The 559,293-nt window shown below is 39.4% G+C and overlaps 2 long non-coding RNA genes and 1 pseudogene across 2 annotated transcripts in view; all 3 read right to left on the bottom strand.

Annotated features, from left to right (window-relative positions):
- The window catches only part of LOC107528691 (uncharacterized), a 31,153-nt gene extending 30,252 nt beyond the window's left edge, over positions 1 to 901 (bottom strand). The window contains exon 1 of the long non-coding RNA XR_015715523.1: positions 697 to 901. This is a non-coding gene — a long non-coding RNA (uncharacterized LOC107528691). The remainder of the gene's footprint in view (positions 1 to 696) is intronic.
- Positions 902 to 75,181: 74,280 nt separating this feature from the next.
- On the bottom strand, positions 75,182 to 467,653 carry LOC107528692 (uncharacterized). The gene is made up of 5 exons (XR_015715553.1): positions 467,548 to 467,653; positions 262,533 to 262,594; positions 109,280 to 109,455; positions 84,447 to 84,547; positions 75,182 to 75,272 (listed from the first exon to the last, which is right to left on the bottom strand). It is a non-coding gene; the product is annotated as an uncharacterized LOC107528692 (long non-coding RNA).
- LOC148091639 (U2 spliceosomal RNA) lies at positions 337,320 to 337,439 on the bottom strand (annotated as a pseudogene).
- Positions 467,654 to 559,293: the final 91,640 nt, after the last annotated feature.

The following is a 559,293-nucleotide window of genomic DNA, read 5'->3' as shown; positions in this document are numbered from 1 at the left end:
GCCTTGCAGTCTAGGAGATTGGCTACATTTAAAAGTAATTTTCAGAAATCTACACAGATTTTCAATTTGGTAATGAAAGCCATAAGAGAATGCAGGCGGCATTTTGTCGAATATTGTTACTGATCCAGCGCTCACATTCGTTAGAAATTAAACTGCCCCGTAACTGTCGCACTGATGGCAGCCTGCCACTGCGGCGGCTGCCTTCTAATCTCCGTTTGTTAATGAGTAGCATGTGCTAATTGTTGTCACCCTTCCTGCGGAGCAGGCCTTCCCCAACAAACAGATTTTACCTGCTCAGAGGTGGAACTTTTCACTTTGTCAACGAACGAGTTGGAACAGAGTTGCTGTTGCCTTGTGAAGAGACACAGCGGAGCATCATTAGCAAAAGCGAGAGGGAATCAAATCAGAAACGGGGCACTTTTATTTTATTTGGACCCGTCTGTCTTTTAGCCCAGCCTAAGTTTTCGGAAGTCCTCCCGTGGGCAAAATGTTAATCCTTCCCTGTGACTCCCTAAAATGGTCTGAACAAGCTCACAGACTGTGGACAACTATGGTAAAATCAATGGTAGTAGACAAAGGGGCTTCATATGTGTAAAAAGCATCTTCCCTGCTATCCAAAGGTTGGGAGAGGGGAGGGCACACCTAAAACCTGAAAGGGAGGTGAGGATGCCACTGGCTTTCAAAGGCAAGTCTGACCTTTAGCTCCATTCCCAGGTTCTTCAGCCTGGGAGGCGAAGGCTGTGTCGGTCCAAAGCGGATGGTTCTATGGGAAGATTCACGTGGACCCGCAATCCTGCGGCTCCTGGGGAGGAAAAGCACCGGAGAGACGGGGACGATAAATGCAGCATCTGGAGGTGTGACACGGGCAGACCTCTGAATACAGCACAGCATACAAAATAATTACGAAGGAAAACATCATGAGACGGGAAAAAAATACAGACACATGCATTCTCAGACAGTATGTTTGCCTCTGAGTTTCCTTTTAATGTATATACGAACCGGGGACAGTCGCTTTTCCGAGATTCTAGAAACAAAAAATGTCAGATTATGTTTCCCTTTTAGAAATGCATTCAGTAAATTTTCTTTACTCAGCGATTCTCTTTACCTGGCACCTTTAGGGCAAAGCGCTTCTCTGCACTAAAATGTGCCGGACAACAAGAGCTGCGCTCCGCTTCCTCTCTGACTGGATATAAATTCTTCCTGCTGATAGAGTCCCCATTTAAAATTACAATTCTCCCTGGCGGAGCACCGGTAGCCACAGAGCATACATGCCAAAGATGTGTTTCTTTTCAGGGGGCCGAAGCAGGCATGTTGTGGTTCTGTGTTAAGCGTGTCTTAGCTCCTCCTAGCATATCAGATTTTTTTCTTTCTTTCTTTCTTTTTTTTTTTTTTTTGAGCACCTAGCTGTGCTCCTTTAGTTTCCACAAAGTATAATTTTAATTGGTTGGCATGTCTATGATTTTAAGGGAATGACACAGGGGCACCTAATAAGCTGCCACTGCTAACGTGAATTAGTTTTTGAAAACTCAGGACAATTCCTTGTCTCCTTGGCCTCAGGAGACCAATGGGAAATAGATACAAACAACTTAGTAAGCAGTTTTGCATCTCTTCCACCTGTAGTTGCCATTCTAATTGCAGGAAGCATTCATGTAATATGTTAGGGCTTTAAACGCCCAAAGTGACACCGTAAGAAATTTTGCTGAATCCTCCTGAACTCGGAAGTCTGAGACTTCTTTTATTTCACCTGTCGTCAGTTGTTCTAATATTCCTCTGAGAGCTTCCAGGTAAATTTTGACAACTGTATACTGTAGGGTTTCTTTTAACATTATTTTGGCCTATGCTAAATTGTGGGCAGGGTGATGGCACATTACTGATTCTGACTCTCCAGCATTAAAACATAACAGATATTAATATCCCTCTAATTACTGGAGTGAGGAAAAAGCTGCACTTTAGGTCATAGAAGTTAATAGAATTAGTCTTCAGAAAATCAAGTTAAGTTTTACTAGTTATAATAAAATGTAATTATTTATTTGCTTTGTTCCAGAAACATAATTCTTTGGAAACAAGCATTGTCCTTGCTTTGTCACTTTGACTTTATTAGTTCTGTTGGAAAACACACATACACAATATCCATGCATATATATTAGGTGGAGGATCTTATTTAAAAATAAAATGAAATATAAAACATTTATGGCCTTTTAAAGGGACATAATAAATTTTTTCAATAAATATTTTTATTGTATTATGGATTTGTTTTTTGCCCTATCTCTTCATTGGAAATTGAAGATATGGCATTTTAAATTTTCTATTATAATTATTTATTTAATTTTATCAAGTTTATTGGGGTGACATTGATTAATAAAATTATATAGGTTTCAGGTATATAAGTCTACAATACATCATCTGTAATATTGTATTCTGTGTTTATCACTCCAAGTCAAGTCTCCTTCTATCACCATTTGTCCCCCCTTTACCTTCTTCTACCTCCCCCCACCCCCCTTTCCTCTGGCAATCACCATACTGCTATCTCTGTCCATGAGTTTTTCTTTCTTTTTTTTCTTTGTTTAATCCTTTCACCCTTCTCACCCAGCCCCCAACACTCTCACCTCTGACAGCTGTCAATCTGTTCCCTGTATCCATAAATCTGTCCCCATTTTGTTTGTTATTTTATTTTGTTCATTAGATACCACATATGGGTGAAATCATATGGTACTTGTCTTTCTCTGACTGGCGTATTTCACTTAGCATAATACTCTCCAGGTCCACCTATGCTGTTGCAAAAGGTAAGCTTTCCTTCTTTTTTATGGCTGAGTAGTATTCCATTGTGTAAATGTACCACAGCTTTTAGGAAACCATCAACAAAATGAAAAGACAACCCACTGAATAGAAGAACATAGCTGCCTATACATCTAATAAGGGCTTAATATCCAAAATTCATAAGGAATTTATAAAATTCAACACACAAAAAGCAAACAATCCAATTAAGAAATAGGCAAAAGACCTGAATAGACACTTCTACAAAGAGGACATACAGATGGCCAACAGACATATAAAAAGATGCTCAATGTCACTAATCATCAGAGAAATGCAAATGAAAACCACAGTGAGATATCACCTCACTTATCAGAATAGCTACCATCAAGAAATCAACCAAAAAGTGTTGGTGAGGATGTGGAGGAGAGGGAACCCCTGTGCACTGTTGGTGGGAATGCAGATTGGCGCAGCCACTGTGGAAAGCAGTATGGAGTTACCTCAAAATATTAAAAATAGAACTGCCTTATGACCTAGCAATTCCACTTCTGGGAATATATCCAAAGAAACCCAAACCATTAATTCGAAAGAATGTAGTACGCACCCCCCATGTTCATTGCAGCATTATTTACAACAGCCAAAATTTGGAAGCAGCCAAGTGTCCATCAATAGATGAGTGGATAAAAAAAGCTGTAGTACATTTACAATTAGTTTTTTAAACTAAACGTAAAGACAGAATGTGGGGGGCGAGGGAATGTTGTGGTTATTTGAAAGCATGCATCTACTAAAATTCATACTTCTCTTAAAATTCCATTCTTAATAAAGAGCTCTATGTTAAAACTCAAGGTCTATATAAAATAGAGCTTTTTAAAAAAGTTTTAGGTTATCATAGATACTGTTTTGATCAAGTAAAGTTTTTTATTTTGTTTATAGTATATAGAATATGCTACATGTCTGTTAGACCTAACAACTGGCTTGAAACGCAACATTCTAGTGCATACATATACTTTTGTGTTTACTTAAATGCACCTTATAGTGTCAGTCCCCAAGTGACAAATGTGTTTAATTCCAAAAGGTAATTGGTAAATTGCATTAAAGTTTGTAATTATTTTTTTCATAAAAATAATACTTAAAGAACAGTTTGGTTCCAAGCCCAGCACATAAAACACAAACTAGTTATCATGTAGCTGAACTAAAATTCCCATTGCCTTGGCCCATCCTTTGGTCCCAGAGAACAGAAAAGCATGAAAACATGAGATGAGTTTATAAGGGACCAGTAGAAGGAGATGTGGAAGGAGCGTGGTTTCCTTTTTTCCTGTTCAGAGTGAATTCTTTCACTTCCACAAGCAAAGGATCCCGGACCAGGCCTAGACTCCAGTATCTGCGACCCTCCCGCTGCCCCAAACTCTCTGCAGTTCCTGAACCAAGGCTGGACAAGCCCACAAGGTTTTTGTAACTCCCAAACCAACTACCTCCCTTCATCGTCCCAGCCCTCTAGTCGCTTTCTAAATGCTTTTAACTAGATGTTGGGAGGAATGAGGGGTAAAGACCAGTAACAGGCACTGAAGAACTCACACTTCCACGGGGGCACTTCTGCTTTGGCTTTGCGTAGGGAAGCTCAGTACTTGAGTGTCTATGCAACATGCACACTTAACCCGTGCACAGCGCCAGTTACTGGCCGCAGTATCAGGCACTCCACCCCCCCCCCCCCCCCCCACATAACCCTGCAACAGGAGCCGACGTGGCAAGGAACAGCAAAAGGACAGTTTACGGAGGGAGCTGTGACAGGCGGCAGGGTGTGTTGGTGCCCGGGAGCTAGGACCACGGGTGACCCTGCTCAGCGTTTCTGCTATGCCTGCCCTGCCCGAGGCCCTCAGGATGTGCATTCTGTAAATGCAGCATGGACTTCAGCCTTCAGCAAGTAAAGGCACTTGAGGAGTGCCGCTCTGTGCTTCCAGCTTATTAGCCAGGACAAAAGGTCCTAGAGAGAGCGTTTAAATAAAATAGAACCCAACAAGAAAGAGAGGAGCAAAAATATTTCTGAGGAGCCAGAGAAAACTTGAATCTGGTGTCAAAAGGGGAATGTTACACTGGCCAGGTTACGCATACGGAGCTGTATATGGAGCCACTGCATTGGGTGATGAGTGTGGGTTCCCATGAGGGAAATCCCACTCCACAAAGAGTAGGGGGAGTTCTCAGGAGGGTCATACTGGAAAAGTTCTGTCAGCTTCTCCAAGAGGCAGAGGTGGCGGGAGTGGTTGGCTCTCTACCCAGGAGCTCATGGGTTCACATTTAGACTTTATGTGACTAAAAGGGGTGAACTATTTTCCTGGGATGTAAATGTAAAATGTGTGGAAAGATCCCATTATCCTCTATGATTATATGTGATAATCGATGCTGCTTCTAGGAGATATGGTCACTGCTCACGTATGGCCCTGAAGACATAAGCACGAAGCTGAAGGGCATGGACATATAGGTGGCATTAGAGAACTCATGGGGTTTTTGGGCAATAACTAGGTGGTACAAAAGAGAACTGTTTTCTTAGAGTTCCTGATGGTAGAACAGTGTCCAAGGTCTTCTGCACAAGGAGAAGTGGTCCTTTGAAAATTGGAGTGACGCATATGGACAAAAATGCCACAGCCAAACAAAGTGCTTAAACTTGAATCCAAAAGGGCAAAAGCTAAACAAAGCTTCAAAACTGGGCTGGATCAAGAGACGAGATTTAGCGAGTATGAAATTGTAAATGTGTTAGCTGGGATTTTTCAGAAGAAAACAACAGCAAAGTGGGCAGAAGCCATATACTTGTCCTCTATGTTCATATATAACATTTCATAGACTGAAAACAATATGTTGAATGTGAAACTTTAATATGAAAAGCTAAATATGATCTAGACCTCTATCAAGACTTTGTGAGATGTGGGGCCCTTGCCAAGTAGGGCTCCCCAAATCATCTGTGGTCCTTCACCAGCTTTTTTCTTTCTAATCTGTTCTAAACCAATAGTTTTTTTTCAATGCAATAAAAATAAATAGAAAAAGAATTTTTTTTAAAGGCATATGAAATTCAAGCCTTGATTTTTTATTATTAGATTCAACATACATAAAATTATTTTTGTCAAACTGCTTTAAAAGTCTTGATATGCTTACTTTCCATTTCTGTACTTACCCTTTTACAAGCCAATAATAAACAGCTCACAGACTGGCACTGCTCTGAGCCACATTTTGAATGGGTATAATTGGCCCAAAAAGAGTTTGTACTATGGATGTGGTTTTAGTACTTTATATCAAGAAAACAGGGACATGAATGGCCCCGATGAGGACCTATGATAGAATACATTCTGGTGAGGTTAAAAGGAGAGGGAACTCTAAGTGGCATCATTTCAGAAGAGGAATGACTACCTGTCCATGCTTTCCTAACGCAGATCCCAAAAGTAACTCAGAGTGATGGGGAAATTTTCTCCCAAATAGTTGCCAGAAGACTCTTTGAAAGGACGGTTTTCTGGTAAGTTCCTGGCTTGCCTTCTGCTATTTACATCCTTGAGAAGAATGAGAGATCAATTTGGAGAATTCTTATTTTGAATTTATTTTCACCAAGGAGGAAGATTTGGTTGGCGAGCTTAAAGTGATGAGAAAATTGGAAGAAAGTAACCTGTCATCTTAGAGTCTGTTATATCCACACACAAAAATAATTCTGGACAGAGGCATTCATCCTAGAATTTAGAAAAGCAGGCATCAAAATAGAGAAACTGTAGATATGATCTGATGGCTAAACAATTAACGGCAAAATAAGCCTATTCTGACAAAATAATCACAGATTACTCCAAAGGTGTTTAAAAATTCATATATTGTAAAAGAAACATTCTTTTCCCCTTTTTAAAACTATTGAAAGCAGAATATAAAGAGACACGTACCCCAAACGGAAGGCTAAACAGAAGATGAGGAGCCAGGGTTAAAAAGTGCTATAAGAATATTGTCAGGACAGCTAACACTTGGCTATAGATTGAAAAACTGCCAAGGACAACAGAAAGCTTTTTTAAGCTCTGTTTGTAAAGAAGAACAAAGGGATAGGTACATTGATTGGGGCACGCAGCAAAATGTTAACAGATGTCACAGGGAAAACAGAACTATCCAACTCCTGTTTTGATTCCGTAGCCTCTACCACGAAGAATGATCTTCAAGCTGGAGAGGGCAGAGCAAGCGAGTGAAGTGTGAGCTGGGCCTAAGGTAAGTCAAGAGAGACTGAAATAAAGCTTAGTGGCTTCAAGTGAGTTCAAGGCTCCAGACCAGACAAACGGTCTCTCGGGTTCCTGAAAGAATCTAAAAATAAGGGTCCAGATGTGATTCTGGAAGTTCAACCAATGATTATTTAGAATCATGGTCTAATCATGGATGACCAGGGATTAGTATCGTCTACATAAAGAAAAACTTAATTTATAAAAACAGAGATATCTAGAAAATACCTCTAGCAAAATTCTAGAGCTGATTATCACATGCATGTGTTGTTTGTGCTTAAAGAGAGAAGCAGTGATGACCTTCAACTAGCAGAGTTCACTCCAGGTCACACTGCGTCCCTCCCTCCCTCCCTCCCTCCCTGCCTCCCTCCTGTCCTCCCTGCCCTACCAACCTCACCCCTTTTCTTCTGTTCCCTAATTTCTTCTTCCCACTCCCAGCCCTGTTTTATAGAATGATTAGCCAAACAGTTCAGGGAAATGGCTCTCAGTACCAAGACATTTAACACATTACTGCATAACATAATAATAGACCAAAAAAAAAAAAAAAAAAAACAGAAAGAAAAAGAAGAAAAAAGCCAGTGTAATTAGGGTGACTCAAAACTGGTTGAACAAATGTTCTCAAAAAAATGCTTGCTGATTAATTGGGGGCAACCTGGGGAGTTCTCCAGTGACATGTGCCTTTTGGACTTCATTTTAGCCCTTGCTCTTTCCTTCTGGTGCATAGCTTTACTCTACGGCTTGTCATATTCCATGAAAATATATGCTCCTGTGTTTGTCTCAATTCGATTCTACAAATACGTATGCACTTGGCGCCCACTCTGTATGAATCAGACCGGCTCTGGCAGTCTGAGCTGGGTGAGGTCCAACGCGTTCCTTTAAGTAGCTCGTAGTTTAATGGGAAACAGGAGGAAGTCAGCAGTTACAGCGCAGCGCACAGAAAGGATGTGACTCTGTTGTGTCCGAAGTGTCTTCTAGGCACAATGCTAAGGGTTTTACATATTCCATCAAATCCCCTCAGAAACCATATGAGGTAGCTTTGATGAAGACAAAACCCAGAGAGATCGGTTCACATCCCCCAGAACAAACCGCAAGTCAGAAATGGAGCCAGAATCCAAAGGCAGGGACACTGGGTTCCTAAGCATATACTCGGCTTTTCCCCACAGCGAAAGCATCCGAGTCGGAAGGTGTCGGCCAGTGTCCAGCCCAGGGCAGCTCCCCTGAGCGCCCTGGCGACGGAGTGCCACCCAGGAGCACGCCCCAGAACAGGGAAGCTTAGCCTGAGGTAGATTCAGGTGTGAGCTACAGTGGTTGGCTGAGTGTTGAGGAAGAAATTTTAGGTGGAGGGAATGAAATGCGCAAGTTCAGTGAGGTTCGAAAAGACGAGAGTGCCCAGGGCTGCATTTTAGGTGCATGCGCCAATGTCTGAAGGACTGGGGAGGAGTCAGGTCACCGCCAAATGGAAAGACAAATAGAGAAGTGATAGCAGGCTCACATCCTCTCTCTTTCTCTCTCTGTCTCTCACACACATACACACACACAGAATAAAAATTTTTGGAACGTGTTAATTACAAAAATGTGAATTTTCATTGCATCACGTCCCCTTGCTACTTTATTTTTCACGTGCTCTTACTCCTCTCTCTGTTCTCTTTCTTTCTACTTCCATTTTCCTCTATATATTCAACAGCTGTACTTCAATTTATGCATGAAATGAGTTCATACAAAGTTATGTGGGTTTTTTTTTCAGCAAATGAAATATTACATTAAAGATACGAGGGAAGTTCCCTTCTAAAGGAACCTTCTGCCAAATGGCTTTGTAAAGCAAATAATGACCCTATAACCAATCTTTCTCTAAATCTCGAGTTCCGTATATCAGCTTTGACTAAGAAAAGATACATCTATACTTTATTTTTACATCTCTCTGCGAACAGTTCTGCAACATAATGGTACACCAATTTGAAATACCATAATTTTTATACTTTTTCAGTTCTCACAATGCAATCTTAGAAAATGTATTATTTTCTATATCATATTCATGCACGCTTTCTTTTCCTTAGGAGGACTTTAGAGCTTCCTTCCCCCTGAGGTTGGGCAGGTTGGCAGTAAGTGGCAAAGTTAGATAATCATCCTGTATAAGGCCGATAGAATGTGCGGTGTCCAGTGCAAAGTACTGTGTATGCATTTTTACAACAGACTTCTGTGGTATGAACAATTTCTTTGACCACTTTACAAGTCAACTGAGACTCAAGGAAGTTGAGGAGCTTTTACAGGTGTCCCAGCTGTGCTCTGATCCCAGTCAGCCTGACCTTAGAGCCCCAGAATAACCACTAGGGTATGTATCTTTTTCTTATTGGAATAATGGATGTTAAGAAAACTTTTGCTCTTATAGGAGGTGACAAAGCCTTTGCTGGATGTTGGCAGTGAAAAGAGCATTTTTATGAGAGTTAAAATAGATTCCAGTAATTTATCTGCTGTCAGTTGTCTGGACAGGACATTTACTTGCTTAGGCCTCAGTTTTTCCATCTGCAAAATGGAATACCTAAGGTCTTCTCTGCCAGCCACATTAGAGTTCTACTGTCCTGCTACAGTGAGACACTGTACATACTGGATGCACCCCCCCTTTTTTTCCATTTCTTTTACTAGACAGTGATTTTAGATCAACATCTGTATCACAAGGAAACCCTTTCACTGGCTCACTAAAAATTCAAGAATGTTAGAGAAGAAAATGGGAAGAAAAATTATTTCTGCCTTTTGGGCTGCTATGGGTCAGGATGCTATCCCCAGACAGCATTGTTCGTAAGCCAAAGATCTTTTACCGGTGGGAAAAAAAAACCCACCAACACAACAACAAAAAACAGAGTATACAGCTATAATCTCAGATCTAAGAGGAAAGATTCAGATCTTTTCTGATTCAGCCAGACCTGGTTTTAAAAAAGCGTGAAGAGTTTCAGAGATGAAAGTCTTGAACTCACGCCTGGCTGTTAACCAAGTGAGTGCCAGGGAGCTCCCTTCCCCAGATGCATGCATTCTGCCCCCAGTACCTCAGAGCACAGGCCTCCCGACTCTACTATTCACCAAGAGAAAAAATGAGCTTCTCGTTACCTCTCTTTTGCTTCTTTTCTTTTATGATCAAGGTGAGTTATAAACAGCTGCAATAAAAATGATTATTTTTTTCATAAGTGTCTTCTCAATAATGTCTCCGAGAAAGCAGAGGGGCTGAAAGATACGTGACATTCACCGATTTTGCCCCTAAAGCCACAAAATCCACACGAGCAATTTCTTCATTTGACCAAAATGAATGGTCATCGCAAAAACAAATGTAACTTTGGTAGCCCTGATTTGGCTGAGACAGCTCCAGGGCTCAAACTTAATAGACTTCTTCTGGCCGATTAGGATCTCAGTGCTGGCTGCGTCACCCTGTCAGCGCCGATAGCCGAGTCCAAACCACAGGCACGGAGCTGCCCTTGATCCATGACCTTAGCATACAAAATAGCAGGCCAGAGGATGGTGCAGGGCTCCCAAGGAAGGAGCTTGGAAGACAGTATTCATTTTGCTTTGTGGTCTTTTACAAAAGACAATTAGCATTAAGAATAGATTGATGCTTAAATAAAACGCCTCATAGTAAAAGCACATTTTTATATTCCAAAGGCCCAAGAAAAGCTGTGCCTAAGAAGGGATTAGCTGCTATCAGATGATATTACCACTGGATTAATGATGTTTCACATTCACTATATTTATAAAAAAGAGGGAGGAAAAGAATAGGAATCTTTTAAGGAGCAGATAAGTGATTCTGTAAACCTTAGAAGCTAAAAGAAAACATTTTAAAAGGACAGTAGTTAAAATAGTATATTTATTGATAAATCCTCAATTAGAAATTTGTCTTTAAAAAACAGCCCCAAAATTCAGGCAAATTATTGTTAGCATAGTCTGTGAACTGTGAAAAATGTGTGTGTGTGTGTGTGTGTGTGTAAGAGAGAGAGAGGAAGAGAGGGAGAGAGATAGGAACACTCCTGCATAAATGCTTTATATTCCACCAGGTATTTTAAACCATTCTTATTTTAGGCAATTGTTTTTGTAATAGATACACTAAAGGTGATCATTTTGTTTTATTGCTAGTCATTGCTGACTGAAATATTTTGCCAGATGAAAGTAATTACTATGACTATATTACTTTTCTAACCTGTTCTCGTGTATTGGATCCCAGGCACTCATAGCCTGAAATTCTGTTACCTTGTTTTACAAAAAATAGTCATATGATGATGTGGTCTGACCTTACTTATATAAAGACATACAACTGTTAGTCTGCTTTTTTATTTTATTTTACTGTCTGTATCTTTACATCTCCAGAGGTTGCAGGAAAACCTTAACCTTGTGTAGAAATATAAAGATAAGAAGAATTGAACAATGAAATAGCTAATGTCACTATTATAGGCAAGAAAATACAACAAATCATTTAGGTCAATGATAATAAATAAAATCAATCCAATATCATATCGAGACAGAAAGGAAAGACAGAAGGAAGGAAGAAATGGAGGGAGGTGAGAGAAACTGAGGGAGGAATCCACAGGGCAGAGCAGATATCCACAAATTCAGTCCCACCAATAACTTGTCGGCAGCATTACGTGTGGCTGATATTTCCATGTTGGTGTCACGTGCTCGCCTGTCCCTTGGACTCTAAAACTCAGTCCTGCAGACAGAGCTGCACTGCATTCAAGAACTTTTATTTGGAAACGCGGTCAAACGAAAACACTCCTGAAAAAAAATAATGTCTGTTAGCTTCCTGCTCTGAGCCACTGGTTAATCATCAGGCAGATTTCAATGGAAGCTCCCCAGCCTCACGCTGCAGCCGACAGAGGGCAGCACTGGGCCCCGCAGCCCCGACGACAGCAGCGGGCATGTGCAGTGGTCATAGCTGAGTTCCAAAACTGAGAAGAAAAGAGAGATCTCCTTGCTCCTTTGATTTTCCTTCAAAAACTACAATTCTCTCGTCCTCTCCCCGCACCTGCCACCCCATGATCCTAGCCTGAGTCCATGAGTTTTCCTCCAGCGCCATTCAGCTCTCCGTAGGGATTTGGTATCGATCCCAGAAGAAGGTGGGAGTCAACTCATTTCGGCCTCCAAGTTCAGGGAAAAGCCATGCTTTCGATGACACGTGTTAGACATCTGTGGTTGGGACCTGAACGTTTTTTCAGTGATGAGAGACAGCCCTAGACAAGGTTCTCGTCTCTCAGGAGGCAGATGGAACCTTGCCACAAAGAATTGAGAGTGTGATCCCACCTGAGAGTCACAATATGTTGTGATTCTTTTTTCTTCATTATTTTAAAACTTTTTAGTTTCTTTTTCATTGGAAGCATAGACCATGTTGGCTCAGGTCAAAGTCCTCAAAGGAGGCTGGCTCACTGGAGTCTCGCCAATGTTACTGCCAAGAGTTCTAAGAGCTATATTTGCTGCCAGAAAAAAGGAAAAATCTTCATCCACAAAACGACTAATAGACATGTCAGCTCAGTCATTCTAGAAGTCCTCAGCATTCTCAGGGTATCCCCTGCTGTGCCATACCCCCAATTCCCAAAACCATGCTGGCAAGTGGTGGATGAGATTGGAAGACTCTTTCTGAACCTCCACTGTTATGAAAAACAATGTTTAGTAGGTGATTCTATCACAAAGCTCCAACCAAGTCTGCTTGGTTCTACAGCGAAATCACATAAAAGGAACAACTTCACAACTGCTTCAATCTGCAGGAATAAACACCCTAATTCAACTAAAATAAAGCTTCCTCAAACCTGGTCACTCTGACGGCGACAGTAGCCCCTGCTCGTTGCAGAGCTCTGCACAGCTGCAGCCAGAGATGTGTTTGTTTATGATCTTATGAGGGATTGGAGTTGGGGGTCTGAAAGGGAGACCTGGGCAGAGTACGCAGCAGCAAGGCTGACGGTGAAGCTGCGGGGATGGGCAGGGTCTGATGGGAGGAGTGTGAAGAGGGCTCCGACTGAGCTCGTGGAGCATCCTCCCCAGGCCAGAAGGGGAAAGGAAGCAGGAGTGGGTGGCTCTAAGGCCACGTGTGGCACACAGGTCAGAGGCATGGTTTGGAGAAGTGATCACTGGCCACTGGAGACTAACGCAAGGCAGGTTCAGCGGCATGGCAGGCACAGGGCACAGATACAAGGAGGCGAACGGTAACGTGGATGTGGAGGCCCAGGAGCGGCCCCGCGCCGCCCGAGATGCTGGGGAGCGAGAGAAGTGTGTGAGTTACCGGGAGAGGCAGCAGGGCCAAGCGAGGGCAGTCATTGAAAGTGCAAATTATTCGCATAGGAAAATATTACAAATATATTTTTAGCCCGCACAGGCTTAATTTAAAGTGAAAAGTAGTTGCATAACTAAACATTAAATATTTTAAATACTTATACATGAAAAAATGCCATGATATGAATATGAAGGGGAAATTTGGTAAAACAAAGAATTATAATAAATAACATTTTTAGCAGGTGCTTCTGAGTTTACATAGTTCTTTCATAGATCCTTTAAAAGTTCTACAAGATAGATCTTTTTGTTATTCCTGGTTTACAGAGTAAACAACCTGCGCCGGGGTACAATTAGCGATGGAGAGAAACTTACCTGGTGTGTATCCTCCTCGGCCCCCTTTTTAAACTTCCATACCAAATTAACTCTGCAACAGAAGAGAAATGACTTAAATTTACTTTTTACAAGACTTTTCACAAAAACAGACATTTTCTTTGCTATAAACAGATTTTCCTACAGCTATAGCCCACAACCATTCACCTTAACTTTATCTCAAGAGTGTGCGGCTACCAGCAGCTAGCTTAGAATTACCCTTCTCTCCTCTAACAATTCCGACTGCAAACGCTGTGCCATTCCCTTTGCTATCCCTCGCAAATGATAGCAGGAACGAAAGGGTTGCTAATACATAAATACCTAGTGCCTGCTCAGATTTGCTCTTCTAGGTGACATACGTAAAGGCAATTAATTTTCAAAGATATTAGTCTTCCCAATGTATCTACACATCAGGACTGACATACACGTTGCTGGGCTGCTAGAATAATCGTATCAACCTTTTTTTAATTCCAAAAAAAAAATCGAAAGTAAGGTTTTTATAAAGGATAATTAAGCAAGCTAATATACTAATAAGTGGAACACACAATAAGAATATGTACTAAAATATCTGCTTTGTGCCACGCAGAACTGGTGTTTTAGGAGATTAACAATTATGATCGCCAGTCCTCTTCTGATTCTATAATACCTCACACAATCTTTTTTAAATTACTTTATTAACCTTTCCTCCGAGCACAGAAGTGCCCGATTATAGATAATATTTCAAAATCATCTGAGGTGTAAGTGTGTTTGATTTGCTCGGTAATTATTTGTCTACTTTATTACACTGGCCGAGCAAACAAGCTCCTTGACCAGCTTTATTTCAAGTCCAGTTAAGAAGAGGGTCACATCATTTTGCGGATCACTCCCTTTGGGCCCCGACGTACATGGAATTTTCATATCGGAGATGGGGATGGTGCACGGAAACGGTACATTTTAAACATGGAGAAATCATTCCCTCCCGTGTCATTAGAGGTTTCAGGCCCTGGGCTTAATGGAAAGAACGCTGTTCATCAGTGAAAGGAAGGTGTTTATTCCCTGCACGGCAACGACGCGGGGCTCTGAAGCCTAAGCATGCAAATATCTGGTGATGAAGCCTAAAAGCATCCCACTCGCGTCCCTCAGGTGGCCTTTCCCAGGGTCTTTATAATCTGTCCCTCGTCATTCATACCACCCAGGACATCACTCCTATTTTGATGTGGATCATGCATGCATTTCGGGCAGAAAGGAAGGCGGAGGGCCAGCCGCGAGGGGAGAGCAGAGGCCTTGCTCTGTTCACCGGGAGCCCGGAGGAAGCAGCACCCTCTGCAACGCACACTGGGTTCTGCGGAGGGCAAGCTGGCCTGTTCCAACTTTACAACTCGGGGACAGATGAAATGGCACTTAGGTGTTCTTAAAGATGAGAAGGCACCGAGATGAGAGGCCGCCGCCAGGATGAAAGCACAAAGCCGGAGGCCACTGTTTATCGTCCACAATCAACAAATTCTGAAATTTCCATATGTAGCAGGATTCGGGGCTCTGTTAGTAATACCGGGATATGGCTGGTCAGCTCAGTCACCCATGGAATTACACTGTAGGGCATGGATGCCAGTATTTTAGACCCAAACCGAGCATAAAAAACACAAAGTAAAATTCGGTGTCAGCACAAAGTTGACAGCGAATGATTATAACTGCTTCGAAGCTTGAAAAAGAGTGTAAATAACTAGGATCCCCTGCGGGCTCACTCAGCCTGCATACATAACAACCGTGATGGACAGCCTCTGTGGTAACGTCGGGGAAAAGAGGCACCGGGAAGATGCAAAAATTCCGCCAGCAAAGAGCCTTAACTGTCACCTTTCTGACTAAATCAGCTACTTTCATATAGAGAGAGAAACAGAGCAGTAGGCTACGCCTTTGGAAGACCAATTGCCCCCTCTCCTAGGAAGCAGGCATGTTAATTATCGGCTTTTCTGGTGTTATCAAGGCGCTGCAACCCCACCAGCTTTTGCACTTCAGGGACACTCTTCTCCCTGATCTTTAATCTGTGGCGCTTTTAGTCCACACAAAAAACTGTTATTCACAATAACTAAGCTTATTTATAGAATGCAAAAATAAAGGCAAAAGAGAACTGCCGGCCATCCCCAACTGAACTGTTAACTTATCAAACAGCTTTGACTCAAAATTTAATTGTCTTTGCTTTCTTCTGCATGTTTATGCGCACCAAGGTGCACACAAGCAAACCTCGCACCCAACAATGAATGGTTTTCAAGTACCGAAAAATGAGAAGGGCGTCCTGGCGGGCGGCCTCCAGCCTGGTGGAACAGACTCCAGCCTTGGGAGTACAGGACCTCACCTCACTTGTACTTCAAAACTCGAAAGGAAAAAGCAAGCGGGAGGCCTTCTGCACACACCTAGCTGGCACGCCACAGGTCTGTAATTCATTTACAAGATAATTAATCAATTAGCAAATGATCCCTTTCCCCTTTGTTATTTATGCTGCACAGGAATTGCATCTCCAAATGAAATGGCAGGCCACTTGTACTGAAACTTTGCCCTTCAAACACATTGGTCTTATTTATCTGAATTGAACAGATGCTTTGCAACGCCAGCCCATTGTAACCGGACTGTTTGCTATTAGAACCTGAGTAAGATTTAAGCTAAACAGAAGAGCATAAATATGACATCCTATAGACATTCATGATGATCAACTGTGCTGTATCATCGCCAGCCATTGCTACTTATTCACACAGGAAAAGAGGGAGGAAACACACTTGACATTGCTAAAAGGGGAACGACAGTCACCGGAAGGGGAGGCGAAGATGGAACTTACGCAGTTATTGGCTCTAGAGTACAACTCTGGGGGCTTAAAATACAATTAAATTGTTACAATGTATACATTATGTTTACAGGCCCGATAATCCCCGTTTCGTTCATGGCTCCATATTAAGCTGGCACACCTTTGGAGAGCAAAGACAGCAGGCAGCATGCGCTCGGCGCCCAGGGTGTTTTTCGAGCGTCCTGGATGACCACCCCTAGGGAGAAGGTCTGAGCAACAGTGGAAATGCCATCAGACCCCACCTGGATCTGAGACTGGTCCAGAGAAGTTACGGTTGTGAAATCCCGTTACCTTTCAGGGCCTCGGATGCCTCCACTCTAAAATACACGCGTTGAATTATATGATTTATTTTTGGTTCCCTGCACAGCTATTGTATTATGAATCTCTGCATCCTTTCGTATTAACACTGCTGCCAGGTGGGATAATAGAAAACATCTTCCCCTCGAGCCAGGGCACGGGCCTAACAATATTTTTAAAGCAAGGAGGAAGATCCCCGGATCCATACAAACATTTTAGCAGCTAAATGAGCAGAAAGTCTGTTTCTGTCACTGTGTTTTAAAATCAACAATTATGTATTAAATCACTCCTGTGCACACGAACAACAAAGGCATTTTGGGTCCATTTGTACAGGGGAGAAAACGGGTCAGCTATGTAACACTGAACCCCAGGTGTGCACATCGCAGAAAAATCCTGTCATCTCCTGCTTCCAGGGAGGACTTCTGGGACAGGGGCAGAGCCCCACGTAGTCACTTGTTAAAGCTTTAATAATAAAACAGCTCCGAGGAAAACTTCCCTAACCCTTTGCTCTGTTGAGAAAGGACTTAAGAATAAAAAGCATTTGAATGTTTAAAAAGGAACTGTGCAACACAGTAAATGAGAAAATTAGAGAAAGGTCATTATAATATAAATGAGTACCCTTAAAAACAAACAAACTTGCCCCAGACCTTACTGTTCTTTTTATCTTTTTTCAAAAAAAGAAAAAAAAAAAAAAGCATGGTCAAATGTTCAAATGTGTACAGAAGCAAACTCTCTACTTAACCATGCTGAGCAAAGCTGGATTTTTCTCTCTCGCAGGAATGAAAAGCACAACAGTGAATCTTGGAGGCATTATTTCTTAGCAGAATTAGCATAACCCGGCACATCAGAGTATTAAAATTTAAAAAGGATTTCAAACTGTCCTCATATCATCAGCAGAGTCATGTCACAGATTTTTTTTTTATTGGTTCGGCAGGCTAGGTGTAATTGTATCAATATTTTAATGCTTGATGCATATTGCCTGTGATACATTGCTTGCATAAATAAAAAGCACCAATATTCAATTGCCAATGAAATAATCACACACTCTAGATCTTTATTATATCATGCATTATTTAATTACAATAATCAGAGTCCTTTTGAAGGTAAAACAAGATTAAAAAGGTTTTGTTTTATTGGATCTATATATTTGATTTAAACTTTACATGTTAGCTTTACATTAAGAATTTATAAGGCATCAGTTCAAATGGTGCTATTATAAGAGTTTATTTCTTTTATAATTAGTACAGTACTCTTAAAGTACTTTGACTACAAAAGATAATATTTCAGTATTTTAATGAGCTTTTTAAGTGTAATTGATGTAACAATCATTGAATTACACATTTCTACCTGAAGAATAATGAAGGAAACATTTTAATGAGAAATTTAATCATTATTAGCGAATGATCTACTAAACTGCCATTTGCTGACATTTAAACGCTTAATAGCAGAAACCTGTATTTTCCCACATCTGCATCAACATCGATGGCGATTACTTTTCTGTTACTCTGATTTCCCAGGTTAACTTTCTACCGTCACTAATTTATTTATAAATTTGAGAAAACTTTCTCTAACCCAAAGTTGTCAGACCCTTCCAGAAAGTGTGGGGCTTGACACTTAGAGGGATAATTTAAATAAATTAGCCCCTTTTCCAGCCTTCAGCAGTTTTCAGCATAAAAGGGCTCTTTCTTGTGAGTACTCATGCTTGCATCAGCTTGATTTTGATGAATGCCCTGCGAATTCCCTGATAGTACCTCAGACAGAGAGATCTTAGACTGATGTCAACAAGGGTTTTTAAAGCTTCCTCATTTCGAGAACACATCAGCATTCAGAGGAGAAAAGACGTGAGTAAGAGGAGCCTGCCATGCAGCTTTGCCAACTTCTGGGGTTGGGTTTCACACCTGGGTCTAGAGAAATGGCCACGCCATAGGTGAGAGGTTAGAATGGAGACATCTAGTGAAATCCATAACAGTGTGTTTGGGGGCCATAAAAAGAATCACAAGATGATACGAGGTGGGCAGAATTTATGTAACCCTTTGAAGGTCAGGAGGGTCAGAAGAAAAGCTCGGCCTTCTAACTCAAGGATCAGAGTGCTAAGCTGGAGTCGGCGTGCAGGTTGGCCCAGGCATGGCACCTGGGCAAAGACTAACACATAGGACTTTGGCTGCATTTCCCATGACCTTCAGATCTTTACCAGGTATCCAGGTGCCTTGCTAGTTCCATAAAGGGCAGTCATTTCCAGAACTCCTGCATGCAGTGCTGCTTGTCTCACTGTGTGATGTGTACGATGTGAAAAGTCAATCTAGAAGACAGAAGGGGGTTTCGATGGAAACACACTATTATGTATCCAATGCATGCTGAGACCATGTATTTATTTATTTTTTAAGTGTGAGCTCTGATTTAGAGCCCTAGCAGTGAGTGGACAGAGGGGGGAAAGAGAAAATGCTGCCATTTGACGCACACCAGTTTCCTGATGGTCACTAAGGTCCCTTTCAGTGCAGACATACTATGTTTATCCCAGCTGCCAACATTTTCTATCTCAGAATTCTCACAGCTCTTTTTTCCCTCTGTCTCTTTAAGACTTGCCTTTTTTCACTTTTCAGGCTGTTATGGACTAAATATTGATGCTCCCTACTCTTCAAATTCATATGTTGAAATCCTACCTCCCAACGTGATGATATCAGGAGATGGGGTTTTTGGGAGGTGATTAGGCCATAGGGTAGAGCCCTCATGAATGGGATTAGTGCCCTTATATAAAAGACCCCAGAGAGCATCTTCCCCTCTTTCTTCCTCCGTGAGAATACCATAAAAAGACAGAAGCTTGCAACCCTGAAGAGGATTCTCACCAGAACTCAATCGTGCTGGAATCCTCATCTAGGATTCTAGCCTCTAGCCTGTGACAAATAAATTTCTGTTGTTTATTAGTCACCTAATCGGTATGTGCCCTCAAAAAGATCTTTACAATTTAAAAAGAGTCATTTTTATTTTCCTCATAACTAAGGGAGCCAGCTTCTATACCTGACCCTCAACAGCATGTTTTCAGTAGCTTGGTGAAAGCTCTAGTCCTGACAGGTTGTGCCAGGCACCACACCTGGGTGTCCAATGCCAGGTCTTCCTACTGCTTGCGAATGAGCAATGTTAATGGTTAGTAAATGACCTACAGGGGATTAAAGCACTCAAGGAACTACCAATAGAACATATCTCCAGTAAAGGGCAGAGCTGAGAAGCAATACTTCAGCTTCTTTTTTGGTTTGGGTAGTCACGATGTGGCAAGTGATTATTGATATTATTTGTGAAGAAAGATGTTATAAAACTCTAAAAAACAAGGCTGACATGCTGTGTTGGACTATATTTTAAAGGTTATTTGCAAATCAATTCAGTCCAGCTGCCAACGTTTTCCATCTCAAAATTAATGCAATGGGTAATAATAAAGTAGACCTCTTTGACTAATTATAGTATGATAGTTGCCTATAAAGGCGGCCCATGTGTCACATCTAGAAAGGATAAAAGATGACATTGACATTTATTTATTTTATAAAATTTTTTGACATTTATTTTTTAAGATTTGGATATCATTTGTTCATAATTATAATATGTGTTTATAGAGATACAGGATATTTTTGGACACTTTCAAATTATAATTTAGACTTAAATAAGCATAATTTATCCAGATCCCCTATATCAGAGGGAAATAAAGATGCAACATCAAGGGAAATATCAGTGAATATCTGGCTGGAAACATGAGGGGTATTTTCAGAGAAACTGGGTCAGGATTGGTTATTAGAAATTTTTACCAAAATATTATTAGGATGGTGTTACTCGGTTGTTGCAACGCCATGCACGGAGGTACCATAAAGCATTCCCATGTGAGCCACTAAATTTCTGTCAGTATACAATTTTTTGGTTACAATTGAATTATAATAATATCTGTCCAATAGGGTAATTTCACTAAGCTGCTCTCAGGATAAGAGAGAAGTACAACTTGCTCCAAGGTAGGAAGAAGGGAGGAAGGGAAAGAGGGAGGGAAGGAAGGAAGAGCAAGAGACAAAAACAAGACATAGTGTGCAGCCCTAAGCCAATGCAAGAGAAAAAGGGAGCATTTTCTGGAATGTGGAAGAACTGTGCCCCCTTAGAGCATAAAGGGCAAGAAAACCCAGATCAAGAAGTGCCTGTACTCAAATAGCAGCCCAGTGATAGAGGGCAACCACACGAACCATATCACAGTTGTGGATGCAATTTAATCCCTTTGAGAGTGCCACCGAATAGTCTAGTATTCAAAGGTGTGCCATTAATGCAAAAGGGCAGATAGACGGAAATAGCAGAAAACTAGACCAAGAATTAATTCAAATGAAAAGTGCTATTTAAACCAAAGCATCGGCATTCCTGTACATATTTACTGATTCTCTTTTCCCTAATCACTTCGGCTTTATCCATTGCATTGGAATCCCAAAGACTCTAACTCTTCCAGTTAGCAAACGAGATATAAACAGATGCTACTTTGAAAAATGCATTTCTAAAAGGATACATCTAAAGTTTGGGGAGCATGAGATGAAAACCACAGAGAAGGTTAACAATGCCCACTCGGGGCAGCGTCCTGTTGCTGCCAACAAAGGTGGTCAGTGGCAAGTTCGCCCCACAGCTGCTAGGGACTGATCCCAATTCAGGAGATCCTACCAATGACACAAAAGCTTATAAAGAAGATCAGAAAGCAGGTTCAATGAGGTGAGCCTCCCCCTTCTTTTGGTATCATTCAAGGAAAATTTTTTCACAAAAAAACTATGAAAGCCCTCTATGCATGTAATCCAGGTAAATATGAGTCCAATCTGGGCTTCAGATCTACTTCCAAGTGCATCACCCTCAGTTTTGATAAAATATTTGAAACCTGTACATATGCACCTATGCTTCGCACACACATCCTAATACATGTGAATTTGCTTGTGATAGACATAACCAATTCTTTCTGGGGGTAAACTCCTACCCATTTACAAGTAAAAGAATCATGATTTGGACTTTTCTCACTCTTCAGCTTACATTTTCTTGTTTTTCTTATCTAAATTATCATCTCCTCCCCATTCTGTACTTCTCTCCTTGTGTCCCATTTTTTTCCCTTCAAGGCAAGCACAAATCCTACCTTCTCAGTGAAATATTTTGGTTACCTACAACTGGAAAAGAACTTCCCTTCTTTGGAATTACCATAGTACGTGCGGTCTGTACAATTTATGCATATTGCCTGCAACACACTTGTGCCAGTCATTATTTTTTAAATATACTTTTTGTACAACTAGGTTTTAAGATCCTAGGAAGGAGAGCCATGCTACACAGGCATACCTCAGAAATATTGCAGGTTCGGTTCCAGACCTCCGCAATAAAGTGAGTTCACAATAAAGCAAGTCAAAATATCTTTGCTGGTGGAGGGTCTTGCTTCCAACTTATAAAAAATGCAACATCTGCAAAGTGCAATAAAATGAGGTAGGTATGCCTGGATATTGCAGCTTTAAAAGGAAGGAATGCGGTGACTCCACTACTGTGTGTCCTGAGTAAATGCCCCCACCTCAGTAGAGAATGTGCCTCATCAAGTTGGTCTGAGAATTAAACCAGAAAATGCAGTGGCATAGTGCCTTGTCCATAGAAAGGGTTCAATATAAGCTAGCTATCGTCATCATCGCTGTTAGTTGCTCTATATTCGTTCCTCAGGGCCAGGTTCTGTTCCTTGCCCACCCCACGTGTCAGTGGTGATGTTTCTGATTGCCTGGTGAGGAGATATCTAGGGCTTTGGCCAGGCAGGATCTATTTCTCATTCTGTTAACAGCTCCTTCATCTCTCTTTTGGGAAACTTGCCATTCTTCACTCATTAGCTCTTCTCACGCAGACTTCATGTGGCCTGGTGTAAGCCCCTCATTCCACTGGCCAGAGGAAGGTATCAGGACCCATGCGATGCTAAGGGATTACCTAATAACCAACCTACCTTTCAATTTTATTCTTATCTAAGAGTCTTTCTAAGAAACCATGTGAGCATGTACAACAATCACAATCCTTTCCCACATTTGCAAACCCCAAGGTACTGAGGGAACGCTGCAATGCTACCCCAGCCCTCAGCTCCAGAAAGCAGACAGCTCTGAGCACTTGTCTAGCTGACCCCCTCACTTGGAGGCTGGCTGTACCATTTCACTGTCACTGGAAATTCATCATTAATAATTTCCAAGAGGATGCCTAGGAAATATATTTGAAGAGTAGTAGGAGTTCCATTTGAACCAAAAGTGTGTTAATTTGAGAATCCGGGCACATTTAGGTATGTTTAAGTTCTGGTGGTACACATTTCTTTCCAGTATATTTACCTAAAGAATCAGGTCCTCCTGGGAAGGCAGAGATGTTTGTGCTGGAGCAGTGAACTATATCAAAAGAGGGGCTCTGCTGCCAAGGAGAACAGCTGGATCCCAATACTCAGTGGCTACTTTCTCCCACATGGGCTCCTGTCACAAGGCCTTTGTTTTTTTTGCAGTTCTGCAAATAAATCTTGCATTCCCCTATTTGTCTTCCATGTATCAGCTCAAATGTTACTTCTTTTGAATCCTGGGGTGGAATGACTACAACAGGATGGTAAACAAAAACAAAGAATGGCTTCATAAAATCTCCCTGAGTGAGCCAGGGTTCAAGAAGTCAACAGCAGTGGTAACAATAGTCCATAACTTGTATAGCATTCCCTTTCACAAAGGGCATGGGGAATCTTACCACAGGTATTATTTGGCATCAGCTGTCATGGGGGAGGGTGCCTTTAAGAGGTGAGGCCATCAGTATTGGTGCTCCTGGTGTACACAGGGGTAACGTGAACATCAGACATGGGGAGGGCAGAACCCTTCACCCATGGGCGTGAGAACGGTCATCTTTACAGGCACAGGTGAAGAGCCACCTTTTAGCAATGGCAGGAGACATAACCACAGAAAAAGAAGTGGAAGAAAAGGACATCTTATGCTAAGAGGACTAGCTGGGGAAGCATAAACTGGGGTACGCCCTGGAAATCCCTAGCACCAGGCATGTGAAGAAGCCTGAAATGATCACAAAGCACAGAGGGAAGGGATTGGGAAAACAGTCTTTGGTGATGGTTACTATGGTTCTGATCTTCCTTCGGACAGTCAAGGCTTGCAAGCCGTGAGTTCTGCACACAGAGAAAGCAGCACGTTTGAAAATGTGTGGAGACAAGGCTCTGCCGGCCCTGAAGTGAACACATTAATTTTGAGCTAAAAAAAAGGTGCTTTTTTTCCTTTTTCAAATTCGACATCCATTGCAATGTTAACAGCCTAAAGCCTTTCAAAACATGGTGTGAGAACTTAATGCTGTCTTTTGTAATTGCTGAAACTTTTATTGAAAATGTTTGGTCCTAGGATCTGCAGATCAGTCATACAAAAGTGAGCAACACATTTAAAAGGCAAATGATCCTGTGAAGTGTCAGGCCCTGAGACAATTTTGGAGCTGCAGTTGGCAAAAACTGACAAAAATAGGTACTGAATGTAAGCAGTAAAACTTCTCACAAAGTCCTCAAAACTTTGTACATGATTTTTGGAGCCTCAGATTTACAAGTTTATCTTTCAAACCAAACCCATGGGTCTGTTAAGAAAAACCTATACCTATTTTTATGGCATGATGTTTTATTATAGGAGCATAGTATACAGGTGGTCTCTATACAGCTTTAGCCCTAAGTGCTACAAATTGTAGCTGAGATTGCTGGGGAGGGGGGAAAAGGAGGAGGGGTAAGTGGTTAGTATTATTAGGACAGACTCTCTAGAAGCTTTTCTTGCACACCTGTTTCTGCCAGGGGCCACCAACTGCTTATTCCCAGTAAACACATATAGGTCACTGAGGTGGAGAAAGCTTATGGCCCATCAGTATTCATAGTTCAAAACAGCAGGAAAATTCAGACGTTAGGTCCTGGATCCTTTTTCCCATCAAGAAGCCCTTAAGTGAGCAATAAGAATGTTAACCTGTCATTGCTTCTATCCAAGATGGAGCACAAGTGACCATATTTAACCTCTGCCTGAAAAAACTAAAAACACCAAACAATAATAATGGTTTTCAAAACACTAGATATCAGGCAATGAACAGTGATCCCCAAGCAGTGAGAACAAATGAGATGAGGCCTATGATTTTCATTAAGGTAGACTTTGAGAGAGTTTCCAGGCTGTGGTAGAGGGAGGGAGACCCAGGCAAAGCCCAGCTGACTCCTCAGTTAAAGAGACAGAGATAAATACGAGGTCGATATAAGCAGGTAGAGATCACAGGCTAGAGTACCAGAGAAGAGAGTTCTGCACAGAGAAAGAACCTTGGGGATCTGCAGAGGGGTCCCTTGGGTATATAACAGAGCACTTATCAGCACAAGCCTGTGATGAAACTACCTGAGGCTGGAAAAAGAAGCAACCAAAAGGATTAGGGAAAACACTGCCTGTTGCCCACACAGGGCTGGGAGAGTATTTGTTCCCACCAGCAAGACAGAAAACCTCATCATTCACAGAGCATTGTGAAGAGTGCACGGACGTTTCCTGCCTCACTGGTGAGAAATAACTAACCCTAATTTAAACACAGCTGTGGAATCACTTAACAAATTTTAAAAGTAAAACTTCCAAAATTCAACTTTCAACTTCACTTAGTTGTGTCTGAGAATAAAAGAAATAGATATTTATGGAAATACAACATAACTAGCACTTAATGAGGTTAAAGATTACCAAATATGCAAAGAATCAGCAAAATACAACCTTAATGAGCAGTGAAATCAATAAATTAAAACTAACACAAAATAGACACATATGTTAGTCTTAGAAGGCAAGAACATTAAAACAGTTATTATAACTTTATTATATGGAGGCTAAAACAAAACAACTCCTAGAGATGAAAACTAACCCAGATGGATTAACCACATATTAGTCATTGTAGAAGAAAAGATTAATGAATTTGAAGACATGGCAATAGAAGCATATAAAATAAAACAACAAAAATGTACCGTACCAGTAAGTTGAAGGACAACTTTAACATGCCATTTATACATGTAATTGAAATCTTATAAAGAGAGAAGGGGTGTGGGGCAAAAAATTGAAGAAATAATAGCTGAAAGTTTCCCACATTTAATGAAAACTATAAAAAACAAGTCCAAGGATCTCAATGAACCCCAGTACAAGAACATGAAGAAAAGCTACTCCAAAGTACATTATAACAAAATTGTTGAGAACCAATGATAAAAAGACAATATTAAAAGTATCCAGAAACTAAGTCACATTCTATACAGAGGAACAAATATGAGAATTATAGGAGATTCTTCTTCAGAAACAATGTAAAGGAGAAGTCAGTGGAGCAATATCTTGAAGTATTGAAAGAAAAAAACAAATAAACATGTAAACCTAGAACTCTATACCCAGGAAAAATACTTTTCATATATGAAGGAGAAATAATTTTTTTTTTCAGATGTAAAATGGCTGAAAATTAAAAGAAGCAGTTGTACATTACAATAAATATTTTAAAAAGTCTTTTGAGAGAAAGAAAAGTGATATCAGATAAAAATATGATCACCTACAAAACAATGAAGAACACTGAAAACAGTAACAAATGAGTAAATAATTAAGAGGTTTTTCTTATTATTTAAATCTCTTTAAAAGATACCCATTTCAATAAAAAATAACAACAATGTGGTGTGGGTTTTATAACATATGTATAAGAAATACATATGACAACAATAGCATGAAGATTGAGGAGGTGGACAGTGGATGTATATTAATTTAAGGTCCTTATACAGTGCAGGGTATGATATAGTAACACTTTTATGTAAAATATAAGTTAAAAATGTATACTATAAAACCTAAAGCATGCACTAAAGAAAGAAAGAGTTATAGCTATTAAGCCAGCAAGAGAAATAGAAAATAGAATCATAAATAACAATTAACCTAGAAGAATGAAAAAAGAGAAAAAATTGAACAAAGAACAATTGGGGCAAATAGCAAATAAATAGAAAGATGACAGACTTCACCCTAACCATGTCAACAATCACATTAAATGAAAATGGTTTAAACATTCCAATTAAAAGACAGATTGTCAAATTTATTTTTTAAAAAAAGTATGGCCTTTATGCCCACTTATCAGAAACACAATTTACATGTAAAGAAACAAATAGTTTAGGAGCAAAAGGATGAAAAAAGATATCCCACTCTAATGCTAATTTAAAGAAAGCTGGAGTGACTATATTAATACCTGGCAAAGCATATAGACTATTGGCAAGAGTAAAGAATGTCATATCATAATGATATGAGTCAGTTCATGAAGAGGACATAAAATTCTTAACTGTTTATGCTCCTAATAACAAAACTTCAAAATATAGGAAGTAAAAACAGAGCATTCCTTGGAGAAACAGACAAATATATATGTATAATCTAAGATTTCAATATCCCCTTCTCAATATTTGATAGAACAAGTAGACAGAAAATCAGTAAGGACATAGAAACTTACAATAGGATCAACCAATTGACCTAATTTACATAGGTATAAAATACTCCACCCTATAAACATTAGAATACAAATTCTTCAAATGCACATTAAGTAATTATCAAGATAAACCATATTCCGGGCCATAAAACATGTCTCAATAAATGTAAAATATTTCAAGTTTTGTGAAATATGTTTTCTAATCACACAAAAATTAAATATGGAATAAAAACAAAAATACTTCTGAAAAGTTCCCAAATATTTGGTAATTTTAAAACATTTCCTAATAAAGCATCGGCCATAGAAGAAATCAAAAGAGAAAATGGAAAGTAACCAGAATAAAAATAAAAACACAAGGTATAAAAAATTGTAGATTCCAGTAAAGCAATACTGGCAGCAGGAGAAAGATATTTATAACACAAAGTGTCTGCATTAGAAAAAAGGAAAGGTCTTAAATCAGATAAGCTCAGCTCTACCACAAGAAACAAAAACACCCATCCCACATACAAAATAGAGTAAATTAAGCAAAGTAAGTAAAAGTAAGGAAAAAATAAATATCAGAGCAAAAATCAATAAAATGGAAAATAGAAAAACGAGAGAAAATTAGTGAAACCAAAGGCAGATTCTTTGAAGAATAAAAATCAATAAAATTGGTAAACTTCCAGCCAGACTAATTAGTACAAAAAGAGAGAAAGAAGATAACGATAATCAATTTCAAGAAAGGGAGAAGTGACCTCACTAAGATTTTCAGGTTTCCAAAAAGATATGGGAATATTATGTCAACTTTTTGTCAACATATTAAGCAATTTAGACAAAATGGAAAAATTTCCTGAAGAAACTCCCAGAACTTACTCATGATGAAAAAACAATCTGCATAACCCTATTATTCCAAATATATTTCATATATTTTGAAATTTATCCCATAAAGAAAATTTCAAGACAAGATGGTTTTACTGTGAAATTCTTCCAAGCATGTGAAAAAAAAACACAAAAAACCAATTTCATACAAATCCTTGTATAAAATTGAAGAGGAGGAAACACTTTTGATCTCATTTTATGAAGCCAGCCTTGTCCCAAAAGAAAAACCAACAGACGTCACAAGAAAAGTATAGATCAATATTCTTCATAAACATGATGCAAATTTTTTAAATTAGCAAATGGAATTTGCTGGAAAGGCTTTGCTTGATGAACTAAATACATCAAAGCTAATAAAACTATAAAAAAAGTAGGTCTAGCCCTGGGCCATGTGACTTAGTTGTTTGGGCACTGTCCCATGCACCAAGAGGCTGCTGGTTCCATTCCTGGTCAGGGCACATGCCCTGGTTGTGGGCTCCATCTCCAGTAGGGGGCATGCAGGAGGCACCTGATCAATGTTGCACTCTCACATAGATGTTTCTCTCTTTTCCCTTCCTCTCTCTAAAAATCAATAAACTATTTTTTTTTTTAAACAAAAGTAAGGTCTATGATCGTACCATGTTGTCAACTACTCCAGTAAAATACCATTTTATGTAACTACATTTCTCGTTTCCACAAAGTCAAATACTAAGTGGCCATGGTTTGGGTATAGAGGAGGTATAAAATAGTATTTAGGGCACAGATTCTGGAATCAGACTGCCTGAGATTGAATTTAACTTCCACCTCTTACTACCTTTATAACTTAGAAACATTAATGTCCCTACGCATCAGTTTCATCTGCCATAAAATGGAGATGATTTTATCGCTTTCTCAAAGGGACTTTGTGAGGAATAATGAGTGAAGTCTTGGAAAATGTATAGAACGGTGGAGTGCTGTAGAGAACTTAGTAAATGCTCACCAGCCCTAGCAAGAAGCAGTGGCAGGAATCGAAGCGACTGCATCACGTGAGTAGTGGTGAAAGACGTATGTGGCACTGAAGCATTTCATACTTGGCGGATACATCAGGAAGAAAGCGAGGGACGAGTGTACCACTTCAAGTCATCAGTATAAACAAGCACTTAGCAGGCACCAAGCTTACTGGTATTTTCTAAAAACAGTGATTAAGAGAATGTGTTGAGTGTAGAATTTATTTTTGTGGAATGGGGGGGGAAGGGAGGGGTAAAATAGGAGTAAAAGCTAGAAATTGAGACCAGATGATAAAGGGACTTGTGTGCCATGAGAAAGCAGGACAATTTGATCCTGGCCAAGATAGAAAACCACTGAAGAATTTAACACAAAGGAGTGTCATACCCGGATATTTATTTTTAAAGATGATTTGGGGAACTGTATGGAAAATAGATCCAAGAAAAGGAAGCTGAAATCATGAAAATAAGCTAAGCTGAATTAGTTTTCTATTGCTTTCATAACAAATTACCAGAAACTTAGTGTCCTAAGACAACATAAATTTATTATCTTTTAGTTCTAGGGTTGGAAGTCTGGGACAGGACTTACTGGGCTGAAATCAAGGCATTGGCAGGATTGCTTCCTTTTGGGAGCTCCAGGGTGAATCCACTTCCTTGTCTTTTCCAGCTTCTAGAGGTCACCTGCTTCCCTTGGCTTGTGGCCCCTTCTTCTGTCCTCAGAGCCAGCAATGGTAGGTGAGTCCTCACATCAAATCACTCTGGCCTCTTTTCGTGCCTCTCTCTTCCACATTTTAAAAACCCCTGTGGTTAAACTGGTTTCACCCTCATTATCCAGGACAATCTCCCCATTTTAAGGTTAGTGGGTCAGCAACCTTAATTCTACCCGCAGCCTTAATTCCCCTTTGCCATGTAATGTAGTATAATCACAGGGTCTGGGGACTAGGGCCTGGGGCCTCTGCAGGAAAGGGGGAATTATTCTTCCTACTGCACAAATTATTACAAAATCTCAGGTAAGACTTGATAAGAGCCTGAACAAAGGTGGTGTTAGCAGAAATAGGAGGGAAGATATTAAGGAGTGCTTTTGGATGCACAGTTGAAAGAATACATAGATTCATTTGGGTGGGTTTGGAGGGTGCAGAGGACATGAAGGACAGTGGAAAATTAAGGACGTCTTCTACTTGATTCAATTTTTAAAAGCTGGTCAAAGATAATTCCATTAATTACTATGCATTCAGTTTCCAATAGCAAATATAAAGTTCTCAGAGAATATGAAGGTTGAGATGTCCAAACAGTTGTTAGATATTGGGCCTGAGGTTGAGGAAAACAGGAGTGCTGATGACCAAGGTCTGGGCATTGTCATGTAATATGTGAAGTCTCAGCGTAGCTTGATGGAAGGTACCGAGCACACTAATGACGTTCACACATACTGATACTCAATAGTCAGCAGCTTTCATGGGAATTAGCGGGTATTTCACATGAGAAAAGATGTATTTTAAAAATAAAATGTAAATGATTTACTGTATCTGCAACTGAATCTTGGCACGTAGCTCATAAGAGGAGCAAAGACTTACCAAGCTAAGGGTGAACACCTACGGAGGTGGCATTTCCAGGCCCAAAGAATGTGGAGATGGTGGTGAGGATTTGTTCTATCCTAAGAAGCACAGAACTGTGACCCTGGAGGCAACCGTGACTTTCCAGCTCTGGGTCTCATTTTGTCTTTCACAGGAACACCTATTAGAACATATATTTATCCCACTGGAAACCAGGTTTCTATTTAAGATTTGGGGCATCTCCCCATTTTGTGAGAGGCTTCAACTATATATATCTCTTTCAAAGGCACTGTTGTATATGGGAAATCTATGCACCTTCCCTTCAATTTTACTGTGAACCTAAACTGCTCTAAAAAAAAAAACAAAGCCTTAAAAAAAAAAAAGTTAATATTGGAAGCATGATAACATCCTGCTTCAGGATATTGCTCCCAAAGCCCAATGATTTTAAACATAAACAATTCATATTATTAATTAAGAAAATATAGGTGGTATGCTAATGTTAATATACTGACAAATAAGGCTGATTTTTAAACTCTCTTAAAGACCTGGGGTATTATACAAGTCTTTTAATTCACAGCAATGCACGTGGTGCACCGTAAAAACCATGAGTAATAAAACACCCTGTAACAAAAACTTAGAATCCCATATAAATGGCTGGGGGGCGGTGGGAAGGCAGGATGGAAATGTCCATTTAAATATAGAACCCTGATTAATTTTCTTCTATAGTGGAACCATAATAACCAAAAATAAGCTCACTGATGTAGCTGTGGTGACATATGAGTTGGAACGCATGGCATGTACAAAGGTGAGTAATAAAAGTGAAGCAAACGAGCAAAAATATATCAAAAGTGACTAAAATTATGTGTTTTCATTGTTAGGAGATGTAGTGAAATCCTCATCTGGTGAATTCCAATCCAGCATTTCCTTGATATATCTTTTATAATTTTCACTCTAATTATAATGAAAATCATTTTTCAATGTAATTTTGCAATAAAAATGTGTGGTTTTTTTGTTTCTCATTACATAAGAACATGATCTTCTACAGTTACTGTGCTGGCTTACAATTTGCACACTGTATCTTTCCTTTCTTACCATTTAATCTCTTCATAGTCTACAGATGTCAAGAGGTTCAGATTAAGCTTGTTAAAGATCTGCTTCACTCGAACTCGCTGATGATTATTTATTTAGCAGTTTTATGTAACCCTGTCATTGATAAGCACTCTATTAATTTGCCGAGGGACAAATCAACACTAGTTATTTTTCTACCGGCTATTAGACTCGGTACTGCTGTTTGTTACAAACCACTTGCCAGTTAATTATAAATTATGGGTCCTCTTTGCCTATATTAATTGATATCTCCTCTGCCTTTGTAATACTAGACAAATAAATTGAAGGCAAGATTTATTAAGCAGTGTATGTCTTGTGTCTCTTGATTAGTATTCTTTACTTTTTAAACATTTATACATGTTTATACAGATTTGACAGACCAATGCATTAGAGAAATAATCTTTGGGGTGTAATGTAGTAAAGAAAGAAAAAGATTTAATAGGCTTCCTACAAATTTATTCCAAATGACCCACAATTCATTGTAAGCAATTCCTAAAATGCCTTCTGACTTTGTGCTGTACACTGGTGATGGCAGCTTCCCAATTATGCAAGAGCTAATATTCAAGTGGTTTTAAAGTATATGCGTGCAGTTGCTGTAAGATAAACAAATATGATGTGTATAAACTTAAACTCACACCCCTTTACATGTGCACTCCCCAATGTCTGCTTCCTTCACCTATTGCATATGTGCATTCTATTATACATCCCTTTGCATAATACAGAACCTTTTTTTCTTTATTTTTGTCATTTAAACAATCTGTAGGGGTAATACACAGTGAGAAAACAATAAGCTATAGCCATTTTTAATTTTTAGAAGCATGAATTATAGATGGCACTTGCCACAGGACATGCACCTTTCCACCTGCAGCCCACAGAGGAGCTGGAGTCAGAATTTAGGCCAGGTAGGAAGAAAAACAACTTTACAAAAGAAAGTCTTAATTTGTTTGCTCCCTGGACAGCATCGAACATTGAAGAATTGCAAATTTAATGGGAAGAATTACCCCAGAGGGTTATTAGATTATATTCTGATTTCAAAGTGCTTCAGAGCCTAGCTATCTGCCAAAAGATCCGGGTCTCTGAAATCCTAATTCTGTATATAATTTCTCCATTTAATTGACAGTTTGGAACCAAGTTGTGTTTGCAGTAACTTGGATTCCTAATCATTCCCCATCTGACATAAATCCAGCAAATGGACAATTAGCTCATCGGGGTGGGTGGATTGTTTTTCCATTAGTTCTCACGGGAAAGGAGATATATATTGGTCAAGCAGATCTATTTCTATTTTCAACGCGCACATAATTGAATCCCTTCTCCAGCATATTCATGTTTGACGATTTAAAGACTCCCCAATTAGAATTTAGAGGAAGCCTTTAGAGTAAAATTAGCTAGCTCATTCAGAAAACATGCACTCTGCTAATGTGATGTGAAACTGACCTTGAGCCACTTTTTAATAATGAGATTTCAAGAATCATCGTCTCCTATATACCAGGCTACCTTTTGTTAGCTGTTTCTGGGCACACCTCCCAATGGATGTCATGAGTGATAGAATTTCCTGATAGCCTTGATTCATTGGATTATGCAGAAAATATGCTATTAATCATTCCTCACCAATTTATTATTTTGTCTGTATATCCTACATGTTACCCTTCCTACCATTTACTATCTCTCTGCTCAAAAATCTCTGTCCCCTGTGGTCACACAAGATCTGAGAGAAGTAAGATTTAACTTATTAGTTACAACGTAAAATTACTTTGATTAGCAGTAGATTGGAGTTGACACTAACCTCTCAAATAAATCATCTCTGATTATTCTCATTTCACATATTCACATTACTTTTGAACCCAATTACATGGTTAATCCATTGTTTCCTGAACTGCCGTGTACATTTTTAATACTATTTTACCTAACCCCATTGCTCTCAACTGGGGGCAATTGCACTCCCCAGGGAACATTTGGCAATACCTCGAGACACAAATGATTGTCACAAGTGGGGGAAGGGAAGGGACTGCTACTGGTATCCAATGCGTGGAGGACAGAGATAATATTGAACATCTTACAATGCACAGGACAGTTCCCACTACAAAGAATTTACTGGTCCCAAATGTCAATAGTTAGAAGGGTAAGAAATCCTACTATAACTCCTCGAAATAAACACTTTCTGTATCAAAGGGGCATTAATAAATAGAACAGTTTGGGGGGGAAGGTTATAAACCTAATTATGACTACATTTATCTCATTTCGGGGAGCCCACAGAGGTTGCCTCGTGTGCTCACTGATATGGCTGGCAGTGGGCTTGAGGTGCTCAGACAACACTGGGCTTGCAATGTGCACACTTGGGAACTGACGTGACTCTTCTGTGAAGCTTCCTGCGTATTACCTCATGAAAACGTGATCCGAAATATATTCAAGGCAAATATTAAATGCATTCCTATTCAACCCAGCTAGTTGGATGAGGAGCTCTGAGCTGGTCAGTGGGGGTAGGGCGAGAAGCTGAGTTAAGACCATTGAAGAATCTGGTCATGGAGGCAACATGCACAAGAGTAAGCCCAGGTGGACAAAGGACAAGAAGTGGGTCTTAGCGCACCTGGGAAAACACAGAGACTTACTAACCTAAGACGCACATCTTCTCATTCAACAATTGTTTACTGACATCCAGTGGGTATAAAGTACCATTTCCTAAAACAGTTGTCTTCAAACCTTTATCTCTTCACTCCAAAAGAATTAGTATATAACAATGTATAATGACACATATGTAGAAATCCACATATTCATTATTAGCAAAACAATGTCTCCTTAAAAATATAAATAGATGTCCCATATTGTCTAATAGCATCTAATGTCCTAATATTATTGACTATGATCTTTCCACACCTTCAGTACACACATCTCATTTTGGAGATGCTGCGCTGGGAGATACAAAATTTAATTCTCTGCAGGAACCCCACTACATGACAGCCTTCTTGAGGTTGGCGATTATGTCCTTTTTCGTTTTCTTTGTGTTACTAGTACACACAACAAAACAGGGATTCAGTGTCTGTTTGATCTAATGAATAAATGGCCTTGGCCTATGAGGAGCTGCTCTGGTAGGCTGGAATGTGATAGGTACACACATAGCTACACTGCAAGGCAGAATTACAACGCAGTAGCCACTAAGAAAAGCAGATTTGCTTCTGTCACAGATTTTTCCAAGATCTACTCTGAAACTTGGCCAAGGAGCCCATAAAATTTTCTTTTATAAATAGTTCTCATTCTTACGGGGTCCTTAGGTTATGACTACATTTCCTCTTGTATAAAAGTGCTCAATTAAGCTTTAAAAGGTCCAAATAAGCTGATTTCATACTACTTATAAATCTAATGTTGAACCCCACTGGATTTCTAGATTTCTCCAAGATCAGAAGAAAACCATCCAATTAGGAATCACATAAACCCTTCTCCCTCCCAAATGAGTTTAATTCATTATTTAAAACAGGCAGGATTCTTTGTCTCCTTTCTTCTTAAACTAATAACTTTTCCAGTCAATCTGTAGCCATGGTTGACATATCTCAGGACACATTTATCCTGCCAACATTTTGGCCACCATCTTAGTATTTTGATTTTAAGTTCTTTGGGGAAAAATTGTGTGTGTCCTTTGGTACTGTTTTGCCTGTTGGAGTTTATAAACAAGTGGACTAGCCTGGAAGGGGGATATGATCTCACTTTGGATGAGCAGGAAGTTTTCTGTACAGTGATAAAATAGTCACCACCACCTTACTTCTGCAACAAAATAATTTTGCTGACTTAGTCATTGGTTTAACCCTCAAGTATTTTTGTAATACGGAAACTCTATATTTAATATTAACACTTAAGGGTGCCTAAGTAACTCTTGGATAGTTAGTCCTCTATTAGCTGAAAATAAGTTGAAGGAATAACATTTTACTAATAAATCACTTAGCTTTATCCCTTACCTTCCAGAGCCAAGCCCATTATATGCCACATTTCCTCTTTCCCTTATTTTCTTTACGCTTGTATGATATTCATTGAGCACCTACTATGTTCAAGTCGAGATTCCATACTTCTGCCATTCATGGGAAATTGCATCTTAAAGGTGTCTGAACCCACAGGTATTGTCCAGCCAAAAAACCTTCAGATAAAGTCTCTCCCTTTGTATGGTTTGCTGAATATGACTACTGATGACAGAATTATAAAATTGTATCACCAAAATTTAGCTGAACAAGATCTGTTTATTTACTTAACAAATGTCAATATAAATTAAAAGCCTAGCACATAGTATGCTCTATATAATAACTCTCCAAGGGACGATACTGTTGTTATCTCCAGCTTAAAGGTTAGGAAACTGAGAAGAAATTAAATATCTTGCTGTAGTAGGTCACAAGGTATATGAAGGAACAGGTAAACTAAGGAGCAGAATCAGCTCTTATTTCGAAGTCGGCATAATACCAAATTCATTATTACATGAAAAACTGGTCCACTTTAAAAACCAATGTATATCTGATGGTGCATTTTAGAGTTTGCAGAATTCTCTGAAAGGGCGTTGTTTGGTATGTAATTAAAATGATAAAGGAAGGAAAGACACAAGTTTAGCAAAAAGCTCACTTTGAGTGGATAAATTTCTCTCTTTTTTTTTTTAAGTGAGAAAGGCCGGATGAAAGGCACATAAAATAACTGCTGACTGAGTGGAGCTCTTGAGCTATGGACTTGTGCTGTGAAAATTCTACTTTGTCTAGCAAACACTATCAAAAAGGAACCTTGAAAGAAGAACATTTAGTTTTCTCATTTTCTAAAAACAATAATAACAACAACAAAAAAACCCAGCTCTGATCCCATGATTTCCCTGACAATAATGAGAGTCACATATGGTCTGGAAAGGAGAGAATCAGAGCTTCCACTCTATGAATGGGCCTCTCATTCCCAGGCTCTGCATGTCAATCAATTCTAAACTCCTCCCACAGTGAAGGCAAGAATTTCATGTCAAAGCCTCTTGACACAAAGCCAAATAGAACACATGACTATAAACTCATTCAATTACTTTTCAATCACAGTTACATTCAAGAAAAAATCCAACTATGAGTCATATTAATATGACTTGGAAGAGATTGTAGTTGCTTCTAAGGGGCTATAGTTCAGTGATAGAGACCATGGGCTCTGGAGTAGAACTGATCCTTTTTACTGGCTGTGTAATATTGGGTAATTTTATGTCTCTGAGCAACTGCTCTTTCTCTTGTAAAGTAAACATATTCTTATACCATGGGATTTGAGAGAATTAAATTAGAACACAAGGTAGCACATTCTTGGCATACAGTAAATGATGAAAAAAAACCCGTGAATTTTATTATTGCATTGGTCCAGATCCTCCAAGAAACAGATGCCAAGATGGGATTCAATGTGCAAGAAATTTATTAGAGGAAACACTTGTGAAATAAAATGGGAGAGGGAGGCAGGAGAGGTTGGGAGAGCCTTCAGGATCTGAGTGGTGAGAGGGAAGGAAGGAGGATTGCGTAGAAAAATCTTAAATGCCATGCCTTTATTCCCAAGGAAAGCTTGGCAATGCCATCACGCAGTCCCTCAGCTAAGCTGGCCCATCAGAGAATCCTGACTCTCCTCAAGAGGAGCTTGCGCCTGTAATGAGGCCGGGCTCCCTTACAGGCTGGAAGCAGCACATGGGAAGCACAGACTCCCCCCGTGAGGGATCTCCAATCTAACAGCTGAGGCCTTGAGTCAGTGAGGCTCCTTGCAGTCAGAAAAGCCTGTTCTCATGGTGAACACAAGTATCAGTCAATGCAAATCCTTGCACACCATGTACTGTTTCAGAAAAGGCAAAAGGGGACCAAAAACTAGAATAACAGTACACATAGAATAGTAATACAAAGTCAGGACATCTTTTAGGTTATAGATTTTTTAAAAATATGGAAATGAGGTCACAGGAATGCAAAGGAAGCCCATTTCAAATTCTAAGATGATTCTTTTTAATTTTTATTTTAAATATGTCTTTATTGATTTCAGAGAGAGGAAGGGAGAGGGAGAGAGAGAGACAGAAACCTCAACAATGAGAGAGCCATTGATTGGCTGCCTCCTGCAGGTCCCTACTGGGAGTCAAGCCCACAACCCGGACATGTGCCCTGATGGGGAATCAAACTGTGATCTCCTGGATCCTAGGTCAATGCTCAACCACTGAGCCACACTGGCTGGGCTCTAAGATGATTCTTGCTCTGATTAAAAGCAAGTTATGGTAGCAAACAACTTTAAAAATTGCTTTTAATCAATCCTTTCCTACTTAGACATGACTTTCATGAACTAGATCTTAGGTTCCCTTACATTTATTATCTCTCATTCTTTCTTTTTTCCTCTGATTATATGGTTAAGTGGCTCTTTTTTAGCTTCCTTCTATTTTTGTACCTCTCTGAGGATATGAGAAAAGCCAGTGGTCTTCTCCAGCACCTCCAAAATGCACATACATCCATGCAAAATAAGGGGCACAATTTCAGAGGGTGTGTGGACCTTCTACTATCAGTCTATGCAAGGCTTAGCATCACTTAGAGTGCTTAAATTTATAAAGCTGTTACATGAGTTTAAGCTAGCTTACAGTTCTGAGACTACATTCTTAGGTAGATTAAGACAACCAACCACGATGATGTCTTGCTTTTTGAGTTCAATATCTTAGTATACCCCAAGGCACCATTCAACCAAGCTAAATTGAATGGAGACATCCTATGTGAATATACATTTAAATACATAAACAAAGTGCTTCTTTGGATGAGAAGTTCTTTCTTATTCCTTTGTTTCCCTAAGCGAGCAAGATGTCCAGTTTGGGATGAGGGCGGGGCACATGCTTATTTGAATTCAATTATATTTTAAAGTCCTTCATTTTAATATATTTTAGTTTAATATTACTCCACAACTCTAGGTCTAGCACTATAAATGTCCGTTACCTCGCATTTGGCTCTCTTTTCCTTAGTTAAATGTTTATGTTTCAGACCACTCATCTCCTCTTGGTAGATGAACATGTTTCCTCTTGCTTTCCTGTGTCTCATCAATACATCAACCTTTCCAGAAGAAATTATAAATTAAATGGACAAAATTGGGGGGGGGAAAGGGCAGACACTAATGAAAATCCAGCCACCACTCTGAGTTCACTTGAGCCTAGATTCTCAGGCAGACGCTGTGTGCAATTCGACATCCATCACACGCCCGGTGTGGGACCCACACAGTACCTGTGCACAAGGGGGTGACTTAATTATTTCGTGGGGAGCCAACTATTTCTCTAGCACTGATGCCTCCGGTGGCTCAGTCTCCGAGGCGCCCCCCGCCCTGCGGCCCTGACTCTTCATTTGCCTTCTGTCGGGGCTCAGAGCCAACGCTGCAGCCTGGCGGTGTTCAGGAAGAACACGGTAAACGACAGGGGTCTGGAGGAATGTATCTCCCCCAAAGCCGGTGGCCAGTTAGCGGCTTGCCACTGCCTGTCCTTCCCCGGCCCCGAACGCCGTGTTCCTGCAGCTTGGTGACAGCACCCTGCGCATTTTCCACTTTCCAGCCCAGCCCGATTATCCGCGTCCCTCTAGCTGCCTCTAAGGCTGCTGTCCCGGGTGGCCTGTGGCGGGCCGAGCTAAAGGCCTGCGTGAGTGGCCAAATGGCACCCCGAGCAGACTTAGGGAGTTATTTCACTCCCTCGCCTTGTATCCGGATGCTTCTGAAGGAGGTCGTGGGAAACACCGAGGCCGTGAGGCCAAGGCTCCCAGGCACGAGCGGCCTGGCCGAGGCCTGCGACGGTTATTAAGCTGTTGACAGCAGAGCAGCCCCACGCTCGCCACCCGCTCAGTCATTGTCTTTCATCGAGGAGCGACTTCCCCTCTCCCCCCACCCAACTTTTATGATTCATCATATTTATTTTTTGTTTCCTCAAGCAACGTCTTTTATTAGTTGCACGCCCACCGCAGAAATTTAATTTCTGCAGGAGAACAACAAAGCAGTTGGTTATTATTATTGAGACTCTGGTACAACATCGAGTGAAATAAAATCTATAAGGCATTAAAATGACAGATTAGGCAAGAGCCGTATTCATTTACAAGTGTTAGAGCATCATGCTAATGCCTCGCAAGCACAACATAAAATGAGAATCAACGCGTTCACGCTGCTTTACGGACGAGCCAGCGCTGCGAGGCCCCCAGGAGCGGGAGCCCGAGTCTGCTGGGGAGGCGCCTCCTTTCCAGCTGCTCACAGGCTCGTCCCGGGCAGGAGGCAAGGACGGGGCCTCCCCTGCTCACCAGAAGCTCCCCACGCCCGACCTCCGGCCCCCAGTCTAAACCCGGCCAACCCCGTGGGATCTGGAGCTTTCCTGCGGCCTCACTGCTTCTTAATGGGCAGGAGCACTTCATTACTAGGCCACCGCCACTTCTCCTGTCCCACCTGGAAACCAGAGGGAAAGCAAGGAGAAAGGGCCCCTGGAACCAGCAATTCAGGGTTGTTATCTCACACAATAAAGCCCCGATAATTTACGTGTACTTTAATCACTCAGGGCCTATAAACTCTTAGTTTAGACGTGATATTTATGCTTTTCTATCATTTGTTGCACTCCAAGGCAGATAAGAAGGAGAAGCTTCAAGAATGCCAGAGAATATCAAGGTGAAACTTCTAAAACATAGAGTTGTTATCCTGATAAGAGACGCGAACACGTAATAAAGTGTCTCAAATAATCTCCAAGGCCACCCCACCTGAGGGCATCTTTGTAAGAGAACAGAACAAATAAGCTCTGTTGATAATATTGACACAAGCATCCAAAAAGGATTAAATGAGCTTCATCTTTCTCTTCCTGAAAGGGAAATATATAACACACTCTATAGAAAATTCTATCAAAACAGTTAAAATGTTAAAAAAGTAAGCTTTTAGATAAGGCAGTTAAAATTTCACATATGTAGAAGAATTTATTTTTTGAAGATACTGAATTTCAAAATGTGTTGCTCATATATTTTATACATATGAATTGTATATTTGAGAAAATAAATATAAAATGTATTTATAAAAATATAGACATACAATGTGGTTTACTGTGTAATAATCCCTATGCCAGATAAACGAATAATTTTTACTAGTGAACGTTAGGATTTCAGATTGATTTAGTATTTAATTCTCAGGAGGAAACATCAGAAGTTAGAGCTTTCTTTCCTTGAACCAGAGATGGAGAATATTAAAAAGTTGGACTTCTCGGTTTCTCTAATGGGTGGCATTTAAATAATGAGACTCATTAAAGGTGCCCCATTGCAATAGCTCCTCTCAGTACAGCAGCAAACAGTGGCTACGATCTCGGGCACCATTTGTGTGCTACACTGTAAGACACTCTAAGACCTGTGTGCCACACACAATACCTAGTACATACGTAACATTTCAATCCTCTCTCCTCTGTTCAAAAAAGCATTGGGATATAAGTGAATGAGAATGGAAAGTCGACTTGCTATAATGTATAAAAATCTACAAAGATAAGTCATCGGCAGATTTTGTTATTTTTGTTATTAAAAACAAATTCCTCATGACACCTTGGTTATAGAGTTGGGGAATAAATGACAGGGAGGAAGGAGAATGTGGTCATGGCAGGAGACATGTCTCCCAGTCCTAGTAGTGTGGTCTTGGGCAACCCAGGTTCACCTGTAAGGATGGGACTATGATCGATTTCCAGCGTTAGACACCCTCACAAGGTGTTACGAGAGCTAATTAAGTACTTAAGGTGTCCGGAAGGCACCATATAATAAAAGTAAGGCGGTATTCATGTCAAATAACTGGCCATGATTTTCCACAGTCCTCACATCAAGTATCTTCTCTTATGGCCTGTGACTTCTAGAACTCCAACAAACCACCCTCGCTTTGAAGAAAAGAATGAAATCGGCAATGCCTTGCACCTGTACGTAAATGTCCTTGGAGCTAATGGTGCAAATATATCCTACATGATGGGGCAAAGAATGAACTGGCCAACAAGTCACGGATTTTAGAATGCCAACCTGACAAACACAGGCTAAGTTAAATGGCTGAAAACGTGAAAGGACATCAAATGGGAGGCACATACAGATTTCAGGCATTTGGTTGCACCTAAAGATTTAATAAAGAATCAGCCACCCCCTGAGGGGTAGAGAAGACAAACATAAAAATAAAAGACAAAGCAAAAACACACATAAATTTGAGCTCTGGCCTTCTCCCCACTGACTGGCTGCTAATTTCTTGAACTTCACCCAGGCTGTGTATCCAACAGACCACATGGTGATTGCTAAATTGCTCAATGACCACAAGCTACAACCATGAGGAAAATATTCATGAAAATTAACATCCCATTTAATACTTACCATGTTTCCAGCCAACGCTTTGTGTACCAGAAAGTCCTCGAACTGGCTCCAAAACTTTTCAATTCCTGACAAATGCGCTGGCCCCTCTCCAAGGAGCTGGGCAGCAATCTGTGCTTTATGCTGGTGCGTGGCAGAGGCAGTGTTGCTGGTGGGACAGCCAGGGGGTGGAGGGGTTCTTATCAAGGGAAGAGAAATCTGAAGGCCAGCAGTCTCAGGGACTCACCAAGGCACCAAGAGCTCTTTCCCTCAGGCGGCAGGGGGCAAGGTCTTAGCTACTTCCAATTTTTTCAAAATGAATGGCATATAATAAAAGCTGGGACTTTGAAATAGTAACAAAGCCCTAATTAATTTTGCTTTCATTCGATGAGAAAATCCATGTTTGTTTATAGAGTATAAGGGCATCCTTGGGAGTGAGATTTCTAAAATAGGACCTTTCAGGACTTTCTTAAAAGCAAAAATGAGCACATTTAGAAAAGTAAGCACAATAAAAATTCCTTGTATGAGATTATTCATATCCTTTTGCTTGTCTTTCCCACATTCCTCATAGCACATATTCTTCAATCATAACCCTGCCAATAGCTTCAGAAAACTGTCCTTATGCCATTGAAGTTACATTGGTGTGACTCATACTTACAGGTGTAGCCACTACAAGCCCACCTCCCCCTCCTATTCACACATGCTTACTTCCCTTAGAGATGCTAAGGAAACAAAGTTATTTGCATTTCTCAAATACTTTCAAAATTTCATTACACACATGTTCTCGTGAAAAAGTTGCTTTGTAGAAGGCTGAATGTATTCAAGACCTATTTAATTCAAGGCGTGATTTTCTTCGGGCTGCATTATGTTCTCTGAACTACTAGGTTTGCATAAGTGATGATTTTCAATGGCACCAACACCAAGTGTAGTGTGGGCTGGTGTCGGAAACCTCTCCACATCCTCTCTTGAGCCCTAGTCAGGGGTTCTGCACACATAGTGTATTCGCCCCACATTTTTGATGATGGTGATAATAATGGAACAACCTGTGCTGTAAGTCCTACCTATGTAGTCTAATAATGTCTATATTTGAAACAGCAAAGTCTAAGCAGTATTAAAGGTGGAATATTTTAGCCACCCACCTCCCTTTCCCCTCAGAAGAGAATATCCAGCATGACATAACTATAAGAAGACTCAACCAGAAGCAGAACTATGTTTCATTACTGTCCCTGGAATTAGCAATGTGGCTTAAATCAGCCAAGTCACACCCTCATGGGCACTCACCCAATAGACTAGGTAATTTCCAAAGTCGCTTTCATCACCAAAGTCCACGTTTAAGATAATTTTTTCATCATCTAAAGGAAAAAAATATCAGTAATGTCTAGGTCATTCCACGCCATTTGGGACACTGGTCAAAAAATAATAAGGCTTTGTTAATGTGACACCAACACTGAAAACGTTTCCTGGTGGCAAATGTACTCCTTTGCTGAGCAATATGGATCCACCTATTGAGCCATGTGAGGAGCTGAGTGAGGGAGTGGAGAGAGTATGGGCTTTTAGAAATAGAGACCTGGATTTGAAGCCTGGCTCTGTCACTTGCTGGCTGTGTCAACTTGGACACACAGTGAACCCTCTGCACCTCAGTTTGCCTGTATGTAAAGTGGGAAGAATATTCTCCATAATGCAGCAATGCAGAGCCTAGTGAGGCCTGGCACAAAGCTGTGTGCTTAATGCATGGTAGCTGAGGTAATTTATTCACAAATGCCATGCTAGCCTGCCCAGTGCACAGAGCCTCGTACTCATTGTTGTAGATGGTCCAAATAAGACATATGCCCTTGGCCTTCAGTCTGCTCCAGTGAGCTAGCAATCCAAACCCATCCACCAATCACAGGGTCTTAAAGGGACAGAAATTCACCCTGTTCCCCCACACAGCAGCTTCTCTGTGCTTTCCTTTGCTTTATAATTTCAGCAAAAGCTACCAAACAGCATTGTTTGCTATATAATTTTTTAAATATACAAAAATATTTATCATATAAAAGAGCTATGAACTTTAAACTGGAAAAAAATATGCTAAACTGAAAAAAAAATAAGCTTAAGTGCAAAGAAAAAAAATCAGTTAAGGGCACACAGCATTTAAAATAAAACTTAAATGGCAGCGTAGGAGGGCTTTTTTAAAACGTCATTTTATTTAGTAATTCCTTGAGAAAATTAATGATCCGAACTAGTAGAAATGTTAGCACTTTTTTTGACACTTCCCCATACATGCTAAGGGAATGTGCGCTGTCAAAGCTGGATGTTACGAGAACCTGCTATGAAACATAATGCACTGAATGTGTCTGCTGGAGGAAAGATGTCCCCTCCATGTCCCAGACTTGGCAGTCATGTGATGGCCTCCCTGTGGACACAGATCAGGGGCTCCAAGACGGTCTTTGAGCAGGGTGAGGGCCAGCGGGGGAAAGGGGCGCACCGGCCACCTGCAATACAATTACAGACTGCGGCCCTCCTCCCTCGGGTGAGGGGGAGATGGACAAATTGCCTGGTCTCATTTACTGGCACCCAAATCACTCTTCCCAGCCTGTGGCAGTGACTAGCTGGAATCAAGGTGGAGGGCTAAGGGTTTTGAGGAAAAAGAGTCACCGTGCCACAGTGAGAATCCTGTGGCTCTGGGCCCAGCCTGGGCCACAGAGGAGCCTGGCAAATGCTGGATCTCCAGGGCCCTGAGGATATGCTGAGACCTTGAGTACAGAAGTAAGGCCTGGAACCGCCCTGTAAACTGCAGAGTAACTCATGTGCAAAGGGACGGGAGTTTCAGTAATCATCGGGGCAATTATTATATTCTGTCTGACTAATGGTGCCCGATTTTTGTCTGATGATTTTTGGAGAATTTTTATGCTAAAATATAATAAGCTCAAGCGAGAGCCTTTTACACTGTAACGTGACTCAGAGGATGCTGTCAAACGCCATCACCGCACCGATGCGCTCATTATCTCCACATGGCATGCGGTGTAGCAGGCTGGACCATATGAAATTGCCATTTCCGCAGCTCTCATATGGTCAGGCTTCATCTGGCTCATTTACTATTGGTTGTTCTGCTAATGTCTATCGCCCATTCTGCAACACACATTTTGTGAGAGCAGCAACTTTGCTGTTTGCTGCTGTGACCCCGGAGCTTAGAGCAGCGCTCACACATAGTAGGCATTCAGAATATTTATTGAATGAATAAGTAAGTGAATTCCACTGATAATTAATGAAAATCTATTATGTGCCTGGCACTGTGCTAAGAATGAGAGATGTCATATGAAAAAGACTGTCTTAAAGAGCTTGAGTTCTCTCAGGAGAAAGAATTAAATCAGCATTTACAAACCAGCAGGTAATGGGTGCCAAGGGGGAACACAGGATGCAAGCAGAGCAAGTAGGTGGGTGGCCAGTCTGAATTTGGTTGGTAGTAGAGGAGGCAAAGAAGGGCTGAGGTGTGGTTTCCCAGCCAAAAATAAGACCTATATTGACATCTCAAGAGTAATGAGAATTAGGCGGGTGAAAAGAGAAGCAGTAATAGTTGTAAAAACATAACCAGATTTCTGATGTCAGACTTGTTCACACACGGCTTCATCAGTCACAGAAAACCAGGCATTGGCCCTCAACGCATGAAGGTCACGGAGTGAGCCAAAGCGAGCCTTTTAGCTGTTGCTATCTGGGGGGATAATCTGGACCTTCAATCTCTGCAAAACCAGAATAAGCCAAAGGCATGGGAAACAGGCAAGACGAACTGGGCAAAGAGGCAAAGAAGCGTAAAGAAGGCCAGCAGGCCTGGAGTGCCAGCCGGGAGAAAGAGCGCCTTCCTTTGGCTCCTTGCTCACCTCGCATCCGACAGGAGCCAGTGTTTGTCCTGTTGCGTGGGGTCTGCTGTCGTTACACGCAAGACTCCTCCCCACCTATTTCTGGGCGCAAGGGGGAAGTCATGATGACTACTGCCCAAGCTTGTTCATCAAATGCACTCAGGGGCAGAGTCTCGTCTCCGGATGGGGCAGTTTACAGCCGCCGTGGGTCACACAGCTGGCACTGCCGAGAGCATAAGACAGGATTGCAGACTCCCCCAACGCAAAGGGAGCACAACCTTGCAGATCTTGAGGCTACACAAAGAGCACCCTCCGGGATGTGAAACAAAGGAGAAAGTCAGGGAAGAAGGAAATGCTCTGCCATGTGCCCCCCAAGTGAAGACTGTTTCTCCCCAGACTTCAATGTCTGCCCTTCCCCGCATCCCTCCCCTCTCCGGGCAGTCAGGGGGAAAGGCCATGATCTTTGGTTTCAGATCCCCAAACTAGGCCCTCATCGTGCTCTGCCAGCCCGGCAAGGACAGGAGCTGCTGCCCCCCAGCCTCACCCCGTTTCCTCGCCCGTCCCTCCAGGAATGGCATCCAGCCGCATGAAAAGGCGGCTTCCTCACACACAGCCTCGGCCCCGACCGAGCCTCTGGGGCTGGAACGCCCCGAATCGGGGGCTTCTATTGTATGAGCGATTCAATGGGCACTTCATTTCCAGTCAAAATCCAAACTGGCTGAAGTCAGCCTGTGCGAGCTGCCTTGCTGGGAAACGGCAGCCTGCATTAAAATTACAATTACATTGTTTTGCCACGTCAGAAGCAAAGGTTAAAATCATATCTTGGCTGGACATTGTTTCTGTGATATTGGCCCTCTGCAGAGCTGTCGTGGGGATGAGCCCAGAAACGACGTGAAATATTTCTAATACAAATTTTATTTTTATGTGAAACTATTCAAATGCTGCTGTACAACATGAACTACCTGAACCAAATCAAATCCTCAGGTCAATTCCTTCTTCCGAGTGCTCCTTAGATAACAAAGTCTTGTTCTGCGAATCTGTTCAATATATTAAAGTTGATTCACTCGGACAGTGTGTAAGATATAATACATTAATCTGGGCCATTTCAATTTCTGAGGCTGGGACTATAAAACTGGTGCGCTGCATATCTAATTTTTTTTTGAATACCTGATTTATGCGTTCCTCTGATGCCGAGTGCCGATGGTAGGGTGGACGCGGCTGCCACATTAACGACGGGCTGCATCAGCACTCAAATCTTATCTTGTTAAATCAGACAAATGTAGCTCAATGAAAAGGAAGGAATAAATGTCTGGGGTGGTTGAAAGGAGTGAATTTTAATCCTGTTTGTTAGGGGAATTTCACGGTTTGCACTAGATGACTAAGGTTGGGGGAGCGCCCCCTGAGACTTTGGGTACCATGATTTATATTTATATGCAATACATATAACGTACATGGAGCACACATGTGAAAATATACACCTTGTACAAATTGACACACAGCCTTACAGCAGACACAGTTCTGCCTGATGCAGTGTCTATATTTTACAGATGCTGTAAAATCTCTATTAGATAGACAATTTATAAAAATGGGTCCCTTTTTAATATTTCCATTACAAGTATAAAAACGGCTCCTTTGTGCATAATTCTCTATATTTTTTCATCAAAAAGAAGTTACCATGAAGGCTAAATACCAGGAGGATGGAATAGCTTATCACAATCATTATAAATATAATATTTTCAGGAACTTTTGTGCCACACTAAATAATGCTACCATTCTATACACAGACAATATTAATTCTCACTGAAGGGAGATGCCCCTGTGTTTGTACAATCAACAACACCTTTAGAAATGTTCTTGGTGCCATGCAAGAAAAAAGTTTCGTCCACACATTTAGCACAAATGGCCAAGGCAATTATAATAAATGAAATATACTTTAGAAATAAATTCTTAGGAAGGACTCTGTATTCCTAAACTCCAATTTAAATCTCCTTACGTTAAAATATCCATGTATTTCAGCTTTAGAAAACAGAAAACAATTGAAATCCAAAGCAAGAAAATAAGGGAGCACTTCAGTACAGTTGCAAAAGCACACTGCCCATTAAAATGCAAGCATCACAAAATAGAACAATTACAGAAGAGGCTAAGTTGGAGCTGGAATTATTTAATTGGCTCAAAAATGAACTTGCCTGCTTAGTGACACTTTGAAGACATATTATTTGAACATAAATCACCTGTGCTTGCATTGGCTTCTCCCCTTTCTTGGTGTTTAATTATAGAAGGTATATGCATGGAAGGTGGGAGGGAAGGAAATCTTGTAAACAATAGATATTCTCACACCCCTCTCTTCCTCATGTGTGTAAGAATTCTAAAGTCTCTGTTCCCTATATCTATAACATTACCCTCAGTTACAATGATCAGAGCTATGATGTGCAACGCTAAGGAATGCAGCTTATTAGAACATATAACCAAATGGACTGGGTAAAACTTTCACATAAGTTTTAGAAACATAGGCCGTTATTGCTAGGAAGGACCTTCTAGCCAAAACTGGTCATTTTGTAGATGATGACATCTAGCCCAAGAATGGACAAAGCCTTGGCCATGCTCAAAGCCAGGACTAGACCCAAGTCATCTGAAATGCAGTCCATTGCTTCTTGATTGTACCATTCAGCCAAAGCTTCCCACGCCTCACCCAATCCCACCTCCCCAATAGTAACCTCAAGCCAGGGCCCCTCCTCTTAGACAAATCTACATTCCCCAGACTTCTCATTAGTACTAAAATTTGGATGAGATGTTTCTGAAAATGTCATGAAATCTCAGCTCACATGAGTCTTATCTTAATAATCATATATTGTGAGTCATGTTTGGGCAAGATTCAGAGAATACAAATCTGAAATTATTTAGCTTTTCATAGGATGAAATATTTTCATTATCCTCATTAGGGACTCATACCTTGGCTTTAATTTGATAAGATGTAAACAATTTCTTTAAAATAATCAATAGAAAAGTGGGTAGCAGGTAATGTCAGCAGAATGGGATCCAGGAGCATGGGTGATGGTGACACCTGGATCAGAGAGAGCACAGCGGGAGTGACTGAAACCACAGGGTGGAGCTGACATATGCTCCGGCTCTGTGCTGAGCGCCAGACGACCTCTCCTGTGCAGTGAACAGGTGACCGAGTGTGTAGAACAAATGGGAAAGCGGCTTTCAGGCTGGAAAACAGAACAGCCTGCAAGCTAGTCATGAAGTTGTTTGACTGAAGGGCTCCACCCAGACCCCTGTATTGCTGGCAACGGGAAGAGTACACCAGCTTTGCAGCTCTGCAGACTGGCAGGTCACCCCTCAAGAAGAACCTTGGACCCTGCAAAAGCTGCCTTCAGGGGACAGTTGGTGGCACAGTGGGTGGTGGTACTCCAGCTGTTTCTTTCTGAGGGGGCCCTGGAAGCCGACGACAGTTGAGGACAATGTAGACCGGCTAAGGCAGAGGAGACACCTCCACTGAGCCATTTCAGTTACAGAAGGAAGGAGAGGTCTGTAGCCTGAATTAAGGCTTCATTAGTACGTGTGGGGTGCTGCAGATGTATGAAGAGCAAATAATATGAGATCTAGGCCTCCCTGGTTGCTTGAATTTATGTCAAAGTGGCTCCATTACATGTGTGTCCCCCAGGGTCAGACTGCATTAGCTGGTTTCCTCATGACGAACTAAAGAGTCAATGGCGTGTACTTCAAAAATGTCTCCATAAAACATGGTTTTAGTGTCCGGAGAACCTGGGTTTGATTTGAGGGCGTATGCATGTGTGCACACCGCACTCGTGTGTGTGCATGTGTGTGACGAAGAGGGGGGAATGAAACATGAAATGTCTCTGAGGTCACAGAACGGTGACCTCATTGGCAGGGCTAATTTGATTGTGCAGGAACAATAGCCCTGCACTCGTCTGCCAGCCAAGTGCATGCTAATTATGCGATTTGCCCTTGATAAGACCTTGGTGGGTCATTCAGCAGTTGTGATCTGTCACTGACTTCTAATCATGTATTATCGTCTGGGTGAGTCAGAATGGGACCCTAAGCTTTCTGTCTTTACAGCAATGTGGCACTCTAATTACCTTATGCCAAGTGGATATGCAGCGACTGAATTAAGTGATCAGTGCGATTGCCTTCAAAATCTTCCCTTTCTCCTTTGTGTTGCTCCACGGCAATTTACATTTTAAGATGCCTCGAAGCTTTTGGTGTGACTGAAAATGCCACTCTAAGAAATAATTATTTTATTTTTAATTTAAGGAGGATGATATTAAATTCCAGCCATACCAGCATCGTACCTTCCTTCTGCGGCATCAAAACCAGACGCCACAATACGAGTCCCGAGAGCAAACTTGTTGGAAGGCATCATATGGGGAGCCTGGCTTTTGCTTTCGAAAAATAAACAGAATAAAGCAGGATCGGAGTGGCTTGGAGTGTGGAAGGACCCTGGAGAGAGAGAGGACTTCCTGAGACCCTTAAGTTTTTACTGTATTAATAATTTGCACTTAATAAGCAGGCCTGAACTTAAACAATATTTTCTGCTTTTAAACAGTGCTTGGGGTCCACCGGAGGGATATATAGATACTACAGAAAGCAAAAAATTAAAAGCTAGGGAATAAAATCTCACCACAAAATATTCATTAACTAGGGTAAAGATAAACTGAGCTGATCAGTATTTTAAGGTCAGTAACAAACACCTGATATATTGATTGACTTGTTCCAGGAGAGTGTGAGGGGTCAGTGTGACCCTAAGTTTAATGACACAGCTTGCATTATTTTTTGATTCTCTTAACATTTTGCTAGAGCTACGGTATAATTCTCCATTGTTGCATAGCAACTCTCAAAAACTACAAAGCAATCTGTTATGCTAAACCAGTTTTACCAACATCTGTATTTGCCTAGACAACGATCCAATGCCTTTTGCAAAGAAAATGCACTGCGACGTTTATAAAATTTGATAAGATACACTGATGTGGATGATCCTTGAAAATATGAACTCTGAAGTGCTCTTTGAAAGTTGTCATAAAACAGACCATGGGGGGGGAGGAAAAAAGCCCAAGCCCAGCCATCACCACAACAACATCACAGAGCAAAAGTTCCTGCGCTGCGAACGGGAAATAGAAAGGGATTCTCAAAGCGTTTCTGCCTTGTGTGTCAACATTGCCGCAGAATTCCTTTTTAGCAACTGAAAAATCAAAACCAAAGAGGACAATTGAGAGAAAAATTGCAAGCCTTATTTTCCCTGAATCACATGATGTGCAAGGAACATTATTTGTTGAATCCTTGGTTTGTTTGGGTGGGAGAGGGGAGAGGAAAGGGGGGTTGAGACAGTGAAAGGAATGGGGTGGAGGGAGAAGGGGGGGGAGAGAGCCCAGAGAGAAAGGAGGGAGGGAGGGAGGGAGGGAGGAAAGGAGGGAGGGAGGAAAGAGAAGAAGAGGCGAGGGAAAGAGAAACCTGGACTCAGAATATTCTTCATTCCCTGGGTGGCAAAACAAAAGAGCCCAAGAAGGGGGGGAGGAGAAAAAAAAACCTGTGGAAAGTTGACACAGTGAAGAATATGGCTAAATCTATCAAGTTTGATCAGGTCTACTATAATGAAGTGAGGCTTCATATTCCAAGCAGGGACAATGAAGACAGGAGTCAGGCTCTAGAAACGCGATGCTCACTTTGTGCCTGGAATATGCAGCAGCCAGCAGGGAGCCACCAGATAATTACACAGTATTTGTGCGGTTCCAGGAAGCTTCCTGTGCAGGTTGAATGCCCGTGCTATATTAAAAGGCAGCACAGTGAAATGTTTTTAATGAATATTTTTGTCAGAGAAAGAAAAGGCATTTGAATGATTGTGCGTGTGTGTGTGTGTGTGTGTGTGTGTGAGAGGGAGAGGGTGTGTGTTTACGCTTGCGCATGGGAAAACCAGAGGTGGGATATCACTGTCAAAATACAGGTACCTTCATTTATTTTTATTCCTTTATTTACCGTTTCAAGAGCCTGACGTTCTTTCAATAATACGGATCACAACATTCGGTTGCTGTTATTTAGGGCTAATTGTACATACAATCCCTTAACTAATATCTGCTAATGATATCTTTCGGTGAAAAAGGACATCAGACAGAGGCTTGAAACAACTTTTAAAAAAATTCCAGTGGTAAATGAAATGTTTAGACACACTGAATCAGGAAATCTAAAGAAGTAACACAGATGTTGGTTCTTGCTAGTCAGTAGCCTTTGGCAGTGGTAGCTCTAACACATAAGAATACATTATTTCAGAGCACTCTCTAATTCTCACCTAACAGATGTGAATGATCCCCTGAATTTTAAACCCCTACATTCCATTCACAATGCCCCTTTAAGTTCATTTTTCAGAGCAAGGCAAGCCACATACATGAAGAGAATTCACTGTAAGAGGTTGTGATTTTGTAAAATCCAGTCCCACTAATTCCATGCCACACATATTTCAGATGTTTTAAAATTTATTTTACGAGGAAATGTATAATTGCCTTAAATACATTTTCTAGCGTTGGTTCTACGTATGTCTAAGGGCGGCTTTTTAAAGGCTAAATGACACTCAACAGTTTGCAATACAGCTCACACAATAACTTCCTTTCCCAAATTAAATAAATTCTGCATTTCTAACTCTTTGGATCACCAAAGCATCTCACAGATATTTTCCCCTTGCATCAAACAATTTTCAATTACTCATGCACCAAGGTATTAATTTAGGCCCCAAACCTCCAGATCTTTAAAAGAGGGTATTGTGTTTCACATGGCTAAGGACCGATCGTAAACCGTTATCACTTTTAACAAGCACATTCTGATGAGGTAGCGTGGATCTTTATCTGAAGGGAGAGTTCCTGCCACACTGCCTGCCACAGAGGGTAGGGGTCAACAATTAAGAACAGTGAGAATCACAGGATTTGTTGGTTGAAAGATGGCTTTGATGAGGCAATTTTCTACCTTTTTTTTTCTCCCAAAGAGTAATTTCAAGAAGATTTCTCAGCCAAGAGGCCTGCCACTCCCTCTAGCTACTGCCTAAAATTTAAGAGCTCTGACCCTCAAAAAAAAAAAAAAAATCACTGAATTCAACAAAAGTAGAGCCTGGCCCCAGACTATTGTAAGAGAAAGCAATATCCATTCCAAATTCTCAAGGATTCATTTCAAGGTTCCTGTCATTGAAATGTTTCCTTTTGTAAACTGCATTATTAGTAATTGCAAATTTCTAAATGGAATCTGGTTTCTTTTTTCACAATGGGGGGAAAACTAAGCCACTTAATAAATATATTCAAAATGAGTATACATAAAATGCTGAAAAGGAAATTTCAGTAGGCATAGATGGCCATGCATCTTTAAGGGGAAAGAGAGGCGATTACCTTGGCACATTTAAGTCTGATTATCAATCTGTCCTAGAAGGCATTTCAATACTAAAACATAAGCAATGCTCAGGTAAGTTTCCTTCAATTGAATGATAGCTGCTTACACATAACACTCTATTGTCATGCTATAGATTAAAAACATAAATAATACACGGTGCTTTTAAATCATCTTTTCTCCTTTTAACTTTTAATAAAGATACTCGACTACTATATTAAGCAGTTTATACTCATCATAAAATGCATAAAGCCTATAGGTCAATATGATCTGGCTATCTTTTTAAAAGTTTCTATACATAAAAACTTCATTTCAATATCATCTGGCCAGAGAGATGGAAAGTGTGGGAGAGAGCACAACAGGTTTATCTCCTTGTGTTGGAGTTGCTGCAAACATACATATTTTCAATAACAGGCAGAAACAAGGGACTCAAGAGAGGCCCTCCTTCCATTTTTGTCCTATCATAATTAGTAAGTATTCTCAAATCTTGGGCCAAAATAGAGAATAATGGTATTTAAGTTTTGTTCTACACTTTCCTCGCCTCTAGTTACAATGAAAATGTAAATTTACATATGATAGAATTTTTAAAGACTCTTCTACAGAGTCTCCAATTTTAGTTTCCATTTCTGTTGTCAGTTGTCCACATAAATCTTTCTAAATGGCACATCGGGGACTAGGCTCGGAGAGAAAGGATAGAGGCAGAAGGCTTCTGCTGGCTTGGGAGAAGCTATGGTGAGGGCTTGGAGTGAAGCATCCTTTGCTTAGGACGCCTGCGGTGGTGCTTCTGAAGCTCATGGTGCCACTTCCCCGTGGGCCGCTGTGCCATGGCAGCCACCTAGAACTCAATGAGGAGTTGCCCAGTTGTGCACCATTTGCATTGGCCTTCCGCCTTCTGATTTCAGGGGTCTCCTTTGTGAAATCAAGAATAAGGTTTTCATTAATTCCCTTAGCCTGGGCACTGTTATAAAACAATCTGTAAAAATAAATGAAAAGCCAGTAATCTTTCCCATGTAGCATGTAAAATTACCGTCCCTCTACAGGTTGGTTCACCTCCACACAGAGAAATGCTGGCATATTCATAAGCAGCATCCTCATATTTAAAGGAATGTTACCCCCAAGATTAAGTGGTCTTTGGAAATGCCAACAGCTGCTCTGCGGCCCCTTTGTATGTAAAGAGCTTTGTGCCAAAGAAAAAGGTCCCTCTCTACCTTCCTGGCTGCATTTTATTCGACCGGCTCCTTTTCGCTTCGTTATAGCCAGTGAGTACAGCAAAAACGGGATTCAGAAGAGAGCCTTAAGCGTTATCATAATGTTTAGAAGAAATGGCTTCGCACCGTATAATCTATCAAAGGTGTCAGATTTACAAAATGCAGATTTTCTGTCACATTTGGGCACACTAAGCACTGTATCTTTTCGCTAAGGTGCTGACTGCTGTTTTAATGAGGCCCTTTGGTGGCTGTAAAAAACTGAAAGAAGGGGATTAGAGGGGTTACCCTAGATATTGTCTATTTGTCTTACAAATTTCACACTAACTACCAATTACATCGCCATAAACCTTTTGGCTACTTCAAGCTGTATGCCATATAATACATAAAAAATATGCTATGTTAACTTAACCTCTCCTATTTTATCCGCATAACTACAGCCACTGATGCAAGTAACATATCTAATGAAGCCAATAATGAGGTTCTTTAAAAGTAGTCTTGTTATAGGAATAATATTGAGCAGTTCAGTTAGAGGCTAAGGTCCATTATGGAAGACTTCCTACACGCTCTGGTCCCAGGTCTGGAAATACGCTGACACACTAATTCAAGCTCAAGAAGGGCATTAATCTTGCAACCTTCTACTTGTCATGCTTAATGGGACATCCTGCCTAGGTGAAATGAACCTGATGTATTCAGGTAAACATAATTTAATAAGGGAAGATAAAAAGAAATAGACTTCTGGCATGACCTTAGGGAGACAAAAATATCTGTCATTTTATTTGAGACCCTAACTCACAAGAAGAATCTGCATTGTGCTTGATACAGGGTTGCACACAGTAGGCACCCAGAAATGTGTCTTGTATTAAAGAATAAATGGAAAAATCATGGTTAAGGTTTTGAGACGTCATTGTTGTCCCCCCCCACCCCCAAATTTCCTGCAATCCGTTTTGTTGGCGGTAATGATAATGCCAGGCAGGGAAGGCAACTGTGTTCATCTTGGGGAAAAAGACATATATTAATGTGGGGTTAAGCATCTGAGTGTGAAATCAAGATCCGCAACAATGCAGCATGAGATTTAAAAAGCAGGCATGAATGTCAGTGAGTAACCATGCATTCTCTTTCGTTTGCAATCACTCTTAAGTCTAATGAGCTTCCAAAAATTGTGTCAAGGTTTCAGATAAGCTTATAAAAAGCAGCTGTTTGGAGAAAGAGGTAGTCCATCCTTCCAAATCAAGCATTGCATCAGGCACACACACACACACACACACACACACACACACACACAGTGTGTAGTGGGGCTCTAGCTCCCTCATTCCACGTCTAGACACTGGTCTCTTACTGCCTTGAGAAAGTCAAGTCTAACATGGTCCCAAAAAACACTGATTGGCCTTAATATTTAAAACAGCTAAGTAACAGCAACAATGAAGATAGTTAATATTTTGGGCAATGAGTCAATACTTCATGTCACTGAATGGAGATAGAAATTCAAAAATTTGCCAAGTTCTCTTGGATTCAAAGATAAAATGAACATGGCACGTTTGGTCAAGGTTTAAAAATTAGACAAATGGGAAATATGATTCAGAAATATTATCTAACATCACCTGAAAACTCTTTCCTCCAATCCTTCTTCCAGTCCTTTTCAGATAGGTTAAAATATGGTTTAATGGATTATTCAGATGATAATATGGTTAAACCTATTGTTGTGAATCTGAATTTATCACATTTCTATATTTAGATAGCCAGGCACTTGTAAATCTAGAGAGCTCATTTTTACGGAAAAATCGATGCATTTATCCCCAACCCGGATAATATATGCTCCTTGTGAAAATGAGTCTTTTACTTACAATTTATTTCTCACAGGGACAAAGAGAAATGTATATCAACACTCAACAAATGAGTTAAAATAAAAGTCTGAAGGGAGCCCTTACCAATAACTAGTCTGGTTGGGTAGTTTTAAGATGATAGGGTTTCCTTAGCCTTCTCCCTCAGCTGTTGGAAAACCTGCAGCATGTCCGACCTAGTCAGGCCACCCCTGCATGTCACCAGCATTTATTGCCTAGATGGGAGGGTGTTATCAATTCCACGAGGCATAATTATCCAAGATGGTAGAAAAGCTGCCCATGCTAGAGGAACCAAATTGACATGCACTGATTATCAGAATGAATGTCAAAGAATCATATCAACAGAAGACAGTCACTCTCCTGGTACAGCTGAGCAGACTGGGAAATATGCAGAAAATCAGACATTTGGAGCACCACAGCTAACTTTTTATTCATATTGTTATTTTTGTCCAAATCTCTTAAGTGTTGCATCTGCAAAGTGTGGAGAAGAGTTACTTATTCATTAAGCACTTTGCATAATCTTTATAAGGAGCACCATGGAAACCAAAAGTAATATACTACTTTGTTCTTCTCTGGTTGAACTGAAAGAAAGGACTTCCCACCCCATAGTGATTATAAGATAAAGAAATGAACACAAGGAAGGTGGTTCTTATAATTTTTTTTTTAATTTTTTTATAATCACAGCCACGGATTAGTACCTATCCATCTCTGATCCTTAAATAAGAATTGAGGACTCATAAGCTGACAGTCTTGGAAGTAGCCACAAGGCTCTTCCCAAATCTCCAAGGCAAACCCAGTAACTCTCGCTGCACAGAGGCTGCCTCTAGACAACAATCCAGTGGGAGAGCCTATTCCCGAGGGTTTTGCTTTGCTTGTCCCTGATCTTGAACTGCAGGCCCTTATTCTTGCCCTGACCTGACACATCATTCTATCTAAATAGGTGCAATGAGATGCAAAAGAAAGAAAATTTACCAGTAGTGTAGCAACATTTGGAATCTATGAGCCCAATTCCCAGAAACCTGAATTAAAATGAGACTTGGAATGAGAAAAAAAAAATTGTTGATGTTTCTAATCATTCTAATAAAGTTATCTAGCTTCTGCTGGATCATTTTTTATACCAGGAGCTGTGCTCTATTCTATATGGAATAGACTATGCTAAGCTGGATAAAAAATGTCACCTTAGGCACCTGAATTAATAGTTCAGTTATGTACTCGGTTAAGTCTTTACTATAGATCAGCATAAGTGTGCTAGACAGACAATTCTTTAGAGCTAACATTTTAAACAGGTGCCAAGGCCCCTTTGAGATCTGTGTGAATTATCCAGATTCAGGGGGGGAAAAAGTTAAATACACAGTGCTCTTTTACACCCTCCCCTTTCTTAGTTGCACTGAATAAGTAAAATTGCAGCGAAGTTGGCAAGAATAAATACTTCCTCAGTTCTTCTAAAGCTGCAATTAATGATAATGAAGCTATACCTTATATGGCAAGAAATACAGTACAAATTGGATAAGTAAGAAAAATGATCAGCCATTGTGCGCCTCCGATATAGTACATCAAGGTATCTCCACGGTGAGGCTATCTTTATTTTAAACCATTAAACAAAACAATATAAATCTGCAGGCAGGTGTTTCTCGCTGCAGAAGTATTGAGAGTTGTAATGCAAACAATCTAATTTTAGCATCTATGTAGAGTGTGAAGTAAATTTACTGATCATTGATGCATTGAGCATGGGAAGAAATAATCAGCGGGAGCTTTCGGAGAGATTATCCTATTAGAGCAGGAGGGCTCCGGCGGCTGTGGAGGAAGGAGTCGGAGGAGGTGATGGAAGCGGGCCTTTGACGAGTCGGCGGCGGGCCCAGCGTACATGTTAAGTTGTTGTTTTCTGCTCAGCTAAGCAGCAGAGAATTGATATGTTAGCAATGAAGAGCAATGACAATTAAATTGTAACTGACCTACATGTTACCGTCATTACGCGTTCTCTTTTTTACTGCTTTCCCTCTTATTTAATCACACAGTATGGGGTTTTTATTAGGCTGTAATGTTAAAATCTTCATCCATTTAGCCATAAATGTGTGACTGGATATCTATCAGGCTTCCTTGCACTACACAAACAAAGCCATTTTGCTGAATCACTGTTGACTTGTTTGTGGCCTAATTTAATGAGTGTAATAACTTACATTACTATCCAGTTAACATTTAGGAGCCCAGAAAAGACCTGCTAGCACGGAGTAAGCTACTGTAGACATTCTCTATTCATATCCCTCCCCTTTGTAGTAAATTTTATACAATAATATGCACTGCTTACAGCACACGCTCAGCTGCCATCAGCTGAGGATCACATTCTAGGAAGTTCACTCTGCTCAGCCTGACATGCTTCTCACACACAAGCACCAGGCGACGCAAGTCCCTTTTTCTGGATGCCACAGCAGCTGTATCTTAACCTCTTCAAAAAACATTAAACATGGGTTATAACCTGCAGACACAGACAGCTTACATCTTCTTCATACATTTCTTTATTTATATTTTAATCACCTTCCCTCTTCCCAGACTCAGGGGTGAAGACTAGTTACTCAAGGAGAGGGAACAAAAAAATCACTGTGAGTCCAACAAAATCAAGTTCCGGCAAATCAAATGGGTTGTCTCTATATGAATGTGATCAAGCCGCCTGCAATCTTGAATCAGGTACCATTTTATGATTTCCCTTTAAGAAAGCTCCCCACCCTCCCCTTCAGTCTACACATGCCTGTATGTTGTCTTGGTGAATGTCTCTTTAACACAAACATGCTGCAATTTATTTGTGTTTCTATTACATCCCTTTAAAAAAAAGATTTTAAAAATTCCTTGTCACCTCATCTGCCTTAGCCATTTAACGAGCATCTGAAAATTCAGTGGATCAAGTCACCAAAAAGTCTCATTATTTTCATACTAATGTTATGCAGATGACAAAAGTAAAGCTCTTCACTTGCTCAAAATAACCATTATTTTAAAAGCCACATACATATAAACACACACACACACTCATGCACGCATCACATATATGGACTTGACAATTTAGAAACAAGTACTTTCACATTGAGAGGTTTGGAGCAGATGGACTTTGTTATTTCTTTCCATTTTCAGAGCAATATCACTGCCTTGTTTGTGTCGAGATTTAAGTCTTTAATTACTACCTATTAGGAAATACCTCAGGTTGACATTACAATCTGAGAAGCCTCTAATGATACTGGGGGAAGAACATCTGAGATGGGAGAGGCATTTTTAATTTTATATCTTTCCATGAAACAAAGGCAACCTTCAGGCCTCTCATCCCAAGGGAAAATGTGTCATTCTGGACAATTGAAAAATTACTTTTGCCTTCATAAAAATGGGTCAAGTAAAAATTTTGAGTATGCTAATTAGAGCTTCTCTATCTGAAACTGTATCTTTTTTTTTTTTAAAAAAAGCATTTTATTGACAAGTTTATGTAAAATAAGCTACCAGGTCCTAGAAATTAGGGGAGAAAAGCAACAATAATATAATTTCCTTTTTCACTAATAATCTCCTACTAAATTCCAGGCACTGGAAAAAAGGACTATTAAGATAAAAGATCAAAATCCTTGTCTCATTGGGCATATATTTGGGTGGTGGGGGTGTGAATGAACAAAATAACAATTAAATAGTATATTAGAAAGTGAAAAATGTTAAGAAGAAAAATTAAATCAGGAAAGGAGGAGGAGGAGTGCCGTGGGGAAGGTTGGAATTTACGTTGGGTGGTCAAGGTAGACCACACTGAAAAGGTACATTTGAGCAAAGACTTGAAGGCGGCAATTTAGAAACATATTAATGTGCAATTTAAATATATATTATATGTAAATTGATGTGTAGCTTTCATGCATAACATGTTATATTAATTTAAAAAGTGTCCTGTTCAACTGGACTTCAGCCAAAGAAAGGTTCAAAGAGAGGCTAGCAAAAAAGTCATCTAGGCTGAGGGTAGGGTGGAGTCTGGCCACCTGGAACACCGGTCCTTAAATCCCCCTCACAATGTGCCCATTCTGAATCCATATTCTTTATTTGTCCTTGGAGTAAACCTGTCACTTGGAGAACCTGGAGGGATGGCAGCTCCCGGGCGGGCTGGCTAACGGCGCACCTGTGCTATCCTGCCCCTGCTGCTGGGAGCACGTGGCATCGACAGGGCTGCTCTGACCGCTGCGTAGCCCGTACCCCCAGGCAGGCCCTGCCCACGAAACACCCCTGACCTACGTGTTATGATGCCCGTTCAAAGCTGGGGAGAGGGGAGCCCTGAGAAAGTAGCCCACGTGGCGAAGTTCAACCAACCACTGAGGAGAGATGTAAATTCTGACTCTGGAACCATAGTTCTTTCCATACCAATTAGGACTAAATAAAAAACAGAACAAAATAATCTGTAGTGTCGGTCAAGATTAGTCCATGCACAGGAAGGTTAACGGCAATTTGGCATAGCGGTCGAAAGCACCCTTAAACTTCAAGTTCAATGCTACCATTTATGCAAATTATGCAAACAGTGGTCAAGGAGGTACACACTGATATAAAATATAGAGAGTAAATCAAACTCTTTGTGGAAACAGCCAATTTACTGATGCTCCCTTCTTTCCTGAGGAGAGCTTCTGCTAACCCACATGGACTCCTGTATGAGCAGAAAAATGGGTCTTTTGCTCCTGATGGAGGCAGCTCAGGGCTGGCACTCGGCAAGTGGACTGTCGGTAAGATTTTTGTCCTCACTGGGTGTCATTGTGAACGTAGGACCTGCACCAGCCATTCTAAGTGGCTCTACTTTCTAAATTTAAGAGAGTGTCCACTAGCTAGTGAGAGAAGTTAGGGAAGCTCATCTCTATTCGAAGTGGTTATTTGCTTCATGCTCTTGCATGACTTCACCTTACAACATCACGTATCTTGATAGACATTTTAAAAAATTCATAGCGGCAACAGTAATATAAAAATTTTTGAAAAAAATTTCTAAGAAGAAAGCAATTTATTTTGGGAACAGGACAATCTTGGGTGGGCAGGTCTGAAGCTGCTGAGCACTTTCTGTCCACTTATTTTCCATTCATTTCCTTTCCAGTCATTGGAATGGAGCTACTTCAAGCAATAACATCTTGGGATTGTAAAACAAATGTGGGTTTTTGAGCCAGAAAGAAGTGGGTTGAAAGTCCAGCTCTGCCATTTACAAACTGCATGATTTTGGCTAAATTCCTTCATCTTTCTATATGAACTTGTTTCCTTATTGGTTTAAAAGAAATGAGATATGCCCGGCAGGGCGTGGCTCAGCGGTTGAGCATCGACCTAGGATCCAGGAGGTTGCAGTTTGATTCCCAGTCAGGGCACATGCCCGGGTTGCGGGCTCGATCCCCAGTCGGGGGCGTGTGGGAGGCAGCCGATCAATGACTCTCTCGTCATTAATGTTTCTCTCTCCCTTTCCCTTTCTCTCTCTGAAATCAATAAAGACATATTTAAAAAGAAAGAAAGAAAGAAAGAAAGAAAGAAAGAAAGAAAGAAAGAAAGAAAGAAAGAAAGAAAGAAAGAAAGAAAGAAAGAAAGAAAGAAAGAAAGAAAGAAAGAAAGAAAGAAAGAAAGAAAGGGGATGATAGCTCTACTTTTCAAGATATTTTTAGGGGAATTAACTTTCTACCTGGAATCATTTCTCTCTTCACTCTGCCACCCACCTGAGGTCTTTAGGAAAAGCCCCATGCTCCTCAGCCCAAGGCCCTCCAAGGTGTCATTGCATCTTTGTCTTTACTACTTCATCTCTGGTCACTGCCACCTTCCATCCCCACAACCATGCCAAGAGGCACCCAAAATACCAAGAGGATTTTAAATCCCCCAAACACACTATAATATTTCATGCCTCGACTTATTTTTCCATACTATTCCCCCTGCTTGGAATAGCCATATCTCTCCCACAGTGTCTTTGAAATTCTTCTATTTGTCCATAAATCTTGACTCAGTTTTTACAAAGATTAAGTGAAAGCATACACGCTAAGTACTCAGTACAGTGGACTAGCACACAGGAAAAACTCCATAAATGTCAGCTCCCTCTTCCCTACACAAACTCCTTTCACAGAATTAAATATGCTCCCTCCCCTCAGTGATGGGACCATGGACAGTCTCTTCCTCCATCCCGCTGCACTGCAGAGAGGCAAGGTGGATGGCGTGGCGGAGAAAGCGTTGAAATGGGGGTTGTTCTGTCTCTGGTCTGATCCCAGCTCTGCCACTTTATTAAGTCTACACTTTGAGGGGATCATTTAAGCTTCGTGGTCTTCATCAGCGATAATATTATCTACTTTTGTGAATGGTTTTATTGACCATGTACCATTAATGACTTCATGGTACATGGTCAATAAAAGTTATCTACTATTAGTACACTATACAAGTTAGTTATTATTCCTACACGGTGACACACCTCCATATTATTATGAATGTAGTCCCCAAAATTTAATCTTAAAAATACAAGTTGAATTATGTAGTTAATTTTTTGAGTATAGGTGATTTTGAAGCCAGGAATGAAATTCAATATTCAGTCATGTTATATCTGAACTTGCTTTGTGGCAGAGTGCATTACAGTGGAATTACTTTCATAATCACCATGTATTTTCTTTCATCTCTACCTTATTTACTAGACCACTAGTTCCTTAAGCGCAGACCATATATTTTTCAGCACAGTCTGGAATACGGACTATGGGCTGCTTGGGTTAAATCCCAATGATTCTTCTAATTCTGTGACCTGGGCATGCAGGCTACTTAAACTTCCCAAGTCTTGGTTTCCTCACTCTAAAATGAGAATGATAATAACAACAGTGCCTACTTTACAAAGACTGTAAGGTGGAAATGGGCTGATACATGTAACAGAATCCAGCACTTAATAAGTGTTCATTTAACATGATCAATCATCTTCATATTGTTATTATCACTATTATAATTATTGTTGTTGTTACCCTAGCACCTGTCAAAGAGCCTGCCTATGATTAGGCACTCACTAAATCTTCGTTTAAATTTTTATCAAATCCTCTTACAATTTGGAAGTTGTCATTTAGGATAGTTTCCCAATTACAGGCTGAGTCCCCTCACAGGCATCTCCAGATGGCTGAGTGTGAAAGGATCACTCTCTAATTGGCCTGAATTCCCCCAAGTCAGCCGTTTTCTCAGCACCATACTGAGGGCCTGAGGCCCTCTCACCCAGCTACCTCTCCTTCCTTCACCTCCTTCCACCAGGACTGGCCGGCCTCGGGGCAGTTGGCTTCTGCCTGCTGCTCCCACCAGCCACTGCCAAGGATGCTAGCCAGTCCTTTATTGGAGCCAGGTGGAGCTGGCAAAGCCAGATGTTGTCTGCCTTGTGTTGCCTGGACTTGTGGATGCCAATCTTCCTCTTCCCTGGCTCAGGATAAATCTCTGGCATCTTTGCTCTTCTCTGCAAACCCCGGGCATAAGGTCTCAGTGACTCAGGATTCTCCTCTGGGGAATGGCACCATTAGGAAAGCGATACCCCATCCTTCATTTACCTACACTCACTCGTTTGTTTCCCTGGAAGTGGATGGATGTATAAACGAGACATGGCATGCTTCGCCTCCAGAATTCAAAGACAATGAGTACACGGGTTCAGTACCTGGAGGAGGGGAACATCCAGAATATCTAAACAAGCAACTTCTAAACGTAGGTGCCGTACCCCGAATCCTCTAGTTCCGGGCACCTCTTCTAGGAAGTCTCCATTGGTAATTGTGCTGAGCCACAAGCCAATTGATCCCTCTTTAGAGGGGAAGTGGAAAAACAGAACTTAAGTGTTTTCTGCATTCAGCTCTCCTAACTGCTACAGCCACGGCAGGCTTATCTGGCGGGAGCTAGCAGGCAGCTCTAACCGCTTCATCCTAACTCTCCAAATGCTGGCAACAATTAAATGAATTCTTCAGAAGAGAATCAGAAAAGCAGGAGGCAAAGTGAATGGCTTATCCAAGTGCTGAGGAAGGAGAGGCTGTGTATTCAAGATGGAAAGAATATAAATACACACACACACACACACACACACACACATGCATATTATGTTACAGATCTATAAAAATGTGAAATGTTATTTATTTTGAGAATACCCAGTCATTTCCATCTGTAGTAAGAATCCATAATAACATTCTCTGTTTATATAACTCTTTTCACCTCAAGAGATCCCGAATGCATTTCAGACAGCTCTATATACAAACAGAGGCCAGGAGCTCCCCATCTCCGGAGCGGGGTGGGGGCCGCGCAGGACACCCATGTGCGCGGCAGGCCCCGCGGACAGTGCTGATGGAAGAGGGGCGAGCTGGTCAAGGACAGCAGGGCAACCCCCACATTCTTAAAACGGTGTCAGAGGGGCCTTCAAAGTCTGGGTGACACCTCAAATTTTGATAGCTAATTAAGAAAGAAAGCTGAAGAGAACTCCATTTATTTACTTTGGAGGGATGAAGGATGACGCAGGGCAGAGCAAGGTTAGCGAAGCAGTGACTCCAGGGAGTGGAAATAAATCTGAGGCATAGATCATGAAGTCTTCCCCTCCAGCTCATATATTCTTATTACACCGAATAAACTTAGGATGGGAGGACACATGGAAAGGTAATATCTGTTGATTCATTTACACCCTGTTTGCACCCATGATCTGCTTTCCCAGGAAGGACCGGCTGGACCACCTGGAATCCTTTCTTTCTCCTCCATCAGTTCAGTCCACGGCATCGCTGGTCTGACTTCAGAATAATTCACGTTTAAAAAATGAGAACTGAGATGGCAGCAATGATTCACAGGCGTTCCCGAGTCAGAGAGCAAAGCTGGGCAGAAAAGTGTATCTCTGCATGGCCTAGAGTAGGTTCCCAGAAAGCAACACTCAGGAAACTTTCAAGGGTCCAGAAAATAAGCTGAAAAATGACTAGTCCCTGCTCAATAAAAATACTATGGACCAAGTGCCCAGTTATCAGGCTTGTACTCGGGATTCTTAACTCATGCTTATTTGAAGAAAATATATAGATATTTTTTAATGTATTACTGAGGACAGAAGTGGGAGATGGAATGAAGAGACACGTCCTACTGTGGAGAAAGGAAAAGAGCTTCTGGTGTAGCAGTGGTCTGCCGACAGCCGTTGGATGCCGTCTCTCTCCACAGCATCCCTGTACCCTTTCCATAACCCCTCCAGTGCCTTGGGCGTCATGGTCCTCCCACTGAGGCACCCACCCCAGGGAAGCCCAGTGTCTGAGCCCAGCCAGAAGCTCTCGTCCCTGCCGTCTCAGACATCAGCTTTTCTACATCCTTCCTGTGACCTCAGAGACCTCCCACATCAACTCAGCAAGAAGCCTAGGGAGGGATATAAAGATACTGAATTCCTTAGGCACTTCCACAACAAGGAGGGAGGTGATGACTACCCGGTGTGGTAGACAAACCTCATTATTTAAGGTTGTGTCCTGTACAAGGCTATGGAGAGATTGATGGCAGGGGCAGGGGCCAACTGGGGGTCACCCAAAACGTCTTTAGGAAAATCATCCCTTCCTAAAAATATGCCTCTACTCTGAATTTAGCACATCCATGGCAGTCCACTTTAAAGGAATGCTCCTATGTGGAATATGATCCACATATGATCCTCACTCAGATCACCTCAGTGAGGCAGGTGGAGTAAAAATCTTACAGACCAGGAAAGAGGGGCTTAGACGAGCCACATGGCCTAACCACCACCAGGGCTGAAACTAGAACCTTCTTACTGCAGAATTTCAAGTTCTGTTGTACCTCTCCCTACATTATAACGAGTATGTAGGAGAGCAAAATGGTTTTCCTACTGAAATGCCTATGATGAGCCCAGTGTTTCACTTTGATCTTCAGAACCTTCCGAACCTTCAGCCTTCATTTTTCCATTAGCCTAAATATGGGCCTCGGGGAGGGGAGTGTTTGTGGGGAGAAGCAACAGAATTTTGTTTCCTCTTTGTAGTTCCCATTTCATTACTTCTTGCCACTCCTCACAACATCTAATCACACATTTAGGCAGAAACAGAAAAGGAGACACTAGCATAGATAAGTAGATGAATAGACAAATGCAGATTTATTTTAAATATATATATTATATACTATTTTAATCTGATGCATTATCAAGAATATTTAAAAATCCTTATAAATAACCCCCAAATCGAAAAGATAGTCATTTCTTGCTAAGATAGGGAAGGTTCATAAAATCAAAGGTTACACAGCTTAAGCTTATGAAATTTGCAGAACACTAGATAGAACCAGAGGATGTTTCTTGAATTTTGGAAGACACTGTTCAGAACCAACAATGGGAGTACTCCTTTGTACGCTACTCAGTAAACCTTAGAGCTTACTCCCAAAACCTTAGAGCTTACACCCACAAGTAGGTCTAGGCTTACAGACCAAATCTAAATACTCCAGAAACTTCAAGGAGAGTTTGGATACATTCAATCATGGCAGAAACTCAGTGAGAGGCCAGAAGGATAACAGTTCTTTTTCCCAGTCATGAATGGCAAGCGTGCTCTGCACGACATGTTTCTCAGAGGCTCTATCAGAAACAACTCGGGGCTAGTGAAAATGGCAAAAAGCCCACTGTAGACAGATTATTAAATAAGGAATGGGTCACATTGCCCTTTTTCTGGCCTTAAGGCAGATTTCATCCTGTTCTGGAGTGTTCTGCAGCGGTCGGCAGAGTTGACCACAGGAACCATCATCTTAAAAGAAATTTTCTTACAATTGAGTGGGATGGAAACTTGCTGCATATTTAGAAAACATATAAGCATGTGTTAAATGGAATCTTATCCCAGAAAAAACAAACAAACAAATGAACAAAAGACAAAGTAATAAACTTCCAGGTCTGCCAGGACTGCCAAGTAGAAACAGGGGTCCATTGGACTCAAGAGCTGCACCATGGTCAACTTTCAGGGGTTGGAGGAAGTGAAATTCTACCACGTCCAGAAGAAGGAGACCCAGGGATAACATTGAACGATTCTAAGAATTATCAGCAGCACATTTGTCATTGGACACCCGACGGCTGAGCCAATATGATAGTATGCGAAGTGCAGGGGGCATGGACCAGGTTAAGACAAGGAAGAGTTTCCATGTGGTAGAATGATCTGGCTCGGGAAGCAGCAAATTCCTTTCCATTGATTATATTCTGAAAGGAACAAAGACTTTCTCTACAAAGTGCTAAATAAATCCCAACTGACTCTAGGAGCCAGGTAGGTAGCATAATGTGTGAATCATCCAAGAAAAAAAATATACATTCAACATATGGAAATCATTTATGATTCCAAAAAGACATTTGCTCTCTCCCATGTGTCTTCATAAATGGAGTCTTCCCAATCGACTTTTTGAAAGGGATAAATAAGAGACGTTCATTTACTTCAACGCAAAAACTGTGTGAGAGGGATGATAGATGGTGGCTGACACCCAGCCTCAGCCCAAGAGCCAATAGAGAACAGCGGGGACAGCGGCAAGCTGGAGGGCCTGCGCCCCCTGGAAAAGGGAGAACAGCTCAGCTGATTATTGCCATGTGGGGAGGCAGGCCCAATGCGGCCAGGTTTTCCAATTTTATTTTTTAAGAAGGGCCAGAAATCTTGATGTCTACATGCAATCTCCCATTTTTAAATGTTGGTGCAGTTATTTTCAAAAGACACTCTGTGGGCCAAACAAAACATGATGTAGGCTGGGTCTGGCCAGCGACCCACCAGTCACGGCTTCTGCTGGAAAGAACACTTTTGTTATAAGTATGGGTGTGGGGGGGAATGGGGAATTGTATGGTCTCTGGGATCCTGGTGGGAACCCAGTCAATAGCATCCCTTTTTCTAAATTCTGAACCAACTGAAAAAATGAGACAAAAGAGTGAGCTGATGGGGGGCAAATTATAACCTTTCTTACTGAATTTTAAAGCAAGGCCGGGAAAGATGAAAAAGTGAGCTTCCTAGAGTCAGAGACACTGGCACTGGTCAGGCCTCTCTCTTGCTCTCCTCCCCACCTCCCACACCCTCCTGCAGGATATGTGCTCCCTGCTGGCAGCTGGTTCCCTAAAGAAAGACAGTAGAGCTATCCAGGCTTGGTTTCTCCTTCCAGATCTCCCCATCCGAAAGTGCACTCCAACTCCCAGCAATGGAGATGGGAGGTACGCAGGTGAACGAAGGGCTTCATAGAACCCGAGAGAGCTTCAGGTACACAATAGCATAGCGGTGGAAGAGATGGGATCTCTCTTAAGACTTATTTCCAGCCAAGGCCACCTCTAGCACACAGAGCATCTTTGTGTGAGCTACAAAAAGGCACTCCACCCTGGCAGATGAACGGCAGAAAGGCCCTTTCCTCTGGCTGACGCCGCCCCAGGCTGAGGCACACAGCTTGGCAAGCCATGCCAGGGCTCGATTCCAGCCCACACTTGCCTACTCGGCCCAGTGCCTAAGTACAAAAGCCCACAACTGCCCATAGCAGCCCTGCTTCAGACTCTAATAATCCTATCAATTTGATTCCAAAGTAACCGCACTGTGAACAGCACCCACTCTCTGCCCACCTCCGACAGTTGGAATGAATACTGGTCCAAGCTGTGTCAAGTTTGTGAATGGGGTGGAGCAGCGGAAGAAAGGTTGGCTGCCTGGCATAGCCTGTGCCTTCTTCATTATTATGATTGTGCTCTCAATTCCCCAGTCCCTAAGTTGGTAAAAATTTTCAAAAAATGAACAGCCATTTTTTTCCAGCATGTCAGAATGTGGTGAGGCTATAATCATTTCTTCACAATGTTTTTCAGTAAAGAATATATTAAGGGAGACGTTGTTTTAAAAGTTTCCATGTACAACTGTGGCTTGTCCCAAATTCTTTGTATTCAGATGTCAGACTATAATTGTTGGTTAGCAGCAAGGTTACCAGATGGGTTATAAAATGCATTTCAAATGACTATCAAGAGGACTTAAGAAAAAGACAATGAACAGCTGGTGCAGTCGAGGCAGGCTACAGTTTCATTGTAAAGCAAAAAATTAAGAGGATCTTCATTTGAGTTGAGCACATTTCTGTACCCATGATATAACATCTTCATCTCTAGAGCTCAACCCAAGAAGGAAGGAAGACAGGGCGCCCTAATTAAACAGAAAACAAAAAGGAGTAGAAATTTCTGCTTATCAGAGGTGAGAGACAGGCCCGTGAAGGAAAAGGCAGAGAGAAAAGCCAAGAATGCTTAGTTCAAGCCAATCTCTCTCTAACGTTTCATAACCAGGCAAATGCAGTCAGCGCTGTCTCCAGAGAGACCCACACAGGATGTTGGACTTCTACATTCTTTCATATTTCTACTCAAGCCAGGTGCTTTAGGAAAAAAATTTAAATGTTTGATACTATTTAGCTGGAAGAGAGTTCTTTTCCTCTACCACTTTGCCAACAAACAGAATTCCACATTTTTACCAACCTGTTTCCAGGTCACTGATGTGTTTTAAGAAAAGAAAGCAGACATGGCCGATTAGGTAATTTGCAAAGGCCACTCTCTCAAAACTGGGCTTAATTGAGACCCACCCCCCACCCGCTCATTCATTCATCTGTTTGCTCAACTAACACTTATCAAGAATCTCTAAACAGGCTGGTGAAAACTGCTTCTGGAGCACCCTTTCCTTTCCTCTAGGAGCACAAAGTGCACAGCCAAAGCTGTTGTTAGGTACAGTTTAAAATCCTCACTTTTTTCTTCGCAATGAGATGAGCAAGTGACACGTTTACCCGACAATAATAGTATGTGAGGCGAAAACAGGCAAATAAACCCACTCCGTTCTATGTAATTCTATGTGTATAAAAAAAGAAAGAACATGTTTTTATAACAGAGGACATATATTTATTATTATCACTCCCATCTCAGTGTATTAAATACAGGGATGAGTTCCTTGGAGGAGGCGAGAGCAAGTACCCCCCTGTGGGCAACTGTAGTTACGCTAATCTCAGGGCAGAAGGCTGTGGCTGGGCCCTCTGGGTGCTGCGCATGGTTTATGTCATTTGTCTTTCCAACTCTTTCTACTTGGAGACGTGCAGGGTGCAAAGCAGGCCCACAGATAAATATCCTTCACGTAAGACGCCGTGATGATGAGCTTGCTTTCTCTTCTCTCTCCCTCACAAAGATAACAAACAGAGGAGGGGAGGGTGGCACATGGGGAAGCGGAGTTAAAATGTACTGCACGTTACTAATCCTAACATAACATTGGCAGCTTGCACCATCCCCCTGCCAAACCCAAATTAACACGCTGCCTTACTGGAAGGCAAAGGCTGCAGCTATATTTATAGCTCAATTAACAAGTTTCATAACTAAACCTCCAGAAGTTCTAGGCAAACCTGACAAATGCTATGCATCTTAACACCACGGTGACCCTGCCAGAACGCCACCGTCTCCTCACGGGGAACAGCGCCTGCTATCACCTTGCGAGAACAATGATGATTGGCACTGGCCCATCTGATAAAGGGAAGCTGGCTGGGCACCCAGGCTCTTGTCAGGGGTACGTCTCGTAACAACTCCCAACCAACACACATACGGTTGATTCAAGCAGGCGGCAAATTCTTCTTTGCTTTGCGGAAGAATGGAAATGCCTGCTCCTCGGGAGCCAGTGACTGCCACCTGATGACTAAGAAGCTTTGGTCCTTCCGGGAGCAGTGCGGCAGAAACACAGGGTATGTCACTTGGCGGTGTTATAACTTTAAAAGCAGCAGAAAACCTCTTCATAATATCTGCTAAGCAGGTTATCTTTGCTTGAGGGAGAAAGGCTTCTTCAGAGGATTCTTGGTGAACAGGAGGCACTGTTAGGTTGACTAGGAAGGGGGCGGCCTTCATCTCAATACAGCTCTTCCCTTGACGTGGAGCAAACTGCCGTCAGCATCCAGGTCCAGGTGGGCTTCCCCCTTATTTAGGAATAGCAGACGTGCACATCTGGCTCCTCTGTGGGACCGTGAGCTCCTTGAGCGAGGAAGGAGCGGGCATTCTGCTACACTGCGTCTTCCACAGCACTTAGCTCAGAAGTAAATAACAGTAAGGGTTCAGCATTTGTGATGAATGAATCAATGAGTGAATGATTTAATAGATAAATTGGATGAATAAACAATTTAATAGATAAACAGTACTAATCTACATAATACAATCGAAACTTATAATTCCACAAGCCTCTTGTTTTAATTTTTAGGCTACCACTGTCATAGGTTGCAGAAATTTGTAAAAACACCTACAATCTGCTGATCAGAGCCCTTAATCCATTTCTATTGCTTCAAAACTCTTGGCTACTAACACGGGAGGGAAGTAAATGGTTAACTACTGATGCTATTTTAATATATTCAGGTGCATGACTTTGGGTAAGTTACTAATTCCTGAGCTTGAGTTTCCTTGCCTGTAAAATGAAAGAGTTAATCTAGAATTATCTTTAAGTGTCTCTTCAACTTTAAAATATTATGATTTTATTTTTCTGCCATCTAGTCATTCCTACATATTAATGGCATAACTCTTCCCTCTCCTATCGCCTTAAAAGGATGATTGCAGAATCTATTTTTAACGCACCCAACTTCTGAATCCAGGATGACAGCACTGCACTATTTTTCTACCCTTTGCACTTTCATCGCAGAGCCTTTGATTCCCAAGCACAAGGGTATTTTTTTCCGAGGAGTAGAAATGGACCATTTTCTCAGGACAACTTTGTGGCTGCTGAGGAATCGTAAAGCCACAAGCACAGGATAAAGAGGATAATACGAAGTGAGGTGCTGTGGTCAGGGTTGACTGGAGTAAGACTAAGGAAATTCCGCCAGGGTCCAGGGATCTAGTGCCTCTCCCAGTTTTTTCAACGAACAGAATCCAGAACAAAGATGTCTCTGCAACAAGGACCATAAACAGGTACTCAACTGGCCAAATAGGGCCCCAAAATATGTTCAGTGGGCCGAGTCATGTGTAGCTGCTCTTATGTTTTAATGTGAGTTTAAATAACTGCCTTTGGGTGGGTCATGAACCGACTAGTTTATCGATGCCCTTACCACTCCCTATGTCTTACATGTATGCCTTATCTTTTCATTCATTCATGGTCCTGGTCCTCTGCCAAGCTCACTGTATCTGTCTTCTCCCACCAGGACGGAATGCTATGTTCCACGAGGAAGACATCATCTTCTGTTTGTTCGTTGTGACGCCCAGAGCCTAGAAGAGCGCTGCCTCAGGAGGTATTCTGTAAATATCTGCTGAATGAATGAATGAACAAACAAAACTACCCTGCCCACTGCTCCCTCTCAGAGCTCCCATCACACTCTGTTCACGCCACCACAACAGCCTTAACTCAACACACACGTAGTCAGTACCAGACATGGCACCAAGTGCTAGGAACATTGATGAATGAGACAGAATGGAGCAGAGTTCCTTGTCTCAAAAGCTCACATTTAAGAGAAAGGATCAGGCACATAGACAAATATGACAATATAGCGAAATAGTTTTCATGAGGGAGCTATGTTAAAAGTTCTATGAAAAGATTGACAGGAAAGCGGGAAACATTTGCAATAAGCCTCAGCATAGAACAGGTTCGTTACCTGGGCGAGGGAGAGCGCATTCCATAAAGAGAAGAGTGAGAAAAAGTCGCCGAACAATGGGAGGGCACGCGCTTGGCGCACAGACCACCTCGGGGGAGGCAGGAGGCATGGAGCAGGAGTGGGTGGAGGTGGCACTGGGAAGGCAGCACCTTTGCAGCACTGTGAAGACCGCTAAGGCCCCGCTGAGGCGTTTAGAGGCTCTTTTGCAGGGAAGAGATACCATTACAGTACTTCCAACAGCGAGTCCCCGGAGGAGCATGGTGTTTGAGAAAGTTGCTCTGACATCACTGCAGGGGTGGGTTGGCATGAGAATCAGCTGGGAGGTTTTTACAGTAGTGCAGAGAAGAAGCGATGGGAGCCTAAGGCAAGGCAAGAAAAGCTGCATGGCTCTGAGGAGAAATGTATGCAACAGGAATTGTGGAAATAAGAATTAACAAGTGAGAGAGAGAGGTGAGGATCAGGTGTGGGCCTGAGCTTTCTGGCCTAGGTGAGCTGGATAGATGGACGATGATGATGTTGAGGAGACGAGAGAAGAAGGTACAAGCAGGGGAATGGCCGCTGAGTTGTCAACAGGGTCAACGGTGACCTTCTTCAGGGTAGTTTCAGAAAAACGAGGGGAATGAAAATAAATGCAGTGGATCAAAGGATGACTATGATGTGAAAATTCAAAGGCTCCTAGAAGAAGGGGTCATTTATTTATTTTTCAAAAAAACTCGGTGAAGGGGGAGGGAGGGGTGAGTAGGTAGAGACAGGAGATTTGTAGGGCAGTGAACCTGTTCTGTGTAATACTGCAGTGGTAGGTCCTTGTCCTTCTACGTTTGTCGAAACCCTGAGAATGTACAACACCAGAGTGAGCTCTAATGTAAACGATGGACTTTGGGTGATAATGATGTGTCAGCGCAGGCGTGTTGATTGCAACAAATGTAAGGCTGGGGCCATGTTCTGACCACATGTCGCTGTGGTAGGGGATGTCGTCAATGGGAGAGGTTATGTGCGTGTGGAGACGGGGTATATGGGCAATCTCAGTACTTTCCACTCAGTCTTGCTGTGAACTTAAAAATGTTCTAAGAATAAAGTTTATTAATTAAAATAAAATTGGTGATGTTTTGTAAGTGTGTAAAGGAAATAAGGTGGTATCTTGAGAGGAAAGCATTGTCAGGAAAGATAGTAGTTTTCTTTCTCTCTATCTCGAATTTAGAATAAGAGAGACTTACATAAGTATACTTATATATGTATTTTTAGGCTGTGATGTGGTCTGTGAGGAAAATATTTGAGAGAGAAAATATAACTGATGCAAATAAAAGTCTTTGGGAAAGACTTAGAACAGTGCCTAGTGCATAGTAATTGTTCAATAAATGTTAGATCCTTATCACTACTATAATATCTATTACTTTCTTTTTTATTGTATAGTCATTTAGGTCATTGCCCCAGCTCACTAATGAGACCATTAGCTCATATAGAGAAAGGCTGCAACTGCTTAGAGATTGTGTTCCTTATACACACTTAGTACAGTTCCTCCAACAGAATCTTCATTCAGTGATTGATTCATTAATATAGGTATTGAACAAATGGTAGAATTTAATTGTCTCCAGTGGTCATCTTGGCTTCTGCCTTTATTCCAATCATGCTTTAAGCATTTTTATCCTTACCTTTGACACACCATACGGTATCTATTAAACTAAAGGCCCTGTCCTTCTCAGGTCACAATGCTAACCTTGCCTGTGTCAGCTGTGAGACTTTCAGCCACATGTAACACAATTACAGGTCTAGAGGAAGGAGGTTGAGGACTCTCGCTGGGACGGGATCAGAGTCTCCACAATGGCACCAAGAATTAGGTTCCTTCTACTTTTCTGCCATGCTGGTCTCAGTCTTGGCTTCATCAACAGGTTGGCCTCCCTCAATGTCAGAACATGACCACAGTAGTTTTAGGTGTCACATATAGAAAGAACGACATCCAGATAATGAGACCGTTTCTTCCTAGGTACCTTTGTCATAAGAGGGAATCTTTCCAGGAGATTCCCAGCAGACTTGTCTTACATTTCATTGGCCAGGATTGTGTCACAAGCCCAAACTTCTAGCCACCTTTAGATAGGGGGCCGCTATATGGGGAATGGGGCCGCTATAATTGCCTTAGGCTAATCAGGAGCCAGCCCCTCGGGAACAGAAGGAAACTTTTCAGAAGTTCCTGATCCTGAGGAGAGGGGGCCCTGAAATGAGCAGGGTTCTTTTGGAAGCTTTAAGGTATGGGGTGGAGCAGAGAGATGATCATTAGCCAGGCAGTCAACAGCTGGCTAGATCTGAATTGAAACCAATATAGCATAAGAAAAAATGACATAAAGTGGACATAAAAATCTATGTTTAGAAGTTACTCTAGGAGCAAATAGATGATACAACAGTAAAGTAATGAACAAGTAAAAACAACAAGTTTCAAGAAGGTGACATGAGAAGGGCATTATCCAGGCCCTTGGAGACTCACCACACACGCTGCTCTGCCGTCTTAGTGCCCACGATGCGCGGAGAGAGGGTCTGTGTCCACTTCAGCGTCTGCTTTGTGTCAGACCTGATACCAAAATCTGGAAATAAATATTAATAAATCAGGTACCCTTCATTAAAGAGTACATAATCTAAAACAGAAAACCAACAAATAAACAACTGTAATGTGTTTTTAGGTACATAACAAGTATCCAAAGCACAGTCTAGTGCAAAATTAGCAGTGGTCAATTTTATTTTGGAGCAGAAAGGATTTCATAAAGGAATGTGGTGCTTGGACTGGGTCTTGAAATATAATTAGTTGTCTAACAGATTAAAGGGGGGCTGGGAAGGGCATTCCAAAATCAGGAAATATTATAGCCAAAGGTGTACAAGTGTGAATTACTAGTATTCTGCCTCCACAAAACTCCAAGCGGATCTAAAAGGCTGGAGAATAGAGTTGAAGAAGTATGGATGGAAGTGAGCCTGGAGATTCTGGCAGGAACCAGCGTATGGAAGGCCTCTTTGCCCGCTCGTATATAAATGGGGATTTTATGTAACAAGTAACAGCGAAGGCTAAACAGAGTGAATAGGCATTTTAAATATCACTAGAAGATGAGTCACTGGGAGGTGGGGGTAAGAACAAGTCTAGCGGTGGCATGAACAGTTGGGGCAAATCCATAACAATGCTTGAGCCAAGGCAATGACAGAGCCTGGAAAGAGGCAGGAATAAAATACCTGATGGAACTCAGTGGAAGTTTGGATGTGGGAAAAGAAATGGGAAAGTCCAGCATGAATGAGCAGGTGACAGTAAATTAATCAGGATGGAGAAAATAAGAGAGGCTAAAGAGCAGTATGATAAACTCATCCAGGTTTGCCCGGGACATCCCCAGTCTTAGCACCAAAAACTCTGCATTCTGGAAAACCTCTCTGTCCTAGGCAAACAGGGGTAATTGCCTATCATATAAGGAAAGGTACACTTTGAGGAACATATAATACGTTCAGTATGGAAGATGATGAATTTTAAACCTATTGAGCAGAACAATTCAATCTGCATCTACCTAACCCCAAACAGCTGGTCAGTTCAAACAGCTTCCACATTTCCACTGTCCCATAGGTACCACCATCCAGCATTCATGCAGTTAAGGAAGGAGGCCCTGGCACAAAGGGTTAGATAGTCAGTCTTTCTCTACCGGGGTTGCGGGGCTGCAAATACAATTTAAAGGATGAGTGATGGACACCTTTTGAGGCATTTGTGCAAATCATTTTTTTAAAATACCCTTAAAAGGAATACATCCTATTGTGACTTATGGTCATTTCTATCAAGGGGGCTACCCATCTGCTTTTGCTGCCTACAATATGATTCGTCAGAAAACAGAATGCTTTGAGGCCTTATTAACCTTTGTATCACAAAGACATCCCTGTACTATACATCTACAAGCACTCAATAATAGGTTGCAAAAGTGAATTATTTTAAGCTCATAAATGTACATATTACATTCATTGCACATTAAATCAAAACAGCTATGATCTGTAAACTCTTTTACCTTTTTGTTTTTTAACAAATAAGAATTTGAAAAACATGTAGCAGAAAGTTTTAGGTTTGTACAACAACTCTGAAAGATCCTAAACATTCAGTTTAGATTTTGTAAAATACTAAAAACATCGTGGTAAGAAGGAAGTTCTGTTGAATATATCTATTTGTGCTTGAGACCAATATTGTTCCACCAACAGCTTGCTCTATAAACTGACCCAGTGCTCCGAGAGCCCCCAAATGCCTTATTTAAAACAACGGGGCAGACATTGCGGATGGTGTTCAACTCTTAACTTAGCAATTCCCAGTACTGATTTAAACCAGACCTTTAGTGTTATTTTAACATAGGTTTTGGATTTAATTATCTTAAATGTCTAAAAGAATGCATGCAATTCCCAAACTGTTTATCTCTTTTATGGTAAAATCTCTTCCCCTATCCCTAGAAATCTGTTTTAATTATTTAATCAGTTTGGCTGAAACTCACAAAGCATTAAATTGTTAGTTGTTACTTAACATTCCTTATAAATTGCATTTATTAATTTCTGGATAGAGACTTGTCCATTGCTACAGTAATTTAAATTAGTACCACATGGTTACAGGCCGCTGCTGAATGATGATTAAATCTTTGGGGCAGATTCAGTCTTTTAAGATATTTAAATGGCACTAGAGATAAGCTAACCAAATTTGGGTCCAAGAAGTTACAATTTATCAAAAATGTAATAAACCATGGCCAGAATATTCATTGTAAGCAGCACATAATGTGGGCCATGAAATGACATTGTAGCGTCTCTCTCGCTGTGGCCACAGGGAAGTGCTGACAGTGCAGACGCAGCGATGCTCCATTGATATTTAACAGTTGCCATCTACAAGGTACTTTGCAATATTGTGGCTCTTTATACACTCAAGTCCCCCCGATACTCTATCAGTCATTTTGTTATTCGACACAGTGACACATTCTTTCCTTGGCGCTTTAATTTCACAGGAGCCAACAATCAACACAGTGCACAGCCCTCTGGAATTTTAGCAACAGAAGGCGGAACCGTAGGACCTTGGTGGCATTTCAGAATGACACATCGCTGGGGGAAAGAGCTCGGTGGGGACTGTCGACTCTAGACTAATTAGAAACAGATGACGGGCAGGAGGCACTGGGAAAGTTAAGGGATCTCTCCCAGGTCACCAAGGTGGGGAGAGGTCCTCCAACTCAGTTTCTTTACCTGCCATCCAAACCTGTTTCTGCGACGCCTCTGACCACCGAGGCCATTCAACGGATCCAGGGCTTATTCTCATATCCCTGAAAGGACCTGATCGTTTCTTCCCAGGGAACCAACTGGGGAAATCAACTGATTTAAAAATGAATCTTCCCACGGCTTCTGACTACTTAAAAAATAATAATAATTTAATAAGAGGGTGATAGGCAGGTCATAGAAGAGACCATAAGTGTCTCCTACTGGAAAGACTGACTGAAATACGGGTAAAATAACAAAATCAACTCATAATATAATAGATTCTTCTTCCTGCAGCTAAAGATAAATATTAAATAATCCTAGGTGCCGCTGGCTGGAAATTAATTTCTGTAAGGCAAATAGTGTAGTGCGTATATGTGTTTCAATTTCTGTTTGGCAAGGTGCCTATTTTGAGCATCCTGCACGGACCTTTAAAGTACTTGGGATGCTCTGATAACGCAGATGCTTAAACAAGAATTGCTTCCTCAGGGCTCCCAAGCACTGTGAAAAGTCTGTTTTGGATCATCAGACTCCCCACTAATTCCAGGTATTCAGTCTAAAAACACAACATTTTTTTAATGCATTAATGATACATTGCAGCCTCTCTGAATTGAACTGTGCCGGGAGATGGGAGTGACATTAACTTATTAGAGGCGTCACAAAGTGCTGAACCACTACAATTTGTGTTCCCCAAATTACAGTCAGGTGCAGTTGCCGGCACGGGGCAGGTTGAAACAGGATACACAGTGAGAGAAAGAAAAGTGTTTCAGAGAGAACCCTCTAATGATTAATTTACAATAGAAAGAGGAATGAAGGGCAAACGGTTGTATTCTAAACCATGAAACTATTTCAGACATCCCACCTGTCTGCTCTCAGGCCATGCGAAAGTTGAGACATTTTTACCCTCCAGGCCCAGTTGTTTTAACTGTGCTTAGTGAGCACTTTGAGGAATCACATAAAATGTCCCCAGGAAGCCAAGCACACTCAGGACCACTTCCAAAGAAACAGAAATGTTTCAATACAAACCAATAACAAAACATCCACAATCTAAACTTCTTCATAAGTTCCCTTAAAGCAATGACTTTTTAAAATCAGAAACACTTATCCCTGGAAGAATCTTCTGCCAGGAGCAGGGGGGTGAGAGCTTGGTGGTATCCTGGAATAGCAAACGCCACGAGACAAGGTGAGTTCTTAGGGGTCATGGAGAGAAGAGGAAAGTCTCGGGGAGTCAATGGATGGAGTAACCCTCACTTGCACGTCTACTCCATTTCTTTCTATAGAAGGTTTTAGCAGAACCCTGGGCCTATAAATGGAACCTGGGAGTGGGATCCCTCACTTTGACATTCTACCAGCACCCCGTGCCTCGTTCCAGAAGGGACATGCAGCCCAGCATACTGACCAAGTTCTGACTTGCGTCACTGCATTCTGTCTCCTCTGAACACCTCCTGGAACTTCATCTGGTCCTCATTCCATGTTGTAAACCAATATGAGCTGTTGGAAAGTTGCCCTTGAGGTGGCTGTACTTCAGTACTGGGCAACATGACTCATGAATATTTTTAACAGTCAAGGCCATATGCTCCTCTCCTTTGCAGAGCATGGTGCCAAGCAGAGCTTCTTAAATAAAACACACAGTGTGGCAGCTACTGTCAGGCACACTGGGAAGAGGCTCAGAGTCGGATGTGTTCTCACAGAGAAGTGAAAGGTCCCTGAGTTTAAAAGAGACAACCAGCTGACATGGAGCTAAGAAAATATTGGGAAGATAAAGGGCTTGTTTTTGTTCCCTGTTTTCATCTTTGTTTCTCTGCTTGATTCGTTTTACAAATCAGTTAAGGAAAATGCCTTATCCTAAGTCAGCCTTCGAGTTAACCCAAGCGCTCTCTCTCCACGCCACTTTCCCCCGCCTCTCTCAGGACTGGAGGGTCCCAAGGAGACGCTGCCCACAAGCTCACCAGCACTCAGAGCTGCTGTCAAAGAAAAGGAAACATCCCTTTTTCCGTGATACGACGACGTTTCAACATGCAGTGACACCCATGGGCTGGGGTAAAGTGGGAGTAACTTCTAGAATAGCTTTTAGAGGAGATGGGGCTCCATGGCAAGGGAGAGAATGGTGAGAAAAACAGAAGCACAGTTGCTTGGAAAAGGGTGGAGACCGAGAGGGACCAACATGGAAGGAAGGGGGAAGGTGCCGAAAGGAGGCTGGCGAATGCCTGGGATTCATTTTAGGCTCCACAGGCCCAAATTTCTACTTTCCATTGACAATTTTGTAAATCTCCAACACTGCTGTGTTTTTGAATAGTGATCCATATAGAATTCTCCAGCTTAGTTGAGCAGCAGGACTTATTTTTGCAGCCTTTCCGGGTCGATGTAGTAACCCGGCACTCACTGAAAAGCCCAGCACCGCCGGGTGCCGTGTTAGGGAGGGGGGTCCGGCACGAACAGGCAACAGTCCCCGCCGCCCAGGTCTCACGCGGCTGCACTAGCGTGTGATAAGCATGACGGGAACGGCGGTGGGGGGTGGGGGCGCGTCCCCAGGGGAAGGGAGAGCTAAGCTGGGGCTTTCATGATACAGAAAAACAATTCTGACCAATGCCACGGGCGACCTGCGCCAGAAGGAAGCAACTAAGAAGAGGCCGTTGCACACGTGAGGATAACGAGAGTTTGCTGGGGAGCACCAAGCCTGCTGTGCCGCCAGTCCGAGGGGGCCAAGGCCACGCCAGCTGGGATCCAGGGTTGATCCTGAGTTTCTAAACGACGCAAGGAGAGCACGTAGCTGAGCCGGCCGGCCCCAGACTGCTCCTGCCCTTGCTGCTGCCTCCCTCTGATGGCCTCTGATGAGTAAATAAGTTAATACATCTAATTTCCTCTTGTTCCTGCTGTAACTTGGCACTGCGCTCACCCTGCCCCTTGCCCTATCTGGCGACAGGATTCCCGTGGCCCTGGTTATATAGTCACATCGCCATAAAGAGCATACACAAGGTCCGTCGGGAGTGAAAGAACTTCAAAAGCAAATGCCACCCAAGTCTCTACTTGCCGTGTGTGGTTTAGGGTAAATCAACTGCCCGGCCCGACAGGGGTGGCTTAGCTTCCGATAGAACATGCCAGGAATTGCAGGGGATTCGCCTGCCCCCCCTCCTTCAGGAAGAGTTATTCTGTTTTACCATCTTTACTTCGAAGCGTAAAAGATGCAATCGCCTGAGTGCTCAGACTGTCCTGTACCTAATGTCTGTATGGTTCAGGAAAAAAATGAATATTCGCCCCTCCTGTAGAAAATACCTCGGATGGGACTGCTCACTTTTTGCTCAGATAGGTTGCTGTCTGTTACGCACGGCTTTAATTATTTCTCCGATTGGCTTTTATATGCGCTTTCTCTCCTGTTGTGGCAGGGTTTTATTATTATTATTATTATTTTTAATCCCAGGGAAAAAAAGGAAAAGATTCAATAGGGAAAAAGAACAAATGCCGTAAAACCTCCTATAACAGCGGCTCAGCGGGAAGCGTGGTGTTGCAGGGCAGAGCTGCACACCTGATGATTCTCTTGCGATGATCGGGTTTTTACCATTTCCAATTTAATACTTTTTCTAATATATTATATGTTACCTCCCATGTATTTAAGCTGTACTTAAAAGCATGCTAAGAACTGGTAATTCTTTAATGGTTGTTCACTTACAAGCGATTGTGGGTCATTACACAATCATTTAAAGGGCATTAATGAGAACCATTTAATGGTTTTAGTAGAATATCATTGTAAGGGACAGGGGAAAAGTTACTGGCTGTAAATTTTTATGACCATTTCTTACAAAACGTATTACTTTAAAGATTTATGTATGTAACAATGAGTACAATAAAAGCCGTGCTAAAAATAATTTGAAATCAAAGTAATGCATATAGATAAGTCTTTGCTCTGCTGCAATTGGGTGGCCCCTTTTTTAAAAAAAAAAAAATCTTCCTTTTCTCCTTCCTTCCTCCCTCCCTTCCTTCCTCACCCCCCCGCCTTTCACCCTCCCTCCCTTTCTTCTCTCTCTCCTTTCCTGCCTCCCACCCTACTTCACTACTTCCATTTTCTTTCTTAAAAGACATTTTTAGTACCACTAAAGATTTTATTTTCAATGAGAACCATTAAATTGAATTCGTAACCGACGCGCTTTTTAGTTGGCTGGTGTGGAAGGCCAGGGGGGGACAATTCAGCAGGACAGCATTGCGTGGGATGCCCCACGTGGAGTGAAGCTTTGTTTACAGACCTTCCCCCCACATGTCAGTATTTTACCCTATTTCCTCTTACTATGCTATAGGACCAAAATAGAAATGCTAAGGCTTTCTAGGACATCAGTCCCTAAGGTAGGACAGGGGACTAAAAAGGAAGAGGAGCTGATCCTGGGGGTGCACCCATAGAGCTCTGTAAAGTACATACAAAAAGGGGGCCTTGCGTATACCCCGAGGCGTGCCCAGCATCCTCCCATGCAGCTCACCTCTTGAAAAGGAAATGGGTTTTTGAGGAGCTCACTCTACTGAGGTAGTGACCTTATTAAAGTGCTTTAATAACACAACAGTCACCGTATTCGCCTGGTTTTGTCCACTTGCGACTCTCGTGGAATACATATTGGGTAAGACAATGCCCCTTCCCAGGGTCCTCGCATAAGCAGGAGGATATTTCTAATTAAAAAGGCAGAGTTAGCGCAGCCCATGAAATGAGCAGAACCGTGTCTCTACAAATGCCGAGGTTTTACTGTTCATATTAAGTAACGCTTGTATTTCTCTCCGAATCTGCCCAATACCCATTACCAATAAGAGGAAGATTTAAGATAACTTGGTGAAAAGATGGTGAATTACAACTTTTAATTAAAATGTAGAAAAGAGTTGCTTTAGAGTAAACATGATAATACTTTCACGATCATTGCTTTTTTATGGAGAGAACAACAAAAGCAACCTGAATATTTTCAAATGTGACATTATCAAGTCAGGCAAAGGAGGCTTTCAGAAAGTTACGCATGTCCCAGAGAGAAGACTGTGCCCTTGGAACCCCCAGCAGAATTCAGCCCCCACTTCTGGATCCACAGGGATCCCTTTACTTGACCTATGCAGGTAAATCAAGTGAAGACTGGAATGGTGAGAGAATAAGGCCAGCATCGGGGTGGACACAGATTATTTCCACCAAAGAGCAATTGAATAAACGATAACAGGAAAGAGAAGAGATGGTTTTCTATGTAACCTATATATCTTGTTATGAAAATGTTTTAATAAATCTAATGTAAAGTAAAATATTATTGGTGCTACGTTCCAGATTGAGTGTAGCAGTGTGATTGGCAGATTAGTGATTGTGTGTGTATGGGGGCTCCCTTCACCATAATTAGTTAATACTGATGCAAACCTAGCTTCATGCCTCCTTCTAACATTATCTCCAGCCCTTCCCCTAAATAAATGCCCTATTACTCTTAAGTCTTCTCTGGCTCAACGTGTGTTCTGAGTCTTCTCTCCATCACATGATTCCTGCTGAGTCCTGCCAGGAGTCACCTTAACTTCTCCCTGCCCATCTGCTCTCAGTCTGGACCAGCTCAAGCCCACTTCCTCCACGAAGCCTTCCTGACCACTCTAGCCTGAGGTTTAGCTTTAAAAACCTAAATCTACCACCAAATACTTAGGTGAACCATGGCGAGAAGTCAGGGGGAAGACAGACTGCTGACCCTCTGGCAGGCCGGCCATGCTTTGGGATCAGTTAAATTCTCTGTTAATCACATCTTCCTTATAAATCTATTGCAATAATTACATCAAAAACACTTTAAGACAGCATCTGGAATAGTGTAGTTTCATAATAAGCGTTGGTTCTTCTTTTTCTCTTTCCCTCCGTTTCAGAGAAATTTGAGTTTAAATCACTCAGGGGTAATAATTTGTTATATTTACTTTCCTATGACTTTCAACTTTTGTTTTGTTTTGTTTTGTGGGCTTGCGTTCTCCATCCTTTCTCCCCACTAGTCTATGATCCCCCAGAGCAGGGACGCTTAGTTAGGTATCACCACGTCCCCTGCCTCGCTTAGCAGAGTTCTAGAGGTACAGCTAGGATCAATAAATATTTATTATAAGACTGAATATTAGTCACTTTCTCTAATATTTGGAAAAAAATTAACTTCCACAAAAAAGAAGCCCCAAATTAGCAACACCATATTCTATCGTTACACCCCTCATACACTGTACATGCCTGAATTTGCATGCAATGGAGAGAGGGTGCTGAACAGCCTGATTTCACCTTACTTCCCGTCACCTGAGCTGGAAGTAAGATCGTGAATTTCATTCCAATGTATCTTTACGGATGGAACTTTTCTAGGCCTAGGGACGTCGTGTATCTTTGTACTTCTAGGCAAGTGTTAAACAATAAAAATATTGGCCCCGAGATGGTCTTGGGAAGTGAGCAGAGAGGATCAATGCAAACAAGGAGAATTAAATTTAAGTCGCATGCACTATGATGGAAAGATGGCCTGTGGTCTTGGCGTCAGGGCGCAGTAGATTTTAGCATTTAACATTGAACTTACAAGCCTCTTCCGTTGCTGAAACGGGGTCGGCAGAGCAGAGCAGTCATGAGTTTGGCTTCGGCGGCCTGTCAGGTTCCACAGCCACCCTCTGCCTCAATTTCCTGCAGGTAAAACAGAAAGGACGGTTCCTGCCTCCTACGTCGTCGCGAGGAGTAAAGAGGCAACAGGGGACGGGCCTTGTAGAGTGAGGGCCACGCGAGGCCCGGGTGTGAAGCCGGGAGGGCCGGAGGCCCCTGGGGGTGACTCCGTAGTCCCGGTGCCCCCGTCAGCTCCCCGCTGCTTCGGAAGGAGCCGGCCAGCAGCCCGCGAGGGCGCGAGGCTCGCACCCAGCCTCAGGGCTTCCCCAAGTCCTTCCTGCGGGTGCTCTACACTTGTAAACGCCCTGTGTTCCAGGGGTTTTGGTGCTGACCCCCTGAAGTGGAACATCTGAATTAAGAAAGTAAAAAAGTAAAAGAAATACAAAAGATGCAAAAAAAAAAAAAAAGGGAAATGCTGCCAAGGGGTGGGGAAACATCATGAGATAAAGGAGTCAAGGGGCCACGCCACTTAAATATCTTTATCCCGGAGATGCCAACAAAAGCAAGAGCCGTTAAATGCATTACGACATCAAATTGACAATTTCTAGCAAAGTTGAGCTCTTAGAATCAAACTGAAGTGTGGGTGGTGGCGTCGGACATTATACATTGACTAACAGTTGGGAAAGTAATGATTTTGTGGATTAAGCTGGGAGGTTGCTACATCCTTAAAAGACATGCAGTAATATGTGTCATCTGATTGTGATGCGATTTCTAGAAAGAGAAAGGTAAGTTAAAAATAGCGATTCCATTTTAATGCTGTTTACGCTCGCCTTTGTCTGGAGTCCAAAAATGACAACATGTTTTTCCCATTTACCGCAGCAATATCATTTTTATATAAAGTTTGAAACCGTGGGCTTTGCCAAGGCACCCCTCCAAGAAGGTAAGCCCAGCATTCCCATCCATCACAGCCCTTCAGACTTTTCTTACTTAAGGGCTTGTCATTTTGGTGGGGATGAAGTGTACGGAATACCAGCCACACTGAGCTTTATTCCTCACACTGTTTGTGATAAACTTCAGGGGACATATTTAACATTCAACAAAAAAATGAAATTTCTGGGGCCATCCCAGCAGGAGGATAATTTCGCTGCTCTTACAGCAGCACCGAGCTTTAAGGCACTGCCAAACGGTCCAGGCACAAAATGCAAAAAAAAAAAAATATATATATATATATATATATATATATATATATATATATATATATATATAATATATAATTCTGGGGGAGGTGGGAGAGGGGGTGTCTCTGCAAGCTCCTGAGACACTGTGTATTAATCTACAGCTCATCCCCATGCTATTGTTGTTATTGTGCTGTTGTTGTTGTTATTGCTCTTTGTCTTCTCAGGAACAGTGTCCTCTGGGAAGCAGAGCCTTCGCCTTCTGGCAGGGTAGTCATTCTTTTGGATCACAGGGTATCATTTTCTCAGCTTCTTGGAGTTGCTGAATTGCTGAGAAACCATGGGAGTTTGGGCTGCACGCATGGAGGAGGCACAGCCGGAGGCTGGCTCTGGGTGCATGCCTCCGCCATTCTCCTCTGTCCCTTTGGACCCATTCTTTACAACCTGGGAGAAACAGCCAAGTTGCCAGAACTCGGCTTTGTTTTCAGATTCACTTCGACCATCATTCCTGGGGACCTAATAGGACCCAGGTCTGTGCTTGGGGCTGTTGAAGATAAGAGATTCCAAGTTTTGGAAGAAAGTTAAGGTTGAGACACATTAAATTCACACACACACGTACACCATCGGGCCTCCAAGAGCATAGGGTAGACATGTCCTCAAACTCTTCTGTCCTTAGAAATGGGTTAGAACATCCCTAGCAAAGCCCTAAGGAAAGTACACTTGCTGGAACATTAACCCCGATATTTGGAGATCTCTTTTCTGCTGGCGGTAGGAGAGCAGAGACAATGTTAATTGCAAGACAATGGGCAGAGTCGCAGGGTTTGACTTTCATGCTCTAACAGGGCCAGAGAGGGAGATTACAAGGAAAATACAAAGGCAAATGCATGAGGCGGTCTTCTGCATCTCCAGGGAGGGAGATGAGCATCACAGGATTTGCTGTAGAGGCCCACGGCCAGCACGATCTATTAAATAGCTCAAGTTAGTCAATGTGGAAGAAATTTTTAGACACACATGCCCAACCATATGTGCATGGCCAAGATTTAAAATAGAAAAGTGAGAGACTGTTGGATGACTGAGGATTTTTCCCTTGCCAGGAAGTCCTCCTTAAGGATTTCATAGCTTGCAATAGAGAATTGCTTTGCCAGACGAGCCAAGAAAAAGACACAGAAGATTGGGACCTGCTTCCTTAATGATGAAATGTCACACTGCTATGTAAATCAACCCAAAGAAAAGAGGCAGGCATGATTAAGATGGCTTTGCAGAAACAAGAGAGGTTTCTCGACATGTCCCCCCTAAACTGCTTTGACTCCTCAGACCTCAGGGCTGGAGGCACACACACAATGGAACCTTAATGGTGGCTGCAATGGGCAATAAGGGAAGCCTTCTGCCAGTTCTACGTGGCAATGAAAAATTGCATTGTGTGGCCCCAACTCATGAATTCATGAGGGGCAAATTCTCTGTCAAGTTCATGGCAGATCAAAGAGCTACCCCGCTGGGTTTCTGTGTGTGTGTGTGTGTGTGTGTGTGTCTGTCTGTCTGTCTATGCATGTGAAATGAGATAATGAAAAAACAAGAAGGATCCCATTAGCTACATGACCATCAACTTTGTGAATTTTCAGTCACACCAAGTAGATTTTTTATTGTTGACACTATTACAGATGTCACCCATTCCCGCCCCCCTTGCCCACCTCCACCCAGCCCAACTAGACATTTTCTAAGTGGTATTTTATGACCAAACACCCCTCTCGGCAAGTCTGTGCCTCAGTTCCTCTCTCTGATGGCCCACTATCCCACAGCATGGTGTCAGAAACACTGATCTAGCCTGTGATGGCCAATGTTTTGTTATGGCACCATTCAATACCTATGGCTGAAAATAGTCTCGTCGTCTTTGGGAAAAGGGTGGTTTGATTACAGCATACAAATAAAGCTTTCATTTCACACCTTGAAGTTTGATACGTGAGGGTTCTGACTCGGGTCATTTGTTGGAATTTATGTGTTTCGGAAGTACTGCAATCATATCTTCTAGAAGTCCCACATCCCAGGAAGCTTCCTTCTAAATTGTACTATGAATTTTTAATTCATTTAGGTTCCTATAATTTTATGCCTAGAGGGGGCTTGAGTATTGATTTAAGCAATTTCTGTCATTTCACAGAATAGAAAGGTGAGGCCCTGAAATGTTAAGTGAGTTGTTATAGTCCAAAACTACTTGGTAGATAAGTCAGTATGAGTTTTGTGGTCCTCTGCCTTCTAATCTAGTACACCTAATATGATACTGAATTTCAGGGTTTTACTATATAATTAACTCTTCCATGTCCCTAGGAATAATATGGATCTCTCTACCAAAAATCAGTCTTTCTGTTTAAACCTTAGCCTATTAAAGCAACAGTGATCTCTGATGACCCACTGAAGAAGAATTCCTTACCAGGAAACATGGGAGGATGTTCTGATGCTAATGAAAATCAAACTGGCATCGTCCAAGTTGCCTTAGTGATCACAAGCACATTACCAATTCATGCCAGGAATAGTCCTGCAATATGAAGAAAATACTAACACGATGGAAGACTGGCCCATGGACCACCTGGAGAATAGCTGTCAACCACAAGTGTTTCCACACAGTGAAAGGAATCACTGCTTCATGGGCGGCGATGTGGCTGCCACACTCCTCCCCTGGGATGCACCCAAATAATCGCCTCCTCGTCATCAACAGCTGACCTTGGAGGGTCTTCTACAGAAAACACCAACTAAGTGCCAGGAATCGACAGTCTTCATTTACACTCCAGCTGTAAGAGTGGTAGAAAATGGGGCCCACCTACTTTCTTCACAGGAACAGGAGATGGACTTCAAGGAGTAGAGCTTCATGCCAGAAGGTGACACCATGGCTTGCTAGCAAAACCCAGCCCACAGTCTTCTAATCACACCTCCATATCTCTAACCCAGAGGGCCTGTGTTTCAATCTCCATCTTTCTTGTCAACCTCAATTACTCTTGTAGAGAGCATTTGGCAAAGGCTGCCAGGTCCCCAACAAACTGGGGTTCTGTCACTCTTCAGGAATCTCACAACCGGGTCACCCCATTCTTTTCTATTCTACCTTTCCCAAGTAGTGCAGGGCAACGGAAAGAGCATTAAACAGGAAATTCAGAGACTTGGTTCCAGTTCTGACATTTTAACTAACTACATGGCTTTGGCAAAGTCCCTTGATCTTTCTGAGCCTTGGTTCCTTCATTTGCAAAATGGAAGCTTTAAAGGAGATAAACTCCAGTGTTTCCGGCAGCTTTAGTATTCTGGGACCTTCTTATAGCACAGGACTATTGCCAGAGAGAGGATGGGGGAGATTATGAAGCCCGCATTAGATATGGCTTAAAATTCTCTTAATTACAGTGTCTAACAAATCCTGAGCCCCCAACAAATAATCAAGCGTTAAGGGCAAGAATCCCAGCACCAGTTATTGCCCTGCAAGTTGCTACGAAATACTAATGTCAAGTACTAATGATGGTACTTGAATTACTGGATGTACTCAGGTAATTACTGTATGTGATTTGCAAATACGCAACAGCGTGTGCACTGTAACAATACGGGTAACAATACAGTAGATAACAATTTAGGCGTACATAAGATTATTTTACCTAGTGTTTCAAAGTATTTCATAAACATCGGCTCATCTATTTTCTGAATACCCAATAATGCAAGGTACAGCTGGGGATGGAGCAAGGGAGGGAGTGACGTGTGTACCCACACTTTGGAGACGGGCAATGCAGGCCCTGGCAAAAGGACTGATTTCCCCTGGGTGACACAAAGCCAGAAACAGACCTGGGAACACGGACCCCGTTTCTGGGTATGCAGCCTGCTGCTCAGAACACGAGCCTACCCCAGCTCGCCCATCTACAGTACAAAGTTTATGACGTGGCATTACCCATGCACTTTAGGGTGTCAATTTCCTTTACAATTGTATAAAATATCATTTGGAAGGAGGAAGAAATTTATGCTTGTGCACTAAGAGCTCTCCTGCCCGCTCACCCTCTTGGGATGAGAGTTGGTTGGTTTCACCTGAACAGAGTTGCAAATACGAGGCACACACTTAGTGTTGCGAAAGCCGTGGGGTTGGTTTTTTAATTTAAAGAACGACTCGGACTTGGCTACATATTTTAAGCAGGCACTGTATAATACAAATCCACTGAATTTACTCAGACAGGAACAAGTTATGCCATCCTAATACTGTCTAGAAACCAGATGTATAGTTACTGTTTTCTTTTTCTCCCCTCCCCCCCCCCCTTATTGCTGCACAAAATTAGTTCCTCGGGATACCGAGATTCTAGAGGCTCATTGTCTTGCAAAATATTCAGGTGCCTCGCGATGATCTACAGTAATAAACCTCCAGTGCTATAGCAAAACACATATAAAAATGTGGAAATATATGTATGCATGTAGACATAAAATGAAATATAGATGCGATATGAGGAAGTGAGTCAGAAACACAAAGAGGAAGCAGGTAGGGAAGCAGGGAGATAGCTTCCCTTCCAGCCGTGCGAACTGAGAAACAGAATGGATGCTCGTTAAAGTAGTGTACCAGGACTCCGATTTGTTCTGTGATTAAGAAGTATCGGTTGGAGAAGACTGGTGAGGGAGATCAATATGCTGGTCTTCATTGTTAATTGACAGCCGAGTCAGAGATGCAGAGTCCATCTCTGTCCACCAGGGGGCTGCGCTTCAGAAGAAACAAGAACCCCCAAAACCAAGAGCTAAAAACAAAGATGGTTTGGGCTACAACAGGTAAATCAGGTTGACAGCGGCTCCCTCTGTTCTCCAACTCCCAGCTTTTGTTCAAGTGTTGTCATGTTTCTGGCCCACGGACGTGACAGGGATGAGACATGGAGAATGGAGGGAGTCATGGAGAAAGTGGCTCCTTAATCTTGAACCGAGATGACTGTGTAAAGCACCGAACCCGGTCTTCCCCACCAAGCACACCATCGATGTTATTCCTCCACAACCTTACTTTTCTGAACAATTTAAGCCGAGGGGACGTCTTCCCTAAAGTTCAGTGGTGTCACCATCTGAGGCGCATAGTAACAAGATCCACCTTCCTGTCTCCAAGGCTCCCAGCTTCAACCTCTCTGTAAGTGATTCTTAGGGGTGATTTTGCCCTCCAGGGCACATATGCAGTGTCAGAAGGCATTTCTGATTGTCACAACTAGCGGGAGGAGTACTACTGGCATCTAGTGGATAGAGGCCAGGGATGCTGCTAAACATCTTACAGTGCACAGGGCAGCCCCCAACAGCAAAGAATTATCCAGCTCAAAATGTGAACGTTGCCAAGACTAAGAAACCCTGCCCTGTAGTGATAGGGATACCTGGATACTGCCACCAAAGAGTGATATAGCTCACTACTTCTGAATCCCTGACCCAGAGTTAGTTTTAAATCTCAAATGTAGAATCTCTCCTGCTTCACAACATGTATATTGCATAGGGCTAAGTGCAGGGTCATGCTCACTGTCACATCTTCTCAAGGAGTTGCAGGTGGTTCATTCAGAAGACTGGGAAGGGGCTAGGAGGGTGAAAAGGAGTTGGTTTTGTTGTTGTTTTAAGCCTTCCATGCCTATAACTTTTTAAGTTATTTGTATGCCACACACAGGCTGTTATATGTTCTTTAAAACCTGTTCCCTCTATTTCTTAGATGCACAGACTACATTTCCCAGCCTGCTTTGCTGTTAGGTGACCATGTGACCGAGTCCTAGTCAGTGGAATGTGAAAGGAAGTAATAGAAGCACTCTAGGCCTGGCTCATAAAAATTTATCTCATGATTCTTTAGCCTCTCCCTTTCCCTAGCTCCTGGCCATATACAAAGGTTCTAGCAAAAAAAATCCAAGGTTGAAAGGGATTGTGGTTCCACCAGGTGAAGGAGCCCTCGTCTCCAAAGGACTTAAATGAAGACAACATGCTAACCAGCAACACTTGCACTGGACTTTATGTGAATAAAAAATAAAAGCCACTGAGAGTTGGGAATTGTTACAGCATCTAGCATTACTTAGCCTAAATTAATACAATATGCATGTATTATTTTAACAATTATAATAGAAATATTAGTGATTCAATGTTAGTTTGTAAATGTTTGTGAAAAGCATGTTGCTGTAAAATTTCTGTTTTAGATTTTCTATAATGCCACTAAAATTTCTTTTTTTAATTTAAACTGACTCATATCACTATCTACCTTTACACACTTTAGTGACTTCCTGTTGCACTTAGTGCAATATTTTTAAATTTTTACCATGATCCACATGGTCTTTCACAATTGCAAAAGAACATAGTGCTTGAGATAAAATAACAGGGGCGTGTTGTTGAAAGGATGAGCTTTGCCTCCCACTATAGGTGTGAAAGGCTCAGATCCTCCTTTCCACACTGCTAGCACCTAGAGTGTAGGCTCAGACAATTTAACATTCCTGTTCAAGATTTTAAATCTTAGGAAGTAAAACAAAGACACAGGAACGGCTGAGAAATTATTCAGGATGACAGCCTTGAGAATGGGGCTACAGTGACACCAATGCCCGGGACAGTAGAGGCAGGCATTACCTAGACTGTTCTTGTAGCAGAACCTTGTCTGTGCTGCCCTACTGCCTAGCATTCTTTAGATCTTGTTCATTTCTGAACTTAACCTTGATTATTAAGCTTCCTATTGATTCTGTGAGCAATTATAAATTTATTTCCTGCTTAAGTTAACCAATTTTAGAATTTATTGCTTGCAAGCAAAGCATTTCTGAGAGAGAAAATACCTGTACTCACCCCCACGAATATAAGCTCCATGAAGGCAGAAACTGTGTCTGTTTTATTCTACATTATATCTCCACCTTGCTACACAGTGTCTAGTGTAGAAGCTGATTAAATACTTTGTGAATGAATGAATAAAGATAGCAGAGTATCATGCAAAATTTACACATCAGTATCAGTGACCAAGGTGTGTAACATTCTTCCACTTCAAAGTCAAGATTTAATAGAGTAGGAGATCAGGAGTATAAGGAAGGTAGAGTTGAAAGGGAAGGAAACTGACACTTGTGTGATAGAAAGGTACCGGGAGTGAGACAGGGCTGTTGGAAAGTTGTATGGAAGATGGAAAGCAGACTTCAACTCAATTGCCTCCTACTGGACAGTGCGAGTAGTGCAATAGCCACAGTTTTCAGCTAACTGCTGACAAGGGTTTTTCCGTCCCAAGTTCTCCAGCATGTGGCTACTTCTCAAAATATAAAAGCATGGTGTTGGAGAGTCAGAAAACAAAGGTTCCCATCCTGAAAAGTGATCCCACCTCTTTAACTCTCAGCATTCTGGCTCCAACTGTTTCCACTACCTGCAGATTGGTTTTGAGAATCCAACAAAATAATGTATTTTATGATGCTTTATAAATCAACAGGGCATTACATAAAATTATAGAAAGATCATTATGTGCCAGACAAAAATTTCAAAGTGTTAAGGGCGGAGTTAGACATTGGTTCCTGAGTTCTACTAAGAAAGAATTCCAAGCCAAGAACTCTAACACAAAAAGTTTATTTAGAAAGTCACAGAGGTAGAAGAAGTGAGCCAGCTGGGCTGTGTGGACTCAAGAAACAAGTTACAGAGGCAAAAGAAGGGCCCTTGATGCTTAGGAGAAAGAAAGCAAAGATATGCTCCTGAGGAAGAAGGCATGGGCATGAGATAGAGACAGACAGGAGGAGAGAGAGATATGGGTCCTTTGTCTTAAGGGTTTTTATCTGTTTTCCAAAGGCAAGGATTTTAGAGAAGGTCTTAGGAAAGGATCTCAATAGAATATTCATCAGCTTTCCAGGTGTATCCTTTCAGAGTTATGGTCTCTACTGATTGGTTGGCACTGGGCAAGGGGTCATTAATCATTACATCTGGCCCTGATGTCAGCCAAGGCATCCCTGTGTCTGGGTTTGCTTCTTGTCTCAGCCTGGAGCTGAAACACAACTGAGGCCTAGATGTTATCTCTAGTTCAAATAAAATTGTGTCTGTGGTCAACAGACAAATGGTGGTCCATTAGCTGGGAGATAGCAGGTGAGCATCCACTACCCAACTGTGGCTGGCTGGGCAATCTGATAACAGATACACATGACATATGCAGAGACTTGTAAGTCTCTGTGTGTCTCATGCAATGCCCACTGCAGCCCGGCCTTCTGAAGTTATAGCTGGTGCCCACTGGCTGCAGATCATCTAGCTGAGAGTCAATCCCTCACACTCTGCTCTGCAGACGGAATGGGGGGGAGCAAGACAGGGAGAACCAAGTTGGATGCAAATAGCTAGAACCTGCCTCTTACCAGAGTCCCCACATATATCACCTTTAAGGAAGCAACTCTCTCCAAGAGATGGCCATCCTTAGCAAACCATCAATAAAGAAAAAAGGAGAGAGAGAAAAACCACAGAAAACTTCCCTTCCTGAAACGTGAGCTAAGTTTGGGGACCCACATCTAAAACTGCATCCCTGGACTAAGTTCACATCTAGCCAAACATGATGTCTCCATTCCAAAGTTTCGATCTGCTGGAGAAAGAAGTTTTACCGTCAGAAACTCAGATGCGCTGATTAAAAGTGACTGCCACAAACACACACTCCAACATCATCAAGAGCAAGTCAGAACCCACACCAGAGCTCACAGGAAACTCACGGAGGAGAGTCAGAGTCGCCACTGAAACAAAAGCCCTGGCTCTGAATGCCGGCTCAGCAGGCGGCTCTCGCCTGTTCAATGGGACGCGCTCTTTGATGTGTGTTTTTTAACCGCAACTTTCATGTGCCGGTGGAAGAAGCTAAGAGCAAGGTGGTAGCATTATGTGAAGACCAATGCTTTCAGATGCCCTTTGCCCTTCGACAGCACCAGGCAGACAAAGAAGAGCCACGTAGCCGGAGAAGCCTACCTGCCTTTGAAAGAATATCTGTGCTAGCAGAATCCACGCGGGCGAGGAGCACGCTCCTGGGTGACAGAAAGGAATCTGGTGGGGCCACGTAGAGAGACAGATTGGGCTTTAAGAGTCCACCCACAGCTTCACTCGGATTATAACCCAAATTAAAATTATTTGTGTCCAATTAGTTTAAAATAAAAATATCTCCTTGTGTGACATGTCTTTCGCACATTTATTTTCAGTAGCAGAAGAAGGGAGCAGCAGTAGACGGAGCAGGACCTGAAGACTTGGGGAAGCTACACAGGTGTGTCTTGTTTTACATGGTACATGCGTTCCTGGGAGAGCTGAGTGGAGGTGCAACAATATTTTTATGTATAAGCTGCATGCTATTCTAAAGGCATGTCACTGAAAACTCTAGTTTTTGACGGTTAAACAGAGTTTTTCATTCTTCTGGGTTTGCCTAATAAGGCTGATTGAACTTGAAGGGTGTGAGCCTGATGTTTGGGGTCTCAGGGCAGCAAGTTCCCACAGGGGATTTTTTTAAAAGCTCTTTGGGATCAGCTTACCCAAAAAGGCTGCACGAGGAAGGAGCCAGAAATGAACCTAATATCGTTAGATTAGGACCAGGCAAGTAGAAAGTCTAAGCTGTTCCCTGGAACCACAGGCTATAGGGCATTTTCTAAAACAGGGATGGGGGCTGACTGTCCTCGGGAGCAGGGAGAGACGGAGGGGGCTGTGTTCACGGAGTGGATGGGATGTTATCTGGGGCCATGTTTCCACATAGCCCATGATCCACTAAAGCCCAGGGTTCAGAGGGTGGTGGTCAAATGTGGTCACCATACCTGGCACAAGGGAAGCAGAGACAGAGCAAGGGGCCTTTCACACCTTCAGGGAGCACCCAAGCTGGAAACCATCTGGTCAGGGCTTGGCTAGGCGGAGGGTCAACTAAGTAGGAAGAAAGTAAGATGTGGAAGAAGGAAAGGAAGCAGGATTCTTTAATATATCATGGTAAAGACTACAGGGACACAGGACTAAATGGATGAGTTTTTAAAGGATTGGTTGATTATAAAATCTTGAACAAATTCTAAGGTTTTATTATTACGTGTCTGCCCACATACCCTGCACTATATCCTACCCCTTGAAGCCTAATGAACGTGTTCAGAACAAATAAAAGGAAATGCTACATTTTACAGAAAGCAACAAACTGAGTCACCAAGAGGTAGCTCACTGAAAGTTGAAAAATATATTTTTAATATTTCTGCATTAAAAAAAGTCATTTCCATGAAGCCATTCTGATATTGGGGTTTTCAGGGACTTGACTGATGTTTGGAGCACACCTCCATTCCTGTGATGGTAACAGCCTTACGCTCTCTAAGCCCCGATAATAGCATCAATCTCACTATATTATAGTGGTTTTTATAGCTCTCACTTGTGCAGCACTAAAAGCTGGCTTTTCCCCACCTTCCAGGCCCCCACCTGGCCCTACAGGCGGAATGACTAGACGGTCCCCATTCTGTCATGCCCTCAAACCCAGACACCAGCTGCTTTTGCACCTGGAGTGCACTTCCTCTCCCTCCCAGCCTCTGAGCAACTCTGACTTCACTTCTGAAACAGCTCAGCCTTACCTCTCCTAGAGGTGCTTCCTGACTCCCTCCTCGTAAAAGGCTCTCTCTCCTACTTGCTCAGCACTCAGGATTTACACTCACCTGGCGCCCATCAGGAGAAACTGCAACGACCTGCTCAATTATCCCCCCCCCCCCCCCGATCAGCCTCTGAGCACTATGAGGGAAGGGAGTGGGCCTTTGTCTCTGACTCTATAGTCCCAGCACCTGTCACAGTGCCAGGCAGACGCTCACCATTGCCCCAAACATGCTGCCACAGCGGAGCCACCAGGTACTCCTCCACTCATCCTTCCGTTGCCAATCAGAGGCACTATCTGACCCATGCTTTATGGCCCAAGAGCGCAAGTCCAGCAGCACGGCAGCTTTTTCCATCTCCTTGGCACATGTTTTATAGGCTGTACTCTGAAGAAGATGGCGCTAAGCGTTATAGAAAACTAGCCACGTACCACACAGATGAGACGTCTGCACACGTTTTATTTTAAGGAAAGTTACACAAAGCTGGGGAGAGGGTTTCTGTGGCGGAGTAAGAACAACTTGGGAGAATTTCATTTTATGTTGAGTACATACATATGCCATACTTGTTTAGAGTGTTAGTTTGGGTTCTCTGAGAAGCAGACGCCAAAACGGGATTAAATGTGCAGCAGATTTCGTAGGGGAAATGCCTGCGGGGGATGAAGGTCGGGCACAGCCTTCAGACAGTGGTGTGGGTCTGACCTTGAGAAGAAGGGGAAGAAAGAACAAAGGTTGTAGAAAGAGTTTCCACTGCAGCTCAGTTTCAAGAAAGGTTCAGGCAGGGCAACGGGGAGTCTGTCTGTCTGTCTCTCCTTCCATCCCTCCCACCTCCCCACCTTACTCTCTCTTACCTTGAACCTGCATTTAGAATTTAGATTGTTTATGACCTCGGGAAGAGGGTGTTGTTGTTATGTCAGGAAGCACAGAGCACCTTGTTTTAAAAGTCATCACAAAGGGAATAAATACCCCATTCTATCATAAGCCTCAATCTTGAGTCTTCACAAGAACTTAGAGTGGGTTGGCTGAGAGATAAGACCCACTAACGTTTGCTGAGTGATAACAGATGCCGGGTTCTGTCCTATTATGGTCTTCACAGTAAGCCCATCAGGTAGCTAAGGAATCGTCTCCTTCTAAAGATGAGGAAATTGAAGCCCGGATCATTTAAGGTGCTGTTCATCATCATGAAACTAGTAAGTGAAAGGAATTCAGAATTGGCCCATCTAGTAACTGCTGCTTTTAATGGTAACCTAAGTAACTAGGCAGAGATGCTGTGTGTGGCGGAGGCAGCTGCGCCCCAAAATTTCTGTTCACCTTCCGTACCTTGGAGTTGTTTCTGGAAAATGGTTTTCTCCGCCCTCTTGCCCCCTGCATGGATTTATGACTGGTTTGTCAATAGAGGAAGAGACATGTGCCACATCTGGGCCATGGCCTTTAAGAAGAGGGTGCCTGTTCCCCAGGTGCCCTTCTCCTTCTATAGACTGGAATCCTTGGTGCCCTGTGACCTTGGAAACCACTTGGCATGGAAGGCAGAGTTCCTGTCCGCTGAGGTCCTCAAATGCCTCTGTGGAACAGCACCCCCTGCTGACTGGAAGCCAACTTGGACTCTGGACCTTGTGTTTAATTCATTATAATCAGGGACTCTGTTTATGGACAGCAGTTATACTTCCCTGCCTAAGAAGACAAGTACATGTCTCCCTGCGGGGGCGTGAAGTAATTGGCTTAAAGTCACAGCGATGGTGATAGCAGAGGCAGGGATTAAATAGAGAACGACCTTCAGTGCGAGGAAGAGAAGGGAGGCTCAGAAGCCTGGCAGAGGCTGCTCAGTCAGACTGTGGTCTCGGTGCCACCACGTGGCTGCACCCAGAATCCGCAGTGTCCATGGATTCGGGTCAAGTGTTGATGAGGAAGATGGGCCCATCCACACTGAGGCAGGGCCCAGATACTACCGCAGGCTGCAAGGCCTTGGAAGCTGGGATAGAATGGGGAGGAATCACGAACCATTCTGTGGGCATGGCAGATTCTCAGGACCCACCTCGGTGGGAGAGTCTTTCCCACACAGAAGGGGGAGAAAAAAAGAGTCAGAGGAAAAGCCTGTGCCAACTGGGCCCTTCTAGTTGGCATGGGGGTGGGGGACATGCCACAGTTCAGTGGGTAGATGGACATCCAGGGGCTCATCAGTGCACCGTATGGTCCCCAAACTCATTTCATACCCACGCGGAGAAGCTACCAGAAAAAAGTAGATATTCTTCTCTGTTCAATGACCATCCTCTGACTAAAGGGCACTAAAATGCTGAAAGCCCTTGCATTAGCTGAAGGTATCCAACGCCTGGTGGACAACAGATCTTAAAGACACTGGACACCCCTGTACATAAGTCTCCCTCAGACTTCTTTGTTCTTGCCCCATCCTCCATCCATGGCCTTAAAAGAAAGCTCTCCTTGAAATGTGCAGAATGATCATTAAGCACTTGGAAATGAGTAGGCCTTTCTGTGCTAAAGGCTCAGGGGTCTAAACCTGTCCCTAGTGTGGCACGATTCCAATGCAGCACCTCCATGGAACCCCAGGGTAGGGTAAGTACAATAGAATATGTTTTTTCAGGGGACACAGGGTGCTAACTATCCAAAAGTACACTGCCTACTCAGGGCACATTGTGCATTCTAAAAACATATAAGTGCTCTTCTGCCTTCATGAAGAAGATAAAAGCAAGAAAGTGGATTAAATGGACAAACAACAGCCTACTTCAGATTTGGATATTACATTGTCTTCAGTGAAGTGTTTCTAATGTTCTCGAAGCTTGCAAATAATGAAAAGGGTATCCCCCCCATTGAAATCCAAGTAAATATGCTGTAATTGGTTTAGAGTGCCTTTAATACTAGTGTTCTCAGGCTTTAAAACTCTTTTTTCCAAGTTTCAATAACATGTTCTTGAAAGATATACTCTCTAAGTAATTCTTTGTCCTCACGAAGACACTCGAATCACTTTTCTAAACTGATGGTCTGGCAGCCTTCCAGAGCTGATTTAGAAGTTATGGCTCACACCCCATGTCTGAGTCTTCTAACCTTGGCACAGTCCTAAATCCCATGAATAGGGTTGGCAGTTGGAAAGGATGGCTATAAAAAGAGAGAAAGCTGCATGTATCTAGTTCTGTTTAGCAAATTTTGCTTTCATGAAAATCCTAGAGAGTCACGAAGACATTGCCAAGATACCTACAAGATCCCAGTAACCTGTTGGACCATCCCATATGCCATAGCACACTCAAAATAATTTAAATGCATCGTGTTTTATGGTTTGCAAACACTTTCATATTTATTATCTCATTTGACGAATGTAATAATCCTGGGAAATATGCAGAGCAAATATTACTATCCTCATTTGAGAGAAAGATACTGAGGCACAAGGGAGTCCTATCCAAGGTTACCCACCCAATTAATGCCTGAGCTGAGACAGAAACTCGGGCTTCTGGCAGCGGGGTTGGTTCTCTTTCCACTGCACCATGCTGCCTCGTCAGAAGCTTCTGGCTCCAGTCCATCCGTTTCCAATCTGTTTCTGGTGATGGCTGGACTGCTCACAGCACTGGTCATACCAGGCCAAAGAGAAGAGATCCTGGTCACTGTGAGGAACACTGCCTCTAAGAAGAACTCGAGTAGGCTTTGGCAGAGGTATCAGTAGAGGAAAAAGCCCCTTTATCCACAGCATCTTGAAACTCTAGCACAAGCACTCATCATTGTCATTAACGTGCAATTGCTCTCAAAGCTCTTTGGAGTTAGGGGTTTGCTTTGCCTACTGTGAGAAAGGCAGCCACCAAGCTAAATTGGGCCCTCAGGCATGCACCCAGCCTTCTCAGAAGCCAATACTGTTTAGATGGAGTCCTTCCATGCACATCTCCCAGGACGGTTTTAGACAGCCTATGAGTATACTTTATTTCCTTTAAAACAAGTAACCTAGAAAATGAAATAACACATATTAGATTAAGCTCTGTCCCATTTGGCTAATTCAGAAGTTAATGAAAGGTCTCTTTCGGTCATTGGTATTGGCAGAGAGACATTTAGTGAAACTCTCATGGGAACCTCACACAGGTACAGTAGCAGCTCTTACCCATACACTAAGAATGACACTTAAAGGCAGCTTTTTCTTCTCTATGAGGGAGCCATTCAGGTTTCTCTTGACAAAGGCCCTGCTTACCAAACTCCCCCCACAAAAAAAGAATGAGAGAGATTGGGGGTGGAAGGAGAGAAAGAGAACAAGAGAAGTAGTAAGAGGAAGAGAGGGAGATTTTTGAAAAGGGCAAGACAAAGGGTGGAAAGGGAAGATCACTGGCCAGATCGCTAACAAACACCGTGGAGGTGCCCACTATGAACAAGGTTCATAGGAACTAACAATTAACTCCACCTCTTTGAATCACATGCAGTGTCTAGCACGTGGGCTGACTATATTAGAAATTTAATACAGAACACTGGTTTATTTGTTCCTTGAAGTGAATGCTAACTTTAAAAATAGTATAATAAAAAATTAAAGCTTGACTATATCATGACTTTAACCCCAGCTCCCTATATTCAAGCAAATATATCCAGAATCAAATCATTTCCTGAAAACACATCCTAATTGATTCTGTAATCTTCTACTCTGTCACAGAACTGATGAAGCTGTTCCGCCTGCCTGCCACTTTTCCAGAAGTGAGTCCCCATCTGATAAGGAATAAAAAATACAATGGCCTCTTCACCTCATTCCAAAGGCACACTGAGCCTGCACACTATGATGAGAAGATTGTTCATGTTATGAACTCTTGAATCTCTTTGCTTCATATTTTTGTACCTATATTTTTTAAGTGGAAGAAGTCTGTAGATTTTTTTATTGTTTATATTTCTCTGTTTTTTTGTTTATTTGTTTGTTTGTTTGTTTGTTTGTTTTTATCAGAGTGATGTTAGCATCACAAAGTTAGGTCGTTTTGAATATTTTTCTAAATTTAGGATCAATTTTAAATTAATTGGCTTTTGAAAGTCCAAGGATTTGTTCTGGAAATAATACTTTGAGTACTTTAATCACTTTCTAAAATTTTATTTAGTTAATTAGTTACTTAGTTTCAACCTTGGCAATCACTTTATTTCTTTCTAATTATTCTCAAACAATTTTGGTAATTTATATTTTTCCAAATATATATATTGTATATTTTTATATTATGGAAATATATAATATATTCACTGAGGTTTTCAAACTTATTGGTGCATAACTTTCATAATTTTAATTGTTCCTGAATTTATTCTAAAATTGATGCTCTCATTTCTAATTTTGTTTATAACCCACTTTATTAAAACTGACATGGGTTTATCAATTAATAAAATCATTTTAAAAATAAATTAATGAATAATTTGTTATTATATAAATATCTAATACTATAAATGTAATTTATATGGTAAACATAAATATTATATCATTATATGAATAAAATAGTTTTTCCTAATACCTACAGATTGATTAATCACTTATTTTTAGGGGTCTGATTCTTTTATTACTGTTTTTATTACTTAATTCATCATGGTGTTAAAAGTTTAACTTCCAGAGTTTTACTTTTAATTCATTTGTAGCTATCCTTTATTTCTCTCATGGAAAAAACATATTTTAAGGCTATTGCTTCACCTTTCAGTATAGCTTTGGCTGACTCTCATGAGTTTTGAAATGTAGCATTTTCATATTTATTGCTTACTGAATCATACATAATTTTATTTTTTATGTCCTTTGGGCCATAAATTAGGTTCAATTCTCTGAAAATAAAAAAAAAATAACATTTTTTAAACACTGTGTAATAGCAAGAAGAAAAAAATAAACATTTATTCTTAATAACATTAACTCCAACTAAGAGGAGGACCTTTTTTTACCATTATCTGTTACTTACTAGCATTTCATGTTTTAGTCAGGTAGTTTTCAGTTCCTTCTGTATGCACATTGACACAATGTCCCACTTTGAGTTCCTGGGAGTTTGGGACTAAGATCTAGATTACAGAAACTAAGACTTCAAAGAAAATTTTCAATTTCTAATGATTTTATTAAAACACCTCTTGAAAACAAGACAACCAAAAATGGAATAACAATTTTCCCATCCATATTATTGTAATAAGGAAGGGCAAGGATTGTTTAAATAAAGGAATATAGAGAAGAACAGCAGAAAAAAGGGGGAAAAAAGGAAAAGTGAAATAAAGGTTTCCTTTACTCATGGGCAATTAGCCCAAAGAGCTTCAAAAATGGGTTGTTAAAAACTGTGAGTTCCTGTTTTTTCATTGTTGTTATTTTCTGCCTTCCTCCTTTCTTTCTTTCATTTCCTTTCTTTTTTCCTTTTTCTTCCACCCTCCCTTCAGTGAGGGGGAGGGCATCCTTGATTGGATTTTGGGTCTGATTTATGTAAAAGAATCAGTTGTGTCCACTCACCTCCTACTCACAATCTGCCACTATTCTCATCCTCCAAAATAGTTTCCATCATTCCTTACATGGAATGGAACCTCTTGTAATCTCTCCTTTTCTCAGCATAAATTCCATCTGAACAGCACAGTCACAATCAAACTAAGAAGCAGGTTACTTTCCTCCCACCTCAATACAAAACTGTCGTTCCAACTTACTGAAACATAACTTTGCACAACTCCCTTATAATCTTTATTGTCCCTGAATCTATTCTAAAATGCATGCTCCCATTTCTATGGGAATGGTGGTGTTTTTAAAGAGATTCCTTCCTTTAAAATATTTTTAGAGCTTGGAAGGAATATTAAACAGTAAGTGAGTAAAGGGAAATGGCTTAACTGCAATATGCCAGGGATTCACCAAAGTAGCAGTTGAAGAGTAGAACTCTGGTGAAAGCAGAGCAGAGGGCTGGGTGAAACGCAGGGAGCTGGTCATACAGCCACTTCAACCACAGAACTCTAGTACTGGCTGGAAACTCACAGGGAGGCCTTGCAGGAGAGTAACGAACCCCATTTTACAAACAGAGTCTGTGAGCATGACAGAGATAAAAATGACTTTCCCAGATGTCTGAGCTGTCTGGGATTTGTGTCCAGGTCTTCAGATCGCAAACTGCCCTATCACATCACAACTGCACCTGCTGCCTTTTAAGAATCTGCTCCACCAGAAAAGATGTATTTTCTGGTTCTTCATACAGTGAACATCTCTGTCTCTAGACCTTTGGTCTAACTGCTACAGGCTCTGGAATATTTTCTCTCCACACTGTGCCATGAGTCTAAATTCCATGCATTCTTCAGGCAGGAGGCCCAGTTTCATCTCTGTCACGTCTTTCCATAGGACTTCAGACTCTTCCCCACTGTGACTCTGGCTTGGAAATGAACCACACATCTGACTTATGATTGGAAGGGGCTTGAGGGCAGGCCCTGCAGGGGTCCTGCAGAGTGTGGATACTGTGCATGGATGGAGTGGTATGCCAATAATCAGGATTTTGGTTACTGAAGAGCAACATGTGAGGAGAAAAGAGGACACTGAAAGCAAGAGACACCAAGAAGTCACTGTCTACAATCTGTCAACTGAGACAGCCCTTCAAGGGTAGAATGAATGCTAAGAAAACTGTTCAGGGGCAAATATTCCAAGACTCTCTCCTCAAGAATTCACTTCCAATAAGTCACCATATATAAAATTCCAGCAGGTACAGTTGTATCTTTATCCCACAGTATGTTGTCTATTGCCAACAAAAACTTCCCTAAATGATTATTTCCAAGTATTTAGTAGCTTCCCAATAACAAGTTGGATTTTGAGGATTTAACTTGAAAATTTTACTAGAATCTAAAACTTCCTTTCAGATGATTTTTTCATTGTACTCTGTTTTCCAATTTTATGTACATATTTAATCTTTTCATACTTACATAATCTTTTAGGGACTATATCATTTTTCCAATTTTCTCCCACGGGAAAATGAGTCTCTCTTGTACTTTTACACTATCCACAATACACATTAGCTATATGGGGCATGGAGTTAATGTTCTTTCTCTCTGAAGACAAGATGGAAGCTTTCCCCAATTTTCTAAAAACTGTAATTGCTACATAGGCATAAGCAAATATGACTAAAACTTACACGACACCCTCCAACCTGTCCCAACTATTATTCTACTGTTATATGCAACATATTTGTTTTGAGGAATTTCTTACTTTTTTCTAGTTTGTCTTGTTTTCCCATAACGGTGCCTAGTTAGTAGACAGGAAACCTAATTCCCTAGGAAGCATTATTATCTAAAATTTACAATCTGTATATGCCACAATGTTTAATTTTTTTCTAAATTTCCCTTCATCATCTTTGTCGATACCCATTTTTAAAAGTCATTATTGCCTTCCAGCTGTCCAAATTTTCTTCTCATTTTTCTCATAAAAACTGACTTAAAGCAGGAGGTCAATATCTCAGCCATCATTAATTTCATGCCCCCCTCTTCTCATTTATTCGCTGGTCTTTTTTCTCTTGAGAATCCCTTTTTTCCTTGATAGGTTTATAAAAGGCCTCCTTACTTCACCTAACCTCCTTTACTAGCAATATCTCATTTCCCACTTTGGGGCTCCTTATCTTTTCTCTGCCAACTTTAAGTTGCTCTGTCTATTTTTATACAGTTCCTGCCTTCTCCACTCCCAGGGCAATTGCCCTGCCGTACAGGGATCCTGAGCAGCCCTTGGGGATGATAGACTGTTTTTCCACTAGAATTCCAGAGGCAGAGGGGCCCTGCAAGTTCTCTTGCTGTGACATGCGGCGCAGGCTTTTGCACTTTAATTACAATGTCTTGGGCTACTTCACACCTCTCTGCGATTATGAATGTTAATACTCCCATGGCATCATACATATTAGATTTCCTCCCAGTGTGTTTTTCAGCTAGGAATAGTACCTTGTAGTGTTGTTATCAATGATCACATTCCTCAGTAGGCAGTGGAGAGAATGGAAATGATTTACTCTATTAGGGTGAGGTCATTTGCATACTGCTCAGCGATTTGCATGCTGGCAGATCCTAGGACCACGTTTCCGAGGCGTCCCCACATTTCTCCCTTTATAACAAGGTGTGGCTTATCTGGCTCACTATAAAACTGTCCTTTATCTTCCTCCCTCGTGCCATTCTCTCGCACTAGAAAATAATACACACTAGCACGAGCATGACACTGCACAGCAGTCTCTATCTTCTGAGTTAATGTTCTCTTTGGCATAATTCATCATCCCTTCTGATTCCTCAGGGCTGATGACAATGGTGACTCCCCTAATATCTGAATGAAGTCCTTCATAAATATTTTGCTGAGTGATTGATATCTCCTCGAGTTATTTTTCTCACACCTCTTCCCCTCCGCATATAACAGATGGGATTCCATCATCAGAAGCAGATGTTGTGGAAAAGGTATCCGGAGCCCAGAAGCCCTCGTTCCAGCCCCAGCTCTCCCATTAACTACCTCTGCGATCTCCACGAGTCACTTAACCTCTCTGAGCTCCATTTCCACGTCTGTAAATTGAAGATGAACATGTCTTCTTCAGAGGTGTACTGAGGCGATCAGAGAAGACATATACGAAAGAGCGTCCTAATATGAAGTAGTTTGGTAGCTGGATTTTTGATGCCACTTAGCTAAATGGTTAACTTTTCAAAATCAGGTGAAATATAAATTTTCTCATAAGCTTTTCACAATAAGAAACACACATACACATGCCTAGGAAGGTCGGTTACATTTTGAGAAATTCCTAATGGTAAATTGTCAGACAGAACAAAATGATGATTTTAACCCCTCCCATCTCTACCCCATCCCAGTCCCATTCTCCACCTTGAGCTATATCAGGTAGCAGGGGCCGGGCAGGGAGAAGCAGGGCTCCGTTTGGTTTTTCACTGAGCCTCATTCATTGAAGAAAGGTGTCAGGGCTGCTGGTGGATCTGGAAAGCATTTTGGAAGTAAGGGGCAGACAAATGTAAATCTTTTAAACCCCCATGATAAGCAAACTCTCCTCAGTTCAACATATAAATATAAACACTAAATCAAATCAGATGCTTATACATTTTTTAATCCCATCATAAAACATTTTGTTTTGACAGCTTGGTAATGTAAAGTAAAAACACCGGCAGCCAAAAAGAATCAGCATCTTTGCCTGCCTACTACCTGAAAAAGTCTTCCCTGTGTATAAATAGCAAAGAAAGAAAGAAAGAAAAAAGTATGTTTATGTAAAGGGAAACACTGATTTACTAGAACTGATTGCTTCATAGTCTAATTACTTTTCAACTGGCTGTTCCAAATTAAGATGTCATTGATGGCTTTTGGTGATATATTTCATTTTAAGCAAATTTATTCTATAATAGAGTACATCATAATGGAAAGCAGAGTTCCTACTCTTCCCTCCTCTTTGTAGCCTGATATCTTGACAAGTAAATTAAATTTAGCAGTTAAAATGCTTCCATTAGTAATTTTATTAAGTTAATTAAAGAATCTCTCTTTCTGAATTTTAACTACCTTCCTTTCAGAACAATGTTGATTTCTTTTCTTTCTTTTTTTTTCAATTTCATGTATTTAGGGACTGTGATATATTCTAGGACCAATCAACAACTCCATCAGTATTACATTTATGTGAACAAGAGGCTGCCAAGAAGAAAAAAGAAGAGCTCGAAAGCCTTTGAAAGAGATGGTTTCTTACGTATCACAGAAGAACTAGGGCTGTGACATCTTTAACAGAAGGAGGAAGAGGAGGAGTGGGAGGAGAAAGGAAAAAAGGGAAATCTACTTTGTAGCTATCGATGTTCTTAGGAAAAGGCAGAGCTACTAACTAGTGTTTCCATACAGGGAGGGGAGAGCATAAATAGTTCAAGTAGAGTTTATAGAAGGAAAGAGAACTCCAACTCTTTTTTCCTCACTCAGTAGGTGTACAAGTCGTGCTGAGCAAGACACTGAAGTTGGTGAAGCACAGGTTAAATGAAATCTTGGGCCCTCTCCAGGGGGTGGCATTTTAAAAGAACCCAAATATTTCTAAGAGATTTAGGGCAAAAAAGAATTCTCTCATTGACTATTGCCTGTTTCCTGTGCTTGGTGTTCCTAAACTCAGGAAGTATAGAGATTATTTTTAGATCTTGAAGGGAGCATAGAGAAAATTTTATTGTAGCCTCTCATTTTAAAGAAGAGGGAACTGAGGGCCAGGAATTAATAATCCCACCATCACTGATAATAATAATAATAGCAACTATAACAACAGCAGCTAATATATTTTTTTAAATATGTTTTTATTGATTTTAGAGAGATGGGAAGGGAGAGGGGTAGAAAGATAGAAACAATGATGAGAGAAACATCTATTGGCTGCCTCCTGCTGGGGACTGAGCCCACAACCCGGGTACGGGCCCTAACTGGGAATCAAACCGCTGACCTCCTGGTTCATGGATCGACGCTCAGACACTGAGCCACACCGGCCAGACAACAGTGGTTAATGTTTATTGAACTCATCACTGTGAAGCTTCACACACATTATCTCATTAAAAAGCCCATGAGGAAGATTCTTCTAAATGCTCCAACATTATAGAAATAGGAAATAAAGCATAACAAAGAGTATGCAACTTGTACAAACTCTGTGTGACCCCACAGTCCCCTGTTCATAACTAGTGCCCATCATTACCTCAGATGAGCGATCTGGGATCGTGTAGCCAGTTAGGGCTTCCCCAAGGCACTAACCTTCTCAGGTCTGCTCTTTTCAAACCAGGCCCTATGAAAAGAACTGAATACCCAGTGCTTGAGCTGAGGCGCGGACACTGAGAAGAACTATGATTTAGTTTTTTGTTTGTTTGTTTTGCTTTATGTCTTTATTGATTTCAGAGAGAGGATAGGAGAGAGAGAGATGGAAACATCAATGATGAGAGTCATTGATCGGCTGCCTCCCGCACGCCCCCGACTGAGGATCGAGCCCGCAACCTGAGCATGTGCCCTGACCGGGGAATCGAACCCCGATCTCCTGGATCCTAGGTCGATGCTCAGCCGCTGAGCCACACCAGCCAGGCACTATGATTTAGTTCAAAAGGAATCCCACTGCCAAGGTGCCCAGTGGAATATTTGCTTTCTGTGTGAAACCTTATCAAAGGTTGCAACCGTGAGCTCAGACCCAAAGTTACATTCCATTTAAGAGTCGGGGGTCACCCCCTTCACTCATTCACTGAAGAAATAAAGGGGTGCAAGAATCCGACGCACAGCAGCTCCTATTAGCACCCCCAACCCTTCCTTTCTCATGCCAGCCCTGCTCCAACAGCCCGCGCTGGGAGCTCACGGGCTCGCCGTTCAAGCTCCACCCCCTCAAAGTCACCCCACCTGCTGGGGGCGCTCACGCTGCGCCCATGCTGCACCCTCACTCCTCAGGCACAGTTGGCACCTCGCAGCCCAGGAGCCGGGCCGCGCCCGCCCGCCTCTGCCCTTTCCCTGGGGACCGGGTGCGTCCCGTCACTGTGTTCCGAGCTCCCGCCTTCCTCGCGAGGCCAGGTCACCACGGCATTTCTGCCTTCTATCTTTTCCTTAGTCTTTGATTCTGAGTCACAAGAGCCCCAAAAACAAATCTGGCAACTCACAGATGCTTCCTGTCAGGACAGAATGGATGGAGCCACTAAACTATTTAATAGGCCAGGAAAGAAAAAAGACAAAGAACACTCCATTCATCCATAAATACATACACATTTGCCCCACCTTTTTCACACCAGGAAAAGCTAAAATTGCAGGTGCCTACCCTAGATGGTCTTTGTATATTCTAGTGAGCCCACCCCATTTTCTCCCTCCCCCAGCATCAAGATAAACAGGGTATATGAGTTTTATTGTATCTTTGCCCCTGATACAATGATCCCTTGTTATCCTGTATATAGGTTCACGAGATGCGGTTGCCACAATTTCTGAAGCACAATAATTTGCAAAATGTTCCCACAAGTGTTTATTGTGAAAGTCGTTTCCTTCACTAAGCCCAGGCCTCCCCCAAAATGATGTCTTTAGAAAGTACCTAGCATTCCTCAACATTCCCATAATGAATAGCTAGACAGACAGACCCAGGATCATCCAGTATGTTTTGCTAATTAAAAACGATCTTCCCTGCCCTGGCCCTCAACTGAGAAAGACACTGCCTTTAGCTTAGAAGCATATTTTCTATATACCTGACCACACAGCAAACGTGTTTTCATTAGAAATTTACCTCTTACTTCCTCGGTTTCCCGCCCTTCACATTGCATGTACTCTTTGGTGAAGACCTTGTTCATTTATTTTGAGAATCTTGTTGTTGTTTTATGTGGAGTTCAAGTCCAGTAGTGAAATCTGTTTCATATTTGTGATCGGTTTTCAGCTCTGGAAGATGCCCAAACTGGCAAGTCCCTGTAAGTGAAAAAGAAAAAAACAGAATCTACTTCTGTAGCCTGAGCATATAGAAGATGAGGGAAGATAATTAAAAAGGGACGAATCTGCAAAATCAAACACTGTGTCCTCTCTCCCAACCCCAGAAATTCTGCCCCAGCTTCGGACCTGGAGAGTGATCTAGTAACTGAACAGCACCACAGAGGAGCCAAAGGGATCATGAAATTATGCGGTAAAAATCCCTATTCCTTGTCACATGAAAGGAAGAACGTGCGATTTTTAAATAAAACACCAGAGAAAGATGTAACCAGTTTGAAGCAGTAGATGCAGCCGGCCACAGTTGTGAAAGATTCGATAAGCTTCTTCTTACTTGTCCTTCACCCTGGAGGCTTCTGAAGAGGCCTGAATATCTGGCTTAAAGTGAGTGATGCTACTTGAAATGAAAAGCAAGGAGATTGCAAATCACTCTTCTGCACAGGCCTGGAATACGCGATGGCATGGCTGATGGACAGATTCAGGTATTTAAGTGAGTGTGATTTCCAAGCAACAGTCTCTAAACCCTACATTGTCGTTGACCTCCCTCCTGCGATTGGACATGTTTGTGAAGGCGCACAGTGGAATAAGTGCATTGGGACGAACGCTGAAGTCATTTTCTCACCCCACGGCAGTGTTACTGCAAAATGAAGCCACACTGTCCCAGTCAGCGATAGAGCCAGCTTTGCAGCCTTCCCCGGCTAAATGGACTTAGCCCATTCTAGCAGAGGACCTTCCTATTTCAGAAATCCAGCTAGGAGATTGGCTGGAGTAAACCAAACGAAGTAGGTAATCCAGTGCGTGTGCTCAGGTAAGGGTAAGAACCAAGAAAGAACTTGAAGAAACAGTACAAGGCTACCCTTCTGTGTTTTTTTCCATTTCTTCCTCTCTTTCTTTTATTCTTAAAGGCAAAGATATTAGGAAGGTGAAAACTATCCCAAAATAATTTTTTTTTCTCTGTTACTTGGCCCGAAAGCAAAAGCAAAGCACCCCATCAGCAGCCTTTTAAATCAAACACAATTAACTGTATATTGAAATATATGGTCTGCAATTGTATGTTCAATTAAGTAGCTAACAGCAATTTGTAAAGGTTGGAAACGTCGCCTGCACACGGAAGCTACAGAGGTCTGAAGCTACAGAGGTCTGCTTAGGTTTCCTGCTTCTTCTTAGTGACAGAAGAGGCCCAGATAGTTGCCTCCTCAAAATTGAAAGGCAGAAATTTCTGTTGTCTAGTAGCACTCCTCAAAAGCTTTATTGTAAATTAAATCAAATATTTGCATTGAACCTTTTCTTGAAGCTTGTCAGAGAGAAAAACAAAATACAACTAAAAAAGGAAAGACTATCATGATCACTAGAGAATTAATATTTAAATACAGACAATGATTATCTGTGTTATAGTCACAATATACTGAAAAATGTTTGGAAGGATTTTCAGAGAGCTACAGAGAAAGCTTGGCTGGCTGTTCTTGGAGGACCCGTTGACTGTTTGCTGGATGGAGACAGTTCACCAAGTAAGCAGATTTTGACCCTTCGAGAACTTGAACGTGATGATGAGTTTATGACAGTTCTAAAAGCCAACATACGGTCGGTGGCCAGATTGTGGTTCTGGACCGAGAGCCTTCCATTTGGAATGCAGACAAGCATTTGAATTATGGGTCTAATGAAAGTGTCAATAGCAATCCTGTTACTGGAGGAGCTGTAAAACCCTGCTTAATGAACTAGGCAGGGACACAAAAACACAATGGTCTAAAATACACTGTAAGAGAAAATGATAATTAGCCCAGATTTCGTGTACAAGATAAAATGCACAGGGATGATATTACCACTGAGCAATATTATAGCCCTTCAGGGGACTGTTTTGTTAACAGGGTTTGGCTCAGCCTTTTCGATCTTCCTCCTATGAGTGGGGGGTGTACTATGCAATCGTGAGCTGTGAGATAGGAAAAGAATGTCAGGTGGTAAAATTCCTATCATAGATGCTGACAAATGTAAATGACAATAAAAAGGGTTCTGGCCATATTAAGGGTTCATTCTTATTTAGGAGGTTTTATGCAATATCCTATGGTAAGGTAAATGCCTTCCCACACCAGGGAAATGGGTGTTAAAGAGAAAGCCATGCTCTAAATTTGAAGTCTACTTTTCTAGGACACCAAACGTCAACCAGAAAAGTAAGCAAGACAAGGCCAGACCTGGAGTGAGCAACTGGGCAACAGCAACTTGCTTCCACCCTAAGAGTTAGGATGCTACGGAGGCAGGCCTGAGTACAGAAGAGAGCAGTGAACTTGGAGTCAGGGGGCTAAGATTCCAGTCTGAGCTCCACACTAACTCTCAGTTTAAACTTTCTCATCTCGTAAAAGGAGGGCAGAGGTGGAGGTTTACTAGAATGGCACTTTAAAAATTTAAGGGACTTACAGCTCACCTAAGGACTCTGTTAAAATACAGATTCTGATTCGGTTGGCCAGGAGTGGGCCTGAGATTTTGCATTCCCAGCAAGTTCCCATGCTATGCAGATGCTGCTGGCCCGTGGACCTCAATTTGGGGCACAAGTGACTGGACAGTATTTCTCAACTTGAAAGTTCAGTGACACTACCAAAGTCAATAAGAATCTGTTGGCTGTTTGTTACTACAAGTGGGAAGAGATAGACAATTATTTAGCTTTTAGTATCATCAGTGCAAAGTTATTTTGCCTTTTTTCTTGTCTTTTAAGTCTCTGTAAGCTGCTCTATCTTGATTAGAGAACTGTGTGAATACTCTGTCCTTTAAAAAGATAAATTAGTCAGGAGTCTTTGGCAGTAGACTGTTAATACTGTTAGGCTAGCTAAAGATTGCCTTTGAATCAATTGTTTTATAACCAAATGGATCACATGTGGAAAAATAAAATGGGGAAACTAGAAGTTATGAGCTAAAATGATGGATCCATTTCTAATAAAATGAAAGCAAAAGGGCTGAAATGATGTAAAGTGAGCATGGTGACTTTGTACAAAAACAAGTTAATGCCACGGGATGAAATGTGGGGCCTGGTTTATACCTTGCACAAACAATGTCATTTAGCCTAGGTGCTTAGCTTGTTGAAAGGGAAAAAAGGGAACATCTATAATACTTTCAACAATAAAGATAAATTTTTTAAAAAGATAAAAAGGAAAGTGATCTAGAAAGCTGTAATCCATTAAATTCTCTCTACAGATACTTTCTTGCCCCTGCCCAAGCTTAATTTTTAAATGGCATATGTATATGGGAGAGGAAGGGAGGAGTATTATTTCAACCCATGGCTTAAAAAAGTATTTCATAAATCTTCAGACAGGGACTTTGGAAGTTAATAAACATTTTCTTGATTGTGTCTAGGAAATTATCTGGCACATAGTAGGAGCTCAATTAAGGTTTGTTTAAAAAAAAGGTTAAACTGAAAGCAATGAACATTTGTTGAAGCTGCAAGACTGAAGTTAAGTGAAAGTTCACAGGGTCTTCAGTAGTTTAAGGGATCATAAATTTGAGGTGGGGGGAAGGTGATGGAGAAATGTATCTTTAGTTAGGAAATTTTTTTTCTCTTTCGCCTCACCTGAAAGAGAAAGCTTTATCTAGAGAAGAATTAATGAATTAATCTTCGTACAAGAATTTAATGAGCTCTTATTATGTGCTTTATGCTTCATATAAGCTGTCTTTTTTACCTCTTTCAACAACCCTATGATTTAATTATAATTACTGTACCCTGGTGCCTCAGGTGAGACAGGTAGAAAATGGCAGAACTTGGGGTTTCATCTAAGTTCATCCAACTTAGAAGCCTGTATTCTTCCCATAACTTGTCACACAGTTGGGATAGCAGAGGGTGGGACAAGATATTTTTAAAAGCCAGGCGAAAAGAATATATTTTCTAAAGCGCTACATTATGGAGACGATAAGTTGTAAAGAAATCAAGAGAAGAGGGTACTTACTCTGGACGTGGGTGAAGGCTGGTTTCATGGAGAAGAGCTGGAAGGGGGCTCCCACTTCATTCATTCACAACATATTTGTGTGGCCCACACAGAAAGGACATTGGGTAGACAGCAGAAGACAGGTGAAGTGAGAAGACGAAGGGTGTTGAAGAATGATGAAAGTAGTGTTTGTTTTTGAGAATAAATGCGTCAGAAAGACTTTGTAACACAGACAAGAAAAAAGCAACATATGGGGAACCGTTTTTCATGTTCAGCATCCATTGGCCCCCCAAAAGACACACTGCCAGCGGGGTAAGGAAAAGGGAGCATGTGTTGCTAAGATAACCTAAAGGCACATTGCGAATAAGCGAAAACCTCCAGCCAGACAAAAGCCTATTTGTATATTACTCCACTTAATTTTCCAGGTCGTGATTGCCTCTCTCTTCAAAGCGGTTTATGACATTCTCAATTAAGAGTTTGCTATAAAAATGAATGAATAAAGTATTTCGAACCTGCTGTGAGATATTAAAGATGAGTCACTTTTAAAAAGTGGTTTTGTTTCCTGTATTCTGGATAATGCATTTGAGAATGCAGTTTCCACCTCACCCATCACCCCATTGTGAAATCAAATTGAATGACTCTCTGCTCTCAGAATGATCGCTCATTCAAATGCATTCAATAAATAAAGTCCAAACACAATGAGGCACTTTCCGTAGAGCATCCCAGAGAGCTAAGGCCTGGTCTCTCTCACCGATGATACTGAGATTGAAGTAAATAAAGCCTTCACCCCCACTGTCTGCATGATACACAGTGACTTATTGTTTACGAAGCTCTTGCATGTACATTATATCATTTGATCCTCAAAACAATCCTACAATGGAGATGCCGTTGGTTTATTATCTCCATTTAACAGATGATGAATCTAGAGCTCAGAGTTGTCAGTAATTTGCCCAAAGTCACACAGCAATCCAAGAGGTACTTTAAATCTTCTCACCTTCTTCCTCTCCTTTCCTCCAGAGCAAGAAACATGTCTTAAGTATAAAACAATATAATTAGCAGAGCCATTACCAAGACTGGACAAAATATTTAATTCATTTAGATGTGCCTGCAATCATTTTGTAAATACTGAGGAATTCATTTTCCACCTCCTGCAATTCTGTGAATTCTACCCTGGACAAAAGGTCATCCAAATATGATCCTAGCTCAGAGTTATGGAAATATATGCAGTCTAAGAGATTACGGGCCAAATGCAAAGTAAAAATATCTGTGTAACTCCCAGTGCCATTTACTCCTGCTGCCTCAAATCCTTTTTGAAATTAGGCAGGTTATAAACCATAAAAAAAGTATAAAAATTTAAACTCTTGTCCTAAATTCAATTATCATATATCACAAGGGGTAATGAGTACAGTAAGTTGGAGAGCTAGTAAAACAAGACTGAGACAGGTATGGTGGGCAAGCCAGAGAGATAGACAGGATGGTTTTTGAAAAACTTTTCCATTTACATCCAGAGAACATACTGAATATTATCTGAAAATCAATAGAAAATACAATTTCACCCCAAATCAACATCCTTTCAGCCTCTAGTCCTGATCAGCTGGAATTTAGTCTCAAAAGTAATTAGGAGACAGGTGATGACTTCCTCTGAAAAGTCAATCTGCAGTCAGAGCTGTGCCGAGGGGGCATCGAGAAGCTCTGTCCTCGTAGAGGAGAGGGGTGAGCAGAGTGAGGAACAACTCCATTTTCTCCCACTGCCTCGCAAATGCCATTCCTAAAGCAATCGGGGCCAGCCCTCTCCTTCTCATTCAGGCCCTCCTTTGCTTCTGTCTTCATTTTGGCTGTGGGATCATCCACGCAGCACAGATCTGTCCTGAAGCTACAGATTTGCTGGCTAGGTTCCCACATCCATATCTGCTGTTGAGAGAAGATGGTTCTCATGGCCCAATTCCTCAAAATTCCTAATTCCTTTATCTCCTGAGTTACAGCGTATCTATTCACCTGACTATAACTGTGAGTACCTACAGAGTTTCTGAAAAATCAATGTTTCTTTATTGTAGGCTCCTCTGTTTTGTGACTCATGGAATTGGGGGGTCGAAATTCCACCAGTTAATATTTGAGGCACTGCATTCTTTCATGTACTTCAAATAACTAATCAATATAATCAAATCATACAAAGACACCAAATGGTCTTTATTCTCCTACGTTTAAAACAAGAGATAGTAATCATGATTCCCAGGCTTATTTTTCAAAAGGACAGGTGACTCAGGATGAAGGTTAAATTACCTGATTTTTTTTTAAATATATCTTTATTGATTTCAGAGAGAGGAAAGGAGAGGGAGAGAGAGAGAGAGATAGAAACATCAATAATGAGAGAGTCATTGATCAGCTGCCTAGCCTGCAACTCGGGCATGTGCCCTGACCGGGACTTGAACCCTGATCTCTTGGATCCTAGGTGGACGCTCAACCGCTGAGCCACGCCCTACCGGGCTAAATTACCTGATTTTTTAGGTATCAGGAAATACGTAGTTCTACCCATATTTCTCTACACATTCAGACTTGATTTAAAACCAAAACCAATCTTGCTCATGATCCAGGAGTTACAACCACTTTGCATCAGAGGCCACACTGAGGTCTTTAAGCCATTGTGTTATGACCAGTGGCTTCAGGTTTGAGGTTTTGTTTAGATAACCCAAGACTTGTTGTTGATTGAAACCTGGCTTGATGCCTCTATACATCTAAATAATTAGAAAAAATACATTTAAATGAGAAGCAGATGCTGTTTCCAGATTTTTATGTTCACTGTACAGAATAAATAGAAGCTTTCAATCTCTGCATTTACTCATTGGATATAACATGAATAATTATTTAAAACACAGGGCATTCCCTTCACAAAGGTAAAGAAAATAGGGGTGTTCTAGAGTATTCATTCCTTAAAAACACTCTCTTCTCCTAGAAAACTACACAGGGCTCCCCTTCCTGTGCTCCTATGCCTGGTACGAGGCCAGGAGGTCCGAACAGAACTAGGGGAAGGCTGGTGTTGAATGCAAGGATGGTGGCCCTGCTGGTGTTCGGTAGCTTGTAATTGGCAACAGACAACAAACATACTGTGAATGCTCCATGTTCATCTTATCAGATGCAAAACCAATTACGAAGAAACCATACCCAGGCAAGGAAACATAAAGGGCAGGACATCACAGGGTACCTTTGAAAATGGAGAGTCATTTTCTCCAGCTTCTTTATCTGTTGCTATGTCAACACTCTAGCAGGTAGAGTACATTTTCAGTTTCTCTTCTCAGTTAGGAAGTTACACACTAGGTTCCTGAGCCAATTTCAAGTGCTTGAGTTGTTTGGATGGAGGAGCTATGTAAACACAGGGCAAAGGCCTGCACAACTTCAAAGCAAAGTATGTGTACATGGAATCCACAGATAACAAAGCTTGGTCTTCTGAGCTGTTAGCTATGGGGAGACAAGCCAAATCAGCTACCAAACCCGATGAGAATTAATGGGCAGTGAAACTCTAATGCAATTTGTTGAAATTGCTTGTTTATTTTTTCTCTCTCACGATCCCCTACGCCCCACCATTCATTTTTAAAGCAGCCTCTCTTACTATCTTTCTCACCCCCTGGTCTAGCACAGTGTCTGGCTCATATAAGTCATCAGTCAATCAATAGATATTTGTGGGCTGACACCATGAGTGGATATAATTTAAGTGTTTTTTCACTGTCCTAAAATAAACACCATGGCTTATGAGTTGTATGAATGCACAAAACAAAAATAGTAGGTGCCACTTAAGAATCACTTAGCACTCATCAAGTATTTTGCTTAGAGTTTTACTTGCATTATGTTAATGTTGACACTCAAAATGATAGTAGAAAGTAAGTGCTATTGTCTCCATTTTCTATGTGAGAAACAAGAGGCTCCGGTAGGTGAACTGACTTGCTGTCGCCACCAGTGAGCGGCAGGCCTTTCTCACCCCTCTGCTCCACAACCCTTGCACGTTCCGTAACCACCGCATTATGCCTGCTGGGTGCCCAAGGTCTTCAAAGCTCGTGCTAATACAATGTGCTACAAACTTCGATGGAACACAGAAAGGGAGAGTGAAAAGTTCCACCAGTTAATTAGCCCTCGGAATATCAAATTCAGGTTGTCCTTGCACAAGCAGCGAATAAATTGTTCTTAGAACCGAACCAACAATCCAAGTGAACAATGTCTTTCAACACAGAGGAAGGTTTGAAGGGTTCGGCCATATGAATTATATTGCTGTGAAATAAGCCAAGGTGAGAAATTCATCCAGAGAATTTTTGATCTGAAGAGGCACTGAAGCGATTACATCCCATATGGGTCCATATAGATCCAAAGGAAAGTAACATGGTGTTAGAAATCGAGAATATACATTTTATCACTGTGGCTGCTGCTGCTATCATTATGAATAATAATTATTATTATCTGTTATCATTACTATAGTTAACATTTATTGGTAGCTCCTTGTGTGCCACAGGGTCTTTATTTTGCCGATGGAGAGGGAGGCGAGGGTTAGAATTCGAAGATATGCTACTCCCCCAAATTCCCTGGGCTTCCTTTTCCCAAATTAAAAATGTTGAGCTTTTTTGCTCTTTTGTTAGCCTATTACAAGGATGCGGAGCTTGCTATGAAAATACATGGTCGTGTTTGCTAATGATGGGCTCACCCTAGACTAAGTGGGCATGTAGTCTGTGCTCCTCATTCAATAGCTGGGATTGGACCTGTCTTCGGAGAAATTCTGGTATATTTTCTAAAGTTCTTCTAAACAGACTATGAATGCAATGGAATATTTTTCTGGCAGCGTTTTGAACCCTTGGGTACTGGGTCTGTGCAAAATCTGAAAATACAAAGGATTTCCGTTCACAGAAAATGAGATAAAGGACAAAGCTAAGTGCCCTTTTGAGAACACCTTAAAATTATATTCTGTTTATTGAGTTCATGTCTTGGTCCAAGGTTCAGAATGATATTCATTTTGTTTGAATAAGTTTTCTTCTCAAATCATTGTGAAGAAAATTAATAGTGTATGAAAATACTGTATAAAAGAAAAAGATTCATTTGGATGTTTAGGGACCAAACCTGCATGTAGGAACTAAGAGCTACGATTCTCCCTGGGGATAGCTGTAAGAATTGGGGGGTCACTTACATGCTCCAGGCCTCAGTTTCCTCAGTGTCAAAAGCAGGGCTTGTATCTGGGTTGTCTCGAAATCACTATGGAATTAGAACTCTGTGTCTCTTTCAATCTACCTTAGATGGAGCACTTATAGGTGCATTTCCATTGCAAACGAGCACATAAGAAATGCAGAGAGCCTCTCAATAAACTCCTAGGAAATAATTTGACAATGTGACTAAATTATAAATAGCTCTAGTCGTCTAACACTTAGAAGAAGGTAACAAGATTTTGCAACTTGGTGCAGCAACGATGATTATCTCAGGCTCTTTAGGTTTTCCTCATAGTCCTGAAATGCAGGTATCAAGGAAATAAGGAGGAGAGGTTCTGTGTATTTACTCCTGATGCTGATAACATCTATATTTGACATTCTAGAAGAACAGCATCTCCAGCAGCAACTAACATATGCATGTTTCAGAACTGAGAAACTTTTAAAATCCGCTTTTAAGCAACACGGCCACAGACGACTCTTAATAATTGATTATAATTGATTTTAACCTTGCCCCAACCTGGGCAAAATAGCAAAGCCAATCATCTTTGTCCAGATGGGGTATGAGAAAAGAGCCCCTAGTCCACATCTTTAAAAGCTCCAGACATGAACAGAAGATAAAATATTTAGTCTGCCAAAGCTTTGACCTCCCAATTCCAGCCAGTTTTGAACTTGAATTGATTTCCGACAAGGCATCTGGGAGATGATTACAACAAAACGCACTAAAGCTGGGCGGCCTTTATTTTAACATCCCAGCAGCTTAACCTGTTAATAACAGCAATTGTTTTAGATACAATACCAATTTCTGTAACCGACGCGAGAAATGGATAACAGCAGCACAGTCTCCCAGGCAGTGCAATCACAAAAAAATAAAAAATAAATTCAAAAAGCACAGCCAGTCACAGAGGAGGTGCTGACAGTGTTTTCAAAGAATCCTCCGTTTTCAGGGACCCAGACATCGTCAGGGACCCAATTCTACAGTCTAAAAGAAAAAATCCTTAGCTAAAGAAGGCTGCATGTTGAGGGGGAAATCAATGTAAACTAGGCAATCTGGAATCACACCTGCGGTCTGCCAGTGAAAGCTGAGCGACCTTGGGTGAGTCACCTCACATCTCTAGGACTGGTGTGCTTTGTTTGAAAAGGTGCTGCCCGATGAAAACATAATGTGACCCACAAATGTGAACCCACTTGTAATTTTAAATTTTCTAGTAGTTACATTTTAAAAAAGTTTTAAAGAGTCAAATTAATTTTAACATCTAACATATCTAAAATATAATCATTTCGACATGTAATCAATGCATAATTATTAATGCAATATTTTACATTTATTTTTGTACTAAGTTTTTAACATCTAGTATATATTTTATACTTAGGGCACATTTCAGTTCAAATTAGCCACATCCCGAGGGCTGAACAGTCACATGTCGCTAGTGGCTACTGGACAGCACGCGTTTGAAAAATGGGCAGGTTGGACTAATCCTCTCCAGGGTTTTTCTGTGCCATGTCTCATGTTGCTTCTACTGCTCTTCATTTTGAATCAGCTTCAGGAGGCAAGTGTGTATATGGCCTGTTGGTTGGTGAGATCAGGGTGTTAGAGTGATACGAGTATGGCCACAAGTTTGAGCTTCGCAATCAGTAAGGTCTGTGCTGATGTGTGGACGTGACCTTGAATGTTACCAGTTGGTCATAAGTAGCACAGGGTGGATGGACAGAGTGGGTGGCGGCGTCAATTTTCATAACATAGCTCAGCACGTCCTAGTAAATGAAATCATAAGCAGCACCCTTGTCATTTACTGACACTATTTATGTACCATTTATGTTGCATACACAAAATCATTTCATCATCTCAGCTACCCTTTGAGGCGGAATTACTAAATGTACTTAGTAAGTGGGAGACTGAGCTTCAAAAAGACTAATTAGTCTGCCCAATGTCAGGCTCCTAGAAAGTGTGGTGTGTGGATTTGAACCCAGCTTTTCCAGACCCCGAGACCAGTCTCTTGACCACCATGATATACTTACTGCTTTACAAACAAATAACAGCTTTTGGTCTTCTAACTCACTCCTACTAAGGTTTCCTAAATCTAGAGATAATGAAGAAGGGGCATAGAAAGGTTAAAGATCTTACTTTCACTTTTTAATGACTGAAAAAGTCAGACATGGTACAGCACATGATAACATTTTAATAAACATATACCCCTGTTCTCCCCAGTCAAGCATACCTACAAAAAATACTAAAAAACAAAACAAAACAAAACAAAAAACATGGAAAGAGGAAGGAAGGAAGGAAAGAAGGAAGGAAGGAAGGAAGGAAGGAAGGAAGGAAGGAAGGAAGGAAGGAAGGAAGGAAGGAAGGGAGGGAGGGAGGGAGGGAGGGAGGGAGGGAGGGAAGATTCACCAAGCACTGTGACATTTCAATAGAGCCTGAAAGCTCTGGACAGAGAATCGTCATAACATTTTCCCTCTTAAACATTGGCTACACATTCATGATTCAAACCGAGACCACAACACACAAATTATGCCTTTGGAAAATAAATACACCATTCCTAGTGAAATGCAGAGTAGCTTCATACACTAAATGTGCCTATGCTCCGGCTTATGCTCAGATAGACTCCTGCCATCTCTTTGTCATCAGACTGTCAATGTTAATTTATCATTTGATAGTTTTAATCATATTAATCATTTGATAGTTTTTTCTGCATTGGTGAAAATGGTCAGGCATGGGAAACAGGACTGCCTAGAGGTATTTCTATTATATGTTACTTTTCTTTTCTGGTGTCTTAAGGTATAGAGCTATGTCAAACTGGTAATTTGGGAGTGACCTGCTTCTTTTGAAAACCTCATGCAAGCTGCATTGTTAACTTGATTTAAAAGTAACTTCCCTGTGGAGACATTTGAGAAGGGCCCAGTGGCCAATTTGCAGATCGCTCTCTGCAGCTGGGCCATAACACGCACATCACTTATTAAGTAATCTAGAATCACAATGTCTAATCAGCCCTGTTTATTGCCTTGACTTCACGAGTCAGTAATATCCTGGCTACAAGGAGACATGGCCAATCACATTAATATTTTATGTACACGGGATAATAGTGTATACTTATTGCATGCTTACTTTGTGCCAAGACCTGCTCTGAGCGCTCTATGTGGATTATTTAATTCTCATCAGATAAGCACCCTCCCTATGCCCATTTTATAAATAAGGAAACTGAGGCAGATCATGCTTATAAACAGTAATAAAATATACGGTTCCCAATGTTTCCTTATCTTGAGCTTCCAGTACATTTATCATAGTCTCCTCAGCAACCTCCATCCAGCCATAACTTCGACTTAACCCAGGCTTTAGTCTATCCATCATTCTTGACCCTAACCACAAAGTCCTGTGTTTATTGACAAGAGGCTTTATGTATCCTATCATTTACTGATTACTGCATAACAAACTATCTCAGAAAGTTGTGGATTAAAATTTAAAAGCATGTTATATGTATATTACCGAAATCTTAAACATTTTTTAAAAACTAAGTCAAAATAAAAAAGTAAAAACACTTTTATTTTCTTCTGATTCTGGAGATCAACAATTTCGACTGAACCCAGCTAGACAGTTCTTCTAGTCTTAGCAAGCTTCATTCATGCAACTATAGTTATCTGGTGGCTCAGCGAGGGCTGCACAATCTACGACGACCTCATGCAGACGTCTAGGGGCTGGTGCTGTCTGTCAGCTCGGCCCACGGCCTGCAGCAGGCTAGTCACTGCTTCTTATCGCGGCAGCTGCATTCCAAGTCCCGATCTGCAAACACTTTTAAAGCCTCTGCCCGCATCACATTTATTGATGTCTCCTTGGCCAAAGCAAGTCTCACGGTTAAGTTCAAGATCAAAGCTGAAGGAAACGCCACAAGGGTATGGGCCTATAACAATCTAACACATAATAAACACCTTACATAGTCTTTCTTCTCTTTCAAAATGGCCCAAAACAACTCAATTCCAAGCAGAAGACTGAGTAAGAGAAGGGAATGCAAATGTCCTACTAAGCTAAGGCTATCAAATTCTAAATGTGGCCTTTTGTTTGAGCATCAGATGTAAATAAATACCAAGTCCCATATTTCCGCTGAAATATATTTCTTTTCATAACATGTTTTGGAAAGATGGCCACTAGTTTTGTATTTAAATGAAAAGCAATATTTCATCTGAGGGGAAAACAACATTGAATGTTTTGTTTTTTTTTTACAAGACTCCACTGGGTGATGACAATGGCTAATGCTATATTTTTGCCATGGGAACTTTTGTTTTACTGAACCACTAAAATTACAATCAGATGTGCTCATCTCCCTTGAAGCAATGAACGATGGTGTGTCTGAGAGAGAAATTCAAAGTGCATCATTTATCTTATCCTATTTTCAATTAGGCCGAATAAAGTATAAAGTTGGTTCCAAACTACATCACAGAAACAGGGTGAGTAAATTTATTATACCACTAGAGTGCTAACCTTAGCAGATGGAGAAAAAATAATTTTAGCATGAAATATGCTAAAGCAATAAATCTGAACAAGGTGGATCTTATCAACTAATACCTCCCCGGTGTGAGGTAAAACTCCTGCATGATAACTCAGCATTCTCACGAAGCCCGGTGGATGTGGTTAGCCACGGCCCTCAGTGAGAGAGCAGAGAACAACACAAATGAGGATCAGAGGAGAAAACAAGCCATGCACTGAGGGCACTGCATTGAATTAAAAAAAAAAAAAAATTAAAAATGACGCAACTGTGCTATGTATAAATGCTCTTGAATTTTATTTTGGAATTTATGCCTACCCCAGGGTCTTATCAGTTCTTCAGTTGGGAATTTCCCAAATTTCACACATCACTACAGATCACTATTAGCCAATGGAAGTATCCGAGGACAGAGCCCAGGGAGGGTGGTCTTACTCACTGGGCTCTGGCTCAGGACACCCGAATGACAGCTCCCAGTCCCATGGATGCATCTGGTTCATGGTTTATCAGTATCCAGCTGCTAAGCCCAAGCAGATGGAGTAGGTGGCTCCTTCAGATTAGACAGCATGTGATGCTCAAGAGTTCTACTTTCAGAGGAATGTGTACAAAATGGAAGAGTAAGAAATAATAGAGCTAATATTTATAATATGTTTGAGAATTCTGTCTGAAAGGTAATTGACTAGATATTCTTCAGGTTGACCATAAATTATGTGTTTTATTGCTATCTCCTAGCTAGTTATTGTTCATATTCCAAAGAAGTGATGTGTTAAAATAGATAAGAGTGGTGCTGGGACTGGGATTTGGAATCAAGGAGTTCATTCCCCAATCTGCCACTAATCTTCCATGTAAGCCTGGACTCATTATATGAATTTTCTGGGCTTTAAATTAATTATGTACAAAATAAAAGACTTGAACTCCAGTATCACTACTTAAAGCTTAAGTACGAAGAAGAAATGAGTCAGAATCATTAGGAGAAGTTTCACTTTACATGAGCAACAACACAGAGGACCCAGTGACTCGGGAGCCTAGGCATTTCTTTTAATTAATCCTGGCAATATGTCAAATAATTTGAATTACGCCTACTTCATCCACCTGAATTGAAAACAAAGCTAAAACCATTAAGATGTGGAAGAAATTTAGTCTGGACAAATTATGAGATACCGTCTTAAGTTTATTATACTTTCCATAGTCTATACTTTCCTTGATAGTAGAAGTAGATGTTAGAAATTAAGGGTTGAGAGAGTTCAGCAGAGAAACTACTGTGGTTGGTGAAGTGTGTGGGGGGGGAAGGAAAGGGTAGGGAGCTATGTAGGCCACCCCTGATTTTTTCTCCAGTGCTCTTCCCTTCCAGAATGTTTTGCTTGAGTCTCTGCTACCTCAAGGTTAGCAAAACATTTACAGACATAAACAAAGCTCTGGTGGGAATGGGGCTTTAGAGATGAGGTATGTGTGTTGCTGTCCATGGTTCTGATCTCCTCCTGACCAAGGGACCCCAGTTTATCCAAAATAAAACAAGGGCTTATGAATTATTTATGGAAGAAACTGAATTAAAAGGTGTGGATAAATACTGAGGAAGAGACATAGGCACCAAGAGATTACAAGAGAGAAATAAACTAACAAAAATATGTTGACATTATTTTCAAATAATCCAAGATACCATAAACAAAACTACAAATTACCATGGTCAAAATTTGGAACTAGTGAAAGCGAATAGAACATTTGTGCCCAAAGCTACATAATCATGGAAAGCCCTGATATAAATAAACACATTCAGTGAGGTGTACATATATCTGGTAAAAACAACAACAATAAAAAACAACAACTCATTGATTAAATTACAGTAAAGAGTTTACAGTTTTATTTGGCTTAGTATTTTCCCTATCGATGACATTATGTAATTTCATACTGTCAGAGAACAAACAGAATGGTACATATTTTCCATTTCGTATAGCTAATTCATGTATGTTTGGCAGCTCTACCACGTTTTCCAAAGTATCCTTTAAAGATATAAGAGGTGCCATTTCCCTACACACCTTTCAACTGGGTTTGTGTGTCTCGATAAGGGAAACGCTTGTGAAAAGAATACTACTTGTACCCCAATACCTGTTCTCCTGTTTTCCGTTGTAGTAGAATATTCAACCAGGACTCCACAAAATTCAGATTACGTTTCACAGTCTCTCAGCAGTAATGTGTGGTCAAACGATTAAATTCCAGTCATTGGGATAAAAGTGGAAATGTCCTTCTGCCATCTTAAGGAGTGTGTATTGAGTGTGTGTGTGTGAGAGAGAGAGAGAGAGAAGCTCCCTTCTTTACCCATCTTCTGTCTTTCTGCCTGCACTGCACATGCCACAGGACAGCGTGAGGCTGACTACTCTAGTTCAAGGTGACAGAGTGGGGAGCTAAGGTTACCATGGGGGGGGCACAGAGCTGCCATACAGCCTTAGACTTCATTGCTCTAGAATGTCATGTCAGAGAGAAATAAGCATGCATTTTCCCCCGAAGCCACGGACATATTTTTTTCCTGTTTCTAGCAACTAAACCTAATTCTATTTAATACACAATTCATCAACATTTGATAAGTGCACAACAAATACTGGCTTGTGTATACTCAAGCAAAAGGGAACCTAAAGAAAAACAACAAACCCACAAGCAGAAAAGTTCCATGAGATCTTTTTATGTGTACACGAAGCAGAAGTCCCCAAATATCTCCAAACATTCAAACGAGAGTTGCTTTTCATCAAAATAAATAAATAGCTTTTCCAAAATAATTTATTTACAACATGGTATTCCCTAAGAAACAATTTTCTTCCTCCAAATATTCCCCTCACTCTCACTCCTTACCCAGGAGAAATGCTGTGAGCTTCACTAGAAACCCTTTAAGTGAGTGACAGGGAAAAGCTGGATGTCACCATCCACTAAGAGTGAGTTAGCCATCCTCGATTTCTAGACTCTCCAAAGTGATCAGGCTTTCTGTTCCTGCTGAAATATGTGTGCACTTTAAACTGATTTTTGCACAAAACTCAGTATTTTCATGCAGCATTAGGAGTGGCCAGAATCCCATTAACTCTGCCCCTTATGGAAATTGCAAGGACCCTTATTTCCTGCATTTGGACCAACTGTCAATTGTCTTTGAATGCAAACGGTGGTGGTGATCTCTGCAGACAGCCTGTGTTTCAAAATGGACAGCCAGTTGAGAACACCCTGCAGAAAGAACGAGAATTCCCCCTCCAAATGTCCCTCCCTTCCCTCTTTTTATTGTCTGGAAAATGCCAGGAAAGTTTAAAATTAATGGCAACCAATTGAAAAAGAAAAGGAAATCAAAGAAACATTTATTCCCTGAGAAGTAGCCCTATTTCTTTCACCTTTACACGGAGCACAGATGGTTTCTGTCAGCTCTGGTTTTTGTGGAGGAGATGGGGGTAAAGCCCAAACACAAGATGGAAAACACCTTTTTAAGCACCAGCAAAACATTTTTTTTCATGGTTTTAAATCTCATATAAGTACTATAGAAAGCAGGAAAATACACTTTTCTCAAATTTTGTTAATGTTATTGACTTTAAAACCTAGGATCTTTAGGATTAAAATAAACTACAAAAGACAAATATGGCAGTATTTTATGCACCAACAACAAAGGATTCATAATTCTCCCCTGGGAGGCCATAAATACATCAGTTCCCATTTACTTGGACACACAGCTGATATTAAGTAGCCATAGGGACTGCAGTCACTGGAACAGGCATCCACAAGGGGACCAAGGTGCTGGTGAGTCCACTCCAGAACACTAGCCTAACAAGGCAAAGGTGTTCATGCTTCAGTCCCCACAAAGGCCCCTGCATTGATTTACAGCTATCGCTCTCTACCAATTGCTTAACTTCAGCTGAAATTTGAAATTGCTTACAATGGGGGCGTAAGAATGTGTGGATGACTCAGGACAAAGACACTCCCATTGTTAGAAATATGAAACACAGCATATGCACTGCTAACTGGAGTCACTAATACCGTCTTCTTTTGCGTGGGAGACAGAGACAACGGTTCTTAGCCAGTTCAATCCTGAGTCAACTCCAAAAGAAAAGACAAGAACTCTTCCATTGGTAACATTCTCTGTTTCCAAAGGATATATATATGTATTCATATACATAATTTTTTTCTCAATGGGTTAGAAACATAGGAAAGTGGTAGGAGTAGAAAGCAGGGAAAGTGACTCTACCGATGCGCGATATGGGGTATGTGTGCGCAGTAGAACTCAAGGCTAATGCTCTGGTTGTCCCCAGCTTCTTCACCACCTCTGGTGAATCTCACTCTCCTCCCTCTTAACAATGTTGGATATTCACCTCCCTTAGAATCTCCAAAGAGGAACCCTGTGAGAAAGATTTAATGAGGAATTTGAGAACTAGCTCTGTGTGACTTCCCTGTCCTCCCCCTGCTCCCCGCGCCCCACAGGGGGCTGGAAGCTTGGCTGAAGGGTGTGTGGAGATGGCAGGAACTCTGTCACCCCCATTACCTGTGTCCCTGAGTAGTTGTAAAATCCCTGTCCCTTCCCAATCTGCATACAGGAAAATGTTAACATTCTCATAATTAAAACTCCACTTGCAATCCCAGGTCATGTTACACTATATCATCCATTTAACTTTATTGTGATTGATCTGTGTCAACTTTAACTACACTCACAAGGAAATCAATAAATAAAGATCAATAGTTTTTTATTTCTTTACCTTTTTTTTTATTAGAAAGAATGGATGGGTTAAATAAAACCAGCAACAGCAGTGGCACAGAGCCTCCCTGAGTGCTTTCCTTGGTGAAAACTATATTAAAATGAATCAGATTTAAATTTGCAAATAGAATTGCATTGTCATCTGATCTGTCATTAACTTGCCTTTGGCACTTCTTAAAAAATATATATTTTTATTGATTTTATAGAGAGGAAAGAGAGGGAGAGAGAGATAGAAACATCAATGATGAGAGAAAGTCATTGATCAGAGGCCTCCTGCACGCCCCGTGCTGGGAATTGAGCCTGCAACCTGGGCATGTGCCCTGACCAGGAATTGAACCACAATCTCCTGGATCATACATCTATGGTCAACCACTGAGCGACGCCAGCTGGGCTGACTTTAGCACCTTTAAATGCAAACAGAGAAACAAACAGGGTCTGCATGTATCTATCCTCTCTGAGATGAATTCTCTTCACAATATGCCCAATGGGCCTCTTATCCTCAAAAGTCCCTCCGTAGCTTTTGCAGCTTTGTTTAAGGTATTAACGACCTGTTGAAACTGAGTGGTCCTCTATGGATGAAGCAGTTTCATGATCAGAAGGACAAATGAGTAAGTCCTTGTTCAAATATGGGAGAAAAGGCCTGGACCATGTTCTGTGTGGATTCAAAGACGCTATGGACGTGCATCTGCAGATGACCCTGCTATGCATAGAGCCCACCAGCCCCAGCACTACACAGGGTCCTGGAGGCCCCTACCTTGTCAGGGGTCAACACTTTAGTTGCCAGACCTTGAGGGAGCCTAGAGGAAAGAGAAGGGGCCAGCAGGAGGGAAAAGTGGTTCTGAAAAGAGTTACAGCTGCCAGGGTGATGGCAAGAGGGCACTTGGTTTTACATCCAATCGGAAAGGATTTCATTATTTTGATAACCAGAACAACTGTAGAGGTATGTGGTAGCTGATGGATGTCAGCTAGCCCTGGAGAAACTGAGAGTAATATACACACACACACACTCACACACTCACCAACTTGCCTCACATGAACAAACAAGGCTTTCAAAATCGGGTGTCCTTTTAACAAATAATAAAGGATGAAACCTTTGGCCTGCCTCTTACCAGTCAGTTCCACTTTGGGTAGTGTGCCCACAAAGAAAATAAGCACTTCTCCTACTTGCTACCTATGGATTACCTCATTCCAACTTGAAAATGAAAGTGTGTGAAATACATTGAGGGAAGTCTACAGCTGCATTCCCAGTTCCGACTTGCTCTAGAGTCAGAATTGCATGCAGCCCCTCCCTGCACACTGCCACCCAGATGCCCCAAGGCTGCCTGAAATGGATCCTGCCCGAGTCCATTATCTTATCTCCAAATGGTGATCGCCTTTTTTTTAAAATATATCTTTATTGATTTCAGAGAGAGAGAGAGAGAGAGAGAAACATCAATGATGAGAGAGTCATTGATCAGCTGCCTCCTGCACACCCCCGACTGGGGATGGAGCCCGCAACTCCCTGACCAGGAATCGAACCGTGATCTCCTGGATTCTAGGTTGATGCTCAACAGCTGAGCCACACCCGGCCGGGCGATGTTCTCCTTTTGTTCCTGATTTTTAGAGAAAGGAACCCCCATGCTCCCAGTAACTCAGGCATGACATGCACTCATTATTTTTGAAGGCCAGGCCTCTGCCTTGTTCAGCAAGTACATGGCACTATCTCTCCTTGATCCCTTTCATTCAACTGGGCAACAATGGCAAGCACCAACATAAAAAACACTAATGAAAAGACAGATCCTGTCTTCAAAATGTTACTATTTAGGACGGACAACAGGCAAGTGCCTAGAGAACAGTATGTGACGCAGTGTCCTGTGCGTAAGTGCCACACAGACACGGGTGAACCGGGGCGGCTGCTCAGGAGCGAGGGGAACGCAGCTGAGTCTCGGGGGGACCGAGCGCGAACGCGGGGCTTGAAGAGATTCATCAGAGAGAGGGAGGTGGCCGAATGGAAGACAGACCCACGGAGAGAGAGAAGAATGGCCTTGAGCAAGGGGTAAGAAGTAAAAAAGACAAATTTGGCTTGGGGGACAATGTAAGCATTGGCTAAAGTGAAGGGTGTCTGAAGGACAGAAGAGCAAGGGCGGGACCCTGCCCGCGTGCTCGCTGGAAGGCATGCGATGGGGCTGAGGGCGGGAGCGAGGCATCGGGCCCCGCTGAGAGCGCAGGGGGGGCAGCTCGGGTGCGGGGCGAGCGCCCTCGGACCCCGCCGGCGAGACAGGCATTGCTGCGAGGCTTTGGGGGAAACCTTCTGCCAATATTTATTAAAAATAGATGGGCACTTTCTCAGCAATTGTTCTTTGGGAAATCTGTCCTGTGGAAACATCAGTCCACAAGGATACTTACAGTACAAGTGCATTTTGGGGACAATTATTTTAAACTGGTAAAAAAAAAAAAAAAAAGTGAATGTAATCTGAATCAACACCTTCAGTGGGGAAATGGCTAAATAAACCTGTATGTCCACACCATGACATAGTATGCAATTAATAATATCCAGGTCCTATTGATCTGAAGGGTGCCCATGACATAATGTTTAAAAACATAGCTAGATACAGCAAAGCTTGCATTAGATGCCTTTACTTCCCACTTCACGTCCCTCCTGATGGATATAATTTTAGTCTTTCTAGTGGGCCTAGAGTAGAAATTTAACAGAGAAACTTGTCCAATATTTTAAAGAGAAGGGCTTCCATAAGAATGTGTAACCCAAAATACTCTGCGAGAATTATTGGCATGCCTTGTCCCCTTTAAAGTGAGCACAGGTGCTGAGAAAATTAAAATCAAGTGTCTATAACTAAAATGTCAGGATAATCATTTACCATGGTATTATGTGTGCAGAGTAATGTGAATCTTCTTTTTTGCTGTTGACCCTCTCTCTTATCCCGAGTTTTTAGTTCCCACATATAAATGAACAATCTTCCTGAAAGAGCTTGGATCTATTTGCCAGTGGGTTTATGATTAATGTTTATATAGGTTGCAAATCCTTCTCAGGAATTACAAAGACACCTTGCTTTGCTTTTCCTAAGCTGTTTGTTTTTGCTATTACTTTACATATTGTTCTGTGTGTCCAAGATACCAGAGACCTGTGCATTCAGCTCAGCAAATGTCCCCTCTATGTTTTTCATATTAATGTTGAATACCAAGTTCATGAATTGTAACAAAACCAACATTCCACTCCATGTGGATTTTCTAACCAACTACAAGTCAAATATTTTACCCTTAACCCACATCCAAGACATCACCTTCACACAGTGAAAGATGGAATTTCTGGTACCTAAATTTGGAGAAAAAAATCCACAGAGTGATTGGGAAAGTAAAATGAGTAATAGAAATGAAATTGTTTTATACATTCCAAGCCCTGTGCACATATAATGGCATATTAATTTGACTAGTGTTCTTTGCTTTAGTCTGTCTCCATTATTGGCAAGATCTTTGGGATCTTCAACTCACGTTGATTTAAATGGAGTTTGACTGATAACAGCCATATAACCTGATTGTCCCCAAGCCCTCCCATCTTCTAGGGCCACATTTTCCTTTAAATTTCCTGATGAAGTGACTCAAGCCCGGCCTCACACATGGGAAATGTAATGCTGTCCCCAAGGCATTGCAGTTTCCAGGAAGGGAAGGATTCCTGCTTTCCTGGTCACTCCTCATTCTTCGCACTTACGGTCCTACCTCATCATACCGGCCCTCCCTCCCTGGTTACTCTATCCATGTGCATCATCTCCTCAGCTGCTTTTGCTCCCCCAAAGTACTGCCGGTGCAAAGCTATCGCATGTGACTAACTTTAATTTATAGTCTGGGTAGGATAGAAGAGACCACGGCATACCACAAAATAGAACAGCCTTGCCTGGCCAGTGTGGTTTAGCCATTGAGCGTCGACCTAGGATCCAGGAAATCGCAGTTTGATTCCCGGTCAGGGCACATGCCCGGGGTTGCGGGCTTGATCCCCAGTTGGGGGCGTGCAGGAGGCAGCCGATCAATGACTCTCTCATCATTGATGTTTCTGTCTCTCTCTCCCTCTCCCTTCCTCTCTCTGGAATCAATAAAGACATATTTAAAAATAAGAAGAAGAAGAAGAACAGCTTAAAATTGAAAACCAAATACCATTCATCTTAAAATCCTTTGGCGGCCCTTGTCCCTGGAAATTTCTCACTGGTCATGTCTTCCTTTATATGCTCAGATAAAAGTCCCTGCCCCTCTCTTTTATTGACTGCCATGGTAAAACTCAAATTTTATGTTTTTTTTTTAAATTATTCAAAACTATGTCATTTTCTCTTAATTCTCTTCAATAATAAATCTGAAGGGGTTTGTCTTTCTCAAGAAATAGGGCTCCTCAATGCATTTCCTACACAAAAGTGTCATCTGTCCCTAAATATCACCATTCTTAGGAACACAAAGTTTTGGGCAAGTTTTGTTTTGTTTTGGTAAACTTCTCAAAGTTCAAATTCTTGGGCAGGGTGGTAGTGGTAGTGATGGTATCGAGGGATTCTCATTAAATACATCTTTTCTTTTTCAGAGAGGAATTTGGAAAGCTTGCAGAGCTGTAGAGTCCTCTACAAAAAAATTCAGCAAGAAACTAACAGGTGGAAGAGATATGAGGCTGGGGTATGGGCACCTAAAACTTCCCACAGTTCCTGAAATTATATCAAGGAAACACAATACCTGAGGCTGCTCTTAGAATCAACCTCTTCAAAGCAATGTCTGCTCACCAAGATTCCCTGGGTAACGGTCTTTTAAAATTACGCAGCTCTTTAAATGGAATACCCAGTGATGTAATGAAACCACCTGCCCAGCACAAATAACTGTGCTTAAAGAGTAAAAAAAGAGTGGCATTTTCACGTCCACTGATTTACTTATAATAATAATAGTTGCAATTTTGAGTGTGTAACATATATTCAAATCAGGACACATTTTACATGTATTATCTCTGATCCTCAAAACTGTGCAAGGTACATATTACACATGTTCCTGTGTTTTGTGGGTTGTTGTTTTTTTCAGACACTTGTCTTTTCCCAAAGCCAAAGAGTTGGAAAGAGCCATGGCTCCAAAGCCCATTCTCCCCTTCTACACCATATCCCAAGACCTACGTGTTTCTGAGCTGGGGTTAGACTTGCCACCCATGCCTGTGTTCCCTTCAGTTCTCTGTCCTATTGCCCAAAGAAGCTCTAGGGGGCAGGGCCCAAGAAGGCATGACTACCCTCTCTGACATCCACCTAAAAGGTTGACTGCGTCCTACTTGTCTTTAGAACCATTTATGAATCTGTCATTCATAAATTTGTCCAAACCCTTTTAAAATCCATTTATATTTCCTGCCAGTATCACCTTTTAGGATAATGAGGTCCCTCGTTTTATTACCCACTGTGTGAATTAGTGTTATCTTTCATTTGTCCTTAACTGACCTCCATCAAGTTTCAGAGGGCACCACCTCCTCATTTGCCCCAGGCTAATGGACCCTTAACTATCCTTAGATCGTTCATCTAAAATGACAGAGCATTTAGAACAAGGGCATGATCACACCCTCAAATGACAGTTTTCCTCGGCAACTAAATGGTAAATGTTGGGTGGTGTTGGGATTGTCAAAGGTACCTCCTGAAATAAGGGACCCAGTGTCTTGGGAAGCTGATGACCAAGCAGCAATGCCCCCAATGGCCCTGCACCAGCAGTCTCCTAAACCAGTTAGCTTGAGGGGCTTTCCACGTAAACCTCAACAAACCCTTAAACTGTTGGCATCGGATTAAATAAAACTCAGGTAAGGGACGGGGATTCTGACAACTATGGAGAGTGAACTGGATAATGGTTGTAAAGGCGTTAAGTCGTAGGGAAACGTAACAAGACTGGATTCAGAAAGGTGACAGCCCATCCCTGGAAATTGGGCACAGAGCAGGCAGGGGAACAGGAGGAAGCTCATTACTGGAAGTGGAGCAGCAAGTGGAGCAAAGCTGATTTCCAGGCAAGTAACTTTTCTTAGACTCATGAAAAAAATCAATATGTATTATGGCCTGAAGAAAATATTCTCAGACTTCAGTGAAGGAGAGCAGTGATCTTTTCATTTTATAGGTATCGAGTTTACTGAGGAGTTGCAACTCCTCGCACCATAAACATAAACCAGGTGTGTGTGTGTTTTTCTAGAGCTGCCCCCAGCTCTTCCATGTTAAGTGCCCTCTCCCCCCTGGCAAGTGGTTCTCTTAACATCTTTGTCTTCCATAAGTATCCAATCTCTTTTGGTAGGTAGTACTGTCTCATTTAAGACTCGCTCCTATTTATTTTAAAACTTTAATCTCGAACATAATTCCAAGTTCTTCTTTTCTCCACCCAGGGTAGAGCCACCTGTGGCCTCTAGTAGCTTGAAGTGAGGACGACGATTCTGAAATAGGAACATCTTCCTATCATGCAGCTTCTCTCTTCTAGGACCACAGCCCGCTGCCAAGCTGGCTGAGACCACACGGCAGATAGAAGCCCCTGCACCACGCAAAGGTTTTCCAACAAAGAGCCCTGTCGCTTTAGTGCACAGCGTGCCTACCTGTTCACGGCCCCCGGGCCAGCTCCCTGCGTTAGGGCAGGAAGAAAGGGCAGCCAGCAGTCAGCGTCTTCTTAATCACCTGCGAAAGGTTTGTAGTTGGCTGCCCTGCTTTTTTGTATTTTTATTTTTAAATATGTTTTTATTGATTTCAGAGAGAGGAAGGGAGAGGGAGAGATAAAAAGATCAGTGATGCGAGAGAATCATTGATCAACTGCCTCCTGCACGCCCCCTACTGGGGATCAAGGCCACAACCCGGGCACGTGCCTGACTCGGAATCGAATCGCGACCTCCTGGTTCATAGGTCGACACTCAACCACTGAGCCACGCCAGCTGGGCTGCCCTGCTTTTTTGACTGACCCGTTCTGTCCTCTGTGTGACGAGTGACCATGTGTGCTGCTCACTCTCTAATAGGACACTCACGTGGCCCTGTGGGAACTGGAGTCAGGGATGCATGCTGCATAGTCCCTGCCACAGATTTATCTCTTATTACACTGTTTTAAACCTCCCACCCTCCTCTCCAGTTTCCTTAAAAAAAAAAAAAAAGAGTCTGGTCAATATACCAATATTCCTATAACTCACATCTCTACAGCACCCCCTCGCCATCACTACTGAAAAAAGTTTTTGAGTATAGATATTCATATTCTCAAAAGATTAAAAAACATAGCTTTCAATTTTCCTTGGAAACCATCAAAGATCCATCTTCTTACTTTTATTCAGCATTAGACATTGTGCAGTTTATCAATGTAAGATTGAAAAAAGCGAAGATGAAGCTGTGTGCATTTATGGAGGAGGGTGCAAATGCATATTTTGCAAGCCTCTGATCAAGATGCTTGGTTTCCCTCACTTGCTGTCTGTAATGACATACACAGAGCTCTGCTCAAAGTTATAAATCTTTTTCACACAGACTTACTAGAAGTGACTAAAAACTAACTTAACCTATATTAGATATAGTTACGGATCCGCAGACACGTTTAAGCTCTCTTTAAGCAACAAATTGAAGCCATCACTCTAGCGAGAAGTCGAATCTGTTCATTGTCCTTAGTGATTAAAACTTAGAAAAATCTGCCTAAAATAAATCATTCATGTAAATGTACTCTCCAGAGGCACTCTCTTGGACTCCGGGAGCTAGTTACACAGAGAATAGGCCGCCACAGCCACCGGTGACATCAAGAAGCATTTGGGATGGACAAGTGCTGAGTCACTTTAAAACTAACAGAGTAATCCAGGCAGTTATCACCCAAATACATTATTTATCACCAGGGCCGCCTGATGCCTGTGCTTACCGAGGAACCCTCCTGCGATATTGAAGGCCAAGGCATCTCCTCTCCCTAACAACAGTGTTGTATCTTTGGCAACTAGAGCAGGAACTCGGAAAATCAATACCACTTCATGAGCCAGGTCTCGGTCTTCTCCTTTTACGAGGATTCTGTCAATGCAAGGGGCCATTACTGTACTTTAAAGGCATGATATAAAATTGCTTCGACAAGATATAAGACACACCGTTTGCAAGAACCTGGTGAGAGTATTTTAGTCAAAGTTAAACAGTTTCATCACGTAATTGCTTCAATTGGCAAGGCTCCAGCTGAATGTGCTCTTGGGGGGGCTGTGCCTTCTGTTGGGGGTGGGGGACCGTGAGGGAGGCCTGTCGATCGGATTCAGGTTGTTCTAAACAAGGTCAAGCTGCTGAAACGGAGGCAGGGCCATCGATGCCATTGGCAATGACGCTGCCACGACAGGGTTGACGAGTTGCTCTCCCTTTTATTTTTTTTCCCCCCTCAACTAAGTGGTCTGAAAGTAGCTTAGTTTTATGGCTATAAAATATTTCATCCTGATTTGCAGTCTGGTAATTCATTTTCTAAGGACTGTTTAGAATTTATTCAGGGGGAAAAGGAAACTCTGTTGGTTCCTCTAACCGATTCCCATTATATGACAAAATTTAACTTTTGTATTTTATGAGGTTTTATGTGTTCCACTAAAACCATTAGCTGGTTGTCTCCTCGAGATAAAATTTAATCACTTATGTAATACCTTAAAAGCCAATGACAGTTTTGCATGTATCTATATTTTCTTTTATTTAAAATATGTGAATGTCATAAAGATAGCTCTGATTGGGGAGGGGGAAGTGGCTGGCACTAAAAAGAGAAAATCTGTAAGTATTGCGCCTTTATGTATCACACAATGAGAGCGAAGCGCTGTAGCCTGCAAACTGCATGAAATTTGAGAAAAAGTGGATGCTAATCCATGACCACCGTTCATGTTTCAGTGATTGCCTGACTGCACCCAAGCTCTGCATTTAGCCTTCTTCCCATCTCAAGCTACTTTACTGCTATGAGATTTTGGCAATTTAACACAAATTTTAATATTAACAATAAGAAGGAGGCTCAAAGGACATACACGCACACCTTGTGAAAATGTCTTGTAGAAACTAATCCCATTAGCCTGCCCTTTGTAATCAGGGATGCTCTCAGAATTCCACTTCTAAGAAACACTTCCCAAAGTTGGGTGGTTAATAAGAAATCAAAGAAAAGTGATTTTCTCTCCCCTATCCCACTTCCACCTACACAGTTCCAATTATGGCATCTCTTAATCACCACACATGTTTATTTTAGAGTTATTCAAATGCATTATGAATTTATATGTCTATTATTAGATTTATTGGTGCTAATGATTTAGTTTTAAATAGAGCTTTCCTTCCTGAGCTACAACAATCTTTTTGTGAATGACCTAGTTCATTCTCTCTGCGCACCTCAAACGGGAGGAAGGATGAGATCAAGTTCATTCAACCCATTTGGCTCAGGACATTCTTATAGATATTCTAATAGTAATGGATTAAGGATTTAATTAGATTTTGCAGGCACCCCATACATGTTGTTCATTGTGATATCTGAAGCACTAGAATAGTATCAGACACATAAATATTTGTGAGATAAATGAATGAAAAAAAATAAACTTTTATACCAGTTCAAAGTATTTAAATCAGAAAGTACACTTAATAACATATTTTCCTAACCCATTGGCCAGAACTAGTATGTGGATCAAACAGTGGCAAGGGAAGCTGGGGAAACTTCCTGTGTGCCCAAAAGGAGAGGGTAGCTGAGTGTGGTGAGGACTACTAATCCTTACCCCAAGATACAAGCCTGGTTTTGTTTCACACTAAGGTGTACTTAAAGTGAATAGGCAAGGTGCCAGGGCATTAAGGTAGGTATTCAGTTCCTAAAGCGGGAATGGCAGAACTCATCTTACGAATGCCAACAGCAGAAGGAAGCCAGATTTCGAGCATCAGAACTCCTCTGGAGAGATTCAGTAATAAGAGGAAAACCTGAGAGTCCCAGTCCCGGTGTGACTAGGACTCCTCCACTGCTCAGAAGATTTTCAAGGTATTTGGTTGCACTAACCCCACACAAAACTACCCATGTTTCTTGTGCTGAAATAGCTCAAAATTCCTCAATGTTTTTCCCTTGTATAAAGAAGAACAGCCAAACTCATTAGCATTCAAAGTCCTCCAGAACGCAATTCTGTTTAGTTTTACTGCCTCATGTTCCTCCCACTCCACTTCCCAAAACCCCAGCCACACGATTCATCCTTCCCCAGGTAGATACACTACTCTGTCTGCCTTCTGACTGCACACTCTCCCTCTATAATAAATGCTCTCCCTTTCTCGTATGCATCTGATAAGCTCTTTCTTTAACTGGAAATGCAAAATCATCTCCCATGGGAAGGCAGCCTTCCTAATAGGTCCTAGCTTAAATAGTAGGTTATATCATTTTGTTCTATCTTGCTTCATTTTTATTTCAATTATATCATATATTTTCTTATTTATATACACAGTCTCTTTCCTGTTAGATGGTCAACCTCATCCGTGAGGGAGACTAGATCTTTATCCCCAGCACTTGGTTCAGCCTCTGGCAGATGGTCAGAATTTAATAAATTATTTGCATGAATAAGTGAATGAATGACTAGGGACAGAGCACAGTGACTAAAGGAATATTAGGATTTTCAAATGAGGCTAAGATACAGTTGATACCGAAGTTAGAAAGGATGACCCTTTTTTGCTAGGGCAGATACTGCTCATTCAGAGACATGTGTCCGCAAGTCTATGCAGGACCAAGTGCTGTAATTTTCACAGGGCTATTTAGTGCAGGTGTTTCCATAATTGGGATGAAGTGAGAAAATTCCATGCTCGCTGGCCCTAAAAGTCACCCTTCCACCTGGGTAGTGCAATGGTCCAAGCTTAAAAAGATGTATGAATTGCCTTTCTCCAGAGGGACCAAACAGAGAGGGGACGTACTTTCTAACATTGCACAGTTATTGACCTTCCATTGTAGCATCTGCAAATGTCAAAGCAATGAGTGTTTCTAAGGAGAAAGCTACTGTTTAAAAACAGTTGTTTAAAATATAGGGCCTGCCCGGCTGGGCATGGCTCAGCGGTTGAGCGTCGACCTAGGATCGGGGCGATTGGGGTTCGATTCCCGGTCAGGGCACATGCCCGGGTTGAGGGCTGGATCAATGACTCTCTCATCATTGATGTTTCTCTCTCTCTCTCCCTCCCTCTCCTTTCCTCTCTCTGAAATCAATAAAGATATATTTTTAAAAATAATAATAAATAAATAAATAAAATATAGGGCCTTGAGAGCTTCCCTCTCTCCAAAAACAATTATAATCAATGTTGAGAAGCACAGAAAAAAAATCACCCCCCCTATTTTCCTCTTCAAGACTAAAGAAAGGATGTTGGGTGAGTCTTTGGCTTTGTTTATCCAACTTAAGACTGAAGAATGAAAAAGTAAGGTCAAGATCAGTCCCAGGACAAGAGAAGGTTAAATGGCACCATGACACTGTGCATGTATAAAAATGCCATAGATTTATGCAGAGCCTCTGATTCTGCAAAGCTCCTCCTCCTCATTCCCATTGTATACTTAACTAATCTTGGGAGGTTCCAAGAACAGGTTGGATTAGACCCATTAGGTGGGGAACTCCACCACCAGCACAGCTGTGACATTCCTAACTATTGATAAAATGGAGGTGCTCTCTCAAAAGGAGAGGAGAAGAAATGAATAGATTATTGATTCTACTTTGAGTGAATCATATCAGCATAACAATTACCATGTCACTTATTACTCTGGGTGCATGGATGATGAAAGGAAGGCTTTACCCATCTGAGAAGGTGTCTCTGAATTATTTATTCATTCAATAAACAACTTTGAATATCACCCACATTTTAGCACTGTGCTAGGGATAAGACATACAGAAATAAATAATGGCCCAGCTATGAAAGAACTTACAGAAATAGATGGGTGACTGTAAAATAATGGGAAAGTTTCCTGATGCTGAGGTGCCAAAGAATCATGGGAATACAAAGAAGCATCAACTGTACATTCCTGAGGGAAGCAGGGAAGGCGTCCTGGAGGAGGTAGCACTTGAATGAAGGATGCAGAGATATTAACCATGTGAATAGGAGGACATGCTTTCTAAGCATAGAGACCCATGAACAAAGGCACAGCACAGGCAATAAAATACCTGTGCAACAGAAATCATTTGGGTGGGCAGACAAGGAGAGGCATGAAATGCAGAGAAATGTTGGACCCCAAGAAATCCTGCAGTCCAGTTGTCCACCTCGGGAAAGGAAAGTTTCCTCAGGGGCCTATGGGAGGACTGATGACAGGTTTGGTTGAGAACAAATGTTTAGACATCTGGGACACTGACCTTTCTTCTCCAACCCCGCAGCAATGTCAAAAACAGATTTTATGCATTGGGGCCAGCAAAGGCCTCAGGCCCAGCAGGAAGGCCACAGTGAGGAACTGCTGCTACAAGCCAAGAAAAGTTCCCTTTTCTCCTGGGAGTGGGCTTTGGCAGAAGGAGATGTCCACGTGAGGGCCTGCTCACACTGGGACAGGGCTGCCTGGCCTTATGACAGAATGGACTCTACTTTGGCTTGTGATGTGGCACATGTTTTTCATGGAGGAGAAGGGTTTTGTTTGTTTTTTAATCTTATAACGAGAAAGAATCATAAAGATGTAAATGCCTTCTGAAGAGGAAACAAGTGACTAAGGGGTAAGTGGCTAACAGCAGAGGCAAAAGAACCGGGAGCAGGAGCAGGAGGGCAGTGACAGGGAGAAACGGGGGCTGTCCCTTCGCCCAGAGCCGACCACATCCACACTGGCTCCTTGGTGACGGAATGGGGAGGAATCCCTCAGTGCACTCGGCCAACTTTTTCTCTAAAGGGCTAGGAAATAAAGCTTTTAGGCTTTACACCCATCATGCCTCTGTTGGAATACTCAACGCTGCTGTCGTAGTGAGAAAGCAGCCATAGGCAATATGTAAATAATGAGCACAGCTCTGTTCCAATAAAACTTTATTTACGAAAATAGGTGAGCAGTCAAGTGCCCATAGGCGAGCTTGCTGACCCCTGACTTAGAGAAGTTGTTCTCAAAGTATGGACCCTGGACCAGCATCACCAGGGAAATTATTAGAAATAAAAATTGTCAGCCCCACCCCAGAACTTCTAAATCAGAAACTCGGAGTCTGTGTTTTATTGACAGTGAAAAAATTAACCCCTCTCAAAGCGATGACTTGAAAGTTTGTTAAGACAAGGTTTCAAACCATACCTTACGTGTATTATGATCAAAAGAAAATCCTTACTGTTAAAGAGTGTTCTTTTCACTAGATAGAAAGTAGGGTGTGAGAGCATGTATTGTAAAACCCAAAAGATCCTCTCTGCAAGTTTCCTCATTCATCTGACAGGCAATTTTTATGACTCATCAGCTAAAGCCAATATGGCAGCAATACATCCTTCCTGGGTTTGAACTGACCATAGAAAGAATTCCAGAAACCCTCAGAGCAGCTCTGGTTAAGGAGAAATTTGCAGATGACAGGCTTGGTTTCCTTAATGGAAAACCAACATGGCTTTCTTCAGCAAATGGTGAACTGAGTATTAAAAAGGCATTAAGCTGCCGCCTTTGTGATGTCAAATATGCATTCAAATTCAAGACAGCATTTAAAATATTAAAACATCTAGCAATTTTATTACTAGGTCATTTAAAATGGCGTCCATGAAAAATTTAGTTTAAGCTTCCCAATAACGAACGGCTCAGGAGACACAAAAATACAGACACAGATAAGTGAATTTTTAAAGTAAGTTCCTTATTAACTTCTTTCCCCTCATCTATTACCATTGCTATTTTCCAGCTGTATAAACAGTCTGGAGAGTATGCCCTGAATGAATTCACCGTTCAGAAAACAACATAATTACAGCCATTCCAGCAAACGGAGTGCCAAAAAAGTTACAAATTAATTGAAGGTTAGCATTGAAAATTAAATCCTAGTCAGCTTGAAGTCATCTTTTAGGCTACTTTCTATAGAATTAAATAGAGAACTCAGTCCACGTCAGTTTGGTTGGCAGGGCTTTAAAGTTCAGGTGGACAAACGGCCTTCTCCCCAGCTACCACTTTCCTGTGATCTGATACTGCTAATCCCAAGTGACGCCTGCCAATCGTACCTTAGGCCACGCTTATGATTTATGCATGATGCAGGGCCACTTCCTGCTCTCCCATAAACACCCAGACCTTAGAAAAATACCAGTTTATTTTGCCCTATTCTATTTTGTTAGAAACCACTGAAAGGCATCATAAAAAAATATTTTTCTCTTATATTTTTATTATTTTGTTTTTTTGAGTATGCAAACCATTTGTAAAAAGTAGTTCAAACAATCCCTTATTGTCTTCATTCAGATTTCCCAAATGTTAACATATTTAAAATATTTATTAATGTTAATAGCCACAGTAAATTATCAAAATCAGGAAATTAACATTAAAATTCAAAACCATTATCTAATTGACAGACCTTCAAATTTCACCAATTGTCCCTTAATGTCCTTTGAGTGGTCCAAGATCCAATCCAGGATCACTTGTGGTATTTATTTGTCATGTTTCCTTAATTTAACCTGATCATCAAGAAATGTTTAAATTCAACATGCATTTTTTGAGCACCTAAACTGTACCCAAACTGTGGTAAGCTCTGAGGACTCAAAGATGGCTCTGGCCTTTGAAACATATATACTTTATTGTGAAAATCAAAATTAAATCAAAAGCTAGACATGGAAGCATATACTGAAATATTGTTTCTTTTAAGAAGAAAATAAAGAAAGAACGATGTTTAGATTTTGGGGGGAGGGGGGGAGGATGGCATTAAAGAAGATGACCAAAGCCCAAAGGTTCTTGATCTTTACTTCCAAAAACTTATTGTTTACAACTGAAAAAAATATCCAGAGGAATTGTATGCAACTCTAAGCTATTAGATTGTCTCCATGGTCAATGTTTTTAATCGTCCCACCTAAACAAGACTTGGCAAACAGAAAGGAATCAGTAAAAGTCAAATAAAGTGGGAATTTGGGGTCATCACTAAAGCCTACCAGAGGATTTGGAACATGCATGCTATCTCCAGGTCAGTCTAAAAGCCCTCTTGACAGTGAAGAAACTCATTCAAACTCTAAATTAAATTAAAGTTCAGAGGCTAATTACCATCTGAGGGCCTTTTCCTTTTTTGTACTGCTTTGAAACAGGGTTTGTGGAAATGCACTATAAAAACACTTGGCAGCAAAACAGAGATTTCAGCTCAAAATTTTTTTGCATGCCAACTGGTTTCTCCATTTATTTAATTTCTTTAATATCAGATTTTATCTCCACAATTCACTCCAAGCTGTATTTTTGTGAGATTTCTAGAATCTTGGTGTTAAGAGAATATGAGAAGTTAGTCCAGCACCTTAACAGACTCAAAAATTCTTTATTTTTCTATTTAATTCTGTTTTGTTTTAAAATACGTTTTTATTGATTTTAGAAAGAGAGGAAAGGAGAGACTGAGAAACATGGATGTGAGAGAGAAACATTGATTGGCTGCCTCCCACATGCACCTGGACTGGAGATTGAACCTTCAACCTAGGTATGTGCACTGACTGGGAATTAAACTCTCAACCTTTTGATGTAGGGGACAATGCTCCAACCAACTTAGCCACACTGGCCGGGGTGACTCATCAACTCTTCATAATATCTTTAATAAGAGGTCAGCAACTCTTCACTCCTCTAGCCCAGCTAACTTCCCTCTCTAACCCTCACCTCCTGCCCTATATTTTACTAATATTGTCTTAAATGTTTTGCCTACTATAGTTTACATGCTATCATTCTTGATAGATATCAGTTCATCATTGCATTTTAAAAACGTAGGTATAAAATGAACCAAAATGGTCCAAGTCTGACCTGACCAGCACAGGGCACAGTGAGTCTGTCATCTTATTGGCACTGACACTACATAAATGTCCGTGAGTCACACAGCTTTTCTAATAGTTGTATCACAGTGTTGACACATGGCAGGTTTTCAGAATCAATTGAGCATTGTGTCTTTATAAAATGTCCTACTACTGTTCAGCTTGTGTGTTTTTTTGTGCTATGTACTAAAGTAGAGAGAGTTGGAAGTCTTACATGAGCAATGTTATATTTGTCTATTTTGAATTCCATTTCTTTACGTTTGACCCATGGTTGTAGTCTTTTGAGACCTGTTGATTATGAAACAAATAAATGAGTTACCCTGCCTCTGTTCTGTCATCCACCAAACAGACATAAGTGAGCCATCTCTGTAATCGCCAGTTTTACCATGGAACAAAATAAGGCTATAGACGGAAGCACAAGCCTAGTTAACTCCCTAAACATCGATTTTGCCTCATTAAGTAGTACTATTTAGCATGGGATTAAATGGCTACAAATGTAGTCATCTATTATTCGACCCACATTTTACCACTTTTTTTCACAAAGATAACCACAAATTTTACCGAATGTGCAAAATCCAGGTTCACTAGACCTTTCCTTAGTTTATCACAAAATGAAAACGGCTTAGCTTGACGAGACTTGGCAGCAAGGCATGAAATCAAATGCAGGGTAAGTCAAAAACATTTCACATGCTCTACTCAGAGAGGAATGAGAGCTGCATGCGAGTCAGGTAGCTGACTTCCACCATCACCAAAGGCAACTGTTTCTTGCCCAGTTATGTTACCTATACTTGAAATTCAGCATCCACGTTCTCCACTGATCTTATTTTTATTTCTCTGTCTCTCTCTTTTTTTTTAAACTTTAACAGAACACTTTATGCCATCAGTTTCCCTGATAACCTGAAACATTCTCTTGCCTCTCTTTCTAGTGCAATACATCTCTTCCAACACTGGAATAGCTTTTCCTTACCAGTGCTGTAGAACGAGTGTCACTCCACGAAGTCTGAGGAGTTATGTATATCTTCTTGGATTAAAATCTCAAATCTGCTTTAGAATGTGTTTTATACTCAACATAATCAATAATACACTGACATCTGTACAATGCCACATGCATCATTTCTCATTTCTTGTCCAGGTATTTTCTTCTTCGATATACTGAATATCTACCGCATGTTTCTTTTTCTTTTCTATCTTGCAAGTTTTGTCTACTTTAGTGTGATGTTTTACATTTCCTGGAAAAAACAAAGTGAGGATACAGAGCAGCTGTGGTGCAACTGCATAGACTCTTTGGGAAAAAGTATAACCATTTTTATAAGCTGCCCAAATGACAAGAATAAGAAATGCTTTTGCTAATTAGCATCATGAGGCTGAATTGAACCAAGGATCTTAGGTTAATTCTAATGAGCTATGAGCTAATATTGGTAAGATGCTTTTAGATTTTTAATTTAAAAGCACTTTGCCAATGAAAGTATGAGGATTGCAAATTTCCTGAGCCATCTGGTCCCCTACATAAAGTAATGGTTTCAAAAGCTTAGATGGATGAATGGATAGAGAAATAGATGATGATAGATAGATAATAGATAGATGATAGATAGATAGATGATGATAGATGATAGATGATAGATAGATAGATAGATAGATAGATAGATAGATAGATAGATAGATAGATAGATAGATGATAGATAGGTAGATGATAGATAGATGATGATGATGATGATAGATAGATAGATAGATAGATAGATAGATAGATAGATAGATGATAGATATAGATGATAGATGATAGATAGATAGATGATAGATGATGATGATGATAGATAGATAGATCGATAGATAGATGATAGATAGATGATAGATAGATGATAGGTAGATGATGATAGATAGATAGATAGATAGATAGATAGATAGATGATAGATAGATGATAGATAGATAGATAGATAGATAGATAGATAGATAGATAGATAGATGATAGATAGATGATAGATAGATGATAGATAGATAGATAGATAGATAGATAGATAGATAGATAGATAGATAGATAGATAGATGATAGAGAGACAGATAGATGATAGAGAGACAGATAGATGATAGATAGATAGATAGATAGATAGATAGATAGATAGATAGATGATAGAGAGATAGATAGATGATAGAGAGATAGATAGATGATAGAGAGATAGATAGATGATAGATAGATAGATAGATAGATAGATAGATAGATAGATAGATAGATAGATAGATAGATGATAGATAGATGATAGATAGATAGATAGATAGATAGATAGATAGATAGATAGATAGATAGATAGATAGATAGATGATAGGGAATTTACTCATCTACTGTTCTGAAAGAAAAGTCTCCCTCTTCACAGATGCCCATTTAAATTGATGTTTTTTCACTCATAGTTCAGATTGTGGCAAGTGAAAAGTACAAACAAAGACTATATGAAAATATATAATCTACACTGTTAAAAATATTCACAATGATAAGTTCTAGGGAAAGTACAGCATAGTGATTATAGTTAATAATACCGTATTATATACTTGAAAGTTGTTAAGAGAGTAGATCTTAAATGTTCTCACCACAAAAAATTGGTAATTATGAGATATGATGGAGGTATTAGCTATGGTGGTAGTCATTCTGCAATATATAAATGTATGAAATCAACACATGGTACATGTTAAATCTACACAATGTTGTATGTCAATTATATCTCAATAAAGCTAGAAAAATATAAATTCGCAATGAGAGCTGAACTGGTCCCTTCAACACTGACAGGCTAGCTCCTAAAAGACTCCAAGACCAGGATTAGTGATAATGATGCCTTCTATTTTTTACTTATTACAGTGAACTCCCTTATGTTCATTAATGTATTTAATTTTCAGAGTTGTCAGATGAGACAAGCACTAATATCAACTCCATTTTACAAAGGTGAAAACCAAGGCTTACAGAGGTTAAAGTGTCCTTGATCTTTCAAATACCATGACCATGCTGCACAATTGGTACTCACCAGCCCTGTTCCGTATGTTCTGCTCTCTGCCCCTCTAGTACCCCGGAGAAGCTGGTAGGAAACGGGGTAGAGCTGGGACAATGCCTCAAACACAGAAGGGATGCAAAATATATTCATTGCTTTTGTGGCATCTCCCCATTTAACCCTCTCAGCCTTCCTAGGTGGATACCGATACTATCATCTTCATTTTGCTGAGAGTCAGTAAAAGACAGGTACATACGTTCTGAGACAGAGAAAACTACTTATTGTCAGGGTATCTGTCATCATTGCATCATATATTTTTGCTTGCTGACTGTATTTAGTGAAAAACATTACTAGTCTTGGTTCTCTAAGAGAGAAATGATTAAACATTGATAACATACTATCCAATCCCTCTACTCTCTATACTCCACTTTGTACAAGACAGGATGTTGGAGTCTGTGGTTCTTCAGCTACCTCAAGAGAATCATTTTTAAAATAATAATAAAAAGAAATTAGCCTAATCATTTATAGTAGCCAAACAAGTCCATGGAAATCAATGAAAGGAAATTCATCCCTAAGGGTATTTGGGGTGGGGTGGCGAGGGAGAAGACAAATGATTCTCTCTCCATCTTTAAGCAAATTCTCTGATCCGACATGACTAATTCACAGTTTTCTCGAAAAGAGTATTTTCTGACCTCCTTTGTCATCTTTTCAGGCCTTACAAGCTATGAAATTCTCTGACAGATCTGAGAGATACCACTCTTCCTAAGCAGCATCCCTTCCCCTGTTCAGAAAAAAAAAAAATGCCATAGAAGTAACAGTAATTCCGTTCCCCAAATGACTTTGCTCCCTGCTGACTGACCTCTTTGGTGAGGGAAAACATTCTCTCTCACCTCGGACGCATCCTTTAATACAGCATTGGCTCTGCCCTTGGCCTTTGGTAGTTTGAGGGTACAGCCCCAGAGACCGGAGCCTGGGGGCTCGGGTGGTAAAAACACACTCCACAAAAGGCTGGCCCTTCCTGAATTATCACTCACCCTTCCCCAGCATGCTCCTTGTTTTTTTTTTCTAAAACATGAAGGATGTGTAAAGGACACATAAAACTTTAGTCAATAGGTCCATTATTATGATTGGCTGAAAACCATAAAATGCATCCATCAAGCTATTGTGTTGCATCTCGTGTTAAATTATGGTGATAAATAGTCCTTTATCCGTGACGTCACCTACTAATCTATTCCAAAAACTATTCACCACTGCCATTATGCATCGCTCAAGCTCCTGCCAGCTTGCTGGAAAAAAATCGTCTACATGATAAAGCCACATACAACACTGCGCTTAACTCCACAGACCCAATGTTGTCTGTTGTTTTCATGTCATACTGTGAAACAATTGCTTCTTCAGTTCCCAAAGTTATCTCAAGTGTGCAGTAATGTCCTCAGCTCTCAGCTCTGGGCATTGTAACTCATGTACTTTTAATTGTTTATAATTTACATCAGAACTGGATGGAGTCCATTCGCACTCATGCTGCTTGATAACTACAGGATGACATATTTTTGCCACCTTGCTCTGGGTCGAATTTAATCCTATTGACAAGCCTTTAACATAAAAATTTGGTGTGGAATGCCTTAATATTCTCAGGAGCTATGTAAAAGGATGTGCGGCAGTTGGTATCAGCATGTCTGGGATTTGGATCTAATTTTATACAAAAATGTTCTCATAAAGTTAGACTTTTTTTCCTTCTCAGAAAGTGCTATTTATTAAAATGAAATCAAAAAGGGAAAGTGTGACTATATTTTAAATTCCAGTCTCAAATGCAATAGTCTATTTAAAAAAACACACACAAAATAGGGTTGTGTAGCTTCTTCTACCTCACCTTGATGGCATATTAGGGGTCCTCCTCTTAAAAGAAAAAAAAAAAAAAGCCTCCTTAATTTTCTCCACCTACTCAAACAAGAGAAGATGAAATACAGAGTACAACAGACCACTCATTTGGGATTTCATTCCAAAAAATGAAGCTTAATATGTTTAATTTACTTGTAGCTTTAATTCAAAGAACCTGGGAAATTGTTTCTTGCTGAGCAAACAAACAATAAGAAGGTGACAAAGCTCCTTCTTATTTTTTTAATCACAAATGAGGTGATTGGCTCACAATGAAGAAACAAATATAAACTGCTCAAGCTTAAATGGGTTACATCCCCTTTCCATCTGCTATACTTATTTATGTACTTTATTTTTTTAATTGCTTTTTTGATGGGTGCATGGAAAAAGATTTGTTACCATGTTTATTGGAGAGAGAAATAAAATCAGATTTTCTTCCCTTCACTATTCTTAAATGCCCAAAAGAACTGGTAGCAACATATTATTTTACTAAAAGTTACTATTTAATATATTCTATCCAATCAGTCATGGAAATTTTTCAAAAAGTCAAATCACTTCAAAAATAGTGGTTTTCTCCCTTCACTGACCTCCTCCCAATTATCAGCACTGTAGACTCCAAAGGAGACACACATTGCAGAAAAGAAGCTCTGAAAAGTGAAATCTTCAGCCAGTCTTGAAGGAAGTTTGGCTTCAACTCAACACTCACAGTAAAACCCATTCCATCTCCTCCCACTCTGATGTTCACACTCACGAGTGGTGTCTGTGGAAAGAGGAGTGGCTCTTGCCTTCCAACAGCAGAAGGGGCCTCATTCAAAGGCCATTATTCCAGTTTTCTTTTTCTTTCTTTATAAATTTTCTCCCTTCTAGCTCTTTCTCACATTTTAAAGCTACATTTATTATTGATTAGAATAATATTTTAAATATATTTAAACATTAAAGTTAGCCTATCTTTCTGCTGAAACACACACACACATACCCCATTCGTTCTCACTCTCGCCTCACACCCATATTCTGACAAATCCCTGAATCCACACAATTGTATAGTAACTGCTGTTCTTGCCACCTTTTTGCTTCCTGGTGGGTCTGTAATTGTCATCTCATCCCTGGAGCAACATCAGGATCACTCAATAAATTGATTGTCAGGGGATGTTTGAAGAACAGAACAGCTTGAGCTCGAGAAGCCAAGTGCCTTATGGCCTCCAGCCCAGAGAAAGGAAGCAATGGGGATGAGCAAACTCATCCCACCCGACTCCTCTAACACATTAGTGAGAATTAAGCAAGTGCATTTCATTCCCTCTGTCTACTTGGAGAGCAAACAACAACATAAAGGAGATTAAAGAATTAAATAAAACAATCCCTGGCATTTCTTTTAATTTAGAATGAACTGGGAAAAAGATATACGACTCCTGGATTTGAAAAAGTTCTTCAGGCCTTCTTCCTGTACATGCAAGTTCCCTATTTATTTATTTATTTTTGCCAAAACAGTATGACTTGCCCATCCAGAAATGATGCTATGACAGGGATTCTTTATTATTGCCCCTTATTAGCAATAGCATTTAAGTATTGTATTCTCAAGCTTCGTACTCTAAGATTCCAATATGCACTCTTGTTTTAGACTTCTGTTATGAAGATGACTTCTATGGTAGTGGCCTTTATTGGCAAGTTATATCTTTTGCAAGGTAAAGCCTAAGTGGAGACAAAAATCTACGTTTCAAGATAGCCTCTGAGCAGCCATCTCTGATTATGCTTATGGGGAAAGATCAAGAGCATGAGGAACTTCTAAACACAAACTTTTTTAGAAGATCATGGCATCAATCAAGACAAGGGGGCGGTGCAGGGGTGGGAGAGTGAGAAGTGTTGGCCTTACTCTGTGATTTAGCCATTAAAACTCATCAAATCATGCAAAATTTGTCCTCTTAACCGCATTTTACTGGCATCAAAATAGATAGTCATAGAGGTGTAGAAAATAAACAATTTTATACAATTTGACTCCAAAGTCGATGTTGTTGTGTTTTCTTACCATGCTCCTTTCCAGATGTGGTAAATCCTTAAATTAAGGTAGTATTGGTGGGCATGGTGAGGAGGGAATGAGAGTAACATTTCAGTAAAAAATGAGAAGAAAAAACTGAACGTGTTCATCTATACATGATCTGTTAGTGAGAATATACAATTGCCCCTTTACTTCAATAACAAATCAACAAGCATTTATTAAGGCTGCTGTGGTGCCAGGCACTGGACCAGTGCTGGAGTCACAGAACCTATAAGACACCATCTTCATCTCGGATCCTGGATCTTGATCCTATAACCTAATGAGGAAGGTACCTGAAAGGTTCACTTCTAGGTTATAAGTGCAGCCACTGAAGTTTGCAGTGCAAGTTTCCTTTTAAAAAAGGTGGTGCAAAACTTAGTCTTAAAGGGTAATCAGGCCAGGGAGAGACAGGGGGAGGCAAAGGCAGGTCAAAAGAGGAATAGTAGGAATGAAGTCGCTGAGAAGGAAGTCTCATTAACACAAAATACTAAGGCCAAGTACTGGCTATTCTCTCCACTATTAAAATGTAGCAAAAATAAAAATATGACTAGACAAAATCCAAAAGGCTTAGCTGTACTCAAATACAAATCAGACACTTCTGTGGCCTCAAAGCAAACAAGTCATATAAATCTTTCAGGCCGGATCCTGAAGCTGGGGGCCTGCTGCTCGCAGGCTGTGGAGGTCAGGAATCCCTGCCTCTGTGAGGCTCAGGGATGGAGAACACCTCACGTGAGGCTGATGATCAGAGCCACGCTTGAAACCAGGGGCCCACCCATGAGAATGGCCACAGCCAGCTGCTGGGTAGCAAGAAAGTCCAGTCGATAGCATCCCGATTCCTCTTCAAGCTCAGATCCAACAGAGAAAGATTCAGAGATGCAAAGACATGAAACAGAGACACAGAGAGGAGTCACGAAGATAGAGAGATGAAAATGGACGCTTTATTACAGACAACAGCTAGATTGGGGAGTGTATCTTGAATGCATAGCCGGCTAGACATATTTACCCACCCAGTAACAGGTAGTGATGCAAAACTGCTGGCCCACCTGCAGAGGCAAAGTTAAAATTATATCTTGATCAAGGGGCAGACCAAAATTCTTTCATCCCTGCTTGCAGGCCATTTAAAAAAAGCCCAAGTGTGGTGAAGGCCTGGGGTAGGGTAGGCAGGGACAATGGGGGGAAAAGGAGGACATCTGTAATCCTTTCAACAATAAAGATAATTTTTTTTAAAAAAGCAGCCCAGGAGGGCCTAAACTACATATACCCACTCCATCTTAGAGACTCTCTAAGCAACAAATCACTCTTTCTGTCCTGGGGAGGAGTGAGTGATAGGGTGGGGAAATAGTCTAAAGTATTACTTTAGTGGAGTTTGAAGTCACAGTCCTTTTTTTCCAAGAGTATCCTCTATCTAGGGCTATTATTTACATGACATTTGGTACCTAAGAGGCTGGAAGTGGCAGGCAAGCTTCACAGTCCTGACAGACTCAATCACAAAATCTGTTTTTATCTTCATTATCTTCATGAGACAAAAGTGTGACACTGTCATCAAAGTTCTAGTTGTGAACTAGAAAATCTGGGCAGCTGAATAGAGACAACCTCAGAGATCTAAAGAGGAAAGGGTGAGCCCTGGCTGGTGTGGCTCAGTTGGTTGAGAGTCATTTCATGCAACGAAAGGTCACGGGTTTGATTCCCAGTCAGGGCACATGCCCGGGTTGCCCGCTTGATGCCCAGTAGGGGCGATGCAAGAGGCATCCAATCAATGCTTCTCTCTCATCAATGGTTCTCTCTCCCTTCCTCTCTCTCTAAAAATCAATAAAGAGGAAAGGATGAGTACCAAGGGACAGAAAGAAAATAAATCCCCCTTAACACCAGCCTGAAGACTCCAATTCCAAAATATAAGAGAAAAAGGCTAGAAGAGCAAATCAACAAATTCAATAATTAGAAGAATACACCCTAAACAAAATAAAAATGATTTTCTAAGTGACTTTAAAATAGCTATATTTAATATCCTCTAAGTGATAAAGATATAAATAACATTCAGAACAAACAACAAGGAAACAGGAAATTTAAAAAGATAGATTAAATAGAAATGAGAATGGGTATTTGAAAGAGACTTAAGTAGCATTTTAGAAATGTCAAACACAATATTTGAAATAAATTTAAAAACACACACACAATAAATTGGATAAACTCAAGGCAAATACTAGCTAAAGAAATAATTGGCAAATTGGAAAATATAATTGAGGAATAACCCAGTAACCAGCAGATAAAGATAAAAATGAAAGGGCATCTCTGGGACAGAGAGGATGAGGGTCTTCGATACACACTCATGGGCGTCCAAGCAGAAGAGCACTGAGGGGTGGCAGCAAGCAATGTTGACGAAGATGATGGAATAAAGACCGTGCCTTCTCAAGGTGCAAGTGCACATCAAGTGCCGAGTAAGAAACAGTCCACTAAATCCACGCCAAGGACATCACCAAGTCACCAAGGAAAGAGCCCGCGGGCAACATGGTAAACTGAGAGTCACAGCGCCCATGAAGCAGAGAGTAAGGCACCGATCGGCAGGCTCCCCAGAGTCACATCGAGGAGTATGTGCCTTACCCCATACAAGAGGGAACCTAAGAAAACCTCACTGAGGGAGGGAAGTCTGGAAGACATTACACCAGTTAAGCCAAAAGATGGAGGCTAAGGCTCGAACTAGCACAACAGAAGGGAGAACAGAGGGGAGTGCATGGCCTGGATTTTGTGACAGGATTTCATGAGTTATTGGATGTAGGGAGAGAGCGAGGGAAATGAAGACGTCAAGAATTACCCTTAGGCTTCTAACCAGGGTGATGCTATTGGGGGAAATAAATACAGAAAATGGAACAGGTTTATGGAGATGACTAGCTCAATATTATGATGTTTAGTGTGGGAAATCTGAGGAGAAATCATTGACAAAAAATATCCAAAATTTTTTTTTAAATGAGCATTGAATTCTAGGCTAGAATAAAGACTTGGCCAGCATCAACGTAAAGATCTTTCCATCAGCTTTTACAAAGGACATCAATATCCTAAATTTACTAAGAGGATTTTCTTACTAGCGGCAGCTCACTAGCTAGATGAGGGGTTATTTCCAGGAGAGGTCTGGGTAAGGCACTGACTTAGGAGGCCGTGTAAATGATAGGAAACTGGGACAGTAAGAGACAAGGGGACCTGGTGACAGCGCATATCAGCAACAGAACAGCCAGGCAGCCAACAGGGAAATGCTAGTATCAAAACTCGGGCAGGCACAAGGCTGAGAAACCGAGGCACCATGCTGCAGTAAGGGCTGAAATAAAAATGGCAGAACAGAGGTTGTGAAAGATAACGTTATAGATATTAGGAAAACAGAAAAAACACACACAATTGAATGTTATAAATATTAGGAAAACAGAAAAAAAAACACAATTGCCTGCACATGGGGGAGGCAACTGAAAAGGTCTCGACAAGATGAGCTTTGCTTTGGCAGGAGAACAGCAATAGCTGTTGATAAAAAGTTATTAAAGATAGGTTTCTAGGTTAATTTTGACCATGACTTAAACCTGTGACTGAGTGAGCACCAGATACTCTCTGCAGTCTTGCAAATAAGAACTACATTTGCCCACAGAATGGAAGTGAATTGCTATTGATTTTGCTCCACTATGGCAATATATGAATGAATAATGAAATGAAAGTTAGGATTTTTGAAAGCTAACCAGAATAAATCTTTACTTTCCTAGGATGAATGGCTAAGTGGCTCCTTTCAAGACTTGGATAATGGTTTCTAAATGAAGGAATGAATATCAAGAGCTTAGAGTGTTAACTCAAGCTAAGACTTTGGGGAGACCTTTGGAAATATTTAAAAAGATAGATTAGTGAAATGGTGAGGCAGAGATTAAGTGAACATGCTTTCAGATCTGTCATGTGGCATTGCATCTGCCAGGTTATTTATTTTTCAGTGCCTACCCTACAATGAATCAAATTCACCTTTAGGAGAATCCTGATTGAATAACATTGAAAAAAGTCACAGATACTGGTCACCAATATAATTTAATTCTCTGGGCAAAAAATATATCATAAATATTGCTTCATAATTATAATTGCATAATTACTATTTGATATATTTTTGTGGTGATTCTTCATTAATAATCTTTTCGTAAATGAGATTCTTCATGTATATAACAAGCTCTTTTCCCTTCTGTGTTTATTTCTGAATTTAAATCTAAGATAGAGATATAGAGGTCTCTTAAAATATATCTTTTCCCTAAAATAACGCCTGGAGTGGAGAGGAGAAATGTACACTCTCCCTAAGCAGTGAACCCTTAGATTGGAGAATGAGAGAACTGCTTCGGATAAGCACAGCTGTCGGGGCTGCCTGCGTGTCTGTGCAGACTGTGCACGGCACACCTCCAGGAGGCGCCCTTCACATGGGGCCTCCTGAACGACTGCATTCACATCCTGCACAAATGCACCCAGGGTCCCTAGGGTTTCCCCTCTTCTGCAACACCATCTCTTAGATGGTAAACGCAGTACACCAGGAGAGTTTGGCACAAACACTAAATCTGGGAGCAAACGCAGAGGGGTAAAAAAAAATCCAGTTTAATGGCATGGAGGGTTTAGTTGGAAAGCCAGATGGACCTGGGATTAAGTTTTGGCTCTGCTACTTACTAGCTCTGTAAATTTAGGCATACTATTTAACTCTGTGAGGCTATTTCCTCGTCTGTAGAATAGAAATAATGATAATCCCTTCTTAAAATCATTTCAGGGAGGGTAAAATATAATTATGCAGCAGTTTTCACAGTTCCTTCCTTAGAGTAAACATGGATAAAATATTAGTTCATCGTCATCATTTATAGAAGAACGTCTATTGAACAACTTTTGGAGGTCTCTATCTACATTGCATTCATTCACTCAATAAATTTGTAGAAGATCCTATTGAAGGCAAGCCACTTTGCGACAGAGAGTAGGAAGATGAATCAGACAGAAATGAATATGTATGGAAATGGCCTCTAACAGGAGTGATCAGGCTTCATAACTCTACAGAGAGCTGAAAGTCCTCATTGCAATTGAATGGCCACAGAACTGGGAAGGAATAAATCACTTTTGATTGGAATTAACAATACAGGGAGTTCATTGAAATGGCGTTTTGAAGGACAGGTTAAGTTCTAACACTGAAGACTGGAAAAAGAAGTGGGCATTCTAAACACAGAAAAGAGGTACAATATGAAAGCAGAGATCACCATCATTTCTTCAGTCTTTAGAATACTATTCTATCATATATTCAGACACTACAATTTCTAATCGAAAGGTTTTAAAATGTGTCCCATTTCCTTGTGTACTATCTTTGGTGAGCCGTTTATGGCAGACACAATTTCATGGAACTGGTTTGGTAGGCTTCACTGCACAGTGAATGGGTCAGGGGTTTGATGAGGACCATGGCACCCCACAGCCTGGATACTTCCCGGCTCTGGTATATGATAGCAGTGCAATCTTAGCAGAGGCACTTATCATCTCTGAAACTTAGTGTCTTCATCTATGAAATGAAGATAATGACATTATCTGCCTAACTATACAGAAACAAAAGATCTCGAGAGCTTTAGCACAGTGCTGGCTCTCACTCAGCTAAGTGTTCAATAAAAGGTAGGCATTGTTAGATTTTATTTCTTCAAAACGCAAATTATAGAAACCACATATAAATATGTAAAATCCCTAAATAGGGCATGCTCATAGTCTTGAAATTTTTATTGTAGAGATTTTCAATTTTTAAAAAAACACCGAAAAAAACAAACCTGTTTTTTCTTTCTTTAGTCTCCCTCTAGACAACTGAAAAGTACTGTGTTTTCAATGTTATCACATCACATGGCCTTTGTTGAATGAAACAGTCAATGCATTATCTTTTCAAGAACTGCATTTACTCTCCTCCTTGTGTGACCTGCAGGAAACTGGGATAGTTTGTGAGTGAACACAGTTTGGGTATCACTCTCTCCCTTGATCTCCACTTGGTCACTCCCTCACCCTGCCCATCATCTGTGTACACACTTTAATATACAAGCATGTTAATAGGCAGGAGGAGATCAAGTATGAGTGTCAAAAATCATTTTTACTCTAATAAACACAATGCCCAATAATATTCAATTTTGAGTACAAACACAGAAAAATATCTGAAAGATAAATTGATTTTTTATTTTTCATTGCCTCTTTTGACTAAGCATGAAATTCTGTCTTCAGGGGGGTTAAAAAAAAAAAAAAAAAGCCTCTGGTAGAAAGAACATGAGCAGCTGAGTTCTGCACAAGGTAACGTGGAAACAAAGGGGCTGACATCAGTGACTGGCATTTGAGTGGATAGATATAAAACCAGCCCCCCAAAATCTGATGTGTAATACAGTCTGACGGAGTAAAGCAGAGCTTGGTGAGGGGTGAAAAGTTGAATAGAATTGCATAAAATGAAGCAGAACATCACAGAGAAGTTAATTTCCCTTCAAATCTGATGTTCCAGGCTTGATACCCCTAAAGCATTTCCACTGTATTCCACATCATCCCAAATAGCAATAGCCACTCTTCATTTGGCAGTTCCTAAAATTCACATCTTAAATGACTCCATAAAAGGAGAAATTTTTCTTTAACTGAAGAAGAGAAAAGAATTTCCTATTTCAATATTTTGAATTATAGCAATTGAAAGCAAAAAAAGAAAGAAAAAAGGAAGGAAGTTAAATCTATTTTTAATTAATTCAGTCCATCAAAAATAAAAATTTAGAAACCAAAAATAATTTAATTTTATCTGTATCCATATTAACCAAATACTATTTTCTTCCCATTGTCATAACAAAAAATAGCATTTGTGTATCTTTCTAATAGCTGTGCTCCAAAAAGCAAAAAACTCAAAGTCAGGAATCCTGGGGCTGAGTCTTACTTTCGTCACTGTCTTTGCTACTGGGTGTAAATTATGTAATCTCACTGGGCCAGCTTTCTGTCAACATGTGGTAGCTGAACTGGGCAACCGCTCTATGTCCTGGAAATCTAGCATCTAATGATGAGCTCTTCTGTGAGGATTTATTTCATCTGCCCCACCCCCTCTTTTTTTCTATTAGAACTACTAGTGCATGACAGTTAAATGAACAGGAATAAGAATTGTTTTTATCAATAATTCTCAAAGTAGGGGTCATAGAGGACAGGCCTTGGAAAGGGGCTCTTCAAATATGTTTTTATTCTCATTATTAGATATTATAATTATATAAGTATATATTTTATTACTATATAATTGACATATAATATTATATTAGTTTCAGGTGTACAACATGATTTTATATATATATGTAGTGAAATGATCACCATTATAAGTCTAATTAGCATAACACATAGTTACAATTTTTCTCCTGAAAAATAAAAATATTTTATAGTTATATTAATTTACATAATTACACAAATATATAATCCAGACAAAAACATTTAAGTGTTTTCATTTTAATGATGTATAATGATGTATCAATTAAATATATGATAATATTTTAAAAACATAGATTTTTTTAAACCTTCTTACTGACCTTCCTACCATTGTTGGCTCTTACATATATATGTAATACACAGTACAGACTATTAAGCTTATAGACAAGTACTTTTTAAAATTATTTGGATGACCGTATGTAACCAAGTACACCCATTTGTAATCGTGTCTTCATCACACCAGTGGGAACAACTTACTACCTAAAGATTCACCAAATTCTTTCAATTCTGTTGCTAAGTATGAATGGTTACCCCATAACTTAAAAGGTCCTAAATGTAAAAAACTGAAAACCATTGCCCTCTATGCCTTCATGAGGATTCTTTTAAGCAGTTACATAAGCCAAACTGGCCTAAATTCAGATTTGAAAGCTGTTGTCATACCACATAGCTTCGTTTTTTAAGTTAGTGCTTCTAAACTTGAAGATCACATTCTTGTGTTTAAGCAACACTGGTCTATGATATCCTATATACCATCTGAACAATAAAACTATAATATAAATGTAATAGTTCTTTCTAAGTAGTTTTTTTCTAAAGTATTCCAACTTAAATAATTGAGGAAAAAAATAGTTCATCCTAAATAACTTGTACAAGACTGAAAAAAAACCCTCTAACAATAAGACTATATCTTTAACACAAAGCAAACACTAAAAAGTAAATAAAAAATTAGAAAAAAAAGTAATATGCTGCTTTTGAAAAGGGGGAAAACTGCATATTTTTATTCGGTCATAAAGGTCATGATACTTTTCCATAAATCAACACTAATTCTATCTTCTTTGTTTTGAGTAATTCCATATTGGATTTTTGGGTCATATTAACAACGTACCTTCCTGGTCTCCAGAATAACAACTGCTCTCATATGTAATATATTCATTTCTGCATTGTGCATACAACAAATATTTCCTCTTACAGTTCCCTGACTTCTCTGTTCCTTTCAGGTGTTCCAAAATCTGAATTTCACTGCATAGTTATCTAATAAACCTGATTCTCTTCCAAATATCCCAGCAGGCTGCCCTTTTCCCATAACGCCATCCAGATGGCCTTCAACCCACATGAATCTATTAGAAACACAATAATATTCCTAAAGTCCTTGTCCCATCAACTCCCTCTTCTTATGTTCAGTTTATTTCCTCTGACCTCACTTGCTGAATTCAGATGAGGTACAGGAAAAACTGCGTAAAAATCACAGGCTTGCCTAGCCAGGTGTGGCTCAGCGGTTGAGCGTTGGCCTAGGATCCAGGAGGTCACAGTTCGATTCCCGGTCAGGGCACAGGCCCGGGTTGTGGGCTCGATCCCCAGTCGGGGGGCGTGCAGGAGGCAGCCCATCAATAGCTCTCATCATTGATGTTTCTAGCTCTCTCTTTCCCTCTCACTTTCTCTCTCTAAAATCAATAAAGATATATATATATTTTAAAAACCACAGGCTTAAAGAGGACCTTCCCTCTCTTTGTGTTTGTGTGTTTACGTGGGCTTCCTCCTCAGAAATAATGAAGGAAGAAGAAAATGATGAGTTGGATTATAAGACAATGCTGACCAATGACGAAAAGCGAAAGGCAATTGGTATGACTTAAACCAGACAAATGGCTTTAAGTCTACCAATAAAATGCCCAGTAACTGTATATTTGAGGTCGCCTCAAGATATTTCCACCCATATAAAAATCTACTCTTCCAAGGCCTATAGCGGTTCTTCAATTTGAAAAGGCAGATAAAAATAAACCATAGCATAGTGAAGATTCGGCAATGATAGCTGTCAGTCACTGGGCTGAGAAAAACGTGTTTAGACCAACATCTTTAGTCGTCAGGTTGGCCCTGACCAAAATGAGTGCAGGTGAATTTTATGACCGCTCAAAATTCCTTCCAGACTTATAGTTCTCTAAGTAGAAGAATGAATCGGGCTGGGCAGACTTATTAAAGTTAGTCGTATTTACTAGTAGCTAGAAATCTCTAGGGATTTTATTTCTTTGCCCCAGGCGTGCTCAAGAAGGGAAAAGTTCACCTTGAGGTTCCTAGACATTACCTGGGTCCTTCCTCTTATCCCACATTCACACCATTAGTGACAAGTGCAGGTAAATTCTGGGTAGCTAAATGTCTAAACTCACACAATTATGTAGCACTGCAAGGAAAGTACAGGGAGGCAGGAGCAAAAGCAGGTCAGAAACTTCCTCACAATTCTGATAACTGAAAAGGAAACTGGATCCAAACTCAGCATCATGCAGATGGGCTGGCTTTTGTCACTTGTTGTTTTTAAAAATGTTCCTGAGCATAAAACCCCGCAATCAACAGTTTCCTACTCTGGCCCAAGTGCGGTGGGTGTTCTTCCAGTCCAACGGTTGACATAGAGTTTCCATGTTAATAATAGCTAATTATTTGGCAAAAACAACCAACAACCTATTTCCCCTCAATCTCACATAACTCAAGTGGCTTAGGAAAGATGATTCTCATACGGCGGTGGTTACTTTTTTCTCTCATGAGTTACATAGATTCAGAGCAAGACTCTTTGATCAAAATCTGAAGATATTCTTTTATAGCATTTTAGTCTTCAAATGTTTTAAGGAAGATATATAGTCTGTTTTCTATTTTTCCTTTAAAAATCATAGCAGACACAAAATTATAAATTGATACTTTGAAAGGACACTTTATTTTATCTTTAGCATGTCAAAAACACACCATTTAGGATTTGTTTGCAATTTGCCCTGATAAGCAACTTCAGCTTCATTTTCTTGCAGCACCTCCACTTTTTTTCTTTGGGGGCTAGAAGGGCTGAGGCAAAGTTACCTGTAAAATGTTTGACTAAATGAATCATCCTCATCTGCACCTTTCTCGTATGCCACAGGGATTTCAAGCCAAACCAGTTATGGAAGAGTTTTAAATATAAGGCAAGGTCAGGAGCTATCGGATGGAGGCTGCATAGAGGCAGATGCTGCCCCTTATGACCTGACACCAGTCTGCACCACCAAAAGCTCTGAGCCCACCCCGCCCTCTTGCTCACCAAGGTGATGACTTTTTGCCGTTCCAGGACGGCCAGCTTTCCCGGAAAACTATGAGCATGGCAAAGTTCATAAGTGCCCTTGGACTTGAAGGCTGCTGCGGCCTTCTATCATCCAATATTCTCTGCCGAGTTTTCCAGACTTCAGTGATCCTTGTCTTGCTATCCTGGTTTGTGACATATCTGTGCTACTATCTACACTGTTATTCACTCTATGTTGACTCTTCTAATCATTTTGTTTTTTAAAGGAAACTTTATGTCACATTAAAAATGGAAAGCCAATATTCCTCTCAAACAGTGGTCTCTCAATTTTTGGTTCACATATTCCATAAGTGAAAGTTTTGAGTCTGTACATGTATTTTGTTTTATTTATAACTATACTAATACATAATTTGCATGAGAGTGAACAGAAAAATGTAAAGGCTCAGTTAAGACAGGAATGGAACTTCAAATATTATCTTCTTGTACTGAAACAGATCATCTTGCATAATTCCTAGATCATGCATGTTAGAGTTTGGTGGCCATTTTTCTAATACTCATTAAAATGAAAAAATAAGAATTAAAAAATGTTTAAACCTATATATTAAAATCTTCTAGAGTACCACCAGCAGCATGCATGTCGCACGTTTCTTTTACAGAGCATCAGCATAACAAAGAGAAAGACTGTCCTTGTTTTCAAAGAATACACTTGTCCTTTCACCTTCTAACCCTCATGGGGTGGTTCTTTGCGACTTTTTAATCAGGAGAAGAGTGGGCCTCACAAAGTCAAAGTGTTCATCCTGTTCTTGCATCTTCCAAATAGCTCTCGCTGACAGCCACAGGTGTTATCACCATTATGCCGGACAGACGCGGGGCTATTTTTAATAATAGCATAAAGCAAAGATTCCACTCCGCTGTCCGTGACCCTACAGTTCACTTTTCTGAAAAGAGCCCCAAATGTCACCTTACCTTTTGGCAGTGGCCCCTGTGTCTAATGCTCAAGTGCAACCAAGTGAATCCCATCAAACTTGCCTGGGTTAATCCTTCCAAGTCATGTGAAGATACTCATTTTATCTTTTATACTTGGCACAAATGTTTTATAATCTTTGTGTCTTTTACCTTTTACTAGAGGAAAACCAGAATCCACAATACATAATAGTTTATGAGCTAGACCTAGTTATGACATACTTTTATACAGATGATCACTTGGCGGTATTACAGCTTTCATCGCTCCATGGCATTTTCTGACCTCAAAGGCCACAGCAGAAAGGAGCGAGAGGGATTCGGGAAGCCTTCCCGAGCGTGCACCCGGAGACCCCTGGGCCGCCCCCCCGGCCCCCGTGCGTGCACTCTGCCAGCCTCCAGCGCGATGTAGGCCTAAGCTCAGGCATCATCGCCCACTGCTCACTGCAGTAGCCACGCCACCGCTGGCGCCGTCGCCTTCTCACGCTTTATTCTGCTCTCCTCCCCTCCCTCTTTCCCTTCTGCTCTTTACTTTCGTCTCCATCAAATTTGCCAGTTACAGCAGGAAATGCCTAGCCTTCCATAAGCGACTCTCTGCCTACATACAGTGTCTCTGGAGTCACGAATGGTCCAAAGCTTGTCTGAAAGGGCTGGGATTGTACTATAATAACAAAGATAATAGCTCTAATTTATTGAGCATTTACCATGTGCTCAGCAGTGTCTTATTATATATATATAAATCTGTACCCAAATCCTATGAGTTAGATGCCATGATTATCCCACTTTATTGATGAGGCCAGTGAGGTATAGACTGGTTAATTTGATTAGTTAATTTCCCTGAGTCACCCAGTTAATAAATAGTTGAATACTGTTAAGCAGTTCATATGTGCTTTATGATTTTTCCACCTCTGATGTGTAATCATCTATTTGAAGTCTGTAACAGGCACTCTCCTAGTTAAGCAATCCTCATTATTACCATCTTAACTATTGCTCTTATTAACTTGGGTGGGCTTCTTTAAATGCACGTCATGAGTTCAGAAAAACACCCCTAAACCTGCCCTTGATGACCCTTAGTCATTCTGAAATCTACCACCCTCTGCACATACCTGAGTACACTGCGCATAGCGGATGATTCCAAAGGTATTTGTTAATTGATTGCTGGCTCTAATGCTGCTTTTTAAATAATAAATTTGGTCACATGCATAGAATATTGTTATAATGTCTCTAAGTTAATTTAATAACACACATAATGAACCAATAAAACGCTATTAAACCTTTTTGAACCACATAAAATGAGGGACCTTGATAGAAAAGCTCAGAAGTATTCAGGCAAATAATATACAGAACAACTGAGAGACGAGGTGGTTGAGAACACTACTTCTCTTTTTAAGTATTTACTACTTCTCAACTGAAAATAGAAAGAAAAATGGTGACTTTAGGACATTCGTAAATGAAAAGGAACAAAAACCGCAAAACCTCCTCAAATCATACCTGCGCCTATTTCACAGGGTGATGTTTGAGGGCTGAGTTAAGCAAAGCATGTGGAGCGCTAACAGTGTGCATCACTGAAGTCCCCTTGTTGCTGTGGCTTTACTTCCTATGGCCTCCATTAGTATATTCACCATATCTTTGTTTCAAGTGGTTGTCCTTTGCCTGTTTTTCTAAAAACAGGTGCATATTTTGCTTATTTAAGTATTCATTTATTTGGGAATGCATAAATACAACTACATGGCCCAAACATCAAAGTTTATAAAAATGTATTCAATGAAGGATCATCTATTCCACATTAGAGGAGTGCCCATAGCCCCAATAGGTTACCACTCTCCCTTGTTTCTTATTTATATTGCCAGAGGAAAATAGTGTGCACATGCAAGCCAAATGCACACACACACACACACGTGTGTGTGCATGTACATACATACATATATGGGTGTATATATATAAGTCATTTTTCTTTATTTTTATAAAAATCATTGCATACCATATACATTTTTCTATATCTATCCATTCCGTCCTCGTTGGTTTTCTTTAGAAAAATTTCCTGGATATTCTTGTTGTTTTTCATTTGAATTATACAATCAACTTGTCTAGTTTGGGGGGAAAAACAGACTTGGTATTTTTATCAAGATCATGTTAAATTTATAAGTAAACTCAGGGAGGATTAGCATCTTAATGATGTTTAGACTTTCTATCCAAGAACATGCTATGCCTTTCCATTTGCTCATGCAATCTTTTGTGGCCTTCAAAAGTATTTTTTTTAAATTTTCATATGTCATATTTATTTTTAAGCACGTACCTATAAATTTTAGTTTTATTATATTTGTAAAACAGGTATTTTCTCCCATTATACCTTCTAACTTCTTGCTTATGAATGTAAAAACTATTGAATCTGTATATTAATTTACTATCCCGACACCTGAGTGATTTTATTGTTATAGAACTTTAGTTGATTTTCTTCATTTTCAAAATACTTGTATACTTTGCAAAGTAATACTTTTGCCTTCTCATTTCCAGTGCTGTTTTCTCCATTTCTTTCTCACCCATTTGCATTGGCTAGTTTACCATGATGATTGTCTCTTCCTTATTTCTAACAAAAATAGAAATGCTTCTAATTGTTCCCAGAAAGCATGATGATGGGTTTTGGTTTCAGAGCAATACATTCTTTTATTGATTTTTTTAAATTTTAGAATGATAATTAAATCTTGTAATATGTCATTTTAGTGTCTATGAGAATGGTTACATAATTTTTCTTCTGTCAATATTATATTTTTAGATGCCCTGATATTGAACCCTTCTGATCATACAGTATTATTCTCTTAATATATATGCTGCTTGATTCCAAATACTAATATTTGTTTAGGAGTTTTGTACGGATATTCTAGAGAGACACTGACCTAGAACAGTCATTATCCAATCTGACTACCTATTGCAATGAAATAAATCAATAGCATAAAAACAATCAATAACAATAAGCCAATACTGACCCACTCCCATCATGCACCAACCCATGACATCAAAATCTATGGAAGCGCAGCCTGGGCATCTGGGGAAGTTAATATAAAGCCAGGTCTAGAAACATTGGTGTATCATTTCCTCTTTGTGTAAATTCAAACTTTGTTGTTGCTGATTTAAGATCAGTGTTCTGTTTATTTCTTTAAAGTATTTTGGAATGTTTCCTGTATCATTTTTGTTCCTTGTCTATTTTTCTAACTCATTAACTTCTGCTATTCCTTCCTATTTATTACACTTGATTTGTTGTCCTTTCTTGCATCAGATGATTAATTTTGTAGTCTTTATTATTTATTTATATAAGAATTTAAGGCTATGAATTTTCTTTGGACATTGCTTTAGCTGTATCCTATCAGCTGTAAGAGATACTGTAGCGTAGTCATCGCTTTTTCTGCATATTCTGAAATTTCCTTTCAGTTTATATTTCTTCTTTGAGCCCAGAGTTGAAAGCTTTTCCTCCAAGAGGTAGGAAATTTTATTTCTGATTTTGTTCACCATGTTAGTTTTGTTGCTTTGTGATCAGAAAAATGTTTGCTTTGCTATTTATACATCTGGAGACAATTGAAGTTTCCTTGGTTGCTTAGGACATGATCAGGGTAAGGGTTCCTGGTTATTGCAAAATAATATTTACCCTCTATTTTTACAAAATAAAGTTTAATATACAAACATAAATCTACATTATTATTTTTGTCTTCTGATGCCTATATTTTTTACTCCATCTAATTATGAACTAGAAGAGGTTAACTATTATTGTATTTCTTTTTCTTTGCATATCCTATGTTTTTTATATGTTGATGCCATGCTACTGGTGCATAGAAAATTATAACAATTATATCTTCATTGCAAATTTCAACCTTCAGCATTACAGAGACCTTTCTTTATCTTATTTATATAATGTCTTTGGCCTGAATTCCTTTTTGTTTGATACTAATACTATGTTATCATCTACCTTTTCTGTTTACATCTGCATGGCAGGCCTTTGCCTATCCTTTCAACTGTTCTAAATCATTTTGATATATGCATCCTTTCCTTGTTTCTCCCATAAGTAGGAATGCTTCTAATGCTTTCTCAGAAAGCATGACGATGGTCTGTATACAACAGTGGTTCTCAATCAGGGGTGAATTTTCCCTCTAAGGGTTATCTGGCTATGTCTGGGGACAATTTGGGTTGTCATAACTGAGGCGGGGGGGCAGGTTGCCATTGGCATCTAGTGGGAATAATCCCGGGATGTTGCTAAACATTCTACAATGTACAGGACAGCCCCCAACCCACACATGAACCCAAAGAATTTCCAGTCCAAAATGTCAATAGTGATGAAACTGAGAAACCCTGATGTACAGAATGAGGTTGCTCTGTGATTCAAATTGAAATCATTAGTATTTTAATAGTTGGTTTTAGATTACTTCCATTACTTCTATGATAAAGATATTTGGTCTTAGTTCTGTCTTATTATTTTATGTTTCCTTGTATTTGCTGTTTTTTAAGTCTTTCACTATGCGTTCTGTTTTCTTTTGCATGTTTATAGTTCTATTATTATATAACATGATTTTTAATTTGGTTTAATGATCACCTTTAAAGCTATATCTTTATATAATATCTTTGGTCTTCTAATTTTGGGGGCTATATCAAATAGTTTACACTATGAGCAAGGAAATGTATATTTTTTCCTCCTTGGCATCCAGCCTGTTCCTCACCCATTTGATTTTAGTTAATAGTATTATATTTCTTAATATTTACCTTTATACTACTAAGTGGTTATATTTCTACAAGTTCACTTATCAGTGGTAGATAATATTCACTAATTCACAGCTATTATAAATGAAAAAATAATCACACATTTTATTTTCCATCTGTTTTTCACTCCTAATTTTATTGGTTGTATTATTTTTATAACGACAACTTTGTTACTCAAAGCATGGTCCAAGGACCAGCTGCATCAACATCAGCTGGGAACTGGTTAGAAAGACAGAATCTCAGGCCTTACCCAGACCTAATTTTTCAGAATTTGCCTTTTGCCAAGGTTCCTAAGTGATTTTTATGTACCTTAAAGTTTGGGAACCACTAACAGTATGAATTTGACCCCAAAGGCAAGGGAAATAAAAGCAAAAATAAATGAATGCGACTATATCAAATTAAAAAGCTTCTGCACAGCAAAAGAAATTGACCACAAAACAATAAGGCACCCCACAGAATGGGAGATGTTATTTGCAAGCAACAACTCAGACAAGCGATTAAGATCTAAAATATATAAAGAACGCATACAACTCAACACCAAACAAACAAATACCCAATTAAAAAATGGGCAAAGGACCTGAACAGACACCCCTCACAAGAAGACATACAAACTGCCATCATATCTATGAAAAGATGTTCAACGTCACTAGCTATTAGGGAAATGAAAATCAAAACCACAGTGAGATGCCACCTCACACCTGTTAGAATGGCTGTTATCAACAAAAATGGTAATAACAAGTGCTGGAGAAGTTGTAGAGAAAAGGGAGCCCTAGTGCACTGTTGGTGGGGATGCACACTGGTGCACATAGCTTTATAACTGATCATCAATGTATGGTCATGTATTGTGTAAGGTAGATAGTTCTAAATTCTTTTTTCCCCAAATTATTAAATTTCTAATGCAATTTTTGAATTATTTATCTTTTCCCCATTAACTTTCAATGCTACTTTTAATTATATAAAGTATTTATACTAAGTTTAATTTCTATACTTATATTTTGTTACACTGAAATCTCTATTTCATCTAATAATAGTATCATTGTCATTTTAATTATTGCAGTTTTATAATGTGTTTAGTGCAACTTTACCATATCATTTTCCTTTTTCAAAATTAATTATCTTTGTATGTTTAGGTTTCTTTCCAAAAAATAATTCCCAGTTTGGAGATATTCATTCTCTCTATTTATAGATATAAATATAAATCCTATATTTACCTATTAATCTCTCCTAATTAATTCACTATTTGACAAATAATAAGTACTTCCAAGAAAATGCAGGTAGCAAGAGAAAAATCAGGTTACATTTAAAAAAACAAAGTTAGGTTTAATAATTCAAGTGTATGAAAATAAAAATTAAAATCAAGATAGTGAATGGTTTAGAACTACATCTCCCTTTACCTTCCTCCCTCCATTGTCTTCCCAAATCCCATTACCCCTTTCCCATTAATAATCATGACTTGGAGAAAAAATAATACTTCCTTAATTCTAAAGTAAGTATAATTTTGAATCTTAGTATATTCTCCTCAACTAGCTGCTTAAGATTTTTTTAAATAAATCCTTCTAATAATTTAAATCCCTGAAAAACTAGGGGAGGAAGGAATAATTGAAAAGAGGAGCAAGTAGATAATAGAGAACTGTGTGGAACACAGATTACAACATGTTAGATATATTTTATGCAGCATAAGGGATGGCTTCCAAAATAAATAACAACAACAATAATCATAAAATAATAATAATCAGTAGAGGCATGATTTCATGGGCTACCGTTTACTGAGCACTAGCTCGCCCAGCATTGTAGAGTTCATAGAGCACTGCTTTCAATTCCCCACCAACACCCAGGAGGCAGGTACTTTATTAGCTCAGTTCCATAAATAAGTGGAGCTTGGAGGCTAAGTCCGTGCCTTGGGTTAGCCTGGCAGGAAGGGGTGGGGAAGACCAGACCCAGGGAGATCTGCCTGATTCCAAGGCCATTCACTGAACCGCGAGGCGTGTTGAAGCCACTCGGTGAGGGGAGCGAGTATCTCAGGGAAAGCCTGGCTGAAGGAAATGGCTTCGGTGTGCAGACTGATCAAGGGGCCAGAACTGGGTTTCCTAGCTGTTCCCAGAAGCTTATTGCCCGTGTACAGCAGGGCCCGTCACGTAGCGGACACTGGGAACCCTCCTCTCCTTCCCTAGACAGTGGCCGCGCTGTGGGGAGCCTGGCACAGTGGGCACTTAGTGCCCTGTTCTAAGGGCGCAGGAGATGGGGTGCTCAGGGCATGAGGTTAGAAAGCAGCAGGCGGAGGCGGGCACACCAGACCAGCGAGCCATTCACTTCACATTCAAGGAATGTTTCTCAAGAGCCAGCTCTGTGCCAGACACTCAGAGCTTGGGATTCATCAACAAAACAAACATCCCTGCCCTCTTGGAGCTTGCATTCAAGTGGGCGGAGATAAAAACCAAAACCCAGTAGGCAGCGGATTCAGGAGACTAGGACGTAATAAAAGCTATCGAGAGACAACAAGCGTAGGGAAGGTGGGAGAGTGGGGTGCGGGGCGGCCAGCTAGTGCTAGGGGAGGCCCCATCAAAGCAGCTTCCACTGTGGGAAACTCATTCAAATGCCCAGGGTTTGGGGAGAGGTAGAAACACTTGCTCCAATCTAGTTTCTTTCCCTGTGACAATTGCCGAAGTGCTTATAGGCATCGATGTTATCATCATCATCATCATCATCAAGATATTATTATTGACTGTCATTTATTAAGCAATTATGACATGTCAGAAACTATGATGCAAACCATCTTAAAAATATGATTTAATTTAGTTAGCACTCATTTTCTATCTGCCTTTAATTGGCACTTCCGTATAATCTTGTTTGGCCCATGACATTGGCCGCAGCGGGCCCCGTGCGCCCACCTTTCTAGTACCCCCAGGACTCTGCACAGCTCTAGGCCTTCGGGCACAGCGGCGCAGAGCACAGGCGCTTGAAACATATTTGCTGATGGCTGAGAAACAAATACAGATTCATACAAAAACAGTGAGAGGACCAAAAATGTGGATGGAGGAATCGAAGGCAGGAGCCTGTGTGCACAGTCCCAGGGAAGCTGTGGGGAGCAGGGCTCCCCAGAAACACAGGCAGAAGCCGCGCTGACCACCGTTCCTCGCACTCCCACTTTCCTCCTGTTGCCGTTTTCCTTTCTTTGCTTCCCCCCCCCACCCCCTTAGATGTTTCACTGGCCAGGAATGCAGCCTGAACTGCTCCCAAGCAGTCTGTGCTCACTCATAATTGATAAATGGAGGTGTTTTTCAATAACCTGATAAATCACAGCATGCAAATGGTTACAGTCGGGATGGGGAAGAGTGAATCTGCTGGGTTATAGAAGCCATAAGTACCTTGAAAATAAAGAATAACCCTTGCAAAATGACAAAGATAATTTCTTTTAGCATAATTGCCTGGATAGGTATTAGCTATGAAATTACAGAAGGGGTAAAAAATAACCAAACAACAGATATTCTTATTTTATGAGAACAAAAAGGCATGATGTATTCCAAAACAGTTTGTGATCATTAAATTACATAACCTGTTATGTTTTATCCCTAAATGGCTTATTTTTCACTGTGTTTTATCCTGTTTGCGGCTTTGAATTTTCTCAGAAGTAGGTGGAATAGGAATCTTAAATTAATCTTTTTTATTACATAAGGGGGGGTGGGAATCACATGCTATAGCCAGAGGTCAAAATATAAAATTGTTTGGCTCTTTCTCACTCTGAGATGGAAAGAGTTAATGTTAACTTTTTCAAATATGTGAGTTCTTTAATTGTTGAATCATTATTTTTGATTCAGCATTTCACATTCATAAGAGGGGTTTCTTTAATTTTGTGGGAAGCTTTGCTGAGTATTAAATATTCTCAAGATTCTCAACAGCCAGGAATCGCGGCTTTTTTTCTTTCTTTTTTTTTTTTTTTGTATACAGCATGCTACTGTTATGATTTAACCTAAAGAAAGCCAAATTAAAACTGATTTACTAAATAGGTTAAGGATAGCATATTATTCACGATTTCAACCCTATTTCATGCTTAGACAGGCAAGTCTTAATTATACACAAAAGAATACAAATGTTATTAGCATGATAATAATTATTTAGAAGATGTGCTCTTTAAAAAAAAAATTAAACCAGTATTGTCATCCGTGCAGCTACATTTTTCAACAGAATGACAGCTTTGCTAGTCATAGATATGTTCAAAGTACATATACAATATTCAAAGCTGTACAGCAGACATGTTATCTGCATGAGCTCGGATACGCAGTGCCAGCGACGCGCTGCACACTAATCATTACGTCCTACCCACGGAACTACATGCAAATACAATCCTTTGTGACATTTTGTCAAATATTTTGAGGATTCTATAATCCTTATCACACCTCCATCCCCATGTCCTCATCAGCCATCAGCACCCAGAAACCAGCTCCAAGGACAGCACCAGTGGACTCCGGCTAGTCACCAGCACAGCACCATGCCAAATGAGGAAAAGGAGAATTAAAGATTTACATATGAGTGGCTAATGGGCAGGGCACAGGCGAGGCCAACTCAAGTTTATATTCACCGCCCGCGAGCTGTGCGTGGCAGGGGCAGTCCTGGGAAACGCAACTTCACCTCGCATTTGTGGAGCAAGAGATGCAAACACTCCACATAGTATCCAGCGTGGGACATAACAGATAAATCAATCTAAAGGTCCTGCATTTGGTAAACCTATACCATGGGTCAATACCTATTGTCAGTGAGTCCCTGTACGGTGGACTGAGAAAACACAGAAACGTTTCGGGACCAGAGAGTTGGCTACAGTACAAGCAGTGCATTTTTGAACATTGATTTGCCAGAAGTGTATCTGTTGTCTGTTGCTCCAGGCTGGCATTTTTAATTATTTCTGGGACAAATGGATCAGTGATACACAGAAAATCTGTAGGGCTTCTTGTCAAATTAATAAAATAATAATGAAAGTAGTCATCTCAGACTGCAAACTGTCAAACATCCTTGCAAGATCTATAGTAATCTACATGGTTAAGCAAACTAAAAGGCTCCTGCATGCTATTTTAAATCCTAAATGCGGTGACATAAAATAGATTGTGTAGTGTCCATTGTATACAATGACACCTACTGTGACAAAACCCGACTATGTTTAATGACCTTTTTAAATCTTATACCTAGAGTCCATAAAAGCATTGTAATTCAGTTGTAAAACACACTTTAATAATCAAAATGCAGCTGTTAAAATAGCATTGCTCATAATTCTAACTTGAGGCAATTTTTTTTGTTTGTTTTTAATGCAGAAGAGCAGACCACAGTTTAAAATTCCTATGAGGTCACTATTGGCCATTACAGTGTTTTTTTGCAACTTAATAATAGATGTTTTAAAGTTTAAGTGCAGCCTCAGGCACTCATAAGCATTTATTACAAATCGCTGGTTGCTTCCCTTATGCAGAGAGGAATAACATTTACATACAGTAGCACGGATTAATAAGATAAAAAATTTGAAAAAGCCGTCAGTCAGGGAGTGAAACTGGTGCTAATAAAGCCCACTATATTCTTCGGAAATATCAAGCCGTCTGTTCCAATATTTTGCCATTCCCCATGAGGTATACAAATCCAAATCAGATAAGTCTCAAGCAATGCCAAAGACATGCTGCTCGGCTCTCCAGTGGCACCCGGCTGAATCTTTTATTTATCTTCAGAGCAATTGTACATTCTCGTATACTAAAGACTGAAATAAACTGAGCATCACTCATCGGAAAGTTTCATAAAACGGGGCCCTCTCCTTCCTTGTTTGCTAAACCATGATTAGTGAGAAAAATGCACAGCAAAGTATGTATCACGGTGAGGAAATATAATAGCAGGCATGGGACCTCTGTAAGCGAGGGCTAGTTAAATAGAACCACATCTTGCTGGAGTTTAAAATGATGCTCACGTGAAATCAGGCCTGGAGGAGAGAAAATTGGTTCAGGAAAAGGGAGTCCACAAGCCTTGCCTGTCCGTTTTTTGGAGTGGCTCGAACCCAAAGGTACAGGGGAAAGTGAAAGCAAAATAACACACATAATTTCACACGCTGATTAAACAGCAAAGATCCTTGTTATAACAAATCACGGTGTCAGTCTCCCAAACTGCAGGCTAACGAAACTGCACGTGAAATCATGTCTACCCCTCGGAACACTGCTAATTAAAAAGTACAACCGTTACTGTTCTGATTGGGGATGAGGCTTCCCGTTATTTCCAGCCCAAGTGAACATTGATAAAAGAAATTTATTTATTTATACATAATTATTATTGTTACCCTACTGAACAGTGCTGGGGATTTAGAGAAATGAGACACCACGGTTCTAATTTTTCTTCAAGAAGTCTGCCATATTAACTCCATTGAATAATTACTGAAAAGTAATACACTCGTGTAATATTACCTTATGCAAAATTGCATTAATCAAAAAGTGAGCCTGCTGCAATCAAGTAATTTGGGGGTGGGGAAGGCATACATGCATAGCATATTTTTCTCAGAGCAGCGTATTAACTAATAGTTTTGTAGCAATGATCCCATGAAAAAAAGGGAAGTAAATCAGAGGAAGGAAAAATACAGCCCTGCTCTTACATAGAGGGGGGGCCCCGTAAATGGCAAAGCAATGGCCAGTTGCTGTCTGGACAGCCCGTTCCGTTGCTCCAACTCTGCACACAATGAAATAAATCCAGCTTGACCTCTCCAAGGAGCCAGACCATTGTTTCCCACACGAAGAAGTAAACGTAGACGCTTAATTACACCCAGGCAGCTTCACAGAACATGGGCTTATGATGCAAAATGAACAGTTTCCTGTTGGGGCAGGCTTTCTTCGGAAATTAAGGAAAAGGGGGAAAAGCGTATACGTGGGGCAGATCATTCCAGGTGTGTGCGAAATATGGCAGATTAGCAAAGGTCCTTGTGCATACAGAGTGTGTCATAAATACCGGAGCCCTCACAGCACCCACGCAAGTGCAATCCTTTTTACAGCCTTTTGTCTTGTAAGTTTTACAGACAAGGGTGGAAGGTAGCCTCTCAGATTAGAATCTAGCCCTGTGTGATCACTAGGGGACAGACCAGCCTTCATTAGAAATGTGCATTTCCTTTCTTTATTTTTAAGAGGCCTGGTGGCGGGGTGGCGGGCTGGGCTGCTGCTTGTTTTGTTGTTGTGTGGGTTGTTGTCTTTGTTGAATTGTGAGTGGCCATGGCTGTGACGTGCGGGTTCCTCCACCAGCCTCTCCCAGGCTAGCTGTGAATAGTGCCCATTTTGAGATTAGGAGATTAGGTTATTCATCACTTGAGATGCTCCCCGCTGTGCCGCTACTATCAGAGCGCAGCCAAATCAAAACATCTCTGGAAGGCATTTCAGAATAATTGAATGCATCATAATTTCCCTATTAATACATATCTCATATTACAGATTATGCATGAAATGTTCGCATTATCTGTTACTTTTTGTTAACGTCTTGCTCCTTGCCAGTAAATTTAATACACAGAGTGAATCAGCATGCTATGATGAAGGGATAGGTTACTGATAGCCATTTTTTTTTTTCAGGATTCAGTAGAAAATTAAAGTAAATCGATCATTTTATAGCCCCACTGGAATGGTTACAAGGGCATGTTGCTAAGCAAATGGTAATTTAAATGTACTGTGTAATTTGTCTATGCAATTTACTGAAGGCAGATTTTATTTTTCAGTTAATATCAGATGCTCTTTATCTGTTAGTGCATGATGTATCTGTGATAGACAAATTACTAATCTATGCTTTAATCAAACACCTCGGCTTGACAACCGGCCATGTAGGCACTATAAGAGTTAAATTCTGTGCCCTGGACAAATGTGACTATTATTAATACCTGAAAAAAGATGATTAATTCAATATTAACTTGTCTAAAACGCATGCACTAAATTCTAACAAAAAGAAATCAAAGTAAATCCTAATGAAATCAAATGAAAACGTCCGTATCTCGTAACAAAAAGTTATCATCAGTGTTTTCACGTTAATTGTACATTTGCATTTCATGAAAGTTATCTGGCCACAAAAGATGCTCTTCTTTAATATTTTATGATTTTGACAGTATTTTAAATATAAAGTGGAAAGGCATACCTGGAAATGCCATGAACATTTTAGGACAATTACGTTATCCACGCTGAAAACTGGTCTTCTTGGGAACAAATAGCAAATAATTATTTTTCTTTTTCTTTAAAAGAAAAGCCCTTACCCTGTATGTCCGGGTAGCTTCAATTTTATAATAAATCAAAAGTTTCCTATTTTAAGACAAATAAGGAGATGTTAAAGAAGGTCTGTGTGATGACACCCATGACGTTTATGAAATGAAAAAAGGGGGAAAAGGAAGGTCCCGCTTAGCCTTCAGGTTGCTGAAGTGGAGGCGAGATCCTCCTGCTGCTGGGGTACAGAATGTATTATTGTCATTAATGAAAAAGTTAATGGGCCATTTTCTTATATATCAATTTACATTTTACAATTTGAGTATACAAATGATACGTACAGCAGAGAGCTGATTATTTTTGCTCAAGGAAATCGTTTTAATGTGTTTTTATGGACATGAAATGTTGTGAATAATGAGGCAGCTGCGGAACGCGAGGAGGTGGCAGCTCTGGGCCGTGAGCGACAGCCCGGGATGAAAGGTCCGCGGGCGCAGGAACGTTCCGTGGGGCCTGGGCGTAGGAGGTGCGGGCCGAGGGGGACGCCGGGGTCTTTGAAAGGCACCGCAGCAGATGGGGTTTGAAGTGTGTCACTCACAGACGGCAGGTAGTGTGCCCGGTCTGAAGAGAAAAGTGTATTTGAAAGAGAAAGTGTCGGTATAGCAGCCAACTGCAGGCGCAACAATAGTTATTGCTGATTCTGGTTGATAAAATCAATTTCCGAAATCAGACGGGGCTCACCCTACAAGAAATAAATTTTAATAACACATTTATACTCCCGTCTCAAATCACCTTTGGTTTCCTAACTTCTGCGCGTGGGGATCACTTTTTCTCACCACTGAAAGGCAGTCACTGCCACGGGGGACAGGAAGGTCTCCAGGATTGCTACACAGCAGGGTCTTCAGAGGAGGCGGGAAGAAACATTTCTTGAATTGACATGAGCCAAGTCCCTTCTCCAGGAGGCAGGGGATGATGTCAGATGGGCGATGACACCGCAAGTGCAGCTCCTGACAAGCAGCCGTTCCCTGTCTTGGTCATCTGACTCTATGGATGGTGCCATGTGCACTTTAGAGCCCTCCCTGCCAGCCCAGTACCCCTGGACCTGCAAAGATAGCTGAGTAGCTTGGTGACTGGGCAAAGCCACGCATGCCTCCCCGCCACTACCCCAAAACTGGCCTAAGCAATGTCTACCTGAGACTGGAGAGCTGCAATACAGGCCTGTACACACACACACGCACACACACACACACGTCAGGCCATGCGGCAGAATGCCAAGACATCTGGATGGAAGTGAAAAGTTCAGTCAATCATTCATTTCCCCCTTTCATCTACATATTTGGGAAAAGGGACTCAGGATTTTCCCATCAATGAGAAGTCTCATTTTTAAAAAAACAAACATACTTTTAAACATGAAAAAATAGAAATGAGGTTGTTACCTACTTTATTAAAAAAACAAAACACAACACAACTCTGGGTGATAACTTCCTAGGTAGCTACACATGAGTTGATTTGAAAGAAATGCTTATGAACCCATGTAAATACAAAACAAAATGTTTCCCAAACTTTTCTTAACCTGTTTCTTATGATTTTGAAAGAGGGGTCAAAACAGAAGTGAGCATGACTTGAATATAGCAACCATGATAAGCCTCATCAGGAAAATTTAAATTAAATGGGAAAAATGTCTATGCCAGTTATATTAAAACATGGAGATTTCCCAAATCATCTGCAATGTAGCAAGACTAGAAAGTATATTATGCCTTCAGTATATAATAAGAGACAGCTGAATGTAAAGAAATACCTACCCAGACGTGAATATAAATAAGAAACATAATGGAGATGGACAAATTGCTCTTCAGGGTGAAATACAGTGATGGAAGTAGAAATGTATTGCTCTGGGATTCCAGGGTTATCAAATCTCTACTTTTCATTTTTTTAACAACACAAGAATTGACAAATTGGCAAAGCTTTTGTTCCAAGTTTACTTTCTTACGTATTTCTTTTACCACCTCCTACTCTGCCACCAAAAAGCTCACCTTTGGGTATTGCTTTTTAGCCAATGACAAGCAAAGTTTCCTGAGCTGTTTTCATCAGCATTGGCTAGAAAAGTGCACAATAAAAACCACCACAACCACCGCAAAAACAAACCCCACCTGTGAAACTTCCTTCCCCCCAACAAGGACAGTTATAAGTTGCAGGAAACGGGGACCCATGTGCCTGTATTGAAACCTAGATAACTGGAATTATTTGAAATTAGAAACACTGAGCACAGAAAATAATTAAATTTGGAAAAGCTCCTAGAAAATGATTTAAGCTACCAACAATTACTTCAAAGAGAGTGTCCTTCCCACCCACCTCTACCCAAAACAAAGTTACTTCTTTAACTCCTTCCTCTGGTCTGGAAATCAACATGCCTACATCCTCTTGTATTTGAATTTCTTTTATTTGCCAAAATCCAGCTTCAGTGCCTTTAGGCGCGCTTAGGAAATGGAGAGGGTTGGATCTGCTATCTTTAGCCAGCCTTCTATGCACGACTAAAAGCTGAGGAGAGTTAACTGATCTCATATGTAAACGAACTAATAAAATTGTTTTCTCCTAAAAAAACTATGCATATATTTTATTTATACACACACACACACACACACACAAATAATCCTGACATGTAAGCATAAGGGTTTCCTTAAACATTCTATTTCATTGCAACAGGTCATTCGGTTAATGAATTTTTACAGTATAGTTTGCATTATTTTTAGTATAGTTGAGTATACTATTTTTAGTATAAGTTAGAATTTATCAAGTTTATTTCCTTCACCTGGTTATCCAAGAACTCAAAAGTGCCAGTGGACCCTGAGTATTTTGCCAAAATTGGAAGGATAGTATACATAATTTTTAAATTTCCACAAAAATTGTGTTTCGCCTTTACAGTCTGGATCTAAAAAATCTTGCTCTTTTTCTGTAAAGAAAGTGGAAGTGGTCATCTCCAATGGAATCAGGTGCCACTTAAAAAATCCAACTCTCAAAAGATTTTTACTCAGAAAACCTGAAAATGGTGAGATAATTGCTTCCAATCACCTAAAGGAGTCACTATTTTACAAAAGTACCCAATGTCCTTTTCCCCCATAAATGATGTTATAAAATGAACAGAATCAAAAAAAATTTTAAGCCACCTATTATTCCAACCCTACAAAATAACCTATATTATCTACTCCATACATCTTTCAGTTCCTAAACATACATTTTATATATTGTAGATAGCATGGGCATTATACTTTTCCATTTAACACTGGATTAGGCATTTTTCTTGTTTATCATAACTGAAGGGTCTTTAAGGAAACTATCTTTTGAATAAATGAATAGTTTTTTTTATTGGAAGTAGTCCCATCACTTTGTTTTAAAGAGGAAGCTTCTGGTAGAAAATTCAGAAGTCATCTGGAAGCTTAATATGCTTTGCATTGATGTCAGTACCCTGATCGACCAGCCTTCTTATTTAACAATGAACTGAGGGTCCTAGCTTGGGAGCCAACCCTTTTATTTCATTCATGCTCAAGCTGTAAGAGGACTTAACCAACCATGATCACTGAAAAGTACTAGGTTGCAGTGACATCTGTCTATATGTAAGGGACAGAACTTCCCTCTACAAAAGGCTTCTCCAACAAAAGAATCATTTCCAAATTCCAAACCCTCCTTTAGGAGCGATTCTCCAGGACACTGGAGCAGTTCAGCAGCTAGGACAGTTTGTGAATACATTTTGTAGCCAAATGAAAAACACATAGAAAACATCTCACAATAATGGACCAAATCAATAAAGCAAATAAACGCTTCTCTTCAGCTCTCAGCAGGTACAGCCTTATTTTCCCACCATTCTACAGTAAATCAGCAATCTATCTTGAAAAATAAAAAAGAATATTTTACCACAAATTGACTGCATTTAATAAAATGCAAGCTCTCCTGCCCAGACAGAGAAAATTTGAAATCAATAGTCAAACTCCCCATCTTCTTTTAAGTGAGAGAAACTCACATACAACTTCATTGTTGCCCCGTGAATTATCCCATGGTTCTTCACGTTGTGTCAAGAACCCTGCCAGTTCTTCAGTTTTCAGGTAAAGAAGAAAGACAAAGCACAGGAAATAAATCAACAAATGACTGTCCCCTTTGTCACACAGATGAATTAAAAAGAAAAATAATTTCCTTGTTAAGAATATATTCAAGACACCAATACTTGAAACGTATTGTTAAAAAGCAACTATCATTTTTTTAAATCAAGAGAGTTTCCTCTCCAATGGATGTTTGTAGCACTATCTCTAAAGCAAAAACAAAAACAACAAAAAATCCAAGTGTTGAATTAGTTAAAGGGGGAAGAAAAAAAAAGAAAGAAGTTTAATATGGCACTTCAACCGCCATGGGGGAGTACTTTCAAACTGGCACCAAGATGGACGCTTGGGCAAACACAAACTGTGGGCAACGTTTTATGATTCCAACCACCATGGTAGTGCCTCTGCCAAGTAAGCTTGGAAGAATGCTCCTGAAGGCCAGTTTCCTGGCCTGCTCTGTTGATGGGAATTTGCATGTGAAGAAAGGTCCCAGGGCAAAATCTGTGGCACTTCGGTGCCCCCTTGTGTCCAATTTGGCACCAGCATGAACTACACCGGGTCTGTGTAGAAAGATTCCTTAAATCCTGCAAGAGTGCAGGGTGGGGTGGGGAAGACTTGGAATTTTCTACCTCTCTGTGTCTGTGAAAAAGTCAGTTGCTGGTGCAATGAGAGATTTCCACACCGCTGCTTTCCCATAACACTTCAGATGCCCTCCACCTGAACCCCTTGGCTGACTTTCATCTGGAGATAAACCAGAAAGAACAGTTTTGCATCCCTGGCTCCCAGACCCCGCTAAACAAGGAAAATCATGTTAGATTGAAAAATGTCATATTCTTATTACCAAGATATAGAAAAATTGGAGATAGCATGTAAAGTCCCTTTGATAGAATCTTACTCGGCCTCAAATCTCTCCCAAATTTTGAGTCTTGCCAGATTATTTTATACATTTTCATGGCAGAAACTATTTTATTCCCCATCATTTTTTTTTTTTTCTACATGCAAAAAGACTGTAGGAAATTGGGTCACCAATGGATGCAAGAATGTAACTACATTTATCAGCTCCATTCTCACTCACCTACACACACCTCAAAGCATTAAAAACCAATTCTACATGCAATAAAGCTTGGAAATTTTTCAAATTCAATGTTGGGTTGAGGGCGAAGGACAATTTCCCCCATAAATACAAATTTGCTTGTGATGTTTATCTCTGTAGATGGTTTGACTGCAGATCCAGAATTGGATTGCAGTTCTGTCTGCATGAATTACCTTGGAACCATCTACTCCTTCTCAACACATTTATTCACACAGCTCCAAAGACATTCCAAAGTGGAGGTTACATGCTTTCTTTGAAAGCACTGTTGGAGGCTTCAAACTTCATATTGTATCAAAGGATGGGAGGATAATGGAGCCAGTGATAAATCAGAGAAACAAAAGGCAGGGAAAGTAAAGCAGTGAGAAGGGAAGCTCATGAATGAAAAGGGAAAAGAGAAGAAAGTGAGTCATGCCACAGATCTTGGTGAGAATGCTTGTTCTGTCTGAAGTGGAAATAAGAGTACAAACGTGACTCCCTCTTTGCTCTTTTTGTGGAAATCATTAGAAATCCACGTGGGAATTACAAGACTGCACTTATGGAGGTCTTTTAGCTTTTGGTAACACAGTAGGTCTCATGGATGATGGACATTCCTCTGTTCACCTTCAAAGGCAGGTAAACCCCGGGCGTCCCACCACCACTGCTGCTCAGTGAAGCCCTCCTGTGAATTCCCCTGGGCATTTCCAATAGGATGAAAGGGAAAACCCTTTAGTGGTTTTTCAGGAGGGTAAGTTATCTTGAATAGTGCTTCCCTTGAACACCTTCATCAAAAAAAAAAAAAAAAAAAAAGTAAAGAAAGAAAGTAAAAGGCTACAGATTGAAGAAAGAGCAACGATTTTTCTTCTCCCATCTCAGTCACGGACTCCTTCATATCTGGCAACCGAGTGCATGATTTCCGTCTTCACCTGCTGTCAACAGTTCATGCACTTGGCATGCTTTTCCTTTGGTCAGAATGGTTTGTTCTTCCGTGCCCCATGCCCCTCTTCTTACTTAAAAAGGCTCACTCGAGGGAGGATTTTGAGTCTCTGGGGGAGGAGTATCTGCCACAAATAGGAGTTGAATCTATCACCTTCACCCCCATCATGGTACTTTTCAGCCCAGGATTTGCCACCTTTTCTTGAACAGTGCTGTGCCTAGAACACTTGCAAAGTAAGGTCAAAAGTAATATGTTCTACTATTAGTAACGTACAAATGTTTGGGAGCAATTTTCTTGACTACATACATAAATGAGGGTAGCTTCAAGATTGAAGCTAGAAAAACTGTAACTTGCATTCCAAGTTTTTGTTTGGGGAGATGGGAGAGAAAGGTGTGGGATTATAGTAGGTGCTAGGACTCAACACTAACCCCTTGATCAGGAGACACACATACTCAGGGATAACCGCCAGGTAGAATATTTACCAGAAGAGTTAAACAATCTTTTCCTACAAAAGGGACCTTCAGCACGAAGTTGGCCTGGGAAAGAGTGATCCTCAGTGACCTACAACCCATATGGAGAAGACAAGAAATACTCCAAGTGCCTAGGCTTAAATATTCTAAGTTGGAGAACCTGATAATGGTATCACCCACAGTCTGCCTAGAAACATCTTCCCCCAGATTGTCTCATAGCCCATTTTGAGCTACTTCGTTCACATCTCAGCTCAAAAGCTGCGTCTAGAGAAGCATATCTGGATCACCCTATCTAAAACAACAATCCCAGTGACATACTCTCGATCCCTTTACTCTGCTTTGTTTTTCTCCACAGCACTTACTAACACATGACATTATACTATACTTGCTTATTGACTATCTCATCCAATGGAACCTAAACTCCACAATGGTTTTGTCCACTGTTGTATCTCTGTGCACAGTGAGTGCTCAGTAAATACATGTGGAATGGCCAGTGGAATGAACTTTAGGTTCATCTACGTAAGTACTCCCAATATGTAAACATACCTTAAAAGAAAAGCTGGAGAATCTCCGCTCTAATCAACTCTCACATGCTTCTCCAATTTGGAAATGATATACCTGAGAGCACCCACAACCAGAATACTCAAAGCCCCAGGGTTAACATAGCACAGTATTTTGATATATGGCTCTCAAACCTTATTGTGTATATGAATCACGTGGAGAGCTTGCTCAAAACTCAGATAGACATCCTCCACCCCCAGAGAGTCTAATTCAGTAAGTGGTGCCTGAGAATCTGAATTTCTAACAAGTTCCAGATGATGCTGATACTGCTAGGTTGGGGACCACAGGTGAACATCATTTATTCTGTAAAATTCGGCAGTCATGGTGGCAGGGATGGCTACCTGCTTTAAGAAATTAAAACAGACATATTGTGGAGTACAGCGTAAACTCCCTACATTTTTGAAATAAAAAGGGGACTGTTTAGAAATGGCTGGCTTGCTGTGGGCTGACTGGGCATGGACTAAGAGTTTATCTCTCCTAAGCCAGGAAGGGTACCTGAGTACAAATGGTTGAGGAGAACTGATACAAGCCATGTAGAAGCCAAGATAGGAGTCTCAGGAGTGCGACCAGTTCTAGAATGTAGCGAATCCCTCAAGAGTTGGTTCAGAAGGAAATATCAGAGCCTGGTCTGTGGGTGGGTAGGGTTGGGAGGCCCTCCATTAGGCTGACAGCTTTGGAGTGGTCACAGGAAGCACAGGGTAGCCTGGCAGTTAGTGGTGGGCAGCCAGGGGCTCCGGGTTGCCAGAGCTCACCACACGGAGTGCGGCTGTAATATCTTGCTATCAGTTATCTGGGTCAGCCATCTGTGGAGTCTGTTGCTTTTAAATGGTCCTCTAGAGCCTTTGGTTTTCATTTTTCTCTTATGCCAAGGAAAGAAAAGAATTGAATGTAATTGAATATCTCATAAAAAGGCAGATCCTATGTTGTTCCTATGCCCATTGCTCACATTTCATTGCAAAACTATTGTGATGGATGCTTATCAAGACTGATACAGGGTAAACTACCACTAAAATCCGAGACCGGGTGTCCTCTTCTGGCCTGACTGTCAAAGAAATGAAATGCAGCCTTTCTGTACTGGTTTACTCCAAATACATTGTACAGTGTTTGTGATGGGCACATAACCTGGGTAAGAGCAGCAGGCAGGCAAGGGGAAGGACATTTCAATGTTCTTGGTAGGTGTTTATCAAGTGACAGGGCTAATTCACTGTGTACACATAAAATAACATTTTGGCTCTATGTATTACTATAAATCTTTCAAAGGCCAAAGACCCTTTTCTTTACCATTGATGTTTTCTTCAGAGCCAGTCCAGGAAATAGTCTGTGGGATCAGTCTGATGCTTAGAACAATAAGACCTTGCCTCAGTGCTTCTACTTAGGTTGGTTTTTCATAGCTGTGCTAACAATCTACTCCCCACCTCCATTTTCCTACCATTCTTTCCATGCTCTCCCCCAAAATAAAAGCAAGGCATCTCTTTCATGGCAACAGACACCCACCTGTCCCTCTCTTCCATCCTAAAAGTGCTTCTTAAATTTAGTTGGGGTTTGGTTAGATTTGAATCTACCCCAAATCCTTCTAGTAGCAAACTTTCCTCCCATTCTGAAACTTTATTTCTGTTATTCCAGATGTATGTGCCAATCAGTTTAGCTCCTGCCAATTTTTGTTTATTAATAATGCTAACGAAAGAATTGAAATTCTACCAGATTTCAATCTCTTTTTTCATGCCTTAATAATGAGTCATAAAAGAGATGAATTCTGATATTGTCTCAGCAACTCAAAGGACTAGGTGCGATCAGAAATTTGACTGGCTCTTGCCTACCTTGCACGAACTCAGGAGGGCTGTTCGTGCTGCTAACTGCCACTGTATATGTGCAGATAATTTGCATTTTCATTGTTCTTTATTTTATGTTATTAGTTATTCATGAGATGAATATCACATTCAACCACTAATCTATAAAGCTTTTGCTTTAAATAACAATGTGCCGTTTTGTTGTAGGAGGTGGGATGAAGGGTGGACGGCCCATTTAGAAGTCTTGTACAAAGAACTAAAAAATGAATGACATGCGGGCTCTTTCTTGCCATATGTAAAATCGGGACCTCAGAGTGGCAGTAGGGTTGGAAGAAACAGGCTGTACTACATAGGTTTGTACATATAAGGGCCACATGAGCCAGCTGGACCTACTGAGAAAGGTCCCTCGCCAGCCAGCCAAAGGGAAGAGGTCAGGTTTAACCGTCCTACGTAATGAACCTGTAAATGACTAATTATTCCTCTCACCAAACAGCACAATCTGCATGTGAGGCAGAAAACAACACGGAAAGCATCTGAACTCATTTTTGGGTTTTTTTTCCAGTTGGATATAATCCAAGTTTCATACACACTGCTTTCTACTTTTCCCAATAAAGGCTCATGTCTATATTAACACAAATTGAAAAGAAAAAATGCAAAGATTCCACGCTCTTTCTTGGCTTCAGGAAAGGGGACATTAATTCTTTGAAAACCATTCAAATAGGAACGCGAGGTCCCAGCTGTGTGGGGGATTCTGCAAGTGTGTGCAGGCCCCGTGGATGTACATTTAGCTGGGCATCCTTACCTAGCTTGATATGAACGCCGATATAGGTAACCCCTCGATAAGTTAGTTTTAAAAGCAGATCAATGATTTCATTTACCAAGAGGGGAGCATAAGGCCTTTGCTATACTCAAAGGATTTCACCGGAGTCCCACTGTGGTTATCTGGGTAGGGCTGCGTCACCTTGGAGGCAGTGAATTGCTAGGTCCTGACTTGCTTAGGAGGGAGGTAACTATCTCTCCTAGGGAATAAAAAAATCCATAAGGAGAACTCCATATTTTTTTCAACAATACAACTTTGAAACTCAGAAATTCTGATAGAAAGATACTGGTGACAGCAGTAATACGACCTAATACAATGGATAAGATAGAGAAAAGCAGCAACTGAAGATCTAAGGTTCCTGAAGAAGGGGGGATGCATCATCTTCATCCTGTCCTCTCCGCCAGTGCCTGGCATTCGGTAAACGCTGGAGAAGAAGGACATTTACGGGGCTTTCTGCGCGCCAGGCACCGCTCGGAGTGCAACGCAGGTTTCAATTCATGTTATCCTAAAAAAAAGTCTTGTCAGGGGCTACTGTCATCATCCCCGTTTTATAGACGAGGAAACTGAGGCACAGAGAGTGTATGAAACTTAACCAAGGTCACACAGCTAATAAATGGCAGGGTGGGATTCAGATACACGGGGCGTGGCTCCAGAGCTTAACCCCGTAATGTTTATGCTAAATTGTCTCTTGTTATACAGACTAACGATACCTAGCCCAATGGAATTGTCGGATTTTACTGGGGAATTCGATTCTACTGTCTCAGACTAGAAATGTGAGCACAAGCAAAATCGAAAAGTCACACCTAAGACTTAGAAATACCAAAAACTACACATATACACACGCGCGCGCGCACACACACTAGGATTCATGGTGATTACATATATAATTTTATGGTCATTATATTATAACAGTTACTTTAAAATGACTGAGAGTCCCTGAAAAAATTTAATTCTTCAAAGCTTGAGAATCTATTTGGCCAACAAATTACGTGGCCACAATTCTAGATACTTCTCAATTGCAAATACATAACCAGTTGAGGATAAAGACTGTGAAAATGTGATGTTTCTTCTGTCGACTCCTTTGCCCTTTCTTCCAGTATCCCACTCTTCTGCCCTTCCACACCCGCTGTCTTCTTCTGGCTTGCATATCATGTGTCCCATGCCCCAAACACTCTGAACTTTTGTTTTAGCTCTGAAACCCCCCTTTTTGTTTTAAATAAAATTTAAGCAAATGTCTCAAAGCTGAAATCTATGAAAAGAAATATAGAGGGCCTGGTGATCTTTGCTGAGCCCTTTCTCCACTGCTGGCCCATAAGGTGTCTGAGAGTCTGAACGGATCCTACTCCATTGCTTAGGCCCAAATACCCAATTTGGTAGAAATTTGATGGTGGCACCTGCAAGGTATTTGAGGCATGTCCCAAAGAAGAGCCTATACATGATTGACTCCAATCCAGAAGGTCCAATCCTCCCACAGTCCTGTTCTCTCGGCCCCTCAGCTGGGCCTTTTGTATTGATCTACAGTTTGCCCACCCACGGGTTCAAATGAAACAATAAGGGACTCTCCACCTGTCAGAAGGAGAGTGTCTTTGTTCTCGCTCCCATTTCTCTGAGCTTAGGCCCTCAGCTTCCTTTCTGTTATTCTCGCTGCCCCTCAAGCTGTTGGAGCTCTGCCCCAAATTTGGCTGTTAAGTATCCTTTCCAAAGGCCACCCTCTCATTAAAAAAACAGGGTGTGACTCCCACCCAGGTTCCACTGTGTGAGCAACTGTTCCATTCTGAGCGGGGGGGGGGGGGGGGGGGGGGGCCTCCACAAAGACCTTACTCCTCCCTGGTGCCCTGCTGAGCTCAAAGACCCACCCAAGGGCCTGAGGAGGAAGCCAGGAGGGTCCTGCCCAGGAGGAACAGGAGAAAATAACTCTTTAGAAGGAATGCTCAGTCTTTGCTTGGGAAAAAAACAAAACAAAAAACTCTTGAAAATTTGTTGATTCTATTTGAAAGCTTCAAAAGTTCTAAACTACTCCCCCAATTATGTACTTTAGCTTTAAAAAGATTGCACAATTAGGTATGTTCATTGTATGAAAAAATAGAAAATACAGATGAACAAGAGAAAAAAATGAGCTATCATCCCTCTAGATGTTTTTCCACGGACATATGCTTGCAGAGTGGGATAACAGTATTTTATAGATTTCAATTTCATTGTAATCATCTTTTGATATCCATTGTATACATCTACGGAATCATTTGTAGAGTTTGTAAAAAAATGTTTCCAAACTAATTCCCTGTAGCCAAGCTTTAGATTGCCTGCAGGCTTCCTCTGCCTTAAGCATCACGGCCGTGGATGGAACCACGGGCGGATCGGTGGAGAGAAAGAGCCCCGGGTTCAGACGTGGGTCCAAATCCTAAACAGCCGTGTAACTTGGACACTTGGACATATTTTATAAAATCCTCCCTTGCTTCATTTCGCCATCTGTTTCAGGGGAGAGTAACTGTAAGAACACAGAGCTCGTCAGACTGTTCTGAGCCTTAAGCGAGAAAATCCATGTAAAGTAAGGAGCACTGTGCCCGGCTCGTTTTGAGCAGCCAATAAAAGTTGGCTGTAATTAAATACCTCGGCGTATGATTACTTCTTCAGTCCGCATTCCTAGGAAGGAGATCGAAGGGTCATAGGGCCTAAACATTCTTGGGGAGTTTTGTTTAAAATGCGACCTGTCTTCCAGCTTCCTGCCCCACCAGTGAGTACAGGGAGAAGTGGGAGCCTGGCCCCACGTTTTCCCTTGCTTTGGGACACAGTCCTTTTGTATAGAAGGTGACGTGGGGAAAATGGGAAGGGCCCCGAGCCTGCAGACAGAAGCTGTGCGGTCTAGTCCCAGCTCTGCTACTTATTCAGGAAACATGTGGCCTTGAACTGTGTTCTCTGACACTAGGTGTCTTCATCTATTAAGAAAAGGCAATTGGGAAAGCAGGTAGCAATATTCACCCTAAAACACCATATGGTAGATTAAATAAGTTATGAAACTACTTTATCAACTATACCTGGTCACCCACATGGGAGGTACTTTAAATCCATGTGGGATTTGGCTCTAGCTATCCCTAGAATATTTAAAAAGTAGATGTCTAATTCAATCCAATTTCATATTTATTGAGCATCTATTATGTGTCAGATCCTGGAGCAAAACACTGAAGTCAGAGAGAGAAACAACAATGGAAATGGTACCATGTAAAAATATAGCTGAGAGGGAATCCTCAGGAGGGCTCGGGAGGGTATTTAGTACAATCTAAATAAAAGATATTTAATATAGTCTAAATAAAATTAGTACAAATTTGAAAGCTTAGCTTTATATTTTTATTTTTTTATTGACTGATTTTTTTAATTTTATTTTTGAGAGAGAGAGAGAGATTTATTGTTCCACTTATTTATGCATTCATTGTTTACTTCTTGTATGTGCCCTGACTGGAGATGGAACCACAGCCTTGGCATATCAGGACAACACTCTAACCAACTGAGCTACCTGGCCAGGGCTTTATACTTTTAAATCCCATTAAAGTTTTTATCCAAGTTGCCTACTATCACTCCAAACTTATTTAAAGCCAAGAAATTAAGGGGTGGAGAGGTATTCCTGAACAATCACAACATTCATCACAGAAAAGGAAAGAAATAGGCATGGAGAGCAAACCTAAGAATCTCTGTCTCATTCTGTACGTCAGAAAGGAGTCCCCTCAGTGCTTCACATCTGCACAGTTGATGTGGCCCCTGCCCATGCGTATCTGGCCTTCTGCGTCCAGAGGGAAGGGACGGAGGAAAGGAAAGATGCACTTGGGCCTGGCACACAAAGCCCTTCCTCCTCCAGCCAGGAGAGGCCACCCCCCAGCTCCCGCTCATTGCTATCCTCAGCCCTCACAGGCTCTCTTTCTGTCTTAATCGGGTCTCATCTGCTTTTAACTGACAATAACAGGAATAAAGAGCACCATAGATTTGGGCATGTGTGTGGGTTTTTTCTCCCCTTAATCTTCTATGTGTATATGTGTATATACATATATATATATATATATATACATATATATATATGTGTGTATATATATATATATATATATATATATATATATATATATCTTTTACAGGCTTCTATTGTTTTAGAAAAGAAAACCTAGGCAGGAAGAGCTGTGACCATAACAGAGGACATCTCCTTTTAGCAAAGCTACATATTTCATTATCGGCAGGGCTGATCTTAATTTACAGTAGACACTGCTGGTCCTGCATTTCATGTTGAAATAACGGAAACATTTCTTTCTGAAACTTGTAATGAAAAACGTAAATAGTATATCTTTTAATGATTAACACCGACTAATTCCAGGGATGCTGAGTAGCATGTGCTGAAGAGATGGATTATCTCTGAAACATAATTTTGCTAAGCACTGCTATGTAATTTGTTAAGTATTTAGTAATAAGTATGTCTAATAAAATACAAAAAAAATATTTAGAAAATGAACCATAATTTTAATATAATTTTAATTAATGGGAGTGCAATTGCAGTGGTTTAAATTACATTCCCAGTGGTAAGAAGCCTTTCAAACCTAATTTGCAAGCCAAGATGGTGGCTCGAATGACTGGCAGCAAAGTTTCTTCAACAGATTTCATGGGGCATGATCCAAAGATAATAGGTTCTCAGCCCAATGACAATCCAATTACAATGCCAATCAAAGCCAACTTCATGCACTCTAATTATCAGATTTAGCTGTCAGCTCAAATACAAACATAACACTTTTATTTAAATAAAAATTTAATTTAGGAAAAAAAAAAGACGACTTCATGTGTGATTTATTGAGACTGCCAGAGCAATCTAACTTATTTCCCTGGTAATGTAATAAAATCAGTCTTGTATTAAAAAAAAAGTGAAAACTTTTTCTCCCCCCACCCCATTCTCCTGCATCTGCTGTGCTATGTTGTTTAAGAGTTAATTTAAGCAAAAAAGCATAACCTAACATGGCAGTAGATAGTTGCCAACTAGAAGCAGGTTAAAGAGAATAGCAAGGTCTCAAGGAGACGAAATTCCAAGTGAATAGATGGCAAAACCTAATTGGTTTTTACTAGTCATCAGGAAAAAAATCATGTTTCAACTAAAATCCATTTGCATAGGCCTGAGCTGAGGACACTTGCTTTCTCTTATCTCTGCATTGAATCATAGTAGAAAAGGGGGCAAGATGGAAAGAAAGGTAAGGCCAATATTTACCTTTAAAATGGTTTTAAAAGACCCCACATTAAGTGATTTTAAGACATTTGACATGCAAATTATAAACAGTATTAACTTATAGTATCAGTGACTGGTAGCAATCACTCCCAAACAAAGCCCTAATCTCTTAGCTTCTGTTACAGGTTTACCTTTAGGATTAAGAGTAAAAAGTATCTCTTGGTGTAGCACTGCTCAATGGAAATGTTGTGTGAGCCATAAATGGGTCTCATATGTAATTTTAAATTTGCCAGTAGCCACATTTAAAAAAAACAACAGTAAAAAGAAACAAGAAATTAGTTTTAATAATATATTTTACTTAACCTAATATATCTAAAATATTATTGCAATATCTATTCAAATTTTTAATTATTAATGAGAAATTTTACATTCTTTTTCTCATAGGAAGCCTTCAAAATTGGTGTTTATTTTACTTTGACAGCACACCTTAATTCAGTCACATTTCACGTGCCCAATGGCCCCATGTGGTAAATGGCTACTGTGCTGGGTGATTCAGTCTTAGTGTCTGGCCCAAAAAGCCAAAGAACGAGCTGCCTGTAAGGTTTAGTAGGGTGGCTCCAAAGACCACCTACCCCCAAGGGAAAAATATATTTATTGGTTTTCCAAAGAACCTAAAATCTCCTCTAATATTTTATTTTCTTAAGGCTGGATTAATATCCCCCCCCCAAAAAAAACACACATAGGGAAAGTTTGGGGGAGATTTTTTTCCCTTCCAAAATGTATCTTGTGAACATATAATATGAAGATATGCAGTCCTTGTACAATATAGATTTGCATAAAATTAAGACAGGCCTTAGGATTCTTGAAAGGGAGGCAGGAGTGTGACGTGAGGAGACCAATAATGATGAGGTGCGGGGAACCAAGGGTAAACTCTGCCTCTACCTGCTCCGGGACCCTGGTTACAGAGGGGTTCTCTCAAAACTTCCTCTGGGGTCTCCCTTGTTCATTTAGGAGGTGCCCTGTAAGCCTGCACTTGGGGACATATTTGCCCACACTGACACTTTCCCAGACCTCTTGTGGCTCCCCATCCTTATCTCAGAGGCCACATGGTACCCCGAATGCCCACCTCCATGCTTCCTGAACTCTCTTCCAGTTTAAAAGGTGCTTAAAACGTCCAAACCTTCCACATAGTGTTAGACAAGCATTACAGAAGGTTCAAACAGAGTTAATTTGTTTCATCTTACATACTTGGAGTTGGGAGTCACTTGACTAGCACATGCAAATAGATGCAAACATATGCAAATCAGGGTTTCTCCAGATAAATTGGGGGGGGGAGCCTTATAATATTAGTAATATTCAGGGATTTTGTGGTGTTTAAAAGGAAATGATTTCCTTCCTCCCATTCCAAATGTGAATAACTTTCTCAGTCCTATCTGAATCAAACCAAAACTTACCAGACTTTAAGGAACAATAATTTTTAAAAAGATTGAACCAGACATTAGTCAGATTGAGATCACACTATATTTAAGATTTAATCATTACATCTTCAATGAAACTCTCCAAGGAAAAACTAAAAATTCCCTCCTAACAGACAAAGAAGTTTTCAAAATAAATCTTTGCTTTAGGTCTGACAATAACACAATTAAAAGTGTTTCTAAGAACAGAAAGAGTAATAATACATTTCAGGAATGTGAAGGTGACAGGTGGGAGAATACACAGAGCGATTGGTTATTATTTTCAATAATAGTAACATTTATTACAGTACTTTTGCACACATTTTCCCACTGTACTTCCAGAATCAATCCACAGCCTTGACTGATTTTGTTCTTATGACAACGCTGTGAGGTAACATAATCAGTATTATCTTCCCTTATTTGGATATGACTTCTTGAGTTCTAGTTCCTGACTCTGTCTTTCTTCAGATTAAAATCAGATCTAGCTGCCTGCTGGACAACTGCACCTGGACAGACCAAAGACACCTCACCCTCACATGTCCAAAGTCAAGCACAATCATTCCCCATGAAACCTGTCCTTCAGGAGTCCCTTATCTTGGTCCATGGCACTGTCATCTAACTTGACAAACAGGAACATCAAGTCACACTTAGATCTTTCTTCCCTGGTTTTAACCTCAGACTTGCGCAAGCACCAAGTTATATGCAGATGCCTTTAAAAAGATCACACCACAATCACTCACAGTAACAGAAAATCGCCACTAGGTAGGGATGTCTGGAACTCATAGTCTCCCACCTTTACCCTGAGATTCACCCTTCCCTGGGGAACTCATGCTAATTATTGTTACCAAGGCTGTGCAGAGGGTCCCCCATTGCATTTTTTTGCCCCACATGGAAACACCCCAAAGCCTAGCTCAGACAAAATGAAAACAAGACGCCACTAAGCAAGGATAACAGAAAGGAAATACAGAGGCTAACAAGTAACTAGATACTTCAATGCATGAAATACAGCTGAGTCATTTTAGCGTAGAGCCCTTGAGGGGTGAATGGTCCTTGCTTAGCTCCCCATTGCTGCCAGTGGTAGATGGTCTTTTCCTGTCCCTTAAGAGTGTACTAGAAGCTCCAGCACTGTTGCCTCCTGCAAAGGGTTGAACTGAAAGAATGAAACCAGAGAGGGACTAGTCTTCTTCTAACCTGGTTGAGGTCCTTCCTATGAACTTTATTTCCCTACATGAGGACCTCAATTTCCCAAATGTCTGTTAGGGAGACCATCCCAACCTACTACACTCGCAGGGGCCTGGATTTATTTTATAGCCTCAAAAGAACTCAGCAAAATCCAACTGAATAAATCTAAGGCACATGAAATGTACACACACCCGTGGTAGGAGGTCCTGTCTTCACCCAAGTCCAGTATTTTTTAAATGTCTCTTAACTCTGTCTTCTTCTTTTTACCAGCACTCCTGAGTCCTGTTAATCAGTCATTTCTATTTCTTTTCATAATAAGTTCTACGAAGTTTTTAAGTGATAAATGTAATTCATGTTCATTTTAAGAACTCTGCAAAAATAATCAGAAATTTGAAGATAAACTACAACAAAAAATAAGCCACCCATGACCCTATGGTCTCCACCATCTGTTATCTGATTGCACTCAGTGGCCCATCAGCTCCTCTAAATTCCAGCTTCTCCCCACTACAATGTGGCTGCGATATTGCCCCTGCATTATTACATTCACTTTACGTGGATTAAACATAATTTCATTCAGCAAGAACTTTTACTGATTAGCTCCAAAGTGTTAGGCTGTGGGACATTACTAAAAAAATTGACCTTGTTTTCACGGAGATCACAGTCATTTTAATGCTGGTTCCCACACTGCCTTTGGAATATACTACAAATACCTCAAACCACATCTTTGCCCCTTTTCATCAGGCATTGCTGGATTAACTGCCCACACCACCATGGCCTCAGCTTGTGCTCGGCCACAGTACACCCTCTGCAATTCTTCCAGGCACGCGTCTGCTTTTATAAACATTAATCCCTCTATGTGGATCTCCATCCCCTAGACACACACACACACCACCACCACCACCACCACCATCACCCTGGGAAGACAGCGAGCACTCAAGAAATATATGTAAAATAAAATATTACATTGTACTGGGTTCATCTGAAATCAAGAGATTTAAATGTGTCCCAAGTACTTAGAATTCAAAATTACCCTTCGATGAGGATAGGGTAACACTGGAACATACTTTTAAAGAGTTATAGTCATGAAGACTCTTTAACATCTGCACAACAAAAGGTGAAGCGCCTGCTGGAGGATTTGGGGGAAAAGGGATGCCATGGTCTCTTGTTTACACTGGGCGAGGAGGTTGGAGGAGGCTCCATAATTTCGCCCATGTGTTTGCCTGGAAGCGGTGGGATTTCAGAAACTCATGACCTAAAGGGAGTGTTTTGGGAGATGGTACCAGGAGGCTATTTCAAGCAAAAATGGAAGCTGTGTGAAAAAGTGGAGGTAAAAGATGCTCATAAATAAAGGGAAGAGAGAGACTGGAGTATGAAAGGCCTCAGAGGATGTCCAAATGCCTGCCATTTTAAGACTTTCTGGAACTTGTGATGTTCCATTAATTCAGAGGCTAATTGATTTGCCTGACATTCAAAGCCCTTTTCAAATAGAAATTACCTTACAGTTCCACTCCTCACCACTCAAATGTATTTCATACTCTATTGATACAGGCTGCTAACCATTTCCCCCACATGCTTCACTTTCCCATCTCTGTGTCATTGCTTGCACTGTCATCTCTGACTGGAGATAATTTCCATAAATAAAAATACTGTCTACCCTTCAAGGTCCCTTTCATAAAACCTCTCTAGACTTTCCTAAGCAAAAGTAGTTCCTCTCTCTCTTTTAAACCCCTATACAACCTGGTCCATCCCTCTCCTGTGACTCTTGTACTTCTTCCTGTGTCCTGTCTCTTCATACCCTCATTTTATCTCTCTTAAAGGACTTTCATCTCCCTTAAGGCAGGTGAGGTAGACAAAATTACAAAATGGGCCCCTAAGATTCCTGGCCCTTTGTGTACATACCTTCTCTAAGTTATCCCATCAGGAATTAATCTAAGGAATGCTGTGAAAAGATTTTTCAAATGGAATTAAGGTCCCAAATTAGCTGACATTAAGATAAAAAGATGATCTGGGTGGGCCTGACCTAATCATTAGAGCCCTATAAAGGAAGAAAGGTTTTCTTCATCAGAAAGAGGAACTGCAGAATCAAAGTACAATGGGGAAGGCCCTGGCCAGGTAGCTCAGTTGGTTAGAGCATCGTCCCAATACAACAAGGTTGCAGGTCCAACCTCTGATCTGGGCACATACAAGAATCAACCAATGAATGCATAAATAAGTGGAACAACAAATCAATGTTTCTGTTTCTCTCTCAAAAAAAAAAAAAAAATACAAGGGGGATTTGAGGCATGAGAAGTTCTCGTTTTGGGTTTGAAGACAGAGGGGCCCCCATGCCGAGGGACACGGGCCGTTTCTAGCTGGGAGTAGCCTTCAGCAAAGGAGCCAGCAAAGAAATGGAGACCTCAGCTCTACAACCACAAAGAACCGAATTCTTCCAAGAATGACCTTGGAAGTGCAATCTTTCCCAAATGACACTGAAACCCTACTGAAACCCTGAGCAGAGTACTTGGCCAAGTGCTGAACTTATGACCTACAGAAGCTAATAGATGGGTGTGATTTAAACTGATAAATTTGTGGAAATTCATAAAACAGTAATAAAAAAAAAGTAATACAGCAGGAATGCTATCTCACTCTTGTCAGCAATACCAACCTGAGTGGCTTATATATAGGAGTGTATCATAAATATTTAGCTTCTAATTGCATAAAAAGTATTTGGGATGTAATCTCATTGGCAAGAACAAATAGATAAGCAAAATAAAAGACAAACAGGATGAAGTCTATGTCTTTGATTAGAGAGAATTTGGAAAATTCTTAAATTTATTAACTCTAATAACGTCATATTCTAGGACATCTTGAAAATACTGAGTGTAAGTCTGTAGAACAAACTCAGTTCTGAACATTGGTTTTGTTTTTTAAGAAACTTATTTCAAGAAATACATAATCGTGGCCATTTGCTGGAAAACACTCTTAGTGACATTGCCGAACTGGCATATACCTGTGGTTGCAATGAAAACCTTTGCCATCTACATTTCCAAACCCAGGACTTCAGCTCTTAAATAAAATCACTAATTCTTCCTTTTAGCACTACCACTCTCTTCCCATTAATTTCTATAAATGATTTTTCTTTCTCCTGGTCAAAAAATGTGACCAAACTTAAACATTGCTGACATTTAAACATCACATTAGTCCCCTTTTTCTTCAAGCTAAATACGCCTGTCATAAAAGTCTGTGGAGAAGAAAACAGCTGCCCAACAAACAGAGGGAGATCCACCTCCAGGGCCAAGTTCTACATACAAATAGTTCCTAGGCCTCAGGGGTCACTTAACGCACTACAGTTCATCTTTTTCAATAGCTAAAGGAGCTCCCAATACTGATCTCCTAGACCTGTTGTCTTATTATAATGAAAACTAAAAAACAAAAGGCCATGAAAAGTACAGTGGACACAGCATCATAATTACCCAAAGGGAATCCTTGACCCTCCCATTAGCCTCTATACTCTAGTCACTGTTTCCAAAGAAACTGTGGAAAGGTTTGTAAGCAACTAACATGTATGTTGGACCATCTATAACTTTTGCCTTGGAACAGACTATTATTCCCCCAATAAAACATAACTGCAGTTGGAGGCCCAATAATTTAGCATCTAAGAAGTATCTGCTGCAGAAGTTATTATGGTCCATCAGATCAAAAATTCACTTTTAAAGAAGTGTCCAAATACAGATGCACACAATGGGCTCAAATTATTATGGACTATTTTGCCAAATAATACACATTTTCAAAATTACTGTAGCGCCTATCATATACCTACCTCCCTGTGTACTTTTCCCACATATAGAAGGGACTTTAGTGTTTTTAAAAAATGAGGGAGAGAAAATAAAGGGGGGAAGAAAGGACATATAAGCCACCGTTTCAAAATATAAAGACAATTAAAAATGTAGAGAAGGCCCCAAATCTAAAAGATAGAGAGAGAGGTATTTTCTAATTCACATCGTGCAGGTTGTATTTTTTATTTCAAGTCCCATCAGCTAAAAAAACACTGTCAGCTTTTACTCTAAATGTTCAGCCTGTTGTTGTCTGTTTGTGTTATTTTAAAAGGTCTGAACAAAGAGCTTGCCGTATTGCAGGCAATTTGGAAAACCACCAAAGTTACAATAGATGGTGAATATCATTGCTTCTTTGGGTTTTGCTCCATGAAAGGAAATCAAGGCCTCTCTCTTTGGTGTCTACTTTGTCTTTTGTTTCTGTAATCACTTGTGCACGTGGTGAGTACCTAGGAATGACAGAGCTCAAGTTCATGAGAGTAACGATAACATGAAAAGATTCAGAATTCTTAATGTTAAAAGGCTTGATTAAGATAAAGACCTCCAATTTCATACACAAAGGCAAGTAGCTGAGATTTATCAAAAGTTTATGTGTATTAATCAATGTTTTCCATTTTAGGGTAGGAGAGTATACATTCATAATAAAACCACCGGTCTACAGTCACCAAGGGAGCTCTGGGAGTGGCATGAGATGATTTTGTTTGTGCCGTTTTTTTTTCTACACCACCCCCACCAGGTTGTGTGTGTGTGTGATCCCTCTTCCTTCCTCCCTCCCCCTCCCTTCTCCCCCCCCCCCCTCAATCATTCCCTCTCTTCCCTCCAGGCACACAGAGAAGGCATCAGACTCATTACAGTGCCCCTAACTTTAGTTTGTTTTGACTCAAGAGACGAAAGGTCATCTCATAACCTATCTCCTATTCATCCATTTTACTCTTTTAAAAGAAATTTCTTGAAATATTTGCTTACTTTTATGAAAGCTTAAAAATCAGAACCTGCTTTTCCACTCTTTCTTTTCCCTTTTATCAAGATCAGTATTTTTTTTTCCCCCCTTCTGCTTAGAAATGATCCCTTCAAGAAGTCAGCAAAATATTTTGGCTGTCTTCAGCAGCACTTTGGGCTTCTCTGTTACAAATTGTATAAACATTTTCCAGACAGGGGAACTTGAAGGCTTTAAATTATTTTTTAAATGATGTCTGTATTCTAGTACATTCACATTTGCAAGAGGAAGATGGAGGCAAGGAAAGCTACCACAGAACATAATGTGTCTGGAATCAGGGGACTATTGAGCTCTATGCAAATCTGGGGAGGAAAAATATCTTCCTCATGCATTATCTACAGCAAGGATTCTGAGTTTCCCAAGCTGATGAAACAAATGCTCTCGTTGGATGTAGCCTGTCATTCATATTGAGCTCACATATTTTACTTCCTGAAACCAAACAAATACTGATAAACTACTTCAGTGAGCCTTTAATCAACATTTCGGCAGTATGCAGTTGGCGGCAGAAAGATCAGTCTGTGGAGCCTGAAACCCTTTCATCATCAAATATACAGAAATAATAATTATATTTATCTGTTTGGTTCAGGCTGCATACCAAGATTTACCCTTGCCCTAAGGACACAGAAATCATCAGGCATTGTCATCTCAAAAGAAAGGGGGAAAATCCTTAATAACGCAGAGGTTAAACGGTTCTCAATAGTTGTGGGAGCTCAGGAAAAGGAAATAAAAATAATTCATTACTTTTAGCATGTTTTCCACATGCTGCTGTAATAACCTGTGTTGTGTACTAACCAATTAGCGCTTCTGATAATAACTCCGAAAGCACTGGTAAGCATCTAGTCTGACCGACAAAAAAAATCTTTGCGGGGAGGGAGACTGTCCCCTAATTCTATTTCCTGTCCTCTTAGGAGCTGTGTGCGCGCGAATACATTTCAACCCAGTTTACTCCAAAAGCAGTTGAAAAATCAGGTCAAATGGACAGAAGAGCTGAGTTTGAAAGACATTTTATGGTGGAAATAATGTATCTCAAATGGGATTCCTGCAGAAGCAAGAACTGAGACAAGGGTGCGGTTAACTGAGGCGATTTGTGTTGAGTCCAAGCAGCTGGACTGAAGGCGCAGGAAGCTGAGTTAGGGCCGGAGGGAGAGGAAGGCAGGGCTGCCCTGAGCCGGCTGTCACTGTGGACACCGAGGCTGGACTGAAGGCGCAGGAAGCTGAGTTAGGGCCGGAGGGAGAGGAAGGCAGGGCTGTCCTGAGCCGGCTGTCACTGTGGACACCAAGGCTTATTCCCGCTGGGGTCCCTCAGGAACCGAGGAAAAACTGAACCTCAGGAACACATCACTGCAGAATTAGAAAGCTGAGACATCTGTCCTCTGACCCAGCCCACCCTTGAGAGAGAGCTTCGAGTCTCCTTCCTTGGGTCCACAGCTCACCAAGGCCACGCCAGCCGAGGCCGAGGGGGAAGCCCTGACGCAGAGGCTGAGGGAAGCTGGGGGGGGGGGGGGTCAGTACACCCAGGGCCTGCTCGCTAGGGCTCAGGGGACCAAGGGAATGCGGGGGGGGGCACCGGTAGCACCCACCACATAGTCCTTGCTCTAGAATGACTTCAGATTGTTTCAGGTTCCTCTTAAAAAGTAAGTAGAAGCTAGCAAGCCACGAAAAGACATGGAGGAACCCTAAGTGCATGTCACTAAGGGAAAGAAGCCACTCTGGAAAGGCTACCTACTGTTTGATTCCAACTATATAACTTCCTGGAAAAGGTAAAGGCCTGGAGGCAGTAAAAAGCTGAGTGGCTGCCAGGATTTGGAGGAGGGGTGCGGGTGATGAATAGGCAGATCACAGGGGAGTCTTTAGGGCAGTGAAAAGGCTCTGTATGGCATCGTAAGGAGGGATCTGTCGTTATATATTTGTCCAAACCCACAGATCGCACAATACCAAGAGTGAACTGTAATGTAGACCCCGGACTCTGGGTAATTATACTATGTCCATGTCAGTTTACCAGTTGTAACGAACGTACCCCTCTGACGGGGAGTGTGCATAATGAAGGAAACGCGTGTGTAAGGACAGGGCATACGCGAGGTCTCTATACCTTCTGCTCGATTTTGCTATGACCCTAAAACTGCCCTAAAAATTAATCTTAATTTTTTTTTAATGAAAGTAAATGTAAGAGCATTGAGCATAGCAATTAACACCGCATATTATTTATGTAGAATTACCTTTGCAAAACGCACATGTATTCAGAGGAAGGTCTTTGTCATCCCCTCCCCCATTTGCTTCACGACAACCCCCCCCCCCCCCCCCCGTTCTCCTTTTCAAGTCCTCTTTGTCACGTTTTCTTTCTTACCTTCTTCTCACCGGTCTCCACAAGTTTTTCTTCCTCCTCAGTTGCCTTCGCGTTTCCATAATCTTCAAGAGTTGTGGAGCACGCTCTTTACCCAATTAGAACATAAAACGTAGCCCCAAAACTGTCATTAAAATAATCTGGGGCTGCTTCATTATTAGAATAGTAGCTATTAAAATAGTGAGAAGATGTGTCTGTCTTATGACATTGACTATTGGAAAACTATCTAAATTAAAATTCTGCTTTGGTCTATTTAGAGAGAGGAAGGAAGGGGGAGGAAAGGGAGAAGGGGAGAGAGAGAGATTGGGGGGAGGGAGAGGAGGGTTGAAAGAAAAAAGGGAAGGGGGAAGGGAGAGTGGGTGTCTTCGTGATTTTGTTTAAACTCTTTCCTGGCTCACTTAGGATGTACCCTCTAAGCCCGTCGCTTTGGGATATATTTGCCCATTTTGTCCCTCTCCCTGGCCAAACACTCCCACCTGCTGCGTTATAACTACTGCATCTAGGGGGTCATTAGCGTCTCCTGTTAGAACTTACTACAGTCTCTACAGTTGCTGCATCTCTAATTTAAGAGGACACACACCTGCTTTAATTACAGGGCCCTTGAGAGATAACAAGATATAAGTAACAGGACCAGATGAGAGAAAATTGCTGAATTGTTCCTGATAAAACGTGTTGAGCTCCAGAGGCTAAAGCTCACTAGCTCCTTCCCCTACGGCCTCAAGGTGTCAACAGGAACAGGGCTACTGGGCATAACTGAAGCATTTCTCTTCATTGAGTGGCTGCCCTTACAATAAACACAGCCCATGCGCCAGGGCAGTAGATGTCAGAGTCATTTCTGGCTGGTTCTGCCATCGGAAGAGAACCTGGATATGAGAAAACTGCAGTGGGGTAACCCGGCACAGATATCATCCAACACCTAGGTCTCCCCTTGGTGAACATAATCTTACCACCAAATAACCATCCGTGGGATTTAGTCCTCAGTTTGCTCACTATGTTTGTTTTTACTTATTTCGTTTTTGTATATATAGTCTTAAGAAAACTAACAAATGCATTTCACTGGTTTTCAACCTGTAGCCTTCTATTAATGGATGAGGGGTTGAAAGAAATGACGCTACAGGACTCGAAACTATAAAGAGAACATTCAAGCATTTCCCTACTCTAAGCCTATATCATCTCATCCCTAGAAAAATATTCCTGACATTTAGCAGGTCTTATTGTCACCAGCCCATCTCGCTATAAGAGTCAGGATAGGACTCAGTGGCTTAAGCCAAGAGTTTATTTCATGCTCAGACAGAGTCTGCTGCAGTTCCAAGCACCTCTCCAAAGCAGCTCCCAACATGAAGTAACTCAAAGGTCTAAACTGTTTCTATCTTGGGCTCTGCCCTCTCAACCAGAGACTTCCAGAGTTGCCACAAGAGGGGAAAGGAGAAGAGCTGGGGCGTCATGTTCTGACTCCTAAACTCATTGCCTGGAGTGAACTATGTCTGTTCATAGCCAGTGGGCCAGAACCAGTAACATGGCATTGCTAGCTAGGAAAGGCCTGTGATATATGGAGGGGCACTCAGATATTGAGAAGCAGTAAATGTCTTTCCCATTCTTCTCAATAATATGCTCTTCGCAGCCACAACAAACTAATATTCCTCAAATACTGTTGTGGTTTTTTTAAATTTATCTTTATTGTTGAAAGTATTACAGATGTTCTCTTTTTCCCCCCCATTGATCCCCTCCATCCCCTATCTCCCCCCCAAGCCTTCTCCACACTATAGTCTGTGCCCATGGGTTATGCTTATAAGCATATAAATTCTTTGATTAATCTCTCTCCACCCACTCCCCCATACCGCCTTCCCTCTGAGATTCCTCAGTCTTTTTCATGCTTCTATGCCTCTGGATCTATTTTGTTCATCAGTTTATTTTGCTCATTACATTCCACATATGAGTGTGATTATCAAATACTGTTAAAACTGTTGTGGCCTCTGTAAAAAGCTTAGGAATATTTTCCCAGTACCTGGCATTTTTGACAATATTTAGTCATTTTTTCCCCAATTATGACTAAATCTTCAAGGGGCCATAATGAGGACAATACAGGCGTGGACCAAAGTAGATTTATAAATACTACAAATAAATAATACAATAATTAATAGATAAGAACATAAGAATATTGACCCAGTGATGATCCCACTGCTAGGAATATATCCTAAGGAACCCAAAACGCCAATCACAAAGAACTTATGCACCCCTATGTTCACAGCAGCACAATTTATAATAGCTAAGATCTGGAAACAGCCCAAGTGCCCATCAGTAGATGAGTGGATAAAAAAGCTGTGGCACATTTACACCATGGAGTACTATGCAGCTATAAAAAAGAACAAGGATATTTTATTCTTTGGCACAGCATGGAGAAAACTAGAAAGTATTACGCTAAGTGAAATAAGCCAGTCAGAGAAAGACAAGTACCATATGATCTCACTTATATGTGGAAAATAATAAACAAAATAAATTTGTGAACAAAGTAGATCCAGAGACGTAGAAGCAAGAAACAGACTGGGGGATCTCAGAGGGAAGGTGGGGAGGGGGGAATGGTTGGGGAGAGATTAATCAAAGAACTTACAGGTTTATAAGCATAACCCATTGACACAGACATTGGTATGGGTAAAGCCTGGGGGTGGGATGGCTGTGGGGTGAAGGGGATCAATGGGGATAAAAAGGGGACATCTGTAATATTCTCAACAATAAAGATAAAGAAACTTTAAAAAAAAAAAAAAAGAATAAACTGTGTTTCACATACTCACAACTATAAACCTACTTTTGCCCACCCTGTAGTTTTGAAAGTGGTAATACTGGGGTCCTGATGAAAATTCTATAGGTTTTGGCACAAGGTCAGGGTTCTGAAGGGGAAAAAAAATCATAAGATCTTCCTATGGAGGGCAAAACCTATGCCTGTTTTCTTCATCATTGACTCTCCATCACTATCACCTATTACAATATCAGGAAATATTTCCAAAAAGTAATTGGCTTACATAATTCTTCCTGTGGCTAGTTCTATCTCCTGAAGCAAGTCTAAGCTCCTCTGCACTAGCAATGGCCTTGAGTTCTTCTTCAGCTTCTCTCCAACACTGCCCCCTACAGTCACAGTCACAAGCGTAATAATGATGACCACAACAATAAAACTTGAATTTAGAACTTACGAGGCACTTTCACAAGTACTATTTTTTTGAGCTATCTACTCCTATATAAGATATGCCAAGTAGGTATAGTTATTCCATTTTATAGATGAAGAAGCAGAATTTCGGAAACATTAACTATTCCCTACCTGACTTTCGGCCCAGGGTTGTTTTCACCATTCCCGTGGTAATCATGCTTACGTGTTTTTCCTTATGCTTTTCGAATTCCACTCCAACTCATCTACTCCCCTCTACCCTGCCTTCCCATGTTTTCTCCCTACTCTTCCTCCTAGACCTGGTTCACATTCTCTTTCTTCCAGAATATCTTTTTACTACTTGACACCAAAACATTCTTCTCTCCTAATTCCATTTCCACTTATGATCTATAGCATGCTCTTCATCAACATGTGCTCAGAGTCTTCTCTCTAAACACATTGGACCTCTTGTGGGGAGAAATTGTGTCTTCTACCCATTTTCTACATCCCTATGTATCTGGCTGTGTGATTGGTGCACAGTTGCTGACCATCTCCATTACACTTGGAAGCAAGAAGAAAAAATGAGTGTGGTTTATGCTCATTGAAGAAGCCAAACTCTAAATGGCACCTGACTGCCTTTGTTCATAAACTCCCATATTGATAGCTTACAGCTATTAGAGTTTAAAGCTACCCTAATTATAGATAGATCTTTAAAACATTTTGTTTATGAATTCAAAGATTCTTACTAAGAATTACACACCAAATGATGAAAGTTAAAAAACAAACAAAAGAACTGAATACCTATTTTTGCTCTAAGGAATATTCCATAAAGATCGAATAAATGGGGCAAGAATTATTAGCGAATCTTTCAATAACTAACTGAAAACAGGAAAAATAAACTGTAAGACTTAACCACTGTCAGTTTTGTTCAGTACCTCCTTTCTCACAATAAAACTAGGGGAAAGAGGGTAGGGAGATATTTTTATAGAAAGGAGTCGTGGTCCTCAATGGCACCAATTTCAAATTGGTGAATATAACTGAATCTATTTTGAAGCTATTTTTCCTCTATTTTGGGTACTGTATTCTATATAACTATCTATTATGTAAAGTAGCACATATTTATTTTTGCAAAGGCTCCCTATAGTCCAAGAATCATAAATATTGTTAAAGAAGTTACCTCACCTGTTTGTTTTTTTAAGTAATCTCGTAACAATCCTTGTTATCTAGACCATGAGTTAATCTTCTTTTGTCTTAGTGGGATTACAGAAATTTTACAGTATTTCTCAAGTGAGTTGATTTTTCCCCCAAAGTACATGAGCTAAATATTTTTAAAAATTAAATTGCCTCATATATTGAACATAGTTGCTCTATTACAACATGTTGCAGCAGTAAGCTACAAACCCAAACAAAATACGATTCCTCTAAATTGCCAGTGGGGTTTTGTGGGTGGCGAGGAAAGCACATGACATTCTAGTTAAAGAGGGTAGTTGTAATTCTCCATGCTTGTCATCAGCATCTTCAAATCACACACTTCCGCAGCCCAGCACTCTCTTGGCTTACACTCATAATTCTTTTTAACTTTACAGTGTGGGTAAGCTAGTGAATGGGCAAGGAGATAAAGATGTGGGTAAGGTTTCTAAGGGGTTGAGTCAGATATGCATTTAGATATGCGGAGACAGAATTTCACATTAGGCTCCAGAAAAGGGTAACATACTGCCTTATTTTTCCCCTGAAAAGAAAGCTGGAAATAGTAAGGCAAAAAAGACCATGGTGAAACTGAAAGTGTAGATGTTTTCAAATTATTCAGGGTATTTGGGCTAATTGTACTGACAAAGAGTCTACGATTATTTTGGTTCCCTCACTAAGAATATTAAAAGATCTGGGCTGACATAAAGGGGTATGTAGAAATGAAGTTTTATTACAGATGTCAAATTTGTTAAAGAGCGATTCATGATAGAAGACTTTATTGAAGCGAGTGATAAGTTTAATTGCAAATCTTTTCAAATCTTTTCCCCACCCCCCTTCACTCAATAAAGAAGGGGAAGCAAGTTATGGTTTATCTTCAAAAAGGAGGCACAAATTATTCGCTGGAACAATATGGCAAAAAGCCATTTACTCCCTAGAAGTTTAAAAAAATTTTTTAAAGGGGGGAGAAAGAAAGGGAAGATCAGCAAAATATGGCAGGAGCTGGCGGCGTATGATTACACCAAGCACTTTTTTTGTTGAGACAGGAAAAAGATTTATGTTCCAAGGCACAAGAATGTGTGTAGTGTGAATGATACTGAAAGGTAACTGAACGGAGGCTGATGCGGGAGATAAGGGAGCCAGTGCTCACAGAGCCATGTGCTGGGTCAGAGACATGCGGAGGGAAGCATTTTAAATGCCTCTGCGCAGGCACAAGAATGATCGCACATGATTTTTTATAAATGCACTCTTTATTTTTCCACTCTACACATCTGTTAGCTTTTTAAAAATTAAAACACATGTACTTCCAAATTTATATACAAATATCCTTGCATTATAAGATTTACTTCTAAAGAAATATGCTGGGGGAGGGGAAGCCCCTGTCATTAGGGGACATTAGAATAAGAACCTGGATTCCCAGTGGAGCAGCAGGAATGCCCTGCGAATGCTCCCAAGGCTGAGGCCCTCCCCGCCATTTCCAGGTGAATTCGGTGCAGTTTTTCAGTTGCATTCGATGATGAAGCGGTTGGACTAGAGACGGATAAAATATAATAGGCAGTGTCCATTTTAATGGAAACCATGTCATTCATCCTTTCTAATTTTCCAAACCAGATGTATTTTTTCCATCTTTTCAATGCCCTTTGTTTGTATTTCTCAAGTTGCATTATAATAGTCATTTTGCACTCTCTCTCTCTCTTTTTTTTTCTTTATCACAACTTTTTCCTCATTTGGGGGTTTCTCTATGTCTCCATACACAGTGTATTTCAAAAGTGAATTAAGCAACTCTTAAATTGAGTTGCCCCTCCCCTCCCCTTTTCTCATGCTGGTTTCTAGCAAAGATAAATGACTGGACCCTTAAAAGAAGTATTGGTTGTCTATTGTGCTCCCAGCTCGATGGGAAATGTGGGGGGAGGGGGACCCTCCTTACCCTCAACCTGCATACCGGTTGGACAATCAAGACAAAGAAAAAGGACTGGATGAGATTGGATTATGGATGTCCGCCAAGTAAAATGAAGGGTTACTTGTGGAGCACAGGAAAATATGTGCAAAAGCAATTTGAGAAGAAATAATAGAATGTGGGTTGAATTCATCAGAGAAGGCTTCGAGGAGGAGATGGAGCTAATGCGAGGCTTTGAAATACGATACATGTGCAGAGGGACAGAAACTAAAGGTGAAAGAAGTTACCATTCATTGAGAACCTATTATGGGCCAAGTTGCACTAAGTCAATGTGATTACACTAATTTAATTGTTGAGAGATATGGGACTGGGAGAGATTTAGAGAGATTTCGTGATCAGTTTCCCAGGGAGAAACCTCCTCTATCAAATAGTATACCTTAGATTCAAACCCAGGTATGTCTAACCTCAATGCTTGAACACTCTTCACTATGTGGGGGAAGGAGTAGGAGGGGGGATAAGAAGCTGGGTGGTGGAGGCAGATGATCTGTCTGACTGGCAAAGCAAACTCCTTGACTTCATTTACACCAAGTCCTTGGTTTTACAGTCTGTCACCCACAGAGAGTAGAAAATGTTAGATCAGCAGAATATTGCAGACAGGACAGAGGAACACACTCAAGCTTTGGAGATGGGTGTGGAGTATATGTAGATAACTTGTATGCCACAGGCTGAGTATTTTTCTGTGATAATGGGCTTTTCAATCCAGTCTACACCTAATGCTCCGCTCCCAAAGGAACTCTGAATGTTTGGTGCCTCTGTGTTTAAGGGGCCACCAGAATTTCTGAGCATGGATGAAGAGGCCACATGAAGGTGAGCTGCAAACAGAGGTGCTTTCGTAACCCTGAAGCTAAGAAAGGTAGAGGACAGGTGAATAGTTGGTAATTGGCATTCCCTTATGTGTTACATCCCAGCTTAATGGCTAGGTGTGAGGTTCAAAGTCATCGAACTAGAACAGGTGAGGAGACTCATAGCCCACTGAGGCCTGTGTTTGGCCCTCCTTATGGCAAATGGATATTCCTCCAACAAAATGTACAGAATTACAATATTTTCATAACTAGATTCTGGGGTACAGAAAAGGCCTTCAATGAAGACCTTTAGGAAAGGACAGAAGTCATGCCCTAACAGATATTATGAGGTAGGACAGGGAGAATTTTATGAAGAACATAATAAAAAAGTTGGAAGCCTTTTATTTTGTAAATACAAAATGTTAGTCTAAGAGAGCAAACATTGAAACACAACTTTGTAAGACCTAAATTCCTACTTATCCCAATTAGAGATTTTCTATAACATTAACTACAGTAGCAGTGTCTCCCTAACTAGAAATTTGAATGCCAGAGCAAAGTTTATCTTCACCCAGATGTCTAAATCATAATGAGTTGGTCAGCCATTTCCACTTAAACAAGATAAAAATGTGCTTCTTTAACCTAGGATTCAGGAAGCAAGGGATTCATTAAAAATTATAACTTTTTAATTTATTTTCTGCCAAAGAAGACCTTATTGACTTTCTCCCCAAAGATTCTCTCAACTAAATAAATTGTATTAAATCATGATCAATTTTAAATATTTTGTAAATCAAATATATGTTTGTATGTGTGCATGTTCCTGTGTAAAAGCTCTTTGAATGGCACACAAATTAATGAGACATAAGGGCAAAATAAAGAATTAGTGTGACTCTAGAAGTACACATTCAATGCTTTGGAAAAATAAAATTGAGCTACCCCCATATCACCACCACCACCACATACACAAAGACTGTAGTATTAATTTTGGGAAAAGCCACCATAGATTTTAAAACTTGTTTTTAATAAAACCGAAGGATTCTGCTTTCAGATTTCTTCACAAGTATCCATAATTTTTTTCATTCTACTTTAAAGAAATTGGGATTGAAAATAATAAAGGCTATATCATTGGCATACTTTATGAAAGATTATATGGAATTTCAATCATTGGACCCACATTCAAAGTTTTATGTTAAAATAAAATTATTTCTATGTATAGATATTATTTTCATGACTCTTGATCTTATCAACATTTTCCAATAATTTGAACTACTACCACTCCCCATTGAGTCAGGTAAGGAGACATTTACTAAACATATATGTATAGATATTTCTGTCTTCATTGTAGAATATCATGAGCAAATCAGGAGTATCACATTAAGCTTATTTCACATAAATCAAAGGCAAGAAACTTGTCATTTAACAACCTTATCCCAGGTAAACCTACAATTTCAATTAAGCTCCTGGAAATACTGTAAATAGCTCAAGAACCTCCACTACTACCTTTGAGGCCCTATAAATTTTATAGTGTGGCAATAGAAAATTTCCCAACCTCAATCTATGGATTTACCATAGCAAAACACTGTGGGAAAATCTTGTATAGTTTTATCAAGCAACATACAAAGATATGTTTGCATGTAAACATTATATAATATATATGCATATATATACAGAATGCACACACACATATATACACCCACCTACACATACCTATACAAATACGGTTGACCCTTGAATAATATGGAGAGTTAGGGATGACGACCCTTGCATACTCAAAAATCTGCGTATAATTTTTTACTCCCCCAAAACTTCAGTAGTCCATCAGTATCCAAGGGGGATTGTTTCCAAGACCTTTCACAGATACCAAACTCAGTACATGCTCAAATCCTTTATTTAAAATGGCGTAGAACAGTGCATATAGTCTGTGCTTCCCACCAGTGGATTCCCAACTGCAGATCAAAAATATTGTTTTAGATCTGCAGTTGGCTGAATCCATGGATGCAAAACTTGGGGATACAGAGGGCTAACTACATATTGAAAAAGAAAAAAATCCACATTTAAGTGGACCTGAGCAGTTCAAACAAGGGTCAACTGTGTATGTACGTATATCCTTCCCCGGTGTATTGCTCAACTGATCATCTCTTTTTTAAGAAATCAGTAAGACCTTCCATCTACAGCTGAATACAGGCAGAATCTCAATTCTGGGTGAGCCCTGGTTCCTCTTAGGTTTCCATGTAGTACAAAAACTTGATTAATTAGAAAAGGGCAAGGCTTGGTATTATGGAGGTGGTGCCTAAATCAGATAGTCTGAAACAGTGAAGAAACCAGGTATTTTACACTCAAACTTAAGCTGAAAAGAAATCAATGCATTGTTTCTCTTTACATTAATAAGCTCTTTAGTGGTGTTCTATGCAAGTGTGGTCTGTCCCAGAGCCAACCACTGCTGCCTGAGAGGTCAGAACCTGTTTTCCATAAGTTAAGAGTGAGTGGTCTCTGTCTAGCCATAAAGATTGATCTCTAAGAACCTACCAGACGTCTTTGGATTATGTTTCCTGAGAAGAAATCATGGTTTCACATTTGGCCTCCAAACAGACCCTTAGCAAAAACATCAACATCATTAGAACAAAGCACCCACTGCTCGCTTTCCTGGGAGACTTGAAAAGACAGAAAACTGGTACTAACAGCCCACGAAATGAAACTTGCAGCTCCAGTCATCGCTGGTCAAAGGGAATTTCATGTGCACTTGAAGAGCGTCTCCAGGGAGGAAAGATGCACCCTAGTTTTGTAGCCTTCATCAGCATTCACTCCTGAGTCACCCAGTTTGTTCCTCCCTTAATAATCAAATAATTCTCCAACCTTTCTGTGTATATCTTTTTGGATATCTAATTAACAATGTGATTTTTTTTTTTGGTTCTACATATGTTGTGTAACAACTGATTCCATCCTATCCCTACAAACATACTAAGCTTAATAAATATATTTATGAGAATTACTTTGTATAGTCCTTATGCAATCAGCCGTGCTGGGTCTGATGGCCCAAGACGATGAAAACCCATTGACTTTTTGTAGCAAATTAGTCTACCACCTAATCGGTGAACCCTGCTAAGCTTTTGAATTATGACGAGAACCAGCAGCTCAGTTAGAACACTCAAATGAATTATATCAATTCATAAACTTGTTCATGTCCAGATTTCATTAGCCACACATTAACAGCATTTTATGTTTATTACTGCTCTGACATAATCTATAAATAACTGAAATGCTAATCATAGTGTTCTGCCGGGCATCATCATTTAATCATAAAGAGATACATTATTATAAACTATAATAGATAATAACAAGTCTGGGTCAATGGCCGCATATTAAAAGATCACAATTATATCCTATAAGGGTATGTACCTCATACATTTGGTGACACATAGGTCCATATCTAATCACTTGCAAATGTTTCCCCTCTGACATACTTATAGTACAAGGTGACACAATTAAGAAAATATGCTTGTAAAACAGAACAATTCTTGAACATCAAAGTAAACAGAGAACAAGTAACAGTGGGAGAAAACATCTTCTTGCCAATGCCAGTTCAATTAACTCCTTATTGGTAGGTTTGTTTTTCAGCAGAGAGGGAATTCATGTTCCTAATATATGTATAAGAGAACCAAAAGGAGAAGGGGAAAAAAAAAAACACTGCAGTTTACCAAAATGTAACTAGAAAAGCTATTAAATAAAAGCTAAATCCAGTTACAATTGTAAACCAAAGCCTAACTATTGGTTAGATTTTCTCCAAGTCCTATTAATGGTTTCTTGCAAACTGTAGCATAGTCATCTTATATTACATTACAAAATAATTTCACGTAAGAATATGCACACTTCCTTTTGAGAGGTAAAGAGCTTTCAAAGTCAGCAAAGCAACGGATTTCAGTGGCCCTGCTATTGTTGTTCATGCCACAATGCTGTCATCACTGTTGTGTTTTGACTAGCTGATGACAGAGCACTGATCAAGTTTGGATATTGATTTAACAAGATGATGGGGTCATTACCTTCGTAGCTTATGAGATTCCCGTGTTCCTGCTTCAAGAAAAGATCCTGATGAAATACTGGCTGCTACACAAATAACTTCTAAAACAGATTATCAGCAGAAAGAGTTCTGAAAGAGAACTGAGGCTGACCCAGAGTCCAAGAATTAATGACAGATTATTAAACTAAAGTCTTTTATACTGAGAATTAGCCACTAATTTAAAGCCGTAGTTGAACAGGAGCTGAGATAGAGCCTGTCATTGCAAGCACTTGCACCTCAGAGCCCAGGGTGAATCGAGGGAGATAAAGAAAGGAATGTAAAACACTATGGAAACCAACCTCTGGAGACTTAATATTCTGATCAGCTCACCTCCGAACATCTGGCTCTTAAATGTTCAAGCACAAAAACAAGAGAGCTAATGAAAGCAGCACATATTATCTCTCCCATCAATGTACCTCACAAACACCTGCTAAAATTAAAACAAATTGAATCTTGATTGCTGATTAAGTACCCCTTCTTTAGCTAGATATTCTGTCATTATTTGCCCTGGCGCACAATGCATAAACTGATGAATGGTGAGTGGGGGGCTATAGCAGCAAAGGTGGATAAAAGGCGATTCAAAGTAGATGAATATAAATGGTAGCAGATTAACTTTGTGTACTCTAACCCAGCAAAAAAAAAAAAAAAAGTCTTCATCCCCACCCCCCACCCAAGAATTAAAGTGATAAACTGCATTTAAAACAGAAAGGTGAGTCTATGCATTATAATCCACCTCCTCCCTTCCAGCACCTTGTTAGGGAGGCCTGGCTGCATTTAATTTACTCACCACAGCTTGGTGACTGAGTTTAAGAACTACTCTTGACCTGTATTACTGACTGCTTTTCTTCAGTTTCTTAGCTGCTGCAAACGCTTTTTTTTCTTCTTTACATTTTTTCTTTTTTTTGGATTTGCAAACCTTTCAAGACACAGGCTGGTTAATACCAAAAACAGAACCTTCCAAGGCACATTTGGTTTGTCCATATCTGAAACAAATACTTGGACTGTGGTTAAAAAAAAAAAAAATTACACAATTTACTGCCAATAAACCAAGAGACTATTCAGCGTGCACACTTCAGTTAGAATAAAAATACCCACTTGAGTTTTCCTCGCACATATATAAATACCTTCCTATGTGAACACCAAGGACAGATGTGTGGCTAATCTACCATGTTAACTTCATTTGAGAAATTGTGGTTTTGTTCAAACTTTATTAGCTAAACTTGAATTGATCCCGATAAGTTTTAACGCAATATTTTACCTGGTTCAAGTATATTTCCAGAATTCACACAACTCAACAGCTCCCCTGTATTTGCAATACATTCACATAAATTTCCCGTTAAAATAATCAACTTGTATTTGTCTCAATGTCTTTTGATTAAAACAAACAAAAAAATGAGTGGGGTGAGAGAAAAATAACAGTGTGTAAATCCTTCTTAACACCTCAACTTGCACAACCTGGTTTTTAAAGTTTATTTATTTATTTATTTATTTATTTGACTCACACAATGAGGTCACAACAGCACATGTGTTTGGCATATGTGTTTCATCATTGATAATTATGCTCTATCCAAAAAGTAGCTTCACAATGATAGGTTACTCCACGATCTCCTACAAGGAATTGAAACAAAGGGAAAGAAATGTCCATGAACCTCTTATTGTTCCTGGACTTTTTTTCTTATTGCATTCTAAATTATTTAAATATACTATTAGGCATCATATTGGAAAAAACAGATGTTTTCTAATTATGAACTGATTTTACAGTGTGATGGTGTCACATATTTAAATTACAAATACACATTTTTAGCATTCCAGCTGTGCTTTACAAGAGTTTAATTTGCTTCTTCTGATCTGTCACATTGCACCTGCCTTTTAAAAACTCCTATAAATGTAAAACATTACTCAAACACAATTATTAAGACATGTTGAAGAATTCTAAAGATTCTGAACAGCTTACAGAAGATGAATTTTATATAAAGATTCAATAATGAATCTACCAAATGTGTATTTGGAGTAACATTTACAAATATTTTTAGAGGAATATGCATTTGGACTGATGATTTGTGTGTCTATATGTGGATCTGCAGTCATATATAGAATCCAGTTTTATTTTTACAGCACCTTTCATATTAACTATATCTGCAAGCACAATCATACAACCTTGAGTTTAAAATACCTGCTGTGAATTAACATAAAAATTCATCATCTAGTAAGAGCTTAAGGAGGACTTTTCTTGGTTGGGAAGTAAGAAGCTACTGTGTCTAGAGATTGAACATTAGTTAAATCACTATTCCTTCTCCTTTTCAAGGACAACTCTGCAATAATCAGATTGAGTGAACATTTCAGAAAAAAATTCTAAAAATTAAAAATTTAAGCTAATTTGAGTTGTCCTACAAAGTCAGTGACCAAAGAGTCAATAGTGATGAAACCATTTTTGCTAGATCACCTTTATCTCATTGTGAAGTAGGTTTTCTTAGGAGAGATTGATTTCTATGGGAAACATTTGACCCACATAAAGTCAAATGACATCTCAGGGTTTAAATTATCATGCACTGAGCGTTAAAACAAATAAATTCACACACATATGTGAATGAAGGTATATCCCATGGGCAAATCACCAACAACTAAAAAGGTTTTAATATGAGGTCTTATTTATAAAAAGGGAAATGGACAATATGCTTTATTTCTGGAATTCACAGAAACACTTTAAACTGTAAAATAAATAAATAAATTCAGAGAACTCTATATATAAATTCTATGTAAAAGGAATATTTCTTTTATACTTATTAAACATATTCAAGTGGTATTTAGGTCTTGGTATATTCCTAGAAATAATAATTATTGTTTCAGAAATGTATGTTCATATTAAAAGTGGTTGTGAGGGAATAGCTCAGGAGGAAATAAATCAGATGTAAGTTACTCACCCAGTAATGTTGTTTCAAAATAAGAAGAAGCTTTTCCTCAATACTATTTTGAAGAACTGACATGTTTAAATGACAGCATAGAGTGTTCACCCCCTTTTTTCTATTTTTACAATAATAGCTAAAAATAAACCCTTTATAGCCTTTTCAAATAATATGGCTAAATGATTTATTTCTGTAAAAACTGATTTTGTTGTCCTCAGAATAAAATATTCAAGACAAAGCCAATAAGAATGTATACACTGTGAAACTGGACCCCCCCCCCCCCCATGTTAGTGTGAGTAGCTAACATTATGGTAAATTGACTTTTTTTTAAAAGAAGTCTGAAGATTAAATGAGGATGGTAAAAGTATTACGGTAATAAATTTTACTAGCAAACAAATAAAATCACATTGTAAAACCTTTCCAAAAAAGAGGTTTTAACTGCAGTGCATAATCATATATAAAAACCTAAAATGGAAATTTTTATCCATTAAAGTGTGAACAAGCTAATTCAGAATAAATGGGAGGGCATTTGAAACGATAAAGTGTTCAGCCAGCTCTCTTACTGAACAAAGACCTTATTTTAATCATAAGGTTATTGACTGCAAAGCAAGCGTTCCTGCCAAATACAGAACTTTCTAAATGACTCATCCATAAGTCTTATTTTCCACAGGCTTTAATGGTCTGTCTCAGCCTGGGACTGCCTATCTTGACCAGCTTTCTTTTGTGAGTCTCTTGGGCCGTCGGTCCTGCTGTCTGGATTCAGTTCTCTGCATGAGTCCTGAGCAGTCCTTCCAGCCCCTAGTATCCTTCAACCTCAACTCAGCTCCTGAGGTCCAGGGAGCCACCTGTGCGAGCAGGACAGACAAACTGAGAGCCATGTAAGCCTTGGCTCTTGGCTTCTCATCACCAACTGTTGTTTTACAGACCTCTCCCCAAATCTTTCTCCTGGTTCTGGGCTTGGCTTCATGTTTCCCAGCATTCAAGTGTGGCTGCTCAAGGCTGGAAGACACTAACGAGTCTTATTAAATTCCTACCAAGGAGAGAGTCCAAGGGATACGAGCAGGAGGACTCAGAACAGGGGTCCCGCTTGTGCTTTGAAAAGGAGCCCTAGACGAAAGACGTCCAACAGCAGGCAATATTTAATTCTCTCTGAAACTGACAACCAACACAACATTTGGTCTGCCATAAAATGACAGCGACAGACCTCAGTCTAAGTAGGAAGGTCTCCTGCAGTTGCAGAAGCAGCTGCTTTAATCTGAACAGGGACACAAATGTGAATTCAAAGGCTGCATGCATGAATGAGAGAAATCTTTAGAAATGGCTCCCTAGGGATGCTTAAAACTTGAGAGTCTAAAGTCAGCTTTCCTGGAATTTTATTCTCAACACACAGTTAAGACCTCCATGAACAGATTATTTAATTTAGGGGATAAGCGGGTTAATAAACAGAGTTGCAAAGATCTTCTAAACATCATCAGCTGACCCAAACACCCAGGGCCTCAGCTTCCCAATTCTCCCTGGCAAGCCCCCTTCAGACATTCCTTTTATTCATTATGTATCATAAGTCCTCTAGATTCTCCAATATGAGCACAATAATTGTATCTTATACTTTCACATGAATGACGCTGAGGCCACCATCCTTGGGTCCTCAGAGAAGCCCGGTCCTGGTCCTCTCTGACTACTTTAAACCGAAGGGGTGCCTGCTGTCGGCTGTTTCACCTTCAGACTGTGGGGCGCTTCTCTTCTGGACCATACTATGCATGCTTCTGGTTAAGACAGGAATCACTCAGGGGCATCTGAGTCATGCTACTCGTCACCCCCTCATATCACAGGGGGCAAAAGATCAGTTGCAATAGCAATATTATAATACTAAATATATTAATAAATACTCTGACATACCACAGGAGAATGATCGTGGAATCAAAGAATGGGTGGAGCTCTGAGAGAGGGCAGGAAGGTTAGAGGGGAAGAAGCTGGGGGTTCCAGTGACCACCGGGCAGCTCTTTCCAGCAACACGCTGGCCCTACTGGCGACAGAGCTGGAAACGGAGTAGAAGGTGCTTTATGAGATAACCGAAGCTGGTCTGTCTTCACTGTGCCACCCCATCCTCAGTCGCTGTCCGTCCCTCCTGTCTTGTGTTCTTTCATGGGCTACAATTTTATTAAGGCCCCATGCGAAGGGGTGGAACAGGCAGTGACGTACCGATCGATCTGAGATAAATTCAGGGTCTAAATCAAGAAGAGCCTAGAAGAGATGCTGCTTGGACATTACAGAGTTCATGTATTACTTCTGTGTTGAGAGAACATGAAGGATGTTTAAAATAATTCAAATCGAGATGACCAAAACAGAACAGAACATTCTTTCCCACTCCAAAAGAATGTGACAAGATATATTGCTTGACACTGGACATTTGGGCATCAGCGTAAGATTTGAGAGGAATTCTAGGATCAAGGAAAACAGAGAGTTGTTCCAGAAGAATCCCCTGGCCCGGCAGGGTACGTGCACGGAACCCGGCTGGAGGGGCCACACCTCACTCTGGGTTAAGTCGACTAACCCGAAACAGTTTAGCACAAGATTCCCCATCCTACTATCAGGGACAACAGCACACAAAAGGCAGAGGAAGAGCACAAAATAAAGACTTTTTCATGAACTGAAGAAGGGAAAAAAGCATCTCGTTAGTATTCTCAATAAAATTTAAGAAAACTTGACATCAAACGCAAGATACTGATAAAATGATCAGGAAAGAGACTGGTTTGAAAAGAGAGTTTTTGAGATGCATGAGTAGGTGATAAAGAAATTGAATGAGTTAAGAAAAGAGAGACAAGGATCCAAAATTCTGTTAGTGTATATGAACCTGCGCTGGTGAAGAAGTGCACAGACCACTGTGGAAAGTATTTGGCCTCTGACATGGGAGCCAACACCAGGTACATTTCTAGAGGGAGGGGAAAGGGCAATAACACGAGACAAAGGCGAGAGAGGAAAGAATAAAAAGCCCACGTGTGGATAACCGTAGAAAAGGGATGGGAAAGTAAAATAGAACAGTACCCTATTTGTGTCTAAAAAGAAATACAGGTTACTTACAAAGTGAAAAAAAAATTGAGCTAGTCTTATACTCCTGTTGGGTTGCACTAAATACTAGGTGAGAATGAAATAATGTTTGTACAGTTTTGTGGGGGAAAGTGCGTGACCCAAGAATTCTACATACAAAAGCAACTGGGATACCTTTATAAAGGCAATAAAAAGGTATTCCCAGACACACAAGGGCTGAGAAAGTATATAATCCTTTTGTTTTTAGAAACTTACTCAAAGGTGCATTAGAGTTGAGAGAATACTCAAAATTTTTTAAAATGAAAATGTCAAAGCATTGATAGAAAAAAATGGTGATATATAAATACAATGTTTGATCTAAAAATTTTAAAAATTTTAAGATGTAATTATTAAGATGAATCAAAAATGGTTCTTGTGAGAGAAGCATAGTGCTTAAAAAAATCATTATTTAACATTTATTATCCAGATCTATCACCTCTAATTATATTAACACAAACTGGAAGTGATTTAAGAAAAAGAAAGTAGTAAAAGGAGGCGATTTCCTCACCTTCCATGGTGGTTAATGAAAAGCAGCTTTTTCTCCAGGCCAGTAATGAAAAAAATGTAGGCTGAAGAAGTTTTACTTCAGCTGAAAGGTAGTTATCCATGTTAGGATCAAATGTATACCTTATAAGTAACTACAAAGTAAAAAGCAAATGGAAGTAAGGAAATAAGGAAGGAAGGATAGAAGGAAAGAAAGAAAATGAATAATACACAAAATAACAGAGAAAAAACCCTGAAAGCACAAAACATTTCAAACAAATGTGAGATATATCAAATGTATCAATTATGGCACAAATTAATATCTAGAAGTATTTTTAAAAGCAAACAAAATATGTGAGGTACAGTAAATCATTTGGGGCATATGCTTCTAACAGAAACACAGCTACAGTAAAGAACAAACTAAGATAAAAAAGAAAGGATGCCCTTCAATATCACACAATCACAATAGAAGCAAAGTGCAGGTCACTATGTCTATAATATTAGACATAGAAGAATTAGAATCGAAAACTTAAATGGAACAAAAAAAGAATTAAACAGGTAAAATCTGCCATGCAGTCATAATAATAATAATAATGATATCAACAATAAAATTTTATGCTCTGAGTAATATAGAATGTAAGTTTATAAAGGAAAAACTATTAATTATAGTGGCAGACATTAGGCTAAATTGAAATAAAGAAGTAAATGATTTAAAGAACTTAAGAAAATGGTAATCATCTACCATTTATAGAATGCCCATTACATTCCAGGCGTTGTGCTAAGTTCTTTAATATGCAGCTCGTTAGAGCTTTACAATTCCAGAAGGTGTGTTGATGGTCCTTCTCACACATTGAGAAGCCGGGAGCAAGACTTGTGTAACCTGCTCAACTTCACGCAATGGGCAGTGCCAAGGATGCGCTTGGAAGCTATGTCTGTCCTTTAGAGGGACTAAAAAGAGAGTTCTAGAAAATGGCCAAATACAAACTAAATACACAGAAATAAAGCATTTTCTTTTATATCTACAGAAACAGAATAGGACAAGAAAAGACATGTTTCTCAAAGTACAATAAAACATGAAGTTCTCCCCAGGGAAAACTGTAATAAAATAAGAAATACTTAGGAACAGATGAAGAATGCTACAGATCTTCACTGAAAATTATAAGAGAATACATACATACATCTTCTGTGTCTCAGATATAGGAGAGTAAGAATGTCACTATTGCATGAGGTTAGTGTTATTACAATTAAAATCACTGCACTTTTTTTAAATTTGTCGAAGTGATTTTAGAGTTTAATTTAAGAAGAAATATAAGACCTTCTCTAGATGTACCCTGTGTGTGTCTAGGAAGGCTAGAGAATATATCTACCTTGCTTAGCTAAGGCCCAGAGGAGGAACTCCGTAAATATTTATTGAATGAAAATTAGCTAAGAAAATTTTGAAAAATATTCTAATTAATGTTTCTAACTAAATGAAACTAACATTTCTAACATCCTAACTAATAAGTAAAAATATACCTCAATAAAGTTTTATATCTTTGAAATAGAAAAAAAATAATCCAAGTTGATAGGAGGAATACGAAAAGTCTTTGATGGCTCCAAGAAAACAATATAAATAAAAATAATTTGTTTATGGGAATAGTCATTCAAGGATTATTAATAATAGTAAAAAATTTTTCCCTACTTAATGATAATCAGTAAAATGAATTATGTCGTGTCCATACAGAGAATAATACACAGCCTTTTAAAATGTACTATTGAATATTTAATGACTTTTATTCAGTTTATTCTTTGTATGCTCATAATGTAATGGTAAAAGCAAAAGCAAAATGCAAATGTCTAAACAAATCAAGGCCTGATTTTCTTTTTAAATATACATATAGCATTTAAAAATATAAGAAAGAAATATATTAAAACATCAACAGTGGAATTAGTATATTTTATTTTCTTATTTACACATTTTAAAATTTTCCATATTTTCTATAATGAATTTATTTTTTAACTCTTAGGATGAGAAAAAATAATCCTCTAAAGACTAGTTTATTCAAGGTAATAGAGCCAGATTACTAAAAGTGAAAATAAATCTGGCCTTACTTTCTATTTTAGTTTCTCCAAATTTCAGGGGATGTCAATTTCCATATGGTGTAAAATCCTAGGAAAAATCTGATTTTCAATCTGTGGCACCAAAATAGGAACTTTCTCCAAAAGTAATGTTTTGAACAGTCTCTCTTACACTCTTCACCTGAGACTCAAAACACCAAATTGAAAATATCTGCTTTTTTTTTTAAAAAGAAAAGAGCAATATAAGATAATTTTTTAAAAATATTTTCTCTCTCAATACTTGTGCAGTAGATATAAGAAAGATTTCATTGAGATAAAAAAAAGAGGGAAAATGTCCATGAAACACAGACACTAGAAAAACAGTAATCAAACAACTTAACAACAGGATTATTAAAATGATGAAAACACTAATTAGCAATACAATACTTGGAAAAGGTAGTATATTTTTAATACCATTGATGCTCCATAATATTAAATAAAACAAAAACAAAGATTTCCAAGAATTACAGAAAAAGCTCTTTGGTGTTTATTAACCAGGACTTCATACCCTGCCATTGAGAATTGAACTAAAGATCAATTCACTGTTTAAATTGAATCACCTTTGGAAAATGTCAGTGTTTAAGAAGGGAAACTAACAAAATAAGTTTCCACTTGTTTCTGGAGTTTTTAGCAAGAGAATAAATGATTTGGATTATATATTCTAAATCCTTAGGAGAAAAGAAAACCACATGCAAATAGTCCAAATAAAAGATTTGTAACCTTTGTAAAAGATTTTGTTCATCTATGTATAACTATATCCTTGTTTCAATGTTTGTAGATGTCTTGATGCCGCTGAGTTCATTTTAGAAATGTATAACTTAACAAGTTTCATATTTAAAATAGGAACATACATCTTACTCTGGAGTCTTTAGTTTTTAATGGATAAGAGATGCAATGGCTTTTGAAGCTTCCAGATAAGGGATTCTGGACCAATGCTTTTAGGGACTGACTCTCGGAATGCCCTCCTACATGCACCGGAATTATCCTGACCACCACCCCGAAGAACAGTCTATGATGCGACATCTAATTTTCACCCAGCAGAGCTCTCCAGATACAGAAACCCTTAAATAACTTAAAACCAACATTAACAACGATACTTTTAAAAAATAACATACTAAGTTCCATGATGCACTTATAATGTGCTATTTCATGATTTGATGTGATTCAGACAACAGCTCTGAAGACATAAGGGAGAAAAGCTTTATATTGTCCTATTTTGCATTTGAGGTCACCAGAACTCGGAGCAATCAGAAGTCTATAAGATGGTGCAGCTCAGACCATGGGTGGGACTAGAACCAGGGTCTCGGGAGGCCTTTTCTAGTATTCGCGTTCCACTAAGTCATTTGGGTTTTCAAGGAAACAAGTTTCCAAATAAGGCTCCTCCTACTTTCCCTTGGGTAACTTTAATAAACTCAGTGTAAAACAAACATCAAATTGGCTGTTCCCAAGCAGATGGTGCTCTCAGCTGCGGTTAGCAAGGAGGCCTCCAACATGCCCAACTTTCACAGGCATTGCTACCTTCCTATTTTATCATGCTGGTGAAGGCAGGCAGTTCACATTCGGTGTCCTTATTGTCCTAGCACAGCCACGGTCCTGTAAATTGCCCTGGTGGATGGGGCCAGCTCACGTGTGGAGGAGGAGGGTGTGGAGCATGGCTAGGGACACGGTGTGACAGCAAATCCCCCCAGGCAAACACCCAAACTCAGGCAGAATGGAAAATGGCAATGAGGGGGCCAACGCCCATTGGTATGTGGCAAATAGGTTATGTCTGTGCCATAAGGTCATAACGGCTATAAAATTTTGTAAAATCAAAAAATGTACTTGCAAATTTATGAAAATTCAATATTTAATATTTTCTCTAATACTTGGTGTGTGTTTTTCTTACTAGAATCAAACAAAAAAAATGTAATTACTTTCTTTTTCACTAAGCACCATATAGACTTCTCCAAATCCCTTCTATATTCCTTGATACCATGCAAATATTATTATATTTTCTACGTCTTGAGGTGCTAAACTTTGGAAAACATTGGCCTGGAGGCCGCCCATCAGTCCTTATGATGGTGGAACAATTCAGAGGAAGAGCCAGGGGGATCTGTGACATTCATTCACTTGTTCAATGATTAAATACATGTTTATGGAGCATCTACTACATGCTAAGATACCACAATGAACAAAACAAAGCACTTAACCTCATAGAGTTTACCATCTGAGTAAGGGAAATAGGGCAGTGAAAACATACACAGTAAAGTACAAAGAATGAAAATGCGGCCCGGCCAGCATTGCTCAGTAGTTGAGCATTGACCTGGAGGTCATGATTCAATTCCCGATCAGGGCACATGCCCAGGTTATGGGCTTGATCCCCAGTAAGGGGCGTGCAGCAGGCAGCAGATCAATGATTCTCCCTCATCATTGATGTTTCTATCTCTCTCTCGCTCTCCCTTCCTCTCTCTGAAATCAATAAAAACATTTTTTTTAAAAAAGAATGAAAATACAGCAGTCAAAAGTGAGAGAGTGTCTGCCAGGGGTGTTATCTGAGACAGGGTCAATGCGGAATGACTTGGAGGTAGAGTCACAGGGAGTGAGCACCTTCAGAAAACAGGAGCAGAAAGTGCACAGGCCCTGAGGGGACATTTTCTTTGTAGTTCAAAGAACAGCAAGGAGGCCAGGGTAGCTGCAGCTGAGAGAACAAGGGAGAATGTACAGAGGAGAAAATCAGACTATAAGAGATCCAAGCAGGCAGTCAGTTTAGAAAATGTTGTAATGAAGCCTTAAGGAGCATGCTTAGCCAGATCATTCTGATACAGCCCTAGGACTCCTGGCAACATGTGAACATCCTTGCACCCCACCTCAGATAGGCCTTTGTCTCTCCCCGCAATTGTGCCAGTGTCTCCCAATTAGCCCTTCTGAGTTCATTCACCACCCATGCAACCACATATGCCCAGGGGACTGCCACATCTCCAGTGGCTCCCTGAAGATCTGCATGGGAAAATGAAATCCTGCACCTACAGGCCCATCCCAATAGGCAGCCATCCGGTGCTCTAAGCCTGCTCTGCTCCAATCCTGAGCATGCTAAACTCTAAAGACACTAGTTTATTTGCAATTTCCGACCAGGCTATACCCTCTTAAGCCTTCAGACACGCATTGTCTCTACTGTGATCCCTCTCTCCACCCACCTGAGCTCTGCTCATAGCTGTCTGCCAAATTCCCACTAATTCTTCAAGCCCCATTTGCCTACAACTCTGGTGGGAAGCCTCTACCAACTTCTGAAAAATTAGTCCCTCTTACCACAACACTTACCTACTCACCTGCCTCTACTCTATTCTCTTCATGTAACCTTTATAGATGGCCAAGTACGTGCCAGAGTCCTGGAACTAAAGTACGAAGACAGATAAAGTACAATCTTGTTCTGGAAGGATTTGTACTCTAGCCAGAGGCAGGTCAAAACAATCGTCTATTACCTTATTATTGTATAGAATGCTGTAACATGCAATGCTTCTGGGAGGATTAACTCTTTTTTTCTTTTCTGCTAGGGAGGAGCCGGTTGTCAGGAAAAGCAGCAGGGGGGGACCCCATGTGAGCTGGGTCCTGAAGGATGAGTAGAGACTCACATGTGAATGGGAAAGGACAGGACACAGCCCAGGAGGAAGCAGCGAGAGTTCGGGCGTGGGGATGTGAAAGCGCCTGGCGTCTGGGGAGGACAGTGAACAGTACAGGGTGGCAGGGCTCTGGTGGGGCTAGTGCCAGAGGAGACAGGAGTGGTCTCGTGGGGAAGTTTGTGGGGGATTTTGTTGTTTGGGGGGGGGGTGTTGTTTTTGCTTTTTAATTTGAGGAAAATTTGATCCAGGAGTGAAGTTTCCTAAAACTGTGATGTCAAGCTTATGTCAAAATACCTTATCTCGGTGATGCCCTCAGTAGTCCCCCAGATCTGTCTTTTGCTCCAACAGTTTGGATGGAGCAGACCCAGGGACGCCCCTCCTTCCAGCCTTTGACCACCCTCAACCTCTTTTCCAGCCACCGCCTAGGGAACCACCTCAGCCATCCTCAGCCTCCGAGACCAACTAACAGTGTTTTTTGTTTTTTGCCTTAACTCTTTATTGCCAAACAGCCATGAGCTCCCAGATTCATCAGAATTATTCTACCCAGGTGGAGGCTGTGGTCAGCAGTCAAGTGCCTGGCCAGCCTGCATCAAGTGCCTGGCCAGCCCACACCTGCCTCTCTCTGGGCTTCTATTTTGAGCGTGACCATGTGGCTCTGGGGTGCATGGGCCACTTCTCCCTCAGGGTGGTGGAAGAGAAGCGGGAGGGCACCAAGTGTCTCTTAAAGATGCAAAACTAGCACGGTGGCCACGTTCTCTTCTGGCACATGCTGAAACCATCCCAAGATAAGTGGGGAGAAACTCAGGACACCATGGAAGCCGCCATGGCCGTGGAGAAGAACCTGAACCAGGCCCTTTCAGACCTGCAGGCCCTGGGTTCTGCCCACACAGACCCCCAGCTCTGTGATTCCTGCAGAGCCACCTCCTGAAGGAGGTGAAGCTCATCAAATAGATGGGTGACACATGAATAGAAGCCTTTGGAGCCCACAGGGGTTTGAGGAGCCCCCCTGCATCCCTCTGGTGTCTGGCTTTTGCCTGAGCCTCTCCCTGAAACCACTAGGCATCTTTTTAACCACCCTGGAGCTATCTCCCATGCATTGGACCAAATGGAAACAATAAAGCTTTTTGCAGAAAATAAAACAAAACAAACTTTATCTCACCTCATTGTGGAATTAGGTGTTCCACATAACTAGTTACTAGTTGTTCACGTAGCTCAAGTATTCATTTCCTAACACTAAAAAATACATTTTAAAAATTTCAATGGAATGCTTTCAAGGCACACTGCTTTTTTGCTTCCTTAAATAGAAGCCACAGAACTTAATTATTTTTTCTTGGGAAACTCAAGCTCCTGGACATCCATTGCAGCACCTGGTGGTACCATGGTAAAACAAAATGATATCATTGGCTTTTGGAGTCAGATAGACCAGGGAAAAATTCTAGTACTGCCACTTCCTAGCTGCAGTGGTTCTGATTGTTCACAATCCAACACATACTAGGTGCTCCAGAGATTATATTCATTGACATTGATGCAGTTATGAATTTTTCAGTGTTGTATCTTCCCCAAATATCAGCCTATCAGCTCTCATTTCTGATGTCATTTATCTGCATCTAATAGATCCTTCTTTCCTCAATCTTCAAATAACTTATTTCTAATTTTCTTTAGTTATTACCAGATAATATATGCCCCTTAATAAGCATGGTAAAGCAACAAGTGTCAGAATAAAGGAAAGTCCAGGATGGTCATAATTTGGGTTTAAAAAAAAATCTTATGAAAGCCAAATGGAATGCTCAGAAGCCTAGCTTATTCACTTCCCAATTCCAATTGTGTCCTAAATTGTTAATAGCACCAGAAGCCTGTCTTCCTCAGAATACTTGAGATGTGATTATGTAAAAAGTAGAAAGACACAACACTAGATTGCTTGAAGCAAATTATCTGTTGATAAGAATACAAAGAGTTTGAGGCAAAAAAAAAAAGCATTAACAATTTAAAATGAAAACTAAAATCTGAGGTGAGGAAAATGACACGAGAAACTAGAGGGAAGAACAAAGCCCCTAGACTATGATAAAAGATGTTAGTCACTGGGTAGGTAAGGGAAAAAGAGAGTTTATTGGAAGTAATTTAGTGACTACTTAAGGAATTACAATAAAGGTGACAAAAATCCCAGAATTTGTAAGGCAAATGTAAATATAAATATAAATCAATTACTGGCTTATTATTTCATTAAATTGAAGATAGAAAAGACCAATTCTTGAGTCACAGTGTTTGCCTCCTGGGGTCCTAGATAGCTTTCCCTGTCAAATTAAAATAAAAAAGATAAATAAACATGAGAAATTAAGAATGTCGAAGTGTATGAAGGGAAAAGGAAAGAAGGGGGAAAATGATGTTTCACAATTATTATCCAGGCTAAGAGAAACAAAATTACTTGATCATAAATTCAAGATAATCTGGTTTTCTTTATGAGTTCCCATTTTATTAATGAAAGGAAGGTAACACCTTATTGTACCCGGGTGAATTAAAATGCCTATTTGAAGAAGCAATCCTCCATAGGGGTCTTTAATAGAATTTTTGAATGGTTCTAGAGCCAGATAATTTAGCTGTAAAAAGGTAATATTAATATTAACCTCTCCATGTGCACAGACCTACCTTGAGGGGCATAGGAACAAGGAAATGTTAACGGAACAAAGCAGGCACATCATTTCTTTAAAAAAAAAAAAAAAAATCTGAACTACTTCAGGGGCAAAAGAAACAAAACACTGGCTAAACCTCTTTTATAAAACTGCTTGCAACGTGCACTGTTATCCCCTTTATGCCTCCTGCTCCTTACAACACTGACCAACAATTCTGCACCTTCAGTGCTGTTTATATTATTCTTCTGACTTTGTATTCAGGGCATATGGCTTGTAAGAAGTCTAATAGCAAAGCATTTAATTGAAATAAATGGAATAGAAAAGGAACTTCCAAATTCAGAACAGTCTCAACAGGAGCCATGACAACACATTTCCAAATTAGAGGCAGGTGCTCCGTAGGGCTCTGGTAGACTATGACTTGCTAAAATAAGAACAGATAATTTGAGGGAAGACTCGAATGTACTTTAATTGAGCAACCGGTCAGTTTGTGAGAACTAAAGATATAATAACAAATGGCTCTTCTCTTTGCTCCAGGCTTGCAGTTAGTTTTTATGGAAATGCCAAAACACTGCGCTCTCTCTCTCTTTATAACGTCTATCAGCAGTCTTCTGGATTATTGCAAACCTCCTAACATCCCTGTCTCCCAACCCTTCCAATCCAGCCTAGGCAGCCCAGCAGGGTTCTTCCCGATGCCCCACTGGCCCCATGCCCCTCCCCTTCTCAAACACCTTCAACTGCTCACCATTACTTCCCGAGCACCTATTTGAGCTGCAGTTGGCTGCTATATATGAGCTTTCCCGATAAGGACTCATTCTACATCTCCAGCCTTCTAATGCATTAATCCTCAAACATGGAGTCTTCTAAATTGTATGATTTCCATTCCCCAAATTTCTCCATGCTCTTCTTATTCCAATTACATTTCCCAAAATCTAGATTTTCTTCTTCATGCCCATCTCTACATATTAAAATCCTACTAGTTCTTCAAGTCTTAATTCAAATGTGACTTTCATGATGCTTTGCCCTAATTATGCCACAAAGAAACAGACTCTCCTAACTCCTATAGCCTTTTTTGGATACTTATAAAATTCCACTTTATAATACCATTATTTGTAAATGTATCTTATTTCCTTTTCTCCACCCCACTAAGACAAGCTGTTGGAAGAAGTAGTTTAGCCTAGTGGGGGGGGGGGGGGGGGAGCTTTTCAATCCAACAAAGCAAAGTATGATGTTTTACCAATGAGCTGAACAAACTTAAGCAAGGATCAATTTCCTAAATTGTTTGCTCAACTGTAAAATAGGTGATAATTATGCCTCCCTTAATTCATGCTATAAGAATGACTAACATTGAATGTGGTGTTAGCATGATGCCAGGTACATACTAGGTGCTCAAAAAGTGACAGCTATTATTACTACTGAAAGTAGACACCGCTTATTACCCATCTTTGTGTTTGACAGAGCAAATAATAATTAGCATGCCTTGCATATGCTAGGGATTCAACAAAAGTGTGTTGAATGAAAGATGAATGAATGAATGAATGAATGAATGAATGAATGAATGAATGAATGAATGAAAAAATGACTCAAAGATCCTTTCTGATCCACTGAACACTCTCAAGAGTTAGCACACGGTTAGAAACCTGACTAGAGGTGGGATGAAGTCACCAATTTCCTTCCCTTAAACACATCATTTTCAACCCTGGGCAACTAGAAGAGAAATAAGCAACTAGAATATCCTGTCCAATGGGGGTAATGTCGAAGTCCTGAAAAAGCCAGAAGAATCCATTCAAAAACATTCAAATTTGATGTTGCAATGTGGTTTTGATATTGGTATTTAATTTGGGAAATGTTCATAATTTTAGAATTCACATGCCATCTAATTAAATTGTTACAATTGATTCTCTGCTTACAATAATTTTCTCTTCCTTTCTCCCGAAAGAAATAGCACCCCCCCCCCCCCCCAATAAGTTTAAGCAAAGCACCTGCATAATAAGACTTATTTTTTGCTTTGGATATTTACTTGGTTGTATATGTTTTACCACCTCTTAATGTTGTGGCATTTTTAAACAGTGACCACAGCAGTATTTGAAGTCTTACATGCTCTTTCGGAATCTTCTCACTCCCCATGAAGAGGTAGAAACTATTTGCCTTTCCTTTGAATTTGTTTGTCTTATGATTGCTCAGACCAAGAGTGAGAAGTGATCTTATATGACTGCCCAACTCCAAAGGACACAGCTACTGCCTAGGTTTCTCTCAGCGTGTTATGAGGAAGCCCAGAGTACATGGAGAGGTCACCTGTAGGTGTTCTGGTCAATAGTCCCAGATACGTTTCAGCCTGCAGTCAGCATCAATTGCCAGAAATGAGTGAGCAAACTTCAAATGATGCCAGTTACCAGCTTTTAGGTCTTCCAACTGCAGCCCCAGACACTGTGGAGTCAAGACAAGTTGTCCCCACTGTGCCCTGATTGAATTTCTGACCCACAGAGTCAGTAAGTCTAATAAATAATTGCTTTATGCCAGTGACTATTGGGGATAATCTGTTATGCAGCCACTGTCACTGAAACAGTAATTAGGTGTCTTGTTTTTTAAGTGTCCAGCTAGATTGCAGGTTTCATGAGTAGGGGAGAAATGAAAGGAAACAACAGAGGAATTATTTTAAATCCTTAGTGGGATTAATCAGCATGTCAAAAAAGTCCATCCTTGGATAGTTAAAAGTTAGTTGTAATAACTGGAGAAATAAATGAGGTTTTGCCCTACATACTATTACCAGGAAGCCAGAAAGGGACAAGTGGACAGCAGTAACCCACCCAGTAAACTAGCAATATGAAAAGTTAATCCAGTATCCTCAATAATTTAGCAAACTGTTCCAAAAAGTCCATTTTTGCCTTTCTGAGAGTTTAAAAATGCTTTTTGAAATAAAGCTGGATAACTATTAGGGCTTTTCCCAGTTTTCTCTTGTTTCATTGTTTAGCATAAAGCCTCATTTTATTACAGCACATGAGAAATCTGGACTCGGCTAAAATATGAGAAATTACTGGTACATGCCCATCATGAAAACTGACACACGCACACCTGAAAGGAATATTAAGTCCTTGTTTTTTCCCAGATTCTATTTTCTGGTCCATAAAATATTATTCCCATTACATAGATGAGGTAAGTAAAACTTAGAAGAATTCAGTATCTGCTTATAAAGCTCCTAGACTAAAATCCAAGGCCACTTTCTTTTATTCCAAGTTCTTTCTCTAATGACACCACCTCTCAACAGAAGGATGAATAGTTATACTATGTAAACAAGAATATGAAATTTCTTCTTTTTCTAATTAAAAAAATCAAATAAAATTGGTCAGTGTGAACTATTTCCTCTTCTCAAGGTATATGGACCACAAATTTGCAACCAGCAAGGCAAAGCGTGGCCACTGTTGCTTTACAAAAAGTCTGGGAGAAGTTAAACCTCTCTGTTTCCCATTCCCACATGAAAATCAATGGAGGAAGTGTCATCTCTACACAGTTTACAAAGTAGGGTTAAAATAAGTGGGTTTTTCATTTGCTTATTTTTTTTTATAATCTGTCTACTTTTGTCAGTCTTGTCTGTCTGCCTTGAGTAGTTAAACAAGAATCTTCTATTTAAGCTCTGATATATCTAATTTGTATCTGGCTTCTTGAATTCAGAAAGAAAGAAGAGAAAAGTCATCTGTAGTCTCTTGTTTTCCCAAGACTTCATGATATTCATTAGGCCCCACTGACATTTTCATTTACTGTTAGACAATATTTCTTCTTGCCCAGGAAGGGGAGTCCTTGCTGGCTAACTATAGGTTGAACATATCCATAAAACCTGTAAATCACAAAGGGTCAAAATTCTTGCTCCAGTTTTTCAATGCTCTTGACTTGAATAGAAAGAAAGCTTTAATGGAAAGAGGAAAAGAAACCATCATTTCAAGTAAATTAAAAGCAATCTCCAGGTAAAAGAGTATACCTGCAAAATAACTTTCCTTCCAGTATGAAACTTAGAATAGAGGAACAGAAGGAGCCCCAAAGCAGTGGCTTCCAGTTGTTCATTTACCACTCACTAAAATTCAAAAGTCAGTTCATTGCCCTAGCCCATCATTACGCCATAATATCGGGCTTTAACAAATTGAGATTTCTTTTATGTATTTGTTCCTCTAGGCTGGATAAAAATAGCACTGTGTGAAAAAGCCACTCAGAAACTTAGGGATAGAAAGAATTGCCAGGGAACATAAGCTAAGAGTCTGATGAGGCAAATGTACTTCAAGAAACTTCGTTCCCGCACAAAACCTATTTAACAATTCCTTAACAATTGAGCAATTACTGAAGTCCCAATACTCTTTTGATGTGCACCATGTAAATGAAAGTTGATTAAGCCGAACTTTGTGGCAGGTCTCCTGGTATGAAGAGAGGAGGGCCTGATGCCCTTGTTAATTAGACAACCCGCCATGGAAAGGAACAATATGGAGCTAAGGCTGTGTGCTAAGTTCATGACTATCATTAACACACTGCACGCTCCTCAGGCCCAAATAATACACAGGGAAGCTGAGCTAGAGCTCCCTGCTCCTGAATCCCCCTCGCCTGGCCATTGAGCCTGAAGGTCCATTTGAAGACCTCAAAAGTCCACAAAGCTCTTTTGAGGCCATGGGTGGGGTACTGGATGGAGGTGGAGCTAACCAGTAACCATAGAGCTGTGGTCTCTAAATAGCTCCCCTTGCAACAGCCTCTTGTACATTTTGACAGGAACATTTTCAAAAGTCCCCAATGTGTACAAAAAGCACACAGAAGCAATAAAAGACATTCTTCCTGCTTCTTTAGACAACGGGTAGAAACAGCCTGAAAATGTTCCGATGGTGGCTTGGAATGAGATGTGAAAAACCTCTTCTTACTAGTTAGATAACCTGTCAGCAATAATTGCTTGCCAGCTGGTTCACTCACTTCCTGGAAGGCCTTGACCAGATTTTCTTTTCCTCTTAACCAAATAAATAAGTTAAGTGGTGAAAACACATTTAACCGGCAAATAATGAGTGTACAATACATTTTGTCCAAGGATATACTTCAAGACAAAAATTTTGGGAACACATTTTCCATGAAGCCTTGGGCTAAAAGAATCTCCCTGTGGGAGAAAGGGGGTGTGTGGAGGCGCTCCCTTGTTCTCAGGTTCCCACCTTGAAGACAGGGACTTGACAGGCACAACACTCTCCAAGCGAGGCCTCCACTTCCAGCCGAGCTGAGAGGGTGACAGGAAGTGTGTGGCCATTGGCTCTTTCTAAGAAGAGGAACACAGATCGAATGTCTTTGGTCAGCAAGAGAGTTTTCTTGTGAAAATGACCTTCTCCATAAAGCCATTGTAGTGAATTAATACCAACTTGGTTAAAAGCGGCATGGGCCCTACTCAAGACTTGTAGTGACAATAGCAGTGGTACCATTCTCAGTGTTAAATGAGGAAATGGGGAAGTAAAAGGTCTTTGCGTTACGAGAACTGCACAACCAAACGGCTGGTATAGAAACCTATTATCCCTTGGTTCCTCACTCAGTCCCCTATAATAGATAATTTGGCCTATTTTCTATTTTCAGACTCTACCCTTTCTTTGTTTTTTAATAACCCTGCCAGCCAGCAATCAGGAAAGAGAGTCCCTGTAATATTAGCAGGTCATCAAAACTTGGTAGGAGAAAGGGCTGAAGGAAAGAGTAAAGCAGCGGTTAGTGGATTCTGTCTGAATTCCATTTATCAGTATCCTTCATCAGCAAATACAACAGAGAATTGTAGAAGACTGGCTATACGAGTTCTTCACTGATTTCATCTACTTTGACTAACAAAAACTGTGTGTTCCAAGAGCCTCACATCTCAATAAAATAGGAATACATCATCCACCTCATGCCATTGTAAAATAGCTATTTTTGATAAGCAATTCAGGTATTAAAAATGAAGCAGCAAGCCCCCGGCTGGAAATTATAAGTGAACATTATTCAGGTGGAAGCCAAGAGAAAGAGGAAACAAAAACACACACAAAGATTGCACCTCTATTTGTTCTGAGCATGCATCCTAAATTCCCGAGTGAGCGCCAGGGAACGTTTTCCGCGGGCCTAGGTGGCAAGGTCAGGTCGCCAGCCTCTCCCTCCGCCCCATCTCCACCTAACACAGGCCGTGCTCCTCCGGGCGCTGCTCCAATTCTCCATTCTTCTCGGGATTACCCTTGCCTACCCTGGGAAGAAGAGGTGTAGTCCTATCTTCCACTTCTGAAGCGGGAATTGTCATGAACACCCGTGTAGCATTCATTTCAGTGCATCCTGAGTGGTCTTTATGGGTATGTTTGCATCTGTTTTATCACCCAGAGCATGTCTCTGTGTGTGTGTGTGGGGGGGGGGGGGGGTCTTGGAGTCAGGCATGTGAACTTTAGAGGCAGTCCCCTATCACATGTCCTCAAACCAGCTGCCTAACCTTGCCTTGACTCAGTTTCCTGGCTTGAATAATAAGGGTATTTGTTACTCATCTCCAGTGTGCAAAAAGATCCCACAAAGTGTAAATGTAGCAAGTGCTGAGCAGGGACAGTGACACAGAGAAGGCTGTCAGCAAGCGTTGGTTTCTTCCCCTTTCTCGTAACAAGATTATAAACTCCCAGCCTGGGATCACATCTTACATATCAGCACAGCCTTGAAAGGGGCAGTCACTTCAAATATTTGTGGAATTCATATTTTGAATAACAATGAGAGAGTAAGGTCACAATAACAAGTGCGACGGAAAGAAACTGCTATCTGGCCCTATGAAAGTCTTGTTTACTTCAGAAAATATGAGTACGTGGTTCCCGGTGGCTGCTGGAGGAGAAGAGGGAAGAGAGCTCCACATGAACGGGGCTTCCTGCGCAAGCATTTGACCTGGGTGCTGGGTGACGGATGGGAGGCCGAATGGCAGGGCAGTCATGCATGGAGAAAGAAGGGGGGACATGGCAATACAGTCTAGCATCTGAAAGAAATAAAAAGGTAAAATAACCCATCTCTATTGCATTTCCTTTGAAGAAGGCACTATAATTTGTTATAAAAAATTTTAAACAGCATGCGGTGCCAAAAAAAAAAAATAATTTAAAAAAGTTTTTAATAACTTACTACCTTCATGATCAGATGATATTTTCCAAACTAAAAATGCAAAGAGTTTGATTCAACCCCAAAATTCGGGAGGTCTCAAATCACTGAAAATTAAAGTATACTAATTGTCCTATATTTTCTCCAGCAGATTAGGGGTACTGGATTAGGAACCGTTCCCAGCTCACAGGAAAAACAAATAGAAAACGTGAAAGATGCATCCTCTTGTAATCCTTTTTAAATTTGGAAACGGGAAAAAAAGCCAAAGAGCTTGGAGAGACTTAAGCTCACGAAATGTGACAGTGACAAAACACAATAAAAACTATTGCTCCATGTCAGGGCTCCACCTGAGAAATGCTCTACCAGACGTTTCGGTATTTCACTGGACTCTTCCACAGTGGCCCTCGTCTTCAGAGATCCTATTCTGCCTCATCACCTCCCTTGTTTAAAAAAAATTACACTGATAAGCACGCACTCAACTCATTCCTAAGCATCCCGCATGTTAATTTCTCAACAACACAAATTTAATTCCTTCCGCATTATTCTCCTGTGGTGCGTACCCCTCCATCTACGCAAAATGGGGATTCGTTACCATGGCAACAGAGTGTGACTTTGATCAGCTCCAATGATCATTGGCAGTCACATGCCTTTGATAGATACCAAATTGTGAGTAAGGTTTGATTATCTAATTTTTCAATCTTTGATTCTATAAGAGGCTCCTCCCATTTGCCAGAAGGAATTGAGAGGGGAAAAAAAGAAAACACGGAAAAAACAAAAAACCACAATAAAGCTGCACTTTTGGGACAACAGAGTAAAGTGGTTGGTGAACGTAAAATTGATGATGTAGAGAGTGCCTTGAGGATGACTTTTGTTCACCTTCTGTATGATTTGCGTGTACCCTGCCCAGCCACCAGTAAGGACAGGCTGTTTCCCTTTTCTTTCCGTGGCAGATGTAGGTGATATTTAAGGTGGTGTGTGCAGGTGTTTTGGGGGTTGATTTGTGTGGGAAGAGGAGAGGTGGTAGCCTGTAGCTTGACAGAAGAGGGGGGGAAAAATCTGAACAATGTGTTGAAAAAGACTACAGTCTGAGCTACACAGGACCAGCTGTTTTTGCTAATTAGAATAACAAAAATAGCACATGCTAAAATGTTTTTCTTTTTTTTTTTTTTCTCAAAAGCAATGAATGCTCTAGGAACTATAAGGAATGAGCTTTAAAATCCATTTAAATGGAAGAACGTTTTAGGAACCATATGGGGAAAGAACTGAAAGGGAGAAGAGTAGGGAAATAACATTTGATTTTCTGATGATTTTTTTTTTTTTAAAGGATGATAAATTGGGGCTATTTTTCCTTTTTCTTAACATTTAACAGGAAATGTTTTCATCCTATCTCGATTTCACAGAAATGCCACCGCTTTTGTATCTTACAGGAACGTAGCACGCAAGCACCGTGCCCACTCCCAACCAAGGGAGGGCGGGCCCTGGAAAGAGCCACATATGCTCTATGGCACATAGTGCACGTCTCAGCTCCTTCCTCACGTTGCCTCTGAAGCAGTAAGAGCAATTCAAAACTTTGAATATAGGAAGAGTGTTTGTGACAACGACAACACTCTGGACATCTGCACTGTTAGAGTACTTATAATAAAGTCACATGGCCATGGGGAAATTTCACAGAATTACAATCACAGTCATTTGCCAAGGTGTATAACTAGTTTGTTTTCAGCTGTTCTTCTCATGAATAATTATCAGGCAGGAATATCCTAAAGCTAGCACAAGCTGTCACTTAACCAAAATATTCAATATTTAACATTGAATTTAGAATTTCGTAAGTGAAAATAATTACTGTAAAAGCAAAATAATATACAGTGTGTATATCTGCATGCCTAAATGCACACGGCTACATGTTAAAATTCAGGCTCCCAAGCATCCTTATCAAATGAAAGCACATCTTGAAAGTTGAGGAGGAACAGAAGAGATCTAAGCGCAAGTAAATCTCAGCCATTTTCAAGTACAGCTTGGTCTTCAGCACTTTAAGGGCTGCCTCTCAATGCAAAGTGGAAAATGAAAACCAGCCCCTGCACGTGGACGGTAGCTGATTACAATTGTGTTAGACTCTTTTATTAGAATTTTTTTAATGTTTTAAAATTAATACAAGTGCATCACTAAACATTTTAGCATTAATTTCTGGAGTGAATATCACAGATCTATCTTAAGTATGTTCTAAAAATCTTTACCCCTCCAGTGAGAATGTAAGAAGAATGTCATTTCTTGGAATGCACATCGCCACATTATTAAATCTAGTTATATATGTGTATATACAGTATATTTCATTTCTAGTACCTCTCTAAAAATTATTTGACTAAAGCTAATGGAGATTTCTTTCTCCATTTCAGAAACCTATAAATGTATCATGAGTTTATAAAATGGGTACTTTAAGTCATTCGAGCAATTCTAAGGTATATTAAGGATTTTTGTTTTACTGTTTACTTTCCAATTAGTAGAAAACTTCTCAGTACTACAGCTTAAAATTTTTTTCACTTGAATAAAAGATAAATTATATTGGGGGGAAAATTCAAACATGAGAAGCAAATCTATTTAACTGAATTGTGGGTAATAGATGATAGTTCCTTTGGGAATAAATAATATTTTCACTTGGATAATACCATTTAGTTCTCTGAATAGAATATTAGTTTCCTCAAAACTTTAGGGAAATAATTCTGCTTTGTCTCTTATGAGTCATTTTAATCTCACCTACATGAAATAGATCCAAGAAACATTGGAACCAGGACTTACTGCAAGTAGAACAAAAAGGTACAAATGGCTTCCATTTTTAATTTATAAATTATCATAAGTTTTCAAATAGTTAAATGATTTTTCTTTAGCATGCAAGTAAATAATTCTAGTGAAAAGAGTGTGCGCTTGGAAATCAAAAATAGGATTAGGCTCACCAGGGTTTCCTCAAGATTTATGCCCAATCCAATTTATCCCTTAGTTTTCCCACCACTAGAAATGCTACTATTTGGCACAACAAGAAATATATTACTATTACTGCAAAAAGAGTGTGTTGAAATAAGTAGATTTAGCTGATCACAACCCAAATACATGAGTGACCATCTAAAGTTTCAAAAGGTTAAGCTGCAAATGCTAAAACAGAAATGGCTCAGTTTTCCATATCAGTTATCATGCGAGCAATTTTTACACCCAGTCCGATCACTGCGTCACACCTGTACCTGTGCATAACTGGCCGGTCAGGAGAACCAGTCTTCAAACTGCGCTCCTCCTCCCTCGTCCTCTGTCCCTTCTCCCCCGGCTGCTGTTGTTTGACGTCATTTCCCCGGTTTTACTTGCCTAGCTGAACGCAATGCCTCTAATATCGATCTTCCTGCCATCCCTCTTTCCCCATTGCAACCCACCATCCGCACAAATGGGGGCCTCAGAAACCTCTCCCATCTGTCACCAGCTCCCTATCATTTCTTCCTTGATCTCATGCTTTACTGTCTTATGTCACTGCTTTTCCTTCTGCCTAGGATGCTCTGGCATCTGTACCGAGCCTTTGCAAATCTATTTGTACCCCAAAATTCACTTCTTTGTACCCATCTTCTCTGTATAGCCTTTCCTATTTCCCAAGGGAAAAAAGTGGTTTTGACTCTGATGGATCATAGAACTTTCAACCTAACTCTGTTATAGTCCTAATCATAATACTCTTGAGCAAAAGCCATTTCTTATTCTACTAAATATTGAGAATAACTTTTAAAATGCACATAGTAGGTGTTGAATTTAATGGATCCCTAAGAAACTTGGTCCCAGGGTTTCTTGGTGAGTCAGTGAAAGGACTCCCAACAAATGCACTCATTCCTGATAATCATTAAATGTAGATAATAGAAGACTCCTGGTATAAAATGGCATCTGGCCACCATCCCCTGGAACTGCCTCTCCCAATTGTCAATAACATACGTATGAAAATGGAAAACTGTAACACAGAAAACTAAGACTGACAGGAAACCCAGTGCCAGAAATCTGGAAAAAATTTAGAATGATTACAAGGCTGATGCATCAAGAATGAGGAATCAGTCCAGTAGCCTATCCAAGCGTCACCTCATGGAACAGGGAAGTCGGCTCCTTGCAAAAGCAGGTTTTTGTTTCTGCTCCCATTGTCTGTTGCACGGCTCACCTTCGAGATTTGGACCCTCTAATAAACAGGAAACCGGGGAGCCATTCTATTCAACATGGGTGCTGATTTTGAGGCAGACAGAATATTACAGTTCCTTCCTGTTCATTCACATTTGAATGCTATTCAGATAGAAAAATGCTCTGAAAATAATAGTTGAGAGAGAGGTGGGAGGATAATTATAGCACATTGCATCCTGGGAGATGCTGAACCCGCAAATGAAATGTGGGAGAAAGAACGAAGAGACTGCTCTCGATGAATCCCAAAGGTTATATTTTCAATTAATTCCATTATCTTTAATGGGTGGTGGGCGCAGTAGCAGAGTCCACCTCAGTGGAGCAAGTTCACAACACACGAACGTCTACTGGTCACCAGAAATTAGAAAGCGAGATGAACATACGGATTTATCCAAAAGTATGTGGAGAAAGGTGCACAGGGTAAAAATGGAAAACAGTGACTCTGAAAAAATGTTCTTATTTGAGTGAATGTAAGGGAAATAAAACAGGGGACCAGTGGTTAATATGGTAAAACAAGCAAAGGAAATATCAGTCAGAAGTTTTAGATATTTCTTGCTCTTATAGAAACCAGGGGGGGGAAATTTAGAAAATGTTTCCCCATCCTCAATATACCATGAAAAGAAAGAACTATCTGAGGTAAAAAGAAAATAGGTTGGGATGAAACAACTACTAAAACGTGAATTAAAATTTACAACTTCATGAATAGGAAAGTTGGGATATAAAACCTAGCACTAGAATAATTAAATATAAGTGTTAATCCTCAATAGCTGTTGCAAATATATTGTCAACTCTGAATGCAAATGCTAAAAATAATTCTTGTAAAAGAATAGATCTGAAATTTATTAATATCGATCTAAGTCTAACATCCCTGTTGATATGAACAAGCAAAAGGGGGGTGATGGGGAAGGAAATATAAAAGCATTAGTTGTAAATAAACAAAATATGCTGTTTCTTTCCTGACTTTAATATTCAGGAAAATAGAAGTTGAATATTTTGGAAAATGAGTAAAAAAAGTATCCAGATGTTTACTTTCCTAATCATTGGAGAAGATGAAAGCATAGTCCATTAAAAGAACAACAACCGAAACAAAGGTAACAAAAAAATGATAAAAATCCAAAAATTGAAGAAAATATAAAAAGGGACATAGTCATGGGAAAAAAAGGGGGGAATAAGACCAAATTTATCACTTTTGAAAAAATTGGAACTAGCTAGAAAACTACCAGGTTGAGTCAAAGACACATTTTATGTGCTGCTACTATGACATCTCTAATTTGGAAGTGCATGTAAATGTTAAAAATAGTGTGAGCAGAGATTTCTCAAGCAAATAGAAATTAAATGAAAGTAGAGGTGGCAATGGTATCTTCAGACAATTTAGGCTTTAAGGTAGAAAGCATATAATGGGATAAAAGAAAGCTGTTTTATATTGATAAGAGTTATGATAATGAAAATTGCAGCAGCTATGAACCTTTATGTGTCAAATAATACAACATTCAAGTATATTAAGATAAAACTGGAAGGCAAATATAAAATGAAAAATGAACAGAAACAAAGTTGTCATGATAGATTTTAATATACCTTGGACAGATCATGAATTTGAGAACATAGAGAAATGGACCATTAGAATTAAAATAACAGTAACATGGATAATTTCATTAGTATAGTTAATAATAAGATGTGTACTGAATTGCCCACTGTAAAAACAGAGTTTATTTACCTTTAAGAATCTACAGTGGTACCTCGGTTTTCGAATCTCCGTTGACAAACATTTCGGTTTACGAATGCTGCAAACCTGGGAGTAAATGCTTCGGTTTTCAAACACGCCTTGGAAGTTGAACATGCCCCTCAGCCCTCGGCTGAGGGCAAGATCCTGAGGCCCAGCTGTCGGCTGTGGATCCCTCGGTTTTCTAAGGTTTCAGAACTCGAACAGCCTTCCGGAACGAATTACATTAAAAAACCGAGGGACCACTGTATAATATATTAAAAAACTGATAAGGTGCCAATCTGTTGGGGGAAGCCCAATAAATTTCAGAAGCAGAAAAAATACAGACCAAACAATCTGACTACATGTTCTGCAACTGAAAAATTTTTAATCAAAGGTAAAAGATTCCACAATCATTTAAAAACACGTGTGAGAGAGTGTATGAGTATATATATACATATATATACTCTTCCTCTCGCTGAAATCAATAAAGATATATTTAATAAATAATAAATAAATAAATTAATTAATTTAATTAAATCAATAAAAAAAGTATTAAAAAAAATAGGTAAGGTGGCAGTCACTTTAGCAATCACCTTCCTATGATGATGACGACTCTTTTTTGCCATCTATGTAGTATAATAATAATAGTAATAATGATAGCAATTAATCATAATAAAAGCCAAGATATATTGAAGTTTCACTGCGTCCCAGGCACTAGTCTAACCACTAAGAGAAGGAGCCACAATTCCAACCAGGTGGCCTGGCTCCGGAGCCCGCGCGTCAGCCCTGAGGTTCTGCTGCCTCCCAGCCGCCCCTCCCTGAGCTGAAGAGGGCGAGGCTTTGACCTCAGACACAGTTTAAATCCGCTGAGCCTTTGTTTATCACGATGACACCTAGGGCAGGTGGTGGTAAAAGCTGGATGAGATTATACATGGAAAGCACTGAACAGATAGATAGTAAGCCCTCACAGAGGATTATTATAAGATGATGACAGTGAGGGAGAGGCGGAGGAGTAGGAGGAAGATCAGCAACCTCATCACCATCATAATTATTTCTTTGTTTTTAGGTTGGGGATGTATTAGTTTTCTACCCGCTGTTGTGACAAATTACCACAGATTTAGCGGTTTAAAACAAAAAGTTATCATCTTACAATTCTGTAGGTCAGAAGTCAAATGCAGGTGTCACTGAGCGAAGACCAAGGTGCCCTGAGGGCTACACGCCTTTCTGGCCCTTCTAGGGGAGAGCCCATTTTCTTGCCTTTTCCAGCTTCTCAAGGCTGCCCACCTTCCTTGACGTGGGGCCCCTTTCCGTCTTCACAGCCATTCACGGCTAGTTGAATCCTCAGTGTGATCAATTCAACCTCCTCTTGTCTCCCTACTCCACTTTTAAGGACCCTGTAATTACATTGTGCCTACTCAGATCATCCAGAATAATCTCTATTTTCAGATCAAATGACTCAGAACCTTAATCCCATCTTCTACCTTGATTCTCTTTTGTCACATAACCTAATACATTGACAGATTCTAGGAACTAGAACGTAAACATCTTTGCAGGGTAGGGGTGGGGAGGGGGGATTATTCTGCCTACCACAGGAACATTTTTGAGAATGATATTAATTTCCTGAGGACCATGCTGACTTAACTGGCCTATTAACACTGTCTATAAAGTGTATAAAGGATGTATTCTATCACCACAGTAGTCAGCAATGTGTAACCACCTGTAGGCTTTATTTATTTTCAAAATAAATCTGCACATGGAAGGTGACAGTCATCCGACAGATTGGTATTACTGAAAAGGTGAACTGTGGAAAAGGGATTATGAATTTTTCCATTGCCTATTTCTGGCTAACAAAATAAGAAAGAAAAGTACCTAAATAAAATAGCAAAAATATTTTATTCAGTGATATATCCATATCAAAGTACACTTGAGAATGGAAAGATTATCAGTTTAGTTAAGAAGTATCAACACATATGTATTTCATTTTATTTATTTTTTTAATATATCTTTATTGATTTCAGAGAGTGGAAGGGAGAGAGAGAGAGAGAGGCAGAAACTTCAATGATGAGAGAGTCATTGCTCGGCTGCCTCCAGCACGCCCCCCGCTGGGGATCGAGCCCGCAACCCGGGCATGAGCCCTGACCAGGAATTGAACCCCGATCTCCTGGAGTCTAGATCGAAGCTCAACCGCTGAGCCACACCCGGCCGGGCTCATTTTATGTTATTTTGACCCAAACCCCCACATTTTTCTGTATAATCTTAATAATACCAGTTCATTAATATACGTTTCTTAATCAAAAGCTACCCATTTTTCTTATATACAAAAAAGAGACAAATATTCTTAGTTCATTTAGTGCCCTCAACAGTCCTACCCGTATGTAAGGTCTCCATCTCTAAGCAAATTTCTAGTCACTGAGTCCCAGAGAAATAGCCTTGGGATATTCCATTTCCGTCTAAAATGCTCCCCGACCACCACCTAATTATTTAAATTCTTATTCCTCAAGACTCCATTTAAATATAATTCTGTGATGCTTTTGCTGGTAAATCCAGTCGCATAGTGCTCCTTGCTCTTCTAAAATTTCAGTAAGAAAAATTGCCGGTACCTTCCTTCACAATTTGTCACTGACAACTGTCTATGGAGAAAAGACCTTGATGAAGATTCACCTGTGCTCACACAAAATCTTTAAATGATTAGCTGATTGATCCATTTAACTTTGGAATTTAGAATGTCCCACAATATTGTTTCTGCAAAATTTTCTAAAGCAATTCTGATGTTTGAGGTTTTTCCCAGTACATATTCTAAAAGTGTATTTCTAAAAAGTATTGTGCAATTTCATAGACCCAAATGAACATTTAAAGTGGGATAAATTACAATAAAATAGTGCAGTACTTTCTTGCCACCAGATCGTAGGAATACTATTATACTAATAAATAAAAATGGATATGATAAACTGTTTTCAATTATGTACTATTTGGAACTATATTAAGTATTCTAATAAGAGGAGAAAATGGCAATATAAAAATGCTTATGGAGAAAAGCAACAGAATAAACATTTAATGAAAGGTTCAGAGGGGAGAAATGTATTCTCTTCTATTTTTTTCTGAGAAACAAAGTTTCCAATACAAGAGACCAATTGAAATGCAAAATGAGGAGGTAGAAAGAGCCAAGGACAAAGAAAGTCAACCTCTGAGGAGGTGGGGAATCCTGGACAAGTCAGACAACATCTCTGTGCCTCAGTTTACACACCTATGAAGCAGGGAATATCAGACTACACGGTTTCCAAGACAGACTCATTCTCAGAAAGTCTAGAATAATTTGATATCAGGAACCATCACGCAGGTAAATGCTATAGTTCATAATTCATTTCAAATAATCTTTGTCCTTTTAACAAAAGCTTTTAATATACATAAATGTTATTCAGAGTTAAAGCATTATCTTTAAGCTCATCAAAATTGAATCATAATAAAATTTTACTTTTTTGCCTAAAGGAATAAAATATAGCAACTGTTCTTAAAAATGCAACAGAAACTTTATTTTAAAATATCTGTTCCAAGTTTATTGTATCATATTAAGTGTCACTGAAATGCTCCGAGTTTCCTGTTGCTGTTGCATACCACTGGACAGGCCCCTGCTTTCACAAAATAACACACTTTATGTAATTTTCCCAATGTTTTCCTTCTGTTCGTGACATAGTTACTGAATTAAAACACTTGATTATGAGCATGAGCATTTTAGCTGCTTTTAATATTTATTCAAATAGATTTGTAAGCCTATTACATATTATTTGAAAGATTCATCGAATGCATATTACAAACATACTAAAGAATCTTTTTTTTTTTTTTTTTTTTGTACCACAAGGTGGCATCTTCTTATTCCGGTATAAACCTCTGAATATTAACATAATTTGAATAATTTCATATACCTGAACTCTTTTTAAAATTTTTAGGACAACCATTTAACAGCTGTGCAAATATATGGCAACTCTGTTAGCTAATGCGGGTAGCACTTGTGGATATTAATGTGCCTGGAATATTCAGAATATTGAATCTTTAACAGAGTGATGAGCTGTTCATACTAAAAAGTCAATAAACACTGTCCTCTAAATGTTAAGCTCACAGAGATTAGTAATACAAAGCATACACTGTAAAATAATATGTATTTATATGGAAACTTCCTTAGAAATAGCCACAGATGTGAACATACCAAATACTTATCAGTTTTCTAATCATTTTCAATACCCAGACTGAGTAACACACATTTATGCAATGTGTACTCTGTAGTTGCCATTGTGTGAGGCACATTTACATATTTTTCATGACAAACTTCCCAAACATACTAACTCTGAACCCAGAAACAGTAGCCTAATGCTTCTTAAGCTTTCAGTGGCTATAGAAATCAACTGGGAAGCTTGATAAAATGTGAAATCTCAAGCCTCGTCGCCTAGAAACTTCAAGTCTAAAACAGTGAAATACGCAATAAAAACCTATGAATATTGACTGGATGAAAGAAGGTGAAGGGTTAGCCAAAAAACATATATGCATAACCCATGGACACAGGCAATAGTATCGTAATGGACAGAGGGAATGGGGGGGGCGAGGGCTGGGCGGAGGGGGCAAATGGGGACATCTGTAATAGTGTCAACAATAAAAAGAAAAAGAAAAAACACCCAGGTAGAATAAAAGTATGATGATTCTAAAACAAAAAAACACCCCTACAAATATTATAAGGAATTGTACTACAGTAGAAATAAATTCTAAGATAATCCTGAAAAAATCTCAAAAAGGCTACTAATCTAAAATCAGTTGTTGAATATATAAAACATATTGGAAAGATACTAACCTTGCTTCTGAAAACCCTGAGTCCTAATATGTATCACTCGAAATTTCATATCACTATTTCCTGTTTCACATCTAGAGATGAAAAATTGAAGATGAGGGTGATGAAAGTTTTTAAGATAGGAAGAAAAGGAGAATCTCTAGAGTAAGATTTATCTCAGTCACTACTGTGTCTTGTAGCCACATTACCCAATAACTTAAAATTTTGTAAAGAATAAATGAAAGCCATTTCTTATGGGGACACAAAAAAATACAGTGACAATTACAATAAGGCCACATAAAGCACTATAAACTTTCAAATAATTCACTGATTACAGGATTTGGTCCTTGGCAGCCTCTTGCCCATGGACATATTCTGCCCTGGCAGAGAAAGACCCTTATAGTTAAAACACTGTAGATCAGTACTCTTTGAGATAGTGAGATCATTGACTAAAGATGCAAACATTGTCCATGAAGAAAAGACTCCATCTATGAAAATGTGGTTAATAAGATCACAGAGCCACACTGGAAATGGTCCCCAGAACCACGATTGTCAACCCACAGGCATGTTCCCTCGCATGTCATTGTACATGCACATTCACACATATGAAAGCCTCAGGCAATACTGTTACATTTAACTCTGCTTTTTGACAGAAAAACCAAATAATGTTGTAGAACCACTGTGATCTATATTGAGCCTACCAGATACAAAAGGTGTAAGTTCCTTTCTAATCTTTTCAGTCTTTTGCATGCCATCTCCCCCATGTTCAGAAGGAAATAGAAAAGCTGCATTTTAAACAAAATTGTGAATTGAAAAATAATCCCTGCCTCACACCACACATCTAATTTAATTGCAAAGCTGGAAAAAAAAAAAAAAAAAAATAGAAGCAAATAAACTATCATGGCACAAAAGACATATAACCCCAGAGTAGAAAAACAAATGCATGAAACCAAAACATGGTATAACCTAAAATATTGATGGATTTGTTTACTCAAAAATAAAAACTTCAGTATATCAAAGAAGTTATAAACAAAATTGAATGGCAAATAATAAATTAGAGGAACCATTTGCAAAATATATGATAACCAAAGCGGTTATATATGTTGCGTGCAGTTTTTTGTTCTTTTTTTTAATCTTCACCCGAGGATATTTTTTTCCATTGCTTTTCAGACAGAATAGAAGGGAGAGAGAGAGAAAAAAAAATCTATGTGAGAGAGACCCATTGGTTGGTTGCCTCCTGCATGAACCCAGACCAGGGCTGTGATTAAGCCTGCAACCGAGGTATGTGCCCTTGGCCAGAATCAAACCTGGGACCCTTTAATCCTCGGGCCAATGCTCTGAGCACTGAACCAAACTGGCCAGGACCTGCAGGTTTTATAGTAAAAAAGAGAAGCATCTTAATGGAAATTGGACAAAGTGGACAATTTACAAAGAACTAGAAATATCAATAAACTTAAGAAACTCATTCATCACTACAAAGCAAAGAAATTCAGAATGAGACAAGTATTATAAGATCTTTTTTAAATCTTTCAGATTGGAATATTTTCTATTCCAACAATACTGAAATGGGGAAGGGCAATAGGCCTCCGCAATATTGCCATCATGAATGTAAATTGGTACAACCTTTCTGGAAGGCAATTTAGCAATGCATGCAAAAAAATTTTAAATGTACATATTTTTAACTAGCAAATGCATGTGTAGTAATACATTCGAAGAATAAGTATGAAAAGAAACAGGTCCTTCAAAAACTGAAAACCTAAGGGTCCAACAATTCTTTCAATTGGTTATATTGCAGCTATTAAATATGAGCTGCAGAAGAAATCACTTTAATGAAGTGAGAAGGTGTTTATACTCTAAAGAGAATAATGAGTTATGGGATAAATAAACTCGATATCCTCAACTTTGGAAGAAGAAAAGATGTGTAAACATAAGAGGAAAACTTGGGGGACATACATTGAAAAGATAGGAGAGATCATTCGCAGGTGCTTGACTACAAGTGCTTTTTAAATATTCATTTTCAGTTTGTGTTTATTTTCTACAGTTTTCTTAATGACTGTGATGGTTAATTTTATGTGTTAAATGAGCTAGGCTACGGTGCCCAGTTGTTTGGTCAAAAACCATTGTAGGTGTGCTGTGAAGGCATTTTTTTCCAGATGTGATTAACATTTATAATCCGTTGACTTCATGCAAAGACATGGCCCTCCATAGTGGTGGGCCTCATCCAATCAATTGAAGACGGTAAGAGCAAAGATTGAGGTTTCCCATCAAAGAAAGAATTCTGCCTCAAGACTGCAACACAGGGACCCTGCCTGAGTTTCTAGCCTGCCAGCCCACCCCACATGTCTCAGAATCGCCAGGCACAACATGCTGAGACAATTCCTTAAAACAAATCTCTATTTCTTATTGTATAGGTATAAATACGGGGATAGATGTAGGTATAGGTGTAGGCATAGGTCTGTGTAATACAAAGGTATTATATATAGTCGGCCCTCCGTAGCCACGGGTCTCACATCCACGATTCAAACAACCCCACATCAAAAATATTTCAAAAAAGAAGAAAGTTATGTTGCTGCTCTTGTACACTACGAATTTAGCCTCTGATGGCTGCGTCCGTCCTGAGCATATGTACACAGGCTATTTTTTCCTGTCCTTGTTCCCTGAACAATACAGTATCACAACTATTTACATTGTGTTAGGCATTATAAGTAATCTAGAGATTATTTTCAGTATACAGGAAGATGTGTGCAGGTTATATGAAAATATTACACCATTTTATATAAGGGACTTGAGCATCCTCAAAATTTGGGATGCGGTGGGACGGGGTGGGTAGTGGGGTGTGGTGGTTTGGGAACCAATTCCTTGTTTCTCTGGAGAACACTAATACAATGAGCATATACTAGTTCTTTGGCATAGGAAAAAAAAATTAGTAAGCATATCTTTAAAAATTAAACAATAAATTGGAAATGAGGGAAAAAACACCGAATTCTTTTCAAGATAAAGCAACATAGCCGAGAAAAAAGGTCCTGTTTCTCTACTTATTATTTAAGGGTCATTGTCTGTCATCCAGGGGGTGCACAAAAAAGTGAAGAAAAATGTTATATTAGCCCCGCATAATCACATATCTGCCATCTCTATTATGTGGATGACAAAATTTGTCACTTGTCTGCTATTTACAGGTGAAATTTTAATAATTTATACCATCTAACCATTTGCTGATAAGATAAACTGCAGTCCTGAAAGTATTTCGCTTGAAAAAGAAGAAACATTTTCCATTTTGTTGCCTTTTTATATTAATATCTGCTAGTCTATCATGCTAATTAATAAATGTAGCAGGCATTGTAAGTCTCGGGGTTTTTTTCTAATTTTGTTTAATTTATCAAATGGAAAATAATCTAGCAAAGAGTCATTAATTTAATTTCTCCTGAGAGGGAATCATTACTAGATATGTTAAATTTTCAACAATGTAGTTTCAAAACAGCTGTAACCATGGAAAATTTTTATAGTTTTAATTGAACATCTGTGCATTTTAATTGATTAATTTGAAGAAAATACAGGAAAAAAGAAAGAACAGTAGGTAATATGAATTTAACAAACCACTTTTTTGTTTTCTCTGCTTCTTAGTTAATGATTTTCTTCAGCATAAACAAAACAAGAGATTATCAAACAACATTAAATAATTCCCATGGTTATAAATACATTCATACTGATTTAGAAGAGTGGATAAGTATTTTATGATAGGATTGTTTTCCATCAAAAACATGAACAAGAATACATATGTGAACACATACAGTGTTTATAAAGGTCCCTATCTCTATGGAAAATATTGGTGCAAGTCACTGAGGAAAACATCCAAATAGAGTAAAAAAATCTCCAGCACCAGGCCATCACAGCTGTCGCGACGAGGCACGCAAGGATAAATTGAACCCAAGAGAAATCAGTAATTTTTGCAGCACCCAAAAGATCATCCTTCCCAGTATTTCTTTTCTCTTTTAAATGTATAGCTTTCTTATCAATTCACATTTTCTTAATACCTCACCTATTTCACTATCGAAACCTAATTATCACAGGCATGGCAGTAGCCCCAGATTTCTCTCTCTCTCTTTTTTTTTTTTTGCCAGCATTGGGAGAAAATGTGGCTCCAGAACAATATATTTGAGATAAAAAAGACTGAAAAAGCTGTCGAAGCACAGCAGTGAAACAGCCACACAATTCTCATAGACACTGAGTCACATGTAAAACTGGGTAGAGTCTGCTCCCAGTTATCATTGCTTTTCACTGGCAAACACATTCCATTTTTAAGTAAGATCTAAAGATATTTTTATCAACACCATTCAAAAATGGAGGGAAAGGATGGATGAAGGAAATGGATTCACGGACAGGTGAGAGAAAGGCATTGTCAAGAGACGGAACAAAAGTCAGCGTCGTTTTTTAGTTTAAAGAAAAATGTCCTAATCATTCTTTACACTCCTGAATAAAAATAGTCATCTTAATAGTAAGATTTAATAATGTATTTACAGTAATTCAAAAATTAGTCCAATTTAAACTTGAGGTAAGATGTTAGTCTTTGTTCTTTCTGTTAAAAGACTTTTTAGAGGGAAATATGCCAGTTTAGAAATGATCTTGTTTCCTAGGAACATTTTAATTTTTTTTTTTTTAATCTTCACCCAAGAATATTTTCTCCATTGCTTTTCAGAGAGAGTGAAAGGGAGAGAGAGAGAAGCATCGATGTGGAAGAGACAGATCGATTGGTTGCCTCCCACACTCGCGTCCCGGCCCGGGCAGGGAATTATGCCTGCAACCCAGGCACGTGCCCTTGGCCAGGATCGAACCCGGAACCCTTCGGTCCAAGGGCCGACACTCTAAGCACTGAGCTCAACTAGCTAGGGCCCTAAGAACACTTTGAGTCACATGGGCAGCACAGTGTTTGACTTACAGTAGTTACTCATTTAATGTTAGAAAGTGTTTTGAGGGATTTCCACTTAGAAGGTGAAAGTGCTAATTACAGATTAGTCTAATATATCCATTAAGGAAGATAATAAAAGGCACATACCTGGCAACGTGTTTCCAGCTACTGATTCTCTACTTATGTGAATATAATACAGGAGTATTTACTTCCCAGTAATTTATCATTATCTAACCTGCAAGATAGTTATTTTCTTTTACCAAGCTGGCATCGTGCTATGACTATACCTGGGCAAAATCTGCCATCCTGGATAACAATTCACATTCAGTATATTTATAACTTAAATGTATCACTAATCCTTACCATACATTTGTAAGACATTCAAATTAGTAGGCCATTTATTTCAAATTGGTAGTGTTGTTCAGTATACAGAGGTGGACATTTAATGTATATTTTTAAGACAATTATTATCTGTGATGAGAGGAAAAAAATTTCACCAGAATTTCTTTCAGGGTGAGCACAGTCTTTGTTGAAAGTAACTGTCATTGATAAAATTAGAACAGAACAAGAGACAGGGATGATTTTGAATGTGAACGAAAGTTTTCTTAATGAAACCCGCCTCTACCTCAAGTAAATGGACTATTATTAGAGAGTAGAAAAGAAATGGTCAAAAGACCTTCAGTTTGCACGATGTGACACCTTCCCCTCTGTCACTCCTGTCCTCACAACACACATGAACACACATGCATAAACTTATGAAAAGCCTGAAGCTGGTGTATTCTTGTGTGAAAACCAGTGAAGCACTGTGCTTTCAGTACCAATTGTCCTGTGCTGCAAGGGACAGTGACAGGTTCAAGATCTTGAAGACTCAGAGAAAGTGAGACAAAGGAACCCACTGAAGGTGGGGAGAGGGTTATTTATTATTCCAGGAAGCGCAACTGGTCTCCAAGAGACAGGAGACCTTACCTCACTTGGTTACACAACTGTAGAACATGAGCTGAATTCCAGACTGGCAGAGTACTTGGCCAGGAACACTGCAGGAGGGATTTAATTTTCAGAAAAGGAGTCAGCCTGTAAGACATTTCCAAAGTGGGAAGGCTGTGTTTCCATGATTATGTCAACAGTTGAGAGAAATGATTAGCAAATTAGCCTTCTAATTATACTTCAGCATGATAAACTAATCGCTAAGTAAATCCAGATGTTTAGATCAAGGCTGATGTTACATAAAGGTACTCCACTATTTTCCCTTCTGGGTCTAGGACAAAGTCTTATAAAATGCAAACGCTTTCTATGTGCTTCATAGATGTGACTATTCAAATTTCAACTATGACACGTGGCAGTTACAAAATATAATCTTACTACGCTCTAGAATGAAAGTACTGTAGAGAGATTCATAATCCCAAGAGAATTTTAGCAATAAGGACCTCTAGCTCACATTTTTAGGTCCAGAAAGCATAATGCAGCAAATCCAAATGTTTACATAATTCAAGACTACTTTTACTTTGGTTTCCCCAGTGGTTCCAGATTTGTTTTTTATAAAATGTGGCTTTTTAGCAACTTATCAGGAAGTTATGACATGACAAACTATACATGTACCTGACAACGGAACATCAAAATACCCAAAACAAACCCTGACAGGGATAAAGGGAGAAATATGTACGGTCTTGGTTTTAGATTTTGACACTCTTATCTCAGTAACTAATGTAACAAGCAGACAAAAATCAGTAAGAATATAGAATACTTCCACAGTTGACTTAATGGACATTTAAAGAGCAGTACACCCAACAACTTCAGAATATGATACTTTCTATGTATACAGTGGACCATAAACAAATCTTTCAGAGCATTTTTATGGCAATGGAATTAAAACCTGTAACTAATAAAAATAAGGTACCTAAAAAAATCCCCGTTATTTGAAAATTAAATAACACAGTAATTCTCTAATACACTAATTAGGGAATATTCAAACTAAACTAATGACAAACCAATAAATCAATAATTGTGGGATACAGTTTGGGTAATGGTTAGAAAGGAATATATGTATTATGTTTATATTAGAAAGGGAGAGAAAAGGTATAAAATCAGTGATCTGTTTTAAGACAAAAAAAAAAAAGAGAGGGAGAAATAAATTAAACCCAAGTAGAAAGAAATAATAGAAGACAAAATCAGCAATCAATGAAATAGAAAACGAGCAATAGAAAAAAGTGACAAAGACAAATTTGGTTTTTAAAAGATTAATAAAATTAATAAGCTTGGACCAAAACTGATCCAAAAAAAAAAAAAGATGACAAAATACCAATACTAAAAATGAAAGTGAAAATATCACTACAGAAAATGAAATACTATTAAGAAAATATTATGTATAAATTGATGCTCATATCCAAAAATTTAGAAGAAATAGATAATTCTTATAAAACACAATTTGCCAAAAATGACACATAAACAGAAAATCTGCATAGCCCCATATCAACTCAATAATTTTTATGGAACCTTTCCCACAAAGAAAACTCCAAACCCCACTGGTTTCACTGGTGAATTCTATCAAATATTTCAAAAAGAAAGGATAACTATCTTACACAAACTCTTTCTCAATATAGGGGAGGAAAACTCATCTCCCACTCACTTTATGAGCCAGCATAACTTGACATCAAAACCTGGTAAGGATATTATCAAGAAAATTAAAACAAAAACAAAAGAGTTCTGACTGAGACGTCTAATGAATAAACATACAAAAATTCTCTACAAAAATTAGCAAACTGAATCCAACAATACATACAAAAGATGATACATCATAATCAATGGGGTATAATACATCATAACTAATACATGGAAGGCTGGTTTTGTGTTTGAAAATAATCAGTGAAATTAATCATATTAACAGAATATAAGAGAAAGCCATATGATCTTCCCAAAAGATTCATGGGGTAGGGGGTGACAAAATGTAATATCCATTCATGATTTAAAAAAAAAACACCTCTCAGAAAACTAGAAAGTAAAGGGAACTACCTCAGTCTGATAGAGGGTAACTGCTAAAAACCATAACAGACATCATATTTAATAGTATGTATTGAACTTTTTCCCTCCAAGATTGGAACAAAGGCAAAGGTTTCTGCTCTCACAACTTCATTTTACTGGAGGTCCTACATAGTGCAATAAGACAAGAGAAAGAAATAAAGGACATAAAATTGAAAAGGAATAGGTAAAATGGCCTTTTTCTCAGACAATATAATTGTATACATAGAAAATTCTACAAAAAAGCTACTAAGTTTAACAAGGTCTTAGGATACAATTTTAAAAATCAATTGTGGTTCTATATACATGCAGCAAACACTGAAAAAAAATCAATTTCAAAAAAGAAATGCAGTTAACAATAGCAATACAAGTGATCTCCCTGGGATTACTTCCCAAATAAACCATCTTCCACAAGCCTTTGTTTCAGGCTAACACGGACAGCTAATATCAAGCAAAATACAAATGACAGTGTACAGAGAAGTCTGGAAGTAAAAATATATATAAAAATTCAGGAATTACAGATTATTTTTATTTTTCATTTTGTTCAACCATACTTTATAATTTTCTCCAAATAATGTCACGCTTACATAAAGAGAAAATAGTTGTCAATCTTCAAAATTTTAAGAAAAATAACCAAGCAATTTACCATTTATGATGAGTGAGCTAATTTGCCAAATATTAGCTAATGTATCAAGATTTAGTATATCCAATTTAGCAATTTAAATAACAAAATAATTGTTAATAATAGGTCACTTGGGGTAAACATTATAAATATTTTAAATACCCTAATGAGGTAAAAAATTTGTTATAAGATCGTTTCATAAATTAATGCTAAAATAGATAATAAAAAATATCCACAAAACATGAAGATATCGTTCTACATCTTTTCATATGTTATTCAACACATAGTTATTAAATATCAACTATGTGGAAGTATCACTCTAAGTGAAGAGGAAAGCAGATGAAAACTATTGCATGCCAGACCTGTCACAGATATCTCACATGTATGGTATCCTTTATTTCCCACAAAGACAGTGTGAGCAGACGCTGACACAGTCTCCACTTTCACATGGGAAGACTGAGCCGCAGAGAAGGACGCGACTGGTGTGAAGTCACAGAGCTGCAATGACAGGGGCGGCAGCCAAACCTGGCGAATCTCATCCCAGAGTCCACAGGCTCAACCAACGTGCTGAGCACAATGCTTAGCGGCAAACAAGATAAAAACCTTTGCGTTCCCGTGAAGCTTGCATGTTAGTAGTGGAATGCAGAAAACAGGCAAATAAATAAAGAAGAAAGTAATGAAAGTAATAAATAAAGAAGAAAGTAATCAATAAAGAAGAAAGATAATGATAAGCTTTGAAGAAAACAAAAGACAAGCAACAGTGGGAGATGCATGTGCGAAAGCCTATGTGAAGTGGCGTCTGAGCTGAGGCATGAATGAAATAAGGCAGCCAGTCCTGTAAAACTCTAGGGTGAGTGTTACAAGTAGGCAAAACATCTATGCAAAGGCCCCGGGGAAGAGCAACATTGATGTGCCCGAAGAACAGGATTGAGGGTGCTGAAGAGGTGACTTTGGAAAAGTAGGGCGTCATGGACAAAAGTTGACCTTAATCCTAAGTATGATGGGAGGCCATTGGAGGGATTTAGGAAGAAGTCAGCACTGTCATTTTATTTGTGCTTTTAAAATACCCCTTTACAGAGCACGATTGTAAGGAAAGCAAAGGGGAAGCAGAGAGACCAGGAGGCTACTGCAGTGGGCTAAGCGGGAGTGGCGGGTGGTTTAGGTGCAGCGGCCTGAGGCGGGGAAGGAAAAAATGGATAGAAACAGATGGCATCACACAGGCCCCAGGACCCCAACGGACTGCCCCGGTGGGTGGACAAAGAGGGGGAGGCCGGCTAATCACTAAGTTTCCGGCTTGAGCAACTTGAGATGGTGGAAACATTTACTGAAATAGGAGTGACTGGGGAATGAGATGTCCAGGGGGAAGTCAAGCTAGGTGTTAGACGCTTGTTACGCACCTAAGGAGAGATGTCAAATAGCAGTGAACTAAGTACCGGGAGAGATGGGAATTTGGCAGCCATCAGTGTAGAGATGGCACGGGCGGGCGCTCCAACATACAGGGACTGATGGAGACGCCAGGAGAGGAGCGGCCCGAGGCCAGAGGAAACTAAGAGGGCAAGAGAAAGATCAGCCCTAGCACTAGAGATTCAGGGGGGGGGGCTCAGGAGTGAAGCGCTATCTCACTTTTTAGACCAGTAACATGCTCTTGCAAATCCTGTATACATTTAAGAGCCTGATAACTCAAAGAAAATGAAAATAGTTTTAGAAAGTTAAACATCTTTTATAAAATGAAGAATGCATCTCTTAAATAACAAAATGAGCAAACCACGATTCTTACATATCAACTTGCTTAAAACAGAATTTAACATAATACACCAAATCTTGGATGAGATTAGTTTAAGATTTGAGCTCAATTTCAGATGCTATCAGAAGTAAACTCTAACATCTGGGTCATACTGTGCTGTCTTTACCATGTAGTGTTCACATGCAAATTATCATCATCATAGCTACTAACATTAAATGCTTACTAGATAAAAAAAGGGGTGCTGTAATAAATCTAACCAAAAGGCTCCTCACAGGGTGAGCTAGTCATGAATTCCTAACTGGCCAGGTCATGGTGAGTAGTCATGCCCCAGGCATATAATTTCTTTAGCAAAACGTTTATCTTTGCCTTAAGCAAGTTAATGTCCATTGTTCTTGAGCATCAAAGTCCTTTGAAAAGCCAAAATAATCCTCTTTTGCAGACCCCTAAGAAGCATTACCACCCTCAAGAGAGCACATAATCTTGTTAACTATCCTCTAATGCAATCTCCACTTTGCTTTCTCCTATCTTCATGTAATCTTCCTTAAGTTCCCTCCTTAGTTCCAAATGTATTAAAAAAACTGTAAAGCCATAATTCTCTGGAGCATCTGAGATCATGCTTTATGGCTTTGTTGTCAGTTTTGGCTCAAATAAACTTATAAAAATTCTCTATAAATTTGGACATTTTTACATAGACACGACATTAATTAATGCAATCCTCACCAGAATCTGATAAATTAAATGCTTTTATAATGTCACTTCTTTTTTAAGATGAGGAACTGATGCTAAGAGAGGTTTACGTGACTTTCCCAGTGTCAGCAAGAATCCCACACTGGTCATTTCTAGAGACTTTTTGGTCCTTGTGTTTTGGTGACACAGTGATATACCTCAGGACTCCACCCTTAAAACTCCTTGGTAAAGTTTGTGGTCCCCCACCCCTTAATTTTCTCTGCTATTCATTTACCTTATATACCCATCTTGCCAAGAAGAGAGAGATGAGAAAAACAAGCTAAAGTGACAAGAAAAGAATGAAGGGGAAATTTAAAAAAATAATCATAGCTGAAAACTCATTTAAAAAAATTTACTAAGATTGAAGTTTTGAGTTTCCTGGCAGCACAAGCAAAAAGGAATACACTGTGTATAACAAAATTTCCGTTATCTAATAAAGGATTATGAGTTAGGTGAGAGACTTTTTTTGTCCTGATCCTTAAATCCAACAGCATTTCTTCCTACATGTGTTTATTTTAGGGAAACTACACCATATAATGATCAGAGACTTCAAGAGCAATTCCTCTAATGATTAAAAACAATATATTCTTCATCTGGTTGCATTTAGAATTTTCCCATTTAAAATGTGGTCAACAGCTCAGCATTCTCTAGCATGAGACTGTTACACAGTTCATGGTCATCTCAGCCTTTCTGAACAACTTTCCTAGTTGTCCAATGACTTAAGAACCACAACCTGAACTTTTACAACTGTCACATGAGCTCAACAGAAGTAAGGCTTATTGTATACTCTGTACAATGGCCTATATCACATGCGTCTCAGCAGAGGCAGCATCTATGTGAGACAAAATCTTGGCAAAAATTTCAACATATTTCTTGCCCCCCGGCTCCAATTTATGTTCCTTCACAAGCAAATTGCCATGGGTTTTAACCATGAAAAACCAGTTTGTTTTTAGAAAACATCCTCATTATGAGCTAATATAACAGAAATGACCACTCAGAGCACGATTTAATATGAATTAAACGTGAATACAACTCAGAAGCTTTCTTCTTGCTGAATTAGATAATCAAAACTATTAAACAGTATTTCAAAATGCTTTTCATAATCCTGGGACCATTAATGTCATGTTCAAATCACTGTGGATTTTTGTTGTTGTTGTTGCTTTTACTATTCATAGGGATACAATGAGTCATTGGCACATTTCCAGTGCAAGATGCATTTGAATAATACATGACATGCCCTTTAGCTAGCATCATGATGCCAGATTTAAAACAAGGTAAGAAGTTTCCTCCATGTACACTTGCAGTGTTCAGCTGTTCATAATCTATAGCGTTAACAATTTATCATCAAACCCAGCGACTTGCTGCCAACTTATCAAAGTAGCCACTGGATGCATATGATCAAGTCTGAGCATCTGGCTCTCCTCTGTTTCTGACATTAGCACAGACAACAGAATCAGTGGACTATTGAATGCAATTACAGTAAGCGAGACAGACAATAAAGATTGATAGCGCCTTCTCTTTTTATCACACACAAAACTAGTGGGGGTTAAAGCTTTGCCTTGAGCTGCCTTCATTTAACAATGATTGAAAATATGCAATTGTGTTGGTAAAACACTGTAGCCTGTACCACTTCATTTACTGGACACATTATCAAATTAAATGAAAAGTGAACTGCCAAAAGCAACAGTTATTATATATTAATGATGAATATTTACTTAGCATTGTTCACAAATCATACAGAGAACAGAATCCTTCTTGTTATCTTCTTTGCAGGTTACAGTTGAGTGGGTTTAACATTTCTATGTTTACGTTAAGTCTTCTGTCTACAAATCTCTAAATACAGACTTGCACGAATGGTTTTGTGACTATCCATGTGATTACAATGTGTAATTAATAAAATGCTCTAGTTGTAGATGAATCCTAATTATTGAAGAGCTTTTCTCCCCTTTATAACAATTCTCATTATTGTAGCTAATTCTGTAGGAAGACAAACTTAGCCAGGGGTATATGTTGTGACCAAAAGGTTAGGAACTCCAGCTTAATTGAGCTTCCAAAATATGAAATGCAAAAAAAAAAAAGAAGAAGCTCAAGATACAGACAAGCCACAAATTTATATTTTATGTTTTTCTCCAAAGAGTATTGCTTTAGTAGCCATAGGGGGATATAACAGTTCACCCATAATTTGACCTCCAAAATAAGAAATACATAGGGGCAAAAAGCAGAATGGATCAGTATAAAACTATTGAGCGGACGAGGGAAAATGGATCCCATCCCACATTCATAAAGAGGAAATTGCATTCTAAGCAAATATCAGTAGGTCTGGGAATGCAAAAATAAGTGTCTCATTGTTAAGTGGACAAACATTTGGTGTGCATACTGGCATGTCAGAAAGACATGATGGCAGGCAGACATGATTGTTCAAAGTTATGTAGATTAATTCAAGGTTCCTTTAAAAACACGCACATCTGGCCCTTCCTTTCCAATGATAGATACAGGAAAAGAAGGCGCCTGGATATGAAATGTAATCATGTCTCTTTTTCAAGAGCTCAACAGCCTGAAAAGGTGATGTATCCCAAACAAAAAGAAAATAGGAAGAGGCAGAAGCAAGGAGAGGCGAAGAACCAGCCGTGGGTTTTCTAATACCATCCCACTGGTTATTCTGTAAACAATTAAACACATACTCAAAAAAAAGTGTTGAGTTTAAAATTAGAGCAGCCACCATATGCAGTTAATATAAATAGCAGTGTGAAGTATAGGCTAGTCAGCAGGTATGCAAAACACACCAAATAATAGCATCACCACAGTAGGCTGGGACCCCGGGAGCCAAAAAGGAGTACTGACTCAGTCTTCATGAAACGTAAAGGGTGCAATTATGTTCTCCAGATATACCTTCAAGAAAGTAAATCACTTTTATATAAGTCACTTCTCTAGGCACATTCCAATTCTAAGGTCCATGTTGCCTTTCAATCCTTTGGAGATGTGTAGCCTTTGCCAGTTGTTCTCAAACTCAACTAATTACCAGACTTATCTCGGGAGCTTCATAAAATGCAGATCCCTGGGTCCCAACCTTTGGGATTCTTATTCAGTACAATTTGGGTGGAGCAATGGGTACTCACTATGGAATATTTGGCAAAAAACAAAACAAGCAAACAAACAAAAAGCCATGAAAAAGCAGAGAGAAAACCTATCATCAATAAAGCCTCGGTCCATGATCCATCTTTTTATTCATGCACATCTTTTTATCTGTGAATGTAAAATTTCTCAAGTCAATAATATTTTCAATAACTATGATGGGGAGAGTCAGTTTATAAAAATTTAAATGAAAAAGAAATACATGCTTATGGCTAAAAATCAACACACTATGTAATAATGCAAGGAAGAACACGAAAGAATGCTTTTGCTAGCCCCTCTATACAGATGTCTCTATAGTCTTCACAGTTTTACTACGGGGGGGGGGGGGGGGTGGGTATGGGCAGGATTGTGTCCCAACCACTTCCACCTGCTTCAATGAAGTTTTCTTCTCATTGGCTCACTGTGTAGTCCTCACTCAGCCAGTCTTGCCATTTTTTAAAGAGGGAATTGCTCCATATGTAGCTGTAGACGCAGTGTGTCCGTGGGAGGAGGTGAGTTCACGATCTTCCTACATACATCACCATGTGGAGTCTGTCACCCTTCATGTATTCGCTTTTAATGTATTTGTGTATGCGTTTTACATAACCCAAATTGGACTTCACATACTGTTCTGTGAGTTGACATTTTCACTTCATGCTATTCTGATTTATATCCAGATCTATCTAAAACTATCTACATTTCTTATTATTTCTAATGGCTATCTAGTATTCCATGGCATAAATAATCATAAATATTTTAGCCTTTCCTTAGTTTTACTATTGTCCCTAACTAATTAGTTTTACAAAACAAAAAAAAATGTTTCTATGGACATCCTTATACTATATACTATTTACATGTAAGTGGTTTTTTACAGTATAGATTCCTAGAAATGGAATTTCTGTATCAATGATATATGAACTTAAAAATTTAATAGATACTGAAAAATTGTCCTTCCAAAGGCTATATAATTTTCCACTCTCACCTACATAAAGTGGAAGCAGGCCCATTTCTCCACAAGCCATTGATGTTAAATATTTTTCATAATTTAAAATGTTACCAATATAATGTATTTTTAAAATCTTATTTTTAATTTTCATCCTCAGCTTCATTTTATGTTTATAAGGCATTTTCATGTCTTCTAGGAACTGCTTGTATTGTGTGATTTACCTTTTTCTCTGATTTCTAACAGCTCTCTCTACTTGACTTTCAACTTTGTATAATGCAAACATATAGACATTTTTTGGTCTGTTCCTTAGAACGATCTTTGTCAACTAAAATTTATTTTTAAAAATCACATCTCGTGTTAGTTTTATGGTTTTTAAAGTTCAGATTTTTAATACTTGTGGAATTTATTTTTATGTACAATATGAAAATATCTATTTTTTAAAACTCCTCCAAATGATTATTACCATCCAAATACAGCAACCACTGTCATAGAGTGCAATGGAGCCCAAACGCCTGGGTTTGAATCCCAGCAATCCTTTTAACTGCTCTGTTCATCTGTAAACTTGAGATAACACACCCATCTCATGGGATTACAGAGAGATTAAATGAAATAAGAACTATATAGAGCTTCGTGTAGTGTCTCCCACAGAGAAAATGTCCAATAAACATTAACAGTGTCATCTGCATTATTACTTAGCTCAAACACCTTGCTTTTGTATGCAGCTCAAAGTATTCCCCTATTTCCCAAATTTCTCTCAAAAGGAAGGGCTGTGTCTTGATTTAGATTTTCATGGAACAACCTCCTTTATGGAGCCCAGGGTCCCTTAAGGAAATGCCACTTTAAAACGTTAGATACATTTATTTCCTTGGTCACCAGACTATTTCTACAGTAGTTGAGCCTGAGGGCCTTAAGAGCAACGTGTGGGCTGATGCAAGTTGATTACAGCACAGCATTCTGAGTGTTGCTGGCAACACTTAGCTTAATCAAAGAATGAGTTTGGCACTTAGCGACACATTTTTAAAAGATGTGTGGGCAACTTCTGTCTGGCAGCCCAGCTCTGACTTTCCAGTGGCCCCTGAGGTGTCTGGGACTCCTACACTCAGAGCCACTGTCTCCAGTAGACAAAGGGAAAGCCTGGTGGCCCTTCCCTCTGAGAGACCAGAGGACAAAGCCCTGGTCAGTGCCCCTCAACTGCACAAGCTGAGATTGGCCAGGGGATAAAAAAGCTGGGTTCCTAGGGACCCTCGGGTTCTCAGAAAACCCCAGCCCCTCTTTCACACTGTACTTCTGGCTCATTACTCTATATTTTGACTAAGGATCTCTGGGTCTTTGGAGGACAGGAAGTGACATTAAGTCCTTTTTGGGCTTTGTCCATGCATTGTGAGTCCGACCAACTCTGTATCAAAACCCACTTAAATTTTTTTTTTAAGGAACCTGCTCCTAGCTCTACCTCTAAAAGCAGGAAATAAGTCTGTAATAGAGACAATTCAGGAAAGTATTACATTTTGTCCAGCACTAGTATACAGTGGGCATTATATAAGTATCTATGGTTATTATAATTATTAGATAAAAAATATTTATCGAGCACTATCTTGAAGTCAGCTAGGGCTGCCATAACAAAATATCATAGACTGGGTGGCTTAATCAACAGAAATTTGTTTTTCACAGTACTGGAGGCTGGGAAATCCAAGACCAAGGTGCAGATGGATTCTGCATCTGGTGAGGACCCACTTCCTGACTTGTAGGGAGCCACCTGCCAGCTTCGTCCTCACATGGCCTTTCCTCAGTGGTGCTCCTCTTTCTTCCTCCTGTTATAATGGCACTAATCCTATCATTTGAGTCTCAATCAAATCTAAAGGGAATTACTTCCCAAAGGCCCCGCCTCCTAATACAGTCACTTTGAGGGGTTAGGGCTTCAGCGTATGGATTTGGACAGAACATAAGCATTTAGCCCATAATAAGCTTCTGTATAGGCCACTAGTAACTGCAAGAGGTTCTATTGTTGTTGTTTTAAATACATGATTAAAGTGGGAGTCTTAAGGACACAAAAATAATCTTAGGCCTGGGGAAAATAACTAAATATCCCAATTTTCATAACGAAGATACGCAGGTATTCTCTCTCTCTCCTATTAACATCTCCTACACTGTCCTTACTGTGATTGGCCTGCCTTTTCCACAGCGGATAGGCGCGCTGATTAGCTAAGAATACATCTGAATATAGAGACATGAGTCAACGGGAGGGACAGCATGAGCTCTAACAGGAAAGCTTCTCCTTATGTTTAGATTATTTATTGGCTGAGCAGGACATGTAGCAAGAAATCAACTAATTTCTGCTCCTTGTGGTTTACCCACTGGCATTACCTCATCCCAGCAATGTCTCCTCTTCTGCCATCAGTCAACCACCACCTGAGCTGCAAGGCTCTGGCCACCACACCCCGCCCCGCCCCCGAGCTGCGGGAGGCCGGCTCGGCGGAGGGGTCGGAGGAGTCGGCAGCCTCAGGCCTGCTCGGAACAGCCTTTCCTCGCCTTCTCTGGGTCCTCAGGACCTCAACCCTTCCCGAGCGAGCTGCCTCTTTCTTTCTTTTCTCTGGACGCAAACGCAAACTGGCAGATAATGCAAAGACATAAGCATAATTCAGATGTAAAGCAGCATCTACTACTAGGCGGCGTGTGCCCGCGTGTGAGTCGCGTCGGCTCCAGGTCGGGCCGCAGGGCAGGGTTCCCCAGGGAAGGTACCCTCCAGGCCGGCGGCGAAGGCCTCGCTCCCCACCCCCCGATTTCTTCCTTTAAACCGCCCTGCCGGGCTCTCGGGCAGGGCGCCCCCCCTAGAGCCAGCCTCCCCGCGCGGGCCGGGGCGCGGGCCGGGGCCAGGGCGAGAGGCGCGCGGTGCGCGGCTCCGGGCAGAGGGGGGGCGGGCCAGCTGTTCAGCTCCCAGGGGCCTCACCCCGCGCCGCCTCCTGGGAGGAGAGAGCGAAATCGGTTTCAAAACCACGTGTGTGAGTGTGTGTGTGTGTGTTCTGAGTTTGTGTGTATGAATGTGTGTGTGAATGTGTTTGAGTGTTATGAGTGTTAGTGTGTGTATATTTGTGTGTTTGAGTGTGTGTGTGTAAGTGCATGTTTGTGTGTTAGTGTGTGTATGTTTGTATGTATGTAAATATGTGAATGTGTGAGTGCGTGTAAATGTGTGACTGAGTGTGTGAGTGTGTGACTGTGAGTGTGTGTGACTGTGAGTGTGTGAATGTGTCACTGTGAATGTGTGTGAATGTGTGTGACTGTGTGACTGTGTGTGACTGTGTGTGATACGTGTGTGAGTGTGAATGTGTGTGAATGTGACTGTGTGACTGAGTGTGTGTGTTTGTGTGTGACTGTGTGTGTGTGTGTGTGTGGCTGTGTGTGTGGCTGTGTGTGTGTGTGGCTGTGTGTGTGGCTGTGTGTGTGGCTGTGTGTGTGCGTGACTGTGTGTGTGTGTGTGACTGCGTGTGTGTGAGTGTCCCCGCCGTGGCAATTCCTCACAGCAGCAACCGGTGGGTGGCTCCGCTAGAGCAGGAGGAGCCCCGCAGCGCCCGGGACAGCGCCCGCAGCAGCCCCCTCACCGCGCCTCTCACCAGCAGCCTCCCGCACCCTACTGGGTGCGGGCCAGGAACAGACCCCGCACCCGAGGCCCGCGCGCTGCTGAGGGTGTGGCCAGACTTCACGGTGCAGAATGCGGCCCCTGGACCGAGCCGTGGGCCCCACCCGAGCATCACATGCGTTCCTCCCGCCGCCCTGCTTTACGCCACTCCACAGCGGGCTGGCCCCGCCGCCCGCAAACCGCACCCGCCGCCCGCAGGCAGCCCCGTCACCTGGGCGAAATCCCTTTGAGAGCAAATCGGCTTTAGACGATAATTTCAATACGAACTCGTCTCCGTGCGTGTGCGCCCGAGCGAGCCCCGAGCGCGGGAACCCCGGCCTCGCCCGCACGGTCCCTGCGCGGTGCCCCGCGCGCCAGGGCGCCCCTGCCCGGGCAGCGGGCTGTTTGCGGGCGCGCTCGCCCTCGGGCGCACTGTCAGCTTCACGCATGATTCAAAATCCCCTGCGCGGCCTGCACTTCTGCCCTGTCCCACGCATCCGAAGGAAAGATAAGAGGGAGCATTTCCAAAGCGGGCAACCCTAAGGGTTCCTGACGTTAAGAGGGTCCCCCCACCCGCCCCCACGCCGCCCGGAACGCGGTGACCGCAGGTCACGCACGCCCCGCGAAGCTGGGCGCTGAGAAAGCAATCCAGAGGCGGCCCAGAAGCTTACACTGAGAGGGAGAAAGAGGGGAAAAAAGCACAATTATTACCTTTAGAGTCACAGTCTAGACTGGCAGCCAGGTGTTTTCAGCCAAGCAATAGTTTCAAATCTCTGCAATTCAGAAAAAGAAAACCCAGATTTAGAATGTGTTGTGGGGTTGTTTCCCCCAGTGGGGCAGGTTAAAGGGGCGAGTGAGTGGGAAGAAAGGGGCAGATGGAAGAGGCTTCTTAACATGTTGGAGGGAAGGAGAAAAGAAAAAGTCCCCCCCCCCCCCCCCAAAAAACAAAAGAAAGGGTGGGAAGGACCAAAGGGAAAGAGACAGTGAAGGGTTAGGGTTTCACATCGACCGCGGGACAGGACCGGGAGAGCAAGGCAGGACTTGGCCAAGAGAGGGCTTCAAGATCAACTGTATTAGAAGGTTAATTCAGTCAAAATCAATTCAGCAAAAGTGGCTCAAGTGATTTTTTCCCCATACCGAATTGACTGCCTTCTGATTGAATTGATTAAATTAACTAGTTATTTTTAATGATGTGTGAAAAGAGAAAATGAGTGCATAAGCCCACTTGCAAATACACAGATCCAGGTAATGCTCTGATTCGAACACACTAACAATCTGGCAAGCATTAAAAAAATACAAATACCTACATACACAGAGGTTTGTATGCATATGCATGTGTGTGTGGCAATGCTGAATGCTGTCAAAAAGCGTCATGGATGTCCCCCAGAATATTCATAAGCATACTATGTACATACATACATATATACATATATAATACATATTCAGAGTTTTGTTCTTTCTAGGGTCCAAATATTAATTCTTCTTGGAAAGCAGTTTATCCTTGATGGAGTTGCTGTGCTGTAAAAATGCACCAGCATCATTCGTAAGAACCATCTTTAAAAGCAGGGCCACCTCCCCCTAATGCACTTCTGTCAAAGTCAGGGCATGATACTAAAAATCATAAGGTCACCGATACTGTTTGGACTTATTACTACATATGGAATTCTAGTAGATGCTTTTTACATGCATTTTGAGTCTACCAAGCAATAATTCCTCCTTTTTTTTATATAAACATAAAGACATGAATTATTAAAAAATTAAAGACATTTAGAATGATGGTCCTCCATACGCAAAGTATTTATTTCAACTTTCATCATTCATAGTTTATTGCATTGATTTTTTTTCATCAGTTTACTTAGTATTAGGCTTCCACTGAACTCATCAATAAGAAATGAGTTTTGTAACTTTCAAATCCACTATATTATTTTAGCTTTTATTTGTAGTGAATTTTTCTTCTCTCCATGGTATTGCTGCAATAAGTCAGTCATTATTTCTTTATGTTTTCCCTTCTATCTTTAGTATTTCATTTCCCTTTACAGCACATCTTGTGATCACAAAGAAAACAGAGACACTTATTTCTTTTAACAGTTGAAATTGCTGCGAGTGATTTAGCTGTCATTTAATTTGATTCCTCTCTTCTGTCTGTGGAGAAATATGTTTAATGTACTGGAAATTATGTTAATAAGAAAAAGCATTATCTCATTTAATGAAATAAATATACAAATATTTCAAAATAAAATAAAGAGGCAATCTTCACTGAGAAAAATGTCTCTTATGGTTTGCATAAAATAAACAAATGAGAAAACAAAATCATGAATACATTGAAACACTGACAAAAATTACGCCTACATTCAAAAGGGGAGGGGAGGCTTGGTAACTGAATTACCCACAAGTTAATCAAATGTCTTTTGGAAAAATATGGGGCACATATTAAGAATCAAGTTGTTAATCTTACATCTCCAATTACCTCCAGAAAAATCATTTTAATTTGTTTAGAATGGACACTGGCATGTTGAAAAGTTTTCTTTGTAATTTTTCTGTGCTATTTCAATTGGTCTTTCAATGACTGCTATGGCTTGAATTAATAATTATCAGCAATCTCATTGAAAATATGACCCAACCCATATAACTACAAGAAAGGTTAGAATTCCTTTGATTTTTGCTAATCAAAACAGTCAATGAACTCATTCCAAAGCTTTTATATATTAAAATTTATTTAATGTACAAAAAGGTTAAATAAATATTGTTAGTGATTTGAGCAAAACTTGAAGCAATTATGTAATAAAAGCGTGACCACGGTAACAGAAACACATAATTAGCAATTTAATTACTGGCATGAAGACAAGCTAAAGATGTCAATAAAAAAAAAAAATCTTTAGTGACAAGCCGATTTTATTCTCTTTATTGCAATTTGTGAGAAATATTCACCACCTGATAAATAAAACCATTTTTATACAAAATACCTAGCCTACCAGATAGTGAAAAAAAAAAAAAAAAACTTTAAAATATTTCTGATTTCATATCTTTACATAGTGAACCATTGTAGTTTCTCCCTCTTAGATTAGCACTTTCTCTTCTCTGAAAATACTGTATTTCAAGCCAGCAAGTAAAGACCATTATGTTTTTTAAAATGAGTTAAAGTAGCAGCTGTTCTTTGTTTCAATTTCATTCTTTTCCAGCTTCAATAATGTCTGACAGAAATGCTTCCCTATATATGACATTCCAAATATCCTATCTTTTCTCATCTCCTAAATTTCAGCTCAGAAACACACCTAATCCATGGATTGTTTTAAAAGGAGATAAACGCCAACTCTAGTAGAAATAGTCAGGCTGTTTGGGGCATTCCTCTGGGTCTTTCACAATTTCTTTTTCTGCCCCATCTCTGTATATAGAGTTATCGGTGGGAGGTGAAAGAGAGAAACGAGTACGTTTGGTTTATTGTGATATGGTCCACTTGTATTTTTTTCATCACAATCCCAAGTTTCAGATTTTTAAACAGTGCTGAACAACTTATCTTAAAGTGTTGGGGATGAATGCTCACTACCTTCTATGTCGCTGATATTTAACCAGCAGTAGAAAACAGATAGCTCAAGATAGAACCATATTGAAGGAAGTTTTCCATCTTGCGATGAAAAGTGAATCATCCTGGCTGGTGTTCAATAACCACTTGTACAAGCCCAGTGCATGGAGTGAAATCATGAAAGCCAGACTTGCTAAGAAGTTTGGTCTATAAATAAACTTGAAGCATGATGGAATATACTTAAAAATAAACTCCAGCCACTAGAAACTTAATAAATAACTCCTAATAACATAGCCTTTTGTAATTAATCTACTGATTCTAATCATTTTGACATACACTTCCCACCAGATACCCTAACTAAATATTCAAGTTTTGAGAGAAGGGTATATAATACAAACTCAAGGTTGCTAAGGAAATTGAAAATGTTCTTAAAAGCATATTTTACTTGGCTATAATTTGATAAATGTGAAGAAGGCAAATAATTGGGAGATGACTTTTTGGAACCTCGTTGCTAATATACTAGAATCATTCATTTCTTACATATATTTGGGTTAGAGGTTGTTCACTTTCATATAAAGTTCCCTTTCCCAGAAGCTTTTGATCACTGTTTACTATATATCACCATCAGCTTCTAAGTTTCTGTTTCAGCCATAATCACAAACTTATTTCAATTTTACATCTGGAATTACCTAGGTTTGAAATGATCTTTCCTTCTATACTTTTGTGGTCCAGATACAAGTTGTCCTAAATAAGCATGTTAATCTACAAACCTACATTAAAAATTCTCCCATATTACTATTGTGGAGGGTGGTTAAGCAATGGGACCCGCCTTTAAGAAGCTCAAAGTCTAGCCCGGCCGGGCGTGGCTCAATGGTTGAGCATCAACCTATAATCCCGGGGATCGAGGTTCGATTCCTGGTCAGGGCACTTGCCCGGGGTTTTGGGCTTGATCCCCAGCAGGGGGCCCACAGGAGGCAGCCGATCAATGACTCTCTCATCACTGATGTTTCTATCTCTCTCTCTCTTCCTCTCCCTTCCTCTCTCTGAAATCAATAAAGACATGTTAAAAAAAAAAAAGCTCAAAGTCTAGTTAAGAAGATGGTGTGCCCAAAGGCAATGGTTGCCTTATAATTCAAGTGTAGCGATGATAAATGCCAAACGGATACCACAATAAACACAGGAAAGTTCATAGGATAAAGAGGGTAGACCCCTTTGCAAGCAGATACTACAGGGAGAGATTTATAAAGATTTCAAATTCAACATCTCATTTGAACTTATGAGGTAAACAGCCTCTTGTATAGGTGAAGAAACAGAGATTCAAAAAGGTTAAATAATTTATCTAAACAAAAATGTATTACAATAAGGACAAAAGCATAGTCCTGTGGATCCTGTGGTGCAGGCATGAAGAGAGCATTGGAGATGAAGGAAAGATCAAGGGTGTGTGTGCAGCAGAGAGGGAGGGAGGAGGTCCCTAAAACCTGCAGGACAAATGCCATGTGATTGAGCTTCTCTGGGTTTCTTGCCTTTAATTGTTCCAAGAATGAAATTTGTATGGCATATATCAGGGAAAGTTTATCATTCAAACACTGTAACTTACCCCAGAGATACAATGAAAGAAAGAAAAAAGGAATACTCTTATAATAGTAACCCACCAGAAACTCTAACTTTCCCCAACCAAACCCCGTCTGAACTTCTCAGCTTTGTAAACCATTAACTTTCATTACACTTTTATCCAGGGAGAGCTGAACACTGCTCTCTGAACAATAACAGCAACAACAAAACACAAAACAACACCTAAATTCACATCCATGTAAAGTGTGAAATGAAAAAGGAAAAATAATATTTTATCATTCTGGGAAGCCAAAACACTTTAAATAAGTTTTCTTCTTTATCACAGTACCTTGTATCCTTGTATTGTTACAAATGCATTGATATTGTCCATTAACTATTTAGGGACATTAAATATTGTTTTTGTTGAGATTCTTCTCTTGAAAAACTCCCCCCAAAATGTGCTGCTAATTAATAGCATGATTATTTGCCACACACAAAAAAATTGTTCAATGAACTTTTAGCGAATAAATTGTACGGCACCTTACCGGGGAGGTGAGGAAAAGAGGGGAGCGGGAAGAGAAAAGAAAGTGAGAGGAACGACCTATCGGAAAATACAAAGGTGTAGTGTCCAAACCACAAATCTTCATGAGTTAATATGGCTTCAGTTTTCTTTTCTTAATAAGAATCTTTTTGTTTCCATGGGATATTTCTTGAAAATAATTTCTTCTAATATTCAATCTGTCTCCCTGTTTTCCGATAACCAATCCTCTCTTCCTACCATGTAGTATTTTAACAAATTTATGCTCAGAATATCTTGCTTGTGCAATGGGATGGGGTGATTGCTTGTAACACTTCATAGAGGTGTCAAAGGGAATATTAAAACACAACAGTAGTGTTCTCAAACTTGAGCAAGCTCAGTGTGGAGAGCCTGGTGAACATACAGGGTCCTGGACCTCACATCCACATCTTGGACTCAGTAAATCTGAGGACAGGCTGGGAATCCCATTTCAGCAAGCATCTAATTGCTAAATGGGTGACTCTGGTATCGGTGTCTGAAGACTGGACCTTGAAAGCCACTGCTCCAGTGAACTCAAAGTCTTTGGACCATTTTACCTGTGATTCATAATATCCTTTCTACCAAGCTCCTTTTCTAGCCTAGATAACTGGGTTATGATAGGTTTGACTGTTTTTAAATTACACACAAGGAGTCACCAAATTCCTTGCTCTAAAACAATGATGCCTCTCTTGAAATATACTCCTTTATGGAGGGAGAACATCATCAGCCATCAGAAAAAAAAAAAAAAAAAAAAATGCCATGAGTGTTATGTTACTGTCCTTGAAATATAGCCACCAACTTCCCCTAAATAGGATCATGCCATTTGGGAGATTAGACTTGGGTCTCAGATCAGTTTTGAGAATGGACTCTCATCATTTACAGTGATGCACTAAAAAATTAAGTAACCTTTGCCTAAATAAACAATTACCTAGGTGTATTTGTTGCTGACTTATTTTCCCTAGAAGTAATAGAGAAACACTCAGGAAAAGATATTTCACTTTCATTTGGGATAAGTCAATCCCTCCTCCCCGTCATGTAAGATACATATTTGTGCATCCACAAGGATGAGCCAAAACTCAGTTTCTCTTATTTCTAGTACTTTTTTAACATAAACATTTGAGACCACTAAAACCCAAGCAGCAATGATGAAAATGAAAGAGGCAGACCTTAACACATTCAAATGTAAAGACAAATTAATATTAGATGCTTCTCAAAAACACTCTCTCTGGAACAAGTAAAATTCAGCTGAAACACAAAGGACTTGCATGCTCGTAGGTTGTGTGAAAAAAGGTGCCGAGGAAAAAGGTGCTTTTTTTTTTTTTTTAATTGAATGTAATCCAACAAAGATTTGGCAGGCTACATATTTAAAAGGTTGGGAATGCTTGCAGAAATTGATTCATTCACACTGTTGTGAATCATTTAGCACACACTTCAGAGAGAGTTCAGCATCTTCGTCTCTGCCTCCCACTTCCTAAGAAAGGCTGTTAATCAAAATGAAGACTCACAGATGCAGCCTTGGGAATGGGACAAAGACATGAGAATGAGGCACATCCCGGAGAACCAGTTTCCTCCTCTACGGACAGCTTGGGTCTTTCTTTTTTCTTTGAGGGTGGAAGGTTTAGTGCTGCAGTGTCACATAAATTAATGTTAGATTATCATAGTGGGATCGTTATTACAATTACATAAAACCAGAAGCAAGTCCTGTATTTAGGAAACGCTTTTGAGTGTGCCTGAGTCAAAAAGTACACTGCCCATTTCACTTAAACACAGATTGCCTCCAAACTGTAGGACTACAAAGGAGCACATTATAAATTATCTGAGTGAAATGATTAAAAGCATCTCTATTTGTAAAAAACACCTTGTGATTATAAAAGAAAATTAAATGTCTTTCTTTTAAATTTTTATACATTTTAATGCATTTTTAAAATAATAAGTAAAGCAATTCAGTGGTGGACTTTAGACCAGGGCATTAGAGACAGACCATGTAAAAACTGCAGTTCAGACACACACACACACACACACACACACACACACACACAACTAATAACTTAATAAGGCCAATAAAACTTGCCAGGTTTATTTTATTTGGAGAGTACCAGTAAATTCACTAGTACTTTAGCAATAAAAGATGATAAATTGTCAGTTCAGTAAAATATGCAAGTGCTATTGTAAATGGTTAGGGTTTACAAATGATGTTTTCAAATAATTAAAATAACAAAAAAAATTATAGTTAAAGAAAATACACAGAGTAAATATGTATTTACTTTCCAGGAAATAGACAAAAGCAAATGTAGTTTTGTGAGACCAAAGTAGGATGAGCCATAGCAGTGGATGGGATTATGTGAAGTGCACCGACCACACCCACACAGGTTTCCCCATTCACTACACCGTGACCACTACGCACAATGTTAAGCTCTCGGGTATGTGCCCTGTCCCCAAAAAGGTCTTCTCCCACAATTATTGCAATATAATTATGATCTTATTCATGTAAGTATTTTTTAATATATATATATATTTTTTTTTATTGATTTCAGGGAGAGAGAGAGAGAAACATCAATGATGAGAAAGAGCCATTGACCAGCTGCCTCCCGCACGCCCCCTGCTGGAGATCAAGCCCACAACCCGGGCATGTGCCCTGACTGGGAATCAAACCGTGACCTCCTGGTTCATGGGTCGATGCTCTGCCACTGAGCCAAACCGGCCAGGCTTATGTAAGTATTAACATCATAGTCATCTAGGAAAAGTAACAGGAAGGGGAGTGAGCAGAGGGAATTACTTTTTTTCAAGTGTTTGTGGTAATAGAGAACTCACAACCCAAATAACAGCTCATTTAAAGGTCACTTACATTTGTTTTTAAGACGCATAATATACCTACTTATAGACATTTTAACCTATCCCTCCGGTAGACAAAAACAAAAGTAGTAAAATACAAATTTACTGCTTTGTCATTTGGCCTGAAGCAGAAAATGTGATTCTTAATTCTTTATCATAAAACACTTACTTCCTGCCTTCAAGATGCTGGTATGTTTTACTTTTAATTTAACTCTCAGAGCCACCATATCCCTATCACCATTTGGCAAATGATGGTGAGGGAAGAGAGTGGGTGAGTAACTTGCCTGGCTCGGTGTGTCAACACCTGCCTTACCAGTGCCTGTGCTATATCAAAGGTGGAAGGTGGGGGAGGGAGGGGGGGAGGAGAGGGGGAGACATCCAGGGCAGTCCTGGTTTCATATTCATAACCCTTGGTCAGGGCTTCTGTTCTCAAGCCCCGGTAAAGTCTTATTCCCTGTGGAAGTAGGTTACAGAAAGAAACGTGATAACATGGAATCTCTTTCCCTCTATGTGTATAATTTTCATTCGTGTAGGAGCGGCAATTTGTGACTAGAGATCCTAACGCTGAAAAAGTGACTCCTATAGATTCAGGAGGAACTTGCATGTTGTTTGATTTTTAACAGTGGTTCTCAACTGTGGCCGCACAATTAGAATTACCTGGGGAGCTTTTTAAAAAAGTTTGTAAGCAATAAAATGGGAATAATAGTGTGTTACGTATCAAAGCTGAAGAATTAAATTAGAAGGTTTTTCCCTATCCCTTCCAGATATACAGGGTGTCCCCCAAAAATGTACACACACTTTAACAGCTGATAGCTCAATTTTGAAAATGAAATGTTTTTTAATAAACACGGCCTTTATAATTATTCAAAGTCTGTGTATATATTTTGAGGGGACACCCTATAGATTGACCTGAAGCTCAAGGCACTTGTTTTTGCATCTCAGAGGAGGGAAAGTGGGAGATAAGCACACAAATGAAAGGATATTATTAGCACCAATTCTTAAAAAAAAAAAAAAAATCAAAGTTCTCTACTTAGATGGGAACACATATATTTGATAAATACATGTTAAAAGCTAGCTTAGAATAATTTTTGAATTGCATTTTCTCAAAATCTCATTTCAAATTCACATTTACTTTTATACAATTTAAGATCCTTGGAGGCAATGAGCTATTGTTATAAGATGGATGGGTTCCTCTTCCAACATATTAGGATAATGACACTGCCCATATTCAGGCTGCAACCTTTACCTGAAAAATCTCTGAAAGGAAAAAAACCCTACCCTGAGAGGCATGTGTCAAAACTTAATCATTCGACTTCTCAAGTAAAAAGTTATAAAAAAAAATGATAGCAGGCCACCATTTTCATTTTAATTTTTAAAGAAAAGTATTCCAAAATTGTAATGACAGTCAAAAGCATTTTGACTCCACTGATGCTTTTTGGGTTCCAGTCATAGCACCATGTTAATGGCAGCATTGTGAATGCCTTAAAGTAAAACCAGTAGGGCAGATATTTCGTTAAAGTCTTAGATTCCTTTTTAACTTCCGTAGTAGGATTGGGTGACATGATAATTATGTTATATAGAGATTTATTACATTTTGATACCAGGAAACATCCCTTGGCCTATATTTATATCTGTGATATACCTGAGGTTTGCACGGAAAGCAAGACTCGTACAAGAGCAACGAGGAGCTCAAACACAATACTTGACCTAAATACATTATGTAGCACTGGGTATCTGTTAAATAGGTCAGCCCGGGCTCTTAAAAGTTATGCAAAACTTATTTCTGCCACACAGGAGATATGTCACTAGTCAAGCTGCATAAAAATCAGCTTTCTAGGCAGGAAGAAAATGCTCCTCATCACTAGGAGGGGAAAACTCTTTGCCATACATAAAATGTCTTAAATACTACACTACGCTTGTCATATGTCTTTAGGCCACAGAAAGTAATAAAAGCAATGAGGCTGATGAAATGCCTAACAATTCCAGGATTCATTTAAGTGGATGGGAGTTCTTTGAACACTGCTACAGAAATTCTATTCTTCCAGCAAAAGCAAATGAGATTTCGAAGGTACACAGGTCCCAGCTACCAAATCAAAATGATGCTTAGTGTCACAGGATGCAGCCCTGGACGAGTGCTTTTTCCAATAACAAAACATGGAAGCTATAACTCATCAGGGCCAGGGTGGTTCCACCTGGACCTCCCCTCCTACTTTGGACAAAGTTGTCTTGATCTTGCTGAATGTGGCTTCATTAGCTGCCTTAAGTGCGCAGGGTGTTATTTTCAAAACATCAAGTAAATCAAAGGCTCAGAAAACTTTTTCTATGCTCAAGTCAATGATACTTGATAATGCTAAGGCTTCTGCCTGATTGCTAGGCACTAAAAACATAGCCAGTGGTTCTCAAAGTGTGGTCCTAGGGATGAGCAGCAGCATCAACTGGGAGATGGTGAAAAAAATGCAAATTATAACCTACCCCATGAAGAGCTACTGGATCAGAAACTCTCAGGTTGGGGCTCAGTGACTGGTGCTTTACCTGGCCCTCCAATTTGAGAACTCCTGAACTAAGCTATTAAGTACTTAGCTTGAGAGTGGACATAACAGTTTCAACCTAACAAAACAACTTTTAATTATCATTAACAATTAGGGACAAGAATGGAGGTAAATTAAAGAACATCCCCAAACCTCCTATTAGCCAACATTAACCTCTTCCTTCAAATAAACTTTGTATAAACAATTGGCAATGTTTATAAGCCATCCAAAATCCTTTCCAACTTGAACTTATAAATTCTCATGGGATCTCTCTGCTACTAGAAAAATGAATTAAAGCAGAGGGAACAAGAGAAAAAAAATAAACTGAGGCAAATAAAAGCAAACAGCTCAGACTGCTCACTAATCATATGGTTTAACCCTTAGAAACTGAAAATATATAGAGAGTTTAAGAAGGAAGTTAATTTAATAGTAAGGTGACATTTGTGGAATCTTTAAGAAAATCTCTTGAAGAGTGAACCTTTATAGGGAGGCACTAGGGAATTTAAATTCCCCAAGTCTCCATAGATTTGTGAGCGTAATAATGTACTCTGAGTTTGGATGTTTGGTCCTGATCAGTAGCTCTGACACTCTGAAATAAAATCAGATGCCTCAGACTTCTCACTGAAGGACTCAGTTTTTACCTCTCACCTCATTAGCCTCCACACTCTCTTAGTAGGTTTGGTTTAATGTATGTGAGTTCCATTTCTGAGAGCGCAAACTCTTATAATTTTGCATGATTGAAAGACATTCATTAAAGAGACAGGAAATGAAGTGTATGCAAATTTGAAGCAAGCTAATAAATTTCTTTAAAGAAAAAAACAAAACAAAAACCCTATCCATTCCTGGTTACACACTAAAACACAAAACAGATCACAGCTGCTCAACGAAACTGCAATCCACTCTGGGAAATGGCACCCACCTTATCCCATCCACCTGTTTGCCGACAGCCAGGCAGCATGAAATCTGCATGAGGAAGCTCAATGGCAAAAAGCAAACAGGCTCCTTCATTTTGCACTATCACATGAGACTCTCGACCAGGTTTTTACTGCAAGCCTCTTGCTGGTGTACTGAACTTCACAGAGGTTACTCACATACTGCAGGTAGCTCTGGAGTCAAATTCAGCTCCTCTGGGACAAGCGATTATTATATTCTCTCTGACCTAGCCTAGCGAGTGAGCAATGCTCCACACACACAGCATTTCTGCCCTGGAGGCATTCATGTCCCACCACCTTACCCCCCAACGCTCACAACCGCGCTAGGCAAAGTGACAAAAATAAGTCTGCCCTTTCTTTGTGTATTGAAAACAAAATGCGTGCAATGCTGCTGCTAGCTTTTATTGCTTTGTTATTTCATCATTATTCACCGCAGTTCTTTGCCTTCATTTGCAGAGTTTGGGTTTTAATGTAATGGCCATTCAATAAAAATGTTGCTTTTAAGGGTTTGCATATCATGCCATTTTCTCTTCAACCCTTCAGCAACCATATGGCAAGCAATCAGGTCTGCAATCACTAGGTCCATATTATGTAGAGCATGATTTCGGCATTATGCTATTACCCATCTGTTTCTGTAGAAAAAGACATGAACCCGTGTATAAGAGGTCAGTGGTTTCATTGCACACTGTATTCCAGAAATCTATCTCTGTTCACTTGAGATCACTTTTGTGATTTACTCTAGTTTCCAGGCCAGACTTTCTCTCCCTCTCTCCTTTTTTTTTTTTTTTTTAAAGAAATACAGACAATCAGCACAATTTGTCTGTCTGCCTATTGTATAAAAGTATTTGTAACTGTCAGAGCAGACACTTAAACTTTCTTACTTAAGGATATTTATCCAGAGATTCTGCACTTAAAAAAAAAAATGTGGGTGGTGGAGAGAGGAGAAATCAATCTCACTGATTTTACATTTTTAACTGTCTACACAATAAAGATGACAGAATTTTCAGGCAGAAGCAGACACAGGAAGAGAGAAAGTCCGGGCTCCTGCCTTCCAATTTGAAGCTCCTCGCACGAACCTACACTAATTTTTCGGGGCCCAAGGAAAGATTGCCATATATGTATATTATATATCTATATCTGTATTCCATATCTGCCCTGAGGGTTCACATACATGATCTTTGAATAGCAGACTCAGTTTGAGTGTTGAATGTTAATTCAGTGGAATGCTTACTTGGATATTTCATAAACAGAGTGCTTATAATGAACTTCAGATGCAATCAGTTATGACCATGAAAAGACTCAAAGTTTGGAACTCCATCTATCGTAATAAGCCAATGACCCTGTTAGGCAAAACTTGTTACAAAATACCTCCACTGTCTTCTATACTGTTCCAGGCTGCTCTCAGCCCAACACTGATTTAGGAAGTAGGGCAGAAACACACCAAATGGGTATGAAGCCTGAGACTTGGAACCTTTTGCAAAATCTTTTGGGGCCATCGGGAGTGGCTCAAAGTAGATGTGCTTTTCTGCCCCATCCGCTGGTTCTCAAACCTGGCTCCATGTTGGAATCAGCTGGGGAGGTTTAAAAAATCCTGATATCTGGGTCCAAACCCCAGAGTTTGTGACTTAATTAATCTGGGGTGCAGCATGGACAATTGGATTTTTAAAAGCTCCCAGGTGTTTCTACTGTGCAACTCAGATTGAGAACCTCTAGTTCAATAAGGCATAATTAAATAAAGATCATCTTCATTTCATCATTTAAAAATGCAATGGCAGAATAGGTTGTAAATACTACAAAAATTGATGAAAACTGCTAAATGTTCAAGGTATAGCAAGGCAAAAAAAATTACAGGCTGACAACCATCAATTACAAAATACATGCTTTTTCACAGTAATAATAGTGGTGAGATTTCTATATAGAGCTGGCCCACAGTTTTATTTACAACTTTCAAGAAACTTGAATGTCATAGAACATACATAAACAATGCTAATACTGGAACTTTAGTAAAGTACTGACAAATTTAATTAAAAATTTACAATTAATAAAGATCATTACAATGTAATAATTGGAAAAATATAAAGCCAAATTACTTAGTATTTATTCTGTCCATACTAATAATTATTCATACAAAAATTATACAGGAAATATAGACATGTCCCTTTCACAAATCACTCATGTGCCATAAACTCTTAAAGTTTTGATATGTGTTATATTTTAAAATCAATATTTCTTTTAACTATTAAATCTCACTAGTATGTATGCAGTTATTTATTTATTTATTTCACACACACACACACACACACACCCCCCACACACACACACACACATCCTTTAGCAGCCATCAGCTTATTCTCTGTATCTATGGGTCTGTTTCTATTTTGTTTTGCTTAAAATCAATATTCTTTAGGGCAAATACTTTGGAAAAGAAAACTGAATTATTTTCAGGTTTTAAAAAGATAAAGTTTCAATTATATTAATGTTTAACACAATTGGCTACAAGCAAGAAAATCTAAAATTAAGGCTGACTCCCAGAACTTACGATGTTGCTGGGGGAATGTGTATTTAATCAAGGCCCAAATGCTAAATGGATGGAACTTTAACGGTAATGTTCAAGTATTACAATGGGTGGGACTTCATCTGGGCACAATAAAAATGCACCACTAAGATAGCCTAACTCCATCTTCCCACGGTCATGGCCATGACCACAGCCACCCACAAGAACCCATCTTTTTATAGAAGAAGAAACCTCTCTAGTCCTATAACAGAACTATAATCTTGCTGGTAGATGTGTCAGTTGTCTCACTGCTGTGGGTGAGACATCAACACATTATGAAAGTTGGTCCATAGAGATTGATTCCAGTTGGGCATTGTACACTACAATGTAAGTTCCTCTGAATTTGTTCAACTTCATAGTCACCCCTATCGTTCCTTTAGGTATAGCTTTCAATATCATTATTCCTTAATCACTCTCTATTAGAACTCACCCTCTACTGTGCATGCCCCAAACGCTCACACCAGCTGAATCAGAACTTGGGTAAGAGGATGTGAACAACCCATTTTTCTTAGTGGTGCAGAAAAGCCATCGTTCATCCTTCTCAACATTGCTCAGAATAGAAACAAAATGTGTTGATCGATTATATGTTGATATATCATGATTCGTTACAAAAAAATCCTAAGAGTGATCTGAGCTGAGTTACATATAGAACATATGTACAGTAAGATGAAATGGTTTTAACTATTCAAAGAAAAGGTAAATATTCCAGTTGTGAAAGTTAAAATAGTTTCCATGATTGTAATATTTGGCCCTGTGCTTCCTAGCAATCAGGGAAAGAGAGAAACATGGTAATTTACATAAGCTTTATATCATGAAGAGAGCACACAGTTCTTCAAATTAGACAAAGGTTTTTCCTGGCACTAAATTTTGGAAGGCTGTCTCATGGGGATATTGTACAGGTGCCATTGTCTAGCATAATGCCCAGTGTCTTCAATAACCTTTTTATTGCAATAGAAGACATGGGCACCAGATCTCTGTGCATGAATTTGGTGTACCCTCCCCTCCCATGGCTTCTTTTTCTTACCTGTATTTTCTCTTCACCTTTATTTCCAACAGTCTCATTATTGTTCTTGTTGTTGCTATTATTTTCTTTAAAGTATTGTGATATATATATATATATATGAATATATATATGTATATTAAGGAATCTTAAATCTTTTTGGTAACAACACAGGGTAGAGAAAGTAAATAAATATTGTTTAAGGAGTTAATGAAAAAGTGTTGATCAACGAGGTTTGGAATCCAATACCTAGTGGAGACTCTTGCAACTCAATGTGAGATTCCTGGTAATTTGTAGGCTTCCATGATTTGAGTCTCATCCTAGTGACATAATAGTCTAAGCATTAGACTCCAAGGATTTCTTTTCACACTTTAATGTGCCTATGAGTCATATGTTAAAGATAAGGATTTTGATCGGGCAGCTCTGAAGTTAGGTCTGAGATTCTGCATTCATAACAGCCTCCAAGGTGATGCTAATGCTGCTAGTCTGCAGATAAAACTTTGAATAGCAAAGATGTATAGCCAACGACTGAGGCTGCACCCTCTAATCAGGGCACAGGTATTCTACATTGCTAACTGGAAGTCCATAAGCCTGGAAACCAAGTGAGCAGGCAGAAAGGGTTCATGTTATTGAGAAAATGTAAAACCAAGCCATCACTTATCTGTGAGTGCTCTAGGCTATATGTGAAAATGGTTCATTGTCTCAAATCTCAAATGTTTAGTCTGCCTAGTTGTTAATTGGTGTTAGCTATTTGCAAATTTAGTCTCTGGTCAACTGAGATAGTAAGTATCTTGAAGGCAAGAACTATGTTCATGCATCTTGGTTATCCCCCCACTTCTCCAAGCCAGTATTAGGCAGGGGAACAGTTTTAAAGAAGTTGAGATAGGAAAGATGACGTCTACCTGTGACATCTAAGCATGTAGAGGCGGGAACTCTGGCGCTTGTGCAGTGGAACTACATGTTTCCTCATGCATTGTAAGTCTCTGGAAAGTCTACTTGCCTGATAAGGCAGCACCTTGTGGTTACTGGCACCGCCCTGTCTGATGGGGTGCAGGGTTTGAGAGGCAACCAATGGAAATTCCAACCCTACCAAGTCTGCCACAAAGACGTTGATACACATATGAAGCTACTAATGACTCCTGACACATTTAGATGTGTGAGTAGATGTAAAGAATGTTCTAATTTGACACCCCCACACAAAACATGGTGAAAGTGAGAACAGCCTATCAAACATGCCTATAACAGCAAATATACTCAATACAGCCATATGTGCCTCAAGATAAGGGAAATATATTAATATGCTATGCATTAAAACATTCCTCTGTTAAGTCAAATTATATTATTTGAGATTCACAATCCTGATTTTAGATACTATAGGAATCCAGCAATATAAAAATACACATACACATACATTAAACCAAGTTAAATACTTAACTCCACATCTTTGTTTTGCCTGATTTATTCTTTAAACTATAAAGTCAGTTATAAGTCAGTGTTTATCTTATAGAAGTGGCATTTTATTTGTATTTGCATATGTTTAAAATGGTCCAACATAATTTTTGTATGAATTTCAAATAGATTCCAAGCTGGAAGAATTTAAGATGCATTTTACTTTATTCATTCTTTTTAGAATAAATAACATAGTTGCTAATAATAGTTTTCTTTTTACGTATCTGCCCCCAATTGAGTCAGGGTGAATTAAAGAATATTACCTACTTAATGTATTTAAAATAAACCTGCAATGCATTGATTACAAAGTCTTTTTGTTAGTTGATATCTGGTAAAAAATGGTAATTTTATTTTTCTATTTCTTCTAAAAGTCTTTTGTATATGAGTCAATAATCTATTTTTTGGCAAAAATAATGTATAATTCCACACTATCTGATCACAATTTCCCAGTTCAGTATTAAATGCACTAGGGGACATTTTAACTTCGATTTGTTATACCAATCAAGTTTTATAATCCATTTCACTTGGCTGCTTGCATTGCCATTCTGTGGCCAGCCATGAAGCAGCTTCCCCTGAGTATAGATATGATTGCCCAGTTTGATGTTCAAAAGAGTCTGGATGAGCACATTTTTGGTCCTTTGGATTGTCCATTCTCCTGCCCAAGGAGGTACACGGCAGGTTAGGAGGGCACTGTCATAGCTAAACTGTTTGATCCCTGCTGCTGTGTCCCAAAGATATAAAAATAAAAGATGCCTGTGGCTCCTTTATTATTCCATTTTGTCTTGTTTTAAATGTGATGGCCTGACCTTTCACACAAGCAGCGGGGAACTTTGAACTCCGCAGAATTCATTTAAAAATATTCAGCTCAGTATTTGTTAATGATATAAAATTAAGTCACCACAGAATTTACCATGGACTTACGAAGAATGAAATAATTTACAAGACTAAAAGGCTCTTTTTCCTTCCAAACCTGAGAATAAAATTTCAAGAGAAAAATCTCTCAAGTAAGATCTCAAGATATCACAGTCAGAACTGGAGAAAGCTTATGTCAAAACCCAATTCTTCTGGGACGAGGTCACACTGCAGAGCGAGGAGAAATCCGACGCGTCTCTCTGTGGTTAGGTCACATGAGAAGGGGGTAAGGGAGCCTGAGGAAGGCGACACCAACTGTCCCAGCCTGGCTACTAATGAATGGCTGCCACATTTATACATAACACACACACATATACACATACATACATTATGCATACATACACATGCATGGATGTGTATTTCATAACAATCACATTGGAATGAGTGCTTTTCCGACACCCTGCGCTCATCACAATTAAACATTTCAGAAGACTGACTGAAGAGTCAAACAATCTTAGCGACAAGATTATAAACTTCCCATTCCAGCACGCCAAATGCAAACGAGCCTCCTGAAATGACGAGGGAAAGAAAAGAAAGGAGGCAATACTTGGGGTAACGACCCGTAATGACCCCCAGATGAATTCTTGTTTCTTGGAAGAGAGGTTCACATTTAATTAGCACTGCTACATTTTTATAACTCATGTTAAAACAAAACAAAATGAAAAGAACAACAACAGAAAAGTTAAGCTGAAAAGATTCTTAACTACTAATCGATAGGATTATAATCTAATTTGTTACATCAAATTGTATTGTTCCATGTTCATGTAAAATAACCGCATCAGAATTCGACACAAACAGGTAAAAAGTCATATTTATTTAAGGGTTCCTCAAATTACAACCATGTAATTCCATGAATATACTCTTAACCTTTTGAAAATAACTAACGCTTACGGGACTCTTTTAAAATGACATGGAATGGACACAATAACAACTGTACACCAAAGGCAGCAACAAACACTCGTTCCTCTTAGGTCTTCCCTGGACTTTGACAATCTAGACATAGAGGGATGGCAAACACACGGCCTGGCTGTTGTCATTCTGCTCTCCTGCCCACCGTGGCATATGTTGATAATCAATAAGGAGACTCTTGCAGCTAATCTCAGACTTATTTCAGAAGCCTCAATATAGCACCAGAAGCAGCCACTGCCAATCAATAGGATTTGGCAGGTGATTTGAAACCTATTTGCCACAGCAGACTTAAAGCATGTGTTCTTTGGAACACTCAATTTAGCACTTGTTTTTATATACCTCTTGACGTTATCCTCCCCGCCCCCCGTGTGTGTGTGTGTGTGTGTGTGTGTGTGTGTGTGTGTGTGTGAGAGAGAGAGAGAGAGAGAGAGAGAGAGAGAGAGAGAGAGAGAGAGAGAGAGGAAGGAAGACAGGAAGTCTCATGTGCCTAAATTCATTATAAATTCTATGAGGGAGAGACCATGCTTTTACTCCTCTAGCATATCCCTGGGCACCTAGCACAGTGCTTGGCTCATCTATGTTAATAAATATTTGTTGACTTTTTATGAAGGGCAAAACAAAACGCTGGGTCTGTCATTTACGTTCTTGCCATATTTGTCCATATTGGTTTGTTTGATTACAGCGATATATTATGACCCAAATGAAATAAAAATTAAAACTACGACATCCAGGCATAACTGAAGTGTTTGAGTGAGTATAGAAATACTGGTTTGCAATCTCCCATCTGCAACTCTGAAAACAAAAAGCTCTGTAAGGTTTTTCATAACTCATGTGGCAGCAAAACCAGACCTGAACTAATTTCAAAGAGAGATTTCCAGCCTTTATTTATCCCATGCAGTGTGAATATTCATAGATTGCAATGCAGAAATGTGAATGTGTTTGATTGTAGGGTGCTGCCCCAGACCCAGCTGGAGATATTGCATAATCTGTGGAACATGTACCATATTACCTTTCTAAAATAGGAAATTTCTGAGTGCAGAAATATATCTGCCCCAAGGGCTTTGGATAAGGGATTGCAGACCTGCACATGTGGACTTTCCTGCAACTCAGACCCTGACCTAGTTCACAAATGAGCTACATCACTTAGTCTAATTAAGTAATTTTTAAAGAAGAGACATTTGGAAGAAACAATGCTAAACAAATTCATTTTTATGCCATATCAGATTTTTTTCATATTAGGAAGTGTTGAGGAGATGATGAATCGGGACTTTTGATCCCTTTATATTGGGATCACACTTTCCATTGATTCTGCTTAAAGGCATCTTCAACCTATGTACAGCACTGGGAATTTCACACGTCCTCCTCTACCTGATCTTCAGAATCAATCCCATGCCAAAGGCTGATTAACTCATATTAGAATTTCATTTCACCCACAGTATTTCTAAACATATGTAACAATAGACTTTATCACAATAGGTGTCCCTGGTTAATGTTTCCTTGATGACCTGGCTAAATTGAAAATACGAATATATATACATATGAAAGAAATGCATTTTCATAAACTATGCTGAATGTCATAAATATTAAAACTTATTTGAGCCCTACAAAATGCAAAAGAAGAAAAAAAAGAATAAAAAATGTGATTTTCCGTTTTTAAGTTCAGAAGTTGTATACGAATAACCTACAAAGGCATTTAACAGGGTCCCTTTAAACTTGCAGCAGTATTTACTCAGCCTTTGCCAAATGCTTTCCTTTTTCTGTGAGTTTGCCACCTCCCAGCAATGCAGTTTATTGTCGCATGTGATGGGTAACAGACCTGTTTGTGCTGTCACAATGGCCAATAAAACTGAGCTGGAGACTCTTCATTTTAAACCTAAAATAAATAACTAGATTTCATTTAAGCCTCCCTGTGTGAAGTGCCGCAGTCTTCCCATAGTCTTCACTTTAGCTGCTTTTAATGCCCAACTACTTAGGAATCACAAGAGTGTTGGAGTGTTTAGTGACTCTGATCCTCCCATCAGTAAACTGATCCGGTGATAAAAAAGCAAAGGGCCTGGTACTATTTGCATTTTCACTCAGTTTAGTCACAGATCACAAAATAAATTAGTAAATCGAGCAACAAGGCTTCCCATTTGCAAAACCCCAATGTTTGAAGTAACCATCTATGCTTAAATTCACAAATCCCTGAAAATGCAATAATTTCCCTGTCAACTATGGAAAATAACAGCGCCACAGCATCCATTTCGATGCCCCTCCACGTCAAAGGCCCTGGGCTCTGTTTGAATTTGGAAACTGGAAAAAAGAGCACCCCAAAAAAACCTCTCACAAGACATGAATAGGTTATATAGGTGGATTTTCCAGACATCCCCCCTTCCTTCAAATGTGTTGGACATTTGGTGAAAATAGAGAAGAAACTGAGAGGAGACATCTGATAACCCAGCAGAGAAACTAACTGGTAGTCAAGCTGCCCAGACCTAAACGGCCACTGAAATCCTATCACAGGTAAGAGCTCTCAAGCTGTAGAGAATCAGGTTTAGATGCTTTGGTCAATGTGACAGCCCAAACAGGTCTGTGATCCAAAACAAGAAAACTCCATTGCTTAGAGACAGCAAGCTCAAGCCAATGCTACAAAAATTTCAAACCCCAGATATTATTGCTCTCCAATAGAGGTCAGTGTGACGTACAAGGACACTAGCCCGCATTCTCAGTTCAGGGCACAAAACTTGGTCAAAGACTTTGGAGCAAAGCCTGCATTAGATTGAGAAATACGCAAGAGTTGTGCTGTCTCCACACTGCTTCAGGCAAGGCCTCGCCTCACAGTGGCCTTCCCCCAGGAAATATCTAGCTTCTCGGTCTAAGGAGAGATGAAGAAGACGTCACTGCCACTGAGATTTTAACTGGCATCCTGGGAAACTGAGGTTTGCAAATCGTGAAACCAGAGCCCCAGAACTTGAGTTCTTTCTAAAAGACAGGGGTCTCAAGTGGAATCAAATCCAGACATCTGCGGTCAGAAAGCCCAGGCCAAGCCCATGGACAACCTAAGCGGAGTTAATTATACTATACAGTAGCCACAAGTACGAAAACCTTGGGTTTGCCTCCAGGCTGTGCAATATCTTTATCAGCATCACAGCAGAATGAAAAGCACAGCTTTGAGTCTTCTTAATAGTGGTATCAGGTAACCAATTAAAGGTACTGGAAAAAGGAAGGTAAAGCAAAGGGAGGGGGAAAGGCCAATACCCAAGCTATTTGCTTTTGGAATGTCCACGTAATTCTGTTTCAGCCAAATCACTGAACACCAGGAGCAAGTCCGCAATGAACTTCATCAGCTGAAACCCACATATCAGGCAGAACTATTTTGTTTTCATTGTGCTTAATTTCTACCAATGGTTGTGAATTACCCAACACACCATGGGGAACAAGGTTCATGATCTAATAAATACAACACAAAGGCTGCCGTGAGCACAGATGAGTAAATAGCCCTGGTTTTATCGGTAACTACTTTGTTTTTAATAACCACGGGTTTAAAATATAATTTATTGTTGATTTTTTTTAAAAACAGCTAGCTCTCAGAGTCATAAATAAATAAATAAATAAATCATAGCAGCAATGTAACCCTCAGAATATATTCCTGTCTGGTGAGATTTTTTTTTTTCATGTGCCATAAAAATAAAGATGAAAAACTACCATTCCTTGAGTTTGAAACACATTCTTTCAGAAAATGTAATATGACTCCACATTACCTCTACTGAAGTGTGCAAAAAAACCCAAAAAAAACCCAAAACCCAAAACCCAAAACAAAACAAAAAAATTCCTATCTGATTCATTGTAACATACTCTCTCCTGATGCTAATCTCCTTTCTCCACTGATACTCGACAATAACAGTGGTCATCTAAATACTGTTAATCCTTTTAGCAAGCACTAATAATTATGCATTAGTACAAATAACATTAAAGCCTTTTTGCAAATAATTACATATATAATGGATGTGTCTTTTAAAAGTTGTTTACAGCTAATTAACCAATGAATAATTGTTTTCTCTTCCTGAAAGAGGAAACGCTTATCTTGGAGTCACAGTTAAAAATGCTTTTTTCCAGTGTTACAGATGTTGTTAGCAATTAAAACTGTTAAAACACTATTAAAAAGAAATTCTTGTATTAAAGGCCTTACTCATTCCAGTTGCCGCGGTTTCTCAGCTACTGCACTTTTAAAAATCATTTCCAGTTCGAAAGGGCACCGGCGGCCTGAACAGAGCAGCCCCCCTTCTAAAGAGCTCAGACCCTTTGGTATGGCAGCCCAGTGTGCTTGTTGCTATATGACTAGTTTAATTGTGGGCTGTAATAAAGGTCATAATTAATATCCCAACACAGACACTAACAAACAATTTTAAATTGCCAGCATAATCAAATGATGCAAACATCTATGAGCTACAAAAGTTCATTGCCGCAACTGACAATTTCTTAATTGTATTCAGTCATTCATGGAAATTTTATTAACATCGAACTGATGTATCCTGCCCTTACTCTGTCACAACACCAGGGATCTAATTTCATTATTTTCCACAAGATTTGCTTGACTACTGCCATGATTCTAATATTGCTTTAGTCCAGATGTTTATGCTATTTAAATTAGGAAGAAAAGGCTTTTGGGTAAACACAATTAAAGAAGTTTTTTTTCAAATTTAGTTTAACAAACTTCTTTTAATTAATGCATATAGCAGCAATGTGGAGGCTTTTTTCCATTGGTTTTATGCTCATTTCCTACTGTGTGCAACATAAAGTGAGTGTACAGCTATAGCTAAATATAACCACCTTTTAACGTTTCACTTATATCTGAGTGCTCATTAAAATGAAAAGTATCAGCACATGACAGCACTTTTAACTTTAATCAATCTTGTGTGTGTGTGTGTGTGTGTGTGTGTATACACAACTTGCATGTATCTGCACATACACATCACAAATACACAGAAACACCTATAGAGAGTGAAAGACTGGACAAAGTTCTCTGGCATTTGGCCACCTTCACAGTCCCTTTTTTTAATTTTTGGCATAATAACTGCATAGTAGTAAGTGCATTTAAAACCAACCCATCTTCCCCCACCCCCAATATTCTCTAAACTAAATGGTATTTTCAATAAATTGAGAAGCATTTTAAAAACAAACAAGCAAACAAAAACCAGCCTCTGTTAATAGAGTACTGGTGTGATTTCTTTTCATGAGGGGAGCTTCTGCAGCTCAGATGTCCATCTCACAAGAGCTGGGTTCTAATACACAAGATCTTTGTTCTCTTAGGCAATCATTTTCATTCCTTGATTTCTTCATTTAAATTATTATAGTTACTCAAAAATGCAGGCATGTTATTTAATACTAAAAAGCTAATAAATTTGTATCACTTTTGGGGGGAAAATGTTACTGGTCAAAACTGCAATGTATAGCTAATGGATATTGTTGTTTATCAACTCTTAGAATAATATTATTTATAAACATTGGAGAAGTTATTAAACTGACTTCCAAGGAATGCCAACGCCTATTTAATAGTGTGAGCAGACGTTATAGAATATGGCACAGGAGTCTCAGCCCCTTCCATATTTTTTATACCAAAGAATTACTCTTAGGATCAGACAACTTGAAGGAACCACAGTGTTTTCATGCAACAGGGCCTCAGACGCACCTTAAAATCATCTGTGAGTATGAGAGTGCTAGTGACAAGAATTTCAAGCTTACCTTGTTGTAATATCTTATTTCAATTCTGATATCAGCATCATCAATTATACAACTCCAACTGACTGACGAAACTCCCCCAAGTATATCTGAGTAAAAACAATAAAATTTCCTCTAAGATATAGGCTTGAACTGTCTCAATATTTCACAAACACGGGGATATTTACAAACAACTGCCGTATCTGCTATCACTCTGAAATCATGCCTGTTCCCATTTATCTGGAAGAGGTGAGAATTCTCTCCATCCATAAAATCTTTCCCCCACAGGAGTTTGGAAGAAGCATAATATCAGTGTATTGATGGGTTTCTCTTACTACTATTATTTCCCTGTGACTGCATTGATTAGGACTGGCTATTTCTTGGACATCTCATATCACTTGGAAAATCTTCCCACTAAAAAATACACATTGCATCAAACATTTCCCTTCATTTTTAATAGCTTCATAATGAAATGAATCCTGGCCACCTTCCTGCCCCATATAAAATGCAGTTGGCAATGCAAGTTTACACTTACAGGGGTGGTTCTTGGGTGTGTTTATTTATTTGTTATACTATTACTATTGTCCAGAAGACAAAAATCATGTCAAGCCCCTAGTTATTCTCATACCTACAAAATAATTACAAGAAATGAAAAACTTGGTTTCTCTAATTTTAAAAGACTTCCATAAAAAACATAAAATGAGGTGTATGCGTGTGTGTGTGTTATAGATGTATAAAAGAGAGAGAGAGAGACAGAGAGAAATCAAGAAAGAGAAATAGTTCATGACAGGCATAATTCATCTGGATTACTGAAAAAATTTGCCCAGGGTGGGTTCTATACCTTTAAATGATAGTTTATTTCCCTCATGAGTTCTCTATTTTAGAGAGCTACGTTTGGCAAAGTTTCCAAGTATACCGTGTCAATTTTATAAAAACTAAAAATATTGTTGAAAAAATATTATCCCAAGAACATACGTAAAATTATAAATATTCAGCACATCAAGCTTTTGATATACTTTGGTGCACATGAACTGAGTAGCTGTCAAAATTACAACAGGCAACTCAAGTAATTATGCAGATTTATGCAAAACATTAACAAGAAGAATTAAATGCACAAATGAGGTGGCTACACTTGAATTGTTAAGATTATGAATAATTACCATGAATCTTTTTGCTCTTAATATAACTTGTTTTTGATAAACAAAGCCTTAATTATCAGAATACTTTTGAGAATTTTGGTGACCTTCATTAATCTTACAAAACAAGTCTCTTGTGTTCTGCATTGTAAAAGGCACATGCTCAGAATAAGTACACGAAACCTTGGGAAAAGCATATGTTAATGGCTACTACAAACTGGTGAAGGAAACCTCTGGTTTCAGGTACACGGCATTCTGCACACGTAGCCAAAATAACACTAGAAGCTACTCTCAGCTGGAGAAGAAAAAAAATCACAAAAACACAACAAAAAACACACCATGACACACTGTGGAGGGAGGCAGGAGGAGTAGGAGACACTCTGAAAAACTATTTCAATGTTGTAAAATATTGAGTTAATTTTGAAACAGAAGAAAAACAGCAACCTATTAATTCTTCCTTTCTAAGATGCAATGAGTTCAATAAATCATTTCTAAAATAACAAAGTACTGAAAACATTCAGTCATAACTCTTTTACATGTATCTTTCAGCCACCCATTTTCCTTAGGCAAATCCCTCCCTCAAAGACGATGTAAACTGCACCCGCCACCTTGATTACCAGGCACAATTTTCTGAATGTGTTCCTCACTCAGATCCACTGGTAATTTTTACCCTGCCCTCCTTTTCTCAGATAAGCAGTGGGACCTCTTCATGTCCCCTCAGTTAATTTCAGAATTAATTTGCAACGCTGTCATCAACACTGTAACAATTCACTGATCAACAGTTGCAATTCTTCATAACACTGTCAAACTCCCAGCTGCCACCGTGGCAAGCTGCACTGCCCCGGCTCCAGACACACTGCTTTGGGACTGGTGGTAGAAAAGGACTTTGGAAGCATTAAGGCTTTAAAGCTACCCACAATATCTCTTCCCTGGAGAGCAAGCTGTCAGATCAATGGTGTTTTTGTCATTAAAAAAAAAAAAAAGCCCACTCTCCAAGAGACTTGAATTTGTTTGGGTAAATGTCAAATAGCTTTGATGCATAAAAATTAACTTAAAGAGGTCACACTCCGACAGGGTACAAGCTTGCACTTTAAGAATGGTTGTATCTTTATATATCATTACATGACAAAATAGACCAGGCCAGGAAGGTCTAAATATCCCAGGGACAGTACAGATTGTGCAATGACTCAGAGGAACAGACAGTAAATACTGCTAAATTATGCCCAGACGAGTTAATAATTCTCAAGCATATTTCTGAGGACCATCCTGGCTAAAACACATTACCAGCACATTGCCAAGTCCCTGCCTGATGTCCCAGAAACTTTTAAGATTTAAAAAGAGGAACTTATTTTAAATGATTTTCCTCCCCTAGGACTGTGGCCAAGTCAACAGAAAAGTAGCCGCCTGGGACAATCTGGTCTCATGTCTGTCCCTCATCTCATCCCATGTGTGACTATGCTATTAGAGTCACAAACTGGTGGCTCAACTGCAGAGACACAGAGGGGCTGACCAACAAACGCAAGGACAGAAAAACCTTTTCCAAACTGAGAACAAAGAGACTTTAGCTTTAAAAAATGGGAAAAATGTATCGAAGAACTTGGCCTAGATCAATCAAGTAATAAGATAATTTCTTCATTCACAAAAACAAAGGGAAAGCTGGACTTGCCATCTACAGCGAAAAAGATTTTTCTTTCTTTATAATCATTCATAATTCATTAGCACTCTTCCTCATCAGCTCTCGCTACTTGTGGCAGTTTTCAGGGATGTCCCTTCCCCTTCCTACACCCACCCACATCACACACACACACGCACACACACACACACAGCACACCACTTTCTGATTTTGGCTAGATGTTCACCAGCCTTGACGAATTGAAAATACAGGTAGAACTAAACAGTTCATGGCTACTATTTCTATGCATTACCTATGATAGGTAATGAATGCAATCTCCCCAAACGGTACTTGGCGACACGGAATCAAGAGAGGACGTTTATCTAGACTTCTGGCTGGGAAATCGAGACACGTGCTCAAACAGCTATCCCTTTCGATGCTCTAGACCAGAATTTCATCTTAGTTTTGTTTTCCATCTGTGGTATAAAGATCTATAACCTTCTATCCAGCGAAATGCCAGTTCTTTGTTATTTTCAAAATTATAACTTAATATCCAAAGATAGAGAAATCTCCTGAACTCTAATGGTACATGAATCAAACAGTACGGAGAAAAATGGTTAAATGCAGCCCCCCAAAATTTCATTTTTTTAAAAGAGAAAGACATAGGGACATAGGAAGACCTGCAGTTGATGGCCTATAGCTGCTGAGGAGGTGGGCCAGGATATTGTTAGAGATCCTGCCTGTACGTGCTAGCTCATGGACTGCCCCGCCCCTCTTCTTAGGGGCTGGGTTTTCCTTCTGTTTTGTTGGGGATCCCTAACTGGAAGTATCCTAAAAAAAAATGATTCAGACCAGAGAGTGCAGAGAAACTTTTCAGTTTCCTATTTTCATACAAAATTTCAATTGGCCTCGGTTAACAAATGAATACAGAGATGTCCAAGTCGCTAGAAATGATATCCAGTTACAGTGCCTGAACTTGAAGGGTGTTTCCCAGAACAACCCACTTACCCATCCAATAGTCATTAATGTTTTCAGGACCCGTGTCCCAGCTGATGCGCCAGCCTGAGAAACCCACGTCTACTTGGCATATTGATTGTTGCTGGGTGGCATTCCTCAGCCTCCTGCTCTCCATCGGGGAGATGTTTCGCAAGAACACAGGGTCATTTTGTCTTTACCCCAGATTCGCAGTGTCTCAAATTTAGACCGACATGATGCATGCGGTTGGGGAGAAACCCAGGCAGCACTGAAAGGTGACGTCCACCCTGCGATGTCAAACCATTGTCCCGCTAGTGGCCTAGGGTAGGGTCCGTCATATTCTTTTCTCCTCCCAGGAACTCAGAGGATTCACTTCTCAGCGCCCTTGCCGTGAGCAGGCCCTATACTAGATCTAAAGGTTCAATGAAACACGAGCTAAACGGTGTGTGTCACTTCTGGGTGCTCCAGCACCCCTCTCGCCGGCAGTGCAGCAAGGGGAAGGAGGCATTAGTCAGCCCAGGCCGCTGAACCGCTGGGTCTCCCGGGGGACTCACCCAGCTCTGCAGAGGGCTTTGCGTGGGGGAAAAAAAAATAAACTTTGATTGCATTAAACCACTGAAATTTGCAAACTGTTGCTGCTGTATCTGCCGTATGCAGAATGCCTTGGCCGTTCGCAATACACTGACCTTAGTATTTAGTGTTTAAAATAAATGCCGTGGTTGTGATCTGCTCAATAATATAGCAAGTACTGTGGGGTTGCTGAGGGTGCTTAGTGTGTGTATGGTGGGGGAGGGAAAGAGGGCTATAAAAGGTTAATGTTTACTTGTTAATGCTAAAAAGGTAAATTTTCAAATGTAACGTTTGAAAGTTATAATTTAGGGGCCATGACTTGATATGCCTTCTTCTTTTTTTAAAAAAAAATATAATTTCTTCTCAACATAAGTAAGGTTCCTGGGCTTTCCCCCATCCCTGAGAAGTTATGCTTTTAACTGAATGCCCTACAAATATAAGGGGGGAAAATGCAGTAGGAGAGCAAAGAGGAAGTCACTGGATTGGCGGTCACAGAGCACAGAGCCCAGTCTTAACTTTGAATAAAGGTTGTTAATCTCTCTGGCTTCAGTCTTCATTCATACGCTGGAGACAAGAGTTGCCTGTCTGTCCCATTAGAACCACTGTGGTCAAAGAGTCCAAGAATATCTAAAAAATAATATTCCTAAGCAGGTTCCAACTCTTCAGTCTCAGAGTTAAAGAGAGTGGCTGTCAATTCCGTGAGCGGGACTTTAAACAGATGTTGTGACTTACTAGGTCAGTTTTCAGCACTGAAGGCCAAGCAGAGAGCCAGCGCAGGTTCCGCAGGGCAGCTTTGGGTCCCAGGAATAAACTGAGTCAGCTTCCCGGCGGGAAGGTGAGCTGCCCGTTGGACATCGCTCTCCCGGCCTTTCACTGGCATAAGCCTGTATTTGCTCAGAGGCGATGTGCTCTAACAGGTTCTATTTCCCAGGCTCCTCTGCATTTACAGGTGATTATGTGACTATATTTTGGTCAATGAGAAGTTAACAGAGAAGGCTCTGTAATGAGCTGACAGACTGCCAGAGACCTTTTTTCCCCTTCCCCTTTTCTGCCTGGCTATGACAGCTGGAGATTCAGTCGCCATCATTCTCCTGACTGGTGCTAAAGATGGTGGAACAGAAACATAAAAGAGCTCAGGCTCCGGATGCCCCCAGGAAGCCCGCCTGCCTGCCTGCCTTGCCCTCTTACAGGCTTTCTTCACATGAGAGGAAAGGCTCTCACATCTCCGTTACCATCAGCAGAGCACAATCCCTAGCTGATGGAGCAGTGTCACAGGGCAGGCCCAAGGGACAGGCTGCGAGAGCCTGGAGCTGAGATAACTGCCTGACACTGTCAAGTTCCACAAGCCTCCCCCAGAGGAGTCTCTGGCCAAGTCTCTGCTCTGGGCGTGGGCTTGAAACCTCAGGAGGCAGCATGACATTAGCGGCTAAGAGTAGGGTCTTTGGAGTGTGACCATCCTGGGCTGGAAGCCAGCTCTGCCACCTACTATCTATGGTCCGGGCAAGTTATAGAACATCTCTGAGCTGCAGTTTCCTCATGTATAAAGTGAGAAAATGACAGCTTTTCCTTCAATAACCCGAGAAGTGGAGTGAGCACATTGCCTGGCACATGGTGAGCTGCAAGGGACTCTCAATGATCCCCATTCTCTAAATAGAATTCCAGTTATTCAATTGGCCTTACAGGATTACTTTCAGTTCCTTCAAGAGTGTCACGGATGTGTGGTGTCTTATAACCCAACGTCGAGGTCAGCAGAGTGGACTATACGTGTCCCAGGAGCACTTGAACACCCGCCTGGGCTCTCTGTCCGCCTGGGTCAGGAAGTAGGACAGGGGCTCAGGTTAGGCCCTCACATTAACTACAAGTCCAGTGACTGAGATGGGAAAAGCTGTTTATCTTGGTTAAACAGAGAGTAGTTTTATTCTTGAGGATTCAGGTTCTGAAAGTTCACAGCTTGGATTACTTGTTAATCCAAAAACAGTCATTATCTTTATCCATCATCATAGAAATATAATAGACACAGAAATATATGTTTATAAATGTTTCCATGCTTCTACATGGGCATTCTACAGGATTTGGTTATTTTTATTTTATTTTTATTTTATTTTATTATTTTTTTAAATATATCTTTATTGATTTCAGAGAGAGGAAAGGAGAGGGAGAGAGAGAGATAGAAACATCAATGATGAGAGAGTCATTGATCGAGCCCACAGCCCGGGTATGTGCCCTGACTGGGAATCAAACCCTGATCGCCTGGATCCTAGGTCGATGCTCAACTGCTGAGCCATGCCCAGCTGGGCAGATTTGGTTATTTTTAAAGTAAGATGCGACTTTTCCATAAGTTTGAAATTATATCAAAATTGAGAGTTATAAGGAGGAAAAGGCAAGTAAAGGGCTCAGCCCTCCTCACGTCCTACACATCACTCAAGAGCCACTTCGAGTGCTGTTCTGTGATAAAGTTGTCAGAGCATGCTCTCTCTGTATGCCCGACTCTCACGGCCTGGCTCTCACTACCCCAACCTCACACATGGCGAGTGTGCAACAAGTACATTTTGAAAGAACGAATGTGTGAGTGCAATGTCCGCCTAACTAGCCTTCCTGCTTCCTACCCATCCTTGGCTCCACCTCTGGGGCGTCTGTTTAAACTCTATCAGGATTTCCCCTTTGTCCATTGCACTGGACTTCATTAAAAAAAAGCTTCAGAATACTTCTTTCAACAAAAGCTGACTCAAAAACCTAATAGATGAAACAAATAAAGGAGGAGCTGTCCTGACAAAAGTGGGGATGAGAGGCCCCGAGCACTGCCAAGCACCTGCCTGTGCTCCACAGTCATCCCACTGTCCCTAAGGGGTTCCAGAGAGCACAGCTGGAAAAACACTGGCTTAAACACTCAACTTTAAGTCCCTGCTTTCATCACTCATCTCCACCCCTTGCCCCAAATGTGCAAAGCAGGCACGCAGCCATGCGAACGGCCCACGGTCTCCTCTGCGGGCACTCTGCTTATTCCAGCCCCTTTGCGGAGAGTTCTGGTCTCCATCTGGCTGCCTGGTAAAAACCAGTCCCTCATTGACACTCCTGCCCTTCTTCTGCATAAAGTGTTCTCTGAGGGGTACAAACCGCATGGGTGTTCTTTTCCTGTGCTCTCCATGGTGCCTTGTGGGTACATCCCTTAGCTTTCACCGAACCGAGTTATAATCCTATAAATTAACCACCCCCATCACTTCCGCTGGTGGTATCCCTCAAGGACAAGTCCTGTGTCATATTTATCTTTGTGATCCAAGAGCCCATTAAGGAATCTGGAATATAATAGATGCTCAGTGAGTAAGTCATTGTTCAATGAGTGGCTAAACAAATGGCTGCATCATCACAATGACCACTTCATATTGTTTGCTATTTGTTTTTTTTATTCTGCCTTCATAAGGACATAATAAGTAATTTGAAGACAGAGACCAATTCTTACATTTTCCTTAATTTGACCTCAACACAGTACTAGGAACATGGGTACACTAATAAAATGCTTTCTAACGGATATAAATTATATCTGAAAGAGTTGGCATTGTGTCAACAAACACATATAGGGTGTTCAGCACAGGGCACGTTGTACTAACGTCCAACAAACATGCGATGGAAATGAAACATTTGCATTCTGCTGCAGAGGCAAGACAAATATATTTTTGGTAGCAAGAAATCAATTTTGAAAATAAATGTGGCATTTAAATGTCATAAAAATTTAAGAACTTAGAGAGTTTTGGACATTTGATGCTTTTAAAGTGACTGTGTTATTTCAGAGTTCAAGAAGCTAAAACGAGAAAGAGCTAAGCAGTCACACTGGTACTATGGGCTTCAGAAAAGGTGATTCCAAAGTGTTGCATGGAAAGGTAAGCAAGATCTCAGGCCAGAGACTCATGAAAACAAAAGCCTCTCAAGACAACTGGGAGACTTTCTGAAATGAAATTCTGACAACATAGACGGGACAGGTTTCTAAACAAGTCACGTGGCAGCCCAGGCAGCCTCATGACAAATGCAAACTCTGTGAAGGTGCCTACACAGATTAAAGGAGAGTAAGTCAAAAATGGTGAAGAAAGGACTCTCCAGGGAGGAATGGTATCATGTGAGTAGAAAGCTCTGAGTGAAGACTTATGAGAAACGCCAATGACAATACAGTCTTTTAAAGATATATGTAGAGCAAGAGGAAAATTAAAAGTGAAAAAGTCTACTTGGGGCAGAAGGTATAAAATAGCTGATCACAGAAGGAAAGTGGAGCCATTCAATACTTTTTTTGCTTTCCCTGCCAAAGAGAGACATTTTTTGATATAAAAGGATAATCGCATTATTGGAGGGACACATCAAGGCTGGGACACATCAAGGCTGGGAAGAGGTGACAGGGGAAATAGTAGCACCCAGAGGCTGTGAATAACTTTATGTCTCTTGAATGTAATCTTGCTCAGGACACAAAGAACGCACAACTGATACCGTGGCCACCTCTTAGGAATGTGCTGATGGCTCTGAAGAGGAAAAATGTTTTCAACATGAAAGTGATGGACCATAGGACTCTTCCCTTAGCTTTGCCCAGCATCAATGATTTGATTCAACGTGGAGATGCCATGTGACTGAATACTTGGGTACGGCAAAGCCGAGAAACCTGCTGCATCAGGGGATGGCACACTGGGGGTCTGAAAATGTCCCAGTATAATCGGCTCAATCAAGCAAGATTCAATTTAATAGGGAGGAAAACCTCCCACTGGATAAAAAGAGAATTATTACAAAAGTGAAAATTTGGAAAACGTGGCCTACAAGTGCGAGCTTGACGGAAAAGCATTTAAGACTCTTAGTAAGCTGTAAGCTCCACGCGCATCAAAAACCATGATATGGCTGCCAGGAATGCTAATCCAACTTAAGCAGCATGAATAGCAACAACATTCTAATAATAAGGGCGATGGTCCCACTATGCTATTAAGTGTGACCTACAATATTTTGCTGATTTCTGAGTGCTGTATTTAAGATGATACATCACTCACTGAGATACACTCAGAAAAAGAGCTATCGAAAGTGTGGGAACTCAAAATCATATACTATGTATACTAACGAAGGAAGTGATGTGCTGTCTGCTGAAGGGACACTTAAGAGAGGGAGATTAGTACACTGCCTTTGAGTATTGGCAAGGCTCTCAGATCAAACTTGTTTTGAACGTATCCCACATAGATCCAGGTTCCATGAGTGAGAGTTACAAGGAAGCGGTCTTTGACTGGCAGAGCAGTTCCCACACTTTTTTTTTTAATCTCAGAGCTCCCTTACGCAAAAAATATTGAGGACTTTATGTGGGCTCTCTATATTGATGATCATCATAGTTAAAATTAAAAATGAGAAACTCAAAAATACGTACTAATTTAAAAATAAAAATAAACAACCCATTACATGTAAACATAAATAACATTTTGAATGAAAACTAGCTATTTGCTTAGATAATACAAATTTAATAGAAAAAGTGGCATTTTTTCCCCATTTTTTTCCAATCTCCTCAATCTCTGGCCCAATAGAAGACAGGTGGATTTCCGTGCCTACTCCTGCATTCCGTCTACTATGCTGCCCCACGTCATGTGGCCGCTGAAAAACTCCACTGTCTTGCGGGACGGCGAGACTGAAAAGAACAACGTCTAACTTAGTAGTATTATGAAAAAACATAGCTGTGACTGTGAGGGCCCCCCAAGAGGGTTTTAGGAGGCCCTAAGATCCACAGACACACACTTGGAGAAACACTGGCCTAGGAAAAGGAGAAATTATTAATAATTAACATCATGAAGTGGGTCACCTCATGAGACAACAAGTTCTAGTTCCTGGAGCTATTGGAGGAAAGGCAGGATTACCACTTGTCAAGAATGTCATGCTTCGGGGAAGGAGTACACGAAATCCTTCTACCTTCCAAACCCAGTGCCATTGCTCTATGGCCATGTTAGAAATCACTGTGCCACAGACACCTGTTTCTAAAGAAAGTATCACTCAACAGGTACCCATGTCTATCAAGCAAGCATAGCCTTAGAGCAGCTGGCAGGTGGGGGGTCTGTGGTTCAACTTCTCACGCACTGCAGGATTCCCTACACAGAATTCCTGGGAGAGGTCATCGCACATCGGAGACTTGAACCCTTTGATGATAAACATCTGTTTCAGGAAACTCAACTACTTCTATTCTCCAGATGTTACAAATTCTTTATTTTCCCTGGAAATCTCCCTCTCTTCTACCATCTAGAAGGACTGCCCCCACTAGGACAATCTAGAATACCACTCTCTCTGCATCATGACACTCCTTCAAGTATTTGAACACAGTGCTTGTATGTTTAGATGCCTTTTTAATAAACAGGTTAGATTTTTGTGTGTGAGGTAAATATGATTTCAACAAGTGGGCCAAAAGCTATTCCCCAAAAAAAGCATTTTAATGAAAAATTTAAAAAGACATATTAACTAGGAAGTTATTAAACTTTTCTCTCTACAAAAGTTTTTTTAAATAAATCTTTAAAAATACTGTTTCAAAGGAACTCTATAAATCAGCCAAGTCCCCCTTTACATGAACAATTAATTTACTAGTCTGAAGTTGACTTGTTGAAGGTATTTTTTAATCTATATCAAATGGAGTTTTCAGACTGATTTATAGGAGATTAATCAAGATAGAATACAAAGTGATTTTGTGTTCTGGGAAGTTACATTATATGAAATCAGAATCAGGTTACTGAACTGATTATTAATGGAAGAAATATGTATTATGTATCATAACCTTGAGTCAAAATCTGTTTATGTTTGAGCTGACCCATCAGTCACAAATGAACCTCTCCACCTACTTCCCACCCTAATAATAATGGAACCTACTAATCAACAGCAGCCTAGGTGCTCAGAAAATACACATTCTAGCAGAGTGATGCTCACCAGCATTCACATTTGTGGATGCTCAATTCACATGCTATTAAAACCTAGGGCTCAGCATCCATGCCCCAAAGCCCACGAGGAATGGGTGAGTGGTTAGTCCCTGTGGTTGCCTGGGTTTGGCTGCCCTCTAGTATGCAAACCTCCATCCTCTTATTTTGTCTAACAAATTCCTCAAGTTTTTCTTGAGTCTTAGATATAGAAACTGAATTTGGGGTACCACTTGGGGGCATTTCTGATATGGAACAAACCATGTTTCAGAGCAGGAAATGTCTACTGTTTTCCAAACTTGAGGAGGTGCCTGTGTTATTTAAAGTTCTAGAATCATGAGGAATAATTTAATGTGAGAAAGGAGACTTCTTATTTTTGTTTTGTCTGTTTGTGCCTTTGTTTTCTATTAGCATGAAGGGCAGAGTAAAATAACTAGACTTCTACTTTGTCTAAACTTAGAACACTTTCCACTTGAGAACTAAGTGAATTCATCTCTTCCAATCATTGCTGTAAATAATATCTACTTTCCTGCCCATAAACCACTAACATCCTATTGTTTTTTTATAAAGTACATCCTTACTCCTCCCATTGTCAACTTTCCACTTACCATAAAAGCCTCTCCCTACCCCCCTCTTTTATTGAATTAAAATTTACATATGGTTAAATGCACAGATCTTAAGAGTACAATCTGATTTATTTTGATAAATGCACACATACAACCACCACCTCAATTCAGTCATAGATCATTTCCATCACTGAGGAATGTTCGGTCATGTCTCCTTCCAATCAATGCCCAGCTACCCATAGTTCTGCCTATTCAGCTTCATGTCAAAGACATGTGTCATCATGTCAGGCCTCTTTCACTCCACCTGACATTTCTGAGTTTCATTCATGTTGTTGAATGTATAAGTATGTATTTATTTTGTTGGTTAGTATTTCATTTGTATGAAAATACCACAATTACCTATTTGGGCCTTTGGATTGCTTCAGCTTGGGGCTACTATGAATAAAGCTGCTATAAACTTTTCCATACAAGTCTTTCATTGTAGACGTAGTTCTTCAGTTCTCTTGGGAAAATATCTAGGAGTGGTGGTGCTGGGTCACAGAGAGGGTCAAGTTTAACTTCACTGGAAACTCTCGTCCTTGTATGAGGGTTTCAATCATTTCACATCTTCACCAAGATTCAGTGTTAGGAAGCTCCCGTCCATCTTCTTTTTTAGAAGATTGGTGGGGTAGATTTGGTTAAACCAAGTTTTTTACATTAAGTCACACTTACATTTTTAACCATCAGTGTTCATCAAAACAAATGTGACATTCCCACCTGTTTTCCAAAGTGGGTTTTACAGTTTCCACCAGAAACATGAGAGGTTTGCCTATCTATAAAGTTATCGACCCCTCCCGTCCACCCACCCAGACACACATGTTTCTCTAAAGGCTAGTTTCCACGTAGATCAAGTTTCTTGCATTATGTCCCTTAAAATTTTTAATCAGCTATTATGATCTAAAAAATGTTAAATAAAATATTCCCAAGGGAATAAACTATGATTCATGCTACAGACAGAATTTTTAAACTGGGTCTTCAATACAATCTGCCCAAAGCTGAAACCTCGCAGAACAGAAAACTGGGACACAAAGAGTTTAAAGGAGACACACCCAATAAGGAACAGAGGCAAGATTAAAACATTCTCCTCACCCTGCCTGATAACATCCCTAAGAAAATTCCACATGGCCTTTTTTCTTGGTTCAGAAAAAGGCTGGCCTTCTCCTATAAGGGGTAAATTTAAGTCCAAATTTTCTTGATACGACTTTCTTCTTTGAAAGCTAATATAAAGTGGTTTACATTCAAGCTATTAACAGTATATTGGATTTATTTAATAACATTTTAAGAAAATATTAGCAATATTTTCTTAGACACTAGTACATCCTTAATCAACCTTATAAGTAGAGAAGGATAATTTCACCATATTTTTAAGAAGGCAAATAAATTAAAAAGAATTAAGTGATGCCCAAGATCAATGAAGCGAAGCAGACATTCCTTGCACTGAATTCACTAAATATTTACTATTTTTATGTGTACTGTTGCATTTAGTTTTTGAAAATGTAAAACTGACCCAACTTCTTACCATAGCACATTATTCCCATACAGCTTTCCCATGGAATGGTTAATAGTGCGAAGAAGACATGATAGAAATTGCTTTTTAATCACACTTCTCTGGATGCCCAGCATAGCACACCTGCCCTGAGCAACCCCCCTTTCCAGATCCCTGCGAGAATGACCTCACCTCAGGCTTCTTTAGTGTGCTTTTTGTGTGTGTGGTTGTGCTACCAAACAGGCAAAAGGATGGATTTTCTAATAGATTTATGTCAAAATCAATCATTTAAAAAAGTTGAAAAATCCATTTTTAAAATCTCCTGTAACATAAAGAACACTCGATTAGCTATAGGTCAAAAAGTTTAACACATTTCAGGTGTACTGGGTGTACAGAAAAAATGGAAGAAATAAGAAAAGTTAACATTTTCTAATAGTAAATCCTGAAGAGCCTTTTGGAACAAGTAGAAACGGTTTATCTTTATGTTATGGAAAATTGGGTGGTTTGATAACCCAGTTTATTGCATTATATCATTTTCCTAATACTGTCGTTTCACATGCATTTTCCTCTAACATCAAACATTTTATAACACCTCTATTTGGGGCAGTTTTTATAAACAATTACGTTTACCTTGAAACGACATGAATGCCTTTTATCTCAGGTAGTCAAGCCACTTTGTAAAACTTCTATCAACAGAAGCTAAGAATCTATCATTTGGTTTGGTTAATATTTGAGTTTGCAGGAGTAAAATCATCAGTCTACAGCAGCTGTGTGCTGGGTGTTAAATCTAGAGCTGGCATTAGCCTCTCAGATATGCAAATATTTATATCCTCATTGGCTAAGGAAAGTCTTCGGCTCTGCAGAAATGATAGTTTTTTTCTGGAATACTATTGAGTGACTCCCTTCTTCGAACAATGGCTCTTCTTGTGCTGAAAGTCATACTTCTGGTTTGATTTTGGCCAAAATTTACAACACAAATTTTCTAGAAATCCTTATATACCACTGAAAAAAAAATCAGATTAGTATACATCAAAATATAGAAAATTTAGATAGACCATATACAGGAAAAAATACTGCAATTTTGACCTTCAGTTTTCAAATATACAAATGAATGAATCCTTAGAAAAACACAACTTTCATTTGAAAACTTTTAAAAGCAAATATATTAGGGCAAGAGTGTTAATAAGGATTCAAGTCTTTGCTTTTTTTGAATGTGCCATAATAAATTTAAATAAACCTGTGTGTTTTGGAATTCAGGGCTTTTTTCTGAATACACATATATAACTTTGTGTGCACATCTGATTTTGTTCCTTTAGGATGGTGTCCCATAAGTGGAATTTTTGAGTAAAACAGTATCAATAGTTTTAAAAATCTTGATGCTTACTGATAATGGTTTCATCTCAATGGACATCAGTTTTTTAAATTGTGAAATCAGGTAAATAAGACATACCTGGCAAGATCATAAGGAGGGCTAGAGACAAAATATCTCAAAAAGAATTATGTACTTTCTAATTCTTCCTAAAGCATGGGTTTATTTCTAGAGAAAATAACCATCCATTCCCTGGATGAATTTTATTTTTCTCATCTCTAAATAAGAGAACTATCATCCCACCAAAGACAAAAATCATCTGATTTGAACATTATGGTCAGGATAGAAATATTTGCAACCACCAGGAGTGCCAGGCTCTTTGCACATATTTCCTCCTGTCTCCCCACCACCTGTGATGGCTGATGTAACCTTGTGAGGCGGGTGTTAATATCACAACATATAGGGAAAGAAATCAAGGCACAAAGAGCTGGGGTAATCCAGCCTAAGTCTCCTAGCTACAAGGCAGCTCTTCCCTACTCAAAGCCCCTGCTTCTCCACAGGCCACAACATTACTCGTGCACTATGTAATGGCAAAGAGAGAGTGCTCAAATAGGTCATAAAAGGCTTCATCGTGATAATGACATTTGAATTAAGTCAAGCCAAGAGGGAGAAAATCTGAAGGAGAGAAAACAGCAGCAACCAAAAGTGTATGGTGGAAAAATATGTTTGCTCACTGAATAGCTGCCTTGTGCCAGCCAGTGTCCCAGGTGATAGGAAGATGTAGTTGAAAGTCACTATCAGTAAGAAGTTTATAAGTAAGAAAGGCAGACAAGTATGCAAAATTATTGCCTCGATGTGCTAACTACTGTGTTTGGGCTATGCCCAGGGTGGCATAAGGCATGGAGGGCAGATACCTAACCCAGTGCAAGAGCAAGGGGCTACCTGGGGTGAGGCCTGAAGGAGGAGTAACTATAAGCTAACAGAGAAGCAGAGAAGCATACAGGTGAGAGCATTTCATGCAGAGGAAGTGGCATTGCAAAGCTGTGACGGTGAAAGCGCTGGGGGTTCAGAAATCCTGGAGCTCAGGCGGGCTTATGAAGATAGCAGGGAACAATGCTGGCAGGGCCAGACAACGGTGGTTCTTCTGTGCTACAGTAGAGGATTGAACTTCACCCTGGAAATGACCAGCTCCTCTACAGATACTACTTAACACTTTTGTTACAACTACTCCTGTGACAATGGTGACAATAATGGTAACCAATGACTAATGTTTATTTTATTCAAAATAATCAAACTTAAGCCTCCAAACAAATCTATGAGGTGAATATCGTTACTGTTATGTGCCAATCATTGTATTAGTCTCCAGGAATAGAAAAGTGACAAGAATGTCATGGATATTAGATAGAGAAGGGCATATTCAAATTTGCATTGTCAATGATCATTTTAGCAGGGATTTGTAGGATGGCATGAAAAAGGCCATCTGGCAAGGAGAAACTGGTTATGAATTATCTACCACATTCAGGCAAGATGTTATGAAGGCTGGATTTAAGACAGAAGTGGTAGGATTTAAAAGGAAATAGATTCGAGAGCTACTTAAAGGCAGGTAATGGTTACCTAGCAGCTATGGAGGACCAGGGGATGGGAGGAATTGGGATGACAATTACATTCTGGGTAGCGGTCATCCTTTGCTCTAACATAAACAATGCAAGAGGAAGAACAGATTTTCCGCAGGAAGGTAATCTCTTTGGACTAGAAATGTGGATTCTGGAGTCATAACCTAGTGGCAATATGTCCACATCATGGGTATGTATGGAGTGAGAAGAGCAGGAGCTAGAAGAGAAGAGGGATGGTAATGAGCAGTTGTTTAAGGGGCCATTGATCCATTATTGCAAGTGCTGCTATGTGTATGGCTAGAGATCTATAGCTGAGGGGCAACAACGTGTATTTGGAATTATACACATGTAAGTGGAAGTTGAACTTGTGAGAAGAAATGAACATCCTGAAAGAAAGAATATGAATTGAGAGGATGATAAAGACGGAATTAAGGAAAGAATCTACATATGCTGTATATAAAAATGAAGTCCATTTTAATGGAGATATGATGCAGAGTCTTCCAAAATATAACCAAAAAAAATTTCAAAGAGCAGAACACTGCTTTGTGTTGATCCAATTATACTCTCAGACTATCCTGTTCCCTTTCAGATCATACCACCCAAAAGTAAGAGAGTCAACAATAGCCAAGTGTGGTAACCTTGACCTTGGAAGAGAGTGAAAATAATTGATGGACATGAAGAATCAAAGTTCTGGTCTTCTGACCAAAAATCAGTAACCAGCTATAGATCCCCATTCTGGACTCAGCTCAAATTTCTAGTCTAAATGCTCATTTCTTTCTGTTCCTTTTCATATGCAAAGCCACTAGTTAAAGATTTTAATTGACATTTTCAAGAACAAGTCATTGAATCTCACTTGAAGTCTTCAAATTGAACTGATATGTTGAAAATTAATCCTGTGGCAATTAGAGAAGTGTTTTACACGTGACATGGAGACAAGACAATCTCAGCTTTACTTAGGCTGAGGGGAAAAAATTATATCTTAAGTTTCTCCTTTTTAATAAGAGATAATGGGTTAGAGACTACTTCCACAATTACTTCTAATGCTATTGCTGCCTGAGAAATAATACACCGAGGCACTCCTGGCTCATCCATTAGCCACACTTTCTTAATATGATTTTCTACCAAGGTGAGAATGTTTAGGGTTCTTCAATTCACAAAGGAATAAACTTCTAACTTGTTGAGGACAAGACCAAATATATAGAGATAAATATCTCTATATATCTATATATATATAAACAATACTTATGATCTATATAAACAATCTTTTTTTCTACTTTAGAGCAGAAGTACTGTATGGAGATAGTAATCAGCTGTAATTATTGCTTTTGAAACTCAAGCTTTAAAGCCCACAAAATACTTTATAAATAAATGCAGGAAGCTTCATAAAATACATTTTCTCAATTCAACAAAGAAAAAAATCAAACCAGTTAGGACACTCAAGTGTTATTTGCAGCAATCATGATAAGTCAATTTTGGCTTAAACCATGATTGTTATAAACACTCACAAAACATATTATTTACCAGATGGCAATCTTCCTCAAGCAAACACATAAAACTTATGTTTCATTATTATCAAATAAGGATGAACTTGCCACTGGGATAACCTCCAGTAGTTAAACAAACACATCTCCACAAAATGAGGGCCGTGGTTTCTATCATTGGATAAGTATACAGAGTAAAGGAGCTATCTTAATATTTAGCAGCACTAGCTTATATTCAAGAACCAAAGCTCACAACAGAACATACACACATGCAAAATGGCATAGTTCTGTCTGTACTTGTACTTTAACTTCCTTAATAAAAAAGCTACTGCATTTTAATATTCAGAGAAGGAATAGTTTGAAAGTATGACCCAAGCTAAAAAACCTGAATTATTATTTTTAATTAAATTTATTAAGGTTATATTGATTAATAGGATCATGTAGGTTTCAAGTGTACATTCCTATGATATAATATCCATACATTGCACTGTGTGCCCTCCACCCAAAGTCAAACCATCTTCCTGTATTAAATAATTATTAATTGATAGTATGAAGTATATAAAGCAATTATAAGACTTTCTTGTTACTTCCCCCTTAGCCAAATACAGTATCAGAGCCTATCATCCGTGGAATGTACAATGTAAGAGTTGTACTTTATAAATTATAATATCAGAGACTAACGACAGGATACTAAAAGTCTATTTGTGATGAACACCACATTATCATATCTTGTCGGTGTGTAAGTCTCTTTGGCAAGTAGTGATCCTTTTTATAACTGGAGATATTTTTTAAGATCATACAAATTTTAAATAGTTTCAAAGCTATTTTTATTATATTATGGCAATTAAAATGGAATGAGCATTGAGGACCTCTTTTGCTTATTTGTTTCCTGGCCACAAGCAATACTCTGAAACAAGCTGTCACTCAGAAGCTCTCTTGTAAAATGAGACAGACACCCCTTGCACGTGTACAAGCCTGATGCGGGCTCAGAGGCATTACGGCACAGGGAGCCATGGAAATAATCAGAAATCGAGACCTTGGACAGGAACATCAGGGCTCTATGAGAGACAAAAATGACAAATCTTGTCTCCTCACCTTGTCAGGTCCTCCAAGGCCAGAATTAAAGCACCGTGGAATGAAATACTACAGAGCATTTATGTCCAACAGGACAATAAAAAGTCCAGATTGTCTCTCCCCAGGTTACCTCACTTGTCGCAATACCTTGTGCTGAACATTCGTGGGTTGCTCTCTACCACGATCGGTGATTGTGGCAGAAGTTGGCAAACTGTCAGCTTTCTGAATGCAAACACAGGAAGACAATTGAAGAAACAAATCCTGGCCTTCAAAAAGTTAAGTGGATATATTAAATTAGAAAAGTACTCTGTGGACTTTCTTCTTCCCCAAATTGTTCTCTGAAAGAATAGTTAAGGGCCAGGACCCCTCTTTGCAAAGCACGGAGGTGAAAGACAATCTCTCTGCAGAGGCGCCGGCAGTCACTTCCTTTAGCAATCATTTCACCATCGAAGGACAGATTGCCTTCAGATTGCAACTTTCTTGAGGGTCAAGTCTCTCTCTATTACATTCTGAATTGCACCTAAAACACTGAGGACTTTCAAAACATAGTAGTTTGTGACACACAAAATGGGTCACTTTCACTATACTTCAGTACCAAAAATTTTAATGCTCTCAAGCAAGGTTGTTTCGTTGTTACCAAGGATCTGGAGAAAAGACAACTACACAGAGAGAGAACCTTCTGACAGTTGCTTTTTTTTTTTTTTTTTTAATATATCTTTATTGATTTCAGAGAGAGGAAAGGAGAAGGAGAGAGATAGAAACATCAATGACGAGAGAGTCACTGATCAGCTGCCTCCTGCACACCCCTGACTGGGGATGGAGCCCTCAACAGGACATGTGCCCTGATTGGGAATCGAACCCCGATCTCCTGGATCCTAGGTCGATGCTCAACCGCAGAGCCATGCCAGTCTGGCTGACAGTAGCTTCTTTATGAGTACTCTCCTCACTTAAACCAAAACTGAACTATGATTCCAGAAACAAATTTTTAAAAAGTGCATAATGTTCCTAAAACCTCTAATACCCCAATACATACTTGGGGTGTATTTTTTTTATGAGGCCTATTATATTCATTTCTTGCTGTTTAGAAAAAATATATGACCCAGGAGACATACGTGGCAATACAGCCAAGCCCCAATTTTTTAAGTGACTATTTTATATATATAATTGAAATGTATATTGCTGTTAGCCTTTCTTGTTTTCACCCAAATTAAATGCTGGTGGAAATATTTATAAAACTGATAACACAACTGTAGCTTCTAATAAAGACTTTCATTATTCACTGGTATTGTAAACATATTTCCTTTATATAATTAGTGTAGCTTCATTATGATATCATTTGGAAAACTATCTCCCATAATTCCTCTACCCTAATACAGCCCCTCTTAGCTCTTTTACTCTTTCTGCAAGTGATGGACATATTATAGGAAAAAGTACTTTTTCACCTTCACTTACCAGCCGACCCCCAGTCACAGAGCTGGCCTCCTCCTAGCAACAGAATGATAGAAAATTCTTTTTGAGATAAACACCAGATCTGTTTTTAAATGAGCCATCTTCATATAATTGCCCAACGAGTGCCATCATTTCAATAATTCTAACTGAATTTTCTCAATTGCAAAGACTGATATTCCTTATCAAAATGAAAAAAAAAAATCATTTTATGGCTACAGAGAAATAGAAATTGAACTTCTTTCCCTACGCACTTTACTCCCTCGTGGACAGAAGGGATACAGTGAACAGCGTTTCTTTCTGTTAATGTGCCTTGAAATTCTGCAATACATTCGAATAGGTTCTCTCCAGCAGACCACTGGGAAATATCATCTGTCTACATTTGTGCCACCAGTTCTCATATACATCCCTCAGTGCCCCTGGTTAATAATGTGATATTTCTCTAGATAATGAAAGGCGTAGAGCCATGACCCCTTTAAGCAGAAGGGTAGGGTGACAATATAAGTTCTGATCTTCCATGAAGACAGGGTACCACGGGGTCTCCTCTGAAGCAAAGTCAGGTGTGTAGGTGGTTAGAGAGGCCTCTGATCATCAGAACCTGAGTACTATCCCTGAGCTTTTTCAGGAGGATCTCTGTTGGTATCCAAACTGGTCGGTGCTCCAGGGAATCTCCATGTCGGAGGTTCTCTGCTCTTCCCTCTCCCCCTCGGTGAATGGGGAACAACACATGGGAATTAGAGAAAAAGAATCCAGACTCTATAATCTCACCCCTGCCACTTCATGGCAGGTTACTTTCCCTTTCCAAACCTCAACTTCCCCATCTGAGAAATGGGAACAACACTAATGCTCACTGTGTGGGTTGTCATAGGAATCTAAGGAGACAATGTAGCTTTAATGTTGGATAATTTCTTGAGGATGTCGTACACTTTTATTGCTGAGAACATAATTATGACTAACCTTAGCCTACTAGGCTAGGGCGGCTGTTTTCCTGGCATGTTTAGAACTAGAAAAATCAGAAAATAATCCTTATTGATCTCATAACAAGCATATAAATATAAAGCTGAAAAACCAGCCACTTGTAATTAAATGGCTCTGTTCTCTCTAATTTTTAGAGTACAATACAATACTGTAACTCTTTACTTTTATTAACTGCCAAAATCAATCTCAGAACCCATTTTCCCAATACTCTGGCATAAAAAGGGTAGGTTTTTCCCCTTGGACACACGGATGCAGTTTCATCTACATGCATGCATTTCAAAGCCATAGTGCATATAAATGAACAAACTGTAGTCATATCTTTGTCCCAAATCAGTTACAAAATGAACTCATAACTCAGAGACCCACAATAAATATATATTTCCAATTTTAGGCTGATAATTAATTATGGGTCACACTAGGAATCTGTTAAATGAAAGAAGGTTAAAATTCACTTACATCACTTAGAGCATATTGATTCTGATGACAATTAATCCACATAAAACAAGTAGTGCATCTTCTAAGACAACAGCATTTCAGGAAAATGCCACTCAGCTCGCATGAACTGCTGCTGTTCCCTTATTCCCCCCCCCCCCCGGCTCCGTGTGCCCAGACCCTTCCTTCAGCCGCAGCCCTCCTTTCCCTCTTGGACACCGGTCCGCTTCCATTCACTATCATCTTCCTACCTGTTCAGCCTTACTCTCAGGGAAAAAAGTGAAAGAAATCATTCACACACAGATATGCTGTGATAAGGCATTTTTGAAAAATGATAAACCCCAGGGGGTAAATGCATTTTAATAGTCAATGTTAGTCAATCTAGTAAAAGTATCCTTTATCTAGAAACCCCTGAAAAAAATCTATCTGTTTTGAGATGTTAGGAGCTCTGTTAAAGAAGTGAGTCATTATTCAGAACTCGACTTCATCTGTAAAATAAGGAGACTGAACTGCCTGGCCGGGCATGGCTCAGAGGTTGGGCATCGACCCAGCATCCAGGAGATCTTGGTTCGATTCCCGGGCAGGGCACATGCCCGGGTTGTGGGCTCGATCCCCAGTCGGGGCGTGCAGGAGGCAGCCAATCAAAGACGACCCTCTCATCACTGATGTTTCCCTCTCTCTCCCTCCCCCTTCCTCTCTCTGAAATCAATAAAGATATTTAAAAAAAGAAGAAGACCGAACTATATGGAGTTTCTAATATCCAAGTATCTCTTAAATCTGAAACAAACAACAAGTCTATATGATTTAACTCAGCAGATTACAGGTTATAAACATAAATACCTCAACAGGTTAGGTAGGTAGCATTTATGCCATCAAGCAGATAGTTGTGAGAAACCAGGGAGTACTGGAGTCTAGAGCAATGTCTGATTTGAAGAGATTCAGACTAAAAACAAATAAACAGACAAACAAGCAAAAACCATTACGCCAGTCAAACTAAACGATGCTGAGGTGAGGCTTGCTAGACCGCCAGTTTGTGAATGCCCAACTAGATGCTTATAGAGGTTCCCTCCAGTTCCACCTTTCTGTGATTTTATGAGGTGCATCATGCTAGGGGAGAGTTCCTAAATATGTTAACTTTGCTCTTCTGCAACCACTGAGACATCACTGGGGAGCTATACTAAAAGATCAGAACTGCAACAAGCAATATTCTACTACTGCCCCATAAAGACCAGTCCTCAAACAAGAGTTAGCATGGTTAGGTAACTAGAAAGCAAGAAAAAGACATTAGCATGAATGGAAAAGGAAAATCAATAAACTACCAAGCTTCCTCCATGACAAATACAGAGGTTGCAGAACTCTGCTTCACCTTCTCCAGTCTAGAAAATGACACACTTCCCATCAGTGGTCATAAAAAATTAGCGGGTCAACTGAAATATATTACATACCATCATTTGTAAAGACAAGTTAGTTTGACTTTTAAAAATAGGAAAAACCAAAACAAAGATTTTCTTCCACTATTTAAAAAGTGTCTTTATGGATCCCATATACATCGGCTAAGAAGAGCTCCACTTCCCTGTTTTTAGCATTTACAAGACAATACAAAATCCAAGCCCCACAAGAATGCAAATACCACCATGTGAGTTTGGTTAGGTTAAATGCATACTCATAATGGGTTATAGGTTTAAAAAATCAATTCTACCCACTTCAGTCAATTGTGGAAATCTTAATATTGACCACGTTTACTCAACTGTCTGCCACATATATCTTATGGCTATTTCAAGTCTTATTTATAAATGGTATGTACGTAACACCCTGACTCAAAAAAAGTGGTTTAAAAAAACATTTTGCTTTGCTTTTCTCTTTAATGGGGAAATGTCACCAGATCAAAATATTTATATATATAGTATGTAAATCTTTATGAGATCATCTACTGGTTACATATAGAGCAACTACCAAAAGCAGTACAGAGGAGTCTTAAAGGTGGATTTCTTACAATACAAAGAAACTGTACTTCAAAGTTTTACAGAAAAGAGAAACACATTTCTTATTTTATATCCTGCTTGCCTAAAACTTTTCCCATGACGAGATGTGGAATGTGATTCCATTTCAAAACCTACATAAATCTGGGAATTTTACTTTCAAGGACTTAAGCACTAGAATTGTACAATACTGGTAAAGTGTGATAAATTTTTAACATTTTTTTTGTAATGAGATAGACAAAGAAGGTACTATAAAGCTGCATGCTAAAATTAAAAAAGACATGATGTTTCTGATTCCTTGGTAACATTTTTAAGTATTACAGGATATCAGATTCCCCCCAAATATATACAAGATGAGGCAAAAGTAGGCTTATAGTTGTTCACATGGAAAATAATACAATAATTAATAATAATAATACAAGAATGAACTCTGTGTTTTGTGTACTCACAACTGTAAGCCTACTTTTGCCCAGCCCCATATGTGTTTGGTTCTCCTTGCTGTTAAGCCTAGTTGCTTATAAAATATGGATGTCCAGAATCTATATTCTGCAGAAATCACTACAATCTGGTTTAAAACATTCCTGGAAGACTTATAAGATTTATGATAGTAATTCATTGCTGTCTTATAGTTTCAAGTATCATGTCTTATAAAGAAAAGCATGTATTTACTCATAAAGAAATAATAGTGCTTTATAAAACAGCCATTTTCATAAGCAAGACAGTGGATTGATCCAATCAGATGTGTGATTATCAATATAAAGTACCTTTGATATAACTAACTTATGATCATTGTAGAACAATAATTGTTCCTACTCAATATAAACTCCTCTACCTCCCTGGATCTTCTCACTACTATCCCAAACACAGAACAGCTTTATAGACCTCACTCAAAGTATACCATACCTAAAATGGAAAAGATGATGTTCGGTTCTCATAGATTTGGAAACTCTCAGAACAGGGAAACATATAAGCCAGGTGAAAACACCAATGCGCACCCAGAACAGAGAAGTAAGGAGGTTGTGAGAAGTGAACTGTGTTGGTCTATGACCAACAGGCGATTCTATGTGCCATCTAAAAGAGATAACAGCTCTGGCCAGTTTGGCTAAGTGGTTAAAGCATTGACCCTTGGACTGAAGGGTCCCCAGTTCAATTCCAGTCAAGGTCACATATCTCTATTGTAGGCTCTATCCCTGGGCCCACGCGGAAGGCAACCAAACCATGTGCCTCTCTCACATTGATGTTTCTCTCTGCCTCTCTCTCCCTTTCACTCTCTCTAAAATGCAATGGAAAAAATATCCTCATGTAAAGATTAAAAAATAATAATTAAAAAAAATAAAAGGGGTAACAGCAACTTTCCTCAGGCAGGCTTGTGATTTATAAAGGTTAGTACCTCACTGCCATCTCTAGCTTTTTTAAGAAAAAGCTGGAAATCTGGATCTCATGACTTCTCCCAACTTTTAAGTATGGGTGACTAATTAAAATATTATAAAATTCAAAAGAGACAGACAAAAACTCTCTGGAGACCAGGGCCTGCCTCTGGGCCACAGGTTAGCAGGCTGTGTAGAAGCTACTCAGCCCAGGGCCTCTGACTTGCATCTCTTACGACCTCACGCCTGCCAAGCTGCTCCTGCCTGGGTTCGGGCACTTCTCGCTATGAGGAATTCAGCACTCCTCAAGTCACAGTCCCGAGTTTGGACTGATTTTCCTTATTTTGAGTCAAAATGTATTTGTCATCTTTGTTTCTAGAGCCAGCCCTCAGCATCACAGGACATTCCTCCAACATGAGAAGCTTTCAAATACTTGAAGACATAAGCATACAATATGCATTTGGATAAATGTAAACATTTCCAAATCTATATATGTGACTCTCACAATTTAGGGATATCCTTTTAGACGTCAGATCAATTTTCCTTGCTATGAATTAATAATAAAAATTAGTAACAGGAATAGCAGCAGGTCAGGTGTTAGGAGATATAAGGCATATTGTTAAGGGAGGTCTTGCAGTGGCTCAGAAAAGAAGAGGAGAGGAAAGGCTGGCGCACTACTCGGCACCTCACGTCCCTCGGCCCTGTGCCATCGTGAGCTCACTCCTTTCACAGGTCCGTGCGTCAGTGCCTGTGGACAACGGCCTGTCCACTTCCTCGCATTTATAATCTGAAACACTCCATCCCGTTCCTCCAGCCTCGATCAATCCCTCTCACATGCACATCCAATTCAAACTTCCACTTCTGGCTTTCGATCCTCCGTGGGCCTGCAGCCGTCCACTCCACATCCTTTCACTCTCACCAATATCTTCAAACCACCTTCCCCTCATGCTTTCTTCACAGAAACCTGTTCCTTCCCTTTCTAACCTTTTGAACAGCCTTCCAGTAAGTCTCCATCCTGGCAAATCTCCCTTTATTACCATTTCTCAGATGCCAATCTCCCAAATATCGTTCCACACAAAAGACTCTCAGTGATAATTATTGGAGATGTTTCATAAAATAGTTGTGTAATAATGTTCATTTGCCACCTGCAATTAGCTGTTGAAAAGTCCACGATGGAAATGAATAGCATTGTGCTTTCTTCCCCTACCCCCCCGTCAGATATGTGAAAATGTGATTTCATGAGTTTTGTTAGGGTGAGAATTTTACCTTCTTTCCCCCTTCTTGCAAGTGGTCTCCAGTGTCAACATTGCCTACGAAGGAGTGAAGGCCCTTGAGTTACCACAGCCACATCTCTTCTTTTTTAACCAAGGAAAGAAGGGTAATATGAAATCTCCCTCAAGTGCTAAAAAAGATAGCAATTTATTTAAAGAAAATATTTACACTCCTCACTAATTACTTAGGTGTGCCCACACTGGCCCCAGGGCAGAACTTTATATCCTTCAACCATCTTCAATATATCATTAAATTAAATTCATAAAGGCATGTGGGTTTACATCAGAAACATGCTTCAGCAATCTGGAATATAATATATTTTAACTTTCTCACTCCTTTTAACAGAAGAAAAGAAAAACTAATACAGTCTTCCATAGAAGCGAAGAATATTTATACACCTGGGCATATATTCAGCATAAATACAGCAAGGCTGCCATCGTCTAATTGAAGTTTTGTAGCAGAAAAAGTATCTCATCATCTCACCTATTTTACCAGGTAGAAAGAAACGGAAAGAAAAATATAGACTTACAAGTTTAGAGAACAAACTTGAAACTATCCTTCCCAGATTTAGTAATGGAATATTTTCTTGCCCAGATTCTTTTCTGAATTATCTATATCCTCAAAGGAATCCCCTCTCTATTGTCTCTCTCATTCTTTCAACCAATATTTACTGAGTGCCTTCTATGTGTAAAGAACTGTACATGACACTGGGATGAATACATATAGTACCTCACCTTCATGGTTAAAGAGATTATATGACTATTTCTTTTAACTAGTTACACATTTTGTGGTAATTGTTGGATAAAGGGGGATGGTAGAGTATAATAAGGGCATATAGCAGAAGGACCTGAAAGGTCAGCAAATGCTTCCTTTAGGAAGTAAAAAAACAGCAATTAATTACTTAGCATGTGAAGGGGGGTGGGGATAGCCAGGGTAGAACATGTGAAGGCCCTGAGCCCAGAAGGAACATAGACACTATCAGGTCTTGGATTCAGAGAGTGAACAGAAGAGATAGTCAAGCTGGTAGGAGAGGGAAATACTCCATCATTTGGGACTTGAGAAAAAACAGATGAAAAATAAATGTATTAGATTTATAAAGGTAGATGGGAATATCAGTTAAGAGGCCATATAGTCAAGGGAAAGAGAACACGGGAACCCCATCTAGAATGAAGACACTTAGTAGAGAAGTGGACAGAGCCAAGAGAAATTTAGGAGGTAAGACCCATAGAACATGGTGAGTGTTTGGAGGTGGGAGCTGAGAGACAGAATGCAAGGCTGCTTGTGAGAGACTGAGTTTGCCCATGAAACAGGGGCCTGGGGTGGGGAAGCATCTCACATGAGTCTGAAGGGGCCTCCGTGCTAGAGCTATACAATTATAAGTCATCATTGCAGTGATTCTATCACACAGAACATACTTAAAGCCATGAGCATAAATAGAATTTCCTGGGGGAGAAAACATAGCCTGCCAAGAGAAGAGGGGCACTTTGAAACTCACAAACATTTAAAGATTAGAAAAAAAAGAGTGAGCAAATAAAGGCAAATAGATAAAAGTAGCACAACTCATAGAAGAAAAACTAGAAGACGTGATGTCATAAACCAAGGGAAGAATGTTTGTTCATTTAGGAGAAAGTAATACAATGTCAAAATATGCTGAGGGGCCACAAAAAAAGGAAGACCAATAATAAATCTAGGTTATTGTTGGCCCTTCTGAGAGCTGAACTGGTTAATAAGAGAAAACCAAGTACAGTGTATTGAGGGGTAAGGAAATAAAGACAGTGAAGAAAAAATTTTAGAGACACGCGACTAAAACTTCACAATGCTTAGGCCATGTCTAGGAGTGTCCTAAGCCCTGAGTCCTCAGGAAAAAAACAAAACTACCATTTCACACACTGTCATAGCCTCACCATCTCCCAGTGGCTGCATCACCCTTCCCGTTGCCTCTCCCACTCAGCAGAAAGTCCCCACGGCAGTCTCCCTTCCAGCTCCGGCCCTGCCCTCACTCCCCAGGCTTTGAACATCCTGGGCAAGAGCAGGCTCCGCTGGCAACCTCGTAGGCAGGGGAACCTTTATAACTTGATTGTTCAGACATTTAACTCATGAGGCTCACAGTTCAAAAGACTGATGGCTGATAATTTCTTAAGAAAAGGCAGAAGGACTTGATTTTTTTAATGTAATAGGGAGTTAAATAAAAAATGTCACCGTTCACTTGTGCTACCTCAACCATAACTGTACTGCATTGAAATTGTCCTTATCTATTCAATAACTAACTGTATCTTGTCATGTAAAAGCTCTGACATGACAATTAACATCTCTGTTATTCTGCAAGTAAAATTAAATTGCTCACTAGTAAAATAGAAAAAGACAACCAGAAAAGGCAGATATGCCACCTATCTTCTTACCTCCCTTCTATCCCTGTGTGCCTTTTTCTCTATAAGTTACAGAGAGAAAGGAGAAAAAGACTTAGACATTTGTTCCATGATGTAATAGAGGATTCATCCACCAAATTATGTGTCAAAACAGACTGAGACTTCTACAGTTACTCTGCTCATTGGAAGGAGACAAGTGTAGGCAAAATGTTACACACTGAGCCCAGGACAGCTCACCCTTTCAAAAGCCCCTCTTGTGTCCTTCCCAGTATGTCTTTGAGGATCAAGTGAAATGATGACACTAAAGTTATCATGTAGTCAAGACCTACCTGCGGCAGGCGCTGCAAGTGATGTGTCATGCACGGTCTCTCTACGGGCGATCAGTTGGTGTTTCTGTTCCCATTTTTCAGATATGGCTAATGAGGGAACTTAAACAATTTGCCCAAGGTCAGCCAACCATTGAGCAGATGATAACTAAGTGTCTCCAAAAGTGAGAGTCTTTCCACTATATTATACCATCTTCCTAAGTAAAAGTTACTTTCATATTGAAGAGTTAAATCAATGTGAATTATATATATTTTAGAATCCATGGGAGGGTTATATAGCATCAGGGTTAGGAGAATAGACTCTGGAATCATAATCCTAGGGTTCAAATACCAGGTTTGCTCCTTATTAGCTGTGTTACTGTGTGACCTTGACACTAGGTGTTATTCAACCTCTTTTTGCCTCAGTTTTTCGTCTGTAAAAGAGTGATAGCAATGTGCCAAACTTACAGTTCCTGTGAGAATTAAAGAAATATATATTTTTATATATATAATCTTTAAATACAGTAAATTCATAGTAAGTACTATAAAAGTATTTGTTAACATCACCATAGTATGAACCCAATTTAGTGGTCAGTACATTGGTCATACATTAAGATTCCCATAGGGTCAGCTTTGCAAAACAGACAAAAACCTTTCTATTCTGCACAATTCAAATAACTATGTAGAGTAGTCATTTACAACTCCAGCTGTGCATGCAAATCACTTCCAAAACTAGGAGCGCTGGTTCCAGCTCTGAATTGTCCGAGTTGGTCTGGGGCAGGGCTTTGGAATGTGGATTTTAGCACTCTCCACCTGCTGCACCACCATGGCTGAGAACTGATGAAACATGGAAATAGACCCACTTTCATTTTAATGAGAAAAAATCAGATTAAGATAGCATGCTCCCTTTCTTCTTTAAAAACTTCCAGAGTGCTATCTACTAAAATCTTAACAGCATTTATCTCTGGGTGGTAGAAGTATGTGTAATATTTACTTTCTATTTTATTTATTATGAAGTCATTAAATTTTTACAATTCATTGCTATATTCATTCCACATATCTGTTTTGATACCATGTCCTTGGCACTATTTTAGGCACTGAAGGTATGACCTAGAACAAAACACAGTCCCTGAGCTTGTGGACTTACAGTGTTGTGAGGGAGGCAAGAAATAAACAAATAAAAATAGAATAGAAGGTCAGCAGGTGATATATGCAACGAAGGAAATTAAGCAGAGAAAGGTGATTGAGAGCAACCACTGGGCTATTAAAATACTTAGGATGGTCAAGGAAGACTTCTCAGAGGCGTGACATTTGAACAAAGACCTGAATAAAACAAGGGACCCAGCCATGACTATCACAGAGAGAAGAGTATTCTACACAGAGAAAAATAATACCAAGGCCTTGAGTGTTGTAAACATATATTTCGTTTATAAACAGGTTAAAAATGACAAGGTTATTTCATTTGGGTGAAAAAGAAAAAAAATTTTTTGCAAGGCCACAGAATGTTCCCTAGCCCTGGACTTCCATCATTTAACTGGCCTCTCTGACACTCTGAACATCAACTATGAAAGGCAGGGGTGGAACTGAGCTTCCACCCTTGATTTTATAACACTAGCTGCAAAACAAATTATACAAGGAACTAGGGTTGTTTCCTTTACTCACCAACATCTAAGAGGAAAACATGAGTCAGCATCATTACTTCAACCATGTCAGAAAAAAGCTGGGGGCCTGCACTGTGCCCAGTAACTGCGTGATGTGGGGAGTATCGGAGACACACGGAACATACTGATGCCCATTATTTCAGCAATCGCAACAGCAATGCTACATGTCCAGAGCGATTAGACTGCTGAAATACAGAGGACCATTAAGGCCCAAACTGCTGCACGCTGCTGATGACAGGGAGAAGGGGAGACTAAGACAGAGTCAGTGGGTTCCGGAGGCCGTGAACTACAGTAGTTATTAAGAAGGTAAGGACTGTCATTGATTGGCCACCTTTAGATCGCTTTCATCTAAATACACTGTTTTTTATTTAGAAAAAGCAAAATATGTTTCACAGTCATGCAAAACCTCTCAGGAACACAATTGGGGCATTTTCCATTTCTAGGAATGGAGACCCCTCAGGCTAGTGAAAGGAGAGTTATAAGGATCCAATGATGTCAGGGACATGAGGCCTCTCTGACACTCCAAGGACAAGAAACACAGTAGAGTTAGACCCTGACTTGGGAATTTAGGAAGTAGTCACTGAGGCCACTCCCTCCATCCTACAAGGCCTGCAGGTTTCATCTTTACTTCTCTCTGCACATCCGACCCATCCCCTTTGCTCAGCTGCTTCTTCAGCTCTCACTGCCCAGCCATTCATGACTCCAGTGTGCATGTGCTATTAGGAAAGCAGTCCCAGCATTAATTCTATAGGACCCTAACCTTTCATCTCAAGGGTCCATCAAAGACCACAAATTCTCTCTGATCCGGCTTCCAGTTCTCTCAGGGGGAAAAAATCTGATTGATTGAGCCAGGCCTTGTTGTAGATCACTAGGCCACCCCAGAGTCAGGAGGCCACCTGCGTTTCAATCAGTGGCAGAGGTTGGGCCCCTAATAGGAGCACATAGGTGTGACGGTCAAAGAAGCCTGCCTAGTTCTGATTAGAACAGGATCCTAGCTTTCAGAAAATGTGAAAAGATCCCCTGGGCCTACCAGGTATTTCTAAGAAAGGTAATAAGTGCCTAGTTTATGCCATCAGTCACCATCTGCTCTGGTCTAAAGGGATGAGGATTTGCTGGTAAGGGGTTTTGAGGGACAGATTTCAGAGATTCAAGGGACTTCAATGGAGAAGTTAAAAAAACAATCTCAGACAACTAAAAAGTACCCATTCCAGAGTTTAAACCAAATTTCCTCTATCCAGATGGTTTCCAAGGCCAAGAGGGAGGGGAGTCCTGCTGCCTTTTTATGTTGGTCTTGATTGTTGTTAATGATCCCCAGCTGTAAGGCTCCCACATCTCTTTAACCTCTCTCTGGTTGGCCTCACATCTCTGCGTCTCTTGCAGGGAAAATGGAACACTAAACACAGCACCCATTCCCCAGCAGAGCGTGCACTGCACCAGTCAGAGAGGTCAGCCTCCAAATGGACCCCAAGTTTTGCTCAGTTAGCATTGCCAGGGCCCTTCATTCATCCTAGAAGAAGCCAGCCTCAGCATTCTCGCTCCTGGAGGCAATGTGGAGCCATGCCAGCTGCCAGCAGGACAGCCAGGGCATGCAGGCACCTGTGGCCCATGCTAAGAGGTTTCTTCTTCTGGATACATAGGAATAACTGCCAGGCGAGGCATAATTTTCAGGGATGAGCTATACATTAGGGATGCTGATTCTGAAATGGGACTCTATGCCACATGAATTTTCTTCCCAGGAGTATGCAGCTAAAGTAGCAATGAGATATTTCTGACTATCTTTCTGGTACTCTCTTATTCACTCATTCAAAATACTTTTCTTGCATTGGCTATGGATTGCCAACACTTGTAGAGGCAGGGACACAGAGGAGCTGTACTGACGAGCCCGGAGTCCGGTCAGGGACACAGTTTGTCCTCATTACAGTATACAGGGTGGGGCAAAAGTAAGTATACAGTTGTGAGTATGGAAAACACAGTTTATTCTTGTATTGTTATTTATTAATTATTGTATTATTTTCCATAGGAACAACTGTAAACCTACTTTTGCCTGACCCTCTATATGTAAGGCATGCATAATGCTAATGTATCATGGAGGAGGAGCACTCTGCTCAAGCTAGGGGAATTTGAGGGATAAAGAGGGCAGCTCTCTGGAAGACTTCCTGGAGGAGGTGGCATATAATGTGTTTTGAAAGAAAGTAGGATTCAACCAGGTTATGTGTGAATGAACAGAGGAACAAATGAAGAGAGAGGAGACTTCCAGGCAGAAAGAGCACATAGGCAAAGACGCATAGACAGGAGGGAACGTGGCACATGAGAGGAGCTGCAGTCCTTTCTTGGGACACATATGAGGACCTGATAAGGAATCAAGAAAAGCAGCGAGGCACTCCATCTGATATGCCATAGTAGGAAGTACCTTGTGTATACTGGTGTTAAAACCATTTCCAAGGACCTCTCTCTGGCTGTCCTAATCAGTGCTCATCATTGACCTCTCTATCACCAGACCATAGACTAGTTATTGAAACTTATAGGCTACCTAATTAGGACCAATTGAGTCATATATATATATATAGATATATTTTTTTTTTTTTTTTAATTTCCTATGTAATTTGGCTCTGCCTAACTGTAATACCAGACCCAGGATAGCAGGGAACTATTTGGTCTTGTCCTGCATCAACAAATACTTATTGAAATGAACTGGAAATGTCCCTGAGAGGACATTGTTGTCCCACTAACAATGATTAAGAGGAATCTTAACCTTCTTTATTGATAATATTTCCTTAATCCTTCCCCTACACACACACACACACTTTCTAGCATATCCAGCAAGTCTGCACAGTGGCATTCCAATTGTCTACCCTAGGGGGTCAAGCCAAGTCCAAACAAAATGCCCCAAGTCCAAGTGAATCACCTACTCCATGATTTTAAAGATGGACCCAATAAAGAAAATTCAATTTGCAGCCATAGAATCAAGTTTCCTTTGTTCTTTCATCTTATTCTGGGCCAGAGGGAGCAAGACCCTCCTGGTGCCTTTATTATGGTTCTAGAGAGGAAGACAGGGAGAAATTTGAATCTTAACCCTGAACACCCCAGCCAAGAGACACAGCCATGGTGGCATCCAGACTGGGGGGGGGGGGGGGGCAGAATTATGAGCAGGCTATGGTGGTATTTCATTCCACCCAGTACAACAAGGGTAGTGCTGCTTGACACACCCGCACCCACCTGGCCCTGCTCTTCTCTCGTCCCTGCCCAACACGTAGGTCCTCCCCCTGGTTTCTCCTTCCTGAGATGACCCCAATGTTCTCGTTAACAAGGCTCTTCTCTCCATCTTTTGTTAGATCCAGCAATACTACCTCCACTGAAAACAATGGAAAAACAGGAAATCACTGGTTGTAGATACTGGGGTGATGCATAATTAATTTATCTCACTTTGCACATTGCTTGTGTTTAGACTCTTGTTTTCGTTGAGCCCTCTACAAAGAGGAAAATGGGTTTTACGTCTATCTCATCCCAATACCTGTATTCTTCCTTCTTTATCACACAGAAAATTCAAAACAAGGGCTGTAAGATTTATGTAAAAGTTATATTATGTTTGTTCTGTATTTCATTTCAGAACATCCACAATTTATACCAAAAGGAAAAAGAAACCAAACAGGAGAGGGAATTAAGCTATTTCGAGAATTTATTACATGCCAGTGTTTTACACGTATGCTAATTCATGTGTAACATGTCTAGGAGGAAGGTCTTATACCATGATAGAGATGAGGACATTGAGATCGAATCAGTGACATTCCAGATGGAGACCCAGACCTATCTGACTTCCAAAGCCTGCTCCTTTTCCTGGACCGCATGGCAAATAAAAGCAGTTCCCATCCCCATATAAATACTTAACTCCTTTCGGAAGATATTTATTACAGGCCTATTGTACCAGCCACTCTGTTAGGGGCCACAGACACAGTGTGGTAATACAAGGGAGGGTCGGGTGGGGAGAGTCCCCATTTCCAGGCTTCAGGAAACAAGACCATTTGTATACAAAAGCCAGAGCATATAAAATAAAATAGTAGAAGAACTATTTTGAGTCACACATCAGATCAGCCTGCAGACACGTATAAAAATTCTGTCCAGAGAGTTGTTGAGATTTTCCTCAAATGCCAGAAGTCAGTCTGTTAAAAAACCAGCCCCCTTGGGACAGATCTACAATCCCTCTCTGACTCCATGTCATGTTTCCTCAGTTTACTTCCAGTCAAAATGTGCATGTTCCCCGCTGCTCCCAGAGCTGGGGGGTCAGCCTAGCTAATGGAAATCAAGCTGTCTTTTTTCCCTCCTGCCATCAGCAATGGTCAGATAACAAAATGCAGGTTCTGATCCTGGCATGTTTATTGTTGGTGATGATGTATAAACTGATGGCCGACAGCTTCATTTTCTCCAAGCTGGGAAGGCCCTGCTGGGAGAATTGGGGAGGAAAAAAACTTTTGATTTTTGACTAGTAGTAAAACAGTTGGATAAACATGACATGACATGGGTGTCAGAGTGCATAATGCAACTGCATGAACCCAGATGGGACCAGAGGATACACAGACATGCATAGAATGCATGTAGCAGAAATTCGGGCTCGGGTTTGCAGCCCTCTGTACTCTACTATCCTGTGAAATTAGAATGGAATTATGACTAAAAGGCAAAGTGGGAGAGATCTTGACAATAAAGAGCAATCTTTTAAACTTTACTATGTTTTTATAAAATAAAGCAAGAAAAAAAAAACCCTAAAAATCCCTAGGTGATTTTGATTCTAAGGGTACATGCTAAGGACATGAAGCACTCAGCGTCACCATGGAAGACGTGGACCTGAAAGAGAAATAAGAGCACATTTTTTGAGAGAGCACAACTGAATTACAATATTAGGTGAATGCAAATGTACACTAGATTAGGAGTAAGGAGACCCAGGTTTTCATTCTAACTGTAGGCCTGGGTTTCCTTTAGATGGGAACGGTCCTTTCTCACCATCATCTTTCAAACACTCCTTAGCTCAGATGGTTTATTCCAGGCAAGCGAGCCAGTGTCAGTCTTAGTTTTTGCTACTGGAGGAGTTCAGTTTCCTCTTCTTAATTTATTATGAAAAATTTTCTAATCAAGTTTGGAGTACAGAAGAATGTACTAGATATTAGAGCCAAAATTTCCTTCTCTCTATGGCTCCTTAGAGCATTGCTTTTATTTAGCTTTTTTAGATTGCAAACAACTTTGATATCCTGCTGAAATAAAGGGAGCTTACCCCAGAAAAAAAATGCTCATACATGTAAAATGCTAGGTATGACTTCAGGAGGCTCAAGGGTTCCTGGAAACTAAAGCGTGTTCTCGAATCCCAGGCCTAGGAGCAGCAGAAATTCACTGGGTGTCATGGGAACTGCCAGCTAATAGCTTCCTCTGAGCCATATATTCCAGTTGCTGAATTCATTTCCATGTTCTACATAACCACTGCTTAGAGCAGGGTTCCATGGCTTTAGTTGTTTTGTGACGTCTACTAAACATAGAGAAGAAGAACGTTTCCTTTCCTCCTTCATCTTTGGAGTCCCCGTCTTTCTGGAGGCGACAGCCCTTAATCCTCAGTGGAGAAACATGCACAGTGTGAGAGGTTTCAGATAGTCCCAAACCCACAGGTGACCATTTTCCTGTTTGTTCTCTCTCCGCTCTCCACCAGTCTCTGATCTTTATTCTCTGATCAGACATCCCCATCCCATCTGGCTTCATCTAAGTCCATCTACCTTAATAAATGCCCATCTCACCACCACCCCCACTTGTACAGCAGTTCTAACCACTGCCCAGAGCTTCAGTAAAGATAGAGAAGAAAGAAAGGAAGAAGAGGGTCACAGCGCCCCTGCAGGACGGGAGGCCCTCCCTCAGGAATCCGTGAAATTGTGGCCAGTGAGATTTTTAAGTGGAAATAAATCAATGTTGCCTTGGCTCCAAGACAGCATTTATTGCTGGAAGGAACTGTCAGCTTAATTTGTGGATGAGATCAGCTGGCTCAGGGCCAGAAATACTAGCTCCCCAAGTAGAGGGTCAATACGGAAAGGGGTGAAATTAATCCCCTTTGTTGGATGGTTTTCCTGCAGTTGTGGCTCAGGGTTCAGGATGTGCTGAAGCCTTTAATTCAGGGATGAAGCCTGACCCTTCAAGGCTGGTCAGATCAATAATGAGGTTCAGTGCTTGTTAATGGAAATAAGTAGGACACATGTTACAGTAGACAGTTTTCTAACTGGAATCTAAACAACCCTGGACTCCTCACTATGTTCAGCTCAGGGGCTGGCACAGACGACCTTGAGGCATACACTTCAGTGAATTTTTTTTTTTAGAACCTTGCTCTTCGAAGTGTGGCCAGGGGACTGCAGCTTGTTAGAAATGTAGAAGTTGAGCCCCACCCCAGATCTGTTGAATCAGAATCCGCATTTTGAAAAATATATCAGATTTTTCTGATAATTCATATGCATGTTAGAAGTTAAGAAGTACTTTACAGAGCCCAAAGAAGGTAATACTGTGTTTCAGAGAATTCTCTAGCAACCCAGACTGGTGAAAACAAATTTATTTGGTTTGCTTCAGTGGCAAGAATATAGCTTTCAGAATGTATTAGAGCCAGAAGAAATTCAACAGCTTGATGTTTCTTCTAAGCACTGGAGAAGACATTTTTGTATGCATGGGTGCAGGCAGTGTGGAAGAAAGTTTGTCTCAGCTGCACAGAGAAGGCAAGAAGGCTCCAAGCTGCAGGGAGGAGAAGAAACCATAGCAGATCACTTTGCAGCCCAGCAGCTTCTGGACTGAGGCTTGTTGGGAGACTATAATTCAACTACTTGTGATTTTCATCCCACTTTAGGTTTCCTCTAATTAGTGTCTATGCAGTTTCCAGGTGTGATTGACAGTGACGGAGCTGTGTGATAGAGTACCCCTCTCTCCATTCATCACAAGGCCCATAGATTATAGCAGATCTAATAGAGAGTCAGACATGATATGTTGTCCATGGCACTGTCACTTGTGATAAATGAATTACACAAAGTCTCGATGTTTTAGGGACTCCTGTGAAGTGTCAGATCTAACAAAGCCATTAAAAACTTAGAGAAAGGGGCAAAAAGAAATATATTAAGCACTGCCCAGTCACTGATACAATGCTGATATATGAAGCAAAAAAGTGGCACTTCTCAAGTTACCACATTTATATTTTTTAAAAATACTGTAAAATGTGGACTCCAATTACAAAAATTCCTCTGAAATGTCTTAGAAGTCTTCATCTACAACATAATGTCAACCAGAAGAATCAATAAAATTTTCAGTAGCCCTAGGAGTTTAGAATGTTTTCTCAAATCCTTCCACTGTTGATAGCATAGCATTTGTGTGAGCATCTCTAAATTCATTCAAATTCAGACATTTTTATTTACAGTTACAAGTTACCTTTTGGTCAGCTGGCAAAAATAAACAAGGGGCAAGCAAACTATTCATCAGACACTGGTTTTCAGAGCCACCGGTAACCTCAGGGAGACAATGTTAAGGGGCAGAATAGACATACAATATAGCAAGTATGAGCCTTAAATAAGAAAAAAACACCAGGCTAAATGACAGCTCCAGGTGCACAATTGGACACTATCAAAAAGGACAGAGTTGGTCAAATACCAACTACTCAGGCTACCCAAGGTTTCCATACTCTGCGCTTATTTGAAGGTCTCTCAAGCAGATCTGCTCAGGGCATTGTGTACATGAGCAGAAACACAAAGTAGAGTTGCTTTTTTGATGTTGTTTCACTATGTGTGTTCTGAAGGCCTGAACACTTTATAATTCATTTATTATTTTGTATATTTGTCATATACCAGAATGTGAAGATTGATTTAAATACATTAGGGGCCAAGTGTCTAGGATAAGACCAAAACTAGAGTTCTTAAATTTCATGTATATCAGAGGTTCCCCTTTACTATTTTTGATTCTTAATTTTTATTTTTAAATTACTTTATACTAGTCAATGCATGGGGTTTGTTCAGAGGAGCTATTGCCTTAATGAAGATCTATTTTGAAAGGCCTGCTCATCTCTTATCCGCTTGCTGATACACATACATTCAATCTCCTAGTGTCAAAGTTATGATACAGTTTAAGAAACCGAGAGGTAGCCAACATTTCTGTAAGCGATTAACACAGCCGTCACTCTAGGTCTTAAGAAAGTCACATTGAGACATAACAAAGTGTTTGTGATCAGTTTTCCATGTCTCTAAGATTCAGACACTGAGCAGCACCCTTTTTCCTTGAAGCAAACTGAATAGAAGGTGTTAAAAAAAAAAAAAAGGTAGCACAATATGCTCCCAATGCTTGATGCTGTAATTACACCATTTCAATTGATGCTGCGTCACTCAATATTAAGATATTTGGTAAGTTTGACGAGTTATTATAGAAGCACTACATACCTCCTATTCAGTGGGGTACCCAAGGAATAGCTACAGAAATCCAATGGGTTACACCACTGTTCATTCTGAAGCCCAGTGGTTAGGAAATACACTATGGAGACTAGTGGAGTACTGAGAATCAAAATCTATGAAGCAGCCCATTTCAATACTAGCATTTACCCATTCTCTTGCTCTTTTTGCTGGGGAAGGTCACACCAAATCTGGTCTTCTCCAAGCTTATCAAATGTTCTTCATTAATGATAGATGCTAGCGCAAATAGTATCCATTCATTGTGAAATATACTGAATTAATCTTTTTTATTAGGATTCCAGACTTCTGTTCTCCATCAACTAGATGTGGAAATCTTGCCTTCCTGGGTTGTAGGGGTGGTAGCTTATCATGACATTAATTTCAATACATTACTGTGTGAACTGAACTATCAGGAAATTCTAGTGTCTCAATAAGTCAGAAAATTAAAAGAAAAAAAAAATGTAAAATTTGGACCATCTAGCTACCACATCAGGGTTGCTGGTAATGACCCAATCAAGGATAAGACAGCAAGTCTTTGGCTGGTGCCCTGCAAATCCAGAACAGGGAACTCCAGAATGATTTCACTACATCTTTCTTCCTAAGCTACTTTGCTTGGCTTCTAGAACAATGTGTTCTATAGATCTGGAATCACTAGCCACTCTCTGGATTGCTAGTTATTTATTCGACAAATATCTCCTGGTTGTCTACAAGGTATTAGACACTATTCTAAGTGCTGGGGTAGATGCCAGACGTTAGTTTCAAAATACATAATTTAGCAAGGGGATGTAGGTACATAATGAAGGAATTAGGAAGTGATGAGTATTATAAAAAATGTAAAGTTAATCAAGATGGAAATACAGGAGTTTTACCAGCACAAAGAAGGTGGAAGAGCACCCTCAACAGAAGAAATAGAAGCATTAAAGAGCCAAAAGTTATGAAACATTCCAAGCTTTTCAGCTGGTCTAGAGCACACCATATGTTAGAGACAGGAGAGGGAGATGTGAGGCTGAAGGTGAAGGTTGGAACCAAGTTTGTATGAAGACCAGAGAGGAGCCTACGAAGGTTTTTTGAAAGAAGGAGCAACGTGATATAATTGGTGGTATACGTACCAGAAGGTGTGTTCAGTTTGGTTTTCTTTCCTTTTGAATTTGTACTAGTGATGTTCCCATTGTTGCATGTTGCACTGATTTAAAGTAGTGGAGCCCAAAGTAGGATTTGTTCAATAAGATGTTATTAATTATAATAAACAACAACAAATGAAAAAACCTCCACAAAACTACCGAATTTTAGAAATGGTGAACACTTCAGATAGCATCTCTATATTTTCCCAAATAAAAAAACTAACAACTAAAGAGGCTAAGTAACTTGCAGAAGGTAAATATGAAAATTGGTAGCAGATAAGAGATTATAACTCAGTCCTTGCAACTGCAGTTCTATAATATTCTCTACTAGGTTACACGTACTTCATCTATTTAACAGTTCCCAACATTAACACTGGTCCTTTACAAAGCTATAAACCCTGAAGAGCCTCTGTCTAAAATAAATATGTTTGAAAAAATATTTTTTAAAAAAACTGAAAGTTATCAGGAGTGCTCATTTAGATGGGAAAATCATAGATTGGAATACTTGATAGTCAGTGGTTCCATTTACCCAAAAATAATTTGGATTTTTATGATTTTATGTGCAAGCAAAGGAGCAGCCTCGCCAGCACACCATAAAGTCTACTGTAGGCAGTAAAGCTGCGTGGAGGCATCGAACAAGTCAATCACTGCAGAGGCAGCTTTAGAGGAACAAAACATATATTTAAAAAAAAGAAAGGAGAGGTGGGTGTAGGGCAGCTTATTTTTTACATCGCCGGGACAAACATGAAGATGCACACGGCTCAGATTTTAGAACTCTTTTAATCCCAGCACATTAATGCAGCAGGATTTCCTCCATTCCCAAGCAAAACTTTCCCAAACCTTGCCTGGCCGGTGCGGTTCAGAGGTTGAGCGTCCACCCAGGAACCAAGAGGTCAGGGGTTTAATTCCCTGTCGGGGCACATGCCCAGGTTGTGGGCTCAGTACCCAGTGGGGGGGCATGCAAGAATGTCAGAAATGTACTGCATACTGGGTCCCACAGCATCTAGTCAGCCTGACACCGTTTCTGGACTCATCCTGGCAAGGCCTCGTATCTAAGCACCACAGCCTCTCTGTTCTTGCCCCCAAGCCTGCAGCCGCTACCCCACTTGACCCCTGCTCCTAAGTGAAGATGGCCCCTAATTTAATCCTGCTAAATGTCCATTGCTAACTTTATGGAAACTAAAACCCATAAAAGGGGTTCAAAACTTCTTTAAATGAATTTCAAAATGTACTGACTTTTAGGGCAAAGTTACATAACTTTAATAAATACTATGCAAAATATAGCTCAAATCCTCTTTCCCTAAATTTCTTATCTCAAACTTTGAGAACTCCCTCCAGTTAAATTCTGGAGTTTGTTGAGAAGTTCATTTTCTTGAATCTTGTTATAAAGTCCCTTTACCCCTCTGCTCACTCTGGCTGCCTCCACTATACTTTTTCAGTTGCAGGAATTTAATGAGATGGGGCATGAGTAGAAAGCAAAAATGCAGTAAAGGCTTTTTACCTTCCATGATTATATACCTAAGAGTTACGGCATTGTCAAACCTGAGTTCTTCCTTACCAAAAACATACACACAAAAAACAAAAAAACAAAATCTTTGAGAGATAGATTGCTAAAGAGAGAAAGAAAATTAGCAATCTGGATCAGCGAGCGATTTTCAATGGGTGTGCCGCAAGAATTTTTAAAATATGGACGACCTTACTATTTAGTCAGGGGCACTGACCCCTTTTCTCTTAGGTTGTCAAATAAAGAAGTGACAGCAGCCAATACAACAATAGCTGTCCGGTGTGAATGAATAAAAATTATACATATTTTTTTTGTCAGATCGGCAAAAAATACAATTTTTTGGTGTGCCGCAAAATTTTAGTAATTAGTCTCTGTGCTATGAGATGAAAAAGGTTGAAAATCGGTGATCTAGATCATGCAAATGGGTAGGTTCTAAAATGTATGCGTGATGGTGATGATCCTAGAAGCTATGCTTCTTGAATCTTCTCTATATGCCAGCAACGTGCTAAGCACTTTCCAAATATTGTTTCACAAAACACGGTAACCCTATGAGCGGGTCCTTATCATCCCCATTTTTCAGAAGAGATGCCAGAGCTCAGTGCTCTTAAGTGGCCGCCTCCGGGCACGCAGCAGGTGAGAGGCGCCTTAGCAGGCTGCTCTCATCCCAGTCTGTGCGCACAACCTTTACACCGAGACCAGGCCCTCCCAGCCCTGGGCTCCAGGCCTCCCTAACGTCTCAGCCCCACTGCTAAGCAGAAGCCGGGGGTCCGTAGCCCATACATTTTGTGGATGCTCCTGTCTGTGACAAAGGATGTTCGTCATCACCCATCCTTACAGGTATAGGACGGGATCACAGGAAGATCGGGTAATGACCATTTGTTAGGAGCTTGACAAGGGTCTGGCAGATCAGCAGCCCAGGGAAGACAGTGCTCAGCATCGCCCATTCTCGCCTCTCACAGTAAAGAAAGTTTAGGTACTAAGACAGAGTGCTCCGAGGAGAAAAGAGAAGGAAGTTCTCCAGTTAGGAAACGATTTTAGCCCACCTAGATTTTGTTTTATGTGAATTAACTTTTATTAAGCATGCTGTCTCCTTAACTGGGTGGCACAGCCTCCTCAGAGCCTCCTCTGGATCACCCAGAGGAATCACAGATCCCTATGAGGCAGATTCTGAGCACCAAGAGTCAAACCCAGGCTTTGCCAACCTCACTGGAGATGCCAAAGATTTTCATGTAGGGCAGAAGTGATTGAATCTGTACCCAGCTATCCCTTTGAAAGTTCATAGAACTTACATGATTTTTTTTTTCTCTCAGCAAATGCAGTACCGCACTTTCAGTTAGTTCTTTCTGTGGGTTTGATATAACAGGTATTAGTTATTACTCCTGCTGTGATGTTCCTTTCCCCTGCCCAGTACAACATTATCTGCCTCATTATATGCTTCGTACAACATTATCTGTCTGCCTCAATCATCCCATCCATAAAATGGGGTTAATAATATTGGCCCTCGTTTACCTTGAACAAATACTGCTGGGGAAAATGAGAATATAAATTAAATTGCTCGCTGCTTTTTGGAAGAAAGTTGCCTCAGAAATACAGGCTTATTATTTCTCCATAGAAAAAGCAAAATATATTAGGGTTTGCACAGTGTTGCTGGCTGTGATTTTGCTCTTTTTTAACCCTCGGCAGAAGGACTGCATTAATTCCAGTCCCTAGGTGAACCTTTTATTCCATTTTCCACTGGAGGGAAAAAAAAGTTACTTTGCAAAGAAAGGAAAGAAAGAAAAAAATGTAGTATTCCCAAACCTCATTTACGGAACATTCTGTTCTCCAAATTACAGCACAGCAAGCAGGCAAGTGGGAACTTTTAGACTCCTGCATCCAAGCCGGTTCCACACAGCACCCACTAATACAAAATGGCTTTAATTACTTTAATATAAATCCTGGAAATGTGCAGATGGATTGTAATAATTATGCAAAACTGCAATGGTCCTTTATAGAAACACAGATCTTGCTAGCTTAAAAGAGAATGAAAGGAACACAAGTTCAACACAATATGTCAGGAAGCATATCTCCTAAGAAGTCCTGTATTTCAAATCCCAAGCTGCACGTTTCATCTGATGTGGCAGTTGTTATGGAAACTATGCTTTTTGATTGAAGAGCAGAATAAATACCTACCTAAAACCAGCATGATGGGCGAGTGCATAAATTAAGAACTCCCCAAGACAACAATTACTTGGAGTTCTTCCTTGAGATAAATTTGAAAAAAATATATATATAAATATATGCAATCTATTATGAGTTTAAATATTTCTGAACTGAATAATCTTCCTTGCTTTGAACAGTTAAACCTGCTGCCTTGTGTGAATGAGTATAACTATGTTTATCCCCAAAACACACTCACTCACATCTTGTACACTTAAGGTTTAGTGGACGAAAGGTCTAATGCTTTGCCAAAAACAGAAAAAAAAATTAAATAGCATTTTTTCATTTCCTTCTAAATTAGTACAGGAGAATCCTTGGGAAATGAATGTTGAGTGATTCTCACTGTCGTTTTTAAATCAAGTGGGTCATATATAAATGTGGAAAAATCCCCAGGCATGAGAGAAAGGTCAGTTAAACATGGCTTTCATATTTTCATGAGTCTGATATTAGACTGTTGCTGATTCCTATTGATATTAACAACCTTTCATAAATCATAGTGCAAATACGTCTATCTTTCTGTGTAGATATAATTCACCCATTTGATGACTTAATTAAAGGCTCACTGTATAAAGTATGAAATAAAACATATTGAGGCATGTTTCCCTCTTTCACATTTTACATGGAATGATATGCCGAGGAAAAAAAGTGTGAGTGCAACAGGCACCCATATCACAAACTTCTCCATAATGGGCATGCATTCGCCCATTGGATCAACATCTTTCAATTTATTAGCATGACAAAGGACACAATTATTTTGGATATGCCTGAATGCAATTTTCATTAACTTTGCAATGATTTATTAACAAAAGTGTCAGGAATGTAATAAAAGCAGCAGGACTCCTCAAAATGCCAAAAAAAAAAAAAAAAAAAAAATGAAGAATACAGCAGAATTTCCCAACATGCCTTACGGCATCAGGTCAATAAGGTTGCCTGATTCCATCAAAAGCATCACCATGGTGAGTGAACTCTGCAATTAACAAAGAGTAAGCACAAAAAAATGCTAATATCTCATTTGAATGTAATTATGCACAGATTACTGTTCACTGGAACAAGAAAAGGGATTTTAATTGTCATCCAAAGTTACACGCAAACCCGGGATTCTAGTTAAGTTGTGGTTTTTTTTGGTTTTTGGTTGGTTTTTTTTTTGAGGAGTTCATGTGAGAATAAGGCATGCAGTTCACAAATTCTCACTGTACAGGGACATTGTAAAAGGCACTGCCTTTGTTTAAAGAATATAACTTGCAAAGTTTGAAAATAACATCATTCCATGTATGCTGGCAAGGTTAGTTTGTAGTAAGTTTCACCATCGTTTGCATTTTAATACTATTTGATCTCATTTACATGTTTAAATTTGTTCCTGTAATAAAATTCATTAGTATGTTTATCATAACCACATAATGAATATAGCCCTTATGTAAAATAAAAAATTGAAAGTACATTAGAGACATTACAAGCTGTTTGAAATTACTGTGCTTTGCATATTATACCTTATTAATTAAATTATAAATTATTTATTTATGTATTTCTTTAATCAGGGGCAAGCACTAGAACAATATTATATTAGTATAAGAAACACAATACAACTCAAAGCTAATTCACTCGTGGACCAATTTTACGTAGGGGCCTGCAGATCCATTTTGCCACAGGGAGGCAAATGCCACTCCCCCTGCTGAGCATCGAGGGATGTGAAATCACCGTTTAAAGGAGAGTGGAGGGCAGAGGGATTGGAAATGTTTCTTGTGCAAGTTAAACTTCACTTGTTAGTATAATATCTCCCTTTGTCTTCTCATTTTATTAGTGTAATTAGATCAGCCTGGCAGATGGAAGCAGAGGAAACCTTTATAGGAGTTGATGCCATGTCTATTTTACTTGGAGTCCACGGAAAGGAAAAGAGTAATCTTTTCTATTCTTTTTTTCCTTTGGTTTATTTTGTCAGTAATAATAGAGAATGTGAATGGGGGGGACAGAGAGAGAGAAGGAGGAAGAAGAGAAAAATATATATATTGGAAAATGAACTCACTATTTAGGGAAGCAGCAGCACTAAGTTCATTTTTCTTATTCATCTTTTTAAATAATTTTTAAAAACTCATATGCGTGTGATATCTTTCTCATTATGTCTATGTAATTTACAGATCTCTTTTTGAGTTAGTTTTCTAATCCCAGATTTGAGTACACTGACTGGCTTGATTATGGGTTCAGCCTATGTCTATACACACAACAAAATCTGATTATTTTGATAGGCAATTACTTCTGTTTACAGGGTCAAACGTGATGAGCCCTGGATAAAGCCTTCAGCCAGTAAAGCAGGGGTGGGGAACATCCAACCCGCAGGCCGAAATCGTTTGGTCTGGGCCTGCCAAGGCAACCACAGGGAGGACTTGAAATTCAAAACCTAGGAGCGTTTCTCATAGCTAATTTTTAAGGTGATAATTCTGTATGGTCCGAGAATGACGTAATAAATATCCAAATGGCCCTTGGCAGAAAAAAGGTTCCCCAGCCCTGCAGTAAATCCTGGGGAGTTGAAATGGGGAAGGGGCAGGGCAGTCAGTGGACTGCATGGTATGGAAAGTACATGGGTTTTAGAGTCAAAGAGGTCTGGGTTTTTAATCAAAGCAGTCTGCTCTCCTTCCGAATAGGAGAAATCCTAATTCACAGAGTTATTCTGATGATTAAGTAAGGTCAATATTCCCAAAGGGTTTAGCAGAGCAAATAGTAGGTGCTCAATAAGTGTTAATTCTAGGACTATTATTTTTGTGCAGAACCACAGTAGAATAATATAGCAGATTCTCCTTCTCAGAATTCCCACAAGCCTGCATGGCATGCTGGGACTCATTTTTAAGAGATGTCAGCCTCTGACACAGGGAAAAGCAAGCTAGAAACAAGAATGGTAATGTTCAAAGCAACTGATAAATGGGATGAATACAAGTTACTTACTCTCTTCATCAGTTTTAAGTTTAGCGTGCAACTCCCTTCTGTTTAACAGTTTCCACAAGTTGGTAAACACCAGGAGAGAAGAGTAGGTGGAGGAAGCAGCAGCAGGAAGAGAAATTGCGGGAAATAGAGAGGTCCGCAAAGGTGAGTGTTTGGGGTTGCAAATTTAACAGAGTCTTTGGATTGCTAAGAGCAAGACATCTGTATCCAGTTCTTGGAATCCCAGATAAGCCTCCTTTCTGAGCTACCACACAGTTAGATGGAGCCATATAACTGGCTTCTGGCTAGATAGACAGATAAGTAGATAAACAGAAGTAATATATGCCGTCTCTAGACCTGGGATCTAAAAACTCCTATCAATCTGCCATGCTGTTTCTGTGCCCTCTACCCTCGCTGTCTGGATAGAAATGAACCAGCCAAGTGCACTGAGTCTTCCGGAGACAAGGTGGGGCAGGTCACTGGATGCAAGGAACCTGGGTCCCTACAGGGCTGTGTGAAGCAAAGCACCCCATCATAATTAGACTGTTGAGAAGGAGAAGCAAAACTTGGGTGTGTTATGCCACTGAGTGTAGACTTTTTGTTACAACCATTCTGCTTAGAGCCTGGTCATAATGAAAGGTGGGCAGTTTTTATTCTTCTTAGAAATTGTCTTTTATTAGAAATATAACTTTAGATAAAATTAACTTGATTTGTGTCAGAAAAAATGCCCTAAATTATTATTATTATTTTACTTTAAATAAAATTTGACGAAGATAATTATAATCCTTCAAGATTCTTTCAACAAAGGAGTTTTCTCTAGTACTACAGGTATTTTCTTTTTTCATATACATGCTTTTTTTCCTAATTTTTCTATTGAGACAGAGTTGACATATAACACTGTAAGTTTAAGGTGTGCAACATAGTGCTTTGATACATTTATATATGCAACACGGCAACCACCTTAGCACTAGCTAACACCTAGTACTATAGGTTTTTCTAAGTTAATAAATGATTCCTAAAACACATGACTACATATTGTGTTTTCAAGTAGTGCTCTCTATATAACTACAGGGCAGAAAAATTAACCAGTGAGAAAGAAATAAACCAATATATACAGATGTTCATTATGGAGAAATTAGATTCATTCAACAAAAGTTTCCATCAAAATAAACTGAGGAACAAAATAGATCCAGAGACATGGAAGCATGGAACAGACAGACGAATCTCAGAGATAAGAGGCATGGGGGCTGGGAAGAGATTAACCAAAGAACTTATATATATAACCCATGGACAGACAATAGTGAGGTGAAGGCCTGGGGGGGGGGAGCGGGGGGGGGGGTGTCAATGGGGGGTAAAAAGGGGACATCTGTAATACTTTCAATAATAAAGATTTTAAAAAACAACACATGTTTGTAATCAGTGCATTCTGCTTTCCCAACGACAAATTTCCAGCCAAAATGCTTCATTAGCAAATAATCAAGGCACAACCTTTGTTGCACTACTTCTAAACTGGGAGCTGTCAGTGGGCAACATGTAAAGGGCGGGTAAAGGAAATCACTGAACACAACAGCTCTGAAATCACTGAACAAAACAGAAACATAAGTCTGTTATAGACCTTTTCGGTCATGGAGCAATGTGGGATGCCACGTGGAAAAACAATGTCAATAGAGAGAAGAAACAAAATTAATTTTATTACATTTCTGATAATTTAATAGGTAAAGACTCTCCAGATGGTCTAATATTCTATCAGTTGCTATTTCAAACAGCACATTAAAAAAACTTAAAATATCAGTCACTCCTGCCCTGGCCGGGTGGCTCAGTTGGTTGGAGTGTCCTCCTGTGCACCAAAGGGTTGTGAGCTGATTCCAGGTCAGCACGGGAACAGGAAGCAACCGACTGATGTTTCTCTCTCACATTGATGTTTCCCTCTCTCTCCCCCTTCTTCTCACTAAAAATCACTAAAAACATATCCTTGGGTGAGGATTCATATATATATATATATATATATATATATATATATATATATATATATATACACATATATATACATATATATACATATATATACACATATATATATATCAGTCACTCCTGTCAATATTGGGCATAATATAAACCACCTTTTGTAATCTGTATGCATTTTCTCATTGCTTATTTAAGCACCTAAATAGCCTTTATTGGCTATAAGACTATTAGCATAAGGTTGAATGCTCTTCAAGGGTAAGGGCATAAAGGTCCATTCAAAAGTTTATTCAACTTGTTTACATGATAACACTGCACAATTCAGATGGTCTATTAATAACTACTTGTGAAAATAAGTATTATGATATACTCACTAGAAAGGAACAAGTACAAAGACAGCTTAGGTCCCGTGAAAGTAAGCTCTAAAAGTATTTTAAACCAAGAGGCAGAGACCAATAGATATACAGGATGGGGCAAACATAGGTTTACAGTTGTGAGTATGCAAAACAGAGTTTATTCTTATATTATTATTTATTAGTTATTGTATTATTTTCCATAGGAACAACTGTAAACCTACTTGTGCCCAACCCTGTAGAGCAATACGGCTTTAGAAGAAATGAGGAAAACACACAAACAAGCATACAACATAATCATTTGCCACTTGGACATTATTTATATCTAGTTATCTATAAAAAATGGTACAAGTCTGTCAGTCCCAAGGTAAAAGAAAAATAAAGGTATGGCAACTCATGTTCACTGAGCACCTACCATGTAGCAAGTGCTGTAATTCCATGTCACCATGGAACAGCTCTTTTCAAGGGTACCAGTGACCTCTCGTACTTTTACATATCCAGCGTGGACCTCTCCACTGAGCCCCAGACCAACACATTTGCCCAACTCCCAGCTCATAGCTTCACTGACACCAAACTACAAAGGGACTTCTCTTAAAAACAGAAGTTAGATCACCTCACTCTCCTGTGCCAGCCTCCAATCGCAGTCAGGATAAAAACCAAAGTCCTGACAACAACCATCAGGCCCTGTGGGACCTGGTCTCATGATTATCTCCCTCTCTCTTCCCCTGCCTCCTCTCCTGCCACACCAGCCTTCTTTGCAGTCTCTTAATACATTCCAGCAATGCTCCTGCCTCAGGACTTTTGCACCTATTGTGCCTCCTGCTTAGAACACTCTTCTCAGTTAGACTTTTGCTAGAATGTCATCTTTCCTGATGACCTTATTTTCATTTGCCATCTTCCCACTTCTGGCCCCAGCATTCTCCATTCTCTTCTTTTGGGACCTATTTTTCTCCATAGCATGTATCACATTGGTCATTTTTTTCTTTCTTGTCTGCCTTCCCCCATTAGAATGTAAGGTATAGGAAGGATTTCCCCCCCTATTTTTGTTCTCTGCTTTATTTCCAGAGCCAAGAAACCCCAAATGCTCGAGAGGAGTGTATTATTGTATTCAATTCAAATGGGCCCTCTGAGTTAGGAGTTATCAGCATTCTCACTGAAGAGTTAAAACAAACAAAAAAGTGAAAAACCAAAGCTCGCAAAGAATAAGTAATTTTCCACGTAGCAAAGGTAGGAAAAGGCAGACAGGAAAATGAAGTCTTGGTCTGCCTTTGGAGACACCTTGTTGCTTCCGTCCTACCACCTGCTTTTACGTTACAGAAGAGAAATTTCAACCTTATTTACTTAAAGCTTATTGGGGCTCTAAGGTCTGAGATGAGTTAAGTATTTTCAGTGCTTTCTTGTTTAATTTTCCCCTTCCCTAGTCCATTTTGTTAAGTTTCTTGGACTGATCTGAGTTTTAAAAACTATTGTATCTAAAAATTAAAATAGTGTTACATCAAGTTTTTAAAAAGTATTTCCTTCAAAGTTTACACGTTATCTAACTAGGATTAGAATCACTAATGTGAACCAACTTCCTAGGGTATATCTGAGATGTTTAAAATGTTTCCTTTGATTTCAAACCCCACAGGAAAAATAAAGCGTGAAAAATAAGTTTCATGGACTAGTCATAATTTGGATTTTTTTTTCTAATTTTCCTGTACTGATAATTCATTTTTCACCCAACAGACACATAAAAAGAAAAAAGAGGAAGGGGAGGGGAGGGGAGGGGAGGGGAGGGGAGGGGAGGGGAGGGGAGGGGAGGGGAGGGGAGGGGAGGGGAGGGGAGGGGAGGGGAGGGGAGGGGAGGGGAGGGGAGGGGAGGGGAGGGGAGGGGAGGGGAGGGGAGGGGAGGGGAGGGGAGGGGAGGGGAGGGGAGGGGAGGGAGGAAGGTGTGAAGGTCAAGAGGGTTTGGCTTCATGGATAATAGTTATTCTTATTCAGATCTGTCTCCAAAATTTAGAGAAAATTTAAAGAGTCCTTCAAATATATTTGGGAACCTTTATAGAGTGTAATTGAATCTAGAGAACAATTTTTAAACTGATAAGAACAGATACTGCACTTGTTCTTAGCCAAAAAACCTAGAAGTGATCAGAGAACAATTTTTCGTTGAGACTACATGAAATTCAGACTCCATTCCCACAGAAATGAATGAACTATGTTTTGTTGAACTAATTTAGTTTCCAGAAAAAGCGCATACCACAGACACAACCCATCTGTGGACATTTATCTGAAGCCACCTTGAATATTTAGGGATTTCCACAATTCTTTGTGATACTGAAATTAGCATCCCTTGTCATTAACTTATTGGATATTATTCTGTGGAAAGATTTCTCCTACTAAATTTAGAAATAAAAATTAATTTCTCAAGCCTAGATGTTTAAACAAAATTAAAGTTAATTTCAAACAAAGAAGAAGTAGAAGTAACATACCTTCTGCTAACTGCTAAATATTAAATTTCATATATATGGGGAAGCACAGTGCAATGAATATGTTTAAGTCAGGAGGGTGAATGTGAAGCCACACATATTCCTCTTACAAAAGCCAGTTGCTTCTAAAGGGATCAAATACAGATATTTTAAAAGGCTTTAAAAAAGAAGCAGTCCCTTAGTAAAATTTCAAGTCAAAATAATGATTGGCATTATTATTCTTAAAGTTTGAGAACAGTTTTTCAATTCTCAAAAAAAGCTACAAGAAAAGATATTAATTCTGATTCATCCCTGTTTACCTATTGGTCATATTACACTCTTGCTATGCCAAGTGCAAGCATGGACCAGCCGCTTCTGCTTCACCTGGGAGCTTTTGAGAAATGCAGAATCTGGAGGCCACCCCAAACCTACTGAGTCAGACTGCATTTTATCAGGGTCCCTGAGAGATTCATATATACATTAAAGTTTGAGGAGCGTTTGTGCACACTGTTGTATAAAATGTTGTTGTTTAGTCAAGTTATAAGAATTAAACTGACTTTGGACAACCCGTCCAAAAAACTGGGCATAAGAATAAACTAGTGTAGAACTAGTGTGTTTGGAAGAGAAAAGACTCTGTCTTGAGGACCACTATCTCTTTTTCTTCTCATTTTGGATAGGGAGTAAATGCTCATAGAAACCTGTACACAGCAGCTATGGCTTCTTGGAAATTTATTCCACTAGCCTGAAAACAGAGATGGGGAGAGAGAGAAAGAAGCACCAGTCCGTTGCCCCTGATATGTGCCCGGACCAGGGATCAAACCCACAACAACCTGGGTATGTGCCCTGATGGAGAATCGAACCTGCAACCCTTCAGAGCATGGGACCACATTCCAACCAACTGAGCCACACCAGCCAGGGCTGAAAGCAGAATTTCTGAGCTCTACCAAGAGGATCACTTTTATTGCCTGAATAAAAATAATTTCATTATGAAGTCTAACATTTAAATGATATAAGATTCCAATTTAATTAGGACAACAATGTGAAACCAGCTCAAATAAAACGCAGGAACAATTTTCTAAAGGATTTAAACTACGAGCTTGTGACAGACTATGACAGATGACATATTTACTTTTCCTAGTAAATGAATACCTTAGATAAAATGTGAGCTAAAACACAGCAGATTTGAAATTAATGAATCCATTGACCATATATTTTTAAAAAACACTTTCTCTTGTAAAGGAAAATAAATCTGCAAAGCCAAACAATTAGTTAAAATGGCAAAATCCAGTACATTATTGGAGCTTAGTAACAAGTTGGGAGTCTGACCTTTCTTCAGAAACTGAAGGTGCTCTAATCAGAATTAGCCAGGTGCACACTGGGGTCAAGCGCCATCCTGAAGTTTCACTAAGTAGCTTCTATCCAGCCACTGATCACAAATGCTTCAGATCCCAGGCTTTGACATCTCGGTGACTTCAGTAGTGTGGTTAGGCAGCTGTCACTCATCTCATTTTCAGTGCATCGAGTTTTGCATGCCTTAACTAAGGGTCTTTTGGCAAAATGTTTAATCTAATAAATTCATGATCTAGCATTTTTGTCTTCTTTATCACAGCCTTCATCTCCTTAAGAAGGAGAGAATTCAAATATGACTGCAGAAACAGTAGAAAATGAGACTATAAGTGTACACATGCTTGAAGACATCACCGTGAACTAATGACTAATTACTGTGCAATTGAATACTAATGGAGAGACTCATGAAATCAACATGAACAGGAAATGAACTCAATATGACCAATGGTTCCACAATTAAAATCAAATAAATGCCTAGTAATAGAAAGACTTAGAAGATATTACTACAGCCAGTCAATTATTCTTCAGGTTACACTTTACAAAAAAAAAAAAGTAAAATGCTAGATAGAAGTATCTACCTCGATACCTTCTAAAAAGTTAATGTGCATCTGAAATGTGAATTACAGTACTGTAATTATCTTCAAATTAAAGTATGTAAAACTAGTTCAATAGCAAGTCACTTATTAAAAGCAAATCAGATAAACATGAATTTCAGGAAGGAAAGGAGAGGTTAACTTTCTAGGACTCCCTTAATTAATTAATTGTCACTCTGAATGTTTAACTCTTTATGTCTTGGCAGTCCTGTCAGAAAACTGTCAACAGAAAGCAAGCTTGGTCATTGAGAAAAATGACAACATACAAACAAAACAAACAAACAAATTTAAAAAGCCTTTTTACTTTTAAGCCTAAAGGGCTAATGGCAATTATAAAAATTGAATAATAAATTTTACCACCACTTTTAAGAAAATGCCCTCATATTTCCTTTAGTTCTATTCCATTTACTTCCTTTTCCACAACCCAATGGCTGAGCGAGGCAGATTGAAATAAACTGCAATATTTTCTCTTGAAAAGTCTATTCACTTATCAGCTGTGTATCTAATCAAGGACCTAATAAGTCCATAATGGTACATTTGCTTCCCAGGAGAAACCACTGTTTCTCATCATTGCAGAAAATACCCCCTTGCAAGGTGCAACCAAGAGCCACAGACTCACTGCAACAGTCTAATAATTTGATTGGAGCCCTCAGGCAGGGATAACTTAAATTACAATTAGAGAGCCCTCACACTGGTGCTAACATCTGTGTACTGAACCACTGTATACTGATTAAAGGTTTTTAAAAGAGAACTGAGTGCTTCCCACATTAGAGGCGAGTCCAAGTCTAATGGCCCTAGTCCTTGGTATGTAATACTTCCACACTCCCTGCCGGGCTTCCCCTCGCGAGTCCAAAGGATGCGCGCCCTGGGTGATCGCCGTCTCAGACGTGCCCAGTAAATGCCCAGGTGTACATGGGCAGGAGAGCAGAGCCCTGGGAGGGGAAAGAAAACGCTCTTCATTTCCTCCCTCATCCTGTATCTACCTTCCTGACTTGGTGGCTACGTCGAGGGGTTTTTGTTTTGGTTTTCCTGTTAATACAGTGATTGTAAGGAGACGGTCAGAACTCAGAAAAATTGCCAAGGGGGCACCAATTAACGAAAGTTGAAATGAATGAGGGCATGCACACCGCATCCCTCAGTGTCCTCCTGCCTTGTTATTCAATGAATGGTGCAGGCAAGGAGCACAGAGCCAGAAGAAAGCAGAGCCACGAGCTCTCCCCCCACACCCGAGCCACTCCTCTCCCTCCCCCTCTGTTCATTAGGGCCTTTTTCAAGCACATGGCTGCAGCAGATGTCCCTCAGAGAACATTTTGTTTCCCCCCTGCATCCAGGCTCAAACACCTGGGCTCTGACATGACGTCCGGTGGAGGCTATTTTCTTTTTCCTTTTTTAAACTTTCCTTTTATTTGGTTTGCATACAAGGCTAATAATGAGGTTTAAAAAACTATACACAATCAGTATACAATTACACTCATCGGGAGCCTGACATGTAATTTCTGATAAACCCATATAACTATGAGCAGCAAAAGGAACCACAGAGCGCACACAATGTGTGGGGTCATCAGAACACAATGCCAACACAATCTCTGCGTCATGTCTTGTTGCATAGTATTAATCAGTGCAAACATTGTTTGGGAAATGAGAGGGGAGAGAAAGAGCAGTTTCCCAGCTGCTAGTGCTTTGCCATCAAATCTGATAGTCAGTTCCATCTAATATAAGAGACTTCAGTAATAAAGCTTAGGACCAACTAATGACTCTTGAGGAGCCTACTTAACCTGTTCAAAATGAAATCAAATAACGGATCCTTGTATATAATCCCAACTCCCCTGGTAATTTCACATCAGACGTTTCTTTAGCAATTTGTATATTTTCATAAATTTAGGAAATGTGTTAGCATCTTTAACAGCTACACTAGGTGGGTATTAAGTATCCACATTATCTAAACGATCAGTGTTCTAGGCTACTTCGTTCACTATGATTTTGATTTTTATTTCAAATTTTCTAATCCTACATGTGGAAACACAATAATTTTTTTGTTAACTGTTATAGGTAAAGGATACGATAAGGTTTCATTATGAAAGAATTATACTGGACCATCGGATGACAGCCCAGGTCACTGGGGAGCACAATGCAATACTATTGTCAATACTATTGATATGTCTTAGGAAAAGTGAGTCTGGGAAATGCAGAAATGTCACAAGCTTTGTTTTACCTTCATTTTAATAGAGCATAGCATGACCCGTATGGGAGGGGTTGACTACTTCAATTAGGCTGATGCTATTTTCAATAGGACTTCCAAACAGCACATTTAGCTAGAAAGCAATCCCTGACTTTATTATTACTGTTGTCATCCTTAAAATGCATTCTATTTATTTTTTTTAATTCACCGGGAGGGGCAAAGGGAAGATGGGAGCAATAAAGAAAAGGAGCCAGTAACATGCCCTGAGGGACCAATAGCAAAGGGGAAAGAATCACAGGAAAAGAGAAATGGGAGATGAAAATGAAGGACGTATCTTATTAAACCATCATAATTAAGAAGTAATAGGTGTTCATAAAGAGACCCATGCCCAAAGGCCTGGAGATGTCTACAGCAGCAAGGGCAAATGTTTTCTAATAGGTAATAATCAACAAATAATCGACAGTAAAAAGCAGGCCAGACCCCAAAAGAGTGAGAAGGCAGAGATCTGTCTCCTGACAACGCTCCCGCCTCCGGCTCAGAGCGCAGACCGGAACTGAAACCGAGGAAAAGAAAAGTCAGCCACCTCTTTTCAAGTACATGTACATTCTGGCAAACAGAGAGGCAAAAAGCATTTGATAACAGAGCACCTCGATCCCTGTCACCTGTGGCTTATATTATGGGATGGTCTCTGGCTCTGACCCCTGAGATGACAATTGCTGCCAGAGATCCAAGGGAATCGGGGCCTGATGATGAAACTGACCCCCCATTATTCATTTCGGCACAAAACAGGAATTAATTGGATGGATTTTCCCTTAGCTCCTGTACTTTAAGTTAGCTAGACCTAGGAGTACTGAGGAGACGGGTCTGAAGGGAAGGAGAGATACATTTGGTCCTTGGACACCCCCTAGTGTCTATGTGAGCATGAAAACATCTCGCAGGTGATTTTCCTTTCCTGCTCCGTCTAATGAAGGGGACGAGAGTGGCTCCTAAAGAGTAAACCCCAGGACTCCAGCCTGGGGAGAAAGCTACTTTCCTCTCAGGTCAGCAATCAAGGTGTCAGACTTGAAACCGCTTCGGGATACTTCCCACAATTTCTGTTGCCACTAGCTTTGTCGAAATGTGGCAGAGTTTGTCTCCAGAAAATGTAGAAAATTAAGGGTGGAGTCAGGAGGGGTCTGTAATTTGTTTCCAAAAAAAAAAGATGAATTTTTATAGTTAATATTCAGGATGCAAAATGAAAAAGAGAAATGGAGGAAAAATCTATTTCAGAGAGTATATGGTAGTTTGTCTTTATATAGATAACTTGTGAGTGTTGGAATAAGCGCTGTGATGTATTTATGTTTACCGATGTGATTGGATGTGAATACTGAATAGAGTCTGGGAAGACTGCTTGTCACTTCTCTCAGTCAGCGGTTCTTTGAGCAATATTTCATTTGTGTGATGAAGATATAATTTAAAAGTGGCCTGGAAAAAAGCTGTAGTGTAAGCGCCTTTGAAAGTGCCCACACAAATTGCATGTGATTCCCTGTCCATCGAGATAAATTAATTTTTTGGTGTCCCAGAGTTATCTATGGACTAGACTTTCTCTGTTAAACACTGTTAAAATTATGAAGTGTTACCATCAGTTTCATCCATGGTCATCTCAAAAGAGTAAATGTGCAAGAATGTCATTACTACATTTGGCCGTTGTAAATACCAAATCTGCCCTGTGTGCACAACTCTAGGAAAAGCATCCTTAGCTATGACGTACTGAAACTTCAAAAGACACTTTATATTTTTCTAGATTTTTTTTAGCATAACACTGTCCCCCCAGCTTTTCTGAGAAAGCTCGCTGTTCCATTAAACTTTGAAGCACATATTCTGGCAATTTAGAGCACTTATTCATGCTGCACCTCGGAGGGTTGTATTTGCAACCTATACAAGATCTGAATCTTTACAGATTCATCGAATTTTAACATTTAAGGGTCCTGAGAGACCCCCTAATTCACAGCCTTATTTTAGGAACCAGAAGCTCAGAGTGATTTCATGACTTGCTCAGAGCAGAAGGCTAGAACGGGAACCCAAGAGTCTCCCACCCAGTCATTTTCGGTCACTGATATTTCTAAGCCTTAAATTGCAAAGTGGGAGCTTTACAAATGTGAACATGTCATCAGGGGCAGGAAAAGAGAAGCCTGATGGCAGTGTTTCTACTCTTCATATTAGGGACACATTTCCTGGCCAGCTCCTACAGCACCCCCCCTGGAGAATAGTAACTGGATTCAACGGCTCTGGCGCCCTGGGTTTTTCATCTGCAACTCTCATATGAGAATTACACTGCAGAGGCAGGAAACAGGGAGCAGAATGTCAGAAATGTCTTGCCCGACCACCCCAAGTGTGTGAATGAAACAGTTTTGTTCCTTCCCCAGCAGGAAATGCTACTGTTCTAAATACCAAACAAAGATAGCTGCTTGCTTCTGGGTACAGCCTGCACAAAACAAACTTACTTTTAAAAAGGAGTCTTGGCATATGGTAACAAAACCTATATAATTCTCTTGATCTTTAATCTCTATGCCAATGTCTATTTTCCAGATTATGGCCTCAGCCCCTGACAAATCTGCTTAGTGAATTTTTGGCTGACAAATCTGGCAACACAAACGCTGTCTGAAATACATTCAAAAGGCTAAACGTTTTCATAATAGCTACTTTACATAGCCTAGTAGGTTTCCCTTTAGGACACCAATTAGATTTTTTTTTTAAAGTGACAGTGTTAATTTTTATGATTATATACAGAACTGAGATTTTTATTTAATACGCTGGATCTTCTTTTAAAGCTTTTCAAGGGGATCGACCACTTTGCCAACAGACGGGTGTTGCAGCAGGGGTGATTATAGTAATTTTTCACATAATTGGGAGTCACCATTTGGTTGCTATCTTTCACATGCTTGTTGACTCATCATATAATCCTTCATAATGGGGGTTTGTCGTGTGTCGAGGGAACGTGCCAAGAGCAGCCAGGAAATAAGAAACAGAGGAACCCCCCTGGCTGGTGGAGGCCCCCGGGCTGAAGGGTCTTTAACATCTGCCCAGTTCTTCAGATTGCAGTAAATTTTACTTAATAGCAGTGACCAAGCACTGAGAGGAGGGTTTGGAGGATTTGAGAGAATCTTTGTTTTCTCTCAAGTAAAGATATCTCAAAAAACAGACTCTATTCCACACATGGGGGCACAGTTTTAAAAAGATAAGAAGGTGTAAGTACTCATTAGAATCATCAGAGTCACTTCCCAGAAATTCAAGAATTTAAGCCCAAAGCAAATGCAGCCTGCTGTCCCTCAGGTTCACTTGTTACAATTTGACTTTTCATCTCATCTTTGGAATCTCAGTAGCAAAGTGCCTTAATGGAACCAATGCACGAACAGAGGTTACATGTGAATATTAGATGTTGTATGAAATAATGGGCACAGCTCAGAGCGGGAAGTTGAGACACCTGAGTCCTTGGCCCAGACCTGTCGCCTTTGGAAAGTCTTATGAACATAACCTAAGCCTCAAATACCCTTAACATTGTTAAGTGAAGAAGAGAGCCACTGTGATCACCAAGTCTCCCCGCAAAAGAGGTCAAAATAAATGAGTGAGTCTGGAAATATTTTGTGAGTTAAAGCACTAAATACTAGGCTGTATAGTTTGACTCGGGATGATGGTTTCTGTTCACACTTTGCCTTTTGCAAACCAGTGAAGTTGGCACAGCCGTCTATAATGTGCTTTCCATCTGACGCTGTGTGCATATTTCCTTTGGAATTTTCCAAGAGTATTAAACTAAGCTGCTCATTTTTATGAAAAGTATCTGATGAAAGGTCTCCTCACTGTTTGCTTCAACCGGGTTCAGAGGAGTCACTTATTGTAATGTAGCAGTGACTGCTTTTTCTTCCACATAAGACCCACAATTATTGACAGCCATGTTGCCTGAATTGCATTTCAGCTGGATCCAATTCTCGAATATTGATTTGACAAGGAGCCTGAATTTGCCTTTTAATTTAGTTATCTAAGTACTATTTTATAATTCAAGCCTGCTATTAAATATGTCCAATTTTACTTAGTCCCTAAGATCTGAGATAAAGCTAATTTGCCTCACTAACCACGTGTTACAAATTAGCCATAGTATGAGTTAACCCCTAGGTGAGATATCTTCAACAAATCCTATGCAATTATATATTATACTTTAAATAAATAAACACAAGGTATAACTATAGACAAAAATCTAACAATACAAATAAACAGTTTATTTAATCAAATTTAACTCCATGACACCAAAAATACTACAAAGCAAGATTATCCTGCGGTAAATTAGAAATGAGTATCTGTGTGTCATGTAATTTTACACTGTTGCTTAAACATAATCATTTCTAGCATTTCATGTCACATATCAATGCCTCAAAGGGCCATTAGTGATATAGGTTTCTGGTAGAAGCTAGTTGAACACCTGACCATCAAAGAAGACAGTTGGTAAAATTAAAATATATTTTCAACTAATAATTACTTCAGATAACTAAAAGTAAAGGCAGGAATCCATGAGACAATATCCTCTGTGGTAACAAAAATCTGTAAATAAACAGGTAACTTTATACTTTCTAGGAACTAATCAGTAGGATATTTTAATTACAGAGTATTCGTATCTATCCAGTGACACGGGAATTATTAAGTACATTATTGATCAGTAAATAAACAAGCTTTCAGAATCAAGATAAATTCATTTTATAAACTACAATAAACTTTCATTTCCATAAGAGAAGAATTCCTTTGTGAAGTTTACTTCTGCTATTTAGATCAGGATGTCATTCCACTAATAACGACTTTTATCCCACTCTTAATGTTCATGACTATAAAATCCGCAACATACAAAATTATAAAACTAACTTACAGGTGACAGGTCCTTCTGTTCCCCAACAGAGGGAAATATTTTCTCAACTGATTCATGTTAGAAATATTAAATCTGCAAGAGTCGTCTGCCTTTCATGGCTTCCCATCACTGGATACACACATTTCTTCCTGATGAACTACTTGTATCCAGCCAAATGACGCTGATCAAATTATAGAAGAAGGGGAAAAAAGTTATGCACTCATAGTCGTGTTCCTTTATGACAGCGCTAACAACTTATTTCATTCCATTAATAAATTTGGTCTGGTAATGTTTTTATCTTTTTCCTCTTTGCTTTTTTTAAACTTAGGAAAAGAAGGAGGTACATGAAGACAAGGGCATATTAGGATTGATGTAGCTTCTTGTTTTCCTCTTGAGTTTAAAATCATAAACTATTCACTAATGTGAATCCTTAGGAGCAGCCTGTCAGATCCATTGTGATAATTAATATAATGGCCTACTGTAAATGCCACTGTTGCTAAGGCTGTTATCTTGGTGATTGCTGTTGTTCCTGACAATGCTATTAATAACATTACTGTGTTGATAATGATACTAACAAACAATGTTAAACACAAACAATACAATACACTTTGTACTATACATACATACTGGAAAACTGGAATAAGTGTATTTCCTGGCTAAAAGCTGATCATCTAAATTGCAAGTGACACCCACAGTACTTATCTTCAGAGCATCTATATATTGGATGTGAGTGGGCGAGACTTTGCAAAAGAAGAGCCGGGAAGCCAGTTTTACATAATAGCTCTTCAGAGTACAAATTGGAAGTTGGAGGACTGTGTAAAGATTTGAAGAAGAGGAATCTTTGGTAAGATTAGACCAATGTGAACTGAGAAGTTTGTGAGAAGCTAAGATTTTAAATGTTAGAATATCTAAGAAGTATATGTTATAGCAGCGACAAAGCAAAAACTGGACAACTTTATTTTCCTAATCTTTTTCTGATTATAAATGCAATATACTCAATTGTGTAAAAAAGGGGGGAGGATGATACAGAATAGCATAAAGAAGAAATTAAGAAACGTGTAAAGGAGAGAAAGTGGGGGGCATCTGTAATACTTTCAACAATAAAATAAATTTTAAAAATAAATTTTAAAAAAGAAATGTGTAATACCATCACTGGGTAGGTACTAAATTCTGAGTCACTTATTTTGTGATGGGGAAAATCCTAATTAGATAAACAGTTTAACTGCTTTACAAATATTATGTCACAGCCCATTAGTGGAAGACAACCAATTTTTTGGTTTATGATTGAGATCCTTTTTTTAATAATAAAATGGGAGTTTTATAGCAATAAAACTTTTATTCATATATATGATGCATATGGGCACAGGGTATGATGTAAAATTAATTTCTAAGTGTGGATCACAAACAGTGAAATTAACTACTTGCTAAAAGCCTTTAACTGTCATGATTTTAGTTGACTTATTTGAAAAGGGGGAAGGAATTGGTATAAAGTTCTAAAAAATAATGAGACAATAAACTTAACCTTGGTAACAAATATCTTAAAAATACCACTTTATTATGATACTGATGAAGATATCAATTGCCTTCACCTGGTTGCATTCATATATGCTGGATGCCATTGAGTAAAAACAGACACTGTTGTTAACCTTGTGGGTCTCACAAACTAGATATTAATCATATAACCAAGCAAATACTTGGTACAATTTCATCTGGGATAAATACCATGGTGCTCAGAGGGTCCATAATAAGGGAAGGTAGCGTTGCTGTGTTTTAAAGGGTCTGACGTATAAGGTGAAAAGGAGAGGTTCTGGACAGAGAGGACAGCATGTTCAAATGCCTGTCACCAAAGGGGTCCTGGAAGTGCAAAGGCCAAATGGTCACACATTTCAGACCTGCTCACGAGGAGATCATCACGGGTGCTCTATGACCTTGATTTAGCATATATGTATGCTCAGTGAGGATAGACATCATCTCTCCTAGATCATGACCTTCTGCTTTTTATTTTCTTTCTGTGTTTTAAAACTGTGTTGACAGTTCATTTGTAGATGAGACAGCTTCCAAAAAGGCTTAAAATGTAAGTGGACATCTTGAGGGGCCAATGCTTGTCTTTATATACAAATGACTATGCATATGCCCCTGGTAATAATTTCTTCATAAAACACCTGCACATCCCTAATAATCATAATAGCCCATTAATGTCTCTGCTTAGGGGGAAAAGACCTAGGAAATTTTTAAATACATCCCCTATATACCAAAAGGTACATTAGTACAGACTGATTAGCTGTAATTCTGAATTCTAAAAACCGTAGGATAGAGGAACATTTTAGTCTCTTCTACTCTAAAATTGACTCTACTCTTCCGCTCTATAATCACTTGGCAGCTTGTTAAGCATTTAGCATTAGGAACTTTTAATTTAAAAGAAAGCCAAGGTTGCCCTGGCCTGTGTGGCTCAGTTGGTTGAGAACGGTCCCATGCACCAAGAGGTTACTGGTTCGATTTCCAATCAGGTCATATACCCAGACCTGGGCTCGTTTCCAAGTAAGGGGTGTGCAGGACATAGCCAATCAATGTTTCTCTCTCTCTCTCTCTCCCTTCATCTCTCTCTAAAAAAATCAATAAAAACATATTTAAAAGAAAAAGGAAAAGTTTTCCAAAAAGAAACACATTTTGAGACAAAACCCTGTCGCTTAAAGTATAAATATATAACAGAGTAGGATAAAAACAAAAAGCAAATTAGGACAGGTAAATTTCATTTTGACATGAAAACTATATAGTAATATTTTCTCAGGCCATTTTAGCAGGTAATTCTCTCTCCAGTGTTGGCTACCAAGAAATAATTTGTCTGTAAAGCACTGTTGTTCCACATGTGGTCTGCAAATTCACTTATTCATTCATTCATTTAACTGACATGAATTAGAAGTGTGTGATTAGAATTAAAAATATTTATTGTATTATCTAGATATAAAATAAATCCCTCCAAACCATTTCCTACATGGCAACAGGAATGATTTTGTAAATCTTACTATGACATTCTCTGCTTCAGTGGTATTCCTCTATACTTCAGATAAAAGTCTAAGTCTATGTCATGGCTTTTCACAAAGCTCAACAAAAATCAAGTCTTCCCCTAGACTCCAGAATCTTCACACCAGCCCTCAATTACTATGCTCCGGCCGCGCTAACCAGCTCTCAGCTCCCGCTTAGGGCCTTGGCGTAGGCCAGTTCCTCACAGAGGACAGGATTGCCTCTGCTCATTCGTGTGATATTCCTCATTCTTTACATCTTTACTTAGATGTTCCAATGGAAACGCCAGTGGAAATCATGTCCTCCTATGAGAACACCCTGCACGTTTTTCATAATATTTATTATAAATTATAATTATGTATATTTTTCAATATTTTTAAATATTGGGTTTTTTTTTTTCTATTAGACTATAGGCCCCAGAAAGGCAGAGAGAGGTCTGGTTTCTTCACTACTATATTTCTAGGGCTTAGCTAAATAAATACAGAATGCTTTTGTTTCTATCCTAGATCCGCCACTAATTATTTAGCCTGGCACAAGTCATTTAACCTTTCTGAACTCAATTTTATGATCTAAAATACTACCGTCATATTATATTTTTATTATATCCTAGTATATATTTTATATTATATTTAGATTTTTTTTAAATGCCATTGCCTAGAACAGAAAAGGGCTTAATAAATGAATAAATGTCTTTCCTGCTCCCTCTCCTTCACCTCCATGCACATCTAAAAATACTGCAACACTCTGTCCAAAGTAAAGCAATGATTCACAAGTCTGGCATTTACCAGCTACTAGTTTACTTTTCCCTTCCTACTCCCCAATTAAGAGAAAGCTCATTTTGAGGTTTAATGGAGAGTATCGCAGGTTCATCAGAGTTCAATTCAGCAGTCTGGAGTGAATCTGTAATAATCCATGACCACAGACCAGTTTGTATTTTTCCACTAATAAAACTCAAGAATGGCTATGTTTAAATGGAATTTTGCAGGTCATTAATCCATTCTAAGGACTGACTCCTTTGGCTGTTTAATTGAGAAACAGTGGTGGTAGGAGCAGATTAGGAATCTGGATTTACCTAGGAGATAAGGTGATGATAGACTGTTTATATTTATGAATTTTTACGTCAAAAGAATTTCTGAATAACCAAACTGAAAAATTCTAAAGGCCACTGTCACTTTTCCAGATCAGACAGGATTTAGATAAGATTTGCAATGACTCCATAAAATGCTAAACTGGTGGGCTAGAAAGGGTCTTTCTTATTTGAAACTGAAAAAAATCGCTTTACAAAACTGTGCTTAGTTGTGGGACTGGCCACAGTTCTCTATTTTGCTGCCTCCGAAAGTGACTCAACCCTCTTGTAAGTGACTGGTTGAAACACAGGCAAGTGCCACAGCTCTGGCCAACGAAACATGAGGGGATGTCTACAGGGGGCGGGTCCAGCAGAGCTGCTTTTCCATCTTTAAATGGTACACACACAAAGAGACAGTCTCTATTTCTGCCTCTGGGGGCTTTTAGTGTAAGATATCCGGTATATGGCAGCTGTTTGGGAATGGAAGTTTAGGGCATGCAGAATAAGAAATGTGATCCTCTGCATTTAATAGAAGGAAAACTGAAGTGTACAAATGTGAAATGATTGGACAGCCTCCAGTCTGCTCGTGACACAGATTGCCTCCGTTGCTGTAAGTTATCTGGTAATACTCTGCTCCCCCTTCCCCCTTTTTCCCCACATCCCAACCAGATCTGGAAGTTTTAGTCCTGGCAAATGCCTACATCAACGCCCCATCACTTCCCAAGCACCATATTTTTAAAAAATTCTAAAGTACCAATTGGGAGAAAGGTGGTCATTTACTTATCTCACACTTCAAAGGGGGGTGATACATGGACAGATGGATAGATAGGTAAGTGAATAGATGAATGTAGATCTCTCATATATACACTTAACATATATTGACTGTGTATATTTACCATACCTCATATATACATTTAATATACACAATATTAACAAATTGTACATTAACAAATCTACTTTACATATGTATATTTTGCATATATATTTTGCATGTGTGTAGCATGTGTGTGGCATATACATACATATAGATAATGATAGATAGATGATAGATAGATAGATAGATAGATAGATAGATAGATAGATGATGATAGATGATAGATAGATGATAGATAGATGATAGATAGATAGATAGATAGATAGATAGATAGATAGATAGATAGATAGATAGATAGATAGATGATACACATATATGAGAGAGAGAGAATAGTTAATGGCTTATGGAAATCCAAAACAAGCCTGGAAACAATCCTCAATCCCCAAAATTCATAGATTCAGTGTTTATGTGACTGACTAGCATTCTTTTGATGAGGAAAGTTCATGAAAGCAATGTCAGTAAATAGTTCCCTTATCTCTGCAGAGGCTTTAATGACTAACTGCCATTCCTCTCCTTTATTTATCTAATGTCTTTGGAATTGTAATGACTCTCCCTAAAATGATGACTCAATAGCTAAGGTGGTTTAATACTGTCAACCACAGTAAGGACACAACTAGAAACTGTCAATAATTAGGATAATCAGGAAATACCAGATTTCAACAGCAAAACAATTGATCACCACTAGAAATGTTCAGTTGGTGTTTAAAGTAGGTGCATATGGGGTTAAAAAGAAACAAACAGTAGTTACTAACAGTCGTTCCAGAATTATCACCATACTGTCACCATTTTTTTTTCATGGAATAGAATATTTGCTTTTGTTTTTCTACTTTTGTTGAAAAACTTGGCATCCTGACTCTCTCTAAATGTCATATTTCTGCCCCTCAGTATGTAGTATCATACCTGAAAAACAAGCTGAGATTAGGAGCAGCCCTCTTCTGATCTGGTCCTTGCAAGAGGGCAAGCAGTGAGCTTTAGAAAACCAAGAATTTGGCATGGAAGTAGTTGTTGTTTTTTCTATTTATAATATGAATTAGGTACTCCTATTAATTCACAAATTATGTGCCTCCCATCTCTAAATCATTAAACCCCAGCCAATGATTAAACCATCTTATCACTAAAAGTAAAATAACTTTTCTTCATTCTGTTAGTGTATTCCTTCAGGAACACTTATCCCCATTTTTTTTCAACACTGATTAGTGAGCCAGGAAAAAATATATTATATAATAAGTTTTATTGTTTTTCAAATATCATGGCATACCACAGACCTCATCAATGGCAGCAGCAGGTCTTCAGAATTAATAACAAGTATACTGATAATTTGTTTTTTTACTAGCATCTTATTTTCTAATGCAGAATAACTGGTTTGAATAGGTAACCTTTTTATGAATATCAACAACTAAACAGTAAGAAATTGATATTGCCTATTATAGGAAAGACATTGAAGTGGAATGCTCTGACATGTAAGACTATAACATTGCCAAAATACGTCACCAAAATCAGGATCATATATGTGCAATATACTGCTCCAAGAAAAATACAAATTTTAAAATTACAGCCTACGAAATCCATTTTAAGATGACATAATAGAAGATACAGTAGTCAATGTTTCTCACAAATGAATCAACCCATTGCATAATTACAATCACATTTAATCAGGACAGCAAAATACAGGGAGCAACATAATCTCTTTTCTATTTGAACATCTCAGACAAGAATGAGTCTGAGAGTAAAGTCACTGAGGGTTGCTTGCTTGATTATACCTGACCATTAAATATAAATTAATTTTTTTAAAATAAATTCTGAGTTGGAACAGAAATATGGCTTTCTAAAAAAAATGTAGGTTTTGGTTTTTTAGTGCAATCACTCAGTGTTTGTTTAATGTTTGATTCACTCGACAGCAATTCCTCCCTTAAGCACTGGTGAAGTAGTTTGTGGACATGCTTGCGGTAGTATACTTGTGTGCAAAAATCAAACATAAAAACTGATCACATGCGCACAGCTGGACACCGTGTCAGGCTTTCTTCGGCGAGGTATCGGGCATTATCATTTAGCGCTCCCACAGCAGGAGGAACAATGGTGGCGCAGGAGAGGAGCACATCAGACACACTCCAGGGGTTTCCTTTCCCCGCATTGTTCCTCTCCCAAATGTAACTCTTTAAATTTTAAATAGGAAAAGAACACACAGAATCATTGCTCAGAACAAAAACAGGGGGGGAGGGGAAGTGGCTATAGAGGAGGAAGGAAGTGGCCAAACAACACGAAAACCATTTCTCCTTAAATGAAGCGAAGACTGGAAAGTTGCACACACTTCCCCGCCCCTGAGACCCCAGGACGCACCAGCCAGAGCCTCTGCAGGCCTGCTCCGGCCGGCAGCGCTTTCCTGCGCTCCCTGCTACAGCCCCGGGTTGTGCACAAGCTACTCCTAAGTAATCAAATGCAAATCAATTCAAGAATAGCTAATTGATGAGGTTTTGTCTTATAGGCCTATACTTAATGGATATAATATATACATTAGGAGAACTGAAAAAACTGAAGGCACGTGAACTGGAGCACATTTCAGTTCCCCTTTTCCAGAGAAGAAATCATCTTCCAACCCTGTTATCTTCATAGAAAATTATATAATTTAGGAATTAATTTTAACCTCTGAAAATCCCAATTTTCACATTAGTCTTTGTTTAATACAATAAGACCATCATTATTTAGGGGGGGGGAATCGTACAGTGCTAGATTTATTTTACCAGAGAAACTAAGTTCAAGAGAGGCTTCATTTGAGCAAGTGGAGGGGTCTCTAAAGAAATAACCATTTCCGTTTCCTATCAGTGGTAGTCCGTGCCAGTGCCTTCAAGAGAGAGTATCTAGCTCTGGAAGGTCCCCAGGTGGATGACCCACTCGCTGTTCCTCCTTCGATGTGTTTGGGCACCTGCTGCCCTTCTTGTGGACACTGCAGGTGCTCTTGGCATACTTCGCAGTGTAGACTGCATAGTGGCCCTTGGAGCCGCAGACACTTGGCTATCTAAGCTGCTTTGGGGATGGTTTGAGAAAAAAATCTTTATCAGCATGTAATAAATAGCTAAAAAAAGGTAAAAAACAGATCTCAGCCCGTCCATCCTTTTGTGAACACCTTAGGATTAGAGGTGAATCACCCTCATCCCTGACTTTCATTCTGAAATACTATGGGAAACTTCTGAGGTGTCTTTCTTGTGACTTTGTTACAAATACAGAAATTAAGCCAAAATCAGATTCATTACATGTTTAGCTTAAAATAAATCTTGAATAAGAATGCTAACCCTCTAGTTTCTGACTGCAAAGCTTTCCATCAACTCCTTTTCTGAATTGTATGTGAGTATATATATATGCACATAAATATATATAGTATATATGTATGTGACTACATAGTATATACATATATGTGAGTATATATAGTATATATGCATGTGGATATACACTCACATATATACATACATATATACATCCTTTTAAACTTTTCATTTTCTTTTCTAAAAGGGGAAAAATTTAATAGATACTTAGGCCAAAATAAAAAGAAACAAACTGAATATGTGCATTTTCTTTTTAAATAGGGAATCAGATCAGCCTAACAAGATGTTTCCCTGAAATATTGGCCTCAAATGAGTCCATTCAGCCATGGCAAGGAGAGGTTTGCAGCCAAAACATTTAATTAGTGCCCAATTAAGACCGCCAGAATGATGTGAAGTCCGGGCTCTGGCCGCGTGTGCGCCTCAGGATGGGTAAGCAGCTTAAGTGAGTCAAGTCTGACTAAAAGCTGTCAACTGTCAAACTGTCAGTGGGCCATATGGGTCACGCAGCATCTCTCTGAAGAATTCAGCTTGTCCACTCATCAGGGGGAAAACACCTTCAACACCATTGGGTTGACAAAGAAACAGCAATTCTTCAAAGTTGGAAGGAATTGGAGTTGTGGTTGGATAAAAGGAAGAGTCCTGTCATGTGCCCTTTTAAACTTTCCTGGCACCCCATCAACGATAGGAAATGGTCCAAACTCCTTCACACAGCAGACAGCACCCCTGCCTAATTATCTGGCCTCATCTCTCGTCCCTCCTCTCCCTGCTTTACCCTTCAGCAGCGCTATGCTCGACACTCCCTCCACATGCACGAGCGCTCTCTGGACTCCAAAGCTTTGCAAATGCTGTGCCCTCTCTCTTCTCCCTCCACCTCAACTCACTCAGCTCCTTCACTCAGACTCATCCTTTTATACTAAACTTGGGCGTGAGCTGCTACAAGAAGCCTTCCCTCCTCATCACCTCTACCATCACCCTCAGGCAGGGTTACAGGGTCCGGTCTCCTGCTCTCATAGCCCCTGGGTGTCCAGCATCCATTTTAATGCACATGATTCTCATCATCTCTGTATGAGCCCATTTTCCTCTCTTGACTGTACACAACCTGATGGCAGGCGGTCTTCTTAATCCTAGAACCAGGGGCATTGAATGTTCCTAAGAATGTTATTGCTAAGAATCGACAAGTAAATCATGACATAATCAAGTCAAAACCAAACTCCCCCATTTTTATTTCAAAATACCCCTTTTAGGCAAGCAAATATCACCATACAATTGGATTGATTTGCCTGTGTAGACACAGTAAGTTAATAACACTTAAGTGAGACACTGTGTCCCTGTTACTCATCCTGTGCTGTCGGTGGGTTCGCCCTTGCAAGAGGGCACGAGCAAGGCAGAGGGGCTAATACCCTCACAGAGGTATGAGGCTGAGTGATACCCAATGGAGGAGCTACTGGCAACCAAAGAGAAATGATCTTTACACTATTTTAACGTTGGTATTTTATTATAAACGGGAATCAAACAGGACATGGAAGGCTCTGGAGCAGTGGGGAAAATCTTGGTTTGTGGAAACACCCTAGCCCTCTTCTGGCCACCTGCTCACTAGAAATGTTTTTATGTGAATATTAGAAAGAAGAAACTGTCACAGGCAAACTTGAAAAGGAAAAGAGATGGAGAGAGATGCTACCAGAATTCAGCTACAGCTTGAAGTGTGTGTGTGTGTGTGTGTGTGTGTGTTAGAGATATAGATATTAATTCCCCAGACTCTATTCAGTACGTATTGGCAAGTGTGACCTTTACATTCATCTGTCTACTACCTTCTTGAGTAAATGTGCTGCATTAACTCTCTCCAATGCCAGCCCATCTCTGCCCCCTAATGACCCAAGGGGGCCAAAGTGTGTTGCCCTCATAATGGTTCTATAAGGAAATGCAATTTTTAAAAAAATTTTAAATAAAGAATTAGCCCACTCTGTATCTTCAGAGTAAATATCTTAAAATTAGATCAAAGATTAGAAATATTAACTCAATCCAAATGTCACATAATAATTAAATGCAACCAAAAATGGAAAAGAAAAAAACAACACTTTGAGTAAGAGCATGCATTAGGAAACAATAAACATTCTCAATCTTAACACTTCCTAAGTTCCTAAGGCAGAACCTATCAAAAGAAAGGTGATCTAATCATTTGACAGAGGATCTTGAAAAAGAGCATGTGCAAATGATGTCATCTTGCAAATATCAACTGTTGGTCACACCTTCCAGTACAGCTAAATCAGGCTGTAGCTCTAATTAAAAAAAAGTTTAGACAAATTATTTTAATACATTGATGAACCACTTTCAAAAATAATGCTCGTGCACAAACCTGGGAAGCTGCTTTCTCTAGCTATAAAGAAAAAAATTCCCAAAATCTCTGCACTAACTGCACTGAGATATGTGAAGTCACATGCTTTCCCTAGGAGTGGAGTCTGCTGTATGGATAAGACATTGGTGGGAAGGGCCTTAATCCAGGGTAGGCATGTCCAGGAAAGAAAAAAGAAAAAAGAATTAGAATGTAATTATGACTTTCTACCTAAAGAATCAAATGTGTCACCCCAAAAATGTAATTTTTTTTCTTCGTTCTCAAAGAAGAAAAGTTTCCACCTTCACAAAAAGAACAAAAAAATACACGCGTCTGTTCAGAGGACACAGAACCGCCATGTCCACAAAGGACTCTCCAAGGTGCACACAAGCACACAGGAGGCAGCCCTTCACCAAGCCTTGGTGGTGGCTGAGCTAGCAACTGCTTTCCCTCCATACTAGAGCCAAACCACACCAGCTGACAGCACCCACTCCACTTTTCCTGCAGGAGCTGAAACAATGAGAAGCACTGAGGTTTCTCCTGGCCCCTCCACCATCTGCAGGGACACTTCTGAGCCTCTTCAAAGAGATGCTAAGAATCCTCATGTGGCCAGGATGAGACCTTCATCCTTTATCACCTGTCCCTTCTCTCCTTTGCATTTGTCCCCTTCTTAGGAGGAAACTACTTGGTGAGACCCAAAAGAGATGGAGAACCTCTTAGCATAATTTTATGAGGCATATGACATGTCAAACCTAGGGGCCCAAGGGCCTGCTGCTGCCATTCAGCCAGCTGTATCTAGAGGGAAAATCAAGCGACATATTGTGTAAGAAACAGAACTCTGGAGAGAAACAGAAACAAACAAAAAACAACAAAAAGACACTAGGAAGAAAAAGGGCAGGGCAGGGCAAGAGAAGGAGCCACTGATGTCTGTCCAGATTTGTCTGTATTCTTGAACATCATTTTTCCTGATCATGAACTGTTTACCCCTTGCTGCTTGTGCTTATAAATAAGCTCCAGAAATCTCTCTTGCTCCCTCCTGGAGAGAATGTAGGAGGAGATGAAGAAAGGTGCTTCCCCCATCCCTTTTCAGGGTGTATTCCTTTCTTAACTCAGAGATAAGTGAGCTGTATTGCAAGGAATCCTTAATTTGAGTATGTTTTTATCTTGCAATGCACAGTGTAGGTCAGAAAGGAATCAGAGTAGGTCTGTTTGTATAAACAATATGAAATCCAAGACATGCCTATTGTAGGGGGAAGTTCCCAGATTCTCGGTACTGAATTTGTGAGTTCATCAAAGTCAGGGAAGAAGCTAACATCATAGGGGTCAAATGAACCTCTTACTCAAGGGACCACAGTGGTCAAGGTCAAAGCAGAATTTGGGAGAAACATACAGCATAAGGGAAGTGATGTCAGAATCAGATATTTAGCCAAGATTTAAAAAGTCAGACAACAATAGTTATAGAAGACCTATTACCCACAAGTACTCAAGGTTGGGACCACAGAGCCAGGTCATCATTAAAACAATGATATCCCCATATGTGTGACTTTTACGAGCTGAAAGAACAAAACTAGCAAACTCACATAGGTACTGTTCTAAGATTTATCTGTAAACACATACTACAGTATAAAGAAGGTACAAAACTCCATAAGCCCTGTGAAAGCAAAACAAGCTTTGTACTGGCAATACCTACGAATTATAATTTGGCATTAATGATATATAGTAAATAGAGGAAATCAAGTGCTGAGCATGCTAGTGACCTATAAATGTTGAATCTTAAAAAAATAGCTAATTCTCTTGACTTGGAATAACCCAGATGACATGCCAGGAAAGCAAACTGAATGAGAACCCTATAGGTGATAATGATCTTCAGGTCTGTAGATTGTTTGAATGACCAAAAATAAAAATAAAAATCTGAAAACTGTCTGGTGGTGAAACCCTGAAATCAAATGACAACTGTCAAAGTAGAGAAAAGATTGCAAATTGACATTTAACTATATCAAAAGTATTCCAAGTTACTTAAAAATGACAGTACTCTTTATAATAATGCCAGAGGCTATGCTCAATAAATATTTACATATAAGGCTAAAAATACAGAAAGAAGCACTAATATTAGATGAATGAAAGAATATTAACTCTTTCAAGGTATTAAAATCATTATACAAAAATATAAAAACAACGAAATTTTAAAAATTGATATTTCTAATGTATGAAGTTCAAAAAAAGTAAGAAAGAGCAAGCATTTTAATATGTGCTCAATCAACTAGGAGGAGACATAGCGGGCTTCTAGGGAACTCGTTATGTTTAGTTTCTTGATCTGTGTATGTTCAATTTGTAGAAATTCACTGAGCTGTACAATTATGATTGTGCATTTTTCTGAATTAATGCTATGCTTCAATTAAAAGTTTTCTAAAGAATAAAAGTCTTAGTCTATGTTCCTAAAACCTTGAGATTATCCTTGCTCAGGTGTTGAAGCATGAGGCTCAGCATAAAAACCAATAACGACACCCTCAGTTGTAGAATGTAAGTCTCTAAAGGGCTTGAGAGGAGCCCATAGCTGGTCAATACACTGAAAGTCTTGTAACGCATCTTAAGGGACACCTGTCTGAATCCTGAGGAAATGGGAGAGGGATGTGAGCAGGGAACTTGACTCTGGGATGTGAGAAGCTGGGTGTGCTTAACTTGAATGAACTGATTTCAGGAGTAAAATGTTCTGCTTCACCAAGTTTGCCTTGATACCTAAGAAAGTAGCATTTCTCTGGTCCCTGGTGACACGGCATGTGTCCAGTCACAAAATTGGAATTACCATACTCAAGTCCCAGTTCCATCACTTCTAAACTGGTGCTCTTTGGGCAAAACATTTCACATCACTGAGCCTGTGATTTCCAGACACATAGAATGGGATAACATAGCATGCCCTATCTACCTTCGTGGATTATTCTGAGTCTTACACAAGATCATGTAAGCAACGGCTCTTGGGAAGCTGTAAGAAACCACAACAGTGTGTTAAATTAATTCAACAAGGAGGCCGTTAGACTGAGGTGGCTCTGATGCCTTAGGAGCCATGTAAGCAAACCAAAAGCTAAGCTGTAATGCCTCAAGGTTAAGAAATCAAAACCTAAAGACGACCAATCTCAAACAGCCAGCTAGGCTTTTCCAAATAGGGCAGCTGCTTAAGCTGATGTCAATCAAATAATTTCCCTGCTTTGCTTCTACCCCTTTCCTATAAAAGTATTTCTCCTGGGAGCACTCCTAATCAATTCAAATTTTTGCTCAAAAACTCTTAAAATGTGTAATATGCCTCAGTTTACCTTTTAACAAATGTAAAACAATCTGAGTCTGTTGGTTAGCAACCTCGGGCGTTCCCTGCCGGGGATGAAATTGGAAACTGGCACCATACACTGAGGGCAAGGAGGGGTTAAAGAGAGAGGCAGACCAGTCCACATTAGTAGGTGCAGTTTTAATAAGCAAGAAAACTTACTTAGGAGGCTTGTCTTGGGAGGCAACAAGACAGGTGGATCTCCCCACTCACCCACCAGAATCTTAAAAGTTTACATAGAGCCTTTAACGGAGTTCAGTCACAAATACAGTCCAGATGGTCTCAGCAACACCTTGCTCTCTCCCGGCGATGTCCTTGAAAACAGCTCTAGCTGTAGAAGCAGCGAACAAAACATATCCCAAGGAGAGGGCAGGGATGAGAAGCCTCCAACTGCCCAGCCCAAGGGTGAAAGGCAGTCACATCCTCTCGATGACCAACTCCAACACACTCCCAACTGAAAGGCTTAAATTTAATGACAGTCTGATTGAGCTCCATTCATTATCTTCCATCTACCCTGTATACTATTAGCCACTTTTGACTTCTTAAAAACACACACAGCAGGTCCTGGTATCACGTCATTTCAAAGAGGTCGGACTGTAAGTGGGTGGTGGCACTGAGATTAGCAGGTGCACACCGTGGGGGAAAGAAGAGGGGGGTGGGTAATGGTGAGGAAATGGAGTAAAAGGTATTTGGAAACCACTAGTTAGCTAACCTTTGTGATTCCAATTTTTGGCTGTTTGTTGTTGTTTTTTACATTTTTTCCATCCATTTTGTAATCCTGCCCAGATTCAAAGTGATGGCTTCATAATAATAAATAAATAATTAAGGAACCACGAAAAGATCCAAAAGACATGCCAAGAAGGCTTACCAGCTTGGCTCCAGACCTGCCCACAGCGAGAGATGGAGAGCAGGTTTGGCTTAGCCTGCCTGGATGGATGGCTGGGAGGCAGCAACAGCATCCAATTACCAAGCTCCGGGGGGCCTTTTTCCCGGCCACCAGTGGCTGCCCAGGCTGCCTGGCATTCATATTTTAAAACATTTCTTCAAGCAATAGTAATGTTTTTTCTTCCCTTCTAGGGGGTTTAAATGTACACATCTATTCCCATAGACCATCCTTTACCTCCAGGAATGAGCTGGGTTTGGGCAACACCTAGACTCCTACAGAGCTAATGCCTGGAGAACGAGGGCGCTCACATCCCCAGCTGAGATCACATGCCTTTCAGCACTTGCCTCCAGCCGTCGAGATTGGCCCAGTGAACGAGCAGGTAGAGGGAGGAATACTTGCTACAGAGGGATGAAGATTTAGATAGAGACTGCTGACTTAAATTCATAATTTTTTTATGTTTTTAAATTTTGTTCACAACAATTCTCTCACTTGATCAAAACAAAATGCTGTGAAGACAGCTGAGTAAAGATGATCATCCTCACTGTGTACAAGACAGAATTCAGGGGTACCATTCTTGGTCACAGAGCTGATGCCCTGCCCCAGCAGGAATGGAACCCAGGCACCCCGACAGCATCTGGATATGCACAGGCTTTAGAAACAGAGGACTGAGCACCCTGAACAGTGAAGGGCTCAGGAACTGTCTGGAAGATTTGACACAGACATAAAATCTCCAAGCCAGAAGGGGGCCTAGAAAACATCTAAGGCCAACTCCCTCACCGGATAAGGTCTCATTTGGTTGAATGATTGGCCCAAAGTTATTCATCAAATTCATATAAAAGTCAGCTCTCCTAATTTCCTGTTCAGTGTTCTTTTCTACCCACCATGATGACATTTCCTTCCATCCAGGCTGGCATAAACCAAAACCTCAAGAAGTCAGTAAGATAGTTCAGGATCCATTTACCCTAACAAAGTAAATTGGAAGTTTGAACAAACACCAGAGGAAACTGGGAACTGCAAATGGATTAAGTATATTTAAAAGACTCCCATTGTAAAGCAGGGAAAGCTGAGAAGTCTGGGAGGTAGGAAAAAGCACCAGAGCCAGAGTTTGTAGGTCTTCATTTGCCTCCTGGCCCTGCCCCTCTGTACAGAATGATTCTGGAAGCTTGGCAGATGGTCAGTGTCTTCATTTGCAATACCCCATGTGAACGATGCCTACTTCATTGGGTTGTTAAGAGAAAGTAATGAGATAATGGGTGTGAAAGCTCATTACAAGTGATGATAAGGTATTTTCATCCTTTCTGTTGCGGTTTGCTTTCCTGAATTACCTAGCTAATTGTCCTTCCTGTGAGTTGATTTTTGCTTTTGCTATGTTACCCAGGCTAGCTGTCTAGTTTGAGAATGAAAGGCCATGGTACAATCACTCTCAGATCTTAAAAGTGTCCTTTTCCACCCAGGTATCTCCAACAAGACAGTGAGTGTATACGGGTACCCCAAAATGTGGAACTAAGATTACCTCTGAGAGAGTGAAGAACGATGAGCTTAGCCATCCATAAATAAGTCACATAATAGACTGTTCAGCTACACATGATGAAGAAAATGTGGAAATACCCAAATTTCAAAGAAATGGAGATACTACTAATAGAGCTAAAAGTGAAGAACGGGACTAGCTGCAGGGAGAGAATATCCTGAGAGTTTACACAACACCCAATAAGGTTTTAAGTGAACAAACTAGCATTAATTATTACATTAGTTTCATGTGAGCTAGGGTCACACATGGTTAGTCCTCCTGACCTTACTTACTTGGGAACAGGTAGGAAAGGAAATCAGAAGACCTCACCTGTTTAGAGGTGACTGTGGTGAGGATGCTATAAACTGCAAGTTCTAGCCCTGAGAGAACCTGAGGGAAAGGTCTGTAACTTGCTATTTGTAGCATCTGAGCCACAGCCACCTGTAAACAGGAGTGAGATACATGTGACAACAGTTAACCTGGGTGGGAAAACCACATTACTCAAGGGGGATCCCCTTTTCAGTGATCAATGAGAACTCAACCAGAATACATACTAACTCAATTTCCTTTCAAAAACTACTTTTGGAAGAAGAAGAAAAGCTATGTCAATAATACTAACCATTTTTTTAAAATTAGGCTACATACTATGTGAGTTACAAGTTTAGCACAATTCTGTCTTCTTTCTGAGGCAGTGTTGAAAATGCACAAGATAAAGATAAGAAACAATAGGAAAGTGAATAACAGCACTTTTCATAAACTCTATTGCTAAAGTTAAAAAGAGAACAAATAGCCCTGACTGGTTTGGCTCAGTGGTTAGGGCCTCAGCCTGTGGACTGAAGGGTCCCAGGTTAGTTTCTGGCCAAGGGCATGTACCTGGGTTGCAGGCTCAATCCTGGCCCTGGTCTGAGTGTGTGCAGGAGCAACCGATCGATGTGTTTCTCTCACATCAGTGTTTCTCTTTCTCCCTCCCTTTCACTCTCTCTGAAAAGCAATGGAGAAAAAGATCCACGACTGAAAATTCAAAAAACAACAACAAATACGTTCAAGGAAAATCATTTCAATTAACTTAGTTGGAATTAAAGGAATTATATTACTTTTCAATTAACCAGAAAACTCAAATTAACCAAAGTCAACTTTTTCACTATGCTTTTCAGTTAATGAAGATTTTGGAAATTTTAATAATTATACATCAGAATTTGTTATGAAGATAATATCCAGTTGTTATAGTACATATTGTACCAAGAATTCTCTCAATTGTTACTCTATTGAACACTATTTATTTCAGAAATAGTTTAGAGTTAAAGAGGGGTAACATTCTAGTGATTAATCTTAAATCATTTAGGATGGGAACATGGCCCTCCGCCAGCAAAATGGAAAAGATGCCCTGAAATGAAATCAGCAATTCCTTCCTCAAACTTCATAATCCAAGTGGCCAATTGTTGGTTGTCGTTGCATTAATCTAATTATAACTCTTTCCCATTGAATTTTAAAATACATGAAATGACGAGGGGGGGGGGAATAGCAACGTGTAAAAATCAAAAGGTTCCACAGTTAATGTTACATTCAAAGGTAATTACTTAACACATGCAAAGCTGAACCGCACAACCTACAATTCTGCGACTTTCTATAGGTTCTTTTGCTTCTACTTTAAATAAAAGAAATCCCTTTCTTTTTGTCAAGAAAACTTTTCTCTACCTCACTACTGCCTGACAAGGGAACAGATGGCAATTTAAGGGGAGAATTTATGAGAGCCACAATCTTAATGTTGCATAAAGGAAAGAAAAAGACTCGCATCAAAACCACTGACAAATGTACTTGCTAATATTAATGCACTCCCCATTCATCCAATATGCTTCCTAATTGCTTTTCTGTACATAATAATGTGGCACCTGCTGCTCAACATTGCAAACGCATCAGGATTGCTCCAAAGTCAAACAGCTCTGCAACTGGCCCTCTCCCAGTGATAAATGTAGAGCACTGTATCACGCACAGTTCCTGTCAGTGGCATAATTAAAATTTTATACTTACAGAAAAAGATAGTAAACAATCAGTTCTTAAATGGATTCACAAGAGGAACTCTTGTTGCAGCCAACTTTATAATTAGTATGCATCATGTACTGCTAATATATCCATGACAAGAAATAGGAAAAAAATTAGAAACCTAAGTTGTTCCCTTTAATGCATTGTCGAACTACTAAAAGAAATAAATAAATAAAAGAAATAAAAAAATAATAATCTACTGTTACTGTAGTCATACGTCAATAACCTCCTCTCATGTTAGTGTAACTGTTTCTTCCCTATAACTTGTCTCTGCTTTCTCAAGTGGTGATGAGAATAAGATTAGAGGTTAGGATGGAGAAAACTTTCTTATGTACACACACCAGTGAGAGCATCGCCAAAAATTCTATATACTGTGTAGTGCAGGGGTTAGAAAACTATAGCCTCCTGGCCAAATCCAGCCCACTGACTGTTTTTGTAAGACTTGTGAATTGAGAATTATTTTTACATTTTTAAGTATAGGCATAAAAAGATAAAAGAGGAATAATATTTTGTGATACATGAAATTATAGGAATATCAATTTTCAGTGCCCATAAACAAAGTTTTATTGGAACACAGCCAAGCTCATTCATTTCTGAATCATCAGTGACTGCTTTCCTGCTATAATGGCAGCGCTGAGTAGTTACCACAGAGACTGTATGGCCTGCAAAGCCTAAAATATTTCCTATCCGGCCCTGTTCAGAAAGAGTTTGCTGACCCCTGATTGGAAGTATTTGTACACTGTAAATCTATTCAGTTGGAATGTGTACTTATTTATATGTGTGTGCATGCATATACAACTGGTAATCAATGAGACAAAAGTAGGATTACAGCAAGCATATACCTGTATGCACGTATGCATGTGAAAAGTTAAAAATTATAAAAGTGTAATTAAAGATTAATGTCTGAGTTGATAAAAATCAAATTGTACTAATTATCAATCAGTTTTTCTTTTGGTTGTAATTATATCTTGCTTTTCTTTTGAATCTAAACAATTTATGTTCTTATGTCTGTGAAGAGTCCACTTATTAAACAAGAAAACAACCAAAGCAAAATGACAAGATTTACTTTTGGCTATCATTCAGTGTTGAAATAATGGGAGATTCAGTAAAATATCATCACTGTGTAAGCCACCTGGCTATTTTCTTTTTACAAAGCTATGGTTAAGCTAAAAAAAAAAAAAGAAGTTATTTGATAAACTGCTTTGAACTACACATGCACACAAAAACACACAAATATACAAATGAATGTATATAAAACTGGTACAATATAAATAAGATCCATTGGGGGGTACCAATCTCAGTTTCCTGGTGATATTGTGCTATAATTATGTCAGATGTTACTGTAGTAGGCAATTTGATGCATGAGAAGAGCAAGGACAGTGGATATGGAAGGTAACCAGGACGGAAAGCCCTTGTGCCTAGTAACAACGAACAACTGCAGGGTAGAACCTCACCTCCAGAGTGATCTTTCCTCCCCTGGCCTATAGCTGGTCATGTGGTTTAGGCCCCCTGACCTTTTATATCACTGGTCATGGGGTTTGGACCCTCCTCTGACCTTTCCTTCCCTGACATGTGACTAGTCATGTGGTAGATCCCCTTAGAGTAGCAGCAAGGGGTCTGGAGAATAACCTCATATAACTCCCATGCAAGCCCTTGCATGACCACTCCCTTAAGCATTTAGCCCTTAGGACATGAGGTTCTGACCCACATCAAATAATCTTAGGAACAAAGCCTTGGGTCTGCTGAGCACAGAGATAGAGTTTTGGTCAAACTAGAAATAACATCTAGGCCTGAGTTGTGTTTCAGCTCCCAGGCCCAGAAAAGCAGCAAGGCCAGGCAAGGCAACGCCATGGTTGACATCAGGACCAGCTGCAATGACTAATGACCCCTTGCCCTGGCACCAACCAATCAGTAGAGACTCTGGCCCTGAAAGGACACACCTGGAGAGCTGGTGAATATTCTGTTGAGGTCCTCCCTTGGGACCTTCCCCAAAATCCTCACCCTTAAAAGCCCTTAGGACCGAGGACCCAGGGTGGTGTCTCTGCCTCTCTCTTCCTCTGCACGCTTCCCCTCACACCTTCTTCCTTTAGGCGTGTCTCTTTTCTTTTTTTCTCCTAAGCTCCAAAGGCTCTTCTTTTGCCTCTGCAACTTGCTTTCTGGGCCCACACAGCCTCGCTGGCTCTCTCTTTCTACCTCTGTGATTTTCTAAATAAACTTTGCTTGCATTTGAGTCTTGGCTCTGAATTCTTTCTTAGCCAGAACTCAAGTGCCGAGGTTGCTGAACCGAGGTCTAACATCTGGTGCCATTTCACTGATAACGTTACTGGCGGGGGAAACTGGGGGAGGGTATATGGGACCTCTCTACGCTATTTTTGCAAATTCCTCTGATCAATAGTTGTTTCAAAGTAAAGTTTTTTAAAAAGTTACTTGAGAACAGAAAACTTCTCTGAACAATGGGCTGGCTCCTCTATCTGATATGCAATTATATTATACCTGGGTTTTTAAAAACTTGACAGGGCCATAGAGATAAATAAACATACAGATCTAAAGATTTACACATTCTCTATACATGAAATGAAGCTGAAACAAATCAATCAGTTTAATTTTTTTTTTTTCTAGTCACCATAGGGGAGGGGGCAGGGACCCAGCCAAATGGATTATTTGGTTTGGTGGACAAAGTACCCAGCTGACTAGCTGACCGTTCAGCTTTATGTGGCTTGTCAAGCGTTCCTCTTCAGTAAGCCTGGCCTGCAGGGCCTCGCGACAATTCCTCTGCTCCTCTTTTCATGTCCCCCAGGCACATTTCTATTGGTCAGAACCTTTCCCTTATTGTACAATTACCATCTTTTACATCTAGATGAAAATCCTTTTCTTCACAGCTGAAAGCTGAACGCGAAGGGAATTTGAATCTAGAGGATTTTAACTTGCTTTGCTTCGCTAGGAAAGCATGCCCCATACGACGTAGAGCCTTTTTAAAATCGCTGCTCCTTTGAGCAAATAGTATTAATTCCAACACTTTTTAAAAAGAAAAGGAGAACTACCTGTGAACATAAATAAAGTGACAAATTCCACAACTAAAGATCTCAGGGAGATTAAGGTCTAAATCAGAGGCACAGATGCAGATAAAATAATTTGTATCATGAATGAAAACGTTACACACTAAACTCCTAGGAAAAACAAAACCCCTTTGAAGATAAAACTGCATAAGAATTGCTGATGTGAGTGAGGAAATAAAGTATGTTTTTAGTTTTCATGGCAGGGAGAAGATGAGATTCATTTTTATACCAGTTCCACAAAGGCTGGCTAGCAACCTGCTTAGAATACAATAGATGGGATTTAAATTTTCCTTTCCTTACCTCGGTTTGCTCATTTGCATGCTAGGCCCCAGAATGGTCTTCTCTCCCTCTCCCCCTCTCTGCCATTTCACAGAAACACTGGCATCTGAGCGCTGGGAGCAAACCGAAAGGTTCAAGGGTGCTTGTGAGTTCAGCATGAAGCTCTTTCATCAGTGAATTTGCAGGGGGAAAATGGAGGCCTTTCCCCACGTCATTGGGCAGCTTTTCCTTTGGGGGACAGCTTCAAAATCTCCTCCCCAGAAACACCTTTCAGCCCAGAAAGTGCTCTGGACTCTTCAAAATCACAGAAGCAAACGAGCTAATGAACAGAGACGAAATTAGCGCTGGTTTAGGAGCATTTTAGAAAAAGGGCCGCTCTGCCTTTCTCCATCCCGATGTCCGTTTCTCAAATGTCTTCACTTAAAATATGATATGCGGCTGCTATTCGAGCTTACCAGAAAGTCCAAGGGGACCAGGACTCGGAAGGGAAGGGGTACCCAGGCCTTTCCTAATCCGTTTCAGGGTGATTAAAGTGCATGCAAATGTCACGACTAGCCAACCCAGTGGCTAATGATTTTAAAGACAAGAAGGAAAGAAATACAAGAGGTTTCTTTTAAATAGGAAATATCTACCCAATCCACTGAATGCAGTAGGCTTTTCAAGCCTGGAAAACACATTCTAATCATAAAAAGACATGCCGTACAAGAAGAGAAATGGTCCCTCATTGCAATATAAAGAACTCAGACGTGATGCCCAATGAAATAATAAAAGGGCTGCATTCACCAACAGTCTGAACGCTGCACGTTGCTCTCGGTTACCCACAGAACAGTCCAGGGGCCCTGGAAGAGGTGGGGACGGCATTCCTATGGAAATAGGAGGGAGTGGGGCTGGGGTGTTGTTTTTTCCAGCGTAGCCAGAGCCCTCACAGCAGGAAATGTGTTATTGTCATGCAAATGTATTTGATTTCCTCCAAAATCCCCTTTCAGTGTCTTTCCCGTCTGAATGTATCATCGCACCGTATTTGCAATTCTATTAAGCACCATTTTATATTAGCCTAATTTAGGTAACCTGCCTAATAGGAATCGGAAATGTTAGTTATTTTACTGGATCCAATTAGTATTTCATTGTTTTAGCCTGAGCACAATATTGTACAATAGTCCTCAGTACTCAGCTAAATGGAATAGGACGTACTCCGAGTAATACGATAAATGGAAGCATATGTTTTAAGCTAATTAAAACGCAGTTAAAACCTGCCTGAACTGAAACCAAGTGCATCCTTTAATATCTGGTGGGTGACTTTTTTTTTTTTTTTTAATCTAATAATGAAATGCCATATCATGGGGAACTTAAGGGAAAAAAAAACACAAAAGTTAAGTACTGAAAATAACTAGTCTAAATTACTAGTGAATTGTTTCCTGAAAACACTTTTTTTTTTCTTTTTAAGTGTCACACAGTGAAGAAGAGTGAGTTTTCCCCAAGTTAAATACACAGATTCACAAAATGGGTCCAGTTGTTGGTTCAATCAAGTATACCAGCTAAAAAGAGGGTGGAGAAATATTTTTTAAGTATTCCTACAATTAAAAACATAGTTTGATATCCTATTTCTCATTTTAACATCTGCTCAATTTAAAGAACTATATTAAGTGTTGCCTTTTGTGTTTATGTGAAATGTATTTAGGAAAAAAAAATTACAAGATTTCCAATCAAGACAATTTTGCAACAATGATCCATTTTACAAGTGTACCAATAGTCTAATACAATAGGCTTTATATGGGGATGTTATTAGTGTAAAGACTGATATGTTCTATAAAAATTGTGAATTAGTAAACATTGTAGCTATTAAGAGCATAAATATATCATATGCAATTCCTTATAATACAGGAAAATGTTTTTTCACTAATTTCAGAATTTTGCTACTGAATTCATATTGAGTTGTTATGCTGTTTTGATCTTGGTATTGTTGCCCTAAGAACCACAGGGCAATATGTAGCATTCTATATTAAAATAATATCGTATTTTATATTAAAATATAAGGAGGAAATAATCTATTTATATCCAGGAGAAGAAAATCCTGAGTGACGCATAGCACAAGTAAAATCATATTTGCTTCTTAGTTTATATACAGACACCTCTCATACCCCATTCCAAGGAAGCGAAAATAGTTTTTTAAATTGCAGCTTTACCAAAAATAACTTTCAGAAAAAGAAAATTGGTACAAGAGACCTTTTTCATATATTAAAAGAGAGCCCAAAAGTTTAATGTTTGGCAAAATATCAAATGCAATAATATTTGGGGGGGGGGGAGTCTTATTTTTCAATCATGACAATAGTAAGAAACAATAGTAAAGTGAACTCATGGGCCGACTGGAGATTTTTAATGGTAATATTATGATGGCTGCACTACACATGAGAGTGTGCTTTATGTCATTTCTTTCGACTTTGCCATTAACTCCATAACAGCTGGCATCAAATATACTAAATTGTGATATAATGAGCTTGTATATTGCTAGCAATTACAGAGTTAAGTTGAATAAATCCTTAGAGTACAAGGTAAGTGTGCTTTCCACCTGACAATAAATTAAAGGTGACACCTGCCTTAATTTAAAATTGCCTAAGATCATATATAAAAATCAACAACAAAAAAATACTGTGATTGAAACCACATCTCAAAATTTGCCAGGTTTGACTATATCCATTTCATATATGTTTATGACATCTGTCATCTCGATCTATTATTTAAACACCTTTTATGCATTGCTGAGTTATGAAGTATGTTTGTGATAACTATACTTCTGAATTTGAAAGCTTGGATTGTGAATGCTATATATCTTAGTTTCCTTGTCGATACATATATATGTATTTGAACAGAAACTAGATAACCAGACCATAACGTTCTTTTAAAGTATGATACCAGAGGGACTGTGGCTCTAGAAAAACAATACAGTTAAAAGTCTGAGGACCAGATTTTGTTTGGATGCTGCTGATTACTACATAACCATCACTTATTCAGTGAAACTCATACATGTCAAGAAATTAAATTTTTTCTTTAATTAATTTTGGAAAAATATATTTTATAAAAATATAATTTGGACCATAGATTAATGGACTATGTCCAAAAGAAATTCAGATGGCAGCTGCAGTTAGAGACTCAAACAAGCAGAGGCTTAGGTTTGATCTGTGCAGCATAAAAACACCCTACGCAAATTAGAGGGGGATGGGACAGGTCCCAGTACAGGACCCCCCCCCCCCACACACACACACACACCCGGAAAATATTAAAACTTAAATAAGAGCCATGGAGTCTTACGGATTACAGAGAGTTGGAAGTGATTTTAAGAAGTGATTAGAGGCAGTCTTTTGGTATCTAGAAAAGAAATAAAACTATGCCAACTGATAGCTATAATTTTCCCTTCTGAATATTTTCAGGAATGGAAACAATTATCTAAGAAAAATGTGGCATCTTCCCATTTAACACTTCATCATGTATCAAATGAATCTGTTAGGCACCCTAAAATCTTTTGGTGATCTGAAAGGTGCAAGGCCATCTTATAAAGACAATTCAAGCTTTAATATTTCCATCCCAACAAAGCAGGCTACCTGTATGGGGCCAATGACGGACCTCATCATTGCACTGTTTCCTATAGAATCAATTTGTATTATTAAGTATGAAGGTACAGATTGGTAAAGATCCAAGGTACAAAATCAGATCAGCCTAAAAGAAACTAAGCTTGTTGGCAGGCCAGAATCTGAACTGCAGCGGAAATTACAAAATTTAACAATTAACCATTACTTTCTTAATTGCCTAATTCTCAGATTTTGAGTGGGTAGAAGCAAAGGTGAAAATCTGAGGTCTAAAAGAAATGTTTCTGTTATTTTTAGATCCAAGTACAAAATCAAATCCAAGACAGTCGATTCAGAATTTTCGACTTTTCTTCCGTTAGCTGTGCATTGATTCCAAAGGATTATCATATGTGGTGACCAAAACTAATGACACTGGTGGCTGAAATGACCACAAAGACAGGTTTGGGGATATTTATCTGCAAAGCTTTTACTGATGTGCATATTCATAGATGTACACATCTTGTAACAACAGATTGACTGAGACAGGATCTATGAACAAAGAAGGAGAGGGGTGGTAATGAGAATTTCTTCTTTATCAAATGGCCTTTACCTGTTCAATCTTGCAAAGAATGTTATGACAACCTAAACTCTTCTGCTTACCCAGGCCATCCCAGAATTACTTCTCAGAATATCTCTCCTCTTTGTTACTCTGCAACTTTGTAACATTATCTTAAAGTAATAATAATAGTAATCAACAAAGACAGTATTCTGGAGGAAAAAGAAAAGACTATCTCTAATTGATTAGAAAAGAAGGGTCATTGTTGGAATCAGAATTTATAAAAAGTAAAACACGGTGTCCTACATATTAAATAATCTGCTCACCAACATGCCCATTAATCTCTTGAATCTAAACAGCACAGGAATTTCTCTTTTACTTCTAACTCATAAAATCACAAGAGAACCAACCTATGGACTGGCATGCCTCCTTCTCAGTGGCCAAAGTTTCAGATGGGCCAGGCCACTTTACTTTTGTTCTGGGCGGGATATGAATTTGTGGGCAGATGACAAGGGGCTAATGAGAAGCTAATGTCCCTGCAGCTGGCAAACAGCCAACCTCAGGATGGGCGGATTAGAGCATTTGTCTGCATTAGCCCTGGATAAAGGAGGGAGGGACTGGGGGAAAGCCAACTCCAGGTTGAATAACTTAACTCACATTGGATTCTGGGTCCCATTTCTAAGGTAAGGGGCTATTTCAGGATAATTATGCACTTTTCCTAGGTGGCATGGCGAGTTCTCGTGTGGATACACTTGACTTGGTTCTTGTTCTGGAATAAATTAGTTAGAATAGGCAAGTTCAGAACCTGTCCCACCTCATCACCAACTCAGGATATAATCATATTAATGAGGAACCAGGTGAAACTTCTCGTCGACAGTACATTCATTCATCCTGAATGTAAAATTAGTTTATACAAGTGTCTAGCCAGATCACTTCTTGAATTCAAAACTTATTTTTAAAAGGGAAGGGCACTTTATTTTCTAATTTTGCCATCAAAAATTCACATCATGAGTTTCTAAGCCAGGCGGCTGATTGGCAAAAAAACCCAGAGGGACTTGAAATTTCAATAGAATCATACTGCCTGAGTGGAATATAGCTGAGGTGCTTCCACCTGGGCCACTGTCACCCAGGTCTCCCCAACATTCACTTCAGTAACAATCACCCCTGTTGCATTTTAAAATCCCACTAATATGCTCATTAATGTGTATTTTCACGTACATTAGCAAAACAAGGAAGATTTTTCATGGAAATACAGTTTTGAAGGGATAAAATAAATACTTCCTTTTCCTGGAAATGATTTTTTCAAAGCTTGAAACATTGAAAGTAAACATTATTAACACACTAAATAATAATTATAAAGTACATGTACTTTATGTTATATAATTTTAACTTAAAGATATTTCATCTCTTATAAAGACATACAAATGTGTGTTTGTAATATTTATTTTAGATATATGTTCTATATAAGCTCACTGCTACATTCGCAATGGTGTTTTGAATTTCCTACATGACTTGCTAACTAAGGATCATGGCATAAGTACTCCTAGTCGCTCCCCACCCCTCTCCCTGATGAGCTCCTGCTGTATAATATGAACCCCGTGGACTACTTGATCAGCCTGCTAACTGTAATCTTGCATTCCACCTCCGTCTGATATTTTCCACACAGAAGTCAGTTGGACCTTCTTATGAAGCACACCAGAAATCAGACTAGTATCCCAGCCTATAAGAACTATCCCTGGCCCACTTCATCAGGTCTCCCAATCTCCACCTTGCTCACCAAGCTTCAACTCTCCTCTGGGTTCTTCGAAACAGGGCCAATGGCTTCCACCCCAGGGCTTCTGGAAGTGCGGTGCAGCGTGCCTGGGATGCTCTCCTTCCCAGCGTCAGCCTAGCTGGTTCTTTTTCATCCTTCAAATCTTTTAATTGTCCCTCAAAGAGTTTCCTCTGTCAGCTCTGATCACTTCGTCATAAGTGTGTTTCTCCTTGCAGTTCTCTAGTTTAATACTCATTTTTTCACTCATATCACTTGAACGCAATGTTTATGTCTTTCACCGCTGTTTCATTTGCTTTTTTTGCCTGTTTTTGTCCCCACTGGAACCTCACCGGCTTTCCTCGTTGATGTGTCCCCTGAGCCTGGCACAGTACCTGTACTCAGTAGGTACTAAATAACTTTGTTCAATTAATGAGTGAATAAAAGATGTTGTTGAGTAAGGCCTAAAATATTTTAGGATGCAAGTTTTAAGCACAATATTGATACTGTTGTAATGAACCTACTTGTTAATAACATGAAAGGAGCAAATGGGGAAGCCAACCATGATAGGCATGTCATTTAGGCAGCTTCATCAGGAAGGTACAGCTTTATACTCCCCAGGGGTTCAACAAAGGAGAGGTAGATGCATGCCCAATAAAGTTGCGGTGACATATGGAAGGTGCTTACTGTCAGTCACACTTGGGAACAATGGTCATTGGCCAGAATGGATGTGGCCACTGCAAGGGCATGAGATTTGGGATATTTAATCCCCTAAGCAAAGAAGTTCCTTCTCTCGCTGCCCTCCTGTGTTCTTATACTCTTGGTACTCTTGGGACCTGTGTGACTCAGCTTGCGGGGCTCCCTTCCATTCTCCCGTGTGGCCCACGGCCATGCAGCCCCCATACACAATGAACTAATGCACTGCAACTAGGCTGAAACTGAACTGGACCCGACATGGAATGGAAACTCTGGATACTGGCTTTGCTTCTAGCTTTACTGAAACCCCAGCTACACATCTTCTATGGCTGGACTAAGAGAAATGGGACTTTGGAAACCAGAAGATGTAATTCCACACAAATAAAAATCACTCATCCTCCCGTGAGAGTCTCAGAAAATTCTTTTCCTCGAGAGAGCATAAGGACTCTACCCCCAGCAGCCAGTGGGGAAAAGGACCCCCCACCTCGTCCAACATCATCCACAAAGACAAACAGTTTTTTTAGATGTTGAAGAATATTGAGTTTTAGACAAAATAAAAATTCTATTTAGAGTTCCTTGATATACTATCAATGACACTTTATTGCTATGCTGGCATCCAGTATCCTACTAAGTCTCTTTTTTAGCTTTTGAGGGATAACTGTGAAGCAATAACAGGGAATATTAAGTGAGCACATTCGAAGCACTTGTAGGGACCCATTTAAGCCCCGCCTGAAGGATGAAGACAGGGAAGCACTGAAATGATGTGCTAACTGCCCAGGGACACACGGCCAGGAATTGGCAGAGCTGGATCTGAATCTAGCTGCAGAGACCATGTTTGTAACCACAATATGCTCTTGTCCATATTCATGTGTGCAGAGTGGGCACCTTTGACAGACTGTCTGATGGCCACATTGGACAATTCCAAGTGGGAGGAAAAAAAGGGGGAAAGACTTACAGAATCCTGGCATAGTTCCATTTGGGGGTGGTTAGTTCACCAATTCCCTTCTTCCACATGGATCTGAATTACAAACTCCTGTCCCCCCTCTCACCACATGGCATAAAGCATTTGCTCTGTTCATAGCACTGAATAGTTCAGCTTCCGGTACCTTATGATCTCTAACTTCCTCTGACCCTGGCTGTCTTTGAGCACTCACAGCTTTCTCTCCCTATTTCTCAAAAAGATTCTTGTCAGCAAAACAACAACTAATATTTTGGTTAGGTTGCTACAATTGACCATATCCAAAAAAGCTGTGTGTAGTAGATCAAGGAGACATAATATGGGAACAATTGCCCACATGGCTACTTGGAGGCCGTAAATGGCCTTAACAAACACAGAGGATTAACTAAAGAAACTTCCCACAGATATTTAAGGGTCAAAAAGTGCCTGTGGTAAATCAACACTTCACTTATTGAAGACAGAGGCAGGTGTGATCCCATGTGAAGGCTGCAAAATATTAACCAGATTACCAGCCCAAGGGCATGAATTGAGTCAGCAGGAATTTTGTGAAGGCAGAGATAGACCAGCTCCATAATGATGCTGAAAACTGGTCAAAGAAAATATTTTTCCAATGCAGTTGCTGGCTCTATTGGTTATGCTTTCATCACTCATGTGTGGGATCTGATGAACAATGAAAGTAGACTCTAAGATAACTATCATGGTTAGTGTGGGTAATATCGAGTTAGGTGATACCAGTGGGTAGCAAATTTCATACACCATTCAAACAGTAATACTATCAGAAAACTGGAATAATATCAATTGACCTTTGACTCCATGGTTGATTCTTTTGCCAAGTCAGCAAATGTTTTCTTACTCAGATAGTAAATATTTTAGGCTTTCAGGCCACATGATCTCTGTCAGAACTACTCAACGCTGCCATTGTGGTGAAAAAATAGCTGTAATGCTGTAAAACAGACAACAGAAAAGAGCAGATAATACAGAAATGAATGAGTGTGGAACATGGTCTGACTATGTTCCAATAAAACTTGATCTTTGGACACTGAAATTTGAATGTCATATAATTTTCATGTGTCATAAAATGTTATTCTTATTTTGATTTTGTTAAACCATTTAAAAATGTAAAAACCATTCTTTGCTCACAGGCTATAAAAAATAGGCAGTGGGCTAGAATTGGCCCAGAGGTCACAGTTGGCTGACCTCTGCCTTCTACTGTTACAGAAAACCAAACAAAGCACTCTAGAAGGGACTTTTAAAAGGAGGTAAGTCTCCTGGAATATCAAATTTTAAAAAATGAACTAACCATATTCTTTATATTTGCGCGTCATTTTTAAACTTATGTATTCAAGTATAATATACATAAAGAAAAGTGTAGAGCTTGATGAATATTCACTAACCAAAGGCAACTGTCATTCTCACCTGCAGCCACCACCCGCCACACTCCAAGAGCAACCGCTACATTGACTTCTAAACATACACATTAGTATGTTGTGGGGGGTTTTGTATGATAGTTTACTTTAAAAAAACCACAAATTTTAAAATGTTGTAGGATAAAGTATGGTTATACAATAAAAAGACAATTAGCTGCTGCAACCAAAATTTATAATTTTGAAACCACATAATCATACTCTAGAAATGGAAAAGATTTTAGAGAACATCCATATTTACACCCTCATATTATGCCAGATTCCTGGAGTTACATAACTAGTATATTTATAATTCAATAGTCTGTCCAAATATTAGATAAGTATTATGCACATGTGCATGTGAGCAAAATCTATATACCAATAATAATATTGACACTGAGTAAAATAATAAATTAAATTTCTGGTTATGCTATTATTGTGAAAGCTAAAATCTCCCTCATTTTCATTACATAATTGACAAAGCATTGAATCTTTTTACACTGAATATCTAGGACTGGCCAATACTTTCAACTATTGGCACTGCTAACAACAATGAGGGTCTTTACTCCAATTCACAAATAATTAGCTTTCATGATAAGGTACAAATTGAATAACATTTAATAATTTATTAAAAATTTTATTTTGCTGTATATATCAAGTATGTCCATGTTTTAGATGTAACATCAACTAAATATAAAATAACATTTGCTAATTTTATTGAAGTCATCAACAAAATCTTTTTAAAATGACAGTAGACCAAGTTTAGGTAATTTAACAATCTGATAACAGAACAGAAATTTAAAAACTACCTGCTGCATTTCGAAGCTATGATATAAATGCAGCAGCAACGTTAGATAAAAGGTAAGATCTGGAGCAGTTTTCAAACACTGTTTCACGTAGCCTCTTATGCAATGCCTTCTTTCTTTTTCCCCCAACAGTGAATGTTTACACCTGAAAGGTACTTTATACTAACAGGATCTGAAAATGTTTGTTTTATAGAGAAAAATTAAAATGTGTTGTTATTTAAGTATAAATATCAATGCATAATTTATCATGAAATAACCCATTAGTATTTCTCAGTATAAAAACAGACCAATTCCAAAGCATTATATGGGGTTGGGTAATCCTGTACAGTGCTGTTCTGGTCTCTGCTTTGTGACCAAGTTCTTGCTTTGTGACCTTGAACATGGCAAATTACTTTGAACCTGACTTTCCTCATCTATAATGTGATATTGCAAAGTTTCTTTCCAGTTCTAAAAACATCATTATTCTAAGAACAAGAAAGTAATTAATGTTCAAGCAAAATAATTTTCTTCTTTCCTGAAATGCCTGAATATGTCATAGTTAAGTAAGAATTAAAGTTTAAAAACAATTTTCCTGCAATGTAATGAATTTGTCTAATAGTTTAGAGGCTAAATGTTAAAACACATCAACATTAAGAAATGAATGTTTTAAATAGTAAGAATACATTCTCCAAATAGGCAGTTAAACTCCCCAGTTGCTGGCCAGAAAACTGTATCAACTCTTCATCTTTTAAAAGTGAACACTTCTGTGGCTGGCCCATCCCGATCAGTATAAATTCAATCCAATTTAAAGCAGGAAGGTAACAATGTGGGCAGTCTCAGACTATTACTTTCAATGGGATTGAGTCCCTAAGGATGGTCACGACTGAGTCCCATTGAAAGTAATGGAGTAAGCAATCACGTGCCATTACTTTCAAGGAGACACAGTCTCTCCTACCCATAATAACATGGGAATATAAATCTGCACTGACTCATCCGCATGAAGGAGGAAAATGTAAGAGAATTTCAAAGCCGCTAATGTGCACCCTGAGACAAAAAGAAAAAGTCCTCCTCAGTCTTGCACCCATAACTCACCAAAGTTGGAACATTTTAGTGCAGCAGAAAGGTCCAAAAACCCAGGGCAAGGCAGCATGAAGATCAGGCACAAGTTCCTGACCCTCTCACAGGTCCCTCTGAGCAGCTGTTGGCATGTCATTAAGTTTTGTCTGCAATCACATGCCTGTTTTGTGCCCTTTCCATTCACACTTTTGAAGTATTGGTAACTTAGAGAATAGTTTCTCACCTTAAGAACCACAATGGGTCAAAAAACTTATTATAAATGAGTTTTTAACCTCCTGTCTTAATATACGTGTTGATTTCCCAAACAGGTGAAAAAATCCAATTTTGATTTCTTTACAAACTGATGCGTGGGTAAAATTCCAAGCAAACTTGTGTTTTAGGCATAACAGAGTGTGCCAAAATGTCCTCATTTCACTTTCTTTAACTAGAATCTGGTTTTGAGCAAGAAGAAGACATTTGCTCTTTCAAATCTCCCCTCGATCCTAATCTAAACCTGTGAAAGCAATATGAACAAGAGATTGGAGCTATTTAGATTAAGTACAGTTGAGGTTCCTTTTGTTAAAGAAATAATCAATAAAACCACAAATAAACACTCGCAAAGCTGTATCTAGAGGTGTGCTGGCAAAGGTTTAGCAACTAGCTCTCCCAGAGGGGAAAAAGGTTCTGATTGTGGCATCTGCCAATTTTCTTGGTATAAATACTCCCACCAGGCCTGATTTCAAGTTACCAACATGATGATACTAAAGAGAGAGCATGAGAAAATATGTGCAGTGACACACCATTATGTAGTATTTTCACTATGAAGATATAATAGATGTAAATGACCTCAAGACCATAAACAATAGTGTCATAAGGTAATTAAAAAGGAATGACTTTTTATTATCTATTGCTTTTATTTTAAATACAATTAATTTAACTGTAAGTATAATAATGTGGCTGTCTTTAATAGGTTTACAAAATTTCTGAGGATCTAAAAATTGGCTCATGTGAGCCCGTACTGGCCAGCTCCAGCAGAACCACTGGGTGTTTTTCTCTTGAACTTGGAACCATCAAGTTGACATTATGTCAAGGATCACAAGGCACTTAAGTGAAGACTTTTACATACTGTCTTAAAACCCATGGGATTTGTCCTAAGTAAAAGATCCAAGTAGCCTAAAAATTTTGAAAAGTCATACGCAACCTGCTACGACTCAACTTTTGTGATGCAAGTGAATTAAGGTCACACCTTCAAAGGTGTTTTTATCTAAAAATTTTGATGTGAAAAAGCAATTTGAGTAGGACAATCCCAAGTTTATCTCAGCTCCCCTTTGCTACTTGTATGCCCTTAAATTCTTTGTTTTAACTTTTCTTGTGCTTTTACCTCATTTATAAAATGAGGATAATAAGAGATTACACTATTGACAATTATGAAGGCTATAAACAGAAATCCTTAAATTTCCAAATATCAATATAGTGTATGATTTCTCTCATGAAATCCAATAATGTAAGTGGGAAAAAAATTAGGCAACTCTCTCAGACCCCTAATGATCTTATAAACACAAGTTTTACATCATTAATGAAGCTATCAAATTCTACCATCTGTAATTTTCACAAAAGTTTCCTCTTTTATTTAAAGAACAACTTTTGACTCTGAAACAACTTCATGAGTCACTTTTTCTTCTGACTTTTCAGTGCACACAGTGGATTCTTTGGTTACAGATTTAGCCACAGACAAATGCAGAAATGCATTCTTCAATGTATCCAACTTCTAATTTTCTAAAACCGATTATTTTCTTTACTTCTGTTACAGGCACTTGACTTTCTCTATATTTTTTTTTCTCACACTCAAAATTCTCAGTGATGAGAAAACAAAGACATGTAAAGGTATGAATGCTATGAGATTAGCCAGGTGCATTCACTGTCTAGTACCTACACCTACAATTCAGACACCCTTTTCTGTATATCTAGAAATCCTATATACAGCAGACTTTTCAGTGACTCATGAGGAGTCATACGTGATTGACTCATTTACAAACACCAACGTCCCACTTACTGGAGCTCCTGGCATACTTTTGAAAGTATTAAATAAGATGGTATATGTGAAGTACTGGGAATACTGCTTGGGACTTAACATATCAGGTGCCTCTCCCTTAGTTCCTCATATGACACCATAATGATTAAAATGGCTCCAGAAGAAGAAAAAACATAGATAGAAAGCTCTAGTTGCTTCCTGTGCTAATTTTAGACTCTTCAAGTTGCAGGACATCAACATGTCCATCACTCCTTAACATTCAGGGATGGATCTAGAGAGAGAAGAAATAAAAGTTTCTTCCTCAGGTATGCCTGTTCACAACGAAACTACTTCTACCTATTGAGAACTTCCCATTTGTTTCTACTAGATTGTCCCTTCAACTTATCCTCCAAAAGGAAAGTGAGCAGAGTAGGGGGGGTTCCTTACAGCAATAATTATTCCTACATTTCTTGCTTCCCCATCCCTCCTTCTGTCTTCTCATGTGGTCAGCTACATATATCACCAGATCTTTCAATGCTTGTTTCCCTATTGTCTTAGTTAGTTCAGGCTGCTGTAACAAAAATACCATAAGCTAGGTGGCTTAAACAACAGAAATTAATTCTCTGCAGTACTAGAGGCTGGGAAGTCTGAGATTAGAGTGCCAGCATGATTGGGTTCTGGTGAGAACCCTCTTCCTGGTTCACAGACGGTCATCTTTTTGTTGTGTCCTCAGATGGTAGAGAGGAGAGACAGATAAAGACAGTGAGAGAGAGACAGAGAGAGGAAGCAAGCTCTCTCTCCTCTTCTTATCAGGACCCTAATCCTATCATGAGAGCTCCACCCTCATGATCTGATTATCTCTGAAATACCCCACCTCCTGATACCATCAGGTTTGTGGCTAAGGTTTCAACCCACGAATTTGAGGAACACAAATATGCAGTCCATAACACCTATCTTCTACTCTGTTCTACTGGAACCTTTGAAATTCCCAATCTCTGGTGACCAAATATCCTAAATTTTCCTTGAGTATGGCTTGCAATATTCTTGTGCTGACCAAATTCTGGCTCTCTCTAGCAGTGCCACATAGCTCAAAAGCCTAAAAAGCAAGTCAGTGTCTGTGTGGGGGGGGAGGGAGGGTGGGTCAGTCCTACGAGAAAAAAATAGAATGGAAATATTTTTATTAGAAAATTAATTTAGGGTATACAAAGTGGGAAAATCATCAGTGCTCCATTTTAGCATAGGAACGTTTTGTTGATTTTCACAGGATGCTAGTATTCTACCAAACACAAGGTTAGCCATGACTTAACTTTTAAAAGAACACACAGGGTTCTCAGGAAAAGCTCCACCAAAAAGTCAGTCTCTGTAAATTAGTATATAAGATCAGACCTCAAATGCCCGTAGCCAAAGTATTTCCTGGCATATATGTCTACAGTTACTTAATAAATGTATGTTGATTTATTATACTAAATTCAACTCATACAATATTCTGAAATTGAGGAATTACTCCTAATATAGATAATTTAGAGTCTTTAAGGCCATATATCACAAAATCAGGAACCCCAGGAAAGACTCTTAAAGCTAAAACGTATATATTTCAGCCCAGCCGAGCATGGCTCAGTGGATGAGCATCAACCTAGGCTCCAGGAGATCGTGGTTCGATTCCCAGTCAGGGCACAGGCCCAGGTTGCGGGCTTGATCCCCAGCTGGGGGCCTGCAGGAGACAGCCAGTCAATGACGACTCTCTGAGCATCATTGATATTTCAACTCTCTCTTTCCCTCTCCCTTCCACTCTCTAAAATCAATTAAAAAATAAAATAAAATAAAAACAACATATATATTTCATTATAAAAAGAAAGCTTTCAAAAAAGAAAAAACTTATTATATCATTATTAAAACAAAATTTTATTCTGAAGGGAGACTATTTACTTAGTAGCCTAGAAAAAAAAAAAACCCCTCCCTTTCTTACCTAACTGTATCTCAACCTTTCCTCCAGTTACCAAAAATAGTTCCATTTAGGCCACATGTTAGATTCAAAAGCAATATTTTGGACCTGCTGTTTGGAATTAATCTATCCTTAATATTTATGTGTTTCAAAGAAACCCAAAGAATACAGTTGAATAATGGGGAATAATTTCAATGGTGCATGTAAATTGTCACAAAAAAATTAAGGGGAAATTGTGTCAAAACAGAATGTTCGCATTATAACACAAATAGAAAAGAACGGTTTTCAATGCCTACTGACTTCTAGAAAAGTATTTCAATCCCACGAGACTGAACTTTGAAGATGTCACCACTGCTTGTGAAAATTCTTAAAGCAGGAAAGCTGTCCCATCCAGCACTTGAAAATAGATAAATATACTCTTTTGAGGAATATCGTGAACATTTTTTAGGAACTATTTTGGCTCTATCAGCTCTAAGCAATGGTACTCATAAGAGACGCATTTGTATTCATTTCCGTGTTCACCATACAGCTACAGAGTTTTGCCAGTTGTCATCTCTTGAAACAGCCTCAGGACAATAGACAATTCTGAACATATAAGTACTAGCTAGGTGATCATATCATCGACTAAGCATGAAGTTTAAATAAATTTGATCCAGCATTTACTTTTTTAGACGAGTCTTCCTCCTTGTGCCTCCATTATTTGCTTTCAGCTATAACAGCTTCAGTTTTTCCTATTCTCTAGAAGCCGCTATATTTTAAGAACTTATCAATGCAAAGAAGTTAGTCATTTCCTAAAGCGTTGTGAACAGCACAGCAAAGAGGAAATGATAATGATAAATTTAAACAGTTGAAATTCCTTATATCTCTAAATAAAAGCTGTTTTATCTCACTAATACTGGTGATAATATGAAAACATATTCAATAAATAGCTACTTTTCAATACGGTCGTTTTTTCCTTACACTTACACACTCATTTAACATCTATGAATTCGAGAAAGAAGAGCAAAGGAACAAAGGTGAAACAAGAGAATAAAGAAAGATTCAGTAATTGGTTGTACGGGCGTTTTAATTCAGTTATTCCTAACTATAAGCAAAACAAGAGAGGGCGAATTAACAGGAGAATCTGATTTTAGCAGGATTAGTACACAGAGTAGGTGATCTCCCGGACAAGTAAGTGCACGGTGCACAGCGCCCACATGGAACAGGTGAGTTCGTCTCTGAGATGAATGGTAACCCTTTACCCAGCACATCTGGACTTGGCAGGGGAGAGCCAAACAGTTTTCATGGACGAGCAGAGGGAGCTGGTCTCAGCATGGAAACCCAGCGATTCACCAATGCGCTTCACCGGTCTGGTTTTTCAGAACATTTGAAAGCTTAAAATAGCTATTAATCAATAGGTAGGATATTCAAGATAGGGATAAGCAGGGAGCAAATTATTTAAGTTCTGTGTTCTTTCCTGGAGGGAGCTTCTGCTTTGTGTTTTTTGTTTTGTTTGTTTTATTTTGTTTTTAATCTGTTTTATGGTACATTTGGGTTGCAGTTCATCTTTCATAGCTTCCGAAAGCCGCCTTTTTTTCCTGTACACTTTTGAAGTGAGTTTTCTGTGTGTGGTATTTCATTACAGTGTATAAATGTTTGTCTGATGTGAAGCCCCACCTTCTCTTAGAAGGTTCTGGAATCAGAGGATCGGGAAGTCAGACGGCAGCGCAGCCCTGGCAGCCCAGCCCCTGCGAGGATTTGTGAGTCTCCTGCGCACGCAGTATGTTGAGGAGGGAACTCTGATAAAATGGCATCTACATTCCTGAAAATGACCGCAGTCGTTCTCTTGGGAATCCATTTCACAAATTACACAGACAAGTTTAACAAGGTCTCCGCATGGAAACAGAGTGTCGAAGCCCTAAAACTGTTTTCACGAGATTCCCATCAAAAACGAACCCTTCGGTACACTGTTCTCAGTTTCTGTAAACGCTCCCTTGAAAATCCAGGATTCCTCCGTTTGGTACCTCTGAAAACTGAAATAATCATAAGTTTTATTTTTTATGGTTTGCCTATCTTAAGGAAAAAAATGGAAAATAAATCATTCATACATTAAGAATGATTACCAGCGTGTAAAGTGGAACGCAGAATTACTTTAGACATATTACACACAAAGCTTTTCAGGGCGGCAGCTAATTTCCAGCAGAAAGGTCACGCAAAAAATAATGTGATTAGAAGAGGTTGGAGGAAAAGAAATAGCCCCGTATTTGGACATAGACCAAATTCCCTTTTTGCCACTGTAACTGAAAACCATCGCTTCAATATTTAATGAAACGCTTATGCCGCAGCACCTGGTCACATTGTCAGCACTGCCTAACCGCGGCCTCCCCCGTGGGTCATTACTGCAGCCATCTGAAAGGGGGCAAACTGTTCATCGAGGACAATAATGCCAGTCTTTAAGAATCTACAGCTACAAAACAGCGGGAGACAGAGTTACTTTGGCTTTGATCTTGGGAAAAATGGCTGGGGGCAAAATGCTGTTTCCTACCCTCGGAGACTATACAGTTAGCAATAATTCTGTAAGTCAAAGCCATTCACAGGACTCAACTTGGCTGCCCTGCTTTGCTTGCCTCTCTCCCCTTGCAGAAAGCTAGCAGCTCCTGGTGAGAGATCCTTGTCAACAGGAAAACACTAGTTCACGCTACCCTGCTAATGATCCAATGCATCAATACCTCAAACAATCACAACAAGCAGATGTCCTAAGTTAATATAGACTTCCATGGGATTTTCCTGGTGAAACGTGGCTTTAAAAGGCATCAGTCTTTTGTCCTCGCTAGAGAACAGCTAAATTCCTGGCACCAATTCCTTGGGTATGTGAACCTCAGCCTAATGGAATTTAATTACTTTAGTGGTATTAATCATCTGTACAGTAGAGCAAAGAGTATTTTATGACCACTTTTAAGGGTTATCGGCACATTTATTTCAAATGAACTGTCAAACTGCATTACGTGTAAGGCATGCCAGGTTTGAATTCTGCAGCTCAGGTGAAAATAAATTTACAGTTTGAAACTCTTCCCCTACCATCGGCGTCGCACCCATTAATAGCGGCAGCGCATATGTACGACTCTCAAAATTAAAAGAAATTAAGTGTTGAATTAGCTGTCCATTTTTTACTCTCTGGTTTTATCCCTTATCCCAACCATTTTGACTACTCATTTGCAAAGGTTGCTTTATACCAAGGACCCCAGGAACACCAATTGGCACCAAATAGGCTGTGACACCATTACAGGCTTAGTTACAGAAAAGTGACGCTAATCTTGTCCATTATCAGGCAACAAGCACCAGCTCAATAATGTAAGATTCCTCCAATTCACACCGAGCAGCAAATGCTTTTGTTTTTGTTCAAATTCGGGGAAAATGAATGTGTACTTCTCTCTTCTTGGTTGTTTTTAGCCCTATTTAAATTGTTCTATAAAGAACTCTAAGAAACTCTTGCATCATTTATAAAGCTCTCCTCCTGTGCTAAATAGATCTAAGAGTGGATTGCAAGATGCTAAACTCAGGTTAATTTTGTAGACTTCAGTAAACTTTCTGTTTTTCATACAGCGTTCTAGAGAATTCAGCCAACTAGAAGACCAGGAATGGGGGAAATGCAGATCAAGAGTCCTGATACAAATGTGTCCAGAGAACTCTCTAGGGATCAATCCCCCAAGTATTAGTGCATAGTATGTTGTATTTAGTATATAATATATAGTATATAGTATGTCCTATACTGTAGTATAATAAGTAATATGTCTGGTCTTGTCCTTGGTCCTGGTACAAAGCTCCTCAAACTCTTGAAATTTAGAGTGATAGGAGTGATTTTTGTCACTGGAAAGGACCCCATTTTGAGTTTATGCTAATGAGCTGATTTAGGGTGGGGTCCCTAGAGAGCCTCAGGATGGGGCTGGTCCAAAAGCAGAGACCAAGTGATCAGAGGGTTGGAAAGTTCTGCCCCACCGAGGGACCTTAAGGAAGAAGAAGGGGGTTGGTCTGCAGATTAAAGTCTATTAAAAACTCTTGAACAACAAGATTTGATGGTGAACACATCCATGCAGGTGCTGAGAGAGTGGTTTGCTGGAGAGGGCATGGAAGCTCCGAGCCCTTTCCTCACGCTTTGCCCTATACACCGTTTCCATCTGGCTGTTCCCCAGGAACATCCTTTTCAAACAGACCGGTGATCCAGTAAGTAAATGTTTCTGAGTTCTGTGAGGCACTCTAACAAGTTGATTAAACGCAAAGAGGAGCCAGTGGTTGCTCAGAAGCACAGGTGACAACCTGGACTTGTGATTGGAATCTGAAGTGGGGAGAAGTCTTGTAGGACTGAGTACTTATCCTATAGGGTCTGATGCTATCTCCAGGTAGACAATGTCGGACTTGAGTTAACTGCTTGGTGGTGTTGAGGAGGAAAATACACATATTGGAAAGAGCTCACGTACATTCCTAACTGCCTCAGTTTTCTCATCTATAAAATGGGAATATAACTCTAGGCTTATTTTAGTTGAAGACAATATGTACAAATGAAATAATCTTAGCACAACGCTGATGCTGTTGTTGTTATGATTATAAAGAAGGCACATATTATTTGAAAAGCCATATATTCCACCCTATTACATGGGTTAATATCAGGTTGAACAAATTCCCTATGAATTCCAGTCACTTCTAAGACATCTTCAATTTTTTCCTTCCTCACCCACCCCTCCTCCACCAAAATCCTGTTTCACATCCACCTGCTTAAGGCATTTTCCACTCATCTCATTTCAGAGATATTCTGCAGTGAGAAGCAAATGAGAGCAATTTGTGACATGAGATACTGCATGTGCAAAAGACACATAATTAGTGTCAAAATGGATGCATTTGCTTTTTAAAGTCTATTTGTCCTGTGATTTCAAATGAATCAAGCTGCTATATCTCTCTCAACAGCTTCATACTACTCCATAATGAATTAAATGGCTCCTTTGAAAAAAAAAGTGTAAGGTTTATGAATAAAATGCTTTTTCAAATGTTGGGATAAGAAGGGCTTAAAAAGACTCATGTCTAGTACCCCTTCGTTAAAGATCTTCTCCAAACTCATGGTCTTTGAAAGAAAAGCATTCTCCAAGAAAAAAAACAAAACCCTTTTTTTCATCTTTCCAAAGGTTATAATTACCAGCAGGGGGTAGGGAAAAAAGCTACAATATTCAGCAAAGGCAGAACAGGGCTCTGAATTTCCCTACCCCTGCTCAGTACTCTGACGTCCTAAACATGCAATCAATGCCCCAAATCCTTTCCAAAGACATTTTCTAAGAGAGGAAAGAATGCTCCACTCAAAGCTATAAAATGTTTAGATTCTACTATTCATTTTCTCTATTTCCACTCTATTTCTATCCCACTCTCTTCTATGACTATCTCTGTCTGGTATTGAAATAATATCCCTTCTGAGTTCATTCTCTTAACTCTACCTTTGAAATAAGTGTGGTTCCTCCAAGTTTCCCAAACTTTGGTCTTCACTAATCTCCTTATAGATTTGAAAAAAGGAACAAAGGATTTTTGAACCTAAAAGTCTATGAAAAGGGCAAAAAAAATCATTTGAACTTTAAGACCAGAGATACAGATGGTTAAAGAAGTGTTAATGAATAACTGAATTGAAAGTAACTGGATATTTAAGAAAACAGTCCATACTGGTCCAGTACATATATGCACATGTAGATTATATACAAGTTCAATTTCTATTAATGGAGCATGCTTTACATTTTGGAAGGAAGTTAAAATTAGCAATAGATTTATGGGCCTATTCTTGCTATTTAAACAAGCAGAAAATAAAGAATGTCTCAGAATTCATACAGTGGTCCAGGGGGGTCAAGTTTACTTCATCGTTTTCACTGCAATATGAAAACTAATGTTCATATTAACCACTGTCACCCCAATAAATTTAATAAAGTGTTTAAAAAAACAAAAACTAGACTAATACTGTAAAAACTGTAAATGTGGTTCACAGTGGAGAGTTTAGCATTTAAACCCAGCTCCTTTACTCCTGCAGCCATTAACTTTGTGTCTTCAGTGTGAAATGAAGATAACGTTCATCATCTCAACAAGCACGTGAGGATAAACAAGGGGAAATTTATACAGCAAGTTCAACTACATAAATTCAACACGTTATAAGATGGCAACTATATTAAAGAAAAAAATAAATAATTTCTGAGATGAAGCGCCTGATGTCACAGTAGTGAGATCTAGCTGTTTTCTGTTCTAGGTAATAGGCACAAAGTATCCTTTGCAGTGAAAAAGTATTTTGTATAATCTGCATTCTCCAAACCTAGAACTCCTCTAGGATAATTTCTCTGTTCATCAGGTATTTGTCTCTAGAATTGGCCATGGTCACTATTTGAATGATAAACTCTATTAGCTGTTATCAGAAACTATCGACTAAGTTACAGTTGCATATGGGAATAGACTAATGGAGACATCATACAAACCCAATGGGTGTTTATAATCTAGAGGGCAAATGGTAACATGATGCGAATACTGAAAAAAATAAGTGGGAGTCATTCCTTCTTACAACTTGCATGATCATTAAGTTTATCATTTTATTAAATATTTCCTACTCATTAACCACTTGATAATTTATCTCAGGGTACAAAACTGTCAATATCAGGATCAGCAGTTTTATAGAAATACTTGCATAAATGGTGGTACATCTAATGATATTATATCCAAATGGTCACTGAAAGCTTAAAATAACATAGGAATATGTTTTTGCTGAAATGAAAAGAAACAACTGTATCTACGGTATGCCTACAACTATATGAAATGAAGTAACCAAGCACTATAGGTAGGTAAGATGCTGGAAGACGGTACATCAAAACGCTGTGATCGGTTTTGGTTAGGGACGGTAAGAATTTTTTTCTTTCTAATTTCCCCCAATTTCCTAATATTCTATAATAAGTATCTACTTTTATGCTGAGAAAACACACATGCAATTTGTTTTGTTAATTAGTTAAAAAAAAAAACAAAGAACACCCCACAAGTGACCTTATTTTATACTTTTGTGTCACCATGAAAGGGACTAAATCTACAATTACTGTTACAAGCTGGTTGGGGACAGAGGCTAAGTAGAGAACTTGGTAAAGCAGAAGACCACGAGCTTACAAGTTCTGTTTCCATCACCAATGCTCTTGTTCAATTCTTTTTAATCAGCAACTCTTTTCTAATCCCAGACTGGTCTTACGTATCACTCCACTTCTCAGATAATACTATCTATTTTTATTTTTTGTTGAGATTTACTTATTGCTGCTATTTATTTTCCTGTAAGCATCCATCACCCAATTACCAAAATGCCATTTATTGTGCTATTTGGGAAAACAAGTGACGAACCACTTAGCAAAACTTATTTCTTCAGAAATAAATTAACTTTACACAAATTCATCCCCAATTTACTCATTTTTCTCCATTCCATTGGATATTTTCATTCTCTGCTTCACATGTTTTAAGGTGCATTGATTGAAATTAGACTCGGTATTCTAGATGAAAGTGTGTCATTATTTGATATAACATCAACTTAATATTTCCACATTATTTTCTCCCTTTTTTAATGCACCCCGGAGTCCTATTTGCCTTCCTAACTGCCTCTGTGTGATGGGGAGACTTCTTCCTTGAGCTGTCCGTGATGACTCCTAATTCATTTAAGCAGCACACACTGTTTTAATCATATCTGTTTTCACAGATATCTCATCTTTTTATGATCTGAATTGTTCTTTTCCTAACTTAGCTTTTCTTTTATGTGAAATGTTCTAGGTCAGATAAGTAATATAGTATTCAAAGGTAGAATGATAAAAAGTAATGTTAGCTCAGTGGCAAAAAAGAAAATTATGTCTCATTTTTAGTGTTAATCATTTCTACAAATACATAAGAATTGCATTAAAGGATTTTCCCGAGTGAATATTAAAATATTTAACATTTTGAAAGAGACGTATGTGCTTCTCTTGTTTTTCATAATGTCTTTGCCATTTTACTAATTAACCAAGGATATTTTTATTTAGACAAATTTTGTCTCCATCACAGCCTATGCTCTTTTCTGCAATATTTTTTTTCCTGTAGCAAAATTAAAGCGCTCAGTTCTACACACTAATCATCCACTAGGTAACAGATTGCAATATTTTGAACGCAAAAGTCTGAGGCAGGAAGACGGGACTTTTGGGCTCGCATCCCGGATCTTCTGCCCAGTGTGTGCTCTGCTCCTGGAAACATACCGCTTTCTCCTTTGCCTCAGTTAACTTGTTCAAAGATCGGATGCAGCAGCGTTAACTACCTTACAAAATGTCGCCAGTTCTATGGTTCTCACCTCTTGGGACAGCCTGGGTGGACCTGGAGAGTATTACGCTAAGTGAAACGAGCCAGTCAGAGAAAGTCAAATACCAGATGATCTCACTTATATGGAATCTAATAAACAAAATAAACTGACAAACAAAATACAAACAAAGGCATGGATGCATGGAACAGACTGACAGCTGTCAGATAAAAGGGGGGAGGAAGGGCCTGGGGGAAGGGTGAGGGGTTAGCTAAGGAACTGTATGCAGAGCCCCTGGACACTGACAACCCTGTGGTGATGGCCTGAGGGCAGGCGGGCTGGAGGAGGCTGGGTGGAGGTGAGCAGCAGTCAGGGGGAATGGGGACCTCTGTAATAGTGTCAACGATAAAAATAAAGTTAAAAAGAAGAAAGAATTATGATTCTAATTCCTCCCCCCCCAGATTATATTTGGGCTTTCTTAATCACATCTTTATACACTTTCCTAAAATTCTGAACAGTGAGAACGGGCCCTCGTGTGTAGTTCCAGACTTAAATTTTTTAGCTGAACTTCATTGCTAAAGCATTTCAGGTTCTTTTCAACCAGCCTTTTCAAGGCATATTCTTACTGTAAAATTTTAAAAAGGCATTTATCCTGTTACTCATATTTTTCATGATTTCAAAGCCTTTCTTTTCAAATTTAGTCTATACATATTTATTTGGAGAGAAATATCCCTTTGTCATTTATTTGAGCCTATAGTTTAATCCCACTCTAGTTTTGGCATGCCTCCCAACCACTTTCAGGTGAAATGTGCTCTGGACATAAAAATCAGAATTTATATTAGTGGTCTTAGTAAAAATAAAGCATAATTAGTGAAATAAACATTATATAAAATATATATATTTGCAAATATTTATATTACATAGATTATAAAGATTAACACATTCGATTTTAATTTATATACATACCTCTTTCAAATAGTTACACTGTTCCCCTTGAGTCATCCCAACTGCAAATTAACTTAGTTACTGGTTGAATAAGATGGAGACTCATTTTTATATCAAGTAATGAAACAGAAAAAAGATTGCTACATGGACTGAAACATGACTAGCACATTGCAGGTACCTTACACATATTGCTGATTCATTCATTTACTTTATTCTATAGATATCTATTGAGCATTTATTATGCACCCACCACTATTCTATGAGCTGGGGCTATGAGAGAGAAACAAAACAGAAAAAGTCACGTCTATCACAGAGCTTACAAATAAACAAGAAATATGAATTAGCCTGAACTCCGTGCACTGGCAGTTTTTGCAGCACAAAAATGGTCATTATCTACAATTTCATGTGGTTCAGCCTAAATAATATGTCAGATGGTGATAAGTGACATGGAGAACAACAAAGCTGGGGTAAAGGAGAAAGCAAGTATATGTGGGATATTACTCTTTTAAATAGGGTAGTTGGGGAAGGAAGGAACCTTAAATAGGCGAGGGAGCGGAGCGAGACAAAGTGAATATCTCTGGAAAGAGCATTCAAAGCACAGTAAACAACAGAAACAAAATCCTGAAGCAGGACTGGGTTTACCGAGTGAGTGTGGCTGGAGCAGGGTGTGCAAGGGGGAAGTGGAAGACAGCGAGATCAGCAAGGCAGAGAAGGGGTTGTAGAGGTAGCAAGGTCATGTAGGGCCAAACGGCCACAATAAGGAACTTGATTTTACTCTGATAAAATTGGAAGTTTTGGGAGGGCTTTGAGCAGAGAAGTAACATGATGCAATTTACCTTTTAATAGGACCACCCTGGTTGTTGGGTTGAGAGGAGCATCTAAGGTGGCAGAGAGAAGGACAGGGGTGGCACATTAGGACACTCTTACAACAATCCTGGCAAGAAGTGAGGGTGGAATGGTGAGTAGAAGTAAGGTCGGCGAGGAGTCATGTTTAGGACATAAACTGAAGGTAGAGTTGGCAGATCTTGCTTATGGATTGGCTATCGACTGAGAGAGAATAGGGGGGTGGGATGGGTAAAGATGACTGCAGACCACAAAGCATCTCGCCTGAGCAAATGGAAGAATGGAGTTGTTTCTAACTAAAGTGTGGAAGATTGCAGGTTGGGTGGGAAGGGTAGAAAACTCGAGGCTTCGGTTTGGAACATGATAAATGAATGAAACTTATTAGGTATTCAAGAGCAGACATCAAAGAGATGAATATGCATGTCTGGAATTCTGAGGTCTGGTCCGGACTGACTTAGGTTTTGGAGTTATCAATTCATAAATGGTATATAAACCTGTGAATGACATTAGGTGATGTCACTAGGGGGTGAGGATAGATAGAGAAGTGAAAAGGGCTAAAGACTGAGCCTGGGGATAACCCAACATTTAGAAGTCAGTTAGATGGAGATTTATGAGAAAGGAAGGATCTAGTAGAGTCATGTCCTCAAAGCCCACAGAAAGTATTTCAAGAAGCAGAGAGCTGTTTAACTATGTCAGAAAGATACGGCACATTTATGGGCTTGTTTATTCCATTGCAAAGTATAGAATTCCTGGTGTATTTTGTCCTGAGCAAAGAACATGTGTTTTTGTAAAGTGACACATAAATGAAGCAATTTTAAATGTCTAGGAGAACTCATTAAACAAAATCTGACCTAATCATTTCATAAAGTGACATCACCCAATTTATAAATTTGGATTTTTATGTATTGAGTGTTTATATATATAGTAATGTTGTATGGTAAAGTAAGGTAAGAGTGAAAGGTAATTCTCAGAGTAACCCTCTTTGGTAGTACTACCGACATCCAGACAAAAAAGCCTTTGACACCAGCTTTGTTACAAGTATTTTAGTCTACATATCCTTACGAGCAAACCCAGCTGTGCTGGTACCTTCTGATTCAATGACCCTCAACTATCTTTGAGTCACTTACAACCTTCGAGAATGTAATAAAAATTATGGACTCTTTCCTCATAAAGGGAAAAAAGTCCCCAAACACACCATATTATTCATATAACTACAGGGAGTTTAAGTATCCTATGAGGCCCATCCACTTTAAGTATCCTCAATCTAACTTAAAATCAACCCCAGACAGAACCGCAGAAAAAAAATGTTATTGTATCTTTCCTCTGCCCATACCACACACCACCCTTTTTATAAAAAGTGAAACTCTTTTGTGTTAAAAAAAAAAAAAGTAAATAAATAAGATATATTTTCTAAGCACAAGAAGTTTTATGAATATCTCTTTGGTGATCAAAATGAAATCAATGAAAATGGAACTGATCATATATTTTCATGGACCCTGAGCACTGTCAAGCATCCAAAGAGGAATAATGTTACAGTTCTAGACCTCAAGTGTTTTTTACTATGAAAGGAAATATAAGTTACACACACATGAAATTTATCTAAATATACACTGGTCTGAGTCAGGGTTCCAGGAGGCAAAAGGAGAGCTGTCACAACATGGATAATAAGTTTGTTGTCAGAATATGAGCTCAAATATTAAGAGCCACTGAGGCAAGGCCTTTCATGTCAGAATCGTGAAGAACAGGCCTTCTGAAGGAAATCAGCCTGGAGTCGGGCCTTGTAGAAGGAGGCAAAACAAAGGAAATCAACATGTAGAAAGAATGCCTCAGAGACGGGGGCAGCTGGCTACCTGTTGGTCTGAAATTTGACATGTTTGGCAGGTTCTCTATCAAAATGCACCAGGCCTGTCATTAGAGAGTGAAATAGGCCAAACAATGTACAAAATCTCAGCAGAGCAGATGAGCAGATTCAAATTAATGCAGAAGCTAAAGTACTAGAAAGTCTCCTCCAGGGAAGTTGCTTCCCCGGTTCCCAGTCAGTGCCTAGGGAATATTCAACCATCAGCCTTGTTCCACACACCCACTGTTGTCATGTTCTCATTATTAATATATCTGTGAGCACTTTACAGTTTGCAAAGGTGTTTCACATACATGGCCTTGTTTCTCGCTGTTAATAGCATTTGTATTGACCTTTCATTAAGCAACTTCAGGGAGATAAAAACAATGAAGAAAATGGATGTAATTATTTGATCTATGTAAAATCCCATTTGATTAAGAGAAAAGTCAGTAAGCAGACACACATTGTTATAGTTTGTACCAAAAGAGCAATTGCTACTATTTTGCCTTGTGATATCCATGTAGGTTGAGATTCATGAGTCAAAGAGGAAACATAATTTGTTTCTGGATAATTAAAAAGAAAAATGTATCATATTTTTCTGAATTTCCTAAGTTGCTGAAACAACTGTGTTTTGCTTTTGTGTTTGTTTAGTTTACCAAATTCTTTACATTAAATAATGCTGTCCAAATTGGAAATATTCAAGGTATATTAATAAGTTTTCTGGTTAACTTGAGTAGAGTAAATTGAACATATCTTAATATTTTTTTCATAATTTGCAACCTTGAAAGGTTTCCTGATCACTGGTGATCTGGGGCAGCAGGAAGACAATAAGATCGATTGGAACTTGAACAGCCCTAGCACCAAGGTGGAAAAGGTCAGTGCTGAAAAACAAATCCACTTAATTAATGGTTCTGGTAGGTTAGGATCCAAATTATTATGATTTTAAATAAAATAAAAAATTAAAGCCTTGCATTTTAATTATTTTAACTATCCATTTCACCTCCTGGCCTCACTAGCCTTAACACTTTATTTTATGCCTTTAGAACATGCTTTTATTAAGAGTTGAGAAGTTTGCTATATCTTGGAAATAGATAATGGCACTCTTACATATTGAACAAAGCCCTGTTTTCTGGATACTACAAATGTTATGCGAAGCCTGGGGAAAAGTAAAAAGAAAGACACCTACTAAGAAGGGATACTGGTGGCTAACTGGGCTCAAATAAAAATTAAATTAAATTAAAAAGCAGAGGACCAGCAGTCATTTCAAACTTCACATGGCGGAGAAGCCTGTGTGCCAGACTGCCTGCCTCTGCACCGTGTCTGCCACCTTGCCAGTCCTTATAAAGGACCTCCTGGAGTCTTATTGCAACCAATAGGACTGAGGCTTTCCCCATCCAATCAAGGCTGTGTAGCTCTGACCAATCAGAGTGGCTCTCTTCTGACCAATCAGGGACCAGGGGTGGGGCCGTCTCTCTATAAAAGCCAGCTCCCCTCTGGCTCAGGGGGTGCACCTTCCACTAAAGGCTGAAGACTGTGTTTGCCTGCTGCTGACCGGAGTGGAGCAAATTGAATTTGACCAAAACAGACTTGGAATGGAGCAAAACAGACCTGTGTGGATCAAAGCAGACAGGGCCAGACCCACGTGAAGTGGGGCAGAGTGGAGTGGGCCATCTAGGAGCAGAGCTGCCTCGCTGAAAAGGGCACTGGTCCCAGGGCCACCTGGCCCAGGGGCAGCCTCATGGCAGTGCTCTTTTCACAGCCTAATCATGCTGTATTACCATTGAGCTTCCTTCTTCACCATACCCTAAATTGGGGATTCCTGTTGGTGTCTGAATGGATGTCATCGGCCATAGCTTGACAGTCAAATTACTGAGAACTATTGTAACTTCATAGAGTTAGCATAATGGAGCCTGGAATGATGAATGGCGTGCCCAGCCAGGGCTTGGAAAACCCTGAAACACCTTCTCACACCTCAAAGGCCAAAGTACAATTTAACTTGGTTTTAGTTTTAAGGGAAGTTAGTTTGTCTCTGATTACTAAAAAAATTAACTTTCTATAAATTATATATGAACATGTATATGAATGAATATTTGGTTAAACAAAGCATTTTATTTTGTAATCATTCCAGATAACAGAGTTCACTATAATTTGTATTCAGAATTTTAACAATAAACCCTCCTCTTTGTAGCTGAAAAAAAATGACTAACTTTCCCTTTTGCCATGAAAAACTGCATACACTAGCCTGGTAGTAAAAGATCTAGGAGGGAAACCCAAATAAATCTAGAACCAATAAAAAAAATTGCAAGGTATCCATTTTCACCGAAGAGTGATTAAAATCTCCAAACTAAGTTTTGCTGACTGGATTGAGCCCAAAGTGAAATAAAGCAAGCAAAAGTTTTTCTTATATATAGTTAAAAAAAAGAAAAGATCATGGTTAATCATAAGCTCCGCTCCACCAGGAAAAAATAACAAGACTTAAAATTGTTATAATAAGGCAGTGGTTAAGACTACAACTACATTGTGCTAATTATCATAGTTATACCATTAGCCAATGTAAATTACTACACTTATTAAAGGGACAAAAATGGCTCTGTGCTTAGAAGATACAGATAAGTTATAGTAAGGTTTATAGGCTAAAAATAAAATTATGCCTCTTTTGCAATAAAAATAATGGCCTTAAATAGAAAATAATAAATAACATGAGTGAACATGCAAGTGTATAATAATTAGTTTAATTTTTATAGAGGGCAGGACCTCAGTTTTATTGTCAATAGTGTATCATAGTCATGTAAGCTCTGTACAACTGTAGCCTTCCTTAAAGCAAATGTTTGGTGTGTCATTATGGCTTTAATTCCTACAAGGGCACATTCATTTCTTCCCCCCGCTTTGCACCTGTAAAGAAAGAACCAAACTAATTTTCAAGACCTTTTCATCCAATTGTTACTTTAAGGTCACACAATTGTTTTCTAATGCCCAAGTCAAAGACTGGGAGAAATTTTTGACATCTTTTCCACACCATGAATCAATTGCCAAGACTTGTAAATTCAATTTCCTAAATGTTTTTCAAATCTGTTCCCTTCTCTCCATCTCTACTACTACTATCCCAGTCTAAGTCACCCTAATTTCTCACCTCAACTGTACTATCAGGCTTTTACCTGGTCTCTCATTACCTCTCAGAGAACTCAGTATAACCATGTCTCTCCGAAGCTTCTCGCTGCTCCAGGGGTAACTTCCAATATCTTCACTTTGACCTACAGGCCCTGCAGAACCCTGCCCTAACTCACTCTCTGGCTTAATTTCAATCCAACTCTGCTATTCATATTCCAGCCTTAGCCACCTTTTTTTCCAGATCCCTCACTGTTCTAGTCTCCTTCCCACCTTAAGGCTTTCCCTCTTCCTCAGTGCCTTCATCCAAACAATGGCAATCTCAGTTTAACAATCACTTCCTTAGAAAAGTTCGCTTTGCTATCCACCTAGGTCAGGTCAAATATTATGGGTACAATATACTAATCTGCTGTATATGGATCACAGTTCTAACTATTTGTTTATATGTCTGTTATCCTGCCTCCCTTATCCTACACATCCCTCCCTTCAAAAACACACACATATCATATTACACAAACTGTGATGGCAGGGACCACGGAGGTCTTGTTTTCTACTAAATCTCCATCCCCAACAACAAGCCACTGTACATAATATAAATGCCTACCAAACTACTGAATAACCCCACTTCCTGGGGGGAAAAGATGACCCATAGCTTTGGTGCTAAGAATTAAGAATGGCTGCATTGAAGAATAAACCTGGGTAAAAAGCACCAGGAATTAAACCATCATTTTAGAAAGGGCCTTGACCTTGCTAACCCTAGATAAAATGAGCATCAGGATATCGGAGTTACAAACAGCTGCTGGACATTGCTCACCAAGTTGTCCGTACATTCTAATGAAACAATTTTGATGTAAACACTTTCTAAACCACAACGAGCTATGCTATTCAAATGTAAGTTATTGCTGGGATATGTGTGTATATGTGTATAAAGATGTTGATTTGAAGATGTATTTAGATATAATTATAAATATTTATATTTCCCCAAATGTGCTGTGATCTTCTCAAGGATCGAGATTGTGTCTTCTTTCAGTGAAGCAAAAATTATCTTTGTTTTTCAAAGCTAGAACAAGTAATATCTTCTTTTCGGGGTCTTGCCCAGTAAATGGGCTCACAATGGTTGCCTACTAATGCCTCATAAATGAGTTCAGTGGTCTTTAGTAACCAAAAAACAAAAAGCTATGCATAGTGACAGGCTCTGCAAGGAACTACTAGTAAACAAACTACACATAGCTTCTCCCAGGAAAGCGGGAGTGTGTTACATTCAACACACTCCCAGGTTAATGTAGTGGTGTTAGATCAGGTGTAATACACTCATGATTTATATGAGCCTTGATAAGGGGCTTATCTCTGTATTTTCTCTAAGAAGGAATCAGTTAAGTACCAATCTTTTCTTGTTAATCAGGGTTCAAATGCAAGAGAAATATAAAGAAATCTAGTCATTTATTTCAGAATGAATTCTTAAATGTATTGCCTCTAAAATACAAAATTGTAAAAGAAAGTAATTTTTCTTGTCTACAATAAAAAAATGTTTAGTATATTAATATAAACTCAGAACAAATATAACAGGGAAAGAAAACTATGAACAATACAAAACACTAATCAAATAGTATGGTACTGGCATAGGAATAGTCAGAGAGATTAGTGGAACACACTAGAGAAACCAGAAGAAAGTCAATAGCAGAAATTTAATATACAGAAAGATGCAATTTCAATCAAGTAAAGGAAAGATAATTTATTAAAAAATAACAATGTAACAGTGGCTATCCCTCTGAGAGAAAATAAATCATATACCAGAATTCCAGCTTGCTTAAAAATTTAAATATAAGTCTAAATCAATAAAAATATTACAACAAACTTTAGGACACTGAGTTGCCAATCTAGCAATTAAAAGACAGATATATCTGAATGTGCAAAAACAGCAATCTTTTGTATGACAATTCTATAAACAAAATCCATCTGCTTCATATCTGAAAATATATCAGGCTTTCTGCCCCAGGGTCTTTGCACTTGCTTTTACTTCTGCCCTGAATGCTCTTTCCCCAAATATCTATGTGGCTCCTTCCTCCACTTCTTTCAGGTCTTTGTTTAAAACTCAGGTCTTATTCCCTAACCATCCCATGTAGCTAAAATTTCAACAAAAGTAAAAAACATTTAAATTTTCATACCCCCTTTTCTGCTTTATTTTATTATTTATTTTATTAGTTCTATCTTCCCTCTCAAATGAAAGTTATTGTCTGTATTCCCACTACGATGTAAGGCGGGTGTTTTTGTCTATTTTTTCCTCGGTAGCTCTAGTATCTAAGTAAGCGGCACGCCACAGGCACTTTATAAATATTTGTTTCAGGAGTGAGAAGCAGTGTTTAAAATGTTTGAGATAATATTACATGCATACGATATACATATAACATACACAGAAACACGTAATATAACATAGTCATTAATAACTAATATAAATGTGAGAAATAACATGACAACTTTAAAGGAAGGTATTTTAAACAAGTTTACTGAATTAAAAACCAGCTCTTCTTTTTAGACTTGAAGTAAATATATCAATGATTTCAAATTGCTGGTTTATATAAGGTTAATGAGTCAACCAAGAGAGCTGAAAATAATCTTTATGTTGTGGAAGTCTCACAAAAGGGAATTATATGTGTAGAATATGGGTGTTTATGGGATTATGCTTTGAGAAACAGCATCTGATCCAAGAGAAGGTATCCTTACTAATACAAGGCTATCTCTAATTAAATAACACAGATGAGACCAGATGTCATGAGCAAAAGATGTCCTCTTAATCCTGAACTTTAGATTCTACACAGTAGAAACACTATTGAGAATAATTAATGCTGCCCCATAGCTATCACTTAGTGCCCTCTGGGTCACAACCACAGGAGAGATGGCCTTTTTCTCCTAAAAATTACTTATCTCAAAATGGTCACATGCTCATCATTAGAAGATCTGTTACAATTTCAAGTATCTTAAAGTCCAAAATAAAGCTTTGATAAAGATCTTATTTTATATTTACATGATTTTAGCCTATTTACTGTAATTGAACCCAAATATGAAAGACTCAATACATTTAGCTTGGAGTAGGGGTCACTTATCTCTCTTCTTCATTCAGGATACAGCAGCACTCACCTCTAGTCATGTGGTTCTCAATGGAAAGTCCTACTAGTCGTTTTGGAAAACACGGGGACATTTCTGGTTGTTGTAATGATGGAGAGGGTCCTTTTGGTACTCAGTGAGTGGAGACCAGGGATACTAAATATGCTGCAATTAGTGAGTCAATTCAATAAACAACAAAATACTAACCTACATCCTGAATAATTTTCTATTGTCTTGTAATGCATTCACATAGTTGAAAAACCAAAACCATTTATAATTATTTGAGCTAAGGGTATAACTCCATTTTACACACAAACACAAATAATTTCTACCACAAATTTAATATATACTGAATTTTCTGGGAACAAAACCAACATGTAATCAAGGCAGCATTATACACTGCTTTGTTCATAACTTTATCAAGAATTATTCATTGTTGCCCACTGGCATGGCTCAGTGGTTGAGCATCGACCTATGATCCAGGAGATCACAGTTTGATTCCCAGTCAGGACACATGCCCTGGCTTCTGGCTTCATCTCCCCCAGGGGGTGTGCAGGAGGCAGTTGATCAATGACTCTCATCATTGATGTTTCTATCTCTCTCTTTCTCTCTTTGAAATCAATAAAGATATACATATATTTTTAAAAATTATTCATTGTTTAGTAATGCACTTCACTGATGACAAAGCCACTCCTGTGTCTGAGTAGCCCACCAACCGGTCAATGGCCATCACATGCACGGGTGATCATCACACCTCAGCCAACTGTGCTCTGTCTTCTGGTACAGTTCTGCCAAGTCTTCACATCGTGAGACACATATTATTTTATGTAAATCCTGCTCCTTTTCCTGCTCCTTTACATTACAATTAGGGGATTACATTGATTTTTTTAAAAATGTATGTGTGTAGTAATTTATATTAAATGTAAATTTTATCTCAGGATAAAAAGGGGAGTTACAAAGTGTGTTTATATTAAAAAGGTTATTGGCTCTGATAATGTTGAGGAATATCCATGCAGAATATTTTGTCAGTTCTTAAAGAAGTCAATTTATATTTTTTTTTTTTTTGACACACAAAAAGCTGTACATATTCAATGTGTACAACTTGATGAGTTTTGAGATAAGTATTCACCCACGAAAACCATCTCCACACTCTATACCATAAAATATCCTTGACCTCCAAAAGTTTCCTACCGTACCCTTTAGGTTTTGTTTGTTTTTGTTGTTTAGGTATAAGAACACTTAACAAAAAATCTACCCTATTAGCATCATTTTAATAAAGCTTTTTAAGTGAAAAAATATCAGGCTATAATCACAAAATACTGGCCTTTAAATATTAAAGCCATGATCACTACTCATATTTTTAATTCACAGCAATTACAACCAACTGCTCAAGTGAAACTGAAATAAAAGCATCTACAAAATTACAAAATAGGCTTTTTTGTCATCTTTCTCTTCTGTCCATATATTCTGACAGAGGAGGCAAAAAGGCATCTCTCCATAGTCAATGTTTTATTTCTTGAGACTTTTTAATCAGAAATGTATAAAATACAATGTGATTTTTAAAAGACATTAGTATCATAAGACTTACACTGTGCCAGCAGACTAATGACTTTTATCTCAAGTTATTACATAAGGCAAAGTTACAAAGTAAACACAAACACTACCTGTAGTTACCAAGCCACTGAAACTGTGAAAAGAGCTGCTCTCAAAGTTTTCCCTATCACAGTACCCTACTTATGCTACTAATAAAAAATCAATACAAATAATACACCATTAAAAGTTGCAAGCTTGCTCTTATTGTGGCATAGAAAGGCCTTTGTTGTCAAATAAAATATTTCTTTCTACTCTATAAATTTCAGTTAATATACATATTATCATTTAAATGTAATTTTAAACAATAGTTTTAATACCTTTTATTTAAAATAATATTTCTGAAAGTTCAAAGCATTTCTTCCCTTTAAAAACCCAGGGAGGTTGAAGTATTTATTGCTATTTTATAAATAAAGCCAAGAAGGCTTCTCTGGTTATTGAAAATAAAATAAAAACAAAAGCAAAAAAAGAAAAAGCAGACCTAGAGAGCATGCAGGCCTTGTACACTCAACTCAGTCAACCTGTTCTCATTTCAGCTTCTGAAAATTAAGAAACACTGTGCCTGGAAAGTATCAGCATTTGGTTTGAATTCAAAAAGAAAGAAATTAATGGGAGATGAAAAACTATATAAAAAGTGATGGTGTAAAGATGGTGAAAAGAAAAAAGAATACTTTCACTTACCTAGAAAGCTTCTTGTGTTCTCTTAACAAACTACTTTTAACCTTAGAAGAATCCAAGGCAACAATACTGTCCAAAAATATGTATCTGTCATTTCATATACCATTGACTCTTGAAGAACATGGGTTTGAACAGCGTGGGTCCACTTCGCAGATTGTTTTCAATCAGTACAGTGGCCCTCAGTCAGCCCTTCCTTTCACAGCCCGGGACTCAACCAACCGCACATCCAAAACGATTTTCACATTCCCAGCTGCAGACTCCAAACAGTGGATTCTCAGTCGCAGTTTACCAAACGCGGAGAGAAAATACTGTTTTCATCCCCTTGGGTTGAATCCGTGGATGCGAAGGGCCAAAAGGGCCGACTGCAGAGTCGATACACACGGATTTCCTACTGTGCAGGCTGGACACCCCCTCACCTCTACGTTGTACACGGGTCAGCTTGTATTTCTACCTGCTCTTCCCCTTTCTACCCAAGAAGACATAACCGTGTGTGAAGACAGCTGCCTCTTGGAGACAGCCTTTTACTCCTCATGGCCTAACACTCTCCCTTAAAAGCAGATTTATTTCTGATACTGCATAAAAGTATTTTAATCTCACCTTGACATTGATCACAGACTTTTTCTTAAATAACTCACAGAAGAAAACAGTGCACTTACTCTTACAATACTAGGGTTCCCTTCTGCTGGACCTCTGTTTGGAGTATTCAAACACAACCATTCTTGTTATTACCATCTCCACACCACCCGCCCTACACACACACACACACACACACACACACACACACCCCTTACTGATCTTCACTGCGAGAGAAAACTTACATATTAATCAAACATCATTATATGGCTTTCATTAAATCATGTGATTCTTACTCTCTTTAAGGAAGAATAGATTCATGTCACTCAGCAAATAGAAACAAAGATAGTCGGTTTATTAAGTATATAAGCTCTCCCTGCTTTCTGCAATTCTTAACATTCCCTAAAAGGGGAAAGGGCATAATTAAAGCAAAAAGACAGTGCAAGGTGGTACCATAGTCAACACTCATTCATTATTAAAACTCATATTTCTTGAGCATCTACTAGGTGCCAGGAACTCTATTTATAGTACCCTACTTATTATTGCAGAGGTGAGCAAAACTAGACTTAGCCCCTAGCCTCATAGTCATTGTCAGCTAATTACACAAATAAAGACATTATACAAACTATAATACAAGGTGTCATGTCAGACCATAAAAGCAAGATGTGCCTTGGAGGAATCAGAGAAGGCTACACAACAAAAGAAAGCACAGTTTAAACAAAGGGTCTTATAGAAGAAAAGAGAAAGGACTATCTAAAGAACTGAAAGGCTCCCAGTGTGGTTGGGGGACAGCACTTGATTGGGGGTTGGGAGGTAAATGGAGGCTGATTCACTGGTGGTCAGATTACAAAAAGCCTTGTGAGGCTGGGAAAGGTCTTTATTTTTAGAGCATCAGAAAGTCACTGAAGAGTTTGTTTACATGTAAATGATAGAAGAGTAGTTTAAGAAGGGGGGGCAATTTATGAAAATAATTAGAAGGGCATTTAAAAATATTCTATAGATACATGCAAGTTAATCTTTGTTGGAAAATGTTTAACAATTATTTACATAATCATCATGCTTTACAGTTTAATGTCAACAGCCATGATTCCATAGTGCTAAGGAGAGAAAAAAGAAAGACAACTAAAAAAAAATCTGAATATAAGTAAGTAAATTTAATTAAATTAACTGAATTGAGGAGAACATATACATAAACAATGTATAGGTATTTTATGTTAATGCTACAACAAAGGAAATTATTTAGTTTTACAAAGAAATTACAAGTCCACGTTAAAAATACAATAGAAATGTATAAAACCAAAGATTTCATACACTTATGAGCTAATACCCGCTACATAAGAGAACAGACAGCAGATTTGGAATCTCAAGACTTAAAACCATGAAGTTTCCCTAAGTTTTCAATGTTACCACTTTTACCTTTATCTAGGCCAGAACTGTTTATAGGCGCAGAAAGAGACTTATTTGTTGGATGAATTAATGAAGTTTCTTAAATGTTTAATATAAAATAAAGCAATCAAGGTAACTTTAAAATACTGTGCCTGTTCATAATAGCTGCCATTAATAAGTTGGAGGAGAAAAGCAATGCACAAATGTTTGCCTTTTCTTTGCCTCTAAGCATACTGGGAATCCACATTTAAGAAGGGAAAGAGGGAAGCACAGTTTCATTCCACTATTGATCTATCAGACAAGAACTTAATCAATCTTCTTTATAAGCTATTAAAGCTGAGCTCGAGAAATGAACTCACCTGACGCATTCAACATTGATTGCCTCTTTCGAAGAACAGAATATGTCAGTCTTATCTACTACTACAGCTGTGATTCAGTTTTTAAGGGACACGATTTTTCCTTCATTAGGTTCCCCAAAATGCTCCAATTAAGAAAACGCATTTTTGGATAGCGATCCACCACAAATGACTAAAACAAAATGAAGACCATAGCCTTCCATTTCAGTCACAGCCTCCAGAGAAAAGAGAGAGACTGAAAGCATATGTTCATCAAAGGAAATTCAGCACCAGTCCCAAGATCCTGCTCTAGCCTGAATTCTGAGGAATGCTCTGGCAGCATAAACGAAGATTGAGACCTTAAGCTCAGATAAATCTTGGAAATTCACAGGGAAACTCAAGGCAGCTGTAAATCTGTCTTTACTGCATATACATTTCAGCCAGGGGCTTCTATGTGTAGTATTAGGTTATGTGACAACCCATTCAGCATCTAACTGCCTCATAAATATAGGCAGAGAGGTCATTTTATATTTACAGGGCACTCCCCAAGTGCTAGATGCTATACGAGGGGGAGGGAAGAAGGGGAGGGCCCTACTTTCTCTGTTTATTAGGAAAGGTTAATAGCACAAATCCTCAATGACCAAAGAGAGTTCCCTTTGGCTCAGCTTCCTGGTTTCCATTTCCTCTTTCTGGGTCCCTTAAGAGTCAAAAATTAAATACTGGGAGAAGCAACAATAAAGAGTTGTCTCTACAGTGTTCCAAGGCTCTCGGTGTGTTTGCCCACTTCGACATAGAAATATTGCTAATTCCCTCATATAATATGAAGAACATTTCCTCTGGATGTGTTGTTAGTTTGTTTTCGTTTGGTAGATAAGAGGGGAGAAGATATCTAGCCCCACTCACCCATCCCCTCAGCCCTCAGCCCCGACGTCTCCTTTATTTCTCTATATTCCCTGCAAACATAACCCAGCTCCATCATAAGCTGTTGGGTTTCCCTGACCAGGGCTGGTGTTTCACAGGCTCCCAAGTCACACTCACCTGAATCCTCTCTCAGCATTCCTAATGAATTCACCCCCGTGCAGGCTGTGGCAAAGTACAGAGAGAACCAAAGGGCCTACCACAACATTCCCTGCCAGAACATCTCCTGCACGCAACACTACAGCTCAACTCTCTCCTGAAAGCTTCTCCAGAGCAGATTCAGCCTCACACCCTAACAAAACAATCAACTGCTCTGCTATTTAAAAGTGCCATTATATGTGTGAATTTCCTTAGAAATCCTAGGAGTTAATGGCCTCAATATTTCAGAATACCTAATACATTCGGGAAGATGGGATGCAGTATGGGGTCTAATGTTTATTTATTGCAAAAGTCAAGAATAGCTGGAAGTCCATTAAGAGGATGTTCAGCAGATTATATTAATTTGTAATTAATTGTCAGTGGTATTTATGAGAGAACCCTTTAATCAGCATAATTCAGACTTTGAAAATTATAATATTAACTAATATTAATTAAATAATAATTTATAAATTTCAATAGTTTTAATTATCTTTTGATTAAATTACCTGTTAGTCAATTCCACACTGCTTTTGATATTAATTAGCTAACTTAAACATGATCTACTGAAACTACTCCCCTGTGGATGAAGGCACATTGTCTAAACAGGTCAACACTGAGATACTTAAGTGTGACAATTTAGATTGCATGATTAGCAAAATTAATTGTTTAAGGCACCAGCTTTTTCATCCTCAATTTGCTAGTGGGTAAGGTCTTTAAAATGTGCTCTGGGTTTCCCTAGGCCCAAATTCTGAGACATCCCACGTTCTGTTATTTCCCCTCTCCAACACCCCCCCCCTTCTTTCTCTATCCTGTTACAGAACAGTCTAGTCTTCTGAGACCTAAATGAGTGTCAGCCTATTAATCAGCCCACAAAATATGTCAGAGGAAAATGAAGTTGCAGCCCCACTGCCCCCTACAGACTGATCCCTCGCCCCTGCCCCTCTCTCTGCGCACTCTCTGCCGTGGCGCTGGGCCCTCAGGGCCACAGCCCAATTTAGGTCTCCTCTGTGCAGTGACAATCAGCCCAGACCTCATTTTTAAAAATGTTAATATTTAATTTAAAGCCACCTACCCGAAAGTTCTCAAAGAAAAATGAATCGTCGACTCCACATGTCACCACTTCTCATGGGCTGGAGTTGCACCGCTCGCTGCCCACAAACCCCATCCCCAGCATCCCACTTCAGGAGGTAAGAACTTTTTAAATGGGTCTCTTGGAGCCAGTTGTCAAACTGACAGTTTGATCAATTATGAACATCTTCAAGAAAGGCAGAAGGATATACACTAAATAAAGTAAGAGAGGGATTTTAATTTTGCCATGTGAAACATCAAAAATAGTACATCAGTTTCCAGACACTGCGATTGACCATCTTCTCTTAGGAAACACCACGGGATTATTGAAGCCCCCCACCAGCAAATAGGACATAATTTTGTTCACAGATCATTCTATTCTGGAAGACAAAATCCTTAACAAGAAGGTGCTACAGACAGTTTTTACAAAGGCAAGTGCAACCATTTAGGTTACTCATATTATAACATATATTATACCCTAAATAATTTTATCTCAGAACTCCCTATTTATAGTGATCGTAGAGCCCTTCGCCTTCTCCAGGACAGTATCCAATCAATATGCCTTGCACTGGAGCTGAAAATAGTGGATCGCATGAACGTGACAAGCAACAGCAGTATAGGAAGTAAAAGAAACGTCCTGAAATTTCACAATAAACAGAAAAAAAGACACAGAAATTTGTAATGTCCAAGGAAGAAAAAGGGAAGTCTTTGTCTTATATAAATTCATATTCTGGGACAGTCAGACATACTGGGGCAACCAGGTAATCAATCAACCAATTAACCAATAGCATTATTTTAGATAACAATAAGTGCTAAAGTTTTGTCACATGACTTCTAGAAAATTTTAAATAAATTGTGATATATAACTAATAACGTTATATAAACTTGGTCCTTTAAGTTTACTGACATTATTTTTGTTTGACCGAGGTAAAGATGATATGTAATATTATTATACACATTCTTACTTACCAAATGTTATTAGAAAGAAAAGAAAAATGATCTTAAAAACTGAGGTGAAAATACTGAATTTGAAAATGTTCTTTATTTTCATGCATATGTCTCTATCCTATCCTTACATATTTCAAATTTTCCCTCACTAGCTAATTATTAGATGTGAGATATACAGATCTCTCTCCTTTTTGGCTTTTATCTAAGGTTTTACATAGCTGGTAATAATACGTCAACAAAATTGGTGATTGTACCTTGACTTGTAAAATAAAATTCATTTTAAGAGTATCATAAATCTAACAGAGCATATCTTGTGTTCTGATTGGTAGAAAATTGGATATTAAACACCAGGGACAAACTGATCTTCTAATCTAGTACTTGAATGCGTACAAAAAGAAAAAAGAAAAAAGAAAAGAAGAGGGGGAAAAATCATTACCTGGAATAGATAGTTTAACTGATCATGATCAATTTGAAGTGCTTATTGCTTAAGTAAATGACCTTTGGGGTGATTTCATTAGCTCCACATCCTGCAAAAGGTTATATCTGAATTCAATTTTATGATTGAGTCTAGGCATATAAAAATCTCAAAATAGTATGAACGGGTGTTTAAAAAAAACACAGATTCTGACACAAAGACTGGACTGTAAAATTCCTGCTTGGCACTGCTGCTCTAATTGTTGGCCTTACATGTGCGTAAATATCTGAGAGGAACGGAGGAATGGCAATGTACTGATATCATCACCTGATTGACTTTAAAATTAGCTACCAGCCCCACCTTTGTAGCTGTAAATTATTTTTTACTGTAAATAACGGTTGCCCCCCCCCACACACACACACACCCCAGGCCTATTTTATTTGTTTGATAAAGTCTCTTTAACTTTATAGAGTTGCAATACCCTGTAATGATTTCGTTTTGGTTCTACCTTCCTTTGCTACAAGGCATGTGCTTATTATTTTATTAAATTAAGATATGTCTTAAATGCTTGTGGAAGGAAGTTTACATGCTTCTTTGGGACACTAGGTAGGAGAACTAAGAACGGTGTTTGAAAAAGGGATTAGACATGGATGCTCCTAGGCTTCACATGTTATTGGTAGATGAAATAGGGCCTCCAGTCATCTCTAAATATGCCCAAATTAGTAATAATAGGATTAAAGAAAAGTTCAGAAATTTATTAAATAAAATGAAATGATACTTTTATCAAACTGACCTTGAAACAAATATGATTCATTTTCTTGAAGTTTCATCATCTTTTTAGGATAGTTCAAAAGCACTAAGGTCGTGCCTGCCTTTTAAGTCTCTTAAAAGTTCAGGACCACTTTTGTATTCCTTTCCATTCTTGTCATTTCTCTTCCATCTTATTTCTCCCTCCTGCAGATCATTTCACAGTGGGGGGACTCTTCCCAGAAACTGGGTTTCAACCTCGCCCTGAGTCTTGTTGGCAGTCAAGGGCAGGACCTACGGCAGCAGCGGTCCAAGGGGAAGGAAGGAGAAAATGCTGTGACTTCTTGGGGGTCCCTCTTTTCTCTCTTCTTCCCTCTCATTCTGGAACCTGCATAAAGGAGTTCAAACTTCACTACCTACTAGCTATGTGACTTAATATAATCACTTTGTATCTTTAAACCTCGGTGCTGTTTTGTGTTTTGTTTTGTTTTGTTTCATTTCATGAAACTCAAAACTCCTGTTCTACCTACCTTACAGGGCCTGCTAAGAAGTCTGCTGAATTAAAAGTACTGTGCCTGGTGAACTACTTTGCAACATTAAAAGGTGGCTCCTAAACATTTTATTTTTTACAGAAGCATAGGATTAAGAGGAAAGAGTAGAAAGAAGAGTCCTGGCTGTGCGTCACAGTGCTACTTCCTGGTTGTATGCTCCTGGCCACATCACCCAAGCGCTTTGCACCCCAATTTCTTCATCTGTAAAAGGAGTAATAATAATATTTGCTCATCTATCACCTATAAAAAGTAGTAATAATATGTACCTCACTTTTATCACCAGGATTGAGAAAATGATTTCCAAAGTTCTTTGTGCAATACTAATAGAATGGTTGTCAAACTGACTATGGAAACTGTTTAATCCACACAGTCCTAGCTCTTGCTACATAAAGTACAGGCCCCTCTTCCTTAGTGAGGAGCAATGATTCCTGAGGAGCAAGCAGTATACCTTTAATTTCTGAAACACTGGTCACTTTTTGTTTCTTCACCTGATAAATGGGTATTACTGGTAGTACCAATGGCACAGGGTTGTGGTGAAGTACCTGTAACAGTGCCTCACACACAGAGTAAATGTTTAGTCAGTACTCTAGAAACAAAATCACCCTTTTAGGGCTAGCCTTGCTCTTCTGCAGCCCAAAACCTCCTTATTTAATCAAGTTTCTCATGTCCTTTGAGGCTGCTTAGAGTCACTGGTTATACCAAAGAAATTACACACATATATGCATAACTCATGGACACAGACAATAGTGTGGTGAAAGCCTGATTGGTGGGGGCTGGAAGGGGGCACTGGGGAAAAAAAGAGGGCATCTGTAATACTTTCAACAATTTAGATAAATTTTAAAATATAAAGCAGACCTTATAATGTGTTTTCCTTTCATGATATAAAATCTAAAAAAAAAAAAATGGGTGGATGGCTCATTAAAATATCCTTTATTTTCTGTCTTTGAAAGACCAGCGGCGTCCCACTCATCACCCCATTCCCACCCCATTTCCTTCCCTGGCAGCAGGACCGGGCCTCATTCTAAAGCTCTCTTCACCAGGCAGCCCATGCCACACAAATAAGTGCTTTTGACACCATCTAGAAAACATTTCAAAATATTTGGAATCAGCCACTTCGTAGCTAGGTAGATCTGTTTCTTGGTAGAAATGGAGAAAAGGAGGAAAGATGAGAATTTAAGAATTTTATCGTCTCTAAGAGTTTAATCATCACTACAGAGTTCATTCAGATGAGACAAATCTTCGGCTAGAATTGCCAGGAGGAATCTAAGAAATAACACCAGCCCTCTGTTACAGACAAGGACACTGAGTTCCAGATAGGCCACCTCCTTACCCAAAGCACTGAGGAATGACTACAGACTAGAACCAGGTTTCCTGCCTCTGGCCCAGCATTCTTCCTTTCTCCTCTCTCTCATGATGTCTCTCAGCCCAAGTGGCTATGCTGGGACAGCTCAGAGGAAAAGTGACCAAGAATAACTGTCCACACCGCTGAACAACAAAGGCAAATGGCTTTTAGACATCAAGATAAAGCCTGGTGGAAACGCCACTTCCATCTTCAGCTGCTCAGATAATTAATATTTTCAGAGTGCTTAAAGCATAATCACATACATTTAATAATTCCAACAACCCTGTGAGAAAACTCACTTTCCCTTGCCCAGAGTCACAGAGCAAGTAAGTAGTTAAGTCCCAGGCTCAAGCTCAAGTCTTTTTTAAATACTGACTTACATTCTTAAACAAACCACTCAACAATTACTGTAGACAGTATTAAGTACTTGGTGCAGAAGAAAGAGATGAAAGAGCTCAAACTAGCTCTTTCAACTACACAACAAACAACTACACAAAATTAAAGCAAGCACAGTGACAGATAGAGGTATGCATAGCGTGCAATGGAAGTCCGGGGGAGAGGGTCAGAGAACTTTCACAGGATATGTAAAGCAAGCTAAGTTATTTTTTTTTTAAATATGATTTTATTGATTTCAGAGAGAGGAAAGGAGAGGGAGAGGGAGATAGAAACATCAATGATGAGAGAGAGTCATTGACAGGCTGCCTCCTGCATGTCCCCCACACTGGGGATCGAGCCCACAACCTGGGCATGTGCCCTGACCGGGAATCGAACCTCAATCTCCTGGATCATAGGTCGATGCTCAACCACTGAGCCCCAGGCTGCAAACTAAGTTTTAAAGACAAAAAAAGACATTAATTAGACCAGGCAGTAGGAGGATGGCAGTCAGGAGGGTAAAGAACGTGGAATAGCAATAATAAGAGCTACTTGATAGGGAGCACCAGCTATTCTCTGTGCTTCACCCATTTCAGTTATCCTATATAGTAGATACAATAATATTCCCCTTTAGGGTTGAGGAAAGCAAGAACCAGAGAGGTGAGGTGATTTGTTCAATGTCACACAGAGCCTAGATTTCAACTTTGTCAGGCTTCAGGAGTCCACATGCTTAATAACTGCCCTACATTCTACCACTCACGCCATGTGAGAGAAACAGAACAGAGCTTGATTAAGGTCAGGCCAGCTGTCTGAACTGCAGAGACAGAAAATGTGTGAAGTGTAGTACATAAAGGCTGGCAGGATGGGCGGGAACCAGCCCTGATCTGCATTCCCTGTGAGCATGGGCTTCGTGCCTGCCTCTGCCCGATGATGACGGGATGCTTGCCACTAGGGAACATTTGCCATGGAAGAGGCATAATCTGACTTAAGTTGTGTGGAAATAAGGTCACCTTTGAACATGATGATTTTGTGGTATGGTGAGAGAGACAGAACTACCTGGCAGTCAGCTGGGTACTAGGTTTGGTGCTCAAAAGACAAGTGGGGGTGAAGTTAGGGGAACAACAAGTGGTGTGTGGTAGGGAGAGGGTCGTGGATGTGAATGACAGCAGCCAGGCAGCAGTTTTAGAGACAGAGGAGGGGCAGACCAAAGAGGGAGCCCTGAAAAATAGCCATTTAAGAAGCTGGTAGAGGGAGTGTGCCCAAGAGGATGCTCAGAGGCAGGAGAAACCCCCAAAATCTGATGTCACTGAAGTTCAAGGGAGAAGGGGCTTCAAAGAAAGAGAACTGGTCCATAGTATCAATTGCAACAATAAGGAAAAATAAGATAAAAGCAACCTGACTTTACACACCATCATGTTTCTTCAAACCTTTTGAGAGCCAAACACCATTTAGCAAAAATGCAAATGGCCCCTTATATATGTGGAACCTCTGCTGCGTACATAATTGTTTACCATTCCTTGAAGTGCAAGAGAAATTCAGGAGAAATATGGGGGGAAAATGCAACTATCAATTTATTTTGCCACGCTATACACAATTAGAAAGCAATCTCAACAAACAAGTTGAATATAATAGACCTATTTGAAATGGAGAAAAAATATGAGTTAAGACAGCTTCTGGAAGATAAACATCTTACAGCAAGTACTAAAGAAGTGTATTGTCAGGTAGAAGTTTAGGAAGTGGTCAGTAGCATCACAAGCAGGGGTGTGCTAACAAATAAGTCCACCAGTGAATCTTTATTATGCATCCCCTAGGCTCCGAGTTGCCAGAAGCACAGTACACAGTGCCTCAAAGTATAAGGCAGGGTCTTGGGTAAGAAGACAGGCATTACTAATGCACAGGTAAAGCAGCAGTCAGCAAACAGGTGGTAAGAACAAGGGATTCTGTGTCAGACCAGGAATGGGTTCCCTGTTCAGTGCCTTGCCTTTAAGCAAGTTAGGGAACTACACTAAGCTTCAGTGCTGTAATTAATAATATACACTATTCTATTGTTTCCTGATAATAGCATAAGAAAATAATAGCTAACACTTATTGTGTATTTGTTATATGCAATGTTTTATGCACCATTTTATCTGATTGAATCATCACAAATATCCTAAATGTGTGTTACTATCATTATCCCCCTTCACCAAATAAAGAAACTAGGTCACGGAAGGGTTCAGAAATTTGTTCAGGAACACACAGACAGTAGGGGCAGAGTTGGCATTTTAACCTAGCTGGTCTTAGCTGGAGGACACACCTCCACAGGCCGTGCTCTCCTGCCTCTCAATAAGCCTGATGGTGGTTCCAGAGAACACAAATGCCTGTTTCATGGAGGCAGAGAGATGGGATTGTGGGACAATAGGATTTGCATAGGCGGAAAGTGTTCCTAACATAGCTGCTGTCCACTAAGCCCTTCCCAAACCCAGGCACCCAGGTGTATTAAAATTCCTATGGATATACACACACACACACACACACACACCATAGATACACATCCATATATACATACAAGTAATTCTAATTGTGTATGTAGGTGTGTGTAAAATAGAGCAGAATTTTAAGAGAAAATATACTTGGGTGACTACGGTGATGCTTTTTTCTTGCTCCAGTGAAAGCCACGTTGGTGGGAGCAAAGTTTGAACTCTCAGCGTTTCCTCTGCTCCAAAGCGGACAGCCTGTCAATCAGCAGGGAGGCACCTTGCCCGGGAGTGCCAAGGCAGTCACCTAACTGCTCCCTGCCAATTTAGTGAGGGACTCATTCTAACTCTTATTCCAAGTGCCTAGAAATTAATGTAATATTTCCTGTGCTCATTTGCATTGCCTGCGGGCTGGAAGCGCCCCCTTGTGAGGGCCACCGAGCTAGGCAGGGAGCTGTATCCAGGGCAACTGGGTGCCAAACTAAAGCAGGAGGAGCCCTTGCAGAGCGGTGCTGACACTGGGATTAGGATCCGTGCTAGGAGACCGTGCCCGGCTGATAAATTGAAGTGGTAATTTGGGATTTAACTAGATAGAGAAGTAAATGTATTAGAATGAGGAAAATCCAAGGAGAGCTGAGACTAGGGGAACCATAGGAGTTGGTGAGTGGGGTTTTGTTTTGTTTTGATTTTAAATGCCAGTCTCTCCTTTGACTTTGCGTTTGAATCCTGAATTTGAGCATCTCTTCTGCTACTGCAAATATACTAGTGAAGTGGACTGCCTTTGTTAGTCTAAATTGCTGTGTGTTTGCAAATACATTTCAAGAGAACTCCACTCGAGAGAAAGCTTCTCTTGGACCCAAATCACAGTGTCTATAAGTAACTCTTGACCTTGATGCATCTGTACCCTGCGTGTAATGAAAGTAGGTGCAGAAGCAGTTGAAATCTTCCCAAACTATTCATCTCTTATTGATTCACTTGTTCTATTGTGAGCAGAGAAACACCTACACACTAGTTTAAAATTAGGAGCTCCCAAGACTGTGATGAATAAAAGAGACATGATTTGCCCTCTGGGATTTCGAAGTACAGAATTTTCTCAGCCAGTATTTGTTGAGAATCTTATATTTCTGGTACATCCTAAACACATTCATTAGTTTATCTCTTTAGTCTACAGATCTACACTTCTGGGATAGTTATTGTTTAAGCCCAATTACTTTGCAATTCTTCAAAGTGCAATCTGACTTTTAAATGAATAAAAAAATAATTTTTGAGGATTCAAATTAATTGAGGGGGATATTATGAAGTATTGGGGAGAGCAAAGGTTTGAAGTTCCTTTCAGTAAGTTAGAATCTACTAACCCACAAATAATGTTGCTGTATACACAACAGGGAAAAACCAACTCATTCACATAAACAGTTAATGAAAGACACACTTTAAGTGCATAGATAGTATTCTATTTCCCCTGAAAATACTTCTCTCACCTCTAATACTTTTATTTTAAAACTGGGGCAAAATAAACATAGTCACCCTCACGCTCAAGGGAAATCTGTCACCTCACCATCAGAGCCATGGTTTATTTTTAAGCTGCTTCTCCCACCTGGAATTTAGTAACATTTGGAAAAAGCCAGACAACCCATCAGTTCCTAACCCTGAGAATGACCCATAAGGCAGGGGAACAGCTGCAGGGGTAGGCAAAGCATGAGGTGATGGGTATTAATTATTGCAGTGATGGTAATGAGATTGATTCGCCTTATTTTATACCTCCTTCACCTCTAGAAAATTCCTCTGACTGGAGTAGTGACAGTGGATTGAACAAATTCTTCCTTGGTCTTCTGTATGGATAGCTTTATATCCACTGATGCATTTCAAGCCCTGCTCCTTTGTTCATATTGTTCCATCCATTCAGAATGCCTTCCCGAGGTAGATATACCAGGAAGCACTTGTATGGGCCCCTAACAAGACTTAGTATTCAATTTTGTATTTATAATTTGCATTATTTATTTTAAAATTGGGACCCGACAATGTTCATACTTCAGGCCTCACAAAACCTGGATCTTTCCCAGGCCTGCCCACTTATTCAAATCCTATCCATACCCTAAAACACTGGTCAGGTGCTGTATCCCTCACCTCACTGACCTGTACCCTGAAGACTCAGTTATGAAAGAGGTAAACGATAACATTGGGGCCATAAAAAGAATCAGACTGTTCTTTCACTACTTTAGTCTCCTCTGAATTTGCATTTTGTGAAAATGTTCCATAAATACTGGGAAAACGTAATGTTTACTTTAAAGTCCAATATCACTAGCCTACATCTCATTGAGGTAAATATTTGTCAATGGAGGTCATTTGCTTACATACAACTATATCATTGATTTCATATTGCCTTCATTTGTCTCTACAAGTTTAGATACAAAATTGATGGTTTTTTGAGCTTTTTACACTATAATCTCAAAAACTCAGGTTGAACCTCTAAGACTAAGCCTTACACATAATAATGATAAAACCGAAAACCTCTGTATTTGAAACAAAGGATTCTTAACATTACGGAAAATGTGCCTATCATAAAATATATTACTTCATTAATTTTTTCATAGAATGGCACTTCATATACTTCTGATAAGTAGCATTTAGAAAACAATTTTTTTAAATACAGTATTTTACAATTCTGGGAGAGAGATTTCTTACAAAGGGTTCTAATGTGTCAGAGAATAATCTGTAGGAGCTAAACAGCCACTTCTACTTTTTCAGAAAGCCAAATCTCCACAACTTGTTTCTTAAAGACATTGTGTTAAAAAAAAAAAAAAAGAAGAAGAAGAAGAAGAAGAATTGATGGGATAAGAGCAAATGAAAAAATTGCTATTCTTACTCTGTTAATCTAGAGCAGTGCTTCCCAACTATGCTGTGCACAAAAATCCTATGGGATCCCAAGGACTCTGACTGGTGTGGCCTGGAGCTGGAGAGTCTCAGAAGCTGCCTGGTGGTAATGTTGGTGGTCTCTGACTATACTTTGCAGAAAGGCCTAGGCGACATTTTCCTTTTTTTTCTTCCTCCCCCTCTAATTTATTTATTTTTTTGAAACACAGATCAAAAATCCTATCATATTCCCATCTCATTAACTGCTTAGTAGAACAAGAAATTTCCTGGTAAGGAGCTCCAGTTTTTCAGTGATTTAGAAAATAATTATAGGATGGGAAGATATGATTACGAAGACAATCTGACACCTAGGCTGGAAGTAACCTCAATTTTTATTAGTGAATCTAAGACTAATAAGAGTGCGATCCTGAACAAGTCATTGGGCCTTTCCAAGCCTTGGTCTCTTCACGTATAAATCAGGATGCTGGATAAAGTCCTTGCAGAGGCCTCTCTCTAGTTTCTAGATTCTATAACATTGGCCATGTGTTCACATGTCATGAAAGAGAACACATAATTAATCTGTTTACTTTTGCCATTTTAAATAATCAGAGCCGATTGCCAATCAACATAGCTGCACAATCAATATAATGATACTGGGGCTTAGTATCAATTAGGAAGATTGCTGAAAAGAATAAATATTTATTTATTTCTTTGTTCATTTATTGCCAGCTATAGACTCCGTTTTGTGCTTTATTAGTAGTAGTAATTCCCAAAATGAGAAGTAGGAGATGTGAGTCAAGACTTGTCTGTGCCACAGTCAGCTTTGGGTGAGTCACTTAAACTCCCTGCCGATGAGCTTTCTAGTCCGGATCCCAGGAAAGCAGCACCTGGCCTATACTAACTCGCAGGACCATTAAGAAGCCAGAATAGGACACAGCATGCCTTTGCTGCTTTAGAAAGTTTTAAAAAGCACTTTGCATATTCAGGTTATATTTTTATCATCCCCCGAATTTTTTCTAAATAATTTATCAACTAGCAAACAAAAATACACTTTGCATTTTGTTATGCAGGCATTTTCTTTTCATCTACTTATTGACTGAAATAAACACAAAGAGGCAGGAAAAACAGAAAGAGATGAGTAAATGAAAGAAAACATTCCCCTACAATACACAAAAATCTATGGGGATAGATTTTTTCCCCCTAAAGAAAAGAGTCTATTAGAATATTCTTAATGATCTGATAAAAGAAAGGGAAAAGGCTCAAAAGTTTCATAAATCATTTTGCAGCTATTTTGTTATTAGGAGAAAAGGAAATCGTGTGGCAATATGCAAATTATGAACACAAGAAATTATAAAGTGCACATCTGCAAACGGAATATATATATGTACATATATATTTATATATACATATATATCACTAGGAATGTAGTTAATAACTATGCCCATACCATTTTACATTGTGATGGAGTAACTACTGAACTATTATGGAAATAAAAAATTTCCTTGACAAAGTTGCATTTTTAATAGACCCATAATGCGTAAGATTATTCTATTTTTCTTTCTACTGGATGATAATGGTAATCATACTAAATATGATCTGGTTTCATTTCTTCTTACTGCTCTTCTAATGCTTGAAGTTTATATAATTCATTACAATATAAAAATATGCTAACACTATTAAAGAAACTGGAAAAGCTGTTTTAAGCATTTATTTGGATTCTTATTTCCAATACAAGCAGAAACACAGAAAAAAACTATTGAAAACAGTAAATAAGTCGAATCACCTTGTAGTCTCACTAATTCAGTTTTGCTTGCCCTACCCCAAAAGCAAGATAATTCTTAAGTCCCTAAAATATCACTGAATAAAGGTAGAATTTCCATCTTACTGTCTTCCCAACTTAAAATTTAAAAATAAGCAAACAGCCCAACCAGGCGTGGCTCAGCAGTTGAGCGTTGGCCTAAGACCCAGGAGATCGAGGTTCAGTTCCCGGTCAGATCACATGCCGGGTTGCCTACTTGATCCCCAGCAGGGGGCGGGCAGGAGGCAGCTGATCAATGACTCTCTCATCACTGATGTTTCAGTCTCTCTCTCCCTCTCCTTTCCTCTCTCTGAAATCAATAAAGATATATTTTTCAAAAATAAAAATTAAATTAAAATAAGCAAACGAACAAACAACAGATGTGAATGTCTCAGGATTCTTAAAGCCTGGTTAGAGAAAGGCTTTGTTACTTTAAAACCTTGTTCTTTTAGCCCTAGTGAAAGTATTCTTTAGGCCGGTCCTGAAGATGCAGTGTGGTTAGCATAATGAATTCTTACTTTCATAATTAAAGATTTTCCTCTACCTCAGGTTCATTACTTCAAATGTCATCTCTCGTTGTCCAGGATGGTACACATAAAAGTTTAAGATGTGGCTGCTCCCAAGGCTCTCTGGAACTCTATGTTTTAACTCATAGCATTATTTTCTCATGGCTCCTAAAATAAAGCTAGTGTTTAAAATATCCAGTAGGGTTTCATCTGTTTTTATCGCTGTAACTATCCTAGTTGAAACCCTCACCATCTTGCACCCAGGCTGGTGTAGAACCCTCCTAACCGGACCCTCTGCCTCAGTTTCTCCCCTCTCCCCCCTCCATGTACTGGCAGCAACATCTTCGTAAAGCACGGTCCTGTCAGGTCAGCCCTTGATCTTGACTCCAGCTCGAGAAAGCAAACCAAGTCCTCATATCTACCTTCTCTTCCTTCCCACATCCACTGAAATGGCAGGAGAGGCTGTTTTGTTTTCCAAAGAAATAAAACCCTAAGAGTTCAACCCAGAAGCAAACCATAAAGTGGGAGAGAACTGATTCAAAGAAAATGGGAATAACTTAATGGAGAAAAGACAAGAAGGAAAATGGAAGCCCAGAACTTCAGAGGAAACATCAGCCCAAGTTGAGTCAACAGGTTCAAAGAGTGTGGGGCTGTCAGCAGGGAGGGAGTTAAAGAAATTATATTCCGAGCAGCTAAACCATGGGGATCTTTTTCCCCACTCTCCCTCTCCAGTGTGTGACATGAACAATAGTTTCTCCCCAAGGAAAAAACTCCAAGAATTTCTTTCTAAAGAAAGTGGGTGATAGGACTGGTAAGGAAGCCCAGAGAGAGAGGCGGAGCTGAGAGAGAAACAGAGCCGAGCCGGGTGTAGCATCAGACCTTCTCACCAGCAGCCGAGGTGCTGAGGCCAAAATATACTCTCCCCCTTGTCAGCTGTGGAAGTCGCCGCAGCGCCTGCCTGCTCAGCACCCACATGTCCTTCAGAGAAACCCGGTGAGCGCCCAGTGGAGTGTCCATCTCAAGGGGAGGCCTGTTGGAAACCCACAGGCTGCAGAGGAAGGACACATGCACACACGTGGAGGGTCACCAAGAAGACTGCAGAGCAGATGTGTCAGTGGAGAAAAGACAGTGTTCAGCAAACAAAGCTAGAAAACTGTAATTAGGATCTTCAAAGAGATTTGAAAGAATATGCTATCCATGAACAAGAACAGGCTGCTTCTGAAAAAACAAACAAGAAAAGTACCTGGAAGTGAAGGGAAAAAGCCTGCTGGGATTTAAATACATATGCACTGGGAGTTTAGTGAAATCTGACCCCATCACACTGCCTAAGCCCAACCAGAATGCATGGTACTGCGCTGAACAATATTTATCTACTGCTTTATTGGATTTGAATGTGTACAGTCATCCTAGAGTTAAAAAGAGAGAGCCGACGAAGAAGGCTTAATTATGGCTACAGACCAGAATGTACGTGTTATAAAACTTGACAATAATCAGAGTGCAGGGAAGTAAGGGGATGCGGGAGAAAGTGACGGTGTAAAATGAATGTGCCTTTCACAGTAGACAATCGTCTGAGCAGCCTAAGACTGATAACTCAGAAAATAGAAGAATAATTTTACCACCTGACAAGATCATCGAATAGAAGAACAAAAAGAGAGGGAGAAGGGAAAAGAGAGAGCTGTTGGCAAGGCCGGAGGGAGGAAGAGAGGAAAGGAAAACAGAGCTAAAAGTGGTTTCCCAGTGGAGTGAAGTTGTTGGTTAAGAAGATCTTTCACTTTGCATTTTTGTCCCTTCTGGGTAGTTTACATTTTTAAAAAATATTATGGGTATTACTTTTAGTTTTAACCCACATTAATAGAAAAGCCAATTAATTGAAGGCCGGTGAGCTGAAATTTCAGTGCAGACACAATTTTCTATGGCAAATGTCACAAAGCCATAGGTGTTTTCTCTCGGTAGCCTTTACAACATTTTTCTCATGCAGTGTACTGTAAGACAGAAGCCTAAAAGGTATAAAACACGAATTTCACAGTCACATTTTAATTTTATGCTTAAATTTTAAAAGTCAGGGTTTACATGCAATAATTACTTAGATATTGGAAAAGATTAACAGAGTTAATGTGACATAAATTATATATATTTAATATAAACATTGTTTTTAAAGTAGTTATTACTCCAGAAACCACATTCTTTTAATGTTTGTTTTGTTTCCAATTCATGTCCTATTCCCAATTTAGAACACCGTTACGCCCACACTGATCACCCAGAAGACAGGGTGGCTCCTTCTGTCAGTTAGGGACGCACTCACAGGGCTGTATATTTCATTTTTGATGCTACTCTCCTGGGCGTGCATGCGTGCGTGCGTGCGTGTGTGTGTTTGAATTCACATGTCTACAAAGAAAACATAGGTTTATACCTGGGCTGCCTTGGATCAAATGATGAACGGTTTATGCTTTTAGTATTTATATAGATTGTAATCACTAAAGAATCCACCTTTAAGGGCTATAATCCACAAAAACATACTTAATAATTGCTGTCATCCATGAACTTTTTACCAAGAACTGCCCAAGAGGATTTCCTAAGTTCTTAGGAGTGTCTGAGCCCCTGATAGGAGCTGCTGCTACTGGATCATGGCTTGAAACACCTCACATGTTCCAAGGCCCAGAAAACACAAGAGAGCTTTCTAAGGATTATCACTCCCATCTGCAGCCAGAGAGACAACAGGACACCCCACATCCCAACTGTGTTCCAGGTAGTATGGTAGGTATTCCTCTTTGAAATACAAGATGCTTTATCTGGAACTTGAAATCAAAACACCACTTAACTGCTGGTGAAACAGTGGAGGATACCACCTGGCTCAAACTAAGACACCATTTAAGTCTTTCGTGTTCCAGCACACCTTCCCTCTAGCCTGCAATGCACACGTCTCATATCGGTTGTCACTCTTTTAGGTTACTGGGGGCTCACGCTCCTTGATCAAGTATAACTTTCTTTAAAAACATTTTATTAAGAGAAAAATCTAAAACCAATTTCAGAAATTTTCAGACCAGTTCCTGATGTTGTCAAAGAACAGTATGTGGAAAGGTAATAAGGAGAAAAATATTTTTCTCTTACCTTCATTTTTGGAAAAACAAACTAAAAACTTATCAAATCATATCTCCCCTCTGTGGATCATTTTGTTCTGTATCACGACAGATACAAAGTAGTATATGGAGCCATCACTATGCAAAAGGATCTAAAAAAACAGTTGATAACACAACAAATAGAAACATTACTGCAACTTGGCAATGCCTGATGTGTGTCAAATGAGGACACTCAGAAGGGAGAAATAAAATTATTATTTATTGGATGCCAACTGTATGCCAAACTTCTATGCATAATGCACCTGATTCTTACAACTGTATGGATTTAATATTATAATCTCCACTTTAAAGCTGGAGTAAATGAGATTAATAAATCGAAGTTAAGTAAATTGCCCAATGTCAAGCAGCTAATGTGTGGTATAAAATTTGTTCAACTCCAAAGTCTATATGTTTCCTTTAAGGCATATTTGGTGCAAGTGAAGCAACAGTGACATGTGAAATTGGGGCTTGAAAGGTTGGTAGAAACTGGACAGGTGGTAAGAATGGGAGGCTGGAAAGGGTATTTTAAGCAGGGGAAGAGTGTGAGCAAAAAAGATGTGCAGGGTTTATTTGGACACTCTTGTAGTCCAAGGTTTGCTCAGGAGAAGTGCAAGATAAGGGTGAAAAGCCAGGTTGAAGACCAATTCCTTATTTTTAAATGCCTCGGAACAGAGTTTCAATTCTGTCTTTTAGGGAAGTGAAGAGCCAAGGACAACTTTTAAGCAGAGGAGAAGTTCTAAGCAGTGGCGATGATACACGATTCCCCTGAGAGTATGCAGAATGCATGGGGGTGGAAAGAGACAGGAGAAGGCGTGGTATGGAGAGGTTCGGGGGCTCCTGTTGTGACTTCCAGTGTCTCAAAGACTGAGAAGTTCAAAAAAAGCACTGGCATCACTTTAAATTTGTCATGTGCATGCTCTATATTTATTAAAATCTGGTTCCATTTTCATTCATTCTTCTATTTTTACTTTAAAAAAAACCCCAGAAAACTGCAAAATTGAGCCCCAGTTCTAACCAGTACACTTCAGGTCCCTGGTGTTAATGGGTCAAGTCCCCAGAGGGCTCCACATTTAGAACAGACTGTTTGCACATGTGAACAGGGCTCATACATTTTGTCCATGCCCCTGAAACAATTGATGTGCTCCAGTATATGGCGTATGTTTTTTATAATTACACCAGAAGAAAGCATTCTTTATGGAAATAAATGTGCTTTTTAAAAACACATTTCTAAAAAGCAGCAGGCAAGGCATTAATAACAAAGTGAAATGATAAACCGAATGGAAGTCTGAGAAAAATTCTATATTTGTATTATACAGGCATTGTTTTCATTCCTGGCACCTTATTTTTCATGTACATAAAGAGAACGCAAGCTACAGCAGGGTGAGACAAAGATCAATGCTGAATGTATTACTTGGCACTGGTCAGACGCAGTTTAATAAGAAAAAAATTGATCCATTAAGCTAAACCTAATTTTTGGCCTAAAATGGTTGAAATCTCTTCTTTATATTGCTAGCTTCATAAAGACCTGTAATATTTGGAAGAAACAACTCAAGGCTGAGTTTAATAAGATTAAATGTATTGCAAATATACTTAACAAGAATCTATCAAGTTGTTAATGATTGCTATTAATATCAAACAATTTTTGTATAGAATTTTTTATTAGAGCAATTGTAAAATACAGCCATAAGAAATGCAATATAAAAAGGCTTTCAGGTAATTTGTAACAGCTACAATTGCAAAACTCAAATCTTAACCTACAAGATATAGTAATTTATTTTATCAATCAGTTTCTAACACAAGTGCAATTCAATTTGTAAAGTATTTAAGTGCTGGTCTTTGGGCTGTGTAGCTAAGTTCAGAAGAACCACATCTACAGCAGGCAGCAGTGCTGTTACACATCCAAAAATTAGAAAGTGAAGGATTTGATGTTATAATATTTGGAATTATTTCTAAAAATGCAAGGCTAATTTTTTAAAATTATTTTAATTCAGCTTCATCTCGGATCGTTAAAAAAGCAGAAATTTTAGTCTCTTATTTCACAGAATCACAGAACTTTAAAGATAAGGAATTCAGTGACTGTCTGATTCAATCTGCCCATCTACAGATACAGAAACTATAGCTACAGACTGATTCTGTAAAATAATCTGCCAAGTGCACATACACTGGAGGAATACTGAATATTTTTATTCACAAGATGAAAAATGCAGCTAACAAAAACTGAAGTTACAGCAACGAGAAATAGACACTTGTAGCTATAACCACAATTTATCAATCTGAAAAACATACAGACAATAAATGCCTTCTTACCTAATAAAGACTTTGGTTCGAATGCTCTAATTCTTTACTTCCCTTTATTTATATGAATATTCACTATTACATTACAGTAAGTCCAGAAATACACACAGGCTCACCTTTACTTTTGCTCAGAACTTAAATGATCATGAAATAGATTCATGAAAATTAGAATATTTTAAAGATAATGATTTATATAAGCACTTATACAAATAAAATAATTTTAAATGATTATATTCCCCAAAACTGGAAAAGGAAAATCATGTTCTTGTACCTGTTTTAGAAAAAAAATTTAAAAATCCCCTACAGCCTGGGCACTGGGTGATGAGCCCTTTTACCTCCAGGATAGCAATTTAAATCTGCTCTGCATCAAGAAGGAGAAAATATTGTTTCCATTTTAATGGCTGTCCAGTGTTCTATGCAAAATGGATAGGAGGCCTCTGTTCCGTTCTTAGTAGATAGATGTGTACATTATAGAATTGTCACCCAGGAGAAAGGACAAGAACTGAAAGATGATGGTGAAGAGGCACCCTCTCGCCCTACACACAGTGCATCTGGGTATGGGAAGGACATCTAGGGTGCTTAAGAATGCCTTTCAGTTCAGGGGAGCTAATTAACTATGTCTCAAAATTACTGGATTTATTACAACTTGTAAAATCAGAACCTTTGCATGTACATATTTTACACACAGGACACCAGCTTGCAGGAGGAATGCTGGTGGTCAAATACTATGATCATTAGGTCACAGGGAGCTGAGAATATTTTTTCTGAAATGACAACTCCTGAATATTTTAACTGCAAAGTATGATATAAAAACTATTGATGATTAATTTGTATTTTAAGCATATCAATCACCTCTTGGTTGCCATGTTAATACTGATTTAGAAAAATACACACTTCAGCTTATATTGATCTGTTTTTCTAATTCTTCATCAGAAGGGTTTAATATGGTTGCTTTTGCAATTTACTTTCAAAGTTATCCTTTTAGGAGATGAAGTAACCAAAAGATATTGAAAATCCAAAGTAAATTACATCGTACCAGTTAGACTTCCCTGAAGGGATGGATACACCCCTGTAATCTGCTCAGCTCACAACTAATAGGCTGGGGATTCAACTCTGTCTTAATCTTTGCTAAACTATGACTCTTTTTAGCACACAACATTTATCTTCAGGACATCTATCAAATATTTAGTATATCTTCTAATGCAATTAAATTATTAAACTACAATCTACATTATGAATCAGAGCTTTATAAAATGTACATAAAATCCAACATTATGTTATACTTATTAAAGTACACCAAAAAGAGATGCTTTGGAAAATTATGTCTCATTTTTAAAGCTCTAAACAATTTTTTAAAATCCCTTGTTTCTTGAAACTGAGAAGTTGAATTTATAGAATAAACAAAACAAACAAACTCATAGACACAGTGGTTATCAGAGGAGAAGGGGGTGGGGGAAGGTAGAAGAGAGTAAAGGAGATCAAATATATGGTGAGAGAGGGAGACTAGACTTTGGGTGTGGAGCACACAATGCAATATACAGATGATGGGTTATAGAATTGTACACTTCATCACTGGCCAGTGTGGCTCAGTTGGCTGAATGTCATCCTGTGCATGGAAAGGCTGCTGGTTCAGTTCCTGGTCAGGGCACATACCCAGGTTGCAGGTTCGATCCCCAGTCAGGCGCATACAGGAGGCAACAGGTGGATGTTTCTCTCACGGCAATGTTTTTCTCTCTCTCCCTCTCCTTTGCTCTCTCTCTAAAATCAATAAAAACATATTTTAAAAAAAAGAATTGTATACTCAAAACTTATAAATTTAATTAAAAAACAAGTTGAGTTTATATATAATTTGCTAATGGAGAAAGGGCCCAAACATGTAGCAAGGAGTACAAATAAACCCTAATTCTCTAAATGAAGCTAGAATTTGAATATTACCCCATAGGAGAGAACATAACAGTTGTCACCCAAAACAAAGAAAGTGAAACTGAATCACATTTATCTATATATACAGATATGCAGACAGAATATATACATGTGTGTGTATATATATATGTGTGTATATATATGTATACACACACAAAAATACATATAATACTTGCATAAAGACAGATGGATCAGATATACATATAGTATTTAATGCCTTTAAAAACTATAAAATGAAAGTTAGAGAAGGAGCTACCAGGTGATAAAAACTATTAAAATTTTTCCACTTCACTAAATTTAACCTATGTGATCTCTAAAGTAAAAATAATGCGAGAATAGGAAAAGCTTACCGGGCCTCCTATCCTTCAATGTCACCTAGACCAAAAGAAAAAAAAAAAATGCACACAAAACTGAACAGTGGACAGAGTATCTAGACGTAATCGATGTTTCAGAATTCATTGAACAATGACAAAGAAATTAATACAAGAAAGCTCAACACTAACATAAATACAATTATGAGAGAAGAGACCTAAAGAAATCAAGAATGGTAAGGGAGCTTTAAAAGGGAAGTTAGTTTTAAAAACTACTGTAAAGCGACAGGACATACCAGGGAACTCTTGAGAGGACTGAATGACAGTTTAGTGCACGATCCAACCAGAAGAAAAATGGAACAGAGGAAAACAAAAATGAAATTCATTAACTATCTCATAAGGTAATGTTCTACCTTTCAATTAATACAAAGGTAGAGAGCCAGTAAAAATGTTTTCTGGTTTAAATTGATGGTTAATCTGTGAGGAGTTTTGATTCTATTTCCCAGAAATGTTTAGAGTTGCTGTGAACCAACTCTATGTCTCTGTAATTCTTTAAAAATTTATAATAAACCTATGGAACAAATCTATAACCACACATCATCTGCCATAGGTTTACTACTCTTAGTGTAAATTATTTTTATTAATTCACATGGTATCTAAGTTCTGAAGCTAAGAAAAAAGAACCTAGGTCTTTTGATTTTAGTTTACTTTAAAAATTAATTTTAGATGTTGCTTTCTATGAAGTTTCCTAATAATATGCAGTCACTTTTCAGTTAATCAGGGTAATGGGGAGACGGAGGTCATAGATCACTCAAATTGTGATTAAGACAAAGCTAATAGAAACACATTTTAAATGGAGTCAATGTAAACTTACTTAGTTAAAATTACATTCAGTTGGCTAATTTAATTATGATGCATTTAGACAATAGAATGCATGCAACTATTTCTTTAAAAGATGAGGTTGATATAGTTATATATGTATACATGAATACATATAAATAAATGTATAAATGTATACATATACATGGAAATATAGAAACAGAAATACGTTGTTATTTGTGTGAAAACTGTGTGTGTTAAAATTCTGACTTTATGGATGTATTTTAATGTATGAAATGATGCATATCAAAATAGAGTGACTGATAAAAATACATCCAATATCAATATAGCCTAATTTGGTCTTGTTTTTGCCAGCTAGTTCCTTCTGCAGATTGATCATGGCTGTCATTTCCTCCTCACAAACATTCTCATTTCAATGTCACAAACCATGGCCCCAACACATCAACTTATTTTAATCAATTGTTAAAAATGAATCCCATGGTATTGTGTGGATCAGGCTAACCTACTAGAATGTTCATCAAAGTCACCTACCATTCTGAAACGATCAAACATCTTGCCTTCTCAGCCCAGATCAACTCCGATTCAGGCATTCTGTGTACCCCATCCAGACTGGAAAGAGCCCAGAATTGCCTTGTCAAGGTCACCATGAAGGAATGCCTTTCCATGGCTTTAGAGTTGTAGTTCATTCTTCTTCAGTCTACTTGAAGAACTTAACCAATACTCAGAAAACTAATTTTTATTTTTCAAATTATTTCCCCTATATTTTTCAAATAGGGGAAAACTTCTTTCCCTATTTCCACTATAATGCAGATTGCGTAACATGCTAGTCTTTTTCTAATTCTTTGACAATTTCAAAGAAGTTGTTTTTTTCTTGAATGGTAAGCCTTATCCCTTTTACATTAGGCTGACAACATTTTAAGTTTACAGCTGGTAGGTAGGTGGCATAGACTTTTGCATGTAGCAAAAAACACTGTTTATTAACAATGGTTAATACATATTTCTAAACAGTAGATGTCTTCTAATACCTAGGGTGTTTGTTTTGAGTAGGTTTATGGTGGTTCTGTTTCATTTTTATCCACAGTAAATTGATTACATTTTGGTTCATTATATTTATTTTTGACTACTGCCTCTTAAGCACCACTGGCTAGGACAATGTCATATAGCTAAACTATGAATAGACATCGAGTGTGGTGTTGAAGCTCTTAGTTTGTAGAGATGTCACCCCACCCTTTCACCTTCCCGCTTCTTCCCCATTGGGAAAAGGAAAACAAAAAAGGGGAGATTTGTTGTTGTTGTTCTTTGATTTGGGTATATATTCGCTTCATCTACTATACTGTTAATTACGCTGCTCAAGATATTTGCATAAGATATACTATTTTATTCAACATCAGTGCTTGATCACCAAAAACAGATTTAAGGAACTTCAGTGGTAAAAACGGAAACAGATTACTGAAATGCTAAATGTAGACAAAGTCTTAGCAGTGATTCCTCCCGGTCTGTACGTGTACATAGACCTTAAAAACAAGTGTATATTCTGCCTTAAAAACAAAGGCTCGTTTACTGACAATGGACATTAAAGATCCCTATAGTCTATATAATTAAGAGGCAAGATCATTTGGGAGATAGTAGAGACCAGTGCAACAAGGATGTGGGTTTGAATCTCACCGGTGCCTTTTACTAATTATATGACCACAGGCAAGTCACATAACTAAACACAATTCAGGTAAAATGGAATTATTATTATAAGAAAAAGTAGAGTTACTTAGAGTTTCCATCTTAGATCTGTTCAGGAGAGAAAGTTAGTCCTTGGGATTCAAGTGATTTCTTAGCCCAATGCCATAAATATTCTTAAAGTAGAAATGTATTCAGGGAATTTCAAAGAACAAATGTCAAGTGGTTTTGGTGCATAAGATAAGACCATGTCTATGTGTGTATGAATATGTTAAATACACATAAAAAATTTCCCAAAGTCTCCATAAGAAATGTTGTATTTCTCTCTGAGAAGAGAGACTGAGAGTTTTAAGGGGGAAAGAGCTCAGGAAGAAAGATTTCAACTTTCATTTTATTCCCTTCTATTATCTTCAAACCTTTAACGATGTATATATATTATTATATGATTCAAAAATAATTTGAAAGACAAATTAATTATCTCAAACATCGGCATGATGCAATATATCTTTTTCAGTATCAAGTAATTAATCCATGCTCCTTTTCTCATGAACACTAAATCATCTATGCAACTTAAAGTATAAAAAATTACCAAAAGCAAATCATTTCTAGGAGAAGATTAAAATGGCAACAAGTGGTTTTCTAAAAAAAAGAATGCCTTATGGGTGCACAATGCCTTTGGGTCAATGGCTAACATTTCTCAGGCTCCAGAGGTAGAGAATACACTCGAAACAAGAGAGAAGAGATGAGTCCCTTCAATCCCATCATGAAGCTCAACTACAATTAGTCCTGTTGGGTTTTCTGAGCTACCACTATATTCTTCCAAAAATTTCACTTTGGTTTTTATCTTTACTCAATTGGGTTTTTGTTCCATGTAAATAAGCTTTGAGACTCCCTGTACCACAAGTACTGGCAGAGTCTTCACTGTATGCTCCGGCTCCTACCACTGCGAAGACAGCTGAACTACACATATTTATATCTAAAGCCACTGTACACGGGCACTGAATTTACTCCTTCGCACCTACTCTGGGGAATTTAACCCAGCAGCTCACTGCTTTCGTAACCACATTATGCATTTTTAGCCATTGACTGGATCAGTGTATTCAGGGTACACACAGTAGCCATCTGAAAATAAAGTCAAACTTCTGTTGACACCACGGTGGTACACTAGAACTGGCCCATGCCAGCTCCCAAGAGCCAACTGCGCACATCTCAACTCTTCATACAGTGAAATCAGCCACCCTGGGGGTTAATACTACCAAAGCTGGCACAATCTACAAAACAAAATTATCTTTTACCCAGACAACCAGTTGTTCAATACTTATCAGCATACTGACCCCACTATCTTCAGCAAATATCATCCCATTTCTTTGCTACCTTTTCGCCAAAATATATAAAAAGAGTTGCACATACATCTTCTCCATTGTTTTTCACTTGAACCCATTACAATCCAGCTTTTGCCCCACCACTCCATTGAAACTGCTCTTACCAAGGTCTCTAATGACTTCCACATCGCTAAGTCCAGTGGTCAGTGCTCTCAGTCTCCGAATAACTTTACTAACGGCAACATTTGACCCAGTTGATCATGTTCTCCTCCCTCGCTCGTCATTTCTCCTCAGTGTCCTCTGCTAGTTCACTCTCTTTCCTCTAACATCTTAATGTGGGAGTGCTCCAGGGCTCGGTCCCTGGCTGTATTCTCTTATCCTTTACTCACTCCTTTGATGACTACATTCAGATTCATGGCTTCAAGTATCACCTAGAGGCTCATGGTACCCCAATTGTATCTCTAGCCCAGACTTTTCTCGTGAAGTCCACACTCTTAAATCCAACTGACTTGTCCACCTGGATATATCAAATATATCTCAAATTCACATGTCTGAAACTGAACTTGTAATCTTCCTCCCCAAATCTCTTTCACCAGCAATCGTATACCTAAGATGACAGCAACACCATCTTTCCATATGCTCGAGCCAACACCCTTGGAGTCACCTTTGATTTCTTTCTTACTCTCACACGTCACACCCAACTCAATAGGCAATCCTATTGGTTCTACCTTCAAACTAGCTCCACAACATGACATTTGTTACCCAACTCCACTGTTGCCAGGCTGGTTTAAACCTATAACCTGGGTTATTTTAAGAGTCTCCAATAAAGTCCAGTACTATACTATTACTGTAGTCCCCAAATTGTTTACTCCCAACACAAAAGCCAGAATGACTGACCCTTTTAAAGTCAAGTCAGATTACATCACTTCTCTGCTCAAAACCGTAGGATTGTACCCTAGTTTTCTTTTATCTCTGAACTTGGCTGACGCCCTTAAGCCTTCCAGTCTTTTCTCACATCTTCCCCTATTTAACACATTGCATCTTATCCACCAACCTTCTCCCCTCCTTACCTGTTCTTTTCTCATTTTTTATAGCACTTTATAATTTATTTGTTATGTTTACTGTCTGCCTTTCCTCACAGAATATAAACTTTGAGAGGGCAAGGATTATTGTCTGGTTTGCTGATGATCCAAAGTACTTAGGGTAGTCTGGCTCCCAGTAAATTCTCAATAGATTTGTTGGAAAAAAATTAATAAATGACCAATAAAGGCCATTAATTGCAAGGACCTTACTGAATCCATAGCAAAAAAAAAAAAAAGAAAACCTGTAGTTATAAAATTTAGAAGTTTTAGAATTGTTTCCTTAATGAAATTTTCACCTCTACAGTTTTCTGGTTGAAATTTAAAATTCACAAAAGAAATACAGCAGTATTCCCACAACTGTACCTAAACCTCTCTCATATCTGGGCTCAAATCCTGGCTCATGTAAGAGCTCACAGCTCCTATAGGAGTTGTGCATTTATCAGTGGTGACACAAATGGGCCCATGTAGAATTTTGTACATATGGTGTTAACTTTTATGCTTTAATATATATGTGCAATACATCTGAATTACACTTGCTCTAGGAACCATCACTTTTACTTTACTGACTTTTGTGTATTTAAAACCTCAGGCATAATACAGTATTGAAATAAAGGTGGGTGTGTGTTTTTTTGGTTGTTTAATTTCCATAGAAGTAAGAAAAATAAAAGAAAAAGAACAATTGCCTTAACATTCAAATTTCTTCACAGCTTGTGCAACACAAAATTCTCCTGAGTTTCCGAAGTGCATGAGAATTAAATATTAGAAAATGAAGGTGAGGTCCCCAAACATCTCTGATTGACTTCAAGCAGGTTTCTAACACATGCTTATTATGCCTAATTCATTTAAAATATGTTATATAAAAGAATAATGTATAGAGCTTATAAAATAATGATGAAATATACTCATCCAAACATGAATTAAAAATGTACAGGCATAGGTTGCAGTTGTTTCAAACTGAATCTTATTTCATGCTCTTCAATTTAATCTTATCATTATTATAGTGCAAGAAAACAACTGAAAAGAGTACTTAATTAATTTTCAATGTCATGTGCCATTTAAACAACAACAACAAAAGAATGGACACTGGTATACAATGAGGCTAAAAAGTGATTTTAAAAGGAAACATAAAAATCCCCAACACAAAAGCATAAAGATTAAGAGCATTATGAATGCTTCATGATACTTAGTATTAACTAAAGGAATCACTAGATGGGATAACTTTCTAAACCTTATACAACTAACTGTTACATAAATATCATAGAAGCCCACAAACATACCTAAGGAAAACTTCAAAAAAGTTTAGAACTATATCAAAGTAAAATATAAATCTATAAAATACAAAGATCACTTGAATGAAACACCTTCAAATCCTGTTTGGAATGTATTGTATTCAAGCTTACTTTCGTCTATAGGCATCAGAAATGTTCTCATAATTGTACCTCATGTCCTTGGCCTCGGTTTCCACACTCGGGCCCAGGCTATAAGCAACACCAAGCATTATAGCTGGAGTAGTGTCATGGCCCAGATGTTCCAAAATAGTTTCAATTTCAAATATTCTCTCCCCATTCATTAGTTTGTATGAACCAATTTTTTTGTTTGTTTGTTTTGATTTTAAAATATTTATTGATTTCAGAGAGAGGAAGAGAGAGGGAGACAGAGATAGAAATATCAATGAAGAGTCATTGATCCGCTGCCTCCTGCATGCCCCCTGCTGGGGATCGAGCCCGAAACCCAAGCACATGCCTGATCGGGAATTGAACAGCAATCTCCTGGATCATAGGTTAATGCTCAACCACTGAGCAACGCTGGCCGGGCCCAAAGGTTTTTTTAAACATGTAGTTTAAAAATTCTCTTTGTCTATTGTAATTCTAAATTTATAAAAATCAAGAAATTATTTGAATTATTTGAACATATCAATTCAAACAATAAGATTTTAGAACGAATAAACTGTATGTATTAACCTCTTTACTTCAACACAACTTTGTATTAGTCCTTTGGCATCATTTCCATGTAAACAATATACAAGTAATATTCGATTCTTACATTTTTGATCTGGCAGAATCTCTACTTGAAAAATGCTATTAGTTACAAGTTTTTGTAAGTGAAAATACATTGTATTTTTTTTAATTTCACAATTTATTTTCACTAACTCGGTCTGGCCTGTCCACGAACCCCTCAGATTAGTTTAAATTAAATAAAGTATTGGTTTAGAAACTTGAGACAGTTATTTAATCAAATAACAAATACCTGAGTAGGCTGCTCAAAATTATGTTCAATGATACACTCATAGTCAGGTCCAATAACCAAAGATTCACTTGCCTTTGCTATAGGCAAAGGACTCCCCTAGGGAGGAACAGTTTTTCTAAAACTTCCTGCAATAGGTCCACTTTTATATTACTTACAACTTTCTTTTGAAAAGTTTTTAAGAACAAATAAACTCAAAAAACAAGCAAAACATCTGGGAAAGAGTGACTCTAAAAGTATGACTGACCATCCTGGTTGTTCAGCTTTATTTGTGCCCTGAAACCCAGAGAGTGTGCTATAATTTACGTGCTGTCATCTCAGAGCCTGGCACAGGAGGAAGGTGAGCAGACTGCCAGGTGAAGTGGGATGCTGAAGAAGAGAAGCTGGGGCCCAGGAATCAAATGGCCCCTCTAGCTCTTCTGTGGTTTTTGGTGCGCAGATACTTGGGCAGCTCACCTCTGTCCTGCCATCTTAGTTTCATTTTTCACTCTGTTTTTTATCTCCATGATTTTTCTGTTAACTTTCTATTAACATCTGTCAGAAAACCTAGTTTCAGTTCTGACCAGCCTAAGGGCAATAGGTTGAATTGGGTCATGGGAAATATGACATAACTAATGTGGTTTCCACAAGGTCTTCATGGACTGAAATTATTCAGGAAACACTAAAGGAAATAAAAATTCATATTCTGTCTTTCTGTCTGTATCTTGCTCCTTCACGGTCTCTTTGTACTTGGTTTTGATGGGAATCTGTATCTCTAAGGAGACCTTTTTAATAAAACTCCAGCCAGTATCTGAATTATCTTAAGCTAATGAAAATATGCCAGACAGAGGGTATGACTGGGTCAAGATTTATAATTTCCAGTGAATATTTTCAGTTTCTCTGGATCACCTATACTGTTTTCTTATTAATATAATTTTTAGAAAGTCACCTTCAATGGGACATGTGGAGTTGTTCAACTATGACATATTTCTGATGAGGAAAGCAAAAATAGAGAAAAAAAGGATGGTAAAAAAAAAATAATAAAACCAGACTCAACAAATACAGTAATTTATATTTATTCAACAACTATCCGTTTGCTCAAAAAATTGCTGAGTTCCTACCATGTGCCAGGGAACAGAAGTAAACAAATAAGACCCTACCTTCATATTGTAATAGTGAGACAGACAATATCCACCGCCCCCCCCCCCCCCCAAATAAATCAATTAGTAGCAATAACTGCTATGGAGAAAAACAAAGCTGGGAAAGAGAGTAGAATTAGGGTGCTGGTTCCGACAGGGTGAACAAGGATGTTCTATCTGAGCTGGTGACTCAGGAGTAGTGCAGGGAATGAAGGCAGGAAGCAAGTGATGTACCTGTCTACCTGTGGGGGATAAAGGGATTCCAGGTAGAGGGAGCAGCAAGTATAAATGCTGCAAAGAAAGGGCTGCAAAGAAACCAGTGGGATTAAGCACTGGGGCTGATGGAAGAGAGACAGCAATGAGGTTGGAGAAAAAATCAGGGTCCAAATCACATGGGGCCTCACGGACCATCATAGGTCTTTGGATAGAAACTCATTGGAAAATGTGCCATTGTTTGATTGACCCTTGTAAAACTTCACTGGCTTGCTGGGTTGAGGAAGCACTGTAAGGGGACAAGAGTGGAAGCAGGAAAGCCAGCTAGGGGCTCATGCAGGAGGACAGATAAGAGACGATGGTGACTAGAATGGGAAGGCCGGGACTGGGCAGAGGGTCAGCTTGGAAATACCCTTGGGAGGTAGAGCCAGCAAAAATCACCAATAGGGTTGGACCGTGCGGTCGGAAAGAGAGGAGTCGAGGACGAATCAGGGCTTTTGGGCTTGAGAGGCTGAATGCGTGGGGCTGGCGTTTGCTGAGATGAACTCTGGGGGAGGAGGGATTCAGAGTCGAGGCTAAATGGAGACCAAGTGTTGTGTGTTCACTGTGTTCATTTTGAGATGCCTATTAGATGATGGTAAGCAATTGGAGCTTAGAAGAGAGGCAGGTGCTGGCGATAAACACTCAGGGTCGTCAGCATGTAAATGGCATCTAAGGGACCGGAGTACATGTGATTGCCTCCAGAGCAAGTGCAGATCCAGAGGACGAGACACACGAGGACTGGGCCCTGCAACACACAGATATTTTGAGGTGGCAGTGAGGAGGAGGGACATCCAGCAAAGAGCACTCAGGAGAGGACACTGAGGTAGGAGGGGTGATGTCCAGGAATACTAGCCAAGAAAGTGCCACTGAGAGGTTAACCATGAGCACTGGAAATTTCCGTAGACTAACAAGTATAAAAGCCTCGCTGGAGTGCGGTCAAGAAATAAGAGGCAAGCAGAGAACGCCAGTACCTTAGCAACAGTCTCTTGCCAAATTAGCAAAGCATCGCCTGCAACTGTATTTCCTGTTGTTCTTGAGTTCTTTGTTGCTTAATTTTCAGCATGGCCTCCAGGCATCTCAGTATTGAACTTCTAAGTTCAGTGTTTGGTGCTGCAGTAAAAGCTTCACTTGGAGCAGTTTAAGTAAGAAATAAGAGAAGCAGAAACCACGCGGCCACTTCAGTTTAGGATTCGTCTGTAAAGTAAACTGTGTTGTGGTCATGAGCATTATATTATTCTAGTAATTATCTGATATTAATATCTATGCAGGTTTTTTTTCTTTAAATCTGTCACAGAGGAGAAGTTAAAGAATTGCAAAATATTCAAAGGACAGAGTTTTTAAAAAGCATATGATGGATTTAATGAGGGTTTAGTTAGAAGTAAGCTTTGAGGACATCGGGTCTCTGAGATCATTTGGAATGGGTAAGAGGAAAGTGATAGGCTTAATGTGATTGCTGCAGTGATTTCTTTTATTTTTTTTCTTTCCTCCTGCCACCACAAAACAAAATGAACCATTACACAGATGGGTGAAAAGTATACTCTCATACGCAAAAGAATTTTACAGCCATTCTCCTCTTTCTTCAATGTGCCTCTTATTAACTTTAACAAGAATTATATTCTTGAATAAGAATATTCTTGAATAAGAATTATAAACCCTAGACAGATTGGGTCTCAGGCTCTATTCCCAGTCCAGGGCATGGACCTCAGTTGCAGTTCGATCCCCAGCCCTAGTCCAGGATGCCTGCAGGAGACAACCAATCGATGTGCCTCTCATGTAGATAGATGCTTTCTCTCTCTCTCTCTCTCTCCCTCCTACCTCCCTTCCACTCTCTCTAAAAATCAATGGAAAAAATATCCTTCAGTGAGGATTAAAAAAAAGATATAAGACTGTGTTAAATACTTAAAACAGGTTTACCTAAATGTATTTGCATATATCTAAATTTTGTATTATCAAGATCCAGCTTGGATAAGCCTCCACTGAGAACTTCCTGATCGCTTCCTCTTGGAATACATTTCTTTCACCTATAAATTTTGCTATAATTTCATCTGTAAATCTTCATTTTTTCATTCATTCAACTAATATTCACTGAGTGCTTATTATGAGCTGCCACTCCCCTAGGTGATTCAGAGGCATGAGCAAACAAAACAAAGATCCCTGCCTTAAGGAGCTGCAATTCTAATGAGCAACAACAAATAAAAGACATCCTAAAACAAATTGTCACCTAGTATTTAGAAGGTAACAGAGTCTGCAGTAAAATGAAATGTAGGGCAGAAGAACAGAGCGCAGGAGGTTCCAATTTTTAATATAGTGATTAGGGTAGGGCTTCCTAATGAGGTGAAATCTGAGCCCAGACCTGAGGACTTGAAGGAGGGGAGATTTAGGACAGGCATATGTGGGAAGATCATTCCAGACAGTAGGAGGAACCAATAGAAAAGGCCAGAAGGAACACACCTTGTGTTTTTAAATAACAGCAAAGAGACCAGAGTGGCTTGAGGGAGGTAAAGGAGGGAAGAATAAGAGATGGGGTCAGAGGCTCATGGTGTGAGGGTCTGAGGGAAAGTTTATGGCAATTCAATGGGGGCCATTAGAGAGTTTTGAGCTGAGGAGTGACATGACTTGACTTTCAGTTCAAAAGGATCCTCTCGCTACTGTGTTGAAAAAATGGGGGCGGGTAAGAAATAAGAGTAGGGAGAGCGATTAGCAGACCCTGGCAGTTACCTAAGCAAGAGATGATGTTGATGATCCAGTGGTAACAGTGGAGCTGGTAAGAAGTGGTTGGATTCTTCTAAGATTGCACTTTTTAACCTGTGTCATATTTATGTACACATCTCATCACTATTTCTAGACTACACACTCCTTGAAGCTAGAATTTATGTTCATGATTACATTTTGAACAAGTAATATTTTTAACGACTGGTCACTAGACCAAGATTCTATCTTATCAATATCTCTGGCCCACACCCTGTAGTTCAAGGCATATTTATGAATGGACAATAGCACCACCAAGAGCATCAACTTTAAATAAAAGGAGCAAAAAAAAGGAAAAAGAAAAAAAAGATCTACATAATACATAACTGATGGCAGAATACTGTAAAGGGAAAGCTGTCCTTCATATACATGAGTTTTATTTAATTGCTTACAAGTTTCTAGAAGTAATCTATAGCTATTTCACTTCTCTGCTTTCTCCTGAAGGTAAAATAGTAGCCAAGGGGGAGAGAAATTTCCAGAGAGTACAGGTTCACAGTAGGCTTTGTCATGGAAATATTTATCATTATAAGAGCCAGTTGCATGACATTCCATAATACGAACCCTTACTGTAGTTAACACTGCAGGGAAGAAATCTATCTCTGTCTTCAAATTCCATTATAATAATAAAAAAGAAAACAACAAGTGTGTATAAAATAAATAACTTATCTGATACATACATATTTGGCATTATAATAGCCAAGTAATGCAATCATTTGCTATTAAATCACAAATTTCTGAAACTTCAATGTAGCAAGAGGGAAATTTCTTTAGAAAAAAAGCACCCACAAAGACGTCCATTCACAGTGATAGCATATAGCTAAAGAATTTTTCTTTTTAAATAAAGTGGCCCAGGTTTTAAAAATACAGCACCCAATTTGGGTGTAGGGTTCAAGCAAAGCTGTTACATGCAATGTGGAAATAATTTATGTGTCCATATGAAAAAGCCATGAATGGGGCTGATTTCAACCTATCTCTTAAAAATACGATGTCAGAGTCTGCAATTCCTAATGGAGTCTGTAATCTGTAGAAGTTTCATCTCTCTCTGAGATATGTCCCCTACACCCTGTGTCCCCTATTTCCACTTTCTTTAGTAACTATTAAGAAGATTGAGTTCAACTTATAATAAATCTAGTTGAAAACTATCAGGCTGACTTGCAGGTTAGTGTTTTTAGACAGTGGTTCTTCCATCTGATTATTCCACAAATATTTATTGAGCACTTGATATTTCCTGGGGAAAATCAGTCACTACCTTCTGAGAAGTTAAAACTTTATGAGGAAGAGAGAAAAACTTGCAGTGAAACAGTTTGGCAGCGATCTGATAGGTGCTGTGGCTACCCAAGGTGGGGGACACCCTAACAAACCCGAGGAGCAAGGGAAGCTCTCCTTTGCATTCTGAAGGTGAACAAAGCTGGCCAGAGAAGGCAAAAGGAAAGGATATCTTCATTAGAGGGCACACATAATCATGAGCTAATTTTTAGACTGATTGCTCCAACAGCAGTGTCAAAGATGAAGTGATAGAAAATAATGAGGATCTGAATATAAAAAAAAAAATACTGTGGGCATGAAAAAAGAGGCAAGTTGAAGATATATTTAGGAAATTAGACCATAAAGATGTGGTCTTGACTGGTCAGGGAGAATGGAGAAGAGTGAGGGGCGTAGGGCAACTCGTTTCTCCAGGAGAGAGGCTGGCTGGCTGGCTGCAGCACTGTACTCTAAGGGAAGGATTGCAGGAGGAAAAGCAAGTAAGAGCAGAGAGAATAATTTTTTAAATCAAAATAAAAGATCTGGCATGATACATATTTGAGATTGTGCCTGAATTTACAAATATGAATCTGTGGTCTGAAGGTATTCATTGAGTGATACGGAGACAAATTTCCTTCAGTCTCATTTCTCCCTCAAACTGTAAAGTATTGACAAGATAGAGACGAGCAGACAATATAGATTTTAGAATATTTACCAATTTTAGACCTTACACAATCAGGAGCATGGATTCTTCTTCATCATTTTTTTCCTACTCTACATCCCACAACAAAATCTTCGCATACTGTATTTTGATGAATATTGACATATTAAATGAAAAGGAGAGTAAAACAGTAACAATTTTCTAAACAATTGACTTTATTTACAAATTAATAATGCTGACATTTTCATTTGGGATACTAATTTCAAGTTAATTCTTTCATTAAAATTCAGACACCTTTCAGCCTTGGCTGGTGTGGCTCAGTTGGTTGGAGTATGGTGCAATACACCGAAAGGTCGAGGGTTTGATTTCCCGTCAAGTAGCATGCCTAGGTTGTAAGGTTCGATCCCTGTTCTGGGTGCATATGGGAGGCAACCAATAGATATTTCCCTCTCTCCCTTTCCCTCTCTCTAAAATCAATAAAAATATATCCTCAGGTGAGGATTAATAATAATAATAATAATAATAATCCTCTCAACACCTCTATGTTTTTTTAAAAAAAATTAGATTTCAAAACCTTGTGAAATTTCATTATTCAAGGACTTCCTTACCATAAAATGATGAAAATCTCTCTCTGACCATGTATCATTTTTGCAGTAGTATTTCCTTCTTTTTTTTTTCTGCTTCCAAATCTACTGGACACATCAACAATGCCTATGAAATGAATCCCTTCTCAAGCAGGACACTCTGAATCAGAATCTGATGTATCACTCAGTACAGCTCCCATGAAATAATTTCTACAGTTTCCATAATAACCAAAACTCTTAAATAATGTACTCCAGGATGCTCTATTTCAAGATCTTTAACACTAGAAACATAGATGAGAAAATTTATATCTTTACTATGTACTTCTATGTTCACAAACAATGAGTCAACCTTTGTTTCACTACACAACTATGATTCACCAATAGAATGCTTCCATTCCAAATCTAACCAGATTTTACCTATTATAAAATATAGAAGCCTTGTGTACTTTAGCAATAAAAAGCATTGTCTAAATCAATGTTTTTTAAATTGCAGGTGGTGACCCATTTGTAGATCATGAAATCAGTTTGGTGAGTCACAACCAGTATCTTTGCAAAATGAAACAGAAAACAGTAGAGTAGATAATATCAGAGTGCATTACATTTTATAAGGATATGTATGGCTTTGTGAAAGTTTTGTATATATGTATGTACTAGGTCCTAATGTAAATTATTTCTTACCAAGAGTTGCAGTCAAAGATATTTGAGAGTCACTGGTTTAAATAACCTTATCCATAGATGTTGGTGAAAAATGTCAGGGGGTGATAGCTCAATATGGAGTGAAAATAAATTTTATGAAATGTGAAGATTTATTTTTGTATAACGGCTCTCTGAAAATCAAGCACTCACTTATTTCAAGCTGTCAAGTATCTTACAGAATAATACCTAACAAATGGGATCAAAGGTTTCTCCCTTACTGTGTTTTGTTACTAAGAATATATGGTCCAACATCACTAAATGACAGATTCTCACTTGCTGGATTTAGCCTTGCTATTTAGTAGTAATTATGGACAGGAGTCTCATTTAGTTGCATTGATCTTGTATTTAACTTTAGAATAAATTCAGAAGTTGAGACATAAAATGCACCATATGAGTCCTTAAGCCATGAAGACCCATGAAAGATAAGAAAGCAACTGTAATCCTCATGAAAAACACACAAATGCATATATTATCATTATGTATAACCTATGCACACACACCCATAACTTTATTAGTATGTACAAATTATAGGATATTTTACTGTACTTAATAAATAAGTGAACACAAATACGATTCTAATGATTGTGCATAACTATAATTTTATGAGAAGTCTAAGAAACATTAAAAGTTACATATGCTTTATCGATGCTCCTAAGAATAAGTTTTATCTATGGAAATGGTGAAAACTTGGCCTAATATCACACCACCAGTTATTCCCCATCCTGTGATTCTGTAACTTACATATTTTTACAAATAAATTATAAGTCAGTAGTTATCAATAAAGTATCAGCCATGAACTTGACCTTGAAACAGTTTAAACTTTGAATAGTCCTCTTTTGAGAGAGTTATAGTAAGTATGAGTTTATATTTTATTTCATTTCCATCATTCCATTCCTTAGGTTCTTTATGATGTTTTTAAAAATCCATAATATAATTCTATGGGAGTTAACATAATAGACTGTAACAGCTGTTATGGTCTATTGTGTAAATAAGTAATTACAGAATTTACAGACTATCATGTAAATATGTAATTACGGACTTTTTAAAATGTGCATTATTTACTCGATAGTCTATCGTTTACATATGTAATTATGGACTTTAAAACATGTATTATGTACTCAGTCTGTAACAGCTCCTTGGGACAGAGTCGTTCTGGCCTATCGGGTAAACATGTAATTACAGAAATTTTTTAAATATGTATTATTTATCCGATAGTGCTGCTACAGATTATCACATCCATACATAATCACAGATTTTTAAAAAATGGTTATCATTACTTTGTATAATGCTTTTGCAAGTCAACCCAGAGACTTTCCATTCATGGATCAGTTATCCAAAAGTATGCAATGATTCTATCATATAGAATATTTGCAAAGAATCATAGTTTTCTGCAAGCCACCTAAGTAAATTTTCAAGTTTCCCAAAGAAGTTAAAGAACTGACCCCAAAAAGAACAAGTTATTTTGAGAGAAAGGATGCTTTTGTAGTAGTCTCTAGCATAAGGTTCTATATTTCATTTTTCCATAGTCATTGACCTTACCATAATATTTATTTTTAAAAACCAGAATCTTTAATACTGGTTTCTTTTAGGCAGTATATCTGGAATGCATTTCACTTGTTATTTTCTTTCACATTCAATTATGAATATCTTAGGATGACAATTTAAACCATTTGCCAATTTCTGTGGTGTAAATACTTTCATCAAGACTGATTTCAAGCTAGCAAAGAGATATCAGTTAACACGAGTGTCACTTAACTGCCAAACCATAATTTCTGGTAGGAGCCTGTTTCAGCACACCCCTGCCTATTAGGCCATTTCAAATTTCAATGATTGACTTGTGGTACCTGAATCTCATTTGCCATAGACTCTGAGAAAGTTAGGAACAAAAGCCCAATTCCTAAGGGCACATCAGGTGTTTAAACTTAAAATTCAGTGACCACCCTCAATTAAGAATGATTAAGAAAGTCTGCAGTGACCTCTTCCCTGGTTCAGAAGATGCCTCAACTTCCTCTTAATCAAGTGTGTTGAGCAGCACTCTAAGGTTGGGGGTTGGAGAGGACACTGTTTGGGGTACTGGATAGAAGCCCAGTCTTGGGGAGGCCCATTACAGTTGAGGTACACCTCTGAAAATGGTTTTGCAAAAATATTTTAGAGGTGATTTAAGTATCAGAGGTTGGTCGGGCTGGAGAATTTTAAGATCTATTCTAGGTCTATGATACTATGTTTTTGTAATTTAATAAATAAATGAGATATATCATATTTTAAGAAGCCACCCATTGCCCCACACTTATGTATGAACAGATATAACTGCCATTTTTAACTGAGTAATAAGTTGTAAGTTCAGCTGGGCAACTCTGGAAGATGGACCTTTAAGAGAATTACTATAATAATGAACTTCACATACTGCTAACACCAAAACTAAGGATGTTAAAATTGTGTCTTTTATTTTAACAATAGACTTAAACATCATTCTGAACTAAAATTCAGAAACTAAAATTTTAAAAAACTTTGCCTTGTTTATTCAAGTTTTTTAAAAAAGAAATCTGATTGAGTAGTCATAGATAAATCATAAAGATGGATAGTATATTCAGTGATTATTAATTATTTCAAATATTCCTAAATTCCACTTTAGGGGCAAATATACTGATCCCTTTATAGAGGACAGACAAGGGATCAGCAAATAAATATGATGAATTCTCTATGCAATAGGTTGTAGTTAAACACATCACGCTGTGTGGCCAATAAATAGATAGCTAGGGCAAAAGAGCTTTCAGGGAATTTCTATCCAAGGGGAATGAGATATTACATACATTTGTCTAAGATGCTTATACAATTTTATTTCATTCACCACTCAAAACACCCTGTGGAAGACAGGACCTTCCAGATACACACTAAATTTTAATTGTGTGGAGCCTTTTTCAAGACCTAACACCATAGGCTGCATACCTTCAGGGAGAGATTGTGTTTCCCAATGTTTAAATCCCCATGTAGAGCAAAACACAAAATATACATTACATTAGAGTATCACATGGCCAACGACTGACTAGAGCATGCCAGGAAGAGGGCAGGTGCCGCCTGCCAGAGGCTGCAATTTAATATCGCACTATAAAAGCAATAGGAGGCTCCTGTTCATCTGAAACCTAGAACCTGTAATAAAAACAGTGAACAGTTCGAAACTGGCACACTAGGCCTACTGGCTGATTATGTGCCAGGATCTTTTTAACCATACCAGAGCTGCAAATTGTGTACAGTCCCCTGACATGCCTGTGCAAGGTGGAATTGTGGGTAGTGAGGGATTTACTGTATAGGAAATTGTGTTCTCTTTGTTTTAGGGAAATAAGTGTAATATATGTCCTAATGGTTCTTTAGGGAACTCACTTATTCTGGGTTTATTAAAAGGCTGACCTACATAATTTTAGATAAAGTAAGACTTCAACAGTTAACAACCTGAGACACAGAAATGGGAAAGGTAAGCCAGAATTTATAAATGTTCGGTTCATCCAGGTGCATCTCACTTTAAACAATAAATGCATCCCAGGAGTGAAGTGAAAATAAAATACTTATAAATTGGATCATATTTTAAACTAACTAGGGATATGGTGACTTAAAGAAAGCTTCAGCCGGTTCTTTCGTAACGTGGGTGACTAATTTGAAAATTATCAGTTTATGAAATATGAATTTTCAGATGTAAGATTTTAAAGCACAATATATAGAGACATATATTTTATATATGTGTATATATACTTACAACTATATGTCCTTCTAAATATTCTAAATGTCATACAGTTAAGATCAAAATACAGGGAAGACATTTGTGTGTAGCTTGATCCATATGGATTTTCTGGGTTTAAATGAACATATGAAATATTTGCTTGAATAATGATGTGTTAGAAAATGAAAAACAAAGGTTTCCACAATTGCGGTTATCTGTGAAGTGGGAGTGCTGAGCGGTAAAATTGTGTGTCCACTTGGCTGCAACAATTAATATGCAGCTATTTTCAAGGTGGGATTACGGGCAGTGGCGCCTCGAGGGATGGGCTGTTGTGCCCAAGCGTTAAATCCTCATTTCGCGTGAACTTAATGAAAAGATGGCAATACGCTCTGCCAGTCGCTCCCAGAGCGTGGAGACGTCTCTCTCTCTTTTTCCCCCGAGTACACGTAGTGAGTTTTCTGCTGCATTTTATGGATGGAAACGTAAAGCAAGTGTGTGCTTTTTACTTTGTTTAGAAGTCCTGAAGATAGAGAGGCTTAAACGCACACAGGGAAATGCAGTTGGTCTAAGGATGCGGCATTGACTGGATACACAATCAGTGCATTTGTCAAGTTTGCTGTGTTTGGGGAAAACCTCTAACTTTATAAAATATGAAGGAGAACGAGTTGAGTTTTTCTATAGCGTTTTAAATTGGGCTGTAGCTGTTTTCAACAGAAGCTTGCTGGTCTGCTCTAAAACAGTTTTTATTTATTATTCTAACTAATTTGAATTCACAAGTACTGTGAGCTCCAGCCAGAATAAAGACTTGCTCTGCACAGAAATGTTCAGATGCTGTGATACAGTCAGGTGTGTGCTTATCTCATTTTGACAAAAAGAGAGACTGTTTAGGATAGCAAATAAATGCACAATACGGATAAGTAATAAAAAGCCCAGGATAGAACAGATAGGAACAGAAACCAGTGGGTCACTCACTCCTAGTGTGCATGCCAGTAGGTGCCCAGTCAGCTTTCAGACACCCTTAGCACACACACACCCATGTGCTACGTACATCAATGTACATAGGGCCTCTTGGAGCTGAACTGACACTCAGACATCTGCTTGAAGCCAAGGGCCACCAGAGATACCCATGGTGTCAGCTTCCTCCCTCCTTCCATTCCTCTTCAATCCACGGCTTACATAGGACCATACTTGTTTTTCCTCTGGGTTGTTGGAGAGCACATCACCTTGGGATTCCTGGGACCAAAAAATACGTAGGGTCCTAGCAAACAACTCAGACTCTTCATAATTAGCACTATGACCCAGTTACCTTAATCCCTGAATTCTGTCCTTATGTGGAACCCAGGCATCAGAAGTTTTGGAATCTAAGCAAGTTTTGATTCAGCAGGGAGTTCGTTTTTATTTTTAATACCATATAATTATTTGAGTAGAAAGAGGTCTTAGAGATAATTTAGTCAAATCCCTTTACTTTAAAGTTAAGAAAGCTAATGCCCAGAAAACTGACATGATTTGACAACAGTTGGTTAGTGACCCAGGCATAGGTGGATGTTCATTCCAGGGAAAGGAAATAGCATTTATTACACTAAGCATAAGGTAACATTTGTTACCTTATTTAACCCTCACAAATCCCCTAAGACATACTCGTCTTTATCATCTGCATTCATAGAATAAAGCAAGTGAGATTTAGAACAGTTTACTAAATTGGATACTTTTAGGGAAATATGCTGAAAATCCATTCACCAAATGGCCAATTTACCAAATGATGAATTTGAAGATTTTGCTGAAATTACTAAGAACTTTTTTCTTTAAACTATCACTTTTATGGCAATTAATATTATCCATAGTAGTTAAAGCTTTAAAGATTATTTTTAAAGTTTCAGTTGACTTTTAATTTTGTCTTCATGGCAACATTGTTAAGGAATTTAAATTCACTTTGCATTGATGATGAATATATGTCAAATCTGAGGTCCCAATTATATGGTCCTTCTGGGCAGTCCTAATTTTTTCTACTGCTTTTAATAATGGTATTGCAGTGCATCTCAAATCTTCCTGCAAACTTCTACAAAGTCAATGGAGCAAAGAGAAGTAATAAACTTTCTGCATTTTATAAAATTTCTAGCAAATTGAGATACATGGGATGGTTCAACAGCCCTTAATGATATTTTGAAGATGGAGTTTAATATTGTTTAGGTTTTTTTTGTATTCTTGTTTATTTTTTGCCATAACCATTTAAGCCCAGCAGCTCTGCAGCACTTCTGTCAGCTAAATGCCACTAGCTAAATGCCATTTCCTGTATGTTTCACATTTTGGATACTTCATTTGAAAAGTTTAAAATATATTGTAAATAATCCATTTCATTTACACCGTTAGCAAATCTATGAATCAAAAAGTACAAAAGGGAATGGGCAGATTAAAAATGAGTTGAGTGACAGAGACTCACCCTATCCTTGGGCTTTATAAAAGTTCTTGACTTTATGACAAGCAGAACACTGTGATTTAAAAAACATTCATTATAGTTCCCCAAAGTCAGAGGCCAATACTCTGAGAAAACCTGGACAACACTGAAGTTTTTTCAGAGCCTATCAAATAATTAGTGTAAAATGGCTGCAGCAAGAATAAAAACTAAGAAGAGTTAGACCAAACTAAACTAAAACTATGGACTATCCCCAAAGCTGCTGCAGTCACCTAATACAAAAGGATTTGCTATCAACTGTAGGAAAACTTGCCAGAAGAAAAGTTTTGGTAAATCAGTGATTTGGCAAATTGGTCATTTAATAAAGAGCTCAATAAGGGAACTGGATTTTGGTGGATTCACTTTCAGAGAAGTAACTTTTGGAGAAATAGCAATTCCAGGAATTATTCCTTCAGAAGGTTGTTTTCTGGTGACGTGACCAGCTTGTGATCACCAGACAGTGAGGCATGGACTCCTGTCTGCTGACTCCAAAACTCAAATTCTAGCCCCCACAGAGTCTTTCCAATTAACCATGTAACCATTGGATATAACGTGAAAAGATCTTTGAAGTTCTCCAAAGCCAAGGAAATGAAATGTGGACTGACTTTAGACCACTGAAGAAGTTCCTTTTAAATATATTAAAATAAGTATATTGAATAAAATCTCACAGTCGAGTGGAATGCAAATCTTGTACTACTCTATGTCCCAGTAGAAGAGTGAGATACAGTGATTTTGACTTGCCTATTGAGAAAGAGCTTTCCCTGATACCAAGAACCTTAATTTGAACAAGACTCAAACATTTATATTCAGATCATGTGGATCTGTCTGGCCACAGTTAATTTGAGCATGTCACTTTATTCCATGTACAGAATATCTAAAGCTTTAAGGCCGATTCTGGGAGCCTTTTATTCCTGAAACACAAACACTTACACAACGCTCTCATTAACTGGAACTTTCACATCTGCACTGAAGTGAAAATAGAACCTAAGGCTCTGTCCTACCTCATGTATGTCAAATAACACAGATTAGAGAGGGTGTATTTGACAGTGGCATTTCATTCAGACTTTAGAGGGAAAGAGTTGGACAAGTCATAAACCTGCCTACCCATGAAATAAAAATAAATGCAGTGATGTTTCTAAAAATATACTAAAATAAAAACTTTAAAAATACTTGATAAAGGCAAAGTTTTGTCTGTAACTCATTTGACTTGACCCCAGTTTGGCACAACCATTGAAAAGGTGTGCCTCTGCACCTTTAAAGCTAAAACCACGTCCAAGTCATCTGGAGGCACAGATGGAATTGGGAGTGTGTTTCCATGGCGGAAAAGAAAAATAATTATTTGGTTGCCTCTTCAGGTTGAAACAGCCTAGGCCAGTTCTGCTCACAAAATATAATGTGAGCCAAATACATAATTTTAAATTTTCTAGTAGTTACATTAAAAAAGTGAAAAGAAACAGGTGAAATTAATTTTAATACATTTTCTTTAACCCCCAATATATCTAAATTAGTAGCATTTTAACAGGTAATCAGTATGAAATATTGAAATATTTTACTTTTTTGTGATAAGTCTTTAAAAGCTGGTACGTAGTTTACACTCACAGCACAACTCAGTTTGGACTAACCACATACTAGCCACATATGGCTAAGTAGTTACTGTCCTGGACCCAAAGTCTCACTTGAGAAGAAAAGGTGCTTTGAAGGCGGGTGACTCTATCTGGATCAGACGGGCCCGAGGTTTGTTTATTGTCAATTCTGCGTGTTAGGCTGCTACAAGAATACAAACCGAAAGGTCACCAAACGCAGGGCCGTGACGCATACCCCGGTTAACATGCGACTACTATTTCCAGACTGGAAAATGTCCGGGCTGCCCCTGGTTTCCTAAGTGTTTTCCTTTACATCTAAAGCCAGGTAGAGGAGAAACACAGGAATCTTCCCATCTTCCCTGCACCCCACCTTCAGTCACCCTTATAGCTCTACTCCGGTCCTTCCCCTGGATTGGCAAAAGCAGCCGTCCCCAAGGTGGCTCTGCTGCACCCCCACACCTCCATCGCCTGGCCCAGTCCTCACTGCCGTTGAGTCAACTTTGCTCTCACTCGCCCCAAGAATCTCAAGGCCACACCAAAGACCATCCAGACTTCCCCAAAGAGCCCAGACCCAACGCTCGCTCCCTGTCCCCACAGCAAGCGCCGTGGGCTCTTACGCCTCAATACTTCCATTGTGTCTCTCACCCAACAGTATTATCACATGTGTGAGTTACGCTTCTCTTTCCCCCAGCTGGACAGTGAGCTCCTAGAAGGCATCTCATGTGCCTTTGTAGTTACAGTGCTCAGCATAAACCAGGCACCCAATAAGGCTCATAGCGGTGAAATGTTGGAGGGAAGATGGCGGCGCTGGGAGAAGCAGCAGGGCCCCGCCCCCAGCCACGGACTCCATTGACTCCTAAATCCTACGCAGCCAGCTTGGAAAAACGAGAGAAACATACCTGAGTGGACGGAGCGCGAGTGGGGAGCACTGAAGAGACATCACGGAGTCCAGTAAGAGAGGGGGGCGCAGGAAGGGGGAGCCCCCCTGAAGTCTGTGCTGGGCTCCGAGCCTGGAGGCCTGGAGGCTGCAAAGCTCCTTCCCCTCGGGAGTGCGGACGGCATCCAAAAGCGGGGGTCACACACCCGGAGTCGAGGAGAAGGGGAGGAGCGCCCCACGCACAGGGCAGAGGGACCCCGGGGAGCGGTGAGTCCCGGAGGGCCGGCGCCTTCCTAGGAAACAGGGCCTCTAATGGCGGCCGGCGCCGTCCCAGGAAACAAAGCTTCTGGTGGCGGCTGCGACCAGCGTCTGGTGCTCCGGGTCCCGACCATAGGGAAGGCTGTCCCAAAGTCTGTGGCACCCAGGTGGTGAAGGACCAGAGGACTGCGCTGAGCAGCTGCACACGGGGACCCTCTGCCTCCCTGTGGGGCACTGCGTTGAGCCCCGGAAAGCACTGAATCTGGGCGGCGTGGGGGAGGGGAGGAGCCCTCCTGCCCTGAGCTCCGGGTGCCGAGAGGCTGGGATCTGTGACCAGCCGAGGGGTGCCGTGGTGGCGCGTGAAGCCGCCCCAGCTTTGCTGAGACCAGCGGTGCGGGGAGCTGCGGGGAGCTGACTTTGGGTCCCCTCCCGCTGGGGGCCTTGGTATGCAGGGAGCAGGACCTTGCAGGGCGGACTCTGCCTGTGTGTTGCTTTGTGTGTTTGTGAGTCTGATCGCAGAACTGGCCCCCACCTTCCCGGCGTGCACTGCGCAGACAGACCAGTGGAGGCTGGGACTGGGGCCTGCACAGTAGACGGTCTGAGGGGCGGGCCTGGTGCGACCAGCCAACCAGAGCTGAGCAGGGAGGGGCGGAGCCTGCCGGCCTCTCCTGCAGCCGGGAGCCCCGCCCCCAACAGGAAAGGGGCCGGTGGCGCTCACTGAGGCCCCAGACACCCCGCAGGGCACAGTCCTGAGGGGAAGGGAGAGCAGCTCACAGGACACCTGAACAAGAATAAGACTCTTAGCGACCGTTGTTTGGGAACTGGAGGAAACGCTGAAACCCCTGCTGGGGGCTGGGCAGGCAAAGGGCTCACCAGAATGTGTTCTTAATCGAACCCACTGAGCCCAGGCTGCTGAAATGGCCCACACAGAAAAGGCAACAGGTGGAAATCTATCTGAAGCTGCAGCAGGCCAGAGCTGGGGGACTAGAATCAGAGGACAGGGTAAGGGCTGAGGAGCTGGCGGTGGAGCAGAGACTAACTCCCGCAGAGTGAGCGCCTGACAGCCACACCTCTAAGGGGAGTGATACCCTGGGCTACACTAGCCACCCTGCACCCTAAAGACTCTACAGAAGATTCTGGAGTAAGACCAGGCAACTACAAGGTTGCAAAATAGCTGACAAGAGGAGGTGGTGCACAGAGAGCCTCAGATCAACCATCTACCTAAGGACACCAGAGCCAAACCTAGACGGCTCCACACAGTGGCTGATACACAAGCACCTCCCAGGAGAACTGAAATCAGCACACAAAACAGTGAGCCTCAGACAACATAAGTTGCCCAGAAGAAACTCACCTGATTGACTACCTTTTTTATTCTGTTTTTTTTGTTTGGTTTGGTTTTGGTTTTTTTGGCTTTTGGGTTTTTTTGTTAGTTTTTTGTTTGTGTGTTTGTTTATTTTTTCTCTTTTTTCCTTAGGAAGGAGAGAAAGGGGAGAAAATTTGTTTTTTCTTTTTAAATTTTATAATAATTTTTTTTAAACACTTTTTAACTAAATTTTTTTCTCTTTTTTATAAAAGAATTTTGTCTTGCTTAGCTTGTTTTTAAGGGTCTTTTTTGGTGTTTTGTTTTTTTTTTTTTTTTTTTTTGGTTATTTGCTTTGTTTTGTTTCATCCTTGCTTCTACTATCAAGACTTTCTTGATATCCCTGCTTAACAATTAGGACTTTATTGTTATAACTAAGTTTACAGCTTTCCTCTATAGTTTCCACCAAATCTCTTACTGGACTCTCTCCCTGCCTGGGCTATATCTCTCTCTCTCCTCTCGATCCATTGGCATAACTTTTTTTTCTTTTTCTTTTTTCATTTTCTACTTTTCTTTCATTCTTTTGTTATCCTCCCTTCTGTCTTTGTCTTTTTGTTCAATTGATAGTTTCTCTTATTCTCTTTATTGTATTTTTGTTTTCTCATTTTCAACTATTATTCTATTCTCTCCCTTAATTTTTTGCTGGCCCTTCTTTGAGAATCTTTTCTCTGCTTCTGTTATCTCCCAGTAGCTTCTCTGTTTTTTTACATTTTAGTTTATTATTATTTTCTAAATTTTCACCAGTATTAACAACATACGTCTCTCTCTCTCTCTAAGTGTTACTTTTCTTTCACTCTTTTTTTTAAGCATTTTTTTTTGTGGGTGTGTTCTCCCTTCACTCTCCTAGTTCTATTTTCACATGGGTTGTTTTCACTGTGACTGTCAAGATATTTTATAAGATACTTCTTGTTTCCTGGAAATTTAGTTGTGCATTGTCCTGCCTTGCCAGCACCTGTACAACAGCTTACATGATGAGGTTGGGGCTGAGACACAGTTAGCCAGCCTGAGAGGAGGGTCCTCCCAAGGACTGATCAACGACAATCTAGACCCAACCACAACAGGAGAACATAAAGAAACCACAAAAGGGACACCCACAAGAGGGACACGCCTAGAGCAAAGAGCTCAGAAGTATAAGGAAAACACACCTCTGGGCTCCACTGGACCCACAAGACAAAATCCCATCCCACAAGACTGGGAGACAGCAAATATATCTAATATAGAGATACAAACACTAAGACCTACCAAAATGGGGAGACAAACAACCCCAAAATTAAAGAAAAGGAAAAATTGCCAGAAAAATACTTTGATGAGATGGAGTTAAGCAAGTTATCAGAAACGGAGTTCAGAGTATTGATGATGAAGATGTTCAAGGAACTTAAGAAGACACTAGATGATAAGATCGAGCACCTTAGTGAAAACATGAAAAAAGAGATACATACCATAAACAAAACTCAGACAGAGATAAAGAATGCTGTATCTGATATCAAGAATGCACTGGAAAGAATTAAAAGCAGGCTCAATGAAGCAGAGGATAGAATAAGTGACTTAGAAGACAAGGTAGAAAAAATCACACAGAGCAGCAAAAAGAAAAAACACTTAAAAAGCATGAGGACAGGCAAAGGGAGCTTTGGGACAACATGAAGCAAAACAACATTCCCATTATAGGAGTGCCAGAGTGGGAGGAAAGAGAGCAAGGGATAGAGAACTTGGTGGAGGAAATAATGATAGAAAACTTCCCTAGGCTGGTGAAGGAGAAAGCCACACAAGTTCAGGAAGCACAGAGGGTTCCAAACAAGAAAGACCCAAAGAGACCCACTCCAAGACACATCATAATTAAAATGGCAAATGTCAAGGACAAAGAGAAAATATTAAGGGCTGCAAGAGAGAGACAAGCAGTGACCTACAAGGGAACCCCCATAAGGCTGACAGCTGATTTCTCAACAGAGACTCTTCAGTCCAGAAGGGAGTGGCATGAAGTTCTCCAAGTAATGAAAAGCAAGAACATGCAACCAAGATTGCTTTATCCAGCAAGGCTATCATTTAAAATTGAAAGTGAAATAAAGAGCTTCCCAGGCAAAAAAAGGCTAAAGGAGTTCAGTACCATGAAACCAGCATTGCAAGAAATGCTAAAAGGACTGCTTTAAAAAAAAGAAAGAATAGTGAGAGATAAGTACATCAACATAAAGGAGAAAAATGACATTAAATAAGTTGATATCAATAGTAACCTTAAACGTAAATTAAATAAATGGTCCAATCAAAAGACATAGGGTAGCTGAACGGATAAGAAAACAGGACCCAAATATATGCTGTCTACAAAAGACCCACCTGAGAGCAAAAGACTCACACAGACTAAAAGTGAAGGGATGGAGTAAAATATTCCATGCAAATGGAAAAGAAAAGAAAGCTGGAGTAGCAATTCTTATTTCTGACAAAACAGACTTCAAAATAAAGACCATAACAAGAGAAAAAGATGGTCACTACATAGTACTAAAGAGATCAATCCAACAGGAGGAAATAACCCTTATAAACATTTATGCACCCAATATAGGAGCACCTAAATATATAAGAAATTTCTTGGGGGACTTTAAAGGGGAGATTGACAGCAACACAATCATAGTGGGAGACTTTAACACCCCACTGTCAGCATTGGACAGATCATCAAGACAAAAAATCAACAAGGAAACACAGACCTTAAATGACTCACTAGACCTAATGGATTTAACTGACATTTACAAAACATTTCACCCAAAGCAGCAGAATACACATTCTTCTCAAGTGCACATGGAACATTCTCAAAAATAGACCACATGTTAGGGCACAAGGCAAGTCTCTACAAATATAAGAAGATTGAAATCGTATCAAGCATCTTCTTGGATCACAATGCCATGAAACTAGAAATCAACCACTATAAAATAACTCAAAAATATTCAAACACATGGAGGCTAAATAGCATGTTATTAAACAATGAATGGGTTACCAAGGAGATCAAGGAAGAAATCAAACACTTCATGGAAAGTAACAAAAATGAACAGACAACAACCTAAAACCTATGGGACATGGCGAAAGCAGTCCTGAGAGGAAAATTCATAGGATTACAGGCCTATCTCAAGAAACAAGGAAAAGATCTAGTGAACCATCTAACACAACAACTAAAAGAACTAGAACGAGCACAGCAAGAAAAGCCCCGAGGAAGTAGAAGGAAGGAAATAATAAAAATCAGAGCAGAAATTAATGACATAGAGACTAAAACAACAATACAAAAAATCAATGAAACCAAGAGCTGGTTCTTTGAAAAGGTGAATAAGATTGATGCACCTTTAGCCAGACTCACTACGAAACAAAGAGAGAGGACCCAAATAAATAAAATCAGAAATGAAAGAGGCAATATAACAACTGACGCAACAAATACAAAGGATTGTAAGAAAATATTATGAGCAACTCTATGCCAACAAATTGGACAACATGGGGGAAATGGACAAATTCCTAGAAGCATGCAACCTTCCAAAGCTGAATCAAGAAGAGGCAGAACACCTGAGTAGGCCAATAACAACTAATAAAATTGAAGCAGTAATAAAAAAAAACTCCCAGCAAACAATGGTCCTGGACCAGACGGATTTACAGGCGAGTTTTACCAAACATTCAAAGAAGAAATCACACCTATTCCATTAACTATTTTAGAAAATTCAAGAGGAGGGAAAACTCCCAAACTCTTTTTATGGGGCCAGCATCATCCTAATCCCAAAACCAGATAAAGATACTACAAAGAAAGAAAATTACAGGCCAATATCCCTGATGAACATAGATGCTAAAATCCTCACTAAAATACTAGCAAACCGGATCCAGCAATACATTAAAAAGATCATACATCACGACCAAGTGGGGTTTATTCCGGGGATGCAAGGCTGGTACAACATCTGCAAATCAATAAATGTGATACATCACAGAAACAAAATGAAGAACAAAAATCATATGACCATATCAATAGACACAGAAAAAGCATTCGACAAAATCCAGCACCCATTTCTGATAAAAACTCTCAGCAAAGTGGGAATAGAGGGATCATACCTCAACATAATAAAGGCCATATATGACAGACCTACAGCCAACATCATACTCAATGGGCAAAAACTAAAACCCTTTCCATTAAAAACCAGAACAAGGCAAGGATGTCCACTTTCACCACTCCTATTCAACATAGTACTGGAAGTCCTTGCCATAGCCATCAGACAGGAAGAAAACATAAAAGGTATCCAAACTGGTAAGGAGGAAGTAAATCTGTCATTATTTTCAGATGACATGATATTGTACACAGAAAACCCTAAAGACTCCATCAAAGTACTACTAGATTTGATAAACGAGTTTGGCAAGGTAGCTGGATACAAAATCAACATCCGGAAATCAGTGGCATTCTTATACACCAACAATGAACTTTCAGAGAGAGAAACTAAAAGAGCAATACCATTTACCATTGCAACTAAAAAAATAAGATACCTAGGAATAAACTTAACCAAGGATGTAAAATATTGTACTCGGAAAACTATGTGACACTGAAAAAAGAAATAGAGGAAGATTTAAACAAGTGGAAGAATATACCGTGCTCATGGATTGGAAGAATTAATATCATTAAAATGTCCATACTACCCAAAGCAATTTATAAATTCAATGCAATTCCTGTTAAAATACCAACAGCATATTTCACAGACCTAGAACAAACATTTCGAAAGTTTATATGGAACCAAAAAAGACCCCGAATAGCTGCAGCCATCTTGAGAAAAAAGAACAGAGTGGGAGGGATCACATTACTGGACTTCAAACTGTATTACAAAGCCATTGTAATCAAAACGGCCTGGTATTGGTACAACAACAGGCATATAGATCAATGGAACAGAACAGAGACCCCAGAAATAGACCCACGCCATTATGGTCAGTTAATATTTGACAAAGGAGGTAAGAGTATCCAATGGAGTAAAGACAGCCTCTTCAATAAGTGGTGCTGGGTAAACTGGACAGATACATGCAAAAAAATGAAACTAGACCACCAACTTTCACCATACACAAAAAGAAACTCAAAATGGATAAAAGACTTAAATGTAAGTCATGAAACCATAAAAATCCTGGAAGAAAACATAGGCAGTAAAGTCACAGACATCCCACGTAGTGGACTTTTCACTGATACATCTCCTAGGGCAAGAGAAACAAAAGAAAAAATAAACATGTGGGACTACATCAAATTCAAAAGCTTCTGCACAGCAAAAGAAAACAGCCTCAAAATACAAAGGAACCCCACGGTCTGGAAAAACATATTTGCCAAGGATGTATCTGATAAGGGGCTAATTTCCAAAGTGTACAAAGAACTCATATTACTCAGCAAGAGAAAGAGAAACAACCCAATTAAGAAATGGGCAAAGGACCTGAATAGACACTTCTCCAAAGAGGACATACGGATGGCCAAGAGACACATGAGAAAATGCTCAACATCTCTAATCATCAGAGAGATGCAAATTAAAACCACAATGAGGTATTGCCTCACACCTGCCAGAATGGCTGCCATAAACAAATCAACAAACGACATGTGCTGGCGAGGGTGTGGAGAAAGGGGAAGCCTGGTGCACTGTTGGTGGGAATGCAGACTGGGGCAGCCACTATGGAAAACAGTATGGAGGTTGCTCAAAAAATTAAAAATGGAGCTGCCGTTTGACCCAGTGATTCCACTCCTAGGAATGTATCCTAAGAATCCTGAAGCATTAATCAGAAAGAATATATGCACCCTGATGTTCATAGCAGCACAGTTTACAATAGCTAAGATCTGAAAACAGCCCAAGTGCCCATCGGTAATGAGTGGATAAAAAAGCTGTGGGACATTTACACCATGGAACACTATGCAGCTGTAAAGAAGAAGGATCTCGTACCCTTTGGGACAGTATGGAGGGACCTGGAGAATATTATGCTAAGTGAAATAAGCCAGGCAGAGAGAGACAAACATCACATGATCTCGCTTATATGTGGAATCTAAAGAACTTAATAAACTGATGAACAGAATAGATTCAATGACATGGAAGCATGGATCAGACTGACGAATGTCAGAAGGATGGAGGAGGGTGGGTAAGTAGAGGGGGAGAGAGTAACCAAAGAATTTATATGCATATATGCACAAGCCAAGGACACGGACAATGGTGGGGAGAGGGACTGGGAGGGGGTGGGACGGGGTGGAACAGGTCATTGGGGAGAAAAACGGACATCTGTAATATTTTAAACAAAAATAAAATTTAAAAAAAAGATGAAATGTTGAATAGTACATCGAAAGTATAATCAAGTTCATTTGTTCAAAGAATAAATTATTCAAAAGTAGATGTCTGACATATTTTATAGCAAAAAAGAATTAAAAATTCAACCAACAGTTACCTTCCAAATTCCAGGTGCCGTGCTAGATGTTGAAGCTATGAAGGTAAAGTGAAGCTCCAGGCTCTCAGAGAGGGCAGTTAGGCACCTGTTAGGGCGAGTGCTTCGCAAAGGAACTCGAACAGCATCACCTGGGGGAAGCTGTTGGAAAGCAGATTCTGATTCAGGAGGCCAAGGGTACAGCCTGAGATTCTGCATTTCTAACAAGCTCCCAAGTGATGCTAGTGGTCCAAAGACGACACTTTAAGTAGGTAAGGACTATGGCCTGGGAGCCAGGAGACCTGAAATTTAGCTGAACTCTTGTATGAAGATGAGTCATTCCCCCCATACTGCCAGGTCTGCTTGCTCACTCTTGAATTGCCTGGGAGAGGAAAGGAGATAACCTCTATATTATCTCTAAGCTCTACAACCCGCAATATCCCTATTCTGTCAACCTTCAGAAGATGGTAGGGACCAGATCAGTGACTCAGTCACCTGGAGCTGACTTCAGAATGCTGATGTCCAGAACACAGCCCAAACCCCAGTACCTCAGAATCTCTGCAGGCAGGGCCCAGGCATCAGTATTTTAAGCAACTAAGGCTGAGAACTACTAAAGAATGTTACTAGCACTCACCCTTAACGCTTTCCTTTCTTCATTGTCTTGGTCACAGAGTTTGTTTTTCTGGGCTAATGATCTGCATTACTATTAAGAATCTGTGTTGATGATTAACTCAGTTGATTGGTATTAACAAGGTCAGAGATTAGCAAATAATGCTCCCCTGCCAGGTAGCTTGATTCTGTTGGCAGAACTGCAATGCCATTGTTGGTCCAAAGAGCCGGATTAAAGTCATTGGGAAATACTATTTCCAATACTAAAAAGGCAACACAAAACACTGTGCGCAGAAGAAAAGCTACGCTGATACCATAAGGATCATCTACCAAGCTTCCTAGATTTTTTCAGTCACCTCCTTGACTCACAAGATTAAAATGAAAAAGGGATTCTTTTTCCAATGGAAAATAGAAGAACCAGCATCCAAGAAGCCACTGGGTATTTTTGCCTTACAAATGCAGTCACATCCTAGGTCCTTTTAAAATTAGTTTTCAAATGAGAAAATTTTAAATGAAAAAGCCCACAGTTTTAAACTGTCCTTCATAAGTTTTCAAAAAGGGAAAGATCCTTTGTAATTCTCATCATAGCTCTTTGCGCTAGCTTAAGAATAGAGGGAGACATCCAAACTTCTAGTCTATACTTTTAAGGTATCTTAGTTTCAAACATGTTGGTGTCTTTAACTTTTTCTTATTTGCTTGCTTGAAGTTAGAAAGACAAAGAGAATTAGATTCTTTTAACATGAACTGAAGTAATAAATTGCTCTGTAGCACAGCAGCAGCACATGTCACTAAAATACTAATTTTTTCCCCTTTATCAGTTTTCACTTTGGTCAAAATATGCTGCTCTATACTTTTCCAAAAAGAGATTGTGTTTAACAAATATATCAACAAATAGCTAAAGAGTACGTACTCTAACCAAAACATTCTAGGATTTGAGAGGCAAAAATATATGATGTCCTATTATCTTCAAAGGCTTTAGGACCTGTCTGGAAAGATTAAACTCACCTTCTATGAAAAGATAGCTAAAATTACGAACAAAAAAAAAAAAAAAAAAAAGCTAAAATAGTAGCTTTAAAGAGTTCAGAAAAGAGGGAAATCTCTCACTTCCAGCTGGGATGGGCTAATGGAAGGCTAAATAGAGAAGGGAAAGGTTTCACCTGAACCTTGAAGGATGCGCAGGGATTAGATCATTAGCCCAGAAAGAGAAAGTCTATGACCAAGAGTATAAAGAAAGTGTAAGATGGGCTTAAAAATAGTAATGATACAAGTAAAGCGATTAATGAGGCAAGAGTGTTTGACCTGTGTCAGGTGAAACGTTCCACATCATCCAGGCTTAGATCCAAAGGATTAGGAACTATGGGGGGGAAAGGGGTAAATTAAATTAGTTCTCTTGCTCTCCAGGGACAGGGTAAAGTTGATAAACAGAAGTTGGGATAAGAATTGACAAAGATAAGGTAGTATGGGGCCAGAATGGATGTACCTAAAGGCCAGACTGATGATTTTTATTTTTAAATTTTCCCATAGGTAATAGGAAATTGAGGAAGACTTTTGTTTGCTTGCTTGCGTGCCTATTTGTTTTAAGTCTCATAATAAAAGTCATGTTTTCAGGAAGACAACCTTTGAAGCCAGATACAGCACACATTGGAGTAGAACAGAACTCGACGTAGAAAGAAAAGGTTAGCAGTGATGTAGAGCAGTTGATCTGAATTGTAGCAATAGAAAGAGGGACGTGTCAGAGAAATTATGGAGGAAGAATAAAAGGTAGGACTTGGTGATGAATTAAACCCAGGAGATGCCCATTGGTGCCCCACACATAAACTGCGGGCACCCCCTTCCTCATACTGAAGCCTGCTTGCTGTGGACACCTGTGATCTCTGCTTGAGGCCTTCAGCCTGGCTGGCGAACATGCGTGGCCATGCCAGAGTGCTCGAGGGGTAATACCCTTAGAAGCAGCCTGAACCAATGAGGACAGGAATTTAGAAGATAAATGCTGCATTTTCCTCGCCCCACCATTAGAACAACTTGTAATTCTACACTATCTCAGCACCCAAGGAGATTAAACTTCAATAACCCAGTGACCACTGGCTTGATAATATACCACTTCTTTTCTTTCTTTTATTCTTTATCTCCTTTCCCTACTCCCTTATCAGCATTTCTTGGTATCACTCCCAAATAAACCTGTGGCACTAGGATCCTTGCCTGGGTGCCTGACCTTAGAGGAACCTGAATTAACAGTATGGAAGAAAGTAGAATTGAAAATTAGGCAGAACAATGCCCCCTTCCCCTAGACGTCCGCATGCTAATCCTAGGAGTCTGTGAATGTGATGCCTTCTATGGCAAAAGGACTTTGCAAATGTCCTCGAGGTTAGTGAAAGCCCATGAGATGGAGACTACTCAGGCGTGCCCAGTCAAATCGCATGGATCCTTAAACTCAGACACTGCTCCTAGGTGTGGTCAGAGGAAGGTGAGACTGTGAAAAAATGGTCAGAAAGAGCAACACCAAGATGGAGGAAGGGGCCATGAGCAAAGGCAGGGCATGGATTTTCCCAGAGCCCTTAGAAAAGAATGCAACCCTGTGGACACCTTGATTTTAGTCCAAGTGAGGTTTGTCAGAGTTCTGACCTACAGAACTATATGGTAACAAATGGTGTCTTAAGCCACAAGGTCTGTAGTAATTTTTTAAAGGGCAATAGAAAACTTATACATTATTCTTAAAGACTACTGAAAATCTGAGGTAGTCAGAAAAAGTGAAATAAAACAGAAGACATTGATGTTTCAGATGCTGATGTGAGTGTTCAATATGTTCTCTGTGTGTTTTTGATCGTGTGATGTCCTTAGAGATTCACAGAGCCTCTTGTGTATGTGTGTGTGTGTATCTATAATCATTCTTCAACTAATTTTGAGACAGGAAAGGTGTTTGGTATTTGTTGTGTTGTGTTTTGTTTTAGCCAGGAAGTTATTGTCCTTTAATCAGTTCTGTTAATTCATAAGTGATGCCTTCAAGAAAATATAATTTCCAAAATGTGTTAATATAGAGGAAACTATGTCAATGGATAATAAAATGCCATCGTCAAACTCACTGTCTCTTTCTGGTGCTCAGTTTCACCTGGGCTATATTTAGAAGCTTTCATTAAGAAGGGAAGGCTCTGTGACAAATGTGTTGTATAAGTATAATCTTTGGATTTAAAAATTCCATTGAGCTGTGGCAACACACACAAGGACTTGATATAAAAATTCTGACACAGTAATTCAGAGCAAGTTAAAGTAACTTCCAGTGTATTGTTGGAAATATGTAATCCTGGACACATAGTTTTATTTGAGCATATCGTTTTTGCTTTCAAACTCAACACCTTTAGAATATTATATTCTCAGGGTTTTACTATATTTTAATCCTTAAGTTTCATTGGGTTTCTCCATTTTTATCAGCTCCTGCCTTTTCCTACTTCTCTCCCTCCAATTGTTGTCCTTTCAAGGAGGAGGACTGGGTGTCCAAGCCTCTCTCCTCCTCCCCATAAACCTCACAACAGGGAAACAAGAGAATACTAAAATCTTGAACCCACCGGTGAGTGGGATTTGGTAAGAGGATTAAGTTCTGCTGCTCCTATTCAAAGAGTTCTGGGGCAATACCCACACCTCCGACTAACCTCCATCACGTGAAGCTACCTGTCTTTCTGATTCACCATCTGCCTGCCTGGTTCTGGCATGTATACTGGTAGTAATGGAGCCCAGTTGTGACCAAGGCTGGGTCCTTGGCCTCTCAGCAGAATCTGATCACCCTCTCCCTCCAACAAGATTCTGTTTCCACTAGCTTTCCTGCTAACTGGCAAAGAACTCTCTGATATATGCATCTGGAAGCCCACTGATGATGAGAAGTGGTTCTTTTTTAAGCCCTGCCTTCCCTTAAGGCAGAGTCCACAGATTTGGGTTAGCCTTGCTCTGTGGCCTTGGTTATTAATATCACAGCTTCCTCTGAGGTGAGCAGCAGTAGAGATAGGGAGAAGACCATATCTGCTTCCCCACTTTTTTTTCCACAGCCTCTGAGTCACAGCAGCCCCCCACTATTGCTCCAAACACAGAGCATACCTTGAAGCCACATTAATTAAACCAAATTCCTATGCAGAATAAAACCTTACCTATCTGTAGATTGTCAAAGCCAAATGTTTTGCTTTTACTTCTCCCTTTCTCACAATATACCATCATAATAAAATAAGTTCTTGCCAAGCAAATTTTAAATAACTCACTTTATATGTATACAAGTGTAAAGCCTACGATCTTTCTATATAGTATAGATTCGGTTCCATCACATAAGTGGCAGGGCAGGACAATAAATGTTGCTGCTCTCTCTGTGGGCTGTGTAGCTGAGGGTTTCACAGAGGCTTACAACACACCCTCTAACTCTGCAGATATGACACCAGATGCACAGCCCCCACCAAAAGAAAGAAAAGACTTCCCCTAAATACCAAGACAATTTGTAGAAAGGCTATGTGGTTAGAAAGCATTTTGTCAGGGCTTAAGAAAATGAAATAAGGGAGGAAGCAAGTGTGAAAGACTGAATTTCAAATAAACATGGGCTCGAACACCTTAAAGCCCCAAATAATCTGTGTACCCTAGAGCTTGGGGACCCTCTGCCTCAGGTGATCACAATCCTGTAGCCATTTGTCCCCAAACAGCTAAAGAAGATGGTTCAAGAGGATTACCTGTCGGTACAGGCTTTTAATGCTGACAAATGTGGCTAGTTTTGAAGGTAGGTGCCTTTCACAGCTTTTATTTGCTATGGAGTTTTAATGTACTTAATGCTGTTTTAATTCTGTTTCTACTAAGATCCTATTTTCTCTGAGGCCCTACTATGAACTGAGGATTTGTCACCTATAGCACCTTTCAAGAAGGTCATTCTGAGACAGTCTTCATTAAAATTATCTCCTATGGCTTTTTCTCTGTCTCCTTCTCTTTGCCCTCTCATAATCTTGCCTGGGATCCTAACCTCTCAATCAGCACTACCCACCCTAAGTTCATCAGTGATCTCCTTCCTCTTTGCCAAATTCCGTGGCCTCTCCTGATTCTGGGGACCAATCCCTTGTTTTTGAAACCATCAGACTTCCCTGATACCCTTCTTAGCCTTGACTTTAAATATATAAAAATATCCTAATTCTCCTATATTTTTTGGTAGAATAATTGTTAGATTCATTTTGGTTTTGCTTTCATTTTAATAAATGTTTACCAATTAATCAATTAAAAAATCTCTACCAGAAATTACTGCTCCTTTTGCAACCTAGTTGACAGAAAAACACACTGGGTTTTGAATGAAGTTCCATATGAAGCAAACAACCTACACAACTCCTAATCAGTCATATGTTTGGGAATATAAGTTTTGCAAGCATCTTAGGCAGTTTCCTAGCATTACTGACATACTGATTTCCAACAGTGAGATGAAAGAGCCATCATTGATGATATCCATTCCACCAAGGTTCCAACTACCTTGAAATGTTCCAGAAATTTCAGGAAGTCCAGGAAAGAAGAAACATGCCAAGGATTTAATAATACAGCCTAGAGGTTGATTTCTCACTTATGTTGATCACAAATGTGCGCCTCACTGGGGCCTAAGATTCACACTTCCTGGTAGACAAAGTCTAGGCTTACGCATTGACGACAAAGAACTATTCCAAGTCAGCAAGTTACACAATCATTTCGCAAGTCTAAATATCATACATTGAATTTGACGGTCATTAAAATGCAACCAGAAAATAAGAGTCAGGGTGCTCTCTACTAGAGAGAACGATGTCGATTTTAAATCCTTCATGTTTATATTATATGTATTTTTCCATTTGGAGATGGTGTTTCTAATTGGATATTTCTGTGTATATTGCAAATTCTTCAACCAGAAAATATTTTGCAACCCAAAGTCATATATAGTTATAGTATTGAATCTTCTTTTTTCTACAGAGTTTATTTAACTAACCTCTTCAGTTAAAAAAGAAAATTAAGGCCATGATAAATATTGATTAACCTTGGGAAGTAAAGAGTAAACATTAAAAACAACTTTTACTCTAAATTCAGGTTTAACAATGTGCTAATAGCCCATAATGAAGATAGCAGCCATCAGTTAATCAACCCATTAAGTTGGGATCAGAAGTGTCAACTCAAGTGCAGTCTACTAATTTACTGACCCTTAATGGGTCAGCAAGATCTATAACCCAAAGACTGATCTTTCTGCTTCTGTTAAAGTCACTTTGGAGGCCAATTCACTTCCTTCCATGATTATGATCTCTGACCTAGTATGGGCAGGGAGTCAACATAAAATCCATTTATGAGAATGTGCTTGGGGTTACTGAGTAATGGAATCTCAAGCTAATTGATGAGTTAAGTGTCTGGGTAGAAGCTCTTTATGGGAGCACCAACTTTGTTTTTCTAATGTCTACACAAAGGTGAGAAGACATGTACAATCTTCAGTAGGAGCTTCTGACTGGTCAGTTCTGAATTCTTGAGTTAGCTAAGGCTTACCAGCCATTCCCATTCCTATACTGCTCTGTGAGTAAATCTTAGTTTTTGAAATGTCAATAGGTAAAAAAGAATTGAGTAGTGAGATGGTAAGGTGTAGGAATATGCCTGCCAAATTATAATTGTAAAGTAAGTTTTGTTTTATTAAAGATGTAGTGGGGTTGCATAGAAAATTGCTTTGGTGATTAACAAGCAAAAAAAAATAGATATAATTTAGTTGAATCTAATAAATGAAATTCAATTACTCAACGTTTGCTACTTTCAAGGGGAAGGAAAGAAAAAGTAGGTGCATACCTTATACTGGATGGGGCTTTGAAAGGATATAAAAATTATAACCTCTCAAATTATGAATAAAAAAACTCATTCACTTGAATCATATTTGTATAGAAACTATATAATAATTGCTATGACAATACGAGTTATTATTTTTTTAAACAATGGCATTTTCTTTCTCAGGTAATAAAGCAATTCACTGAACTACAAATTACAATGTCCACTAGTAACCTGTCAGGCCTGCGATGTCAGAGACTCAAAAGGGCATGTGCAAAAGAAGCAACTGGCCTTGGTTCTGTTGCCCTGGTCCCCACTCAAGCCTGTGCCAAGGCAAATGCCACCAACTCCAGTCCTGCTCTTACACAGTTCTTGGCTGTGATTTTTCCCCAAATAGGACACAGGTAAGATATACATTATCTGAGGTTCTGGAAAGGGGAAGCATGCAAAAGAGAAAAAGCAAACTACTTAATGCACTAAACATTTTTTTAAAGTTTTATTGGAAAAAAAAATTGATTAACTTGAGGGACCTGAGATTGGTTTTTCTTTCTACAAAGGAAATTAAATATGTCATTGGTGCTGATGATGCTTGAAGGATTCCCGCAAAGGAAGCCATCTCTTCCGGGAACACAGCGAGCCCCTGTTGTTGGTGACATTGCCCTCTGTTTTTCCCCCTATTTGTTGCCTTTGTTTCCCTCTCCTGTCATTAGCCAGCCTCCTAGGATCCCTGTGCCAATCTCAGCACAAAGACGCTGGTCTGAAAGCCTCTGTCGGAGCAAGAGTTCCATCCGTGCAAAAAAGTGAACCCCGGGGCCAAAAAAGATGAAGAGCCATCCTTTAGAAAAGCGCTCCCCGACGTGGTGGCCGTGCAAGGTCACCTCAAGGTCAGCCTTTGCAGGTGACCTCTCGGGCGGGTGCTCAACCTTAGGGCCTGCCTCAGAGGAGCACGGGGGCAGCAGGAGGGAGGGTGAGAGGTCACGGGCGCCGAGGGCAGGGAGCCGCGGGAGCCGCGCAGGAGACAGGGCGGCCACCGGACCCTGAGGTGGAGGCGCTGACCCTCCCTGGGTAGCCATCGGCGCCCTCGCACTGGCACTTCTCGCCGGGTCACCGTGGGTCACCGCCGGGTCACCGGCGGCCGCAGCGCGCGCGCCGCGCTCCGGGAGGCAGTGGCGCCGGGCGAGCGCGGAGGCCACGGGCCGGGCTGGCGGAGCGGGACAGGGCTGACCCCGGGGGCGGCCGCCGCGCGCAGGGGGTGCTGCCCCGCGCGGCCCCCCGCCCGCCCCTCCCCCGGCCGCGGCGGGAGCGCGCCCTTCCGGCAGCAGCCCCGGCGCGGGAGCGGAGCCGCCGCGTCACCGGCAGCCGCGCGGCGCCCAGCTGCGCCGGGGCAGGAGGAGGGGGCTGGGGCGGCGGGCGCGGGGAGTGGCGGGGCGCGGGGGGGCGCCGGGCGGCGGGCGGGGAGCGGCGGGGCGGGGCGCGCGGCGGCCGCGCCCGGGCCGCGCCCGCGTCACTTACCCGGCCAGGGCGCGGGGGCAGCTCGGCCGTCTCCTCGGGGGCGGCGGCGGCTCGGGCCGGCGGCGGGCGCAGCGGGCGCTGCCAAGTGTAAACAGTCCGCCATGATTTCTTTGTTTAGCTAATTGAACCTGCCGCCGTCTGGCGTCCCCGGCGCTCCCGCTCTCCCTTCTCTCCCCTTCCCCCCTCGCGCGGGCTTTTATTTATTTATTTGTCTCCCTCCTCCCCCCCCCCCCCCGGGCCCCAGCCTTTCCCTCTTTCTTTGGGCTTAGTCGCTGCTTTAAATGGGAAGTCGAGGCAGTTGGGGGGTTGGTGCAGGGAGCGCGGCGGCGGTTTTTATAAATACAGGTGAGTAAGACCCGAATACCAGGCTGAGGCGCAGTTTCTGCCGGGGGGGGGGGGCTGCACCCCTCGTTTAGCAGCCTGTCCTCGGTGGAGGCACCAGCCCCGCAAACACGGTGCAGCTCCCAAGCCCCCAGGCACCTTGCCTGTCCCCCAGCTCCCCGCGACCGAGTTCCAGGCGCAGCGGGGACCGCGGGGCCTCCCGCGGACGTGGCGCCGGCGCAGCGACCCCGCTCCCGGGGAGTCACGGTGCAGAGCGCCCGTCGGGGGCGACCTGCCGGCGTCGGTCCAGCCCTGTTCAGGAGAACATCAGTGTTACACTCACACCCACACACGTCCACACCAGCACCAACACCGCGGAAAGCTCCCAGAGGAGCTGGGAGCAGGACTTCTAGTCTTCCCGTTGTATAAATTATTAGTATTTATTTTTGCACAAGTATTTCGCGGAGGGGATAGACTGTGAGCACATATTTTGAGTTTTAAAACTTCGAAGAAGTATTTAGATCCTGATGGGAAAGCAGGCTCAGCACCTCTGTATACGTGTTTCTGTGGGTAGAACTGCATCTGATCAGTGTTCACTACCGTTAATGCAGCAGCATCTAAGACCTGTTCTAGGCAGATTTTATGATGAGATTCAGGGTGATCCACGGCAGGAAAATTCTAGGGTTATGGCCTCATTTATTTAAAACACTACCCTCTCAGTCTCAGTTCTATTTATAACCACCATGGTGATGACATCAAAAAGTATTCAATATTTTAATTCATAAGGATTGGAAGTCATCTACATCTTGCAGTAAAATGGTGCCTAAGTTATCATCAGAATTAATCTCATTAAAAGAAGTTATTGCCTTAACCTTGTTTAATTCTGTGTGGGGAGAGCACTATTGAATAGAAGAGTGTCATCTTTAGAAGTCTGGACCAACCATTTACAGGTCATGTAACATATTGACAATATAGGTAAAAAGACCATCTGATCCAATCAAGAGAACTGAATAAGGAGTGTTTACAATATAGACCAGTCACTGTGGTCATTTTAAGAACTAGGTCAATTAATAAGTAGGTGTTCAAGCATTCTGATTATACATAAAGAAAAAGGAATTATATTGCAAAGCTATTGAAATGACCCTAAATCCCCTATTTACACTGGCTTTAGTTTATTCCCTCAGGATAGTTCAACCAAGGTTATAATCATGTTCTTTTCCACACTTGTGATTTTTTTCTCTATATCATGCTGAATTTTACACGTTTTCCAAAACTCTAACTTAACTGTGACCTTATGAAACCCCCCTTAATATTTACTTGTGCCTTGTTTCTCTTGACATCAGACACGAGACTTCTGCACTTCAGAACTATGTGATTGAGGGCTTTGAATAGGGGATTTATGTTCTAAGTAAACAGAAGAATTTTTTTTATTGCATAAAATTAGATTTAAGGAATCATAGTTTCATTTTTAAAAGTCAGATGAAAAACAAATATGTTCTGGCGTGCTTATGTAGAATTTCTGATCGACACTGACATTTTTTTCTAATACAATTGAATTTTGCATATTTGTACCATTTTCCTGTCTACCCTCAGATTCATTTCATCTATCCCTTTCCATGAGCTGAGATTTGTTTTGAAAGTCGAAGGGAGAGGCGCAAGTAGAACTACTTGAACCCATTCCAAATTCTCATCTCTCCCCTTAATCAGGTGTATTAGAAAAACCCTGTCTTCTACCTGTGTGTCTCTTTTACGTGCACATGACGACCACACTCACAACACTTCACCTGTGATACTTCTGGTCACCAAATGTGTGCGTTTTTGTCCCCACACCAAGAAATTCTCATGGCACCAGCTGGGGATGGGGTGGTGTCCTACAATTTAACTCAATTCTGACACAATCTACCTGGAGATGGTGTCAGGTCCCACAAGCTGAGGGCTCAGTCCCACAAGACTGCTCCCCCATTTCAGATGCCAATCACAAGTGAGAGTTCCCCAGCTTACCCACAACTTCTGTCTGACTTCTCTACAAATCAGGGATTCCTGGGACCTCCTCCCGTTTGGATTCAATTAATTTGCTAGAACAACTCACAGAACTTAGGGAAACACCTAGTTATGTGTACCAGTTTATTATATAATAAAGGATATAATAAAAGATACAAATGAACATCCAGGTGAAAAGATACATAGGGCCAGGTCTGGAAGATCCCGAGCACAGGAGCTTCTGTTCTCATGGAGTTGAGATGTGTCTCCCTCCCATTGTATATATGTTCACTAACCTGGAATCTCTTAGAACCCTGTAGTTTTGGGATTTTTATGGATGCTATATCATGTTGGCACAATTGGATCAGTAACTCCAATTTCAGCCTTTCTCCCTTCTCAAGAGACCTGGAGATGGGGCTGAAAATCTCAAGCTTCTAAACATGGCTTGATCTTTCTGGATACCAGCCTCCATCCAGGAGCCCACCCAGAACAGCCTCAATAGAAGAAAAGTCACTCTTAGTACTTCTGTCACTTAGAAAGTTACTCCCCTCACTGACCATGGATTTATCGATGCGAATTGCTTTGGCCTCTGAGAAGTGTGAAAAGCAGAAGTTTGATAGCACTTGCATGTGGAGGCTTTTCCTTTGGGGATGCTCCATTTTGGAATCCAGCCGCCAAGCTTTAAAGAAATCTAGACTATCCTGCTAGAGAGAGAGGCCCTGTGGAGAACTGGGGTACCCTAGCCTAGCTACCAGCTGAATTCAGCCACACGAATGATCCCAGCCAACACTACATGGAACAGAATAATTGTTCAGTCTATTCATGGCATCATGACACTAAATCATTGTTGTTTCAAGCCACTAAGTTTTAGAGTGGTGCATTGTGCAGCAATGGATAACTGATACAGCTCTCAGCAGCTTTAAGGACTAGAGACATGGCCAAGTTCCTGCTGGAAATAAGGACTTAAGAGGATGTGGAGGTGGGGGGGAAGGGGACTCTGAAAAACTGCCTGGTAGAGCTTCACAGAACTAGAACTTCATTTGTCTCTTAGAGCTCAATGGCACATTTACTCCACTGATGTAATAGCCATTTTGGTGACTGTCTCTTTGTCATCACTTTAGAATTACTAAGCACCATTGAGGCTGTGAAACAAGTCAGTCAAAAGACACAGGCTCTGGATGGAGTTCAGCGATTCTATATTCAAAACCCAGCTCTGCCTCCAAGTGACAAAGCAGAGGGAATGAACGTGGATCCCTCCCAGTCCTAGGGACTTCTAGAAATTAGGTATATTTAAATTTTTTTTTTTTTCCCCTCAGGAAATTGTTCAAATGAGACCAGGAACTAAAAGAAATTTAACACTTAGAAATTGTGGGCTGAGACCCAAATCCCATATGTGAAAGTGGTTGTCTGTCTATCTCTAAGTCAAGGTATCTCTTTGTATACAATGGCCATTGTTTGTGAATTAGGCAACTGAAGGCCTGGGTTCTGTGACCTTTGATTTGGTTCTCTGTATTTGCTGCTGATATATAAACACACACACGCACACACACACTTGTGAGCACACGTGCACTCGCACCTGTTATCCAGATTACAAATGAGAGTAGGGGGTGAGCATGACGGAATGGGTGCCTCAGCATGGCAAAGGACTGAGTTTGCTAAACTTGCAAACTTCAGCAATGTTTTATCTTTAAAAGAATCTCTCATACCTCTAAATGCTCAAAAGTTGTATACAACTATGAAAAAACATTTACAAATTAAATCTATAAAGCCAATGAGACCTAAATTAACCAATTAATTTAATGTGATAATATTTTGCCTAAATTAAGTGACCACTAACCTTATGAATCTGGTGCTGGTGATGACTGGCATTCCTATAGTACCACGTGCCAAATAGTTGAGCAGTGAGCCCACCATTGTCAGTATTCAAAGTTCTGCGAAATTTTCCTCTGCACAGTGCTCCTTCACCTCATTTGACCATCACGTGGGATGCATTAAATTCTTATCTGTTTCAGTCCAAGATAATTCAAGTTGAACTACTTAGCATGGGCTCTAGACACAAATATGGGCATTAAAATGATCAAGAATATATATATATTTTTTTTAAGGTTAGTATTGAATTAAAAATCCTTCTTTGAGAAAGAGTCCTACCAGGTAAATAGCACTGGGGTAGCAGAAAGGAGACCTGAGTTCCAATTGTATATTTGACACTAATCACAATGTAACTTGATGAGGACTCTTAGATATTTCAATTTGGGAAGAGGGAAAATCTGAGACTGACAAAAGGATTTTTGGTAGAATCATAAAGTAATGTGTGTGTTTTTATGGTGGAATTTCAGCAATGTGTCAGAGAAAGGGGGAACCTGTTGTGGCAGGGTGGCTTTTTGGTATCTCTCCTGTAATGTCTAACTTTTAATTCCACCTGGGTCTATCTTCATCTCTTACTCTTTGATTTAATTTTTCTTTCCTCCCATTTCAATTCTACTACTTCTCCTAAAAATTTAGGCATATAATAGTAGTATTTTCAGTTTCCTTAAATTATACTGTTTACTTCCAAAATATGTCCATTAGTGATGAATAAACCAGCTCTATTATGGCTCCCAAATGTTCATTAGGTTTTCAGGAAATACCATTTCTTTCTCTCAGTCTGGGAAAAAGTTTTGGCTTAAAAAGATTATTTTTCTAATCCAAGGGAGAATAAAAATTGGAAAACTCATGCATTTTGTAGTGTTTGGAATGAGTATAAGGCTTTAATATGCAGCAGAGTTATGAAAAGATGAAGTCCTCCTAACAGTTTCATGATACCTTTTTTTTAAAAAATAAACTATAACCACAGCACCCATGGCAAACCCAAAGAGAAGAATTGCAGGTCTTGACAATGCTTCTCCCTGCACTTGGCGCAGGTAGCCGGGGAACATGTATCTCCCGCTCCAGCCAGGCACTTCTTGGAATGGGCGCAGGATCATCTATGGGCGCAGCTGCTGCTATACTTGAGGGGGTCCCAGATCCCAGACACAGCTTTCTGTGCAGCCAAATGAGTATCTTCCTAACTACTACCACCTCATTCACTTTTTTTAAAAAGCCTGAAATATTAAAATTAGCCCAAAGTGTTTTTAAAATTTAATTATGCCCTTTGGAATCCATGCTTTGGAAAACTGTTATTTTTCTTTTAAATAAACCAATATCTGAAATACATACATACATACATACATATCTGTGTATTAAAATAATGCTTACAAAACACAATTTACTGTAGCATGCAGCTTAGAAGGAAAAGCAGAAAACTCCACAGTTCACTTTTTCACTTGTTTTTAAAAAGATTTTCAGACTATACCTAGCAAGCTTTTGTCTTTCAGTGGTGCATACACTCAATTATGAAGCAAATCCTATCACTTATCACTTGTTTTAGTAGCAATCCTATGAGGGTGGGGAGAAGTGAAAATGACGGCCCCTTCCATACCCTTACACTGCACACTCTTTAAAGGTGGGCCTGGTAATGCTTCCATACAGAAGGAATGAATGCTATCTTTAGGAAATGGTGATTATAATAATGATGCTCCCTTGCCAGAAAAAGTAACAAAGGTATTTTAAATTGTATTTTTATCATGATAGGGAGATTTCAAATAATTTAGCTAATTTTAACTAATAACTACTGAGAATTAACATTATTATTTAATGTAATCAGCGCTCAAATAGAACGTAAATCCAAGAAGTAAGCACTAGGGAAGATGTACAACTGATAAGGCTTGGAGATTTGTAATTCTCAAGAACAGAAAAGGGAGAACCCAAAGGAAATTAAGTGCTGGTTTTCTCAAATAAGGAGATTAGATTTTTTTAGTTCTTAAAGTTACCCTGCAAAACATACATTTTATGACATATTCTTACAATCTCCCAATATCTACGAGGTAGATTATATGCATTTTCTACACCAAGACTTTTTATTTTATTTCTAGTTTCTGTTTCTTTTTCCAAACATCAAAATGAACTGTTATTTTATCTTGTTTTCATAGATCATTTGAAAATATAAAATATATTTTAAAGGTTTATATATTACAAATGTTATATGAACTTGTTCACTCTGATAAAGGCACTTAGCTTTGTAGTTGCATTTGAGAAATACACAAGCACAATAAAACTTCACTGAATATACTCCGGCATTTCTTCAATAAACAGTGTGAAGTCAGATTCCTGTGTAATTTAACAGTTGCTGGTAGCAGCACTCTGTGACACTAGTTGAAAATAGCTGCTCTGAAACATGCAGCACAACACCGAGAAATTATTCTATAGGTTTGCTCATTTCCCAGGGTTCTGTCCAGATTGAACCAACTGGTGCAGAAGCATGAACTTGAGAAAGAGCGGTATGAACAAGCTCAGGTGTTGAGCTATTTTCGCTGTTCTCTCTCCTCCTCCTTCTGTTCCTCCCCTCAGGTCACTTGAAAACACAAATAAAAGTGACTAGCATTTTAAAATGCCAAATAAAGTGGAAAATTATATGAAATAGTAGTCTCCAAAGTAGAGTGTAAGAACAAATTATTGGAACATCTACCTATAGGCACTTATTGTTATTATTTTATTATTACATTTTATCATTTTCATCTAAAAATAAAAATAAATTATGCTCGCCCTTTAACAAGTGAATGAGCACCGGTGCTCTCAATAACATCTATGGCCAATGGCTGGCCGCCCATCAAGTATGGTGCATACAAATCCCAATGGAACAAATGTGGACACAAAGACGTCATTTCAATGGACAGTGAAGCTATTCCATCTGTCTGACACCCTAGATTCAGTCCTATTCTTTCACTGATTTGAAGCAGAAAAAGATGAGCCATGTTCAGGAGGAGCCACATATTCTCTGTAGGTATCAGCCAGCCATCCAAAGGGAAGGATTTCTGGAACTCTAAGGATCTTCCACCTTGGGAACAGTGTAGAGAAGGCACTTTATCTAAAACTCCCCTGTGTCACGAATCATAAAATAAAATAATGAGTGCCAAAGGAAAGATATTTTTAAGAGTTCCAAGAAGAGAGAGCTTAGCCTACTGAACTTGACATTCATGGAGGAGGTGTCATCTAAGCTATTAAAAATCAGCTAGGAGTAGACACATGCAGTTAATCAGAAGAGTTGAGGAAAAATATGAGCAAATGCCTAGAAGTGGGAAAGCCATATTCAGGAGCAATGAGTGAAAGGAGCCTGAGTAGACACGGTTCACAAAGGGAGCTTGGACCCAAGTTGTGAAAGTGTTATAGGAAGAGCCACTTTATACTGTAGGCCAAAGACTCTCCATCTCTATTTCAATGTGGTATCCTTCATGGATAAAAATTATACTTGTATCACTCACCTAAGCTTACTCAAGATTAAATAGGCCCCTTTTCTTACCATTTGAGAAAGCACATCTATCTACCTCTCTATTGTTCACAACCTGAACTGTTTTTATTTATTTATGTATTTATGTATTTATTTTTAAACATATCTTTATTGATTTCAGAGAGAGGAAGGGAGAGGGAGAGAGAGTTGAAACATCAACGATGAGAGAGTCATTGATGGGCTGCCTCCTGCACGCCCCTGACTGGGGATCGAGCCTGCAGCTCGGGCATGTGCCCCGACCGGGAATCGAACCCTGATCGCCTGGATCCTAGGTCAACGCTCAACCACTGAGCCACGCCCGGCCAGATCCGAACTGTTTTTAGTATCGAATATACAGATGCCCCAAATTAGTTTGTGGTTAAGACCTGTTACTTCAGGCATTGGGGAGCAATTCAAGAAGTGAGTTGAGTATGTTCAAATTAATCATCAGGGAAATTACTGTGACAAAAATCTATAAAATACTCGTTAATAACAGTGTCTGGGTTAGTATCATAAATGCAAGTTCTCAAAAATAGATAGGTGATGAAGGAAAATCAAGCTTGAGGATAAAATGCATGGCCAAAATTGTTAATTCAATAATTCAGTACATGCAAAGGATTAGTCTGTACTTCATTCCAGCTAGAGAATTCATTCTAAAATCTGAAAATTGAGACTTCTGTAAGCGGCTTTGTTTTTATTCTTTTGCATGCATGGTGCACTGCAAAGCTCCTGAGAGCTGTCATTTGGCTCTGACCTACTTTGAAGCACATTTCATTTTTGGCTGGGAGCTGTGAGAATGTACACTTCCTCAGGACAGTAAGAAATGCCGATCTTTGGGATTAAATCAAGTTTCCCACAGAGGCACTCGATGGTGAATTGGCCTCAAATGGTCTCAATCCTTTGCCTTGTGTGATGAGGTTGTTCTTACTGTTTGGTTTGGTGGTGAGTAGCTTCGGGGATCTCTGGCTTAGTTACAGTCCACCTTTTGGTCCAATTTACCTTTCTGCCCTTTTACAAAATTCCTACATCTCTCTGTCCCTCTGCTTCCTTCATGGAACTTGTTTTCTCTATCTAGCAAGTGAAACTTTGTGACCTCCTCTGACTGTGTTATCAGCATCTCTCTGTGAATTGGTCGGCAGGATGGTGATATTTTTCAGAACAATTCAGCCAGCATATATGGTTCCTTCTGGGTACCAATTACTTCAAATTTCACACATAATATAAGTCCCCTGATACAAGGGGAGAATGTTTTCTGCATCTCATGCTTCCTTATTATGCTTGGGTTTTGCTTCTTGGTTTGAACCTTAAATGAGAAATTTTAATAGCTTCTTTACTTTACAAAAGTATTAAAAAAACACACCATAGGATTTTATTCATATGAAGAGCTGGTATGCAGAATTCCATTACGTTGTCATTCATCAGTTAGGTAGTACAGACAATTTCCTTGCACTCTGATCTCAGTGTCTAATTGCTCTTCTGGAAGAGCATATGGTCCAGGGTAATCTGGTGGCCAGGCTCCAACACGGTTCCCAATGAGTCTTGTCTCCTGCTATTTATGCCTTTGTGTAGTCCCCTTCCACACTAAATAACCTCTGATATCTCAGAAATGATGGAGTGTGGCTTCTGGGATTAGGTCATAAAAGATATTGTGACTTCCACTTTGCCTGCTTAGAAATTATTCACTTTGGGGAATGTCAGTTGTGCCATAAAGACACTTAATCAGCCCTGTTGAGAGGTCCACATGGTGAGAAACTAAGGCCTCTACCAAGAGCAGGTGTCAAGCATGTGAGTTAGCCATGTTGGAAGTGGTTCCCTAGCTCATCAAACCTTCAGGTGACTGCAGCCACATTGACACCTTGACTACTAACTCATGAGAGACCTGAAGCCAGAACCACATAGCTGAGCCACTCCTGACTTCCTGATCCACAGTAATCATGACAGACCTTAAGTGCTTCTACCCAGAGAATCTGTATAAGATCATTTCTATGGTTGCTGTGTGTGTGTGTGCATGTGTGCTGTGTGTGTGTGCGTGTGTGCTGTGTGTGTGTGCAAAGAGCTGTGATTCTTCCCTTTTACACATGAGGAGAGCAGCTTATCCATGATCTTGTAAGTTAAAAGGTGCAGAGCTAGGGCTCGAACATGTATCCCCCTGCCTGTAAGTTCACCCTTCATCACTCTGCTCTACTGCCCGCCTGCTGTTGCTTTAAGCCTCTGAGTTGCAGGGTAACTTGCTGTGCAACAATGGCTTCTGTCGCAGGGGGCTTCCAGGCTCAGTTACAGCTGTTTTACCCCTCAAGTATCTACATTAAAAAAAAAAATCTCTCCATTATGAGAATGAATTTTCTCCCCAAACCCTTTCTGCTTACACGAGAAAATGATATCCCTTTTATTACCATTCTTTTGACCATTACAACGCATTTAATGTTAACTGGCGGTAATGGTACCCATGCCCCACACTTCTCTTGGTTACTAAATTCTACTCTAACCTCTGTGAGGGGTGAGGAGGTAATCCATAAGGGAGAAATTTCATCAACCTGCTGCAAAGGCAGAGCAGCACACAATATGTTACTGCAAAGTTGATATTTTTTCCCGAGAGGAAAAAAATTCTCATCTAGAGACCATTGTTGGTCTTATCCACTATGTCGTTAACCAATGGATATCATATATTTTACATTATCTTCACTAATCTTACTATAATTGAGTAAGAGCTAAGAATCCTGGGCTCAAGTTTTAACTGTGCTACTTTCTAGCCTGTGAACTTAAATGAAGTAATTTTTCTAGCCCTTAGCTTTTTCACCTGTGAAAGGGAACTATGAAAGTCTACTTGTTCATTCAGTCATTACTACATGTTTATTTAGTATCTTCTATATGCCAGGCCCTGCACCCAAGGTGAACAACACAGGCATGACTCCTGCCTTCTTGGACTTAGCAACTTACGTTTAGCATTACATAACTTCATTTTTGGAATAAATGAAGGCAAAAAATTCATTCTGAATGAATTTTATGTTTATAGATGAAGAACCTGGGTCAGAGAGGTTACATGACTTGCCTAAAGGCACACCCTCAGTTGCATAAGCCCCAGGTTTAGGCCAGCATCTACACCGAAGATTTCAGTGCTAGCTGGGTTAGACGTTGGTCCTATGCCTCTCACCTTGATTCATTTTTTTCTAAATGCTTTATTTTTTAGAGCAGTTTCAAGTTCACAGCAAAATTGAGAGGAAGGTACAGAGATTTCCCATATATCCCCGTTCCGCACAGGCACAGCCTTCCCCGGTATCGACATTCCCCACCAGAGCGGCACCTTTGTGATAATGGCTGCGTCTACACTGACACCAAAGCCTAGAGTTTACATCATGGTTCACTCCTCCTTGGTCCTTTTTGATTTTGGTCGTGGCTATGGCAGGGACACTCAGAGCATGCTGTAAGAAAGGTGTTGAGGGGAAAACAAGAGAAAATCAGGTACAATCCTTATTGTTCAGGGGTCTTGTTCCATATAGCAGACTCTCTCAGTGAAAGAAATGTTTGCTAGTAATGAGAAAGAAAAATTGAACCAATTTTTTTTTTTTCCATTTTCAGATATAAGTACTTTTTAAAACATTAAATAGAAATTAGCTTGGCAAATAATTAATTCCTTTGAAATTAGCTGTATTAAACTAAAGTTTCTATTAAAATCATTAGAAAATGTGGGAAATGAGATAAGAAATTTGCCTTACTCTCTTGTATCTCTTATTATTTCCCCTTTCCCAATTACAGAATCCTAATGAGAGAATTTGTCTAAATGGAAAATATGTCTGTATAATAATAAAATTATATTTCTCTTTCCTCCTTCAAGAGCTGGCTTCTTTGTTTAGAAAACTGTGTTTACTCACTTGCATTTTGTGGTTTTGCTCAAGTGTCAATTTCCCTGTAAAGTCTAACTCTATTAAAATATATTTGCCTGTGGCCATGCCATCTTTAAATTTTCCTTAATTTGCATGCACTTCATATCTCAATGGAAAGCCTAAAATGTCTGACACAAAGTCTATACATAACAATACTTTTGATTGACAGAAAGGTTTATTATGCATTGATATGACATCATATTTATGTATAACAATGACTTTTTGACTGACAACTAAGCAATGATAGAATTCTGGATACCGCCTATATACCATTTTTTTAATAAGAAACTAAAATATCCAGATAATTGGCTGAATTTTTCAGTTTTCATGCCAGTTGCCTAGCACAGAATATGGAAAAACACAATGAGCTAGTTTCTCATTTCTTACTTTCTCCAGTGGTGAAAAATCTATTGTCCCAAGAGAATATCCTATGGTCCCACTCCTTTTTTTTACTTTTAATGATGTTGTGTGTTAAAAGTTGGCAACTCTGATAATAAATAAATTGATTTTTAAAAAATAGCCATGCTTACAACTGGTCTGTGGAATATTTTCAAGAACCTGACAATGAGAGTAGGAAATCTTACTGGGATTCTGCATTCTGATCTCATGAGAAGACTCATTCACGGAGCGTAATCCACGCCAGTGTGTGCCAGTGCCAATCAATTAACTCATTTTTGTAGAACACCTACCATGCAGTCAGGATTCAATAAAAGGTTCCGACACAAGAAGGACTCAGGGAGTGCCACAAGGCAGCACATAATTAAATGTTAAATAATATCCTAGACTAAGAACCCAGAGAAATGCAAAGCCAGAGTGGGAAGGGAAATCTAGTGGCCTGCCCTGTAAGAGACTCAAGCTCCATCTCAACTTTTACGCTAACCAGGTGGAAGACCTCAGCAAGTTGTTCAACAGCATTATGCCTGTTTCCTCATCTGCAATAAGAGCTAGAATGATCTCCCCGCTCCATTGTTCTATGACTTTGTACAAGACTGCTCCACAGAGCAAGCAAGGCTTGCCCTGAGCACAGAGGGCAAATGTTATAGCCAACACTGGGGTGGGCATGAATGGACGAAGAAGGGTGTCCATGTCAGGAAGAGAACCTGTGCAAATCTGAGATTCTGCAATAAAAATGGCCCTGCTCTTCAAAAGAATCAACACCCAATTAGCTAAATGAAAAAAACAAAAGAACAGTAGCATGACAGTGGTAGAATGCTTGTTCCTTTTTGCAAAGAAATACACATTTTTAAAAATAGAAAGCACCTAACTTTTAAAAACTGATTTGAGCACTGGTTGTTGTCATGGTGAAATGATTACAGAGTTTCTGTGCGACCCCACAGCACTGGATTATAGCCACCAGGTGGGGGTATCTCACTCAGTCACTCCTCTAGGGAAAAGTTGCAAATCTTGTGTTTATATGGCAGTCATGAATTGTTTCCTCGATTCTACAGATTCTCTGAGTTATGTACATTTTCCTGTGTTCTTTACAGAAAAGAAGTAAGATGGCCAACTCTGTAACAATTGTGGAAATAATGAAGTGGGGACATTAGTTTAGGCTTTGGCCTTGAGAACATCTGGGAAAGATCAAAGATTCTGCACTAAATGGTGGGGGGAAAGCAATAGATTTTTGACACTTGTACAAAAGTGACAACTCTGTTCCTTTTTTTAAAAACTTTTATGTTGCCTCTTCTTACACCTTTGATACCTATAAACTTAGCCCCAGGTACATGGCTTTTACCAGCAGTTGTACAATGAGCTAAAACGAGGTTCAACCAAGTAACCTGTGCTCAGTAGTTATTTATAATGCGCAATTTGTATTACTTTTACCAAATAAAGCTACTTTAGAATAATTCTGTATTATTCTATTTGGAAACATTAGGCCTCATCTAGCTATGGCTATTGGCAGTCAAAATTCATCTTTCTCAAGAGAAATTAAGCCCAGGATTGTACTCTAAGAAAAAAGGGTATAAAACAGATTCCATTTTAGATTTCATGAAAAAAATGGATGGACACATAGATAAAAGTCTGATATTCAAGGTTACATATATAGGCTAGAGAGTAAAATAGAAATACCACAAATTTTATCAGGTATTTTTTTCATAAGTTTTAATTAACAATATTTTGGGTGATGTTGGCTTTGTTTTTTGTTTCGTTTTGGTGTTTTTGTTTTGCATTCACATCATGAAAAAAACAAACCCACAACAATGTTGAAGTTAAAGATTTTATATATAAATACTTATGACCTTCAATAGCATGGGCTGAAATTTCCCCAAATCTGGAAGTTCATATTTAGGATAGACAAATCTCACTTAGCACTACAGAAATATATGCTGCGATTGTCTACTGATGTAAATTTTAAAAACTGCAAGCAAAATAATAACATTTTGCAAGTCTAAGTTTCTACAGCCAACAGCATGGGTCGCTCATGGGAACGCAGCGGCAGAGCACCTGCGTCACTGCGGGCCATAGGCCAGAGGCGGGGGAGAGCAGCCAACAGGCTCAGACTTGTTCATGCACCCACGACACAAGCTCCAAGGATGCACAGAAATACTTCACAGAGGGACCTTGCCAGGCGCTGGGTCTTGCACAATCAGGTTTGTTGTTTCTTAGAGGGGCAGGGATCAAATGTCCAGCAAAATATGAGTCTACATGGAACCATAACCTAATTTCCACAAGCTGCTAAACTCTGGGACAGTAGAGGAACCCTACTGAAGCTCAGAATATCTTCCACGGCTTGAAGGGTTCCAATCTGCAAAAAGGGTTACTTCAAGTTGGAAGGTCGACGACCAGCCTGAATGCGCACGTCGCCAGGGAAGGACGGGTCAGGGAGAGTGAGAGGGTAGGCGGCCGCCCCAGGGCCCCGTGCACGTGGAGCGGGCGTGCTGTTACTCTGCCCGGGAACAAGATTCCACAGTCATGCTGGACACGGGAGAGAAGGCGGCCAAGAAGGACGAGGCTCAGCCTGCTCCTGGCTGGAAACGATCTTAGGCTTTCGTGCGTGGAATCCATCCATCATCTTCACCAATAAGATCATGTCGGGGGAAGTGAAGATGGAATTCACACAGATACTGGCTTTGGGAAGTCCCAGAGCGATTCCCCCCCTGCGTTTCCATGCAGACATCCCCTCCTGATCGCCACACAATGAAAAGGCTGGGCGCTGCCCTAACCCAGGGAAGGAAAGCCCTTCGGGAGCTGCACACGATGCCACCTCCACGCGTGGGACAGTGTCCAGACTGCGAGGAGACTTAGTGCCTGTCGTAATTTCATTCGCTTCCAAATCCTTTTACCTCTCAATTTTAAGCTTTCACTACAAAAACAATCTCTGTAATATGTTTCTTCTTTATAATTTGCCAACTTTTCCTATTACATACATACAAAGACTCTATATTCTTTTCTCATTGTTTTCTGGTCCCCTGCCCCATCCGCCTTCATTAGGTTTAAATTAAGAATAGCTCTGCGGGGAAATGCCCTCATTTTGCAGTCTTTCATTGCTCTACTTCTATTCCTTCTCAACTTAATAACTCAGTTCTTCAGTGTCTATGTATCCCAGTGAAATAACGGTTATTTTGTACACACGCAAACTCACACATAACCACATGCAAGTAAGTACACATGTACACACACACAAACTTTAAAATTAGCTCTTTTTTTTCAACAAGGCAAATTAGAAGCACAGCAAATTTAAACTCACATATAATTCTATAAAAATTTAAAAGTGAATATGTCATTCTGAGTTCAAAAAATAAAGAAAATGTTTTAAATAATGGGAAAAATCTATAGCTCCCCAGAGGCTTGAAATATTATGATAATGATTTTTATAATTCAAATGAATACATAATTACTAGACATCAACAGAGAAGATTTATAATCCACTAAACTAAACCAAAAAAAAAAAAAAACAACACAAAAATCCAGTAGCAATCAGTATAAGAAAATGTAGCCTCTTATAGCTGAGGTAAATTAATTTTGTTATTGAAATGTCATTACATTGTCGTATTTCCACTCTTATCACTTATTCAAATATATCCATTTTTACGTCCTAATGTTTTATTGCTAAGATAATTGAACTTTGCAGTTTTTATCTCAAGCTTATATTACTTAAAAATCTCTGTGTGCATTATTACAACGAGAGGGCAAAGGTAGAGATAGGACTTATTTAGCTTTCATGGCTTATGATTGCATTGAAGCTCACAATTGATTATAGCTTTCTAACCTCTTTTTTCCTACTCATTACCCTCTTCATTTTATAGCACTATTTCTAGCTATTAGACTATCTTTATTTAGGAGGCACGAAAGGAAACGACCAAGAAGAATTTGAAAAATAATATATTTTTGTTTTGATGTTTCAATTTAATGCAGGTTTGAAAATGCGGAACTGTCTAAGGTATACTAAATATTCATTAGGCAGTTTAGCTTTTACTAAGTTCTAAATGAAAATGACCCGGCAAAATCAAATTGAAATTTCATAGAGCACTTTTCAAGTATGGTTCTAAAACATACATTAAACAAAATGCATTCATTTGAATGCAAGTCTCTCTCTCTTTCTCTAGAATACATACACACCCTAGGGTCTATTATGCTTTCAGTTCAGTGCCTCCGAAATGTGTGTGGTGTGGATCAAATAAATAGTTCAACAGCTTTCATAAGCAAACAGTCTTATGGTGTGGTATATCAACAAACCGCTTGTGCTATTTCTTTATGCTTCCCCACTTACAAAGGTTAATGCAAATTTCATTTGAATTCAAGCAAAATATTCTGCGTTATTTTCTACATAGACAAATCTGTTCAGAAAGAGCCCATCAGAATTTATCCATGTGGATCCAACAGCCCTTTATGGACTTGTAGAATCATAGCAAAATATGCTCACTTTTAGAAATCAGACCCTCCCCTGGCCAGCCTGAGAGTCATAGTACTTAGAGGAAGGGCTCTAGAAATCATGTAGCCCAACTCTCCAATTAAAAAAAAAGTAGAATTAGCAAGCATTCAAAGTAGACTGTTATGTACTTAAGTTATACTCTTCTTTACCTTTGATAATATTCCCTGTCTTGTTGTGTGCTTTATTTAGTATTAATATAATCATTCTAGCTTTCTTATGCTTACAGGTTTCATGGTATATATTTTTCTATCTTTTTACTTTCAACCTATTTGTGGCTTTATATTCATTTTATAGAACCTGTAAATGGTTTTTTGATCCAGTACGACAATCTCTGCCTTTTCATTGGGGTGTTAGTACTTTTGAACTTGATGTAATTATTTTATTTTTGTCGGTATTTTTCCATCTCTTTTTTTCAAAGCGTTTACTTTTCCTTTCACCTGCTTTTGGTTTAATAAAAGAATTTTAAAATAAAAATTTTATTTTATAACAGTTTTAGATTTAGAAAAAAAATTGTGACGATAATTCAGAGTTCCCATATACCAAACACCAGGTTTTTCCTATTATTAACATCTAATATTAGCATGATACATTTATTAATGAGCCAATATTGATACATTATTATTCATTAAAGCTCCACTTGATTCAGATTTCCCTTGTATTTATCTAATGTCCTTTTTCTGTTCCAGCATCCGCTCCAGGATACCATATTACATGTAGTTGCCATGTCTCCGTCAGCTCCTCGCTGTGACAGTTTCTCAGACTTGCATGACCTTGACAGTTTAAAGGAGCACTGGTCCGGTATTCTGTGAAGGTTCCCCAACAGAGATTCATCTGATGCCTTACTCACGGCTAGACTGGGCTTACATATTTTGGAAGGCAGGCCACAGACGTAAAGTACCATTTTATCCCACACATCAAGGGTTCTTACTGTCAACATGACTTACCAGCATTGACGTCGATCTTGACCACCTGGTTGGGGTGTGTTTATCAGGTGTCTCTACTGTTAAGTTACTGTTTTTTCTGCATTTCATACTGCACTGTTTGGAAGAAAGTCACTATGTGGTTAACCAAACAACTTACATGCATAACCCGTGGACACAGACAATAGTGTGGTGAAAGCCTGGGGCTGGGGCTGGGGGCAGCGGGGGGGGGGGGGGGGGTAGAAGGGGTCAATGGGGAAAAGATGGGGACATCTGTAATACTTTCAACAATAAAGATAAAAATTCTTAAAAAAGAAAGTGACTATGCACAGCCCACTCTTTTTGAAAAGGCATGGTGTCATGGATTTATCATGATATTATACACTGCTTTAGAATATTATTGGCCAGTACTTCATCTATTCAAACTTTCTCCCTCTCCAAAACTCTTGGCAACCACTGGTCCTTGCCTTTTCCAGGATCCTTTTAATTGGAATCATAAAGTATGAGCCATTTCAGACTGGTTTCTTTCATGCAGCGATGTGCATTTAACCAGGTCTTTTCATGCTCCATGACTCATTTCTTTTTTATCATGGAATTATAATCCGAAGTAAGGACATACCACAGTTTGTATATTTTTTCACCTAGTGTAGGACATCTGGTGTGCTTCTAGTTTTTGGTGATTACAAATAAAGCTGTTATAATCATTCGTATGCAGATTTTGATAAAGACATGTTTCAGATCAGTTTAATAAATAGATAGTACAATTGCTAAATTGTAAGATAAGATTATGTTTAGAATGGTAAGAAACTGCCTAGGAATCTTCCAACGTGTCTATGCTAATTTGCATTCCCACCAGCAGGAATGAGAGTTCCTGTTACTCATCTGACAGCAATTGGTATTGTCAGGTTTGAGTTATTTTGTTTGGGTGATTTTTTGCTTTTTTAATAGGTGTGTAGTAATATCTCCTTGCAGTTTTAATTTGTAATTCTCAAATGCCAGGTACTGTTGAGCATGTGTCATTTCCTTATTTGCTATCTGTGTATCTTCTTTGGTGAGGTGTCTGCTCAGATCTTTCGCCCATGTTTTAATTGGGTTGTTTGTTTTCTTACTGTTGAATTTAAGAGTTCTTTATGTATTTGGGGTACAAGTCCTTTATTGGATAGGTGTTTGCAAATATTTTCTCTCAGATTGAAGCTTATTTTTCATTCTCTTGACAGTGTCTTTTGCAGTGCAGAAGTTTCTAATTTTAATAAATTCCAGTTCATCAGTGTTTTCTTTACTGACTCATGCTATTTGTGTTAGCTCTAAAAAAAACTCATCACCAAATCCAAGGTTACCTGGACTATTTTTTTTCCCCAAGAAGTTTTATAGTTTTGCATTTTACACTTAGGCCTATGATTCGTTTTGGGTTTATTCTTGTGAAAGGTATAAAATCTGTGCTAGATTTACTTTCTTTGCATATGGACATCCAATTGTTTAGTACCGTTTGTTGAAAGGACTATTCTTTCTCCACTGAATTGCTGTGCCAGGCAAAATAATACCTCCCGCCCCCAAAGATGTTTACATCCTAATAACTAGGACTTGTGTATATGTGTATTTCATTGATTTCTACTCTAATTTTTACTATTGCTTTTCTTCTGCTTGCTTTAGGCTTAAGTAGCTACCTTGTTTTCCTAAAGTAGTAGATGGGTGACTTTTTCTGAAACCGGCATTAACCCATTAAAATTTAATTTAGAGCATTCAGTATACTTACATTTAGCACATGTATATATGTAGAATTATTTATACCATCCTATTGTATCCTTCTATATATCTCTTTATATGAATTTTCTCTTCTTTCTTGCTTTCTTTAGACAGATTTTTTCTCTTATGTTATTTTCCCTTACCATTTAGGATTTGTTTTTCTATTTCTATTTTGTGGTTCTTACCTCAGGAAGTTACATTCGCATACGTTTACTTTACACCCATAACGTGTTACAGTCTAAGGTTAATCAGTGCGTCTGTGCTCCATGTGAACAAGTAAAGAACCGGAGCACTTCGTTCCAGGCGCCTCTCTCACAGCAAGTGCTATCAGTAGGCATTCTAACTCTACCTTTTTTATTATTTATATACTTGCTATATTGTTGTTATTTTGTTGCATATAGTTGGTGTTGATTTAGATTTACTCACATATTTATTACTTTTATTGCTTTTTTTTTTTTAATCTGAGATCACTCCCCCCCCCCCCCCCCCCCGCAACCTCCTGAGGCCATGTCTTTTAGGACATTACTTGGTGAAGACAGGTTGGTGGTAAAAAGCTATTAGGGATTGTGGGTATTTTTCCTGAGAAATATCTTTATTTTACCTCATTCTTGACTGATATTTTGCTGGCTACGGGAGTATAGGTTGGCAACTGTTTCCTTTCACTCCATTGAAGATAATCTCTTGCCTTCAGCTTTTCAGTTTTACTGTTGAGGAATCAGATGTCAGTCTAACTCAGGGGTCAGCCAACGACGGCCTGCCTAGCAAATCTAAATCATCATCTGTTTTGTTTGGGAATTTTTTGTAAATAAAATTGTATTGGAACACAGCCAATGCTTATTCATTTACAAATTTTCTATGGCTGCTTTTACTACAACGGCAGACTTGAGTATTTGCAATGGAGACCATATAACCCTCAAAACCTGAAGTACTTACTACCTGTCCCTTTACAGAAAGAGTTCGCTGACTCCTGATCTATTATTGCTTGTGTTACCACAATCAGTCTTTTAAAATAATATCTCTGCAATTTACTGCTCTGCAATTTCAATGTGATTTGTCTTGGTATAGACTTTTTATGCTTGTAATTATGGAGACTTCTTGAAGGTATGGATTATTGTTAGTTATGGCTTTTTAAATTTTTCAAATCTTGCCTCTGCTACCTCCTCTCTCTTTTCTACTTTTTAAAAGAAAAATTGTCTCACCCTAAGCTTCACATTCCTAATATCACTTCTGTGTATTTTCCATACCTTTATCTCTTCATTCTCAATACCAAAGGACTTCTCACATCCACCTTCCAATTCACTTATTTTTCTAAGTCAGCCTGCTGTGCAGTTAATACAATGCACTGAAATTATATAATTTAATTACTGTAATTTTTATCTCTAGAAATTCTATTTTTTTCCCAAAGGTGCTTGTTCTTTTATATTTTCTCTGCTTATATTTTCAAGCTACTCTATTATTTCTTAAGCACATTAATGTTTTTTCATAGTCATACTTGATAATCCATGTATCTGCATGCTTTACAGTTTTTTTCCTGCAATTTGTTATCTCCTGGAGAGCATTATCTATCAGAATTCTATGAGACCTGTGATGAGGGTAAATTCCTCCAAAGAGCACCTGCATTTGCTCCTCTGAGGTGTTTTGGGGCACGACCAGTCCAGGCCCACCTGAGGCCATAGTGTTATCCATTAGAGGATATTTGGAAAACCCAGACAATGTAAATTTATCTATAAGCTCCGAGGGTAGACATTGGTTTAACAGTTTTCAAGGAAGAATTTTTTCTCTCTTTTATTAAACACCATGGTTTAAGTTAGGCAATTTTCCTTGATGGGTGTTGGGGGTTCCAGGGAGGAGGAATGTGGTTTGTTTTGAACTTCCCCTTACCCTCTCACAAAGGACCACTCCTGGGATCCTGACTTCACTCAGTTTTTGATTTGCCTTTTAGTTATCTTACAAATGCACTTACGAAGGTAGAAAAAATTATTGAACATTCTTAGTTGTTTTCAGCAGAAAGGTATGTGAGGATACCTAGTCTGCAAAATTGAAGTCTAATACTCAACTCAAAAGAAGGCAAGTGATTTGATTGAGGTCACATAGTTCTGACTGCCCAGAATTTAAAAATTTATTGTCGAACAGCAAATTCTTTTTAAAGATGTTCTTTAAAAGAAAAAAATTTTCTAAAAATTCTTTTTAATAAATTTAGAACTCAGAAAATAATAATCACTGGGATGAAAGCAAATACCCATTAATATTCCATACGGTAGATTGGTTATTAAGTAGTAGTCAAATACATGCATTTCAAGCCACAAAAGATTGTCATTTGATTAAAGATTTTAATAAGATTCAATATCATTTCCACCTCAACTCAGTGTGCCTCAGACAAATGTCTTTGTTTCATTTAAAAATTTCCCAACTGCCCTGCTTCCTAAACACCAGGAGAATCCCAGCTGCTATCCTGGTATTCAAGTGTAAATCTTTGGCATTATCTTTACTTTCAAATCTTTCTTCTTCCACATGTACTCATTTATCAACTTTAGCAGCTTCCTTTGCCCTGTCAGTCCCTTGTTGGGGCCTGGTTACTTCCTGATTAGAATATTATCAGTTTGATTCTGGCTTTCTAGTCTCCAGCCTCTACCTAGAAAGTGGCTAACCTTATATAAAACACATATGTAAACTACACACTCACCACGCACACAATTTATCTGTATGTTTTATTTGGGCATCTTTCTATATAAATACTTAAAATCTGGATAGTGAATCCTCTAAGAAAAGAGGGTCCTAAAATCGGGGCAGGGGAATAGTAAATTTAGCTTTATACGTAATGTGTTGACTTTTTAGAAAGAAATGTACCCTTGTACCACTTCAGCGATACAAATTAAAATAAAGGAAAATGCTGGTGCTTATTGTCACAGCAGTGTCTCTACACTTTTCCTCTTGGTAGTGACACTTCTTCATCCCCACATATTTTGGGTTTTCCCATAGTTTCCTCTTTAACATTTAGCCCCTGAATTTCGTGACCTAGTTCATAGGTCAGAACTTCCCCTGTCCCTCTATTTTTCATGCCATCTATTTTCTGGCTCAAAGCAGAGAATAATTCATTCCAGATGCATTCTTTCTACTCACCTGTGAGGGTGGGAGGCTGAACACAATATTTTAAAAAGGTTTCCCATCATTCTCCTTTCAAAAGTAATTTTATAAATGTTGTCTCAGAAGCTTTTACACACCTTATCTTCCTGTTCTCTGTTCTTGGTTAATATTTTCCACACTGAACCTTCTCCTCTACATGGTCTAGAATCCTAGAATCTTCATTCCTTAATCTTCACCTTGTGGCCTCCCAACCCAAACCTTGACTGTACAGGTGGTTGTCTCTATGTGACTATATCCATTTTCAAACAACCATCAGAGTTATCTAGAATGAAGTTCAGGAAGATATAGTAATAGTAAATATCAAAGTCAGGTTATATATTTAAAATAAGAAATAGAGTTCATGCTAAAAATGAGGAACACGCAAACATTGAAAAAGTACTGAAGAAATTATGTGGGTAAGTAATTTGATTTCAATTTCCTCATTGTCAGATGACACTAATAATAGCCCCTACCTCATGGGGTATTGTTAGGGTTAAGTAACAAAATGTGTTTAGAACAGTGATTGATATAACAGTGCCAGTTATGTATTGTCATTGCCAAAAAAGAGAATCGATAACTGAGTCTGGTGGTTTCTTGATGGAAGGAGAGTGGGCAAAAGCAGCCAAGAAAGGGTGAACAGAGAGGAAGCACACAATTTAGGGAAAAAGTAGCATTACAAAATCTAAGAAAAAGAAAAATGCCAAAGAGGGAGTGGTCAGAAATTTTAAACGCTGCCAAGAATACGCAGGATCTTATTACAACTAAATTCTCTATACTCTCCTCTATTGGCACTCAACAGTCCTTACTCCAGCGGCAGTAATGAGCTTGCTTGGCTGTGTTGGCTCGCTCTTGTGTATATTTTAAATCATAATCATCTACATAACATCTGAGCATCATTTTCCTCTATGTATGTGGTCTCCTCAACCACATTCTAATAAAGCTAGAACCATATCTTTTTCCCCCAAACAATAAACTTTTTATGTTCTACTCTCTTACCTTTTTTTGAACACACACACACACTTCATGTGGGCACAGAAGACCATCAACAGTAATTTGACTGACAAATGTCAATAAGACAGAGGTGCAAACTTTTAAAATTAATTTTAAACATAAACCGTCCTTTGCAAATTTTGTACAAATGCTTTTTCCAAGAGCATTCAAATTTGTATGCTTCTGTCAAGAGGGTTGCTTTGAAAAGTTTTAGACTCTATGTTTATCACAGAAAATAATAAAACACACACTATCTCTTTTGGATGTAATATGAGTTGATCTCTTAACCTACCAACAGGATATCTTACAGATACCACCTTAAAGGAAATTTTCGTTTAATTAACTTTCATTTACTTCTATTAACTAATTTAGTAAGTGAAATAAGATGTTTCCCATTCTTTCCTTTTTCTGCTTTGTTCATTACTTTAGTATTTCTACTCAAATGAATAAAAATAAGTTAGACTCTTTTATTTTGAAATAGATCATTTTTATGGTTGCAGGCATTATCAAAGTTTTATAAAAGTTTGGCATAAAGCCTATCATATCTGTAATGAGCATTTTTCTTTTTAAATCCCAAAAAGCAACAATTAAATTTTACATGATGAAGTATATAATTTCCATTGTAATGCCTTTCTTGTTTCTTTAAAGAAATTCAGAAATAAGCTTTCATAGTAAAAAATCCAAGTCTTTAAAAATGTTGTAATGTATATTTGTGCATAATGGGCATTGAAAATAAGTGATAAGTGATGACAATAAATCTTCATTGTGCTATTATAAAGTGAGTAATTGTATATCTTGAAGTATTCATGTTAGTCTTAATCTGAAGGACTCCCTTTCCATTGATGATTCTGCTTCTTATTTCTCTGAGAAAACAGAAGCAACTTACATGCATTTACCACCAAAACAGCAAACTTACCTACATCTAAATCCACACTTATATTCTGGTTTCCCAGCTATTACTAGAGATGAATTGTAATAGGAGTCATATTTCCTATCTAACTATGGCCAATGCCTCCCCAGAACAAATCCCCTCATATTTACTCAAATGCATTTGTAATTGTCACCTCTATCTTCTTTATCATCAAATTTTCTTCTCTACTGGTCATCAAGAAAGCAACTCTTTGAAACCAACTTTCATTCCATCTACCTCCCTCTTTCTCTGCTTCCTTTCTTAGCAAAGTGTCACCTAATGAGACTCATCTATATTCTCTGTATCGAATTCTTCTTTTTCTATTCCCTTGTGAACCTACCATAAACTGTTTTTTTTTCCCCTCTACTACTCTTGTCATCAGATCTTGTCAAGGTCACAAATGACTTTCACACTGCCATATTCAATGGTCAATTCCTATCTTCATTTTAGTTGGCCTATCAGCATCCATGGACATAGAGAATTGTTCTCAAAATACTTAGTTACTTGAGACTCAGAAGAATGGTTTCATGATGCTTTTCTACCCCATAGGCCACTCCTCATTTTCCTATGCTAGTGCCTCTTTATTTTTCCAGTCTCAAAACTTTGATGTTACTCAGAGCCAAGTCCTAATCTCTGTCCCTAATGAAATCTATCCTAAGGCAAAAAGAGCTGCAAAAAAATGTTAATTTTTACTTAGTAGTTTATTAGTGGTAATATTGGTATTTTTATTTTAAAATTATTTTATGTATATGATAGTATAATACAAACAAGTAATTGTGTTACTACTGTTAGGAACCTAGATTTTCAGTGTAAAACAAAAGAGATATAAGTATAAAATTTAAAAATGTTAAAATCATTTGTATTTGTATTTGTATTTATATTTAAATTAGAATACCAACATAAATTCATTTAACCAAACTGCTTTTTAAAAAAAGTTATTTTTAGCTTTGTCCTAAGTAGGCCTAGAAGCAATGACAAGCTAAGAAAAATGAGCATACTGAGAGGCAATTTGTGGCATATAAATACCAGTGTTCATTAAAAGGAATCAGAGATTCATAAAAAACAAACTAATTTTAGAGATCAGGGGCAGGAATTATACACTATGAGCCTGTGTTATCTTGGCGTATTAGAAACTAAGGACTCCATCAAACCTTTGCTGTGTGAAAAGGACCCAATGTTCAACATGAAAGACCTCCAGCTGGCAAAAGACAGGACAATTTGAAAATCCAAAAGAATAATTAATGCAATTAGTTGAAACCATTAAATGCTGTCTTATGATTTCAAAATTATCTTTTAAAAGAGAGTAGTTAGGGGGAAAAACTCCAAGGTGAGCTGGTGGGGGCAACATCTCATTGGACAGCACTGCAAGTAACTAAGCACCAACACCTTACTCTGAAGACTGGCAATTAAAAGGAAAGAAATAAGCATTTATTCTACCTTTCCTGTTTAAATGACTTTGCAGACTAATCTAATATTCCTGTTGATGAAGGAAGAAAAGTTCCACTTTATAAGTAAATTCCATAAATTTGCAATAGGGAATAGAATGGAAAAAAAAATCACCATTTTAAAACCCTAATGAAATAAGCAATTCAAGCAAAAAGCCATCAATGGATGAACCATTAGGTGAAAAGTCGATGGAGGGATCAGGCTGTCAGCACTTGAACCCATTGATCAACCTTAGCAGCACTAAAAGTGGGACTTAAGACATTATGTGCCTCCTGATATATAGCACACAGCGCCACCTATAAATTATCCTTGCCATAAAATGCTGAACTTTATTCTAAACAGGTATCTAGGGGAAACCTCTATGTACAGCAGATACAAGAGGGAAGGAAACACTAAATGACACTATGAAAAAGCAATAGACAAATACAGACCGTGAGATGTTGAATTTCAAGTCAGCAGCCTCAGTTTCTTTAACAAGCCAAAGGCAGAGAGGGAGAAAAGGAGGGAGCAGAAGAAAGGAAATGCTTTTGATTTTGAGAGGCTTCAGTGACATATCAAGAAAATATTATGTGTGGATCTTGTTTGGATTCTGATTCAAACAGAACAATTGTAAAAAGACATTTTGGAGATAATTATGGAAAATTTGATTATAGTACAGGGTATTAGAGTATATTAGGGAAAATTGTTAATTTTGTTAGATGTGTTAGTGATGTTATAATTATAAAAGAAAAATATCCATATTTACTTAGAAGAATGTACCTATCCCAGCAGGGTGTGGCTCAGCGGTTGAGCATCCACCTAGGATCCAGGAGGTTGAGGTTTAATTCCCGGTCAGGGCACAAGCCCAGGTTGCGGGCTCGATCCTAGGCAGGGGCGTGCAGGAGGCAGCCGATCAATGACTCTCTCATCATTGATGTTTCTCTCTCTTGCTCTCTCTTCCTTCCTCTCTGAAATCAATAAAGATATATATATTTTTAAAATTAAAAAAAAGAATGTACCTAAATGCGTAGCAGTAAAGTGACATGATCCTTGGGATCTGTTTTTGAGTAATTCAGCAAAGAAAACAAGGATAAATGAAGTAAATGTGGAAAAATCTTGATAATTGTTGAATGTAAGTGATGAAGATACAGTCTGTCTTGTTGTGACTTGCGTGTATGCTTGGAATTTTTTATAATAAAAAATATTTAGGCTACTGCATTTGAAATTGGAAGGTGACTCTTCAGAGAAATTTCAATTGGGTGACAGGGCAGAAACTAGACTATAATACATTTAGGAGCAAATTGGCAATGAAGAAGGGAAGGCAATAATTTTCTATTTGCGCACACAGAAGTACAAGAAGTGGGAAGCAGAATGGCAGGACAAGTTGAGATGAATTGAGAGCAAGATGAGTTGAGATGGTGTGTGCATATGTTGTGTGTGCATTTGTGTGTGTATCTGTGTGTGGATGTTTATATTTGTATGTTTTAGGTTGAGAAGGAACCGAGCATTAAACATTTTGACAATTTAAAAAAATCTAGTAAAGGGTAACAAATTACATATACAGATTTTGAGGTTTTGTTTTATTCAAATAGTCTAATCATTTTTTTCCCCATGTTCACAAAAATCAAAGGAGAGTAACTGATTCAACTTAAAGCTGAATACATTTATTTTGGACCAAATTCGGATTTGTTTTTGTCCAAATACATCTTCTCCAAATCCACTTCAACTTTCACTTCCATTTCAGCACCTTCTTGGGTTGTAGGATGAGGCCGATGCCCTATGTGCTTCAGCTCCCTCTTGCTTCCACCAGCCTACCTGACCGGCTGTTCTTTCTTTCAGCCTGTCATTCACCCACAAAACAAACCCCTTTGGTGTCTCCCACTGCCTTTGGAAGAGTAGCTACATCCCTGTGTCTTCCTTTGTAAAGTTCCCCACTGCCTCACTCCAATTTTATATTTTAGAGTTTAGTGTATTTTATTTCTTATAATCTAATGAACCATTGCTCTAGCCAAGTTGTTCCACTCCTTCTTGACCTGGTGCAACTTACTTACCTCACCTTCCCATACGTTACACGTACTTGCTCCTGAAGAACCAGCTTAAAAGCCAACTCCTAGAAGAAGCCCTCTAGGATAATGCCTTGTGATTGCTAGATTTCTCCCTGTCTCTGAATGTCTATCAGAATCGCTATGTAAAACATGTTGCATTTCCTAACTTATATTTTTATAATAAAAGGATGTAGCATGTGATTTTATATACAATAATATAAACAGAATAAAGATAACTTTTTAAAAAACAACATAGAGAAAGATATATTTGAATATAGATCCAAGGATGGCAGCTACCCTTTGGTCACCTATTGCCTTGTATTAATTTTAAATGGTTCACATGGCTGTATATTTGCACCTTTACCAGAATATGTACTTCTCAAGGACTGGAGTGATTAAACATTAAAATGGGATATAAAATTAAGTAGTTGGGTGTATCCTTGGAGATCTTCATAAAGAGAAGGACCATCTGTCCTACATAATAGGCCATCATCTCCTAAAGTCAGGACTATCTTAAATGATCCCCAAAGTAACTCTTACTTACATCTTTTAGTAATGGAACTTCCTTCTACTAGCAAAGGTCAATAAATATGTAGAGTTACTACTTGAAGTATGGTTCCTAGACCAATAGCATTGGCATTACCTGAGAACTTACTAGAAATGCAGAAATTTAGAACCTATTCAAGATCTACTGAATCAGAATCTGCATTTTATAGGATCCCCTGGTGATTTGTGCACACATTAACATTTAAGACTGAAACAGTATAGAAACCTCATAAAAAGTATATATATATGTGTATATATATATATATGCTTTATATATACATATATAAAAGCATTTCATATATTTCATGATATATTTCAAGTGTTTTCATATATAAAATATTATATATATATAAATATTTTAATATTGTTAAGGAAAATGTCTCTTTTAGTTAAGAAAATTAAGGATTATAGTTTACCAAAGCATAAACCATTTAATTTTCACTTTTACAAAAATTTACTGCATTCACTGGCAGTTGAAAAATGTAGCACTTGGGTATTTAACAGATATCTTTCAATGTGTTCATTGTTTTCAACATATTTTAAATCTATATGCTAGATTGGGTTTTTATTAGCAAAACTCCAATGTTTTGTTCAATCTTTTTCTTAACAGTCCTAATTTTACTCTTGGCAATCAAAAATGAAAGCAAGATTCATTGCTTATTTTTTGCCTTATTTACCTATTGATAGATTTTAAATGCCAGCAGCTGTGTTCATATTTCTTCACTTGAGTTATTTAAGCTATAAAACAATAGCCACATTGTATTTTTTTTTAATTTCCCTTTAGCATCAGAAAAAATAATGAGTCTTGGTAACACAGCTAAAGATTTCCATGAAATTTCAACCTCTCTCTAAAATGCTCCAAATTACCATGAAAAAAACCCTGAGAAATGAATCTTCATGTAGATGTCTCACTAAAAACATTAAAAAGCAAGAAAATACACTGTGAAGTTTTAGTTCACCCATAGGCTAATCTGGTTCTAGAAAATCTCCATGATGTGTAGAGTCTGCAAATGTATTCATTTATTCATTCTTTACTTCTGGGTGCAACTATTAATTGTTCTACTAATATGTGTTAGGCAGAGGTCTAGGCAGAACATATCCAGTGTGGAATAAACTTGAACACCTCCCTGCCCTCATGGAGTTTCAAGCCTAGTGAGAAAAAACAAAGACATAAACAATATAAGATTGCATATTACAATATGTTCTATGAAGAAAACACACACACACGATAGTGATAACAAACAGGGAGCCAAGAGACGGGGTTTGAGGGTAGTGAAATGCTTCTCTGAGGAAGTTGCTTTTAGGCTGAGGCGCAAACTAAGAGGAGAGAAACAGGGAAAGGGTGCAAGGATGAGTGGGCATTCCTGAGTCAGCAGGAAGGAAGCAAAAGAGGCCCGAGTGCCAGGCGCAGAGGAAACCTAAGGGAGAGGGGCACCGATACCGTGGGAGGGATCGGTGGGGATAAGTGGTCACTGCCCTGTAGGCGACTGCAGGGAAGTTTTTGAGGAGTGCTGGGCTAAAAATATATCTATACCTTTAAATGCTTTACTATGGAAAAAATTGAAACATAGAAGGAAAACAGAATACTATTAACATTTATTAACATTTTGCAATTTTTGTTTTATTTACTTTCCCCCATTCCCTATAGCCACTTGATTATTACTTTATATTTCCCTTTTAGATAAAATTGATATAATCTGATATGCACAAATCTTAACTATACAATTGTTGACGAATGGGTTCACCCATGTAACCCATACCCCCATCAAGATAAAGAATATGTTCATCACCCAACAATTTTTAAACAGCTTTATTGAGACAGCATTTACAAAGCATACAATTCACTCATTTAAAGTGTACAACTTAATGCTTTTTGGTAAATTCACACAATTGCAAAATCATCACTGTTATCTAATTTGAAAATATTTTGTCTCTCCCTCCCAAAATCCAGATATGCATTAGAAGTTACCTCCCATGCTCCCTCCCCAGCTCACCCCAAGTCCCAACCACCACTAATCTACTTCTGTTTCTATAAATTTGCTTATTCTAGATATCTTATATAAGTGGAGTCACACAATATGTGGTCTTTTGTGACCGACTTCTTTCATTCATCTTGTTTTCATGGTTTACGCATGTTGTCGCATGTATTATTACTTCAGTTCTTTTTATTGCCAATTATTAATCCATCATATGAATACACTACATTATATTAACTAATTTATCAGTTAATGGACTTCTGAGTTCTGTTCACTTCTTGGATATTATACGTAATGCTGCTTTGAATATTCAAGTGCAAGTTTTTATGTAGCTCTTTATTTTTATTTCTATTGAATACACACCTAAGAGTGAAATTGCTGTGTGATATCGTAGCTCTTTGTTTAACATTTTGAGGAACCGCCAAACTGATTTTCAAAGTGGCTGCACAATTTTCCATTCTCACCAGCCATGTATGAGGGTTTCGGTTTCTTCACATCCTTGCCAATACATTCATATCTTATTACAGCTATTCTAACGGGTGCGAAGCAGTTTTGATTTGCGTTTTCCTAATAACTAAGAATGTTGACACCTTCTCATGTGTTTGTCACCCATTTGTACATCTTCTTTGGAGTGGTGTCAGCTCAAATCTTTTGTCCATCTTTGAACCTGGTTATCTTTTTATAATTGTGTTGTAAGAGGTCTTTATATATTCTAGATACAAATCACTTATCGCATATATTATTTGCTAATATTTTCTCTCATTCTGTGGTTGTCTTTTCACTTTCTTGATGGTATTTGAGGCACAAAAACTTTTACTTTCCATAAAGTTCAATTTATCTTTTTTCTTTTGTCATTTATGCTTTTTATTGCCATATCTAAAAAACTATTGCCTAATTTAATATCATGAAGATTCATTCCTAGGTTTTCTTCTAAGATTTTTATAGGTCAAAAGTGAAATTTTAGTTAATTTTTGTGTATGGTATAAGGAATTGGTTTATTTTCAAATTTTTACAGGTGAATATCCAGTTGTCCCAGAATCATTTATTGAAAAGATTATTCTTTTCCCATTGAATTTTCTTGGAACTATTGTCAAACATCAACTGAGCAGAAGTTTTTGGGTTTATTTTGGACTCTCAGTTCAACTCCATTTATCTATATGCCTGTCCTTCTGCCAGTGTCTTTCTGTCTTGATTACTGTAGCATCACTGAACAATTTACACTTTAAAATGATCACCTCCTCAGTCTTGTGCGGAACGGCTTAAAGAGGGCCAGGAGTGGAGACAATGAGAATGATAAATAGGTGATAACATTAGCCACTGTGGAGAAACCATAGTGATTTGTGTTGTAGTCATTGCGGGGTGTGGAAAGTGCACAGATGCATTTTGGAAAAGAATTGCATGTTGGGAATGAGAGGGAGATAACAGAAGTAACTCATGTGTGCCTTGCTGATACTAGGCACATGTAGAAACATTTACTAAAGTAGGAAATATCAGGAAAGAGGCACATTTCTGGGAGGTGATCTAGAATCTGCTTATACTTATGGGATGTCTTTGAGACAGTAAACTAGAGGCAAGTAGAGCCTTGGTTATGCAATTGTTTCTGTTTCTTAAATTAGTCAAGTTCAGGGTTGTTGCACCTAGAAAACTCTTGCCCTAGACTTTAGCTTGTTTCTTCTCATTATTCAGATCTGGGGCTAACATGCTCACCTCCCTGGAAAGACAATCTCTGAGGCCTGCTTCTCATTCCTTCAGACCTCTGACCCCACCCTAGTTTTACTCTGTCACATTACCCCGCTTCTTGTCCTCATAGCATTTATTGTGGTCTGAAATTATCTTAAATATATGGATATATATTACTGGTTTGCTATTTGCTTTCCTCAAAGAATATACTTTCCATAAGAAAGGATCTCCTATCAGTTTCGTTCATTGCTATATCCATGGAGTGGTTACCTGGTGCTCCTGCTATGGACTGTTTCACTCCAACATTACATGTTGCAGCCCTAACTCCCAATGTGATGGTATTTGGAGATGGTGCCTTTGGGAGCTAATTAAGGTTAGAAGGTAGGGTCCTCATGATAAGATAATGCATTGTAAGAAAAGATACCAGAGAGTGTGCTTCCTCTCTCTCTCTCTCTCTCTCTCTCTCTCTCTCTCTCTCTCCCCCCACCATATGAAGACACAGTGAGTAGGTGGCCATCTGCAAGCCAGAAAGACAGCCCTCACTGGGGAAGTGAATCAACCAGTACCTTGATCTTGGACTCCCTAGCCTCCAGAACTTGTGTGAGATATAAATTCCTCTTGCTTAAGCCACCCTGTCCTTGTAATTTATTATGGCTGCCTGAGTTGACTAATACACCTAGAATGGAGACGGTACATAATAATTTTTATTAATGAATTATTTTAGAGCTTAGAAGACTAAAGGTAGGTGTGGGGAAAAATATAATTTGGGGAGTTTTCAACATTTAGATGGTATTTAATCCTAAGATGACGGATAATAGTCACCAAGGAGTTAGAAAGAGAAGAGAGTCTAGGACAAATTCTTAAAGGAGCCTGTGAAGGGTTAGCTAGGAGGCAGGAGAAAAACCAGCCAATACTACAGTTTATTTCAAAAAGTCAGTAGTGCCAAATCCTATTGAGAGGGCAAGTAAATTACTGTTAGCCAGGTCATTAATTCATCAGATGTTTACTGAACACTTACTAAATTGAAAGCTGGACCTAGTGGGTGGGAAACATGCATAACATATAACTACAGTGTGGGGTGGTTTACAACCTAAGTCGCAGCAGGAAGGATAAGCTCTGAAGAATATATCGGGCCCTGGGAGGGCAATACAGAGAGGAAGAAGGACATTTACCCATGCAATCTCGCAGCAAGCAGTTTTTGAGTACTGTTCCAAGAAAAAGGAATCTTATTAACACAGGCGAATCACCTTAGCATAGTTTGGGATTTTTCATTAGAATGGAGGACAGCTTACGGCTTCCAGAATTTTTTATTTGCAAACACTGTAATTCCCTATATCTTATCTATACAGAAAACAATGTATCTTCCTGAGGATAAAAGGAGAGAATATGACTCATTGACACTGAGAAACCCATTAATGCAAGACCTTTGCAGGAGAGCTCAAAGAGGACTGAATTCAATCAAGTATTTTTTGGAGTATCCAATATGTATCCAGCATTAAAATTAACCTTATAGTGATACCAAAAAGTCATGGGAACTGTCATTACAAGTTTACAATTAGAATAATCTAGTGCTAAACAATGGCATATGGACCAGACATATAGAGCAATGAGCATGGATTAATTTAAACTCAAAATATATTTTCCTAAAAAATAAATCAAGATATTGTCCAATAATAAATTCTGCATCATTAAAGCCTTCCACCCCTCACCTTACTTAGCTTCTGTTAAAGATATAATGATTTGTGCTCCATTATATGGGCAGAGAAAGATATGCAGCCAGATATCCACAACTTAACTGTATTTTTCACTAGGCTAAAAAAAGAAAACTTACATCTTGGAAAGGATATAATAGAATATCTGAGGCTGGAAGAGTTTTAACATTTACATAGAAAATGACCCCATTTTCCTCCAAGGGCAAATTCTGGCTGCAAAAGGCCTCTTCCCTGAGCTTTGCCCGGGCCACGATCATGGGACTATCAGCTATAATGAGGGCTTTGTGGCTAAGTCCCCATGCATTGTACTGAATACTTATCTCAATAAAGTGTCTGTAGACATAATGAATGTAACAGCCACATTAGAATTATGGGCTGTAAAAAATATTGCTGTATGAATTATTTGTCAAGAAATAGAAGATGCATTATAATTTGCCAAGAAACAACTGTCTAATGTGTTTCCTTTTTTTTTTTTAAATGTGCTTGCTTGCAAAATATTTGGAAAGTAAATTATCTATTACTATTGCTTGCTTGCTAATTGTCAGTAATAATCCCTTTCAATTACTATGGTGAAGTAGGTCAGCCAATTTTTAGTGCTTGTGAAACTCGCAATTTAGAGCAAGGCAGCGTATCAGCAAGTTAGGCTTTAATATGATCGAGCAAATAGGCTTCCTTTCAGTCCTCTTAACCCTAAACATGGCTGCAGACCAGCTGTAATATCTAAAAGTAATTATGCTTAATTTCGCTTAGATTATTTTTGTTGCCATTTGTAATGATGACAATCCATTCTCAACACTTTTTATTTTATTTTTGAATTAATGGATTCTATTTTTTAGAGCAGGTTTAGAGAAAAATTTAGCACAGAGTATAGAGAGACCCCATATATCCTCTCTCCCCCATTCACTAGCCATTTTATTTACCCAAACTCTTCTTTGAGTAGTTAAGCTTAGAAACCTGAGACTATCTACAGTTGTAGCAATGTGACTTTCTTACCATATTTGCTCCCATAACTCCCTTTACGTTTCCAGTATCTTACCCACCAGTATTTCTTATATAATTCAAGGCTCCTGGCCATCGAAGAGCTTTCAATGGGCCATTTTGCTGAACCACACAAGCAGCAGTGAGTGTGGGGGATGCTTTGGAGCAGGAAGAATCTGGGAGAAGGAAAAGCAGAGCCAGACAGAACTGATGAGGAACTGCACTATAGCAGTGGTAATGGGGATGGAAAGGAAGAGGCGGGTTTGGGAAAGCTTGGGGGTAGGTTCAATGTGGCCTAGCAACAAGTTAGACATGTGCATCAAAGGAAGAGTGAAAAGAAGTTTAGGTATCTGGTCTCAACTACTGGAGTGGCTATTCACAGAGATGGGAAAATCTGAGAAGAGAAACAGATTTGGGGTTGCAGCAAACACTAACTCACCATACTTAAGGGACCCCCCCCCCCCAACTGAAGATGCCCACTTTGCTGTCAACATAGGGGACGTGCCTGAGGAAAGCTCTCAGGACTTGCTTACCCCTAAGTGGATCATCAGTTTAGGTGAAAAACAGAGGCATGGCTGGATATGGGACAGGCCAGGGGAGCTATGAGACTTGTAGAAAGAAAAGACCAGTTTAAAAGCCACCAAATCCATGGGTCTTGCTGGCCTTTGGAGGCAGTAGGGGAAGAAACCAATCTCAGGTATTTGAATTTGGTCTCCTCATTCTAATCCCAGCTTTACCACCTAACTGGGTGGCCTTAGGTAAGTCATTTCATCTTTCTCTCTCATCACTCGTTGGAAAGACATAATGGAGTTTTCCTAGTTTACTCCATGGGTCAGTGTAAGGTATGATAAATTAAGAGATGAGAAAAATCTTCTCAGAGGTAAAATATAAGACATTATCCATCTCCAGAGGTTGTAAGTGCTTTGGAGAGTCTAATGGGGAAGAGAGAAGATAAAGAAGAAAAGGAAGGAAAAGAACAAGACAGGCCTAGGACACTCACTAGTCAGGGTGTTAAACAGCCAGCAGTTCCTTTAGTTTTAACCCTTTATCTTAAGAACTGTTTTGAGTTGAACTGTGTTTTCCCCCCAAAAGATATGCAAAGCTCCAACACCAAATACTGCAGAATGTGATCTTACTTAGAAATAGTCATTGCAGGTATAGTTAGTTAAGATGAGGTCACACTGAACACTTATCTAATACGTCTGTTGTCCATATAAGAAAACAGCCGTGTGAAGATACAGAGACACGGGGAGAATACCATGTGAAGACAGAAGCTGCTGGAAGTCAAGGAATGGCAAAGGCTGTGGGCAAACCACCAGAAGCTAAGGAGAGTCCAGGAAAGATCCGCCATATGGGTTTCACAGGGGACATAACCCTGCCCACACTTTGCACACATCTGGCTTCCAGAACTGTGAGACAAAATATTTGTGTTGTTATAAGCTTCTCGGTTTGTGGTACTTTGCTGCAGCAGCCCTAGGACCTGATGTGGAACTAATCACTTTCTGTTTTTAAAAAGTCTTTAATAGCCCAACCCACGTGGCTCAGCTGGTTGAGTGTCACCCCATGCACCAAGAAGTCACAGGTTCAATTCTCAGTCAGGACTCATGCCCTGGTTGCAGGCTCAGTCCCCAACAGGGGGTATAGGAGGCAGCCGATCAATGAATGTTTCTATCTCCCTCTCCTGTCCTCTCTCTCTGAAAATCAATTAAAAAAACATATTTCAAAAAAAGTCTTTAATAGAACCCATGGTTTCTGTTCCAAAGAAGATGAATAAATGAAACATAGTAGTGAGTTAAGTTATATCCAGAAAAAAATAATGTGATTTTTTTCTCCCAATTACATAGAAAGATTGCATGCACAAGTAAGTATGGTCACTCTTAGCAGCATAAGCAGCATTTATTTCAGGCATTAAGGCATAGAGTTGGCTGGCTGGGCAGCCTATCAGCCTTAATTTGATGGATCATCAGAGATTAAACAAATGGCCCAATATCTTTCCAAAATCCAGAGGTGTGAGATGAATATGTCCTGGGCGTCATTTCCACCTATACGAGTCTTAGAATTGGCATTAATTAACCATTAGGTAGTCCTGCTTCTCACTACAGTCTGAACAGGACAGAAATAGTACCACTAATTCATATAAGGTATCCTGAAGAGTACTGGCCAAGGATTTAGGAAATACATGTTTCAGTTCGGCACCTGTAAATTTTTGACAATTTAGCATCTTTTCCCTTCAGGGATTGTCTCCCGACCCCCCATCCTGACATCAAACGGCCTCACTTCTCTTACCCCAAGGCCAGGCAGGTGGCCTTTCAAGTTCCCGTCTCTTGCTCAGCCAGTGTAAAAGGTTAACAGATGTTATATGGACAACAAGGTAGAATATTTTCCCTCTATACTGTGAACACTGAAGGTCAGTACTGGCAGCCGTCTTTCTGCCCCATGGAGTGAATGTGCTTGAGAATGAAACCAACAGGGAGGAAAGCAGAGCCAAGCAATGGAGAGAGACAGAGACGCTAGAACATCATGTGAACTGATAAATTCAGCTGTGCCTTGAAGCTGTACCATCCTCTTGGATTTTCTAGTTATGTGAACCAATGAATCATCTCCCCCTCCCTTTTCCCTTTACTTAGTTTGAGATGGCTTTTATTATCACTTGACCTCTCTGACTTTCATTTTTCTTACTTATACATAAGGATGTTACCCTTGAACTCCTACCATCACCATGAGAAGAACATGTGCTGGCTACACTCTCCAGCGTAAGAAGCACATGGTCACCCTACCTCACCTACAGACCAGTGACCTAAAGCAGAGCTATCAGCCGAGCTCCGCCTAGATCAGCCAAGCCCCAGTGAACCTAATAATGCAGGGGAGTAATAATCAGATTGTTTTTTAAGTAACAACGATACATTCAGAAAATTAGAGGATGTTTAAGACAAACTAAATGTTCTCATTAGCATAGCTGGTCTTAAGTCTAAAATTATGACCATTGTATTCCCAAATTTCTCTAGGAAAACAAAAGCTGTATCTACTATGTATCAACAGAAATAAAAAAGGTCGAAATATCGTGTTGAGCCCTTGAATTTTAGAGCTATCAGGGATTATCTAGTTCAATTTCCTCCTTTTATGGATGAGAATCTTGAGGTCCAAAGAGTTTTCCTGACCTCACAAAGATCTCTCAGCTAGTTCATGTCAGATGGGATTGGACCCCAAGCTGTTTAATTCTCACTTCATCTCTTCTGCTAACCACAGATCTCTTCTGGTGTTTACCAAGTTTGGAAGGGGTCAAAGCTAATACTCCCTTTTGATATCACTGTTTCTAATTTTTCTAAGTATATTTGGGGCTTTTAAAAGCAATAAGTTTCTTCTTGTCCAAAAACTGAAGAACAAATGGAAGCAGCCGGTAAACCTGATGCTTTGTTATTAGCTTATTTTATGTTGCCTACATTTCGTATTCCATAAGAGTACAATGATTCTGTCATTCCAAAATAAAAAAATAAAACAGATTTAAGTCACCACTCCATCTCTGTCTTTTATGACAGCAATTTTTTAAAGGTTGAGCAGAGTTACCCCCACACCTGTTTCTTTTAAACTGAAAGGGACCCAGCTGCACTCTGCAGGGAAATCACAAAGACAACTGGAGATCTTGTCAATTTACAGCCAAGCTTGGCTGGAGAAAAGTGGATAGCTGATTTGAGGAGATAAGGGAATAAGTACATTTACCTGGATGAGCATGGCCCCGCCGAAGAGAACGGAGATAATGAGGAGGGCTTCCTTTGGTTGGCGGGAAATCCGTGATTCTGTAACATCAATCAGGACGGTTTTATCTGATTGCTAAGTTTCAAGAAAAGCAGTGAAAATTTAAAATAACTATACCGAAAGAGAAAAAAGGAGATAAGGGAAGGCACAACCATTCTCTGTTATGTAAAGTTGGAAACTAAAGCCCTCCATAGTATAGAATTAATATTAAATTTCAATGTTAACACATTGAAATAGTGAATTTGGGATAATTTTAAAAGAACAAAGGATCTCCTTGTAGATTTCCAGGCCTCCCCTTCCAGGGATTTTGATCCCAGTTCAGTGCACGTAGAACAGAAACAGGCCGTTGGCATGTGAGGGCTGGGACAGCAAGGTGAACTTGAAAACTGCTTATTTAAAAAGTCTTATTGAAAATAATCACACATCGTATATTCTTTTAGATGTTTAATAAATGTGGATTAAGATTATTTGCTTCCCACTATTAGTTTGTATCACCTCATCTCGTCATTTACCTGTAGACTATAACCGTAAGCAGCTCGTCCTGGTACAATAGGTAGCAACCAGGGGACATAATCTGAGAATGTTGGAAGAACCTCATCATTTCTTTCCAAATACACACACACACACACACACTCTGCATAGAAAGTCCATATTAACTGATTTAATAATCCGACTCACTCGTGGGCAGGAATTAACCTGCCTGATTATCCCACTATTATTATATGCTAGGGAACAATTCAATTTTAGGGATTGTGGGAGATATTGGAAACAGAGCCACTAGCATCATGATACAAGTAGCAGGATGCTTGGAGCTGGGGTTGGGGGAGGTCCACAAAGAAAGGAGAGGAATGCCTGAATGTCAGAGTCTATAAGCAACAAAAAGGAACCATGTCCTTCTTGGTTAATATCACTTAAATATTTTTAAAATACCAATTAAGTATAAGGCATTTGCTGAAGTATTCATCATCCCTATATTTAAGGTGGCTACTCCATGATTAAGAATATAAAAAATAAACATCTAAAATGTTAAAACATACAAACAGTGACTGGCAATGACACATGACTGGTCTTGGCACTAAGGACCATAATGTTTGGAGGTTGATGATATTTTTACAAGGCAGGTGTGGAGGGTGGAGTTCAAACAAGAATTCAGTACAAGAGAAGTCTTAAGCCAGAACTTCAGGGCTGGTTGGATGCAGATAGAGACGGATGGGAAGAAATTCTATATGAGGGGAGCAAAGTTGGAGATGAGAAAATGCTGGAAGTACGTACAGGGAGGAAATCATCACTGACATGAGGAAGATTCTGGAAGGTTGCGAGAAAGAGCTGGAATGATTAAATTGTGGGTTTTTCTCCATAAAGAATATGGGGAGCCTATTTTAAAGGGAAAATATCTAATTCATTTGAGTCAGGTTGATCAGCTTCTAATGACCTCATCAAGGCCCCTTTCCCATGGGGGGCATCTGTAACACGTCTACACTGAGAAGTCCTTCAGTGGATGATGCATTTGGAAAACCACTGACCAGACAACCATTTAGACACTGAGCAGGGCCCAGGGTCAGATCTGGCTTTTGGGAAACACCTAAGTCCCCGCTGACATACCATTTTATTTAATTTCTCAAACCCTATCTTTTAAAAAATCAATCCTGGTAGCAAGAGTTTATATTTCTAAATACAGAGAAAAAACTTGCCTGCGCCTTTCTCAGAGTCACTCATCTCTGAGGATGTTTTCTGCCATTTTGACTCAGCAGGATGATCTCCCTGCTCTTTCTGTTCTTGCCGATTGTGTAATGAGATTGAGGAAGCAGTAGACCAATTCAAGATTCTCTCAGAAATGTGGGCACTGCCCTTTTTAGGGGGCCTAGTCCTGTAAGTGCTCCCTATGTGGGCATTTACCTGTTCTTTTAAAGTTTCATTCCCTACTGAATCTTCCATGGGAACAATAAGGCAGGCCCTCAGCCCTTAACTTCTGATCTCCAACCTCCCCTCAGTCACATTCACAAAAGGAACAAACAGTGCTTTTACATGCTCCCCAGTCACTTCTTGTGGGCTAAGTTTTATGGACTTTATATAATTCTGAGGAATATGAGAAGGCTCTAAATACTGAAGCTTCTTATGAAAACACTAAGCTGACCAGAAATTCTCACAGCGAAGGCTTCATGAAGGGGTAGTGGCATCTTAAGCAAATAATCTGCTAAATTAATAAACCTCATAAATTACAAAATCCCTGAATACCAACTGCTGAAATACAATCACTCTCTGACCTGAACCTATTAAATGAAGAAGTCTGCTGTGCATAATTTACAACAGTGCTATGAATGAAAAATAGCTTCTTAAAAGGGAGATAAAATACAAAAATGGCCTTGCTGCAGAAACAGAATTAGTGGTTATTTCAGTTCTTATTTATTCTAATAATGGTTTATGGGTCATCTAATAATTTTTTCCTCTGTCGTTGTTTTACTCTCAATTGCTCAATCATCCAAGATATTACACTTTTGTTGCCTGGATGGCAAGAGCAATGTGAAAAAGGCAATGTTCATCGTGTTTATATTGTACATATGCATGCTGTTTCCTTAAAGTTATAAAATAAAATATTGCATACTGATGCCTTCCTATCAATGCAGAACCTATCGATGATGTTAAGTGAGAACTTACTGCATCTGTCTTACCTTAGTACCAGACCCTACCAGACTCTGGGACATGTGATGCTCCATGCCTTGCTACCTGTTTACCAAACCAATCTTGTGCTTCTGCTTCTGTTTTGACTTTGCCTTTGGTTCCAGTGGATGACCTTGTTACTTCTTGTAACTGGCATCCAAATTCATTACCACAATTCCTGCATAAATTCTGAGTTTCTCTCTGGAACTCCCATTACTTTTTGTCCGTCTAGGTTCTGTGGACACCATAGAACAGGTCCTTACTCTACATTCATTTTTCCCCAAAGGACTAGTGTCCTGCATCTGAATTCTATCCTGTGAATGGAAACTTGTGGCCTGCTGGTAAACACCTGGTGTACCTGAGCTGTTGGTGGGGTAGGGAAGATGTCACAGAAGTCCCAGAAATTATAACATCCATCTTTCCCCCATGGTTTCTTAGTTCAATCACTCTTAACATTTTTGGCTTATCATTGCCAATAAAATCCTGTTCCCAGCAATGAATTTTTCAGTTTTTAAACTTAAAAAACTAAAGGTGAATTTATGGCAATATCTACAGCTCTAATAAATATATTGGAAGTCTGAAGTGGAAATAGCTTAAATTACTTATTTCCTTATAAAGTTCTAGTTACTAACTGTAAGATAAATGCAGGGTTCAAAAGCTGCTTTTTCCATCCACAGGAAACTTGCATGTTCTTTTAGATTCTCAATAGTCACTTAGTATATTAGATGGTCTACTATAAAATTGAAAGTCTGTTTGATTATTTTAATGTTTAATTTTTCATATTTTAAAAATAAAATTAAAGATTTTTAAAACTTTCTTTAATCATTGGCCCAATTCTGATGAGTAATTGCTAAATACATTTTAGTTGATTTGCTTATTTGTTTAATTGAATTTAATGTCTTTACAGAGACACTCTACAACACCAGTCTCTGCCTATTGTTTCACCCCCAACCTCGCTGCACTCACATATGCCACATACCTACCAGGCCCTGAGATCATTTACCAGGCGAGGAAAAGGGAATCAGAAGATCACCTTTCTTTGAACAAACCTCAGCTGACCACTAAGCATGTTGAGCTTTATTCTGCTCATTTCTAGCACCTGTGCTCCCTACATGACAAGATTTCAGTGAGAATTAAAGCAAATAACATCAGTGAAACTACCTGGCCAGCCACACTTTCCCGAGCAGGAGGTGCCCTGAGCAGGAGAGCATATATCTCAAAGAAGCCTGCAAAAAAGCAAAACCTCTCCCAGACCCATGAGCTGTTTTGTGAAAATCAAACAAAGCTGGAATTTCATAAGGGATAAAGTCCATTATAAGCAATAACATATGTGAAGCACTAGGACATCACCAAGGCAAACATGTTTCACAATTTTAGTATCGTTATTGATACTTACATACTAGTAATAATAAATCCTTGTTTATTTTTATAGTAAACTGTTTTTGGACAGGACCAAGATATGCACCAAAGGCTGCTTTTCCAAGGCCCAGGTCCAGAAGCAGATCAGGCAAAGTCTCAAAGCACCCAGAGGTCCGCCTCTGCCTCCAGGCTGATTAATCTCTATAGTAAAATGTTTTAGGTTACTTTGTTAGGTAAACTGATACCATAGAAAGACGAGCCATGTTTGTTCTACAGCTTCAGAAACTTCCCAACACCCTATGAAACATTAAACAAATATAAGATGTTATTATTACCAGTCTTTCAAGACCCAGCTGAAGAAATCTTTCATGAAACCTTCTCTGACCACCCCAGTCTTAACTCCTCTGAATTCCAGTGGTGGTGTTGTTTCTCTCTGGTTCGCTTGGTCATTATGTGTACACACGGCCTTGCATTGCTTCTATTGATGTCACACACTGTTATTTAAATATTTGTGGAATGGAAATGCTAGTCTTTAATTGTTCCTGTGTTTATCTCATCTCGCCTCAACTGGAATATGGGTTTCTTTATGTCAGAGGTGAAGTTCTCTGCCATACTTCGCCACATGCCACACGCGTAGTAGGCTCCCAGTAAGTGTCTCTGATTTCATTTGAAGAGCGTGTTAGATCCGAGAAGTGCTACAAGAATGTGTCTCTTAAAACTCCTCATCTATAACCTTGTCCCTTCTGGTATGTAACCAGAGAAGAGCTTTGAAGTGAGGCTACAGTATGTTTCTTTCTTACTTGTTCCTAGGAAGGAAAGCCCTTGTTTTCTACCCTACCAAAATAAGATGATTTGAATCTAAATGCAAACTGCCACAGATATGCAGCTCTTTGCATTGAAGGTCATCGGCTAGAATCTAAAAGTATCTGTTGGCAATAATTATTTAAGCAGCATTATTTCTAATCTTCAAAAGGATAGGTTTGTGTTTAAAATTAATTTTCTTAGTTGTCTATGGTTGCAACTTAAAACACTTTTCCTTATATGCACTATAAAATGTTAATAGCTACATATAGAGTGGCTTTACGACTGTAGTGTCATTTTTCTCAGCTTGATCAGCTCTTTTGAATGGCATCATTATGATCAAACTTGTTTACAGTAATAAAGTATGAATAGTTTCGATAAAAAAGTAGGCACCATAACAATTAAACAGTATCTGGCATTTTAGAATGTGATAACTACTCATAATGCTGTCATAGGATAAGCAAGTCTACTATATGAACATAATCACAAGAATGCTCTAAACAAGTGTGTGAAGCACAGAAAGGAATGTGAATTGGGGGAGGTGTGGTGCCATAGGCTTGGGGGGAAGCTGAATATTTAATACACACCTGGATTCTTTCAAAGAACTTGTGAGCAGTTTGTTAACGTTTTATTTATACTGGCACCCATCATCTTGTATTTCTGCAAGGAACAAACAAATTTTAAATTAGGACAACATGCTAAATATCTCAATACAGCTTGAGTCTTAATACTTTGTTCAATAAGGTATACTGCAAAAATTAGCATCTGCATATTTATAGGGTGTTAAATTATATTATGGTGCTATTGAAAAGTGTGTCAACTAGGATATATAAAACAACTCTGAAAATCTTTACACCATGTACTAACACTTCTTCAAATACAACACACAGACATTGTCACCACCGTTAGAGGGGTGGCAGGTAAGAGAAATTAAATAAATTTCTAGTTAATCAATGATTCTATTGGTTTGAGAGTCTGAAACAAGGTTTGAAGGAGGTAATAGATGGTAGGATGTTTCTTTAGGGGCTAAAAAGAACTGACTTTAACAATTTTATAAGGGCTAACACAGAAGTAGCTGAACATGATGAATAAAAAAGGACTGTTAAAAATTTACTTCAACAAAACATATTATTGTATGTATAAGAATAACACTAAAATATAACTCGAAATATGTGATCTCTTTGCTAATTTATTTTTTGTGAATAATAAAAGTGTTTTCTCATGCTAGAGTATTTTAATTTACCAAATGAACAAAACCCAGACTTCTTAGACCTTCATTTAGGGCTTTCTACAGTCTGACCTTGACATCCTTGAACACATGTCTGACTTTGCAGCCCTGTGTGTAACTTCTAGCCTACCCATAGCTCCTTGAAAAATTGTTGCAGATTTCTGTCTGCGTGGAATCTCAAGCACACCCCCCACCTCCCCACACACACACCCTCCACCACCCAATCCCAACTTCCTCTCTACGCATCTAAATTGCATCTTTCTTATGAGGCTATTACGTTTCCTCCACCCCTTCTGTAACCAGCCTCTCCGAAGTTCCTTTTGTTGAATCTTCTAAAATTGTCTCTATTGTCCATTCAGCACTTACTCAGAGCTATATTAGATTTACGGTTAGCTACTGCGGGCTGTCTAGGACATAGTATGTGCTGAAAAATATTTAGTGAGAAATTTTAATATTCATGAGATATTCTGATTATAGCACAGTTACCAAGTATTGGAGCAATAATATATCACCTTAGTCTATAAACTAGAGTTTCTGGTAGAACTGCCTTTTCCTCTTTCCTTTCGAGTTCAAAGCGTTCTTTCTCTCTCCCGTACCCTCTGCGAGGGATAACTTTTCTCCACAAGGCAGTCTATGGGACCCTGCACTCTCCAGCAGGACATTTGTTCCACATTGAATTAATCAATTACTATTTTCTTTAGCTACATAAAGGCCAGGATTAAACTTTGAAATTGCCTCTTCCAAGTACTTAAATTTTTAGGCAGTCTACAAGTCTTTCAAAAGGGGAACAGCTAAGTAAATTATGGTAGATTTGTCTAATGGGATTTTATATTGCTGCCAAGAAAGAGGTAGTTTTCTATAAACTGACAATAAAATGTTATTGTGAAATGATAGGTTTTAAGTTAAAAAAGAAAGTTACGTAAAATATAGATGATATTGTGTTTTGTTGTTTTTTTTTGTTTTTTTTTGTAAAAGTGCATGTATTGTCCCTCTGGCAGAAGGAAAACAGTCACTACTTATTTCTATTATTTTAATTATCACAAGTATTTTTAAAACTATTTATATGGTACAAACACCACAGAGTCTCAGAAAATGTCTACCAAACTTTAAGAGAGACACAATTCCTTTAATATTGGCCTTTCTGCAAGCAAAAAATAATGGGAAAATCCTTGGTTTGTTAAGAGGTATTTTTTTCTATCTGTATGTGCTATTTTGTTTCATTTGGAAATTATTTGTTCATGTCTCTTGGTCACCTATTGGAACATTAAACATTCCAAGACAGGGACTAATACCGGTTTATATATCCTAACCTGAGCCAGGGATCAGTGTATGGCATTGTGCTGACCTCCGAGCTGCTCAGGGTGTCTGAACGATCTTAGCCTCCTGTTTGACAGTTGTTTGACGCTCCCACTGGGCAAAGTTGAGAAATCACACAGCCTTGTTGACTACTGGCAGCCACTCTACAACCCCAGGGGAACTAGCCTTCAGATGAAGCTGACTCTGAGGATGCAGAACAGAGACAGAGAGCAACTGGCTGTTTGGTGACATTATTGGGCTGATGGATTGACCAACCCTGGAGCCTTACCTACTCTATATTTCCAATTATAGGCAATAAATTTTCTTCATTATTTAAGCCCTCTTGAGTTGGTTTTCCTGTTAGCTGCAACCGAAGGCATCCTCTTAATATATTTTTTCTATTTGCTTAGACTCATGCGTTTTTCTCTGACTAGAATGCCTCTGGATTCTTCCAACCTGTAGCTCGATTCAACTTCCCTTTTAAAATTCAGCCCAGGAACCCCTCCCATGACTGACCCTTTCTTCCTTACACCCCAGGTTGGTACTAGCCCCTCCTCCAGGCACCCACAATAGCTGTGGTTATTGTTCCTTTAACTGATGGTGTTTTAACCATCTGATTATGTGCCTTTCTTCACCATGAGAATGTGAGTTTTCAAAGACAGGAACTAAATGGTTTATATTTGGCCGTGTGTCCCTAAAGCCCAGCCAAAGGCCCAGCACTGCATAGATGCTCTATAAATATTTATGGGCTGTGGTGGATGGTTAGATGAATAAATGAACGAATCTTAACCATGGATACATCAAAAATGTAGGATGGTTAACTTCTAATTTTTATAGTGGTTTTCTGTATTTTGCACAGAGATGAGAAAAAAAGTGTTCAAAAAGCAGTTGGCAATTTATGCAGAAATTAAGACTAGATCTTTTTTTAATCCATATTTAAACTTCCTTTGTAAAAATTTATTAACCACAATTCATTAATAAATATTTATAATTGAGGTAGCTGAAGACAAACCCCATACTGTTATTCTCTCATGAAAAATTAAATTGACTTACTCTTTTGATTAATTTTGAAAGCTTTGGTTTAAGGTTATAGGAGTCTGACAGAAAAATTGAAGCTGTGATTGATTTACATGACACACTTTTAATGGAAAATACTGTAAAACATTGCAGAAGCTCTCTGACACCTTCAAAGATGAACTCAGATGAGAAATGCCAGGTTTGCAGGTTAGGGAAAGGTCTCCATAAGTAACCTTCACCTCAGACCCACCCTTTCTGAAACCCCTGGCTGGAAAATGCTTCTACTTTTCTACCTGGTACCTACAGGAATAGCAGAGAGACCAGACCTCACTTCCCTTTCTTACAAACAATGTTAATACTAAGCTTTGTAAAAAGACTTCAAATAGCAGAGAGAATATAAAATAAATTCTGAATCTCTATATAACATATTAAAGGTACAAGGCTGGCAGAAATCCTTTCTCTCTACCCCTCCTTGAGGACAGATTGTATCAGTCATTTCTGTAACCACACAGCCTGAAGAGTCGGTGTCATACAGTAGGGCATTCTAGGAATTGCTGAATAAATGAAATGTTAATAGTGGTTATAGCTATTTAGTGGGAGTGCCTATGAGTGTTAATTTTTCTTGGCATTCTTTAGCATTTTCTAAATTTTCTATAATGGTGGTGTACTTGTGGTGTTATTTTCATGAACTCGCAGTCAATAGAGAGAAGGGGGAGGAAAGGTGATATTCTGATATTGGGAACCTCCTTGTTCTCTTATGTAATTCAACATGCTCCTCATAACCGGTGCTTCCGTATATGTGGCCAACCAAGATAGAAATGGGTCTGCATTCTAGCACTCCCCTGCCAGATATGCTCTCTACCTTACTTTTTTCTCCCTCCAGTTACCAGAATTTTTATTGTAATATCTACCTACATAAAATCTGAACTCACAGGAGTTACACCGAAGAGAATTAATATTTGCTGAGTGCCTAGTGAACATGATGCTTAGGTTACCCCCCAAAATCTCCCTGCTCACCCCACATCCCATGATGGTGCTAATGAGTGACTTGAGTATGAGAGTTATCTTGAACTTCCCTATAATTTCCATCACTTCCAATAAATTTAAGTAAAGACAGTGTGCTAATTCTCCAAATTCAGCCTTAAGACAAATTCCTTCACTCCTCGTCAATAAATCTTCCATCTCTAGGCTCCTCCTAGAAAGATGATCTGTACCTACCACCGTGGATATTATTATGCTCATTTTTCAGATGAGAAAAGTTAAGTAAACCACTCAGGGGCATAGCTAGTGAGAAGTAGAGCTCATAAGAAAACACTCATCTTTTTAACACAAAAGTCTGTTCTTTTCCTACTGTATCATGCTGCCAAACTTTAAAAAAACCACAAAATGATAGATCCAGAATGACAAATTTAGAAATCACAGAATAAAGACAATCTACAGATGATTTTTAGGCAAATGAAGCAAAATGATAAATGAGTCTGGTATTAACTGCTAAATTCTCTTGACTAGCAAATAGAAAAGAATCTCTCAGCCAACTGTGACTAAAGGAAATATTTCTTTTCTCCCCTAGTTTAATATCTCTTTCAAATTGGTCATTCTGTTGTTTGTTTATTTTTTACATTCTGTGGCCTATGCTGTTCACATTTTAATGATCTCTATGTTATAATGGCTATTTTCTTATTTCAAGACTTAAAAGTTAATTGCAGAAAAGATTTATTCTCCTTTAGATTCAATATTAATAAACCATATTTCTCTCTCCTCAACTAGCTCTGTTATTACTAGCTACTGCAAGAATCCATGTAATTTTGGAATGTAGAAAGACAGGTGATATTTCAAATTGCTCACTTCAAATGATTATTTGTCTTACGTTGAAAATTAATTATCTGTATTTGAGGCACTTCTGACCTTCTGTTCCCTGTGATGAAATGGGAAAATGTGTAAAATCACTGGCTTTATGGAAGAATCAGAATAGCTATAATCTGGTAAAGGCTTCCTACCTTGGAGCTGAATTTATTTACTATCACCTCCAGTTTGACAACTTAACATTCCTACCCTGACCACAGCAGGTGAGAGCGGGCTATTTCAGGCTCACTAAACAACCAGGACCCTTAAATAGAAAGCAGAATTTTATTCTTGTGCCCTTGTTACTCACACATCTCTTACTACTATTCATTTCTTCCGCAGAGGCATCTTCTCGCTTTTCCATAGAATTAATAGATATGTTTTATAAGCCTCAATCTATTTTAATCTGGAAAGATTAAATTCATTTTTTACAATTCCAGGAATAAAACAGAAAACTTAAAAATTGGCCCCTAGGATGGACCCAAGATGGCGTCGTAGGTAACAGCTGCACCCCCGCCTCCCGCAGCCACATCAAAATCACAACTGAAATCCAGAGCCACCGTCACTCGGAGCCTCCTGAGATCCGGCTGCACAGAAGCCCCACAACCAGGGAGCTGAAGAAGCACCGAGACCGGGAGGAGGGGCGGAGACGCTGCCTCGGGCCCACACCCAGTGCCTCGGGTTAAACCCGGGAGGACATCTTAGCGGCGGAGGTTTCCCGGAGGAGGGAAGAGGGAGGAGGGAGGAGTGAGGGGTCCCAGCCCCACAGCAGGCCCCCAGCCCAGGGCCCCAGGGCCGGGAAGAGACGCCCCCACACCTTCGGGCTGTGAAACCAGCCGGGACTGTCACTGAGGGTCCTGGAGGCTGCGGGAGCCCCAGCAGCTCCTCTCAAGGGCCTGCGCACGGACTCGCTCGGACGCTCCCTCTGAGCCCAGCGCCGGGCAGCAGCCGGAAAGGACCCGGGACACTCGGGAGGAACTGACCTGCCTGAGATCCGGGCGAGAGCTGGAGGGGCGGCTTCCTCCAGGCAGAAGGGCTGGCGGAGGCCATGGCTCCTGTGGCGAGTCCTCCCCGCACACAGCCGGCAGGCAGGCGCCATGTTTGAGTCGCCAGCACCTGACTCGCACCTTTGGCCCCGCCCCGTGATTCCCGGAGGCCCCGCCCCTCCCTACCTGCAGCTCATCCGGGCCATTTCCAGGGGCTTCTCTGTGCAAGTGGCCTCTCGAGCCTCATGCTTAGGACTTTCCTAAAATCTCTCAAACAAGCAGCAGCGTGCCCCATACAGCTTGATAAGCGGCCCCAGGCCTGGCACTGGCGGCAGCTGCATTGGCTCATAGCTTGGCCTCTCCTGGGCACCTCCAAGCCCAGCACAAGCAGCAGCCAGCTACGGTTTGCTGTGTAGCTCATGCTGGGGGGCCCTGGGCAAGGCACTGGCACAGGCTGACTTTGCACCTCCCGGGAGGCCCCAGAGACAGTGCACCTGGTGATCAAACTCGACCACGCTGGATTACAACCCTACCACATCCATGAGTGACACTCAAGGGGCGCACTTGGTGAACACCAAAGCCCCACTGAAGTAAATCTTCTCCATAGGGGTGTCTCCAGCATAGCAGCTCTTTGGCTGTAGTTGCAGCTGCTCCTCACAGCCGATTGGCCTGGGGGTCAGTTCCTCCCAGTGACACCAACAGCAACCAAGGCTCAACTACAACAGGACAATGCACGCAGCCCACACAGGGGAGCACCTAGAAGGCCCAGATCAGGTGACTGGGGAGGCTGAGCTGCTGGACCCTACTGGACACCTACTACACAAAGCCACTCTACCAATTCCAGGAGACATAGCAGCTCTACCTAATACATAGAAACAAACACCTGGAAGCAGCCAAAATGTGGAGGCAAAGAAACATGTCCCAAAGGAAAGAACAGAAGAAATCTCTAGAAGAGGAACTAAATGAAATAGATCCAAGCAAGCTAACAGATACAGAATTCAGAATTTTGGTTATAAGGATGCTCAACCATATTAGTAAGAGTATTATGAAAACAACTGAGTCCATCGATGACATAATAGAGTACCAATTTGAAATGAAGGCTACACAAACTGAAATGAAGAACAATTTACAGGGAATCAACAATAGAGTAGAGGACACTGAGAATCAAATCAGCAATTTGGAACATGAGGAAACAAAAAACACCCAATCAGAAGAGCAAAAAGAAAAAAGAATCCAGAAATATGAAGATAGTATAAGGAGCCTCTGGGACAACTTCAAGCAGCCCAACATTCATATTATTGAGGAGAGGAGAGAGAGCTAGAAATTGAAAACCTATTTGAAAAAATAATTACAGAAAACTTCCCCTACCTGGGGAAAGAAATCGACTTACAAGTCCAGAAAGCACAGAGGGTCCCAAACAAGAGGAACCCAAAGAGGCCCACAGCAAGGCATATCATAATTAAAATGCCAAAGGTTAAAGACATAGAGAGAATCTTAAAAGCAGCAAGAGAAAAGCAATTAGTTACCTACAAGGGAGCACCCATATGACTGTCAGCTGATTTCTCAACAGAAACTTTGCAGGCCAGAAGGGAGTGGCAACAAATACTCAAAGTGATGAAAAACAAGGAACTACAACCAAGATTGTTCCACCCAGCAAAGCTGTCATTTAGAACTGAAGGTCAGATAAAGAGCTTCACAGATAAGAAAAAGCTAAAGGAGTTCATCACCACCAGACCAGCACTACAGGAAATGTTGAGGGTCTTCTTTAGGAAGAAGCTAATAAACAAAAGACTCTGACGAACTAAATAGATCCAGAGTCATTGACGCATGCAACAGACGATCATAATTCAGAGGAAAGAGGGAAGGGGGTGGAAGGTGGGAAGAGATTAACCAAAGAAGTTATATGCATATATGCATAACCCATGGACACAGTCAATAACAGGGTGAAGGCCTGGGAGGGGGTGGGAGCGAGGTGGAGGAGGTCAATAGGGGGGGAAAATGGGACACCTGTAATACTTTCAACAATAAAGATAAATTAAAAAAAAAAAAAAAAAATGGCCCCTAAATCTGATTTAAGTTATTAGGAATGTTTTGTTTGCTTGCTTGCTTTTTTTTTTTAGTTCCAGATTTTACCCCTTCTCCTAGATGGTGACAGAAGAGGTTTTCCTTTTACATGGTGAATTAGAAATTCAAGTAAAGAAAATGTGACACCACATTTTACTTTGATGAAAGCTTACTTTGAAGGTCACGTTTTTGCTTTTCTTTGGTCCTGGCTGGAATCATGTAAAAAGAAGACTCTACCCAAGGAGAAAAAGAGATGCCTGTCAATGAATCTGAACTAGTGACCACATAATATTGATATTTATTTTAAAAGTATTTTTCTTTCTGTTTAGTTTTAATTATGATCTTACTAAAGCAGGCTAATACACTTAATGTGTAACCAAATATGCTATAAGTATAGCTCATTGATAAATGTTTAATTCATATTATCTGTCCAGAAGCAGGGTTTTTAGTTTAGTTTTGTTTTTTTGCTTTGTTATTTTATTTATGTGTGTAAGTTTAATAGCTTTAATGAAGTATAAACATATATTCCATAAAATACACCTATTTGAAGTGTACAATTCAATGGTTTTTAGTAAATTGACAGAATTGCACAACCATCACCACAATCTAGTTTTAAAACATTTTTATTGCTTTATAGCTTTTATTTGTAGTCATTCTCTGTCCCCACTCTCAGCCCCAGTAGCAGATTTTAAGGAGAAAAAAATATCTCTTAAAAATGATCTAACTGTCCTCCATTATCTACTCTTTAGATAGGTTAGTAGTCCAAGGGACTAAAATTAACAAAACAAAACCAAAATTCACCTCAAACCAAACTAGCTTATGAAGTTCCATGTCTGCCCAGATTTATGTATTCATTTGTTTGTTTATTTTGCATAAAACTGGCACTGTTTAGGTCTAAAGTATGTTGGAAGAAAGATCTAAGAAGTGGAACCAGTAAGTTACATAGGCTAGTTGTGTTTATCCCTAACTAAAATTCAATGAAAGTGTATTTATAATATTTCTTTAAGCATATAATTGAAACGTATAGACTTTTTAAAGAACATAAATTCACTTTTCAACATCATTTTTCAAACTCATTCATTTTTATGTAAAAAATTTTATTTTGAACAGTTTTTCCCATACCTTTCCAATGATCACAAAATATACAATTATTTCAGCTAAAATTTAAAACAAAGTCATCTCCTTATAAAGCCATTGAGGACAAAGGCCAGTTTCCCTGCATGATTATATACAACCAGGACACTGCAGGTAATTAAAAGGTGACCTTTTGAAAGGTAGGCTAGGGATCTTTTAGTAGAGACAACTGCCTCGTCAACCTTGTTGGCCTTACAAGAGGCTGCTTCTTTGTGGCCCCATAGACTTCTGAGTTATTAACTACCTAGAAACTAGTAATGAAGACATAAGGAGTGGGTTAGAGGGTTAGTATCAGGAACTGCCTCATATCTCTCCCACCTGCTCATGGGTGCTCTAAATGATTTCACTGGATAGTACAAACCTTTCTTTCATGGAAATTAGAGTCATATGGCTCTATACATACATTTGTTAACAAATACATAATACATAATAAAGAGCCTATATTATAGAGAGACCGTGCAATGATCAAATTAAAAGCATTTTACAGTTTGAAGACATTTGAATTGTGTTGTAGACTAGGTAGGATGAGCAAAAGCACTTAATCTTTCTGTAATTAGTCAGGAAGATTTCAGGAAGAAGGCAAATTTCAGAAGTGTGTTATAGGTACTGGGTAGACTCAAATACTAAAACTGGGTCATGAAATGACAATAGACAGAGCTTTGGTGATATCTAAAGAATGGAATTTTACTACCAATTTAATGGTAGGAGGCCTATAGAAATATGACCATTTTCAATTCAGTTCCTTTCTTTCAAATCAAGTATTTATTGATAACATTATATCAAAGCCACTGTGCCACAGCCATAGGCGATGTACTAGGCCGTATAAGTAAATGTAATAGGATAATTTCTGCAGTTTCTGAGCACAGTTGTGACCTAAAGCATACCAGCTCTCACAGTCTATCTTGTGGGCCCAAACTTTAAATTTTGTAAGGGGTTAGTCATACCTATTTTCTCACTAGGCTGAGCAATCAAGTCTCCAGCTAGAGAGGCTCCTTCAAGCAATACTAAGAATAACTCAGGTAGTCTAAACTTCCCTGCATAACCTTGAGGCTCTGCAAGGTAAAATGTCCACAATTTTTCAAACTGTGCCAAATTTGACCAGTAAGCCACCAAATCCAAATACAATTTTGAAATGATATATACTGAGAGGAATCCTTGAGATCACTGATGACTCCCCTACTGCATGGATGAAAGTCGCAGGACAATGTTGGCATCGTGCAGAAGCTCTGAGCGTTGAGCTGGAGGAAGGCAAGGAGTCATGGTGAGGAGGGACATTCAGCGGGGCTGATTTTGAAGGTGGGTTCCGGAGGCAACTGGAGAACATTTCCCTGGGCTTCTTGATAATTTGTCCCACACTGCAAACATTTTCCAGGTCACTCTGTTTTTATCCAGGAAAATCTATTCATTAGTGAATCAATTGGCTTACTAAGCATCCCTTTCTTAAAATACAACTAACTTTCAAGAGAATAAGAGGGCTAATAGTCACAAGTTAATGATAATTAGCTTGAAAATGTTTAATGTTATTGCTTTCTTGCTAACAACTTAAAGCAACTACATTGTCAGAATGCTAGTTTTTATTTATTTGAGTAGTTATAAAACAAATATGCAAGAATATATGTATATATATATTTGTTCAGATTTTTTAAATTTTAAAATAATTGTCACATACTTCGATGTTAATATCATGTGACAAAAAAGACACTGTTGCTTGCCTACTATCAGTTGCTTGCATGTGAAACCCTGATTTGGGGTATTCCCCAAACCTCATTTTGACTCAGGACCAAGTAAAAAAAGTCAGTTTCATTGTGGTGGAGAGCCTAGGGCGTCAGGAAGAACACTGAGAGACTGGAGCCCAGGAAAGGAGCAGCAAGGTGCCATGCTCGCATTTTGCCTGTTTTGAAATTTTGTCTAAAGCTGACCTGAAAGTTATGAGAAAATTGAAACACCCTTTCTCCTCCTTTTTCCTATTTCATGTGTATTTCTCCTCCCAGGACCCCAACCATTGATGAGCAGCACTGGTAATTCTGCTATATTCTCTTTAAAAGCACTGTATTTCACCAAATGACTTATGCAGAATCTCTTGGTGACAAGGAAAATGACCCATTTAAACTAATGGAAAAATATAAATTTACAAAAGAATGAATGGGAAATGTCATGGAACAGAAAAGTAGAGAGCACTCCTTGACTGAACAGGGTTTAGAGCCAAGTGTTAGAAATCTATCATGAACTTGTATGTGCCATCACATAGGAGTCCGAGGTGACATGGAGTCTCTTTTCTAATTTATCTATCTCTTGGTGCAGACCAGCTTTTCTCTACTCCTTTGCACAAGGTCAAAAGATGCACCCCCTGCCCAATTCCTGCCAGCCCACCCGGGCCAGGTTAACATGACCTTCCAGGCAAATGCTCTGTTATATGGACCCATTATAATGGACCCATTCTCCCCATGGCTCAGTCCTTCATCCTGGATTCCTAAGAGGGAGAATAGGTCTGGACAAGTTGAGCCTCTGGATTGGTTTCACTCTAATGAGACATCCCTGCTTTGGTTGAATCAACTGTTACCATAGGTAATGGACACATTGAACCATCATAGTCACCTCTATGGTAGGAAACAATTCTCAGAGAAGTGGCAATAGCTGGAAAGTGTCCTCAAATGAAGTCTAACCAGTATTTAAAACTTCATTTTATTTTGTTAATGATTTCAGAATTTCTAATAGCCAATTCGTAAATAAAATTTGAACATAATTCAGTGGTCATAAGTGGGAAACTCCCTTTTAGTGATGAAGAATTTAAAAACCAGACATCCCTGATGATAATGATAACTTAGTGTAGATAATGGGATGTATGTGACAAAGACCTCAGGAGTCATAATTGCTAGTGAATCTCACCATTTTTCAAAGTGCAGTGATCTATGTAATTCATAATTACCCATTGCATTTAGTATATATATTACAAGTCTAAAATATTTATATATTTGTACACAGTCAAGAAGAATTCAAAAATAAATATATTTTATATGGAAAATATATTATAAACTAAATTGTTACATAGATTATTTGATTACATTCAAGTAACTCAGCAATATGCCTTTAGAACTGTAGATGTAACGTTAAAATTTCAGATAAACAATTGACATGTAATACTGTAATGACATCAGAAAAAATATATTTTAAAATGGTGAAAATGAGTAACATTAAAGCTAGGCCACACTACATATGACACCAAACATTACAAAATATATAATTTAAGTAAAAAAACATCCATATGTGAAATAAATTGAAATTAAATATTAGTGAAGGCTAAGAAAGTACAGGTATGAAAACTGTTAAGAATTATATAGGTTATAAATTTTAACCATTAGATTTTTGTAAGCTGAAATTCATGTTCTATACGTGTCAATACCAGTATGACTTTTGTGTATCAAAAATGCTTTTCAAATGTCACAAATTTTAGGGGCACAATGACTCAAATATAAATTCTGACATGATATGTGAATCTATGAAAATATATATTATATATGTGAAAATTTATTAGAAAAAACCTAGCTAACATGAAATTCATTTTGTAAATTGAAGCAGGCAATAATATAGTCTGTATGAGATTTAGGATTTCAGAGTGAGATGACAGGAAATGTCAGAATTAAATCACATGGATTCATGTGCTGTACATAGAGGGGATACCTAGGATGGGAGCTGTTTCAGCATAAAATGAAAGTAAAAATCAGCCCAGCCGGGCGTGGCTCAGTGGTTGAGCGTCGACCTGGGATCCAGGCGATTGGGGTTCGATTACCGGTCAGGGCACATGCCCGGGTTGTGGGCTTGATCAATGACTCTCTGATCACTGATGTTTCTATCTCTCTCCCTCTACTTTCCTCTCTCTGGAGTCAATAAAGATATATTAAAAAAAAAAGAAAAGAAAGTAAAAATCATACCATCGATTTAGAAAAATCAGAACTGCACAAACATTTACCCAGTACTGCAAATACAAATTTCCCACTTTTTTCAGAGGGTAGAGCAATTGTATTCCTCTGTTAGTTTCCATTGTTCTAATCTCTGCCCTACCTGGGTTGAGAGAGTATGCCAAAATACTATGCAAAAAGCTGTCCTTGTTTCAGCTTAATTGGGAACCAGAAATACAGAGCAACTCAAGGAATTTTTCACTGAGCACTGCAGGCATGAAATGTTTCAGGGGTTCTGATCAAATTTTGGATAAGAATGTGAGTTGTGTGTATGGAAATGCCCTTAAATCTCCAAGTCTTCTGGCCGAGTTCACAGTGACTCCAAGTGAAGAGAGACATTTATACCTTAAATGAGGCTCAGTCTGCTGTGATCACACCAGAGAACTTCCCTCCACCCAGGAGCCAGACCACAATGGTTTCTAGGACCTCACCTCCCAGGCTGAATCTGTTATATCTCAAGCAGTCATTTTGTACAGAGTCTTCGGGAAACTAAAGGCATATCCGCAGAGATCCCAAATGGATCTGCCGGGAACCCTCCGCCACTTCTGACACCCTAAGGGCCAGTTGAGTTCATTCTCTCTCATGCTTATAATTTTAGGGCAAGGAACAGTATGTAAGCTCCTCCAGTCACCTAATTCTTCACTAGTTGGGTTACTTACTTTGCCTTGTCCTGTTTTTCTGCTCTAATTTGCCTACTTTTCTCTTGTCAGTTTCTTTGTTTTGTTCTTTGAAACTTTGATTTCAGCTGCAAATCAATTCTTCCGTATTAACAACTTTCTCACATTCACTCCATGGTGGTGTCTCCTGCTTTGTGTCTGTTTGTTGGTTGATAACAATCTTCTTATTAAGGTACAATTTACATTTTATAGAAGTCCCAGATTGTAAATGTATAATTCCATGAGCTATAAATACCTTGATCACCTCTCCAATTAAGATATAGAAAGAACATTGTCGTCATTCCGGAAAGTTCGCACAAGGACCTTTCCAGTCAATTGCTCACCCTTTCCACTAAGCAACCATTTAAAAATTTTTCATTGTAGATTAGTTTTGCTTGATCTAGCATTTCATATACATGCAACCACATAGCCCTGGCTGGTTTGGCTCAGTGGTTAGAGCGTCAGCCTGAGGACTGAAGGGTTCCAGGTGCAATTTTGGCCAAGGGTGAGTGCCTGGGTTTGCAGGCTCTATCCCCAGACCCAGGCAGGGTGCGTGTGGGAGGCAACCAGTTGATGTGTCTCTCTCACATCGATGTTTCTCTCTCTGTCTGTCTCTCTCCCTCTCTCTCCCTTCCACTCTCTGAAAAGCAATGAAAAAAAATCCTTGGGTGAAGATTAAAAAATAAATGCAACCACATAAAATGAATTATTTTATCTGACTTCTTTATCTCAGCATACTTTTGAGATTTGTTTATATCATTGTTTGTATCAGTAGTTAATTTTTTTTATTGTCAAATGGTATTCCATTGTGGGACTGTGCTACCTAATATTTAGGTTGTTTTGAGTTGTTTGCTTTTAGAATTAAATCTGTTACGAAATCATGTGGTACAAAATGGATCCAGAGACACAGAAGCATGGAACAGACTGAGGGATCTCAGAGGGAAGGTGAGGATGGGGAGGGGGTGGGGAGAGATTAATCAAAGAACTTATATGTTTATAAGCATAACCCATGGACACAGACATTGGTCTGGGGAAGGCCTGGGGGTGGGGTGGATGCAGGGTGGAGGGGATCAATGGGGGTAAAAAGGGGACATCTGTAATATTTTCAACAATAAAGGAACAAAAAAATCTGTTATGAACATTTATGTACAAATGTACAAATCTTTTTGTGGACATATGTTTTCATTTCTCTTTGAGTCTTAGGATTGGATTGCTGATTCCTAGGGAATCTGGTTCTTACAGTAAATTAGCCACGACCCTCAGGTTTTATAAATCAGTCTAGTGAATTTACTTAAGGTTAAGTTCACCTGTGAGAGCTGGAACCCCTCTAAGCGTAATGACAAGTAGGGCTTGTAAGACAGAGGAACAATCATGACACTAGCTGGCCTTTACGCTGTTGCTCTTCTGCCCACTGTGGATCATGTTCATTTTCATTTGAGGCTCTGTGCATCTTAATTGTTCTGCTTGTCCTGTGTCACACTTCCACCTACATTCTACCATTCATTGTGTCACTGTTGGGAGAAAAACTTTTCCTCTTCCAACTTGGGTCCAGTGATTGGGGGCCTGTAAATTAACTGACAATAGACAGAGTAACAGGAAAAAGACAGAGTTTATTTATATTCGTGCTGCACACTTGCAGGAGAGTTTTAGGATAAATAACTCATTCAATAGTCAGAGATGAAAAGGTTTATATATAAAACTTAAGAAAGAGGGGTGGATGTTTGCAGTGTCAATGGGAAAGTATGGAATGTTCTATTGGGCTCTTTGATGCTAATAAAAATGGGCAATCTGTTTCTGTGATAGCTGAATTCACAGGAAAATCTCTGGAGTGGGTTTTAATGGCAGCTGTATTTTCTGGAGGCTCTGCTTTAGTCAGATAAGGGAAGTTCAGATAAGATTTCTTTCTGCACCTTTTTAATGCAAATGTTTTTTACTTTAAAATAATATTTATATCAACTCTGGAAGGTCTAGTGGGGCTGCATATGTACCCAATCTAAAACTCCCCTAGAAGTTTGACCAAAAAGAGGCTGGGTTGGTTGCTGTGGAAAGAGATTCAGGTTAGAAGTGGTAGGACAGGACTTCTGCAAAGGGAGAGATTAACGGTTGAGTAGACCATACACCCAGTTTTTAAGTCCAGAGGGCAGCCAGTTGAGAAGATTTTTCTTGAGTCTTAGGATTGGGCTCAAAGCATCTTGAATGAGAATGATGGTGGTAATGTCACAGTCACAGTCCTCTCCTCGAGCAGAGACTGGAAGATGGAAGTGTCCTGGTGAAATTCCCGAGCAGCCCGCACTGTGGTGGTGATAAAGCCTTTGAAGTTATATCAAGTCATCCAGGGCTTCAAGAAAAGGGCAGTTTTCATTTTCAAGGGTGCCAGGGCAAGAGGGTGGGAGAAAAATTGGAAACATTAATTACTGACAAAACGTGCAAGACGGCAGGATCTAGTTTACAAAGAGGTGAAAATAGCTCAGAGACAATGAACAAGATTAGAACCCAAGGATTTGCAGGGATGGGTGAAAGTTTTCCATTGGAACAAAAGTTTCCTCTACAATCACCCCCATTTTTATCAAAGTAAAATAATTCTTGTTTATAAATTAAGTCTAATCTCATTCAATTTAGCCTGATCATTTACATAAGTACAGCAAGAATGATACCAGCCCACATAGGCCTTTTTAAGTTTTCTTTGCTGGAGCTTTCATAAGGAATCTCAGACTGGACTTTTAAAATTCTCTCAAGGCGAGGGTGCCAAGGCTAGGGTGCCAAGCTAAGAACTCACTGTCAGACTTCACCTGCATTACCTATAGGTTTGGGTGAATTCCCCTCTTCTCAAAGTCCCCCAAATATCTTAATTTTCCTGGGCCTGTCAGGAAGCAACCTTTCTTACTCATCTATAATACCTATAAGTCAGGTACCAAGCTGGTTTTCCAAGAGGGCTTCATAAGCATTGGCTCCATAAAGCCATCTTTAGTTCCTTAAAACTGTCAGCTCATATCTGATTCCATGCACGTCATTCTCAAATATGACAATCCAGTCAAAGGCTTGGTAATATAATCAATTCTTCCCAATTATGTCCTGTTTATTTGGTGTTTGTGGGCACTTGGGTTTCTCAATACAGGAGCATAAAGAATTTATAGCAGAGTTTGAAAATGAAACAAGCATGCTGTAATACTTTCATAGTCTAGTATACATGCTTCTGCAGGTGGGAACAAAGATTAAAACATAGGAAACTTTTGTCTGACAAATTGTACTTTTCTATCATGGACACTTTACAGTAAAATAATTTTTAAAATTTGGTGCATGAAATTTAAATGTTTCCTTCTTATTTGAAAACTTAGGTATGCTTATTTGTGATTTTCCTGACAAAACAAAAACTTTCTGTACTTCTTGTATAAGTAAATTACTACTCTAGATTATCTAAAACAGAAGCATCTCAACTGATAATAGTTTTGAAACAAAGAATAGAGATGGAAACTACTTTTTCTTTGGATCTAGACCTGTGTCCCCCAACCCCCCAAGAAAGAAAAGAAACCAAGTGGTGGACAATTTTATCATCTGATAGCAGCCCAATTATTTATTATAGACTGCAATCATATTAATTCTTAATTCAAGTTTATGTTATTTTTAATGTAAGCTTAATGCAAGGGGCAGCAGCTCCTGATATGTAACTTATCAAAGATAATAAAAGCAATAAAAGCTGGATTTGTTTTGTAGGTTTGAAAAAATCTACCAAATTTACACAAAGAATGTGATATATAGCAATGACATAAGCTATACTCCTGTTATCAGAAAATAACACAATTGAATTGCACTGGGCCAGCTCAAGTTGTCATATCATGTTGCTATTGTTTCTTATAAAATAAATAGCTTTGTTTATCATGGGTCAATGTGACATAGCAGTGCAAAATCATATTCCATGCCGTGGCAGCAGAGAAGGGAGCAGGTGCAACCACTCAGCTAAACCAGCAAAATCCTTTGGAATTCTTTTGGAATTTTTATTAAAGCCCACTTTCTTTGCACCCTTCTCACTGGCCATGCTACATCTTTTGCAGCCAAATTCACAAATATCTTCATTGGTAAAACAACAAAGTGCCCATATCCCCCCAAACAAAGGTCTTTCTTAAGAAATACTTGGTTTGGCCAGCATAGCTCAGTGGTTTAACATTGACCTATGATCCAGGGGATCGGGTTCGATTCCTGGTCAGGGCACGTGCCCAGTTTGTGGGCTCGATCCGCAGTCAGGGGCGTGCAGGAGGCAGCCGAGCAATGACTCTCTCATCATTGATATTTCTATCTCTCTCTCTCTCTCTCTCTCTCCCTTCCTCTCTCTGTAATCAATAAAGACATGTTTTTTTTAAAAAGAAGGAAGGAAGGAAGGAAAGAAGGAAGGAAGGAAGGAAGGAAGGAAGGAAGGAAGGAAGGAAGGAAGGAAGGAAGGAAGAAAGAAAGAAAGAAAGAAAGAAAGAAAGAAAGAAAGAAAGAAAGAAAGAAAGAAAGAAAGAAAGAAAGAAAGAAAGAAAGAAAGAAACAAACAAACAAAGAAACAAAGAAAGAAACAAAGAAAGAAACAAAGAAAGAAACAAAGAAAGAAACAAAGAAAGAAACAAAGAAAGAAGGGAAATGCTTGAACACAGTTGATTTCACCAGGAGCAACCCAGCCACACTGTGTCACGCACACTTACATATAACCAATTAAACTGCCCTTTCACCACAGTTAAAACGTAGCTTTTAAAAATTGCTCTGTTCCTTTATGTATAAATACAGAAATCTTGCAATGCTTCATTCCTAATAATAATTTCATTTACCTCTCTCTCTACCTCCTCTTGATTTTTCTCATTTCATCCCCAGCATCTTGTGGCTTTTCTTTTGTTAGTTGCATTACAGAACTTTGCAGTGAGGGCACAATAAGGAAGGGAAAAACTACCGGGAAGAAATACTTAAGCAGTCCACGGCGCGTGCCTGCGTGATGCAGTGGAGCGGTTTACAACACCGGTCCTACCTGTAGGAAAAGCTCTTGTTGTACTAAGGCACATTTTTATGCCGATCAACTATTGGACCCAGAGCGCATTCATAATAGTTTTCCCATAACAGAACTATAGCCTATGTCCTGAGGTGAAGATAAAAGTGAAAAATAAAAATCAAAGCAAGTTGACAATGGAATACTGTTTCCCATTGAAAAGTGGAAAAATTCACAAACTTCTTTTTGGACACTAAGTAAATAGTCATTTTACTTCTTTATTGTGTGTATATATGTGTATATATATTGCACATGTATATATGCACAGATAGCTCACATATATGCATGTAATATATACAGGTACATATTTTACATATATACACTATCATATGTATGGTGTGTATATATAATATAAAAATATAAATACATATATAATACTTTGAGGGAAACCATAAGACAAGATGCCATAAGCATAGGGTTCATATTCACGGAATACTCTCCCTACATGAATCTCAAGGAATCCCTTAAAAGGTTAATTTCCTAAACATTCCCACTGGTCACTTTTCTCTTTTCCCACTTTAGAGGTTTCTCACCAATGATAGAGGAAAGAGAAGTGTTTTGCACATATTAACATAATACATAAAAGAGCTAGGCTGGTAGCAAGTCCATTTCCTCTTCTTGAAAAACAGCATCCCAGTTTTTTGCCACCTTCCATTGAACTCAGTCTTAAGGAGACTGGGAAGCCAATGAGTGGGCCTGTGAACCAAGCTGGGTTGTTCAAATCAGGCTCGTCTTGGAATTAGAATTTTGAGTAGAGTATCACCAGAATAGAAAATAGCTGGATTTGACTCATCTGAAAACGTTTTATTCAAGCCACTATTTGGACATTTCTAATGCTACTGAATCCATACCTCACAAAGGGCTCATTATAGTTTCAACTAGCTTTTATTGTTGAAAGGTTCATCATTAATGTTAAACCTAATCTTGTAACTTCCACCCTTCGGTTGGTCTAAAATCTGTCACGTATGGCTATACAACATTATCTAATTCATCTTCCATGACAGCATATTAATTATTTAAAGACACTATCATAGTCTCCCTTGCCTTCTCTTTGCCAAGCATCCCACTTTATTCAAATGTTTCTCATAGACGTGGTTTCTGGGCCTTTTATCATATGGATGCAGCTCCTTAGGACACCCCCAGGTTTTCCATATCCTCTTTAAGGTGTACTTCCCAGAAAAGGAGCCTAAAGCAGGTGACCAATGTCAATTAGACAGATACCTTTTCCTTTCTCAACCTATAACCTGAGTTTCCGTTAATCATTCTAAGGCTGCTTGAGTTATTTTAAAAGTCACATTGCATATACAGTCTCCCACTAAGCTGACCATAAACTGAACTCTTCTTATATAAGTTCTTTTTCTTTTTTTTTTTTCTGTGTGAATCTTAAATCAGACCTCCTTAATTCTTAAATTTGCAGTTAATCTTTTCAACCTTCATTCAAGCTGCTATATTGATTTATGTAACAAACAAAATGCTCTGCACAAACCAGGTGCCTGACAGATATCTATACCTCTCTTTTACATACATCTCTCATCACAAAAGTAATGTTACGTTTATCATGGGATTCTTTGAGAGCGGGCGGGGCCTGTGCACTACATTCTTATTACTTAGCAAAGAAGCTAACACACAGTAGTTGCTCAAGGATACTCCTTCTTTCCGTAATTCTTTGACTGCATTGCCATGATGCTGAAAACAGGTCAATTCAGAGAAATAGTTTGGTTGTATCATCAATCAATTTAGTCAAAACAGTTAACAGAGTGACTTTATGATGACAACATTTGAAATAATCTTCCTAATATCAGTACCATTAAAAAACCAGAGTTCATGACAGATTTCCAAAATATGCCTCATTTTACTTAAGAATGTAACCTTTGTGCCAAGCAACTAACAATCCCACAGTCCAAAAGGCATTATTTTTACAAAGAGGCTGTTGACATGCTTAGTCTCTACAATGCTGCCTTGTAATTAGTAGGTTCACAGTACTTATGGCCACTGTGACCACATGTAAAGTTGAAAGGAGAAATACTTTATTTTCCTACTTTTACTAATGCATGAAAATTTTGACTTCAGCACCTACAATTGTAAGGCATGTAATCCATTCCCCTTTCTTTAAGAATAATTTAAAAACAACTTTAAGAGAATAAATGTAACTTAAAAATAAAACATGGATACTACTAGTAGAAACAAGTGTCTCATCAACTTAAAATTTCTAATTAAAAGTGGGCTGTCACAATTTTATAGTATATAGAGGCAAAGAACCACATTATTTCATATATTAAACTTGAAATACCAAATGATTTGAGAGTTGGGAAAGCTTTTGATCATTTCTTTGAAATCCTCCTATTTATGGGAGAATAGGCAGACAAACTTCCTATCCTTTAATAACATAACATCAGGTGCTTCTTGGAAACAGGACACAATAGAGAGAGGGACTGTTTATGAGTCAGAGAAACATGTGCTACAGTCAACTTGAATAAGAGCCATCTGATATTTCTGGTGATGAAAACCTTTCAGTGAGGTGACACAGGCCACGTTCCAGTCCTTTTATTTTCAGAGATGAGATGGATTTGAAAACCATAACCTGGCTTCTTGATGCAAGGACTCGCCACATGAGATAATCTCCAGCACATTACTATTGGCAAGAAGATCTTTCACCCTTTTGTCTCCATGCATTACAGAAAATGTTAAATCAGTTTGGTGTCCATAAACTTTTGATCCTAGGAATAGCCTAGGGTACCATCATTATCTTCCCGAGGACCATGGATAGGCCTTCAGTAGGTAGTACTAATTTAATTTCTCTATTAGAGGAAAAGGTAGCTGATTTTCTAGATCAATATTTGATTGAATATGTTTGAAACGTTAGCAGATAAAGGCCCTTTTTCTGGTCCAAAGACTTTTTGAACCACAGAGGTATAGCGTTCTAGCTCCCCTGGGATTTGAGTGGAAGGAGGTCTCAAAGATCTGTAAGAAGCCTTCCTGCCTTTCCTTGTGTTCTTCCAGCAAGACTCTCTAAAGGTTGAGATGAGAAAAAGATAAGATCAAGAACTGGAATGTCTTTATATCCATTTTTTAAAAATCTTTCCTGGGGCTTCTCTTAACTAAAAATAATCGTTTATAGCACTAGTTTACAAAAACCCCTTATAATAGGATGGTAGAAAGAAAGCCCATCTGATCAGCTTTAAGGAGATAACCCAGTGACTCTGGCAAATAATTTGAGACCTCAGATTCTATCACACCTACCACTAACTAAACAAGAATGCCCACATCTTATCAAAAGGGAAATGAATAGAGATTAAAATGCTGAGGTGTTAGACACAGATTAGAACTTGAGTTGTCTAGTTAGACTGATAAATAAAAGAGTTTTCCACAAATTGTTCTGGTTTTGTAAAGATATTCACAAAGGAAAAATAAAGATTGGGGAAACATTTCAGCCATATAATATTTGACTGTTCAAACAAAAAAATCTGGTTCAGAAGTGTATGTGTCACTATAATCTTTACTTTTGCATTTTAAAGTTTCACCTAAATTAACAGCTTTTCCCAAATAAAACAGCCCACACATGACTGAAAAGTGTTACTCAGAGTAAACAGTGCTAGCAATAACTGTTTTCTAAGTCTACCTATGAAATTCAAAGAAAGATTCTTAAAAAGAATATTTTTCTTTAATTTTTTTCCTTTGCTGCAGAAATGGACATGCATTCCCTAAGCACAAAGAGGAAAGGATATTCACAAATTCCTTCAACTTTCTTTTCTGTCATTGAACTTTTGCTTGACTGATGGAGAAATTTACTTTTTCCTACCTACTGATTTGAACACACGAGTTCATTTTACAAAGGAGAGTTTGCATTATACGCAAAGCCAGCTGCAGCTCCTTGGAAATGCAGACTCCAAAGGACGTATTTTCCACAGATTAAGCCCAATTAATTCTCTTATTTGAGATAAAAGAATTATAATCATTTAGTTTTTTTTCTTTTTCCATGACAATTCCTCACAGTTTCAATCTCTGTTGGTAAAATCATCTAGTCAAAGTAACATTTGCAATATAAATTGAACAACTATTCAAGGCATCTCTATCATTTTTTTTTTTTTTTTTTACTTAAAATGGGAAATAATTAACCTGTGAAAAGGGACTTTGTTTTCTGTGTTTTATTTTATAACATCTTGCTCACTGCTAAGTACGGAACAGGTATGCAATAAGTACTTATGTTAATTATGTAGATAAATTTAATTTTTAAGTTCTGCTTTTAAGGAAGAGTCATAATTGGAATGAAACAGACCAAATTTCTATCTACAACTACATATGAATTACACAATGCTAATGTCAGAAGAGATTGTAGTGGAATATTTCTTCATAGTGCTTATATGTCAATTGAATATATCATATAGGCCACTGCTATAGGCACAAGGATCTTAAATGCAAACTCAGATTGCCCTTGAATCTCTAATTTAGAACCCTTGCTTCAGGGTCTTCTTGCAACCAAACCTCCCTCGTCAACCAGGCAGCTCTGAATGTTAGTCCTTAAAAGAGTTTCCTTTTTTTTTTATGGACTAAAAAGAAGAAAAGAAAAATGTAGTGAGACAGGTTGTTAGATGTGAAAATTTGGAGAGACTTCAGTAGATGATATAAAGTATTTCATGTACTTTTCCTTAATATTATTGTTAATAAAAATGTGACTCTATATTTCCCCAAAGCATTATGTTTTGTAACATTTAATTTACATATCTCTTGTAACAGAAGCCCTTTCATATGCTAAGATTTAAAGTTTTAAAGTTCCTGATAATTTCCCTAACTAAAATGATGGGCACTGAGATAATATATTTCATCAGTACATGTGAAATCTCATTTGAAAATTCTGTCACATTCGATAATACACAAATATTGGTTATCTACCCACATTCCTCCCATCCTTTCAGAAACCAGAATTTGTATGTGCAAGGGATAGGGGGAAAGGGGTATAGAGCCACTCCTTCCCTACATAGTCCATATTTCTAGGGAAAGTTGACCTACCCCCAGCCTCCAAGCTTCAGGAGAATCTTACTGACTTGCTTAAAAACTTTCTCTCCCATGAACTGAAGAGGAAGCGTGGAACCCCACTGAGGCCGAATGCCATTATCTCTCTGGGAGAGAGAGGTGATGCATTCTGAGATGATGGCCTCTCTGAGGCCCTTGCTATAAAAACACAGAGAACTGACTAGAAGCAGAAAGACACTGAGTCCTTGACAGCGTGTTGAAGTCTCTGGATCTAGTAGCCCTGAAGTCTGCCCTATGTCTTGATTGTCCTTGCCTGAGCAAGTGATCTTCTTTATCATTTAGGCTGCCTTGAGTTGGGTCTTTCTGTTATAGTATTATAGCTGCTAAGTGATACTCTAACTTTTCGTTTTTTAATATATTTCTTTTCCCATTTTGTCATCGCCACAAGGAACATGGATCATTTGTGGCAAACTATATGGTTTCCTTGTGATACCAATAGTCATGCCCCCAATTCTGCTATTTTTATGTTTAAATTTTAAATTCATTTTCTCAATGGAGTTGTCATTATTTGTAACATCATAGTCAACCTAGAACACAAATTTTTAAAAAGTCTGTTTTAAACCTGACTACTTCCCAAGTGACTCTGAAACTGGGGATGTAAAGGTTTCGTGAAGATACAGCCTTGTTAGAGAAATTGACTAATGAGAGCAGAGGGTTTCATCCATGCCAGGCACCCTCTGTTTAAATCCAATAGATCCTTTTACTCAAGCAAAGAATATAAGCAAAGTAACATTATCTGAATATTATCCTGAAACAGTGATGTTAATATAATTCCATTCAGGTGAGTTAAAAAACATACATACATGACACTAAACAAAGTGGCATAATGACAAATATCATTACTAAATAATTCCATTTAACCATATCCTACAACAACATCTGTATTGATATGAATTGAGGAAACACGTTTCCAAAGAACCTGGGTACCTATTACATAGACTTTTAAGTTTCTCAGCTTACTAATCCTTTTTGTTTGTCTAAATTTGCTGATGAATTTGCAAGAGACTTTAAGACAGCTGAATTTTACAAATGAAATTAACGTATGTCTGGAGGCACTGTGATGCGCTTAGTATACTTACCATGTGTTTTGATTACGTGATTAGCATGCTCTTACTTACTCATACCATAAGAAATAGGATATGGTTAATTACATGCCTTTTAATTACATTAAAATAATGCAACTAGAATCTGCCATTTATTTTTCCTTTATCTGCTGCAGTTACCTATATAACGCTCTTTTTGATGAGGAGGATTGGATGCTTTTAAAATAGAACAAAGATGAACCACAGTGGTTAGTATGAATTCACTCCTAACATTTGTAATAAAAAAGTCAATATGACACACACTAAAAAATTTGAGCAAACTCTGTGATACATATATAAAGTATTCTGTATTTTTACATATAAAATATTCTGAAGAATTTTAAGTAGTTTGAAATCAGTCATCCTTTTTTTGATATTCATATTCTGGAATAACTACATTAGTCTTTAAAATAGCTAGATAATCCTGAGCGCACCCATGCATACAAATGCTATGACTCAACATTCTGGGTATATAAGGTCTGTAACTGAGGGATGGTAATTCCTCACTCACTGAAGAAGAAATTCCCAGGAGCACAGGGAATAAGCATATGGTTCAATGACAGCAGAAGAGAAGAACATGGAGCCAGGGAGCCAGACTGGCTCCAGGATTGTACCAGGATGGTTAAGCCCTGTGTACTGAGTTTCTTTCATTTCTCAAAAACAAACAAACACTTCAACCAGAGTCCCGTCATACAGACAAAACACAGTGTCCACTAATGCAGGACACAGCCATGCTTCCAGAGTCAGGCAAAGAGGATGGGTCATCTGAGAAATGTTCATTCTCATCTTGGCGATGAGGCTTGTGGGTACAATCAAGGCAGGATGGCACCTGGATGGGCATTCCGGCCAGGCTTCCAGGGGCATGAAAGTTAGGTGACAGAAGGAAAGAGCGATGCCTGCCGTCTCAGGAAATTGACCAGACATGTGTAACACCTTGCACTCTATGCCAGCACACAAACACCGCTCCTCAGGGCATCATGCTGAGTGAGCTCTCCAAAAGCTACAAACCGGGCCATGTGTTAGACAACGTATTGATAAACTTTATAAATAGAAGCTATGATGGAGGCTCATGGAGGCAGGGGATATGAATTATGTAGTCCTTGGTAGTTATCTAGATCCACATGTTATAGACTGAACATGGTATACTGAACAGAGCATGAGTTAGAGGTCCTGCCTTGCAGTCTTAGCTGTTGCCAGTAATTGCATTGCGTTGGAAAGCCAGAACCAGTGTAAGTCTCCATTTCCTCATAATGAAATGAAAAAGAGGAAATCAGTCACATGATCTCAAAGATCTCAAACAATTCCAAGGTTTATACATTTCTGGTAGATTTTGTGAGACAATAGGCATTAGCTCTATTTTTTTTTTCTTGCCTCACCTGACTTCAGCAGCCACGTTACTATTCATTAGTGTATATAGCTGATTTTCCTAAATCACGTCTTTTAAAGATTAGTAGCTCTTCCACTATTTCCACAACAGCCTTAAGGAAGTTGATCATATCAAACAGTAACTCTAAAGGAGTAGAATCTAAGCACCCAGCAGTGACGTTGGATATGCAATAGCCTCCAAAGGATAAAAGTAAGCCTGGCAAAATCTTTGTTTTGTACCTGCCTCCGATACATTTGCAAAGGAGCGTTAATGAAAAATGAGAGTGATGTTCCCATCACACATTTCTGGATTACCGTGCAGCAGCATCAATTGGAAACCTAATGAAACAGAGACCACCTACAGAGGAGGGATATTGTGTTCGTCTCTCTGCCTGCATCTAATTTCCCAACTGAGTGTATGGAACAAGCTGTGTTTGTTTGAGCCCCTGGTACTGACTGACCATACATTTAACATTGATAATTGGCATTGCCAATTTCCACTGTCTTTCCCTCATCGAATTATGTCATAGCACCTCACAATTATGTGATGATGGTAACAGAGAACAGGCACATTACCACCTACGGAGATCTCAAAATTCCAGCCCTGTATCCTCTCTCAATGGTGAAATGTTGGGATGAGATTAGGTCCCAGATAAATTAACTGGTCATTTCTCTATTTAACACTTTTTCATTGACTACGAGAACATGCTATGTGTTCATCAAATAGAACTTCTCTCAAGCAGGGGATTACAATAAGAAACCTAGTAGGTGAGTTCCCACAAAGCATATCAGGGAATACATAAAGAGGAAAGCTGACGATGTTCCAAATGTAAGTGTTCTATTCTTGTTTTTGCACCTGTTCAAACTGGCATCTGTATTAGGCTTCGAACTAGGAAAACGTTACTACTTTCTGTCGAGCTGGCTGGGAGAAACAAAAGAAAGAGACTATAGTGTAAAATATTAGTTCATCCTTGTGTGTTATTTCAAAATGCAGTTACTGCCTTTTCCTTGTCAGGCTCCCTACCTGTGCTATCATCGACTGCAGTTTATTTATTTATTTTTTTTAATTTGACTTCTAGAAGCCATCTGGCATTCAGTCTAATTCCCACATTACAGTTCCCCATAAGTCAGTCTGCCGACTGCCTGTCAGGTTATAGGATTAAGTTTAAGGTTTTCTTAATTCATTGTGAGGTTCTTCATGGATTTGATCTATTATGTCTTCCTGAGCTTGTCCGGCTGTAGATTTCTGCATGTGATTGATGTTTAGCAGGTGTTAGTTTGCTAGAGTTTTCTAAATATCAACTTCACAATGCAAGGGAGGCTTGGGAAGACACTAGGGCTCAAAATTGTATTGTTCCACAACTGGAAAATGGCCTCCCCGCTGAAATTCAATGTTGCAGAGCTATTTATTAAGTTTAAAAGATGGATATTTCAATATATGGAAAAGTAAAGAGGCTCAAATTCCATCATCAGCTCACCAGTTATGCCTGTGTATGCTGTGGCTCTCAGGATACAGTATATCATTTAACAGGTAGGACAACTTAGGTGAATTTAAAAATACAGATTTATCCTTTGCTGTGAATTACCATGAAACTGAATGTTATTTTGCAATGTCCTACTTTCAAGTTGATTCCTTTGTGTGATTTTTGTTTTCCTGGTATAAAGCTTAAGCGCCTAATGAAAACCTAGGTATTTTTAAGGAGGGGAAGGGAAGGGTCTCCTTTAAAGAGAGCACCTAATAAAGCATTTAAAATGCATTGTTTTACATTTGGAAGGTGTATAATATTGAAGAGAACATGAATGAAGGAATAATGTTCATTTAGTAATGAATATCCACAGAAGTCTGACAGCAAAATTTTTATTTTTTATGTTAAATGCACTTTAATAAGATTTCTGGGTTGGAATATAGTGACTTCCATACTTCTCATGACCATGAGCCATTTGTCTATCTTATCTTTGTGTAAATGACACAAAACTTAATGTTTATTAAACCTATAAAATCTTTAGTTTCATACTGGTCTTTGATGTGATTATTTATATATAGATTTTGTCTTAAGCCACTCTCTGCTTTATAGTTTCTCCTCACCTCAACTACAGGAAAGAAATTGTTACACACACATTATAGATGAATTATCCAAAGTACAGGAAGATTAAGACCACACTGTGCATGTGGTCATGCTGAGAGTTAATCAAAATTAAAATGCACAGCTCTGAGTTCCCAGGCCACTGCTCATCCCCTGGAGCAATGCCACTTTGCACCATAAATTGTCCCTATAATTTTAAAAATTTATAATGTGCTCATCAATTTGCATATCTGAGTATGAATTACAAACATTAAAATTGGCTACAACTCCTCATCACCCAATTACTAACAAGAAGCACCTAAAAGGTCAAAGTCATGAAAGACCAAAGTAAACAGATATGTGTGCACCTTTTGCTAAACACTGTGCATACAGTCCAACATGTATTCATTATTTTTTTGACACTAGAAGATAGTTCAAACCTTGGTTTATTCATAGTAGTTGACTTTAAATTATTAGGAGAAATTATAATAGTATTTCAAAAATTATTTTAATATGATTCGGTCTTGATGATATCAGCTTTAGATACCAAGTATTAGGGGAATGTACTTATATACATAAGTCAGGAATAAGAAAAAATGTAATTTGTGAATGGAAAATTGGTACATTTATTTTAAAAGCCAGTAATATATAGAAAGAGATAGCATTACAACAGGTATTAAGCAATGACTTAATACATCCTGGTTTTGGAATATCTTGATTTCTATGAACATTTCTTCCCTAATAAGAAGTTTTCCACAATTTTTTTACCTTCAGCTGTTGTTCTCTTATTTTGCCCTATTATGCTTCCATTGTTTGGTTTCTAGCAGTCCCTCTCAATGGAGCAATTAACCGCATAGCATTGATAAGAATACTATTGAAAACTGTCAAGAAAATTGTCAAAAGAACAAGGAAAATTCAAGATCTTTTAAAAAATGCTGGTGGTCTCATGAAAACTGTAATTAAAGTATGTGTGATTCTGCTTCTGTGTTTGTTACACAAATCTACTGGTCTCGAATGAAAGAAAACGTGGGCCCCTACAGTGGATTGCAATAGGAAAGCACTTTTATTCTCTAGTCAGTGATAATAAAGTATAACTCCTTAGGGAGGGACTGTTCCCCTATATTATTTGTACCACCTTCCTTTTAAATGCTGCTAAGTGTGAAATTAGTGTTGTCCCTCAAAGTGCGTAAGATTAATTGTCAATAATTGAACACGGTTTGGGGGCTAATTATAGAAAAGTTGATATTAAAAGAATACTACTAGATTGATTGAGTTTTACAGTTTGCATTTAGTTTTAAAATTACATGAGTTGAAAGGCAGTGGTAAGAAACAATAAAAATCCATTCAAAGCTGCTAAAGCAAATTAAGGTTTACTAGTCCTTTGAAAGACAAATGAGTCAAATGCTATAATGTAGGGAAAGCAGTAAAAATCACTCTGAGATTAACTATAGAATTAAAATATCAACTGTTCTGGAGATTTTATGGGTTGACCACATTTTTTGGAGGGGACCTGGTTTTCCCTGTGCATCTGATTAGTTAAGCTCGAGCAAACCAGGAATCTAGGAGTGTGTGTGTGTGTGTGTGTGTGTGTGTGTGTGTGTGTGTGTGTGTGTGTGTGTGTTTTAAATGTAAGTTACGATGATTTGACTGGAGAATGGGAAAAATACGTACACTTTATTGCCTCCTCTTATTCCCAATTTATCTATAAATTTTCAGCTAAAGACTCCTGCTGCCTGAAATATGAAGTAGATGCCCTTTTCTCTGTTCCTCCACTATGTGAAACTAAAAACCCTGGATGTTATATATATAAAACAAACATAAGAAGACTCTTGTGGATGAAAAAGGGGTTCTAGGAAAGTAACCTCACAGGGGGAGCTGGTCATAAATTTCTAACTGGGCAAGTGAGGGTGGGTAATCATGCCCCAGGCCTATAACTTCTTTAGTGAAAGGCTTATCTTTGGGTAAGCCAGCCCTGTCCATTGTTTCTGTGTTTCCAGGTTAACACACCTTTGAAATGCCTCTTTTCAGATCCCTCCCTCTAAAGCTTGACAGCCCTTAAGTGAGCACATAATCTTGTTAATAACATTGTAATCCAACCCCTGCCTTGCTTTCTCCCACCTTTCAGTACTCTTCCTTACATTTCCTCCTCTATTTCAAATACATAAAAGCAACTGCAAAACCTATGCTCCGGAGCATTTGATATCTTACTTCCCGGCAATTGTCATTGGTTGTGGCTCAAATCAACTCTTATAAAAATTCTCTACAGGTTTGGATGTTTCTTATATCAACACCCTGAAAGGTGGAGAGAAGAAAGCAGGCTGGCTAGCGATGTGGGGACCAATGGAGCACAGTGGTGAGTTCCCTGGGTTTCCTTTCTGCCCAGTATATTCCAGACTGGGTGCTGGAGAAGTGCCAGAAAAGACCAATGGGTGTAGACCATAGACCCAGCAAAAACCTTTTCTGTCTTGCCAGCAGAACAGGAAAAATAGCATGGCTGGACAGAAATTTATTTGTGTTTAAGAATGTGACAATAAAAGTAAATGACTGTGTGCTTTGTGTACATGAGCAGGCTTGAGCCACCCGCATGCTTTATTTAGGGGGAGTAGGGTGGGTGAGAGCCAGCCCAGTGCGGGGAGGCCCTACAGCAAGGAAAGGAGGCTTTGCTGGGGGGGCAGCCGTCTTCTGTAGTCTCCCCAAAGAAGAGGTTTGTTCTCTTCGGAAAAGGAAACTGTGATTTTGTTTTCTTCTTTTAAGTTGGGCAATAAATGCTTGACTTCTGGGGACTGTGCATGTGCGTGCCTGTGCAGGTGTAAGAAGGGGGGAGCAAGACGGGGTGGAAACTGCAGTGAGTAAATTGTGTGTACACCCTGCCTATGAACCTCTTCTCTCACTGCCCGGTGTTTCAGAGCCCTGCTGCGGGACTCAGCAGGCCAGGGCAGTCAGCCCACTCCACAAACTGCAAGCCCTGCCCCTCTGCCCTCTCTCACCAGATACCACGCCCCTCCACCACCCTCCATTTTGCAAAAATTGGTCGGAATTCCTCATCTACATTCTCCTTATTGTTTTGATATTTTCAGGTTTTTTTCCCTTTTGGACAGAGCTGTCCAAATAATTTGCTTTTTTCTAAAATTGAGATTGTTGTATTTTTATTTATATGAAAGCAAGAAATTAACACATTAAAATTCACATATGACAGAAGTATACCCTTAATATCATTTTACTTTGGTTGATTATAATATAAATAAAATTTTAAGTTTTCACCTACTCATCTCTCAGTCTTCCCTATGTTTTTATTCTATTGCATCTACATTGGAAGAAGTCTACTTATTTCAAATTTTTTACTATAAGTGAAGTATGTGTCCCTTGGATTTTAAATGTTTTATTTTCAATAATATTTTTTTCCTTTTAAATGTAGTTTGATGTATGGAAAAATTTCAAACTTTTTACTTCTTTTTGGTAAAAAAACAAAAATACTTTCTTCAAGCAAAATCTTAAATGGACATTTAATTTATAAGAATAAGAAAGTGTCAGGGTGGCGCTGCTGCCAGGGAGGCGGGAAGGCCGGTTGTGCGACCTCATCAAGGAGGCAGTCAGGTCTGCCGTGGGACATTCACACCATGCAATACTATGCAGCTGTAAAAAAGAAGAATGTCTTACCCTTTGGCACAGTATGGAGGGACCTACAGAGTATTATGCTAAGCGAAATAAACCAGGCAGAGAAAGACAAGTACCACATGATCTCACTCATATGCGGAATCTAATGAACAAAATAAACTGATAGACAAAATAGATACAGGGACATAGAAGCATAGAGTAGTCGGAAGAATTTCAGAGGGATAGTGGGGAGTAGAGATGGGGAGAGATTAAACAAAGAACTTGGGCACATATATTCATGACCTATGGACACAGACAATAATGTGGAGAAGGTCTGGGGGGGTGGATGCCGGGTGGAGGGGATCAATGGGGGGAAAAGGGGGTCATCTGTAATACTTTCAGCAATAAAGATAAATTTAAAATTTTAATAATTAAAACAAAAGAATAAGGAAGTGAAATGGGTTAGGTGAATTGCTATTGGGGAGGGGTCAATTCACTTAATCCCATCTCTCTCTCTCTTGCTTTCCTTTATCCCTGATCCTATATTTGAGAAAATGTACTCAGTTTTTGAGAAGTAAATTTAAAAGCAATGGTTTGTAGCCTAAAGTGAAAGTCAAAATTGGCCAGAGGGATGGGGGGGGGGGGGGCCTGGGTGGAGGTGGAAGAAATGGGGGAAATGGAAACATCTGTAACAGTGTCAACAATAAAGTTAAAAAAATACTTCATGCTGGGGAGGATGTGGTGAAGTTTCTTGTGGTGTTATATATTTGTACAACTCTTTGAAAATAATTTGACAATATGTACAGGGGTGGGCAAAAGTAGGTTTATACTTTTGAGTAAATGAAACAGTTGATTCTGGTAGTATTTATTTATTATTGTAGTATTTGTCTTATCATTATTATTTTTTTATTTTGTATCTTTTAGATAATGATGGTTGGTAAATTAACCTACTTTTGCCCACCGCTGTATATAGAAAGAGATATGAAAACAAACTTTTAGCCTAGTAATTTTGTTTTATTTCTATTTGGGTGGAAGACGTAAATAAGTTAAAAAAATATACAGAAACAACTAAGTGCCCAAATGAGGAACTAGAGTAAAGCATGCAGGAAGGGGCATGGCCCTTCCTCGCCCTCCCCAGGCACGTGATCTTCCTAGCATCTGCATGAGGTCACCAACCTGGAGACTCCGCAAACCCCTTCAGTTAGGTTTTGTTAGGAAGCGTGATCAGGTAGGCATGGCTGACTACATCCTGGGCTAGTGGTGATTCACCCAACTTCCAGCCCCTCTCCTCTCCTGGAGGTTAGGAGGTGAGGCTAAAAGTTTCAACCTTCTAATCACATTGTTGCTTCCCTTGGTAACCAGATGCTCAATCTCAGGGACTTTCCAAAAACCAGCTAGTTAAAGTAAATTCAGGTACAGCTGAAAGGGGCAGGTTGTGAATGACAAAAGGCTCTCTATGCTTTTATCACTTAGGCTTATCCAATGGTTTTAGGAGCTCTGCCAGACCAAGTATATATTTCTTATTATAAATTACACTATCTCACAATAGATATGGTAGAAATATATGGGGAGTAAAGGGAGGGGTGGCAGATGATGAGTTCAATTTAGTACACATTATATTATATGGTTATTACAGGATATCTAAAGGGATATGTCTAATAGTCAGTTGGACATATAAATATAAAGGGAAGGGAAAAGGTCAGGGCTGAAGGCACTTTTTAAAAAGTCATTAGCATTATAAGTGGGAGGTAAAACCACTAAAAATGAGGCAAGTGTGCAAGAGAGTGTGTAAAAGAAAAAAGCAGTGAGTAAAACACAGAACTTTGTGGGGCACCAATATGAAAGAGGCAGGCAAGGAGAAAGAACCTACAAAGGAAGGAAGGAAGGATGGACAGAGGTGGGAGAGGAGAATGAAATAACAGTAAAATGTCAACCAATGAAATAGAGAGTTTCAAGAAAATGTCAATAGTGTGAAATGGAGTAGAGTGATTTATTAAGCTAGGGACTGGAGCATGACCTTTGAACTTAGTTACCTGAAAGTCATTGGTATTTCCACCCCCAACGCTAGTCTCTGCAGAATCTAATTATAGGAAATTTGAGTGTTGGAGGATTATAGGAAGCAAGAGTCGTCTCCTTTTTAAAGGCAGCTGATTAAACAATAAAGGGGAGTGGTAGAGGCTAGTAGGGGAGAGTATAAAGGGGTGTGTGTGTGTGTGTGTGTGTGTGTGTGTGTGTAGAGGAATGACTATCTTATTGCTTTAAGACTTGGGGACACTTGAACATATTCACAGATAAGAAAAACAAACAGGAGAACACAAAACATAAAAATAACAAAAGAGTGCAATCTTGGAGTAGACCTCAAGCACTGAAATCTAAAGCACAGGATAACCTTTGAAACTTGGGAAAAGCGAGTATGAATGCAGGTATGCATAGGGAAACTAGTTGGGGGAGAGGGGGAGGAGGGGAGACCGGGAATAAACTGGGGTCTCAAACCTCATACCTTAATTTTTTTGTGAAGTAGGAAGCAAGTTCATTTGGTTAAGAAAGTTGAAGAATATGCTAAGATATTGAAATGTCACTGAATCCAAAAGGGCACTGACCGTATAATTTTAGGATTGTGAGATTGCGTTGAGGCCCCAAGATTGGAAACAATAAATGTGTAATAGCACCAATCTGGATGGTCCTGAGGTTTTTCTCTAGCTATTCTCAGCATCCCGAGTGTAGCAGAGAAGGTGGTCTGTCAGTTTGGCCAGGATGACATGTTGCTGAGTGGATGTGCTAGAGGCTGAAGAGCTTGGACAGAAAATATTTGATGGAACGAACCATGTAGTTTAGGCCAGGTATATAAATTAGGCTGGGGAGGGGCGTGGCTAATTAGGGAGATATTGATCAGTCAAGAGATTTTTATCAAATAGCGAGCAGGTATAGTAAGAGTGGGTCTTTACCTACAGTGTGTTTATATTACTATTATTATAAGAAAAAATAATTTGTGGAGTTGTGGTTTTTTTTAAGCTCTCAAGAATCTAAAGGTGTTGGTATCATAAAAAACCTTTTACCCTGAAAAAAAGAATTTTTTGGGGGGGTGGGAAATGCTTATCTATCATTTTGTGTATCAGCATTAGCATTTGCTAGCTTAAACCTAATGAAGTCCTCTCCATGAATGCATCATTAATAAAATCTTCAAAATGGCTTCTCTCAACATTTTCTTTTTGATTTTTCATGATTTAATTAGAAACATCTTTTAAAAGGCTGGTTTTACTATGGTACTATCACATCTGCATTTTCAGCAGTATGCAGTTTAATCACAATGGGTTATAAAGTGAAACTCCCAGTACTTATTGTATTATCTAGTAGAACCCACACATTCTGTGTTTTTAGTGCCCCTGAGTCATCATCTTATATTTGTTCATCAACATTTTAACTGCTCCTCTTTCAAAAAAATGTAATTTGATAGTTAATTTTCTAAACTTGTTATTCTTTTATTTTTGTTTTTTGCAAAGTAATGACATTTCATATGTCTTTGATATTCTTCATCCTGTACCTGAACCCTGTTCTCTCACAAATCATTTTGCTCTTTTTACCTTATACTATTTCTGCAATTTTTATCTAGAGACTTGATAAACTTTTTCTCAGAATTAAGTTTCATGATCATCAGTAAAAATGAATTAGCCAGTTTATGCCACATCATTGGATGGTTTTAGAATATACATAAACACTATGGTGGTAGTATTGCAATCGGCAGTGAGATTAAAGATACATTATATCTATGTGACATGTTGGTTATTTTGAAAGCAGAAGAAACTTTCATTATTTTTGAAGGAATGATTTCTTTTCTAATGAAGAATAATTCTCAGATATTTTTTAATACTCAAAGAATGGTGAAAACAATTTGTAGGTTAAGTGCTGGTTTGAGAGTTTTTCATTCATGTTGCTTGTTCAGAACAAAATCAAACATGTATAAAATGGGCCACAAACCTATTGGTAAACAATTAAGGCTGTTTCCTGACCTCCCACTTCCACCCTGATTCCTCCCTCCAGTCCCTTGTCCCCGCTCCTCCTCCCCCTCCTTCTCTTAAATTTCAGAGAAAAAGAGGAAGCAAGCTACTCAGGTAAGCATGTGCTGTTAGTTATTGTAATCTTCCTTGAAAGCAGGAGCCATACTTAGCATCCACCCCTCCTAGCACAGTGCCTTGATCCTTGCCTGCATTATACAGAGTGACAGCTTGGAGCATAGCTTCTGGGGTCCAGCTGCCTTGATTTCAGTGCTCACACTTTATTATGAAATATATTAATAGTATAGTAGTATTTCACTTGTGGGGTTGTATGAATTTTATACTACATTTAAAGCATTTAGACCAGTTTTTGACCCATAGTAAGAATTTAATCATTGTTAATTTCTAATATTATTATTATTACTCTGTTTCATTTTGCTGGAAAGATAAATTCCTTTTCTTTTTAAGGATTTTACCCAAGTAGCTCTCTTTTAAGAAGTTCATTCATTAATTCACTCTTTTATTCAATAAGTATTATTTGAGCACTTGCCATGTTCCTGGAACATAGCCTTCCCAATTAAACAAGCAATTACAATACAGTGTAATCGCATTAAGTGTTATGATGAGAGTGGTGGGGGCTGTGATCACCTTATTGGAGATTGCCATGCCTTGCCACTCTCTAATTTTTAAAACCTCCCTCTCTCATCTTAGTAGGTGTCTGCAGACTCACAAATTGAGTGTATTTAACCGCATGTGTTGTGGTCTAAGGGATCTATCTACATAGTTAGCACTCCAGTTGATTTTGATGCAAGAGTCTGAAGACACTGTGCAATAAGTCGTAGACAAAAGGGGCAAGATAAGAACTGCTGGAATAAAATCTCAGTGCTGCTGCAGCATATCAAAGCTGTAAACAAACTGGCACAGCACTCCATAGTGCAGGAAGGAAGACAACCTTTAAAGGGATTCATCCTAGACAGGACAACTAATCAGTCGTCACCTTCTATTCAATAATATCCATAAACCACACCAGAAAGACCCAAGTATCTTATCTTAAAAGACTTCCCGATAATAAAATTCTATAGCATTTCTTGATAACACTTCCTAGTAAATATAATGTTAATTATTCTTATATGCTGGTATATCAGGTGCTTGACCTCTCTTGCTCCTCTATTTCATTTTCTGCACATTTTTTCACCCTCAACAGCTCCTCTAATTACTTCTTTCAACTTCTTAGTTTCCCCCTCTTCTTCTACCCCTTTTCTAAACTCTGTATCTGGAAAGTATGTGGGACTTCTTTTCATTAAAATAACAATGACAAGGTTCAAAGAATAGTTCATCTTAAGGACTATTTGTATTTTGTGGTGAGGAAAACCTTAAATACAAGTTAAATTTTGGAATTTTAGGAACAATGAATGATGTACAGTTGGTTTTGTTGGCCGTTGTTTTTTTCGTTGTTGTTGTTGATTTTGCTGTTCCTTAAACTATCCCGCCCTGGACGGCTATGACTGGCAGCCAAAGGTACTTTTGGGGTGTCTAATTACTCTGCAGGTGCTGTTCTAGTCTGAGTGTATACTATGTGCTGAGAACTTGATGCTCTGATCGTTTCTGAGATATGGGGGAGCAAAATGAAATTGTCCACAATGGTTTTAAAAGCCAATTGTTACTCTTTGTCCATGGCAGAATAATAATACTGCTTGTCACCTCTTAACTAGTGCCTTTCATCCTCAGACCTCAAGGCACTCACTCCAACATTGTTACTTCACATTATTTGAGTGAATTTCTTTTGGAAAACAGGGCAAACTGAGAGACACATAATACATGGTTAGTTATGCTAATTTTGTTTTCTTTAACAAATGTAAAATAAATAAGCTACTAAAAAGCCAGATAATATCTTGAAGATAAGCCCTTTCTAAAGTAGGTTATTATAAACAGATGTATTTTGTTTTATATCAATGTTATTTTTTTTAATTTCATTCACACAGACATAAATCCTAGACTTAACTATACTGATTTTTTTGGCTTCTATTTTGTCAGAAACAGAAACAAGCAAATTGCTCGCACACAGAAAAATGGTTTTAATGAAGAGTAAAACTACAGTTTTTTAAAGCTTTGATGTCGTCTAAATTTTATGAGTAAATTTTGTGGAAAACTGTAAATAGAGCATAATTATTTGAAAAATAGAAGCCTTTGTCATTAGTCATCTAACTGTCATGGGTATACAAAGCGTCCCGCTGTATAGACAAAAGACTGAAAAAAAGTTACCTGTAGAGAGTTTTTGCTACTGAAAGAATAAAAACTAAAGCAATGGGGTGAACTTTTGGTTCACAGATGCAAATACTGAATGCTAACCCTGGCTGAGGGAAAATCAGTTTAGCCTGATAACCGGATTACTCAGAACAAAAATAGAGAAAATTAAGAACTAAAGAGCAGAAAATTAAGGTGGAATACAATTTAAAGAGTAAGTAAATGATGTAAGCTTTCATTTTCTTCCCCCTACAGTGTCCAGCTAATTAAAATTACAATCAAAATGAAAGAGTCTAAACTTGTAAATATCTTTAGCTAATGATTTTGTCTTTTTAATCATCTTCACATTCAAAGTCTTCTTTTATTCATTTAGGTCTTTACAATAAAATGAAATTGTTTTTCCCTGTAAAAACCCTCCTTTTAATTTTCCTTATCTGCTTCTTTTTATATTACATATTCTGTAGTGTGTTGTGGTTTTTTTTGCTTCTCTCTATGCCATTTTTCTTTTCTTTTACTTTGAACATACTTTACAGAAGGCAAAAATTATATAGGTGTAGATGTCGTATTATTTTATTTTAGAATTTAACTGCTGATCCAAATACAACTCTTCTAGGCTCCCTCACACACAAAAGGCATAATTACTCATTACATAATATATACCTTATAAAAGTACACTTTTTAAAATTAAGTGGATTCAGTTTTCTTACTAGAAATATTTCTCCATTTCCTTTAACATCAGGAATAATTTTTATAATCTCAAGTGAAATCACAGCTAAAGATGCTGCTAATACATGAAAATTTTGCTATACATCTGGGTTTACAAATGTATTATGCTTCAAATTCTTCTCAAATACGTTTTTAGGAACCTAGGAAATGAAAAGGCACCTAAGGATCATGAAGCCCAAAATGGTGGAGCCCTTTATTTAAGTAACCAGTTTCAATACACGTTAATTAGGCACCACCATTCATACACCTTGTTGAGACCTTGTTTCTGAGCCTAGAGGTGAGATCTGGGCTTCACATAGCAGCCCATCTCTCTCTTGATCAGTTTCTGCTCTAGTTGCTTAGGCAGCTATTTTATTTTCCGGCTTTCTAGCCTACAAATGTAAGTTAAACCTTGGCTACTAAAAGTGTGGGCAGCAGCATTCTCATAGCCTGGGAGCTAGTTGAAAATACAGAATCTCAGTCAACAAATCAGATGTACTGAATCAGATGTGCTTCATCTTAACAAGAACCCTAGGTAAGTTATGTGCACATTAAAAGTTGAGAAGTACTCTTTGAGGCAATCACCTGAAAGCACTCTAGATATATGACTACTCCTTTTGGTCCCTTTGTACTCCAAGCCCCAACCATGAGTAGAAACTATATAATGTCTACTGTAGGAAAGGAAGGAATTGGGGTTCATGCCTGGTCAGCATAGGACTTAGTCTAGGGTGTCATTTCCCATGACCTGGTCCCTTCCTGATAAGCTGGCTATAATGCCTAAAGCATATAGCCTGACTTAGGTGGTGATGTTGGTGTGCTGACTAAGGCCAGTTTGTCACTATCAATGCCTGCTCCTAGATAAGAGACCAGCTTGGGCCAGCCTCACTCAAAACCTAGCACAAGGTCAATGCGGGCAAGTATTTGGGAGTAGGGGTGGTGTACTTCTACAGCCAAGAGTGGATGTTCCCAGCAGGCATAGGTACCTCTGTATCTATGATATCCAGCACTACTAGGAAACATTTTGTTCTGTTGATAAGGAAGGAATCTATTACCATCTCCTAAGAACTCTCCTACATTCATCCATTCCATAACTATGGCTGTTGCTCACTGGCTTTCCCTGCCTCTCTGATGACTTCTTTTCTTTATCCAGCCTTGAAATGTTTTAGTTTCTCCAGGCAACCTCTTCTTTCCTTAGTCAATTGTTTAGTCTCCATTCTCCGCCAATAACTTCAATTACCATCTATGTGCAAACTACTCCCATTTTTTTCTCCAGCCCAGATCTTTCCTCCATGCTTTAAACCCATAGAGCTAGTGCCCATTTTGCACAATTTGGATGTCTCACAGGCATCTCAATCTCTCTCTCTATATTCAATACTGAACTCACAATTTTCTAATCACTAACCAGTTCTTTCTCTGTTCATGAGCCTAGTAAATGACTCAACTATACTTCTAGTTATGCCCATCTTACCTCAACCAATTAATCAGCAAGCCTATTGATTCTATTTTCTGTCTTTAGAATCCTTTTATTCTTCCCATCTGCAACACCACCGCCCCAGTCTAATCATCATAATAGCTTACCCAAGTTACTTCAATAGCCTCTCAATGGTCTTTTGCTATCTCCTCTAATATATAAAAATATAAGTTGAAAGACAGCCCTGGGAAAGCTCATTTCAGATAATCACTAGAAACATCCAATGACCTAGTTAAAAGTTAGTAAAATCAGTTATCTAACTAGTCTCTTAACTAATCCCCACCTTCATCCTGGCACTTCAATTATCAACACCATGGCCATTAAGATTTTATATATCAAGCGTGTTATATACTATGCTCAGGGTGATCCCTCCCCCCAACCAACTTCTAATCATGTTGAATCATGTCAGTCTCTGGCTTAAACTCCCACAAACTCTTTCTATTACCTTTATGATAAAATTAAAATTCCTTACATTGACTTCAAGGCATTCTAAGAACTGTCTTCTGCCTCACACATTCATATCATTTTACTCCTCCCCACGCGCCTGTTCTTTATATTTCAGTTTCTTGAACATACCATGCACCTTCCTGCCTCTGACTGGCACCCCTGCACATATTGCCCTCTTCTCCTTTTCCTAACTAACTCCTTTCCACCCTTCAGATATAATCTGGCTCCCTAAACTTTTATGCTTAAAAGTTACCATAATCAGATTGTTTCAATAAATAATGTCATGTCAAATTCTTACATGTAATATATATATATATTGCTCTTACAAAATAAAAGACATCAGTTAAAGAGTGCCTATTGTAGTAGGTAAGATTAGAAATGTTCTTTGGAATATTTTCTTAAAGACTTATATGATCTTATTTGGACCTGGTTAAATGGACCAGTTTCTTGAGTGCCAGGTCATTTTCAGATCCATATGTGTTGCTGTTGCACAAGTCTTTTAAATGTAAGGTTCAGAATCTTTGACACATCCCATAAGATATATAAGTCTAAAGCAAATAGCATGTTATTTTGAGGGTTGTTTAAAAAAATAGAGTTTATCAAACCCTGACAAAAAATATTTTATGAATGGAGTAAACAAAGTATTTTTTCCAGGGGAAATATTTTCTGTGACATTACAAAGCAGCATTTGTCAAAATAAAATCTATTTGAAACCCAAGGGTTCAGTTTGTAAGAGGGCCCCATGAAAAATGCTAGTACTAAATTAAATAACTTGGTTGGTATTAAAAAAATAAAACAATTTATTGTACAAGACCTATCCCATCAGCACCATAGGTTAATTTACATTCTCTTCTTTAGTAACAATTTTAGTATTTCTCCATGTAATTTTGAATGATAGAGGAAATCTATAAAAAATGATTACTATTACTACCTCTCTGGTATAATCTTAATTGTATGTTTTTCATGCTCCCCTACTGAATCCCATGTTAAAGTAAAGTATTCTAAAGGTGTGTTTTATTGGTTCCAATATGTCTGGGTTTTAAAGTTTACTATTTTTGCCTCCTGGAAAAACGCCTTTGCAGAATGATTCAGTTTAAGTTTTCAAAAAACAGAAATTCAAAATTAAAACGCAAACATTTACCTTTCACCTCCAATAAAAATACAAAATTTAGATTTGTCAGCATAACCTTGGATTTGACAATTTAGAACCTATCCATATGATTCAAACCAAATTAAAACATCTTTAACATATCTTTTATATCAACAGCCCACTGACCGGTAAACCACCATGTCAGAGTAGAAAAGAAAAGATAGGGTATTTGCTTGCAATGTTTTTAGTTTGGGGAGGGAAACAGAACAAATGCATATAAAATAAATAAATAAAAACACTTTCGGAGAAACATAAACAAGTACAAATCATTATAGCACAGAGTCTTCACCTAGCATAAAATCAAGGTGTTGATTAAGGGTGGATTAAAATTAAGGTGTAATTAGGAAGATTAAAAAATGCCCTTGGAGCAAACTTTTAAAAAAGTAAAAATATAGGAATTGGCAGGTGAGGGCAGAGCTTTCTACTAAGAATAGTAGGGCAAAGACATGGAAAAGAGCAAATAATAAATGGTCAAGAAAATACTAATGGCCAGAGCAGAGGTTGGATGCAAGATATACCACTTTTGACTCATGCACTCCTTTAATCTTACAATCCCACTTTTCTCAGTCTGTCACCTATCATTTCTTTGCCCATTCTGCATAGTCCCTATGGTATTTCATCTCAATCACCCTGTGACCAGAACACTTAGTGCCTTATATCCTGTCTTGTTTCATTACTCTCCAGACATGGTAAGTTTCAGCAATCAGAGGAACAAGCTTTGTAGGCAGACCTGTACAGTGGTTGCTAGTGAAATGAACAAATGTAACCAAATTTGAATCTCTTTCTAAGGTGACTCACAATCCTGCTCTCAAACACTGCTTCCTCTTATGTCTTTTCATCGTAATCTTAACTTTCATGTTAAATTATTATCTCTGTACTTTTTAAAAAACTACCAAGGTTGCAAAACAGAATTTCCTCAGGCAGAGCAGTAGTTCCCCTGCTCCATTGCCAACTCCCTCTGCAAGCTGTACTTCTAGTTACAGCCACTGGTAAACTCTCGAATTTGCATCAATTTAATTTTTCTGTTCTTAAAGCCAGGATGTTGAAGAAAACTTATTCTTGCTCATACTTTAGCTATACATTCATCATCTCTGGTTTCATCTGGGCATTCAGAGCCATTTGACAAAAATTCTACATGTCTCCTGTATTTTTCAGTGTCTTCTCCCATGTTCCATTCTCTCCCTTCTAACTGCCCTCCTCATATCTTCTACCCCAACATGACTCTTGAGATCATTGATCAAATACCATGCCAGAAAGCCATCCTGTCTACCTGATTATTAAGGACTCTCTTGTCCATCTTGGGCCTTCTGCTGAGTATTTGCTTGAGGTACAAACATTTCCAGGCTCTGGGACTATTTTAAGAGATTCGTTCCATACACACACCCATTCCATAAGCTTGCTTTTTACCAATCCTTTGTTCTTGTTCTTCCCAAATCCTAGATAATTCATAGTATTAGTTCCTGCCCAGCAATCAGTGTATATCCTGACCTTAGGCCAGACCATTTTCCATGAAAAGTATTTAATATGTAAAGCACAAGTTTTGCCTATTAAAGCAATTTGTATTCTCTATTACCCTTAAAGCCAGCAATCATCTTCCATCTAGTAGAGGCATGTAATGTGGAGCCATCCTTAATCCCCAATTATGGATGGATACAATTTGGATCATCTTGTTAATGGTCAGAGGAAGACACAAATAAACTGCATTCAAAATTTAGATAGCCATTTTGAAAGGAGTAGCCCGAAATGCCTCAGATCCTCAAACGCCCAGGCCCTTTTCTGTCATATCAAAGGTCTTTATTTTTATGGAATTTCACAGGCATACATATGACCTACAGAAGCATCCAGGATCATTTCTACTTTCTGATCTTCATGTCCTATCAGCATGATGTTTTGTGGGTATTGAATCAAAATGAAGTACTACTTGGATGAAAGTGGTAACATGGCCAAGGTTCCAGCAAACTAGAGGTACATATAGCCGGAGAGCTGACATATCCCTGAGGCTTGACAATAATGATTTATTGGTGCTTTTGTCAGCAAAGGCAAACTTCTGGTAATGCCTATACACCAAGTGGATAAAAATGTTTTGGCAGGATCAATACTTGCACCATAAGTGCTAAAATATACATTTATTCTAGTAAGGAGAAAAAAAATTTATAATAGCAGCCACCATTGGGCCCTCATATGACTTTGTTTCCAATGATCCACAGTCATTCTCCAAGACCTTTGAGATTGCAGAAGCCAAACCATCCTGTTAATTAATCACCAAATCTACACCTTTCAGGAAGCAACCTCCAGGGTTGTAGTGCTCTTGTTCATTCCTTATTTTGACAGGAAAGGGGAGTGCCAAATGGCCTCCACTTGGACTTTCCTAAAATACTAGCCCTTACTTATGGTGTAAGAAACTCTATGGGGTTCTGCCATTTTCCTATAATATCCACTTCAACGATTCACTCAGGATCTGAGAAAATGACCCCAAAAAAGTCCCCACGGACTATCATGAAATAAATTCAGGCCAGAACTCAATTTAAAACCTGGGATCCATAATATTCCCAATTCTACCCAACTTATTACAGTGGAATTACAGGTCCCCAGGAATCAGTGACCACTTGGAGCTATAGCCAATATTTCCCGCGTTGAAGTAATTTTCTTTCTTCAATGCACAACCATTCAGGTTAACAACGGCCAGCCCCATTAGGAAGGACAAAACAGAAGATACACAGTATGCCTGGGTACTATTACAGCAGGATCTTTCCTCATAGGTACCAGCCTCCCCTTCACAGGGTCGGTGAACCCAAAATTCTCTAGCAGGTTGGCTCCAGTGAGGCCTCTGTTCATCAGACCTAGAATAGCTTTGGTTAAATACATCAAGGCACACATTAATTGGCTGTCTGTCTATTTCATTCCTGGGGACCCCATGATTAATTAACCACAGTCAGAGATTTCTGCTACTGAAGCCATTCCCTGATCCCTGAGTGTAGCATCTGGCTATTAAAACAATACCCACTTTGCTTCAGACTGTTAACAGTCATCACCTGGGCCAGGCCTCAGCTGGCTTCTCACATCCCCACTGAGATCAGGAATTCCATTTTTATTGTATCTCCTTCCAAAAGCATTCCAGGCCCAGAGAAAAAAAAAGAGCCAGCAAAGCACTTTTAAATATTTGGGTATTTCTATTTTCACTGTATTTTTACTGGCAAGGGAGAAGAGTCTTCAGGGCCCTTCCAGGATATAAAGGTGAGACACCTGATCCATTTAATCTACTTTTTTATCTCCCAAGTCCTTAAATTCTTTCCTCTACATTGTGCCAAGGATTTTTTGGCCTTTTTCTTTACCCAAAGAGACCAACAGTGGGTTCCTGTTTCCTTTAGCAAATGCAGAAAAACTGTTAAAACTATAGCCAACTGCTTGAGCTACCATCGAATAGAGTACGTCTTATGAATAAACCCAATATAATGAATGCAGTTCAGGAAAAAAAAAATCTTAGATTTCCAACAGTGGCTACACATTAAAATAATATGAAGAGGTGTGTGTTATTTTTAAATATATATATATATATGATGTTTGTTACACTATCCACTCCCAGACATTTGAATCAGAAGCACTGGGGTTAAACTACGCACCTGTATTTTCTTAAAACTGCCCAAGTAATCCACAGTGAGGTTTGTGGACCAGTGCTGTAGAAGTTCTCATTCACTTCTAAGGTTTCTATTTCCACCTGTGTACTAATGATGTATATTTATAAGTCCTTCTAAGATCTGTCTTCTAAGTTTCAGCCCCCTAAAACAATATTTCTCTCTTTGATTCTCCCCCACTTTTACAAGAACCTGGAGGCTTATAAAATATAAAAAGAATTATCAAATATATGCTCTTACCATGTACCAGGAACTATGCTAAGGTCAAAGTAAAAAAATCAACATTGTGTAGACATTTGATTGCCTATTGTGAGGTTTCTTAACCTCAGCACTACTGACATTTTGGGCTGGAAAATTCTTTGTTGTGGGGGGCTGTCCTGTGGATTGTTTAGGAGCATTCTTAGCCTCTACCCACTGGATTCCAGTAGCATCCTGCTCTCTCCTCTTTGTGACAACCAAAAAATATCTCCAGATATTGCCAAATGTTCCCTGGGCATCAAAATTGCCCATGATTGTGAACCACTAGTTTGTGATCATCTCCACATAAAGATTTCACACAAATTTACATTTTAACATGTTATACATTAAATATATTAATTTTCTTTCTTGTTCTTAGTCTTGGATGTCTGTACCATTACCAAAACTTCACCAATTCAGAAATCTTTCTTTCCCAGGGCCACTGCGTATGCTTGCACAATTGGTTTGTTCAAATTAGTGTTCAAAGTTTCATATTGCTCTTGAGTGTTAATGTTTCCTAAGTCTCTTTTTAAACGTGAACAGTCCTTTTCCCTCCTGCTGTGTTTTTTCCTCCATGCCACTGACTGGATAAACAAATTAGTTCATTTGTACTATGATATACTTGGCATTCTGGATTTGCCTGATTGTTCTCCTGATGTCATGTTTACCAGTAAACTAGAAGTTACACCCAAAAGCTTGATTAGATTTATGTCAAATATCTTTGGTGTTGTACTTCTTATTGCAACACATCATTTGAAACTTCATATATGGGTGTCTGGCTTTTAACCAAAGAGGTGTCAGGTGGTGATAACCTGATTCCACCATTATTAAGTTGATAATTTTGCATTGTGTGAATATTTATCCCACTTTAACCTTTCATATCATGGTTTAAGCATCTAGTGGTGCTCACTGCCTAAGTCAGTTATTTCTTTAGAAATTATAAAATGGTCATTTTTGGAGGTCCATTTTAATACACTTTGAGATGACAATTAGACATCTAAAGTGGATATATCATGTAGCAGTTAGGTATGCAAGTGTGAAGGGTGGGGTGAGAAAGATAAATTTAGAAGTCACCAGTATATGGCTGACACTTAATATCCATAGACTACAGGGGATTACTGAGAGGAGAGGGTAGAGAAGGGGGACCAGTAATGAGCAATGAAGCACCCCAACTGTTACAAGTGGATGAAGAGGAGGTGCCAAAAGAGGGCTGAGAGGCAGGATCTCCACCTCCTTAATATCATTTCTCATAACTATTCCTTCAGCATCTTCTCTGGATTATGGTAATCATTTCCTAATTGATCTTACTGCCCCTAGTCATGCTCTACAGAGCTCCCTGAGAAATTTTTCGAAAAGTTAAATCTATCAGACCAGTTCCCAGATTTAAAGCACACACACCCGCCTTTAATAGCTCTACAAGCGCCCAAATGTCTACCGTCACATGAGACTGATGTCTTTCTTTCCTACCTGCTCAGCCTCACATCTTGCCATTCCCCATCCCTTACCTGAAGGACTTGCTTTTACTTTGTTTATAGGACTAATGGAAATTTAATTCAGTAAATAGTTAATGAACACTTACACTGCACCAGGAAATACACTAAGTGATTAGGGAGAGCAATAATTTTCAGCAGATAAATAAAGCTTCCCAAAAAGCGGCAGCATCCGAGGACTTTGAGAAAAGGCTAGAGGCTTCACGGGGAAAAACTTGAGCGTTCATCATAACCACCTGCGGGGGCTTGTTAAACACAGAGGGTGGGGCCTCCCTCCCCGACTTCGGGGTTGCCTAGGTCCGAGAGAGAGGCGGGAGAATCAGCATTCCTATCAGGCTCCCGGGTGATGCCGATGCCACTGTCCCCAGAATCGTACCTCGGGAAGCACTGCCTTAGTGTGATTTGTATCTAACGGCTGCAGCGTTCTTGTCGACCTCTAGGCACCCGGCATACCGTGACAACTCCTGTCAAACGGGAGGAACCTTCAGGAAGTCTGGTTCCGTTCCGAGGGCAACGAAGATGGGAGGGGGCGCCCCACTCATCTTCGCGCGGCCTTGGCGTATGACGGCCGTGCTTTGAAATGCCAGGCCGCGAAAGTGCGACGCATTGGTTGGAAGACCCGACAATCGTGCAGTCAGTATCAATAAGGTCCTTACTTAATCAACCCTTAGTAAAAGGGAACAGATGATTACCATTCCTAAGTTAGAAAAACGTCTGGAAAGCGTCGCCAAAAAACAAACTTGGGTGCGCGCAGCCCGTCGGTAACCGCTCCTCGCGCTTTGCCTGCCGTGTGTGGTCGCAGTGCGTGCGCCAGAACTCAGCGCGCGACGGGGCCTCGGGGCAAACCTGTTCAGTCCCAACTGTAATATGCTGCATATGATACGGTGAATGGAATGCACTGCAGGGGGTAAACTGTTATACACAGAGTAACGTATTCTTCCGTGCGCTGAGGGCACACCGGAGGCCCTGTGGGGCAGGCTTACCGGGAGACTGATGACAGTGAGAGGGCGGCGCGGCCGGTGCGGGGTAAGCCAC

The sequence above is a fragment of the Miniopterus natalensis genome, chromosome 13 (genome assembly GCF_054644295.1).
Source record: "Miniopterus natalensis isolate mMinNat1 chromosome 13, mMinNat1.hap1, whole genome shotgun sequence".
In the NCBI taxonomy this organism is placed as follows: domain Eukaryota; kingdom Metazoa; phylum Chordata; class Mammalia; order Chiroptera; family Miniopteridae; genus Miniopterus; species Miniopterus natalensis.
The sequence above is the reverse complement of the archived record's forward strand: the minus strand, read 5'-3'. Positions and strand labels throughout refer to the sequence as shown.